This window comes from Lemur catta, chromosome 10 (assembly GCF_020740605.2).
Source record: "Lemur catta isolate mLemCat1 chromosome 10, mLemCat1.pri, whole genome shotgun sequence".
NCBI classification, from domain to species: domain Eukaryota; kingdom Metazoa; phylum Chordata; class Mammalia; order Primates; family Lemuridae; genus Lemur; species Lemur catta.
This window is the reverse complement of record NC_059137.1, coordinates 84,863,439-85,381,684: the sequence shown is the minus strand read 5'-3', so window position 1 is coordinate 85,381,684 and position 518,246 is coordinate 84,863,439. Positions and strand designations below refer to the sequence as shown.

The 518,246-nt window shown below is 39.9% G+C and overlaps 9 protein-coding genes, 2 long non-coding RNA genes and 1 other non-coding gene across 22 annotated transcripts; 10 read left to right on the top strand and 2 right to left on the bottom strand.

Moving 5' to 3' along the window:
• The first annotated feature begins 39,701 nt into the window (after positions 1-39,701).
• On the top strand, positions 39,702-89,749 carry IPPK (inositol-pentakisphosphate 2-kinase). Of its 2 annotated transcripts, none has more exons than XM_045563156.1 (13): positions 39,702-40,057; positions 50,128-50,175; positions 52,185-52,280; positions 55,508-55,574; positions 57,254-57,375; positions 58,680-58,769; positions 66,783-66,841; positions 67,683-67,755; positions 71,105-71,384; positions 73,280-73,430; positions 74,112-74,214; positions 83,741-83,820; positions 88,244-89,749. In XM_045563156.1, exons 1-13 carry the CDS (start codon positions 39,749-39,751, stop codon positions 88,467-88,469), a joined length of 1,704 nt encoding a protein of 567 aa, XP_045419112.1. In that variant the 5' UTR covers positions 39,702-39,748; the 3' UTR covers positions 88,470-89,749. The 2 variants fall into 2 exon arrangements, with proteins under 2 accessions (XP_045419112.1, XP_045419113.1); XM_045563157.1 differs by lacking the exon at positions 88,244-89,749 and adding an exon at positions 85,332-85,488 and having other exon boundaries at positions 39,703-40,057.
• Positions 89,750-90,927: 1,178 nt separating this feature from the next.
• On the bottom strand, positions 90,928-330,171 carry LOC123646337 (centromere protein P). Of its 2 annotated transcripts, none has more exons than XM_045563162.1 (8): positions 329,992-330,171; positions 326,210-326,391; positions 320,879-320,967; positions 312,449-312,537; positions 268,258-268,354; positions 92,975-93,054; positions 91,665-91,756; positions 90,928-91,260 (listed from the first exon to the last, which is right to left on the bottom strand). In XM_045563162.1, the coding sequence occupies exons 1-8, from the start codon at positions 330,096-330,098 to the stop codon at positions 91,130-91,132; spliced, it is 867 nt and encodes a 288-aa protein (XP_045419118.1). In that variant the 5' UTR covers positions 330,099-330,171; the 3' UTR covers positions 90,928-91,129. The 2 variants fall into 2 exon arrangements, with proteins under 2 accessions (XP_045419118.1, XP_045419119.1); XM_045563163.1 differs by lacking the exon at positions 329,992-330,171 and adding an exon at positions 329,708-329,765.
• Positions 132,754-168,614, top strand: ECM2 (extracellular matrix protein 2). 3 transcript variants are annotated; one of them, XM_045563154.1, is made up of 10 exons: positions 132,754-132,896; positions 143,291-143,603; positions 147,682-147,870; positions 150,353-150,871; positions 153,510-153,625; positions 155,340-155,475; positions 159,482-159,639; positions 161,938-162,077; positions 163,517-163,843; positions 168,138-168,614. In XM_045563154.1, exons 2-10 carry the CDS (start codon positions 143,315-143,317, stop codon positions 168,304-168,306), a joined length of 2,043 nt encoding a protein of 680 aa, XP_045419110.1. In that variant the 5' UTR covers positions 132,754-132,896; positions 143,291-143,314; the 3' UTR covers positions 168,307-168,614. The 3 variants fall into 3 exon arrangements, with proteins under 3 accessions (XP_045419110.1, XP_045419109.1, XP_045419111.1); XM_045563153.1 differs by having other exon boundaries at positions 150,287-150,871; XM_045563155.1 differs by lacking the exon at positions 143,291-143,603 and having other exon boundaries at positions 132,868-132,896; positions 150,287-150,871.
• Positions 184,128-230,543, top strand: ASPN (asporin). Of its 2 annotated transcripts, none has more exons than XM_045563159.1 (8): positions 184,128-184,396; positions 191,783-192,059; positions 194,970-195,082; positions 198,923-199,136; positions 199,922-200,032; positions 204,026-204,119; positions 204,551-204,689; positions 206,819-207,643. In XM_045563159.1, the coding sequence occupies exons 2-8, from the start codon at positions 191,813-191,815 to the stop codon at positions 207,014-207,016; spliced, it is 1,116 nt and encodes a 371-aa protein (XP_045419115.1). In that variant the 5' UTR covers positions 184,128-184,396; positions 191,783-191,812; the 3' UTR covers positions 207,017-207,643. The 2 variants fall into 2 exon arrangements, with proteins under 2 accessions (XP_045419115.1, XP_045419116.1); XM_045563160.1 differs by lacking the exon at positions 206,819-207,643 and adding an exon at positions 230,433-230,543 and having other exon boundaries at positions 184,145-184,396.
• On the top strand, positions 230,789-239,515 carry OMD (osteomodulin). Its single transcript, XM_045563158.1, has 3 exons — positions 230,789-230,850; positions 236,764-237,728; positions 238,256-239,515. Exons 2-3 carry the CDS (start codon positions 236,789-236,791, stop codon positions 238,567-238,569), a joined length of 1,254 nt encoding a protein of 417 aa, XP_045419114.1. The 5' UTR covers positions 230,789-230,850; positions 236,764-236,788; the 3' UTR covers positions 238,570-239,515.
• OGN (osteoglycin) lies at positions 247,846-265,078 on the top strand. Its single transcript, XM_045563161.1, has 7 exons — positions 247,846-248,046; positions 249,072-249,320; positions 251,397-251,490; positions 257,489-257,647; positions 259,724-259,926; positions 262,343-262,438; positions 263,250-265,078. The coding sequence occupies exons 2-7, from the start codon at positions 249,147-249,149 to the stop codon at positions 263,418-263,420; spliced, it is 897 nt and encodes a 298-aa protein (XP_045419117.1). The 5' UTR covers positions 247,846-248,046; positions 249,072-249,146; the 3' UTR covers positions 263,421-265,078.
• Positions 330,172-330,438: 267 nt separating the features above from the next.
• Positions 330,439-360,303, top strand: NOL8 (nucleolar protein 8). The gene is made up of 17 exons (XM_045562322.1): positions 330,439-330,594; positions 332,213-332,378; positions 333,211-333,273; positions 335,558-335,636; positions 338,229-338,364; positions 338,907-338,975; positions 341,499-343,382; positions 344,768-344,881; positions 345,532-345,654; positions 345,874-345,964; positions 349,128-349,260; positions 349,953-350,030; positions 355,529-355,800; positions 357,345-357,471; positions 358,044-358,114; positions 359,329-359,408; positions 359,900-360,303. Exons 2-17 carry the CDS (start codon positions 332,240-332,242, stop codon positions 359,948-359,950), a joined length of 3,510 nt encoding a protein of 1,169 aa, XP_045418278.1. The 5' UTR covers positions 330,439-330,594; positions 332,213-332,239; the 3' UTR covers positions 359,951-360,303.
• A 3,029-nt stretch (positions 360,304-363,332) lies between these two features.
• On the top strand, positions 363,333-437,817 carry IARS1 (isoleucyl-tRNA synthetase 1). Of its 3 annotated transcripts, none has more exons than XM_045563136.1 (34): positions 363,333-363,422; positions 368,402-368,527; positions 369,255-369,411; positions 369,705-369,824; positions 371,857-371,939; positions 374,732-374,849; positions 379,207-379,354; positions 382,005-382,092; positions 382,334-382,394; positions 386,227-386,322; positions 390,113-390,235; positions 390,770-390,861; positions 391,524-391,622; positions 393,588-393,714; positions 395,325-395,398; positions 395,762-395,956; positions 397,604-397,690; positions 398,446-398,529; positions 399,542-399,686; positions 401,609-401,729; positions 404,460-404,551; positions 406,133-406,210; positions 407,140-407,261; positions 407,707-407,809; positions 408,053-408,136; positions 409,670-409,844; positions 412,061-412,173; positions 413,903-413,998; positions 414,905-415,081; positions 416,268-416,373; positions 425,539-425,664; positions 431,398-431,541; positions 432,209-432,361; positions 437,240-437,817. In XM_045563136.1, the coding sequence occupies exons 2-34, from the start codon at positions 368,409-368,411 to the stop codon at positions 437,320-437,322; spliced, it is 3,789 nt and encodes a 1,262-aa protein (XP_045419092.1). In that variant the 5' UTR covers positions 363,333-363,422; positions 368,402-368,408; the 3' UTR covers positions 437,323-437,817. The 3 variants fall into 3 exon arrangements, with proteins under 3 accessions (XP_045419092.1, XP_045419093.1, XP_045419094.1); XM_045563137.1 differs by having other exon boundaries at positions 363,351-363,440; XM_045563138.1 differs by lacking the exon at positions 363,333-363,422 and having other exon boundaries at positions 368,452-368,527; positions 369,320-369,411.
• On the top strand, positions 365,147-365,279 carry LOC123646820. The gene has a single exon (XR_006738062.1). It is a non-coding gene; the product is annotated as a small nucleolar RNA SNORA84 (small nucleolar RNA).
• A 10,840-nt stretch (positions 437,818-448,657) lies between the features above and the next one.
• On the top strand, positions 448,658-449,912 carry LOC123646247 (snRNA-activating protein complex subunit 3-like). 2 transcript variants are annotated; one of them, XR_006737838.1, is made up of 2 exons: positions 448,658-449,202; positions 449,830-449,912. XR_006737838.1 is itself a non-coding variant. In XM_045563015.1 (2 exons), the coding sequence occupies exons 1-2, from the start codon at positions 448,670-448,672 to the stop codon at positions 449,833-449,835; spliced, it is 297 nt and encodes a 98-aa protein (XP_045418971.1). In that variant the 5' UTR covers positions 448,658-448,669; the 3' UTR covers positions 449,836-449,912. The 2 variants fall into 2 exon arrangements, 1 of the variants encoding a protein (XP_045418971.1); XM_045563015.1 differs by having other exon boundaries at positions 448,658-448,960.
• A 46,199-nt stretch (positions 449,913-496,111) lies between these two features.
• Positions 496,112-517,551, top strand: LOC123646021. Of its 3 annotated transcripts, none has more exons than XR_006737762.1 (7): positions 496,112-496,351; positions 496,602-496,698; positions 497,026-497,138; positions 497,959-498,002; positions 504,098-504,345; positions 507,247-507,462; positions 517,526-517,551. It is a non-coding gene; the product is annotated as an uncharacterized LOC123646021 (long non-coding RNA). The 3 variants fall into 3 exon arrangements; XR_006737761.1 differs by lacking the exons at positions 507,247-507,462; positions 517,526-517,551 and adding exons at positions 505,613-505,684; positions 506,198-506,293; XR_006737760.1 differs by lacking the exon at positions 517,526-517,551 and having other exon boundaries at positions 507,247-507,632.
• LOC123646022 lies at positions 506,170-514,363 on the bottom strand. Its single transcript, XR_006737763.1, has 3 exons — positions 513,605-514,363; positions 507,644-507,761; positions 506,170-506,903 (listed from the first exon to the last, which is right to left on the bottom strand). It is a non-coding gene; the product is annotated as an uncharacterized LOC123646022 (long non-coding RNA).
• Positions 517,552-518,246: the final 695 nt, after the last annotated feature.

The following is a 518,246-nucleotide window of genomic DNA, read 5'->3' as shown; positions in this document are numbered from 1 at the left end:
GTAGATTAATGGCAGTTTACAGCTGAGAGGGAGGAAATGGGAAGATGGCACTTAATGGGTAGAGAACTTATTTTTGGAGTAATGAAACTGTTCTGGAATTAGTGCTGATTATTGTGCAGGATTGCGAGTATACTAAAAACCACTTTAAAATGATGAATTTTATTAATACATTGTCTGTTTTATCTCAATAAAAATAAATAAAAAAGAATGAAGTACTGATGCCTGCTGCAGCATGGATGAACCCTGCAAACATGCTCAGTGAAAAAAAGCCAGTCACAAAAGGCCACATTATATGATTTCATTTTATGAAATATCCACAATAGACAAATTCACAAGGACAACATAGATTATTAGTTTCCAGGGGCTGGAGGAGGGAATGTGGAGTGTTGGGTAATGGGCACAGGTTTCTTTTGAGGTGATGAAAATATTTTAGAATTGATGGTGATGATGGTTGCACAACCTTGTGAATATACTATTAATAAAACCCACTACATTGTTTACTTTAAAGGAGTATGTGAATTAATCTCAATCAATAAAAATAAGTTTTGATGTACCTTAGAGACTAACATCATTCTCTGAGATCTCTTTCCAGCTGACCTCTTCAAGGGCTTGCCAAACACCCAAAAAAAGAACGAGAAAGGAAAGAGCCCAAGAAGCCAAAGAAGTGAGAGTCATGTGTGCAGAACTCTGATGCCCTAATGCCAATGTCATTTCCTGGCATCCAGATCCTTTTCTATGTCATTGTCCCGGGGCTGCATTATGTCATTTGCAACCTGAGGCACTTTTGCCTTCATAGACCCCTTCCTACACACAGAAAAATAAATTATATTTTATGACTATGCTGATGTAAAGATGAACATAATATGGGCTGATTCATTATTATGTATTCAGTATTACATTTATTTTTTTCCTCTGATTTTAAAAGAAATTAAAGCATTTTCAGGGGCTGCTAGGCATGGTTCACCAGTACTGCCTGGAGACCCCCTTTACATATTTCTAGGCTCCTTCCTGACATTGCCCAGGGTTGTTCAGGGTACTGGTACCAATTCTTCCCATATGCTGCAAGTGGGGTCCATGCTTCCAGAAGAAACATCAGCAGTACTCAAGGGGACTCAGAGGGCCCTAAAGTGCTGCTGGAGACATTAAGGAAATAGTCGTCTATGTGCAAAATTCATGTGTTGAAGCTCTAACCTTCAGTACTTCAAAATATGACTGTATTTGGAGGTGGAGTCTTTAAAAAGGTAATTAAATTAAAGTGAGGTCTTTGGGGGTGGACCCTAATCTAATCTGACTGGTGTTCTACATGAAGAGGATATTTGGACATAGAAACATACGGAGAAAACCATGTGAAAACACAGGGAGAAGATGGCCAAGGAAAGAGACCTCAAAAGAAACCAACCCTGCTAACACCTTGATCTCAGACTTCCAGCCTTGAGGACTGTGAGAAAATAAATTTCTGTTGTTTAACACATTAACTGCCATGTGAGTTGTATTTAACTCACACTAGTTTTGAGCCCGGGGCCTTGTGAAGCATATGTAACTCACACGTCTGTTTCCCTTGGGACCCTCATGAACTATTTTTCAAGTTATATATAACTCATGCACAGAAAACAATAAAAAATAACAAATTTTCCATTAAATTAGAAAGGATCATTTTGTTTTTGAAGTTTTTATTCTATTTGCATAATAAAACACTGTGGCACCAAGGGAAAATAATTTTTTTTCTCATGTGGCAATCAATGTGTTAAGTTACCCATACTGTAAAATTACAATAACTGAAAGGAAATACTTACTAATGGGGATAAAAGGCAGGATTCAGAAGGCAGAATAAAGAAACAGCAAACTTAAATCAGTAAAAATTGTTTAATCCAAAAACAGAGAAAAGATGGAAGGAAAATGAAGATAACCTCAGACACCTATAGGACAATATCAAGAGTACCAACATAAATATAATGGGAGCTCCAGAAAGAGAGAAGAAAGAGAAATAGGCCCAAAAAAATATTTGAAGATATGTGCGAAATATAAACACAAAGAGATCCACACCTAAACACTTCATAGTCAGATAAGTGGCAGGCAAATAAAATCTTGAAAGCAAGAAAAAAATAACACATCACATATAATCAAATAATAATAAGAAGAATAATAATATGATTAACAGCCAACCTCCCATCAGAAATAATGGAGAAAAGAAAGCAATGGAATGAAACATTCAAACCTTGAAAGAAAGGTTGTCAGACAATAATTCTGTGTCTACCAAAACTATCCTTTAAAAATGAAGATGACATAAGTCTTATTCAAATAAATAAGGATGAATAGAATTTGATGCTATTATATCTAACAAGAAATAGTACAAGAGGTTCTCCAGGATGAAAGGAAGTGACATGAGAGAATAAGTTGAATCCACAGCAAAGAATGAGGAGCACCATAAATGGTAAGTATATATGTAAATATAAAAGACTCTATAGGTATGTTTTTCTCTTTTTTTTTATTAAAATGCTTAAAATTATATACAACATTAATTATAACACTGTATTATTGGGTATATAACATACGTAATCTATATGACAATGATAGCACAAATGATGGGGAAAGAAAAGATAATATATTGGAACAAATTCTGTTTTGGCCATAATTCAGTTCATATTATTTTGATGTATATTTTGATCAAGTAAGATGCATATTATAAACCCTAGAGCAATCACTAATAATATAATTCAAAACATATAGTAAAATTTTCAATAGAAGTATTGAAAGGACCCACTAGGAATATTTATTTGGAATAAAAGAAAGCAGTAAAAGAACAGAAGAACAAAAATGATATGAGACATAAAGAAAAAAATTGCAAATTGGCAGATGTAAATCCAACCATTTCAGTAATTATATTAAATGTGATTGTACTGTACACTCCATTCAAAAACCACAGATTTTCAGAAAGGATTAAAAAGCAAGACTCAATCCTGCTGTTTACAAAGAGGCACTTTAGACTTAAGTAGATTGGTAAAATGTATATACCATGCAAACAATAACTATAAGAGAACTGGAAGGACATATTAATGTTGGACAAAAGAGACTTTAAGGAAAGAAATATTAGAGACAAAGAGAGACATTTCATAACCATGTAAAGATTGATACACCAGGAAGATATAACATTATAAATATATAAACACCTAAAAACAGAGCCCCAAAATAAATGAAGCAAACCTGGCATACTTGAAAAGAGAAAGAGACAATTCAAAAATAGTAGTTGGATATTTCAGTATACCACTATCAATAATTGAAAGAACAACTAGGCAGCAAATTAGAAAGAATAATATTTGAACCACACTATCAATCAACTTGACCTAACTGACATTTATAAAACATACACTTGTAGAATGCACATTCTTTTCAAGCATGCATGGAACATTCTTCGGCATATTCCATATGTTTAGACACAAAATTCATTTCACTAAGTTGAAAAAGAGACGTTATTCAAAGTACGATCTGTGACCTGTAACTGGGTCATAAAAGAACCCAGTGAATCTCTAATTAACTTAGTGATCCATAACTTCTTAATACCCCATAGGCCAAAGAAGAAATCAGTAGGAAAATTTTAAAAGATGAGTGAAAATAAAAACACAACACATGAAAATGTAGGAAATGCAGCTAAAGCAGTTCTTAGAGGAGAATTTGTATCTTTAAATGCTTTCTTTTATCTCAAAAAAGAAAACAAAAAGCCGTCTCAACCCAATTGCTTTAAGTTAAGAAACTACAAAAAGAGTCATAACACAAATAGAATGAAGAAAATAATAAAGCTCAAAAGCAGAAATCTACAAAACAGAAAACAAAAAAATAGAGATAATGAAACCAAAAGTTGATTCTTGGATAAAATCAATAAAATTGACAAATTATTAGCTATATGAACCAGGGAAATAACAGCTAAGATACAACTTACTCAAATCATGAATGAAAGAAGGTACTTCATAATTGTCTTTACAGAAATCAAAATGATTACGAGAGAATATTCTGAACTACTTAGAGCAACAAATTAGCTTAGCTAAAACAGAAAAATTCCTAGAAAGTTGTAAATTACCCAAATTGAAGTAGTATATCTGAGTAGACACTTAACAAGTAAAGAAAGTGAATTAGAACTCAGTAAATCTTCCACAAATAAAAGCATGGTTTCATTGGTAAATTCTATTAAATATTTAGAGAAGAAATGATAATATTTCACAAAATCTTTCAGAAAATAGATGGAACTGGACAACTTGTCAGCTCTTCTATGAGGCCTGCCTTAACACCAAAGCCAAAGACATTACAAGAAAAGAAAACTTGAGCAGTATCTTGCCTGACCACGAACATCAAAAATTTTGACAAAATATTCCCAAATCATATTCAGCAATATGTAAAAGGTATTATACACCATGACTAAGTGGGATTTATCCCAAGAATGCAAGGTGAGTTTCTTTTTTTCTTCTCTCTTTTCATTATGATCAACTGAAGAAAGAGCAAGTTGAGTTTCACATCTGAAAATCATTTAATGTAATACTTATATTAATAGAATAAAGAATAAAAGTCATAGAATCATCTCACCTCACATAAAAATGAAGCATTTGACAAAATCCAATACCTGTTTATGATTTTTTTTTAAAAAGAAACCTCTCACCAAAATAGGAATAGAAGTGAACTTTCTTATCATGAATGACATCTATGAAAAACCTAACACTAGCATCAGACTTAATGATGAAACCTGAATCCTTTTTGCCTAAGGTTAGGAACAAAACAAAGATGTTCATTCTAACCATTACTGTTCAAAATAGTACTGGAAGTGCTAGCACAATAAGACAAGAAAACACACAAAAAGGCATACATGTCAAGTAGAAATAAAACTTCCTATTTGCAGATGATGTGATAATTTATACAGAAAATCCTAATAAATCTACAAAGAAATTCCTAGAACTGTAAGTTAGTTCAGCAAGGTCACAAATACAAGATCAACTTTTACAAATCAATTACAATGAACATATCAAAACCAAAATTAAAAAATATTTACAATAGCTCAAAATGAAATATTTAGGTGTAAATCTAAGAAGCATACACAGGATTTGTATGCTGAAAACACAAAATGCTGAAGAAAGAAAGCAAAGGAAATCTAAATAGACATACTCTGTTAATGGATTGGAAGATGCAACCTAATAAAGATATCAGTTCTCTCCAAATTGATATATAAGTTTAACAAATCCAATTCTTATAAATATCCTAGCAATATTTGTTCCATAGATACAGACAACATTATTCTAATGTATATGGAAAAGCAAAAAAAAAGAAAAGAAAAGAAAACAAATTTTGTAAAAGAATAATGTATGAAGAATCCTCCTACCAATTTTAAAACTTATAATAAAGCTACCACTACCAAGACTGTGGTACTGGTGGAGGAGTAGACATGTTGATCATTGGAACAGAAGAGAAAACTGAGAAATTGTCCTGAAAATATGGCCAAGATGCAGGGTACAAGATCACTCAAAAAATACTTTAGTTTCTAAGCACCAGCAACAAACAATCCAAAAAGAAAATTAAAGAAATTCCATTTACAGTAACATCCAAAAAAATAAAAGGCATTGGACTAAATTTAACCAAAGGTAGGAAAGATTTGTGCATTGAAAACTACAAAACACTGCTGAAAGAAATTAAGAAAGATCTAGATAAATGGATATACATCACATGTTCATGAATTAGAAGACGACATAAGATGGCAATACTACCCAAGGCAACCTACAGATTCAATGCAATTTTTAAGAAAATTTCAATGGCTTTTTTTTTGCATAAATGGAAATACTGGTCCTCAAATTCATATGGAATCACAAAGGGCCCCAAATGGCCAAAACAATCTTGAAAAAGAAAAAAGTTGGAGAACTCACACTTCTCAATTTTAAAACTTACTACAAACCTATAGTAATCAAAACAGTGTGGTATTGGCATAAGAACAGACATACAGATCACAGGAATAAAATTGAGAGTCCAGAAATAAACCCATATATCTATGGCCAATTAATTTTTGACATGGGTGCCAAGACCATTCATTGGCAAAAAAAATAGTCTTTTCAACAAATGCTGCCAGAACAACTGAGTATCCACAGGCAAAAGAATGTAGTTAGTAAGTTTCACACCTTTCACAAAAATCAACTCAAAATGGATCAACCTAAATATAAGAGCTAAACCCATAAAATTCTGAAAGGAAAACATGTGAGTAAATCTTCAAGACCTTGGATTTGGTAATAGATTTTCAGCTATAACTCCAAAAGCACCAGCAATGAAAGAAAAAAAATAGATAAATTAAACTTCATAAAAATTTTAAACTTCTGTACATCAAAGGAGATTATCAAGAAAGTAAAAACACAGCCTACAGAATAGGAGAAAATGTTTGCAAGTCATATGTCTGGTAAGGCTCTAGTATCCAGAATATATTAAGAACTTGTACAATGCAACAACAAAAATTCAAGCAACCCATTTTTTAAAATAAAAGACTATATTAGATATGTCACCAAAGAATATATGCAAATGGCCAATAAGCACATGAAAAGATGCTGAACATCATTCTTCATTAGAGAAATGCAAATTCAAACCACAGTGAGGTTCTACTTCACACTCACTAGGATTGCTATAATTAAAAAATTTTAAACCAGGAAAATTACAAATGTTGATGATATGGAGAAATTGTAACCCTCACACATTGCTGGTGGGAATATAAAATTGTTCACCTTCTGTGGAAAACAATTTGACAGCTCCTCAAAAATTTTTACATAGAGTTACCGTATGATCCAACAGTTCCTATCATAGGTATATACACAAAAGTATTGAAAACAGGTACTTAAATCCATATACACACTTGTACATATAGGCTCTCTTTATAATAGCCAAAAGTTTGGAAACAACCCAAATACCATTAACAGGTGAATGGAAACACAAAATATAGTATGAATACAATGGTATATTATTCACCTATAAACAGGAATGACGTGTTGATACATGCTATCAAGTGGATAAATCTTGAAAACATTATGCTAGGTGAAAGAAGGTAGACATAAAAAGTCAAATATTATATGATTCCATAGAAAAAGAAAGAAAGAAGATTGGTGGTTGCCAAAGGCTAGGGGAGGAAGAAATGGGGAGAAAATGCTTAAGGGATGTGGGGTTTTCTTTTGGGATTATGAAAACATTTTGAGAGCAGATAGAGATGGTGGTTGTACAATACTGTGAATGTACTAAATGCTACTGAATTATTTACTTTAAAATGGTTAATTTTATTTTATACAACTTTCACCCTAAAAAACTAACACTAAGTGGAATGTAATGTGTAAAATTCTAAAACTTTTAGAATAAAACATAAGAGAAAGTTCAGGAACTAGGACTTGGTAAAGAGTTCTCAGACATGTCACCAAAAGCATGACCCTTAAGAGAAAAAACAGTAATAGATTGGAATTCAAAATATAAAACTCCGCATAAGACTGCTAAGAGGATAAAAAAAAAAAAAACAAGGTAAAGGCTGGAAGAAAATATTTGCAAAATACAAATCTGACAATTCACATCCAGAATATATAAAGAGATCTCAAAAGAGTTAAAGAAAAAAGCAAACCAGTTAGACAGTGGGCAAGAGACATGAAGAGATATTTCACTGATGTAGATACACAGATGGCAGATAATCACCTGACAAGATGTTCAACATCAGTGGCCTTTGGGAAAATGCAAATTAAGACTAGAAACAATATCAATACACACATATTAGACCAGCTTAAGAAAAAAGTGACAGTTTCAAAAACTGACAAGTATAGAATGTGAATCTTTCACCCATTGTTGGTGGCAATGTAAAATGGAATAGCCACTCTGAAAAATAGTTTGGCACTTTCTTTTTAAAAATTAAATATACACTTACCGTAGGACCCAGCAATTGTACTCCTGGGCATTTATCCCAGAGAAATGAAAATTTATCTCCACATAAAAACCTGTACAGTAGTCCCCCCTTATCCACAGGGGATAGGTTCCAGGCCCCCCAGTGGATGCCTGAAACCACGGATAGTACTGAACCCTGTATATACAACTTTTTTCCTATACATGCATAGCTATGATAAAGTTTAACTTATCAAGTAGGCACAGTAAGAGATTAACAATAACTGAGCTGATTTTAGCAACCTCAGCATACAATTCTTTTTCTTTCCCTATGAAGTCAATAACTTTTACCTTTTCACTTAAAGGAAGCACTTTATGGCTTCTCTTTGACAAATCCAAATTGCCAACATCATGACTCTTGCACTTTAGGGCCATTATTAAGTTAAATACATGTTACTTGAATGCAAACACTGCAATACCACGATAGACAGTCGATCTGATAACCAATGCAGCTACCAAGTGACTATCAGGCGGTGGCATATGCAGTGTGGATATAGTGGACAAAGGGATGATTCACCTCCTGGGTGGGACAGAGACAGCGTGAGATTTCATCACGCTACTCAGAATGGCACACAATTTAAAACTTATGAATTGTTTATAGGCATGCCTCCTTATTGTTACTCACAAACACTGCATTTTTTACAAATTAAAGGTTTGTGGCAACCCTTCATCAAGCGAGTCTATTCACACAGTATTTCCAACAGCTTGTGCTCACTTTGTGACTCTGTGTTAGCATTTTTTAGCAATAAAGTTTGGGGGCTTTTTTAGGGGTAAGGTCTGGCTATGTTGCCCAGGCTGGAGTGCAGTGGCTCTTAGCAGGTGCAACCACAGCATTGTGAAGAGCCACTGCACTCCAGCCTCGAATCCCTGGGCTCCAGCATACTCCTGCTTCAACCTCCCAAGTAGGTTGGGACTCCAGGTGCATGCCGCCACACCAGGTTGCAATAAAGTATTTTTAATTAAGATGTGTACATTGTTTTAGATACAATGCTATTGCACACTTAATAGGCTACAGCATAGTATAAACATAACTTTTTATGCACTGGGAAACAAAAAATTTGTGTGAGTCATTTTATTGTAATATTTGCTTTATTGTGGTCGTCTGGGACCAAACCTGCAATATCTCTAAAGTATGCCTATATTTCTGGAATTTCTGTTTAATATTTTCAGATTGCAGTTGACTATGGGTAACTGAAACTGCAGAAAGTGAAACCATGGACAAGGTAGGACCACTGTACACACCTGTTTATTGCAGCTTTATTTTGAATAACCCTAAACTAGAAACAACCTAAATAGAAGAATGATTAAACAAATTATGGTACATTTATACTATGGAACATGACTCAAAGATAAAAAAGAATGAATTAGTGATACATGCAACACCTTGGATGGATCTTAAGAACATTATGCTGAGGGAGGGAAAAGCCATTTTCTAAAGGTTAAATACAATCTGATTAAATTTTTATAATCTCAAAATGAAAAATTATAAAGATGAAGAATTAGTGGATTTGCAGGGCTTTGAGATAGGAGTCAGGGTTGGGAGAAGAATGGGTATGAATACAAAGGAGCACCACAATGGTCAGGTGATGAAATAATTCAATCTTGATTAAGGTGGCAGTTTTGCTAATCTATACATGTGATAAAATGACACAGGATTATTGACATATACACCAATACCAATTTTCTGGTTTCGACATTGTACCGTAGTTACATAAGATATAACTACCAGAAGAAATGAATGAAGGGTACAGAGAACCTCTCTGCAGTGTCTTTGCAACTTCCCATAAACCTATAATTGTTTCAAAATCAGTTAAATTAAAAATCAATCATATTTCTGTATACTAGCAACAAATAATACAAAAGTGAAATTGAGAAAACAATTCCATTTATAACTGCATGAAAAAGCATAAAATCCATAGGAATAAATTTAACGAAGGAAGTGTGAGATTTATGCACTGCAAACAAGAAAACATTGCTGGGAGAAAGAAAGTAAAGAAGATCTAAATAAATGGAGAGAAATTTGTATTCATGGATCTGAAGGCAATATTATTAAAATGACAGTACTCTTCAGAGTGATGGATAGATTCAACATAATCCCTATAAAAATCCCAGCAGGCATTTTTATAGAAATTGCTTATCTGATCCTGAAATTTTATGCAATGCAAGAGACCTAGAATAGCCAAAATAATTCTGAAAAAGAACAAAGTTGGAAAACTTACAGCATTTGATTTTTAAATTTACTATAAAGCTGTGACAGTCATCAAGACACTATGGTCTTGGCATGACAATAGGCATACAAATCAACAGAACTAAGAGTCCAGAAATAAACCCTTACATTTATCGCCTGTTGGTTTTTACCAAAATGCCAAGAACAACTGATGGACAAGAGATAGTCTTTTCAACAAATGATGCTGGGACAATTTGAGATCCATATTTTTGAAATATCCATACCTCATACCATATACAAAAATTAACTCATAGATGCTAATTTTTACATAGATGTAAATGCTAGAGCTATAACTTCCAGTCTCCAGTCAGACATCCTCACAAGAAGAAAAAAAGCTGAACAAACCAAAAATCAACAACTCTTCTTAGATACATCAGAGAATTGAAGTCACCACTCCAAAATTAGAAATGTGAATATATGGAATCACAGCTTACCAGGAGCAAAGCCCGCTCCTGGAGGAATTATTGCTAGGAATACTTAGGCTTTAATGGACAAATTACCAGGGGCTCAGTGTGGACAAGCTTAAGAATGAAAGTCTCCAGGCCAAGCACACTGGCTCACGCCTGTAAGCCCAGCACTTTGGGAAACCAAGGCAGAAGGATCGCTTAAGGCCAGGAATTCAAGACCAGCCTGGGCAACATAGTGAGACCCCATCTCTACAAAAAGTTGTAAATACTAGCCAGGTGTGGTGGCACACACCTGTAGTCCCAGCTACTTGGGAAGCTTTCATCAAGGGGGAGGATCCATTAACCCTGGGAGTTTAAGGTTACAGTGAGCTATGATCATGCCACTGCATTCCAGCCTGGGCAACAGAGCAAGATCCTCTCTCTATTTAAAAAAAATCTCCAAGAGGCCCAGTCTTAGTGGGGCCCCCACACTTTTGTGAGCTTTATCTCCAGGAGCTCCTCCAGGTTCTCAGAATTAAGATCAAAGAAAAGAGTCCTGGCAGGGCAAGGGGAAAGTAGCCATTTTGAAATGTGCCCAGAGCGCTTTGTTCTTCCTAACAAAGGCCTGTCCTCAAGGGAAACTGTTTTACCAGAATCTCACTGCCTTGGAGAAAGGGAAATTCCCAACATCAGCCCTATCTAGCCCTCCTGTCTCAACTCAGAAAGGAAAAATGCCAAGAAGCACTTGTGAAGGTAACACCCCAGGGTTCCCAGGCCCACTAAAAGCCTGACATAATCATGGCATTATAGGTCGCTCACCATCCCCCGACACCTTACCACCACCTCCACTGGCTCCTGTATAATAACAAAGGATTACAATGGAAAGAACTGCGAGGATCAGACCCTATTTAAGAAGTCTCTAGAAAAATTCAAAAACCAATAGCAGAGACCAAAAAAAGAACATGAGAGGAAATTTAGCCTCTAACACCTATAGCTACTCCAAATAGTAAACACAGTTGACTCCTAACCAAACATTAAACCTCATACCTGCAGGCCTATTTACCTCAGTTTCTTTGACTTAATATGTCATGTCTGGCTTTCAAAACAAAATTCCAAGGCATGCAAAAAGGCAAAAAACACAGTCTGAAGAGACAAAGCAAGCAGCAGAAACAGACTCAGATATGGCAGAGACTCTGGAATTATTATACTGGGAATTTAAAACAATTATGATTGATATGTTAAAGGATCTCATGGAAAAAGTGGACAACATGCAAAAACAGATGGGTAATGTAAGCAGAGAGGTGGAAATTCTAAGAATCAAAAGGAAATGGGGGAAATTAAAAACACCATAACAAAATAAAGAGTGCTTTTGATGGGCTTATTAGTAGACTGGATACAGTCAAGAAAAGAGTCAACTTTAAGATATGTTAATGGAAACTTCTCAAACTGAAAAGCAAAGAAAGGAATAAATAAAATGAAACAGAATGAGAACTTTGGTACAATTGCAAAGGTGTAGCTTACATGTAATGGGAATACCAGAAGGAGAAGAAAGAGTAAAGGTAACAGAAGAAATACTTGATGTAATAACTGAGCATTTTCAAAAATTAACGACAGCTTCCTAACCACAGTTCTGGAAAGCTCAGACAATATGAAGAATAATAAATGCCAAAAAATTTACACCTAGGCATATCATATTCAAACTGCAGAAAACCAAAGACAAACAGAACATTTTGAAAAAAGCCAGAGGAAGAAAACATCTTACCTACAGAGGGGCAGAGAGAATTACACCAGACTTCTCTTCAGAATCCATGCAAACAGGAAGAGAGTGGAGCAGAGTGAAATATTTGAAGTTTTCAAAGGAAAACAAACCACTAACTAGAATTTTGTATCCAGTGAAACTATCCTTGAAAAGTGAAAAATAAGGCTGGGTGTAGTGGTTCGCACCTGTAATCCTAGCGCTCTGGGAGGCCAAGGCAGGAGAATTGCTTGAGTTCAGGAGTTTGAGACCAGCCTGAGCAAAAGCAAGACCCTGTCTCTACAAAAAATAGAAAAATTAACCAGGTGTGGTGGCACGCACCTATAGTTTCAGCTACTTGGGAAGCTGAGGCAGGAGGGTCGCTTGAGCCCAGGAGTTTGAGGTTGCAGGGAGCTAGGATGATACCACTGCCCTCTAGCCTGGGCAACAGAGCAAGACTCCATCTTAAAAAAAAAGAAAAAAGAAGGAAGGAAGGAAGGAAGGAAGGGAGGGAGGGAGGGAGGGAGGAAGAAAGAGAGACGAGAGAGAGAGAGAAAGAAAAAGAAAATTGGCAAAGAATCTGAATAGACATTTCTCAAAAGAAGACATACTAATGGCCAACAGGTATATGAAAAAATGCTCAACATCACTAGTCATCAGAGAAGTGCAAATCAAAACTACAATGAGATATCATCTCACTCTAGTTAAAATGGCTTTTATCAAAAAGACAGGCAATAATGAATGCTGGTGAGGATGTGGAGAAAGGGGAACACTTGTACACTGTGTGAGTGTAAATTAGTGCAACCACTATGGAGGCTCCTCAAAAAACTGAAACTAGAACTACCATATGACCCAGCCATCCCACTGCTGGGTATGTATCCAAAGAAGAGGAAATCAGTATATTGAAAAGACATCTGCACTCCCATGTTTATTGCAGCACTACTCACAATAGCCAAGATTTGGAATCGACTTCAGTGTCCACCAGTGGATGAATGGATAAAGAAATTCCGGTACATATACACAATGGAATATTTTATAGTCACAAAAAAGGACGAAATCTTGCCATTTGCAACAACATGGATGGAACTGGAGAACATTATGTTTAGTAAACTAAGCCAAGCACAAAAAGACAAATCTCGCATGTTCTCACTCATATGTGGGAGCTAAATGTTAAAAACAATTGATCTCCTGGAGACAGAGAATAGAATGACGGTTACCGGAGGCTGGGAAGGGTAGTGGGGAGGGAGGGATAAAGTGGGGATGGTTAATGGTGCAAAAATGTAGTTAGATAGTTAGATAGAATGAACAATATTTGATAGCACAACAAAGTGACTATAATCAACAATAAGTTAGGGTATACTTTAAAATAGCTAAAAGAGTAGAATTGGAATGTTCCTAACACAAAGAAATGATAAACACCTGAGGTGATGGATACCTAATTACCCCAATTTGATTAATTCTCATTGTACGCCTGTATCAAAATATCACATATACCTATAAAGATACACAATTATTATGTACCCATAATTTTTTTAAAAGCTGAATACAGGTTACCAGAGGCTGGGAGGAGAGAGGAAATGGGGAGTTAGTGTTTAATGGGTACAGAATTTCTGTTTGGGATGATGAAAAGTTCTGGAAATTGATGGTAGTGATAGTTGCACAACATTGTGAATTACATAGGGTCACTGAATTGTACACCTAAAAATGGTTCAAATGGTAAATTTTATGTTATATATCTTTTACCATATATAAAAAAGTGGAAAGGAAGAAGAATAAAGGGATAGAGAAAAGATACACCATGCTAAAACTAATCAAAAGAAAGTAGGAGTAGCTATATTAATTTCAGACAGAGCTGACTTCAGAGCAAGGAAAGTTATCAGGAATAAAGAGGGGCATCACATAGTTCTCCAAGAAGACATTACAGTCCTTAATGTGTATGCATTTAACAGCAGAGCACCAAAATATGTGAGCAAAAGACTGATAGGACAGCAAGGAAAAATAGATGAATCAACTATTATGGTGGAAGATTTCAACACCGCTCTAATTGTAATTGAAAGTAATTGACAGATCGGGCAGGCTCAAATCCATACGGACATTGTATTAGGGTTCTCCAGAGAAGCAGAAGCAATAGGATGTTATGTAAAAAGGGAGAGAGATTTATTCTAAGGAATTGGCCATGTGATTGTGGAGCTGGCAAGTCCAATATCTGCACAGAGGACCAGCAGGCTGGAGTCCCGTGGGTGGTGCAGTGTAACTGTTCAGGTCTAAAGCCTGTCTGCTGCAGAAGTCACTCCTGCTCTGGGGAGGTCAGTCTTTTTGTTCTACTCATGGCTTCAACTGATTGGACAAGGGCCACCCACCATATAGAGAGCAATCTACTTACAGTAAACCAATTTAAATATTAATCTCATCCAAAACACCCTCACAAAAATATCCAGAATAATGTTTGACCATGTATCTGGGCACCATTGACTCAGCCAAGTTGATACATAAAATTAACCATAACAGACATAGTTGTACTAAACAACACCATCAGTCAACTGGATCTCGTTAACATCAAGAGAATACTTCATCTAACAACAGCAGAATGCATATTCTTCTCAAGCTTATTATATAGAACATTCATCACATTCTGGTATCAACTTCACAAATTTAAAAGAACCGAAATCATGTGTAATGTGGTCTCACACCACAATGGAATTAAATTAAATGCAAGAGCTAAAATTATTAAAGTTCCAGAAGAACACCTAGGAGAAAATCTTTACAACCGTGGGTTAGGCAAAGACTTTTTAGATATATTACCAAAAAGATAAGCCATAAAGGAAGTCTGATAAATACTTCATCAAAATTAAAACTTTTGTGATACAAAAGAAGTCATTGAGAAGATGAAGACAAACCGCTTCCTGGGAAAAAATATTTGCAAATTATATATCTGATAAATGACCTGCATCCAAAATGTATGCAGAATTCGCATATCTCAATAAGAAGGCAAACACTGAAATAAATGAAGGCCAACCCAATGAGAAAAGCAAAGGCTATTTATCCAGAACTTGCTATAGCAAAGGACTCAGCCACTGTCACTGTGTCTGGCAGAGACCCAAAGGCAGACGGAGGAGTGGGGAAGCTGTGCAGTGGGAGAAGGGGAAGAGTCCAAGGGAGCCCTGGTGGTAGCGACTGACCAGATGCAGGACTCCTGTGGGATTGGGTATGAAAGTACGGTGGGCTTTCTCTGGTTTGTTCCAAGTTGGAAGCTGTGACAAAAATTAGGGACGCTGTCAGTTATTACTCAAGTCTTCGCCATTTGGGGCCAATTGTTATAAAGATAATGCTTAGCTTCCTGGATTGTCACTACAGACAGTCATCTGGCTGCCATGAAGTCTGACTTGTAGCAAGCTAGCTTCCGGGGCTGGTTACTGCAGATAAGGGGGTTGGTTTCGTGGGCTGGTTGCTGCAGGTGGTGTGTCAGAGTTCTCTTTTTATAGATGGCCTAGCCATCGTCCATTTGCATATTCAGTCTCCCACAAACAACCCAATTTAAAACTGGGAAAAGACTTGGACAGACAATTCAGCAAAGAAAACATGAATGGCTAGTAAGCACCTGAAAACATGCTTGACATCATTAGTTATTAGGAAAAGCAAATTCAAGCCACAGCACAATACCACTACACACACACCACAACATCATAATGGCTAAAATTAAAGACTGGATACCTTGTGCTTGCAAAGATACCAGCAAGTGAAACCCTCATAAATGACTGGTCAGAATGTAAAATTACACAGCCCCTACTGAGCAGTTTGGCAGTTTCTGAAAGGGATAAACATAACTTATCATAAGACCCAGAAATTCCACTTACAGGATTCTACCCAAGAGAAATGAAAACATACATCCGGCCAGGCGCAGTGGCTCACACCTGTAATCCTAGCACTTTGGGAGGCTGAGGTGGGAGGATCACTTTTGGCCAAGAGTTTGAGACCAGCCTGGGCAACACAGCGAGACAGTCTCTACAAAAATTTTATGAATTTGCCAGGCTTGGTGGCTAGCACCTATAGTCCCAGCTACTTGGGAGAGTGAAGTGAGAGGATTGCTTGAGCCCGGGAGTTGGAGGCTGCAGCGAGCTATGATGAGCTATGCACTCTAGCTCAGGCAACAGTGTGAGGCTCTGTCTCAAAAAAAAAATGCATTGGTGTGTGTATCTGGACATTCAGAAGGCAATGGGCTCCAAGTGCAGCTTGTTCGGAGTTCTGGCCCTATTGTACTGCAGTTCTCTGCCCTCCCCCACACGTAGCTTCATCCCGAGTGTGGGCGAGTTGCAGAGCCGCTTCGGTAGTAGTTCCAGGCCTCCCGTTGGCACATCACACCATCCAGGAAGACAGCGCTGCTTTCTCTCCACCCATAAAACAAAATTCTGGCCTCGCACATGGACCTTATTGGGTCGCTGTCTACCAGGAACAGGAAATGCCGTGTACAGAGTAGCCGACGGGGAGGGGAGGACCCTGATTTTTCTGAGACTAATGAGGGTCCCCCCAGCAGCTGGGGTGGCATCATTGCCCCCAAATTCTCTGACTGCCCTCTGGTGGCTTCAAGGGGAAGAGATGCTGGGGACATAAGCACCATGTCCCCTCTATCGACCCCGCAAACCTCCAGATGATGGGGTCCCCTACCACCTGGGATTGCAGGCCACAGGCAGAAACGGCCTCCCCTCCCCTCTGCCTTTAGACAGGCGAGCTTTGGTGTGCGGGTGTCGCTTTCCTTAGGGCCTTTCCGCAGCCCGGGTGGAAGGCGCTCACACACGCTAATGCTTTCCTCCAAGTGCCCTAATCCTGCAGTTGGCAGGCATGGGGACTGCGTCTCAGTGTACCATAGGCAACAGTTCAACAAGAATCACAGTTTCCCAGCCCGGCATAGCAGGGTCCTCCTCGTGGAAAATGCCCACTGCTGCTTGAGACCGTACGTTTTCTCAGTTTCTTGAAAGTTCAAATGAGAGTCCCAGAATTAAGTCGGTGGAAATACTCCCTGGTCCTCAGTTCCTCGAGTAAGAGGGGAATGGTGCCACCTCCCTCACGGGGATGTCAGGGGAACCAAGAGCACAGGTTCAAAAAGCTGGAAAAATCCAGGTTCTAATTCCAGCTGGTCACTCTGAGACTCAGTTTCCTCCTCTGGAGAATGGGGAGACTTGCCACGTGTGGCTGCAGTATGAGAGCACAGACCCGCCGAGCCAGGCTGCTGGGCTGGGAGCCTTTGTGCTGTCATTCACCTTCTGTGAGAATGTGGACAAATGACTCAACCTCTCTCTTCCTCGGTTTCCTTGCCTGTGAAATGAGGACGATCATGGTACCTACTCACAGGGTTGCTGTAAGACCCAAACAATTAGTACAGGTGACTTGCTTCAAAGAGCAGCTGCCTCGGATGTGCACTGTGCAAGTCACATGTTATTGCTGCTGTTACTGTGAGGGTGAGGGAACACCTCACACTGTGTTCACTGTAGCAAAACCTGCAGCACTTAATGCTGCCCACGTAGGTGCTCACTGGAGGGTAGTGACATATGAAAGGCAATAGTTCTCAAAGTCGGGTTCCCAGCAGCACCACCTGGGAACTTGTTATTATACAAATGCACATTTGCAGGCCCACCAGACCTACAGAGTCCACAACTCTGGAGTGGAGCCCAGGAGTCGGGTTTTAACCAGCCCTCCAAGGGATTCTGCTGCTTGCTCTCGGGTTTGAGAACCACTCTAGTTGTGGCTAGTGTGTGACACTGGGTAAGTGTGGGGATTTTAAAATATCTCTACAAATTCTTTGACACTCCTCCCTCCAAAAGGTGGAGCCTAATTCACCTCCCACTGGGTGTGGGCTGGGCCCACTGACTCCCTCGGAGTGAACAGAGTGTAGGAGAAGTGACCACGTGTGCTTCACGGGAGGACATGCGCGTGCACAGTGCTTCCTCCTCGCCGTGTCCTGGCCGCGCTGGGGGAGGCAGCTGCCACCCTCTGGGGGTACTTGGGCAGCCTGGCAGGAGCTGCCTGCCCAGGCCTAGCGGCGTCCTCTGGGTGCAGGTTCCCTGGCCCCAGTTGGGCCTCCAGGTAACCACAGCCTGGGCGACACTCCACACCAATCTCATGGACTGAGCTGCCCTGAACTCCTGCCACAGAAACTGTGACATGATAAATGTTGTTGCTTTGAGACGCTAAGTTTGGAGTAATTTGTTACGCGGCCGTAAATAAGCAATACCGTAAGTTACTTAGCCTCTCTGTGCCTCAGTTTTCTTATATAAAAATAGGATAGATTTCCTTATAAGGTTGTGAGGATCATGTCCATCCATTCATTTATTTAGTAACTACTACATGCAGCCAGTCCGTCAGCTACTACAGGTGTTAATTCTGTTGTGGTGATTATTCTCCCAAAGGCAAGGTCCCCATCCCCACCTCCCACCTCTACCCAGCTCTGCCAGTCCCCATGGAAGGTGGCCCCAGCTCAGGCCAGGCAGGAGGGGGCATCCTGCCTGTATCACAGACCACCCCTGACACACTGCAGACTACCACCCACACCCCAAAGATCACCACCCCCGTCACAGACCACCACCTGGGCTGCTGGGTCCTCGAGCTCACAGCCACCTTCTCCTGGGTCAGTGGGGCTGCTGGACTCTTGCAGGGTCCATGCCAGGACAGCAACTGCATTTGCAGCGGGTGTGGGTGGGCTGTGAGAGACAGAGCCTGCACCAGAGGACCCTGTGTTCTCCGGGACCAGAGGGCAGGAAGGTGCCCTGGGCCCTGACTTGGCCTTGTCCAAAGGCAGATGCTCCAGAGAAAAATCAGCTGGGAGCCTGGTCAGTGTGGCAGCTCCTCCAAGGCTCTGTTGGCTATATTCAATATGTATTATTAGACAATATATTAAACTTTTATTGAATCATAAATTGTGGTACAGAAATACATTTCTTTTTTTTTTTTTTATTTTGAGACAGAGTCTCACTCTGTCACCCTGGGCTAGAGTCCCGTGGTGTCAGCCTAGCTCACAGCAACCTCAAACTCCTGGGCTTAAGAGATCCTCCTGCCTCAGCCTCCCGAGTAGCTGGGACTACAGGCATGCGCCACCATGCCCGGCTAATTTTTTCTATATATTTTTAGTTGTCCAGCTAATTTCTTTCTATTTTTAGTAGAGACGAGGTCTCGCTCTTGCTCAGACTGGTCTAGAACTCCTGAGCTCTAACGATCCTCCTGCCTCGGCCTCCCAGAGTGCTAGGATTACAGGCATGAGCCACCGCGCCTGGCCCAGAAATACATTTTAACTGACTGAAGTCCAGCACCATGACAGGAGAGGCTGTGCACCCTCACTGCCCCTTGTCCATCGGGCTCGCATCACCATGGATTACCGCTTCATCCAAGGGTTCCACGCTTTCGGAGCCCTCGCTGGGCTGGGCTGCAGGTCCTGCATAGCCAGAGCACAGGTGATGGTGTGAATTCTGGCTCTGCCACGGCTGCAGCTAGAGTTCCTGGGGCTGTTGGGGTCGCCCCCGGGTTATTTGATCTGTTAGCTGGAGTTTGCAGCTTGCATGAACAGCAGACTCCCACTTTTGCCTCCTTTCAGCGGTGCATCTGCGTGTGTGTTTTTTGGGAGGGCGTTGGCTGTTTGCTTTCAGGACAGCCTCTTGCAACAGAGCTGAGTTGAAGTGCCTTACAGTGGATTTTGCTATGGGACGTCTGAGCTCATCCCAAGGCATCCTGAAGGTAACAGGAGACAGCTGGGGTCCAAACACAAAGCGGACCCCCGAGGGGTGTCCCTGGGGCACAGGGAGCTTCTGCAAGCTCCTGCTGCTGCCCATGTGTGCCATGACTCAGGGCACTGCCAGCATCGTGGGTTTAAGGGGTCATCTGAGACCTCTACTTTCTTTTAGCTCCCCCTTTATTGATAACACACATATAGGCACAAAAACACGGATAAGGGCTACAGAGTAGTGAAGCAAACAGCCACGGCTCAGCTTAAGCAACAGCATCCCCAGCCTCCAGTTCCACCTGCTGCTTCCCCTTCTGTGTGGACTGTGCTCGCTCGTCTCCTCGCTTTGTGTTGATTATTACCCACCTGTGATCCCCGAACAATCTTGTTTAGTTTTACAGGTTTTGAACTTTGTGTAAATGCTATCACCGTGCATGTACTCTATTGCAATTTGATTTTTTATTCGGCATTATAAAGTTTGATTCTTGTGGGCATCTGCAGCTGTCACCTGTTTTCACAGCTGTATGGTATTCTGTCATTTGTGTCTCTGTTAACAATCATCTGATTTCTGTGCTTTGCTGTCACAAATGAGGCTGCCACGAGCACCATGCTCCAGCCACGGGCCCCCACCTGCAGCAGGTGCCCCAGGAGTGGCAGCAGGCAGCCCCTCTTTGTGGAGGATTTGTCCTCTCAGAGTGCTGCATGGGTTCCCATGCCACCAGAGGGAGAGTCCCCTTTGTCCCATATCCCCACCGACAACTGGTCTTTTCAGATTGTCAAACACTTGCCAACTTGGATTTTTTTTCAAGTCAGCTTTCTTAAGATATAACATACATACAAGAAAATACATCCATGTAAGTTCAGTTTGATGTCTTTTGGTAGGTGTAACCACCACCTTAATAAAGATACAGAACATTTCTGTAACCCCAAAAGCCCAACAGGACCTTTAGCCGTCAGTCTCGACCCCTGGGCCCAGGTAACCACCAATCTGCCTTCCTCGGGGCGATGGATTTTGCTTTGTGTTTCTTTTGCTTAGGGGAATGTTTCTGAGATTTATGAGCGTTGCTCGTACCAGTGGTCTGCACCTCTCTACTGCAGAGCAGCGTTTCAAGGTGTGGATATAGCGTACTTCATCTGTTCTGACGGACAGTTAGATGGTTCCCAGTTTGGGACTATTAAGCATAAAGCTGTTATCAGCATTCAGAGACAGATATTTGTCTGGAAGCAGGTTTCATTTCTCTTGGGGTGGGAATTCCACCTAGGAGTGGAATTGTGGGATTGTGACATACATGTATGTCGAGCTTTGTCAGAAACTGCCTAGTGATCTTCTACCAGGCTGGGCAGCTTCCACTGTCCCCACCACTATGTGAGGGCTCCGGTGGCTCAGTATCTTCTCCTGCCCTTGGTATTGTTGGTCTTCTTAATCTGAGCTCCTCCGGTGGGTGTGCTTCTGTTGTTTTGATTTGCATTTCTCTGCTAACTGAAGATGCAGCACACTCTCCATGTGATTTGACATGCGTAATTTCTAGTCGTGAAGTGGCAAACCTTTTGCCTTCGATGGGCACATTGTGTGCGTGTGTTTGTGTGTGTGTACCGTTTGTCTTGTTATTGTGAGAGTTTGTTCTTTACTCTGGATGCAAGTTCTTGTTGTGATATATTAATATACAGAATATTTTCTCCCAGTCTGTGGCGTGCCTTTTCATTTTTTAATAGTATGTTTTATTGAACATTTTTAATTTTGATGAAGTCCAGTGCATCCCGTTTTTCTCTTATGATCAGTGTCTTTTATTTTCTAAGCTATCTTTGCCTGCCCTAAGATCATGCATATGTTCTCCTGGGCACTCTCCTAGAAGACTTGTGGTTTCAGCTCTCACATTCCAGTCTGTGATCCATCCCAGTGTGTGCATGGTGTGAGGCAGGGGACGAGATCCATCTTTCGAGTGTGGATACCCAGTTGTGTTAGCTGCACTTATTGAAACGACTTTCCTTTCTGCCATTCAGTCATCTTAATGCCTTTGTCAAAATCCTTTGGTCCTGTATGTGCGAGTCTGTTTCTGGGCTCTGTTCTGCTGATCTGTCTGCCTTTATGCTAAAACCATGTTATCTTGATTACTGAAGTTTTTTGGTAAGTTCTATTCAGGACTTTAGACTGATTAATGAGCCCCACCCACCTGAGGGAGGGCCATTGGCTTTATTCATTGCTATGGTCTGAATGTTTGTGCCCCTCAAAATTCCTATGTTGAAAGCTAATGCCCAGGTGATGATATTAGGGCATGGGGGCTGGGGGGATATGATTAGGCCCTGAGGGAGGAGCCTCGTGAGTGGGATTATTGCCCTTACCCAGAGGCCCCAGGGAGCCGGCCTCTGCCACTCCGTGAGGACCCGGAGAAAAGGCACCGTCCACGCGGAACAGGCCCTCAACAGGCGCCCTGTCTGCTGGCTCCTTGATCTCGGAGGACAGTGAGAAATAAATTTCTGTTGTTTATGAGCCACCCAGCCTGTGGTGTTTTGTTATGGCAGCCGAATGGACTAAGACAACCAGTCTGCCAATTCGAATGTTAATCTCTGCCAGAAACACCCTCCCAGACACACCCAGTCAGGTTGCTACATGAACCTCCCCGTCACACCATCCTACAACGGCCAGAGCAGCTTTGCACAACTCGGAATTCTCTAGCCCAAACGTCAGCTATGCCGAGGGCTTTTGCATACTTTATGTTAAAAAATAGATATTGCCAAATTGTCCCCCAGAAGGATTGCACCAGCTAAGACGACACTTTCTGACACAGCAGAAGAAGGTGTGTTTTCTCACAGCCTCACCAGCAGTCGTTATTCCACGTGTTTATGCTTCGAACATTTTTTCTCATCAGAGACCCGTAGAACCAAGACTTTGATCGGTGACTCCAGGGACTCTACAGCTGCTAGGCGTAGCTGTTTTCTATTAACAATTATCTTGATAACACGATTCACTGGCTGCCGATGCGGTGAGGCAGGTAAATATCCCCAAGAGGTGTGGTGAGGCAGGTAAATATCCCCAAGAGGTGTGAGTCATCTGTGCGTGTTGGGGCTGATCGGAATCAGTTTGGCTGGGTCTACGAGTCACTAACCTGTGTTGGGTCCTCTTGGCAGAGGCCGAGGACAGAACTCACCTGGGCTGTCCACTGGGTGGGAGAGGACATCCTTCCCCTGGAGTAGGGGCCTGTCAGAGGAAGGGGGACCACGGGTGGGGAGGGGCCAGGTTCCAGGCATCCCACAGAGGGTGCCCGGGGCAGGGAGGCCTCCCCGGGAGCAGCCTTAAGCCAGGCGCCACCTTCCTTCCCAGGCGCCACCTTCCTTCCCTATTGCTCGGGGACTCTGCTTCCCTCTCTTGGTCATTCAAATTAGGAGCATCTTCCTGGAGCCAGGTGGGGCCAGGCAAGTCTGGTCAGTTCTAGTTCTCCGGCAGCGCTGCCTGCTCACTGGCCCCGTGGTTCCTTCCCTGGAAGGATCCCGCAGGCTCAGGGCACCTGGGCGTAGGCCGTCCTGCCCCTTCCTCCACCCTTGGGCTCCCAGCCCTTTCCTGGCAAATCCTCCCCAACCCAGTGCCTGGAAACCACGCCAGGGCGCCCAGAGGCCTTGGGGCGCAGCATTGGCTTTGTGTGCAGGGATGGTGACACATGGTCTCTCAGCATGGAGAGGGCCATGAGTACTGCTGGCCAAGCCTGCTGGGCCGTAACCCAGCTTCCTGTCACTGCTGCCTGCAGCACTTGCATAACCCAATGAAGGACTCAAGGAAGTTTCCTTCTGCCTGGGACCTGCCATCACCGTTCCCACCAGTCCTCCCGAAGGTCCCTGAGGGCTCCTCCCTGCCCCACCACAGCAGGCGCCTGGCCTGTGCCTGCTCCTCTGACAGGGTTCGCAGCCAGGCTCTGCGTGGCCTCTCCGGGCCTCCTGCTGTCCTCCCACCCGTCCCCTTGGAGCTTCGCTCTGTACCAGCCCTTCCTGCACCACCAGGCTGTGCCCAAGTTCTGAGACCCTGAGTTCTACGAAGCTTTGGCCTGTGAATATGCCCCGAAACCTGAGTGGGGTGGGGTAGGGATGCATCCTCACTGCTTTGGGGTGGTGGGCCCCACCCCGGGCTCCCCAGCAGCACTCTGTGGCCAGTTCCAAGCCTGTTGAATTCCAGGCTGTGATGTTTCCTAATCTTTCTCTCAGCTACAGAGTTGCCCACCTGCATCGGCACCGCCCAGGGAAGGGTGCCCTGCCAGGAACACATGAGGGGTGGCTGTGTCCCTCATCTCCTCCACTCCAGCCACGCCAGGGCAATAAGCCGTGATATCTAAGGGCGACAAATTCTCCCTCCTCATCACTTCAGTGCTTACTGTGTTTTGAGGCTGAGCACAAGGATTTCTTTAAAGGTTCTGTTGGCAACTTCCTAGGCAGGGCTGGAATACCCAGTGGAAACACCTGGGCATCAGCAAAGCCAAGGCACATACTCACATGCCCCAAAGAGTTTAGTTTCATTCGTTTATTCATTCATTCATTCAGCAAATATTTGTTGGGCACTTACTGAGAGCAGAGCACTGTCTGGACACTGGGTTGCAGCGGGAACCTGGGCCCCAGGCTGTGCTGTTGCTGCAGTTTACCTTCCACCTGGGGAGGGAGGCAGGCACTGAAAACATACAGACAAAAAAGATGAATTCAAATGGCCATAGAACATGAAGTCTTCGACAGAGACATGAGGAAGAGGATGCTGAGGTGACGGGCGGAGAGAGGAGCCTGTAGGGTGGGAGGTCAAGGCCCTGAAGGCCGAAAACTCCGTTTGGAGTTCTGCAGCCAGACAATCTCGAGAAGACAGGGCCAACTACACCTTTTGCTCATGCTTTGTGGCATCTGAACAGTCACATTTGCTGTTGAAATGCACATCTGGGACCATAGCCTCCAAATTCCAGGGGCAGCCTGTTGTCACCTTAGCAAGGGAGGAGGAGTGGATTGGAGCACCCAAGTCCTCTTTTAAAGGAAGCAAAAGGGCCTTCATTTTCCTCAGCAGGTGGTGGTGCAAACCACAGGCTGGTTTGGGGCTGGCACATGAGAAGTAGGGTCAGCATAAAGCAAACCCACGCTTCCAACCCCTCCGATCTTAGGTGTGAGCGAGGCTGCAAGCAGCGTACCCCACACCCTGCTTCTGAAGGCCACCAAGGCAAGACCCCACTCTTGTCCAAGCAGGCTTGCGTGGCGGCCCCAGCCTGCCCGTGGGTGCTGCACCAGCTGCCCTGTCGACCCAGGACAGCAGCTGCTGCCTGTCCTGCACAGGTCCTGCTTCCACACCTTGGAGTGGGGTGCCAGGGGCTGGCGGCTGGTCTTGCTGCTCCCCTCTTGCACTGCACCCTGACACAGGCCTTGGTGGAGGGTGCCGGGCTCCTGGGCATGGGTGAGGGAGGACTGGCACCCACTATTTTATTGAAATGGAAGCTGATAGGAGGGTGGGCAGCAGAACACTTTCTGCACTTCCTGGTACTTGTCTGTAGTCTTTTTGTCTTCATTTTTCATCCTCTGTCCAGTTTTATCAGGTCTTATGACTTGGCCGTACTTGCTTCATATCTTTTTGACATGGGAGAAGTAAAACATTACAAATGCCACTGAGTTCCCTGTGCACCCCGCCCCCCAGCCCAGCCCATGCACAACCTCTGTCCTAAATTCAGGGTTCACCAATGCTTCATAGATTGTTGTTCCCTGGCTACATGTCCGTGGACATGATTTGAGGTTCATTCACAGGGTTCCACCTTTTATATGAATGTGGTCACACCACATGTATCCTTGTGCAACTTTTTTTGCTTAGCCTTAAGTTCTTGTGATTCATCCACATTGATAAATAAGGACCAAGTGCATTTATGTTAACTGTTGTGTGAGTAACTTTTCTGTGAATTCATTGTAACTTATTCATCCATTTCTGCTGCTGATGGGCATTTAGATTGTTTCTAACGTTTTTTATTATTAAGAAGGTGCTGCTATACTTGCTTCCTTTCACACATGTGGGAGAGGCTCCTTAGGAGGTCACAGGCAGCCTCAGGTTGCTACATACTGCCTGTTTGCTCTCAGTGTCATTGTACCAATTTGCAGCCCCACCAGGAGAGATTCTGTGGCTCAGGCTGGAGGGTAAAACCCCAGAAAAATTAAAAGAGATACCATCTCATGTATCAGAGAAATACTAGTCCATGCCTGCCAGATTGGCAGTCTTTGTAGGAGTTCTTTTTTTTTTTTCAGAGTATTATGGGGGTCCAAATGTTTTGGTTACATGGATTGCTTTTGCACTGCTTGAGTCACAGTTATAAGTGTGCTCATCACCCAGGTAGTGTACATTGTACCCGTTAGGTATGATTTCACCTATCCCCTCCTCCCCCTCCCACCCACATGATTTCCATTGAGTTTTACTTCCATCTGTACATGAGTGCTGATTGGTTAGTTCCCGTTTAATACTGAGTATATGTGGTGTTTGTTTTTTCATTCTTGCTATACTTCACTTAGGATGGTCTCCATTTCCTTCCAGATTGTTGAAAAAGGTATTAATTCATTTTTTATAGCTGAGTAGTACTCCATGGTGTACATGTACCACATTTTATTAATCCACTCATGAATCGATGGGCGCTTGGGTTGATTTCACATCTTTGTGATTGTAGGAGTTCTTTATATACTTACTTTGTCTACTTACAAAATTATTTTATTTATTTATTCATAGACTTTATTTTTAGAGCAGTTTTACGTTCACAGCAAGTATAAGTGGAAAGTACAGAAAGTTCCCATCTATTCCCTGCCCCTCCACACATAGCCTCCCCCACTATCAACATCAACATCGGCATGGACACTGTCAGCCAGAGTGGTGCATTTGTTACAATCGATGAACCTACATAGACACACCATTACCACCCAGAGTCCATAGTTTATATTAGGGCTCACTCTTGGTGCTGTACATTCTGTGGTTCAGACAAATGTATAATGACATGTATCCACCTTATAGTATCATTCAGAGTAGTTTACTGGCCTAAAATCCTCTGTGCTCCTCCTATTCATCCTTCCCTCCCCCCAACCCATGGCAGCTATTGATGTTTTTACTGAGGCCATAATTTCACCTTTTCCAGAATGTCCTATAGTTGGAATCATACAGTACATAGCCTTTCCAGATTGTCTTCTTTCACTTAGTAATATCCACTTAAGGTTCCTCCATGTCTTTTCATGGCTCAGTAGGTGATTTCTTTTTAGTGCTGAATAATATTTCATTGTCTGGACATATCACAGTTTGTTCACCTACCAAAGAACATCTAGGTTGTTTCCAAGTTTTGGCAATTACAAATAAAGCTGCTATCAACATCTGTGTGCAGGTTTTTGTGTGGACATAGGTTTTCAACTCATTTGGGTAAATACCATAGAGCATGTTTTCTGGATCATATGGTAAGAATATATTTACTTTTGTAAAGAACTGCCAAACTTCAAAAGTGGCTGTACCATTTTGCATTCCCATCAGCCATGACTGAGTTCCTATTGTTCCACATCCTCAACAGCATTTGATGTTAGTGTTTTGGATTTTTCCCATTTTCATAGGTGTGTAGTGGTATCTCATTGTCTTAATTTGAAGTTCCCTAATGACATTATGTGAGCATCTTTTCTTATGCTTATTTGCCATTTGTACATTTTCTTTGGTGCAATGTCTTGTCAGATCCTTTGTCCATTTTTTTAACTTGGGTTGTTAGTTTTCTTATTGTTGAGTTATAAGAATTCTTTATATACATTGGATGACAGTCCTTTGTCAGATATCTCATTTGATAATATTTTCTCCTAGTCTGTGGCTTGTCTTCTCATTCTCTTGACACTGTCTTTTGCCGAGCAAAAGTTTTTTATTTTAATGAAGTCCAGCTTATCAATTATTTTTTGATGGATTGTGCCTTTAGTGTTGTATCTAAAATGTCATCATACCTTAGGTCATCTAGCTCTTCTCCTATGTTATCTTCTTGGAGTTTTATGGTTTTGTGTTTTCCATTCTGGGCTATTTTTTGTGAAGGGTGTAGGGTCTGTATCTAGATTATTTTTTTCTTTTCTTTCTTTTTCTTTTTCTTTTTTTTTGAAAATTTGGGTATTCCTTCTGCTTCTATCTTCTGGAAGAGATTGTAGATTTCTTCCTTAAATGTTTGGTACAATTCACCAGTGAACCCATCTGGGCCTGGAGTTTTCTGGTTTTGAAAGGCTTTAATTACTGGTTCAATTTCTTTAACAGATATAGACCTATTCAGATTGTCTATTTCTTCCTGTGTGAGTTTTGGCAGGTTGCATTTTCCAAGGAATTGGTCTATTTCACTTAGGTTATCAAATTTGTAGGCATAGAAATGTTCATAATATTCCTTTATTAACCTTTTAATGTCCGTGGGATATGTAGCAATGTATCCTCTTTTGTTTCTGATATTAGTAATTTGTGTCTTCTCTCCTTTTTTGCTTAGCCTACCTAGAGGCCTGTCAATTTTATTGATCTTTTCAAAGAAGAAGCTTTTGGTTTAATTGATTTCTCTACTGATTTGTTTCCAAATTCATTGATTTCTGCTCTAATTTTTACTATTTCCTTTCTTCTGCTTTCATTGGATTTAATGTGCCCTTCTTTTTTTAGTTTCCTAAAATGGAAGTGTAGATTATTGATTATAGATTTTTCTTCCTTTCTTTTTTTTTTTTGAGAGAGAGAATCTCACTCTGTTGCCCGGGCTACAGTGCCACACCGTCAGCCTAGCTCACAGCAACCTCAAACTCCTGGGCTCAAGCAATCCGACTGCCTCAGCCTCCGAGTAGCTGGGACTACAGGCATGTGCCACTATGCCCGGCTAATTTTTCTATATATATTTTTAGCTGTCCATATAATTTCTTTCTATTTTTAGTAGAGACAGGGTCTCGCTCTTGCTCAGGCTGGTCTCGAACTCCTGAGCTCAAACAATCCCCCAGCCTCAGCCTCCCAGAGTGCTAGGATTACAGGTGTGAGCCACCGCTCCCAGCCTCCTCCTTTCTAATATATGCCTTCAATGCTATAAATGTCTAAGCATTGCTTTTGCTGTATCCCACAAATTTTGATAAGTTGTATTTTAATTTTTACTTAGTACTAAACATTTTTAAATTTCTCTTGAGATTTCTTCTTTAACCCATGTATTATTTAGAAGTTTGTTGTTTGATCTCCATGTTTTTTAAGATTCTCCAGCTATCATTCTGTTATTGGTTTCTAGTTTAATGTCATTGTGACCTGAGAGAAGACACTGCATGATTTCTATTCTTTTAAATTCATTAAGGTGTGTTTTATGGCTCAGAATTCGGTGAGTCTTGATGAATGTTCAATGTGAACTTGATAAGAATGTGTATTCCTCTGTTCTTGGAAGAAGTAGTCTATAGATGTCTGATATACTGAGTTTATTGATCTTGCTGTTGAGTCCAACTATGTCCCTACTGATTTTCTGCCTGCTGTTATCTGTCTGTTGCTGATACAGAGTGTTCAAGGCTCAAACAATGATAGTGGATTCATCTATTTCTCCTTACAGTCTATCAGTTATTGTCTCACACATTTTGATGCTCTGTTGTGAGGCATGTGGATAACATATAGTTGAGTCTTGATTTTTGATCTATTCTGACAATCTCTGTCTTTTAATTGATATATTTAGACCATATACATTTAAAGTGATTATGAATATAGTTGGATCGATACCTACCATATTTAGTACTGTTTTCTATTTGTTGCCATTATTTTTTCATCTTTTTGTCTTCCACTCTTTTTATGACTTTTGTGGTTTCAGCTGAGCATTTTATATGATTCTATTTTTTGCTCCTTTCTGAGCATATCAATTACATATTTTAAAAACTTTTTTAGTGATTGCCCTAGAGTTTGCAACATACATTTGCAACTAATTCAAGTCCACTTTCAAATAATACTATGACACTTCACAGGTAGTAGAAGTACCTCATAATAACTAAATATTCCTAATTCCTCCCTCCTGTCCCTTCAGGAGGGAGGAATGCTGTCATTCATTTCATTTTTGCATAAGGTATAATCATTGAATACATTGTTGCTGTTATTATTATTGAACAGTCATCTATTAGATCAATTAAGAATAAGAAAAATAAAATTTTTTATTTTGCTTTCACTTATTCCTTCTCTGACACTCTGCCTTTATGTAGATCCAAGTTTCTGACCTATATCATTTTCCTTCTCTCTGAGGAACTTTTAAAACATTTCCAGTAAGACAGGTGTACTGGCAATAAATTCCTTCAATTTTTGTTACTCTGAGAAATTTGTATTTGTCTTTCACTTTTTTCTAATTTTTTTATTGTGGTAAAATGCACATTACATAAAACTTAGTATTTTGACTATTTAAATAAACAGTTCAGTGGTATTCATATTGTTGTTCAATCATTACCACTCCAGAATTCTTTTTATCTTGCAAAAGTAAAAGTCTATACTCATTAAACAATAAGTCATCATTCCCTCTCCCCCACCCTCAGCCCCTGGCAACCACTATTCTACTTTGTCTCTGTCATTTTGACTACCTCATCCAGGTGGCTTTTGTATTTAGTTTATTTTTTCATAGCAAAATATTTTAATTCTCTTCTCATTTCTTTTTGTGTATATTTTATAACTAGTTTCTTGGTTGTCATGGGGATTACATTTAATATTCTAAAGTTATACCACTCTAATTTGAATTTTTGCCAGCTTGACTTCAATAACATACAAAAACTCTACTCCAGGAGGCATGGTGGCTCACACCTATAATCTCAGCGTTTTGGGAGGCCAAGGTAGGAGAGTTGCTTGAGGCCAGGAGTTCAAGACCAGCCTGGGCAATAGCAAGACCCCACCTCTACAAAAAATTTAAGAATTAGCCAGATGTAATGGCGTACACCTGTAGTCCCAGCTACTCAGGAGGCTGAAGCAGGAGTATTTCTTGAGCCCAGGAGTTTGAGGTTGCAGTGAGCTATGATGACGCCACTGTACTCTAGCCAGGGTGACAGAGTGAGACCCTGTCTCAAAGAACAAACAAACAAACATACAAAAAAAACCCTCTGCTCCTTTACAGCTCCATACCCGCCCTTTTTAGTTATTGATGCACAAAAATTACATCTTTGTACATTATGTACAAAAACATAAGCCAATAATTGTTTTTTAATGCATTAGTCTCTTAAATTATGTAGAAAAAAATGTGGAGTTATAAACCGAAGTTATAATAACACTAGCTTTGCACTAATAATTTTTTAAAAAATGTATTCATCCTTTAAGTCATGTAGAAAACAGAAAGTGGAATTACACACTCTTTCAGTCCATTTAGTGTTGCTATAAAAGAATACCTAAGACTGGGTAGTTTATAAAGAAAAGAGATTTATTTGGCCCATGATCGTGGTGGCTGAAAAGTTCAAGACTGGGTAGATGCATCTGGTGATGGCCTCAGGCTGCTTCAACTCATGGCAGAAAGCAGAGGGGGAGAAGCATGCAAAGAGATCTCATGGCAGGGGAGGGCAAGAGAGGGAAACCTAGGAAGCCACGCTTTTTTAAACAACTGGCTCTTGTGGGAACTATTCCATTCCTGAGAGAACAAGAATTCACCCCGGCAGTAGGGCATCCATTAATCTATTCATGACAGATCCTCCCCCGTCCCCCCAGACTCCAACACCTAGAAGTACTAGGCCCCACCTCCCAACACTGCCACATTGGGGACCAAATTTCAACATGAGTTTTGGTGGGGACAAACCACATTCACCATAGCACACACCATTGCTACAGTAACACTAACTTTTATAATTGTCCATGTATTTACCTTTACTGAATTCATTCTTTCTTTTTTTGTTATTTTGTTTTTTAATACAATTTTTATTTCAAAATATTACGGGGTACAAGTGTTCCTGTTTCATGGATGAATTATATAATGCTAAAGTTATGGCTTTTAGTGTGCCTTTCATCAGACTAGTATACACTGTACCCAATAGGTAAGTTTTTATCCCTTACCACTTTCCACACTCCCCTCTTCTTAGTTTCCAATGTCCTTTACACCACTTCATGACCATATGTATCTATCTTTTAGCTCTTCCTTATTAGTAAGAACATGTGGTATTTGTTTTTCCATTTCTGAGATAATTCACTTAGGATAATAGTCTCCAGTTCTACCCAAGTTGCTGCAAATGACATTATTTCATTCTTTATTATAGCTGAATAGTACTCCATGGTATATATTAGTATATATACCAAATTTTCTTTATCCACTCATCGGTTGATGAGCACTTAGGTTGTTTCCACATCTTTGCAATTGTGAATCACGCTGAGATAAACATCCCAATCTGTCGGGTATAGGTGTCTTTTTGATAGAATGACTTCTTTTCCTTTGGGTAAGATACCCAGTAGTGGGATTGCTGGATTGAATGGTAGGTCCACTTTTAGTTCTTTGAGGAATTTCCATACTGTTTTCCATAAAGGTTGTACTAGTTTACAGTCTCACCAACAGTGTATAAGCATTTGTTTTTCACTACATCCATGTCAATATCTATTGTTTTATGATTTTTTTTAATAATGGCCATTCTGACAGGGGTAAAGTGGTATCTCACTGTGGTTTTAATTAGCATTTCCCTGATAATTAGTGATGCTGATCATTTTTTCATATGTCTGCTGGCCATTTGTATATCTTCTTTTGAAAAAACTCTATTTATGCTTTTTACCCACTTTTAATGGTGTTAGTTTTTTTTCTTGCTGACTTGTTTGTGGTTTTCATAGATTCTGGATATTAGCCCTTTGTTGGATGTATGGTTGGAAAATATTTTCTCCTATTCTGTAGGTTGTCTGTTGACTCTGTTGATTATTTCCTTTACTGTGCAGTAACTTTAATTTAATTAAGTACTATTTATTTATTTTTGTTGTTGCTATGTTTGCCTTTGGGGTCTTAGTCATAAATTCTTTGGCTAGGCTGATGTCTAGAAGGGTTTTTCCCATGGTTTATTCCAGAATTTTTATGGTTTCAGGTCTTATATGTAGGTCTTTAATCTATCTTGAGTTAATTTTTGTATATGGCAAGAGAGAGGGATCCTGTTTCATTCTTCTGCATGTGGCTATCCAATTTTCCCTGAACCATTTGTTGAATAGGGCATCCTTTCCCCAGTGTATGTTTTTGTCTGCTTTGTCAAAAATCAGTTGGTCATAGTTATATGGCTTTGTTTCTGTGTTCTTTATTCTGTGTTCCATTGGTGTACGTGTCTACATTAATACCAGTACCATGCTGTTTTAGTTACTATAGCTTTGTAGTATAATTTGAAGTCAAGTAATGTGATACCTCCAGATTTATTCATTTTGCTTAAGATTTCTTTGGTTATTTGGGTTCTTTTTTGGTTCGATATGAAGTTTAAGATTATTTTTTCTACATCTGTGAAAAATGACATTGATGTTTTGCTGGGAACTGCATTGAATCTATAAATCACTTTGGGCAGTATAAACATTTTAACGATATTGATTCTTCCAATCCATGAATATGGGATGTTTTTCCATTTGTTTGTGTCATCTATGATTTCTTTCATTGATGTTTTGTAATTCTCTGTGTAGAGGTCTTTCACCTCCTTGGTTAAGTATATTCCTAGGTATTTTATTTACTTTGCAGCTATTGTAAATGATATTGCATTCTTGATTTGACTCTCAGCTTGTCTGTTATTCGTATATAGAAATGCTACTGATGTGTGTACATTGATTTTTTTAACCAGAGACTTTGCTGAATTTATTTATCAATTCTAGGAGTCTTTTGGTGGAGTGACTAGAGTGTTGTAGATAGAAGATCATATTGTCAGCAAACAGGGATAATTTGATCTCCTTTTTTTCCTTATTTGGATGTCTTTATTCCTTTCTTTTGCCTGATTGCTCTGACTAGGACTTCCAATATTATGTTGAATAGATAGTATGCTTTGTGATTTTTTGTTCAAATCCAGACATCATTTACTGGATAAAAACACCTCCAGTAAATGGGCTTTTAGCAATGTGGTGGTAAGGTGTCGGGGGAGGGGAAGCATTCTATAGTCCTATAATGAGGTCTCAGTCCTAGTGAGCCTGTGCTCCTGGACTATGAACTTCACAAATGCATCTCAGTGTTTTCCCCACCTTAGGTGGGACAGGATAGCTAGAGTGGGCTGGAGTTGGGTATTTCCCTCCCCCCAGGTCAGTTAGGCTCTGATAAAAGCCCAGCAAGTTAGGCTCTTGAGAAAATAACTTCTCCTGAGGGCAGGCCTTGTTAAGAACAGAGTACTCTGGTATATTTCAAAATGGCTACTTTTCCTCTCGTCCTCCCACAAGTATGAAGTGATTTTTCTCTAATAGTGAATATGAAAACCTGGTTGAGCTCTTGGAAATGAAACTCAGAAAAGTGTCGGACACTTCTCTTATGACTAGGTAACCATGATTAGAGTGCTTAACTCTCGGACTTGTCCACACTGAGCCTCTAGCAATTTGTTAGTTACAGTTTAGGTTTTCCTACCCCGGTGCTGGTTCTCTTGGAAGTTTCTGCTCATGAGTTTCTGGTAAGTAATGACTCTCTGTATCTGCCTCTTTGCCTCTTCAATTCAGAAGTTTGCCCTGTGACCTCACTTCTCTGAAGGAACTAAGAAGTCATTGATTTACAGTTTGTTTAGCTGTTTACTTATTATTAGGACAGAGTGGCCACTTCCAAGCTCTTTACACACTGGACTGGAAACCATCTGTCTTCTTATATTGATCTTTAATAGGTAAAATGTGTACATATGTATGCATAAAATTCAAAAAAAATTCATTTTTTTTTGCATTCCCCCATTCTACTCCTGGTGTGTAACTGTTACCAATTTCTTGTGTATCCTTCCAGAGATAGTCTATGCATAGAAACATTCGCCTGCTTATATATGTATGTTGCATATTTTTATACAGATGGTAACATAATAGTCACAGTGTCCTACACTTTACCTTGTTCACTTAATAATGTATCTTGAAGATCATTCTGTTCTTTGTAGTGGCTGCATACTATACCTTTGATGGATAATTTAGGTATCAACTTGCTATCTTTTTTTGTCAATTATGTGCATTGTAGTTATGTGGATTTCGTTGTGCAGAGATTTTAATTTCTTTTTATTGTGATAAAATATTCATAACATAAAATTTACCATTTTAACCAGTTTTAAGTGTACTATTTGGTACCATTGTGTACATTCACAATATTGTGCAACCATCACCACCATTCATCTCCAGACCTTTTCTTATCTTGCAAGACTGAAACTCTGAATCCAATAAACACTAACTCTCCATTCCTCCCTCCCCCAAGCCTCTGGCAACCATTATTCTACTATGAATTTGACTATTCTGGCTACCTCAAGATTTTAATTTTAATGTAAACAAAGATCAATCTTTCCTCTGATATATTATACATTTTTTGTCTTATCTAAGTCAAAGATGACGATGATGCCCTGGGATCTCCTCATTTGGGGGGAGCTGGGATCCCCAGTCATGCTGTGGCACTGTCACCCTTTAGCCCTGGATTTTCCTGGAGTGTAAAAGCCAGAGAAGAGAGGTGGGTGGAGGGTAGGTGCCATGGTTTGAATGTTTGTCCCCTCTAAAACTTATGTTGAAATTTAGTTGCCATGGTAACAGTATTAAAGAGGTGGGACATTTAAGAGGTAATTTGGCCTTGAGGGCTGTGCCCTTATGGGTGGGATTACTGCTGTTGTAAAAGGGCAAGTTTGGCTTCTCTCGCTCTCTTTGCCCTTCTGCCATGTGATGCCTTAAGTGTGATGACACAGCAAGAAGGCCCTAACAAGATGCCAGTATCTTAATATTGGACTTCTCAGCCTCCAGAACTGTGAACCAATAGATTTCTGTTCACTATAAAGTACCCTGTCTGTGGTACTGTTACAGTAGCATAAAATGGACTAGGACAGTGGGTGGGGCGTAGATGCTCTGGATAGCAGACCTCAGAAAAGTGACCGCTAACCTAGGTAATAGCACGGCCATCATTATATTCCTGTGTGGAAAGGGGCTGTGCCATCTCTGAAACTCCCTGACTCTCTGAAACTCCCTGACTCACCATACCAGGAGGACTCCTCAGAGTTGGTGGGATTGCCTCAGGACAGCAGGGTCTTACCCTATGGTAGGTTCAGGTGACTTTAATATCCTAGAGTCCACCCTCAGGGAAAGCTGCCCCAGTTCCATCTAGCTGGGCATGCCAAGGCTGCTGCATCAGGGCTTCTTTGTTGTTGTTTTTTCTAATTACAAAGGTAAATTGGGTCTTTTATGCAAGATTCAAATGTTACAGAAACACTGATAATGATGTGCACATTATCAGTGCACATTACAGGTGATATGCTTTATCAGTGCACATCACCTGTAGTCCCACCTCTGAAGAAAATTTCAGTTAACTGTAAGGCACATATTTCTTGATTTTCTTTTCTATTCAAACACAAACATTTGTTCCTGTATTTAACAACATATCATTGCCATCTTTCCATATCAAAACATACAGGTAGATCTACCTCATTTAAGAAATAAGTGCGAGAATTTATTCATTTAGTGATATTTTATTACAGAATCGGTACATGGATATATTCTCTGTGAGTCAACAATATATAAACGTTAAGAGGACAGAGAATTTTGCTCCCTAGTTCTTCCTACTCTCTCTCCTCTTCCCAGATGGAATAATTTCTATTCCTTTTTCTTTGCATTTACACACACACACTCTCTCTCCCCCCTCATATTTGTTTCACTTAACCACAGTCCATGAACATCTTTCAGGTCAGTACAGACCAGGTCTAGCTTACATATTCTTACTGACTGTATACCTTTTCTGAATATGTGATAATTTAGTGATTCTGAAACTCATCTGGAACCTTGTTAGAACATGAGTTGCTGAGTCCCCTTCCAGGTCTCACACCGTTGTAGGTTGATATAGCCTGCAGCTGTCCTGAGGTGTCACAAGTTGGGAACCAAGTCCTGTCCTCACTCCTCCTGTGTTTGTATGAACCCCTGCACGTATCTCTGAGCACTTAAGGTGAGTTTTTAGGATAAACATCTAGGTGTGGAAATGATGAGTCAAGTGAGATTAGTTGTATTAATTTTAATGGTATGGACAAAATGAACTCCAACATTGCAGTATTCTTGCACCCCCACCAGCAGTGTGTGTGCTGCCTGTCCCCTCCACACTGCCCATGGCAAACACTGCATAAGATTGGTTTTTATTTTGCCACTTTGATGTGTAAGAGATACTTCATTATTTTAATTTTCATTATTTAATTATGAAAGGAGTTGAACAACGAATGCTTTCTTTTTCTGTAAATGAATTTTTTATTTTGGGATTACTTTAGAATTAGAGTAATGTTTTAAAGATAGTACAGAGTTCTCATATAAATTTCACCAGCTTCCCTTAAAGCACAGACATGTGTAACTATGGTATTGATACATTTGCCCACACTAAAAAACTTATATTAGTACATTACTATTAACTAAACTTTAGATTTTATTTGGATTTTACCAGTTTTCCCAGCAATACCCTTTTCTGTTCCAGGATCCAATCCAGGATCCAACATTGCGTTGGGCCATTATGTTTCCTTAGGGTCCTCAGTCTGTTCTTGTCTTCCATGACCCTTGATAGTTTGAAGTCCTAGGTAGATATTTGTAATGTCCCTTGATTTGGGTTTGTCTCATGTTTTCTAATGATTAGATAGGGCTTATGGGTTTTGGAGGAAACATCACAAAGATGAAATGCCCTTCTCACCATGCCATGTCATATGAGGTAATACACGGTATCACATGCTTCCTTAGTAAGGAAAATTCCTTACATACAAATAGCAAGAATCGAATAAGTACTTATTACTTGGTTTCCACAATTATTAATATTTTGCCACCTTGTTTCTGGATGGCTTTTCAATATGATTGGGAGAAATTTTCATTTATTCTTTTCTTTTCTCTATCCTTCTTTCTTCCCTCCTTTCTTTATAATTCAAAAGGAGAAAACACTGATTAACAGTGTTGGAAATCTAGATGGGACCTATATGGAAGAAAGTAACACATCTAATCAAATTGCTCCCTTAGTTAGCTCCGACTGCCATGACAAAAATATCATAAGCTGGGTGGCTTAAACATTTCTCATAGTTCTTTTCCAACCTTTTCTTCTCTTCTTCCAGCACCTTCGGATGGGATCACACTCTCCTCTCCCTGCCCCACTTTTAGCCCCCCGTATTTCTTCTGAAGCACCTGAGTTCCTTCCCCTCTGTTCAGTGGTGTACCAAGTTGGGGGTGGCGCAGTTGGCTGGTCAGCCCCAGGTGTGTTGTGTGGAGAATTTAAAAACAATCATGAAACCAAAATTTCATCTGCTTTTTATCTTCATCATACACTGGCAATCCTAATGTGATAAAATACTCCTCCTTGAAAAAGAAAATTAAGATATTGAATGTTTCCAGCACCACAGAGGCTTCCTCAAGGAAATATTTTAATACTTACTATATTATTTAATCTGACCCTAACTCTCCTTTCACAGGATGCTGAGAAGCTCAACTGCAGTCATGCTTAGGGTCCTCTGGCCTTGTGGGGGTGTGGGAAGATCTGGACTTTGTGAACCCTAATATCCCCTCCTTTCTCTTGGGGCACTACTTACCTTTAAGTGGCTGTTTCTAAGCCCCATTTCTCAACCATCCCTGGGGAGGGTACTAAGCAATCCCCCACCTAACCTCCCTTTTGGGTCCCAGAATGCAGAAAGAGATGCTCAAAGCTGTCAGCTAATTTTCCTGAGTCACTGGCCTCATATCACTACTATTCCCAAGGCCTGGCCAGGTGCCCAGTGGTGCCTTAAGTCAGCCATTCTCAAGTTGGGTCTGCGGGTCCTTCCTTTGTGAACCATATATAACTGCATGAGGCCGGATATTGTTCATTGTATATATGTCAATCAAATCAACATACTGCAGCAGAGGAATGCAGAATCAGATCTGAGAATCCAGCTATCTTCTATCAAGCCAGACTTTACATTTACAAAAGCGTAAAACAACATCACTCTTCTTTATTTGGGGGTGGGGAGGATACAGCTATTTTTAAAAATATGCAACGTGTTAATTTCTAAGTGAAAAAATACTTTTAAACATTTTAATTTATAATATGGTAACATCTGTAGCTACAACTCATTAGCAAAAGCGTGAGGCCCTCAATCATTTTTAAGGGTATAAAGTGATCCTTAGGCTAAGAATTTGGGGACCACGGACTCAATTTAATCTTCACGGCAGCTCTTACACGAGGTGGTGCCATTCTCTCCCCGCATTCGTGAATACACTGAGGCCTGGAAAAGGAAGGGCGTTGGCCCTCCGCCTCACCACCAAGCAGGAGCCTCGCGTTCCAGCTGCGTCCCTCGAGGTTCTCGGGCAACAGCCGCACTGGGGAGTCCACTCGCCTCGCCGAACCACATTTCCTCGCGTGGGAAGTGTGGACAATGTTTTCTACCTCTCGGGACTCTGCGTCAGGAAACCCTCTGAGTACACGATGGGTCACATCCCATTCTATAGAAGCGAAAGCCGAGGCTCAGAGACGCCAAGCGCATTGCTCGGGTCCTACGACTTAGCGTCCCGCATACAGGGCACTCCGGAAACCCAGACACACGGGGTCACAGCCGGGCGCCAAAGAGCCGCCAGGTCCTCCCGTCAGCTTCACATCCGGCACCCAAGCCGGAAGCCGCTTTTCCGGTTCCCAAGACCGCGCTCCGGAAATGAGTCATCCGCCAGCACCTAAGATGGCCGCCGACCCATCCGCCAACGCTTTCAGTGTATGGAAAGTAGGCGCGAACCCGGAAGTTGCCCGGCTCGGCCATGGCTGCCGTCGGGGGCGTGGCTTCCGGCAGCCCGCGCCTCCGAGTCGCGGCGGCAGCGTCTTGCGGGGGCAGCAGCTGACAGGCGCTCCTCCCACGACGGCCGCGGTTGGTGCCCAGCGAGACGGGCGGCCCCCAGCTCTCCTCCCCGCGTCCCGGCCCGCGAGGCTCCAGGGCCGCGCTGGGGCATGGACGAGGGGAAGATGGACGAGAATGAATGGGGGTACCACGGCGAAGGCAACAAGAGCCTGGTGGTGGCCCACGCGCAGGTGAGCGGCGGACGGGAGGCAGGGGTCCGGGACCTCACCCCGACGGCGAGGGCTCCCCGTTCCTCCCAGTATCCCCGCGGGGTCGGTTCCGCGTCCCTGCCAGTACCTACCTCCTCCCTGGTCGGTCTCCCTCCGGTACCCTCCAGCAGCCCCTGAGTCAGTCCCCTCTTCCCCCAGTATTCCCTTTCTTTCTGGGGTCTGTTCCCCGTTTCCCCAGTACTCTCCTTCCCCTCGGTCAGTCCCTTGTCCCTCCAGCGTCGCCTTCCCTGCCCCGTCGGTGCCACGCGCAGCCTCACGCGGTGCCCGCCCGACTGCCAGGCCGCAGTGGGGCGGAGATTTAGCCGCTTGGGCAGCACTGGAGGAAGAAGCAAAGCTCCCAGAGTGCTGTTGCTCCCAGCACGGAGGGAATTCAGCCTCGTGAGACCAAGGAATTGCTGTTCTTCATGCTGCTGCTGCTGTTAATAACGAGACATTGCCCACAGGTTCTCCCCCTCAATTTGTTAGAATTTGAAGGGTTTCAAACTCTTTCTCAATTCAGTGAAGGTGAGAGTTTCGGGAACTGCACTAAGGACTCCCAAAGGTGAATCCACGAAGAGGAGAAGTGTGTGGATTTGTGTGAGGGCCCAGATCTTTGACATTTTGCTATCTGATACAACCACGCAGGAATGTGGTGTGCTGGAGGAGGGTGAGAGGGAGGCAGGGATAGGTGTCATGCAGGGAGGGCGTTAGAGCATGCTTAAGATCTTTAGATGAATTAGTAATGGACAAGGCTAACCTGAAGCTGTCCTTCACTTGTGTAGTCTAAGGTTGCGCAAAGTGAGGGATAGTCCAGCCTGAGTCTCTTTTGTTTTCCGGTTACTGTGCTGTTCCCCTGAATCCTTTTCTAAAACAAGTACTCATCTTCCAATTCCTTAGTAAGACTGGATGTTGTATCTCTGCATTTTAGAAGGCTTCTCTTCACAGGGGTTGATATATTAAGTCTCAAAAGTAGTTGCAGATGAAGGAGCAATTTCCAGACTGGAAGCAAAAGGACACGCAGGGTTTGAAGAGTAGAGGCTTTGGTGCAGTCACCTCTGGTACTTGGATCCCTTCTCTACTGTCCCCGACAAGTCTATGTCCACCACTTTCCCTGAGCAGGCATCTCCAGGGCAGCCTGCCCCTGCCCTGTTGCACAGATCCCATTGTTAGGATTGCATCACAGTCATTAGACTGCTGTGGGCATATGCTATTTGTTCTTTATTTTAAATCTAAATTTGCTTTACTATGCTCATTTCTACTCGGTGGTGCTTTTTAGCTCATCATTTGAAATTGAGGATTATCACTGTAAATAGTCTCATAAAAAAGTATTTTCCCACCAAGTTAAGGTTGGACAGCACCTGTGCCTGATGTATGTAAACTGGACCATGCTGGGTGTTGAGCAGCCCAGAGAAGTCCTTGTGCTTGGCCTGGGCCTTGGCCTTGAGCCTGGCCTGCCTGCTGTGTCCCGTGGCATGTTTACTCTGTCTGAGGACCTAGGAGGAGAGAGTGAGCCCTGGAAGGCAGTTTTTCAGGGCCTATTGTGCCTGAGGGGAGGGTGTGTGTCAGTGGGGTAGAGAGAAGGCAAATTAGGGAGAACAGGAGGAGTCCCTGCTCCTGTGGATGCTGAGCATGTGCACAGCCTCCCTCCCTTCTGGAGCCAGTTGTGGGAACAGGTACACTCTGCTTCCCTGCTCAACTTCTCAGATCCACTTCATTCAGTTAAAGGGAGAGGGAGGTCTTTGCCAAGTTTTTCCAGATAGGAAAGGGTCACTTTCCCTGAGAGGGAATCAGCTGCCCCTAGAATTGAATGGTCCTGTGTCTGTCCTTTCTCCTCTGCAGTGTGAGAACACAGTGCATGTTCAGACAGCTGCCCTGAAGCCCATCTTGCGGGAGCTAGGGGGTCTAGATGAGGAGAGCTGCATGGTCTTTGGCTGTCAGCAGTAGAAGAAACACGGTGATGCTCCTTTTGTGGTGTGCAAACATGGAATGAGAGTTCTATGTGCCTTCTGTAGAGTGCAGGACTTGTAGAAAATGGGGCCTGGGGGTGGAGGAGCTAAGTGTGGGCTGCAGGGGGTTGGGGGTGTGTTCAGGGTAGGCCATTCCATAGAGAGGCATTTTAACTATGTTCCTGACAAGTCATGGTCAGCCCCTTCACTCAAAGGCTGCCCGTGTGGCCCTGGATGATTCAGATTTTGCCCATCAGGCCCCATTCTGTTATTGTTTGGGACAGCTGTGCACTTGACCATTTCCCACGTGCCAGTGCCCACTGTGTTCTCTGCCCTGCATGGTACAGACCCTCTGCCTGGCACATCTCCCACTAGGTGTCGAGCCCCAAGTGTTGGATTTTTCTCCCGTGTGGCATCTGGACTTGCCTCCTTCACGTTTGGCTTGTTGGTTTTGGCTCAGCATCCTGTCCTGTGAAGGTCACTTTAAGTCTTGTTTGTTGTTCCATCTCTTAGGTGTCTTCGGATCTGAGTCGTGCCCTTGCCTGGGGCACTGAGCCCCCTAAGGACCACCTCGGCCTTTGGGTGCAGGGGTGGACAGTGGCTCACTCTTGTCATGACCCTAAACTGCTGTGACATCTTCCTTCCTATTGACAGAGGTAGCATGAAAGACCTTGCCATTTAACTGACCTGCAAACAAAAAGCATTTATCAAAAGTATGAAGAAAGCTGCTCATTTCCAGTCATTCTGGTTTTGTAACCTTTCTGAGAGTCTGAGAACTTCAGATCATTTCTATAAATTGTTTTGGTGCCTGCTTGGTGTCTGGGGTATTTTGGTGTCTGGTATCTGTTTGGTGCCTGGGGTATTTGTCTGGGCCTAGGAGGTGTGAAGGTTAAGTATTCAGGAGTCACCATGCCCGGCCATCTCACTGTTTCTCTTCTCATCTTGTGTTTTAGGATTTCTGGTTTGTAGATCATCTTTTTTTTCCTTTCTTAAAAATACAGCATTATTTTTTATATCAGCATTTTAATAATTTGCTGATTATTTCATAGTGGTTGGATTAAGTAAATTATGTTATATCCCATTTAATATGGAGAAATATTTGCAATGTTAAATGGAAAAAGCAGATTATAAAAGAAGATGTGTACTGTGAGTGTAATTACAAATTGATTGGGAGAAAATACATCAAAATGTTACAAGTGGTTATGACTTTGTGATAGTGTCATGAATTATTTTTACCTTTTTTTGCTTTTAGTATTTTCTAAATTTCCTTCAGTGAATTACAATGTTATAATCAGGGAAAGCATTAATTTTTTAAAAGTTCATACTCTTTGATCTACTAATTTCTGTTCTAGTATTCTATTCTAAGAAGGTAATTAGAAATGTAAATAAAGACCTTACAGACACAGATGTCCATTACAGAATGACTTACAGTAGTTCAAGTGGAAAGCAACTGTCTCATCCTGTAGGACTGTTAGCATCAGTCACGCTTCCTACTGCAGGTGCTGGACACACATGAGAATTTCTGTTCTCTGCTTTTTTTCTAACCATATGGCATATGTCTAAGCCCTGGGCCACTCCCTTCTTTAATTTTTTACCTGGACCTAGTTGAAATAGCCTTAACTTTCTGTTGCTGCTAGCATTTTTAAAAAACCAGTGACCTATTCTGCATATGAGATATTTAATGGTATTTTTATAGGCTGCTACAGCTGATGTGGCTTCTTTCTTGGTGAGTTTCTTTCTTGTCACATCTGAGCTCATTGGAGAGCCCTGCATATTGCTCCCACTTTATTGATTTCTTTATTTATACCTGCAGTTGTAGGGTTAGGATTTGTTTATTTCTAAACTGCATGCCCTTTGGTGATTTCAGCCTTGTGATGGTGCCTCCCTAACATGTGCGGGTGTTTGTTGGTTTGGGGCTGGCTCACCTCCCTCTACTTTAATGTCTTCTGATGCTTCCTCTTCCTTGGTCAGAATTTAGTCAGAGCAACACCTTCCCAGTGACTTCCTCTGTCCCCTGAGAGCTGTGATACAGGAAGATGAGGAAAGTGTTTCTATGTCTTCAGAGAGCAAGGCTGCACTTGGGGCCTGGCCACTAGTGCCTTGCGGGTGTCATGCAGCCAGGACAACCGGCGGGCCCCAGGTTTGCACGCACTTCCCTGTGGCTCTTACTTTGGGCTTCCTTGCAGGCCTGCTTCTTCTTTACATGTGGTCAGGCTTTTCATGCCTGTAGGGATCATAGAACTATCCCAGTCGTGCTCCAGTGTGCCTGGCCCCCCATACCTCTGCCCAACTTCAGTCCTGTGCCAGATGCTGTGAGGTTGAGATAGAGCTGCAGAAGCTTGGGAAGGATGTGGCTTGCCTAGGTTGGGCAAGGGCCGGTACCTGCTGTGCCCCCCCCCCCGTCTGGCCTCCTTGGTTTTTTTGCCTGCAGTGTACTGGACTCCCTTCCTCCACAGGCATCTTCCTACATCACATCTTCATCCTCCATTGAATCAGCTTTGTAGTCTGTCTGAGGCTGTAACTTCCCCCTGAAGCCAGGCTGCACCATTGGGAATGCCTCTTGCCAGAGCCCAGCACCATAAGCCCTGCTTCTTGTCCCCTCTTCAGTCCTGCAGGTCCTGGAGATGCATTTCTGGTTGTGCCACCAGAGGTCAGTGACTTGGTTACCTCCTGCCCCTGGTGACTGACAGAGCCTCGGTGGCCTCCTTGTCTGGCTAGGGCAGAGCAGGCTGGGGATGAGTAGGATCTGTAGGGAGGGTGGCCTCATGAGACAGGACGTTTGGGATCCCCTGTGGCTCCTGCCTGGGAGCCATCTTCACCATTCCGGAGAAGCCAGAGTTGAATGCAGCTTCTAGAAGGCTGGCAGTTTTTGTGTCTTCCCTTCCCATGAAAGTTGCCTGATCTCACTTTTCAGGGGTCTTTTGGGGGCCCCCTTCCTGTTTTATCTCCTCGCCCTGATGGAAGAATTGACTTCGGCCCCTGTCCTTTGACAGGGGTCTCTGGGACAACTGATTTAGTGGGTGACACCCCCTCCTCCCCAACATGAGTGCCCTGTGGGTGGCAGGCAAGTCCTCTTCTTCTTTCCTGATAGGTTCTCTAGTTGGTAGCCTTAATTCCACCCATAAGGTCCCTCCCTTGGGCTTCACATTGGCAGGTGTCCTTTTAAAGTCTTGTTTCTTTGTGGCTTTTTATTTAATACCAATTATTGCTTCTTCCCTCTGCCCAGAAAATATACAATATTAGAAGCAAGGAAGTAAAAAACACCAAATATTTACCCATTAAGAAAATAACTTTTGTTAACACTTTGGTGCACTTTCTTCTAGTATTTTTCTAACTCTAGTCCAGTGTTGCTTAACAATGGGGATGCATTTTGAGAAGTGTGTCATTAGGTGATTTCATGTTGTGCAAACATCAAATCTAGATGGTAGAGCCTACTGCATACTTAGGCTGTGTGGTGTAGCCTATTGCTCCTAGGCTACAAACCTGTATCGCATGTTACTGCACTGAATACTGTAGGCAGTTGTAACATAATGGGACGTATTTGTGTATCTAAACATAGAAAAGGTACAGTAAAAACACGGTATTATAATCTTCTGGGACTACTGTCATATATGCAGTCCATCTTTGAGTGGAACATCGTTATGTGGCACATGATTATGTATGCTTTTATCGGGTAGTTAAGAATACTATGTGTTTCTGTTCTGGGCTTTTTTCACTTAACCTTACAGCACAAACATGTAGAAAATCCTTCACACACATCTAGGTAAGGGTGGTCAGGGTCTTTCCAGTCTTGTATTGTAGGGTATCCATGTGGTTGGGCTTTGCTGAATGTTTTCGTACCTGAGTCTTCGCACTTCAGGCTGCGTTCTTGGGTGGATCAGGCCCCTTGGCACATATCACAAACTGCTTTCCACGTAGCTGTGCCATCTCCCCTCCTGCTGCAGCCCAGGACCCTCTCAAGCCCTGAGCAATTTTTATTGAAACGTTTTTTGCTACTTTTTTAAGTGACAAGTTGTGTCCCTTCACTTTTTACATTTTGAAGTTATTTAGTGCTTGCGTGTGTGTGTGTGTGTGTGTGTGTGTGTGTGTGTGTGTGTGTGTGTGTGTGTCATTCTTCTTGTTCTTCTTGTTGGTTGGCTTTTTCACCTTGTTAAAATCCTTAATTCTCAACTAGTTTTCCAAAGTGTGAGCTTCCCTATTTACCAAGACAGAAAAGTGTGGCTAAGGCCTTGCTTAAGTGTCCGCTCTTGTTAAGAAACTCCCTGGCCCTCAGACTGCAGAAATGTCAAGTTCCTCCCTTCATTTTATTTTTAATTTAATCTAAAAAAAAAAAAACCCAGATTTTAATCTTAGCCACTAGACTACCAAGGGAGGTTCCTCTCTTCTAAACTTACCCCTTTTTCTTCACTTTTAGCATTTTATCCTAGACATTAAGAAGAAGGTAAATTTTGAACATCTGGTTTCTGATACTTGGTTTAAAAGGAAGAATCATTTCCTCCAGAACTGGTTAAGACCTGGTGAGCTGGCAGAAGCCTGGAGCCTGTGGGGTGGGCTCCTTTGTGAGAATTCCCCCGGGTGGCTGTGTCCATCCTGCTCCTCCAACCTGGGTGCCTCTTGGACTCATTGTGTCTTTCTGCTAATGAGACCTGGTACAGTGTTGATTTTTCACCTGTTCTCTGTCATCCACCTGCATGGGTGTTGTGGGGCCCTGTGGCCTGCGTGTCTCTGAAGCCCTCTGCCTGGCACTCCTGGGGACCACCCACCCCAGCCAGCCCAGCCTGGTTGGGCCCCTCACATGGAGCAGTTGGCACTGGTTGTACAGGGTAGACGAGCCAAGTGTGTCTGAGCATTGGTATTGATTAAAATTGGCCTTTAAAGCTGATATTTCAGTCCCCCTGGGGGTAGGTTGGTGGGTTTCTGATGACAGTTTTTGGATGGCAAATGGGTGGGTGGAGAAAGCAGTTTCCCTTGAAACGGACACATCACTACATTCAGACTTTCTCAGCTGGTCGAGGTTCTAGGTCCCTAATGGGAAGGGAAAGCAGGAGATTTCCTGTGAGTGACAGACAGTAGGGAGGCTGAGCCACTGTGCATGGAGGTGGTGGCTAAGCCCCTGTGATGGACATGAGAGGGTAGGGCTGGGAGGGCAGAGCTGCTGGGCCTCTTTGGGCTTTGCTGCCGAGGCCTAGAGAGGTCTGTGCCCACACCCTCCGTTGGGGGCAGCTCTCCAGCCAGTGCCCCCAGCCCTTGACGGGCGACTCAGCAGGAGCAAGGAGACTAACACTTGGAAAGACATGGAGCCTCCCTAGGGCCCAGGCCCTCCTTGCAGCTCTGACCTTTGGGGTTAAGGCCTTGATCTCAGGCTTGTCTCTAGGCCAAGGTTCGGCCGGCCAGCGAGGCAGGACCTGGTTCTCTGAGACCTGATCTGTCCTCAGACAGTCTCACTTTCCTCCTTCTGTAAACTGGGACTCGAGTCACCCACCTTGGAGGGAGAGGTGAATGGAGATGATGAAACTTAGGGGTGTAGCCTGGGGCTTGACATGCCACTGCTCAGCACCTGCTGGTTATTGTTATTACCTACAATAATTATTATTGTTGATCTTAATAAGTACTAATGGGAGCATGTTATTTATTATTGTGATGTTATTTATTATTGGCAAGAAGGAGTGAGGACTAAGCCCTGCGGTTACTTTGGCTCTGATGTCTTTTTCTCCTGGGCCCCACATATGATTTTTCTTTGTATAGTGCCCTGTACAATTTGGTTTTTAAAAATTTTCTTCTATATAGACCAGACAGTGGCTTTCTGAATTAACTAATACTTGATTTTAATGATTTTTTTATGTGTAATAATTGAAGGAAATCTGTAATTTCTATTTGTAAATAAAAAGAAAAGTCCAGTTTTTCCTGCCTTTACTAGGAACACAGTGACATGGAACTTTGGAAATCTGAGAACGTATTAGTAGGGAACACGCCAGGTGAGGGGTTCCTATGTTCCTATAGTTGGTATTTCTTTTCATGGGCCCACAGAACTCCTTCCTCTGAGGCTACAGTGGGAAATTCCTGCTATGAGAAAGCTCGTGAGTATTGTCCTGGCATCACCCTGCTCAGGTCTGCTTAGCCACAGAGGTCTGTTGTGCAGCTGATTCGTCAGTTCCTTGGAAAATCAAGAGAGACCTTGCTTTCCTCTATATGCCGTAGGACCCCGTTAGGAGCAGCTGGCAGTGAGTAGGCACGGCTCCTGCGGCTGGGGGGATTTGTCCTGCATGGGGGACGGAGCGAGAGCTTGTTCCATGGCAGCATGGGTCGGTCTGTGCTGGTGAGGGATTTAGTATGTTTTCTCATTGCGCTTATTTCATTTTTTTTCAAACGTCATGACAGAAATCATCGTGCTTATTTCAAACATGACAGACTTACCCTGGTAAACTAATTAATTTCCCTCAATCGCGCTTACACATTGTTGGTAGCAAGTTGCTGACAGCCCGCCAGCTGTCAGAGGAGAGGTGTACTGTATTCGGTGCCTCACTGTTGGAGGAACTGATTGGGCACACTCTTGAGCAGAACAGCACCATCAGGTCCAGGGGAGGAGTGGATGTACTTTTAGGAGGGTAAGTTTCTGGGAAATTGTTTAGAATTAGTATTTCTGCAGATCAGCTTCTGTCTTTCCTTGAGTGTTGATGGAATTATAGTTCTATTAAAATGGTCCTTACCCAGTTAATTCCCATGAGCGATTGTCGATGCCCACCTTGAACTTGGGGAGGGGACAGCAGCAGCATGCTTGGCATTGACCATGGCTTCTGCAAGTCTAGGCTTGGGGCTCAAGGAGGGGACAGGTATCCAGCAGATGAGCAGTGAACCAGGTGCACAACGCCGACTGGGAACTGGAACTCAGTAAGAGGGGGCCAGGGCCCGGGAGGCCCATACTGGGCCAATTGGGTTTTAAGAGGAGTAGCCTGCATTGTCTGGGGGGGCCCGTGTGGAGTTGGCAGAGGAGAGTGATTTGGTTTCTGTAGGGCCTTTGTTGCTCCTTAGGCATCTTTTGGTCTAGCACGTTCTAAGCCCTCTCCAACGTGTCCTGCTTCCTCCCACCCCTGCCGAGGTTTTGTGCAGTGGCCCCATGGCTCCTGACAGCATCTGACCTGCACCCTTGCAAGGGATGGAGCCCCTGCCAGGCACATTCTCCTTCCCACAGATAATATATGTTATTACAACGTATTTTTTTGACCATTAAAAAATTGGAATATTCAAAAATAAGCAGAAATTTGAAAATTATTGTAATTGTTGCTACCTGGAGATGTTGTTAAACTTGTACTGAATGTCTTTTCAGACTTTTTCATATAAACAGATAGTACACTTCAGAATTTTTATTTCAAAACTTTAAGTGTAACATACCTACAGAAAAGTATTCAGATAATAAGAGTGTAGCTTAATTCTCACAATGTAAGTGGACCCATAATCCCAAGAACAGTCTCTTTTAGAACCTTCCTCGGGGACTGTTGCTGCATGTCCTGGGGCGGGCACAAGGGCTCAGTCTTACCTGTTTTGGATTTTATGTAAATGGAATTATGCCCATATGTGTGTGTGTGTGTGTGTGTTGTGTATTTTTTCTTTTTATGAAAATGGGCTCATTCTATAAGCCCTATTCTGTAACCTTTTTCATTGAGCAATATATGATGACTGCACATCTGTGTCTGTAAATACTGATCTTCCTTATTTTCTTGTAAATGACTGCATGGTATTCCATGGTTTGAAATGTGTCCTGCTGTATTTAAGCATCTCACTATTGGACATTTGGGTTGTTTCCATTTTGTTTGGAATTTAAACTGTGCTTTTATACAAAGTAGCTACAATCTTTTATGCTTCCTTCATTATTTCCTTAAGATAAATTCCTGGGAGTGTCCCGGTGGCTCAAAGGCTGCAGACTTTCCTGGTTGCGCTGTCGCCCAGTGGCCTCGATGTGGCCCAGCCTTGGCCTCCCCTCCCTGGGGGCTTCCGAGCCTCCTCGCTGTGGGCTTTGTCTGCTGAGGGCGGGACTCCCCAAAGTGTCCCAGCTCCTTCTCCATGGCCACAGGGCCAGTACTAATCAGACTTTGTTTTGTCTTCCAATAGCGCTGTGTTGTGCTGCGTTTTCTGAAGTTTCCTCCAAATAGGAAGAAGGTAAGATTGGTGGGTTTGCCACCTGGTCATTCACAACATTTACTTAAGAAAACTTTGATTTTTTTTTCTGATGCAGAGGTATTAATGCTAATTGTAAAAACATGCATTTAGTGCAGAAAGTAGTGTGTCCATCATTCCTGACATAAAACCTGCTGGGCCTCAGCACTTTGGCCCATGGTGTCACTATGTATCACTGTGGCAGGTCCATTTAGCACTGAGCCAGGAGCCACCCTGGCCCAGTGTGCGGGTCCTGTTCTGAGGGCCCCGCTTGTGGAGAGGACCCCAGGACCAGGTCTCAGCTTTGCCTTGAGAAGGCACCTGCTGCCTCAGTTTCCCTCTGTGTGCAGTTGTATCTGTGAAAATAGCATCTGCAATACTATGATAGAAAATTTGTGTCAAAAGCTGCAGCAGGCGAGGTCAGATGGCTCGTTAGGTTTCTCTTCACTGAGTCATCCACGCAAGTACTGTGGACTGCCTGCAGGAAAGCGTTGCTGCCGTGTTCTTGGCCAGCAGGTCGCGGCTTTCTATGCAAATTTCCCTTGGTCAGAGGCAAATACCTAGCTGTGGAGGCTTCCTGTGTCCACAGCCTTTCCCTTCTCCCCATCTCATGTGTGCAGATCCTGTGAGGGGGCACACGTGGCCGAGCTGGGGTGCCTCTGGGGGGTGGTTGCCTCACAGTGGGCTGCAGGCGGATCAAGTTTGAGGTGGCTGTGACAAGGGACAACAGGAGCTGGGTGTGAGACGAGGGTGTGGGATTGGTAAGTCACTGTCTTGTGAGGTATGTGAGGGTAGAGGTGAGAGAAAGGAAAGGGGACATTTGCTGGTGGACAGTGGCAGATGGCGATGGCAGGCCACCCTGATGGAGCATGTCGGTACAGCACAGGGTTTGTTTCACAGAGAGGGGAGGGGGCCATGGGACAGAGCGGGGGTGCTGCTGTTGGGTGGGGCTGTGGCAAGTGTGGGGACGGAGCAGGCAGGCAAAGGAAGACAGAGGGCCCAGCATCCTGTGGTTCCTGCCTCAGCGTGGAGGAGACATGGGCACGGGTGGCTCTGTTTCTGTGGAACACGTCCTGTGGAAACAGTGTCCCTGTGGCTGCCTCCAGCCTCTTCTGTCCCCTTCTTTGCCCCATTCAGTGACCACATAGCCCAGTCCACACTGAGCTCAGATCCCCAGAGGCCTGGCCTCTGTGGAACTCCTGCTAGGTCCTCCTATGTGGACTGATGGGGTTCTCTGCCCAGGCAGCAGCTTGCTGTATTCCTCCTGTATGTGGCAGAATGTGACACACTGCATTATCAGTGGAGACATGTGTGGTCATTCTTTTGTTGCCTGGGGAGTGTTTTTTTCAGAAGCTGTGACCACAGCTGTACTGGGCCACTGGGTGTGTTCTGGGGTTTTCTGTCGGACTGAGTTCTGACCTGATCCTATTGCATGAGCCACTGGACATTTGCACATGCTGCGAGTGTGCAGGGCAAAGCTGGATGCGGGTGGTGAATTCTCCGCGGCTATGGAGCACAGGGTGGCTCCTCAGTCTTAGGACCTTCCTGAGTGTGAGTCAGCTGCTGGGCACCTCTAGGCTTGCCCTGGATGAGACCCCATGAACATAGGCAGAGCCACAGGGCACAGCGACACCTCACCTGTTTAGCCTTTTTGGGCATCTCTTCTTACCTTTGGGACAGTTTGAGGGATATGGGAGTGATTTCCTGTCTCACCCAGTTCCACCAGCTTTTTGACTCTTTAGGAACCTCTGTTGAGAGAATATTTTATGCTGCATTTAGAGGCTAAAGAGTAAAATCTAAATACCTGATAACTTTTGGATGTGAGAGATTCCTTGGAAGGTGCACATGGGGCTGTGGGAGGAGGAGGGCAGGCAAGAGTGTGGGCCTCAGACTGTGACCCTTCAAAGTCATGTGGCATCCGGGAGGACAGCAAAAGAGGGGCCTTCTGAGTCCCAGGGGGGCTCTGCTGGGAGATCCTGCAACTGTGGCTATCCTGTTCTTGTCTCTTACAGACCTCAGAAGAGATATTTCAGCACCTGCAGAACATAGTGGATTTTGGCAAAAATGTCATGAAAGAATTTTTGGGGGAGAACTATGTTCATTGTGGGGTAAGTGATTTTTATTCATGTCTGAATTCATGGCCCTGTTTTGTATTAATAATACCAACTTCCTGGTGATCTCTTGGACTTTGTGCTTAATGATAACCCTGGTACACTTAGTCTCCAGGGGCTTTTCTCCTTCACTGCAACAGAACAGATTCTGCAATTCCCCTTTCCTAGCTGAGAAGCACGAGGTTCAGAGAGTCCACGTGAGCTGCCGCCACCCCCGCACACACCCCCACCAGACCCGGTCTCCACCCAGCCCTCCTGGAGATCCCCTGCTTGGCGAGGGCTCTCGGGTGGCATCCAGCAGTACTGAGCCTGAGGGATGGCTTTGCTCTCTGCCCTCTGGGGCACCTTTGAATGAGTACTGGCTGCCTGGGGGCTGCTTACCACACCCAGGGAGGGCCCCAACTGCTCAGCTGGACTTTAGAAGCCAGGGTTTAGAAGAAAAGCTGTGCGAGGCCCTTGGCATTGCTATCTGTGCCGGGCTCTGCCGCTTCTTGGTCCCGGTCTGGGAGGACTGGGGCGCCAGCCCAGGCCCACCTGTTGTGTGTACCTGGGTTGTTCTCTGAGCAGGTCTGCAGTCCTGAGGCCTGGACAGGACTCTTGGTCCTGCCTGGCTGCTGAGGATGCAAGATTCGCTCCTGGCCGGTTTTCGGCACTGTTGTGGTGTTGGGGATGTTTGTGGAGGTCACAGTTTCTCTTTTAGGAGGATTCATGTGGTTCTTATACAGGGCATGTCTGTGCCGATGGCCAGTTGGCAAGATCTGCTGGAAATGCTACCACCCTGGCAGCCTTGCCTCGTCTTATCCGAGGGGGAATGTCTCTGGTCTTGTAGATTTTAGACCTGTCTCTGGGAGGGAGGGCTCCGGTGGCCATGGCACTTGTTGGCCATGGTAGATGTGGGAATCCCAGTGGTGGTGGCCCAGTGGGGAGGGGACTGCATTGAGGGTGGGGACAGGATCAGGAGCATCTTCAGCAGCGAGCACTGTGGCTCTGGCTTTGGCTCTGTTTTATCCTCAGATTGATGGGTCACACACAGTAAATGAATCTACAGTGAACAGGGCTCAGCCCACAAGGTCACCTATTAGCCTGTCCTCTCTGCATCAAGACACCTGCCAGAGTGAAACAGTGCTTGCTTTTGCTCCAGGTGAACATGCCCTGCCAGGACAGTCGCTGGACTCTGGTGCAGTGGGAAAGTGGGCACAGAGCACATTCCAGGCGGTTGTGTGCCCCTCAGGGTGGCCACATTGGCAGAGCCATGTGAGACCATGTGAGGGAAGAACGGATGTGTCAGCGAGTTAGGCGAAGCAGAGTGTTTCCGTCCTGTTTGTCCTGGGACAGGACACAACCAGGCCCCTTGATGAGATCTCAGAGACAGCACAGACACACCCCAGCTCCTGGCCCTGCCTAGTGGGTGTGAGTTTGGTCTGGGCCCATCTGCACAGGAGCTGGAGCATTTAGGAGACAGGGAATGGGGTAGAGGCTGCTCTTCTCGTTCTTCCAGATGCTGCTTCCTAAGTACTGGGAGGAGCCTGAAAGTTTAGAAGGTCCACCTCGCTTCTGTGGACCAAATTCTCCTGTTACCGGCCACCACCGGGGGCCAGCCTCCACTCCAGTTTGAACTTCACATGCTGATGTGTAGACTGGGCCCGGTACTCAAGGGGTGAGCCGACAGCCTGGCGGCTCTTTGTCCTTCTGAACAGCCATCCCCTCATCCCTTTGAGGGCAACGCCACGCCTGCCTCCCTCATCTCAGCGCCCAGGTTACAGGGCCAGGAGGGGAGTTCTGTGGGCTTTACCTCTGGTTCTTTTTAAGCGAATGCTTTGTGCAGGAGCTGGTTGTCACTGTCCTCGCCTGGTCGGGCAGATGGTATCGTCCACTCCCAGCAACACTGTCAAACTTTTAAGAGGATGGCTACTGTAAGCATTTTATTTTGACTTAAAACACAGATACACTCATTATAAAATCAGTAATTTAAAGTTGTCTGGAAGAAACGTAGGTCTTTCCACCTGGGTGCCTGTGGACTCCGGCTGGGCTGTGGGCAGACAGCAATGCGGAGGTCCGTTGCTGTGTGTGGACCCAAGACCCATGTGGCTCTGTGTCTCCAGCCATGTGTGCTGTGGGATGGGGGCATTTCCAGAGTGAGGAGCTCAGTGTAGTTCCTGGTGATCGTTCTCACACACGTGGCATCTGTGCCTTTTGTACTTTTGCTTTCTTTGAAATGAAGCAAGAACTTGGACTTTTGTGAGATGATCTATGTTTTGGACTTTTGAATTTTTACATTTCCTACTCTTTTCTTTGTTTCACTTCACCTAATTCAGTACTAAGTTTTTTTAGTAAGTTACCTTTCATTACTTTATAGCGTGTTTAGGTAAACGACAAAATCACAAGTGACACTGGCGCAGCAGGCTGGGAGCAGACCATTGACTGCACTGGGGTGGGTGGCAGAAGGACGTGGGTGTGGCGGGGAAGGCGTGGTCTCTCCATGGGCAGGATCCCAGCATTCTTGTTCTAGCAGGTCTCCTCCGTTCTGCCCCTTTGGGACTTTTTCAGAAGTCACAATTCTGCCACCTTGGAAATACGAGAGGACAGAGAAGATGATGAGCAACATGGCTTAAGTAAAAACCCTTTCATTTGGGAAATTGCAAAGAAAAGCCAAGTGGAGGGACATGCTGGCTGTTGGCCACGCTGAGTCCTCCGTGGCTGAGGCACAGACTGTCTCACTGAGATTAATGATTTGATCAGACGCTGAGCTGCTCCTCCGGTGGTAACGCGAGGCCTTCATTGTTGTCTGAGGAATCAGCGAGGATCTTCCATGTGGTCTGAAAACTGCCTCAGGCCCCTGCTCTGTGTCTGCAGATGCTGCAGGGACCAGAAGGGGCCGTGGGAGGGCTGCTCTGTGGTGGGAGACACTGGCTGGGAGGCTGTCGCCACGACTGTGAACCTGGCTGCCCTGAGCGCAGAGGAGCGGGAGGAGAGCCATCTGCCCTGAGCGCACCGAAACGCTGGCATCTTTGTGTAGCCTGGACATGTTCTGGAAATAATAGAGCAGCTTTTATTCCCAAAACCCACACGTGGAATTTTTTTTAGCTATAAACTTTTTGTTTATCCTGATAAAATACATACAAAATTTGCCATTTTAACCATTTTTAGATGTACAGTTCTGTGGCATTAAGTGTGTCTGCATCATAGTGTAACCCACATTGAGTATTTCATGTTTTTTCTTATAGGAAGTGGTTCAGCTGCCTTTAGAGTTTGTGAAACAGCTTTGTTTAAAGATACAGTCCGAAAGGCCAGGTAAGGGTGCTTTAATTTAGGAATATTGTTTGTGATTTAAAATATTCCATTTGAGAAGTATTTGAAATGATCACCTATGTTAGGCATATGCAGTTTTCAGCAATTCTGTTGCCAGAAATTTCATTATCACGTAGAAATCCTAGGAGCACATGGGTATGATTCTGTGCATCAGAAAACCAGAGCACTGCACAGAATGTATGACACTAAGAACTAATTAGTAAAAGACCATAAAACAGCAGGCAGGAGGAGAGGGAGATGAAGGAGCTAGGGGAGACCCAGGGAAGGGAAGGGTCTGGGGGTACCTGGAAGAGTCAAAAGGAAACTGAGGTGACCTGAGCCTCAGGAGGGAGGGCCTGGCCCAGGAGGGGCTGCAGGCTGGGAGGTGCCCCCCCCTCCCCCGCCAGAGTCCAGGCCAGGTGCTTGTCCTCCTGGGGAGGAGGGAAACAAGGGGAGTTCCGTGGTCATTGCCCCCACCCCCACCTTTCCCACACTTGCTGGTGGCCTTATGGGCAGGAACCATGTCAAAGCTTTTTTCCACAGTTATTGATCAAAGAGGTAAAGTTCAATCAGTGTTGAGGGTGGAAATGCCTCTTCCTAAAGCACAGCGAGGCAATGAGGGTGTGGAATTGGCCACTAAAATTTTTTCCTGTTTTGATTTGGAAACGATTTTTTCCTGATTTGAAAGCAAATGATTCTCTGCATCTGGAGTCTCTGGCTGGGGCAGGGAGGAGCAGGCTGCATGCTGGGAAAGGTCGGGGAGGTGGGAAATCGCAGGACAGTATCTCAGGCTCCGTTCCTCATCTCCCTGAGGGCAGACTGAGGCCGGCCAGGGCCAGCTGCTCAGCCGCTCAGCTTCCCTCTGGCATTTTATAACAATCAGGGTAAGGAGAACCATGCTGCCCTTCCTTATAATGGCTGGGAATAAGGCTCATTATGTAAAAGGAGGGAAAGCCCATCCCGGGTGCCTGGAGCCCAGGCTCTGTCCACACTAGTTTCCAGCAGAGTCTGTGCTGCAGACATATTGATGCCCCGGGGGTTGGGAAGGGCCCAGCTCTGATAAGAGCCTAGAGGCTGCAGTCTCCTCCCTCTCCCAGTTTCTGGGCTAAGGGAGTCATGGAATTAGGGGGCCATCCCCAAGACCATCCTCACTTTTGACAATTGCACATTTGGGGGTTCCTAAGACCACTCTCAGGGTTGGTGATTTGCTAGAAGGACCCACAGATCTCACTGTTTTACTCATGGATATGGTTTATTACAGCAAAAGGATAAAGATGGTACCAGCCAAGGGGAGAGGCACAGGGGAGGGGTCCAAGAGAGACCCGGCACAAGCTCCTGGGTGTCGTCTCTCTGGGGGCTGTGTGGGCAGCGCTTAATCTCCCAACAAGGATGTGTGACAGCACACGTGGGATTTTGCCCATCAGAAAACTCACCGAGCCTCGGTGTCTAGTGTTTTTATTGGGGCTCAGACACATAGACCCAGCTGACTGCCCATGTGGTCCAAAGGACGCCCCCATAAACCACATTGCTACTGTGTGTCCTCAAGCTCCCCAGGTAAACACAAGGCTCTCGTCAGGCTCAGAGATGACACCCAGAAGCCAGGGACAAGGCCAGGTCTGTCTTGGGCAGGTCTCTTGTCTCTCATACTGATGATCGAATGTGACCCTTGCTCTGTTTTCCAGAGTCTCGCTGTGACAAGGACCTGGATACTCTCAGTGGTTATGCTATGTGCCTTCCCAATTTAACCAGACTTCAGACCTACCGCTTTGCAGAGCACTGGCCGATTCTGTGTGTAGAGATTAAGGTGATCTTTTGTTGAGGGGGAAATGATGTGGGTAAAAGGGGAAAGGTCGGTCCTGGGTTGTAAGTCTGAGAGTAATCTGCCCCAACTACGTTCCCACAGAAACGTGTTCTTTGGGCCCTGTGGCCCCTTCTCAGGTCCAGGCACCCTCGGCTCTTGGAGCCTCCGCTTGCTTCCCTTTCCTTCCAGAGGTGTCACTGCATCCTGATGCTCGGGTTCCTCCCACAGCCTCCCAGAGCCCAGGTTTAGGCTCATTCCTGGGAGCCGATGACAGGAGAGCCTGTCCTCCATGCCGGCGCTGGGACAGTCCCTGGTCGAGGGTTGCCAGAGGGAAGCATTGGGCCCGAACCCCCAGCCCTGTTGTCCTCAGACAGTGCTGACGGCCAGGGTCCTGGCCTTCCTCTGTGCTTCTCTGGGCTGCGCCCTATTGGCGCTTGGCTGCTGCTCACTGTGTTGCAGGAGCCCCGTGTGTGGGTGGCCCTGTACACTGGGGGGCTCTCCTTGTCCTGCTCAGGGGGGATTTCCCTGGAGGCACAAAGGCCACTGTGACCCTCAGGGGTGCCGGAGTCCTGAATGTCTTGCCTGGTGCAGGGCAGCAGGCCGGGGGCCCCCTTGCCTCAGCTCTCTGCCGCCCACGTCGGGAGTGGCCCCGGGGGCCTCAGGAAGCTACCCAACACATCCTGGCCATCACCTGTCTCCTTCCTCCAAACCTCTCAGGCAGTGACTGTGGGTCATGCCTTTGGCCTGAACGCTTGCGTCTTGTGATCCTTGCGTGTGGGTAGATGTTCTGCCTCCCCAGCCACATCCTCAGCACCCGAGGCTGAGCGCTGGTCTTGCTTATTGTGTGTGCCGAGAGGCAGCAGCTGGGGTTCCCTGCCATTCTGGGAGCCTAGCAACTATCAGATGGGCCCCTGTCAGGCCACACGCTAGTGTCAGCGGGAACGATGGTTCTGCTTCTTGGAGCTGTGAGCCCTGGGCACATCTCCACTCCTTAGAATCTTCTAGTCACATTCTTTAGTGGAAGCACAAAGCTGCTCTGGGTTGTGTTTGTGTCAAGCCAGCACAGAGGCACCTCCGATCTCCCCCAGTGAGAGTTCTGGCCGTGGGTGCTGTAGAGGCAGAGATGTTTGTATGATGTGCTGAGGGAAGCGGTGTTCCCACTGGGAGCTGAAAATGAAAACAGCTTCTGGGGACCTGTGCACCTGACACTCGCTGCTCTCCCTTATCTTATAGTTAGTGATGTGTCTATTTAAAGGTACGTGATTTCTTCCTAAGCATTTTTTCCTCTTTATTTGTTTATTTTACAGCCAAAATGTGGGTTTATTCCTTTCTCGAGTGATGTCACACATGAGATGAAGCATAAGGTCTGTCGTTACTGCATGCACCAGCACCTCAAGGTGAGAAGACTGATGTGTGGGCTCTGCTGCTCTGGGTGGGGCACAGGGGTGTCATTGTAGCTTGCTGCAACCTCAAATTCCTGGGCTCAATCTGCCTCAGCCTCCCTAGTAGCTGGGACTACAGGTGGGTGCCACCACGCCTGGCTAACTTTTTAACTTTTTTGTAGAGACGGAGTCTCTCTATTGCCCAGGCTGGTCTCGAACTCTTGGCCTCAAGCAATCCTCCCATCTTGGCCTCCCAGAGTGCTAGGATTACAGGCGTGGGCCACTGTGCCTGGCCCTCCAGAAATTTTTATTACCTCAAAAAAGAAACTCTGTCCCCATTAGCGGTCACTTTCCATTTTCCCCTCCTGCTAGCTCCTGGCAACCAAGAATCTATTTTCTCTCTGTGGATTTCCCTATTCTGGGTATTTCCTATAAATGGAATCATATAATGTGTAGCCTTTGTGATTCTTACAGTTTGCATAATGTTTTGAGGTTCATTCATGTTGTGGCATGTGTCAGCACTTCATTCCTTTTATGGTTGAATAATATTCCGTTGTGTGAAGGTAGCACATTTTGTTTATCCATTCATCTATTGAATAGAATTCCAACGTGTCCACTTTTTGGCTATTGTGAATAGCGCTGCTGTGAACATTGATATACCTATACTTGTTTGAGTCCCTAGTTTCATTTCTCTTGGGTAGATTCCTAGGAGCAGAATTGCTGAGTCTTAAGGTAATCCTACGTTTAACTTTTGGAGGAACCACCAGACTGTTTTGTGCAGCAGCTGGACCATTTTACATTCCTATCAGCAATGTGCAAAGTTTCCAGTTTCTCAGTATCCTCGCCAACATTTCTTATTGTCCATTTTTGTAGTTCCAGGCATCCTAATGGTTGTGGGGTAGTATCTTATTATAGTTCTTTTGCTCATTTTAAAATTGAGTTTTTGTTGTTGGTGAATTATAGGTGTTCTCTATATATTCCAATATATGTTAGAATCAGGAAGTATCATGCTTCCAGCTTTTCTTCTTTTTCAATATTATTTTGGCTGTTTGGGGTCCCTCATATGAACTTGAGGATCAGTTTTTCATTTCTGCAAAAAAAGGCTGTTGGAATTTTGACAGATTATGTGACTCTAGATCACTCGGGTAGTATTGTCATTTTTTTTTTTTGAGACAGAGTCTTACTCTGTTGCCTGGCTAGAGTGAGTGCCGTGGCGTCAGCCTAGCTCACAGCAACCTCAAACTCCTGGGCTTAAGCGATCCTACTGCCTCAGCCTCCCGAGTAGCTGGTACTACAGGCATGTGCCACCATGCCTGGCTAATTTTTTCTATATATATTTTTAGTTGTCCATGTAATTTCTTTCTATTTTTAGTAGAGATTACAGGTGTGAGCCACTGCACCCGGCCTGTCATCTTAACAATATTCATGGACAGGGCCGGGCGTGGTGGCTCACGCCTGTAATCCCAGCACTCTGGGAGGCCGAGGTGGGTGGATCGCTCGAGGTCAGGAGTTTGAGACCAGCCTGAGCAAGAGCGAGACCCCGTCTCTACTAAAAATAGAAAGAAAATTATCTGGCCAACTAAAAAATATATATAGAAAAAAATTAGCCGGGCATGGTGGCGCATGCCTGTAGTCCCAGCTACTCGGGAGACTGAGGCAAGTAGGGTCGTTTAAGCCCAGGAGTTTGAGGTTGCTGTGAGCCAGGCTGATGCCACGGCACTCACTCTAGCCCGGGCAACAAAGGGAGATTCTGTCTCAAAAAAAAAAAAAAAAAAAAAAATATTCATGGACATAGGATACTTTTCCATTTATTTGGTCTTTAATTTCTTTAGCCACACAGTTTTCAGTGCACAAGTCTTTCAGTACTTTGGTTAAGTTTATTTCTAGGTATTTTATTGTTTTGGAATATTATAAATGTCATTGTAAATGGAATTGCTTCCTTAATTTCCTTTTCAGATTGTTCATTGCTGGTGTATAGAAATGACTGATTTTTGTGTGTTGATCTTATACCCTGCAACTTTGCTTGGTTTTTTAAATTCTAGTAGCATTCTTGTGGATTCTTTGGATTTTCTGTATAGAGGATCAGGCCATTTATGAATAGAGAGTTTCACTTTTTCCTTTACAATTTGAGGTCCTTTAGCTTGTCAATTTCTACAAAGAAATCAGTTAAGATTTTGATAAGGATTCCACTGAATCTGTGGATCAATTTGGAAAGTATTGCCACTTTAACAGTATTAATACTTTAGTTGTGAACACAGGATGTCTTTCCATTTATTTAGGTCTTTAATTTTTTTCAATGATGTTTTATAGTTTTCTGTGTATAAGTCTTATACTTTTGTTAAATTTATTCCTAAGTATTTTATTTTTTTGGATGCTATTGTCAATGGAAATTTTTTTATTTCGCTTTCAGATTGTACATTGGTAATACGTAAAATACAACTGATTTTTGAAATATGTATAGTTTTAATTGTGATGAAATACACATGATGTAAAATTTGCCATCTTAACCACTAAGTGTACGGTTCATGGGCGTTAAGTACATTCACATTTTTGTGCAACCATCACCACCATCCATCTTCAGAACTCTTTGTCTTTCAAAACTGAAACCCTTTACCTATTAAACCATGACTGCCCATTTCCTCCTAAAACCCAGCCCCTGGCAACTACCATTCTACTTTCTGTCTCTATGAATGTTACTATTCTAGTTACCTCATGTAAGTGGAATCATGTGACTTTTTGTGACTGGCTTACTTCACTTAGTATAATATCCTCATAGTTCAATCATGTTGTAGCATGTGTCAGAATTTCCTTTTTAAGGCTGAATAATATTTCACTATATACATACCACATTTTGTTTATCCCTTCATCAGTCAGAGGAAACTTGGTTTGCTTCCACCTTTTGGTTATTATGAATAGTGCTGCTCTCCCTGGTCTCAGTTTTTTTGTGTATACACTCAGAAGTGGAATTGCTGATCATTTGGTAATTCTGGGTTTAATTATGAGGAACCATGATACTGTTTTCCATTTTATAGCTGTATCATTTTACATTCCCATCAGCAATGTATGAGGGTTCCAGTTTCCCTACAACTTTGTCAGCACTTGTTATTTCTGGTTTTTTGATAGTAGCCATTTTAATGAGTGTGAGGTGAGAAATACAATTGATTGATGGTTATTGATCTTGTATCCTGTCGCCTTGCTGTACTTGCTCATTTGCTATAATTTTTTTGTGTGTGTGGATTCTTAGAATTGTCTGTATATATGATTAGATCATTTGCAGATAGAAATAGTTTTACTTCTTTCTTTCCTATCTGGATGCCCTTTATTTGTTTTTCTTCCCTAATTGCCCTGGCCAGAACTTGCAGTACAATGTTATATGAAATATTGAGACATCTTTGTCTTGTTCTTGTTCTTGATCTTAGGGAGAAAGCTTTCAGTCTTTCACCATCGAGTTTGTAATGTTTGCTGTGTGTTTTTCATAGATGTTCTTTTGAGTGTTTTTGTTTTTGTTTAATACTGAAAGGATGCTGGATTTTGTGAAATGCTTGTCCCGTATCTATTGAGATGATCCTAGATCATGAGACGCATTCCTCTATTAATATGGCATATTACATTAGTTGAGTTTTATATGTTGGACTACTCTTGCATTTCTGGGTTAAATCCCATTTCATCTATAATCCCTTTAATATGCTGCTGAATTTGGTTTACTAGGGGTTTTTTTTTTTTGAGGATTTTTTAATCATAAGGGATATTGTTACTATTGTAGTAACAGGCTTCACAGAATGAGTTAGCAAGTGTTTCCTTCTCTTCGCTCTTCAATTTTTTGGAAGAGTTTGAGTATTGGTGTTGATTCTTTTTTAAATGTTTGGTAGGATTCACTGGTGAAGCCATCTAGTCCTGGGCTTTTCTTTTAGGTAGATTTTTGCTTATGGATTCAGTCTCTTATTATCAGTCTGTTGTGATTTTCTATTTCTTGAGTCAGTTGTTGGTAGTTGTGTGTTACTAGTAATTTGTCCATTTCATCTAATTTGTTTGCATGCAGTTGTTCATAGCATTCCTTTATAATCTTTTTACTTCTGCGATGTCGGCAGTAACGTCCCTTCTTTTGTTCCTGATGTTAGTGATTTGAGTCCTCTCTTTTTTGTTTGTCTAGACAAAGGATTGTGTCATATTTGTTGATCTTTCAAAGAAACAACTTCTGATTTTGTTCATTTTCTCTGTTTTCTCTCCTACTTAGTATTTCATTTATCTCCACTCTAGTGTTTCCTTCCCTCTGCTTGCTTTAGGTTTAGTTTGTTACCTTTTTCTGGTTTCATAAGGTCGAAAGTTAGGTTATTGATTTGAGAATGTTCATCTTTTTAATATAGGTCTTTACAACTATGAATTTTCCTCTACGTAACTGCTTTCTCTTCATCCCATAAGCTTTGATATGTTGTGTTTTCATTTTTATTTACCTTAATTTATTTTGTGATTTCTCCTTTGACTTCTTCTTTGACCCATTGATGATCTGGAGTGTTTAATTTTCACATATTTTTGAGTTTCTCAAATTGTCCTTTAATACCGATTTCTGATTTCATTCCACTATGTTTAGAGAACATTGATCGCGTGATTTCACTCTTTTTACATTTATTGAGACTTGTTTTGTGATTTAACATAAGGTTTGTCTTTAAGAATTTTCCATGTTTACTTGAGAAGAATGTGTAATCTGCTGTTTTTGGTTGGAGTGTTCTATGGATATGTTAGGGCTAGTTGGTTTATATAGTGTTCTTCTTCCTTGTTGACTTCTTGTGTAGTTCTGTGTATTAATTTAACATATTAACCTAAATGGTCTAGTTCAGATAATACTAACTTAATTTCAGTAAAATATAAAAGTTTTGCTGCCTTCCCCCTCCTTTGTGATGTTATCGTGATACAAATGACATCTTTCCACATCATGTGCTTGTCAGTACAGATTTGTAATTGTTGGCCTTTGCAATTGTCCTTTAAATCAGATAGGAGGGAAAAAAACCCAAAATATATTTGTACCTTCTTTTATGTTTACCTATGTATTAATAGTTACCTTTACTGGTGCTGTTAATTTCTTCTTGTGGATTTGAGTTTCTGTCCAGTATCTTTCAGCCTACAGGACTCCTTTTAGTATTTCTTATAGGGCAGGTTTGCTAAGAACAAATTCTTTTAGTCATTGTTTATCTGGCAATGTCTTACTTCTTCCTTTATTTTCTAAGGATAGTTTGGTTAGATCTAGAATTTTTGGATGATAGTCTTTTTCTTTTAGCACTGGGGATATGTCATACCCCTGCCTTCTGGCTTTATGGTTTCTGATGAGAAATCAGCTGTTAATCTTAGGAGGGTTATTTGTGCCTGATACCAGTCACTTCTCTCTTGCTGCTTTTTAAGATGTCTCTGTCCTTTGACAGTTTATGATGTGTCTAGGTGTGATCTCTTGGGCTTTATCCTAAAATTCACTGATTATCTCTTCTGGCTGCTCAGTCTACTGTTAGGCCCCTCTAGTTACTTTTTCATTTTGGTTATTGTATGTTTCAACTACAGAATTTCTATTTGGTTTCTTTTTCTCTTTGGTTTCTTTTTATACTTTCTATCTGTTTATTAATAGACTCTATTTGTTGAGATATTACTCTGTTTGTTCCTTTTAGTTCTTTGTCCCTGGTTTCCTTTAACTCTAAGCATATTTAACATAGTTGACTTAAGTCTGAATAAGTCCAGTGTCTGGGCCTCCTCAGAGGCATTGTGTTGATTGCTTTTGTCCTTGTGTATGGGCCATACTTTCTTGTTTCGTTTCATGTTTTGTGAAACAGCTTTCTTGTTTCTTTGCATTATATTCTTGAAAATGGATATTTTCAACAATATAACGTGGCCACTCTGGAAAGTAGGTTCTACCGGCTCCTGAGGGTTTGTTATTGTTCCTTTGATAGTTGTTATTGTTTCTTTAGAGACTTTTCTCTGCTAATTTTGTGAAATCTGTATTCTTGGTCATGTACGGCCACTGAAGTCTCTGCTCAGTTGGCTTAGTGGGCAGCTAATACTTTGATAGATATTTTCTTAAACGCTTGGAACCAATAAGTCTCCCAGGCTTTGCCAAGGGGCTCTGTGTGCGCTTGTGGCCCACTCAGCAGTGTGACTGATGCTCTCTCTGCCTTGGCTTCTACTTCCAATGAGCCTCAGATCCGCTCAGAGCTAAGGGCCTTCTAGGTCTTTCCTGAGCCTGTGCATGGCTTTCTAGATTCCCAGAATAAGCTAGAGCTTTTCAAAGCCTCTGTGTACATTTCATTACTCAGCTTTTTGTTTTTAGCTTTAGGTTAGCCTATTGCTCCCACCATTACCCACTGTCTCAGGAAGCCATGAAGTTAAACAACTACCTCTAAATATTTTTGACAAATGCCCCTTGGAAAAAGGCCTCCTGCACTGGGTGAGCTCTGAGTCAGGTCAGTGAAGCGTACCTGGCAAACGGGGATCTTCCTGGGAACCGAGAGACAGGTCGAATGACGGCAGTCCTCTGAGAATGAGGCTTTGGAGACGCTCTTGCCCTGCTCTGCGTGCTCTGTGGCAGCCAGGCTGCCAGTTTGCACGTGACTGCAGCTGCTGGTTTTCAGAGTTCCCTTGGAGCTAGAGGTGGGGGTGGGAATAGGGGATTTAAAGTGCCAAAAAGCTCACTCTTACTACAGTAAGTGCTTCCTGGATTGTTGGAAATCTTTGGTCAATTTTCTCAGAAAACTGGCAAAAATGGTCAGAATCAAAAATTCTGGTGAACTCTGGAAATTGACCAACAGCACCTTCTTTTCTTTGTGGAGTTACAACTTTCTAGGCTCTTGGGAAAAGAAAGTGTGTGAGCCGTTCCCTTTCACTGTCAACATATATGACAGATATTTAAGAAATATTTTTTGCTGTGAAGCAGTAGCTGCTCATGTAACCGGTAGAACACGACATTGTCTGAATTAGGTCACCTGCCTTCCCAGCTAGGTCATATTTTCAGTTTGTACATCTTTCTATCTAGACTTCTTCCTGTGACAACAAAAACATGCATATGATTTGGGTAAAAATGACATGGAGATGCCTTTCTCTCCAATGTTCTGATGTTTGCTTGCCTGTGTGTGCACGGACATACTCTTATAAGGCAAAAATGGGATTATGCTATATGTACTTTGTCTGCTAATTGCTTTTTTTCACTTAAATAACCCTTGAGCATTGTTTGTTGTATATCCTTTAAGGCCTTTTCAGTGCATATTTGGATGTGTGCACGTATGTTTGCACACATACTTTTTTTGTTAAGCAAAAGTGACATCATACTACATGCATTGTTTTGCCATTTGTTTTTTTCCTTGAATAAATCTTGGTGGTTCTTAGTTCTGCCCCTTTCTGGTAGTGGCTCTATATCATGTATTCATTCCTTCACTCCAGGCTGCTTGCGGTGCTGGCCCCACTGAGTGGATGGGCTGAGATTGAGTGACCCTCCGTGGTGACTGTCTCTCTTGGCTCCGGGGTGTTGCTGTTATCATCACGACTGCAGTGGACATCTTGTCTCTGTACTTGTTTGTATTGTGCTAGTTTTTCTAGATTCCTTGTAGATTTGCCAAGTTGGGGGCGTGTACATTTTAAATTTTGATGTGTACCAGCAAGTTGCCTTTCAAAAGGTTATGCCAGTTTATCTTCCCACTGGCAACATGAAATTATTTGTTAACCACATCCTCCCCGTTACTGGATACTATAACTCTAAAGATATGTTAATCTCATTACCAGAATCTAGCCGTGTAATGTTAAGGTGACTGCTGCTTTCTTCCTTGCTTGTGTGAAGGGCTGGGTCTCAGAGCCGGGCGAGGTTTCCTGGAGTGCCGGTCTGGTGGCCCCTCCCCTACTTAGTGACGAGCATCTGCAACGTGGTGGCGCCTTTTCCAGGGCAGGGCTGCAGCCCGTCTTAACCGTCTTCCATCACTTACGCCGTCCTGCGTGTCCTTGTCGGCACAGTGCAGTCCCAACAGCCAGTCATCTGATGCCCTCCTGTTGGTGTTTTCACAGGTAGCAACTGGGAAGTGGAAGCAGATAAGTAAATACTGTCCCCTCGATCTCTACTCAGGGTAAGGGAACACTTCTCCTTTGCCCCCTTTTGTCGCATTCCCTGGAGGTGGGGGTGGTGTCCTGCGGGAGGTGTCCTGTGAGGTGGGGTGGGGGAGCTGTTTGTGAGGTAGGGCTGGGGTGGGGAGTGCCTCTTCAGGGTCCCCTTTGTCATGAGCGCCTGAATTCCCCAGGGCTTTGAGTTCACGGCTTGATGTGGTGGCTCACTTACCGGTTTTCCCCCATCCAAATTGTGACCAGATTTAAAAACCCTCGACTCCCATCCATGTGGACCCTCACAGTTTATTGCTTAAGCCTTTGCTCACTTGCTACTCTGCAGGTATTGAAAAGTGTGTGGCTCTGGTGGCTGCTTCTGCCAGGGCAAGGCCTGCCCAGCCATAGGGCTCTTGGGTCGCTGCTGCCCCCCTGGCGTGCGCCTGGCTCTCTGTGGCCTGGCAGCTTTGCAGTGCGCCCTGTGCGCTGCTGGCCTGGGCAGCCCAGGGCTCAGTCCCTGGCTCAGAGCCTTCATGGTCAGGAAGGCTGGTGGGGCTCCCGCCTCCCGCTACCCCTGCCTCAGCCACGGTCCCTCATGTCTCCCTGGGGCCCAGGGTTCAGGACCACCCCCTCCTCCTGCCTCCGGTGGGCATGTGCCTGGCTTTGGAGCCATGTCTGTGACCCACTGGGGCGGGCGGCAGCCGTGAGGGGCTGTAGTTGAGGGAGATGTCACTGGACCTAGGCAGGCTCTGGGTTTCCCAATTCAGCCCCGGGAGCACTGGCATGTTCTCTGAGCCACAAGCAGGTGTGTGTGCAGGGACAGGTCAATTCCAGCTGCTTTTAAATCTTGTCAACCCTTTCCCCTTCTAGAAACAAACAGAGAATGCACTTTGCCTTGAAGAGTTTGCTGCAGGAGGCACAGAACAACTTAAAGATATTTAAGGTAAGCTGCTTCCATGTTATGGTGGTTTTGGGGTAGAGCTGTAGGTGAACCCGTGGCACTCTGTCTCTGATGACAGGATTTGGGGGACCACAAAGATGAGGGCGAGAGGCTGGGCTGCGTTAGGCACAGCATGTCTGACATCCCCTTTGGGGGTCCTCATGCCTCCATTGTGCACACAGTTGTCCACACACCCCTATCGGCTTGCACCTTCCAGCCCCAGACCTTTGCCTGTCTTTTTTCTGAGACCGTCCATAAGCACAACATCTGTGTGACCCCAGGTTGTCTGTACCCCTGGGGTACACCACGTCAAAGCCTTGGCCACTGCTGGATTGGCCTCAGTCTCCCCCGATGTGTAGATAGGTGACCCTTGGACAAGGATGGCTCAGGTCAGCTGTTGTCCTGACCTGGGGGTCACTGAGGCCCCGGGGCTGCCTGGCCTGCTGCTGGGAGTGGGGCCAAAGGGGGTGGGAGGAGAAGGTGGAGCTGGGTAGGTTTGGGGCATCAGCAGAGGAGAGGCTGTGGAAAGAAGGGGACAAGGTTGGGGGCAGGGCTGGCCTGGGTGGCAGTTGGGGGATGTGCCTTTTGCCTGTGTTGGAGATGTGTTCCCTTGGGTCCCCCTTGTCATTGTCCCAGTCCTGGTCCTAGCCTCATGAACCATCACACATAAGTGGCAGCTGGGGACAGGATCCCGGGCTTCCTGCAGGAGCTGGGCCACTGGCAGCCCTCACAGGCGTTGGATCCGAGTACGGAGGCAGAGTCACTGGGCACCGGCCTCTTGGCTCCCGGTGCCGTGGTCTGGAGGAGGGAAGTGATGGGTTGAAGCCCTGTCCTCCCTTGCTGCTCCGTGTGGCCCGTGCCCTGCTGCCCACCAGACACCCCTCGCAGTGTGCGGGATGGGCCTGTTCTTGACCCACCTGCCTGGATCTGGCTCAGAAATCCTGCTGGTGGCCAGAGGGAGTGACTTTGTTCCCTGTCCGCCTCCACCTTCCCAAATCTAGGAAAGGAAGACAAATTTCAAGGGCAGTTTTTAATGTTTAACTTTTTTTAAGGACTTAAGAAATAGATTCTCGTTCATAGAGGGATTTATTTGAAGCTTGTGGTGAGGCTGGCATTTTGTCCCAAGTGGACCCTTTTCTGACCTTGTCAGACCCACACCTAAGGTCTCCAGGGCCCAGGACCCCGGCTGCCTGCCGCTTCTGTTAAAGTCAGCATGGAAAAATCCTGAGATTAATGAATACTTTCAAAAGAAATGGATTAAGAGAAGTGACACGGAACGGCTTTTTAAGATAACAGGACAGCACCACGACTGTTATCCATCCTGCATTCCCGTCAGCTTTCCTGAGCAGCCCGGCCGCCAACCTTGTCCAACTTAGTGCTCAAACCCAGCAAGGCAGAAAACTCCCAAAGCTCTGCAGTTCCAGGTGTGGAGAAGGTGCCTGGGTTGTGGTCAGTGACCTCACACTGGGCACTTGTGCTGAGAGGCTTTGGGGGCTTGCAGGGTGTTTGGCTCGGAGCTGCTGCTCTGCTGCCCGAGTTCATGGATTCCACATGAGGTCCTTGAGTGGCTGTATTTGTACATGTCAGATGCCACCCACCTGCCTCAGACCTCGGCCTGTGCCCCCAGCACACCTCCTGCCTGCCTCCCATGCTGGCACACCTCCCAGTCCCTGCCAGAGTGGCCAGCAGTGGTCTCAGTTGTGTCCCCATCACACTGAGGGTTCAGACAGTGCCCAGAACAGGAGACTCCCAGGGAAGGTGCTGCAGGACCCAGTGAGGGAGGAGAGCCCGTCCACACCGCCTGAGAGCTGGGATTGTCCCCATCTGTGGCAGCTAATTAATGCAAAACTTAGCTTGAAACAACCACTTGTCTCCTCACGGTTTCTGGGGCTGGGAGGTGAGGAGCAGCTCAGCTCGTTCTTGCCTGGTGTCTCAGGAGGCTGGGGCTCACCTGAAGTCTTGCCTGGGGCCAGCAGTCTCAGTGCCCAGCCTTGTGGGACTCCATAGTGTTGCCCGGTGTGGCCTCTGTGATCCTAGGAGAGCTATCAAGACGGAGGCCATGGGATCTTTTATAACTGATCTTGCAGGTGGTGTGCCATTGCTTCTACCCGTATTCTGTTGTTCACACTGATCAAACCCAGCGTGGAGAGGTCTCCAGCGTGTGTGAGGAGGATGCAGGGGCTATGGGGGGCTGTCCTGGAGGTGCCGATCACGCCATCTTAGGGATGAAGGAACGAGGTTCAGACAGGTTCACCACTCTCCTGGAGTCGGCTGCTACTCCAGGGCCTTTTACCCAGACACCACACGGACCCCCATAAAAGTTGGCGTCGGGCCCACTGGCTATGACAGCAGATGTTCCTACATCCACCCTGGGAAAATCTGAATCTGAACATTAGTGCCGTAAAGAGTTTCTTTGCTGGGCATGATTTAAGAAGGCAGGATGTTCTGAAACATGAAGTTTCCACACTGGTGACACCAGCAGCTTCTCCCACCGCAGGCCCTGGCTCAGGCTGCACCACCCAGCACCGGGGTCGCCCTGTGGCCTGGCCCTGAGCCCAGGTCATGCTCTTCCGCGGTGCTGGTGTTGACTGCAGACCACCGCCCTCACAGTTGCCTGCTCCTGGCCAGAGCTGACTCCCTTGGCTTTGCAGTAGCTGGGCTGGTGTCTTTGGGAGTTTGTTGTTTTGTGCTGAGAGCATTTACCCATGGCTGGATTCCAAATGCGCCGTGGCTCACCGAGGGTGCTTGTCCAGCAAAAATCTCTTCAGAGATTTTTTTGTTTGTTTTGTTTCTTTTTTTTTTTTTCCTTTTTTTGAGATAGGGTCTCACTCTGTCACTTGGGCTAGAGTGCGGTAGTGTCATCATAGCTCACTGCAACCTCAACCTCCTGGGTTCAAGCCATCCTCCTGCCTCAGCCTCTGAGTAGCTGGGACTACAGACACGCATGCCACCATGCCTGGCTAATTTTTGTATTTTTTTGTAGAGACGGGTCTTGCATGTTGCCCAGCCAGGCTGGTCTTGAACTCTTGGCTTCAAGCGATCTTTCCACCTTGGCCTCCCAAAGTGCTAGGATTATAGGTGTGAGCCAGCGCACCCAGCCTGGTCTTCAGTTTTTGAAAACTTTTCCTCATTTTCATTCTCAATAGGCTATGCCTCTTGGTTGATGTCACAGCACGTGAAGGTGGGTTTCCCTGGAGGAGCTAGAGTGTGTGCTGACCCCCGGTGGGGCACTCTACACAGTGGGGCTCTTTGCTCACACCCTGCGCACGCACTCTGCGCGTGGTGGGCACTAAGGTGTTGTCCTACACATTTGTTAGATTGATGTTTCCCTCTCTCACTTCCCCACGTAAAGAACGGTGAGCTGATTTACGGCTGCAAAGATGCCCGGAGCCCCGTGGCTGACTGGAGTGAGCTCGCGCACCACCTGAAGCCGTTCTTCTTCCCTTCCAATGGCCTGGCCAGCGGGCCCCACTGCACAAGGGCCGTGATCCGGGAGCTGGTGCACGTCATCACGCGGGTACTGCTTAGCAGCTCGGACAAAGGCCGGGCGGGCTCCCTGAGACTGGGGCCGGGGCCCCGAGGCCCACGTGTCTGCGAAGCCAGCCCTTTCAGCAGGAGCCTGCACTGCCAAGGTAGGGCCCGGCCTTCCGTGGGGCCTCAGGACTGTCCAGTCCCCGTGGGTGGCCAGGTAGAGTCGGCAAAGTGACCTGGCCTCATGGTGTGTCCGTGGGCGCCACCTGGGCTTCCCAGCGTGGGCTTTGCTGCCTCTCACACCTGGGTGGAGGCTCCCTCTCCCGCCTGTTATCTGGGTTCACAAGTTGCAGGGCACACTTGGGCTTTAGGGTTTTCCCAGCAGTATTGTTCATCTGTCTGTGCGTTCTCTCAGCTGCTTGCAGAATGCTTTCAACTGTGTTTGATCCTCATTGCAACCCTGGGAGCAGGTTTTCCTCAGCCTGTTTCTTCAACAAGGAGAACTGAGGCATGAAGTCCTTTGCGGGGAGGCCTGACCGCCAAGGGTTGTCTTCACTAGCCTGACATGGGGGTGAAGACACAGGCCCCTAGGGCCACAGACAGGCAAGAGCTGAGCCAGACCCGGCTGCTGCTGCGTGTCCCGCTGTCTCAGGAGCTGAGGCCGCTCGAGACTCTGGGTGGGAACCTAAGCGCAGTTTGAAGACAGGCGCCCCTCGTACGGGCGACCGGAAGCTCACCTGTGCCCTGGGCCCTGCCTTTCTCTCTGCCCCCCATGCCAATGTTTTCTTACCACAGGTGCATTCTGTGGGATTTTTTTGTTGTTACAAAAGTGATTCCTGATCATTTCAGAAAATTTTGGTAAAATTATGACCGCAATCTGGGCGATGTAACTGCTTTGCGGGGCCGGCCACCGAGGCCGTCCGGGGCACTGAGCAAGCAGCACAGCACCTGCGCATCCCAGGCCTTCCCCGACGCACACCCGGGAACCAGCACAACCCGCGGTGGTTTTAATTTTGAAAACAATAAGCTCATACTCCACATTATTTGTAACTGGATTTTTAAACTTAATTAGCATAAATATGTATCTATATCAGCAAATATATTTATTCAACTTTTATTGACCATGTGTCCATACTCTACCACGTGGACATCCTGTAACTTTAGCACACCCCCTCCAGTTGGGCCTGTGAGCTTTTATTGCTGTTTCCCTCCGTGTCCGGCGTGGCTGGGACTGTCCTGCCGGCGTGGAGCTGGCGAGCACACGCTGGTGCCTGAGTGTAGGGCCCTGGCGGGATCTGCAGGAGGCCATGGTGGTTCCCCTGTGTGGACTTGCTCCTATAGTTTGGTCTTCTCGGGAGATGGTTGCTCCCTTTAGAGGTAGGAGATGGTTTGGGGTTTGGTGTCTCCCAAGCTCACTTGGCATCGTGTCTACAGCAGGTGTCAGAGAACTGTGAATTTTGAGTGGAGTTTTGTTTCTGCCTCTGTCCATATAGTAACAGGTCCTTGTTGGTGGCTTTGATTACTGCCCGCTGTGTGTGGCCAGCCCAGGCCTCACCTGCATCTCAGCGTGGGCTCGTGGCTCTGGACTCTGCAGACAGGGTCCCAAGGTTGTCCTCCCTTAGTGATCTTAGAGATTTGGGAATGTCAGCATGATATTTTGAAATTCTGTGCCTTGTCTTACTTAGAATAAAGATTTACTTTCTAAACTTAAACCATAAAGTGACTTCTGTGACTGTGGTGGAATTTAAAGGACGTTCTGAGGAGAGTTGTTTGGAGAGGCAAGGCACAGAGGCAGACGCTGAGGTTTCTTGCCCTTCCTTTGTGCACGGCCTGGTGCGTCCAGCATGGTCCAAGCTAGTGCCAGCCCCAGCAGCTCTGTGACGGGCTCGTCATCTGCCCTTAGTGCCAGGCCAGGGTCTAGTCCTTGCCTGTGGTGACGCCCGTGTGGCTGAGCCCAGGATGAGCCCTGTGGTCTGCGCCGGCCTATGTCTGCCCCCCACATTCTTTGGTCTTTGATAATCAACCTGCTCTCGTTTTCCCCTGATGTTCTTGGTAGGAAAAAACACCCCAGAGCGCTCGGGGTTACCGAAGGGCTGTCTTCTGTACAAAACCCTCCAGGTGCAGATGTTGGACCTGCTGGACATCGAAGGCCTCTACCCTCTGTACAACCGGGTTGAGCGGTACCTGCAAGAGTTTCCCGAGGAGAGGTGAGGCCAGGCAGTCCCCACCCTGGGCAGCCCTGAAGGGAGACCATGGGGGTGAACAGGGTCAGAACAAAACACCCAGGACTTGGGTTCCCAGGAGGGCGACACAGGCCAGCCACACCCTGCCCCCAGGGGCCACGGCTTGGGAATTCAGTGCCTTGTAAGGCAGGACCAGGGTCCCTGTGAGGTTAGTGGTCATTTACTGGTTTCTAGAAAAGAAAGCACACCTGGCAATTCCAAAATCCTGAGTCAGGGCTGAGCCTGTAGAGGGCAGTGTTGCTCCACCAGCTGGGCAGCTGCTCGAGCTTCTGCGTCAGCCGAGCCCCAGACCCTGGGCTTGTGCTGGAGGTCACCGGGGTCCATGCCTGCAGTGTCTGGTGGGGCCTGGATCCTGTCCTTTCTCACTAGCCTGCACTTGCATCTCTGACCCAGGAAGCCACTTGTCAGGAACAGAAGAGGTCTCAGCTTCAGAGCTCCCTATTCTGGTCTTGCAAGGTTCTATTTAAGACCTTGGTGTTTCAGAACCAAGTTTAACATGAGGAAGAGATGGATCTGTTAGGTGCCTTTTAAAACAAAGTGTGTGATTGTTAAATGGTGCTACAGGATGGTAGAATGTGTAAACACTTTAAGAAACAATCTCCAGGTGACTTTATCATCCTGTTTTTATTGTGTTTTCTTCTTCAGAAAAACGCTGCAAATAGACGGGCCTTATGATGAAGCATTTTACCAGAAGCTGCTTGATTTTTCCACTGAGGATGACGGGACCGTGGCCTTTGCGTTAACGAAGGTGGGCAGACCCATCTGGAAACGTGCAGTGTGCTCCTTAGGCTCTTAGCACTAACTTGGGGTTTTTCCACTACTTACCCCAGAGGGTTAAAGCACAAAAATTGAGGCTCTAAAAAAGGGTAGCTGATGTTTCCCCCAGATGGTCCAGGGCAGGGGATGGTACGTTTAGCTTTTAAGGAGGGTTTCCCTCGGCTCAGTTCTGCCCCTGCCCACCCTGTCCTGAGGAGGGTGTATTCCCTGGTGGGGCCAGGCCCCAGGGGCGGCCCATCTTCATTTCTTCTCAACAGCCTGGAACAGGCTCCATGGCAACCGTCCCTTTCCTCAAGGTCCTCGCTAGGGGGCCTGGTTCCCACCTGTGCCCTCTTCCTCAGAACGCTGCCAAGGAGCAGCTGGGAGAGTCTCCTAGGGAAGAGGCCAGGTCCTGTACTTTCTGGTGCTGTGAAATTCAGGCTCTGTGAATGTGGATAGGAAAAACATTACATCTTTATTTTCGCTAACCTCTACCTGAAATTTAGCATTTCCTTCCACTGTGAATGTGGCAGGACCCAGGACTCTGCCACTAAGAGAAATCAGACCTCTTATCACTCACACTGTAGTTGCAGACTCCTCCGGATGTCATTAGATTCATCACTGCCTGAGATGTGATGTATTACTATGGAATACATTTGTCTTTAAAAATATTTTGGTATTTTACATTGTCACACTCTATATTTTATGCACTTAAAAATGTTGCTCTGAAAGGGGTCCACAGGCATTACTAGGCTGCCAAAGGTTTTACGAGACACCGAAACAGTGAAGAAACTCCATTCTTGAGGGAGTGAGGCTACATTCCTTGTGCGCACGTGCTCAGCTGTGCTGGAACCGGGCCTCACCTGTCCTGTCCACATGTCTGTGGTTCCCGCTTGGGAAAGACCCTTCAGTGCTTCTCTGGCCGAGGCTGCAGCTGTCGATTTTTGAGGAGGACTGAGGGTGTCTTATAGAGCCTAAAGTGAGCCCCTGAAGCCAAGGGCCGTGGCGGAGTTAGTGAAGGCTAAGAGCAGAGCTGTCCTCCGTGGGAAAGGTTCCAGGAGGACCCTCTGGGTCAGGATAAAGCGACGGAGTCTGCCATGTGCTGTCCCAACCTGAGTACATTGATTTAGGAATAAACAGCAGCACTGGTTTTTTTATTTTCAAGAGAAAAAACAGGACTTTATTTCCTTTTTTATACATTTCTATATTTTCAGTTTCCTACTAAATAAGCATGGATTACTTTTTAATTTTATTTTAGTCTTTAAATGGCATATGTAAACACAATCTTGTTGTAAACGGCTAGAGCAGGCATCACGCACCGATCAGAATGGCTCAGATAAAGACAGTGGGACAACGTGAAATGCTGGTGCAGAGAAGGGGGTCTCTCGTCCGTTGCTGATGGGGATGGAGATGGCACAGCCACCCTGGGAAGCACCTTGCCATGTTCTTATAAACTAAACGCGCAGCCACCATGCCATGTAGTACTCGCGCTCCGGGGCATTTATCCGAGAGACATGAAGACTTAACACTCACCCAAAAACCTGTACAGGAATGTTCACGGCAGCTTTATGTGTAACAGCCAAAGCTGGGAACACCCGCACCTTTCTGCGGGTGACCTGTGAGAGGTGAGGCAGACTGTGGTGCGTCCACACCACAGAGTCTGCTCGGCAGCAAAGAGGAGCGCACTGCCGAGACACACAGCAGCCGGGGTGGGTCGCCAGGGGACTTTGCTGAGGGACAAAAGCCAATCCCCAAAGGTTACACACTGTTATGATTCTGTTTATATAAAATTCTTGAAATGATGAAGATGAGTGGTTGGTGTGTCTTGCGGGGAGGAGAGAGGCAGGTAAGTGTGGTTATAAAAGGTCAAACTGAGGGACCCCTGCGGTGGTTGAACTGTGGTGATGGTTGCATGGACCTACATGTAATCACACACACACACACACACACACACACACACTAGTGTGTGTAAAACCTGGGCAATTGGAATTAAGGGCATGGATTGTATCAATGGCACCCACCTTGCTGTGATATTGTAGTGTAGTTTTGCAAGGTGTTACCATTGGGGGTAACTAGGTGGCTGACATGTGGCTTGAGGTCTTTCCGTGTTGGAATAGAAGGGTCTGCTCTTTCTGTCTTTTAGGAAGTCAGGTTCTGCTAATTGCATGTGAAGAGGGTGGTTGTGAAGCTGAAGCTGGGGAGTGGGTTGAGAACACGCCTGCACAAAAGTTCTTTCATGCATGTTGTTTATCTGGTTGAACCTTGTAGCTGTGAAGAGAGGAGGGAATACTGTCTTCGTTTTAGTGCTCAGGAGACTGAGCCCACAACCACTCTTGCATTTGTCTGTTGTGTGGTGTCCGTAGCAGGGGTTAGCAGACTTTCTGTAAAGGGCCAGAGAGTAAGGCATTGTGGGCCGTCTGGTCCCTGTTGCAGCTACTCACCTCTGCCTTTGTAGCTCAAAAGCAGCCACAGACAAAACGGAACAAGCAGGGCTGTGTCCCAGGAGAGCTTTGTGTACAAAAACAAGTGGTGGTGGGCTGGACTTGGTCCCTGGCCCGTAGTTTGCTGACCTCTGTGCACTTTTGCTTGGTATTTTTTTTATTCCATTCTTTGCTCTACTGGTTTGGAAGTTGTACCTTCTGTTTCTCCCCCTTCAGTGGTTTCTTGTCCAATTTGACCCTGCATATTTAAAGTCTAAAGTTAATCAGTTATTAAATACCCCAAGCCCCATACAGTGTAAGAACTTGGGACACTTAATTCCAGTTGCCCCTCCCAGCTTATGTGCAGTTATTGTCTGGCATCCTGTCGGTATTATTATTTTTTCAAAGTCCCAATTTAGAGTATTATTTTATAAAGATGTTTGTCTAGATTTATCGATGAGTTCACACATATCATTGCCTAACGCTGTTGCACCTCAGATCTTTCTCCTTTATCTTTTTTTCTATAATAGCCTTATTGAGATATAATTTGCACACCATACAATTTACCTGTTTAAAGTGTACAATGCAATGGTTTTTCCTGTATTCACAGATATGTGCAAACATCACCACAGTTAATTTTAGAAGGTTTCCATCACTTCAATAAAAACCCCACACCCTTTGCTATCATCCCATTGTTTCCCCATCCCCCCAGCCCTAAACAACCACTTACTACTCACTTTCTATCTCTATAGACTTGTCTATACTGGATATTGCATATAAATGGAATCATTTAATGTGTAGTCCTTTGTGGTTGGCTTCCTTCACTTAGCATGTTTTCAAGGTAGGTTCATCCATGTTGTAGCATGTATCAGTACTTCATTCCTTTTCATGGCTCAATAATAGTCCTTTGTGTGGACATATCCATTCATCAGTGAACGGACATTTGGTTGGTTCCACTTTTTGGCTAGTCTGATCAATGCTGCTATAAATATTTGTGTGAAAGTTTTGCATGTTTTCACTTTTCTGGGTTATATACCTAGGAGTGGAATCGTTGGATCCAATGGCAACTTTATGTTTAATTTTTGAGGACCTGCCAGACTGTTTTGCAAAACCACTGTACTTTTACCTTCCCACCAGCAGTGTATGAAGTTTCCTGTTTTTCCATGTCCTCACCAACACTTATTTATACCTGTCCTTTTGATTTTTGCTGTCCTAGAGGGTGTGCAGTGGCATATTGTTGTGATTTTAATTTGCATATCTCTGAAAACTAAGAACATCTTTTTGTGTGTTTGTTGCCCACTTATATATCTTCTTTGGAGAAATTTCAGGTCCTTTGCCCACTTTTTAATTGTCTTCATGTTGAGCTAAGAATTCTTTGTATATTCTGGGTACTGGCAAATATATGATTGGCAAATATTTTCTTCCATTCTGTCAATTGTCTTTTTATATTCTTGATAATGTCTTTGCACACTTTTAATTTTGATGAAGTCTAGTTTACCTATTTTTTCTTAAGTTGTTTATACTTTTGGTATCATACCTAAGAATTCATTGCCAACAAATCTAAGGTCATGAAGATTTTCCCCTGTTTCCTTCCAAGAGTTTTATAGTGTTAGCTGTTACATTTAGGTCTTAGATCCAGTTTGAGTTAATTTTTATATATGATTTGAGGTAGGGGGTCCAATGTCATTTTTTTGTATATAGATATCCAGTTGTTCCAATACCATTTATTGAAGAGACAGTTCTTTTCCCATTGAATGGTCGTAACGTCTTTGAAAATCAATTGACCATAGATGTATGGGTTTATTTCTAGACACTCAATTATGTTTAAAGATCTATATGTCTATACTTATGCCAGTACCCTGTGTTGATTACTGTTGCTTTTTAGTAGGTTTTGAATGGGAAAGTGTGAGTCCTCCAACTTTGTTGTTCTTTTTCAAGATCGTTTTGGCTATTTGGAGCTCTTTGTAATTCCCTATGAATTTTAGAATCAGCTTGCCAATTTCTACAAAGAAGCCAGCTAGATGATAGTAGGGATTATGGAGAATCTAGATCACTTTGGGTAGTAATTCTTCTGATCTAGGAACTTGGGTATTTTTCCATTTATTTAGATCTTTGTTTTCTTTCAACATTGTTACTTAGTTTTCAGAGCATAAGCTAAAGTTTTGTGCTTCTTTTGTTAAATTTATTCCTATTAATAGTTTTTTCTTTTTTGAGACAGGGTCTTGCTCTGTCACCCAGGCTAGGGTGCAGTGGCATCATCATAGCTCACTGCAACCTCAAACTCCTGGGCTCAAGCAATCCTCCTGCCTTAGCCTCCCAAGTAGCCGGGACTACAGGTGCACATCACCATGCCTGGCAAATTTTTCTATTTTTTTTGTAGAGATGAGCTCTTGCTCTTGGTCAGACTGGTATCAAACTCCTGGCCTCAAGTGGTCCTCCCAAAGTGCTAGGATTATAGGCATGAGCCACTGTGTCCAGCCTAAATATTTTATTCTTTTTAATGCTGTCATAAATGGGATTGTTTTCTTAATTCTGTTTTCAGATTGCTCATTGCAAGTGTATAGAAATATAATTTGTTTTTGTACATTGATCTTATAACCTGCAACCTTGCTGAATTTATTTATTAGTTCTAATAGTTTTTTAGTCAGTTCCTTAGGATTCTCTCTATTTAAGATCATCTGTGAATAGAGATAGTTTTACTTCTTCCTTTCCAATTTAGATGTCTTTGGTTTATTTTTCTTGTGTGATTGCCCTGACTAGAACCTCCAGTACAGGGTTGAATAGAAGTGGACATCCCTCATTTGTTCTTGGCCTTATGGGGACATTATTTAGTCTTTCATCATCATGTGTGATGTCAGCGGTGGGCTTTTTGTAGATATCTTTTATCAGGTTGAAGAAGTTCCCTTCTCTTCCTGATTTGTTGAGTGTTTTTATTATGAAAGTGTGTTGGATTTTGTCAGATGCCTTTTCTCCATCACTCGCTTGAGATTATCATGTGGTTTTTGTCCTTATTTTGTTAATGTGGTATATTATATAAATTTATTTTTAGATGTTAAAACCAACCTTGCATTCCTGGGATAAATCCCACTGGATAGTGGTATATGATGCTTTTTATATGTTGTGGAATTCACTTTGCAATTATTTTATTGAAGATTTTTGGGTAATGTTTATAAATTAATGGTCTGTAGTTTTATTTTCTTTATCTTTGTTTTTGATATCAGGGGAACACTGGCCTCATACAGTGAGTTGGGAAGTGTTCCAGCTTCTATTTTTGGGAAGAGTTTTCACAGGAATTGGTGTTAATTCTTTAAATATTTGATAGAATTCACTTGTGAAGCCATCTGGGTCTGGGCTTTTCCTTGTGGGTTGTTTTTTGAGTTTCTTATTCAGTCTCTTGTTACAGGTCTAATTATATTGTCTGTTTCTTTTCAAATTAGTTTTGGTAGTTTGTTTTAGGAAATCATTCATTTTATATAAGTTGTCTAATTTATTGTTTACAGTTATTTATAGTTTTTTTCCTCTTCTTGAAGAATATCCTTTAGAAGATATATTAGAGAAGGATCTTTGGTAAATTCTATATTATGTATCTGGATGTTTCTATTTCATTCACAGTCTTGAAAAGTAATTTTTTCCAGGTAAAAAGAAGGGGTTGATTTTTTTTTCTTATAACATTTAAACATTTCATTCAACATCTTCTGACTATGGTTATTGCTGTTGAGGTATCTTCTGTTAGTCCATCCTTCCTCCAGAGGCGATCTGTCTTTGTTTTCTGGCTGACTTTAGTCTTCTGTCCCTTTCTCTTCTTATTTGACATATAACAGGCTGGGATGTCCAAGATGGAGGAACTGGCAGATGTGGTATCTGGTGAGGACCTGTTTCCTCACAGATAGCCATCTTCTTACTGTAACCTCACACGGTGGAAGAGGGTAACTAGCTGTCTGGGATCTCTTATATAAGGGCTTTAATCCCAATCATGAGGGTTCTGCTCTCATGCCCTAATCACCTCCCAAAGGCCCCACTCTCTAATACTATCACCTCGGGAGTTAGGATTTCAACATATGAATTTGGGGAGACACAAACGTTCAGACCATAGCAGAGACAGAGAAAGCAAATACCAGATGTCAGGAATAAGAGAGCATTCTTCATACCCTATAAAACATGAAAGATAATAGCATATCACCCCAAAAGAACATATGCCAAGTTTTTTTTTTTCCAGTAACGCTATTAACTGATTCTGCTTATTGATTGATTGATTGATTGAGACAGGGTCTCACTCCATTGCCCAGGCTGGAGTACAGTGGTGCAATCGTAGCTCACTGCACCTTTGAACTAGGCTCCAGTGATCTCCTGCTTCAGTCTCCCAAGTAGCTGGGAATACAGGTGCACACTACCATGTCTGGCTAAGTTTGAAATTTTTATAGGGACAGGGTCTCACTGTGTTGCCCAGGCTGGTCTTGAACCCCTAGCCTCAAGTAATCTTCCAACCTCAGCCTCCCAAAGTGCTGGGATTATAGGTGTGAGTCCTGCACCCAGCCTTATTAAATTCTTAATATTGATTTTGTGTTTTTTAGTTCTAGAATTTCCACATGATTCATTTTTATGGTTTCCATTTCTCTCAAGTTCTGTTTTGTTCTTTTATTCTTTGAGCAGTGCAGCATATGTGTCTGGTACCTCGAATAACTGGAGTCCATATGTGTGCAACTCTTTCTGTTGTGGGTTTCTTCCTTTTTCAGTTGCAGCTTTTTTTTTTAATAGCCTTTATATTTTAGAACAATTTTAGGTTCTCAGTAAAACTGAGTGGAAGGTGTAGAGATTCCCATATACCTCTCACCCACTGTGAGGTTTTTTTTGTTTGTTTTTGCTGGTTTTCATTCATGTCATTGTGTCTTCTTGTGTCTGAATAATTTTGCTTGTGTGCCAGAAATTGTATTTGTAAAATTATTTTAGAAATAACTTGAGGCCTAGGATCATATCTTCTAGGGAGAATTTTAGGTTTGCTTCTGTCCGAGGCCTGGGAAACACTAGCAGCTGGAGTCAGTTTAATCCAGTTCTGATGATTGATCTCTTTGAAGTAAAGCTGCAGCTCCTGCTAGAGCCTGTCAACTCTGGCTCACTTTTAATCTTAACAGTGCAGTGTTTTGAGTACTAACCCATCGGCATCCTTGGGGGATTGGTTCCAGGATTCCCTGCGGATACCAAAATCTGCAGATGCTGGAGTCCACCGTGGGCCTCTGTGTCTGTGGGTTCTGCATCGGAATTTGTCAACATGGAGGGCCAACCTAGGTCTGTGTGTATAGTTTTACCCATCTGATGAGTGGAAAATATTTCATTTTTATAATTTCATTTCCTTGATTTATAGTAAGATTGAATGTGTTTTCATATATGTATATATATATTTTTTCTTTTGTCAGTTTATTTGGTTGACTTTTTGGGGTACTGTTCTTTTTCCATATTGATTTCTAGCACTTCATATATTTTTGATGTTGATAATCTGTTATATGTTGTAAATACTTTCTCCCAGTCTTTCATTTGTCTTTTATCATTGAATTATGACTGTATCATATAAAAGCTTTTATTTTTTAAGTTTATTTTTATTTTTTAGAGACTGAGTCTTGCTCTGTTGCCCAGACTGGACTCAAACTGCTGGGCTCAAGCAATCCTCCCACCCCAGCCTCCTGAGTAGCCGGCACTATAGTACATGCCATGCACCCCGCCAAAACTGTTTGATTTTTAGGTTTTCAAATCTGTGAGTCTTTTATGGCTTCTAGGTTTTGTGTCTTGGTTAGAAAGGCTTGCAGTGCACTAGGGACATAACATTTTATACTTCTTTTTATGTTTAGTTTTTTAATTCTTTTGGACTGGGTTTTTTGTGTGTGTATTATGTGCAATAACTGATTTCTTAGCTACATGAATGGAGTATAAGGATAGGAGCTGTGTGTTTCCTCCTGCTGACCTGGGGGAAACCTGTGCTTTGAGGTTCTCCCTCCCGCCCAGGCCTGCCTTTTGGAAGGCACAACTTGTATGTTTTCTAAGGGCAGATCCTCCTGGTTGTTTGAAATCAAGGGGAATGGATAAAAGGGAGACAAGAGATTATGGTCTGTCATCAGTATAAATGTTGAGGCCAGTGATAATGTGGAAGGCTAAATTCCTTTTTTTGTAACTAGTTTATTTTTGTAAAAGTTCGAGCTATTCAATCTTAAAAAATTCAAACAATATATGAAAGTCCAAAGAAGGGGAAAAAATGCCTCATATTCTGCTCTGCAGAGGTGTCAACTGTGAACATTTTGGTGACTGTCCTACGTGTCTGACACACAACATGAGCACAAGCACAGCTTTATGTGAGTCGGATCCTTCAAAGCCTGCTGTGAGTTGAGTTGGTGGCCCCGCCAGCTCTTGTTCCAGGTCGGGATGTGCAGGCCCACATGAGCTTGTAGCAGGGTGTCGGAGGGCACAGACTTCAGAGCCGAAGCACCCGCTTGAGTCCCAGCCCTGCCATTGACTAGCAGGGTATGGGGACAAGCTATTCTCTGTGTCTGTCTCCTCATCTATAAAGTGGGACAGTGTCAGGCTGCTGTAAGAGTGAAGTAAGTTAACACACACACAGCCCATGGGATGGCAGCTGTCTAGAGTCATCCACGGTGGCTGTCACTTTATGGTGTGTGGAATGCTGTCGTGAGCAGCGCCTTGCTGGACACCCTGGCTGCTCGTCTTCTCAAAGGTGTCGCGTGATGCTTGCGCAGTGCCGTTGCTGTGGCCAGTACTGGAGCTGAGGCATCTTATGCTTTTCCTACCCAAGGCAGACTGTGGGGACTTTGCTAAAAACAAGTCATAAATTTCCGGGTCTGGAATTAGGGTCCCACACGCTGCTTGCAGTGAGAGGTTGGAGAGCAGGGGTGGCCTCTGAGCAGCCCTTTGGGTGCTCAGGGTGCTCTCACAGCAGGGACCTCCTGATTCCCTTACTCAGTGTCACCCACACTCCTAGCCCCCCCTCGTGTTCTGTCACAGGAGCCAGTTCCCGTACCTGGTGGGTGGGGAAGGTTGCGTTGGTGGCCGCGAGGCCTCCTGTGGGACCCGGAGCTGACCTCTCCCTCCCCGCAGGTGCAGCAGTACAGAGTGGCCATGACCGCCAAGGACTGCTCCGTCATGATCGCCCTCTCCCCGTGTCTGCAGGATGCCAGGTGAGGCGTCGTGTCGCACGTCCTTGTCTAACAGGGTTTTGTGGATTAACAGGACAGTGGGTTTCCCCACATTTAGACTCCCTGACAGGACCAAGACCTCCTTGGCCTACTCGATGTCATGGGGCTTATTAATTCTTGCTCTCCAGAAGCTTGTAATTCAGTCAAACATATTTGTGGAGAATAACTAAAAAATATTGTTCTATTACTTGAGATTACTACTAATTTTCTAAGAAAATACTCCAAGGGCTCCAAGGCAGGGTGGATGGTGCGTTGCACATTCCTTTCTCTCAAAGCCCACGCACCTGCCGAGGCTCCCATGGGCCTTGCTCCCTGGCCTGCCACCATGTCAGCACGCTGCGCCAACTTTCCAACCCGGTCATGGCAAAGCCTTTAAAACAGCACATTGCTTGGTCTCCTTCCTCTTCTGAATACTCAGCATGTGTGCAGCCTCTTTCCCCGAACGCCGTTATTTGTGTCCAGTCCCTGTCTCACCTGTATTAGAAATTCAGGGTGAACTTGCTAATCTTCTTACAGTAATTAGCGGCCTCAGCATTGATCTTCAGAGGTGCCAAAGCCTACATACAGTATTTGTAGAATGTTCTGCATTCTTCTAACATGTGTTCCTGGGTCAAGATGACCTGTGGTGCTGGCTGCCAGCCACGCATTTTTCTGATGCTTTTGAACTAAACAGTTCCCAGGATTCCTATTCCTTGGCAGGCGCAGAATTGCCCACTTTTCAATATGAAATAGTGAGGAACATTATCGGGTGTAACTGAAGTACAAAAAAGGGTCGTTCTGTTCTGCTGAAAATACTTTTATCCCCTAAGAAAGTATTGCCAGTGCTTAGTTATAAGGAATCCCTTAGCTGGATTAAGCTGGTGGTGTAAGACGAGAGGAAACCCATAAAGATATTATTATTCACCACCCTTTCTTACCAGCGGTGCAGCTGGGAAATGGAAATGTGCTTGAATGCAGGGTGCTCAGGTCATGTTGCAAAAGGGACGTGAAGGGCCACTGAAGGACAGACGTGTTTACTTCTTCCAGCACAGCACGCAATGGTGTCAACATGGGAATGCGGCACAAGGAGAGGGCTGAGAGCCTGGGGTCCTTACTACACCCCTGATCAACTGCTTAGCAGAGACCGACACGCTGGGAGGGGTAGTAGGGTGTGTCCAGAAGGTTCTAAGCCTCTGGCATCTCAGACTTGGGGTGGAGGTGCAGGGATCATCATCCGCGAGATGCTACATCTGGACCTTTCTTGACAGAGACAAGGGGACCATGTGTCAGGTTTCTTAAAAAAAAAATGACAGACTGTTAGTGGCTTGAAAGTGACAGAAACAGTGAGACACAGGACAGCGCAGGATCTCAGGGATGTGAACAGCCAGGCATAGTGGAAGGGTCAACCTGGCCCGGCTCTCCCTTTCGCCTTCGTCTAGTTGGCAAAGACTGGAGGGAGAAAGGGACCCCCACTGGGGAGAGGATGAAATAAAACAGACACTTCCCTTGTGCAGTGTTACTTTGAATGGAGCTGTTGTATGAGATTTCACGTCGGGAACTCATATCCGAGGAAGCCCCGGAGGTCCGGTACTGGTGGGCAGGTGCCCTGGAGCATGATTTTGATTTGAAAATTTGAAACAGTCTTAATGTGCAAAGTGTGGAAATGATTGAATTATGGTACAGCCACCTGCTTATTAAACTTGTAATTTTGTGTCCGTTTTTTTTGTCTTTTAACATCCTGAGCACTTTCCCAGGTTCGGGAGCTTGTTTCATGGTGCAGTGAGAACTGCACGGCTAGATGGGAACTGCAGGCCGGTGTGCAGCCCCTGCGGCTCGGGAGGCTGAGGCGGGAGGGTCGCCTGAGCCCAGGAGTTGAGAGTTACAGTGAGCTATGATCGCGCCACTGCACTCCAGCCTGGGTGGCAGATGTGAATTACGTTTAAAGATGGGAGGCAAAATGAATTAAGGACAAAGGAAAGATGGATAATGGAAAGCATTCCCAGTCTTAAGTGTTGCATCAACACTGATTTAAGCTTAATCTTAAAATGTGAAATGTTTAAAAGGTGCACTTGTAAGCTTCGTGTTTGAAAAACTTTGCCAGTTAGACATGAACCTTAGACTTTGGGGAAATTAAACATTTTATAAAGGCTTAGAATTCTGTGATCAAGTTGAAGAGGAATGAAGACCTTAAAATTTTGACGTGCATTTGTAGAGAATTCTGAAGAGGAAGAAAAGTGGGCCCTGCCTGCGGAGGTTGGTTCTCAAGGTGAGAGCCGGGGCCGTGGGCCAAGGGGCTTGAGCAGCCCAGACTCCACCCGGCAGAGTGGAAGGACACACACGTGGCTTGAGGTAGCAGCAGGCAGAAAGTGGACAGATGCTTGCAGGCATAGCCACTGTTGCACTTGCCTTGGAGAAGGGTCTTCAGAGGACAGTGGACACCAGAGAGGGAGCTTCTCCTTGGAGAACTCCTGGGGGTGGAGGGGCGTCCTGGTACATGCCCAGTGGCCTGGCCTGCTTTGAGGAGTGTGTGGGTAGAGGCTGTGCCTGTGACATTCCAGTGAGTGGGGGGCCTTGGCCTGGGGTGTGGTGCTCTAGAATCCCAGAGACGAACTAAGACTGGGTATGTCGCTAGTCATCTTTGCATCTTTGAGATGCACAATGTACCTGAGACTAAATTGAGATTCATAAACTTTCATTTACAGCTCATAGATAGGTCAGTTGCATTTGAACTTCTCATACCACCTAAAGCAGAGGCTTCTCCAGCTCTGCTCTGCGGTGTCTGCCCTGTCATAAAAGAAAAAGTCTTAAGTTGGTTCCGGCTTCCTTTTGCTGCAAATGTTTGACCTTTTGGGATTTTGGAACTGCAGGGAAAGCTGCCCACGGCCTCCCGTCCCTAAACCCTGCTGCTCCTTATGATTTCCTGTTCCAAATGCAGCGCGGGCAGCGTCTGCTGCCTTGGCTTCTCCGGCCCGTTCCCCGGTGTCCATGGAGGCCACTGGTCCCCCTGGCCACCCCCCAGCTGGCCGGCTGTCTTGGGAGGGCAGCTCCTCTGCAGCCAGCAGGTTGTCCTCGCCCCGTTCTCCAAGGCTGCCAGAGAGCACGCTCGTGGCATGAGGGACAGTTGTGTCCTTGGGAGCCTCCCACGTGGTCTCAGCCTCAGGGCTGCTGAGGGGCAGCAAAGCATTTCAGTGTCAGGAGCCACTGGCTGCTGCCCAGGTAGTCGGACCTTCCCCAGGAGCTGCTGAAAAGACGCTTCCTGTCTTGATACGTGTCATCTTGTTGGGTGCTGCACTTCCGACACGAGAAATTTGAGATGTCATGGGCCAGAGGTGTAGGCTGTCCTAGCCTGGCTGCGCCGGGCTCAGGTTTCAGGCCCCAGAACTGAGCGGCGCCCTGGGCTTGAGTGGTTCTCAGTAAAATACGGCCAGTGAGGACGAGCGGCAGGCCCTTCCGGCTTCCAGAGCGAGGCTCAAGGCCTTAATTTGTAACAAGTTATTTGCTGTTGTCTACCATTCAGGAGAGAGTAGTTTATTACCCCAGAAACTGAGTCTGGATTCATTTTTCCTATAAACAGGATTTTGGAGCAGGAATTCAGTGAGTCTGGGCCTTGACAGCATCATCAGAACAGGAACATGTTTGTCGCCATTGCCTCTGCCATGCGGGGCGGCTTCTGGAATTGGTGTTGTGTTTATTGATTTCTAAATCTAGAACAGTCGTAAGCATGGAGAGACCAGCGCCCCAGAATACTTCTCCTGGGCTAACCTGGGCTATGTATGTAGTTCGTGGAGCCAGTCATTTGAATGCCCTGTGCTGAGTAGGTGGGGTACACAGCAATCTTAGTGCAAGATTCAGAGTTATTCTGAAAGTGTTTTAAGTACAATTGTTCATATTTTGTTGTAAGCACATGGACTACTCTGATGTTTATAAAAACCACAAAACTAAGCCTTGAGAAACAAAATACAAGGTACTGAAGATGCCATTTGGGAATAAAAACACAAAACTCGATCTCTCTCCAAATGTGAAGAGCATAAAGGAGCATGAGTTTCTCACCAGACACGGGAAAGGCACATAAAGAGAAGTCTGTTCTCAATACTTCATCCATTTGGCTGTTGAACGGCCAGATTGACTTTTCACTTTTTCTTAGGTTTTGTAATACTTGGCTCACGATAAAGTGGATTTTTCAGCGTCGTTTGTACCACTGGGATGGGGAAATATCACTCACATATTCTACATAATCGTTTTTCCATCTTTCAGTCCTTTAACCCTCCCTCGCCTGGTGCGGTGTGCCCTGGCCCGTGTCATAGCAGCCACGTCCCCGGCAGGAGCCTCAGGCCAGCGCACACACAGGCACGGATGGCGCTCTCGCGAGCCGGGAGGAGAGGATTTGGGAGGCTTGTGTATTCTGAAATGGCTTTTTTACTTGCAGTTCTGATCAAAGGCCTGTCGTCCCTTCGTCGAGGTCCAGATTTGCCTTCTCCGTGTCTGTGCTGGACCTCGACCTCAAGCCCTACGAGAGCATTCCGCATCAGTACAAACTGGACAGCAAGATAGTCAACTACTATTCAAAGACTGTACGTGCCAAAGACAACGCTGTGATGTCAACTCGGTTCAAGGAAAATGAAGATTGCACGTTAGTTCTCCACAAAGTCTAACTTTTTTCCTGCAGTGTCTTTCAAACTTGAACATAGAATGTGAAGGTTGAATGATAGAGCTATTTTCTGTTGTGTTGGGTGACTTTTGGTTGTGAATGTTTTTGCTTTTAACCCCTGTTGAGGTGGGATTGCCTCTTGGAGACATGAATTGAAGAGCACTAGAAACATCTTCCAGGACAAGGAATGTAGGACGTGAGTGCCATGTCCCAGGAAGCTACTTGCGTTCTTAAAATGGAAGTGTCCGTTAAGCCCTGGAAAGACATTCTGGGGAGTTCTTCCTTCCCAACCAGGGTTCGTGTCTAATTCTCTAATACGAAAAGCCTTATTATAAGACCCAAGGTTTGGATCTGCCACCACCAGGCTCCTAACATAGAAAACTTGAATGTCACATACATTTTGCAGTTTGGACTTTTAAGAAAACATGGATACTACTGGAACTTTCCCCAGCTGAGTTACTTGGTCACTTTTTCAATACAAGCCACACATCAACACAGGTTTTTAGATGGTTCCCTGCTGCAGAGCATGATCTCGTGCTTAGTGTGGATGTTGGTTCTGAGCGCTCTAGCCTCAGGGTCCCCATGGAGTGCCGAAACCCGTGGCTCTGTGAAGGGTCAGCAGGGAGCTCCCGCGAGACTCAGGTCAGGATGGACACCACTCATGCAAGCATTGACTTTTTTTTTGCTTTATGATTTTATCTTTAACTAGGGGGAGATAGGGTGTTCTTTCCCACTTGAAATTGCTGCTGTAGGAGCTGGAAGTAGAGCTGTAACTTGCTGAGCTGCTCTGGCTGGGCTAGGGCAGGTGTGCCCGACAGCTCAGTGCTTTCCCGGCACTCTCTGGTGTTTCGGGTGGCCGAGGAACGAGTTCTCCCTTCTTCCCAGACTGAACTCCTCCCTCGGGTTTGCCTTGCGACCTGTTGGGTTTGAGGGCCCCATGGTCTTGCCTGTCCCCCTGTTGGGGCCAAAGGCCCTGCTTCCAGAAGACAAACAACTCCTGGCTGGTGCCGAGAGGGTTCTTGTTGGGGTCACCAAAGTGTACCCAGCTGCTATGAAAACTGTTGGGAATTTTGGCTTCAGTTTTTTATTCTATGGTAGGCTGTACAGACTGATTATTTATATCATCGTTTTGAGGGACTAATGAAGGCTTACTGTAACATAATATTAGTAAAACCATAGAATTGTATAAAATACTACATGAAAAATAAGGAAAATATTTTGCTGATTGTAAATTTTTGTGGGAAATTTTGTGATAACTTGATAATTACACTTGTTTGAATCAAGCCAACTCTTCTAAAATTTATTGTTCAATTCTGTCCTAATGTTTACTTCTAATTTTATTCTACACTCAGAGGTGCAAAAAAGATACTTATGCATTTGGACACTTTTACCGTTCTCTTCTGATTTCAAATGAAATCTCGTACATATGTGTCGTGTGTGCTGGGATAGGGGGCTTTGAAGACTCCACTTAAGTGATGTGTGTGGAGTTCATGTGCTCGTGGACAAGTTGTAGGCTCTGGAAAGTGTGGAGGGAAGTGGCTGTGTTGTTTTGACCCAAGGTGGTGTGCTGTGGCCGGGCTGGGGCAGTATCACTCAGGATGATTTTGCTGGCAGTCATGGCATGTGGAGGACTTTGGGTCCTGGGTTCAACTGTACACAAGGGAGCGTCCCCTGTGGGAGGTGCTCCGGAACCTGGCCCCTCAGGGAGGTGGGCGGGGTGCAAGAGTTACTGCTCAGCACGGGACCCAAATCTGGCTGGACTAGACAGGATGAAAACAAAGTCTGTATTTAGGGGAGAAGAGAAAGCAGTTGGAGTACCCCGTTCTAGATAGTCTCCAGGAGCCCTTGAACCCAGCAGGTGCTGTGGATGCATCTCTGGCCCCTGCCCGGAACCTGCCGCTGCTGCTTTGCTCAGGCTTCTCGGTGGCCCTGGTTGGTCTGAAACAATATGCTTTCGCTGAGCTGAACATCATTACAATGGGCGACTCCTGTGTTCACCAAGGTCATGGTTTTCACAGCGTGTCTGAGACTATCCATGCCGCACTCAAAGACTCGGTGGATCGTCAATGAAGGACTCCATTTCCTTTGTGCCATGGCTCCATGTGAAGGGAACAATGCTGTCTTTGCTGTCTTACGGCATTTCTTTTTTTAAGCTGATGGCTCCACATTTTTGTGGCAGACCAAGAAGTGTCAGGACTCGCTGAGAGATGCTGTGATTGCCTCACAGTGCTACTTTGTAGACCTGGAGGAGAAGTGAGGCTCCATAGGCAACTGCCTTGGGAGCCCCCAGGTGGCAGGAGCCAGGAGATGGGGGGCTCCTCCCAGCCTGACTGAGCGCAGCCATCTCTGCAGCAGACTCCCTGTGGGGACACAGCTGCTCCCCGCACACCCGAGGATGGACAACCGCTCTTGGTACATTTTCTCAAATGTTAAGCTTATTTTAAAAAACCACACTATACATGTTACTTTTATTTGGCATTTTATACTTAAATTGCTGTATTTATTTTTCATGTCATGAGAGTATATATAATGTGCCATAACTGCATAGACAGCATGTTTTAAGGGTGTGGTTTCTAAAAGTGGAAAACAGCAAATGTTTATATTCAATAAAATTGTGTGCTTTTAAGTGCAGCATCTTATTCCCACACGTTCACTGTTTCGGAACTAGTTGTTTTCCTCTGTGCAAAACAATTTTATCAGGCTTTCTAGAGCAGCTTCTATGCCAAGCAGTCCTAGCAGGGCTCGGAAGCTGAGAGGAGCAGTTTCTATGACTCTGTTCTTGTCAAGTTCTAGGGCTGCAAAGAAAACATAAAACTGGGTAAGAAACTTCAAGCTGGTGGCTTCATGTTTACACCTGGTGTTGGCCTCCCCAAGACCCTTCGCTGCTCCTGACTGGCCACCTGGCACGGGCAGTGCTGGAGGCGGGACGGGGAGGACGAGTGGAGCCTTCACCTGCAGCCGGAGGCGGAGAGGGTGTCGCCCTGTGCATTCAGCCCGGGAGGCCTGGGGCGGGGGTAATCACCTCTCATATGGTTTTTGAGTAATTATTGATAAAAATATTTTTAAAACTGATGTACAAAATACACTACTAAGATTTTCAACCTTTGATTCTTGCTCTGTGAAACCAGATGAAGTAAGTAGGTTGCTCTGTCAGGGACATTGAGAAGTCACCTAGAACACCCACACCCAGAGTCCCTACCTCGCCGGGGGACTTTGGTGAGAAGATCTAACTTTGGCGAAACCTTCCCTTCTTCATCTATTTTTATCTTCCAAATAATTAATAATTCAAACCTGAAAGAGATGTAAAATACATCATTAAGAATTTTTTAAAATCTGATTTAAAAAATTAAACTGTTACAAGCACCTAGTTTCTTATCTGTCTATGCTGGGTTCCCTTGCTCCTAAAGACATCTAGCACAGAGGAAGAAAAAGTGTAGTCAGTTACACAGGAAAATGGAAATTAGAGCCACAGTAAGATACTGCTTTGTTTCCACTACGTTGACAAAAATCAGTACGACAATCCACGTGAAGTACAGCATGCAAAGCAACAAGAACTTATAAATTACCAGTGGGAATATAAATTGATAAACTACTTTGAAAATAATCTGGCATTGATTGATAGAAAGCTGAACACACACCTGCCCTATGACCCAGGAATTTCATTTCTAGGTATATGAGTCCAAGAGAAGCTTGTGTGCTGTGCCGGGGGGCGTGGGCCGGCATGACAAACCCAAATGCTCAAGACCTGAAGGTTGCAGAGAGACATTTTGGTGTATTCATCCACTAGGAGATGAGCAGTGAAAATGAACTACAGCTACATGTGACACCAGAGGAGGCTGATGTTGACAAAGGCTAGTCCCAGAAGCCTGCTTAACAACCACACTATTTTAAGGCTCGAAAACCGAAGTTTTTAGGCATTCATACACGAGTCATAAAAGTACACTCTCATAGATGTATACACATGCACAAAGGCAACCGGATGGCAAATAGTACACGTGGATGGTGGCTCTGGGCAGAGCACGGGACAGGTAGGTGCCCAGGGCCAGCAAAGCCACCGGCTGTGAAGCTGGAGCCCTGAACCTGCTCTCCCCAGTTCTTCCGATTGCTTGGCTTCTTGGGGACTCTCCACTCACCCCTGGCTTACTCCCTTCCATTTCTGAAATCACAGCGTGTTCACCCACATCTCCACCTTCTCCTGGCCACCCTTCCTTGGCCTGCCAAGGGTGCCATGTGAAACTGTCAGGTGAGCATTTTCACCTGGGACAGGTGAGCATTTTCTTCCTGCAGCCCAGCACTTTCTCCCATGCTCTGTGCAGACGTTTCCTCTCCAAGGTAACGTTTACAGAACGTGGTCCACCCCCACTCTCTTCCAATGGGGCACATATCTGGTGTGACTCCACCCATTCCTCCAACTGACGATCTTTAGTTCTTGGTCGGGGGTTTACATTTATCTTCTATTTATACTCTTTAAGAGGAAATGTGGGTCCCATGGCGCCTGTGCAGACTCACCCTGGCCGGCTGGCACTCCGGATCCCCATGCAGTGGGAGGAGGCCCCTTCCAAGAGGTGCACGGTATCCGGGTACTTTTCCTGTGTGGGGAGAAGAAATGGTTACAGATATACGGGGGAGGAGCAAGGGGCCATGGGATGGGTGCAGGGACACTGTTCCAGGTGACTGCCTGAAAATTAGAGTCCGAGTGTCATACGTACCATCTGATGGTGCCAACTGCTTCCTACCATTGCTGGACCCACCCCATTCTAGGTCTTTCCGTGGCCACACAGGCTCCGGGCTCCCACAGTTATCACCTCCCCCAACACTGACATTTTACACAAGCACCATACAACTTTATTCCAGTTTCACCAGTTTTTCCATGCTCCTCCCACCTGAGACAGTTCCTTGGTCTGTGGATGACTGGTCAGGTGACTCCCCAAGCTAAAGGACAGTTTTACTCAGATGGTGTTAGCATCTGACCTTAAAAGCCTTTTGAACTGAGGCTCTGAAGGCTGTGACTGGCCCCTGTCATAGTGGACACTCCTAGTCTGTCCATCCTTAGGACGCATGCGAATGGGCCCCAGCCCACGCATCCTTCCTGGCATGGGCAGGACCCTGCCCAAGTACAAAGACTGTGCCTAGTCGAGGCACCTGGCTCCTACTGCAATAAGGGAAAGTGCATGTTTTGGTAAAACCTTTATGATGAGATCATATACCATTTTAGAATCAAAGACATTCATTCTCTGAAACAGAAATAATGCAGAATTTCACTAACTTCTAGGCTTGCAACTCTAAGGTTTGTTTTCCCCCCATATAATGTGATAATTCTGGGCTTATTTGCTTGTTTCTGTGGCAGCCTCTGGCATACCAGAAGTGACACATTAATTTGGATCATTATAACAACAACAAACAAACAAACAACAAAGCTTGCTTTACGGGAACCCGAACAGAAGATACACATTCACAACTGGTAAGAGTAATAGTGGCCCATCTTCTCAGTTTTTAAAAACTGTCTTTTTGTCTGCTCTTGTGAGAACAGATTGCAGGGGTGATGTGACGTACGTTTGCCATAGGCTCCACTATGAGATGTCGGGTTCCCAGGGCCAGTCTTTGAAAGACACTCTGTCCTTTCTGCCCTCTCAGGGCACCTGATGTAGGAATGGAAGCCTGAGGACGATGCTGAGGCAGATGCAGTCCCACCATGACCAGCACTGCTGTGGCCTCCCCGCGCCTCACGGAAAGAGAGTGAGGTGAGGTTTCACCTGAGAAATGTCGGCCTGACACCCTGTCAGAGAACACGAGACAAGGGAACATGGCTGAATTTGAGGGTGGCAGAGCCTCTTTAGGCTGCAGATACTTGCCAGATTGGACCAGATTAGCTCTGTCAAATGAGGTTGTATGGGGACAAAGATGTGTCACAGCTTTTAAATCAACCGGCCCCTGTATCATGAGCTGTTGCCAGTGTGGGAGGCCAGCGCCTCGCGCACGCAGACCCGACAAAGCGAGGACACATCTAGACGCCAAGCCAAGCTGAGCCAGCCAGAAGCCGGGGGCGGGGGCCGGTGGGGCGGTCGGGGGGGGGAGCGGGTTAAGCTTACAGACAGTTACTAATTTCAGCAAAACAGTTTTGATGAGAAAATATATACCTAAGTGGAAAGTGCTGGTTGATCTTTAAACCACAGGCTCTTCTAAATGAATCACAACTGTATGAGGAACTTAAAGGAGAGCATGTGAACGTGGCAGTTTGGCTTCCAGGCCGTGCTCAGCGGCACACTTGGGACTCCCTGTGATGGCTGGGGCCTAGGCCAGCTCCAACGTGGGGCCCGAGGCTCAGCCTCTGAGTGCGAGGGAGCAGATGGAGCAGATCTGAGCAGATCTCCGCCTCCAAGCGTCTCCTTGTGAACAACAGGAGAGTTTAAATTAGATGCTTTCACTAAAAAATTAAAGTGTACTTTACTCCCTTTAGTTTTTTAAATAAAGTAAAAAGTAGAAATGCTGACATTAGGAAGAGGTGAGGCATTCAGTATGTGTCTCTGGAGAGCTTTTTTGGGATTGTGTACAAAGCCTCTTCATATAAGTTAATAATGTTAATAATGTTGTTCCATTTATCCAGCTTCATTCACTTGTCTGGTAACCTCAACCATTCAGAGCACAACTGAGAAGGTAGCAATTAAAGGCTGATGAACAGCCCAGACGGACAACAGAAAGAATGGCAGCCTGGTTAACGATCACTGACAACTAGAAATACAAAGGGTGGGTCTCACTGACACAAGCGTACAGGCGGCTTTGAAGGAGAAGACAGAAAAGTTGTGAAAATGATGATATAACTAAACACAAAGTGGGCTTGAGGTCATTTGGCATGAGATCAGCACATTTCACATGTTACTATAATTGACATTGATAACAGATGACCAAATCAGCAAGAAAGATTTCAGCTGGACATACTCTGATAGGGCAGAGATATATACGGTATATTTTCAAATACTTTACACACACACACAATTAACTGGAAAATTATAAACATGATCCGGAAAGCACTTTAGACATGTCACATTTTGCGTTCACTATAACTAAGGCCCAGAGAAGGGAAGCATCTGGCCGGGCTCTTGTGGGATCAGTCTTGGACCCCGGGCTCTTCCTAGTGCACCCGAGTGGTCTGCACACCGCTGAGAGTTCTGGTATGTAAAGGAAAATGAAGGGGAAGCCTGTGCTTTCAGGATGCCATCAGGAGGTTGGGACATGGGGCAGATGTCGGGAGGGGAGCGCACTAACTGCTGGAGCCCACAGCCTTCTGAGGCAAAGCTGCCCCAGCGGCTGAGGAATGCTGAGGCTGGGATTCAGATGTGTTTGTTCAGCCGTCCGCCACATGCAGGGAGTCTGCATTCAGGAACCCTCCTGCAGTTCATGATGAAGATGGTGGCTGAGAGAGTGCTGGCGGTTTGATATCCAGCCCAACTCTTACACCTGAGGCCCGGTGTGCTGCTGCAGTGGCTGCTGGGTGCCAGGCCAAGGGGAGTACAATTTTTAATAAAGCTTTACAGAAAGTCATCCTTGTGTTGTTTCAGCGCAATGCCAAAGAGAAACGACTATGTCACTTGCCCCCTCCGCTGTTTCCCACTTAAACAAATGGGAAACCTTGCTTCCTCCCTGCCCTCTGTCACCGCTCCCGGCCACTCCCAGCTCCATTCCTGCCTTCTCCGGACCGCCACTTGCTGCCCTGTGGGAGTTCCAGCAGGGGGCGATGGGACTTGATGTATAATACATCTTGACAGAATCACTCACTGTTCCCAGTTTGGGGACTCTCATTAATAAACATTTACAAGTAATTTTTGTGTGGGCATATGGGAGGTGGGCAGGGCCAGGACACACAGGCTGGTCCCCAAAGCCTAGTCTGATGTCTGTTTGGAAAGGATCACACCGACAGGGAGACCCGTGGCCAGAGTGATGGTGGGGTGGCCTCAGTGTGCTCTGGGGGAGGGGCAGCAGCGCCTGCTGGATGTGGGGGGATGGGGAGCTCCCGACCTTGGGGCAAGGGCATGGATGAGGTGCTGTTTGCCTGGTGAGCAAGGTGGGTGAGCAGAGCAGGACAGGTGGGTTGGGATGATCAGGGCTGGGGGTGCAGCCGAGATAGGGTGGCACAACCGCGGGGAAGCGTGCAGAAATGACTGTGGAAGGGGCAGGCAGCAAAGGCGGGTCCGGGAGCGGGTGGGCAATGGTGTTTGCTGTTGTATGCTGAAATCACCACAGACACGTCTGTTGGGTCTGGTGGACTCGGCAACAACGTAGGGTCTTGGTGGGTGGCTTCACACACAAGACTCCCGAGACAAGTGCGCCAAACTTCAGAAAGGTTTAGAAATGCCTACAGCACGAGCACTTGGAAAAACAATGACTTGCCTCATTTCAAAAAGAAAACTAACAGACGTGCAGTCTGTGCAGACACTGGTCCAGGTTCTTCACGCAGAAAGAGCTCTTCCTTATTTGTCTGTATCATTACTGACTCACAGTTACTCATGTATTCCACAGGCCGGAACCTGTGAAGATCACTGTTGACTGTGACCTGCAACATGCGCAACCCCCCCAGGTGCGAGCCCCTGCAGGCTGCTTCTGACACATCCGTCATTCTTTGAGGCCTTTCCATTCTTTGGCAGCACAAGCTGTTCTGGGCTCATTTTGTACTTGCCCGGTTCTGGATTCAAAGGAGCCAACAATATTTACAAACCAGGGCCTGGGCTGGTTGCTCCTGGAGTTTCATTACTTCTAGAACCCATCAGTGGAAAGAGCCAGGAAAGACACGCTGGTGTGCACACACACGAGCACACCTGCAGCCACTCCACACTCATGTTAAAAACCAACAAGCACGAGCTCCCCGACACCTAGGTCCACCTCCTTTCCATGTCTGTAAATCGCTTTGCCAACTGTGAGAGATCTGCCTCCCTCTGTCCTCAGTGTATCTACTTGTTTGATCAGTCAACTTACAATCTCTGGAGAGTGCCTGCCACCCCCTCACAGCCGCTTCCTCTGCGGGCACATAGTCGCCTCTGCAGATGGCAGGAAAGGAAGAGGGCAGGAAAGACCATTCTCTTAAAAATCTAAAAATATGTACAACATAGAGCTGACACAATGCAGTCATCCATTTGACACTAAGAGATTTTTCTGGGCTGAATACCGGGCTAGGTACCTTGGTCCTTTTGGTCAGAGCGTGTGTGGCGGGTAAATGAGGGCCCGCAGCCCTGTGGGGGAGGTGAGACGGGGTTTTCAGACCCTCGCCAGCTGTAACAAGGGAAGGAGTAGCTATTCTAAGGGCAGTTCTGGAGAAGAAACGCTTTGTATCATCACAATCATTAAGTAACAGAAGCAACCACCGCCAGCACCAGAAGCCCCCTTTGGAAATTTCCTGACTAGCACGACCACCAGAGGAGACAGTACACTCGCTGACACACCATCCAGCTGAAAGTTTAACAAAACCCGCAGGCCACAAAGCTGGACAAAAGGTGCCTGACTTTTAATAATCTTTTGATTACACACAGGATGGAAAGACTGTAATCCCAAGTCTAATTGTGTGGATTTTTAACCAGTTATTCTAGACTATTTATGTTTTTGAAGGGCACATTTCCATGAAGTGATACAAACAGAACTGAATGAAGTCGCTATGTTGCCGAATTACCTCCTATAAACCGCATTACCGTAACTTTCCTGGATGTGGTCCTGAGGATCAGAGACACGCACACAGACCCGGCTATGTTCGCGTCTGCACCAAGAGTCATTTGCTTGGTTAAAAAACAAGGAAGTGCGGCAGTTCTCTGGTCTGACCCTGTGTAGGGGGCAGAAGTCAGAGATCAGACGCCATCAGTGGATGAATGTGGGTGTCCAGGAAAGACTCCTCAGGGGACCAGCACTGTAGGAAGCATCTCAAAAATAACTGGGAACAGCTGAGGAGCTCTGTTAAAAATATTGCTTGTCTGGAGGGAGTTAAAAAATGTGTCCTGAATGTTGCTTAGTAAAACAAACAACCAGAAAAACCTCTATTCCAAGCCCATGGTGGGTCATAAACCTGGGAAAGTTGGAATGTCATCACAGCGCTTTGCTACAGGAGCAAAAACACAAACCTCCCCAGAGGGGAGGGTGGCCTGGCCCAGTCCGGGTGTGACTTGTGGTCATCCTTCTGGTACTGACATCCCAGAGCCCTCCCAGGGGCTTGTGCCAAATGTTCTCCATGTATCCCAGCCCCTGTGGGGCAGCCCTGCCCTCAGCACTTAGCTCATCTCCGGATCTTTGCAGAACAGACCCAGCTGGGAGCTCTGCTTGGCTCTGTCCCCCCTTCCCCCAGCTTTCCTTGTTTGTATAGACTCGGGAAGAATCAGGGAACAAGAGCTGCAAGAGACTCACTTTATTGGAAATATATTCCAACAGCATTCTTAAAACGAAGACTTGGGGAATTTTAATAAACAAACAGCAATGCAAGCATGAATAATTGGCTTGTATCACCAGAAAGAGAGAACCAGAGCAGGGGACAGCAAATGACGGGCTGTAGGCCAAATTCCACATCCCCTTCTTTTTGTGTGGAACCTCAAACTAAAAATGGTTGGAAAAAATTCAAAAGATTTCATGACATGAAAATTATATGAAATTCAAACTTCAGTGTCCATGATAAAGCTTGACTGGCGCACAGCCACACTCATTCAATAGGTACATACAGTCCATGGTTGCTTTTGTGCTATGATGCAGAGCTTGCGGCTGCACAGAGACGACACGGCTGCAAAGCTTAAAATAGTTACTCTCTGGTCATTTGCAGAAGTCATGGACCCTGACAGAGTAGGGGAGGTGGGTCCCACTAGACCCTGGTGGGGGCGAGACTGTGGAGCTCCAGGCAGTTGGGATGTTCATGAGACACAGACAAACCAAGAGAGAGGCTGGAGGTGGCCTCAGGTTTGGGGAGAAACCAGACCATGTTTTGTGCATGAAGAAAAGGCTGGTGGGAACACATCATATTTGTAATATTGTTTTCTCTTGGGAAGTGACCCTAGGAAACAGAAGTAGAGCAAATTAAAAAACAACCATGGAGACCACACAATCAGTCCCGGATGGCAAAGTGATAGTTTAGCCAGGGACTGTCTTTGGAGGGGTTGGTCTGTCCTATGTGGCCTTAGCTCCCAAGCCTGAGATGGACTTTTTTTCTCCTCTTTTCACCCTTCTTGTTTCCGGGACTTCCTTCAGGGCCCAGTTCAGGTGCCATTTCTGCACTTCTGGATAGTTACAAAATGGCTCTCAAACCTCTGGGGTTAAAATTCCAACAGAAATTTCCTATTCTCATAACCATATTTCTTTCTACTTCTTTGTAGTTTTTGTTTTTTCATAGATCATTTTAATTCCATTAACCTAGAAAATTCCTCAAAAAAGCCCTCAGTTATTTTATAATTGAATATTTAAATGTCATTTAACGTTTGTTTGTGATCTTTGATCGTCAGAAGGATTTCTGTCTTGGGAGACAGGAAACAGTGTTCCGAGCTGGCCGTGGGGACAGGAGGATCGGATGCCCTGTCTCCTGATCTTGTTCCAACTGAACCCTTGTGCACATAGTGTACGGTGACACCCAGTACTGCCTTTTCCCATGTCATACATCACGTCACACCCTCAAAGAAAACCAAGACATTTCTGCACTTAATTTCTCCCTCATGGCACATCTTCTGCATTCCCAACCCACTCCCAGACACTCCAGAAATTGCTGTCCCTTTGCTGGTGTGATTATAGAAAGAAGCTCCAAGGAGCAGGGACACTGTGCTGGGGTGTGGGGACGAGGCCAACTCGCCCTTGCATGCCCACATTCTCCCGTTCTCAATCAGAGGGACCCATGGGGGTTGGGGGATGGTGGTGGTGTAAGAGTCAGCCCCTGCCCTCAGCCAGCCCAGACAGAGAGAAGCCCTGGGACTCCACAAAACCCACATACCCAAAGAGCTCCATCTCAAACCAGTTTGCAAACAAACCTTAGCACTTTTTAGGAAATCAAGGATGGAGAGATTATAATGTGAAAGTATGGCTATAAACACCTTGTCTGGAGAATGGAACTAAAAGAAGGAACAAAGGGATGTGGAAATCCTAAAAATGAATAATAAAAGTTATAAATATAATTCTTCACATTCCAATTTTAGGGAGGAATTATGCAAGCAAAATTAGTAATATATATATAGCCTAGAAACATGTACCCTGGAATCAATCTAAAGGCAAATGTACCCTTAAAAGGCCAACTTCCCATTAAGATTACTGGAGAAAACAAATGTCACTTCAGATGGAAATGAATATAAGTGCAGCAGTAGTTTTGTTTTTACAATTGTCATGTGAAACTAATCATGTAGCAACTGTATGCTTTGAAAAGCAATTCAGTTTCTTCCTAGACCACTACTGTGAAAAGATGAGCCTAGCGGGTTTATTTTTAAATAGTCAGAAATGATAATTAAAAAGCTAAATATATACACACATACAAATGTAATGATAAATACTAGAAACTCTTTAGAGATAATTTTACAATTTTCTCTACGTAATTATTAATATTTAATTATAACTGACAGTGAAAGTAATATTTCAGATAGACACCAGAAATTTTATCATTACTAAGGTTTAAACTCTCTCATTATTCCATAAATCTCGAAGTGATGCTGTCCAAAAACATTGAAACTGGTTATAATGTAAAGTTATGGTCTGATTTAATTTTTTTTTCATGCAATAACAGCTATTTTGAGATTGGTGAAGTCTTCAGGTTCTTTATCACAAGACAAATCACTTCTACTCCCATCCCACCCCCTTCACCTTTGCAGCCCCCAGGCACCTGACAAGCACCAGCTCAGTCAATCCCCACAACAGTCCTATGACATCTTTGATTATAATGCTCATTTTAATGAAACTAAGGCTCAGAAAAATTAAGATGCTTGCTCAAGACTACACAACTAGTAAACTGATTCACATCTAAGGCCAACAGATTCCAAATCCTGAGCTCATAAACATTCTACTACCTAACATCTCAAAGTTCAGATATAGTTGTAATGTTAAGGTCAAGTTTTATTACAATCAATTTGTAATAACATACTTCAGTGCTGGTGACTGACTATGGTGGTAGCAGCAAAAACATTTTTGTTGGGTAACAGCTGCCACTGAAAAGTTTGCTCATCCATTCCCAATCTAGTGCCAGGTATGAATAAGCCAAGTCTCAACCTTAAAGAGCCCTGATCTAGTAAAGGAAACCTCCTGGGCCTTATTTTTTTAATTAAAACTCCTTAGTTTTCTTTCTAGAGGAAGGGTATTAAAAAGCCATGGTGGGGCCCAGAGTCCAGAACCTCTCTGGCTCATTCTGTCTTTTTTCGACAGGCTGCTGTCATGGGGGAACAGAAGTGGGGGTGGAGGAGAGCCTTTCTGTCTGTTGTATAGATTTCCGATGAATTCTTTTCCATCCTCATCCCTACTTTCAGAGGTACTTGATGCCTCTCATTTTGGAGCAGATTGGAATTCTACAGAACAAATCAGCCTTCTTCAAGGCTTATTCTCTGGTCTTAATCAAATACCACACTCTCATCTGCTTCCTAGCTTCCAATATTTTATTGCCGACTTCTTCCCACCTATTCTTTATCTATACATTTGTATCCTTTAGAAACCTCTTTACTGCCATTTTAGAAAGGTTTTGGCAGGGTGTCTGATAAATGCTGCATGTTTCAATCTGCCATTTTTTGAGGACTTTCATGTTTAAAAATATTTTTAATTTTCTCTCATAATGAATAGTTTGGGCATAGACTTTAAAGTTCATCATCTAATCTTTGACAAAGCAGACAAAATCATACACTAGGGAAAAGAATCCTTATTCAATAAATGGTGCTGGGAAAATTGGATAGCCACATGTAAAAGACTGAAACAGGATCCACACCCCTCACCTCTCACAAAAATCAACTCATGGTGGATAACAGACTTAAACCTAAGGCATGAAACCTATAAGACTTCTAGAAGAAAATGTTGGAAAAACTCTTATAGACATTGGCCTCGGAAAGAATTTATGAAGAAGACCTCAAAGGCAATCACAGCAACAACAAAAATAAATAAATGAGACCTGATCAAATTTAAAAGCTTTTGCACAGCCAAGGAAACTATCACAAGAGCAAACAGACAACCTATAGAGTAGGAAAAAGTCTTCGCATGTTACACATCTGATAAAGGGCTGATAACTAGAATCTAAATAGAACTCAGGGAAATCAGCAAGAAAAAAATCAACCCCATTAAAAAGTGGGCAAAGGATACAAACAGAAACTTTCCAAAAGAAGACAGACTAGTGGCCAAAAAACATATGAAAAAATGCTCAACAACTCTAATCAAGGAAATGCAAATCGAAACCCCAATGAACTATCAGTTAACTCCAGTGAGAATGGCTTGTATCAAAAAGTCCCAAAATAATAAATGTTGACGTGGATGTGGAGAGATAGGAACACTCATACACTGCTGGTAGGACTGCAAACTAGTACAACCTCTGTGGACAGTAATATGGAGATACCTCAAAGAGCTACAAGTAGAACTACCATTTGATCCAGAAATCCCATTACTGGGCATCTACTCAAAGGAAAAAAAGACATTCTATAAAAAAGACATCTGCACTAGAATGTTTATAGCAGCACAATTCACAATTGCAAAGATGTGGAAACAACCCAAGTGCCCATCAATACATGAGTGGATTAATAAAATGTGGTATATGCCATGGAGTTCTACTCAGCCACAAGAAACAATGGTGATCTAGTTCCTCTTGTATTATCCTGGATAGAGCTGGAAGCCCATTCTACTAAGTGAAGGATCCCAAGAATGGAAAAACAAGCACCACACGTACTCACCATCAAATTGGTATTAACTGATCAACACTTAAGTGCATATATAGTAATAACATTCATTGGGTGTTGGGCAGATAGGAGGCGGGAGAGGGGATGGGTATATTCACACCTAATGGGTGTGGTGCACACCGTCTGGGGGATGGACACGCTTGAAGCTCTAAGCTCTGACTCAGGTGGGGCAAGGGCAATATACATAACCTAAACATTTGTACCCCTGTAATATGCTGAAATAAAAAAAGAATTCAAGGTTCAAATAACATTTAAATTATATTTTATAAATAAAGCCAATGATGTATGTCCAAACTTGTACTTTAGAGTCCTATTTTAAATGCTTTCAGTTTTTAAAAATGGGAGAAAATAAACAAACCATGAAGTCAACACGTCCTTAGGAAAAGAGCAACCCCCCACTTCTAGGACGAAGAAAAACAGGGCATCAATAACTTACATAAATGAAAGTTTAAATGGTTGAAATTGTGTATTATAGCAAGAGCTGATGGTTAAGGAAAAATAAAATGAATACTGGGCAAGAGAATTAAAACCTGAGGGGGGATGAAAAGCCACAAAGAAATAGTCTAAAGGACAATAAAAATTTATTCTATTTTCATAGTAGTTCTAGTTTTGAAAGATCTTTAAAATATTGAATCATAGAATACTTTTATGAGGCAGGAATAAAAAATTATGCCTGTTTTAAAAAATAAGAAGAACATGGCTCCAACGTCCCAGAGCCAGTAGTAGAAGGAGTTGAGCTGAGTCACCTGCTCACAATGTCTTTCTCGAGACAGATTTTAGGTTACCTGTGATCCAGTTAAGGCTGATTAGAATGGAGATAGATCAGAGGTGACTTTACCCTGAAACTAATAAAGTTGAAACTTCAGGGACCCTCCTTGCATGGGCTTCCTCCAAGGCCTTACCTCTCTTTTTCTTAAATAAACTTTATTTTTTAAAACAGTTTCAGACTGACAGAAAAATTGCAAAGGCAGAGTCCCTACATATCCCATACCTAGTTTCCCCTATTATTAACATATTAGTGTGGTCATTTGTTACAATTAATGAACCAATATTTCTGTATCATTATGATAACTGAAGTCCATACTTTATTCAGATTTCCTTAGTTTTTACTTAATGTCCTTTTTCTCTTCCAGGATTCCCATCCAGGATAGCACATTATATTTGAGATTAGTGAGAAAGGTAGCAAAGTTTACCTAGATTCTTGCTTTTCCACATTTTCCCTTTAGTATTATGCTTGGGTGTTTTAATAAGTGGCTTCCATTTAAAGAATTTTAAGAAACAATGTGTAGTTTTATTTGGCTCCTAGAATAACACTCGCCTTATAGTCTGGCCACAGACCACATAATCCAGCTCCACCAAGCGCTAATCACTGTTCATCTTTATTGTTGGCCCAGGCAGGAGGAAGGAACCAGCTTATTATGGGCTTGACTTAAAAACTCAAAACAGATAACAGGAGAGCAGTAAACACTGGTCTTTCCTTTATTCATTTCTCTACAGATCATCCATGAGTGGGCAAAACAGATCTTTTAACTATTTATATATCAACACAGAATAGCTCTTAAATAGGGGGAAATGAGGGCAGAAGGAAAGAAAATCCTTTGCTGTCCTAAAATGGCTTTATTTTCCTAGATTGAGTAACCCTTAGAAAGAGTATTTCAGGTTCACCCTATCCATGGCCTGCACGACATGATAAGTTTGGATTGACTCATTCATTCATTCAAAACGATTTTATGGAAGGTCTCCTATGTGTGAAGCCATGGTGGACTGTCAGGGGCCTGTTCTCCTTTGCCCAATGAGTAAAGGAGATACCTCCCCTCTTCTGATGAAAAATCCTGCTCACCTTTTCCCAGGACCCAGCTCCCCACAACACAGCACTACCATACCTTACACACAGTGCATGGCCCCCTTGGCCAGCCCTCTTGCTCCCTGGGATTGAGAAGTAGACACTGGGAGATGATGCGGGGGCTGCTGAGAGGTTCACAGCAGGAGAGAGAAGCCACCATGCCAAGGGCCAGCAACTTTTGATTGTTTGAACTACTCCAGCCCTCCTACTATCTGCAGGAGCCACTACAGTTCCTTTTTTTTTTTGTTTAAGCCACTGTAAATTGGGCTTCTGTCCCGTTTTTTATCACTTGTATTGAAAGAGCCCTAATAGAAAACACAGGCACAACATTAAACGCTGGCATATACTGATGAACCAAATAATCATTGTACATTAGGGAAATGCAAACTGAAACCACAACGGTATGTCATGACATTTAGACTCAAATGGCTAAAAGCGATTGACAAACCCAGTGTTGAAACAGGTGTGAGGAAGTGGAACCATACACTGCTGGTGAGAATGTAAACTGGCACAGTTACTTTGGAAAACTATTGGCAACATATACCAAAGCTGAACACAGGCAAACCCTGTGTTTCAGGAATTCACCCAACAAAGCTGTACATGTGTTGACGCGCTCATAGTGTTACTGTTTATAATGCCAGAACCAAGAAATACCCAGGAATGGTAGGATAGGTGAATACTTTGTGATATCCACACAATGGAATACTGTTCACCAATGAGATGAATGATGCAAAGTTACACACAACATGGATGAACCTCACAAACACAATGTGGAGCAAAAAAAGGCCGACACAGAATGCCACATACAGCCCAATTCCATCTATGTCAGGTTATCTGGAGCTGGCTGGCGGACCCTAGAAGCCAGCAGGGTGCTTGCTCTTGGTAGGGGAATGAGTGGAAGGGAGCAAAGGGGTTTCTAGGGGCTGCTCATGCTCTGTTTCTTGATCTGGGTAGTGGTGTTATAAGTATTTTTTGTGAAAAATTATCAACCTGTATATATATGATATAAGCCCTTTTCTGTATCTCTATTTCAACAAAAGGTTAAAGAATAAAGACTGCATCCCTGGCCCATGAAGCATAAAACTTGGAGGAAAAGATAGATAATAAGTAAATAAACCAAATAAACTAAATTTTTCATAAAAAAGTTGTGATAAATGCCAAGATGCCTCTTCTTTGCTGTTACCGTTCCAGGTTCAAGAATGCTTTTTCTTTTTCTCATCAGGAAGCTCTGTAGCCATCTTGGTGACATTACTTCTTGTCTCTGGATCTTTTCTAGCTCTGTCTTATCTATCCTAAAGGACAGTCGCCATAAATGCATGAAATATTGTACGCAGATTCTCCAGGATTTGGTACAAAGAACATGCTGTCTATTTCATTTCCCATGATCTTCCTGGGTTAAGACTAGCAATCTGCAAACCTTTCTTAACGCTGTGGCACCTGGAATGCTGTCCTGGGGAGCACTCAGTATGTCTTTTCTTGGATCAGGATGGACATGCAAGGGTATATCTTTCAATAAGTATGTTTTGTATTTTTTTCCTCTGGAGGTCTTACCTTATGCACAATGATTTTTGATTATTTTTCAGTGTGCTCCAAATAATGCTTTCAGTGTGTTCCCATTCTCTTGGTATTTCAGTGTGTGGAAATGCTTAATGTTATCTGAAAATATGGAGATTCTGACTCTCTCTTGGCTCATTTCTTCAAAACTTCAATTTCTTAATACTTCTCTACCCTGAAATTGTGGTCCACATCATGATTTTGTTCAACTAGAATTAGTTGTATCACGTTTGAAAAATATGGGCCAAAAGCTGCAGCTTAGAAATCTTTGTTACATGAAGATATTAGTTGTAGACATTTATTTTAATGTTTCTGAGCTTTTTACTTATCTTCCAAAATCTGCTTCTATTAATAATTCAACTAACTTGCAAGTGTAAATAACACTTGAAGAAACATATTAATTTCCAGAAGCCACGGGTGACCAAAGAAACGGAAAAGGATTGTACAGTTCTTAGATTTAGTTGGAAATAGAGAGATGTTATGTTTAAGGGACGGCCAGGGAGGCTTGCATAACAACTGCCTAACTGTGATCCTGGGGCCCTGGCCAGCAGGAGGAATGGAAACAGAGTGTGTGGGCCAAGACAGTCAAGCTGCCTGTTTTTTTTCTTAAAGACAAAACAGCTAAAGGACAGATTCCAATTTCCTAAAAGTTATATTTTAGCCTCAGACAAATATAAATTCTATGCTATTTTTCAAATCAAGTATCTTTAAGCTTAGCATTTATTTACACATTTGTAACCGAAAGAGGATTCTTTATTTACAAGTGCCATAAGCACTGAATACTAACCAGATGTGTTTTATGGTGTCTTATAAAGCAAGAAAATGCACAGAGAAGAAACTAGAGTTTGAAAAAAAATCTTAGAACAAGTAGTTAATTTATGTTAACAGAACTAAAGGAGCTGAAAGCCCTGTGTTGAAATGTGCCTCACCACTGACACAACATTAGAGAATTTGTTCAACAAGTGCCTGCCCTTGCCTTCCAAGAGCATTTGCAAATATCTTTGAGTCTTTTATGTTCTACATATTTTGTATCTGAACGTGATAATCATGTTCTCATAAAATACTCCTAAATGACAGACTTATGCTGACATGTTATGGGCCTGTGAAATCATTTAACTAATTGGAGCTTCCAGGGAGGAAGGTGCTTAACTGAAACATGCTCCTCCTGAATAGCCAGTCCTCACATTCTTAGCGAGAAGAAATAATCAGACCTTTTTTTGGGAGGTGAGGAGGAGCAGGGATGATACCATGTGTGTAGTTTGTGTTTATCAGATAAATACACTATTTTCAACATATTAAAAATATCATAATTAAAAGTTGGATAAAAATTGATAAAGAGGAAATGTGAACATATGTTTATATTCAATTTAAATTACTAGACCTGGTGAGATAAGGTAGTTTAGAAAGGCATTTGACAACAATTTGAACTATCATAAAAAGCTCAAAATAAAATAGTTCTAAATACAAAACAGATCTGTAGGATGCTTAGTTTGAAATCTTCCTTAAAAGCATAAAGAATCACTTCACATCCATTTGAATAACTATAATAAAAAGGACAGACAACAATAAGTGCTGACGAGAATGTGGAGAAAGCGGAACAGCACTATTGGCAGAGCCAACACGTATGAGAATGTCAATGTAATTTTAAGAACGTGAAATGGTACAGTCATTTTGTAAAACAGTTTGGTAGTTTCCTTTTTTTTTTCTTTTTTAATATCCTTCATAAATTCTAAAATGGTACATTCACATATGAAGCAGAGTTATAATTGTTCCTTTAAATTTCTTACTAATGCAGGTATTTTATTTGTTCACAGCCCACATATATTCACTTCCCATGAGAGCCTCAAACTAGACATTTACTATCGATCTCTCCTCTTCCTATATTCCTAATGCTGGGGCTCAATATGGGAATTTCTCCCAGGAAAGCGTGGCTGGAGAGACACAACCTCTCCTAAGGTTACCCGATCCTTTTTTCAACCTAACCTAGTACCCCTTTTCACACAGAATCCTGTCATTTGAATCTTTCTGGACTGGGACAAAGCAACTGAGAGTATGAGACAAGGTAACATTCTTCTTTCCTCAAAAAAATGGTTCCCTGAGCCCATATCCTGGGGGTTGTGGGATGGAGGAGAAGGTACAATGAAGAGTGACTTTTTAAAACCCAAAGCTGCTCTCTTTTTTATTTTATACTTAGGTGAAATTTACATAAACATAAAATTAACCATTTTTAAGTGATCAATTCGGTGACATTTATACATTCTCAGTGTTGTGCAACTATTACCAATATCTACTTCCAAAACATTTTTGTCACTCCAAAATAAAAGTGGTACCCATTAAGCAGTTAATCCCAATTCCCGCTTCCCCTGGCTCCTGGCAAGTACCACCCATCAATTTGATTTCTGTTTCTATGGATTTATCTATTGTGGATATTTCATATAAATGGAATCACATAATATGTGACCTTTTGTGTCTGGCTCCTTTAATATAACAAAGTTTTCAAGGTTCATCATTCCATTTTCAAGGTACTTCATTCCTTTTTATGCTCGTATAATATTCCATTGCATGTAAATACCACAATTTGTTTGGCTCCTTTTATAATTTCTGTTTCCTTACTGATATTTTCATTTTGTTCACACATTGTCTTCCTGGTTTCCTTTAGCTCTTTAAGCATATTTAAGACAGTTCATTTAAAGTCTTTGTGTAGTAAGTCCAATGTCTGGGCTTCCTCCAAGATGGTTTCTGCATATTTATTTTTTTTCCCCATGAATAGGCCAGTCTTTTCTGTTTCTTTCTATGCCCTATATTTTTGATGTTGAAAACTGGGCATTTTGAGTACTAGAATGTGGTGACTCTGGGAATCAAAATCTCCTCTATTCTCAGGGTTTGCTGTTGTTGATTGCTGAGGACTATAGTTGTCTATTTAGCTACGTTTCCAAACCATTTTTGCAAAGACTGTATTCCTGCTTGTGTGTGATCACTGAAGTCTCTGTTCTGTTATCTCATTCATCAGCCAGTGGCCTGACAGAGATTTCCTTAAATGCCTGGAGCCCAAAGGGAAAGAAAACAAAATTCTACTCTCTTGGTCTTTGAAGTTTGGCTCTCAGGTGGACACTCCTTCAATGCTAAGGCAGTCTGCCTACAATTCTGCCTTAGCTTTCACTCCCTACTTGCTCCACCAGAGGTAGAAGCATAGCTTCCTCTCAGGTCTTTTCTGAGCATGCATGTTGCACTCTCTGTTTTCCCTGGTATATGCAGTGGCCTTTCTAAGCCCTTTATTCCCCCAAGAAACTTCCCCCACAGCCTCTTCCTTCCAGGGTTTTTGGATCTATCTGCTGCTTGCTCTGTCCTCCATCCCTTGCCCCTGGCAGGCATGCATAGTATATAACTTTAAATCTTTTTACAAATGCTGCCACTTCCCAGAAATCTACGCCAGCCCAAGGGGTGGTGGTGACAGACACAAGGTCAACTTCAGTACTGGTCCCTTCAGGAACAGGTCAGAATACACAACCATAGTCTTTTTTTTTTTTTTTGAGACAGAGTCTCACTCTGTTGCCCGGGCTAGAGTGCCGTGGCGTCAGCCTAGCTCACAGCAACCTCAAACTCCTGGGCTCAAGCGATCCTTCTATCTCAGCCTCCCAAGTAGCTGGGACTACAGGCATGCGCCACCATGCCTGGCTAAATTTTTTCTATATATTTTTAGTTGTCCAGATAATTTCTTTCTATTTTTTTAGTAGAGCCACGGTCTCGCTCTTGCTCAGGCTGGTTTCGAACTCCTGAGCTCAAACGATCCACCCGCCTCGGCCTCCCAGAGTGCTAAGATTACAGGCGTGAGCCACCACGCCCAGCCACAACCATAGTCTTTTAAGAAGGTTTGTATTCACTCCCTGGCAACAGCAAGCCGCAACAAGAACATGGGCTACTATTGTCATAGCTGCCACTGCCTCTCTGGGGAATGACAGATGATAGGCAAGTCAAGACATCACAATACTTTTCACTGGAAATCAGCTGTCTCTTCTTCACCAAGCACTCCCTCAGTTGTTTCAAGTATCTGATTAGATTACAGAGTTCCAATAATGTTTATTCTGTCAATTTTGGACAGTTTATGGTGGTTTCAGTGGCGGTACTGATTCTTTGAGCGCCCTACTCTGCCATTTTCTGTGACATCACCTTGGTTTGGCAGTTTCTTAAACTGTAAACACAAGCTTGCCATACAACTGGCAATCCCACTTCTAGGAATCTAACCAAGAGAAATGAAAACATGTCCATACAAAGACTTGCACATGAATGCTCACAGCAGGTTCATTCATTATAGACAAACAAGTTCATACAACCCAAATTCCCACCAACTGCTGAATGGATAGTCAACTATCAAAAATGGAGTCAGATTCTTGATTTTCTATCATTCACGAATCTCCAAAATTATCCTCCTAAAACATGAGTGATTTCATGTTACCATCCCCCTCAAAAATATAAAGTGATTTTGTTAGAGCCTAGAATAAAGACTAAATTTCTAAAATGTGGAACTTGAGGTCCTCTGTGAAATTTCCCTAAACTTGCTTTCTAGCCTGTGCTTCTAACTTTACTCCAGTTCCAGTAAACGGTCTTCCTTCCAGCACCTGTAAAAATTTTTGTCATTCTACTCAAATGCCCTCTATTCAGGAAATCTCTCTGCTTCTTCTTATATGTCCCTATATAATTTGTGCATTATAGCAATCACTTGTAATTACAGTAGGTGCATACATTTGTTGCTTCAACTAAATATTGATGCAACTATGTAACATCTAATTTGGTAAGAGTACCTTACTCACTTTGAACTGCTAGCATAGCCTAGGTATTATATAGTAGGTATTTGGTAAACATTTGACGACTTCATGAATGTGTATAACCTACAAATAAAAAATCTAAAGAATATTAGAAGAGATTTAGTAAAACTAGGAAGTATGGGAGAATCATCCAGACATAAATTTAAACAAATTAAAAATAGGGAAATTTTATATAGATGTTTTATAATAACATAAAAGCTCTAGAGGTTTAGGACAGACACTTGGCCCAAAGCAGAAGCAGCTACTGTAATTCCTCACACATAAGTGCCTGCTGAATGAACAATATGACTAATTGGTAGAAACAAACAACGAAAAAAAGAAAACACTGAGCTCCTACACTGAGCCGACAATGTGTGAAACACATACTTAGGTGAAACCCTCATCAGACTTTGGGAAGCAAAGAGTAAATGGAACAAAGCCAACACATGCTGGGAGTCACTGCCAGGAGCTTGCTTGTGTGGAAAGAATTTGTATTGCTGCAGATGGGAGTCATTTGAATGGTGCCTCATGAAATGGGCCAGGCTGGGCCTGGGGGAAGGTAGTGGTGAAGTGAGGCCGGGTTCCTGAGAAAATATGAGGAAGTGGAACTAATCACTGCAGTTTGACTCAGTCTTTGATTCATATTTGACACAGAGTACAATGCATGCATAGGGCTTGAGATGGTTCAAGAAACTGAACTGAGGAGAGCCATCAAATCATAGACAGAAAGCTTAGGTACCGCTATGTACAAAGCCATTGCTAACCCTCCCCTCCAAAGGCATAAATAAGCCATTTTCAGCAAGTAAACATTCAGACTTCACTTTTGCTGTTCTGAATTACAGACACGAAATGGCAGACCACTATAAACGGATGATGGCACAGCTCCTCCAGCTAGCATGCTGGTGATTTTATAGTCAAAATATTGTTTGGTTCACTAAAGCCTGGTTGAAATTAGTCAATTTAAAAGCAAAACAACTCTTAGCCACTGAGGACTTTAAGTATGTTAGGACTAATAGTTTTAAACTACCCTCCAAAAAAAGAAGGAAACAATCCACCACTCTGTAATTTAAATATATATTCACAAAAAATGTGAAGAATGAAATAAGGCACTACGGTCTTTGAACCCTGTATATAATTAAAGAACAATTCTCACGAGACAGAGCTAAAATTGTATAAGATTCCTGTAATCACTTATACAAATATTTCGTAAATGAATCAAACTAAAAGAAAATAATACTGACAGATAAAAGCTACAAGGCTTGCACTAGGTTACATAGCAAAGCATTCCAACAATCTAAAGATGTTTTCTTCAGGAAGTAAAGATAAATACATGTTGATTGATGAAAGTTATATTAAACATTAATAAATTTTCTCTTTGATGCAATGGCTTTACATGAGATAGTCTACATATATATATATATATATATTTTTTTTTTTTGCTGAACTACCCTATATCACCACCACCCAGCCATGTTTGTACAAGCAGCACTTGATGAACCTATGGATCATAAGTGATAGGACCAGGGGTGGACACATGACTCAAGCTGACCCAGTATGTCTGTCTTGGAGAAACCTGAAATTGAGAGCCAGATCACCAATCTGGGAAGTTGCTTGAACTGAGAATATACAGATGGGTCGTTTGGCCATGTGATTATCAAGACAGTGAAGGCTGTTCTGCAGAAGACAACATCTTTTGAGAGAGGAGAATGAAGCAGACTTACAGAAAGAAAATGGGATAAGGCAACACAAAATTCCAGAAAAAGAAAGCAAGATAGAGAGCCTGAAGACTGCGTGGACCATGAGGGCATCCCCATTCCTGGTCGTAGGCCCTAAGGAGTCTTTCTACCCTTTGAGATGAGGATATTCTTCAGGTCCTTCTAATATATCCTCTTGTATAATTGGCCTTATTTGAAGTGGGTTTCCGTTATTTGCCACCAAAAAGCCTTAACAACCACAATGATCATTCAATTCTATTATGCGGTGACAATGAGGAATGTGGAATGGGGATGGGAGATTATTTTGCTCCAGAAAGACTGTCTAGGACATTATGATTGAATATAGATAATAAAAGAGAGGGCAGAATTTGGTTCCAAATTATTTGTTGTTTGCTTTTGGTCAATCTCCAGAGTGCTAAGCAGTTATTTTTTAAAAATAATTTTTCCAGTTTCATACTTGTTTTCTCGGAAAGAGGCTTACTGACCTCTTTATTCTGCCACAGATGGAAGTCCCATCACAACTGACTTTTGTAATTGTCTTTCAAACTTTTTTCTTCTTTGCCTTTATTAATTTTTAAAAAAAGTTTTTCTCTATTAGTCGAAAAGTTACATACACTATTTCTGTTCTTTAAGTGGTTACCTAAGATATTTTATCATGCATACTCATCAAAGTCTAAATAAGTCCATGTCTCAGTACTCCTCATGAACACAGGAATTTAGAACATTTTAATTTCAATCAACCTTGTATTGTGTATTTCAAAATTCTAACTTTAAAAAAATAACCCTCATGTGACATTAGTATGGTTTTATTATATAGTCACTGTTTGACATATTTACCATATTCTTTGTTTCCTCTTTATTCCTTGCATCTCAAAACTTCCTCCTTGGATCATTTTCCTTCTACCTGAAGATTATACTTTCATTCTACAATGTGTGTCTCTTGGAAGTAAACTCTTTCCATTTTTATTTATCTGACATTGAGACAGAGATTATTCACTGGGTATAGGAAGTTTGGTATTATTTTCTCTGAGCATATTGAGGCTATCAGTTGATTGCTTTCTGGTTTCCATTGCTGCTGTTGAAGGGTTGAAGAGTTTGCCAATATATCCAATCCATTCCCTCTCCCTGCTTTAAAGATCTTCTCATCTTTGGTAACTCCATTATAATGTGTTCAGGTATGAATTTCTTTATATTTTTGTTTGGCTTTTATTGGGTTTCTCGAAACTAGATTTTTTAAAATGTATAAAATACATCGTACAGAATGCAGAAAAAAGCATAAAATGTAATATGGCTTAACAGAATTTTGCCAGCACCCTAGGAGCCCCCTGGCATTCTTCCTCCCCATCATGCACCTTTCATGTTCCCTTTTTTCCTCAAAAAGTAACAACTATCTTGATTTTTATACAAATTCCTTCTTTGTTTTTCTTTTCTTTAGATTTTTTCCACTTAATCATGCAACCCTAAACATGATAGTTTAGTTTTTGCTTGTTTGTAAGCTTTATGTATATAGAATCATAAAACATAAATTTTGTTTGGCTTCTATTGTTTAGTATCTTGTTTGGGGGATTCATCCATAATGTTGTATGTAGCTCTATGTTGTTGGTGCCCTTCAGTTCTAAATGGTATTTCATAATAAGAATATATCACAATTTGGTATTTTTCCATTCTGGTAACAAACATTTGGGTTATTTCAAGTTTGGGGCTATTACAAATAATGCTGTGGTGGCATTCTTGTGCATGTTTCTTGATAGATATGTGTACATGTTTCTTTGGGATATACACCTAGGGATATGTGTATCTTCAAATTTTATAGATAATATCAAAGTGTTTGTATCAATTAGTGTCCCACCAGCAATATATGAGAATACCTATTGTTCCATATCCTAATAATTGGTACAGTTAGTCTTTTTAATATTAGCCATTCTGGTGGGTATGCTGTAGAATCTCATAATTATTTAAAATTGCTTTTCCTTTATTTTACTAATGGACTTAACTTGTTTACTGGCCATTTAAATTTTGGGGTTTTCTTGGTGAATGGTCTGATCAAATTGCTTGTCCACTTTTCTAATGGATTTTTTGTCTTTACCTGCCAGACATACTACTTATGACTTTTGCCACTTAATGTATCTAAGACATATCCTGTATCAATAAATAAAAGTTGAATTCATTTTTTAAAGCAATAAGGTAAGCCATTGCATAGACATACAATATACTGTAATTTAAAAAATTTTATTGTGGAAAAATACAGATAATTTAAAATTAATCATCTTAACCACTTTTAAATATATAGTTCAGTGGTATTAAATACATTTATAATGTTGTACAACCATTCTCACCATCCATCTCCATGACTCTTTTCATCTTGTAAAATTGAAACTTTATACCTATTAAACACTAACTCCCCACTTCTCCCTCCCTCCACCCCTGGTAACCATCCTTCTTTCCAATTTAGACTACTCTTAATATCTCATATAAGTGGACTCATACGGTATTTGTCTTTTTGTGATTTACTTATTTAACTTAGTATAATGTCCACAAGGTTCATCCATTTTATAGCATATGTCAGAATGCCCTCCTTTTTAAGACTGAATAATATTTCATTGTATGGATATATCACATTTTGCTTATCCATTCATCCTTTGATAAATACTTGGATTGTTTAGAATACTAGCTATTGTCAATAATGCTGCCATTAACATGGATGTACTATCTCAAGACCCTGCTTTCAATTTTTCTGGGCATGTAGCCAGGAGTGAAATCACCGATCATATGGTAATTCTATTTTAATTTTTTGAAGAACCACCATACTCTTTTCCACAGTGGCTGTACCAGTTTACATTCCTACCAACAGTGCCCAAGGGTTCTAATTTTTCCACTTCCTCACCAATACTTGTTATTTCTGTTTTTTGGACAGTAGCCATTCTAATGGGTGTGAGGTGGTATCTCATTGGTTTTTGTTTTTTGGTTTTTTTGAGACAAGGTCTTACTCTGTCTCCCAGGCTGCAGTGGCGTGATCATATCACTGACTTCAACTCTGGGGCAAGTGATCCTCCTGCCTCAGCCTCCCACTTAGCTGGGACTACAGGTGCATGCCACTATGTCTAGCTAATTTTTCTATTTTTAGCAGAGATGGGGGACTTGCTCTTGCTTAGGCTGGTCTCAAACTCCTGACCTCAAGCAATCCTCCCATCTCAGCCTCCTAGAGTGCTAGGATTACAGGTGTGAGCCACCACACCTGGCCTGTAGTAAATTTTAAAATCAAGAACTGTGAGTCCTCCAGTTTTGTTCTTTTTGCAAGATTGTTTTGGCTATTCAGGGTCCTATAAGATTTCATATGAATTTTATTTATTTTTATTTTATTTTTTTTTGAGACAGAGGCTCATTCTGCTGCCCTGGCTACAATGCAGTGGTGTCATAGCACACTGCAACCTCAATCTCCTGGGCGCAAGAGATCCTCCTGCCTCAGCCTCCCAAGTAGCTGGGATTACAGGTGCGCGCCACCATGCCCCGCTAATTTTTCTATTTTTAGTAGAGACAGGGTCTTGCTCTTGCTCAGGCTGGTCTTGAATTCCTGGCTTCAAGCAATCCTCCTGCCTTGGCTTCCCAGAGTGCTAGGATTACAGACGTGAGCCACCACACCTGGCCTGAGATCTTTATTTCTTCATGTAGCTTTGAGTTACTCTCTAGGGTCCTTTCATTTCATCCTGTAGGACTCTCATAAACACTTCTTGCAGGCAGATATAATGGTAACAGACTCCCTCAGCTTTTATTTATCTGAGAATGTCTTAATTTCTCCCTCACATTTGAAGGACAGTTTTACCAGATATTGCATTCTTGTTTTTTTTCTTTTAGTGATTTGAAAATGTCATCCCACTGCCTTCTGCCTTCTAAACTTTCTAATGAGAGATCTTATTAACGATGCCTTATATGGGACAAGTTGCTTCTCTGTTGGTGCTTTCAAGTTTTTCTCTTTGTTTATGGCTTTCAAAAGTTTGATAATAAAGTGTTTCAGTGTGGGTCTCTGAATTCTTCTCATTTGGAGTTCATTGACCTTCTTGGATGTTTATATTCATGCTTTTCATCAAATTTGGGAAGTTTTTAGCAATTAATTGCTCAGATATTCTTTTGCCCCTTTCTTCTGAGACTCCTTCAATGTATCAGTTGGTCTTTTTTATAGTCACACAGTTCTGTTATGCTCCATTCACTTTTCTTTAGTTTTTTTTTTTTCTTTCTGTTGCTAAGACTTGATAATTTCCATTGCCTTACCTTCAAGTTTGCTAATTATTTCTTCTGGCTGCTCAAATCTGTCTTTGAACCTCTCTAGTGAATTTTTCATTTCAATTATTGTAGTTTTCAGCTCCACAATTTCTTTTTGGTTTCTTTTTAGGTTTTCTATCTCTTTATTGATATTTCCATTTTGTGTATACATAGTTTACTTGACTTTCTCCACATCTTACTTTAGTTATCTTAGCATCTTTAATACAGTTTTTAAAAATCTTTGTCTAGTAGATCTGCCATCAAGTTGTTTTCATGGACAATTTCTGGTGATTTTCTTTTTCCTTTGAGTAGGCCATACTTTCCTGTTTCTTTGTATGCTTTATGATTTTATTGTTAAAAACTGGATATTTGAATCTAATAACGTGGTAACATTGGGAATTTGGTTCTCTTCCTTCCCTAAGGTTTGCTGTTTTTATTTTTTAAAATTATTTTTGTTTTGTTAATTGTCGTAGACTGTCTCTGTGCCAAGGATCAGCCTGAGGTATACAAGGTCTGTCTGGAAAATATCCAGCCATTGTTAATATAATAATGAGAATGGTTTGTGCAACACTGATATAACCTGGAAGCCAAGTGGAGTGGACTGTAATGAGTATGCATGAACAATGATGACTTTACCATACTAGTCAAGGGGGTGCTAGACACCACTGAGTGAGCGTGTGTACTGTGTGGCCGTCACACGCAAATGACTGAGCAGCACAACAAATCTGCATTAAATTTTGCATTAAGCTTGAACAATCCTCCACAGAAACTATTCAGATGATTCAGAAGGCTTTCAAGGACAATGCAATGAGTGCAGCACAAATAAAAGTGTGGCACAAATGCTTCAAAGATGGTGGAGAATTTGTTGAAAGTGATATATGTTCTGGAAGACCTTCAACGAGCAGAACACCTGAGAATGTTGAATGTGTATGGCTGAGGTTAAGAGACACTGGGAGAAAGAACTGTGTGAGGTACCAAGGTGCCTACTTTGAAGGGGACTGAGGCGTCATTGTCCTATGTACAATGTTTCTTATATCTTGCATCTTCTTCAACAAATGTCTCTATTTTTCCTATTACAGAGCTGGGTACTTTCCAGACAGACCTCGTAAACTTAAAGTATTCTCAGATCTATTCAAAATCAGCATCTTTCCCGTGGCATGTTGGTCACTTTCTAATTTTCTATGTGTATGTAATTGCTTTTTTTTTTTTTTTGAGACAGATTCTTGCTCTGTTGTCTAGGTTACAGTGCAGTGGCATCATCATAGCTCACTGCAATCTCAAACTCGCATGCTTAAGTGATTCTCCTGCCTCACCCTCTGAGTGGCTGGGACTACAGGTGTGCATGCCAGCACACCAGCTAAGTTTTCTATTTTTTTGTAGAGATGCTAGGATTATAGGTATGAGCCACCACGCCTGGCCTGCAATTGCTTTTGAATGCCTAGTGCTTAATGTCTGGCTCCCAAAAGGGGAAAGAGAAAAAAATTAATAGGGGGCCTGCTGACCCTTTAAATTCCCTGAAAGGTGCTTCAGTTGGAGGTGCAACAATGGCCACCTGCCTTTTCACACCTCTGTGGTCAGAAGCAACAATCAGAGCATCAATCGCTGATATTCGGCAGAGGGTGCTAGCCCCCACAAACTGTGCAGGTTACTCCAGGAACATGTGCACAGCTGCCTTACACGGGGCTGGGGCTAGGGGATGGGTAGCTGCTACTCTACTAAGAGCTAAAATTAACCACAATTTACTGTTCTAGTCTTCTCCTGGACGTTGCAAGCCTTTAATAGACTCCAGAGTTCCAAAATATTAATAGTTACCTCAGACACATTCTGCCAATGCAATTGTTATCAAGGTGGGGAGACAGATTCCTGGTTCTTACACATTTGTGTAAGTCTTCAAGGAACTTATGTATTGTTTGGGGAAAATATAATAGATGGAAAGTGCCATTCATAACATCAAGCAGGGTGAAATGAGTACTGGTGGAGTAGTCTAACCAGTGTGCTATGGGAACACTATGGAGTTGGAGAATGCTTTGTGGAAGAGATGATATTTAAGTTAGGGACTGAAGAAAAGAACAGGCTATCAAAAAGTGGAGGCTTGAGGTTTTAAAATGATAATCCCAGCCTAGGCAACAGAGTGACACCCCATCTTGAAAAAAAATTAGCCAGACACAGCGGCACATGCCTGTAGTCCTAGCAACTTGGGAAGCTGAGGCAGGAGGATCACTTGAGCCCAGGAGTTTGGGAGTTCAAGGCTGCAATAAGCTATGATTGTGCCCCTGCACTTCAGCCTGGGTGATAGAGCAAGATGCCATCTCTACAAAAAAAAAAAAGAAAGAAAAAGAAAAAGAAGAAGAGTCCTTGTACATGTACAAAAAAGTCAATAATTTCCACAATTCTTATAAAAATGTCATAAATAAATCCTTGGGGTACAGTTTGGAAACCCCACTCACATATCTGGCAGAATTAAAACAAAAATTCTCTTTAAAAATAAACATACAGCACAATAAACACATTTAACATTAATTTTTCCTTCTCCTGGACACTAAAAAATTCTAATGGAAATGAAAATGATGATGTCATCTACCAGTAATGGGGAAAAAATGAGGCTGTGGACAAACACACTATGTTTTGATTTATTAAACCTCAAGTGAATGTCTCTTTATCCCCCCCCATGAGTGATGGGTTACATTAGTAGCCAAAGTCTTCTTTTTCATTAAATACTTTTGTAATATTGTGGTCACTGTGGTTTCCAGCCATCTTCTTCAGACAGTGTATCAGTGGAAAAGAATCCCCATTCCCAGCAAATGTTAAAACTACCATATGTATAATCTTCTCACAAACCTCATACTAAGCATGGGTTTTAGAGTTTGCAGGAGGAAAATTATAGGGAAAAGAACAGTTCTGGAGGCTGTGGCTATGGCTGCCTGCTTCCCAAAGCCAGAACACCACACCCTAAATTCTGAGAGATAAACAACCTAAGAAATCTCTAATGTTCTCACTGTAAAGATAAGAAAACAGAGTTTCAGAAAGGGAACGTGACTCATGCAATCCTAGCTGTGAAGCAAGCAGCCTAGCCAAGATCTGAACTCTGGTTTTGATCCTTTCGCAGTGATCTGTCACCCAATCTGCTCTCTAGGCACTCAAGTAATCTGGTTTTCATCTCAAAGGCATCTGAATCCTACGGCTTTATGGAAGTGTGGATCCATCATGGTGATGAGAGTAGGTTTCTGTTGATGTGGGCTGCAGGATATAGTTCTATGTGTCCTTCAGTGTCTGTTGGGGGAAAGAAGTGATGACTAGTGATTCCAGCTTGATTGCTGTAGGAAAAGGGAAGCTTAACAACTTGGATTCTTTTTAGTTCTCCCATTTATCAGCATGTAGGCAAATTATTTAACTCCATGAAGCTTTCGTTTCCTCATTTAGCCTCTGCGATACCTCAGTTTTCCTTCTTTGTAAACTGGAGGATCATAACACACACCCTTGGGTTGTACACAGCAAAGAACCAGGTATCTGGCACTCAGGAGGTACTCTTTCATGCTGGCTCCCTTTGTTTCCCTCCATCTGGCTTCCCTTGTCATCTGTCATGTATAGTATGTGCAGGAATAGGTAAGTACCTAATTCTGCCAAAGAGCATACCAAAACTGTCTATTTCTATGTTGCTTTAAAATTCTATAAAACTATTTAAATGCTGAATAACAAATAACATTTTTAGCTTTGAATGCACACTCCTATGGCAATAAATGATAATGTAGTTTTTAAGGAAGGAAATTAAACTATAAATACCAAATGTGATTTTCTTTGTACAGAATTTCTCCTGTAACTTAAAGTCTTCCTGAACTCCTGTCAGAATATTACAAGCGGTTAGTTCGGACACGTGCGATGTAAAAAGGAAAGGAAAAAAAAAAAAGAATACTACAAGTGTTAAAATAGGTTGATTTAGATAAGCAAAACAATTTCCTATATCCTGTAAGGACAGAATATAAACTTACTATATCCATCCAAGCCTCAACTTAAATAACAGCTATAAAACGCAACATGAAGCTAAATTTTAAAATCCTTCCAATCAATAAAACCAGTGGTTAGGTTAAATCCTGCATTTTTTGCAGTTCCATGAATTATCTACAATAAAGAATATAGGAGGAATAACAAGTTCTGGCGGGTGGGGGAGGAACAGGTAAGATAGTACGTCCTGCTCTTCTGGATATGCTGATACAGTGCCTGGGAGAAATGAAAGTCAAGGTGACCAAATAAAAGCTGGCAATCTGAGTATGAAGCTTAGGAATATTTAGAGCTTAAAACAGATACGTAACTCATTAGCAGATGTTAAAGCAATGTGATTAATGGAGGTGCTCTTTTATGTTTATTTAATGAATGAAGCAGACCATGAGGGAGAGCCAGAATGGGAAGAGAAGAGGGCTAACAGGGACCTGGGGAGCATCAACATTTAAGATATGGACAGGGTGGGGGGCAGTACAAGATATTGAGGAAAGAAGTCAGAAAAATAGTGAGCAGAATGACTTCCAAGAATAGGGCAAACAATAAGAAAATGACAAGAAAAGAGCTGGGCATGGTGGCTTATGCCTGTAATCACAGCACTTTGGGAGGCTGAGGCAGGAGGATCCCTTGAGGCCAGAAGCTCAAGACCAGCCTGGACAACATAATGAGAAACAGGTTCAAAAATAAATGAAAGCAAAAAGGAAAGCAAAAAAAAAAAGGGGGGGGGAAGGGGAGGGGAGGGGATGAAGGAAGGAAGGAAGAAAGAAAGAAAGGAAGAAAAGAAAGAAAGAAAGGGAGGGAGGAAGGAAGAAAGGAAAGAAAGAAAGAAAATAAAGAAATTGACAAGAAAAAAGAAGGCTGAATAGATGGATTTGGAGCCACTAGGACTTTTGAGAGGGCAGTTTTACTAGAGCCATAAATGCAGAAGCAGAATTGCAGAATAAGGCATAAATGGGAGGTGAACATTTCTCATAGATTACTTTTTAAAAGAAATCGAGTGGAGAATGCAATGAAGGAATAGATGGCAGTTTGAGGACAAACAGGATGTAGGAAGATTCTTTTTAGCTGGCAGAAGCTTAAGCATATTAACAGAATAAGAACAAATTAAGATAAAGCATACTGCCTTGCTCCTGAATCAAGTATGCTGTCAGGCAGGCTCCATTTGTGATCCCACCTGGGCACAGTCACTGCTCATCACTGTCCACATGAGCTCTAATGTCATGCTCTCTAGATAGTTTAGTCTACTTAAGAATTTGCATTCTGGTTTATGTCATGAGTCCAAAAGGATGGACACTGGGGAGGTATGAATTCACACCCAAAACTAGACCAACAAACTTCCTGACCCTACACCAAGGGATTTATGACCAAGTTACCCAACTTTTAACATTGATATGTTATCTTTTGCTGTCATGGACAAGTTCATGATGATGCTCTCTTTAGTTATGATATATGAACCTGTTGGCTGCTCACGTTTATCTGTTTTATTTTTTGTCTCCTCCACACTAGACTATGTCAGACTGGTATCTTTGATTTGTTTTACATTTATGGTAGAACTTCCCTTATCTCACAAGCAAAGTATATTTAAAAACATAGGACATCATTTTTGGGAACTATGCTACATAACAATAAGACCATTATGCCTAACTCCTTACCATATAACAGTATTATATATATCTCACCCAGAATATTTTCTTGCCTGAAAACTGTGGCTTCTATTCACGATAATTCTGATTCAGATGCATCAACTCTAAGATCATCTTAAGGAGAAACGATACCTTTGCAACACTGAATGTTCATTCCCCAAGTGTGGTCTCTGTCCCTCCTTATATTTAAATCTTCTTTAATTTTATAATTTTCTCTGAGGAAAATTATAATTTTACAATATTCTCTGAGGATATCTTACTCATTTTTTGCTATATTCTTAAGCACTTGACATATTTTTTGAAATATACTTGATACTTAAATCACTTCTTTTTCTTAATTTCATTATCTCACTGTACAAAGATATAATTTATTTATTTTATTTTTGGGCAGTCTAACTCGTTTTTATTAAAATATATTTCCAATCTGACAGTTGAGTTGTGGAAAAGCTTTGCCCAACATCAATGATCACATGCAGTAATAAAAGATTTTATACCCTGGCAAGTATGGGGTGGGCAGGCCCCTAATTAGGACTCTCACATTTCAGATATCCTTTTATTTCCCTTTGCCAAGTTGGAATAAAGGATTTATCTTAATCCTAATGGTTTTGACAGGCATCAATTTTCACATTAGTTTACAGTCTGATGTTCTGTGACGTGGAACATCTTTGAATTTTGAGCAGAATGAGCACCTTTCTAGCAACGGAGCTTTTGTGATGTCAAAGCAAAAAAGGACCCTCTAAAGTAGAACCATCAGCATGGTGGATCATGCAAGAGCATGGCAGAACCATGAGCCTTCCTAGAGACACACATGCAGCATTCTGGGCCTCACTGGGAGGCCTAAATACAATTCATTTTCATATATTCACTGTGTATCTGGAAAACTCAAAGGATGATTTTAATAATTTATCTGAAAATTCTTTCAGATTTTCTATTATACAATCATATGATCAGGGGATCATAACAGTTTTTCCTTCCTTTACTTCTTTTTTAATATCCTTATACCTTTCTTCTTCTTTTTCTTGCTTTACTGCTCTGGCCAGGACCTTCCGTAGGCCTCAGGGTCTTGTTCCCAGGAAGGGAAAACTTTTAATATTTGAACATTGAGTATTTTTTAATAACAGCTTTAGTGAAATATAATTTATGTACCATAAAAGGCACACTTCATATAATTCAGTGGTTTTTACTATATTCATAGTTGGGAGCCATCACTACTACCTATTTTTAGAACATTTTGTTCATCCCATAAAGATAAACATACCCTGTATCTGTTAACAGTCAATCCTCACCCTCTCACCCCCTCACTTTAGGCAACCACTAATGTGCATGTGCTTTCTCCCTATAGATTTGCCTATTATAGACATTTTATATAAATTGAATTATTCAATATTTGGTCTTTTGTGTCTGGCTTCTTTCCCTGAGCATAATGTTTTGAGGTTCATCCCTGTTGTAGCATGTATCAGTATGTCATTCCTTTTTACTGCCAACTAATATTCCATTGTCTGGATATGCAACATTTTATTTATCCATTCATCAGTTGATAAACATTTACATTGTTTCTACATTATGGCTGTCATGAATAGAGCAACTATGAACATTTGTATGCAAGTTTTCAAGTCACATACATATGTTTTCAATTCTCTTGGGTACAGTGCTAGGAGTGGAAGTACATTGTTTTCTGTAGATATTCTGTCAGACTAAAGAAGTTCCCTTCTATTCCTACTATCGTAAACATTTGCTTTCTTTCTTTCTTCTTCTTCTTTAACCATTAATGGACATTGAATTTTATCAAAACCTTTTCTGCATCTATTAAGATGATCACATAGTGTTTGCATTTTTATCCTTAAATTAACCTTTGATGTCTTCAATAAACCCAGTATAGTCAGGATATATTATCCTATTTATATATTGTTGGATTTGGTTTGCTAATATATACATACTTTTTAATCTATGTTCATTACTGAGATTGACCTATAAAATTTTCCCTTCTTGTAATGATCTTGGCAGTTTGTAGTATAGTTATGCTGGTCTTAAAAAAAATTATTTGGTAGAATTCACTGATGAACAATATAGGCCTGAGGTATTCTTTGTGGGAATATTTCAAATAATGGATTCAATGTCCTTAATAGTCGGACACAATTCAGATTTTCTGTTTCTTCTTGTAAGAACGTTATTAAGTTGAATTTTTCTAGGAATTATTCATATCATCTAAATATATCAATTTACTGGCATAAAGTTGTTCATTATATGTTCTTGTTTTCTTCTAAATGCTTTAAGTATCTGTGGTGATAGCAATTTTTCTAGTCATCTGTGCTTTTTCTCTTTTTTCATGCATCAGTCTTGCTATAGCTTTTATTAGACTTGCTTTTAAAAAAACAATTTTTGAGATGCAGAAAAAGTATTTGACAAAATTCAACATCCTTTAACGATAAAAATCCTTGAGGGCCACGCCTATAATCCTAGCACTCTGAGAGGCCAAGGCAGGAGGATTGCTTGAGGTCAGCACTTAGAGACCAACCTGAGCAAGAGCAAGAGCCCCTCTCTACTAAAAATAGAAAAAATTAGCTGGGTGTGGTGGTGTGTGCCTATAGTCCCAGCTACTGAGGAGGCTGAGGCAGGAGGATTGTTGAACCCAGGAGTTTGAGGTTGCTGTGAACTAGGCTCACTCTAGCCCAGGCGACAGAGGAAGACTCTGTCTAAAAAAAAAAAAAAGAAAGAAAAAGAAAGGATAAAAATCCTCAAAAAATTAGCTATAGAAAGAATGTACCTCAACACAATAAAGGCCATTTATGACAAGCCCATAATTAACATCATACTCAATGGTGAAAAGCTGAAAGCTTTTCCTCTAAGATTAGGAATAAGACAAAGATGCCCACTCTCACCCCTTCTATTCAACAGAGTATGGGAATTCCTAGCCAGAGCAATTAGGCAAGAGAAAGAAATAAAAGGCATCCAAATTGGAAAGGATAAAGTTAAATTTTCCCTCTTTGCAGATGACATAATTTTACATATAGAAAATCCTAAGGATGCCACCAGAAACTGTTAGAACTGATAAACAAATTCAGCAACGTTGCAGGATACAAAATCAACTTACAAAAATCCGTAGTGTTTCTATATACTAACAACAAACTATCTGAAAAAGATATCAAGAAAGCAAGCCTATTTATAAGAGCTACAAAAAACAACTTAGGAGTATACAAGGAAGTGAAAGAACTCTACACTGAAACCTATTGATGAAAGAAACTGAAAAAGGCACCAATAAATGGAAAGGTAACCCTTGTTAATGGATTAGAAGAATTATTATTATTAAAATGCCCATAACTACCCAAAGTGACCTACAGATTTAATGTAATCCCTCTCAGAATTCCAATGACATTCTTTTTTTTTTTTTTTTTTGAGACAGAGTCTCCCTCTGTTGCCCCAGCCAGAGCGCAGTGGCATCATTCTTGCTCACTACAACCTCAAACTGCTAGGTTCAAGTGATCCTCCCACCTCAGCCTCCCAGAGTGTTAGGATTACAGGCATGAGCCACTTCGCTGGCCTCAGTGACATTCTTAATGGAAATAGAAACAAACAATCCTAAAATCTGTATGGAACCAGGAAAGACCCTGAATAGCTAATGCAATCTTGATCAAAAAATGCAAAGCTAAAAGAATCACACTACCTGATGTCGAAATATACTACAAAGCTTTAGTAACCAAAACAACACAGTTTTGGCATAAAAATGGACTCAGAAACCAATGAAACAGAATAGAGAGCCCAGAAATAAATCCATGCATTTATAGTCAACTGTTTTTGGACAAAGCTGCCAAGAGCACATAATAGGGAAAGTACAGTTTCTTCAATAAATGATGCTGGGAAAACCATATCTACATGCAAAATTAAATTAGACCCTTATGTCACACCATAAACAAAAATCGACTCAAATGGGATTAAAGAATTAAATGTAAGACCCCAAACTATAAAACCACTAGAAGAAAACATAGAGGAAAAGCTCCATGGCATTGGTCTGAGCAGTGATTTTTTTGGTTATGATCTGAAAAGCACAGGCAACAAAAGCAAAAATAGACAAATGGGACTATGTCAAACTAAAAAGGTTATGCACAGTAAAGGAAACAACAACTGAGTGAAAAGACAACCTACAGAATAGGAGAAAACATTTGCAAACTATACATCTGATAAATGATTAATATCTAAAATATATAAATAACTCAATAGCAAGAAAAGAAATAATCCAATTAAAAATGGGCAATGGGCCGGGCACGGTGGCTCACACCTGTAATCCTAGCACTCTGGGAGGCTGAGGCTGGCAGATTGTTTGAGCTTGGGAGTTCGAGACCAGCCTGAACAAGAGCAAGACTCTGTCTCTACTAAAAAAAATAGAAAGAAAAATTAGCTGGACAACTAAAAAATATATAGAAAAATTAGCCGGGCATGGTGGCGAATGCCTGTAGTCCCAGCTACTCGGGAGGCTGAGGCAGAAGGATTGCTTGAACCCAGGAGTTTGAGGTTGCTGTGAGCGAGGCTGATGCCATGGCACTCTAGCCTGGGCAACAGAGTGAGACTCTATCTCAAAAAAACAAATAAAAACAAACAAACAAACAAACAAACAAAAAAGGGCAACAGACCTGAAAAGACATTTCTCAAAAGAAGACATACCAATGGCTAATAGGTATATGAAAAATGCTCAACATGTCTAATCATCAGGAAAATACAAATTAAAACCACAATGAGTTATCAACTCACACCTCTTAGAATAGGCATTATCAAAAACACAAAAGATAACAAATGTTGGTGAGGATGAAAGTGCTGGTGAGAAGAAAAGCTTGTACACTGTTTGTGGGAATGTAAATTAATACAGCCATTATGGAAAACTGTATGGAGATTTCTAAAAAATCACATAGAACTAACATATGATCTAGCAATCTCACTACTGGGTATTACCAAAGGAAAATAAACTAGTAAATCAAAGAGATACCTGCACCCCCATGTTTATTGCAGCACTCTTCACAAGAGCCAAGATATGAAAACAACCTAAGTGTCTATCAGTGAATGCATGGATAAAGAAAATGTGGTATTTATACACAATAGAATACTATACAGCCACAAAAAAGAAAGAAATTCTGTCACTTGCAGGATAAACCTGGAGGACATTATGCGAACTGAAATAAGCCAGGCAGAGAAAGACAGATACTGCACCATCTCACTGATGTGTGGAATCTAAAAAAAAAAAAAAAATCTTAACTCCTAGAAGCAGAGAGTAGAATACTGATTACTAGAGGCTGAAGTGTGGGGAATGGAAAGATGTTGTGGTCAAAGGGTGCAATGTTTCAGTTAGACAGAAGGAATGAATAGGAATGAATGATAAGTATTTGATGTGATGGATTAAAAGAAAAAAGCCCCAACTTTTGGCATTGTTGATCTTCTATATATATGTTTTTTATTTCACTGGTATTTTTACTCTTTAATATTTCTGACAAACAATCCCAGGACAAAAGGTTGCTCATAGTAATCTCCCAGATCTGGGCCCCGTGATTCCACACTGTCTTCTCACCTCATTGATGATTTTCAGATGTTTCTATATGTAATCTAGCTTTTTTAGTTACCTCAATGGGAAGGTTGGCAGAATAATCCAATGTGTCAATACTGGATATAGAAAACTGTAATTTTTAACTGTGTAAATGAAGCAACTGTCACACTTCAATGTGAATTAGTTTAAAAGACATTTGAACTATGGCCTGAGAAAGGGAGGTTTAGTTCTAGAATAGGCCTATAGCAAGATAAGACTTCTATTTCTGGGTATGGCCCTACTTAAAATTTTCAAAATTTAGCTTTATTTGGGTATGAATATCTGCAAGGTTGTCATATGGTAAGCAATTGCACCCTTAAAGGAAAAACTCACTGGTACTCTAGACCACAAGGGGAAAATAGTGAAAAGGTGACATTACTTAAAACAAATGGCATCTGAAGGAAATGTTCTGGAGTCTAAATCCTCACAGGCAAATAATCTTGTGGCGTGGGTAATGCTTGCTCTGCTTATGTCCTTTTGGTGAGCAACACCACACTTCCACAGAGTATTGTCAGAGCCAAGTTTCAGGACATAACCATGTCTGCAATAATAAAAGGGGTAGGAGAAAACATAATACCAGAATTTTCCATGTGCTAGTGTGGTTAAAATAGTTTCTGCAAAAGGACTCATGTAACAGTCCATTAAACCACAAAATTGTAGAGCAGGGACCTCAGAAATGATAAAATTTGGTTTTTTGCAACCATGTCAATATTAGCATGGCAGTTATTAGTACTCCTCAATGCTGATACTTTAAGAGTTACTTCTTTTTATGATTGCTTATATTCTTTTTAAAAACTATTCTTTTCTGATCTGGTTATGTAAAGCTCAAAATGTTAGAAAATATAGAATTACATAGTAAAAGTCTCCCCGTAATTCCATCACCCAGAGATAACTACTGTTAACAAATAGTTTGTTGTTTATTCCTTCCAATTTGCTCTCTAGTAATATACTAAATTACATACATCACAAGAAAATAAGACCATAATACATGTATGGTTTGAAAATCTCTTTTTTCCTCTTGGTATACTCTGGACAACTATGCATGCCAGTATTTATGGAGTTACTTTAGTCTCTCCAAATTTCTTTATGGTAAGCCCATCATTCTCTACCAATACACAACTTTTTTTTGTTTGTTTGTTTGTTTTAATCCATGGTTACAGTGCTTCAAAGTACTTCCCTGGAGGCACAGTTTTGCACAGAAAGATGTGTTTCTATAATGGATTCCTAAAATGAAATGCTGGGACAAACAGTATAGCTGCTGTTAAATTGTTCTCAAAAGAACATGAGCGTTTCTGTTTGCTCTACACACTGGCCAACACAGCATGTCAACAAATTTTTTTCCACAAAAACCAATGTATGTGTTTCAAATCAGGCCATGATTTTTCACTAGCAGTGATCCTCAAGCCCCACTGCACATTGGAATTATTTGGATAATTTTCAAAAATACTGATGTACAAGCTCAACCCCCAAATTTTTGTCATCAACATTTCACTGATAGTGAAAAAATAATCTTACTGTTTTAATGTACGTTTCTTGGCTATTACTGAGGCTGAGAAATTATTTTCTTCTGTTTATTGACCACTGACATTTCCTATTCTGTGAACTGCCCATTTAAAGGCTTTTGCCCATTTGTGTACTCATCTTTGTCTTTTTGTCTTGTCATGACTTTTTTTTTTTTGAGACTGAGTTTTGCTCTGTCACCCTGGCTAGAATTCTGTGGCATCAACACAGCTCACTGTAACCTCAAACTCCTGGGCTCAAGTGATCCTCTTGCCGCAGCCTCCTGAGTAGCTGGAACTACAGGCACATGCCACCTCACCTGGCTAATTTTTCTATTTTTAGTAGAGATGGGGTCTCTCTCTTGCTCAGGCTGGTCTCGAACTCCTGACCTCAAGTGATCCTCCCCTGTCAGCCTCCCAGAGTGCTAGGATTACAGGCGTGAGCCACCGCGCCCAGCTGGCTTGTAATGACTCTTTAATTGAGAAAAACAAATTTCTTTCAGAGTTTTAGAAGTATTTATCCATTATCTTCTTGTTTCTAGAGTTGCTGTTCAGCAGTCTGAAGTCATTCTAATACAGATCCTCTGATTTACTTTTGTCTCTGCAAGTATGCAGGATCTTCTCTTTGTCTAAGTATTCTTAAGTTGCATAATTATGTGCCATGGATATCCATCTAATTTCATCTATAACACTGAACACTCACTGGGCCCTTTCATGCTGGAAATCTGTGTCCTTTAATTCCGGGACATTTTTTTAAATTGTTTCTTCATTGATTTACACAATTTTCTCTGTTTTCTTTTTCTGGAACTCCTAACTAGACACTAAACTTCCTTGTCTGGTCCTTAATTGTATCTTTTCTCTTCTGTTTTCTAGCTACTTCTTTGCCTTTCAAGCCCTATTATTTAGGAGGCTTCCTTAGCTTTATCTCCTAACATGACTATTGAGTTTCTCATATGTGTTATCAAGCTTTCAATCTCCAAAGTTTTCTTTTGTGATGTGCATATGTATGGTGGGGGGAGGTTCTCAACACTAACGTTAGAATCTTCTCAAATGTTTAGTAATCCTGAGCTATCTGCTCATGATTAAGAATACAGGATTAAAACACTGACTAAAAGCTCTGAAGATATGGGTGGAACTTGTCAAGTCTGTGCTTGCAGCTGGGTTGTATTAGTAGCTAGTTTGGATTCTGAATATGGGGGCTCCCTGCTCCACCAGCCACCCACCTCAACGTCCAGCTGCTCTAGGCCAAGTAGATGAGCACAAGGGTTCTAATGTGGGGGCAAATGTCTAATATTTAGAACAAATCATGGAGACATCAACAGGATTGGGGTCATCTTCCCTGCTACTTTGAGTGCAGTTTTTGAACCTGCCTTATTGTTTCTAGGATCTCTAACTTCCAAACCTGGAATACCCCCAGGGCTGTCCTCTCCCATATGTTTTGGGCTGTGGTATCTTCTTTCAGAAGGACCTTGTCTGCCTTTAGTCTTTAAGGAATTTCTCAACATTACTTGTCTTCTATTATCTTTGCAGTATGTTTTACATTTTTAAAACGAATACAGTTTTCATTATTTTAGGCATTTGGGTGGCCCAAATCTTAATTCAGTCCCTCGTCTTGATTCAGTCTATCCAGGTTATTTTACAAAACCTTGATTTGGTCTATCCAGGTAATTTAAATAAGGATTTAGCGCCTCTTTGTCAAATAATTTGGACCTCTGAAATAAGGATTATGAAAATTTTTGAAATAATTCTTCTGTAATTACCTAGTCTAGGACAAGCACTGAGTTAGGCCTTTTATATATATTATTACTTTTCTTTTCAGAAAAATTTGAAAGGTACATATTATCATCCCAGTTTTACAGAAGAATGAACTTTAGCCAGAAACATTAAGTAACTTGACTCAAGTTCCCCCATAAAGTAGCGGGGTTGGGCTTGGAATCCTGACTTGTCTCTAACTTGCTCATTTGCAGATGAAGAAAATAAGGCCAAAGTAGACAACTAATTGCCAGAGTAACAGATTATAATTAAGAGCCTCGCAGCTCCTTTGCACATTGCTTTTTTATTATTTCATATGGAGATTATTTCATACTTAGATACTTAGATTCCCAATGACATTAATATGTAATTGCTTTTTGTTTTAACAATATTGTGGGGGAGACTGGGGTGGGCGAGTAGAGAGATGAGAGAATTAAATAACATTAACCCAATTAAAAAGAAACTCTAGATATATACAGCCTTTAGTTGAACAAGAGTATCATTCCTATAGTCTGATGAGGCTCAAATGATACCATACTGGCTAGCATGAACAATGAACATTGAGATTTTTTTAAAGCAAATAGTCTGTGAAAACCACAGATTTCTCTTCTTAATCAAGCTCATTTTTGTGCGTCCAACTGTGCCTTTTGAGGCTACAAACGAAATGCTACTTCCCCTCCCCGCCCCTGTTTTCCACTTTTCCTATGATTAAAAAAAAATTTCCCTTGGTAACCATTTTTCCTGGTTACTTTCTTGGCTGATTTTCTGCACAAAGCACTGGAAGGCATTTATCCCCAAGGGAGGCAGTTATTTTAGATTTTACTAAGAAGTCAGCTAGCATTTTTCAACATTCCCTTCTGTTCTTTGTTTTTAAAGAAAAAGCTCTGATTTTGTTTCATTTTCAGCTGGAGACTTAAATGACACCAAGCAAAGCCTACTTAGTTTAGATTTCCAGGTAAAAAAGTTTTAAATTTTAAGTTTCTACTAAAGCATGTGGAATGGTTTTAATATTTGGGTATATTATGTTGCAAATATGTTTAAGCCTTCAGTAAATTAGCTCTTTACTAATAGATTTTAAAAGTTCAAAGTATCTATTATTCTGTTTGCTTGTGTTTTTCAGGATGTACTTCCCAAGTATTTAAAACTTTATAGCATTAAGATTAAATTATTTTTATATGTTTAGATACAATTATGTGCTGAATAGAAGTATAAATTGGTTTGAAAATTTCATTTTTTCTCAATTTTTAAGTCCTAAAAGAACATAAATGATTAATTTAAAATGTTTTTCATTTTAAACATATTAAATGAAGTGAAAAGAGATAACAGTCATCTCATAGATTCCTGTAGAAGTTTAAACTTCTAAATTAATAATTTTAAAGTTTACTTAAGACAACTGATGAAAAACTTTAAATAGAGAAAATAAGTTAATCAGCGTTTTCAGATGATACTTAATGTTGGGATAAACACAGTAAGTGCCAGAAGGAAACAATATACTTGATAAAAATGATACTGTGACTAGAGTGCCAGAAAATTTATCTCTAGAAACATATGCACTCAATTATGAAGTTGTTTATTAAAGCAAATATTAAACACAAAGGAAAATTACATAAATGACTGAAAATAACAAAGGCTTAAGTATCAATTATAAAATTAGTATGGAGGGGCCATTTCATAAAATTTATTTAAACATTTCAATGAGACAATTTAGATACTGATTTTTGTCAAAATTAAGATAGCTCTGTAAATTTATTTCTGTACATATTTATTTAGATTTCTGGATAAATAAAAGTGGGTCAGTTTGGGGGGAAAAAAGACAGGGTAAGAGAGGTGGTTTCCAGGATGAGAATACTGGGAGGGAGGGGTGTGCTCGGCTTGGCCACAGTTGGCACGTTCTTTTCTAAGCACTCCCTCAGGCAATGCCCCATAAGTGAGTGCTTATAGGGGGCCCAGGGACAGCAGGATGCCCGAGACCCTCATGAGAGTTTAACTCCAGAGCCCTCACATCCAGAGCCTGACTCCTCACAACAGGATGGAGGGTCTGCACATATGCTCGTCAAAGCAAGGAAATTTCAATGTACACACTTTATGCAATACAGAGCATTTATGATGTCCATCAGAAGCCACCTGCCCTGACACTCAGCAAATTCTAGTTCTATCCTGTCTTTCAGTTCAGTTTTTCATTTGCTTTTCCCTGCTGCTGTTGCTATTCCTTTCCAACATACTATACGTTGCTCTCTGAATTGATTTTTCATGATTTCAGGTGCCAATCAGCTAATGGATTTGCTCCTTCTTTATGTTCTGTATGTTTGTTTTTCTAAAACTAAAATACACTACAAAAAGTTTTTCAGATATACTTACATTTCAATGACCTACAGTAATAGTTTTAAAATGACTACAGTAATTAATGTACATATATACTGAAAAAACCTCTGTAGGCTGAGGTCAGCTGACATGACAATATCTTAGAAGCCGCCATTTTTGTTCAGCTAAGGTGATGAGGTGGCAAGTTGGAATATGAAACAAGTGAAACCTGACTAGAGGAGGATGATTCTGGCAGATGAAGTTATAAAAAGGACTACTAATGGGAGGGGAGGGGAAAAAAAAAAGACTACTAAGATTCAAGAGGACAAGCTGAGCAGACATTGTGCCCTCTTCTCCTCTTATCAAATCCCTAGAAATAACAGAAGATATATCACAAATAAATACACGAATATATAGCTGCACTAGGAAATAAAAAGGGGAGCTTCTGGTGGGACAGAAACTATGAGAAGTCCTTCACAGATGAAGAGAAGATGGGAATGAATTTAAAGAGGGAAATGTAGCCTTGAATAGGCATGGGAAAAATTGAATAAGGAGAGTTTGTATGGGAAAGAAAGAAGTTTTTATTTTAAAAGATCTCAAGAAGGATAAATAAACAACTACCATCACCTACACTGAGGCACACTGTAGTAAAACTTCTGAATATCAAAGATATGTTGAAAATTTGAAAAAACTTTGGAAAAAAATAGTTTTCTTATAAAGGGATAAGAATCAGATTCAAGTCAAACTTCTTAATAGCAACACTAAATATAAGAAAATAACATCTGTAAAGTATTAAAGGAAAATGATTGAAATGATTTTGAAACCATAATTCCATTTCCAACTAAACAGAATGATATTTTAAGATATATAAGAACCATGAAATTTTACAACCTACAATATTCCCTGAAGGAAAGATATATTTTTGAAAGAAATAAGATGAATCTGAGGGGGCTTCTACTTCTGATAATAGCAGACAAAGAAGTCAAACCATTAGACCTGCTGAGAATAACTAGAAAAGGTGAGAAAAACAACAGGGCCAATATTTGGGATAGGACTGAAACTCAGAGAGGTCTGGAAGAGCTTTTCTTCTGGAAGCATCTGTGGATTCCAGAAGAGGTGGCTGAGAAGATTAGCAGAGCTTTCAAACAGCCTCATGAAGTTAGATAGAAACAAAGAAACAGGGCCAAGCAAGCAGGGGGTAGGAGGTTGATGGTGAGGAAAGGTAATGCTGGTGAAATCAGCAGGCTTTGGGATGGACGCAAAATGCAATTATTAATTGGATATGGTGAAGCCTAGCTTCAAACCATTCAATAAATGACTGGTAGTGTCCTTAATCTTATGCCCAAAGCAGATGTATATCCTCTTTGGATAGAGAATACATCATCCTAGTCCTCAAAGTATTTTCCTAATTTTTCATATACAATGGCTGGCACCCACTCAAAGGTCATCAGGCATATGAAGAGACAGAATAACATGGCTAAAAACCTAAAGAAACAACAGACAATAGAAATAGGCACAAAGAAGATCCAGAAAACCTGGTCTTCAGACACAGACTTTAAAACAAATGTGATCAATATGTTCACAAAAGTGAAAGATGAGCATAATAATTTCAATAGAGATTGTAAACAACAGAAAGAACCCACTGAAAACTTGAAAACCAAAAGAATACAATAAAAGAAACAAGGAAGTCAATTGATAGATTTAATACCAGATAAACCACAGCTGAAGACAGTGTTAATGAACTGGAAGATAAGTACAGAGAATAACCAGGATGAATCATGGAGTGACAGAAGGACAAAGGAGGGGAAAGTGACATTAAAGGCACAATGAGAAGGCTACTATGCATGTAACTGTAGTTCTAGAAAGAAAGAGGAGAGGGAAAGGTGAAGTACTATTTGAAGAGATTAGGGCTGAGAAGTTTCCAAATTTTATGAACAACATCAGGCCTATAAATTCAGGAAGTACCATGAATCCCAAACAGAATAAAAACAAGAAAATCATACGTTTATACACCAGAGCAAAATAGCCAAAACCTAAAGGCAATGAGAACATCTTAAAAGCAGTCAGGAAAAAAGTTAGTTTTAAAGGAGAAATACTTAGATTGAGAGATCACTTCTCAGTAGAATCAATGGAAAAAAGAAGACAACAGAAATTCTATCTTCAAGCTGGGCATGGTGGCTCATACCTGTAGTCCCAGTTACTCAGGAGACTGAGGCAGAAGGATTGCCCAAGGCCAGGAGTTTAAGATCAGCCTGGGCAACACAGTGAGACCCCATCTCTAAAAAGTATTTTAAAAAAAGAAAACTCAGCTGGGTGTGGTACCACATGCCTGTATTCCCAGCTACTCGTGAGGCTGAAAGTGGGAGAATTGCTTGAGGCCAGGAGTTTGAGACCAGCCTGGGAAACATAGCAAGACCTTGTCTCTAGGAAAAGAAAACAAGAAAAAGAAAGAAAAAGAAAAGAAAAGAAAAGAAAAGAAAAGAAAAGAAATCATATTTTTAAAATGCTGAAAGAAAACATTTGTCAGTCCAGAATTCTATATCCAGCAAATATATCCTTTTAGAATGAAAGTTATATATAAACATTTTCAGATAAAAAAGAATTAATCGTCAACAGACCTGCATAAAAAGAATTACTAAAAAGTGTTCTTCAATCAGAAAGAAAATAATCCTGATAGAAGATTGGAGATACAGGAAGGAATGAGAAAAACAAAAAGGATAAATGTTTACGTAAATCTAAATAAGTGGTTCTCAACAGAGGGGCATGCTACATTTGGTAACATTTAGAAACATTTGTGGTTGTCACAACTAGGGGAAAGGTGCTATTGGCATCTAGTTGTTAGAAGCCAGGGATGCTGTTAAATATCCTCTAATACACAGGCCAGCTCCCTACAAAAAACAATTATCTAGCCCAAAATGTTAATAGTGCTGAGGTTAAAAAAGCCTGGTCTAAATGAACTTTGACAAAATAATGATATAAATCCTTTGAGGGTTTAATATATATATATATGTAGAGAGAGAGAGAGAGAGAGAGAGAATCAAAATAAATGAGAAAAACAGAATATGTGCTGGGATGGGATAACTAGAAAGTTCATCCCAAGGTACTAATTTATATTAGACTTTGCTAAGTCAAGGATGTATGTGGTAATCTCTACACAGAACAGAATGAAAAGAATGGAAAATAATTACAAAGGATATAATAAAAACTAAGCAATCAATTAAAAAGAAAGCAAACAGGAAGTTGAGGAGCAAAATCTTATTTGATTTTCTATTTATTTTTGTGTCAGTATTACTATTTGTATCTTTCCAGAAATGTGTTCATTTCATCTAAATTGACAAATTAAATTGCATAACATTGTTCACAATTAAAAAAAGAAAACAGAAAAAGAAACAGAACAGGTAGGATAAATAAAAAACAAAAGTAAGTAGACTTAAACATATCAAGTATTACATTAAATATGAATAGACTAAATGTACCAATTAAAAGACAGACTGTCAGATGGCATTAAAAAACCCCACGATATGCTACCAATAGAAAGTATATTGAAAATATTAAAATAAAGAAAGGTTGATAGTGAAGTGATGCAAAAAACATATGAAGCAGACATTAACTAAAAGAAAGCACCTATGTTAATATTAGACAAAGTAGATCTTATGGCAAAAGCACTACTAGAGACACTGAAATTATCTACCTAATGATGAAAGCACCAGAAAGATATAACAATTCTAAATTTGTACATACCTATAATTATCAGGACAAATAGGACAAATTATTAGGACAATTAGAACAAATAGGGTGATAGTGTTAAAATCTTCTAAATCCTTACTGATATTCTGCCTACAATTTTTAAAATAGACTTTATTTTTTAGAGCAGTTTTAGGTTAACAGCAAAACTGAGTGGAAAATATAGAACTCCCATATACCTTTTCCCCGACAATCAACACCTCACACCACTGATGAACCTATACTGACATATCATTATCACCGAAAGTCCATAGTTTACATTAAGTTTCACTCTTGGTATTGTATATTATATGAGATTTGACAAATGTTTAATGACATGTATCCACCTTTATAGTACAATGTCCCTTGGTATCTATGGGGGATTGGTTCCAGGACCCCTCCTCAAGGAAACCAAAATTTGAGGATGCTCAAGTCCCTTATGTAAAATGGTGTAGTATCTGTATATAACCTACACATGTGTTCCTGTATACTTTAAATCATCTCTAGATTACTTATACCAAATACAATGTAAAGCCTATGCAAACAGTTGTTACACTGTACTGGCTAATGAATAATGACAAAGAAACAAAAGTCTGTGTATGTTTAATATAGATGCAACCATAGTAGGCCTAAGTATATTTTCGACTCGTGGCTGGTTGAATTCGCAGATGCGGAATTCATGATGTAAAGGGCCAGCTGTAGGGTATCAGAATAGTTTCACTGCCCTAAAAATCTTCTGTGCTCTACCTGTTCTATTCATCCCTCCCCGGTAGTCCTGGCAACCACTGATCTTGTACTGCCTGAATAGTTTTACACTTTCCAGAATGTCATAGAGTTGGAATCATACAATATATACCTGTTTCAGATGTCAGATTTCTTTCACTTAGTATCATGCATTTGAGGCTTCTCTATGTCTTTTTGTGGCTTAATTCCTCATTTCTTTTTAGAGATGAATAATATTCCATTATCTGGATGTACCATAATTTGTTTATCCATTCACCTATTGAAGAACATCTTGGTTGCTTCCAAGTTTTGGTAATTATGAATAAAGCACCTATAAACATCTGGGTGCAGAGTTTTGTGTACACATAGATTTTCAACTCATCTGGGTAAATACCAAGGCGCATGAATGCTGGATTGTATGTCAAGAGTAAGTTTAGTTTTGTAAGAAACTGCCAAACTGTCTTCCAAAGTGACTGTACTATTTTGCACTCCCACAAGCACTGAATAAGAGTTGCTACTGCTCCACATGCTGACCAGCACTGGCTGTTGTGTTTTGGATTTTAGACATTCTAACAGATGTGTAGTAGTATCTCATTTTAATTTGCAATCTGTCTACTATTTTTAAAATTAATATTTGAGATAAGAGTGTTGAAATTTTGGATGGTAATTGTGGATTTGTCTATTTCTTCTTGTAGCTCTTGAAAAGAAGGTCACTGATTTTTTTTTTTTTTTTGCAACGTCTAATGTGCTATTCATTCCTTGTAGTATGTATTTTTCCTCTCTCACATTTTAGTTTTCATCCTTAAAAGTTGGAGGCTTGGCTTGGGGCTCACACCTGTAATCCTAGCACTCTGGGAGGCTGAGATGGGAGAATTGATTGAGGCCAAGAGTTTGAGACCAGCCTGAGCAAGAGCAAGACCCCATCTCTACTAAAAATAGAAAAAATTAGCTGGGCGTAGTGGTGTGTGCCTGTAGACCCAGTACTTGGGAAGCTGAGGCAGGAAAATTGCTTGGACTTAGAAGTTTGAGGTTGCAGTGAGCTGTGATGATGCCACTGTACTCTAGCCAGGGTGACAGAGTGAGAGTCTGTCTTGAAAAAAAAAAAGAAAGTTTGGTTTGGATTTTTAAAAATATCTCTTCCATGTTTTCGTTTAGCATGGTTAATCTTTCTTCTACCTCTTGAACATATGGAATATAGGTATAATAACTTTTAAAGACTTCCTTAATAATTATATCAGCAATGTCATTTCTGGATTGGTTTCAATAGATTGATTTTTCTCATCATTATAGGTCAACTTTTCCTGTTTATTTGTGTGCCTGGTAAATTTACAATGGATTCCAAATACGTGTTGGGTGCTCTGGGACATGGTTAAGTTATTGGTTGATTCTTTTAGAAAAGTTTGCTTTTATGGTTTGTTAAATGGGATCAGAGCAGACTTTAGCCTATAGCTAATTATTTTCCACCACTGAGGTAATGCCTTTCTGAGGACTCTACCAGATGCCCCATGAATTACAAGGTTTTCCACTCTGACTAGTGAAACACAAACTCTTCCTGCTTTTTTAAGCTCCAGGGATTTTTTTCCTTTGTCCTTTAGGGTAGTTCTTTCTCTGGTCTTGAGTAGTTTATTCACACACATGTGCTATTCAGTACTCAGCTGAAGACTTGAGAGCCCTGAAAGACTTTCTCTGGGCTAGCTCTCACCTCTCCATACTCTGCCCTGTGAACACTAGTCTCTTGGGTATCCTCAGATTCCCAGCTCTTTCTTTTCAATTCAGGGAGACTACTGGGCTCTGCCTAGGTTCCCTTCCTGTGCCTGGAAATTCCCTCTAGGCAGTAAGCAGGTCAATCATAGGGCTGTCAGGGATTTTGATGTGCCTTCCTTTCAGGGATCACTGTCCTAATCTTCTCTATGTTTAAAGTTTGGAAAACGTTTCATATATTTTGTCCTATTTTTAAGTTCTTTCAAGTATACTCCATCTTGGCTAGAAGTGAAGTTAGATTTGATAAGTTTTGCCACAATAGTGGTGCAATGGCTGACAAGTTCTCTAAGAAGTGACCATGATGTAACTTCATAGCCTCTACAAAAATTGCCTTCATGGAGCTGCTCTGGTTACTAGTTGTCCAACCGGCAGGAATGTTGTTATGGCAATGCAGGGATGGCAACCTCCACAAAACAGTGCCCATATTCTTGACCTTCAGTGATATATCATATGCCAGAATATTTTTTTTTCTCCTTTATCACAGACCACGAGTGTTGGAAAATATGGCAGAATATTAAAAATAAGTCAGTTAGTGACATCTGTATCTAGGCCAAGGACCCAGGGTAGCAACCTTGTGTTTGCTACAATCATTATAGTTTTCTACTGAGAAAAGATCACAATATTTGGCCAGACTTAAAACTGATCAGCCTGCATTTCCTAAACATTTGGGTGGTGGACACTGCAGCTTGAGGAATGCACGCATTAGCCCCAGCACATGGTTTTCCATTTAGATGCCCTTGAAATTTCCCACAGCTTGCCTTAGGTTATGAAGCAGACCTCTAAGATAGTAGCATCTGGACATCAACAGATTATAGCCATGTGTCTCTTAAGGATGGGTATACATTTTGAGAAATGTGTTGTTAGGCAATTTTGTCATGTGAACATCACAGAGTGTACTTACACAAACCTAGATGGTATAGCCTACTACACACCTAGGCTTTCTGGTATAACCTGTTGCTCCTAGGCTACAAACTCACACAGCATGTTATTGTACTGAATGCTATAAGCAATTATAACATGTTGATAAGTATTTGTATATTTAAACATATCTAAATATAGAAAAGGTACAGTAAGAATACTGTATAAAAGATAAAAAAATGGTACATCTGTATAGGTTACTTATCATAAATGGAGCTTGCAGAACTGGAAGTTGCTCTGGGTGAGTGAGTCAGTGCTGAGTGAATGGGAAGGCCTAGGACATTACTGTATACTACTGTGCATTCTATAATAAACACTTATACACTTAGGCTACACTAAATTTATAAAAAAATTTTTTCTTTCTTCCATAATAAATTAACCTTAGCTTACAGTAAATTTTTCACTTCATAAACTTTTTATTTTTTTTAACTTTTTGACTCTTTCGTAATAAAATTTTTCTTAAAACACATATTGTTCAGCTGTACAAAAAATATTTTCTTTCTTCATATCTTAATTCTGTAAGATTTTTTCTATTAATTAATCATTTTTTTTCTTTTTACTTTTCAAAGTTTTTGGCTAAAAACTAAAACACAACACACACATCAGCCTAAGTCTACATAGGGTCAGGACCATCAATATCACTGTCTTCCATCTCTACATCTTGTCCTATTGGAAGGTCTTCAGGGGCAATAACACATATGGAGCTGTCATCTCCTATGATAACAATGCCTTCTTCTGGGAAGGGCTGGGAAAATGGGTTGTGGATGACAGTAGTCACAGAATGCCTTGGCAGACAGGTGGAAAGAAATCTCCTAAGAATTGTTGAAAACCTATAGAACAGTGGGGCCCATAGAGGGGTTTGCTAACTATGGCCCAGGGGCCAAGTCCCCACCCACTGCCTTTTTTTATAATGAGTTTTAATGGAACATGGCCACACTCATTTGTTTACATATTGTCTATGGTCATTTTTTTTTTTTTTTTTTGAGACAGAGTCTCGCTTTGTTGCCAGGGCTAGAGTGAGTGCCATGGCGTCAGCCTAGCTCACAGCAACCTCAAACTCCTGGGCTTAAGCAATCCTTCTGCCTCAGCCTCCCGAGTAGCTGGGACTACAGGCATGTGCCACCATGCCCGGCTAATTTTTTCTATATATATTTTTAGTTGTCCAGATAATTTCTTTCTATTTTTAGTAGAGACAGGGTCTCGCTCTTGCTCAGGCTGGTCTCGAACTCCTGACCTCGAGCGATCCACCCGCCTCGGCCTCCCAGAGTGCTAGGATTACAGGCGTGAGCCACCGCGCCTGGCTGTCTATGGTCATTTTTGTTCTGCAATGGTAGAACTAAATAATTATGACAAACAATGTATAACCTCAAATATTTACTATCTGGCCCATTATATAAAAAGTTTGGCTGGGAGTGGTGGCTCACACCTGTGATCCCAGCACTTTGGGAAGCCGAGGTGGGAGGATCGTTGGAGGCCAGGAATTCAAGACCACTCTGGGCAACATAGCGAGACCTGGTCTCTACAAAAAAGAAAAAAAATAGCCAGGAGTGGTGGCTCATGACTATAGTCCTAGCTACTCAGGAGGTTGAGGCGGGAGGATTGCTTGAGCCCAGCAGTTCAAGGCTGCCGTAAGCTCTGATGGAGCCAGTGTACTCAGCCTGGGCAACAGAGCAAGACCCAGTCTCTAAAAAGAGAAAAAGTTTGCTCATGCCTGGTCTAGAGATAAAGGTAAAATATGAAAAGTTCTTTGATTCTGATAGAAGAATTTCAAATTCTGATTTGGCAATAATACTACAGCACATAGCCCATATATCATATAAGTGTTATTTCTCAAAGACTTGCCCAGTGAGACATACAATTATAAGCCAATTTAAGAAGTAAAAATTTAGTCACCACTAACTTTGAAATTTTGTTTCATTCTAGAAATTGACTTGTGAAAAGTCAAATATGAAGTTTGCAGCTTTGTTTTGTTTTGTTCTGCTTATCATTTTTCAAATTGACTTTGGGCAAAATGAAGAAGCTCCTAGGAAGCAAAGGAGGAAGATATATCACAGAAGATTGAGGAAAAGTTCAACCTCATCCAAGCATAGATCAAACAGACAGCTTGGAATTCCCCAAACAATTGTGACACCAGTAGCAAGAGTTCCCATTGTTAACTTTGATTATGGAGTGGAGGAAAAGTTTGAATCTTTTTTAAATTTTCTTGGAGAAGAATCAAGCTATAATGTGTTACCAGGTAAGAGGACAGTATGAGGGAGGGAAGGAGGAGGGAGAGGAGGGGGGGAGGGAGAGAGAGAGAAAGAAAGATATGAGAGGGAAGAGAAAGAAATGGGGGAGGGGACAGGGAGAAAGAGAACCTCCATGAAGATAATTTTTGAAAGAAAAATCCAAGTTATATAACTTTTTGTTTTCATCTACAAAGATAAATTTTTAAATAATTTAAGGAGCATACTTACAATACAAAATTATTGGAAAAAAAATTACCTATCCTATTGCTATACTTTTTTTTTTTTGAGATAGTCTTGTTCTGTTGCCCTAGCTAGAGTATAGTGGTGTCATCATGGCTCACTGCAACCTCAAACTCCTGGGCTCAGGCCATCCTTTTGCCTCAGCCTCCTGAGTAGCTGGGACTACAGGTGCACACCATGACACCCTGTTAATTTCTCTAATTTTTATAGAAATGGAGTCTCACTCTTGGTCAGGCTGATCTTGAACTCCTGACCTCAAGTGATCCTCCTGCCTCAGCCTCCCAGAGTGCTAGGATTACAGGTGTGAGCCACCATGCCTGGCCCCTATCACTATACTTATAAAATCATAGTTATCTTTTTGGTTTCTTTCCAGTATGTTTACTACACACATATATTAATTATAATCATAATATAGATAATATGCATATAAATTTGTAAACTGTCTTTTCATTTATAATAATAGATCACCTAGAATATAGAAATAAATTATTGAGATGAATCTATGAACACACACATAGCTATTAAATATTTTCAACCAAAATTTTCAAACACAAATGTAGTTAAAGCCTCTGAATTTATTTTAGATAAACCACTGACTTTTTAAAGGTTTAAAAGACTGAAAATTCTGCCAAAGATTTTAACTAGGCATTCTTAAAAACAGTATTTAATGGTCCATATTTTCCCAAGTTTGGGAGAAAAAACTAATTATATTATAGATATGTTACCATTAAATAAAACTTAAAAGAAAATATCACTATATAATGTTCTACGGGTAATATTCATATATTGTCTCAATAAAGCTATATATTTCCATATTATTATTTCCATGAAGTTAACAGAAATAACATATAACTATCATAAAAATAGGCAATTTAGGCCACATTTACAAGATGAGTCAGAAAAGAGAGGATGAGAAATCAAATAAAAAAATACTGTAATAATAGTGCACTCATAACTACTAAAGAAGGATGAGATCAATATCCTTAGTTAAGTGGAAAGATGTCTAAGCTATACTAATGGAAAATACAAGACCAAAAAGTAGTATGCCTAATCTCAAACCTATTTAAAAAAATTTTAAATATGTACTATAGGGTGGTATGTATAAAAAATTATAGAAGATGTATATTAAATATTTCCAAATTGTCCAAAAATGTTTTCCTGAGGTCCTAAGGTGCTTCTTTTTTATTGTATTACCACATATACCATAAAATGTATCATTTTAACGATTTTAAAGTATATAATTCAGTGGCATTTAGTACATTCACAATACTGTATAAATATCACCACTATCTAGTTTCTGAACATTATCATCATCCCTAAGGGAAACCCTGTACATAAACTCCTCATTCCTCCCTACCATCAGCCCCTGGCAACCATTCATCTGCTCTGTCTCTATGAATTTACCTATTCTGGAAATTTCATATAAATGGAATCACATAATATGTGACCTTGTGTATCTGACTTCTTCACTTAGCATAGTGTTTTCAAGGTTCATTCATGTTTAGCTTGTATCAGAACTTCATTCTTTTCTATGGCTGAGTAATATTCCACTGTATGGATATACCACATTTGTTTATCCATACATCAGTTCATGGACATTTGGGTTGTTTCTACCTTTTGGCTATTGTAAATAGCACAGCTGTGGACATTAATGTACAAGTTTTATTTCAATACTTGTTTTCAATTCTTTGGGGTATATACCTAGGAGTGGAACTGCTAGGCTATATGGTAATTATATATTTAATTAATTGATGAAAAGACAAATGTTTTCAAAGCAGCTCCACTATTTTATATACTCACCACTAATGTGCGTGGATCCCAGTTTCTCCACATTCTTGCCAACATCTGTTACTTAATTATTTTTTGTTATAGTCATTCTTATGAGCGTGAAGTGGTATCCTCATTGTGCTTTTGATTTGCATTTCCCTAATAACTGATGATGTTGAGCATCTTTTTTATGTGTTGTTGTCCATTTGTGTATCTTCTTTGGAGAAATGTCTATTCAAGTCCTTTGCCTATTTTTAACTGGGTTGTCTTTCTGTTGTTGAGTTGTAAGAGTTATTTACTCACATTCTGGATATTATACCCTTATCAGATATATGACTTGCAAATATTTTTTCCGACTGTGTACGTTATCCTTTCACTTTCTTGATAATGTCCTTTGATGCACCAAATTTTTAGTTTTAATGAAGTCCAATTTATCTTTTTCTTTTGTTGTTTGTGCTTTTGATGTCATATCTAAGGCTCTATTACCAAATACAAGGTCATGAAGATTTGCCCCTTTTTCTGAGTTTTATGGTCTTAGCACTTATATTTAGGCCTTTGATCCATTTTGAGTTAATTTCTGCATTTGGTGTAAGGTAGGGATTCAACTTCATTGTTTTGCATATGGATATCCAGTTGTCCTAGCATCATTTGAAGAGACTATTCTTTCTCCCATTGAATGGTCTTGCCACCCTTCTTGAAAATCAGTTGGCCATAGATGTATGACTGACTTTCAGTATTCCATTGGTCTATATGTCTGTCCTTATTACCACACCACACTGGCATAAACTATTTATTGTAGCTTTGCAGTAAGCTTTTTGTAGGTTTTTGAAATCTGGAAGTGTGAGACCTCCAACTTTGTTTATTTCCCTGAGGATTGTTTTGGCTATTTGGGATCCCTTGTATTTCCATGTGAATTTGAAGATTAACTTTTCCATTTCTGTAAAAAAAGCCATTGAAATTTTGATAGGGTATAGTGTTTTTATAACCAGGAAAAAACTTTTTTGTTTTTTCTCAGAGGAAGAATTGGGTGGGTGGGATTAGTCTATTGCAAGTATCCAAATGAGAGATGTGTAGGGCCTGAATTGGGCTGAGATAGTGGTGGGGGAAAGGAGAGGACCGATGTGAGAGGCTCATTTGGGGATGGAATTTCAGGACAGTGGCTCAGATGGAGGAGAAGTATCTGGTATGGCACCAGGGTTGGAGGGACATCCCTTAATTCTCCTTGGCTTTCTTTTCTTTCCTGACCCCCACACACATATTCAAGTCCCAACTCCTTGGCTTTCTAATTGCCTGCTCAGCTGATATACTTATTTAAATGTCTACAACCCTATATGTAGAGAAATGTTAAAAACCACTGCTTTGTGCACTTGAAAAGAGTGAATATTATGGTATGTGAATTCTATTTCAGTAGCATAATAGCTCATGTAATGTCTCATTGAGACTTGCCATAGAAGCACATTGTCTGGTTTTACCTTTCCCCTTCTGCACATCAACAAGGGTGGGCTATGAGCTGGGTCATTAGTGCTGTTTTAGCTCTCTGGACACGTGACGGAACTGCACTGCCTGGACCCTTCCAAAGTTAGGTGGGGCCATACAATTTCCTTTGGCTAATATAATTAGACACTTTCAGAGCACATGTGTGATTTGCAACCTCGTGTTCCCACTGCTATGGCAGTCAGGACAGCCTGCTTGTAGGTAAACCGTGAGTGACTAAAATGAGCTGAGCCCCTGTGTACCCACATTAGACACATAGCATAAATGAAAAATACCTGACATTTGGGAGTTGTTTGTTGCTGTTGTATAACTTAGCCTATCTTGATAGATACAGAATGAAAATGCACTTCAGGGTCAAGTTACCACAAAGAGGTCACAGAGCCTAAGTGAGGGGACTGAGAGGAGAGCCAGTGAAGAGCATTTCAGAGAGTTATATCTATAAGGCATTTTTACCCTCTGCATGAATGTACATAGAATTCTATTCTGGTGTGATTATATCAGTTTGACATCACGTGTATTCACTTCCATTCATAGTTACTGGTAACCACATGAGAAATTCAAATGTGTGTTATTGTTTTCTTCTAGGAAAGAAGGGACACTGCTTGGTAAAGGGCATAACCATGTACAACAAAGCTGTATGGTCTCCTGACCCCTGCACTACCTGCCTCTGCTCAGATGGAAGAGTGCTTTGTGATGAAACCATGTGCCAACCCCAGACATGCCTGCAAACAGTCATACCAGAAGGGGAATGCTGCCCAGTCTGCTCTGACACTGGTATAGAGATTTAGCTAAAACAAAATATCACATGTGATATAATCTTTAACTTCCATTTGTTTTTATTTTGTTACTAATTTAAGCTTAAAATTATGATAAACTAGTCATCCAGGTATTTAAAATATTGGTACAATGCTGATAAACATAGAAAATATCTGGGAAAGTGTATGGTAGGGGATAGAAATAACAGATGGTGGCTTTATAGGTCTAGGTCTATCAGACTGAGTAAACTTGAACCAGATTACATTCCATGTTTGACTCTCAGCTTTAGAGATACGGTAATAGACTTTCTACAACTAACAGATTCTGAGTTCTTGTAAGTTAAGGGCTCTACTTTGGTCTCTCTATATATTATCTCACTTAATCCAACTCAACATGGGTATAGCTATCATCTCAAAGTCAGGGTGAACAAAGCAGTAGTGATTTGCATCTAGAAAAACAAAACCCCAACCCTCCTGGCTGTTCCCAACCACTCAAAGGCAGCACAGGAACCTACATCCTTGCTTGGGTAATCCCAGGGAAATACAGGAGGCTGGCCTGAAGCGTAATTTTCTCCTGTGGCCCTTCTATGCATAGGAGGTCACAACATGGGTTTTGTTGGCTGCTCACTGACCCCTTTTCCAATGAGGCTCATATCTGACTGAGCGGAGGACCCTTGGGAAGGAGGCCTGGGTCTCTTCCAAGAAAAGCCTAACCATTGCCTTATGAAAATAATGAATACTTGTTAAAATAATTTGGTGGGAAGGGAAAGGGACATTTTCTCTTGTCTATAACCAAGGTAGAATGCTCCCATGCACACAGATGATTACAGGGTAGGTGTCTACAAGTCTCCTGCCAGGAAAAAATTTAGAATATTTAGAAATTGTATTTTGCTTTACACTGCCAATTATTTCACTAAAGTATTATGCTTATTAAAAAATGTTAGAAAATTAAAATATTTAATGAAAGTGATTTCTTGGAGTGAAATGCAAGGTTTATAAGGCAAGATTTAGAAATTCCCATTTTTCAAATGACTTGGAATATTCTTGAAATGTTGTAGTTATTTTGGAAGAATAAACTTGGAAATACAGGAAGGATTTTAAATGTTTCAGTATGATAGCTTTAGTTTCCTTCTACTAATTTTTTCCTATTCTCCTTCTGCATGCTTTGCTGGAGATGTGAAAAAAATAACCCACAGACTTTATAATATATACTGAACTGATACCTCAAGTAATTTCTTCAAATAATTATATTTTCTGAGTTCTTTTTGGGGGTAGTTATATATAGTATTAAATAGTATATAGTATTAAATATATATAGTATTAAATGAAAGTAGAGATATGATTATATAAATTTATAAATTTTGATGGCAGAAAATCTATGCACGTGAACTCATTTCTCCCTAGAACTCTTTACTCAGAGGGTGAATCTGAATCTAATGTTTGTCATGTCTTCCCCACTTTCTGCCAAAGATATAACAGCTAAATATAAATGTAGATTAACATTTTACTATTATCTATTCTACTCCCACCATCATGGAAGGATAAACAGTACTCCTGTGCATATGTCTAATTTCAAGCAGTATCACTTAAGTCCAGAACATCATCTGTAAGTCTTAGGCAGTAAAAATGATTTAAGTAAAGAGTGTGAAAGAAAAAAGAAAAGAAATTTCTTTCTATAATTCTGAATTTCAGAGAATACTGTTAGGCCCATGGAGCTGAAAGAAAACCAGACAAAAATAATAATAAATTTATTAACAAAAGGCGGTTTCACTACGATTAGCAAGTAAAATATATATCTGTTATAGTTTTTCTTATGTCTGATGACAGTTTATAAACTCTTACATTACCAATAGCTCCAATTAACAGAACAGTATCTATTATAAAGGTATCACATCTGATTACATCACAATCTCACAACAGAATTGCTTACCATTTTGCATTATATGCCAATATTATTCCCTCTTTAGTAACCCGGTAGCATGATATTTTAGTAAAAATAAGTATAGAGTTATTTAACAGAAAAATAAATATTAAGACTCATAGGCAAAAAGAAATTGTCTAAAACAGATCTTACAAAATAGAAATAAAGTTACTATCAAAACTTTTCGAGGACAGGCATGGTGGCTCATGCCTGTAATCCCAGCTACTCAGGAGGCTGAGGTGGGAGGATAGTTGAGCCCAGGAGTCCAAGGTTCCGTGAGCTATGAATGAGCCACTGCCCTGCAGCCTGGACAGTAGAGTAAGACCCTGTCTCTAAAAACAAAAAAACAAACAAACCAAACCTTTGTAAGCAAAAATGTAAAGATGCATTTCATCTTTAAATTGAACTCAAATACTTGGAGGGAATAATATTTACTAATCTCATTTTCATTGATTTTTCCTTTTATTAATATCATCAACTTGCCTCTGCTACCTTCTGCTTGTGTGGTCATTAGTCTCCTATTCTCTACTCAGTGGTATAACATTAAATGACAGAACTGAATTTTCTGGTGATTCTTCAGAACAAAGAGAACCTACGAATTTACTTCATAAGCAGCTGCCACCTCCTCAGGTGGAAATGGACCAAGTATTAAGAAAAGAAGCACTTCAATCTGAGGAGGATAAAGAAGAAATTAAAGAAGATACAGAGCAAAAGAAAGATTCCCCTGGACCTAGAGATCAGGGGAAACTTCACAATGAGGGGGATAGCCAAGGAGGAAAGAGAAGGCAGAGGCCTGGAGAGGAGGAGAGGCTGGTGTATCAACGACGACACAAAGGAAGGGAAGAGGAAGAGGAGGATGAGGAGGAAGAGGAGGAAGAGGAGGAAGACGAGGAGGAAGGAGAGGAGGAGGAGGAGGACCCTGTAAGAGGAGATGTGTTTCGAGTGCCCTCTCCATTCCCAGTTCCTGTTCCCCCCAGGTGCACACTTCGCCTGCCAAGTGGTTGCTCTCTGTCCTACAGGACCATCAGCTGCATCAATGCCGTCCTCACCCAGATACCACCGCTGACAGCTCCAGAGATAACAAGTCTGGAGCTCATTGGTAAGAAATGTTGAATTCTGCTTTACTTTGTGCTTTAAAAGTAAATGACTCTTGGCTGAGTGGGGGAGGATTGCTTGAACTTAGGAATTCGAGACCAGCCTGAGCAAGAGTGAGACTCTGTCTCTACTAAAAACAGAAAAAAATAGCCGGGCATGGTGGTGCACACCTGTAGTCCCAGCTACTTGGGGAGGCTGAGGCAGGAGGATCACTTGAGCCCAGGAGTTTGAGGTTCCAGTGAGCTATGATGACGCCACAGTACTGTAGCCAGGGCGACAGAGCAACACTCTGTCTCAAGAAAGGAAAAAAAAAAAGGTAAAGGACTCTCATTGCTCTAGGAATATTGTATTTTAATTTCATAATGAAACTGACCCTGAATAGACTAATTTCATAATCTTCAAACATATAAACTTTGCAGAAAAGATAGGTGTTTACTGCAGAAGCATAGTTAAGTATAAAGCAAACTCCTCCACATCAAATGATTTCCCATTGACTTCTTTTAAAGTCAACTTTAATGAGGTATAACATATATAGTAAAACTTATCTTTAGTGTATAGTTCTATGAGTTTTAACAAATGCTTTCAGTCATGTAACCACCACCACAATCAAGATGTAGAACATTTCCATTACCCCTCAAAATTCCTTATATCTCTCCCTCCTCCAGGCCCTGGCCCACCACAGAAAACTGATCTGTTTTCTGTTCCTATAGCTTGGCCCTTTCCAGAATGTCATGTAAATGGAATCATACAGATTATAACCTTTTCAAACAGGCTTCTAATGCTTTTGGCAGCCATTCATTTTGTTTTGCAGTTTATCCCTCTTTATTGCTGAGTAGTGTTCCGTTGCGTGGATGGGCCACAGTTACCAACTGAAGGTCATCTGGCTTGTTTACAGTTTGGGGCCATTACGTATAAAGTTTCTGTAACAACCACATACAGATGTTTGCATAAACCTAAGTCTTTTTTTTTTTTTTTTTTTGAGACAGAGTCTCACTGTGTTGCCCGGGCTAGAGTGAGTACCGTGGCATCAGCCTAGCTCACAGCAACCTCAAACTCCTGGGCTCAAGCGATCCTTCTGCCTCAGCCTTCCTAGTACCTGGGACATGAGCCACCATGCCTGATTAATTTTTTTTTTCTATATATATATTTTAGCTGTCCATATAATTTCTTTCTATTTTTAGTAGAGACAGAGTCTCGCTCTTGATCAGCTGGTCTCAGACTCCTGACTTGCAGTGATCCTCCCGCTTCAGCCTCCCAGAGTGCTAGGATTACAGGTGAAACCTAAGTCTTTGTTTCTCTAGGGTAATGCCCAGGAGTGGGGACTGCTAAGTGACATAAAAAACCACGGTTAACTTTATAAGAAACTTTCTAACAGTTCTCTAAGGTGGCACATTTCTCACTAGCAATGTCAGAGACTTCCTGCCACTCTACAGCCTGCCAGTGCTTGGTACTGTCGGTTGTTTTTCCACCTCATTTTAGGCACTCTAGTAGGAACGTGGTAGTCCAGACCTTTTGCCCATGTTTCTATAGGGCCACTTGAGAGTGTTCTGAGTGGAGGAATAGTAGGAGCAGGTGTGAGAGAGGCTGGCTGGTGGGGACATGCCTGAGTGCTGGAAGCAGGAGGGGCATTCTTATGAGTGATGAGGCCCATGCCAGAGGTGGCCCTGGAGATGCAGGGGTGAGAGGACCTGAAACGGTCAGCACATTTATGCAGGGATGGCCATCTGCAACAGAACATTGCCAGTGTCAAATATACTAGAAGCTTCCATGGCCTCCCTGATGTAGGATTTCATCCCACTTTCACATGATCATCTAAGGAATTCCCCTCATGCCCAGCAAGGACCCCTCCTCCCATGGCCTGCATGCAGCTATGCTCTACCCTAAGAAAAACCAATTTGTTAAAGTCTAAAGTCTTGGAAAGGATGAACAACCCGTGCCGAGCTACAGTGTCTTGGTATTACAAGAGGGTCACCACATGGCTTTTATAGTACATACAACTTCTGGTAAGCTCGCTTCCTGGGTTTAAAATTATCAACTACTGTACTTAATTAAATGTCAAAATAAAAACTCATAAAATTAAAGCATGTAGGAACCTTTGTAGATTGAAGTAGAGGTATAACATTAGATTTTAGGGAGTCTGGAAGATGATCTCCCCAAGCTTCTTATACAGAGATGGAAACATACTCAGAGGAGGTGTGAGATTTGCTTGAGATTTCCTGGATAAAAATAGCATCATATTTCTAGTCCAGGGAAATGGCTATGGGAAAATATGAAGAATAATAATCAGTTTCTGTATAACCTTCCACACCTTTGTTATAAATGCATAATGCTACTAGTACTGTCCAACAGATCACATTCTCGTTGTTTTAAGCAGTTTCATCTAAAACATGATATACTAGAACGTGATGAATCCTTAGAAAATTTTGACTATGTTAAACTACCTAGTCCCAGTCTTGTTATTTTTCTGAACATGCATTTGTTACATAACATATATTCTGTCCTTGTTTTGAGTATTGCTTTCTCCTCCAGATAAAGCTCTCTTGATATCTATGCACACATATACATGCACACAAATGCCCGTACACATGTGTACGTGTATGTATATGCATATGTGCCTAAAACACAACCACTGCATGTTCTAGGAAATTCCATCGCCTCCATCCCGGATGAAGCATTTAATGGACTTCCGAATTTGGAAAGGCTTGATCTGAGCAAAAATAATATCACTTCTTCAGGCATAGGTCCAAAAGCATTCAAGGTAAATACATGCTCTGATTTGTACATAACAATCCATTTGGACAGCTTGACTATGACTTACACTGGATGTGGTTGGAGGTGGGGAAGAGAGGAAAAGCAAAATGTTTTTAACTGGTAGTTTTCTTCTAAGAAAGTTTCTTTTCTGATGTCCCTAAACTGCATTCAAGTTGTCTGTTGAATATCATTTACTCTTTTACATTTTATCTTTGTCCTAAGGGCATCAACAGCAGCATAAGTGACAAAACTGATGTTTTGACTTTATGGAGTAATTTCTCCCCAAGTAACTGAAAACATTTTGAAATCTGGTCTCTTCACACATGAAGCATTTTCTGGAAATAAAGTAGAGTTTATCTAGAAGCTCTATTAACATTTTCAGGCCAGCAAGACACTGCCTCCTTATTTTCGTGCAATAGGCAAAATCTGATGGAGGATACTTTGGCAGAAGGGGATTCTGGAAAGACAAATAAGCTCAGATGAAAATTAGGAATAGGTTGGGAAATAAGAGGGAAAGAGAGAGAGAACAGGAAACAGTGCAGAATAAACTTTTGAAAGATACAGATTTGATTAAAATGTTTTTTTAAAAAGGAGAAGAGAAGGGAGGATTCAAGGAATTTCAGAGAAACAAAGAGGCAAGAGAGGAGGGGTATGTGTGTAAATAAAAACTCATAAATGTGTGCATTTTAAAAGCCATAAATACAACACATAACAATCCCATTTGGTCAAACTGTTATTTCCTTGGACAGTCTTCTGGGTCTTTGGTCCACTCTTCAAACAAATCACTGGCCTCTTATATTCTCAGTTCCTGGTTCTCAAGCGAAGTGTAGGCTGGCAGATAAGAGGGCTTAGCATGCACATCATAGACATGGAGTGCTGGCTTCATGCTAGCTATCTTGATAAACAACAGCTAGTATTAGGGAGTACATTTCCTATGTTTGATCAAGAGAAAAACGCTGTAGGAAATTACTTCCTTTTCTTGCTTTAGAATTCCCTGTCCTATTACAAAACCATTGAAATTTGAATATGATCACTGGAGAAGTGAATCATTCCATGTGCCTTCACAAAAACCTGCCCAACCCCAATTCTACACTTTTGGTGGTATAGGCATAGTCTGGCCAACAAACATGCAACTACAATTGCGAAAACTCACTTTTCCAGAAAGTCAACTGTTTGGGTACCGTATAGGAATAGCTTGTGATATTTGTAGCTCTTTGTTCTGAAAAATTTACACAGTAATTAGTGCTATTTTATGACCTGCTTTCTGGTGTAGATATTAGTGTAGATAAGAAACAGAAGCATAAAAATATGTTAAAAGGATTAAAACTGCTGTCTTAATTGTTAGCATCCATGACAGAGTCAAATTACTGCATGATGTCATGAAATTCCTGTCTATTTCTGTGAAGGTAAAAACCTAAGATCTAGCAAAATACGACTTGACCCAGTGGTAGCTTTCTCTCACGTTCTAAAGTTGCAATATAAATACAGGTGAATGGGATACAAAATCATGAAATGTAGTTCACTGAAAATGCCTGAGAATCAGTGCTACTATGAGGTTCAATATCTACCTGGCAGGGAGAATGTGGAGATTGCCATGTGGCATGGACATTACTGCCTAAGCCTAAGGAAGTGTAGGTTTGTGAGGCTTTTAGTCACTACTTCAAACTGACTATTATGTGACATATGTGACTGTACAGTAATTTTAAGACTTGCTTTTTAAGCTTCTGAAGAAGTTAACGCGTCTGAATATGGATGGAAATAATTTGACACAGATTCCATCAGGATTACCATCTATGTTAGAAGAACTTAAAATCAATGATAACAATCTTCAGGCTATGGATGAAGAAAGTTTATCAGGTATTAAACATTTGTGGTCTTTTTATGACATGTGTCCTTATAATTTTTCTTCTGTAGTCATGTGGAAATTTTATTTACAGTATCACCAAATGAATAGTAAAATGTTTTTAGGTCATTTTACCTCTTAAGTTGATAAAACTTATTTTAATTATTGACTAGTAAAACTTAAAATGAATTTTACACTGCCTGTTGTCTTATAAAAGTACTTTAACCATAAATAAATCTTTCTTTCAATGATTCCAGGTTTTCATCATTCACAACAAAACAACACTACTGTAAGTCCATAACAGCTAAAGACTTACACTAAATATTCCCCACACTGCCGTGTGTTTCGTGTTCTATAGTGATGTTTTTGTTGGTTCTTAGTCTCCTTTATCACTCTGATGGTCAATATGCCTCAACCACAATTCTTGCTGCCTCCACACATTTTGCTGTTTTAATTTGCCATGTGTTGTAACCTAAAACTAAAACCAAGCATGCGAGAATTATGTATAAAATGTGAATAAATGGGCACTGTTTATAAGGCTGAGATGTTATCTTACAATGAAAGGACATGAAATTCATGGTTAACTTTGGCTTTGGCAGTTTTGTTCCTGAGAAGGCTTGGGCTGGTAACTTCTGGTACTTATGTATCACCAAGCTCCTGCCATATCCACACCCTATGGCATGTGGATGTGAGGCTGCCACTGTGACCTGGCTTTCCAACAGACAGACTTTAGTGATGGTGCTCCATGTTCTGTGCATTTGATATTGCTGGAATTGGTTCCTCTTATGCTTATTTCTGAACCATGCTAGATAGCTGAGGTTGTCATGTTGTGACACTGTATAGAAGAGGCTTTATCATATTTCACTTTACAGAAATTCTAGCTAATGTCTTTGATTAGATTGTGTGCTCCTTTAAGACAAAGACTACCTAATTTTTCTTTTTACCTTCCCAATAGTCTAGCATAGCTCGAGGTATAGTACTCAGTATTTCTGTTTACTTGATTTGAAACATATTTATTATGTAAATGTTGATAAATCCAGCCTTTAGAAGAATAAAACAATCCAATGATTTCTTTTAGTTCCCAAAAAGCTTCATAGGAATGAAACACTTTTGGTGATGAGAAAAGAAAAATAGTGAGAACTGCCAAATCTGAGGATTACATAGTTATGGGAGTATTTTCCAGATGGATTGGAAAACACACAGAAAAACATTAATAAACACAAATTTTGATGGGGTTTGCCATATGGAAAAGACATTAGAAAATTCAATTTCTAACTGCTGGGTTCAACAGAGACCAAAGGGAATACTTAATTTAGAATAAGTTATTAACAGGCTATGTATGAACTATAAGTCAGTCATATTTCTAGCTGTGTTATCAAAATGATACATTATAAAACATAAACTCCTAATTGTGAAGGTTCTCTCACATATCCCTGGAACTGCTTCTTGGCACACTCTTCTCCCTTGTGCACAAATCCTTCTATATTCCCAGAGTGTTGACGTGTAGTCTAGGGTGAACTGGCTGCCTGCCCTCCAGTCTGCATAGTCTGAGCACTGGCCCCAGGCAGGTAGCGAGTGAAGAGGCTTTCTGTTCTCCAGCCTAGAAAGCCCCCTGCACTCCCTCAGGTGCTGAGTTCTTAGTGCTGCTGCAGTGCTGGCCCCCGGAGGTGCTAGATTCTTAGTGCTGCTACGGTGCTGACCCCTGGGGTGCTGGGTTCCTCCCTGTCTGGGGCAGCTCCTAGGAGTCCTGGTGCTGTGGGTGGTCAGGCTGGCAGTGAGCAGTGCCATGAGGCCACCTTCCTTCAGTGTGGAAGCCCCCGGCTTGACCATCAGTGGCCTGCTGCTCTCCTGTCATCTCTCTTGGGGCTGCTTCTCACTCATGACCTTTCAGATTATAGTTCCAGAGAAGAAGGAGGGCACTCCAGGAAGAGAAAACAGCACAAAAATGTAAAGAAATGAGATAATTTTGGATGTTGTGGCAGCTGCAGGCAGGCATGGTGAAGGGTGAAGGGCACATGAGGGGCTGCATAGGCATGCCACACTAAGGTGTGGGGAGTTTACCTAGAGGAGGTACAGAGTCTACTTTAGATGTGCACATGTGCTATGGAGAAAGGGAAGGTCTTACAATTGAAGGGACAGGTGTGAAAAGTAGAGGGAGGGATAGCAGGAGAAAACTGGACATGTTTCCAAAGCATTCCTGTTGTCACTAATGACTGAAGCAACCAAACCCAGGAGCACTGCAGCCACTCTGGCAATGACCATGTGTTGCTACTTGTTAGGAACACAGAGGCACCTGCCACATCCATTATCTGTCATCGTGCATACCCAGCATTCAAGACTTCCTGTTTTCTGCTCATGAATCCTTTCAACATCTATCTCAAGTATCACCTACAAGAAATGTTCTCCAGCTCCATCCTATTTCCTGTTACCTCCTATTTCCTACACCAGAGAATATCTGAAAGGAATACACCAATGCCTTGAAATTGTACTGTTTCTCTCTCTCTCCCTCTTGGTCATGTAATGACCATTAGCCCACCTCTGTTACCTCTTTTTCAATGGAAAACTTCTACTACATTTCAAAACCTTACCTATGTACTAGAGAAGTATGCTGGATTCTCAGTACCTTTAGTTTTGGAAATGAAAGAGAATACGAGGAAATTTAACCACTTATCATGGTTTACTGACTGACCTTGTTACTTCTTGTTGCTTAGGCCTTCCACGATCCTAAACACCACCACCAGATTAATCTTTCTAAATTGTGGCTCTTGTCCTGCCATCCCCTGCCCTGCTCCTCGCCCTGTAGAGAATGAGAGCTAGACCTTGTTGTCTAGAGCACAAATACCCTCCTGGTGTACTTTTCCTGGATCACCAACTTTCACTCCAGGCCTAGTCTCCTCACCTGCTGAGCACACCCACATGGGTCCTTTACCTATGTGTGCTTACCTGGCTGGTTCAGTCTGGAAGTAACTCCTATTTCATCTGAACCTTTCTATTCTTAGGAGCCTAGCACTTTCATACTACTCAAGTCTACACTGCTTTTTCTTCTTTTAATCTTCCAGCATTTATTGTCTCTACTCCTGATACAACTGTCTTTGCTATTGCCTAAGAGCAGGACTGAGTCCCACATGGCATTTGGTGCAATGCCCATGAAGAGAGTTGAATAGAAAAACATTCCCTAATCTGGGAATCTTGGCCACACCCTGAACCTCTGACTCAAGATGCCTCTGGGTATTATCATTGCTGAGCTGTCCATTTTCCAGCACTGAGCTTCCATTTGACCTGGATCATACCACTCCTGAGGCCAGTAGAAACAAAGCAGAAAAATTGTTTTGTACAAAGGCCTTTCTTGGTAGCTCAATTTGAACACATGGAGAATTTTTGATCATCTTTCTTTCAAAGCTTCCATTTGGCTGCACTCTGTGCCAATAAGTGAATAACTATGATGAGAATTCACTGCTCTGCTTTATTTTTGACTCCCTTGTTCAGAGATTGAAGGTCTGCCAGGGAAAGAGTGTTCCTTTCTGTGTCCTGGAAAAAGAAATTACTCGTTGCATTAAACTTCCACTCAACCCATTGTCTATTGTGCTGTCACTTCATATATACATGTCTTTGCAATGTTTCCAATGACCTTCCACAACTTTCTACTTCTTGTCCACCTGAATTCCAAATCCCTGCACATTCACCATGGCCTCTGTGGAGACTTCCCTGACTCTTTTCCCTATCTTCCCCCTCTCCTCCTCTCCCTTGCTTTTGTTCCTTACAAATATTTTTGCCATGTAGCATTTCAATGATTTCTTTTGGGGTCTGCCTCTTCACTGTTCCATGCAAGTCCTGGATAAATTGAGCATCTGGGATGTGCAAAATATTTGGAAAAAAGTTCTACAGGGAGATACGAAGATAAAGAAACTATAACATCTGCCCTCCAAATAAATAGGGCATTTCACATGACACTTTGAAAGGCTACAAAAATTGCATGGTTTTTCAATTATCTTAATATTCTGGTAATTTAATTTTTTATAGACTTAAATCAATTGGTCACCTTAGAATTGGAAGGAAACAATCTCAGTGAAGTCAATGTCAATCCTTTAGCTTTCAAACCTTTGAAGAACCTATCCTACTTGCGTCTGGGAAAAAATAAATTTAGAATTATACCACAGGGTCTTCCTGCTTCTATTGAGGTAACAATATTTTTCTTCAAATGTTTTAAATGTATTATATTTTAAATATAGTATAACAAAACAAACAATATATCTTAAAAGACTATTATGATGTATTAAACTTAGCAAAATTTTGGTGAGGTATACAGAATTTACTATAATCTACAAAATTATGAATCAAAATCATAATTACTAGTAGAGATCCTTGATAAAGCAAAAAAAGGTACTGCTGACAGCTCTTGTGGGGAATGGGGGAGAGGAACTGGGAATTTAAACAGAAACCACAACTTCCACAAGGTACTCTGACTTGCAAGACAATTTAAACTGTCCCAAACCAGAACTGTAAAGCTCATCACAGACTAAGCTCAAATTCTATTAATACCAGTGTGTCCACACTCACAAATTCCTGGTAAAACCACAGACACTGTGACCTAATAGTAAGTCTGCATGGACGCAACTGTTGTACAGAGAAGGCCTCTGATTGAGCAACTGTAGCTTACAAATTTTGACCAATTCCTACAAAAATTGTTCTGTGACAAACTCCACACTCAAAGCCCCAACCTTATTTCATTTTCCTCTAGAGATAACTCATGGTCCCCCAGGTGTGTGGTCTCCTTGCTACAGGGTATGCTCCTGGGGGTCTTTATCAATACCCCTCAGTTCCTGCATTAAAATACTGAGGTCCAGAGAGTCTATAATTACTGGCAGACCCAGCTATTTTCCTAATCTGAGCTCTGATTAGCCTACACCACACGATCAGCCAGCCAGAAGTCAGGATGAAGCCTCCCCTTGCTGTGGCCCCAGTGAGCCAGAAAAGAGGGTTATCTATCGTGATCTTATGCTGCTGTCCTGGCAACCACCCTCCCTCTTATTTCCAGATTAAGAAACAGCTACATAACATTTGCATTTATCAGTACCTGGCTTTACATCATAATCACCTGAGTTCTTAGGAAATACAGACTCCAGGACCTATCCCAGACATGCTAAGTCAGATTCCTTAGAGGGCAAGGCCTGAAATTTATAATTTTTTTTTAAAAAATCAAAAATTTTTTAGATAATGAACATACATGGTAAAACACATATGGACACAACTTGGATAATACAGAAGAGCAATGTGCCCCAGCCCATGCCTAAACTTCCCATCCTGGCTTCTTTCCCTCCAGAAGAACTTGCTCCCACCACTGTGGGAAGCACTGGGCACACAGTGCACAGCACATGCTGTAAATCCTTCTAAAGTCCCTGCAGAACCCCTGACTCACTTAACCACACATCTTCAAGACTGTTTCACATCATTCTTTCCTAAAGCTGCAGCGTTTTCAATGTATGGACAGGTGTGCCAGGATTTATTTAACTAGTCTCTTACTGGGGTACATTTAGGTTGAAATTTATACTTTAAAAAAAGCTTTTGAGGTGATTCTAATATACAACCTAGTTTGGGATCACTGATCTCGCTCGCTTCCTAAATGTATATTAATGTAAAAGCAAAAAACTGAAAATTGCTTTACCCATTTCTAACAAAATTAAGTGACAAAGAGGGGGAAATTACCGTAAGTGGATAGAAAGTTGCACTAAAGATACATGCAAATTCTAGTTCTGAATTCCAGCAAGAGAACAAGGAGAGTATTATGATTCAGATGCTTCAGTGAAAAACTCCTTCTAATGGCAACTAAATTTAACTCAAAGGAGGCTAGCTGTTAAAAGCTTATGAACAGTTCCAGCAAACTTCGCCCTGGTCTTAAATTAAGGCTGTTCACTTTAACTAAATTAATTATAATACAAGCAAGTCTAAAAACGTGAGCCTAAAAAAACTTAGACCACATGGAATAGTGGAAAGTAGGCTGCTCTGGAGCTGGAGGCTTGGCTAGGACGAGCCCCTCTCAGCATCAGCCATGTAACCTCGGGTGAGCCTCCCCATCTCTCCAGGCCCGGGTTCCTCCACTGGTAAGTGGGAATAATAATTTCTACCTACTTTCCAGAATTTTGAAGCCTAAATGAGATAATTTATGTGAATAAGTTTTGTAAATTAGAAGCCTTTCTACAATTATGGTATGCTATATCTTGCAACACATTAAGGCTAAAAAAAAATAAGTAAAATTCATTTAATTCCATAACCATGACAGATATTACATTTTATTAATTGGTTATAAAATTGACAACCTAGAAGTATGAACTCACTTGAAAGAGCATTAAAAGACTTTAGATAGTACTAATGAGAATAGTCTATGTTGTTACACCATTTGTCTCTATGAAACTGAATATATTAGTATTTATCAACTAACACAAAAGAAAGAAAAATAATAGTCTTTTCTCTTACTATAGGAATTATACCTAGAAAATAACCAAATTGAAGAAATAACTGAAATCTGTTTCAATCATACCAGAAAGATCAATGTCATTGTACTACGTTATAATAAAATTGAAGAAAACAGGATTGCTCCTTTAGCCTGGATAAATCAAGAGTAAGTATATGCTACAATTTAACTTTATTGTACTATTCTTCTTTTTGCTATTATTAAAGAAAATGTGGAAAATGGGGGTGGGACAAGTCAGGGAGGTGATGACACCAAAAGGCTGGGAGATAGCATCCTTTCTCAGTGAACCCTAGCCCCACCCCCAAACTCAACTACTCCGTGCAGTTACCAAACTGTTTATTACATGAATGGTGTTAGAATTACTTCAGTTACTATAGCTGCTACCACCATACCCCACCCTACCATGTGCCAGGTGTTAGAATTACTTCAGTTACTATAGCTGCTACCACCATACCCCACCCCACCATGTGCCAAGGGCTGAGCTAGCTAGAACTGAGCCCCGCCCACCTGACCCTGAGATCTGACTGCAACAGTCAAGTGCCACTCTAGCTCTGTCTACCCCACAGGCCGTCAGGAGGTTTAAATGAGATAATGCCCTGCACACAGTGAGGAAGAAATTGGCCACACTCCTCGTCATCATCATTAGGTAGAAACACAAGGCTCCAAAGCCCAGGCCTGTGCTCCTACCCCACACTACTGCCTTTTCCCCAAACTATTTCACTTCAAGTCTTACAAAGTAGACTAAAGAATGCTCGGTCTGATAGTGAAGGCAGAAAGTAGACTCCATCTTCCTGGACAGGCATCAGCAGCCTCTGGCTGCAGCCCACAGTGAAGAGGGAGGAGGTCAGAGATGAGCCCTAGTGGCAAGTCCAACAGCCAACCTGGATCTGGGGTTGTGTGTCCTGGGAACTATGTTCCTTAGAAGAAGGGCAGAGAGGCCAAATGGGCTAAGCAGCTTGTGGGACTGAAAGTGGGACTGAGTCCTCTGTGGGTAGAGGAGAGTCTTCATCAGGCTAAAGGAGGGGGTGGGGCAGAAGCCCTAGGAGATTCAACCGAAGCTGCTGAAACAAGCCAGGGAGTTTATCATGTTTGCCAGATCTTCTGGCCAATTAACAATATTTTCTAGATCCTTCAGGCTCATCCCAAGTCCCAGGGATCATAGAATCAAATGTGGAATGAAAATGCGGGGGTGGGGGAACCAAAACAAGTGTAAATAAAAAAAGCCAAACTTCCTTGATGGAACCAGAGACAACGTTAGGGACAGGCGGTTTGATGTAGGTTGGGACTCCTAGATTTCATTTCTGATTCAACACATTTGCCTTAGAGATATGTTAGTCTTTGGTGCACCCCTCTAATGGACTCATGTAGCTGGGAGGCAGTATGGTATACTGGTAAGAACATGAGTGTCGGAGCCAGACAGACTCAGGCCGGCTACACCTGAAAAAGCTTGGATTTAGAATCCTCACTACAAACCGGGTACTTGTAGGACACTGAACCAGCATCAAAACTGGCCTTGTCAAAAAATTTAGAGCTGACAGTCACTATCCTGATGTTCCTTAGCCTGCTCATTTTTTTCTTAACTGCAGAAATCTAGAATCCATCGACCTCTCCTACAATAAGCTGTATCATGTCCCCTCCTATCTACCCAAGTCCTTGCTGCATCTCGTGCTCATCGGGAACCAGATTGATCGGATCCCTGGCTATGTGTTTGGCCATATGAAGCCAGGCCTGGAATACCTGTACCTATCATTTAACAAACTCGCTGATGATGGTGTTGACTGTGTCTCATTCTACGGGGCATATCATTCTCTGAGAGAATTATTTCTGGATCACAATGACTTAAAATCTATACCACCTGGAATACAAGAAATGAAAGCACTACATTTTCTGAGGCTGAACAACAACAAGATACGGTAAATTTTGGCTTTTTCAAGCATCAATTTAAATTGTGGTTGGCAAAATACATGATTAAACAACTATGACATGATCTCTAGGATTTACTTTAAGGGGAAAAAAGCGCTATTAAACAAGATTGGCCCATGTTAATAATTATTGAAGTTGGGTGACAGGAACATGAGGATTCATTATGATCTTTTTCCTACTCGTATAAATGTTTATAAATGTTCCATGATAAAAAAATTAAATTAGAGTATTATTACATAATACTTAGAACTTCAGAGACAGGTTCAAATAAGCCTTTGAAGCAATAAAAAGATTATGCTACTACTACTACTTCCATATGTAATTAAAAACAACCTAATCTGGCCGGACTCGGTGGCTCATGCCTGTAATCCTAGCACTCTGGGAGGCCGAGGCGGGAGGATCACTCAAGGTCAGGAGTTCGAGAACCCGTCTCTACTAAAAATAGAAAGAAATTATCTGGACAACTAAAAATATATATAGAAAAAATTAGCTGGGCATGGTGGCACATGCCTGTAGTCCCAGCTACTCAGGAGGCTGAGGCAGAAGGATTGCTTAAGCCCAGGAGTTTGAGGTTGCTGTGAGCTAGGCTGATGCCACGGCACTCTAGCCAGGGCAACAGAGTGAGACTCTGTCTCAAAAAAAAAAATAAAATAAAATAAAACAACCTAATCTATGGAGCACAAAATTTAAATATTTGCTAAAATTAAAATTAGATTTTTCTGAAGGAAAAATTCTGAATAAATTTATTGAGACTCAACTTTTCTCATTTTGGGGGATACATTTTTCTGTGTGTTGAGTCTACCTACTGAGTCACCACTTCTACCCAGATAGATAGTATGTGTGTCTTGAGAATTAATCCAGAATACTTTGTTATTACAGTCTTTATCACTGACGATAAGAGAGACAGGAACCTTGTGTTCTATTCCTGAGGGTCTTTCACCATCTCTAAAATTCCAAACAAACTAAAAGCCTAAAATACAAAACAGAGAAAAGTTTGAGTTTTTAAAAGCTTTGGGGAAGAGGTGGGTGTGGAGAAGGGTTTGTAAGATTCGGTTTCAAAATTCTTGGCAAAAATACTTCATAAGTCATACTATATGCTTCATATTACATTGCATGAGGAGGCACATAGTTGTCCCACTTTCAGTGATTCTAAAATTTTGATCAGTGGGTTTAGGTGGCTACAGCCTGGTATCTCCCATTACAAACTTACCCCTCGATCATCAAACCAATAGCTTCATACATAGATAATTGTTGTTTGAATCTATTATTTCATTAGGGGTAACAAAATGATAAGTTTCTATTTTTGTCATTCTTTCTATACTCATTAGCTGGAATTCCTCTACAACAAATTTTTGCTCATCAACTAGAGCAGCTTTGTTACTCAGAAAGGCAAGGAAAATAGCTCAGTTCTTTCCTTTAAACCAGCAATCCCCAACCTTTTTGGCACCAGGGACCGGTTTCATGGAAGACAATTTTTCCATGGACGGGGTAGGGAGGGTGGGGGTGATGGTTTCCGGATAATTCAAACACATTACATTTATTGTACAAACCTCTCTGCTAATGAAAATCTGTATTTGCAGTCATTTCCCAGTTCTAGCATCACCTCCTCAGCTCCACCTCCTCCCTCAGATCAGGGATTAGATTCTCATAAGGAACAGACAACCTAGATCTCTCCCATTCACAGTTTACACTAGGGTTCCCACTCCTATGAGAATATAATGCTGCTGCTGATCTGACAGGAGGCAGAGTTTATGCAGTGATGCAAGCGATGGTGAGTGGCTGTAAATACAGATCAAGCTTTGCTTGCTGCTGACGTCTTACCTACTGCTGTGTGGCCTGGTTCCTAACTGGCCACAGACCAGCCTGAGGTTGGGGACCCCAGCTTTAAACCATCAATCAGACTAAGAAGTTGGAGCCTAAGTGTTTCTGCTTCATTATTTTGTCTGGGGTTCTCTCTTTTTCTAGAGAATCAGTATGCACTTATGCTTTTATATAAGCAGTTTCAATCAATTGCAGTCATTATTCTTAAACTGCCCTGTCTTTGGCCAATGACAAAGACATCTGAGCTGGCTCCTATGTCTGCTGACTTGCTTTGGGGCACACATAGGCCTCAAGCTAACTTTCTGCATTCCCAACTGCATGCCTTCCTCCAAAAAGCCTGGCTCCTTTCTTTGGGGAATAGTATTTAGAAGCCCCAGTCTAGCACCAGACATGCTCCTTTCAATTATGTTGCTATTGTTTTGAGGCCTTTCAGTGAACTGCCAGGAAATTCTGTATTTTAAAAAGAAAAAAAATGAGTTCTTATTGACATTCCCAATTCAAATTTAATGTCACTGAATATTAATTCCTTTTGTTTTAAACTTGTTTCTCTTACACTGAAAATCTAGGTTCCCAACAATATTAACTCACTTTAATTATCTTATAATATGTAAACAATAGTTTTAAAATGATAATATGATTACTAACAAAAGCTTTGAATTAAGTTTAGGATTTTTTTGGGTAGCTCTATTTGACTTTAGAATATGTTCCACTGAGAATGTATAGCTGAAATATAGTGGTTTTCTCTGTAACAATATGTTAACAACTTAATATTCAGATAATAAGGTCTTTGGTTTGTTTAGAGGTTTTATGAATTGCTTTTTTATTTTTGAACTAATATTATTTTTACTGTGTTAAACATTTATATGATTCCAAAGTTAAAACTATGTAACAAAATATATTGAGAAGTCTTGCTTTTATGTTTTCCCTTGTACTCAATTCGATCCTTCCAGATAGGTTAAATTTTTTATTAATATCTAGTTTACCCTTCTAGTATTTTTGCAAATGTAAGCATATATACATATACATATTACCCCATCCCTACCCACAATTATTACACAAAAGGAGGATTCTCTTTCTTCATATATCTTAGTCCATTTGTGTTGTGCTAAAGGAATACCTGAGGCTGGGTGATTTATAAGGAAAAGAGGTTTATTTGGTTCATGGTTCTGCAGGCACCAGGATCTGTTTCTGGTGAAGGCCTCAGGCTGCTTTTACTCATGGTAGAAGGTGAAGGGTGGGAGTGCATGGCGTTGTTGGGGGAGAGAAAGTGCCAGGCTCTTTTGGAACAACCAGCTCTCCCTGGAACTAATAGAGTAAGAATTTACTCACTGTCCCTCCCCCCACCAAGTGAGAGCCCCCATTACCAAAACCCCCATGACCTAAACAAGACTTGCTATTAGGCTCCACCTTCAACATCGGGATCACATTTCAACATGGGATCTGGAAGGGCCAAATAAACCAAACTATAGAACTAAATATGTACGTATGTGTGTATGTATGTACGTATGTGTGTAGAGTGTGTATTTTTTCTGCTCTTTGCTTTGTAAAATTATCAGTATATCCTGTATATCACTCCATATCAGTATGTAGAAAATTTCCCCATTCCTTTTTACAGTTGAATATTATATGGACATACGGTATTCAATCAGTTCCTTATTGATAGACATTTGATTGTTTCCATTCTTTTACTACTAAAATGTATAATTTTGTATAAATGTTTTTTGAGTTTCCAGTTTAACTCTGGGATAGATTCCTAGAAGTGGGATTGCTGAATGAAGGGTAAAATGCATATGTAATTTTGCTAGATATTGCCAAACTCCTCTCAATAGGCATCACATGTTTGATCCTCTTAGTCTCATCATCAGAACATGTTAATAAGTCTTTGGATTTTGGGTTTTTTTGGCAGATCTAATAAGTGAGAAGTGGTGTGCCAGTAAAGTTTCAATTTGCATTTTTCTTATTATGAATGAAATTGAACATCTTTTCATGCTTACATATCATTTTAATTTATTTTTATATGAACTAGTTACCAAGATATTTTTATCATTTTTTGCTCTTTTCCCTTTTCTTAGATTTTTGGTAGAACTTTGTATGTTAGCCTTTTATCTGTGATATAAGTTGCAAATACTTTCTCCTTGTTTGTCATTTGTCTTCTAACTTTACATTTCTTTAAAATCTATAGTCAATTTATAAATTTTTTATTGTTTCTGGTTTTCAAATCACAAATAGAAAGACTTTCTCCACTTGCAGGGTATGACCACACTCCATTCTAGTGGTGTCATTTTTCATATTTAGATCTTTGATGTAGTTGTAATTTATTCTGGTGTAGAATATGATAAAAAGGATCCAACTTTATTTTAAAAACAACAGAATTTCTTCTTTAACAAATGCAGAACTTAACTCCTAAATGAAGGCACATTATTACTTGGACAATGTATGACTTGCATGTCTATTTTTCCCTAGGAATATTCTTCCAGAACAAATTTGCAATGCTGAAGAGGATGGTGAGTCAACTTTGGAACATCTTCATCTTGAAAACAATTATATTAAAACTAGAGAAATATCATCCTACGCATTTTCATGCATAAGATCATATTCAAGTATTGTTCTCAAACCACAAAACATCAAGTAATTCCAAGTTTTCCTTTGTCATTTATAAATTTTAGTCATATATTTGTAGTAGTTACATTTGTCATTAATAAGAGAAACATAATCCTCACGTCATACTCAGTATCATTACACTAGTCAACTTGATTAACCAATCTACAGAACAACCAAAAATATACCTGCAAAGTGTAGTCTTCTAGGATTTTTAGTAAAGGTAAAAAACACTCAGTTTCCCACCTCTAGAAAGAAGCCATCTCATTAGAATAGGATGTTATGCATGCTGAGCTAGACCAGCAGAATCTGGAGCAAAATAAACATGTCCTTTACAATCAACCTGAGTACTGCTATTAGCTGAGAACTCCCTAAGAACCTTTAAAAATTATGTATGTACGGTTCAAGACCAAGAAGCATATGCCAAAAAAAAAAGGTAAACTTTATGAATTAGTGTGGTTTAATTATGTTAAAATAATAATTTATTAATTTTCTATAAGACTTTATGCTATAATTACTGGTATAAACATACCTAAGTATTGAATTAGCTTTAGTTCCATCTAATAATTACATGTGTAAAAGTAAAACACTATTGTAATGTTAATTTCCTGGTTTTGATAACTGTATTACGATTATGTACATTGTTAACATTAAGGGAAGATGGCAGAAGGGTATACATGAATTCTATATTTTGAAAAGTTTTTGAAAGTTTTCTGTAATTCTAACTTTTTTAAATGTAAAAAACAGTATTTTAAAATCACCTTCATTATTAAGATCAAACATTTTTATGGAAAGCAGTAGAGTTTGCTTAAAATATAAATTCAAACCAGGCACAGTGGCTCACGCCTATAATCCTGGCACTTTGAAAGGTCAAGGCAGGAGGATCCTTTGAGGCAAGGAGTTCAAGACCAGCCTGAGCAACACTGAGCAACATAGTGAGACCTCATCTCTATAAAAAATTAAAAAAATTAGCTGGGTGTGGTGGCATACACCTGCAGTCCCAGCTACTCAGGAAGCTGAGGTGGGAGGATCACTTGAATGCAGGAGTTTGAGGCTGCAGTGAGCTAGGATGGTACCACTACACTCCAGCCTGGGTAACAGAGCAAAACTTTGTTTCTTAAACAAATAAACAAACAAACAAAAAATGCAAAAGTGATTAGTCTTGACTATAACCTTGTAAACGTAAATCTAACGCATGAATTTTTGAAAAATTTTGCTCCGTTGGTCATAGTTAGCATCTATCTCCTTTCCCCTAATTTGCTGAAATGTATCTTTTTATTCAGTTCAATTGAACAGAAAGCTTTTAGTGTTTACTATGTACTAGGCCCTATCAAAACTATATATTAAAAATTTTTATAACATGATAATCTTTTATCTTTGTATTGCTAAAATAATTTATAAGACACACATATAAACTATGTTGACTAGGAAATACTAGGGTAGGAAATTGGCCCCCTTGGGCAGGTTACTTGCCTTTTTGAGCTTTAGTTATTTAATCTTTTAATAGTTCTCTCACCACCCTAAGAACTTTTCAGCCCCACTTCATAGGGCTGTTAAGAAAAGCAGACAAGAATGTAAAGAATTTTGGAAAGTGTATATGATGAGTGTAGTTATTACTACGACCATTTCATATAGAGAGGAACAAGCATATTTAACCACAACTGATAATTTCATGGGTGACTTTCAATTTCATGGTTGTGAAAGTTTGGTTTACTCCATTTGAGCTAATGTATTTCTAAGCCCTTGTTTCTAAGTCCCCTTTCTTAATATCTAGGATTCTGAGATTACAACATGAACAAGAATAATATGAAGATAACTGTTAGACTCAAGGGTTAAAGCCTTACAGCAGGTTGTTAAGAACAGAAATAGGAGTTCATGGAATGAAAAGTTGGGATTCATAATCAGTTCAGGAATGTAGGAGCATTACTAATTCAAGTTGGCCAAGGTGAATTTAAGAGACAGGTTGAAAACAAGAAGATGAGGTTATACATCCATTTAACAAGAACCCTGTGCAATACATCTTGCTGTATGGATATAAATGCATTGACATAAACGGTTTAAGGTAATCTAACCCGTAAACAAATTAAGTGTCAAAGGGGACTCAAATTGAAGATGCTTGAGTCGACAGGATTAGCATCTTGGGGTGAAACACAGATGAATACCGAACCATTCCTTCATTCATTTCTTATTCTGACTTTATTCAGTTGCATTTCAGATGCTATTCTAGAGAGAGAGTGAGAGTGACAAATCAGACAAGCCCTTTCCCCTCTAGTAGAGGCAATAAGCAGACAATCAAGTGCTATGCAATCAGGAAAACAGGTAGCAACTCCATGAGCACACTGGGGCTCAAGGGCCACTGGGGAGAATGTGGCCACCCTCAACAGAATGGCGTGACAGCAGACCCAGGTCCGTGTGTGTGGAGCAGGCACACTGTGGGCCTGCTGTGCACGTCTCTTCCCAACTGGGCATTGGTAGCAGAATCCCTAAGAAGGCTGAAAATCAGAATGACTGATTGAAGCTTTGGTCTTTGGTTGGAAGATGAATTTAATTCAATGGATTTTATAATTTAAAAAATATGTCTAGCATGGACCTTGTTCAGCCTCGAAATTTCATCATGTTCTGGATGGGAAGTTTTAATTCCGTTAAAAAAAGTGATAAATGTCCTTATAGCAAACATTCTTCACTATATAATGTACAAAGAGATATTCTGTTTGGCTTCATAAATATGCTATAATTATTAACACATATGTACAATAAGGCTTAGCCATGGTCTGAAAATATTAATGATGTGTCTAATCTTTGCAAATATATATATACACACACACACACAAACACACACAAGGAATGCTAACTATATTTTTAATTTTGAGATTTGTATTATTATAGATAAGAATATTTTTATAAGTACCAAAGAAGTGATTTAGTGAAAGACATATATCGCTTGGTATTATAAGGAAATAATTAAACCAACAACCAAGAGATCTGGAAGCCCATCTTGCTCTTCAATGATTAATTGTGCAGTCATTTTACTTCTCTGGGATTCATTTGATTCAATTATAAAATAACAAGTTTGGAACAGATCAGAGGTTTTCAAACATAGCTCATTAGGGGTTTCTTGTCACTGAAGAGGAAGTGAATAGAGGTGACCTCTTCCTTCAAACAAAGCAGGTTTGCTCTCAACAGAAAGAATTGGCTGCCCCTCCCTTCTTCTTACAACCAGTGGTCTAGGTAATATCTAACTGACATGCCAGGTTTTAAAATCCATACAGAACATGCAGCTTTCCCTCCCCATTCCCAGCTCTACCTACACTCCAGAGCACCCAGGCTGGAAAGGCTTGGCCTTAGGAAGAGGCTGCCTGTTTTTCCTTCTGAGCTCTAGTACAATGGGGTGGGATGAGCCCTGGAGCAGACTGCTGACCCTCTGACTGGATCCGCCTTAAATGGCCAGTCAGTGAGCTTCTCTGTAGGAAGGGGCTCACCAACCTCCCTACAGAGCAGGTGATGACGCTGGGGCTTAGCGAGGGCAGGTGATACGAGAGAAAGACAAGGAATACATGGCTAAGTCTAGACTTACCCTCCATCTTCTAACTCTGAAGTTGGTGCTCCTCCTGTTGGACCAAACTGCCTCCCTTAGAGTTTGGATGGAAAACCTGGGGAACCCAAGGTAGGGCATGTGGTGTGGCAGGTGTTGCCAACAGGGGGAAAGAGACATTCAAAACCACTTCTCCTTGAGCTGCCATTGTCAAATGGTTCCATGTACATCTCCTTAGGAGCTATCCTCATTAAGTCAAAGTTAATGGCTCCTTCAGATGATTGCTTTCATGACAACAAAACAAAACAAAAGAGCCCACCCACATTGTTGTATAGCTGAAAAACTGCAAGTGCAGTGTCCTCTGGTTGGCATGGACACCTCTAGGGGTCATCAGGACAGGATGATTATTCCCATCCACACATAATTATTCCAATAATTGTTTAATAATATGTAGTATAAACCTTTAAATTGACTTGGAAGTGTTAACAAATTATGATAATGCTTGTTTTAAGATTACTTTAGATTTACCACAAATTATAGGTAAATAGCTAAAGTATAAAAGCCCTTTGTAGCTGGTAGCACACTGTGTTAAGCATAGTGCCGTAGGCAAAAATGGTTTCTCTGAATTGCCAAATTTAGATAAGGAATAACAAAGGATGCCTGTGATATAATTATAGGATAAAATTAACACTACATCATACAACATATAAATATAGTTGAGGAGAAAAGATCGGCAGGTCTGAGCTAGGCCTTGAGAGAGGATGCGAATAGTTGAGGGAAGAGAATGAAGCAGGCCTGAGGAAAGTAGAGCTTAGGTGTGGACTCACCGGTCGGGAAGAGTCTGGCCTGATTATGGCAGGAAACGAGGCAAGGGGAGGCCCTCTAAAGCCAGGAAGAAGAGACCAGATTTAAAGCAATGAGAAATGCAGTATGCCACTGAAAAACTCTGAAAGGAGGGGGGGGTGTCCCGTGAAAGCAGTGGTTTAAGGATGGAAAAAGAACTACCCATTGCAAAAATCTAGCAACAAAGTGGGAACTTACACAGCACAGATACAGCAGACTCCAACAGACTCCAGCATATTCCTTGTCTGGCCGGACAAGGAATATGCAGAACAGCAGTGACCAAAGAGGGAATCCTGTGATGCTGCTGAGAAGCTGAGAGAAAGGGCCCATCTGCGAGAGAATTTGGGGCCTCACCATGGGGTTCAGGCAAGATGATGGGGGGACAGTAAAGATGGGAAGGTTCAGGGGTCAGAGCTGAATGCACAGACAAGGACACATACCTGAGGGGTCCAAGAAGAGGGCATCTGAGCCAATCCCTAATGGGTACTGACCCCCAATTTCCAGGGAGGGGTGAAGAAGCCAAGTTCACTGTAATCTACATCTCACTTGAGCCTATGACCTCTCAAGCCAGCTTCCAAGCACAGGATGAGCTGCACCTAACAGCCCAGCTCTTCAGAAAGCTTCCCTCCCAGCACTTGGTGTCTGTGCCACTGTCCTGGGACATATCTGGTATTATTATTAGTTAGGTCCATACTGACTATCTGAAATTATTAGGTATTGATTATGTCTTCGTATATGTGGGTGTTACACAGTAGCTGGGTAGAGGGGTGTATCTTGTTTTTCCAAAAAGACTGTAAAACATAGGAGAACACAGACAACTAATTTCTTGAGCTCTGTACAAAGTAGGTATTAAAACGGCTCTTGAATAAAGACTTCCATCTCATAGATTCCCCAGTCTAAACTGGATTAGCTCATTAGTTATCCAAAGTTGATATTAACACTACTCCTAGATAAAATAGAAAGGTATCTGCAAAATTTAAGGATTTTCAAAGGAAAAATGAGAAATTGAATGGAAAAAGATTTATATAGGGTCATAAAATTAATAAGGAATCATTTCTGTTATTAATATTTCCTGACATGAACATAAGAAAATACAGAATATATTTTTTAAACAATTAAGTCATGCTTTGACAACTGGTAATACTTAGTAATCAATCTGATTGTTCTGCATACTAACAACATCGACTACGCCTTCAAAGGCCATCATTTAAACATACCATAAATTACTATGTTCCTAAGATGCTGACTTAAAAGAATAAAATACTCAAATTCTGCTGTTTAAGTGAAACCTCAAAGGGAGGGATAAAACCCTTTATGACATCAATTCCACCTCTTTCCCTTTTTAGAAAAAGGACAGAAAGTTTCCTCATAGCAGAAGTATTAACAGACTGACAGATGACTGAACTATTTATCTGTCCAAAGTTGAATGTGAATTCAGGTCCTTTACCAACTAAAAATTCAAAAATATTAAAAGTACCCATGAAAAGAAGTTTCTGGCCAGCTGTAACCTAATACCAGATGACCCTTGGGGGCCTTAAGGCCTAAAAGTCTGTGAAACATTGAGATTCCTCTCTTGTAGTTAAAAAAAAAAAAAAAAAAGATATCATGGCTCTGAACTTGAACCAGTACTAGCTATGGACCCGACCAAGTTACTTAGACTCTGAGTTCTAGTTTCCTTGTCCACAAAATCAGGAAACAACATTTGCCTCCCAGGGCAGATGGGAAGAAGAAATGAGGTGATGTCCTGTGGAAACGCTGGGCACAGGGTAGACATTCAATAAAGGTGAGTGTCAATGTTTTCATCAATAGACGTCAGGAAACTGGCACACAGGAAGTTATACGACTTGCTCAAGGCTGCCAGGCCTCCTAGTATGGTGGATATTAATTATTTAAAACTGATTCCTAAGATTGGTATGAAATCCAGTGGAAAAAGGAATGAGCCTAGTACACTAGGACAGGGCTGAGCACACATGCTTTGTAAAGTGCCAAAGAGTAAACACTTTGGACTTAGCAGCCAGGGGGGCTCTAGTGGGGACACTGCAGCCATGTCAGCAACTTGGCAAACCAAGGCTCTCCTGAGGAAAGGCAGGGGATTAACAACAAAACCCAAATTTGACTGTCTTTCTAAGTCGTCACTGTGTGCTTATATCCAATGCACAAAACAGAGTGAACCACAGGGTAGAACTTCCTTGAGCAGGATCTCCAGGCTGAGGGGGTCCAAGAGGGCAAGGAAACTCAGGAACTCAAAAGAGTCTAAACTACTTCTCACCATAGTGTTAAAAAAAAATCCTGACCACAGGAGAGAAAATTAAGTTTCATCTGTGTGATTCCTTATAACACCTAAAAAGGGGGGAACCGTATTTAAAACAGCAAGCCAAGCTAGAAAAGTATTTGATCAATAAGCCTGTCCTGTAAATGAATTCCTACTTCAGAAATAACCCCTGAATGAGTCTCCAATGGTAGACCAAGACAGTCTACATTGGCAAACTCAGGCCTTTCCATTTGTAGCCTACATAGCAAACTTTAGTCAGAGGGTTCCCCTGACAAGTTTGTTCCTTTCCTATAATATTTCATTTCTGGCCCTATCACCATCAGCTCAACTGAATCTAATCCAACAGACCCAGAGGCATCTGCAAAAGATGTTCAGAGAAACGAAAATCTACTACAAACTGTGTAGCCCCGTATTAGTACATGTTTGATTTTACATGTTTTAAGGCTGTAGTCCCCAACCCCTGGGCCACAAACCAGTACCAGTCCACGGCCTGTTAGGAACTGGGCTGCACAGCAGGAGGTGAGCAGCAGGTGAGCAAGTAAAGCCTCATCTGTATTTACAGATACTCCCCATCCTTCACATCACTGCCTGAGCTTCGCCTCCTGTCATAGCCGCAGCAGCATTAGATTCTCATAGAAGTGCGAACCCTACTGTAAACTGCGCATGGGAAGGATCTAGGTTGCGCAGTCCTTAAGACAATCTAATGCCTGATGATCTGAGATGGAGCTGAGGTGGTGATGCTAGCACTGGGGAGTGGCTGCAAATACAGATTACCATTAGCAGAGAGGTTTGGCTGCACAATAAATGTGCTTGGATCGTCCCAAAACCACCCCCACCCTGGGGAAAAATTGTCTTCCATGAAACTGGTCTCTGGTGCCAAAAAGGTTGGAGAATGCTGTCTTAAGGCTTCAGCATATTACTTACATGTCTTTGCTTTGACATGCTGAACAGGAACATTCGAGACTAAGCTCTACTGGAATTCAGTCTGTCATATACTGTCATTTGCAAAGGAATGAATGTTTCTAACTCAGTAAGTAGACTTTTATGATTATACAACTAAAAAATAAATGCATGACTATTTCTTCTGTGAAGTTATGTTTCCTTTTCTACATGAAAATGGATTAAAATCAAAACTTACAGTCTACCATATTTTTTGTATAAAATGTGAAGAATGTGAATCCACACACAAGGGAAAGCAGGACTGTATTAAAAATAACATGTGATTATACTAAATACGTATTAGTTTGGAAAAGGAAAGGAATACATCATGGTATTAAAATGTCCTGGTGTGTTTCTAAGTAACAGAATCTCTGTGGTCAAATAAACTTACACTAAACTATCAGCTGATTTAAGCAAATCTTTTTATAAGTTGGACTCTGCTGAAAGTATATTTGTTTTCCCTAAATTGGGAATTACCAAATTTATACATGAACCATTTGAAAAACTAATTTAACTAGTATTATGACATTCAGCATAAAGCATACATTATAAATTGTAAACCTATTCTAGGGCAGTAGTTTTGCCCTAGAACTCTCAAAGGACGGACCCCTTTGAGAATATGATGAAACTTATGATGGACCCTGTCTGCAGAAAAATACACATATAAAAACACTTTGTATGTATCAAAATATTCATAAAATCTTTCCACAAATCCTCTAGATATTCATTTATCCAGGTGAAGAATTCCTGTCTAGGGTAACAGCTTAATTAACTTAAACCATAAATATTTCACTAAAGGATAAATAAAAGGGTTAAAATTAATGTAAGGCAAATTGTAGGCAAATAATTTTTTTTTTATTGAGAAAGAGTCTCACTCTGTTGCCCTGGCTAGAGTGCCATGGCGTCAGCCTAGTTCACAGCAACCTCAAACTCCTAGGCTCAAGCAATCCTACTGCCTCAGCCTCCCAAGTAGCTGGGACTATAGGTATACGCCACCATGCCTGGTTAATTTTTTCTATATATTTTTAGTTGTTTGATTAATTTCTATTTTTTAGTAGAGACGGGGTCTCACTCTTGCTCAGGCTGGTCTTGAACTCCTGACCTCAAGGGATCCTCCCGCCTTGGCCTCCCAAAGTGCTAGGATTACAGGTGTGAGCCACCGCACCTGGCCTAGTAGGCAAAGAATTTATGATTAAGATCCCAAAGGCAATTACAGCAACAACAAAAAAATAAATAGATGGGGCTTGATTAAATTAAAAAACTTCTGCACAGCAAAGGAAATAATCAACAGAGTAAATAGACAACCTACAGAATGGGAGAAAATATTCATGAACTATATATCTAACAAAGGGCTTAATATCCAGAATCTACAAAGAACTCAGACAAATCAGCAAGACAAAAACCAAACAACCCCATTAACAAGTGGGCAAAGGACACAAACAGAAGTTTTCAAAGGAAGATAGATAAATGGCCAGCAAACATGGGAAAAAATGCTTACTGTCACTAATCATCAGGGAAATGCAAATTGAAACCACAACGAGCTATCACCTCACCCCTGTCAGAATGGCTTTTATTAAAAAGTCCAAAATAGATGGTGGCATGGATGCAGAGTCAAACAGTTATACACTGTTGCTGGAACTGCAAATTAGTACAACCTCTATGGAAAACAGTATTGAGATTTCTTAAAGAACTAAAAGTAGACTTAACATTCCATCCAGCAATCCCATTACTGGGTATCTACCCAAAGGAAAATAAGTCATTTTATCAAAAAGATACCTGTACTCAAATGTTTATTACAGTACAATTCACAATTGCAAAGATGTGGCATCAACCCAAGTGCCCATCAATTCATGAGTAGATTAATAAAATGTGGTATATATATACTATGGAGTACTACTCAGAAAAAAAGAAATGAATGACTGTCTTTTGCAGCAATTTGGACTACGGAACTGGAAAACATTATGCTAAGTAAAGTACCTCTAGAATGAAAAAACAAACACCATATGCATGCTCTAATAATTTGGAACTACTTGATGGGCACACATGGGCACAGAAAGAAGTAAAAATTGTTGGAAAACAAGAAGGGGAAGGGGGAGGAGGGGAGAGGTGAAAACTGGTCTAACAGGTATAATGAACACTATTTGGGTGATGGGCACACTTATAGCCCTGACTAAAGCATTATAAAAGCTATCCATGTGCCAGAAACATTTGTACCCCCTTAATATATTGAAACAAAAAAAGAAAAAAATTAATTTAAGGAAAATTACCTTATTTGTCCCAATTACTTAGCATTTGTTACCCCATTATTAGGTAATATTTTCAAGATCCAGAAAAGTTGAAAGACTAACACAATGACCATCTACATACCCTTCACCTACATTCACCAATTAATAATACAGATGCTCCTCAACTTTTGATGGGTTACAGCCAATGGGTTAAGCCCATTGTAAGTTGAAAATATCTTAAGTCAAAATGCATTTAATACACCTAACCTACCAAACAGCACAGCTTAGCCTAGACTACCATAAATGTGCTCATAATATTTACATTAACCCACAATTGGGCAAAATCATCTAACACAAAGAATTGAATATCTCATGTAATTTATTTAGTACTATACCGAAAGGGAAAGACAGAATAATTGTATGGGTACACAAAGTATAGTTTCTATGGAATGCGTATGACTCGCACCATTGTAAAGACAAAAAATCGTTAAGTTGAACCACTGTAACTGTCTGTACTGGATCAATTCGTTCATCTCTATCTCTCCTTCTATATCCATATCTATCTGTCTGTTTCTCTATCCATCCATCCATATGTGTACCCATCCATCCATCTATCCATCTGCATACTTGCATTTCTGTCTGTCTACCCAACCATCCATCCATCTATCCATTCATTTATCCATCCGTTGGCAGTGGATAGAATCTGGACTATTTGAATGTACAATGCAGACATCCCAACACTTCACCCTAATACTTCAGTATGAAACTCCTAAGAACAAAGAAATTTTCTTAATAACCATAGACAATTATCACATTCTCTCCCATTACCAAACCCAAGAAATTTAACATTGATTCAGTATCACCTAACATATAAGATCTCCTCAATTATCCTAATAATGTCCTATGTGGCTGTGTGTGAGGTTCAAGGCCTAATCAAGATTCAAGTACTAATCCATTATTCTCCCTTAATCTGGAGTAGTGACTCCCTGCCTAAGTCTGCCTCTCACACCTTCACTCTTTTGAAGGGTCCAAACCAGCTGTCTTGTAGCATGTCCCATAATCTGCATTTGTTTGATTGTTTCCCTCATGATTCAATTTAGATAGAACATTTTTTGCAAAAACCCTACATAGATGATGTCATATACGTCTTTTTGCATAATATCAGGAGGCACAAAATGTCAGTTTGTCCCATTATTGGTTATGCTGAGGCATTTGTTAAGGTAGTATCTTCTTCCCTTTGTGAATATCCTGCCATCCAGTAAATTTTCACTTAATGGTTTTGGCTTCCATTCATTATCTTTGCCTAATCGATTATTACATTGGAAGTTTCACAGTGGTGATTTTCTATTATTTCTTCTGCATTCATCAGCTGGCATTCTTCTATAAGGAGAGGCTCTGACCTTTTTTTTTCCTCTTTATTTTTTATTTTTATTTTTTTCAAGATGGGGCCTCACTCTGTCACCCTGGATGGAGTGCAGTGGCACAATAGCTCACCACAACCTCCAATTCTTTGGTTCAAATAATCCTCCTGCCTAAGTCTCCTGAGTAGCAGGGATTACTGGCTCTGAACTTTTAAACTCTCTTTTCTGTTATAAAAAGGATTTTGTACTTGACATGTTATAATCCATTGCCATCTTATTCTTTTTGAGATGCTCAAACTCTCCTTCATAGTGGCTTCTATGTTCCTTTACTGAGTCCTTGGTAAATTCTGCTCACCTTCGTACTTCTTGGTACAATAAACTGTTGCAGGCACACACTATACTTTCCCTGGCCCAGATTTGTTATTGGTAATTTCTCCAAGGAGCCTGGGTTACTTTTAGTGAGAATAGTATTTGGAAACACAGATCTGGAAGCCCTATGTGCTCACTGCTCTCAGGTCATCTCCATGGAAAGAGGTGGGAAAATCATTACCTGTACAGATTCCTTAAAGCAAAGTGACTTTTGAGACATTCCTTAAAAATATTTGACATCCTCACAATATAATAAACCAAATTGTATAAGCCCTTCATTTTTCATAAATTCAACTGAATTCAGTTTAAATGACAATTTATGACATTAATTCATTTTTCGGAACCAGAAACCTCGAGTAGGATGACAAGAGCAAGCTCAGCCCTGTAACACTGCAAACGCCAGTCCCTGCAAGGACAGGGCTTATGAGGAAGATGCTACAACGTCAGGGCAGCAGAGAACCAGGGAGGCACCTGCTATGAGCTCAGTGAATCACAGCCATGCAAGGCATCAGAGTCAGATCATATTTTTCAAGATATGCTGTAAATTTAGACTTTGATATAAAATTTCCTGGTCTTTAAAAATACGACATCCTCCAATCTGTAGGCTGAATACTGCTGATAGGTCACAATCTATATACAGTATTAAGCAAATTCATTATAAACCAAAGTGCCTAGTCTACCATGAGGGACACCTGAATATTAAAATAGTCCATGAAATCTTAATCATCCATTCCTTCACATAAGTTTTTGTGAGCATCTACTATATGCAAAACTCTATGTTATACATATTTACATCCTAGCATCCAATGGTCTAGTGCATTCCTAAATTGGGTATTTGCATGGCATACTCCCTTACAGCCTTCAGGTCTTTGTGACTCTGTCATCAGACAGTGAGGGCACCCCTGATGCCCATACCCCCATCTGCTTGTCTCCTTAGCACTTACACCATTTGTTGAATGAACAGATGGGTGGATGGCTTTCCTTATAGATACTACTATAAGAGAACATTAAACAATCCATTCCAATTCAATCAGAAGGTGAGAGGACACCAGATATTTGCTAATTAACATCAGAAAATTCAAAACACCTATGCTCTGGCAGGTGTTGTGTGTACCCAACAGAGCACCTCTGACACATGCGGCTCCTGACACTCCTGCCTCACCCATCAAACTTTTATTTGTATGAGATGATTTCTAAGGTCCTTCCTTATTCTTTTTTTTTTTTTTTTTTTCTTGAGACAGAGTCTCGCTCTGTTGCCTGGGCTAGAGTGAGTGCCGTGGCGTCAGCCTAGCTCACAGCAACCTCAAACTCCTGGGCTCAGGCAATCCTACTGCCTCAGCCTCCTGAGTAGCTGGGACTACAGGCATGCGCCACCATGCCCGGCTAATTTTTTTCTCTATATATTTTTAGTTGGCCAGATAATTTCTTTCTATTTTTAGTAGAGACGGGGTCTCGCTCTTGCTCAGGCTGGTCTTGAACTCCTGACCTCAAGCGATCCACCCGCCTCGGCCTCCCAGAGTGCTAGGATTACAGGCGTGAGCCACCATGCCCGGCCGCCCCTATTCTTATTTACAGTTGAATTTTGACCACTGCTGCCCATGTCTAGACCAGAAGAAGTTCTGGAAAGGGTCTGAGAAATCACATGAGAGGTTGGCTTAAGGAAGTATTTTTATTTTCACAAAGGTTAGAATATATAGGGCCAAAGAAAAAGAAACCTGGATTAAAGTTTCTTTTATAGCAATCAATATTTCTGTTCATAAACTGTCAGTAGAGAGCATATTACTTTCTCATTTTGTAATTTATCTTAATTATAACATAATATGCAGATAACTCATGATTCCTAAAGATATTGTTATAATACAGTCAGATCAATATTTAGACCATAGTCCAATGAGCAAAAAAATCAAATAATAAACAACAAACATGTAGAAAATAACTAGGCCTAGGCCCCCTCGATAAGACACCCTTAGGAACCAAAAATAGAAGATTTTCTCCTCCCAATGCCTCAGGGAAGAGTAGGTACACTGTTGTGTTTGAAATGACAACTTGGAAAGAGGTGGGAAAAACTCGTTTCTTCCCAGATGGAATGTTCACGCCTGCTGCACCATCTCTGGCAGATGTGAGGTGAAGCTTTCCATGCCACAGCCCAAGACTGTGGAGAGCTGGGCCCAGGGCCCATACCTCTAACACATTATCTGCAGGATAGAGTGAATAAGCCAAATATACCATCCCCCACCCCAGCATTATACTCCAGGGCCTATATCTTTCCCCAAGCCCTCTGACCAAAGATCAAAGCAAGATGTTAGAAGACTACCTTAAGGCTCACAGAGCAGATAACACAAAGTGGCTGTAACATACCTTTAGAAACACAATCTTACAGGAACTGCCTCCCATCTTCTGAGATATGGGTGGCAAAACTGCACCAGAAGGGCCACACAGACAACTCAACTGAGGAGAGTGGCTTGGGTGAGTGACATAGACATTTTCTGTGAGCAGAGAAGTGAAAAACATACATTCCACACACCACTGATGCCATGCAAAAATAGGAATCATGCATTGGCAAAACTTGATTTTTTTAAGAGAAGTTGAAATCTTGTAATTTTTAAGTATAGCAATTCCACCTATATAACCTCCTAATGACAGATTAAAGAATATTCATAGCAGCTCTCCAAAAGGGTGAATATATATATAATCTGTGGCTTATTCATATAATAGAATACTATACAGTAATGAGAACGAACTACCACTAACCTCAATGACATGGGTGGATCTCAAAAGCATAACACTGAATGAAAAAAGCCAGATGCAAAAGAGAATGCACAACATGATTTCATTTATATAAAGTTCTGGAAATAACCTACGGAGCTGAAGTCCAGCAGTGACTTCTTTGAGAAGCATGGGGATGGATTCACGAATGCTGGGATTTCTTGATCAGGGACCAGTTTGTAAAAATTCATTGAACTGTACCATTATGATGTGCTTATTTTTTGGTAATATACACTTCAATAAAAAGTTGAAAACAAAACAAAACATTGTGCAGGACAAACTGAATTTTACCCAAGGGCTTCCTGTTTATGACTGTGCTCTGATGGAATGTAGGCAAACATTAGATGCTCTGGATACAAAGATTAATAAAATCCAGTTCATACTTTCATGATGCTCCTGATTCATCTAGTTAACAGATACATTTGTAACTACAATGTACATGAATAAATGAGAATATGAGCATTCTAAACGAAAAGGAGAGTTGTCATCTCCTTGGGTGCTGTAGGGCTGGAACAGGGCCTGAGCTACACTGAGGGTCATGTATAGGACTGTTGAGCTAACTGTGACTGTCAGATCCGAGGTCCAAGGTGGATATTTTAAGTGAGGGGAGGATGAACATAGGGCTAGCTGCCTTGCACATCTGAGGCACAAGTACTCTCTGTGTGGCTGTAGCTGCCTTGCTTTAACAATTTGGGTAATTTCTCTGGAGAGAGGTAAGAAACGTTGGTCAGAATCTTTATGACAGAAGAGAACAGATCCTACTAACCCACTGCAAACAGGCTGGTTCCCAAATCTGCACAACAATCAGGAAGCTCCACTGGGGTCACCTACACCAGTGAGTATGTCACTAGAGTTAGAAAACTGTCCTCTTTTGAAGGATTATGTCTTAGTTGATGTGGGAACTGGGCAATCTCTCGGGGTGAGTAGAAAAGGGGGTACAAATAATGATTTTCTTCTCAGAGAATAGCATCTTCCCTGCTCTTAAGTCTCCCTAAATGCCAGTGAGATCACAGCCAGTATTCTTCTTGGAAAGGAAAAGTTGTACGGATCTCAAGACGGTGTCACCTGAACATACATGTCTGTCTATATACTATGTATGTTGGGGCCCAGAAGCAGCTCATGAAGCCTGATCTGCAGTTCTCCTGACATGTCTACATTAGGGCTAATGGCTTTTTAAAGCTAAAAGCTTTTTTAAAAAGTCTTGAGAAATATGCTTAATGTAATAGCTTCAGTCATTAGAAGAAAACAAAAGCATGGCTTCTTTCTCTAGGTACATCTGGAGTCAGCGTTTATACTTCAATAATGTTAGTATTCTTTATTCAGATGGATAAATATTTTATTAGTCTATACAGGATGAGTGATTTTTGAAATTTAAATTTATAAATACTCCTTCACTTGAGAATCTCATATTTTTTCAAATCAGGTATTTCTTGAATGACTCTGACTGCATTTTCAATGGCCAGCTGCCATGCATTATTAAACTCCCCCTTTTTTTTTCTTCAGAATCTTCCAGTAGACGTCTAGAGTTTAGCTAGAAGTCTTGGCTACGATACAAACAGTGATGGAAAACACATGAGCAGTAACAAGTTTTAATCTTGCTCCTCAGTACTAACATGGACTAATCTGTGGAAGCAGTTTATTCCAGTATCACCCAGGGTGCAGCTACACCAGGGGCTGTATTGAAGGGTGTTTTTTCTTTTAAATGTAATACTTCCTCATCTTTTCTTCTTAAACAGTGCCTGGGAACATTTACATTATAGATAAGTAGTACATGGTGGATAAATTCTACTTTCAAGAAGACTACTCTCTTCTGACAGGTATGTTTCATGTACCACTGTACAAATTACTTTATAGTCAATACTAAGGAGGCATTAATATTATTAATAAATGTTTGTAAATAATATGATTAAGTTCAAAGCCTATCTCTATAATTTCTTTAAAATCAGCATTAAAATATAAACCTAATTATGTACCTAAAATTATTGTAGTTTTATGTCTTATGTATAATGAATTTATTTTAAATATAATTATGTGACTTTTTTTAACAGCTAAGTGAAAACTTGTCATTATACTTTACCATAAATGTTAACATGATTGATTTTAAGTAAGCATCTTATATGTTTAGAAAAATGATATTACTGCAATAATTAATGATAATGAAGTTTGGGGATATCACAGATATATTACATGGAACAGTAAATATTTCTTTCAATATGTAAAACTATGATATTTTCTAATGTATTTTTAAAATTTGTGAATTATTCAAATGTCATTTTTACTTATACACTGGAATAACCATACTTTTCCTTGATAAATGCCTTCCCTATTCTTAGGTAAGGAAATGGCACTGAACAGTTAAAATGGAAATCCATACAATTTCAAGAAAGAATAGTTACCAGCAATAGTTTAACCAGCTCTATATTCAATATGAAAGATTAGAAGCTTCTTTTCATAGCATCCTTATAGTCAGAATTCAAAACACTCAAAGGTTTCCTTTGTCCCCTCCCAAAGTAAATTTTTTATTAAGTCTTAGATTAAAAAAATCAGTGTATTCGATACTCTACTCCCTAGTAATCTAAATAGAGTATAGCATTCTTTCCTATTAATCTATTCAGAGGCGTGGCAGCCAAGAAACAGTGGCCACATAGTATAGGGACTGAGTCATAAAGAACCTGAGGGGTTTATATTTCTCTAAAAATAAAGTGTTTTTTTTTCATCCCACCGAGATTCATTGAGTTGTTTAAAAAAAAAGAGAGAGAAAGCGAAAGAAAGAAGGATAGATCACAAACCCACACACATAAAAGTATCCTGATGTTTTTAGTTTGTTTTTGGCCGCAATATAGTGTAGTAGTAGAAAGGAGAGGATATGCAGTCTCGTGTTTCAACTAATTACTATATTAAAAATGAATATTCTGATACTTGATCTGAGGTTTGAAACAAAACACATTAACTTTACAAGCACAAGTCTTGAGGCACTGTGGGAAACAACAGAAAAAAATTGAGAAAGAAGAGTTTTTGGTTTTTTTAAAGACAATAGCTAGGTTGCTAGACATATGGAAAAACTGATGAAAGGTAAAATTAGTATAAAAGGAAGAGCAGCCAGAAGATCTTTAATCAGAATGATATTTATACTTCTAAGGTAAAATTAATTATTTCTTTAAGGAAAGTGTTGCCTTTAAAAGTTTTCATGAACAAATGGTACTGTAAGTTTCCAAACGTATGCTTGAAACTTTTTGTTGACTTACAAGGCTGTGCCTTGATTAAACCTGAACTTAGTTTGGATTCCTTCTGTGAAATATATGCAGCATGTTATACCATATTTAGATACTTAAATCTATTACTGGTATAGGTGAACTGATAGACATATTTAAGCCAAAGGGAAAAGTTGCCAACCAGACCTTTAAACATGAAATTTAAAAGCACAGTGACTTATTTACCTAATAATAGTGTCTGAGAGGAAATACCATTTTACTTAGACAAACTTTCCATTCTAAGTTTGTGAACCAGTTAAGCGGAAAAAGTGAAGCTTATATACTGCTTAGCTATATTTCCAGTCCTGCTATGAACTCTTTTGAGAACCCAACCAAACCTTCTCACCTAGTCTTTTACAGGGGAAATTCTGTTTATTGTCTAGAAAACTATAAAATTAAAGTCCATTTAGAGGAGGACGTGCAGATTGGTAGAAACCACAATCAACGGGAGGAGGCCCTCAGCTCTACCACCTCCAGTGAGTTTTGGATGCTCCACATCTCAGCTTCCCCCTCTGTAAAAAGAAGGCCCTGGGGAGAAAGTCCCCAAGGTCTCTCTTAGTTCTAAACTGCTATGATTTATTAGTAACAGCAGTAGCACTGGAATAACATTCCAAATATTATTCTTATTAAGAGAAACTTGAAACCAAAATCCAAAGCTTTCCATGTAGAAAACACTGGCAAAACTGGTCTAAATCAGGGAAATACTGAGTCTTCCTGAGAACAAGATATAAATATTTTTAAAGGTTTTAAAAATAGCACAACCTAAATGCTGCCAAAACTAATAAAATGGAGCTTAAACCATACTAATAAACTCAAACAACTAAAAGTCACATTATTTTAAATGAAAAATAATAATCTCTACATTCCTTCTGAATAATAGGAAAAAATACTCTTATACAGTGTTCCTTCCTAGGAATTCCAATAATTTTCTATTGGTGAACAGTTGCACAGCTGGAATAGGGAGAGGTTTAGGACCTATAATCACTTGCACTTATCAAGGTTGTGGAAGAGAACTGGCAACATCAGATGAAGAGCATAAATGAATTCCTCATGGAATCAAGGTTGGCCTGACTCTTATCTTTGCAAGCAACTAGGATAAGAGAATATAAAAAGTTTAAATTAATTTTATATGGCTAACAGAAGACAGAACTAGCACAGAGAAATGAATTTGCCAGAAGGCCTTTTTGGTCTCAATATAAAGACTTTTTTAAGTCATAGATGAACAACAAGGGAAGATGATGCCTCAAAGGGGTATGCGTCCTATGAGTCCTTTCACTGGAACTATTCAAGCAGAGTGGATATGCTCCCTGGTCCCAAATGTTCTGGAATCTCCACCACCAGGAGTAACTTTAAACTAGATGACATTCCTGCTTCCAGAGGTCTCTGTCCTCACCACGAAAGAGCCCAACTACTTTATACAGGTGGCCGCCTCTATGCTCAGCAACTAGAATGCTTCTAACTATTACAGATAATCCTATTGCCTAAAACTAGCAGGTGGAAGTCTCAATTTCATATTTTCATTTCATCTCGGTTTTGATTAAAGGCAGGGGAGGTCTCAGAGACAGTCTAAGAAGGAAGCGAGAGAAAAGGAGGGGCTCTGCTTGATGCTTCTCCTGATACCACAGGTGGGCAGGTCAGCACCCCTGAGGTGAGGATGTGGAAAAGAAGCAAGCCCACCACCCTTCTGCTTCCCCCCTTCTCTGCCCTGTGTGCCTTCTCCTTATCCTCTCAGCTCCCAATTTCTGCTCCTCACACCTGATCCTGTTCCATCTCCCAAACCTTGACCCAGCACAGGTAGCGGTGGAGAGGCTGGGGGTGGGGATGGGGTTCTCCTGATTGTGACATTAGACTGAAGGAATCTGGTTAACCAGCTTGTGGTGTGCAAAGGAGCCGGAGCCAGTCCTCAGTCTTGCTGCCAGGCCACAAGGAACACCAAGATGTGTTCTTGGCACCCTACTTTGGATCTCTAACACATTCCTGATGTTTTACATATTTTTTTAAGTTCCATAGTTTTCTTAGTATTTCAGGTATATTAAGAGTTAATTTTCTATCTAGACTGGGAACCTAAAGCCCATATTAACTCAAAGTTTCTATGAGAAAAGACCAATGAAACAACCAACTTTAAAAATAACTTCATCAAAATGTTCATTTCCTATAGACCAGAGTAAATGGGGTTAAGCCTCAAGAAATTGTGAACTCCAAAACAATTTCCCAGGTAGGTGTTCTGTTTGACTTTTGGGTGGAGATAGATTGGAACTGTGTGTATGGGAAATCTTTAATTCTACCCATTGTGATATCACTTTAATACTCCAGAAGTGATAGGAAAAGAAAAGTATACATAGGACCAAAGCAAAGAAAATTCTATTGGTATGCTGATATTTAAAATATTTTTAAAGCAACCTAATTAAAAAAAACCATGCATGACAAGAAAAAAATGCTTCACTCATAATCCCACTATCCCTCTTACTAGGTTTGTATATTCAATTTTAATCTTTTTTTCATATGCATGTATGTTTTTATAGATGTCTTTAGTTCTAGTCTCAAACAGTAAACTGAGGGTTATGAGTAGACAGACATATGGTAAAGAATTTTATTTTCAAAGCCCTGGGGACCACACATCTAGTGTTAAAGCCCCACACTCTCATCCCTATTCCATAAGTCACAGTGTACACAGTTGATGTCTACTTAGTGTTCTATTTATTAATGTTAGCATTTTATTTTTTAGTTTTTCTGTTAATGCACCTGATATTGAAGTGTTAACTTTAATAATAATCCCATATTTACCTGACAGTAGTTGATTAGGAGTTGTGGATTTTTGTTTTTTGAGTAGGAAAGTGTAGGAGAAAAGAGGATGGTGAGGGAGATGTGCTTGACCCCAACTGACTCAGCATCTTGACACCTGACACCATGCCTAGCGTAGAGTGAGTGCTTGGAAAATGTCTACTGAATAGTTTTAGCAACCTCAAAGTAAGCCAGAGACAGGACCTCAGATGACAGTGTAATTCTATAGCTTTTCATAGACAAGGTCAAGAGCAGCAGTGCACCTAGAAGACAGAGCTGTAATGTAAGAACATGAAAGAATAAACTGGAATCAGGGACCAGCTTTGACTTAGCTAAGAACCAAGAACTGAATTTTCTAGGGAATGAGTATTTTGGAGGTGGAGGCAAAGCTGGGAACTAAGGGATACAGATGGCTGAGGTCAAAAACCATAACAGGTCAAAGTTAGACAGGCAGCCAAGAAACAGAAACATTGTGCCAGGGACAACGTGATGTTGAAAACGAAGCCCTGGCGATCTTCACCAGGATTCCATGCCAGGATTCCTGGGATGACCAGAATATGAAATATCAACCTGCCTGCCAGTGGGGATGCCCTGTGGCTGCTACGGCACAGTAGTCAGCCTCAGCTGCGATTTTCACCTAGGGCTGTCCAACAGAAGCCACTGGGCCTTTTGTTGCCAGCACAATCTCTCACTGTACACTGCACAAATCTGACTATACAATCATTCTATTCTCTACCTTCTGAATCTGAGCTGTATGGGTGCCCTTTTTTGTACAGATGTACACAGGACAGCAGTTTGTAGACTGGTTGGATAGGAAGAGATGACAGAGTGCCTGTGAAGGCACTACATTTCTGGATAAAAGAACTGAGTTCCCCCTGCATGGGTTGTAGCAAAGGTGGCACAGAACAGGGTATTGGGACTGATGAGTCCCAGTGGCTCCATTTATATTTGAAAGGGAATGTTGGGGACATCACTTAAGCTCTTTGTACCTCATCTCCTCTTATTTAATGTGAGGGATTAGTCTAGAATAAGCTTGAGTTGACATTCCCATAAAGTAGTGTAGAGATGGGGGGCCAGGGCCAGTTTTGAAATTCAGAATAGGATTCAGAATAGGATTATTAAAATATAAAAAGCTTTTGCCATTCTCAGATCTGTTCTGTAATCTCCTTTCTAGCATAATTGAGTGTGGATTATCACAGGAATCCCACACATTACCTGACCAGTCCTATCCAGCTACCTTGTGGGCAAATGTTCATGTCACCATTTAGATTTTTGGAGCATATAAGGAATTAAATGATGTAATTATCAGGTTAATAATGAATGGCAGTAGGACATTCTAACCGTCCTCGTGATTAAAAAGGACATAATATATATAAATGGTATTTTAATTAAGTCAATGAATTTATTTCTGATTCCTAAGTACAGGAAAAAGCAAGCCCATGGAGAGATGTTAAAGCTGATTTCTTGATTCTGGGAAATTGTAACCAGCTGGGATTTGGGGTGGGTGGGGTAAGGTCTTCTTGCAGCTAGACCAACCCTGACTGACTCTGGAAGTCTTTTGCAGCTCAGTGGCTGTCTGGCAGTCAGGCAATGGCAAGCTTGCTGGGCTATTATGTGACTGTGGCTGAGGGATGTTTTGTGCAGCCCTCTGCTGTGGCGGGGAGTGGATGCCCTCCTGCCAGGACTCGGGCTCACCAACGGGCATCTCTAATGATACATCTGTTTTGGATGATTTCATAATGTTTTTAATTTTTGAAATTTTCTAAGAAGGCACAAATTTTTCAGAGGTAATAGTTATGAAATACGATATGTAAATACTACTGAAGGACTATCAGCCATCAGGTAGCAACGCATCTATGCTCTGGGGGTTCTCATTCATACATTCTAGCTTTGTGTGAGTTTTAAAAAATACAACTGAACACAACCCGGCCTCACCAAAAACAAACAAACAAATGGAACTCAATGGAAAGATGAATAAGAAAGAATAGTCTGGATATCAGATGGTTTGGATCGGGTATTAGACAATGGAACAGATTAGAAGAAAAAAAGATCCCAATGACATTGTGGAAAAAGTGACCAACTATAAGAGTTAGGTTGGGGAGGGTAATGAGAAATCAGTTAGGGAAAACTTCCAGATGTTGTCTAAAGGGACGCTGAGGACATTCCTTTGAAAGGAACAATGATATTAAGGCAGTGGAAAGATTTTTGGAATAGAGAGCCAGATTTGATGATCTGTTTTGGTTTGTTTGTTTTTGAGACAGGGTCTCGCTCTGTCACCCTGGCTAGAGTGCAGTGGCATCATCATAGCTCACAGCAACCTCAAACTCCTGGGCTCAAGTGATCCTCTTGCCTCAGCCTCCCAAGCAGCTGGGACTACAGGCACACGCCACCACGCCTGTCTAATTTTTCTATTTTTACTAGAGACTGGGTCTCACTCTTGCTTAGGCTGCTCTCCAACTCCTAAACTCAAGCAATCCTCCTGCCTTGGCCCCCTAGAGTGCTAGGATTACAGGCATGAGCCACTGTACCCAGCCAATAGTCTGTTTTTCTTTTAAAAAACATTTATTAGTTTTCTAATTATAGTAGTAATACTTACTGCTCATTATAAAAATTACAGAAGAAAAAGAAAAAAAAGAAGACACAGTCATCTATGGTTCTACCACCCAGAGTTTATCATCAGTCAGGTATATTCCTGCTATATTTTGTTGGTTTGTGAGTGTAAGTATACTATGTATAGATATTTTATATTTGATTTTTTTATTTCACAAAATAATATATTTTTAAATAGTTTTGGAAACATTTTATGGATTCTAAAATATTTCATGAAATAAATATACTCTATTTTATTTTACTGCTCTCCTTTAACCATTAGAATTATCTTGCATATTTTTGCTATTACAAATAATTCTGTGATGAGCATCTTTCTGCAATTTAGAAGTATTTACCAAGACTAGATTCCAAAAAGTAGTATTATGGGATGAGAAAGAGATATTTTTAAAGTTCCTAATGCATACTGCTGAACTGGTTTCCCAAGAGTTTTTACAAATATATTCTCAGTTAGCTAGCAATGGTTAAGAATGCCATTTCACTGTATGTTTTCCAGCACTGAGAAATATATAGATGTAGGAATTATATCTGTTTAAATTAACTTAATAGTCAATGTCTATTTAGTTCTAGATTGGTCCTCTACACTAAGACAATATGAAGGAATATATACTCCTACTGCTCCTGGCTTTGTGCTCTGCCAAACCCTTCCTTAGCCCTTCACATATAACACTGAAGAATATGATGCTGAAGGATATGGAAGATGACAATGATGATGATGATGAAGACAACTCTCTTTTTCCAACAAGAGAGCCAAGGAGCCCCTTTTTCCCATTTGATCTGTTTCCAACATGTCCGTTTGGATGTCAGTGTTACTCACGAGTTGTACATTGTTCTGATCTGGGTAAGAACATAAATCAACTTTGTTTTGAAGAATAATACTGTTCTAACAAAATTAAAAGGATGGGAAAAGTCCTTATCAACATTTCAAAAATATCTCATTGATTATAAAAGATTTTTTCATTTAAATTTTTAGGGGGTAAGTATAGCAAACCCCAAAGTATGTCCAAACTTATTTTAAAAGTTCAGAAAGTCAGAATCATAGTGGAAATTTTATACATAGAACACTTCCTTCTCTTCCCCAATTAAATCAAAGCACTTCATTTTAATTACCTTCAGAGACAATGGAGGACATCACTGCAGTTTCATCTCAGGGTGTTAGCAGGGGGAGACTGTACTTTTCAGTAAAATTCTATGATAACAAAATAAGTTGTGTGTCCACAACAATGAAATGGGTTATAGAGAGTTTGTGAAAACTCTAATCGACACTTCAAAGATAATGCTCTATTTGTTTGAATGATTTGGGTTTAGAACTGCCTAGAAAAGAAGTGGCTGAACTAAGTATCTTTAAAATTTATAATTCTCTGTTGAGTATTTTATTTTTTTAGTACTTCTAATGAAGGAGTACTCAAGAGAACACTCATACCCTGTTCAGGGAGGGAATGTGATAGGAATGTATTAAGAGTTGTTGTCCTCAGCTATTTCCAAAAGAAGGGACAGTTGAGACCTGCCCTACTATGGAGGCCAGGGTCTGGCATACAACTCCCATTCTGGGGCTGATGGCCCATCAGGGCCACTTCATGATTCTGTATGAGGACAAGGTGTCTCTAAAAGCTTTAGACTTGTTTCCTGCTGCCACAGCATTCACATCAAGAATCAAAGCTTATTATAATTACTCTAGAGCCTTTAACAAAGTTGTCATTACATGACAAAAAGAGGGGTAACAAAAAGCATTCAGAAAAGGGGGAGATTAATATGAACTAGAGTTACTGGGGAGGTCTAATGGAATAGACAGGCTAGGAAAAAAAAATGGGTCTTAAGCTTTACCTTTGGCATTCTCATGAGAAAAAGATAACATGCTACAAGCTATCATTTGAGAAAACTAGTTTGGAAGCACATGCAGAATGACTGCGGAAAAAGCGGCAGAAATGAGAAATGTAGAAGCAGAGACAGATCCTGAGTATGAAAAGAGATTAGCTCCTTAGTAACGTACTGTCCTCACTAAGCTGCATGCAGACAGCTATTGTTCGCATCACACAGTCTCCTGAACATTTAGCTTTGTAAAAGTTCTAGTAAACAAAATCTACCTAAGGATATCTTTGACAGTTAGACATGCTATCAGCAGCTGCACACACCCCACCTCCCCACAACATGACTATAAAAAGGTCTTGTCACTCTTCCTCCCTTAAGAGATGAAACTCTTTTCAGAGTTTGAATTTCATCAGGGGCAAGGGGGGAGTAGGTTTGTCAAAATCTACGTTACCAGGAGGATCCTTTCTGTGGAACCTCCAGCTTCCTACAAGACTTCTACTTCATTTCCTAAAATCAAAATAATCTCCCATGTCTATAAAGATGGCAAAATTAATCTAATCTAACAAACAAAACTGCCCCTCGAACTTGCTAACTCATCAAGTTACCCTCCTTTTCCTCTCGCTATATATGGTTAAATTTCTTAAAAGAGTTATCAATTTTAAAGTATGGAGGGAAAAAGTACATAGAACTATAGACTAGAATGTTGATATTCAAATATTTAGAAATTTAATCCCTCAATTTGTAGCCATTAGATATAGTATTACTCTCCAGGGGTAAGGACGGTTCTATCAAAAGTGTACTAATATCTGCAACTCACTTTAAAATGCATTAAAAAATGAATTGATGGATGGACAGTAAGTAGAGTACAGGAAAATGATGATGGTAGAAAGCAGATAGTGAGAATATAGGTTTTTATTGTAAAATTCTTTCAACTTTTTGAACATTTTCATAATAAAATGTTAGGAAAAAACAAGGAGGCCCCATGCTCATCAAGCAGAACTGTGGCATGGTATGTCCAACAATAAGGAGATGGTGGGCATATTCCACCTAAAGACTCAGGTTGACCATCTAGGGAAAGCAGAAAAGTAAGAAAGAAATACATCGCATACAGCTTCTGATAATTTTCTGCTCGTTTGTTCAATCCAAGGGGGGAGAAAACGTTTGTCATTTAATTAGTATTACTAAATATCTACAAAAAGAGGAAGTATGCAGCTGAGACAACATAAAAGTAAAGTATTATTGTACCTGCAAAGAGGAATTGTGACTAAAAATATAACTTCAAAGTATGGCACATGGCAGGAAAAGAGTCATTAGCCAAATCACTTTGCACTTGAACTAATGCTGTGGGTGATGAAAGAATATCTCACACTTACATGCTAATGAAGAGTTAAATGTGAATAAGTACTTGTATCTCAAAGAATTTACAATTACAGAAATTAATTAAAGGAATGGGTAGTAAAGTTTTTGATAATATACCTAAAATAATGTAATTTATCTATTTTCTAAGTATAACTCTCTACATCTTAAGGCTTCTTAAAATTGTCAAAACCCACATACTCCAATTTAGTACAACTGCAGCCTGAAAGTTTGCAAAGAAGTTAATATCCCTCAGCCAAAAGTGCATCACCAGAAGCTGCTCATCAGCTGTTGATCATGTCCTCACAGTGTCGTAAGGGGAGCCCTAACTTACCTCCATTTATTTTACCTTGAAGCAGATTAGTGATGACAGCTAAACACTGCTAGATACCTTGAAAAAAAATTAAGTTACCTGAAAAGGTCTTGTTATTCCCAAATAACAATGTTTTTATTATTTATTACAACTGTTAAGTCATCTGTTACTTAATGATAATTATGGATTTTTAAAAATGTACATTTCTACCAAATTAGTAGTCTCATCTTCAGCATGAATCCCTACTGTATAACATGTTTGTTTCTTTCTCAGGTTTGACCTCAGTCCCAAGCAACATTCCATTTGATACTCGAATGGTTGACCTTCAAAACAATAAAATTAGGGAAATCAAAGAAAATGATTTTAAAGGACTCACTTCACTTTATGTAAGAATAAATGCTCATATTTTCAAATATTTAAGTGAAAATCTGTATCACTGCTAAAATGATTACTGTGTTAGTATAAATAAGTCTTACTTTTCTGTGTGTGAAGAATGACAAAAATCCCTGTATTCAGCATGGTTCTAGTCAATTAAAAATTATAGATTTAATTCAATCGATTTAATTCAACTGACATTTATTAAATAATAGGCAGGTAAAGGGCAGTGGGCTAAGAGTTTAATGGTCATCTCCAGGTAAGGTTTACTAAGAAGAGAAGGTAGAAAGTATTTCTTTTAGTGCTATAAATACCATAGCCATACTGGCCCTTAGCTGCCATGCAGGCCTGGCTCTGGTCCTGTATCTGAGAGATGGGGGGGTCACCTTGCCTCCCTGTCACTTGGGAGTCAGTGCAATTGACCCTGTTAGCCGATCCCTGTCTCCCTGTCATCCTGGGATTGAGGACATGCATGCTCGTCATGTTGGAGGCAGACTGAGGGATGCTGAATCCTCACATTATGTCTATATGGCAAGGAGTTATCCCCAGAGGAGCCTGGGTCAGCTTCCCTGCAAAACCCAGCTTTCACATTGCACTGCCAGGTAGCCAAGGCCTTTACTGTTCCTTTCTCTTTCAAACTGTGCAGACAGCTCAGATTTGGTAAGGCTCCATGCAAAAAATATATACATATATGTGCAACTGGAAGAGTATATATTTATTTTATAACTAAGGCCACACTTAAATATTAAGACAATCAGAATAACATAATGGATTCTGCCAAGGAGCCACCCAGTCCACCCCACTAACTTCAGGCCACAGAAATTTTTGGAGAAAAAGAACATTATTCTGTCATCAGAAATTGGAAATATAACCTAAGAATGCTTCTACCACTTCTCCAACCCATATTCAGAGTACATATCCACAAGAATAATAACTTAATGGCATATTTAATACTGGAGCCATAAAAAGTTTTTAATTTGTCATATCATCATTTTATTACAATTTAGGAGTATTCCAGAGACTAAGTCCAAGGTGCTCCTGTTATTCATTGGGAAACAACAATCTAAAAGGTATCAGGAGCTTTTTTAGGCCTCCTGCATTTTCTTTTAGTCAACTTTTATATGGCATTGTATTTAAGGGTGAGTGTTCTAGAGTCAGGTAGACCTGAGCTCCAATCTTGGCTCTACCAGGTATATAACACTGGGAAAGTAGCCTCACCTTCCTTGGCTGTAAGAGGGGTATGACAGTGGCATGGAATTCACAGAGTGGTTATTAAGATTAAATGAGCAAATACATGCAAGGTATACAGCAATAACAGGGAAGCCCCCAATTGTTAACTTATACTGCCAGGGTAGTATTAGCAGACTGATCCAATAAACTAATGTAAAGCCCTTGTTAAAGTACATGCTTTATACCTGAATTGTGGGTATAATGTATAATTACAAAACATTTATATAACTGTAATATCATCTTATATTGTCCCTTGATTCTGTTTCAAATCAAATTGTTTCTTGGATATTCTACAAATTCTCTGTTACATTTTAGCTGCTTGTTTGGCGTTTGGATTCTTACATAAAGGACGATACAGTCAGAGAATGGGCAAGGTCACTGAACACATTCTCAGGCTTCCCAGCTCACTTCCAGCCATTATCACAAACACATTTGTCATGAATTATTATTATTATTTTTTAAAGAGGTTTATTCTGAGCCAAATTTAAGAACCATGACCCAGGGCTATGCCAAAGATTCCTTGAGCAAGTAGACTCCTTGGCATGAATTATTGTCCTACTTCTGAAAGGCTATGCTTTTCTCATCTTTTGTCCTTAGATTGTTAGTGATGAACTGGAGGTTCTGTGACAGACAAGCTAGCACTGAGAGTACAGTTCAACTGGATCTGCCAGCTCACCAGGCTGGGGCAGCCCACAGAACTGGGCAGCACTTAACAGCGCTGCATAAAAACTCTTAAGCTGTTCTGTGTTACTTATCCTTCCTTTTAAACAGCTCTAACACCTGCATATTTTAACGAGAAAAAAAAAAAAAAAGAACCAAGAAAGCAAAATCCCTATGCACTATAGTTGGATCTTACTAAGGTACACGTTCACTTTGGGGCAGGGCTGCTCTGACCCTTACTTGTTGGGTGACCTTAGGCAAGTGACTTTTCTTCGCTGTGCCCATTTCCTCATCACTAAAAGGAGGGTAATAATTTCTGTTCAACGTACCTCAAAAAGTCAAGCGAGGGTTCACAAACCATCTTTGTGATCTACCAAGTTGTTAAATATCTCCCACCTCATTTTTCAGTGTAACCAAAAGAGAACACACTTTTAGTTGCCATCATTCACTCAGAAAGGAGTATATTTTACCAGCTGGTAACAAAATGTAGTTTCATCTCTTCTCCCAGTCTTGACCTTTCTCAGGTAAAACTTTTATTTTTTTATTTTACCATATTATGGGGATACAAAAGTTTAGGTTACATATATTGCCCTTGCCCCGCCTCCGCCCCCTGAATCAGAGCTTCAAGTGTGTCCACCCCCTAGACAGTGTGCATCGCACTCATTATGTATGTATACACTCATCCCCTCCCCGCCCCCATCTGCCCGACACCCGATTACTGTTATTCCTAAATGTGCTCTTAGGTGATGATCAGTGAAATCTCAGGTAAAACTTTTAACAGTAGTGACATGTCTGGAAGGAGAGTAAGAAGAGGGAGACACAAAGGGCTGAGAGTGAAACAAGTAAACATGAGGATAAAGGTAGTTTACTGAGTGGGCAAAGAATGTGTATTTCTGCCATGAAAAAACAATAATGTGAATAATACCAGTAAGACATATTAAACCAGCCTGAAAGCAATGGGAGGTTGCTGTAAAATGAGGTTGGGGACAAAATTCATATAAAGAATGAGTCTAGAGCTGCTTCTTGAGAGGGTTAGATGATCTGGATTTATAGAGACGGACAAAAATGTCCTGAAGATGCTTAATGACCTGTCATCAATTCTGGTAAACATTGAAAATTCTGTAGTCTGGCGATGAGAAAAGAACTGAGCTATGTCCATTTTATAGGCCTCTAGTCAGGGAGAAATACTAGACATTGGTAAACATGAAAGAAGTGAAGATTTTAAAGTAGACAACATCATGTAAAAATATATTTGGTGTGCACTAAATATAATTTTGTAGAGCAAACAGATTTTAAGATAAGATAAAGAAAATATCATTGGTGAAGGGAAACAAGAGGTTGGGTAGAGGTTGAAGCCTCAACCATGTGAATGTATTACCTATTCAAAGATATAATAAAAAAAGATAAGCTTGTATCTAAACCAAAGGCACAACATCAAACATTAAAGCTGTTACTGGCCAGGCTTGGTGGCTTACACTAGTAATCCTAGCACTTCAGGAAGCTGAGCCATGAGGATTGCTTGAGCTCAGCAGTTCGAGACCAGCCTGAGCAAGAGCAAGACACAGTCTCTACAAAATATAGAAAAATTAGTCAGGCGTGGTGGTGTGTGCCTGTAGTCCCAGCTACTTAGGAGGCTGAGGCAAGAGGATCACTTGAGCCCAGGAGTCTGAGGTAGTGAGCTGTGATGACACCACTGCACTCTAGCCTAGGCAACAGAGTGAGATTCTGTCTCAAACCACCACCACCATCAACAGCAACAATGACAACAACAGCTTTTCACTTTTCTAAGTCAGTAGTAATTATTTTAAAAGCTTCAATTGGGTTGGGAAATTTTTTATGTGGTTGATCTAGTACACCAATGACATAAATTATATTGATTTTCATGACTGAGTAAACATTGTAGAATATCAGTAAATCAAATCCACTTCCTAATATTGTATAATTTTCTATGCCTTATCCAGGCTCTGATTCTGAACAACAACAAGCTAACAAAGATTCACCCAAAAACCTTTCTAACGACAAAGAAGTTGCGCAGGTTATATTTGTCCCACAATCAACTAAGTGAAATACCACTTAATCTTCCCAAATCGTTAGCAGAACTCAGAATTCATGATAATAAAGTCAAGAAAATACAAAAGGACACATTCAAAGGAATGAATGCTTTACATGTTTTGGGTAAGTTTTTCAAATGAATTGGACATCTTAAAATTATAATTAACAAGCAGATATAGAACACTTTATCATCATTATTAGCTTTCAAGAATGATAATTTCCAAATTCAGTTTTTAATCTATTTAATAATAATCTTTACCTACACAAGTCATTTATAAACCATTTAAAATGCCAAACAAAATTTATAGTAAAGAAAATATGGCTTTTGTAATACTCTCTCTCCCTCTCAAGACTCTCCTTTGAAACACCTAGTATGGTTTCTGTTTTCTGATTAGACCTTAATTAGTAAAATTTATGTTATTCTTACTTAATTTAAATGTAGTATTTTTAATGTATTATATAAACTACTCAAATATAATATACACAATTAATTCAGATATTATTTGGAATGGACACTTACTTTTCTAATTCACATAATAAAATTTAGGAAACAAAATGTACATGGGAAAATACAAAGATTTTAAATTATATAAAGGATAATCTTTTTTTCTGATGCAATATTACTACAACAAAACTTTTATCATGTTCATTGTTGGAGGAGTATGATAATGTCACTGATGAGTAATTCAAAGCAAAATGTTGAATTCATTATATATTCCAGTTTACATAATACAAAGCAGTATTTTTCTGAGGCTGACAGAAGGGAAAATAGAAACATATATTGAGTGAAAATGAGTCTGAAAGACGAAGTTTACACTTCTTAAATATTCTTGGGATGTGTCTCTCTGCATGGTGAGTTTCCTTCGGATACAACCTATGTGTACTAAATCATGTCATTTTCCCCACAGAAATGAGTGCAAACCCTCTTGATAATGATGGGATAGAGCCAGGGGCATTTGAAGGGGTGACAGTGTTCCATATCAGAATTGCAGAAGCAAAACTAACCTCAGTTCCTAAAGGTTTGTATTTACTTTATTAAAGACAGAGTATTTTTTAAACTGTCATGTTTCAATGACCATTAAATGTAATATTGTAAACTGTACAGTATATGATGTGCAGTATATAATGCAACTAGAAATCCCTGTACTAGTATATCTGGTCAGTACAGTATGAAATTTAGCATTTACTCACACACACATAAAGTACCATGTGTAGTGCTTTTTTTCTGACAGAATTAAACCATAATCTTTTTTCCCCCAGAGAGAATAAACACTAAGAAGCAATGAACTTTTTATTTTCCTCCTCTTTCCTGGCATTAACTGATCTATACCTGTCATTCTGTGAGTACCTGTTAGAAATACAGAATTCTATAGAGAAGAAAGCAGAAAAAGATGGATGGGGCCAGAGACCCTGTCCCCAGCCATATAGCCACAGTTGGAGGTGGAGCCTGGGAACCAGACTGGGAATCCCCTGACTCAAGCAGGAACAGAAGTTCCACTCTGGGCAAGGCACTCTGAACCCAGCTTCCTTCCAAAGGATGCTATGAAGATCAATGTGCCAATATACAGAAAGGTTTGAAGACAGTGTCTGGCACATACAAAGTGCCCTCTCATGACATAATCATTACCAGGATAAGCATTGAGCTTTTTATCATGGCTTCATGTAATCTGAGGCTGGGACCTCAAAGTAAAATGTTCTTTAAGTTTGCTAGAGGACCCATTTTCTAACCAGTTATTTCTAAGCTCCCTGTCTGATGATTAGCTAGGTAGGACTGCCTTTCTTGGAACTCATGCTCAAAGTCTTGCTTTCCTTGTCCCTGACAAGGAGGCACAAAGTCTCTCTCTGCTTTGATGGCTAACTGGGTCAGAAATAATCCCTATGATTAACAATATATTTTCACTTTCAAACAGCTCTTTCAGTATCCACCAGTAAAAGCAGCAACTACATCATAACCCTCCTCTCTACTACTCATCTGATCCAGAAGATTACCAAAACAAACATAAACAGATAATTTAAAAGACATCAAATCTATTATTAATCAAGTGGTGACTTTTCACTTAGGTGAAAGATCATCTAAGGTAAAATTGGGCAGGCAATTTTACTATCCAGGAAAAAAATTAGTTTAATTCAGAACTACACAAATAAAAAAACCACCTTAATTTAGCTTTGAAGGAGGTGGCTGTTTTTCTACAAGAAACCTATTGACCTTACCATTTTCAAAAAATACAAACTTTACCCAATAAATTAAACACATAAAATCCCTTTCATATTGTAGAAGATGACATCCGGTAAAGGAGAGTTAGGACAAGGAAAGGAATGAAGGCAGAGGGAGGAGAGGAGGTGAGACCTAAAGGACAAGATGTGGGAACTGCAGGTCCAGGCTGCCTCTCCCACAGCATGGCCATTCTTCATATTCATGCTAGCAGTCTTTCTTATACTGCAAAACATCCTCATTGCAATTCTCTTCAAATTTCAAAGTATGTCTTAAAAATGAAGGTTTAACTTCTCATGAAGTTCTTGAGATTCTTCCAAAGCCTAAAGGAACATTATGTCTTTAGTAATATAAATTGGAATCAAATCTCTTAACTTGCATAACTACTACTTCAAGATCTCTTTGACATTCAGAAGCCAGTTAAGTTTTTTTGTTTTTACAATTTATTCACTGAAATATAAAGGCTGACTGCCTACATGTCATAATTCAATTTTGCCCCTTGTGGCAAGGATGAAATCACACAGATGTCCTGAGGGTTCTTATCAGACCCAACAAGTTGACAGGAAGAGAGTAAGAAAATGTCTTCCTTCCTATTCATCTGGGAAATTCTACTGCATAATGGTATTGTGTAAAGGAGAGGGGAGACCTGTTTGAAGACGGTGGGAATAGAAATACCTGTACAAAAGCATGCTAACATTTGCTGGCAGTTACTGAGCTTCTGCCAAATTCACGTCTCTGCTTATTTAATCCTAGAGGCTATACTTCACTCTTCTCTCTGATTACCCACCTTCCTCATGTCCTAAGTGACAAAACACTCCTCTCAAGTTCTACAAACCCTTTTCCAGAGATTTCTCTCTTCTCTGACTTTCTACAACCTACTCTTGAATAGGCTGGCACACTGCCCATCTATTTTTCTAGTGATTTTTGTATGTACAATGGATCTGCTCAATTAGAATGTAAGGCCTTAGAAGACAGACCTTTGTCTTACATACTGGTGGGACCATATAGTCATTCCACAAATATCATTACACTCAGTTAATCAGAATTCAAGAAATTAGAACCCTCTCAGTTTAGAAGAATTATTTACTAGCTCTCTAGTTTATTTACATTTAAAATGCAAAGCTGATTCTGTTATCAAAATAAATTCAGCCATGAAGACTGTTGCTATTCATAAGGATGTTTCAATTACATTCATCAGTCTTCACCACTAATATAAGAAGGAAATGTTTCACCAAGAGTTGACAAAAACAAAGCTTTTTCCCAGCTAGCTAACCAGAACCTTTTGTTTGACATATAATACTTCACATATAAGAGTAACAAAACGAAGTTTGACCGAATCTTCTGGTCAATCCCTTTCATTCCAGCTTGAGATTATCTGAGGAGAGCTGGGGTCAGGATATGCCTATGTGAGAAGAGAAAGAATGAACATTTCACTCTCTGAGAGCCTGCCATGTGCCAGGGCACTTCAGATGGGCTTCATAATTTATTAAAAAACTACTACTAATTGAAAGAATAAATACTGCAATGGATTGAACATATCAAATAGAGTAAAAGTCCACTTGTTTATAATGATGTTAAAAAAAAAATACCCTAAACTGGTTACCTCTGGGCATTGTACCAATTCATTACTTGACAGAATCAAGTTTTACTGCCTTTTCTATAAAAATCATCTTACAAAGTAACTAAATAATTGATGAGGGAAAATTCTGAAGAATTATAGCTAATAAATCCATAAAGAATGACAAAATCAGAAAGTCACCATTTTCCAATTTCTAATGAGATAATGGCTCTAGATAGCAATAGTGGATGAATGGCAAGACCACCAGGTGAAAGGCTGATCTATCTATATCTGATTATATATCTGGATCTAACTACTAGGCCATAAGAAATAAGGGGTTAGAGGATCTGGATAAAGGACATCATATGGAAGCTGTCAGCCAAATGCACAAAATGAATTATCTCAAATAAATCAATATAGAAACAAATCAATAGAAGTGGGAGAAAAAGGGAGGAAGTTCTGGCCGGGCGTGGTGGCTCATGCCTGTAATCCTAGTACTCTGGGAGGCCGAGGTGGGCGGATTGTTTGAGCTCAGGAGTTTGAGACCAGCCTGAGCAAGAGCGTTTGAAGTTGCTGTGAGCTAGGCTGATGCCACGGCACTCTAGCCTGGGCAACAGAGTGAGACTCTGTCTCAAAAAAAAAAAAAAGAAAGAAAGAAAAAAGGAGGAAGTATATTATACAAGAGAGATTTCAAGAGACATAAGAACCAAATGTATTTTGTAAATTTTATTTGGATCCTGACATGAAAAAATCAACTATAAAATGATATATTTGAGACAACTGGGTGAACTGATTAGATGAGAGTAAAGAATCATTGTTAATTTTGTTAGATGTGATCTTAACAGTGTGATTATATAAAAAAGATTATCTTATCAGTTAGAGACATCTAGTGAAGAATTTATAGGTGAAACAACACTATATATGGGATTTGATTTCAAATACTCCAGCAAAAAAAAAAGTGACAATGCAAATAAAAACAAACAGATAAATAGGCCAATAAATAACTAGTAGAGTAGACGAAACAAGATTGGAAAAATGGAGATAATTGTTGAACTGGGCAACAGCATGGTGGTTCATAATAATACTTTCTATATTTTTATGTATGATTGAAAATTTTCCATAATAAATGGTTAATAAAAAAGTAGGTATCAAAAAAATTAACTAAATCTGAAACTTGAAAAATAAATAGTTAATGAGGTTTGGTTTTATTTGATTTAATATACATCTTTCTTTTCTTATTAGGTTTACCATCAACTTTACTGGAGCTTCATTTAGATTTTAATAAAATTTCGACTGTGGAACAAGAGGATTTTAAACGATACAAAGAACTGCAAAGGTAAAAGTTCCCAAAATCTTAATTTAGAAGTGGGAATCTATATGGTTAAGATATTAATGAAACTTCTTGAAGAATAAGTATAGGTACCCTAGTCAAGATCATCAGTGTTGCAACTGGAGAATTTGAAGGGAAAACTAGAGAGAATCACCATTATTACTGCCTATGCTAATAGGAGAGGCAAATAAAGTAGAAAGAAGAAAATGATATTTTTCAAATTTCCCTTTTGTTGAATTTAGGTTAAAGAATTTTCTGACAGTGGGGAGGAGAGGTTTGTTACATATGGAAATAGGTTATTAAATAAAGCCATGAAATACCTTTGAACATAAATAAAAATAGGACAAGCTTAATTCTAACTAGGTTGTGACATTTTCAGCTAACTCTATTACACCTACCATCTGCATAAGAGTTGATGCATTTTATATCATTTTTAGGCTGGGCCTAGGAAACAACAGAATCACAGATATCGAAAATGGAAGTCTTGCTAACATCCCACGTGTGAGAGAAATACATTTGGAAAACAATAAACTGAAAAAAATCCCTTCAGGATTACCAGAGTTGAAATACCTCCAGGTAAAACATCCTGTTTATGTTTGGTAGATATTAGCTCTTTTCTATAGTTTTTATAAAACACTTTAATATGTCTCAAGCAAGACCAAGCAAGTGCAAGGGGTAATTCAAATATAATGACTCTCCAGTTTGCATGAGGTGTTTTATGAAGTAGAGCTTTAATAGATTGGTTTCTACATAGATGTCACCCAAAAACTCAAGATCCATTTCCGTTTTCTGGTTTCTCCTTTTGAAATGGCTGAGGCCATTATGGCAAAACTGCTGACACTGCTAATTTCAGATTTCTGGGGTGGGGGTAGCCACATGGCGGCAAGAATAGTCAGGACACTCAGCAGGATAATATGTCCTTTTATTCTCGAAACATTTCACAAGGCAGAGCAAGAGGATTAGTCTCCAGGTATTTTCACTATTAGTGTGTCACTAGCAGTGTATATGATTTTTAAAATATTCCAGCCAGAATACAGTGTATAACTAACCAAAGTCACTATTTAGAACATCATGAGTTCACATTTTGTCATTTGTTGTTCTTCAATTATTAGAAACATTTTCCTTCTAATCTGGCAACTCTTAGGCTGGGAGGGATCACAAATTCCATGGAGAATCTGATAAAGCTTTAGATCCTCCCAAAAACAAAAGTCCTCTTCTCCTAAGAAGCAAAAGACACTGAGGACAAAACTGGGCATTGAGCCATGGTGCTTCTTCTAGATTTCTTTCTGATCTATCTTTAAACAAGTTTTGTTCACTGTACTCCTTTGAGACACAAGCCATCACAATGAACATGCTATATTAGAAGGAGCCAATCTCAAGGTAACAACTTTTGCTTTGACTTTTCCAAATGCTGCATTTGGATGTCTGTTTAGCCAGTGAGCACGACCTGAATCTGTCCTCTCTAAAGCTGTCCATCTCTGATTTCATTTCTGCTTACTTTGCTCCACAACGCTGATTCCAACTTCTGATCTCTCTTAAATCTACTTATAGTCTTGCTAGCATTTTTTTAAATGAACAGAATTATAGCACATACAGGGAAGAACACAAGTCATAAGTGTACAATTAAATGAATGTTCACATCCTTTAACACAGTGATGTCCCGCACATGTTTTGATTCCCAGTGAAGTCAGTACTATGGTAAACTATACCTTACATGGATATTGAGCAGCTGGGGGATGGAACACCAAATTTAAATATTTTAACAATGCCTACAGTTTTTGTGATTGGGCTGATATAAATCTTAGTAAGATGTAAAGGCAGAATCTAGAGGTAACAATAGCCAGAAAGGATATCTCAACTTTACCAGCAAAAGGCTCCTACTTTTCAGTATGCCAAAATACGGTCAGTTAAGTAGATTTCCCAGAAATTTCACTGTTGCCCAAAAAGGACAAAGACGGAATTAGGATTGTTAAAAGGAATGAAGGAACCTTCCTACATTCACCATTCTTTCTAAATAATAATTTAATTTAAAAAGACATGTTCACAGCCTATAAAATTGTAACTTGTCCATTAGTATAAATGAAATTAAGTGATTTCAACTATTGATGCTGTATTACAAATATGCATTTAAGATGTTGATAGATCTTTTGACAAAACAACTTACAAAAATGCAGTTCTACACTTCTGTCACAGAAAATGATAGCTAATAATTCTTCATATTCATATTGTAAGCCTAATTCTTAAAGCATTAAGTTTCATTCTTCTAATCATTTCTAATACATTTTAAATGCATTATTATAAATATGGCACTGAGGTAACCATATATATGTACACATATTTATATGTGTTTATATGTATGTGTATATATATATATATATATATATATATGGAAATATAGAGAGAAAGAGAGAAGGAAAGTGACTGAACTGACCACAGTATGCTCTAGGTCTTGGCACAAGTCCTATGCTACTCCTCTCCCCCACCCCCACCCCAAAACACTTTTGTGTATCATACATAAGCTTGAATTGTTATAATAGGTATTTAACATGCATAAGCCAGTATATCTGCTTTAAGTGATAATACATTCAAGCCAATGTAAAATAAACAGATGAATAAACCCACAAACAAATGCTGACTATAAAAAGAATATTTCTTTTTACATTTACTGGGTATTTTTAATCTGTTCTTTTTTCCTACCACAACAGATAATCTTCCTTCATTCTAACTCAATTACAAAAGTGGGAGTGAATGACTTCTGTCCAACAGTGCCAAAGATGAAGAAATCTTTATACAGTGCAATAAGTTTATTCAACAACCCAGTGAAGTACTGGGAAATGCAGCCTGCAGCATTTCGTTGTGTTTTGAGCAGAATGAGCGTTCAGCTTGCGAACTTCAGAAAGTAATAACTAGTAATAAGTAATGTCCACTTAATATAAAATTCAAAAATTCTTACATTTGGAATACTTGAACTCTATTAATAACAGTGGTATTATTCACACAAGCAAAAACCTATTCCAACGTGGTAAGTCCACTGGCTTATTTTATGACAAAAAATTTCCACAGAATTTTGCCACTGATACATAAGGATTAGGAGAAATAAGCATCTATTGTTTCTTTTTGCATAAAAATAATTTTGCATAAATCTCATGCTTGAACATTCCTTTCTCAGTAACAAAAAAATAAGACATTCAGTATTTAACACTTTATCAATCACATTTTCAGAAGAACTGTACTGTAAATGGAATGCTTGACTTAGCAAAATTTGTGTTCTTTCATTTGCTAAAAACAAAATTGACAAGGACAGTTATATAAAGAGTACATTACACTATGCTTATTCTTTAATAACTTGGGTAGTACTGTAATATTTCTAATCATGTTTAAGTATGGACTGACATAATCATACTGAAGTTCTCATGTCTTAGAGCCTGTCTTTTATGTTTAAAACTAACGTCTGGCTGGGTATGGTGGCTCATACCTGTAATCCCAGCACTTTGGGAGGCCGAGGTGGGAGGATCACTTGAGGCCAGGAGTTTGAGACCAGCCTGGGTAACACAGTGAGACCCCATCTCTATAAAAAAGTTAAAAAAAAAAATAGCCGGGTGTGGTGGTGCACATCTGTAGTCCCAGCTACTCAAGGAGGCTAAGGCAGGAGGATCACTTGAGCCTAGGAGTTCAAGGGTACTGTGAGCTATGATCATGCCACTGTACTCCACCTTGGGCAACAGAGTGAGACCCTGTCTCAAAAAAATAAAATAAAATAACTTCTTAAAATAAAGCCTTCAGTAAGTGTTCACTCATTACCAACTCAACATGCTATCCATAAGAGCTGGTTTGGGGGCTATCGCATATGCTTTTCTTTTTTAATTAGTATTCTCTGATTACAAAACCTCTTTAAAAATGTGTAGTGTTTATATAAAATCTGTAACTCACATTTTTTATTATCAGTTATTATAAGCTTTTAATAGCATGGCAATTGTTAGGTTATTAACACTGTCACCTCAACGCTAAGAAACATTTTTGAGATATCCCTTTGGAATACCTTGCTTGGAAGAGCCTGGGCACTATCAGTTCTATATCAAATTGCCTCCCAAATATGTACAAACTGGATAACTCTGAGAAATACACCTAGTATAATGGGATAGGCAGAGCATAAAATTAAACAGACAAAAACTGAAAGCTCTGAATAAAAGAATACTTTATGTGTTTTTATTGGCATTCAACATAAGTAAAATTAGATAATAAAAAATATCATTAAAAATATTGGCTTGAAATAAAATATTTGTGCTTTGATGTAATTTTTCTTCTCTCACCCAGGAACATAAACTATTCTTCAGAAAACTTTCTATATAACATTTTTAGAGCATTATTGTACAATATTGTAAATTTTTAACAATAATACTAAAATACATCATATAGTTCATATGCTATGGAAGATAATCATCTTTATGATAAACTACCTCAAAAACTAGATTTTAAATAATTTGGGGAGGTAAGGGAGAGAACAATATTACAGATATATAAGAAGAGAGGGACGGTTTGGATATTAAGTTTAAGAATGGGTAAATAAGGTCTTATTCTTCATAGCAGGGTTAGTTAACGTTGGCACTACTGACATTTTAGGCCAGATCATTCTTTGTGGTGGGGGCTGTGCTATACACTGTTTAACAGCTTCCTGGTCTCTACACACTAGATGCCAGTAACACTTTTCTGCCCCCCACTCCAAGTTTTGACACTAAACAATTTCTCCAGGCATTGCCAAATGTCCCTAGCGGGGAGGAACGGGAGGTGGGGCAAAATTTCAGCTGGTTGAGAACAATTGCTTTACAGTAAATTTACGTAATTTCTAAAATGACATAAGTTTGGGAATCTAGAACAAAACTGCTACTTTTCTGAAAATTGTAGAGGGAAGATCAAAGTAAAGGTTAACCACCAGTAGTGACAGAATGGAAAGAGCGCAGGGAGGCAGGGCTTTGAGATGAAAATCCAGTTCCATTTATAGCCTTAGGTAAGTCACCACCTCTCTAAGCCTGCTTCCTCACCTACAAAGGGTAGGGGTGATAATTCCAATCACTAAGGTTGCTATGAGGATTAAATGATAAAAATATATGTGAAATGCTTTGTAAAACATAAAGATTCATAAAACATGAGTAATTATTATACTGGACAATTACTGACAAGAAAAATTAAAGATTATGAAGTCCTCAGAGATAAAAGAAAACAACACTACAATGATAAACATTCTAAAATTAAAATATCCTAAAGTTCCAGTTGTTTTAACAAAATAAATTTTTCTATGGTATAACAAAAATAAAATAAAGTAATGATACCATGGCCCCTTTAAGAACATATGTAAAAGTCAAAAATGTCCGTCAACTTTGGAAAAATCCAATGTCTTAAAATTAATAATTAAAATTATAAGGTAAATGCTAAGGTTAGAATTATTTAAACAAACAGATTAGTCTACGATCTGAATAGCAGAGCTTACAGTAGTTAAGTAAATCTTTCTCTAAAAAGAAAAGACAATTTTCTCAGCACCATTTATTGAATAAAGATTCTTTTCCCCAGTGTATGTTTTTGTCTGCTTTGTCAAAGATTAGATGGCTATATGAGGATGGTTTTATATCTGGGTTCTCAGTTCTGTTCCCTTGGTCTATGGCTCTTTTCTTGTGCCAGTACCATGTGGTTTGAGTTACTATAACCTTGTAATATAGCTTGAAGTCTGGTAAATTGATGCCTCCCAATTTGTTCTTTTTGCTTAAGATTGCTTTTGCTATACGGGGTCTTCTCTGGTTCCATATGAAGCATAGAATTATTTTTTCTAGATCTGCAAAAAATGATGTTGGTATTTTAATAGGGATTGCATTGAATCTGTAGATCACTTTGGGTAGTATAGACATTTTAACAATGTTGATTCTGCCGACCATGAGCATGGTATATAGTTTTCTACCTGTTTGCGTCCTCTGCTATTTCCTTCCCCAGTGTTTCATAGTTCTTCCTGTAGAGGTCTTTTACATCCTTATTTAAATATATTCCCAGGTATTTTATTTTCTTTGCTGCTATTGTGAAGGGTATTGAGTCTTTGATTTGATTCTCAGTTTAACTGCTGTTGGTGTATAGGAATGCTACTGATTTCTGCACATTGATTTTGTAACCTGAGACTTTGCTGAATTTGTTTATCAATTTCAGTAGTCTCATGGCAGAATCTTTGGGGTTTTCTAGATATAAGATCATATCATCAGCAAAGAGCGATAGTTTGACCTCTTCTGCCCCCGAACATGATCCACATCTTTTACTGCTCACAAAAATCAACTCATGGTAGATAACAGACTTAAACCTGAGGCTGAAACTGTAAGAATTCTAGAAGAAAATGTTGGTAAAACTCTTAGAGACATAGGCCTAGGCAAAGAATTTATGAAGACAATCCCAAAGGCAATCACAGCAACAACAAAAATAAATAAATGGGAAATGATCAAATTTAAAAGCTTCTGCACAGCCAAGGAAACTATCATGAAAGCAAACAGACAACCTACAGAATGGGAGAAAATATTCTCATGCTACACATCCAATAAAGGGCTGATAACTAGAATCTATATAGAATTCAGGAAAATCAGCAAGAAAAAAATCAAAACCCTATCAAAAAGTGGGCAAAGGACATGAACAGAAACTTTTCTAAAGAAGATAGACTAATGGCCAAGAAACATATAAAAAAAACGCTCAACATCTCTAATCATCAGGGAAATGCAAATCAAAACCACAATGATATATCACTTAACTCTAGTGAGAATGGCCTTTAGCAAAAGTCCCAAAACAATAAATGTTGGCATGGATGTGGAGAGAAAGGAACACTCATACACTGCTGGTGGGACTGCAAAGTAGTACAACCTCTGTGTACAGTAATATGGAGATACCTCAAAGAGCTACAAGTAGAATTACGATTTCATCCAGCAATCCCATTACTGGGTATCTACTCAAAGGAAAAAAAGACATTCTATAAAAGAGACATCTGCACAATTCATAATTTCAAACATGTGGAATCAATAAAAAAAAAAAAGATGTGGAATCAACCCTAGTGCCCGCCCATCAATACATTAGTGGATTAACAAAAGGTGGTATATGTATACCATGGAGTTCTTACTGAGCCACAAAAAACAATGGTGATCTAGGACCTCTTGTATACCCCGGATAGAGCTGGAGCCTATTCTATTAAGTGAAGTAACATAAGAATGGAGAAACAAGCACCACATGTACTCACCATCAAATTGGTATTAACCGATCAACACTTAAGTGCACATATAGTAATAACATTCATCGGGTGTCAGGCAGATGGGGGGGTGGTATATACAAACCTAATGGGTGCGGTGCACACCGTCTGGGGGATGGACACGCTTGAAGCTCTGACTCAGGTGGAACAAAGGCAATATATGTAACCTAAACATTTTTACCCCCATAATATGCTGAAATAAAAATAAAAAATAAAAAAAAAAGTTTAGAAGAAGAAGAAAAAAAGACAAAACAAAAATTTTTAAACACTTGAAATGATTCCTGAAATCCCTGAACAATTTATTTCCTGCAGTTAATGTTTATGTTTTCCATCCCACAGCTGTTAGCCATTTTTCGTTCTTACATTGCAAAAAACAAATCACTAATAAAAATCATAAACAACCAAAACTGTATTAATGGCTACTGCAACAAATACACTTTATGGTAAATACAAAATATTACCCACCTGAAAAGTCCATTAAGGATTGAAACAAATGAGTCACTGTAACTTACTGCATTTATTAAGCACTTCAAGGCAGCAAAGACTCCCAATGACTATCTATCTTTATTTCCTCCCAATTACTGTAACAAAAAAATGATCATCAGAATTCATGAAACAAACATAATACTTTAAGAAAATCACTTACTGAAGTCACTAAAACTAAAGCTTTTTTTTCTTTTAAAATTTTTTTGTAGAGACCCGGTCTCACTATGTTGCTCAGGTTGGTCTCAAACTCCTGGTCCCAAGCTATCCTTAATCTATTGCAGCTGAACTAACAATTCTGAATCTATTTTCCCAAAATCATCTTATATGAATAACATTAAAAAATAATAGCTGATGTTTAAAGAACATTTTCAGACATTTTTGCAAATGTCTTACTTGTATTTATAAATTTAATCCTCACAATAACCCTGTAAATTATCTTAATTTAACACCTGTATTTTCAGGTGTGGGAACTGAGGAACAAAGAATTAAATCACTCGTGGTAGATTTGGGATTTGAACCCAGAAGTCTAGCTGCACACTTTTTAGCTGTGATGGTATTTTTTTCTTAGTGTTCATCCTCATAAAATCTGTGTACCATGTATGCTTCTTGAAATTCTTTGCTCACTTGGCTATCATACACCATGCCTTTCTAGTTGCCCTTTAGTGGCTAATGTTTCCCAATATTCTTCTTTTGGCCTCTTCTCTCCATCCCCTAATAGTTTCATCCGTTTCTATTCATTCAGCCACTACCTCTATGGTGAGGCCTCCAAAATCCACATCTCAAATGCTGACCTTACTCATAAGTAACAAACTTTCAAAAGCAAACTCAAGCATTTAGTGCCATAGAACTCAATCAAAATCAACATCATAAACAAATTCTTTCAAGCCCACACAATCCCTCTTGCCTCTGTCTTTCCTCCCAGCTGTTCAGGTTCTAAATGTCTAAGAGCCCCTCATTTCTGACCTTCATAAACCTCCTCTATGGGCAACCTGGTACCAAGTCCTGCCCTACGTTTCCATGCTTTTTGCATCCACTCCTTCCTTTTTATTGTCAGTCACTATACCACAATCACATTATTTCCTAGTTGGAATATCAAAATAGGCTCCTGGCCTTATCTTGCCTATCCAACTCTAACATGACCAATCAAATCAATCTGTGTTCCATCTACATTGATCATGTTACTCCCTTCATCAAAAGCCTATAACAGTTCCCATTGACTACTGAATTAAAAAACTTCTTAACCTACCTTTTAGATTATGATCTACATTCAAAAAGTAATTTTTGAGCTTTTCATTTCATGTTCCAGCTCAAGATTATTTGCTGTTTCTCAAACACACTTTGCATTTTCTGTGTTCTGTGTCTTTGTTCATGCCATCCTTTCTATCTATCAAACCCTTATTCAACTTCAAATGTCATACATTTTAGCTCATCTTCCTGATTCTCCCATAATCATATGTGGACTCTTCCCCCCAGAATCTTCCCAGTATTTTGACTGTGCTGTTCTTTTGCACTCATCATGATCTAAATTATTCGAGCTATTTGTATATTGGTCTTTTTTTTTTTCACATTCTCCAGGGGATTTGGGACATCTTGGTTGCAAGTAGGACTGTGTCTCCCTGCTACCAAATCTAGCATGCTGCCTTGGCTCAATATATGTTTTTGAATGAAATCACTGAAAGATGTTTATTAGTGAAGGGAAAGAAAAAATTTTTACCCTCATCTTAAGAACACAATGTGTTTTATCCTACATACCTTCTTTCACTCTAGTACCTCACCTTACCCTATAGTTCTACCACAAACTACACCTACTATATGAAGATACACTGCTATATTCCACATTAAACAGAGGTTAAGGGCAAACAATTTTTTCCCAATGCACTTTTAGTGAGTATTACTGAAGACACTTATTACAGTTTCTATTACAGGCTCTAAGGAGCTCTCTCACCCAATCACCTCTGATCAGTGCTATAACACAGAAAACATTTCCAGGAATAATATCTCCCTTGGAGAAATAATAAAATGGAAGTTAAAAGAATGCATTCATTTAGAGGCAGGGTCTTGTTCTGTCACCAAGGCTGGAGTGCAGTGAGACAATCATAACTCACTGAACCCTCAAACTCCTGAGTGCAAGCGATCCTCCTGCCTCAACCTCCCAAGTAGCTAGGAATATAGGCATGTACCAACACATCTGGCTAATTTTTATTGGTCACAGCCTCCAGAACTCAAGTGATCTTCCTGCCTTGGCTTCCCACAGTGCTGGGATTATAGGTGTGAGCCACCATACGTGGTCCAAGAGTTGCTTTAAAATGAACGCATATATAGACAGAGAAGAGACTGCAGATGGCCAGAAACACCGGGACAATTCAGGCCAACGCACAAAAGCTTGCTTCTTAGGCAGGGCACAATCAGTTGTATAAAGTCCCGATATTAAGACTTGCAGTGATGGAAACTTTTTTTTCCTTTACCTGTAGAATGCTGGAGACTTTTTTTTAACTTTTTACCAAGGAGAATTTAGAACAGAAGCAAAGGTAGACAAGACAATATAATGAACTTTCATACTGTCACTCAACTTCAAAAATTATTAATTTATAACCCATCATTTTATTTATATTCCCATCCTATTATTTTCAATAATAGCTTTGAGATATAATTTACATACCATAAAATTCAAACATTTAAAATATACAATTCAATGTTTTTTAGTATACTCAGTGTTATGTCACCATCACTGTAATCAACTTTAGAACATTTTCATCACCCCAAAAAGAACTTGTGTACTCATCAAAGTCACTTCCCATTTACTCCCTGCAAATCTACTTTCTCTCTCTCTGGATTTGCCTATTCTGAACATTTCTTATAAACGGAATCATACAATACATGGTCTTTTCTGACTGGCTTCTATTTAGCCTAATGTTTTCAAGGTTCATCCGTCTGTAGCATGTATAAGCACTTCATTTCTTTTTATGGTCAAATAATATTCAATTGAGAAGATATACCACATTATTTCTCCATTCATCCATTGATGGACATTTGGGTTGTCTCCACTTTTAGGCTGTTATGAATAAATAATGCTGCTATGAATAATTGTGTACAAATTTCTGAGTGGACTCATGTTTTCATTTCTCTTGGGTATATATACCTAGTAGTGGAATTGCTGGGTCATGTGGTATTTTATGTCCTTTTGAGGAACTGCCAGATCACTTTCCAAAGTGGCTACACCATTTTACATTCCCATCAGCCACATATGCAGGTTGCAATTTCTCCACATTCTTGCCAACACCCGTTATTGTCCATTTTTTCTATTGTAGCCATCCTAGAGAGCATGAAATGAAGAACTGCATTGTGGTTTTGATTTCCATTTCCCTGATGATTAGTGATGTTATCTTTTCATGTTTATTTGGCCATTTCTTTGGAGAAATGTCAATTTAGAACTTTGGACTCACTTTTAAATTGGGGTTTTCAAAAATTACTAAATTGTAGGAATTCTAATCTAGACAAAATTCTTTATCAGGAATCTTCTCCCATTCTGTGGGTAGTGTTTTCACTTTCTCAATAGTATATCCTTTGACATACAAAAGGTTTTAATTTTGGTGATGTCCAATTTATCTATTTCTTTTTTTGCTTGTGCTTTCCTGTCATACATAAGAAGTTGTTGCCTAATCTAGGCTCATGACTATTTATGTCTATATTTTCTTTTAAGAGTTCTTGTAAGCTTCAACTCTTACATTTAGGTCTTTGTTCCATTTTGAGTTAAGTTTTGCATATGGTGTGATGTGGATATCTAGTTGTCCCAGGATTATTTGTCTAAAGCAGATCAAGATTAAGATATAAAACCAGATGAAGATAGAAAACACTTCTATCACCCCAAAAAGTTTCTTCCATGCCCATACCCAGTCCATACTCTACTTATCTCAGTCCTAAGGCAACTAATTTTTATAACTTCTATTGCTATCAACTAATTTTGTCTTTTCTTAAATTTCAAATACATTTTTTTTTTATGTGAAGGGGGAGCAGGAATGCTCAATTTCCCCCTTTTTTTTTCTTGAGACACAGTCCCTCTGTCACCTTGGGTAGAGTACAGTGGCGTCAGCCTCGCTCACTGCAACCTCAAACTTCTGGGTTCAAGTGATCCTTCTGCCTCAGCCTCCCGAGTAGCTGGGACTACAGGTGTGCCCACGATGCCCAGCTAATTTTTCTATTTTTAGTAGAGATGGGGTCTCACTCTTGCTCAGGCTGGTCTTGAACTCCTGAGCTCAAGCAATCTTCCCGCCTTGGCCTCCTAGAGTGCTAGGGTTACAGGCATGAGCCACCAAGCCCAATCAAACTTCAAATAAATAAACTATACATATGAGCCTTCCATTACTAGCTTCTTTTGCTGAACATATCACCTGTGAGATTCTTCCATATTACTGCATATATCAATAGCTGATTTCCTTTTTATTGCTGAGGAGTATTCCATTGCACATATCACAATGTATTAATCCATTCCAATTAATCCATTGGGGGTCATTTGAGTTGTTTCTAGTTTTTGGTTATTATGAATAAACTGCTACAAACATGTTTGTGCAAGTCTTTTTAAGGGCATATGCATTCATTTCCATAGGGTACGTACCTAGGAATAGAATAATTGGATCATAGAATAGGTCTATGCTTAGCTGTAGTAGACATTGCCAATAGTTTTCCACAATTGTACCAATTTACATTCTCACCAGCAATGTATAAGAGCTCATTTTGTCCACAACCTTAACCACAATTGGTACTGTTAGTCCTTTTAATTGCTGTAGAACTTCACTGTGGGTTTTTGGTTTTTTCTTTTAAGACAGAGTCCCACTCTGTTACTCGGGCTAGAGTGCCATGGCATCAGCCTAGCTCACAGCAATCTCAAACTCCTGGGCTCAAGTGATCCTCCTGCCTCAGCCTCCTGAGTAGCTGGGGCTACTTATAGGCATGCGCCACCACACCCAGCTAATTTTTTCTATTTTTGGTAGAGATGGGGTCTTGCCAACTCCTGAGCTCTAGAGATCTTCCTGCCTCTGGTCTCTCAGAGTGCTAGGATTATGGGTGTGAGCCACCCTGGCCTGGACTTTTGCATTTAATTTGCATTTCTCTAAGGACTAAGGACATTAAGCATATTTTCATATGCATACTGGCCACAGCTTCTTTTGTAAAGGCCTGTACAAGTCTTTTGCCCACTTTAGTGTCATTTGTTTTTTTAAAAATTGATTTGTAGGAGTTAATTATACATTCCTGATATGGGTCTTTGTTAGATATATGTACCGTGAGTATCAATCCCCAGGTTGTAGTTTGCCTTGGTACTATTTGAATAGTGTTTTTTGATAAAGAAGTTCTCAATTTTAATGATGTTCAATTTATCAAGTTTTAATTTCATAATTGGTATTTTTTATGCCTTACTTAAGAAAACTTTGCCTACCCCAAGTGCAAGCAGCAAGATGTGTTGTTTTATCTTTCATATTTAAGGTCTATGACCCATCCTGAATTAATTTTTGTATTTGGTATAAGATAAGCATCAAGATTCCCTTTTGTGCCCTTATATACAACCAATTGCTCTATATAATTTATTGAAAAGATCATCTGACTTGCAGTGGTGTCTTTATCATAAATCAAGTGATCATATATGTCTAGTTTATTTCTGAGTTCTACGTCTATTTCTAACTCTGACTTTTTGTTGCATGAGTCTATGGCTTACAATTTAGTAATATAATAATTCCTCCAAAACTTTGTTGTTCTTTCTCAGGATTGTCTTGGTTATTCTAGGTCCTTTGCATTTCCATATTCAGGAGGACAGAAACCACTACTCAGCATGACTCAAATGTTCCACCTTCTCTTGATGTAGATCACATTTATACCTGTTGCTGCATAGCAAACCATCCCAATAACAATCGTTTCTTTTGCTCACAAATATGCAATTTAGTCAGGACTCAGTGGGGACTGCTCATCTCTGCTCCATGTGGTGTCATTGGGGTAGTTCGGTGGGGCCTAGAGAATCTACTTCTAAGATGGCCCATTCAGTGCCTGTCCATCAGCTTCCTTACAGCATGGCAACTAGGCTCTAGGAGCATACTTCTAATGAGAGCAAGCTCCCACTATCCCACCCAGGGGGAATTTTAAGCATTGACTACACTTTCTGAGAATCATTTAAAATACTGATAAACCTGAGCAAAATGTAATAACTCTTAGTTTATTTGTACTAGGAAAGAAAAAATGAAGATGATATTCTTGTCTTCTATAGGAGGTCAAAGGCAACCCTATATAGCTATCAGTGCTTGAATTCTACCTTAGTGAACTGTACAACTACAAAAGTTTTTTAGTTTTTCAAACATTTCTTGAAATAGTAGGAGTTGTGTTGGTTTACTTAACCAGGACTGAAAACCAAATTCAAAATTATTCAAAAATAAACACAGATTAATTTTTCTTCCTTGTGGCTTAAGAGGACTAGTATCCTATAATTCAAACTCTGAGCTCAACCTAGTTGAAGAAATCATATCTGAAAATTTATCTTCCTACCTCACAGTATCTAATGCCCCCTTCTCCGTCCCATTTTCCCTTGCCCACCCGACCCCAGCAATTCTCACAAACATTCGCTTACTCACTCACTCCACCAATCAGACATACTCACCCCAGAACTTTGCCATCAGCAGTATCATCCTCTCCTCAAAATTTCCTTTTAATAAATTTTTCTTAACAGAGGAAGTCCTCAAATAATGTCATTTCATACATCATTTTGTTATAATGTTGATGTGGGGAAAAGTATTCTAGGAAGGGGCAGTGTGGAGTTTGCACATTCTTCCCAAGTCTGTGTGAATTTTTTCTGGGGACTAGGAATTTTGGTGATGCATTTGTGACCAGAAATATGCCACAAGAACTTAACATTTGTTTATATCAATATGGGAAAATTGGTTTTGTTATACATCATTTCGCTTAAAAGCTGCAGTTTCTAAGAACCTAGCAATGATGTTAAGTGGGGACTTACTGTACAGCAGTCCCCTCTTAACCATGGGAGATATGTTCCAAGACCTCTGTGGAGGCCTGAGTATATTACAGAACCTAATAGCTGTCAATCAGAACACATTTCTATTCATGACTTCCACCCACCAATTTAATGCACTGTGGCCATAACTTTTGCAGTCTGAGATATGACAGAAAAGTAGCACAAACTTCTTTTTCCTTCTTCACAATTTCACAGATCGAAGATTTGTTCTTACCACAGGTTTCAGCAATCTCAGCATGCCATTTTTTTCCTTTGCTTATGTCGAGGACTTTCACCTTTTCACTTAAGGGAAGCACTTTATAGTTCCTCTTTGGCATAAGGATTACTAGAACATAAGCACTGAGATACCGCAATAGTTTGATAACTCAGATGGCTACTAAGTGACTAATAGGCGGGTAGCATATACAACATGGATATGCCAAACAAAGGGATGATTCATGTCCTGGGTGAGATGGAGTGGGACAGTGCAAGACTTTATCACACTACTCAGGATGGTGCATAATTTAAAACTTACAAATTGTTTATTTCTGGAATTTTCCACTTAATATTTTCAGACCATGGTTGATCATGGGTAACTGAAATGGGGGAAGGCAAAATCGCAGATAAGGGGGAACTAGTGTAACTATTAACTTGAATAAACATAAATAATAGAAATTCTGGTTCCTGGGTCCCCAATCATTTCAATACTTTGAAGAAACCAAAGAGTTCCTTTCACCTAAAGAATACTTGTGGCAATATTATGTAATTCCACAGGAAATATGGAGGATATTGGACCAGTAAGTGTCAAGGGTGACTCCAAGAATTTTAACATGGGATTGAGGAAGAGGATTAGATATAAAATGCTATCTCCTGAAATAATAGGAAGGCAAAGGAGCCAAAACTTTAGATCTGGAGCAGCCTCATTTAAACCTCTTTATTTTAAGATGAGAAATGTGACTCCCCAGAGAGACAGATGACTTCAGACCACCGACTTATGAAAAGCTGTGGAGCCGGGCCCTCTCATGCTGGCTGGCCACTGTGACCCTATTAACTAGGGGGGTTCTACCATCTCTGTCTATTTTGAAACCACAAAATAGCGTATCTTTTTTTTTCCTCACATATTTTTAAAAAGATATACACTTTAAAGCATTTTTTTCTAAAAATGGACTGATTAAATTTACTGGACAAACTACCTAATTTTCACCATGGGAGGGCAGTCTTATTCTAGTACGCTGTAGAAGTCTGAAAATAAAGACAACAAAGCCAGATATATTTTAAAATAATCTTCACACACTATTATCATACTTTTAAAATTTAGACAATGACATCTAACTAGAAGCAAAAATTGTAACACATAGTCTAACTAATAAAAACTACTTAGGAAAACACAGGGATGAACTGTTTGAAAATTGAGACAACTAGAATTATGCTTCATATACTTATAAAGTATCTAAGTTACTTCACAATACTAGTAAATCTTAATAAGAAAAAACGAAGAGCACTAGCATTTACTAAGCCCATACCATGTGCCAATAACAAAGTAAGCAGTTTAAATGCAATGTTTACATACCAAGCATTCAATCATCAAATGCTGGCAAGGACGTAGAGAATAAACTGAATCACTCATAAACTGTTGGTGGGAATGTAAAAATGGTACAGCTGCTCTGGAAAATAGTTTGGCAGGTTTTTAAAATCTAAACATGCATTTACCATTAAGACCCAGCCATTATACTCCTGGGCACTTATCCCAGAGAAATGAAGACTTATGTTTACACAAAAACGTGTATATAAATGTTTACAACTTTATTAGAATTAGCCCCAAACTGGAAGCAACTCAGATGTTTCTCATTAGATGAACAGTTAAACCAACTGTGGTACATCCAATCCATGGGATATCTCTCAGTAATGTAAAGGAACAAAACACTGATACACTCAACAACCTAGATAAATCTCCAGAGAATTACATTGAGTGACAAAAGACATTTCTAAAAGGTTACATACTATATGATTCCATTTCTATAACATTCTTGAAATGACAAATTTATAGAAACTGAAAACAGATTAGTGGTTGCCAAAGGCTAGGGAGGGAGAAAGGCAAGGGATTTGTATGGCTGAAACCCTTGTAGGGATGGAAATGTATTTTAACTATATCAACCTTGATATTCTGGTTATGATATAGTACTATAGTTTTGTAAGATGTTATCATTAGGGGAAACTGGGTAAAGGATACACAGGATCTTATTTATTCCTGTAAACTGCATGTGACTCTATAATGATCTCAAAATAATTTTTTTTCATTTAAAAATCAATTGTAGATTGCAGTAGAATCTAAGGCATAGGAAAAATCAACACCAGGGGCCATTTGAGAATGGTTTTATATAATGATCAGACAGCATTTTTAACCACTCTGAACCCTAGGGATTTATAAATAAAACAAAATGAAAAAAGAAGATCATAATTACAAACATTTAAATTCTGAAAAAGATGACTACAGATTGACCAATAAGAGTTTTATCCCTGGATCATGCCTACTAAGGACTGCCAAAACATATACTAAGAGTGTATACAGTGTACAGTATATTTTTTTAAAAATTAGGGTTTGACTCCACTTGTATTCCTTGATTTTTTCCTACAAATTTAACATTTTCTTTTTCCTTTTTTTTAAAGTTTGACTTTTCTGAATAAGATTTTATCCCAACACCGTTTGTTAAAAAGACTACCCCTTCTCCACTGACTTACCTTTGGCAAAAATCAATTGGTCAAAAATTGGGGGTCTATATTTGAACCTTCTCTTCTGTTTCATTGCTCATGTATCCATCCTTTTGCCAATATCTCTATTTATTTAGGTCTTCCTCAATGCTTTATGGTTCTCAGAATATAATTCTTATGCAAACTTTATTAAATTTTAAAAGAATATTTCAATCTCCAATTGTTCATTGCTAGTATATAGAAATAAAATTGATTTTTGTAAACTGACCTCCATCCTGGCTGGGCTAGAAGTAGTGTGCCTTTGGGAATGAATTTAAAGGAAGGTAAGCATAAGCCATATGTATTTAAACAAGTGATGTATATATATCTTTGTAATTACATTTTTATTGTTTTCATAGCAACAATTTATAGAATATTCCAGATGTTTTATAAATGATAATGTTTTATAAATGTATCTCAAAATGTATGTAATCCCTTGTTAACTTCTGGAAAGTAATTTTTCTGCCAAACATACCTATTCGCCACCATAGAGAAGAAAATGAGGTATCAACCTGCCTTACGAAAAGCCAAATATAGTCTAGGGAGACTCACTGCTTTGTACCAAGTACCAGTCAACCAGAAAACTAATTCCAGGAGGAATTTGCTCCTTCCTCCCTGCTATGGTTTTAATGTTTGTCCTCTTCAAAAATCATGTTGAAATTTAATTGCTGTTATAACACTGATAAGAGGTGGGAACTTTAAGAATTATTTGGGTCATCTGATATCATTATCACAGGAGTAGGTTCACCCCCTCTTGCTCCCTTTCTTTCTCTCTTTGCCCTTCTGCCATGTGATGCTTTCTACCACGAGAGAATGCAGCAAGAAAGCCCCTGCCAGATGCTGGCCCCTTAATCTTGGACTTCCCAGCCCCCAGAACTGTAAGAAAATAAATTTCTGTTCCTTATAACTTACCCAGTCTGTGGTATTCTGTTATAGCAGCAAAAGTAAATTAAGACATCCTCCAAATGCCATTCTACTTTGTGGTATCTCAGAGTATGTTTTTAAGTTTATTGATTTATTTTTAAAAATCAAATAAGAACAAATAAATCAATACCATGAAATTTTTGAGTCCAAATTTTTTTTGTATCTTTTTCCTGTCCATTTAACTCACACAATGGATTATGCACTCCACATATTAGAGGGTCTACTTCTATATGCACCCCTACAAACAATAAAAATAATATTTTCCCAATGATATTGCCAAATTAAATATACCTTATTGCCTTTCCTAGTCCTGGAAATGCTAATTCTAAAAATGCTATCATTTTGTACTTAGTATCAGTCAGTGAAGAAGAATTTTTGAATCAATTATGTAGACAACTATTTTTAAATTATACATATTATTTTGGAACTTTCCTTCTGTGGGGATGGAGAGCAACGGCTGCTCCACCTGCGTGAGTCCTCTCTTGCTTCTTCTGGAGTCTGTGACTGGTAGTGTGCTGGCTTTTAAAACTTCTTCTCTCTGTACCCAACCCTCTTTATTTGGTGAGGTTTCTATGATGTTTGCTAGTTTTGTTGTCATGTGCCTTGTTAATTTGAAATGTATTCTTATCTCATGGCTTATGGGAGCTAACTGAGAAAAAGAACAACCAATAGTCCAACTACCTAGATACTAAAGATTTGCAAAATGCCTTTTAAAAATAAAGAGCTATTTCCTTAAAAGCAATTAAAGAGAAGAAGGTAAAATTATCATTTGCATACAATCCACATGTACCTAGAAAATCCATTAAAATCAACTGAAAAACTATAACACACAGACACAGGTATAACTAACAAGTGATTGGCACTTATAATTGTTTTGAAAAAACTCAAACCATTTTTCCTCTGCTTTTACACTACAATAATCACCAACACAGAAGACAACTTCTACGCTCAAACGTGGGGGAGGGGTTTTCCCCACCACCAAGCAAGCAAGCAGTTTTGTAGCAGACACCAATCAGGTGTCTTCCAATTCAATTCCAACACAGGAGATAGCGTCAGATCCCACAAGTTGAGGTCTCAGTCCTCAAAACTGCACCCTTCATATACCAGTCACAAGTTTAGGCAAGTTGGGGTTTCCATGATCCCCTCTGAGTTCAACTAACTTGCTAGAGTAGCTCACAAAACTCAGGGAAACACTTAGATGTACCTGTTTATCATAAAGGATAGTACAAAGGATACAGATGAAGAGAGGCATAGGGTGATTTATGGGGGAAGGGGTATGGAGCTTCCACGTCCTCCCTCCTGGGTGCATCACCCTCCAGGAACCTCCACATGTCTAGCTATCTGGAAGCTCTCTGAACCCTGTCCTTTTGGGGTTTTATGGAGGCTTCATTCTATAGGCATGATTGACAACCATGTAGAAATGTAATTGGTAAAAAGGGTATAATCTCATACTAATACACTGAATGGGGAAACCCAGCAAGGCCTGTCTGTTCAGATTCTTCTTGGCCTCTACGTGCAGCATTCCTTCCTCCAGGGTATGGAGTAGGACCCGGTCTGGAATAAAGGGTCTTAGAACCCATAATCAGATTAGAGTCCTGCCTTGGACAGGTGAAAGAAGGGCAGAAGAAGGTCAGAGAGAGACATTCTGTTTCCTGAGGCCTAAAGTGCCCCAATATTATAACAAAGCCTATGGGAGTTATAAGCCAGGAACTGTGGATGAAAACCTATCTATTTATCTATCCATATCATAATATCACAATAATATATAAAGAATTCATAAAAATTAAAAAGAAAATAAATTACACAATAGAAAAATGACTAAAAAACATCAACAAGCATATCTTAGAGGAGAAAATCCAAATGGCTGAAAAGCATTTGAAAATATGCTCAACCTCTAGTAACCAGGCCAATGGAAATTAAAATCACAATGTAATGCCATTAAATACCTATAAAATTACAAAAAGTTTAGAGAATACCAAATATTAATGATATCTAAACAAGTGTACCCTTGTCTGCTCTTAGTCAGAATGTAAACTGGTATAACTACTTTAGAACAAATTTGTCATCTTGTGAAGTTGAAGAAAGTGATGCCCTTTGACCACTAATTCTATCCATAGGTATACAGTATATGCTCTAACGAAAGCCATGCAAGCATCCCCCAAGAGACATGTTCAAGAATGTTCATGGCATTGTCATGATAGCAAAAACTGGCAACAATTTAAATGTCTTTTAATAGCAAAAAACATAGGTAAATGCCAATAATCTCACACAATGGAATACTATACAACACTGAAATGAATGAACCACAATGTTGGGAAAAGCAAATTGCAGAAGAATACCTATGGTAGTACATCATTTATATAAAATTCAAAAGCACAAAATTAAGGAATCTATGGCTAAGGGATCTATACACATGTAGTACAAATGAGAAGGGAATATTAAACATAAACAATTCAAAATGGTGGTTCCTTTTGGCTGCAAGGGAGAGGAACAAGTGGGAGGGTCATCAGAGGCATTAATAATATACTATTTCTTAAGCTGGATGGTGGGTAAACAGGTATTTGTGCCATTAATCTTAGTATCTTATAGCTAATCATTATATTTATTTTTTGTATATATGAAGTATATCATTAATGACTCTATCATATACAAATAAAGAATTAGTAAACTGAAGAAATGACTCACAACATGAAACTGATGGACAGCTTTAATATTGGAAAATACTTAAGAAAAGGAACTATGCAGATCAGTAAAACCAAACAAGGTGGCAGCACTAGCAGCAGCAATACCAAGTGAGAAAAGTTAAGCAAATTCTGAGAAAGAAGAGTGATTAGAGCAGCATGGCCCGCCCGATATTCAAAACACTGCAAGAATTAAAGTCACGAAGACTGGTGTGTGAACTGGCAGGCAGGTCAAAGGGAAAGAGTACAATGCTGAGAAATACCCTCAATTGTTACAGAAACTAGTATACGGGCATTTTAGATTCCATAGCAGAAATGCTGACTATTCAATTTATGCTGTTGGGACACTTGGAGAGCCAAGCAGCAAAATGTTCCATGGGATCATACCTTACACCTTACAACAGGTACTGTAAATTCTAAACATATCAGATTTTCAAATGAAAAACATTTAAAAAAACAAAGAAATCATAACGGTACTTGAATGAATTGTGGAAACCATAGGAGAATTTTTCTGATAATCTAGAAGTAACTATAATACAAGAGCGAGGAGAATGTTAAGAAGAGACGGATAAACTCAACATTACAAAAAGTCAGTCTTCATAGCAAAACCATCAACAGCAAAGTCAAAGGACAAATGACTCATTGGAAAATAATACATATAGCATGTAGTTTCCCTAGTACATAAAGAACTCCTAAAAGCCATTAAGCAAAAGACCTACACAGTAGGAAAAAAGGTAATAAAGATAGTTCTAGAACCAGATTCACAATAAGAAAAATAAGAACTCAAACTACAATATACCATTCTAACCTACCAGATCAGCAAAAGATGAAAACCTGATAAATGGTACCCAAAGGATTTAACAGGTGGGAGTGCAGCATGGAAGGGCCTCTGATGAGAGTGATTATACCTGTACCTGTTGATTGATATCCCCCCAACACTACCACACGTGCACTTATAAAAGGTTATTAGCTGCATCATTACCTATTTTAGAGAGAGTAGAAACATCTCAAATTTCATGTGAGAATTCTTTGTGAAAAATAATATTTTTAAATATATATATATATTTGCTTTGCTTCTATATGCATAAAATATCTCTAGAAGGATTCATAAAAAATGACAAGATTATATTCAGGTGATTCAGATGCTGAGTTAAGGGTAAGAACTAGTCATTTCTTCCTTCCCTACTCTCTCTTTTATAGACTTTAGCCAACCACTCACAGACTGTCTTCTTTTTTCAGTGTTTCTGTATTCATGTTTTTATGTTAAGTTTGTTCTGCATACAGAGCACATGAGGCCCACCGATGAGCTGACCAGGTATGGTCAGGTAGCTGACAGCAAGGAGATTAACCCCTGCATTGGTACAGAGGTAGTTCTCTACGGGCATCTTTCCTTCAACAGGCAGAAAATTAGAAAAATACTCAGAAAATGGAGAAGAGAATGAGCAATGAAGGGTACTATACATTCATTCATTCATTCATTCATTCAAATAATATTTACTGAGCACCCACTATGAGCAGACAATTTGAGGCATGGCAGCTCATAGAGAGTGTCTAGGAGAAATCAGACAAGTAATTACATTCATAATTGATTACAACTGAGATAAGCTATGTCTGAAAGATCAGAGTTAGATAGCAACAAGAATGAGAAGTAGAGAGACCTAGCATCCTCATCACAGGGAGAAGCTCGTGCATAGTAAGGCAGGAACATGGCAATGTGAGGCTCAAAAAGAAGCCAGTGTGGGTACAGACCAGAAAACAGCAGTGGTATAAACTGAACACTCCAAGAATGGGCAAGAGTTAGGCCAAGGTCAGATCCTCCTCAACCTGGAAGGTCACTATTTGGAATTTATTTAAAAAAAATCAAGCACCACTGGAGGATCTTAAGCAGAAACACTGTACAGACAGATTAATTTTTATATAGAACAAGAAGAAAAATAGGTTGGAGAAGGATATGTGAACACAGGGTGACCAGTCAAGACCTTACTAAGAACATCTGGGTGACAGATGACAGTAGCCATGGAGCTGAGATATGGACAGACCAGAAAGATATTAATATTTAGGTGCAGAAAACAAAGGATTCAGCAACAGATCCAATTTGAAAGTCAGGGAGAGGAAGTATTTAGATCAGTAGTAGTTCTTAAGTTTTGGTGGCACCAGGGATATTTGTTAAAAATTTAAGTTCCTAGGTCTGTGCTCATAGGTTCTAATTAGGTAGGTCTAGGTTACAGAGATGCTAGAACCTGAATTTTTAAAAAGCAGCCCTAGTAATTCTGATGTTAATAGAACTCCTACTACACTTGGGAAATCACTGATTTAGAGGACGCCTGAACTTCTGGTTTATTCAAGAGTGGCTAGGGCTGGGATGGGGGCACCATTTATGGAAAAAGTGAACAATGAGGAAAAAGAAAACTTGTGAGGGTAGGCCATGAGTTTAGCAGTGTCTGCTCCTCATAGTCCTGTAGTAGTAGATACACAAAGAGATGGACTGCACTCAGTGTTTGGACTGTTTCTATAGGTCTACCCAAATAGCCTTTCTGATAGAAGTAACTCATCAGCTAAGTGTTACATTTGCCTCACAAACATGATTCCACTTAGAATGCTGAGAAGCAGATACTTCCAAGCACATGTCTACCTCGAGGCTGGCACTGGCTGCCTGTGAGGACACTTCCTACCCACTCTTCGTAGATCACTAGGCCCCAGCCAAGTTGGCCTTTTGCCTCTCTGAAAAATTTGGGTTGCTCCCTCACTATATTCAGTTCTAAATATCTGAACTATCTAAAACTATCTAAAATAGTGTCTGCCTCTCCCTTTTAAAAAATTAAGAGACTTTATTTTTTAAAGCAGTTTTAGGCTCACAACAAAATTGTACAGAGACTTCCCAGATCCCTTTCTTTGTCTGGTGCTACACAATGCTCCAGGCCCATCTTGTACTTTCTCTACCCTGGCCCTCCTGGAATCAGCCAATTTTCCAAGGAGTAGCCCTGGTTCCTTTTACTGAAAATGATGGCAGAAACCAAGATCTGGGTACTGCTTGTGCCTTTTGCTGCTGGAGTGTCCCTACTTCTAGGCCCTGTCAGCCAATACAGTGTGTATACTAACCATATATACACATAACTATATTTCTATTTTAACCATCTGTAACTATATGAAGCTAAATATGAGTTCATACTGACATCTTCAACTCATCCATTACCACATGGATCATTCTCACCACCTTACCTCACTTATTTATCTGTAACTACCACTCTAATAATGAGCCACTTGGCTCCCACCATATGCCATACAATAACTTAATTGTTCTATTCCAGTCCCACATGTACAGCAATGCTGGAACTGTTGATCTGCACCCCTGTGCCTCATTCATTTTTATCCCTCTACCTTACTTTATTCTCTTTCATTGCACTCCATACTGTTTATATTGTTTTTTTTAATGCTTATTTATACTTATTTTCTCTTTTCCTTCTCTATGACAATGCAGACTTTCACTGCTGAGTCCCCAGCACCTTAAAACTGCCTTACACAAAGTAGGTACTCAATAAATATGAGTGGAATAAATGAATAAAAAATCATTATGCTTATTACATTAATTAAGCAGATCTCAGGAGGGCCTTTCCTAGCCAGCACTATTTCATTCAGCTTTGAGATACTGTATCTATTTCAATCAAATTACAATGACAGCATATAATTTAGACTTTTCATCAGTTCAACTGACTTATCTCCCCAATTGCTACAACTTTTTTTTTTTTTTGAGACAGAGTCTCACTCTGTTGTCTGGGCTAGAGTGCCATGGCATCAGCCTAGCTCACAGCAACCTCAAACTCCTGGGTGCAAATAATCCTCCCGCCTCAGCCTCCCAAGTAGCTGGGACTACAGGCGTACACCACCATGCCTGGCTAATTTCTTCTATTTTAGTAGAGCCCGGGTCTCACTCTTGCTCAGGCTGGTCTTAAACTCCTGACCTCAAGTGATCCTCCCACCTCAGCCTCCCGGAGTGCTAGGATTACAGGTGTGAGCCACTGCGCCCAGGCAATTGCTATAATTATGACCACCTAACTAAAACAGTGAACTCTGACAAACTGTTACTCAGAGCTCCTACTTTTTCCTTTAAGGGCTGTCTCTAACCACCACCTCCCCCATTCCCATCCTCTGCCAACTTAAACCTACCAGGCACTGCTCAACCTATTTTAAATTTTCTAGATATTTTCAATCCTGTGTGTTCTAGTTATCTATTGATAAACTTTTTTGTCATATTTGTTGGAAAATGAACATAATTACTATCATAAGTTCAAATCACAGAGTCAATGAGAAATTACATAAAAAATCAAGCTGTTGATTTTAATCTTCCAAAAGAACCATGAAAGCATGTAAAATTACTTTTGGAAAAAGTACACAAATTTGCTCTCTTTTCCTGCGTGTGGAAGCCTGAGGTTTAGGAACAAAGACTAACAGAAAACATATGGAAAAGATCAGTAACACGATGGAATCTTGGCTCAAATGTGGTCTGCCACGTTTTACATACCAATGTCTCAAAAAATAGACTAGATTTTTACAATGCCGTCAAAGCATCACTTGAAACACTGCATACTTTTCTTAAATGTGAAGTATAACAAAATAAATCCTATGAATTCTTTGTAAAAACTTAATGGAAAACTCTGTTTTAGGGAAACAAACACAAATCCAGGATTTACTTTACCTTATTCATTTGCCCAAGCTTAAAAGAATCCCCGCAAAATGAACTCAAAGTCCACTGCCAAGAGACACAAGTCAACTGTTTAAAATACGAAAACATTAGAATAAAAATTTTACCATTTAAAGCAGTTAACTGTTACTCTTCAGGAGGGAGAGCTCAGGGAAATGAGGGAATTTTTTAAGTCTGCAAAATAAAGGCAATAGTTACTCAGCAACAGAAGGTTTTCATTGTCAATATTATACAATTAATACTAAATATATTCTTGTGTAACACTAAAAACAGACAAATTGGAGATATACCTTCTGAGTGCAAGGCACTGACTTCCAGAACCAAGAGATTAATTTTTATTTCAAATGTGATTAGAAGTGCCTATATTTGGGAGCAAGATGAGAAAGAAGATAGCTGATGGAAAAGAAGGTACAAGTCTTCGTATGGAAAAATCATATATTTAATCTGTAACCCATGACAATCTACTGCATTTAAAAAATGAACTAAATGTGAAATACTATATGTTTCTAATCTTGATCCTTTGTTTTAACAGATGGAAGCACTGATGTGAACATAAGTGTTGAACAACCGAGAGACTCAAGAAATTTTGAGTTCCACCTTAAATTGCTGAGACACCAGGCTCTCTCTCACAGTGGACTTTAATTTGAAGAATTCTTTGGCATGAAAATGAAAATAAAAACAGTAATCAGTACATTCTGTTTCATTTAGTTCTGTTTGTCTTTCATATTAGAGGAAATTCTTGCCACACCCCAAACCAAAATGAAGGGGAAAAGAAAGAAGTAAACCACATAAAGCTGACGAAGAACACAAGCATCTTAATTTGAATCCACAAAGTTTTGTATAATGAGAAGAAATACATAATTTTAATCCAACCCAAGTGTTTTCCAAGCAGATTGTATTTGCTTAAATTGCTACAGTAATTCAAGGGACAGCCCTGTCTGGACACAGAGGTACTGTGTGGATTTTTAAGAGACTCAGTTAAAGAATTTAGGAATTTCTGATTCATTTAGAAGATTTGCAAATTCATCACCCCCTGAAAACTAAAGCAAATTCAACAGGTATGATGATAAAATAATTTTCAATTTTTTAAGAATGTATTCCTACTGTTAAAATAAAAAAGTATAGTAGATTTGTTTAATATTAAAATAGACTGCATCTATCATAAAAGCACAATTTTTGGAAGCAAAATCTGGTAAAAGTTACATTAGAATTTTGATTAGGCAAAATGTTCAGGGAAAGAAGTAGTATAGTGAGTTTAATTTTCTAATTTAAGATTTACCCAATAAATAGTTTTTGTTTAGATTTTTAAAATTGTGAGTGAAAGGGAAGACTCTCAGGTTAAGGGAATCACTCTCTTTCTTGGGTCTCTTTTTCTCTATCAATATTAAATTAAAAAAAAACCCAGCTAGTAACTTTGAGCCATATATCTGATCAGTGCTAGTGATTCTGGTTTTAGGGAAGATGGGCATTTGCTCTATCCAGTCTACAGAAGGATCTAGTTAATTGGGTTTCAGTCGATTAAGATTTAAATGTACTATAGCTAAATTAATTGAGACAGTCATACATTTAATAGCAAAAGAATTTACAAAGTTAAATTTAAAACTGTCTTGGAAAAAACCTGAATCATATACTAATCCTTGGTTTCTTATATGCTAGTTTCTATGACATACCAATAAAACAATTATGTCCTTAAATAATAAAATGTTATGAGGCTTTTACTTTAAATTCTCTGGAACAAAGTAAATATACATCACTTTTAATAATAATTTCAATTAGAACTTGTCTTGATGAAAGCATGAGTGCTTTTTTCCAAGTAGGAGAAATGTTATGACACAGATACTTTTATTGCTATAATATGAAGAATTCACATTAATGGATAACTAAAAAGCTGGTAATATATATTTTACTTTGCTTTAAATTTCTTTTTCACATTTGTTATTTTTCTACTAGACAATGTACTAGGAAAGTGATGGAGCATATTGTGATGGAGAAATAAATATTCAATAGGAAAAAGAACAGCCAAGGTCTCTGTGACTATGTTCATTTAAAGAAATCACCATGGTAAAATAAATGCATAGAAATAATCAACATTAGTAGAGATAAGCATTGCTAACAAGATGTAATCTGTAACTTATTATTAATACAGTCATCCATTTAACAAATCTTAGAGTACTTCTAGTACCGTGCATTGTACTACGTTCTGTTAAATATTAGAGGTCAGGAAAATGAGATGACTGACAATGCATTATACTATATTGCTGTGAGTTATCCTACAGGGAACGAGGCACAGTTGTAGAATATGAAAAGCAGAAGTAACAAAAATATGCTTAGCAAATGGTTACGGTTAGTTGGAATAAAAAATTTGGATAAAATGAAATAAGAGATCATTGTAATAGGGAAAATTATCACGGGAAAAGAGCAAGAGGAATAGAAAATAATGGACATACGGATGGAAATGGGATGGATTTCAGACCAGAAAATGGTACCTAGTCAGAAGGAAGTGGGAGAAAATTGCACTGCAGGGCTAGGAATGTGGAGGGAGGAAGACAAGGATGTTTAAGATAAATTCAGGTTTAGAAGAGAAATTGCTCTTCAAGGAAAGCCTTTCTTCTTGGGTGCCCATGAAGAACAAAAATAGACAACTTTAAGAATCTCTTTATTTTCAGAGAGGCCCCAATCATGATGTCTTGATTCTAAGTCACACAAAGATGTGCAATTAAGTGTAGTTTCAAAGGTATCATCCAGGCCTCTTTCTTTTTTCCTAAAAATTTCTCTTGTTGAACAGACTCTAATTCTCAAATGTAAGGTTGCTGATGATTGCCAGAGTTCTTAACACAAGTATAAAATTTAAGCTGAGTTTTCATGAACAACGCTGTTTTCAAAATTCAATTGTGCAATAGTCAGCTTCAGATTCTTGTGTGGCCTGGCCCAGCATATTTGCACATCTCTGCCTCTGCTTCCACATCTCTGCCTCTGCTTCCACATCTCTGCCTCTGCGTCCACTTGTGTCTTTTGGGAAAATAGCAACTTTATTAACCAACTCCAATGGCTATAGTGAAACTGAAATGAAGCATGACAAGTGCCTTAAAAAGTTAATATGCTATACTATAATGAGTACAATAAAATAGTATAAAACAATATAGGTTGTTCTATACCCATTCTTGTTAACCTCCCAAAGTCTAGGTCAAATGATGTCTACAAAAGACTTCCCTGTCTCTTGTAAGCCAGGTTTAGCCACTGGGCCCACAGCACTACTTGTCTGTGCTACAAACCACGTTACCCTCTGCCTGAGGTTAGGGTTCGCTTTGTTGTGACACTCTTCTCCACTAAACCATTTGCTCTTTACAGAGGGGGCCGTGTCTTCATGTTCTCTTCGTTTCTGTATTTCCCATCAACTCAGCACAGTGCCTTACCCCTAGAAATAAGGGGTAAGACAACAGTAAACTGAAGTAGCCAAATCAAACTAACTACTAATATTTGTAAAGTGCTTTACTGAGCACATTCACGTACAGCAGAGTAGTGTAGTACAACAAGTGAATGAGCATCCTCAGGCGTACACACTGGGAGCTTCCAGGCCAGCAAGGAGAGCTGGCTTGCTCTGAACACTGCCTTGTAAGATGAGACCATAACTTCTTTGCTCTACCTCCTCCCAAGACTCTCCTCTACTTCACCCTTGAACCCAATGTGAAGATCACAACTCCAAAAGTTAATTTGTTAAATTTGGCATTCCTTCCCAGAGTGCCAATTCCTTGGGTCAAAATTTAGACCCTTCAGATTCTGGACTTAACAGCCTCATTTTGTTCTTTTAACAGTTAACCACCATTTCCTACACACTTCATCCTCTGTTGCTTCTATGTTTTTGCTCATCTCTTCTATCTGGAAATATTCCCTATCTCTCTATGAGAACCCTAACATTCCTTCAAAGTCTAGGTAAAATGCCATGGCCTCCATGAATTCCAGGAAAAAGAAAGAACAATGGATGTAATATATTTAGACTTGCAAGAAGAAATGTCATGATGTAATCCTAGCACTTTGGGAGGCTGAGGCATGAGGATTGCTTGAGCCCAGGAGTTCAAGATCAGCCTGAGCAAGAGCGAGATCCTATCTCTACTAAAAATAGAAAAATTAGCCGAGTGTAGTGGTGCACACCTGTGGTACCAGCTGCTCAGGAGGCTGAGGCAGGAGGATCGCTTGAGCCCAGGAGTTTGAACTTGCTGTGAACTATGATCACGCCACTGTACTCTAGCCAGGGTGACAGAGCAAGACTCTGTCTCAAAAAATAAAAATAAAAAAAAAGAAATGTCATGAGTTTCAAAATCATATATTGTTTAAAAAAAAAAAAGACCAAACCATTGCTATTATGGCATTTTCTTGTAGGTAGGACTAAATATAAGAACATATATTGGAATAAATGATCACTTGATCCTATTTTCTTAATTTTAAAAAAAAAAAAAAGGAAGCAAGGTCAACACCTAAAAACAATAATGGGGAATGAGAGGCTGGAGAGAGGAAAAGAGGATGGTCTAAGGAAATGCATCTGTGTAGCACTTGAGGTTAGTAGTCATGAACCGAGAGCAAGACCAGTCGTCATGGTCTCATTTTTCTCTAATTATATTCAGCCGTATGTCAGGCTGTGAGGAGGTAGAGAATGGGAGTAACCAGGGTTGCAGTTTGCTAGATATAAGGAGCCACAAAGTTTAGGGCATGTGCAAAGGAGTAATGATAGTCATGAACTATGGGGTCTAAGCTGGTAAGGGAACTGATCATATTGGGAGGTATGGATGAGGGGCAATGAAAAACAGTAGAATCAATATATTTTCAGTTCCACTGAAATTGAAGAATTATTACAGGTGTAGTTACTACATGGAGATAGTGGTCAGAGTGTGGGATGCTCAGAAAGGATATGAGGGGTTGTAGTGGTGGTAATGACAAGGCCCAGGATGTGGGTGCACGGAAGCAAATGGTGAGGAAGAATGAAGGACAGTATCAGTGAAGGAAAAGAGATCAAGAGTCTCTGACTCTACTTGAATAACTACTTCAAATCCCCAATATATACAATATTTACATTCTCTATATTGTTAATTTTTGACAAGAAAAGATACAAGAAACTGAGATGTATCTCAACCTTTCTCAAATGGGGTTCTCTCAGAAAAAATGATTTAAGTAACTATTTTCTCAATTATACCAATGATGAAAAATAGCTAGTACCATTCTAGGTGAATAGGAGATAAGTAATTTCATTACATACAATGATGTGTTAGGACAATCATTTTCTCATGAAACTCTGGATGAGAAAAGGTCTCAGAATAAAAGAAGTATGATTTTAACTTTTTCCTAAATAATATACTCATTCCATCAGATAGCAGTTTTAGATTTGCAAAGTCCTTTTATATGCATATCTCATATGATCCTAATAATTACCAGATGAGCTAAGCAGGCAAGATATAAGATATAAGGCAAGTTCCAAGATAAGCAGGGGAGATAAGCAGCCAATGTATAATTCAACTATAATTGTAATTTTTGTTTTATTGATGAGGCAAGTGGGAGATATGTTAAGTGACAGGTCTGAAATGCAGGTTTTCAGGCTCCTCACCCAGGGCACAATCCACCCTTCCCTATAACTTCAAGTTTTAGCACAAACAAGTGTTAATTGTCTGTGAAGCCTTTCCCCTTACAATCCTACTCCACATTATATCCTGCTGCATTGTGTTGTATGTCTCTCTGATCCTCCACTAGACTTTAAACTCTTAGGAGACAGGGACAGTGTGATTTTAATATGCGTATATATAGAACTCAAAAATATTAATGGAAAAAAGGAAGCTAGGAGGAAAAATGTAAAGATTAATCTATTAGAGACTTAAACTTTGTAGAATGTAAATATTGTGTGTATTTGGGATGTGAAGTAGTTATTCAAGCAGAGTCAGAGATGAAATAATTGGTTTCTGGAAACTGTTTCATGAAGACAATCTGATGACAGAGTTAGGTTTTGATAGAAAACCCTAAGAGGAAACATGAAAGCTATTTCTAAATATCTCAAGTTATCATATAAAAGAGAGTACTTAATGTTCTTCTAAAAAGCAGAAAAGGGTATCAGCAAATAAAAGTTGTAGAATCTCCTAGGCAAAAGCTAACTGAAACATAGGTCTCTCTTCTCACAGGTAGTGATCATCATTAAAGGACTGAGTAGCTTGTAAGAACATCCAGTATTTATAGTAAAGGGACAACCAGACTGTAGTTAAGTAATGTCATGCTATCATCATATATCTCTAACTCTAGTAAGCACCATAAACAGATTCTCTTAAAAGATGATTATTCAGTAGAAAGTCTAGAACAGCAGACTTTTGACTCTGGTTCAGTGCAATATGTGACTTTTTATTTTTTTTTAGAGACAGAGTCTTGCTCTGTTGCCCAGGTCAGAGTGCAGTGGGGTGACCATAGCTCACTGTAACCATGAACAAATGAGCTCAAGCGAACCTTCCATCTAAACCTCCTGAGTAGTTAGAGCCATAGGCACGTGCCATCAAGCCTGGCTAACTTTTTACATTGTTTGTGTAGAGACGAGGTCTCACTCTGTTGGCCAGAGTAGTCTAGAACTAGTTGCCTCAAGCAATCCTCCTGGCTTGGCCTTACTAAACACTGGGATTGTAGGTGTGAGCCATAATATATGACTTTAAAAAAAAAATTCCACCTCATTGGTACATAAACAACATTAATTTTGGTTTGAACACTGCCCATTCTTTCTGGATTTCTTTTATATACAGATATAAGTATAATACATTTTATATAATTGTCAATTTATATAAGAATTATTCTGAGTTTACTCACTTTTTTTTACAATATATTTCCTTTTCTCCTTGCAACAGGACAAAAAAAAAAGAAAGAAAGAAAATGGGCTTTTTAAGTCCAATATGTGTCATTTTCTTCTTTTTTGGAGTCAAAGTATATTGCCAATATGAAACTTATCAATGGGATGAAGACTATGACCAAGACCTGGATGATGATTACCAAACAGAATTCCAATTTCATCAAAGTGTAGAATACGGAGTTCCTTTTCATCAGTATACTTTAGGCTGTGCCAGTGAATGCTTCTGTCCAGCTAACTTTCCATCATCAATGTACTGTGACAATCGCAAACTCAAGACTATCCCAAATATTCCGATGCACATTCAACAACTCTACCTTCAGTTCAATGAAATCGAGGCTGTGACCACAAATTCATTCATCAATGCAACTTATCTTAAAGAAATTAACCTCAGCCACAATAAAATTAAATCTCAAAAGATTGATTATGGTGTGTTTGCTAAGTTTTCAAATCTACTACAACTTCATCTAGAACATAACAATTTAGAAGAATTTCCACTTCCTCTTCCTAAATCTCTGGAAAGACTCCTTCTTGGTTACAATGAAATCTCCACACTGCAGACAAATGCCATGGACGGGCTAGTAAACTTGACCATGCTTGACCTGTGTTATAATCATCTTCATGATTCTGTGTTAAAAGACAAAATCCTTGCCAAAATGGAAAAATTAATGCAGCTAAACCTATGTAATAACAGATTAGAATCAATGCCTTCTGGTTTGCCTTCTTCACTTATGTATCTATCTTTAGAAAATAATTCAATTTCTTCTATACCAGAAAAATACTTTGACAAACTTCCAAAACTTCATGCTCTAAGAATGTCACACAACAAACTGCAAGACATCCCATATAATATTTTTAATATTTCCAACCTTATAGAGCTCAACGTTGGACACAACAAATTGAAGCAAGCATTCTACATTCCAAGAAATCTGGAACACCTATATCTAGAAAATAATGAAATAGAAAGTATGTACAATTTTGTTTTCTAAAGAGTGAAAAAATGATATTTTGACTTTTTAAAGAAACAATCTTTAACAGTTTAAGCTGTAGACATTGCTGAAAATGGTTATTTTGAAGTTGGCTAAGGAAATGAAACAAATTGGCCTCAGAGAAAGGTGTGCAATTCAGTTTATAGTCTTTTTTATTAAATTTTATCATCTTGAGTATTGAGAAATAATACTCTACAGCGTATGAAAAAATATTACTCTCCCAAGTAGTGGGACTGTAGTTGATTTTTACTTTTTTTCTTGAGATTGTTCTACTAAGAATTTATTACTTAAATCAGAAAAGCCAATGAAGGCCTATTTATTCTGGTACTATAAAACTCATTTATAATTTATTTTCTTCATTTTATTATTTGATTAATGTAAAAAAATTAAAGCTAATTACACCTATAAGTATTTTAATTAATAAAATTATATCCCATATTACATAAAATCCAACATAGAATTATGGATATAATGCAGGATTAATTTTTAATTTGTATTTTTCAGAGATCAATGTTACAATGATGTGTCCACCTATTGACCCGCTACATCTCCACCATTTAACATACCTTCGTGTGGACCAAAATAAGCTACAAGAACCAATAAGCTCGTACATTTTCTTTTGTTTCCCTCATTTACATACTATTTACTATGGTGAACAAAGAAGCACTCATGGTCAAACAATACAACTGAAAACACAGGTTTTCAGGGGATTTCAAGATGAGGACGATGATAGTGATGATCATGACAATTCTGATGGAGCTCACGAAGGCCAAGAAGCAGCAGCAGCAGAAGGGCACTTTGACCCTCATTATTATTAAATTCAAGAATGGCAAGAAACTAAACAGGTATACATTTATGACTTCACAAAACTTACTATTCAATATGGTAAATCTAAACATGTATTGCTCAAAGTAATATATTTAGAATTATGTATAAGATCAGAATTGAATTTAAGTTGTTGGTGACATCTCCATCACTACATAGTATTAGAACTTACTAAAAATAATACAAATCTTCAGAAATATAAAGAAACCATTAAGGTTTCTTATATTCTTTTTAAACATGGAAATACCATCAAATCGGAAAAAAGCGAGTATGCCATTTCTATTAACAGTAATTTTTCTAAGAATGATGAAGGAAGTAGCAGTAGCAGTAGAGACCTAGAAGCCATGACCTTTTGATCATTCTGAGGACAATATGTATTTGAATGACAGGTCACATTAATGTAACAAGAATTCATTGAAGGAATAGTTCTTTTTTTACTTCATCTCCAGAAGTTTTCACACTTGTACTTTTTTGATCTCATCACTATGACATCCATACCCCTGGCTCACCACTTAGAGTATAGAATATTTTTGATCTTCAAGAGGCGACCCTACCAAGCATCCAAGGCATATAGATTTATTAAATCGACTAATCTTGTTTTTCTGTCAGAGCACCCAAGTAACAAAATTATAAAGCCTATATTTAGATAACTAAAAAATAACAAATTATCTCATTGTAATGTGTATTTTACCAAATTTTACTAACTGTTCAAAGCAATCTTTATTGTGTTCCATTTTAACTGGGATAAATGTTTTTATATTACAGTAAATTCAGAGAAAGGTCTCTTTTAGTAACATAAAAATGTGCTAATAAATAACTGCTTTGTTTACAAGGTTAAATTAATGTTGGTATTAATAAAATAAAGTTCTATCAATATCATTAGACACCTCTGTTTTCCTAGCACAATACGTTAGAAACATATATTCTTTTTTTTTTTTTTTTTTTTTTGAGACAGAGTCTTGCTCTGTTGCCCGGGCTAGAGTGAGTGCCGTGGCAACAGCCTCACTCATAGCAACCTCAAACTCCTGGGCTTAAGCGATCCTTACTGCCTCAGCCTCCCGAGTAGCTGGGACTACAGGCATGCGCCACCACGCCTGGCTAATTTTTTCTATATATATTTTTAGTTGGCCAGATAATTTGTTTCTATTTTTTAGTAGAGACGGGGTCTCGCTCTTGCTCAGGCTGGTCTCGAACTCCTGACCTCGAGCGATCCACCAGCCTCGGCCTCCCAGAGTGCTAGGATTATAGGCGTGAGCCCCCGCGCCCGGCCCTAGAAACATATATTCTTATCAGCCAATGTTTATTTACATTTGGAGTATCTACATAATGCTAAAGTTAAATATAGTTCCCTTAAAATGTCAACAACAGGTTTTAACATCTTCTTTAAAACCTCAAAAATCACTTTTTCTTTAATCTATCATTTTAAAGTATTTTAAGTAAGCCTTACAATGAAGATTAACTGTTGTGATGAATGCTCTTGATTTACCAGGCTAATATTTCATAGAATTCCTTAGATAAGGGACAAATACAAATCTGGAGCCACTTATACAGGGAACCTAAAACAAATAACAATTCAGACAATATGTGACAGACGAGCAAAACTATATTTTAGAAGCAGTTTTCAAGCTTTTGAGTCTTTATTTTTCTGCAGATATCAGTTTTAACTGAAGCCTTTAATGCTCTTTACATCTTGAGTAGGTTATTAGCATTATCAGAACCAGAAGACCCACCTGCCTCTAGGGACAACCTCAATGATTCAGAATGAATATGAAAAAAACTCCATTCATTCATTTAATCAACATTCACGAAGTCACTGGGTATATAGGGCTTAGCAATGAGGAATAAAGAAATGAACACAATGTGCAATTGTGACACCATAAAAGTGTGAAAGTAACGGTAAGAATAAAATGATAGTAATATGGGCAAAGCACACTTTCAACAGAGGTAAAAAAAAAATTTTTTTAAGGACCACCTCCCTTTTTCTTGAAATTTTTAAAAACAAGGTTATAAATTCAAACATTTATTAAGAACTAATATGTGGAAAATACCATGGATGTTTCAGGAGACAAAGATATAACTACTCCTAACCTAGAGCAATTTAAAATTTAATGAGGAGCCATCGTATCAGATACCATTTCACACTCACTAGGATGGCTGAAATCAAAAGACAGACAAATAAAAAGTGTTGGTGAGGAGTTGAAGAAATTAGAACCCTCATACACTGCTGAAAGGAGTATAAAATGGTGCAGCTGCTTTGGAAAGCAGTCTGGCAATTCTTTAAAAAGTTAGAGTTACATATAACACAGCAATTCTACTCCTAGGTATATACCCAAGAGAACTAAATAAGTGTTCACACAAAAATTTGTATATGAATGTCCATATCAGCATTATGCCTAAGAGACTAAAAGTGGAAACCAACCAAATGTCCATCAGTTGATCAATGGGTATATCTATACAATAGAATATTATTCAGCAATAACAAGTAATGAAGAACTGACACATCCTACAACATGGATGAACCTTGAAACCATGCTCAGTGAAAGAAGCCAGTCATAAAAGAACACATACTGTCTAATTCCACTTATAGGAAATGTCCAGAATGGAGAAAGCTATAGAGACAAAAAGACTATTGACTGCCTAAGGCTAGGGGGATGGGAATGGGGGAAAGTGAGGAGTGACTACTAATGTTCACAGGGTTTCTTTTTTAGGGTGATGAAAATATTCTAAAATTGATTGTGGTGACAGTTGTACGTACAAGTCCACAAATACTAACTACTATTGAATTGTATGCTTTAAAAGGATAAATTGTATTGGATGTGAATTATCTCAATAAAGTAGTTATTTTAAAAATTCAATAAAGATAGCTGGGCATGGTGGTGTGTGCCTATAGTCCCAGCTACTCTGGAGGCTGAAGAGGGAGGATCATTTGAGACCAGGAGTTCAAAGCTACAGTAAGCTATGATGGTACCACTGTACTCCAGCCTAGGAGACAAAGAAAAACTCTATCTCTAAATAAATAAAATAATAAAATTATTTTTAAAAATTAATATAGAAAACATCAAACAGCTCATTCTAACAAGAAAGAAAGAAAGAAATAAAATGCTAAAGTGGCAGCAACTATAAAAACAAGTGTGAGCATGGATACCATAACTTTCACATCTGGCGAGGACCTTGTAAAGTTGTTGAAGTCTCCCAGGAAGAACTGATTGATGTGTGATAGGAACTGACTGGCAGAATTGGAGAGAATAAGCTCCTCACTGGGACTAATATAAAGACATGGTAATTACTTGTTTTACCTCTTGCATAGTTTAAAATATTAAAAACCGTCCAATTTTTGGATTTCTGAAGCTTCGATTTTTATCTCCTTGTAAATTAATAAAATACATTTTAATTCTCAAAGAACAGCCTTAACAAAGAATAAAAATGCACAATTCAGTAATTCAAAACAAGGAATTTGATATTAGATGTATGTTGGTATAAAGCCTGACTACACTTCTAAGCTAGGTAACTTTGGTTATTTAGCTTCTCTAAGCTTCCCTTTCCTCATTTTTAAAGGAAGATGGTTCTCATATGGTTGTCATAAAGATAAAGAGAAATCATGGATATAACAAAGCACTTAAAGTGCACACCAGTTGGAGATATCCAATAAACTGTAACCCTCATTCCAGCATGTCTCGCTCAGGAGCTAACACACAGATCCAAGTGCACACTCCCAGGTGTTCACACTGGCTTTCCTGCACACAGAATGGAGTCAGCATCTCTTCGGGTTCCTTCCAACATTCTACTTACACAAAATATTAGCAGACAAGACAGATTTTAGTAAGGGTTTCACTAGGGTGCTTAAATCACATACTTTACACCAAACAAATTCAAAGTCACTACTGCATAGTTCAACTTTCCAAAGCACCTTTCCGGATGGCCTACCAGGGTGAGGATGGCAGGGTTTCTTCCATCCCCCTCACAAGGCACTGGGCTGCTGGCTTCTCTGCCCCAGAGTGTGGCCAAACTCCTTCTGTATATTAGGAATAACAGTTCAATTCTGCTCTGGCTCCTCCCTCCAAAGGTGTGTGTAAGTAAATGCATCCCAAAATGTCCTCCAGCTCAGGGCCCAATGAGGAGGCAGCTTAACCATTTTTTTGTTACTTGAAAATGTCCCAACTCAAACCCACCAAAGTATTTCTTATTAAAAACAAAACAAAAACCTCAATGCTTTCCCTTAGAGAAAATGAAGAATAAAGTATTTTCTTCAACTAGTACATCAAGATTGCATAGTTACATATCAGAGCTACAGATTAAATCAGTTGATTTGATATTTATAACAGGAAAACCATGAAAATTCATTTATTACTTTTCTCCTTATACAACAAAGTATTTAGTTATATTAGCTAATAGGCTGAACTATTTGTAACCATTAACAAATCCAAATCATACCATAAATCTAAGCTTAATGAACATACAAATGCATAATGAATACACATTTAGGTTTTAGAGAGGATATTTTAAAAAGGATATTTCATAAGTAATACTGGTTGAGAATGTTTAGCCTATGTTTAAATATTATTTAATACCTGAAACACTATACATTTTCACTTTTATTACTCAAGGTTGGGACCACTAAACTAAAATACAGATGTATGCATATCACATAACACACTTAAGTAGCTCCATGGGGAAAAAAACAAAGTAGAAGAAATAAACCTTGTCTCTTCTATATACTTTTTCTGTTTTAAGAATTCATATGTCCCAAAGGATGGCTAGAACTAAAACCCTGGTTTCCTGATTCCAAATCCATTTTTTCTAAATCTTGGAAATAAAGAATAAGAGCAGCTGGAAATGAAATTAAATCACAACAGCAAAAAATCCAAAGTTTCTTATATGCTCCAATTTCCTAAGTAGATATAACTATGCCAAGTTATAGCTATGTCTAGTTATAAATATCACAACATCATGAACACATCTAGCATCACTTTATGTGTTTAGGTTGTGAATTCTCTATAGAGAATTATGTACTACTAAGAAAAACTAAATTGACAAATAAGATACATTTTCACTATGAACTATTCCTTACATTGAGTAATAATTCCCCTCCATTTAAATTTCACCTTTTAGTCTGGAAAGTACTTGGGTTCTCATCTCTCTCCTTTGAACAAATGACTGGGCTTCAAGCATAAGTATGAGATTTGAGATAGCGATCTAAATCATAGACTTTCCATAAGAATGTTGGATTAAAAAGGGTGTATAAGTATCCAGCAACTCAGTAGTTTTCAACAGGAGCGATTTTGCCCCCCAAGGGACAAGTGACGTGTTTGGAGACATTTTTTGGTTGTCACAATGGAAGGGACGGGTGCTGCTAAACAGCCTACAGTGCATAGGACGGTTCCACAACAAAGAATTTTGGGTCCAAAATGTCTACAGTGTGGAGGGTGAGAAACTCTGTAGTAACTAGGCTCTAGTCCAATAGATAAAGAAACTGAGGCCTAAAGAAATGAAAGAAGTTGCCTAAGGTCAGGGGAAGGTTAATGACAGAATCAAAACTAGAATTTACATGTTCTGACTCCTAAACTAAATTATTTCCTGTAAAGTTAAAGGATGAAGATGGAGAAAAGACTCTTCTGGCTTGTAGCCTTTTTTGAAAGCTAATCAATTTTGTAGTTATATGGTCTCTATCAGTAGGATTAAACCACTTCCAAAAAGATACTCTTTTCCAGAAAACTCTTTTTTCCAAAACTCAATTCCATCTCAGTTCCACTCAACACATTTTTTGGTTGCCTACTGCTGAGAAACAATTAGGAGAAAGAACCAACACACCAATGGTACACCCTCAAAAAATAAAACACCTGTGACACCAAGGATGATATAATAGAGTCACCTAAAAGAACTCCACAGAGAAAACTCTTTCATTTTTGGACACAATGCCTGCTCTTGGGCATTAAGTGGTTTTCATTTTTTATTACTGTATAGTAAAAAGCTAAATAGCTTTCTATCAGGATATAACATTTCTTTCTGGAATAGAAAATAACCTACAGTTTCAAACATTTTACATTGGGAACTGTGTAGTAAAGATTTTGGCTTTGCCTACAGAGGGGTCTCGGCTTTGCCTTGACTTCTGGGAGGTGACCTATGTCATTTCTGATAGGAGTGTCTTTGTTTAGGGTGGGATCAGCCACAACCAATAGTCTAAGGATGCGGTGGCCATGCCAGAAAGACCAACCATGTGATTTAGGATAGGTTATGCAGTGTCAGTGGACCTGGAGGTTGAGTTCAACCATGTGGACAATCATTCAATTACTCAATCAATCAAACCCCATTAAAAGCTCTGAACACCAAGGCTTAGATGAGCTTCCCTGGCTGGCAATACTCCATGTACACTGTCACACACCAGTGCCAGAAGGGTAACACATCCTGAGAACAATGAAAGGTTCATGTGTAGACTCATCCAGATTCTGCCCTATGCATCTCTTCCTTTGCCTAATTTTTGTGTATCCTTTCCCTATATAAACCATAACAATGAGTATAATAATAGCCTTCAGTGAGTTCTGAGAGTCCTTCTAGGGAATTATCAAATGTAAGGGTGGTTTTGGGAATCCCCTGAACTTGCTTTTGGTATCAGAAGTGAGGCTGGTTTTGCAAAATGTGCCCGCAAACTTTACAGTTTGGTTAACTATGGGCAGGAGTTTAGGTTTGTTTATTTTCCAGTGTAATTCTGGATATTTCCAGACTCTTGCCTTGCATAATCACCCCCCCCACCCTGCTTCAATGTGGGTGTGACCTGTGACTTGCTTCTAACCAATAGAATATGGCAAAGCCAATGGTATATATGTGATTATGTATATGTAATTGCTACAAAAGACTGTGATGCCTATCTTGCCAGAAGACTATCTCCCTCTCTGGCTGTGAAGAAGCAAGCTGCCATGTTGTGATGAGCTGCACTGCTCATCGCAAGGGACTGAGGGAAGGCTTCAGTCAACAACCACCAGGAAACTAGGCCCTTAGTCCCACATGGTACAAGGAACCAAATGCTTCCAACAATCGCATGGATTTATAAGTGGATCCTTCCCTACTCAACCCCTTAAGTGAGGCTGCAGTCTCAGCTGCACTATGACAGCAGATCCTAAAGCAGACAATCAAGCAAAGTCATGCCAAACTCCTGACCTCAGAAAATGTGAGATAATGTTATTTAATTAAGCCACTAATTTGTGGTAATTTCTTACACAGTAATAGATAACCATCACAATAGGCAAACAGTGGTAATGTTTAGACATGCAACAGAAGAGGGATATTTCTAAAATGCAAATAGGATCACATCACTCACTGGCTTAAGAATTTCTCAGTGGTCTCTCACTGACTACAGTCTAAAGCCCAAACACCTTAGCAGGATATAAAAGATTCTCCTTAATCTAACCTCTATTCCCCTGAATAGTCACATTTCTTAATATGGTCCACCCCCCTCACTTCTTCTCTCTCTCCCTCCAAGCTCCAGCCATATGCAAAAAGATTTCCTAAGTGATCTATCCCAATCCTTCCTTCCCATATGACTCTCCCCTTGCCAAGAACGTTTTTCTCCATCTGCCCCTGCCCTCTTTTCCTATACTCTCTATAGAAGTCAGCTTGAGTGCAGCCTCCTTGACTTCACCCAGTCAAGATTTATGGCCTCTCCCAGTTTATCACAGAACTCTTTGCACATTTCTGTGTAGCAAGCCCCACTGTGCATTCTAGTTGCTTGTTTGCTGGGTTTCTGCTGACTTGGAGACTGTAAAAATAAAAGTTCCTGGGGGGAAGAAATAGCTTTGCTTACTTGAGTTTACTTGTCTATAAGTCTAGCACAGTAACGGTGCTCAATATTAAATGAATACTATTAAATGAATTTATTAAATGAATGAATGCTAATAAAATTGTGCTCATTGGTCATAACTTTTCAAGGAAAGATGTTATAATCCACAAAATAATTTTCTGTAGTACAAAGTTTCAAACTGTCCCATTAACACATTGACTACCAAGTGAGTTGTATTTAACTCAGGCTAGTTTTGAGCCCGGGGCCTCGTGAAGCAAAACCCTGCAGTTGGTTGGTGAAAATCTTACTTATTAATGTTCTTATTTTACAACTAATATTGACAATTTAATTCTAAAAACGTGGATTGTGTTGTATATAACTCATGGACAGAAAACAATAAAAAATAACAAATTAGAAAGGATTGTTTTACTAAAACACCACGGTCCCAGGGAAAATTTTTTTTTCTAGTGTGGCAGTTAATGTATTAATGAAACCATGAATCTCTTAAGATTTTCTAAATTTGAAATATGGTATCTATCTAGCTTCTCAACATCTTATTAACTTGCTATAAAACACAAAACAAATCAATGTCTACTGTTTCATTATTACATATTTCAAAGACTTAAAAAAGTTTTATTTTATTTTTAAAGCTATAAAACCAACAATTTGTATCAACCAAAACCAGAGAAGATCACAACTAAATTTAAAATAATTCACATTCAAATAAAAACTTGATTATTAAAATCTTAGTTTATATAAGCTTTGATTTGAAAGGCTCTAAAACAAATTTTGACGAGAAAAGAGAACTGATATTTATCCATACTTGTTAAATGTTTAGCTTAGAGGAGAGAGAAATGTTACTTTGATTGCCAAAAGCATCAAAAAGTAATAAAAATAAATGTGAATCTTTTTTTTTAAATCAATCTTTAAAGATGCTTGTATGGTATCTACAATACCACTTTAACTTTTAAAATCAAATTTAATATTAAAATAATTTGTATAAAGTTTCCTTCATGCAGCAAACAAAAATATTTAACTATCAACCCCCAAAATTATAAATCAAATTTATTTTTAAAAAGTCAATTCTTATGTTTGGGTTCTTGTTACATGTAATTGAAATAAAGGAGAGAAAAAAACCCAAATGACAAAACTATAAACTAATTAGTGCTAAAACTAATTTTTACATTGGAAATTTCTTGGCTTTATATTAATTATAGTATTAGGACAATGTTTTTAGTCCTAATAAAATTAAGAGCCTAGACTATGCTTTTTTTAGTGTTCTATTTCATTCAAATAGCAGATATCTTATCTCCTGGGAAATTACCAAAATGAGAAACATGATTTTATAACTATATCATTTTCATAAACTAATCTTTGTGAAAACATTAGTGTTTATTACACAATAATAAAATGACGCAAGTTTACACTCAATTAGTGAAAACAGACTGAGTGCAACAGTTACAAATATCTTAGGCACAGTTCTCTAGTACAACACACTGCATTTCACCCTAGAGAAAGAATGTTGGCAGAAATCTCTACCACATGGAAACTGCTCTTAAAGCGGTTGGGCCCTGAAATTTTATTCAGCAGTTTGAAATCAATCCACAGCTTTCCTCATTCACCCTCCCACTTGGGGCTAATGCACAGGCATGAACATCTATTGAGGAAAACCACAAAAAACTTCAAAACTGCTACCACGGTAGGCTTGTTTTTCACATATTATTTTAAATATTGTTTGCTAAAGTATAACTCATCTAATAGTCTTAATAAACGTAAAGGCCATCTCTAATTTGTTTAAGTTTCAGTTACCTCAAACAACTATTAACAAGTATTTATGTGTATTATTGTATAACTTTAATATCCATGTAGGCAAGAATGGGGTGCTGCAAAAGTCACAGATGCATTTTATTCTTCATTTTCAACCACTGGAGTTTTGAGAAATTGGCATCTATAATGCAGCATCAGCAACTCTGAGTGATTCTGTTTGAAGTTACTTAAGAAAAAGTCTGAAATGTGCATCTACCAGATAAAATCCACTGATAAGCCTAAAAGAATTCTTTCCATTACATTCCCCAAAGTTCCTTGATTAAAGTTCTGTATTTCCTCTAGTCTGCAATATTATTTTTTCAATTTTCATAGTTTAAATTTAAAAAACAATACCATTAACTAAGAAGAGTGAAAAATTTGTAATTAAAATTACAAAACCAAGAAAATTAAAGACATAGGACTTTTCCTATATTCTGTAGCACCTAAAGGTAAGTGTTAATGACTATTTTTCATAATGTTAAATTTAAGGTTTAAGCTTTTAAACTTTTTTAGAACTTGTTTCTGTTCATACCAATACAAATCAAGAGTTTTTACAAAGTAGCAAAGCTGAAATATGATATTTTTAACTTACATAAGACAGGATCTTGGGTCTTCATTTTAACTATTTATACTACAGGTATCCTAAGCAAATTTCAATTGCATATCTGTACCTCTTTTCAAGGCACATAATTATTACGAAAAATTATCAACATTTCTTGGATTTTTGATAGAGAAGATACAAAACTATTTTCTGAAACTATTTTTCAGAATGTTCACTGATATATAAAAACTGTTAGCATCTAATTAAAGATCACTAAGGGTTAAATACTTGTTCTCTGGCCCCTACTGCGTACACCCTGCCAAAACGTCCTCTAAGCTTTTAAATATTGCTTCGATGGTCTGCATTTTTATTTCCAGGGAAAAAGAGAGTTTTGTCCCACAGTCAGCAGGCCACTAGTTTATTAACTTCCAGTCACCTTGATTTTTGCTAAAATGAAGACTCTGCAGTCTACACTTCTCCTGTTACTATTTGTGCCTCTGACAAAGCCAGCACCACCAACTCAGCAGGACCCACGCATTATCTATGACTATGGAACAGATAATTTTGAAGAAAGTATATTTAGCCAAGATTATGAGGATAAATACCTGGATGGAAAAAATATTAAGGTACTTTATTTTTACTCTAAATTCAGCTTCTAAAATAGTGCCCATTTAAATGCATGTTTTTGTTTTTCCTGAATGTGTCTGATAAGGTAAGGGGAAAGGAAAAGCACTTTAAATGATTCAGAGTAATTCATAATAATTGTCCCTGATATTATATTTTCAGAGTATGCATGCCTCTCAAATTCATAAACAGTACCTGCAGTAACCAAACAGTATCTTCAGTAACCAAAAAAATAAAATTTAGGGAAAATTAGATTTTAAGATGATGGCCTGACCAGTTGCAATTTATATGTTAAGTAATGTTACACAATGTCCTATATATGTATATTATATTGCTTCAAAAATAAATTAGGAGAAATGTGTATTACGAGAAATAAAGATGAATTATCAGGTTAAAATTTATTGTTTTAGAGAAAAATGGTTTAAGGAAATAAACAGAAGAGGTGTTTTGCTAACTATAGCATTTCACAATAATTTATATATGCCAATTACAAATAGTACCAAAAAATGAAAAATTATTTAATATGGAGCTTTTTAAATCAATTTTAACAGTTTATACCCTCTATCAATTTGTACTAAGTAACTGTAACTGTAATTGAGTTAATACTCTGCAGGGATGACTTTTATACCACATCATTCATACCCCACCTTTATGGGCAAAGTAATTACTTATGGTTTTCTTGGCACACACAAATGAATGCTGAGTAAGGGAAAAGTTAATAGAGCACATAAGTATCTGTTACTTACTGTATGTGTCACACACAAACACACATATACAAATAATGGAAAACGAGAAATGCAGCCAAACATATAAAAATACTGGTTGTGTCAAAAGTTCTTTTCCACTATAAATTAAATGGTAAAAATTTTAAGATTGACCAGTTATAAATGCTACTTTCTCCTCTTTTTTAGGGGGTACACAATGAGCAAATGTTAATACCACAGTTTCTTTCAATGGAGTTAGTTAATATGGTAACATTATTTTTGCCCGTTATTAAGACAAAAGAGATAGGCTAGTCATAGCTTCAAGTTTTAAAAAAAAAAGCAGCTTATCATAACATAAGCTGTTGGCACACTTGGATGATTTAAATCTATCAAAAACACTTTCAAAGTTTCCTGTTCCCTAAAAAGTAATAAATTTAGAGATTATTTACTCTCTGCTTCTTCTCTTTACAGAGCTTTAGAAGTTTTTCTATCTCAATACAAATGCAGGAACTAAGATGTTTGTGGAATGGAGTAGAATTCAACAAGACTTGATGTATAAATGCAGAGTGGAGGGAGGATGTTCAACCAGCACACAGATGAGAGAATGAAGGTGAAGGGCAGGGTCAGGAGTTAAGACTGAGACTGAAGTGGAACATGCTTACAAAGGGTAGAAAGAATAGGCTATCACATAATACTCTGTAATCTAATAGGAGAAAATGTATTCTATGAGAACAGAAAAGAGAGAGAGTTAACGATATCGACCTCAAGTCCCTCAGACTTAATGGCCTATACTGGTGGTCTGAGCAGGGTGGGTAAGCTGAAATAAGAGTTCCAAGAGTCAGGGCTTAATGGAGGCATACAGGTAATTAAAAGGTCATCCCTGGAAGAGATCAAAAGACCTTAATCAGTACTTCACACAGTTGGAGCTCTAGTCACATGGCTGGAGCTCTAATCCTGCTCAAAATGGCAGAATCTGAACAAGGAACTCAGTTTAGACAAGAATCATGAGGAATAGTTTCACCTCAGAAAAACTTTCACTCCAATTCAGGGAATTCTCTTCTAGCTCTCATTTGGAATTTCAATATGTTCAACATTTACTTAGCACTGAGTTCAGCCATTGGAGATATAAAAATAAAAAAGACCTGGTTCTTTCACTGAAGGTGCTTATGGTCTCTAGAATGAAAATAAACTGAACAAATATTTACACTATAATTTGATGAATGATGAAATGGAATTATGTATAAAATCCTAATGGAGCACAAATAAATGCCATTAATTGTAACTATGAGAAGGTAAGTGTCATCTGTGATCCCTAGGTTGTATAGTCACTTAGACTTCATCACACCAGATAACAAACTTTTATTTTTCTAATAGGAAAAAGAAACTATGATAATACCTGATAAGAAAAGTCTTCAATTACAAAAAGATGAGAGTATAACACCATTACCCCCCCAAAAAGAAAATGATGGTAAGTATGAAGACTCTATCATTTAATCATTTTTCAAAAAGTCTCTCTTAAAAATAGCTACAATGGAACTTTATTCTTTGTAATAATCAAAAATTGCCTCAAGATATAGTAAATACAAACAGTGGAATTTTATTTACAGCAATAAAGTCAAACAGGTATATTGGGAGTTCATATCATTTGTCATTCCACATTACAAGTGAGAAATGTGGAACAAAAACATTCAAGAACAACCAAAGCTTAGACCACAGTTAGCCTCCACAAAGTATGAGTTTCTTTCCATATATAATCAATGCAAGAAATACTGAAACACTGATTTGTCAAATATAATGTACAGCATCAAGATAAATAAAATATAATTCTTGCCTTCAAGAAACTCACAGAAGAGAAATGCCTATAAACATACAAAACTATCATGTACATTTCAATTAAAACAATAGAAAACTTATCATGAAAGAACAAACTACAAGTCCTACTTAATAGCTCCTGTGTATTTGGTTTATTCTTGCTCTATCACAGAAAATTATTTCATGTGAAAATAGGGGGAAAAATCACAGATTTCTATATATTGCTACAATAAAATTAAAATGATCTTTAAAAATGTGATAAGTATTACAGCAAAAATAGACTTCAACAAATGGAAAGACATCCCTTGTTCTTGGATAGGATAACTAAATATCATCAAAATGTCAATGCTCTCCAAATTTATGAATTTTAGACAATCCCACTAAAATTACCAATAAATTTTTTATAAAGCTAAAAAAATTGACTCCAAAATTCATATGGACAAACATATACAAATAGGGGAAACACTGAACAATGCAGGAACTAGACATACTACACGTTAAAACATACTCTAAAGCCTCTATACTTAAAAAGTGGGATACTGGTATATGAATAGACAGAAAGACCAGTGCAATAGAATAGAAAGTCCAGAAACACAAATACATATGAAAATTTAGTGTACAATAAAGGCACCACTCAAATTACTGAAGGGAAAAATGGTGTTTTTAAAAAACTACTGGGAGAACTGGGTAGCTATGTGAAAAGAGATACAATTAGATCCATATCTTACACAGGAAAACAAATTCCAAATAGACCAGGAATCTAAACGTATAAGATAAAACTATACAAGTACTAGAAAATAATCTGGATGTAGGGTGCCTCAAAATCCAGAGACAATAACAGAAAGAATAATAAATTTGACCTCATGAATGCATATTTAAAAGACAACTGAAAACTGGGGAAAATATTTGCAACATGTATTACAGATAAATAATATAACTAGATAAAGAACAAATTGATAACATAACTAAAGAGCTAATAGCTCTTATTTATAAAAAATTCTTAAAAATCGAGGAAAATAAATTGACCAAAATTTCATTGGAAAAATGGGCAAAAGATATGAACAGACAATTCACAAAGTGATTTGACTCAAAAAGATGTTCAATCTCACACACAGAGTAATGTAAATTAAAATTATATTGAGATACCATTTTTAACCTGACTGACAAAATGAAAGTATAACTGTATGTTAATATATTCCATTAGCAAGGCTGTGGGATAAGATACTTTCATACACTGCTAGGAGGAATACAAATCAGTACAATACATTTGTATAGGAATCTGGCAATATCTAACAAAACCAAACATGCATTTACTTTTCAACATAGTCATCAACTTCAAGAAATTTATCCTGAAGATACACCTCTAAAATAAGAAAACACAAACATAAAATCATTGAAGCACTGTTTGCAATTGCAAAATATCATAAATAATCTATTGTCCAAACACTGAAAAGTGACTGAATAAACAATGGTACATCCACACAAGAGAATGTATTTTACAATGCAGATGTAAAAATGAATGAGGAAGATCTCTGAGAACTAACATAGAGTAATTTCCAGAACACATTGTGTGAAAAAAGCAAACTGCAAAGTGAAGAGTTATCTATAATATGCTGCCTTTCATATAAGAAAGAAAGGGATATAAGAAAATGCACATTTCTATGGAAAAAAACATGGGCCAAAGAAGAATTGTGAGAGAGGGAGTGTCACTTCTCCGAGCATATATTTTTTGTGTAGATTTGGTTTCTAGAACAATACTATGTTTTATACAGGCCATGTAAATAAATATAAACTTACTGATATATAAATAAAACCAACAAGGACAAGGTAAAAAGAACCAAAGTTGGAATATAAACAGAAAAATAAAAACTCAATTGTATTCCAAATAAATAACACTCTAAACAAGGAAAAAAATCTAATTCAAGTAAGCCTTAAGCACAGTTTTTGTTTTGTTTTATTTTGTTTTAAGACAGAGTCTCACTCTGTTGCCTGGGCTAGAGTGCTGTGGCATCAGCCTAGCTCACAGCATCCTCAAACTCCTGGGCTCAAGCAATCCTCCTGCCTCAGCCTCCCGAGTAGCTGGGACTACAGGTGTGTACCACCATGCCTGACTAATTTTTTCTATTTTTAGTATACATGGGGATCTCGATCTTGCTCAGGACTCAGGCTGGTCTTGAACTCCTGAACTCAAGAGATCCTCTTGCCTAGGCCTCCCAGAGTGCTAGGATTGTAGCCATGAGCCACCGTGCCTGGCCTAAACATGACTATATACCTTCAGGCTAAAGACAAAAAGAACTATAAACTAATACTAAATTCCAGTGATCGGGTTTGTTTTCCACAGTGTTATGAGTTAGCAATATTGAAACTACTTAATGTGTGTTCTAGAACTGAGTAAAGTAAATATACTGTAAATAATGAGAGCTAGGCTTCTCACTGTCAGAGAAGAGCATTACAAATATGGAAAGGTATAAGGTTAGAAAGAACATTGTAGGGCCAGCTTAGTGGTTCATGCCTGAATTTCCAGCGCTTTGGGAGGCCAGGTGGAAGGATCTCTTGAGGCCAGGAGTTCAAGACCAGCCTGAGCAACATAGCAAGACCCCATCTCTACAAAAAATAGAAAAATAAGCTGGGTGTGGTGGCTCGTGCCCATAGTCTTAGCTACTTAGGAGGTTGAGGCAGGAGGATTGCTTGAGCTCAAGAGTTTGAGGTTACAGTGAGCTATGACGATGCCACTGCACTCTAGTCTAGACAGCAGAGCAAGATCCTGTCTCAAAAAAAAAAAAAAAAAAACCACTATGGAGTTGGACTGGAATGGATGATATTAGTATTAACGCATGGTTTGTATATATAAAGAGATATCAAAATATAGATGTGTTTATCACTCTGAGTGTATGTGTATGTATGCATATGGTATGTTTATGTAGACATATGAGCAAGTGGTGTATGTGTATATATTGTATATGTTGATATACATATACATGTTGTATACTATATATGGAAAAAGAGACAAATATACACACACTTAATATCTCCTAGCTCTCTCTGCTGAAAGAGCCTAGAAACAATGAGATCCAGTAACACTGAGCATACCTCGGACCCAGATCTTGGTTTCTAACACCATTTTCCACTAAAAGAAACCAGTGCTTCTTGAAGAGATAGCTGATTTCAGAGTTCGGGCAGGGAAAATACAAGATTGGTTTGGGACATCTTATAATGCCATAATATAAGGCAGTTCTTAAAGAATAATAAGGACATTTAAATTTTTTTTAATACTCCATCAAAATATATGAAATAAAAAGGTATAAATGTATAAAAGATATATAAAACCTATAAACTGAAATCTAGACAATACTGGTGAGAAAAATTGAAAAAGACCTAAACCTAAGGAGAACTATATTGATTGCATTCAGCTGTGTAAACCTCAATACCATTAAGATGTCAATGTTCCCCAAATTTATTTATAGATTCAACACAAACACAATCAAAATCCTAACAGGTTTTTTTTAAATTAAGAAGCTGATTCTAAAATTTATAGGAAAATGTAAAGGACCTAGTATAGTCAAAACACCACTGAAGAAGAACAAAGTTGGAGGATTTATACTACCAAGATTTACTATAAAGGTACAGGAATCAAGACATTGCAGTATTAGCATAAAAATAAAAAAAAATAGATGAATAGAATAACATTCCAGAAATAGGCTTACACAATATTGACAATTGATTTTTGAAAATGTGACAACACAATTCAATGGGGAAAGAATAATCTTTTCCAAAAATGGTGCTAAAAGAATCAGACAACCATAGGAAAATTAAAAAAAGAATCTTGAACCCTCCTGACATATATAAAAATTACCTCAAAATGTACCCCATACCTACAAGTAAAGAGCTTAAACTATACAACTTCTAGAAGAAAACAAAAGATAAAATCTTAGTGGTTGGCAAACACTTCTTAAATATAACACAAAAAGCATGAACTATAAAGGAATCAACTGTTCTTCATTAAAATTTAAAATGTTTGCTCTTCAAAAGACACTGATAAGATTACACCTGTAATCTCAGCACTCTAAGAAGCTGAGGCAGGGGGATCACTTGAGCCCAGGAGTTCCAAACCAGCCTGGCAGCATAGCAAGACCCTGTCTCTACCAAAACAATAAATAAAAATAAAAAATTAGCGAGACGCGGTGACGAGTGCGTGTAGTCCTAGCTACTTAGGAGGCTGAGGAAGGAGAATTGTTTTAGCCCAGGAATTTGAGGCTGTAGTGAGGTATGATTATGCCAATGCATTCTAGCCTAGATGACAGAGTGAGATCTTGTCTCTAAAAAAATAAATAAATAAAAATAAAATAAAAGACAAGTCAAAGACTGGGGTAAAACATAAACCTGACAAAAGATTTATATGTAGAATATATACTCTTATACTCTTATAATAATTCAATAATAATATAAAGCCTCAATTAAAAATAGGCAAGAGATATGAATAGACACTTTACCAAAGAACATATGTGGATGGCAAATAAGCACATAAAAAGATGCTAACATTGTTAGTCATTAGAGAAATGCAAATTAAAACACAATGAGATACCACAACATACCCTACTTGAATAGCTAATTAAAAAGACTGACCATACCAAATGTTGGCAAGGATGTAGAGTAACTGGACACATTAATTACAAGGTGTAAAACAGTAACTTTACACAGTGACACCACTTGAACCAAGTGACCAAAGACACTGTCATGAATGGGACAGCAGATATGGTATGCCTCCTGACACAGGGCACTGAGGATACATCATCATTTCCATGGTATTCCTGACAAAAATGAGGGATCCCTCAGCCAACTGAAAGACATTCTGCAAAATAAATGCCCTGAAAAATAAAATTAAGCCAGGAGGGATGGCTCATGCCTGTAATCCCAGCTACTTGGGAGGCTAAGATGGCAGGATCACTTAAGGCCAGGAGTTTATGATCAGCCTGGGCAACAAAGCAAGACCCTGTCTCTAAAAAAAAACAAAAAAAGTAAATGAAAGAAAATTTTAAAAATAAAAAGAAAATTAAAGAGGAAAACAAAAGCCCTGTACTTTTCAAAAAAAAAAAAAAGTGAAAGATATGAAAAACAAAGACTAAGGAACTATTCCAGGTTAAAGGAAAGAAGCTTGACAAGTAAATGTAATGAATGACTTGGGGGTGTTATGGGATCCTAACAGTGCCTATGATAACTCTAATTTTCAAGTTAATGGCTTGCTCATTTAACTAGTGGTTTCTAAAGACATTAGCTACTGTCACCAATCTGAAATATGTTTCTCACGCATCAAACATGATAAATCAAGTTTTTGTTTACCTTAATTCCTGCTTTATGAATTTTTTTGGTATTCAAATGAGGAAATATAGTTGTCAATTCAGCAGTCAAGTGATCATCAATAAACAGAATAAAAAGAGTGTGGATTACAGACTCTCAGACAATATTCTGGTGAATTATCAAGCACAATGTAGGTCACAAGTTATCAAGACTGAATATCTTTCCTGCTATCACCTATGATTCTGTAAAATATCTCTTCAAATTAGTAATAGCATTCATGATAGCAATAATTTTACCACTAGAGGCCAAATATTTTCAAACTACTGTTTATATTTTTTTGACATTGTTTCCCAATTTAGAAATGCCCACGTGCCTGTTGTGTGTTTGTTTAAGTGGCTCTGTATACTGTGAAGAAGTTGACATTGATGCTGTACCACCCTTGCCAAAGGAATCAGCCTATCTTTATGCACGATTCAACAAAATTAAAAAGCTGACTGCCAAAGATTTTGCAGACATACGTAAGTTAAATAAGACATCAGTATGAACTCATGCTAGTATTTAACTCATATAAACACAAGTTTCCACATTGTTGTGGCCTACCACATCGAGGGTTGTCACTGTTGGAGTATATAAGTATCTACCATACTTAATAAAAATCCATCAGTTTGCTGGTGAATTTCCTTTCCATTCAGACATATTCTGTGATCTTTATTAGTGACTTCAGTGTCTATGTTGACAACCTGTCTCATATATAGGCAACTACATCTTCTCAGCCCCAATACTTCAAGATCATTTTCTTCAAACAGTGAGCAGCACCAATATTACTGGGATACTCGTCCAACAACAAAGTTTTATTTTTTACTGTCACTATTAAAGCACAGAAACTGCTTTTTCTTACTTTAACTTATGGCTCTTAAGTCTGGCTGCATATTAAAAATATCTAGGGAAGTATTTTTAAAATACTGACACCAGGTCCTACTTCCCAGAGGTTCTAATTCAGGTCTTGGTTAAGGCCCAGCCAATATCATTAAAAACAACCAAACTCCTTGGATGATGCTAATATGGAAATAGTGTTGAGAACAGTGGCATTTAATTCCTTCCCAAGTCATTAGCAATCTTGGACTTCTATCAAACCTTAACCCAACTAGGGTGTTGCCATGGGCACACCAGAATCCCCCATTTTTGTAGTACCAAACCCTGGTCCTGGATCACTAATTTCTTGTCAGTTTTCTAGACTCCTGTGTTCTCAAGTGTTTTTGAAGAAAATTACACAAAGAAATGCACACTGGCCCACTACACATTTATGAGATTAGCCATAACTGGATTCATGCTGCCACTGGTAGCTCCCAACTGTAGACTGAAATATAGTTGAGCCTCATTATTTGTGGATTCAGTATTTGTGAATTAACCTACTTGCTGAAATTTATATGTAACCCAAAAATCAGTACATGTGATGCTTTCACAGTCATTCACAGACATGAGAAGAGTGGCAAAAATTTTGAGTTAATGGACATACATGTTCCCAGTTGAGGTGAAATAAGGTGACACTCTGTCTTCTGGTTTCAGCAATAAGGTGACACTCTGTCTTCTGGTTTCAGCAATAAGGTGACACTCTGTCTTCTGGTTTCAGCTCTCATACTATATGTGCCACGTTTTTCACATTTTTATGCTTTTTGTTTATGATTTCACTGTTTAAAATTACCCCAAACATAGTATTAAAGTGCTGTCTATTGTTCCTAAGGGCAAGAAGGGTGTTACACGCCTTACAGAGAAAACACGTTAGATAAGCTTTGTTCAGGCATGAGTTACAGTGCAATGTAATGAATCAACAATATATATATTAAATAAGGTATCTTTAAACAAAAACACATAAAACAAGGTTATATACTAATTGGTTGATGAAAATGTGTCATCAGAGGCTCGCAGGAACCTAATCCCATATTTCCCCTAGGAATGATGGTTCAGTATTCACTAATTTAGTGTTTGTGGTGATTTTATAGAACATGACTACTGTGAATGAGAAGCAACTGCATTTCCTAATCATCTCAGACAAAAGTTATACACACACACACACACACACACACACACTGAATTTTTCTATTTCTCAGTATGTATCATTCTAAGAAATCAGGGAACTTTTTTGTCTTTGTTGGTAAGCATTAAGGCATAGAGAGATTAAAATTAAGACAACAAACCCACAATTGCAATCCAACATGCCAGCAAAAAATCCAAAAATAATACATGATTCCATTCAACCAAATGTAATGACTATTTTCTATAATTTGCAACAAAAATTTCTTTCAAACTGCCTGAGCATCCTGAGGAACTCAAACAGAGAAGGATGGAAAGACTCCACTAACTTTAAGATCCCTTTCAAACCTGAGGTTCTAGGACTTCAGTTAGAAACGGCCTCAGTGTCAGGCATAAAGAGATGCTTAGTGTTCAATCAACAAAATTTCACTGAGCTACTAATTGTAGACACTGCACTAGGCAATAAAATTAAAAGATGTTTGAGTGATCTGTTAAACAAATGTTTTTCTTCAGTCACATAATGAGAATTTAACTTGATATTTTTTGTATATTTTTCCCTCAAGCTAACTTAAGAAGACTTGATTTTACGGGAAATCTGATAGAAGACATAGAAGATGGTACTTTTTCAAAACTTACTCTGTTAGAAGAACTTTCACTTGCTGAAAATCAACTACTAAAACTTCCAGTTCTTCCTCCCAAGCTCACTTTATTTAATGCAAAACATAACAAAATCAAGAGCAGAGGAATCAAAGCAAATGCATTCAAAGTAAGTATTTTATAGTAAAACTAAACATAGTATTGGTGATAATATGATAGATAAAAGAGAAACTGTGGTCTAGAACTCCGTTTTGATTACATTTTAAACTATTTTGATTTGATAAATGAAGATATTATTTACATAATAAATAGCCATCCTATTAGGCTCATTCAGCCTAGTTTATCCCTATGTCTCACTCAAAATACATAACCTTTATATTGTTTGATGGGATTATATTGTTTCCCATTTTTTTACCTGTTAACGCAGCGCAAATATTTATTTAGACAGACACGGGTGGCCCCCTCATGGCATTTACTGTCTACAAAAACTCAATATGAGACTTTCTCTATGATTTTTTTTTCCTCATAATATCAGCAATTTACAAAGGTCAGAAAAAGTTCCAAAAGTAAATACTGAATTTGACTTCTAATATTTAAAAATATTGGACTGTAAAATTCTAGAGGGAGACTTTCCTTTGAATTCCATGATGGTACCTAACACAAAATTCTATACATGAGAATTAAATATATTTTTAATTTAGTAATTCAAGAAAATATTGTGCAGGAAAACAGAAAGGTATTTTACTTTGATTTATGTAGCCAGGTTATCTCAAAATGCATGATCTACAGAAGTAATCACCTCAGCCCAGGATTTCCATAGCTCTGAGATATCATTCCTAGTCCTGGAAGGTAAGCCTGGATAAAAAGGATGAGATGATCATGCCACTGCTGGCAATAGACGTAATCTTATACAAAAGGCAAGGTTTGTTGCTTCTAAAGATAACTCCTAATAGAGGGTCCTAAAACTACCAAAAATTCATTATCATAAAGTTTACGATAATCTCACAAATGTATAATCTGTCCACAAATGTATAGTTTGTTAGAAAATGTAAAAATATTCCATTTTTCTTTCCTTTTCTTTTTGTTTACATTTACGGTATCTTTTTTCAGCTTTAAGGGATGTTTTAAAGTTACATCAGAGTTCCTCTGATGTTTCTGGTAAGGGATTCAGAAATTAAGAGACTTTTAGGGTACTTTCTAAAAGCATGCTCACTTCTTTGAAAATACTAATTTGAGTTGGTCTTTGAATAACTGACATGTTAAAGACTTATAAGAGATGATCAATATTTCACAAACAGAAAGTCTGAATATTTTGGGTTTTACATATGTATTACATAAGGGATTCATGACAAGTTGGTATAAAAATGATAAACTTGGCTACTTTGTAGTTTTGCTTAACGGTACTGGTAAAATTAGGTTACTCTAATCATGTAAAATGAAAATTAGGCCCACTGGGAAGATATGAGCTGGGTGCCCATGTGGTGTAAAGGGTTAGGACAGGCGTGGTGACTCATGCCTGTAATCCCAGTGCTTTGGGAGGCTGAGGCAGGAGGATCATTTGAAGCCACAAGTTCAAGACCAGCCTAAGCAATAGCGAAACCCCATCTCTATAAAAAATTTAAAAAATTGGCCAGGTATGATGGCATATACCTGTAGTTCTAGCTACTTAGTAAGCTATGATTATGCCACTCTATTCCAGTGTGGGTGACAGAGCAAAACTCTGTCTCTAAAAAAATAAAATGAAACTTATATAAAAATTATTTAAAAAATTTAAAAAGGATGAATATCAAAGGTAAGGTAAAAGGGTAATGTAAGGCCAGGCTGTAACCCCAGCACTTTGGGAGGCTGAGGTGGGAGGATCACTGGAGGCCATGGGTTCAAGACCAGTCTAGGCAACATAGAGAGACCCCAGTCTCTACAAAAAGAAATAATAAAAAAAATTGGTAGGGCATGGTAGCACGTGCCTGTAATCCTAACTACTCAGGAGGCTGAGGTGGGAGGATTTCTTGAGCCCAGGAGTTTGGAGTTACAGTGACCTATGATGGTGCCACTGCACTATAGCCTGGGCAACAGAGTGAGACTCTGTTTCTGAGAGAAAAACAAAAAAGAGTAATGTCAAGGGAAACTACATCCTGAAGTCATAGTATACAATCACATACAATAATAGGTTACTGGTCATTAAGAGTAGTCCAACACAAAGCCCTTAGGAAAAAAACCGTATCAAGCTAAGTGTTTAATAAATTGCTTCAGGAAACATCTAGCTAGGCACACACACCTCTTAGGAGTAACTACCTTGTGCCACTTTTCTAGAAATTGGTGGAGCTGAGATGAGAAGCTTCAGAGGTACAGGAGAGATTAGGGTAGCACCAAGATCCAAATTCAATCCCATGGAGGGAGTGACCCGCATCAGCTGCTCCCATGACTAATTCAAAGGGCCCCAGATGTTGGTATCAGGGTTGGGTATTCAGAGATGAGATGAATGTAAAGGACCACTCACTAAACACACACACACACACAGAGACTGCTTGAATCCTGTGAAGGAATGCACACACCTCGATAACACTCAAACAAAATTTTTGTTACAGAAATTGAACAACCTCTCCTTCCTCTACTTGGACCACAATGCCCTAGAATCTGTGCCTCTTAATTTACCAGAAAGTCTTCGTGTAATTCATCTTCAGGTATGATGGTTCCTTTCACAGTATCTGACTTTAATTTCCTATGGGTCAAAATCTTATGATTCATTGGAAACCTCACTTATTCACATGCAAATTTTGGTTAGATCACTATAGTAGTGTGATAGCTAAATGCTTATTAAAAGCTTTCATATTTCACCAAATGAACTCTCCTGCCCAGAAGCCCAGGTTCTGTCCAGAGCAGCATGAGTGAACCAGAACTCTAGGTGTGAAGTCCGCTCTGGAGTCAGATTTGACTCCAGGTGTACACTTGGTATCTCCTAGTTAATCTGACACATGGATTTGAAGTGAGGGGACACTAAGACCCCCGATTTCTGTTTCTTTCTCCAAAGAGCGGTAAACATTAGCTTTTGGAGACTTCCAGCTGGCTTTATAGTACATCAACTTGAAGTAATACACAGGTGAAGAGGGAATGAAAATAAACTAAAATTGGTCTCTTGGCATCACAAGAATTCCTATTTGTTTGTTTTACTCCTTGGACTATTTAAGGACACAGTGCCCATTCTGAGTTAACAGTCTAGAATAGGATACTTTCTCCACCTAGTATAAGCCTATTTATATTTCAGAACTTTGTGTTATTACTAATTATGGATATTACTTTAAGTACCAGCAAGTAGTCTGTTCTTCCAAAATAATACTGTAGATTTATAAAAGGCGGCTCAGATTGCATAAGGATACACAGTATGTATGATATTAAAAATCACTTTTTAGATAAAATATTCTGTGGGATCCTATCAAAAGCATATGAAAGGTTGATTTCAGATTCCTGAACAATTTTTTTCCTCTTATTTTTCAGTTTAACAGCATAACTTCAATTACAGATGATACATTCTGCAAGGCTAATGACACCAGTTACATTCGGGACCGCGTTGAAGAGATACGCTTGGAGGGCAATCCAATCAGCCTGGGAAAGCATCCTAACAGTTTCATTTGCTTAAAAAGATTGCCGATAGGGTCATACATTTAACCTCTATCAATACAACATATAAACTCAAATGTATACACACTTATAATCTCTCAACAATGTCTAAAGGAATATAACTATTGGTTTAATATTAACTTTGTATCTCATGAAGGAATTTGATGTTTTAAGGATGTTCAAAAATCTTACATATAATAAGTAAAAAGACTGAATCTTTGTGTTCAAAGTAATTGAAAATACGTAAGCAGCATTAAAAAATCCTACTAGTTTATATTTGACTACCATTTAAAAGACATGTTTTTATGTAAGTACCCAAATTTGAGATGCTTTATTCCCATTACTAATGATGTAAGAGGATAAGTCCAAGAAACTTTCAACTGTTTATTTTTCCTGGCCTTTACTGTATTCCAAAAGCATTTAAGGCAGATGTTCCAAAAACTTTGAAAAGCTAAATATTTCCAGTGATCTCCCATTTTTCTTTCATGATTCATGCATTATTCCTTTTGAAGTAGGAACTTTGTTTTCTTCCTATCAAGGCAGCTATTTTATTATATTTTCACTTAGCCTGAGATATAGGGTAACAGTCTCATACCTAAGTAAAATTTTCCAAATAAAGTAGACTTTTACTCTCTGATAAAGAGCTAATATAGAAATGTTCAAAGTTATTTTGCTTTGTGTTCACACAGCTAATGTCTTCAGTAAAATTGTAAAACATATTCTTTTACCTAAATATTAACATTCTAAGTCTACCATAAAACATCCTTAAAAAATCAAGCAGGCCCAAACCAGTATGCCTGTAAGAAAAAATAAAAAGTCCATCTATTTCTCAGAGGATAGCCACAAGGTTCACCACTGTACAGATTTTCAAATCTGAGCTAACTGTAAATATTTTCTTTTACACTATAGGAATGAGAATCTCATCAATAAATTTGTCCAAACATAAGAAGTGAAAACAGTATTCTGTGGTGTTACTGCACACCATCTTCCCAGCCATATACACCTATGTTCATCCTAACAAACTAAATATTCACAATAAAGTTTCTATACTTTCTAAATATCCAGTTTGAACTAATATGGTTAAAGGTGACAATCTAATAGTGATAATTTATGATGGTTCGGTGCTGCCAGATTAAGTTACTAAAATAACTTTCCTCTGCCTGTACCCCACTCAAAAGTCTTAGTCTACACAGTGCCTTGAAGTTAAATACAAAATTATGAGTGTTTGAGAAACATGAGACTGAACTGTGTATATAAAAGTACCAACATTATTTCCAATATAAATTATATATTAGAATCAAGTTGTCTCTGTATACCATTCCCAGAATACATACTTATCCCATTTATAAGCATTTGCTCCTTGTTTTTTTCCTACCTAGCATGAGATCATATATGTTTTTTAATTATCCCCCCATTCATCAAGGTTGACCCCCAAGATGAAAATTTTTCATTAAAGTATCTGTGATTTCTTACAGCCACAATTATTACTCTAACAATGATTATTAACTCAGTCACTTATTTTGGTGACTAATGATCATAATTATACTGCTTTCTCATTATTTTTTGTGCATGCCTCATTTCCCTATGATTGAAAGCTTACTGACAGTGCTAAACACAGATTTATAATTTCAGAGTGCCTAGCACAAAAGTGAGCACATTTGAACTGAAAATACAATAAATATTGCAAAATAAAATCCATCTAAATACAGGGCTCTGGTTTTATTCATAAAAATGGAATATTTAGACTATCAGAATTTAGAATAAATTGATGGAAATAAATTATAACTTTATCTGAAAATATAGACTTGATAAAGTAGGGCTCAGTAACAAGACCAAGACTAGGGAAAGTGGCCAGAGGAGACATCTATCACATTTCTAGTATAGTTTTCAGAAGAATAATGTCTATGTTCTTTTTATGATAAAACTTACAAAGAAAAACACTATAAAATAACTCTCAAATTTAAAAATATTTTAAAGCCAGTAGTTTTAAATAAAATAATGATCAGGAAGAAAAAGCACTGGTAAAAAGTCTTTAATTTCTTTAGTTATAGAATTAAAGAAATAATTTTGAGACTTCTGATAAGAAGACCATAGGAACATCGGTAACCTTATACCTTCATATACACAACCTTAAATCATAAGAATAAGATAAAATAAACAAGAAAAATTATATCACCAAGATCCACAAGATATCAGGGGAAAAATCAGAGAAAGTAAAAATATGCCTATTCCATTATATTAATATCAAATAATGTTTCATTCTTGCCACTAATAATTAAAGAAATAGAGGATTAAAATTAAAAATAATTTATTCCTTACAAACATTGCTGAAAGAAACTAAAGAAGACATACATAAAAGGAAAAACATCTTGTGTTCATGGATTAGAAGATTTAATATTGTTAAGATGACAATACTACCCAAAACCATATGCAGACTGAACACCATCACCAAAACCCCAGGGATGCTTTTTGCAGAAATAAAAAAGACCACCCTAAAATTCATATGGAATTTTAAGAGACCCCCAAATAAAAAAAAGAATCCTGAAAAGAAGAACAAAGATAGAAGACTCACATTCCCTAATTGCAAAACTTACTATAAAGACACAGTAATCAAAACAGTATGGCACTAGCATAAGTTTAGACATATAGACCAATGGAATAGAGTAAACAGCCTAGAAATAAATCCTTGCGTATATGGTTAAAAGGTTTTCAACAAGGGTACCAAGACCATTCAGTGGGGAAAGGACACTGAGCTGATCAATATACATTATATGTATCAAAACATCACTATGAATATCCCATGACTATTTACAATTATTGTCAATAAAAATAAATTTTAAAATAAATTTGAAAAAATTTACTTTTGTGCATAAAAGGACACTATCAAGATAGTAAAAAGAAAACTCAGAGAAAGCATTTGCAAATCATATATTTGATAAGAAATTATCTAGAATACATAAAGAACTCCTATAATTCAACAACAAAAAACAACCCAATTAAAAAACTAGGCAAAGGACTTGCATAGACATTTCCCCACAGATATACAAACGGCCAATCAGCACATGAAAATATGCTCAATGTCGCTAATCATTAGGAAAATGCAAATCAAAACCACAATAAAATACCACTTCATACCCATTAGGTTGGCTATTACTAAAAAAACAGAAAATAACAAGTATTGAAGAGGTTGTGGAGAAATTGAAATCCTTGCACTTTGCTGGTGGGAATGTAAAATGGTACAACTGCTGTAGAAAGGAGTATATGGTTCTTCAAAAAATTAAACATAGCATTACCATATGGTCTAGCAATTCCACTTCTAGGTATACAATTAAAAAAATTGAAAGCAGGTGCATGAACAAGCATCTATACACCAACATTCACAGCAGCATTATTCACAACAGACAAAAAGTGGGAACAACCCAAGTGTCCATCAACAGACGAATGTATAAACAATATGTATGTACATACAATGGAATATTATTCAGACTTAAAAAGAAAAGGAAATCTGACGCAAGCTACAACATGGATAAACCTTGAGGACATTATGCAAAGTGAAAGAAGACAGATATAAAGGACATTCCACTTATATATGGTTCCTAGGAGAGTCAAATTTATAGAAACAGAAAATAGAATAGTGGTACCAGGGGCCAGGAGGAGGAATGGATGGGGAGTTAGTGATTACTGGGTATGTTTCAACTTGGGATGATGAAAAAGTTCTGGAGGATAGTAGTGATGGTTGCAGAAAAATGTGACTTTTTTTTTCCATCCTAGTAATGTTATCACCAGCAAAGACCAGCTTATAGAAGTGCTCCATCCTCCATAGAAAAATAAACCAATTATACTTCTACACCAGCCTGAAATGCACCTAGAGTCAAATCAGCCTTGGAAATGGGGGCTAGAGCTCACATTTTCTATTACCCAATCAAATGCATAAGGAATCAGCAATATTAGGTGATTCATTCATTACCACAACTACGAGCACAGTCCCCAATCATTATTGTATTTTACCAGTTGTAACGCAGAGATATTTAACTGTTTACTTGTGATAAAATATAACAAAATCATGAGACTCAAGGGACTGTAGTACACGAACTGCTCAAGTTTCTTTGTGCAGAAAATCCTAGGCTTGACCCATTTTATTACCTCAACCAAACAGAACAAATACAATAGTAGAAAAGAATAGAACCCCAAATAAAAGAGAGTTAGTATCAGTCCTAAAAACAATAGTCATGACCTATTCAGGCTTTCGAGGAAACCTGAACCTTGAAATATTATTTTATGTTGATTCTTTCAGAACTGGTTTTTGAGTGGACCACTGCTGTCAATAATTTGATGCCATCCAACTGAATAGGTCTTAAGAGATTACAATGAAGCCAAACATAATTCTAGTTATGCCTGAAATCAAACAAAGGGAATAAAAAGAAGTACTTTAAAGTACTCACATCACACTTAAGAAGCATTACTTCAGTGGAATCAGGCTTCAATATTTAAACTCAAAATGTAAAACAATTATGAAGTTGAATATACAGAGTCTGGCTCAGGAAATTAAGATTATACTGCTACATGATAAATCTGCTGATTATATTCTTTATTAACATTTATTGTTTTACTTTAAGTATCCTTGAAAGACTGATTTTTCAAAATGAGCATTTTAAAGTAAATTAGAAAATAACTATCTTCTGTTAAGATATTCCACAACATAAATTATTCACTGATTTGCACAGAGGCATTCTTCCTCCCCTTATTCCAAATAATTGCAAATTCCAGAAGCCAATGAAAATATTTTCTATTGTTGGATAACTTTAAGAATGTTATGGTTGAATCCCCAAATTAACACCAGCTTCATTTTCCATATATATTTAAAGTCAATGACTTTAGATCTTACCTTGAAATGTTTAAATGTGCGTTTACGATATTCAAACCATTTCACAAAAAAATGTAGGCTTCGGAAAAACATGAACAGATCTCTTCTTTCTTCTGCTCTGTGGGAATAAAAGATTCTATGAGTAATAAATATTATTAAATAATAGACCCAATCTAGCTTTATTTTTTATTTTTCATCTATCTTACACTAAAACTAAAAAAGTACTTGCTTGAGTTCTATATACTGAACCCTGCACTTATGTCCCTCCTGTGTGATTGCTAATACTGATTGCTATTGGTATTTTCTCAGCCTGAAATGCGCTTTTCCTTTTTTTTTTTTTTTAAGTTTTTAAAGTCAGGTGGTTTCTTGTTTTAATTTCAAAAAATTTATGGAGTACAAGTGTTCTTTGTTACACAGATGAATTGTATCATGCTGAACTCAGGCCTTTCAGTGTACCCGGCACCAAAATAGTGTATATTGTACCTGACAGGTATATTTTTATCCCTCAATCCCCTCCCACCCTCACCCCTTCTTAGTTTTCAATATCCATTACACCATTTTACAACCATATATATCACTCATTTAGCTCCCACTTATAAGTGAGAATAGGTGGTATTTGTTTTTCCATTCCTGAGATACTTCAGTTAGGACAATGGTTTCCAGTTCCATCCAAGTTCCTGGAAAAGACATTATTTCATTCCTTTTTATGGCTGAGTAGTATCCCATGGTATATATATACATTTTCTTTAATTATTCATCAGTTGATAGGCACTCAAGGTTGGTTCCAAATCTTTGCAATTGTGAATTGTGCTGTGATAAACATTTGGATGCAAATGTATTCTTCGGGTAGATACCCAATAGTGGGATTGCTGAATTCAATGGTAGGTCTACTTTTAGTTCTTTGAGGAATCACCATACTGCTTTCCATAGCAGTTGTACTAGTTTACATTCCCAAAAGTAGCGTGTAAGCATTCCCTTTTTACCACATCTGTGCCAACATCTATTGTTTTTTGACTTTTTAGTAATGGGGATTCTGACAGGGGTAAGGTGGTACCTCACTGTGGTTTTAATTTTCATTTCCCTGATAATTAGTGAAGTGAGCATTTTTTCATAGATTTTTTTGCCATTTGTCTATCTTCATTTGAAAAACTTCTGTTCATGTCTTTTGCTCATCTTTTGATGGGCTTGTGTTGTTTTTTTTTTCTTGCTGATTTTTTTGAGTTCTTTATGGACTCTGGATATTAGCCCTTTGTCGGACATACAGTTTATGAATATTTTCTCCCATTCTGTAGGTTGTCTATTTGCTCTGTTGATTATTTCCTTTGCTGTGCAGAAGGTATTTGATTTACTTAAGTCCCATTTATCTATTTTTGTTGCTGTTATATTCACCCTTGGCATCTTAGTCATAAATTCCTTGCCAAGGCCAATGTCTAGAAGAGTTTTTTCTATGTTTTCTTCTAGAAGTTTTATTGTTTCATGTGTTATGAGTTTACATATATACTTTGAAATGGTGCATTGTGATAAAGTTTAACTGAGGTAAGCCATCATTCTTGTGATCCTTTTTTTAATTTTTTTTGAGACAGGGTCTTAATCTGTCTCCTGAACTAGAGTACAGTGGCATCATAATAGTTCACTGCAACCTCAAACTTCTGAGTTCGAGTGATCCTCCTGCCTCAGCCTCCCTAGTAGCTGGAACTATAGGCGTGCACCATCATGCCTGGTTAATTTTTCCATTTTTTGTAGGGACAAGGTCTCCTTCTTGCTCAGAGCTGGTCTCAAACTCCTGCCCTCAAGCAATCTTCCTGCCTCGACCTCCCAAAGTGCTAGGCTTACAGTGTGAGCCATCACATCAGGCTGTGATCTTTTAATTGATTGCCTTAAGTGGAACACTTTTAAGACTGAAAAGGGGAGCTCTTTATAATATGCCAGATACAAACCAAGCATCAATCAGGGCAACTGGGACATTTGCCCTTCATGCCCCAGAGCCAGGGAGATGGGGCCAGGACAAGGTTTGCTGCATACTCATCACACACGTCAGGTGCTGGCCTTAGGCTTTATAAGCTCAGGACCTAAGTTAAAGGTCCTATCTGGCTGCTTCATGGAGACAGATGAGGGGGAAGGAGTGAAAGGGGTCCCATAAAAGGGATTGGTCCAGGAAAAACTGCCCCAAGAAATACCAGGATGTTGGTGCAAAAGAGATAACAGAGGCAGAAGGTAGGATCTATGGGACATGAAATGGACTGGATGTCAACTGGGAGGAACTATTAATAGCACTTGTCAGGAGAGCATCCCAGGGGTCTGGGCTGAGCAATGGAGTGGATCTGGGCCATCTCAGAGAATAATTGGCAACAGCGCCGCTGCACAGATGTACATGGGCTCTGCACCTGAGAGATGAGACCACCTGGTAATGGGTCAGCAGGGATTGTGGACACCAAGGGGAAGTTACAGATGAACATGTCTTACCCACACTATTCCACAGAAGACCTGCTTCATGGGGCTGACACAGCCTACCTCACTGCCTCATTCCCAGTCTCCTGCAGAAGTTTCAAGAGGGGTGATTTAAGGCAGTCCCGACCCCACACAGGGTCAGTGGGAAACCTCAGAGTGCCATCCTTCACATCTCTTCCCTGCCTCACATGCCCTCAAACCTCACTTCTCCATCCTGGTGATCTCCCCAGGGGAACCCCCTGTGTTCTCACAAGGCCCTGTCAGGACCCTCCCCAAATCCTGTGCCCACCCACACCCATCCCCCCCACAGCCAGAGAGACCTCTGAAGCCACATCACAGTGTCTCCTCCCCTCCCCTTGCTCATCTTCCTCTGACTCTATCTTCCTCCAAGCTGAGCTCTTAGGCCTTGATTCCACCTATTCTGCTGCCTGGAATGTTCCCCTGACATTCCCTGCCACCTCCTGGCCTTCAAATCTCAGCTGACATGTCCTCTCCCAGTGGTCTGCAGCCACCCTGGCTGCCCTTGGCCCTGCCCTAAGAGTCTGCAGAGTGTGTGTTACCCTTGTGTATCCCTGGGACCTGAGTGTCCACCCACCCCTCTCCAGGATGTGAGCTCTGTGGTACTTGGGCCTCCTAGGGCTGTTCTGCCATCACCGCCTCCCAAATACCTGCCACAGTACTAAAGACATGGCAGAAGCTCAGATACCCATGGACGCTAGAGATGAGCAGGGATATAGCAACACCCACACTTTGGCTCCACAGAGCCACAGGTGCCATCCAAGCTCCACAGTGGCCTGTCCCTTTTCCGGCCTGCTCAGCTGAGTTGACTCCTCTGCATGGCCCGGGCCCTCTGGGTGCTGGTGACTGGTGCCCCAGCAGTGAAGTAGGGGATGGCAGGAGTGAGGGCAGGGGCAGAGTTGCAGGGCCCTGAACAGCTATGTCCTGGGCTCAGACCATACCAGCTCCCTTCAGGCCTAGGGTAAGGGAAGCTGTCCCATGGCTAGGTCTGGGCCCCTCACCACCCCTTGTCCTTGCCCTTGGCCCTGCCCCAAGACAGGGTCTGCAATGTCACCACAGTCTCTGCATCTGCACGTATGGGGTGCAGAGTGTCCTGTTGAGTTCCCGTCCTATCCCTGATGTAACCATCCTTTAGTGTACAGATAATGTAGGAGTCTTTGGGGTATGTACAAATTGAGTGTGCAGGACTTTCCCCTTCTTATTTATTTTAAAACCTTATTTCAATATTCCCAGCTATCTTTATTTTTACATTTTCCTCAGGTTTAACATAACAACTAAGACTGCCTGCGTCTGCATTGTGGGGGGGGGGGGTGTGTGTGTGAGAGAGAGAGAGAGAGAGAGTGTGTGTTTGCCATCAAGGGAAAACTGATTTTTGACTGCATATATATTTTTGAAATGTTTAAATAACAAATACTAAATATCCTTAAAAAAAACAAGGTTTTTCTTTTAAAAATACAAAGTAAGAATAGTTGCAAAATATCAACCTCCCTCAATTTTTCTGCAAACAGTGAGACTAAACTAATAAAAATATGATGGACTTTAAATGGTGTGGCAGTAGTGTTTACGACTATTTTTGCATTGTTATTTACAACTAAACTTTATTCAGGTAAATTATACTGTTTTCTAATAACCATTCACAGTGCACAGAAATGGACTTTGCTTTAAACGACCCTATCCATGTCAAACTTCACCAATGTTTACATAAGCAGGCCCTTTATCTAAATCAAAACACAATACTATGTACTTCTAGAGGGTCCAGACATGTGGAAATGCAGTATGCATAGGAATTATATTAAACAATCTATATTTGAAAAATACTACCTTACAATTATGATGCTATCAAACTTTATTAAAAATAATGTCAATATGAACTAAGGAACTTAACTAAAAAGAGTTCAATGAAAGGTTCCCCCAGAGGGAGCAGCACCGGCTGACGTTCTGCTGAAGCTGTGGCCTGCAGGACCCAGCTGCAGGGGAAGTACAATCAAACCACAAGGTCGCCCTGGACCCTTGAGTGCTCACAGGGGGTGACCCTCCTTGCTCTGGGGGAGCTGACGGCCCACGGTCTCCCTGGCACCTCCAGGCCTCTGTGGGCTGTGGGTGGAGCCCCAGCAGCAAAAGGGCCACTCGGGAAAGGCTGGAACGTGGCCTCAAGGGCAGCCAGCTTCTGTCTGTTATAGTTGTTTTCTCTCCTGAGCAACTTGATGTCACACTGAGTGGGCACGGCGACCATCAAGCTGTCCTGCATTCTACACTCATGGAAGAGGATGTCCCTCTGATAAAAGGAAATGGCCATCTCCAATTCCTGGGCCAGGGTCTCAGCCATCTTCTTGTAGATGTGTTTTGTCTGCCGAGCGAGGTTTATCATTACTGACACAGTCTCTTCTCCATCTCTGAGCAGTGGACTTCCTCCTCCGTCAGTTTCCTCTCAGGTCCCATCCCATGTTCTTACCCCGAAGCAGCTAGTGTTTGCAGCCTCAGCTCGAGCTCCTGGAGCTCCCTGTCCAGCCACGCACTGTCTCCTGCAGAGAGGCCTCCTGGGCTTGCAGGGTTTCAATTTGTTCTTCCAGCTCTTCCCTCCTTCAGGTTTCTTCACACAGTTGTCTGGCTACATCTCCAATCTCCTCTTCAGGACTTTCCAAGCATGCAGTTAAGTCACCATCGTCACTGAAACTGTTCAGAGGGACTTCCGGTGGAGACAGTGGGTGATCGGACTGTCCTGCTTCCTTGTTTCCCTCCACCTCCACGTCCTCCGGATGGTCACTCACAGGGCTGGGCAGCTGCAGGGGGCTGAGCAGGGTGTGGGCCAGGGATGACAGTCGCCTCACTTGATCACTCTCGGCCTGGATCATTACTGCCTTTGCGCTCTCCAGCCTTCCCTTCTTCCCCTGGTCCTGGACTTGCTGGGACCGTTCTTCACACTGCTGCTGAAGGTCCCTGTAGTCATCCAAACCCTCCACGGTCCTCTTCTGGAGATCTCCATTGTGCTGTGAAGCGACTGAGACGTGTTGTGTGTCCAGCACGTGGGGAAGTTCAGGAGGCTGGCTTTTCTCTCCTTTGTTAAAGCAAGACAGCCATGTCCTGTAAGGAATATGTGCTCGTTCCACTTAGAGCTGCCAAGCAGAGGGTTTGGAGCCATAGAGGACTGTCCTCCACCATGGTCGATGGGGGGCCAGCGTCGGCCTTTGGCGTCAGCCCAGTCTTGGCTCGGGCTTTTGGGTCCACCTTACTGCAAGCTGAACCCCTTTTGGCCGGCTCTTCCCCTCATCTTCCTGAGATGCCTCTCCTCACTATAAAGGCCACCAGAGCAGTGCACACCAGCACCTGCCCGGAGAACCCCAGTGCTCCTGGCACTTGCCCCAGGCTTTTGAACATCACCATCAGAACAGCCCACAGCTGGTCCAAGCCCGGCTGTGGAGACATTTCGGGTGTGGGCAGCAGGCCCTTCCTGGCTCCGAAGGGCTCCGCGGCTCTGCCTCCGCTTGCCAGTGGCCTGTGGGCCACAACTGACCCCTACAGATTGTTGTCATTAACACAAACAAGCGCCCAGCAACCATGGCAGAGCATCCGTTGGGGTGGAGGAAGGGAAGCCACCCATGTTCTAGGAAACTGTGCCCTCACTTTGCTCTACAAATAGAAAGTGACATTACTTACATAGTGTCTTGTGGGAGGTGGAAAGAGCTCATAGCAGCCCATAGCTGGGGACAACCCAGGGCCCACCTGGCCCTACAGCACAGCTAGAGGGTCAGAGCTAGGCCATACCACAGCTCCATGTCTGCACACCATCCTGTCAGGGAAGTGTGGTGGCCCCGTCCCTGGGGGAGGCCCATTACCCTGATTTCTAGGTTCCTTCTGCTGCAGGGAAGCCTGGTCCTGCCTCCCAAGGGCGCAGGGACTGGCCTCCTCTGAAGCTCCTTCTCTCCTTATGTTTGGTCAGTACCCACACACAGAGCCACAGGAATGAAAGGTCTCAACTGAGGTGTTAACCTAGACACCGGGATTTAAAACGTAAGAACTTGGGCAAAATCAATTCAAAGGAGCAGGGTCTTTAAGAATTTTCTGTGGGGCTAGGCGCGGTGGCTCATGCCTATAATCCTAGCACTCTGGGAGGCTGAGGCGGGTGGATCGTTTGAGCTCAGGAGTTCGAGACCAGTCTGAGCAAGAGTGAGACCCCATCTCTACTAAAACCCATCTCTACTAAAAATATAAAGAAATTAGCTGGACAACTAAAAATATATATAGAAAAAATTAGCCGGGCATGGTGGCACATGCCTGTAGTCCCAGCTACTTGGGAGGCCGAGGCAGGAGGATCGCTTGAACCCAGGAGTTTGAGGTTGCTGTGAGCTAGGCTGACACCACGGCGCTCTAGCCCGGGCAAGAGAGAGAGACTCTGTCTCAAAAAAAAAAAAAAAAAAGAATTTTCTGTGGGTCCATTGTCCCCTCTATCAATCCAAGTATCCTGGATGCGGTGACTCAGTTCTGAGGGGATACAGTGACCCAGGCCCTTTCTCGTGGGTGGCCCTGGCATCCATAGCTCATGCCTCCCCAGGTGGACCTGGGAACAGTCTCCAAACTCATCCTCAGAAATCTGCCTCTATAGAGGGCGGGTCTGTTGGAGACATCAATTCACCACCTTAGACTATGTTAAACTGCATCTCATTCTCATATATCTCTGTGTCCCACGGGCTCAGGGCCCCCTTGCTGATCCCCTGGAAGTCCCCATGAGGGGAAGGCCCTCAAAATCTTTACTCCAGAGGTGTATGGGAGAAACATCAGCCCAAGCCAGTCTAGGGGCCTGAGGGCACCAGGGCTCAGGCTGAAGGAGGCCCATGGATGGAGAGAAGAGAGAATCTGACACCATGGCGGTCAGGGAGGAGGTGGCTAAAGGGGAGTTGTTTCTGCCTGTATTTATAAGTATAGTATATTTTTTAGATCAGTTTCAGGTTTTACAAAACTGACTAGAACATATGGACTATTCACATGCACCCCTTTCCTCTGGTCACAGTGGCCCTGTGATGGACATCCTGGAGCAGTGCAGGACTTTTATTACAACTGATGCACCAATACTGAGGCATCGTTATCTATACCTAAAGTCCACAGTTGCAGTAGGACTCATTGCTCGTATTGTACACAGGCATACCTCGGAGATACTGGGAGTTTGGTTCCAGACCACCACTATATATCAAATACTGTAATAAAGTGAGTCTCATGAATATGTTGGTTTCCCCATGCATATAAAAGTCATGTCTACACTATACTGGACTCTGTTAAATATGCAATACCATTATGTCTAAAAAACAAAGTATATACCTTAATTTAAAAATTTTATTCCTAAAACATACTAATGATCATCTGAGCCTTCAGCAAGTTGTAATCTTCTTGTGGTGGAGGGTCTTGCCTCAGTGTTGATGGCTGCTGACTAATCAGCATAGTGGTAGCTGAAAGTTGGGGTGGCTGTGTCAGTTTCTGAAAATAGAACAACTCTGATGTTTGTGACCTTAATTGACTTTTATTTTCCTGACAGATATCTCTGTAGCATGTGATACTGTTTGATAGCATTTTATCCGTGGTAGAACTTTCAAAATTAGAATTAATCTCATCAAATGCTGCCACTGCTTTATCAATTATAATTATGAAATATTCTAAATCTTTTATTGTCATTTCAACAATGTTCACAGATCTTCACCAGGAGTAGATTCCATCTAAAAATACCACTTTCTTTGCTTATCCATAAGAAGCAAATGCTCATCTATTCAAGTTTGACCGTGAGACTGCAGCCAGATTTCACTTCTAATTTCAGTTCTCTGCCTATTTCTATTATATCTGCAGTTACTTCCTCCACTGAATTCTTGAACCCCTCAAAGTTATCCTTCAGGGCTGGGAACAACTACTTCCAAACTCGTTTTAATGTTGATATTGTGACTCCCTCACATGACTCACAAATGTTCTTAATAGCATCTAGAATGATGAATCCTTTCAAGAAAGGTTGCCATTGACTTTGCCTACATCCATCATAGGAATCATTATATCATCTATGGCAGCTATGGCTTCATGAAAAGTATTTGTTTTATAATGAAACTTGAAGTCAAATTACTCCTTGATTCCACAGGCTGCAGAATGGATACTATCTTAGCAGTCACGAAAACATCATTAATTTCAACCAGAGCTCTTGGGTGACGATGTACATTGTCAATGAGCTGTAATGTTTTGAAAGGAACCTCTTTTTCTGAGCAGTAGGTTGCACCAGTGAGTTTAAAATATTCAGTAGGCCAGGTGCGGTGGCTCATGCATGTAATCCTAGCACTCTGGGAGGCTGAAGCAGGAGCACTGCTTGAGCTCAGGAGTTTGAGACCAGCCTGAGCAAGAGGAGATCCTGTCTCTACTAAAAATAGAAAAAGTAGTTGGGTGTTATGGTTTGCACCTGTAGTCCCACCTACTCGGGAGGCTGAGGCATGAGGATCACTTGGGCTCAGGAATTTGAGGTAGTAGTGAGCTGTGATTATGCCACTGTACTCTACCTGAGGCAGCAGAGTGAGACTCTGTCTCAAAAGTAAAAATTAAAAATAAATAAATAAATAACTCAGTAAACTATGCTATAAACAGATGCGATGTCATCCAGACTTTATTGTTCCATCTATAGGGCACACATAGAGTAGATTTAGCATAATTCTTAAGGGCCCTAGGATCACTGGAATGGTAACCTTTATCAGTGGCTTCAACTTAAAGTCACCAGCTGCATTAGTCTCTAACAGAGAGGCAGCCTGTTCTTTGAAGCTCTGAAGCCAGACATTGACTTCCCCTGTCTAGCTATGCAAGTCCTGATGACATCTTCTTCCAACATAAGTCAGCTTCCTGTACACTGAAAATGTGTTGTATAGTGTAGCCACCTTCATCTCTTATCTCAACCAGATCTTCTGGATAACTTGCTGCATCTCCTACATTAGCACTCATTGCTTCGCCTTGTACTTTTACCTTGTGAAGACAGCTCGTTCCTTAAACCTCATGAATCAACCTCTGCTAGCTTCAAACTTTTCTTCTGTAGCTTCCTTACCTGTCAGCCTTCATAAAGTTGAAGAGAGTTAGCGCCTTGCTCTGGATTAGGTTTTGGCTTAAGGGAATATTGTGGCTGGTTTGATCTTCTATTCAGAGTACTAAAATTTTTTCCATATCTGGATATCTTATATCCATAAGACTGTTTGACTTTCTTATCATTTGTGTGTTCACTGGGGTAGTACTTTTAATTTTCTTCAAGAACCTTTCCTTTGCATTCACAATGTGGCTAAAGTAATTTACAGATTCAATGCAATCCCCATCAAAATACCACTATCATTTTTCACAGATCTAGAAAAAATAATCCTAAACTTCATGTGGAACCAAAAAAGAGCATGAATAACCACAAGGCTATAGTAATCAAAACAGCATGAAAGGCAGACACATAGACCAATGGAACAGAATGGAGAACCCAGAAATAAAACCACATAGCTATGACCAACTGATTTTTGACAAAGCAGACAAAAACATACACTGGGGAGAAGATACTCTATTCAATAAATTGTGCTGGGAAAACTGGATAACCACATGCAGAAGAATGAAACTGGATCCCTATCTCTCACCATATATAAAAATTAACTTAAATGGATTAAAGACTTAAATGTTAAGACTGAAGACTGTAAAAATTCTGGTAGAAAATGTGGGAAAAGTCTTTGGCCATACCACCCTGAACGCGCCCATCTCGTCTGATCTCGGAAGCTAAGAAGGGTTGGGCCTGGTTAGTACTTGGATGGGAAAATGTGGGAAAAACTCTTCTAGACATTGGCCTAGGCAAAGAATTTATGACTAAGACCCCAAAAGCAAATACAACAACAACAAAAATAAATAAATGGGACTTAATTAAACTAAAAAGTTTCTGCATAGCAAAGGAAATAATGAACAGTGTAAACAGACAACCTATAGAATCAGAGAAAATATTCACAGACTACATATCCTACAAAGGGCTATTACCTAGAATCTACAAAGAACTCATTTTCAAATGTTTAAATCTACCCAACATTCAAATTGCTCAAGTCCACATTCTCCTTAAAATGTATTTGAGGACTATGGTATAATAAAGAATAATAAAAAATAAAGAGTATTTATGTGCCAGTTTTTGGCACAGAGCTTCAAAACCCTTGGAACTTCCCAAGTGATAGGAGTGTCTTTCTTACGAGGGCTGTCTGGAAAGTATCCAGGCATGTAATATGAAAAATAGTATTAACAATGACTAGATATTGTCCAGACAGCCCTTGTATGCTGATGAGATGTTTCATAGTGGTACCTAGATACCTTCAAGCCGGGAGCTGTCAACCAGAAAGACCAACCATGTCATTAGAGCGTTGGAACTTTGAATGTGCAAGATCTTCAGGAAGAGAGGGTTGCTGGAAATTGAGCTTAATCATGTGGCCAGTGATTTAAAATATCATGCCTATGTAATGAAGCCCCAATAAAAACTCTGGACACCAGAGCTCAGGGGAGCTTCCTCATTGATGAATACACTGATGTGCTGGGAAGGTGATATGCCTGGATTCCACAAGGAATCTCTGTGTCTCCCCCAGGTCCAGACCTTGGTCTATGCATTGCTTCCATTTGGCTGTTTCTGGATTGTATCCTTCATAATAAAATGGTAATTATAAGTATAGTACTTTCAGTAAGTTCTGTGAGTAGTTCTAGAGAATTATTGAACCTGACGGTGTTGTGGGAACTCCCGAATTTATAGCCGGTTAGCTATAAGTGCAGGTGTACCCTCATACTTGCAGCTGGCATGTAAGGTGGACGTAGTCTTGTGGAGAACTCTGCCCCTCTGTGGGGTCTGTTAGTGTAGGAACTGAACTGAACTGCAGGATATCCAGTTGGTGTCACAGAACCACTGTCAGAACAATGACCTCACCACCTAACCTATTCCCTAACAGCTAGAAACAATCTCATTCCTTTGCCTATGTGTTCTCACAGAATGTATCTTAATTCCCTTAGTATTATACGTATTTTAATACTGCCAGCCACATACTCCTATGAGCAACTTGAGGACAAGAACCATGTATCACTTAATCATTCATTCCATAAATTGCCTATGGGAGGTGAGTTCCTATTCTAGTCATGACAGAGTAAGCACATCTCATCCAAACGTTTCCATTAACTACAACTTAAAACCATGGACATAACACCTAAGGCAAACATCAGAAACTCTGAAATGTGGACAGAAGAGAGCAGAATAGGTAAAGTCTTCAGAAATCAAGGGAGGACCTGGAGATGAGTTCCCTGTGGTATGGTTTTACCTCTCGTATATCCCAGTCTGGACACTAGAGCAGTGTGCAACTCAGAATTACCAAAGGGTTCAGTTAAAAAAAAAAAAGCCCAGGGTTAAGACCACACCCTTTATCCACTGGAGATCAAGCAAGATGAGACAAGAGAGGCTCTCCAGAAGGGAACCATAATGCCAAAGAGTAGTTGTGCCCCCTTTGCTCCCTATTAGGTACTTTTGCCATAGACGTGGGGTGTGAAGCCTGTTAACTGGCATTGCCAGTGATGAACAAAAGAAGGCAAAGCAGTGCCCTCACCTCCCAATTGGGTGCTGCTGCTGGAAAGACTGTGGAAGGAAGCTTTGTCAACTAGCTCTACCTGACACCCAGCAAATGTGCAAAGAAGGGGTGCCATTCTTGTTCTCTACCAGTATGACTGCTGTGCACACAGTGGGATGCACCATTAACTTTCCGAAACATACTCTAAGTCAGCAGTCCCCAGTGTTTTTGGCACCAGGGACTGGTTTCATGGAAAACAATTTTTCCATGGACTGGGGCGGTGGGGTGCTGGGATGTGGTGGTTGCGGTGGGGGATGTTACAGAGCTTAGGCAGTGATGCGTGGCTCATTTCCTAATAGACCACAGACAGGCACCAGGCTACGGCTCAGGGGTTGGGGACCATAGCTCTAAGTGATCACAAGAAGAGAAGGGGGAGAATCAGAGAGGAAGAACCTGTAGAAAGGGATACTTTCCAACTGTTTATGAACTCCTGGGACCACTACCAAATGGCCCATACACAAAACTAACCAGAATCTACAAAGCAAAAATATTGAGAACTGATTTATGGTTTATGGTGTAGAATACTGCCCAGAATTCACATCGGCCTCCGGGTAGTGCATGAGTAGGGTAGACCAAAATAGGACATTTGAACCACAGACTACAGTGAACCTGTACGTGCTTTTGAAAAAAATTTACTGATAGGGAGAACAACAAAAATGGCAAAGTATGCGGCACAAGGGGCCATGCCACCTCATAAACACTGAAAACCATTGTATAGCTGTCAGAATCATCTTTCCTTGGGAAGAGAATAAACAGCTTACAACAACAAAGCACACACTTAATCAGGAAAAAGACACTGAAAAAGGGTAGGAGTGCTTTGTGCTTTAGTGTTTTAATTTACTCTTGCCACCCACCCCCACCCGGCCATAGTAGCAAACTAAAAGACAGCATGCCAGTTTACTGCTGTGAGAACCTGGATCTGACAATAATAACAGAGACCTTGTTCCTAAGGAATTGCTTTGACTTGTCTTTCGGTTCCCTGAGGACTAAGTCAAGGGGCCTGACTGTACTGCACCTAAGTCAGAACTTTCTTGCAGTGAAGACATATCTACAAAAAGGACATTTATCAAAAATGCCGAAAGGCAAATGAACAAGTAGCAGCTATCTAGGATAAAATAAGAATTGGGGCAAACAACAGATGTGCTGAAAGCCAAGGGAGAAAAGGGTGGGAGTGAGAAGCTTTGGGGAATAAGGACTTGGAAAAGGGCTCTCTATACCAGGAAATGAGAAAACCACATAAATATCTAGTGCAGGATGCGTGCTCAAAACAGATGTGAGAAGAGCATAAGCTCTCAACCTCTGGTGGATCTTTAGGCTAAGAACAAGGCTAAGGCAGGGTTGTGAAAAACCTGGTTACGCACTGAAGTAGGGTCCCAATAGAAAGCCAAAATGCACAGACTTAAACATTATTTTTTTTCTTTCGCACATAATATGCAAAATGTACAGTACTCCACAAAATAACAAAAAATCAGGCATTCAGAGAAACAAGAAAATATGGCCATTCACAGGAAAAAAGAAATTAACAGAAACTATCCCTGAGGAAATAGAGACAGTGGAATTACTTGGCAAAGACTTTTAATCAACTATCTTATTAAATATGTTCAAAAAACTCAGGAAAACCAAGAAAATAATGTGTGCAATATACAGGGAATATCAATAAAGAGAAAAAAAAAATAGAAATTTTAGAACCAAAAAGTACAGTAACTGAAATCATATATTCACTAAAGGGGCTCAACAACAGATGTAAGCAGTCATAATAATAAGCAAAAATGAATATAAGCCAAGTGAAATTATCAAGTCTAAGAAGCAGGGAGAAAAATGAATGAAGAAAAATAAATGGAGCCCAAGAGACTTGTGGGACACCAAAAAGAATATTAATGTATACATAATGGAGGTCATAGAGGCAGTGTTCAGAGAAAAAAGGGCTGAAAGTATATCTTGAGAAATAATAGCCAAAATCCCTCTGATTGGATGAAAAAGTTAAAATACAAATCCGACAAGCTCACAAACTGCAAGTAGGATAAACTCAAAGAGATACACACCAAGACACATTAAATCCAATCCGTTGAATGGAAAGATAAAGACAGAATCCTAAGACTGGCAAGAAAAAAATGACTTACACAAGAAATCATTAGCAAGATTAACAGCTGATTTAGTATGAGAAACCATGGAGGCCAGAAGGGAATATGATTACATTTAAAGAGCTGAAAGAAAAAGAATGTCAACCAAGAAGTCTATTTCCAATAAAACTATTTCTAAAGAATTAAGGAGAAATTAAGACATTCCCTGATTAAAGAAAGCTGAGGTAGTCTATTACTGGTAGACTTGAACTAAAAATAATGTAAGAGAAAATCCTTCAGGCTGAAAGAAAAAACACTGGACAGTAACTCAAAGCCATACAAAGAAATAACATTTACAGCTGGGTACTGTGGCTCATGCCTATTATCCCAGCACTTCGGGAGGCCAAGGTAGGAGGATCACTGGAGGCCAGGAGTTCAAGACCAGCCTGAGCAACACAGAGAGACCCCATCTCTACGAAGAATTAAAAAAATTATAGAATGAACAATATTTGATAGCACAACAAAGTGACTATAATCAACAATAAGTTAGGCTATACCTTAAAATGACTAAAAGAGTGGAACTGGAAGTTCCTAACACAAAGAAATGATAAATGCCTGAAGTGATGGCTACCCCAATTACCCTGATTTGATTAATTCACATTGTATGCCAGTATCAAAATATCACATGTACCCTACAAAGATACATAACTATTATATACCCATAATAATTAAAAATAAAAAATTTTGAAAACGGAAAATTAGCCGGGCATGGTGGTGTGTGCCTGTAGTTCGAGCTACTCAGGAAGCTAAGGCAAGAGGATTGCTTGAGCCCGGGAGGTTAAGGCTGCAGTGAGCTAAGATCACACCGCTGCACTCCAGCCTGGGTCACAGGTGAGACCCTGACTCCAAAAGCAAAAACAAAAAAGAACATCGGTTACATAAGTAAATAAGAAAGACAGTATCATTGTATTCTGACTTATAATCACTCTTTTTCCTATATGATTTAGAAGACAAATGCATAAAACAATAATTACAAATCTATGTTAATGGGTGCACAATACATAAAGATGTCATTCATGACAATAACAATAATAAAGGGGGAAGGACAGAGATATAATAAAGCAGGGTTTTTGTATATTATTAAAGGTAGGTTGATATTAATTCAAACTAGATTGTAATAAGTTTAAGATGTTAATTGTTTTCCACAAGGTAACCACAAAGAGAATAACTAAAAAATACACAGGTAAGGAAATGAGAAAAGAATCAAATGGTGCACTACAAACATCAATTAAACACAAAAGAAGGAATAAAAAAAGATATGCAGAAAGCAAATAGCAAAATGGCAGAAGTAAATATTTCCTCATCAGTAATTACTTTAAATGTAAATGATTTGAACTCACCAATGAAATGGCAGTGATTGTCAAAACAATTTTTTTTAAATCATCTAAATGCTGTGTACAAAAAGCTCCCTTGAGCCATATATATAAAGACATTAAAAATAAAGGATTGAAAACAATATGCCATGCAAAAAGTAACCAAAAGAGATCTGGGGTATCTATCCTATCATCATACAAAAAATAGATTTCAAGTCAAAACTGTTATAAGAGGCAAAGAATTACATTATATATTAAAAAAAGGGTCAATTCACCACAAAGATGTAATAATCATAAACAATAACACACCTAGCAACAGATGCCAAAATACATGAAGCATAATTTGATTCAATGAAAGGGACAGATAGTACAATATAGTTGAACACTTTAATACCCTATTTTCAACGATGAACAGAACAGCTAAACAGATCAATAAGAAAATAGAGGATCTGAACAATACTATAAACCATTAGACCTAACATACATACAGAACATACCACTCAACAACAGTAGAATATACACTGTTCTCAAATGAACATGATACGTTCTCCAGAACAGACCATGTATTAAGCCACAAGTCTCAACAAATTTTAAAAAACTGAAATCAAAGAAAGTATCTTTTCTAATCACAATAGGAGTACAAATCAACACAGAAGAAGAATTTGTGAATTTAGAAAATTCACAAGTATGCAGAAATTAGACAACATACCCTTAAACAACCAGTAGGTCAAAGAAGACTCATAAGAGAAATTAGAAAATACCTTGAATGCAAATATAAATATAACATACCAAAACTTTTAAGCAGAACATAAGCAGTACAAAGAGAGACATTTGTAACTATAAACAGTCAACACTGAAAAAGAATACAGAATTAGATTATTGATATGATGTCTCATACTAATAATCTAATTTTGTATCTTAAGGAAATAGAAGAAGAAGAGCAAACCAAACGCAAAGCTAGAACGAAGAAAATAGTAAACATTATAATGGATATAAATAAAATAGAAAATAAAAAATAAACTCACCAAAAAGTTGATTCTTTGAAAAAATTAAAACTGGCAACTATTTTAGGTAGCTGGGCTAATAAAAAAGAGAGAAGACTCAAATTACCAAGATCAGAAATGAAGGTGGCGATATTACCACTGATCCTACAGAAATAAAAAGGATCATAAGAGAGTACTATGAACAAATGAACATCAACAAATTAGATAACTTGGTTGAATAGACAAATTCTTAGTAACAAACTACCAAAACTGACTAAAGATGAAAGAAAATCTGAATAAATCTATAATAAGACATAGAATCAATAATCAAAACTTCCCAACAAAGAAATGCAAAGGACCAGTTTGTTTCACTGGTGAATTACTGGTGAATTCCAGCAAATGTTCATGGTAGAAGTAACTTTAACATCAATCATTCTCAAACTCTTTAAAAAAAAAAAAAAAAAAAAAAAAGGAGGGACTAGGAACACCTTCTTCTCATTTTATGAAGCCAGCATTATCCTGATACAAAAGCTAGACAAAGACATCATGAGAGAAGAAAACTGCAGACTGATGTCCCTTATAAATACAGATATAAAAATCTTCAACAAAATAATAGCAAACAAATACAAAAACGTATTTAAAAAAATTATACATCGTGACAAAGTGAGATTTGTCCCAGGAATGCAACACTGGTTCAACTTCAGAAAATCAATGTAATATACAATAGTAACAAAATGAAGGCAAGAGACCACCTGGACACCTCAATTGATGAAGAAAATACTCTTGACAAAAATCCAGTACACTTTCATGATTAGAAAAAAACTTAGGGCCGGGCGTGGTGGCTCACGTCTGTAATCCTAGCACTCCGGGAGGCCAAGGCAGGCGGATCGCTTGAGCTCAGGAGTTCGAGACGAACCTGAGCAAGAGCGAGACCCCGTCTCTACTGAAAAATAGAAGGAAATTAGCTGGATAACTAAAAATATATAGAAAAAATTAGCCGGGCATGGTGGCGCATGCCTGTAGTCCCAGCTACTCAGGAGGCTGAGGCAGGAGGATTGCTTGAGCCCAGGAGTTTGAGGTTGCTGTGAGCTAGGCTGATGCCACGGCACTCTAGCCAAGGTGACAGAGCAGGACTCTGCCTCAAAAAAAAAAAAAAAAAAAGCTTAGTACATTAGGAATAAAACAGAAATTTCTCAAAATGATAAAGGACAGCTAACATTATGAAAAACCTAAGCTAACATTATTATTACTGGTAAAAGGCTTTCCTCCTCAGAACAAGAACAAGACAAAAATGCCCACTTTTGCCCTTTGTATTCAACAATGTGCTGGAAGTTCTAGTCAGAGAAATTAGGAAAGAAAAGAAATGAAAGGTATCCAAATTGGAAAGGAAGAAGGAAAACTATATCTACTGGCCGATGCCAAGATGTTACATGTAGAAAGTTGTAAAGAACTTACAAAAAATTACTAAAGCTAATAAACAAATTCAGAAAAACTGCAGGATTGAACAGCAACACACTGTACTAGAAACAAAATGATATTTCTACAAATGAGCAATGTGAACATATTTAATAAGACAACTCCAAAAAGAATAAAATACATAAGAGTAAATCTATCAAGGAGGTACACATTTGTGCACTGAAAACTAGAAAACATTGCTGAAAGAAATTAAAGTATACCTAAATATATGGAAAGACATCCATGTGTGTTCATAGTCAGAAGACCTAATATTGTTAAGATGGCAATACACCCCAAAGTGGTCTACAGATTCAATGCAATCTCTACCAAAATCTCAATTACCTTTTTTGCAGAGACAGAAAAGCCAATCCTGAAATTCATATGGTAACCACTGTTCTACTTTCTACTTCTATAAGATCAACTCTTTTTGAGAGGGAGGAGAGGATGGGGAGACCATTAGTCAATGGGTGCAAAGTTACAATTAGACTAGAAGATAATTTCTGTGATTTTACTACACAGTAGGGTAACTAAGGTTAACAGTAAGATATTGTATATTACAAAATAGCTAGAAGAGAGGTTTTTGAATTCTCTCACCATAAAGAAATGATAAATACGTAAGACGATAAATATGCTAACTACCCTGATTTGATCATTACACAATGTATACACGTCTCAAAACACCAAATTTTACCCTATAAATATATACAATTGTACTGTGTCAATTAAAAAATAAAAATAGGGGTGTGAACTCTCAATGTGGGAAAGATCCGGGACCCAGCAGTGTCAGAACTGGGGCATTGCAGAAACTCAGGCTGTCGCTGTTGGGACAGGGGAATAAGCCAGGAGCACTCCCACAGCCAGGGATAAGACTTGAGTGAGGCCTGGACACAACCTCTGAAAACTAACATAGGTAGCTGCCAGGAAACTGTGGGATGGAATTGGTCCAGTGAGGGTGCTCATGCTGGGTCCCACATCCATTCTGAGATCTAAGTAGCAACAGTAAGGCACCATTTTCAAAACTAGCCTCTGGAAAACAGCATGCTGTCCTGGGACCCAGCTGCATCAGGTCAGGAGTGTTAGAGAAACTTGGGCAGTTATTGCTAGGACAGATGAGCAAACCAGAAGCACTCTCACAAATGGGGCTAGGAAGTAAACAAGGCCTGGGCAGCAGCAGTCAGTACCAAAAAGCAACCACTGATGGAATCTGAGAAGGGGATGAGAGCAGGGGCATGGGCTCCTGTAGACAAGGCAGGGGGGTGAGCCCTGTCGAGACTGGAGTATGAAGAGGTCACATATTGCCCACCAGCCGGCCCAGACTGTGGCTATTGAGGGGGCTTTAACCTTGCTAGCAGCGAGGCCTCACCACAGCTGCCACTACCTTTCATCCGATCACTCACCTGGGGCCTAAGGATCACCCATGCCTACCCACCACAGCTGGTACCTACTCTCAATGTTGGGGGGCCTGAGCACATATATACCCAGCCCAGATTATTTCCCTTCTCTGAGACAGAGCACATTTCCCACAGTCCAAAGGATTGCCCAACACAATCCACCACCTTGGCCACCTGAGCACTCTTCCCAGCAGCCTGAGGTTGGGTCAAAAATCCTGGTCACTACCACCTCAGCTAGCACTTACTGAATGTGCCACATATGGGCCTGGAAAATAGCCTACCCGGAGCATTAAAGCTATCACCAACATCACACCACTTGGAAGCCAAAGAGTTACCCTTCCATTGCTACTCCCATTGCTTGTGCCATGCTGGCTGCCCAGGGGCCCAAGAAACCTCCTGGGCCATCAATTTCACTATCAGCATCCGGGCAAGCCACTTGGAAGCCCAAGAATCAATGCACCAGTAATGGCCAACACAAGTGCCAGTGTGCACTGCCATGGCATACAAAGGCATGCTCAGCCCTCTGCTGTCAGCACTGGTGCATGAAGACTGGCACAGCTAGCATCCCAGACCTCAGCACAAATTTACCACAGCCTCCATTAATAACTCACCGAAGAAATCAGATACCATTGAGGCTATTTACAGCCAAAGAAATCATACAGAGACTATACTATTGCATGTGGCCAGAATCAAAGCCAAAGTACCTTATTCAACCAACTCCATAGCTACACTTTCAGAGAAAAGTCGTCCCCTAGGAAAGTAAATTCAAAAACAGGAAAAAGTGCCTGTTACAACAGATGTGCAGATATCAACATAAGGAAACATTAAATGTGAAAAAGAAAATATGACACCTCCAAAGAAACACAATAATTCTTCAGCAATAGATCTTTTTTTTTTTTTTTTAATTTCAGCTCTTCATGGGGGTACAAAAGCTCAGGTTATATACAGCAATAGATCTTAATCAAAAAGAAATTTTTTAAATCCAAGATAAAGAACTCAAAATATTAATTTTAAAGAAGCTCAGTGAGATACAATAGAATACTGAAAAAACTATACAAATAAATCAGAAAAATAATTCAGGGTATGAATGAGAAATGTACCAAATTTTACAAATAACCAAACAGGAATTCTGGAGCTGAAGAATTCATTGAAGGAAATACAAAATACATTTCAAAGTTTTAACAATAGACTAGATTAGGCAGAAGAAATAATCTCAAAACACGAACACAAGCCTTTTGGTATAATCCAGTCAGACAAAAATAAAGAAAAAACAAAACAGAATGAGCAAAGCCTTCATGATATCTGGGACAATATGAAGCAACTGAACTTATGAATTATCAGTATCCCCCAGGGCAAAGAAACAAAGGTTAAAAAAAACCTATTTAATGAAATAATAGATGGAAACTTCCTAAGTCTAGCAACAGATATAGGCATTAAGATACAGAAGGCTCAATGAGTCCCAGGCAGATACAATGCAAAAAGATCTTCCCAAGGCACGTGATAATTAGACTGCCTAAAGTCAAATTTAAGGTGCAAACCCACAAAAAGAAAAAGCATCTAGTCACTTGTAAAGGAAACCCCATCAGACTAACAACAGATTTTTTTAGAAGAAATCTTATAGGTCAGAAAAGAATGGGATGATACATTCTAAGCACTAAAAGAAAAAAACTGCCACTGAACAATACTATATACAGCTAAATTATCCATCATAAATGGAGAAATAAAGTCATTCACAGATAAGCAAATGCTAAGAAAATTCATTACCATTAAACCAGCCCTCATAGAAATGCTCAAAGGAGTCCTAAAGCAGGAAGTCAAAGGACAACATTTACCATCATGAAAACACACAAAAGTATAAAACTCACTGGAAAAGCAATCATACAAAAGAGAAAGAGAAAGGACTCTCAAATGGTACCACTACAGAAATCCATCAAACCACAATTGCAAGTTATAAACAAAAAAAAAAAGGAACAAAGAATACATAGAACAGAAAACAATTAACAATGTGACAGGAACAAAGCCTCACATATCAATAACCTTGAATATAAATAGACTGAATGCTTCATTTAAAAGATACAGAATGGCTAAATAGATTTAAAAATGTATGATCCAGCTATATACTGCTTACAAGAAACTCAATGATAAAGACACACAGACTCAAAGTAAAGAGATGGAAAAAACTATTCCACACAAACCAAAAGCTAGCAGAAGTAGCTATATTTATGTCAAATAAAACAGACTTTAAGTAAAAAACAGGAAAAAGAGACAAAGAAGGTCACTATATGATGATTAAGGATCAGAATAGCATGAGGATATAACAATTCTAAATATATATGTACCCAATACTGCAGCACCCAGATTCATAAAGCAAATATTACTCGATGCAAAGAGAAATAAACTGTAATACAGTAATAGTGGGGGATTTCAATACTCCACTGTCAGCATTAAACAGATCATCTAGAAAGAAAATCAACAAAGAAACACTGGACTTAAACTACACCAAATGGACATAACAGATATTTACAAAAAATTCTATCCAGTAACTGTAGAATATACACTCTTTTCATCAGCATATGAAACATTCTCCATATATTAGACCACAAAACAAGTCTCAACAAATTTTGAAAAGTCAGAATCATATCAAGTATCTTCTCAGACAATAATGTAATAAAACTAGAAATCAATATCAGAAGGAACTCTGGAAACTATAAAAATACATGGAAATTAAATCATATGCTCCTGAATGACCACTGGTTCAACAAAGAAATTAAGATGAAGTCAAAAAATTTCTTGAAGCAAATTAAAATGTAAGTAAAACATACCAAAATCTCTGCAATACAGCAAAAGCAGTGCAAAGAGGGAAGTTTATAGTAATAAATGCCTATATCAAAAAAGTAGAATGATCGTAAACAATCTAGCAATGCAACTCAAGGAACAACGCAAGAACAAACCAAGCCCTAAATTAGCATAAGGATAGAAATAAAGATTAGAGCAGAACTAAATGGAATAGACTAAAGAAACAACACAAAGGATCAAAAATGAAAAGTTGGTTCTTCAAAAAGATAACCAAAATGCATAAACCAGTAGCTAGATTAACCAAGAAAAAGAGAGAAAACCCAAATAAACAAAATCAAAAATGAAAAAGAAGGCATTACAAATGCCAATTTCCACAGAAATACAAAAGATCATAAGAAACTATTATAAACATGCTGACAAACTGGAAAACCCAGAGGAAATGGATGAATTCCTGGAAACATACAACCTACAAATTGAATCAGGAAGACATAGAAAACCTGAGCAGATCCATAATGAGTATCAATATTGAATCACTAATAAAAAGCCTCCCAACAAAGAGAAGCCCAGGACTGCATAGATTCACAGCCGAATCCTACTAAATGTATTAATACACAGAAAAATTAATACTGATCCTCCTGAAATTATTCCAAAAAAATCAAAGAGGAGGGAATTTTCCCTAACTCATTCTATGAGGCCAGCATTATCATGATACCAAAACAAGGACACAAGAAAAAAAGAAAACTACAGGGTAATATCCCTGATGAATATACATGCAAAAATTCTCAAGAAAATACCAGCAAACCAAATCCAACAGCACATCAAAAAGATAATACACCACAATCAGGTGCGATTTATACCGGGGAAGAAAGGATAGTTTAACATATTCAACATACACAAATCAATACACAAGACACATCTCATCAACAAATGAAAGACAATGAAAGACAAAAAACCATCTGGTCATCTAAATAGACACAGAAAAGGCATTTTATAAAATTCAATAACCCTTCTTGATAAAAACTCTCAACGAACTGGGCATAGAAGGAACATACCTCAAAAAAAAAAGCCATATATGACAAACCCACAGCGAACATCATACAGAATGGGGGAAAAGTTAAAAGTCTTTCCAATCAGAACTGGAACAAGACTTTCACCACTCCTATTTAACATAGTACTGAAAATCTCAGCCAGAGCAATCATACAAAGGAAGAAATAAAAGGTATCCAAATAGGAACAGAGGAAGCCAAATTGTGCCTGTTTGATGATAGTATGATCTTATATCTAGAAAAACCTAAAGACTCCACCAAAAAACTATTAGATTTCATAAACAAACTCAGTAAAGTTTCAGGTTACAAAATCAACGTATGTTTCTATTTAAAAAAAATAAGTAGCATTTCTATAATGCCAATAATGATCTACCTGAGAAAGAAATCAAGAAGGCAATCCCATTTATAATAGCTACAAAAAATAAATAAAACACCTACCTAGGAATAAATTTAACTGAGGTAAAAACTCCACAAAGAAAACTACAAAACACTGATCAAAGAAATTGAAGGTGACACAAACAATAGAAAAACATCCCATCCTCATGGATTGGAATAATATCATTAAAATGACCACATTGCCCAACGCAATCTACAGATTCAATGCACTCCCTTCCAATATATCAACATCATTCTTCACAGAATTAGAAAAAACAATCCTAAAATTCATATAGAACCAAACAAGAGCCTGAATAGCCAAAGCAATCTCGAACAAAAAGAACAAAGCTAGAGGCATCACATTACCTGACTTCAAAATATAAGGCTATAGTAACCAAAACAGCATGGTACTGGTGTAAAAATAGACACACAGACCAATGGAACAGAATACAGAACCCAGAAATAAAGCCACATACTACAGTCAAATGATCTTCGACAAAGCCAACAACAACTTATACTGGGGAAAGTACACATTCTTCAACACACGGTGCTGAGAAAATAGGACAGCCACATGCAGAAGAATAAAACTGAACCTTATCTCTCACCATATAAAAAAAATCAACTCAAAATGGATTAAAGACTTAAATGTAAGACCTGAAACTATAAAAATACTAGAAGAAAATTCAGGCAAAACACTCCTGGACATTTGTCTAGGCCAAGAATTTATGACTAAGACCTCAAAAGTACAAGCAATAAAAACAGAAAAAGAAAAATGAAATTTAAAAATCTTCTATACAGCAAAAGAAATAATTAACAGAGTGAAGAAACAACCTGATGAATAGGAGAAAAATATTCCCAAATTTTTCATCCAACAGGGGACTGATACCTAGAATATACAAGGAACTCAAATAACTCAACAGGAAAAAAACAAATAATCCTATTGAAAAGTGGGCAAAGGACATGAACAGACATTTCTCAAAAGAAGACATACAAGTGGCCAAAAGGTATATGAAAAAATACTCAACATCACTAATCATCAGAAAAATGCAAATAAAAACCACAACGAGATATTATTTCACCCCAGTCAGAATGGCTATTATTAAAAAAATTAGCCAGGTGCTGTGGCATGCACCTGTACTCAGGAGACTGAGGCAGGACGATCACTTGAGCCCAGGAGTTCAAGGTTACAGTGAACTGTGATCGTGCCCTGCACTCCAGCTTGGGTGACAGAGCAAGACCCTGTCTCTAAAAATAGAAAAGAAAAGAGAGGAGAAGAGAGGAAAGAAAAGACAAAGAAAAAAAGTAACATGTTGGCAAAGATGCAGAGAAAAGGGAACTCTTATACACTATTGGTGAGAACTTAAACTAGCGCAGCAACTATGAAAAACAGTGTAGAGATTTCTAAAAAAAAACTAAAAACAGAATTACCATTTGATCCATCAATCCCACTACTGGGTATCTACTTTTGAAAGGAAATCTGGTGAATATGGTAGATGACAGAGAGTTTCCAAGTCCAGCTTCTGTAGTTTGTGCGACATATGCTCAAGCATTGTCTTGCAAGAGGATTGGCCTATCTCTAGTGACCAATCTCGGCTGCTTAATCACAAGCATCCTCATCATTTCATCCAATTGGCTGCAGCAGACATCCACTGTAATTGATTGACCAGGTTTCATGAAGCTGTATTGGATTAATAACAGCGCTGGACCAACAAACAGAAACCATTAGCTTTTTTTGATGAATGTTTGGTTTTGGACTGTGTTTCCAAACTTCATCTTTATTAAACCATTGTGCTGAATGCTTGCGATCGTCAAAAAGAACCATTTTTCATCACACATAACAATATGGCATAGAAATGGTTTGTCTTTATGTCATGACAGCAAAGAAAGAGAAGCTTTGAGACGATTTCTCTTCTGACGCTCATTTAATTCATGTGGTACCCATCTATCCAGCTTTTTTACCTTGCTCATTTGTTTCAGATGGTCCCATGTTATTGGAATAGTGTCATCAAATCTTGCTGCTAATTCACTTGTAGGTTGTGATGGATTCGCTTCCTCTACAACTTTCAGTTCATCATTATCCACCTTGGTCTCAGCTCGCCCACATGGCTCATTTTCTGGTGATTAAAATCATCAGAACAGAACCTCTCAAACAATTGATGTACTGTGCATTTATTAGCCACATCCTTCCCCAAAAGTTCATTGATATTTCGAGTTGTCTGCATAGCATTGTTTCTATGACAGAACTCATATTAAAAAATAACACGAATTTTTGACGAATCCATGGTTTCATAAATTTGCTCTAAAAAAAGCCTTGAAAGATAATCACAAGCCAAAATGTTCATTTGAAAGACTGAAGATGTACCTTCACAATAAACATAAAACAAGAAGTGTCAAAGTGAAATGCCAGAGATATCAACCATCAAACTTATTACTTAAGGAAATAGGACATTTCATACTTAATTAGATCAGTGGAATTGAGAGCCAGAAATAAAAAGATAGATCTATGGTCTATATTTATATTTTTCTCACATGTGGCAAGTGGAAGTCTTTAATCAATTAGCTAATACAGTACCCCAAATCCAAAACTCTGAAATCTATCCAGGTGTGGTGGCTCACACCTATAATCCCAGCTTTCTGGGAGGCTGAAGCAGGAGGATCACTTGAGCCTAGGAACTCAGGACCAGCCTGGGAAACACAGTGAGACCCTATCTCTACAAAAATCAAAAAAATTACATGGCATCGGTGGTGCATACCTGTAGTCCCAGCTACTCGGAAGCCTTAAGTGGGAGGATTGCTTGAGTCCAGGAATTCAAGGTTACAGTGAGCTATGATCATACCACTGTACTCCAATTTGGGGACAGAATGAGACCATGCCTCTGAAACTTTTTGAGTGCCAACACGATGCTCAAAGGAATGCTTATTGGGAGATTTCCAATTTTCAAATTTGGGATGCTCAACTAGTAAGTATAATGCAAATATTCCAAAATCTGAAAAATCCAAAATCCAAAACACTTCTGGTCCCAAGCATTTCAGATGATGGATACTCAACTTGTACTTGGACAGAGATTTGCTTAAATGTCTAGATTACAACCAGTATGTTCTAACCTTTGCCAAGGGGCTCTTTGTATGTATTGAGGCATGTCTTCAAAAAATAGCAAGGCAACTGACAATTCTGCCTTAGTTTCACTTCCTGCTTTTGCACAGCATCATGGTCAGCCAGGAGTGAGAACTTAGGGCCACTTCAGGTCTTTTCTGAGCATCCACACAACCCTGGGCATGTGCACAACCCTACACATGGGCAAGAATGCCAGAGCCTTTCATGGCCATCGCATTGTCCAGTTTTTCCTTTGAAGCTTTTTGGTAAACCTGTTATTTGCCCCAACTATTTATCTACTGCCTCAAGCAGACAAGAAATTTAAAAATTGCCTCCGAATGTTTTCAACAAATGTTCCCAGGTAAAAGGCTTTTCACACTAGGTCAGTTCCAAGTCAGTTCAAATAAGGACACAGGTCCAAAATGACAATTCACTGGAAATGAGGCTTTGAAGGAGTTCAAACCCATTCTGCCCCCTCTGGTGGCTGCCAGACTGCTGGTTATCACAGTGATTGTGGGATTGAGACTTTCAAGACTATCACAGGGATGGAAAGGGAGAGATGGCAACAAGGCTTTTAAAACACCACAAAGTTTACTCTTCTTACAAAGATTCTGCCATCTTTCCTGGATAAATGCTCCCTGAATTGCTGCAAGACTTCGGTTAATTTTCAAAAGTTTTGAAAAAGTTGACTAACAGTTTTTCCAGTTTTCTCCTTGCTTTTATGGAAGAGCAAATTTTTGAAGGTTTTCACTGACTTGAATTTTTAAAAGCCCTCAGGGAGGGATCCGTACTAACCATGTCTTTTGTATTCTGATGCTTTGACATCTGGGCTCTTGCTTACCATGAAGTGACTGCCCCTCCCAAGGTTAGCCAATCCCTAGAGATAGTAAACCACCTTTCCCTCCAGTGTGCTTTGCAAACCAACCCCAGATTCACACACCAACCACCTCATTTACAATGTTCTTTCTTCACCGGTTTTCCCCACTGTAATCTGCTGTAATAATCCCAGGGCCAGGTACAAAACAACTAAGGACAGACCCTCTGACCCGGAGCCCACTGAAATTATTCAAAAACGCCAAGCCTCAGCCTGCTTACCCTGCCTCAACCATTCCTTCCCATGGGAACTACAATAAAAGCTCTCAAGGCGAGGAGCAGGGGGGTGGTGGCTCACGCCTCTAATCCTAGCACCCTGCGAGGCAGAGGCCGGAGGAGAGCTTGAGGTCAGGAGTTGAGACCAGCCTAAGCAATAGGAGACCCTGTCTCTACCAAAAATAGAAACAATTGGCAGGGTGTGGTGGCTTGTGCCTGTAGCCCCAGCTACTTGGGAGGCTGAGGCAGGAGGATGGCTTGAGTCCAGGAGTTTGAGATTACAGTGAGCTATGATGACATCACTGCATTCTAGCTCAGGCAACAGAGTGAGACTCTGTCTCAAAAAATAGCGACACTCTCTGCCATAGGTAAAGAAAAAAAAAAAAAAACAAGAAAAAAAAAAGGCTATCACCACAATTTCCCTTCTCTTATTTGTCTACTGACTGACCCTAGTGCTCCTCATATAGCCACCTGTGGTTTTGCCCCTCCCTCTTGCAAACTGTAAGAAACTGTTCTGAATGGCAATTGTCTCCTAATCTGTTAACTTAACCATATTATTATTAATAATAATAAACCCTAATAGCATCCCATTCATTTATTAACTTTTACCTATTAGCCATACAGTACATGTGAACATAGGTACTATATATCAAATGTAAGCTATTCGTTCTTATAAATAGCAAAAGGACTATCCATGAGTATATAAACAGCAGAGGCAAGGTTTATTTTCTCCATATTTGGTCACTCAATGAATTCATTGACACTGCTTCTCAAAGAGACCTCACCAACTTGATCTTCACATCAGCTAAGTTATAGTTCTATGGAGGTGATTAATTTGGTGCAGCTGGGTCCATTAAAACTAAACTTGATAAACTTGTGAGAGTCAGGAATACAAGTAGAGTATCCTTTATCCCAAATGCTTGAGATCAGAAGTGTTTCAGATTTCAAAATTTTTTGGATTTTGGAATATATGCATATGCATGACATATATTGGGGGCAGGACCCAAGTCTAAACACAAAATTCATTTATGTTTCACATATACTTTATACACATAGCTTGAAGATAATTTTATGCAATATTTTTAATAATATTGTACATGAAACAAAGTTTGTGTCCACTGAACCATCAGAAAGCAAAGGTGTCACTATCTTAGCTACCCATGGGAAGAATCTGTGGTTGTTTGGCATCACCATCATTCCTGACACTGAATTTACATGATACCAATAAACAATCATTTTCTCACACTTATTGACACATAAATACTTAACAGTATAAAAAATGACATGCCATTAATACAGTGAATAATGTGTCCAGGCCACTAAGCAGCACAGTAGCATGACCAGAATACCTCTATCAGCTATTAAACAGCAGCAGCAACAAACAACGGTAGGCATGTAGTCACCACCTATGATGCTGTGTTTTGATTAAAAGGCTATTGTACACTGTATTTTCTCTTTTTAGGTGAGAAGAAACCTTAGAAGCAGTTGAGGGACCAGGAAGTCGGTGCTCTAGGGATGAGGAGGCATCCTGCTGGACGGCTTTTTAAAATGTTTCCTCCAGGGTAATCCGCCTCATTAACAATGGTGTTTTGTCTTATAAGTCTCTGTGACTTAATAAACTGACATAACTTCTTGTTCTGTTAGGAATGCACACTGCTATTGCAGCTAAAGAGAGCTGGGAAGGTCTTTCTTCCCTTGGGGATGTTGAATGAACTGTGTGTTGTGTGCCTGCATTTTGACTGACCTGTCACATGAAGTCAGGTGTGGAATTTTCCAATTGTGGTGTCATGTCAGTACTCAAAAAGTTTGATTTTAGAGCATTTTGGATTTCAGATTAGGTATGCTCAACTTGAAGAAACTCCATGAGAACTCTTGGGGAAGTCAGTAAAGGATTAACTGACTTATGGTTGTCTTGGACACTGTCCTCAAAATAGCCTCAGAGGTTTGAAAAAAAATGAGTATGTGTAATAATCATTCAGCTTACTTGTATAATGATTAAGGAATAGCTTCTTCTCAAATCCCTTCCAGTTACAGCTTTTTATGCTTTTTTTTTTTTTAAAGAATGCATTTAAAAAAGAATAAATACTGAAGAAAGCATCTGGCACATATAATTCATTCTTGAGGAATCTTGGTAAACACAGGTGGACATATATACTTATTGAAGGAGTTTAGGAATTTGAGTCGCAAATAATACCAAACAATAAACAACCTGCAAGATGAAGTAATTCCACATCTAGTGGGTAGCCCATAGAAAGAGTGTTTTGCTGAGAAGCATTGCCCAAATTTTGGCAATCACTCATGTTATAATGGAGAGACCTAAGTCATGGATGTTCTTTTGACAGTTTTATTATCCCAATTCCAATAAGTTTCATTATTTCTCAAATATATTTTATTCTTTGATTCATAAATGTATAAATTTTTGGAATGGGGCAGAACCTTGGAAATAATTTTATTCAGTGGCTTCATTTTGCAGATAACTCCACAGAGATTAAATATCTTTCTTAATTCAATGCTGTTAGTCATTAGTTTAAAAAAAATAAATGAAATATGTTATGCTATTAGGGTATATCATCCTTATTATTTCAAATTGATAATTTACACTAGGATAAGATATACATACTGAGTGATTATAATACAAGGCAGAATTTAATACGTTCTTAGAGAGTACCTACAGTTGATAACCATCTGGGTGTAATTAGGCCAGGCAACCTCCTTAATATGCTCACAAGTCACGTTCTCAATGAGCCTTTCCCTGACCATGCTATTTAAAAATGAATACCTTCCTTCCTTCTATGCATCACAATCTCCCATCCTATTTTATTTTCTCCACACCACTTATTGATATCTAATGTATTATTTATTTTATATATTTGTTTTGTTTATTGTCTCTCTCCTCTACTAGAAAATAAGCCTTTTGAATTTATAAAGAAAGGGATTTTTCTTTTGTTTGCTGCTACATATTAAGCACATACAACAATGCTTGCCACAGAATAGGTAACAAATAACTGTTGAATCAAGGAATTCCACTGCCTTATCTACCTGGTCTCTGCTCAACTTCAGTCTTATACCTTCAACTGTTTGCTGGATGATTCATTCAACAACTGTTTGAACACCAATGATGTACAAGGCATTCTGCTAGGTGAATTAGAGCTAGTGCCATCCCTCACTGTCACCTAGAATAGATATTGTATGCACTTATATACCCACAGCTTTTATTCTATCATCAATTACCACATATTATTGGTATTGCTCATATACTAGTTTATAAGCTTCATAAAATCAGAACCTATCTTGTTCATCATTGTATTCTTAGAGACTAATGCAGTGCAAAGTTTATAATATGCTTTAAACACACACATATTTATTGATTTTTAAATTTAGATACAGTAAAATTCACTCTTTTTGGTATTTACTTTTATGATTTCTGCCATGTGAATAGAGTTGTATAACCACCACCACAACAAAGTTATAACCAAGTTCCATCCATACTAGGCAACAAAGAGAAGAATCACATCAGATTAACTGTTAAGCCATAAGACAAATAGAGAAATATCTTTAAAGTACTCAGGAGAAAAAAACAAAAACCAAACAGTCAACCAAAAATTCTATATCGAGAGGAGTATCCTTCAAAAACAAAGATGAGATAAAGACTTTTAATACCAGAAACACAGAAAAGGCAAAAACAATCCATTATAAGCAGACTTTCACTACACAAAAAACAACAACAACAACAACAACAACAGGACCAAGCAAATGAATAAATGTGTTGGTATTGTTAGGAGCAAAGTTTTTCATCGTGGAAGAAGAAACACACAAATGTCAAATGTTAGTAGGGATATAACAAACACCATAGGGATGGATTAGAATTGGAGGCATTGGTGTAAACCCATGATTTTGTGTACATATATATATTTACAGCCATGCGTCACTTAATCACAAGAATATGCCCCATCAGGCGATTTCTTTGTTGTGAGAACATCGTAGAGTATACTTACACAAACCTAGATGTTAGACCACTAGCTACCTAGGCTATGTGGTATAGCCTATTGCTCCTAGACTACAAAGCTCTGCAGTTTGTTACTGTACTAAAGACTGTAGGCACTTGTAACACAATGGTAGGCATTTGTGCATCTAAACATAGAAAAGGGCCAGGCACGGTGGCTCACGCCTGTAATCCTAGCACTCTGGGAGGTCAAGGTGGGAGGATCGCTCGAGGTCAGGAGTTCGAGACCAGCCTGAGCAAGAGCGAGACCACGTCTCTACTAAAAAAAACAGAAAGAAATGATCTGGACAGCTAAAAATACATATAGAAAAAAATTAGCCGGGCATGGTGGCACATGCTTATAGTCCCAGCTACTTGGGAGGCTGAGGCAGAAGGATTGCTTAAGCCCAGGAGTTTGAGGTTGCTGTGAGCTTGATGCCATGGCACTCTAGTGCAGGCAACAGAGCAAGACTCTGTTTCAAACAAAAATAAGCATAGAAAAGGTACAGTAGAAATATGGTAGACTTTTATGGGACTACCTTTGTATATGCAGTCCATCATTGACTAAAACATTGTTACGCAACACATAACTGTATACACACACACATATATAAAAATGATTTCTTATTTTCAGGTTTATGTATGTGTATGTATAAGCATATATTTCCTAGCTCTGTCTTCTGAAAGAACCTAGAAGCAAAGACATTCTGATAGCAATGAGCACATCTAGTGCCAGATCATAGTCTCTAATACCATTCCCTACTAAAAGGAACTATGATTTCCTTGAGAAATGGCTGAATCTAGGGCTGGTGCAGAAGTATGTTGTGAGCCTGGAAAATCTTTTAACACCAGAATATAAGGAAATGCTCAAAAATATGATGAGGGATTATCATGTAGATTCAAGAGCTAGCCTAAAGAGATTTCCACTGGTCAAATCTGGAACGCTTTGAGCACCAAAATAAACAAGAAAAGTAAGGAATTATAAATCATTGAAAAAAATAGGAATGAATGAATCTATAATAAATAGATACATACACACACATGTACATAGTAGAGTATGAAGATCTACTTCTTAAGCATAATGGCAAGTGCCTACTAAGAAATGTGAAGAGAGTGCTAGAGTTGAAAAGTCATCATTTTGCAACCATCACAATAAAGAGTGGATCACGCAAGAATCATCAGTGGATGCTAAATTGACGAAGAAATTTTAACAGAGTAATAACTGCATGGTCATAAAGTGTGTCCCCACAGACTGCATATTAGTTCCAAGGGAGAAAAAAATAGTGATCATACAGTGGAGAAATAAGGCAACAGTTTCATTGAGTGATCACAATTAATATACCTATGAAGGCTAGATATGCTGAGAAGGACAAAACATTACCTATATGGAATTTGCCCAGGAATGCATAACATCAGTGGATCACAAGAAAAGATCAGAAAAAGATAAAATAATGAACATTTTATTGGGAATAAAAAGTAGGAAGAACTCTATTTTTTAAAGATGACAAAGTCTAAAAAGGCAAAGAAATGCTATGGAATCATTCCAGAGTAAAAGAAGCTAAAGAGACATGGCAACTAAATGCAATATGTGAGCTGAGATTAGATCATGTACTGCAGGGGGAAAGAATATGCAATAAAGAATATTATGAGATTGACTAATGAAACTGAAATATGGATGGCATATTAAAGTATTATATCAGTATCAATTTATAAAGTCCATCATTGTACTGTGATTATATAAGGGAATATCTCCACACTTAAAAATGCACACTTAAGTATTTAGGGGAACAAAGCCAGGATATATGCAATGTATCTTAAAAAGTTTCCATCAGGAACAGCAACAGAAACAGTAAAAATCTGGGTAAATATAACAAATGATTAGCCTTCCCTTAAGTCATTTAAATTATGTGTGACAGTTGAAAGTAAAAAATTATAACATTATCTAATGGTGTTTTCAAAGCATACATATGAATATATTATAATTCACATGAAAACTATAACATGAAGCAAGGAAAAAAACATGATCTGTATGCTTAAAGGACTACAGGACTATTTCTGCAGTAGTAAAGTATTAAATCTAAGTAGATGTTAAAAGTTAGGTTACATATGTTGTAATCTCTATAGCAGTCAATAAAAAATAACACAGATATAGCCAAAAAGTGAATTAATAAATTTAAATGGAATATTAAAATATATTTAAAGGAGAGGATTTTGAGAGGATGATATAATTAGAAGCACTAAAATTCCATCTCTCCAACCTAGAAAACAATTCTACTGGCAGAATCTCTCTGCTGTAACCATTTTAGAACTCTAGAGTCTATCTAAGGCTTTCAACATCCAGGGGAAGGCTTGGATAGTAACTTGTGGGTAATGTCAGTAAATTTCAGTTCGTATCACTATAGCAGGTACCGATTCCTCGACCCCCAACCCCTCTGGCAGGCAGTTATGTGTGCGCTGCTGAAGCAGCTTGCACATAGCTTGCGGGGGACCCAGGGGGAGCAAAAAAAAAAAAAAAAAAATTTAAAAAATTTTAAAAAGGACTGTCCTCCAAATATAAGGGATCTGTGTGCTGATCATTGATTACTGCTTCTGATCATGGAGCACAGACAAAGGTCAGGCAGCCATTGTGGCTACACATTCCCACACTATGGCAAGCTCCGCCTCCTCCAGCTGAAGTGACTTCTAGGGGATTTAAAGGATCAGAGCCGCTTTTCTCCCATCTTTGTTTTCCTCTTTTTCCCTTTTTAGGAGCCAATCAAGACTAGGACATTGAAAAACAACTGCATATAAGGGAAAATTCAGAAAGTGACTGTGGCTATCCACGGAAAGTTTCAGACTCAGAAAAGAACTGAGAGGACTTTAGTTTATACCTCAGGCTGATCCTTGGCCCAGAGACAGTCTATAAAAATATAAATAAATAGATAAATAAAAACAATGACAAACAAACAAACAAACAAAAAACACCAAACCCTGGAGAAAAGAATCTGATTTTCAGAGTTACCACATTATTTGATTCAGATGATTACCTTTCAACAAAAGAAATCACAAGGCATACAAAGGAACACAAAAGTATGGCCTAGTCAAGTGAAAAAAATAAATAAATAAATAAACATTGTCTCTGGAAAAAAAAAAAATCCCGATGGCAGATCTCCAAAAAGACTTTATAACAACTGTCTTAAAAATGCTTAAAGTACTAAAGAAAGATGTGGAGAAAGCTAAGAAGATGCTGTATGAACAAAACAGAAACATCAATAAGGAGACAGAAACCTAAAAAAAAAAAACCAAAAAGAAATTCTGGAGCTAAAAAGTATAATAACTGAAACAAAAAATTCACTGAGGGATTCAAAGGCAGATATGAGTAAGCAGAAGAAAGCATCAGCAATCTTGGAGGCAGGACGATGGAAATTATCAAGTCTCAGAAACAAAAAGATGAAAGAAAAGTGAACAGTGTAAGGAAACTATGGAACACCATCAAGAGGACCAACTTATGCATTGTGGGAGTCCCAAAAAAAGAAGACAGAAAGAAGTAAAGAGAATATTTGAATGAATAATGACTGAAATTGTCCCAAATTTGATGAAAGATATGAATATAAATAAATATCCAAGCAGCTCAAAGAACTCCAAGTAAGGTGAACTCAAAGAGATCCACATTGAGAAACATTATAATCAAATTGTCAAAAGCCAAAGACAAGGAGAGAATTTTTAAAGCAGAAGAGAAAAATGACCCACCACATACAAGGGATCCTCAATAAAATGATTAGCAGATTTTTCATCAGAAACTTTAGAGGCCAGAAGGCAGTGGGCTGATATATTCAAAGTGCTAAAAGGAAAAAAAACAAAAACAAAAACAAAACTGTCAGCCAAGAATCTTATATCCTGCAAAACTATGCTTCAAAAGTGAGGAAGAAATTAAGACATTCTCACATTTAGAACTGAGAGAATTTGTTATCATTAGACATTTTCTGCAAGAAATGGTCAAGGGAGTCCTGTAGAGTGAAATCAAAGGATATTAGAAACTTGAAGCCATATGAAGAAATAAAGATTCAGTAAAGGTAAATACATGGCAGTTATAAAAGCTAGTATTTTTGTAACAATGGTTTATAACTCTACTTTTTGTTTTCTACATGATTTTAGAGACTAATCCATTTTTTAGAAAATAATTATTAGTCCAAAAGCTAATATTATTGTAATTTTCCTTTGTGACTCCACATATAGTTTTCTACATGATTTATGACACTAATGCAATTCAAAGAATTATTAGCTTGCATTTCAGGGCACACACATATAAATAATTTTGTGACATCAATAACTGAAAAGGTTGGGAACAGAGCTATAAAGGAACACAGTTCTTCTAAGTTACTGAAGTTAGGCTGGTATAAAATCAAATTAGTGTTATAATTTTAGAATGTTAAATGTAATCCCTATGGGTAAACAAAAAGAAAAATAGCTATAGAATATACACAAATGGAAATAAGAATTTAAACATTTCAGTACAAAAAAATCAACTAAACACACAAGAAGACAGTAATAAAGAAAATAAAGGACAAAAAAGCTATAAAGCACAGAAACAAACAGCAAAATGACAGAAGTCAGTCCCAATTTATTAGTAATTATATTAAATGTAAATGGATTAAATTCTCTAACCAAAAGGCAAAGACTGGATACAAAACATGATCCAACTATTTGCTGTCTAAAAGAGTTTCACTTTAGATGCAAAGACACAAATAGATTGAAAGGTAAAGAATGGAAAAAGATATTCCATGCAAATAGTAGCCAAAAGACAGCAGGGGTAGCTATACTAATATAAGACAAAACAGACTTTAAATCAAAAAAGGTTATAAGAGATAAAGAACATTATATAAAGGCATATCCCATTTTACTGCACTTTGTTTGTGCTTCACAGATACTGCATTTTTTTCAAATTGTAGGTTTATGGCAACCCTGTGTCAAGCAAGTCTATTGGTGCCATTTTTCCAATAGCATGCTCTCACTTCATATCTGTGTCACATTTTGGCAATTCTTGCAAGATTTCAAACATTTTCATTATTCTTATATCTGTTATGATGATTTGTGATCAGTCATCTTTGCTGTTACTATTGTAATTGTTTTGGGGTGCCAAGAACTGCCCAAGTATAAAATATAGCATTTTTTTAGACATAATGCTATTGCATACTTAATAGACTATAGATAGTACAGTATAAACATAACTTTTATATGCACTGGGAAACCAAAATGTTTGTGTGACTCACTGTATTGCAATATTCACTATATTGTGGTGGTCTGGAACATGTAATATCTCTGAAATATGCTTGTACTCCTAAAGCTCCCATAGATCAAAAAGATATAATATTTGTAAGCATTTACACATGTAATAATAGACCATCAAAATATATGAAGGAAAAATTGAACAAACTGGAGGGAGAAATAGATAGTTCAACAATAACAGAGAGTTCAATATTCAACTCTCAATAATGAATAGAACAATCAGAATAAAATAGAGGACTTAACAGAATAACCCAACTAGATCTAACAGACATCTATAGACCCATCTACCCAACAAATACAGATAGCTGCTGTGGAAAACAATGTAGCAATTCCTTAAAACATTAAATATAGAATTATATGATCCAGCAATTCTACTTTTGGGTATATACCCCAAATATTTGAAAGCAGGGTCTCAAAGAGATACTTGTACACTCATGTTCATAGCAGCATTATTCACAATAGGTAGAACACGGAAACAACCCAAGTGTCCACAGACAGATGAAGAGATAAGCAAAATGTGGTATATACATATAATGGAATATTATTCAGCCTTAAAAAGGAAGGAGGAGTGAGCCGATAAGCTGGCTGAGGGGACCATGGTCTTCCCCATGGTGTAGCTGTCTGAGGAACCACCTCACCTACCACTACTGATGCGTCTAGAAGGTACTGAAGTACGCCCAGCACTTCTGGGGAAGGAAGAATTGCTATTACAGGTCGGCCATCAGAGTTGTGACTAGAGCCTTTGCGAAATGCACCAAAGTCCAAAGACTGAAGAAGAGAAACATGAGGTCACTCTTGATTAATCAAATTACAGCTGACTTCCAGGAACATGGCCTTAAGTACCCAGTGTTCACTGTCAATTTAATTGTCAGATGGAGCGCAATAGGAAAGTACTTGCAGATCTAGCCATCTTTGAACCAAAGACTTTTAAATCTTTGGCTGCTTTAGCCAAGAGGATAGGAAAAGAAGGATTTCCTGCTGCCTTGGGGAATGGGAAGAAGCCTGAAGGCATATTTTCCAGAGCGCTGCAGTACCAGTGAAGGGGCTGCAGCTGTGTGGATAAGGAAAAGCCTTTCTTCTATGATGATCATAACTAACATAGGAGTAAAGGAATTATTTAGTTAACAGTTTGTAAGTTTGAGTTGTAATTATGTTTATTTACAGTTCAGTAACAAGCATAAGAGAAAAGGCCCTATCTTTCTCTCAATGGGACAGATTCGCAGAACTATCTTACATAGATGGTGCAAATAAAGCTTGTATGATGTTAAAAAAAAAAAAAAGGAAGGAAGGAAATTCTGACATGATACATGGATGAACCTTGAGAAAATGATGCTCAGTGAAATAAGCCACTGTGAAAAGATAAATACTGTATTATTTCACTTATATGAGGTACTTAGAATAGTCAAAATCATACAGACAAAAAGTAGAATAGTGGTTGCTAGGGGGTAGGAGGAGAAAGGAAAGAAGAGTTATTATTTAATGGGTAGAGTGTCAGTTTCATAAAATGAAAAGAGGTATGGAGATGGATAGTTGTGATGGCCGCATAATATTATTAATGAATGTAATACACCGAACTGTATACTATAAAATGGTTGAGGTGGTAAATTTTATATCACGAGTATTTTGCCACACTGAAAAATAGGAAAAAAATTTTAAATAATCCAAAAGAAGGCAAGAAAAAGTAAAAAAGAAACAAAAAACAAAGTGGATACACAGAAAACAAAATAACAGCTGAATTAACACACAGCTGCTTAAGGTTACAAGAACACTGGAGAGTAAGTGTTAAAACTTAGTCTGATAACTATTAAAAATATCTGTTTCAACACCTGAAAAAACAAATGACTCTCCAAAAAATATAGGCCTATAAACCTCAACAGTTACTTCATTAGAGCTTACAGGCAAAAGTGGTATGATATTTCATTCTCCATCAAACAAGGGAACAAAAAATAAACTTTTAATCATGTGATAAGGGAATGAGCCAAGAAGATAATCTTAAAAGTTACAATGACCAAAGTTTAAGCACACGTATGTGCACATGTGCACATACACGCACACACACACAGTCTTGGAGAGGGGAAGAGATTGTTCTTTTAAAAAGAACTTTAAAAGATTCAAAATTCACACGCTTGAAGCTCAGACTCGGGGGGATGAGGGGTGCATAGGCAATATACATAACCTGAACTTTTGTACCCCCATAATAAGCTGAAATAAAAAAAAATAAATAAAGAGGAAAAATAAATAAACTTTCTACAGCTATAAAAAAAAAAAAGATTCAGCAATCCTGGAGACTTGAGATGCTGAAAATCAAATTACACCTTTAGTGGCAAAGAAAGGTTTAGAGTACAATCCTCAATTTTTCAGAGGATTCCACTGTTCTACTTATAATATTTTGGAGTCCTGGAGAAGGAGTATTTTGACATTTTTCCTTATGACCATGGATTGTGTGTATAAATCATATATTTGGTAATGTATGTTTTACTAAAAATTTAATTAGAGATGTATAGTATAGATAAATAGATGTATGGATATGTAGCAAAGAAAGCAGACACCAGAAATGCTTGGCATAAACTGATGGCAGAGGTAGTAGCAAGAAAAGTGATCTGAAATATCAAGTTAAAACTACTGAACAATGCAGGATCCCAGAGAACAGCAAAGATAGCAAACTCACAGATAAGCCCCCACCTTGTTAGAGGCTGAGACCATCAGTGCATACTTCTGACAACCCCCTTATTTATTGCTACCACACAAACATGAGGGGAGACACATTTTTTTAGAAGGAAGGAACAGCTCTACCAGCTGCTTCCATCTCAGGATTTCTTGCATTTCACCAGACCACGCTTTAATCTATCTGGGAGCCCCAGAAAGCTACTTCACACCACCAGGCAAGCTCAGCGTCATTGGAAGCTACATTTTTATTCTCCCTCTTCATAGCTCCTTCTTTTGTACCCTGGGTTGAGTAAAAATAATAAATCATCTTTGAAATAAAAAAAAAAAAAGATTCAAAATTCTTTCATTTCCCTATTTGCATCCTCATAAAAGGTACTGTATTACAGCACATAGAGTTTTCCATTATAGAAAGAAATTCTGTGTGTAGGTATGAGTGTTGGCTCTTAATAGTTGTAAGAGTGATTATAATTTATCTATTTTTCCTAAGCAAAGTCCAAACTTCACTAAACGTAAAACAGATGTCATGGATTTCTTTCACAAAATGTTGGCAGTAACACATTTCAATTTCAACTAAAGTAGTCATAAAACGAAAATAACTTCAAATGTCTCCTTCTTAAGTATAAAGCAAAACATAAAGAGAAATTTAGGATAAAAATTCTACAATTTTATTCTCAAAATAAATTCCTAGGAATGTTAGGTCTAAAATTAGGTGAATATCATAAATTAATTCACTAAAATATTATCAGTCACTCTAATACATTACTGATAGGAATGCAAAATAGTATGGTTGTTCTGGAAAAGTTTGGCAGTTTATTATAAATTTAAACACACCCTGATGTAACTCAGCAACTCCACTTCTAGTTATTTATCCTAGAGAAAAGAAAACTTACATTCACATAAAAACCTCTAGTGAATGTCCATAGCAGCATGAATATATGGGTATGTATAGGGATAATACGCTATATTATACACTATAATATGTTATAACTTATTCACCAAAAACTGAAAACACAAATGTCCTTTAATAGGTGAATGGAAAAACAAACTCCGGTACATCCATACAGTAAAATATGGAAATGCTAGAAGTAAAAAACATTACAAGAGAGGTGAAGAATTCTCTCAGTGGGCTCACTTGCAGACCGTACTTCTGTGAATGTGCAGATAAGTTAATAGAAATTATCCAAACTGAAACACACAAGGAAAAAAAAGTGAAAGAAATAGAACAGAGTATCCAAATACTGGGACAATACATCAAATGGTCTAACATGCATGTAATCAGAGTGGCATGGGACAAAATAAATATTTGAAAATATATGCTTGAGAATTTTTACACAAATATATCCTAGACTTAGCACATTCAAACCGTGGAAGAGCAAAATTAAGAGAATGATTTAAGGCAGCCCTCAAACACACACAAGACACATTAATGATCACAGCAGACTTCTTGTTACGATCTATGCAAAGATTTGAAAGAAAAAAAACTGTCAACCCAGAATTCTACAGCCAGCAAAAATATCTTTCAAAAAATGAAGGCAAAATTAAGACTTTTCCAGAGAAACAAAAGCTGATAGAATTGATGACCAATAGACCAGCACAATAAGAAAGTTAAAGGAAGTTCTTGGCCGGGCGCGGTGGCTCACGCCTGTAATCCTAGCTCTGGGAGGCCGAGGCGGGTGGATTGCTCAAGGTCAGGAGTTCGAGACCAGCCTGAGCAAGAGTGAGACCCCGTCTCTACTAAAAATAGAAAGAAATTATCTGGCCAACTAAAAATATATATACAAAAAAAATTAGCCGGGCATGGTGGCTCATGCCTGTAGTCCCAGCTACCCGGGAGGCTGAGGCAGTAGGATCGCTTAAGCCCAGGAGTCTGAGGTTGCTGTGAGCCAGGCTGATGCCACGGCACTCACTCTAGCCCGGGCAACAGAGCGAGACTCTGTCTCAAAAAAAAAAAAAAAAGGAAGTTCTTAAGGAAGGAGTATATCGTTAATAATCTGAATCATCATAAAGAAATGAAGAATGTTGAAAATGTAAAAATGAAGATAAATATACAAAAATATGGTTTTTATTATTTTAATTGCTTTAAAAAATTGATAGTCTAAAACAAAAATAGTAACAATGCACTGAGGCATTCATAACGTAAAAAGTGTATGACAATAACAGCACAATGGTTGAAAGAGAAGAAATGGGAAGTATTGTTTTTATACTACATGTGAAATGTTTGTTATTTAAGTGAAGTGGTACGGGAAGATTAGGGTAGAGACAAGAGTCAATGAAGTAATGACTAAGAATTTTTCAAAAACTAAACATGTCAATCTTTAGTCTGAAAGACTACAGATCTATAATAAGAAATTAAAAATAAATTCACATTTAGGCATATAATATTTAAATTGCATAACAGCAGAGATAAAGAAGAAAGATACTTGAAAAGGAGAAGTGACTTATACAAGGTCAAAGAATCTAAACTAAAATCCAGGTCTTCTGACCTATGTTCAGTACCCTTTCTAAAATACGAAGTCCATCTCCACAAAATGGGAACCCAGCCTAAGAGAATCACCCAAAAGGCTGAGATCAAATATTTATTTAACTATAACATGTCCATTACTAAAGGGGGACAGATATCACACCACTATTCTTCCTTTTGTAATTTCCAAATAGCAGATGCTACTTCCAAAATATGGCCTGAACAAAAGGAAATATGTGATCTCTGCCATGACACAACACATTTCTTATTTTTCTCCTACCTCTCAAACAGTTCCTTTCTAATTCCTTTGTAGGATCCTTCCCTTCTATTCAGACAGTACATTTTAGAATTCCCAAGGCTCAGTTCTAGGCCCTCTCCTACTTTGACTCTATATTCCCTCCACAGGCAATCTCATTTCTGTCAAAGGCTTTAATTTCTACCCACTAGAAGATAATTCCAGTGTTCTCCTATCCACATTTCTTCTGCCCTGAGGCCTCCTTCACATTTTTATTTCAGTGTTTCACAGGCACTCAAGTCCCACATGTCCAAAATGAAGTCATCATCTCACCTGACACGGTCCTCTTCCAACCTTCCTTTCTCAGCAATCAGGACTACCATTATTAAGTAATTATCTCCTTTGAAGGACCCCAGATACCTTTCATTCAACCAATCCCATGCCACTCAATTTTGCTTCCTAAGTATCCCCCAAATCCATCCAGCTAACTACCATCATTCTAGGCCAAACTATAAACTTCTCTTGCTTGAAATGTTTTAATAGGCTAGTCACTGACTCACCCGTATCCACTATTGCGCCCCTTCAACCCATTCTCCCTATAGCATCCAGAATAATTCTTTCTAGGATGTCATACTTCTGCCTTCCTCAGGCCCTGCTCAAAACCTTTCAATAGTTCTCAGGACTATGATCAAACTCCTTATACCAAATTCCCAATAGTATGGACCTTACCTACTTTCCTACCCTCATCTTATACCATAGTCCTGGTCTCTTGCCCTCTTCTGTCAGGCTGGCCCCCTGTCAGGTGCTCACAGATGCCATGCTCCCTTCTGGCACAGTGCCAGGGCAAAGCTATTCCGTCTACTTAGGACCTCTTTGTTAGTTCACACCTACTCATTTTTTAGATGTCAGCCTAAGCTCTGAGAAATCATTCAGGTTCTCCCTGATATTCAAATTCCTGATACATGTTTGAACAACATTATGTAACTCTCCTTTGTAGCATTTAACACAGCCATAATTTTAGATTTCTGCAATTATTTAATTAATATCTGACTTCACTAGGCTATCAATTCCGGGAGGATTGAAGATTATATCTTTTTTTGCTCACATTTTAATTTTAATGTCCAGCACATAGAGAACTTATAATAAATATTAGGTTATTAAGTATAAAATGTCCAATTTCCTGAAGTACTAAGTTTGATGATTGATATCTCTGATATTTCACTTTGACACTTCTTGTTTTATTTTGATTGTGAAGGTACATCCTCATTCTTTCAAATGCATGGTTTGGCTTGTAATTATCTTTCAAATTTTTTTGAGCAATTTTGTGAAACCACGGATAAGTCAAAGATTCATGTTAATTTTTAATACGAGTTCCATCGTGGAACAAATGCGCAGACAGCTCAAAATATCAATGAAGTGTTTGGAAAGATGTGGCTAATGAACACACACAGTATGTCGACGGTTTGAGAAGTTCCAGTTCTGGTGATTTTAATCTTGAAAATGAGCCATGTGGGCAACCTGAGACCAAGGTGGTTAATGATGAGCTGAAAGCTGTAGTGGAAGAGAATACATCTCAACCTATGTGTGAATTAGCAGCAAACTTTGACATTACTATTCCAACAGTATTAGAAAATCTGAAACAAATTGGCAAGGTAAAGAAGCTGGATAGATGGGTACGCATGAATATATACATATATATATATATATGAAAAAATGACAAATGTGGCAAATATAGGCTTAAATATAAGCCATAAAAATGCTGTTATGCTTTCAGAGAAGACTTATATACTTACCAAGGAAAGGTAAACTTAAAACTGTAGAGTGAAAATAGTCCCTAAAAAACAAATTTCTAACATAGCTTACCTAGACACAAATTCACTTAATTCAGAACATTCTGTGGGCTCCATTATTATGTTCAGGTCAGTAGTAACAGAAGATAATCTCTCTTTATTCTAAAATAAAGATAAAAAGTTTATGTATCAAAGCACAGTAAACTTTAAAAATAAAATAAGACAAAAATACTTTAAAACTATGCAAGAAATGATACTGGAAATAGTGGTTATTTGTTAAAAGAATGAAATTAGATCCTTACTTCACACCAAAAACCAAAACGAACTCCAAATGAACTACTTAAACATGGAAATCATAAAATACTAGGATGAAATATAAACTTTTAACTTATCAAATGAGGGAAAACTTTCTAAGAAAACAATTAAAAAATAGGTAATGATTACATAAAAACTCAAAATATCTAAGTAAAAAATGACCTTACAATAAAAGAGAAGCAATAAACTTGAGGAAAATATTTACCATAAACACGACAAAGAGACAATGGAAAACTGAAAAGAAAAAAGCAAAAGATGTGAACTAAAAATTCAGAGGTGAAAAATAATTTAAAAAATAATGTAAAAAAATTTCGATCTCACTAGGAATAATAGTAAATTAAAACAACGAGATGACATTTTTACCTATAAAATGAGCAATGACTATAATAACGTTGAGGCTGGTAAATACACTCAAACCTGGCATGACCCATTTAAAAATCATTCCGACAATGCATAACTTAAGATGTTCATATGCTCTGTCCCAGCAATTTGACTTCTAAGAATCTATCGGTAATAAGAAATGTAGATAAAGACTTATGAATAAAGATATTCATAACAGTGTTGATTATCACAAAAAGCCAGAAAACAACTATATACTCAATAATGGGGACTGTGAAATAAATTATTTTTATCTGCAAATTCAAGTTTTCCTCTTACTCTCGTAAAATATCTTCTATTATATATTTGCCTATAATTTCTCTTTACTTTTTTTGCTATCCTTGTTTTTAGAAAAATCATATATTGGCTCTCTACTGTCTGTCATCCAGATCTATTATCTTCTTTTCAATTGCTTTTACAAGTGATTTTTCCAAAGCCTATCCTCCACATTCCACTCCTTTATACTTCCAATGTAGTTTTCAGTACTATTAATATAATCATTTTAGTCTTCCTTTTTCTTTCATCCTTCTTTTCCTCTTATTCAATTTTCTTCAGCTTTGAGAGTTAGAGCAGCTTTCATATAGCATGTTCTTATATTTCCTGGATTAATTCTTCCAAAGTGAATTTAATTTCATTTTCTTAATTTTCTTTCTTTTCATGGTAGTATTTTTGCCATGATTTTAGGTCTCTGTGTCTAATACGGTGATGGAAGAACTCTGTATCAGCCTTGTGCTTTGAACTCTGTGGCTCCTATTTGTTATTAACAGAAGTAAATCTAGCAATTTTTGCTATTTCCTAAGACCAGAATGAATGGATGCTCCTTGAATTTCTCCCCCATTTGTCTGGACACTATCCGACTTGCCTCCTTATAGCCTGAGCTGTTGAAGAAGCAGATATTGATAGTTTATAATCTTTGTTTAGTTTTTCATCTGCTTGAAGGAATAGTGGGAATTGTTAGGAATAGCTGCAGTTTAAGTAGGCAGTCTGTGGGCATTTACCACCCTATGTAATCAAAACATGAATTCCAGAGCCATTCTTACAACTAAATTTAAGAAAAGAGACAAATAACCCAATTAAAAACTTGGCAAAGATTCTGAATAAACATGTCTCCAAGATAATAAATGAATGGCCAGTAAGCACGTGAAAAGATGTTCGACATCATTAGTTCGACATCATCTAGTAGTTCCAACTGATCCAGTAATCCCACTCTTAGTTATACTCCCCCAAAATGAAACATATGTCCACCTAAAAACTTACACATTTACATCGACATTATCCATAGCAGTGCAAAAAAGAAAACAACTAGTTCCATAAACTGATGAAAAGAATAAAAATGTGGTATAGCCACACAATAGAATATTATTCAGCCAAAAAAAATATGTAAGTGATACATCCTACAACATGGATGAACCTTGAAAACAATATGCTAAATAAAAGAAGCCAGACACACAAGACCATATATGATAAGCAAGTACATAGAGAGAGAATAGGTTAGTAATTCTTTGAGGCTGAGAGAAAGGAGGGGGGATTGAAGAGATAAAGAATATGGGGTTTCTTTCTAAGGTGATGAAAATGTTCTAAAATAGATGGTGGTGATGGTTGTTGAACAACTCTGAATACTACTAAACTATACACTTTAAATGGATGCATTATGTGGTATGTGAATGATATCTAAATAGAGACAGAGCTGTTACCAAAAAAGGGGTGGGGAAAGAAAAAGGAAAAATATCTCAGGGGCACATCTTATCTCTTGTTTGAGTATGTGTGAATACATGCTAGATTTCAGCCTTTAACCCATTAGGATAGGCACCCTTCAATGCAAAGATTTGTTGCCCTCCTCTCCTTTTGGTTGGGTTATAGATTCTGTTCAACCACTGTAAAGCTGACTTCAGGATAGTCTTTTGTCATCTCTCTCCTGACTGTGTTACTGCTAACCAGGTCATTCCTCCTGGTAAATAAGGGAAGGAACCTTATAAATAACCTGACCTGAAAGCCTCTACATAAATCTCAGCAGCATATTCCTTCCTACAATGGTCCATTTAATTTATGCTCATAATTCTCATTCTTCTCTACAATATGATTCTCTATAATATGATTACAATATTCTGTAAATTGAGAGTTTTAGTACTTAGATTATTTTTTAATTTTCTGATAGGGATTTTTTTTTTTTTGAGACAGAGTCTCACTTTGTTGCCTGGGCTAGAGTGCCGTGGCATCAGCCTTGCTCACAGCAACCTCAAACTCCTGGGCTCAAGCGATCCTCCTGCCTCAGCCTCCCGAGTAGCTGGGACTACAGGCATGCACCACCATGCCTGGTTCATTTTTTCTATATATATTTTTAGCTGTCCATATAATTTCTTTCTATTTTTAGTAGAGATGGGGTCTCGCTCTTGCTCAGGCTGGTCTCGAACTCCTGAGCTCAAACAATCCACCCACCTCGGCCTCCCAGAGTGCTAGGATTACAGGCATGAGCCGCTGCGCCCAGCCCAGATAGGGATTTTTAAGAAAAGGAATTAACTTTGAAAAATTTATGTACCTCTCATGAAGCACCCTGTATCAGATTTCAGTGTTTGAGTTCAAATGTCATTAACATCAGGCAGATTTTCTTTAGAGCCAGTGATAATGGGACTGTATTCTCTTTCATTTAAAAAATTTGCCTATTTTTGAATCATTTTCTTCATTTCATTGGGTTCCAGAGAGAAAAGTCATGCAAACATACTTAATCTGCCACTTTCCCCACAAACTCCCAACCACCACTCATTTATTATGCTGCTTGGACTACAGAAGGCTGATAACATGTTAATTCTGATGGTCTTGCAACTCCTCACAAACATAGCACTAATGATACCAGACTGTAAATCTGGGGAACACAGTTCTATATCCCAACAATAGGTACACCAACATGGGTTATCATTCAAACTCTCTGAGTAGATTTCCTTATAAAATAATAGGGTTGACCTAGATAATATAAGGGCATTTTTTTGTTTGTAACATTTTATTAATATGATTTTAGATCACTTTTAGATCAAATATATTAATATGATTTTATTATAATATTCTGTAAATTGAGAAAAGTTCTAGTACTTAGATTATTTTTTAATTTTCTAATAGCTAAACATCTCCATCTAGTGGAAATTTTGTTTCTTTTTTATTTTTGGGGGGACAGAGTCTTGCTCTGTTGCCCTGGGTACAGCACAATGGCCTCACTGTAACTCACTGCAACCTCTAACTCCCGGGCTCAAGCAATCCTCTTGCTTCAGCCTCCCGAGTAGCTGGGACTATAGGCATGTACCACCATGCCCAGGTAATTTTTCTATTTTTAGTAGAGATGGAGTCTCACTCTTGCTCAGGCTGGTCTCAAACTCCTGAGCTCAAGCAAACCTCCCACCCTCAGCATCCCAGAGTGCTAGGATTACAGGTGTCAGCCACTGCGTCTGGCCAGGAAATTTCATTTTTAAAAAATGTTTTAGAACACATAAGGTTGCTGTGTCTTCACCATTTTTTTCTATCAGTCTCTACAGCAAAAATGTGCTCAATGTGTAAAACAGTAAAACCATTTTAGAATTAGCCACTATCAATAAGAATTTATATGTACATTTCCTGCGACCTAGTAATTCTACTAGAGATAGATTTCTAAAGGTGTACTTACCCAAGTAGGCCTAGAATATGCTAGGATTTACCATTAAATACAAAAAAAAATTTTTTTAAACAATTCTCATAAACCCATTACATCAGAATTCTGAGCAACAAAGAAAAAACAAGATAGTCCTTTGTTTTTTTCCTCTGCAGGCAAGAACTCCTGGGACCTCCCACACAACTGATCCTGAAAACTCTTCTGATTCCAGAGCTGTCTATGACTGCTTCCAACATCCTGTTTACCAGTCTGATCTTCAAGAAGAATCATAACATTTTTTTTTTTTTTTTTGAGACAGAGTCTCGCTCTGTTGCCCAGGCTAGAGTGCCATGGCATCAGCCTAGCTCACAGCAACCTCAAACTCTGGGCTCAAGCAATCCTCCTGCCTCAGCCTCTCGAGTTGCTGGGACTACAGGCATGTGCCACCATGCCCAGCTAATTTTTTTCTATACATATTTTTAGCTGTCCAGATCATTTCTTTCTATTTTTAGTAGAGACAGGGTCTCGCTCATGCTCAGGCTGGTCTCAAACTCCTGACCTCAAGCGATCTTCCCGCCTCAGCTTCCCAGAGTGCTAGGATTACAGGGGTGAGCCACTGCGCCGGCCAGAATCATAACACTTAAAAGGCTCAGAGAGAAAGCAAGAGTTCTTAACACAGCCAGAAAGAGCATGCACTTTCTGCAGCACATTGGTAGTAAAACCAAGCAGTCCCAAAACACCTATATAGTTCCAAATGTGAATAAGGACAACTGATGTTCCTTTAGAGATTCAGCAATTCCTATGCTGTATGTCTTTCAAAGAATATGAACCATTCCTTTCCTTAGATTTTTTTTCTGCATCCCCTAAAGCACATAGGACATAGAAGTCCCCAATATTTATACTTCTTTCTTGCCTCAATTATTTACTGGCCACATGGCCATGCATAAGGAAGACTAAATTTCCAGCATCCTTTGTACTAATATATTGGCCAATAAAATATAAGTGAAAATGAAGGGTATACAACTTCTAGAAAGTGTCCTTCAAAGGAAAAGATGAGCTTTTGTTTTCCCAACCCCTTCCTGATGCCTGAAATGCTAATATGATAATTGCCTCCACTGATTTGGAAGCCATGTGTGGCTAATGGCAGAGCCTGATTACCGTAAAGCCACCATAATAGCCTTTGAAAACTTACCTTACAATTTTATTTAAGTAATAGAGAAATAAACATCTAGTACTTTGAACCACTTTCAAGTTTTCCGTCAGGTGCAACTCAACTAATTCTAATTCATTCAGCCTGTGAGCTAACAGCATGTCAGGCCATTACCAAATGGTGACAAAAATTTCAACCATGCTTTGGTGGTATGGGGTCAGAATATTAGCTTAAAATACTGTTGAGGTCTGGGTCAATGCCACCATTGTCTGGTAGGAGGCAGGGAGTATGGCCACTGCAGCAGTGGTGGCAGGACCTGAGCAGCACGGTAGCTGCTGCTAGGTCTTATTTGCTTCAGTCTTCTCTGTGCTGCCTCAGGGCAGCCATCCAATTCCAGCAGGCAAAATTAGTGCAGGAACTGGCGGCCCAGTGAGAGTTTATACTGGGAATGTCTCTAGTCAGGCAGTAGCTGTTCTTCAGGATCACATCACATTATAAAAAATGTCCTCTAAGCTGGGACCTCATCCTTATTTGACACAGGAAGACATCAAACTACTGTTTGATACTTTCCATCCGAGGCTTAAGGTGACTGAAGTATGCAACTTAAAAGAAGTGAAGTTAAAATATTGCTATCTATGTTATCTCTCAGGCCATAGCCCAACTAATGAGCACACCCACCAATCTTTGGGCACAACCAGTCCTGGAAAGTACAACTCCACTGAGCAGCTCATTCACCTCAATGTCAGAGGACAGTCTTCCTTTTTCAGTTTGATTTGTGGACAAGCCTCCCAAGGATGAGACTAATTTCACTCACAGTCTAGCTTCTCTCCACATGACTCATGGAGCAACTGTGAAAGAGATGACCACCTATAGCAAAAAAAGCCTGCAAGACTCCAAGGCTACCAGGATGCCCCTTAGCATGTTTCCTGGACATATATACTGGAGTGCAGATGATCTCAGAGATGGAACTGGACCTCAGGCTTATGACTCTACTAACCTGCTCTGGGTTGCAGTCCTGGCCTATCAGTGGATACCAGCATGCAGAAGAACATGCAGTGTATTACAACTCTGAGGTCCAGATCACATTAGTCACAAAGAAACAAAATGTAGTTGGTCAGAGTATGCAACCTTCTACAATGTGACAATACCCAGGGGTCCCTGGGCCACTCAAAGGAAAAGCCTAGTGTCTTGGTAAAGGTGGTCCAACACAAATGATAACCAAACCATTTGGGTCCACGCTCCATTTTAGTCTTCAGCAGATTATCTTTGTGGTCATAGAGAACAACAATGTCACCTTGGTGACTCTGTTATAACCCCAAAGCCTGGTGCCCACCTAGGAACAATGTACCTCCCCTAGGGCTACTCACCACTCATATCCCTGACATATGAACATGCTGAAATAAATGTGGTATCCTGTTCAACAGGCCTTGCCAATGCCACACTGGACATTTTCTTGGTCACCTTGATAGTGTTGAAGGGTGACACTCTGAGGTGAGTGCAAGCTGGGAGCTCTATCATCAGATAAGGACCCTAGACATCCCCCAGCCCATCCTCAGCTTGCCAGGACAAGTGATGGCAAATGGAGACATGGACTGCAAAGAGAAGCAAAATCCAGATAGTTGGACCCAGTCCTTGGGACTAGTTAGACCGTGGCTATGTGACACCTAAGGAGGTAGGGTCGTGATTCCATGACTGACTCCTGTCTCATACAAAATGGGAAACTTGGGGCTGTCTTTGTGGTTGACAACATTGACAAGGATAAGGATGAGAAATCCCAGCACATGATCCTGAGCATAAGCAGGCGGCTTGTCCGTAGGATTTGGTCATGACAACTACTCTACACTCACTTTAGTTATCTGATGAGCTGAGGCCAAGACAGCCTGCTTGTCCTTCCCTATTCCATTGCTCTTCTTTACACACATTCCCTGTAGGGCCAGCTGGCAAAACCAACCGGTTAAAACTGCTTTCTGCCATCATAGCACCTGCCCAGTCTTAGTTATTTCTCAAAATTATGCCTGGATCCTATTCTTCTCTGAGCCAGCCTTTGATGGTATCTGAGCCCTGTTCTGCCCCACTCTGGCCAATGGGACAGCACATTTTCATTTTGTCTGCTTTGTTTTTTCTGCTTCCTGATATTATGTTAGCCCAAGGTATCTTCTTTCCTCTGTTGTGTCTCAGCAGTCCAGTACAACTTGCAAGATCATCTAGCCCCAAGCAGCATTCTGGCTATGGTTCCAGATGATCAGAACCTCATGAGGTGCTGAGCAAGGACACCCAACTGAGTTGCTCCCGAATTCCTGACCCACAGAAAATGGGAGAGATAAATACAGTCGGCCCTTCATATCCATGGGTTCCATATCTGGGCTCAACCAACCTCAGATTAAAAATATTTGAAAAAAATAGATGGTTGCATCTGTACTGGACACATACAGACTTTTTTTCTTGTCATTATTCCCTGAACAATATAGTATAACAACTATTTCATAGCATTTACATTGTATTAGGTATTATAAGTAATCTAGAGATGATTTAAAATACATGGGAGGATGTACATAGGTTATGTACAAATACTACACCATTTTGAGCATCCGTGGGTTTTGGTATCATGGGCAATCTTGGAATCAATCTCCCATGGATACCAAGGGATGATTGTATTTTTGGTAGTTTTAAGATGCTAAATTTTGGGGAAATTTGTTAAGCAGCAATAGATAACTAATAGATAATAGACGGCTGGCATATCAGCTAACTACTGATGACATCCAGAACTCTCCCACAACCTCAGGCACTTGCACTAGGAGTCAAGGAGCATCGTGCAACCTGCCCTACAATAAGCACCTATGGCTTCAGCAACAACCCTACCATATGCAGTTGCTGGAGTATTTATACTGGATATTTTTAAAATGGTACCACTCTGCACAAATGTTCTACCAGGAGGACCTGATTCATGAACTCCTCTTCAGCTCACCCACTGGTCAAGGCTAGGGTATGGGATTTGTTTACCTCACAGCAGAAATATCTCTGTTATCACAACATGCTCTTTAATTTACCTGAATTTCCAGAATCTGAAATTCAAGTTGAAATGTAACCATGTGGCAATTTCCTGATAATCTGTGTCTCTGTAGAACTTTCTTTATACCTGTAAACCAGAAAAACATTTTGTTTGCAAATAACTGTTTTCTTCAAATGTCTATTTAATTTTGTATGTATATCTACAATACATGTATGAAAGTGTACATTGGTAATTGCACTGAAAAAATCTGGAAGAATGTACACCAAATTGATTATCTTTGCAAAATAGGATTAACAACAACTTGTACTTCTAGTTCTGTTATACCAAAGATTAGGGTAAGAAATAGAAATATGCTAGTATAACCCTAGACAAGTTAGAATCAAGTTAACTGTTAAATGTTTTTCATTTTTTCAACATTATCTAGTTCTTGTTAAAGACAGTAAATTAAATTCAAGTGTTTTTCTCTGCGCCCTCTCAAAACTTCACTAAAATGACAGTGATAAATGATATTTTTGAGGTATAACATGCATACATTTAAATGCATAAAATGTCCTGTTCTTAAGTACACAGTTCAATAATTTTTTTACACATGTGGTTACCCATGTAACTACCACCCAGATCATGATATAGAAATGATAAATTTTTCTCATGTCCTTTCTCAGGCTATACCCTACCCCAAAGAGGTAAACACTATTCTGACTTTATTTAGTCATCTAGTTTTGCTAATGAAGTTATTTTTTGAAGGGCACAATTCTACAAGAGTAAAGGCAACAGGAAGGATAAGAGAAATCTAATTTTGGAAGCTGGAAATCAGACGGATCAAGTAAGTAGAAGTGACCTGGCAGATCCAGGAAAATTAAAATCTAAGCCAGCAATGGGAAAAGCCCATAAGTTCATTTACACAGCAGAATACCAGAAGGGCATTCTGAATCAGCAAAACCAAGTAACTATGAATGGGAATGAACTTCGGGCTCAAAATAGGAAGAATGGTGAAAGATCTGTTCAATAAGTACTCAAAACATCATTTTCATAGTTTTCCTACCAAAAAATGCATAGCCTGAATCTCATTAAGAGGAAACTATAAGAAAAAAACAAATTGAAGGACAATTTATGATACAAATGGCCTTCAAGATGTCAACGTCATAAAGGACAGAAGGGTTAGCCAAATGAAAGGAGACTAAAGAGACATGACAGCTAAATGCAATGCCTGATCATGGATTGGATCTGGGATTTAAAAAATAAACAGCTAAGGAAGACGAAATATTGTTAAGATGTCAGTTCTTCGCAACTTGATCTATAGATTCAATGCAATTCAATTGACATCCCAACAAGTCACTTTGTGGATACTGACAAACAGATTCTCAAGTTTATATGGAAAGGCAAAAGATCCAGAAAAGATAGCACCATATTGAAGGAGAATAAAGTTGGAGAACTTCAACTACCCAATTTTGAGACTTACTATAAAGCTACAGTAACCAACAGTGTGTAATTATTGAAAGAGTAGACAAATGGTTCAACAGAACAGAATACAGAGCCCAGAAATAACCTTACACAAATAGATCCAACTGATCTTTGACAAAGGAATAAATGCAATATAAGGGAGACAGGATAGTCTTTTCAACAAAAGATGCTAGAACAAATGAATATTCACATACCAAAAAAAAAGAATCTAGACACTGACTTTATACCTTTAACAAAAATTACCTCAAAATAGATCACAGATCTAAATATAAAACACAAAACTGTAAACTCCTAGAAGCTAACACAGCAGAAAATCTAGAAGACCTTGGGCTTTGTCCACAAAAATTAATGTGCCAAAAATGTGGTAAAGAAAAAATGCAGGCCAGATGTCGTGGCTCACACCTATAATCCTAGCACTTTGGGACGTAGGAGGATCACTTGAGCCCAGGAATTTGAGACCAGCCTGAGCAACATAGTGACACCCCGTTTCTACAAAAAATCTTTTTTAAAAATTAGCCAGGCATGGTGGCTCATGCCCATAGTCCTAGCTACTCAGGAGGCTGAGCCAGGAGGATCACTTGAGCCCAGGAGTTTGAGGCTTCAGTGTGCTATGATCATACCACTGTACTCTAGCACAGGTGACAGAGCAAGATTCTATCTCAAAAAAAAAAAGAAAGGAAGAGAAAAAGACAAAATGCAGATGGAATCTTGGAAATAACCTAGTTCAACCACTTTATTTTGTAGACAAGAAACTCAAGGCCCAAAGAAACATCCTGATTTGTCTGAGGTCCAGGCTTTATTTTTCTTTATGGAAGAATACTAGGCATAACTATATATAGCACGACAAATTTTCAGTTCAGTACTTTTTAACTTGAACACGCTAATTTTTTTTTTAAATAATAAGGGAATATTTTTAACAAAGTTTAGACACCAGAAGAGGATTAGTCCTTCAAAACAATCAACTATCAAGCCCATCCATGTATTTTTAACAACATGCTTTTATTATTTTTTTTTTTGAGACAGAGTCTCGCTTTGTTGCCAGGGCTAGAGTGAGTGCCGTGACATCAGCCTAGCTCACAGCAACCTCAAACTCCTGGGCTTCAGCGATCCTACTGCCTCAGCCTCCCGGGTAGCTGGGACTACAGGCATGTGCCACCATGCCCGGCTAATTTTTTCTATATATATTTTAGTTGACCAGATAATTTCTATTTTTTTAGTAGAGACGGGGTCTTGCTCTTGCTCAGGCTGGCCTCAAACTCCTGACCTTGAGCGATCCACCGGCCTCGGCCTCCCAGAGTGCTAGGATTACAAGCGTGAGCCACCACGCCTGGCCTAACAACATGCTTTTAAAGCTAGTCAAAAAACAAGAACAAAAATTTAAAAACTACTCTCATTAACTTGCAGTAACACTTAATTTTTTTGAGACAGAGTCTCACTCTGTTGCCCAGGCTACAGTGCTGTGGCATCAGCCTAGCTCACAGCAATCTCAAACTCCTGGGTTGCAGCAATCCTACTGCCTCAGCCTCCTGAGTAGCTGGGACTACAGGCATGCTCCACCATGCCCAGCTAATTTTACATATATATTTTTAGTTGTCCAGCTAATTTCTTTCTATTTTTTTAGTAGAGACGGGGTCTCGCTCTTGCTCAGGCTGGTCTCGAACTCCTGAGCTCAAATTATCCTCCCGTGTTGGCCTCCCAGAGTGCTAGGATTACAGGCGTGAGTCACCACGCCCAGCCTGTAAACCTACTCTTAAGTAATCAAAATTGAGAATATTCAAAAGCATCATCATAGGCACTAAAGGAAATTCAAAAAAAAGAGTTATAAAAATGTTTGGAGAAACGAAAGCATAACTACAATAAAGTACATGTTCTTCAAACATGACTATTTTGAAGGGAACGAGATGACCTAATTATCTAGCCTCTGCTATATTCATTAACACAGCACAGGAACTGTGTCTGCTCAATTAGTATCTTTTAAAAGAAACAGACTTCAAATAGATCTTTGTTTTTCCAACGTACCTGGCCAAGTGACTGGACCAGACATGGTAATTATTTGCTGATTAACTAAAGATTTTTTTTTGTTTGTTTGTTTGAGACAGAGTCTCACTGTGTTGCCCAGGCTAGAGTGCTGTGGCGTCAGCCTAGCTCTCAGCAACCTCAAACTCCTGGGCTCAAGCAATCCTTCTGCCTCAGCCTCCTGAGTAGCTGGGACTACAAGCATGCGCCACCATGGCCGGCTAATTTTTTCTGTATATATTTTTAGTTGTTCATATAATTTCTTTCTATTTTTAGTAGAGATGGGGTCTCACTCTTGCTCAGGCTGGTTTCGAACTCCTGAGCTTAAATGATCCAACTACCTGGGCCTCCCAGAGTGCTAGGATTACAGGAGTGAGCCACCGCGCCCGGCCAATTAACTAAAGATTTGATGGCATTGTTAGGTCACCAAACACATCCACTAAATTGAACTGTTTTGCTTTCAATTTGCTCAATAGATTAAAAAGCTGTCAAAATACAGCATTATTACAAACACCATTTTGAACACTGTTGTATCACTTAACTTTGTTAGGAACGATCATTTGCTTTTACTTGGGTAAAAGCAAATCTTTTTTCTGTGTTATAACAAACAGAAAATGTAACATATGAAAATATAATCTTCAATGACAGGGCTTTCAAGTATCTTTAAGCTGTGAAGCTTATCAGCTGTTTCACCTCTTTAAGATATTATGCAATTCTATTCTCAGGTAGAGGCTCCTTCTTGTGAAAAACAGAAAAAGAAATATCTGAAAACCAGTGTCACAAGGCACTATCTTGTCACATAGCTTATTCTGACTGGCACATTTCATATGTATATTACATTTGCCTATTGGCCTCAGTCTTTATTCTTTTCTTGTTAAAAGTCTTTCTCTTCCAGGACCAATACTATTGCTAAATTGCTTCACAATTCAAGAAATTCCCACAACTACTTAGATTTCTGGCTTTAAAATGGTATTTCTTCTTTATAATTTTTATATTTTTTAAGTTTTCTAAAATGAGCACATACTGCGCATAGACAGAAGAAAAGTATTTCATGTCTTATGATATCCCTGTCTAAAATCTCCCATTTGGGCCACATTAGCTTTCTCAAGACTATATGCCTAATCTTTATGTTGAGACTTTTACATAAGTGAAAGTAAAAGTCTTCTACTGGGCTTATTCTCACTCTCTCTCTGTATTCCACCTCTTCAAATAATTTAGGTCTCTAAATATATCACTCTGTTTCTATATGTAATTCAATCCCCCCCTACAATAAGCTGCCTCATACGCTCTGAGGTCACTCTCCCTCTCCCCTATCATAAGGGTTATTTTCGGAAAAAAAAATCAGGAAGCACTACCGAAAAATGATTTCTGCTTTAAGGAATGCTATACTTGTCCAACCAAAGTTCCTGACATCCAGTTGCACAGCTAAAGTAGCTTCCCCTTACGTGTTAGAGCATCTCAGATCTTTGGCAATAAAACTTAGTCACTGGGACCAGAAACTTTCCTTCTGGCAAAAGGTCCAGTTGTTGAAACATTTATCTTGACCACAGACTGTAATAGGAATAAAACACTAGATAAGGCAGCTTTCACATCAGTGATGAACATCTCCTAAAATTTACAAATTAATGGTACTGTTGTTCTTAAAATCACTATTACTTGACTATTATGGTACTTAATGACAGAAACTGTGTCCTTTAATATTTATCTCAGGTTGCTCTTAAGAGTATTATGCAAACTGTGATGTTCAAAAGACACCTGACTAAACAGGTTTACCACAACCATACTTTCAAATAGTTACCTTGTAGAATTTTAATTCAACATTATGACAACCAATTTCCTATGCATAATAAGGTAAGCTATAACACACTTCTGGATTAAAAATAAGGCTTACTCTTTTCTGTCATCTCAGTGCTTGTTAGGTCCTCTGTCTTCATCGAGTAATTTCTTATACTGATGCCAGTAAGCGTACTTAAAAATGAAAGTTCTGATTCTAAATGTCCAAGGTGACTTTTCAGATCTTTTGAAGATTTCCATCCTTCAGAATGTGATTGATATATTTCCTGAAATGATTTTCTAAAAAGCAAATATCAGAAATAATTACTCCAAATAGTAACAAATGTTTCATCTAATTCCTCTCAAACCATTCCCAAATTTGTCCGTTATTCCCATTAAATCACCTCCCCTCTCCAAAAATAACCTTAAGAATTTTTTCAAAACCAACATGACTACTATCACCGCCCTCTTTAACAAAAAAACAAACATAACCAAATTATACTACCATATTTCTACATATTAGAAACACCTTTAAAATAAGTTATAACAGGTGTACCTTGCAAAATTAAAATGTCAGCACTAATCCAAGAAATTCCAACCTAAATGTTTGATACCCCAAGACCTCTCAAATTATTTAAAAAGATGTTTTGAAGTTTTAAAAAAAACAAAATCAATTAATTAACTTTAGTTTATAACATAAGTAAATATCACAGAACATTTCATACTAAGAAAGAGATTTCTCAAGAACTCTAAGAATACAGGGAGTAAAAATTCCAAAGGAAAGAGAAATAGAATAATTTCTTTCAATACCACTATAACCAGACATTCTTCACCAAGAACATAGAAATCTATTTTCCTTTTAAAAAAGAATTAAATTTTAGCTAGTAATTGTATTGGATGCTATTTTACTTTTTGTCATTATTTCCCTTAAACTCTCTGCTACATTCTATACTGTTGACTTCTGCCATCTTAAAACATCCCTTCCTTGGATTCTGGGGCATGATTATCCTGATTCTCACTTTATATCTTGGGTCCTCCCCTATCTCTGCTTCTTGTCTCCAACATTAGAGAGAAACCCTAACACTTAACCTCTGTTGTCCTAAATATTTACTCTTTCCTTCCAGATTAATGCTCAATGATTAGCCTCAGCTCCTCTATTGCAGTAACTCCTAAAATATACCTTTAACCATGTATCTTTTCTTTCTGCAAAGGAGATCTAGCTTGATATCTCACCAAATGTTTTTTCCTTGAATCAGCTTTTCCTCTAAATTCCCCTACTTTTGTTAGTGATAACGTCTTCCTCTAGATATTTCACACTCCGTATCTTGGAAGCTGTCCTTGCCTCCTTCAGTTTCCTCAAATCTGGACCAAGTGTCATCCTTTCTGCTCCCTCACAGAACTAGCCTTCCTTTTCAATTCTTTTTTTTTTTTTTTTTTTTTTTTGAGACAGAGTCTCACTCTGTTGCCCAGACTAGAGTGCCGTGGTGTCAGCCTAGATCACAGCAACCTCAAACTCCTGGGCTCAAGAGATCCTTTTGCCTCAGCCTCCCAAGTAGCTGGGACTACAGAGTCTGGCTAATTTTTTCTATATATTTTGCATTTGCCATCATAGATTGATACCCCCCAAAACTGCTTTAAATATAGAAAGTCAATGGAAAAAGAACAGAGATAATCTTCATACTTGAGGGATGAGCTCCTGACAAGTGAACACCAAATGTCACAGTACTCTATGAATGAAAATTTCAAGGTATTTCCAATAGAGCAAAGTGGCAAGAGAACCAGGTCATCACCAGAACCCACCCCCCCCCCACCCCCCACCCAAAAAAAGAACCTGTGATTATTGGAGGGTAAAATGGGGAGTTATTATTTAATGGGTATAGAGTTTCAGTTTGGGGTGATGAAAAATTTCTGGAGATGGACAGTGGTGATGGTCACACAACAATGTGAACATGTGTAATGCCATTGAACAATACTCTTAAAATCATTAAAATAATAAATTTTATGTTACGTACAATTTACCATAAAAAAAGAGAACCTGCATATTCTCATTCATAACAGCTACTTTGATCAAAATATCATTGATCTATTTCAACTAATGATGTTTGAACTATTTTGGATTAGTTTGAATTTTATTGTTTTTAGTTTTATTTGTAAATTTGTCTTTGTAGCATAAAAATTTTGTCAAAATTAGGTGTTCACAAGAAATTTTTTTCCTATAAAACAAATTTATACACAACTTGAGTTTAAAAAATCAATGGTCTACTAATTAGTGTTAGTTACTATAATGATACAAGTACTGTTCTAAATGAATTACATATATTAACTCAGTTAGTCCTCATAACAAGCCAGTAATTTGGCTACAATTTTAGCAAGGAGAAAACTGAAGTACAGAAAAGGGAGATCACTTAACTAAGATCATTCAGCCAATAACAGAGCCAGGATTTGAAGGCAGGCAATTTGGCTCCACAGCTGGACACATGGATATAACTGAATAATTTAGCTCCAATTTTCCCACCTCCAATCCATCCGACCATTTCAAATCACTTAAATAATAGCTTGGTACACAGGTTCCAATCTTCCTCCTCATAGAGGAAAGAAACTTCAAATTAAATCCAAGTACTTTGGACTGAGATTTAATGTCTCTCACAGTCTGGTCTCTTCTGATTTCCCAACTCAATTATTTAGGAGTCCCAGATTACGTGAGTAATCTACTATGCTATTCTGGGCTAATAATGACAGCTTGCAGCCAGTAAAGAAACCACTTTTCCCCATTGTATGATACAGTGTTTCTCGAACTTTAAAGTGTGCACACAGATTGTCTGTTAGAGCAAGGTGTCCTTTTAAAATGCAGATTTTGATTCAGTAGATCTAGAATTCAGCTGAAGTGTGTACTTCTAACAAATTCCCAGGTGATGCTAAAACTTCCAATCTGTGGGACACACCTCAAGTAACAAGGGTCATTAATTCAATTACTCTCACTTGTGGAGGAATATATACGTGCCCTGTTTACCTAGCCCTTGTACCAGTCAGAGAATCCTCTACTTTCATGACCACGTAGAACATGCAGGCAAATATTTTCTTTAGACCTCTTCCTCCTTCCCATTTTCTACAAACTCTTGTCCAGTAGGCTGAGGAAAATCTCATTCTCTCTACAACTGTGTCAAATTAGCCTTGACTTAAAAAATGAAGATCGTTTATATTTTCAAGTAACTTGCATGTTTAAGATACATGATACACTGTTATAGACCTTTTTCTCTCCTTCAGTAAACGAAAAGCAGGTGCCTAGACTTTGGCGTTAGATTTTTGGGTCCCAATCCAGCTCTGACACTTCCTTTCTCTGGAACCCGGGGCAAGCTACTTAACTTCTCTGAGCCTCAGTTTCCTTAACTATAAAACGGGGTTAACAACAGCACCTACCTCGGAGAATTGCCAAATTCTCCAATACAGGCTATGTTAGCTATTTTTCCTTACATCAACTTTTTCACCTAAGTTATTTTCCAAAGGAAATTTTATGTCATTATCATAAACAAAAGTCAATATCACTTGCCATCGTTAGCTGACCCATAAAAACAAATGCCTTGAAACCAAATGGAGTTATTAAATCCCAACTAGATACCTCTGCCAACCAAAAGGGAGACTTTGTTCTTGATGGTCATCAACACACACCACTGCGATTAAACGAGTTAACACACCGCAGTGAGTTTACAGCGGGGCTCCATACGCGGTGCCCACAACTCTGGGTCACCGTCTTTACAAGACCGATACTAGTTCATGCCCACATTTCGGGGCCTCTCACGCTACAACTTTCAGCAAAGGCCTGGCTAGCAGTAGGAGCCCGGGAATGTCCGTGGCTGGGGACGCGGGCTGGCGGGCCTGACGGGATGGGCAGGGGCCACGTACTGGACTCGGGACGTCTCTTCCCGGGGCGCCAGCGGCTCCTCACACGCCCGCCGAAGGGCCGCTATCTCAGCTTGCAAGGCGCGCACCTCAGCCAGCTCGGCGTCCATGACGCGGCACCGAAGCGAGCCGACGCTGAAGCGCCGCTGTCACCTCGCGCCTAGCCCGGCGCTTCAAGTCTCGCGCGCGCTCCAGGGCGGACCATGCCGGAGCTCGCGCGGGGGGAGACAGGAATGCAACGCGGGAACCCCGCTGCCCGGCGCGTCCAGCTCCGCCCTCGCACAGTATCCGGGTCCTTGGCGTTCCATGTCTGTCTTGAAGCAGCCCCTACACTTTCGAGAGAGCTGGTACGTTCCAACCCGAAGCCCAGGCGCTCAGCGGCCCACCCCCGCCAGCAACTTTGGAGCCACCTGAGTGCGTCACTGAAGAGGCAGTTCCGGATGGCGTGAGGGGATCGCCTCGTTATTTTTCTTCTGATCCGTCACTTCCGCCGACCTAGTCCAGGAATCGGTGAACACATGGCGATAAGCCTCTTCAGTGGAAACTAGGGGATTTTGGTTTGGGCTCTTTGGCGGTCGTTGAGGGGAAGGTGGCGGAGGCATCACGGTAGGCCGGGAACGGGAAACGAAATAAAGAGCCCTCAGGAACTGAGTGTGGTAACGGAACCTTAGGAGGCTGGGTTGGAAATCGAGTAGGAAGGAAGAGAAGAATACTCCTGTTGGGACATGTGACAGCAAGTTAGGGGCTGCTGCACTGCTGGCTGCGGGGCACGACGCGGTGAGGAGTGAGCTTAGAGCCTGCGAAGTGACGGGGCCTCACCCTTCGCTTCTTTGGGTCTTCTTGGAGGAAGAAGGCCGGGATGGAGAGGTTGGGGGCGGAGGCTACCAGGAAGAGGTAGATCTAGCTTTGCCCAGAATGCTTCTGGGCGCTGTTTTTAGGTCTCACTTGGAAGGAGTGTCTCAGCCCTTGCTGATGGGCAGGGTGGGAGCTGAGCCCCTGTGGGGTGTTACACGAGATGAAAGATCTTATGATGGTCCTCAGTATCTCCGGAAAAATTTTCCTGAGTCTGCTGTAATCCAACAATTTGCGTAGTATAGTGTTAAGTATTCCAAGTTCTGGATTTAGATCTGGATTATAATCCTGGCTTCACCACTAATTTGGGGGATGGCATTAGGACGGTGACTTAACCTCGTCTGCTCATCTGAGACATAGGATACATGCAAACTACTTTGTACAATGTAGGCATATAGTAAAAACACAAATCTGTATTCACTGTAATTTTAGTTTGCTCTTTTTGTGCCTGAATAGCATTTTGCAGATACTTTTATTGTGACATAATATTGTAATCACAGCATTTATTTACTTGTGAGGAGCTCCAGGATGGAGACCTGTCTTTTTATCCTTTAGTGCAGTAGTCACCAAACTTTTTGGCACCGGGGACCGGTTTCATGGAAGACAGTTTTCCGTGGGGCGAGGGATGGGGACGATTTGGGGATGATTCCAGCACATTGCACTTATTGTGCAGTCAAACTCTGCTGTTAATGATCATCTATTTGCAGCCGTTCCCCAGCACTACCATTACCACCTCAGCTCCACCTCAGATCATCAGGCATTAGATTTTCCTAAGGAGCACGGAACCAAGATCTCTCGCATGTGCAGTTTACAGTGGGTTTCATGCTCTTCTGAGAATCTAATGCTACCTCTGATCTGACAGGAAGTGGAGCTTATGCAGTGATGCAAGCAATAGGGAGCTGCTGTAAATACATACGCAGCTTCCCTCACTGCCGGCTCACCTTGCGCCCCGGGATCGAGGACTGCAGCTTTAGTGTATTACCTGCCACATCTTATTTCTGCAAATGTTTGCTGAAGTCAATAAGTGAACACATGAATGAATGAAGGAAAAACACCTAACAACATGAATAAGTAAATGAGAAGGTATAGGGTGTAATATTGTGGCCATTTTTAGAGGGAAAGCTTCTGCCTGTACGTGTGTCTTTATGAGTGTGAGGGTGGTTCCCAAGTGCTTCATAGAGAATGTAATTGTAGGGCTTGAGCAGAAAATCTTTAGGGATAAAACTTGGAAGCAATACAATAGCAAGTGAAACACAAGTCCAGGTGACCAATTTAGCACAGAAGGTTTAGAGGAAAGAGTTGTTTGTTAGATTTGAGAAGAACTAAGGGAAAGAACTCTTCTCTGAATACAAGAAATTGCTCTTCCCTCTAGAATACACTGAGTATATGCCCAGCCTTCATGAAAGCCAACAGAGAAACAAAGCGCCTTTTTGTGGGTGGCCTTGGCACGGACATTTCTGAAACAGACCTACAAAATCAGTTCAGCAGATTTGGAGAAGTTTCTAATGTGGAGATCATCACACGGAAAGATGACCAAGGTAAATTTATAGTCCTTCACTGGGTAAAAGCAGATGTATCTCAGGTCGTGTTATAAAATAAAGCAACCTCAGAGATGAATATTAGCTGTGAACACCAAGCGTGATGTGATGCCCTGGAGGTGTTATATATGATTCAGAACTTGACCAGAATTAGTTTCTGAAATCAGAAAAATTCTAGACTGCAAAACATCTGATTTCAGAAACATGTAACTTACCATTTTCACAGCTGACATTCTGACATTAAGTGTCCTGATAAAATAGAGTATCACTAGCATACAATCAAGATGTTTCCTTAACTGACTAATTGACATTTTTTCTTACTGACTTTTTTGGAATATTTTGATAATCATACTTAAAAAATGCAACTTTTGTGTCCAGTCAAAAATAGATAAAGTTTTTCTTTCAAGTCTGGGTGCAGTGGCTCATGCCTATAATCATAGCCCTCTGGGGGTTGGAGGTGAGAGGATTGCTTGAACTCAGGAGTTCGAGACCAGCCTGAGCAAGAGTGAGACCCTGTCTCTACTAAAAATAGAAAAATTAACTGGCCATTGTGGCTCAGGCCTGTAGTCCCAGCTACTCGGGAGACCGAGGCAGGAGGATTGCTTGAGCCCAGGAGTTTTAGGTTGCAGTGAACCAATATGACACCATTGTACTCTACCCAGGACGACAAAGTAAGACTCTGTCTCAAAAATAATAATAATAATTTTCTTTCAAAGAATAAATTTTCAAAAACTAATTTTTTTAATTTAGAAACTTAATCATTTTTACATTGTTCCTAGATGGAAGTTTAAATAAATTTCCTTTTCTTTTCTTTTTTTTTTTTTTTTTTTAGGAAACCCACAGAAAATCTTTGCATATATCAACATCAAAGTAGCAGAAGCAGACCTGAAAAAATGTAAGATAGCCATATACTTTCTGAAGTATTTGCCAGTTTGTGTCACTGTGTCACCTGGAATAACTTTGGTTCCAAATCTAAACCTCAACAGCACTTTTAAGTCATCTGGAGGGACAACCATGATCAAGAGAATTCTGGTATCCTACAACTCTGCAGGTTTAGGTCCATCCCATTTGACATCAGAAGACAAATGGCAGCATATGGCTATTGGGTTTTTTTAAAACTGCTATTCTCAAATATTTTGGAGAAGGGACCAAACTTTCACAGAAACTGCTGGATACACATATCCACTGCATATTATGCCACACTCTTCCTCCTCCATCTGTTCATTTCTTGGGCAGCTAATCCTTATCATTAAATACTGTAAGAAGAGGGCTTTATAATATGCCCTTGTAGGCCGGGCACGGTGGCTCATGCCTGTAATCCTAGCACTCTGGGAGGCCGAGGTGGGAGGATCACTCAAGGTCAGGAGTTCGAGACCAGCCTGAGCAAGAGCGAGACCCCCCCTGTCTCTACTAAAAAATAGAAAGAAATTAACTGGACAGCTAAAAATATGTAGAAAAACTTAGCTGGGCATGGTGGCGCATGCCTGTAGTCCCAGCTACTCAGGAGGCTGAGGCAGGAGGATCACTTGAGCCCAGGAGTTTGAGGTTGCTATGAGCTAGGCCAATGTCACAGCACTCTAACCTGGGCAACAGAGTGAGACTCTGTCTCAAAAAAAAAAAAGAATATGCCCTTGTAAGACCATGTCCTTGAAATTGTGAAATTGCTTGTTTATAAGTTTAGTAAAGGCAAGGGCAAACAGTGGCCTTCAATGAAGAAGGAAGGGGAGATAATCCATATTGCCACTGATGCAGCAATGTATTCTAGTTACTTGGAGGCTGAAAAGTCAAAAGACATTGAAAGATAAGTAAAGGGAACATGGTAATAGACAAAGAAGGCCTTTAGTCTTTTAAAATTTCATTTGCAAGAAGATTGCTTTATTGTTCAGTGAGGAATTATATGTGACAACTATGAAGTTGTGGTTAAGAACACATAGCTAGGGCCGGGCGCAGTGGCTCATGCCTGTAATCCTAGCACTCTGGGAGGCCAAGGTGGGTAGATCGCCTAAGGGCAGGAGTTCGAGACCAGCGTGAGCAAGAGCGAAACCCTGTCTCTACTAAAAATAGAAAGAAATTATTTGGACAGCTAAAAATATATATAGAAAAAAATTAGCCGGGCATGGTGGCACATGCTTGTAGTCCCAGCTGCTTGGGAGGCTGAGGCAGAAGGATTGCTTGAGGCAGGAGTTTGAGGTTGCTGTGAGCTAGGCAGACCCCACAGCACTGTAGCCCGGGCAAGAGAGTGAGACTCTGTCTGAAAAAAAACCACATAGCTAGGCTATGTAACCTGTGGGAAGTTATTTAAACTTCTAAACCCCAATTTGCTTATGTGATGAATGACAAAATATAGTGCTTTCCTCATAATATTACTGTAAGAATTAAATGATACATTTGTACTAGTATAGTGGCTACCCCCTGGACAATTCTGTTAGTGGTTATTCTTAAGGAAACAGATATGCAGAAAAATCAACTGTTGGGCATGGCAATTCAAACACAGTTCATTCATTTGCAAGTTATACAGTAATAATTAGTATGAGGTGATAAATAAAAGTAAGGTGCTACAGGCCAGGCACGGTGGCTCATGTAGTTAATCCTAGCACTTTGGGAGTCTGAGACAGGAGGACCACTTGAGGCCAGGAGTTCAAACTACCCTGGGCAACATAGCAAGACCGTGTCTCTACAAAATTTTTTTAAAAAGAAAAAAACAGGTGAACATTGAGTTCCCATTCCAGCAAGCAGCTATAGCTTAAAAAAAAAAAAAAAAAAAAAAAGCTACAGGATTCCAAAGTGTTCTCTGATTTAACCTGAAAAGATTACATTAATGTTTCCTTGTTATAGTATGGGAAAAAAGAATGAAATATCAAATAAATGTCAGTTATTTAGAGGTTCCTGATGGTTTATAAACAAATTGCAAGTTTTGCTTTACAGTTTACACATTTTGCCTCATTCTAATGTACTAACACTATGAGATAGGAAGTATAAGAACCCTTTTGGTAAGGGGTCAAGATGAGACAGAGCCTAAGTCCCTTCTCTCCAGGTCTCATTTTCTTTCTTCCACTTCCTCTGTGTCTCTTTGTGATAAACAAGTCTAGTTTTCTTGGTACTAAGTAATTATAAAAAGCACATGCTGAAATACGTTTTTGCTTTGCCATGTACTTGGGTAATAATTCTTTACCTTATAGGTATGTCTGTTTTAAACAAAACAAAATGGAAAGGTGGAACGTTACAAATTCAGCTAGCAAAAGAAAGCTTTTTGCACAGGTAAGTTTTGCTCCATGTGAATTTAAACCCTATTTTTATCTTGAAAATGGTTTTATATATTCACTTAATTTATTTGAAATTATCAGGTAATATATTATTATATTCTTGGCAAATTCAAGCTTAACAAGTAGAGCTAAATACATCTCAACTCTGAATCCCCTAATGAAAAAGGTAATTCAGGGCATTTACATATGTACATATTAACCTATAAAAGTATATCTATGTATTTTCTCTTTTTTAGCACAATCTTTTGTGGCAATGTATATTTTCCCCCTTCTTTATAACAGCTGTTAGTACTGTTTCAGAAAATGGCTATACCACAGTATAGCTTGTCCCTCCCCTCTGATGGACATTTATTGTGTTTCCATTTTTTTCGTAATCTTAGATGCTTGTTGACCATTTTCTCCTGCATTTGTACAAGTGTTTTTCTAGGATTTTTATGTCAAAAAAAGGAGTTAGCTGGGCACAGTGGCTCACACCTGAGACCAGCCTGAACAAAAGCAAGACCCCATCTCTAGTCAAAATGGAAAAATTAGCTGGGTATCGTGGTGCACACCTATAGTCCCAGCTACTCGGGAGGCTGAGTTAGGATCACTTGAGCCAAGGAGTTTGAGGTTGTAGTGAGCTGTGATGATGCCACTGCACTCTAGCCAGGGCAACAGAGCAAGACTGTCTCAAAAAATAAAAATAAAAAAAGAGTTGTTGAATCTTAGATTTATCCACATAAATTTTAATAGACACTACTAAATTGTTTATGTTGATATTATCTATTAATGCTAATATCATACAAAGTTATAAAGATAATAGGAGATCCCTATGTGAGAGGTATAAGAGTAATTATACAAGTGATTTAAAAACAAAACTGTGGCCGGGCACGGTGGCTCACACCTGTAATCCTAGCACTCTGGGAGGCCGAGGCAGGCGGATTGTTTGAGCTCAGGAGTTCAAGACCAGCCTGAGCAAGCGCAAGACCCCATCTTTACTAAAAATAGAAAGAAATTATATGGACAGCTAAAAATATATATATATATATAGAAAAATTACCCGGGCACGGTGGCACATGCTTGTAGTCCCAGCTACTTGGGAGGCTGAGGCAGAAGGATTGTTTGAGCCCAGGAGTTTGAGGTTGCTGTGAGTTAGGCTGATGCCACGGCACTCTAGTCCGGGCAACAGAGTGAGACTGTCTCAAAAAAAAAAAAGAAAATAAAAAAATAAAAACAAAACTGTGTAACAACCATTAGAGCTTTTAAAATCCTAAAAATATTATCAGGGAGAAAAAATATTAGTTTGGCAGCTTTCAAAATCGGAGAGAATCTAAGAACATGCAGATGGAGCAACCAAGAGAGTTGATGAGATTGTTCTAAACCAACGAAATGTCCCAAGAGCATACAGATTAAAACAAGTGGCAGGCAGCCTACTGGAGGCATGTTTTAGGGGACTTGTCTTGTGTAAAAGATGAGAATTTGATTTTGTTCTTCAGTTGGAGGTCTCTGACTGAACAGGGTGGTCGTGTACCATTCATTCAGTAGTACTTGAGGGCTTACTGTGTGCAGGCACTGGGGCCCCATGCCGAGCAGTGTGCACTCATGATGCAGCTGCCTTGGAGTACCTGTGTCAATGCACATGAGGAGCATGAATATCATGGCCATTCTGGGAGGTGGAACATAAAGAAGACAGATCAGAGGCAGTGAGGCCAGTGAGGCCTGGTCAGTGCAGTTGTCCAGTTCTGAGTAAGGTGGGGGTAATTTGCATTGGAGTGTTGAGATGGCATCTTCTTCATTAGGAAGGTAGAAATAGTCAAGACTTACCAAATTGGGCTCTGAAAGCCACCTCTTCCTCATGGAGGAGAGTGAAGGGAGAAAGGATACATAAAATTCCAAAGTACATAAGTTGAAAGGGGAAAATTGATAGAGCTTGTAATCCATGGTCTCTGTCTTCCAAGAAGGGGAGCTGGGACATTTGCTGGAGCATAGCACAGGTGTAGGAGTGGATGTTAGGGCTTAGGGAACCTGACTGGAGTGGACAGACCAGAAGAGAAATTTTGGTGCTCTAGTTTAACAGCCCTGACAAAAAAGCCCCTTGATCCTGTCCAGCCCTATACTGCTCAGTTGCTGGCAGTAGGGGCCTGGTCAATAAATTATGATAATTTTGTGTAATGGCATGTTGTACAGCAATTACAGTGATGTTTTCAAAGAATATGTGTTGATAAGTTGACACATGAAAGATACCCAACTGTACTTAGAGTATGATCTGGATTACATTTTAAAATGTATATATTCGCATATAGAATGGAGGTAAAGTAAGCAGACAATGTTAACAATAGGATATGGGATAGGGGATATGTTTTGTTTTCTTCATGTTCCCATATTTTTCAATATTCTACAAAGAAAACATATTACTTGTGTGTTCTAAAAATTATATAAGCTATTATACTATTGACAAAGTGTTTTGTTTTATTGTGGTTTTTAAAACTATAAAGTTATTTACTTTATAAATAACTACAGTGCTCATTTAGGGTCATCTGAAGGGAAATAACCATTTTACATGATTGATTACTTTAACTCTTATATTAATATTTTCTCTTTAATGCAGATTGTCCCAAGAGAGAGAAGAAGCAAAAGCAAAAAGAGAAAAATCAGCAACAGGCAACAGCAACTTGTTAGGAAAGATGGAAGGCGTGAATTTCCATATGAAAGCTGTGCCAGGGACAGAAGTGCCAGGGCACAAGGTGAGTCTCTGTAGCCAGAGCCAACCCAAGAGCTGACATCTGAGACTACGTAATCACACCTGTCACATCTAAAGCCAGGTACTTTTTTTCCCTTGCTTTGAAGCAGATAACATAGATAATGCTTTATGATTTTCAGGTGTGTTTACAACTTCTGAGTAAGGATAGTTCTCCACCGTTTTATAGAAAAAGAAATCAAAACCCAGGCCGAGGTGAGCATATAAGGAACATAGGTGGTAAGGAGTACAGGCAAGTCCCAAGTTTGCCTTTTTAATGACTACTGTTTTTTGCGTAGCATCCTACACTGCTTACTTGGGTTGATAGCTGTTCCAAATTTCCTTTTTTTAATTTTCCTCTCAGAGTTTTTCTCTTTGAGAACTCTTGTTTCATTGTCAGAAAACTAAACCCAACAGGAATCATAGCCCACCATGAGTTCATAGCCCACTGTTGAGTTCAATTTTTAAAAATTATATTTCTATAACGTTGTTATTTTAATCTTTTCCCTTTGTGACATCTAGTAAATAAATTCTTTTTTTTTCTTTTAGAATTGGGTTGTGAGTAAATTTGGAAGAGTCTTACCTGTTCTTCACCTCAAGAATCAACATAAACGTAAAATATCCTTTATGATCGGCCTCTTAGAGTAATTGTTATTTGCTAGTGATGGATAATGGCAAAATACCTTTAGCATTTCACAGCCTCTATCAGTAAATCTTGAGGTATTTATTAAGCTGTGTGTTATCTTCCCAATTTCTAAGCAGGGTATTTACCAACACATGTGAAACACTTAGAGAAATAATGAGAGAGTGGAGCGAGGTTTTTTTTTTTTTTGAGACAGAGTCTCACTCTGTTGCCTGGGCTAGAGTGAGTGCCGTGGCGTCAGCCTCGCTCACAGCAACCTCAAACTCCTGGGCTTAAGTGATTCTACTGCCTCAGCCTCCCGAGTAGCTGGGACTACAGACATGTGCCACCATGTCCGGCTAATTTTTTGTATATACATTTTTAGTTGGCCAGATAATTTATTTCTATTTTTAGTAGAGATGGGGTCTCGCTCAGGCTGGTCTCGAACTCCTGACCTCGAGCGATCCACCCGCCTCGGCCTCCCAGAGGGCTAGGATTATAGGCGTGAGCCACTGCGCCCGGCCTGGAGCGAGGTTTTATACAAGCAAGAAATTCAGGGATGGGTAAAATCACACATAACGGGCACAATATACACTGTCTGGGTGATGGGCACACTTATACTTTGACTCAGCCTGTACAAAAGCAATCCATGTAACCAACACATTTGTACCCCCATAATATTCTGAAATAAAAATTTTTAAAAACGGGAGGAAAAAAAAGAAATTCAAATGCTGAGTGCCAAAGAAGCAGTTTTGCTTATTAATTTATTCATCGTCTTGATGCACTTAGATTCAAAGCCATTGCTAAAGGAGCTAAAATGGGGTGAAAGAACAAGGGGCCATCCTTAAGGAAACTTCTAGAAGAACTGAGTTAAGTTTTAAAATAATAGAAAAGTGAAAAGAAGTAGTCCTGGAAGGAGGAAAATAGTAAATAAAAATATGTAGACAGGCAAGAGAATGGTGGGTAAAAAAATAGTATGGAACCCAGGGAGAGCAAGTTCTGATGCCTAGTCAATGAGGTCAGATTGTCTAAGATCTTGAAAACATGGTGTCATAGACTTCTGAGCAGAGGCCTCTCTTGGTGTACCCTTCAGCTCTTAACCCTGTGTTTCAGTCGGGGAAGCAGAAACAGTTCAGTTATGTCAAACAGAGGGCATATAATACATGAAATTGGTTTAAAACAGTGCAGGAGGAGCCAAGAGCTGATTGTCAGGTTGCTCAGTCATTGACAACTGCAGTAAACCACTCCTACCCTTGGGGATAGAGAAGCAAAAAGATATGTTCTGAGAGCTCATTGCTACTGTGCCACTGAGGCCACTGCCTGAATTGAGGTCACAGTAGCACTGGCCATAGGTACCAATTCTGCCCTCCCTGACAGTGCCACAAAGTCAGGAAGTATTGATTTTTTCCTCTCCATCTTCTGGCTTCCCACCAGTGGCAGCCACTGACAGCAAGCGGTAGATGTTAAAGGGTAGTAGAGATAATACACACTTTTTGACACACCTCACATATAACTGGCTTGTATTAAGTAGTTAATAAATGAACAAAGGAACTTTAAAAGAACAATAGCTTAAATACTACTTGCCTATTCATATGTTTTAGGGATTCAGCAAATGGCAGTTATCATTACAACACATTGACATTAAGTAGAATCTTTCTGGATAATGTCAACAACAAAACAACCCTGGTAAAGAATTATTAGCTTTCTAATAAAGACCTAAAAAATGTATTGCAGGCCAGGTGTGGTGGCTCACAGCTGTAATCCTAGCACTTTGGGAGGCTGAGGTGAGAGGATCACTTAAGCCCAGGAATTTGAGGCTAGCCTGAGCAACGTAGCGAGACCCCATCTCTATAAAATTTTTTTAAAAAATTAGCCAGACATGGTGGTATGCGCCTATAGTCCCAGCTACTCAGGGGGCTGAGGCTGGAGGATCGATTGAGCCCAAGAGCTTAAGGTTGCAGTGAGCTGTGACGTCACTGCACTCTAGCCCAGGTAACAGAGCAAGACCTTGTCTCAAAAAAAAGAAAAACAAAAAAACAACTGCATTGCAGAAAGTGAATTCATGTGAAATGGATGTCATTGAGCTAGGAGAATCAGGGCTAGGATGAATAAGTACTGAGAAGAGAGGAATGGCCAAAAGAGTTTGAGAATAAAGGATATGCATCATCTAACCATGCCCTTCTGAGTTCCCCTGAACCCAGAACTCTGTCTACTAGGTATACAGTCCTGGGCTGTATACCTAGAATATAATCTGAACAGATTTGCTATAATATCTACATATGGTCCACGTATTTTCTGGCCAGCTAATAGTGGTGGTACTTGGTTGTAACTTGGGAAATGTAATTAAAAGCTCAATTTCTTAGACCCTGAAAGGTCACCTAGTGAAGTTCTCATTTTGTTTGATAGGAAACTGAAGGTAAGTGAAGATAAATGACTTGCTCGAGATTAAACAGTATTCTTTGTTTCACCAGATTGATAGGTTTTCATAAAACTAGTTGTGTTCCTTGACTTTGGGTAACATCATAAAATATGATCCTTCAAAATACTGCCACAACCTAAAGAAGATAGGGGAGGATTTCCCAAATACCATTCCTATATCCAGCCTCACTTGGGAATTAGAAGGAGGCAATGACCCTATAAGTAAAAAACGGCGAGGAGAGTTCTCTGACTTTCATGGCCCATCTAAGAAGATGATAAAAGGGCCAAAGGACAAAGGTTCCACTGGGTCTCTAGCCATGAATCCAAGGTCCAGTTGGGTGATGGAGAGTCCATACTTAACACAGCAACAAGCTGCACGAAAAAGACCTTGTGATTCCATTACTCCTAATAAACCACCCCTTGAACTTGGTTCTGATACTCAAAAATTTAATAATGTCCTTTTTCAGACATCTGGCTTGGAAACTGCCAGGAAGAGACATAGCATGTCTGATGATGATACTGATTCTGAAGATGAATTAAAAGCGATGATTACAAATGAGGAAAATTTACGGAGAACTACGTGGCCCTCAATAAATGAATCTGAAGATGACCCCTTTGAAGTTGTAAGGGATGACTTCAAATCAGATGTTCAAAAACTTCATTTAACAGGTTTAGATATCAAAAATAATGTCTCTTGCCATGTTAATGATAATGATATTATGGGAAATGACTGTGAATATGATTCAGGAGATACAGATGAAGTCATTGCAATGAAAAAAAATGTCAATAAGATCAAAAAGAGTACAGAATTTTCACAAATGGAAAAATCTATATACAAGAAAACTTATTTCAAAAATAGAGAAAACTCTGAGCTTTCTGGTCATTGTATCAAAGTACAAAAAAGAAAAAAGAATGTAAAGTCAGCCCTTATCCATGGGGTGAAACCTCTTAATTGTAAATCTCCATCTGACTCCAGTAGCAGTGAAGATGCTGGTTCTACATCAGAATTAGCTGAGTCTGAAGAAGACAAGGAGTATAATGCCATCATGAAAAACTGTGTCCGTGTGAATCTCACTTTAGCTGATTTGGAACAGTTGGCTAGCAGTGATCTGAAGGTTCAAAATGAAGGTACCAAGAGTGATAGCCTAGAATCCACCACCCACTGCAAGTTTGACAGAGTTTCCAAGAGCCCCAAGACTCCTAATAGCTTCCACAGAGGACAACAGTGTATTCATCCTGAGGAAATTGTGGCTTCCCTTTTAGAAGGAGAGAACACCTGTGGTAAACAGACAGCAAAGGAAAACAACTTAAAACCAAAATTTCAGGCTTTCAAGGGAATAGGCAGTCTCTATGGAAAGGAGTCAATGAAAAAATCCTTGAAAGGAAGTGTTACACCTAACAATATAAATGAAGATCAGAATTCCTTGAAATATGAGGATCCCAGTAGCATTTCCATGGAAAATGGTTCCCCACATGTTAACGGCTCATCAAATGAACTGACTCCATGCCAACATGCAGAGAGGGCAAATGGCCCAAACCATACTCAGCCTCAAAAGAGACAGTCCACTTTTGAGAGTCCAGATTGCAAGGTGGTGTCCTCCAGCAGTTCAGAAAAGGGAAGTAGGAATCCTATTTCTAGTCTGTTGCCATTAAAAGGTAAGAAATCCTTAAGTTTAAGTGCAAAGACTCACAAGATAGGCTTTGACAAAGATAGTTGCTGTGGTACCACAAAGACAAAAGTTTCAGAGGAAGAAAGGTCGGATTCAAACAGCCTCACATCTCTTAATAACTCACCAAAGGTCCCTTCCAGGAAGGACACTCAGGAAAGCAAAACTGACTTCTCACTTTCTATTAGTAACTCTTCAGATGTGAGTGCTAAGGATAAGCATGCTGAAGACAACCAGAAGCGTTTGGCAGCCTTGGAGGCAAGGCAAAAAGCAAAAGAAGTGCAGAAGAAGCTGGTGCATAATGCTCTGGCAAATTTGGTGAGTGTATTTTCAATCTATACATTTAACAAGAACTTTCTCAAAGTGCAACTATCCTTTCCCTGAAGGTAGGTCTACCCCCTAAGAGCTGATTGTCTTAGTGTTTACCAGTTTCATGTTTTGTGTCCTTGAGTTAGAAGTGTTTTCACCCTGTGTAGTATATCCCAAAGGAAGTGAGATTAAACTCTGTTTACTGAAAACATGTTTAATTAATTTTTTATCTAAATTTTCTCTATAATTCCACTTAGAAGCTGTAACTGATACTGTTAAGTAATATATCTAATGTGTCTGAATTTACATATAAATCACTTACTAAACGGTTTGTATCCTGCCAAGTCTTGCCAAGATTTACTGTAATGCACCTTTGTTCTTTCTTCCAACAATTGTTAAGTACATCTGTACAGTAAATGCCAGATTTACAGAATGAGGATGGTGGTCCTGCCTCTTATGCAGTTATTAGCTCATGGTGTGGCAAACAGACAGTCACAGTTCATTTCCATGGGGCAGAAAGAGGGGTATGTCCCTGTGCCCCGGCAGGATGCAGGAGAAGCATCAGGCCTGTCGGGAGCTTCCCCAGCTTGAGCCGACTAGTGTGAAAGGATAAACAGGAGTTGGTCAGGCACAGGTGAGAGGGTAGGAAGGGAGAAGAAAGCCATTCCAGGAAAAAGAAACAGTCTGTACAATAGTGAATATTTTCAATTAGTGTGACAGAAATTTATAGAGTGTGAGGTGGCAAGAAATGAGGCAAGAGCAATAAGTAGGAGTGAGTTGTGAAGAGGCTACAGAGGTTAGACTTTATTCTTAAGGCTCTGAAAAGACAATGAAAAATTTTAAACAAAGGAACAAAGATTAGTTATGTCTATTTCGGAACAGGAGTTGGTGAACTACAGCTTGCTGGCCATATAGCCCATGGCCTGTTTTGTATGGTCTTCAAGTTAAAAATAGTTTTTGAATACAGGACAGAGACCATATGTGTCCTGCAAAGCCAGAATACTTATCCTGTGGCCCTTTATAGAAAGAGTTTGGTGACGTCTGTTTGGAAGAGATCCTTTAGGCCACAATGAAAACAAATTGAATGGGTCAAATCTGGAACAAGGGAGAGCCTTTGGGAAGTTGAGACCCAAAACCAAGGCGATGACAATGGGAATAGATTTAAGAGACATCAAGAAGGTTGAATTGATAGGACTTGGTGATCACTCAAAAGGGAGAGAAAGAGAAGTCATAAGTTTCTGACTTGGGCAAATAAACGGATGAGAATGGCATTCACTAGATAAGGAAAAAGGACAGGAAGTAGACCTGGCAGGGGAAGGAGATGATAGCTTTGGATATTGTTCAGTTTGAGGTTCAGTTATCATAAGATGTAATGCTTTTGATGACCTCTCTAGGATGGGCATCCAGAGGATAAGCCAACGCACATCATCTTTGGTTCTGACAGTGAAAGTGAAACAGAGGAGACATCCACTCAGGAGCAGAGCCATCCAGGAGAGGAAATGGTGAAAGTAAGAAGTTCAGATGTCTCTGTGGGCCTTCATCTACTTTTGCAGATCCACTTCTGTCTATTGCATACCAAGACCTCCACACAACTGCCATTCTCAACATAAAATCTTCCTGAGAGCCTCAATGAGACCGAGGGCTCTTCAGGCCACCACACACTGAGATTACAGGGTCTTGGAGATTTTCTCCCATGTGATCCTATATCTTCTACATCATCTGCACAATGACATCAATATTACTGAAACACTGCACAAAGTGTTTTTGCATGTAATAATAACTATCTCCCAAATCAAGGCTGCATTGGGGAGCCCCTGGATTAATGATCTTTGAGGCCAGTTAGATATAACTGAGGCAGGAGTTAACATCTGACACGCCATCTACTCATTCCTGGTAGATGCATCTGGGTTGTTTTTATTTCGTTTTTTAATTTTAATTTTTTTTTTAGAGACAGTGTCTTGCTATGTTGCTCAGTCTGGTCTCCAACTCCTGGACTCAAGCAATCCTCCTGCCTCAGCCTCCCAGAGTGCTAAGATCATAGGTGTGAGCCACTGTGCCCCGCCAGGGTTGTTGGTTTTTAAATGTGAGGGAGAAGATTACATTATGAAGGACATGCTGATTGGCTCATTTATTAATAAATGTTTGTGTTTTCTCATAGGAGTCTGTGGGTAAAGCATCTGGGAAGCTGTTTGACAGCAGTGATAATGAGGAATCTGGTTCTGAAGATGACAGTAACAGGTTCAAAATTAAACCTCAGTTTGAGGGCAGAGCTGGACAGAAGGTTAGTGAAGACTGAAAACAATAAAACTTGCAAGATGTTCTTATCTTTTGACATAGTCTTTAAGTATAGGTGAATGCAGGCAGACCTTGATCCACATTTCAATGTTGGGATGTTTATTTTGGGAGCAAGCACTCTGGGAAGGTGTACTTGGAGAGTCATCTTTAGAAGCAATGTCTTGGGAACGTGGCTATCAATTGTGTATGTTCTTTGTCTGTGTAGCTCATGGATTTACAGTCACACTTTGGCACCGATGAGAGATTTCGCATGGACTCTCGATTTCTGGAAAGTGACAGTGAAGAGGAACAGAAAGGTAAATGCTTCATTGTCCAAATAGTCCTGATGTCAGAGCTGGGGGACCATAAGAAATCATCTAGTGTACCTCCTTTGTTTAACACATGAAGAAATTCTGCACCCCAAGACATTGAATTTGGGAGTACATAATCAAATATTTAGTTAATTTAATATTTCTTGTTTGTACATATTAATTTATTTAGGAAAACATAATTACCTGAAGCTGCCAGAAAGGTCAGGAATAGATAGCATCCACCAAAGGTGCCATTTTCCGCCACTCATCTATGGTATGAGAAAAAGGCGAGGTTCCAACCTGCATCCCGTGTCAGTTGATCGGCAGATTCTGGTTAAGTCCATGTAAGAGTTACGTCACCTGTGGCTTTCTAAAAGGAAAAGTGTTCACCTTCCTCTAGTGTGCCTGATGGGTGCAGATTTTTTTTTTTTTAAGCAGTGTATCATTGAATGCTATTCTACTTGAATTCATCCTTATTTGGATGTACCTAAGAGTAATGATGCTCTCATAAGCATCCTAATTCTACTCTTTTTTACTTTCTATAGCATTTTTCACAGCAGTTCGAAACTTTATCTGTAAGACCTTCTACTCTTATCCTTTTCAAAAGATCTTACCCCCTATGTGTAAGCCTTGAATGAGCTCCTTGATTTACTCTCCCAGCTTCAGAACTTCTGTGTCCTTACCTTCTTTTTTCTCTACTTCCTGAGTTATTATAATATAATCTACATCTTAATCCTCACCATTCATGCTTCCTCTTATGCCCCTCGTCACTTGCATTTTCATCCTTTCCTTTCCTTCTATCTCTTTCCTTTTTCTACAGATGTAGTTATGTCTCGTGGATCCTAAAAAAGTCATTCCTCTAACCATGCCAGTTTTCAAGTTTCCATTCCATCTCTTTTTCAGTTCTAAATTTGAAATGAATAATTACATCTAATTCAGTAGCAATTGGCTTTTCATTGAATATAATCTCTGATTTGATCTCCCAATTCTTTGAGGTGAATATTATCAATATTGTACATTTCAGAAAACCAAGGTTCAGAGAGGCTTATATTAAATTCTTTGGGACCTACACCAACTATGTTTCAGAGCTGACACTTGACTTTCTCACTAAAAATTCCATGTTGAAAACACAGGAATGAACAGAATCTTGGTAATAGCCTACATTTAGAAGCTACATATAGAGGTTATTAACTTCTGCCACGTTTGTCTGTCTCCTTACAACTCTTTGGGTATGTGGCCTCAAAGCTATAAACAACTTGTTCTCTAAGTGCAGTGGCATTGTCTCCCACAACACCCTCTTCAGCTGACCTGTAACATTTGTCACTGTTGATCATCCTTTCTTGAAATGTTCTCTTCACTTTACCTCCGTTGCATTATAACTTCCTGGTTTTCTTCCTAATTCTTGACTCCTAATTCTGCTTTTGCCTCCAAATGTAGGTTCTTCCCAAGGTTCTATGTAAGCCCCTGTGGCTTTAGCCTTCACTTGTACTTGAGTATTTCCCAAATTTGGGTCTTGTTTGTTCCTGACTGTTCTGCTGAGCTCCTAACTGGTCTTTTTTTCAATGTCTACTAGATTTTTCCCACAGGCTTTCCTGAATTTGTGTTAAAACTCTCTAAAATTGAATATCTCTCTTTCTCTCCATAAAGCTCTTCCAGACCCTTTTCTCTGTGTTGGTGGTGCTTCCATTTGTAAGGCAATCGGGCATAAAACCTCTGTCTTTTTTTTTCTTCTCTTCCCATCTTTTGAGGCACAATTTTTTGTATATCTGGCAAGTAAGTAGCATAGCCAGCCTACATCACCTTGAGCCCTTTCCAGCATTGTTTTCTACTTCTTACTAGGTTAAAATTGAAATTTCTGTTTTTAGAAGTCAAGAATTTTTGAATATTAGCATTTCATATGTTTCCACCTAATGCAAAATAAACTTTTGTGTACTTTTTGACCTTAATATACGTATTTGTTTTGTTTTCGACACCTGGCATGCTTTCCTCCCAACTCTGGGGATATGACTTTGTCTTTCCTACCTCGTACTCTACCTGGTTTCTAAAGTATTTTTTGATCCAGTTAAACATAATCTTGACCTCCTTTGAACCTTTAGAAACCTGTGGGGCATCTCTGTAGAAAACTTAAATAAGAATTTTATTCTAGTTTCTATTTGTTGGTTATTTATATCCAGTAATAAGTTGAAAGGGTCATAAAGGCTTAAAGTTCTTTTGTATTTCTATAATCCAACCTAGCTGTTTAACTTTGTTCTCTGATATTTGTCTGTTTCTAGTAGTTGAGCATAGCAGCTTATAGAATTCCATGATGCTATGTGTGTGCAGGGCATATGGCTTTTTCCTGCAATACTTGTTACTGAATCAAAGACTGAAGCAACTCTCTACTACTGTTATATTAAGTCAGTAAAATTACTACTTTTCACTTTATCATTTTTAGATCTATGTGTAATTTACGTTTTTGGAATGTTAAAAAACCAGTCTGTGACCACTTTAGTTTTATAATTATTAGTATCTTGCTGTATTACATTTGCCAATATTTATCTTAAAAATTTTGGACTTGCCACTGAAAGCCATTAATTCCAGACTCTTTTTTTTTTTTTTTTTTTTTTTTGAGACAGAGTCTCACTCTGTTGCCCGGCTAGAGTGAGTGCCGTGGCGTCAGCCTAGCTCATAGCAACCTCAAACTCCAGGGCTTAAGTGATCCTACTGCCTCAGCCTCCCCAGTAGCTGGGACTACAGGCAGGCACCACCATGCCCGGCTAATTTTTTCTATATATGTATTTTAGTTGGCCAGATAATTTCTTTCTATTTTTAGTAGAGACGGGGTCTCACTCTTGCTCAGGCTGGTCTCAAACTCCTGACCTCGAGCGATCCACCCGCCTCAGCCTCCCAGAGTGCTAGGATTACAGGCATGAGCCACGGCGCCCGGCCCCAGACTCATTTTTATCATTAGAAATAGAAGTCAGACTTTTTGCTTGCTGGTCATACAAACTTTCTGGGTTTGTTGTGGCATAAGAGTCTTGGGATAGAGAGGTTGGTGAAATGAGGTTAAATTTTCTTTTTTCTATCCTAATGGACTTTGTACATGTTTAGGTGCTTGGTAAAGTATTTGATGATTTAGATTTCTTAAGCTATGTTTGCCGAGAGATTACTAATTATCCTTTTCCCTCAGAGGTAAATGAATCTGTTGAAGAAGAAGAGCTTGCTGAAGAAAAAAAGAAAGCCCTGAATGTTGTGCAAAGTGTTTTGCACATCAACTTAAGAAATTCTACAAGCAAAGCATCAGTACCTGCTAAGAAATTTAAGTATGGTTTATGTTCCTTCCCATTCTACTGTATTTTCCTTTGCCATAAATGCCTTCTTGAACTCAGCTTAAAACAAGGCCGTTTTTAACTTCCTAGAGAGAGTAATTAGCAATAAGTATCAATCAGACCCTTAAAAATATACTTAACTTTGACCTAGTGATTCACTTCAAGAAACTTAATCTTAAATCACTTCTGTATTTATATACTTAGATCTTGGTGGCATTGCTTCCATTAGTGAAACAATTGGAAAACATCATGAATATTAACTGTAAAACTATTAAGCTATATAAATGTCACTATTAAGGAAAATTTCAAACATATGTAATTTAGAGAGATTAGTGTAATGAAACCCTGTACACCATTACTCAGCTTCTACAGTCACCAACACATCACCAGTTTTCTGTACCTTTATTTGACACCTGCTTTACCGACTGAAATATTTTATGCAAATCCCAGATAGTTATCATTTTATCTGTATGTATTTTAATATGTTTAATTTTTAAGGTTAAAAATATTCAGGGAATCTCAAAAGCAGGCAATTTAATATATTATTTCTAATAAGATCTGTTGTTTGATGTTGTTTAGCTTTATCTTGCCAAAAATTAGAATCTTTCCAGTATTGAATTATAATTTGCTATTCATTTTTTGCATTAGTGTTCTTCGAACCAACTTGCACTCCTTTTTTTACACAGGGACATCATACGTTATGATCCAACGAGGCATGACCATGCCACTTATGAAAGAAAAAAAGATGATCAGCCAAAAGATAGGTAATTAAAGCTACTTCTTTTAGCAATAGGATCATATGAATTAATCTCATTTCAGACAATAAGAAAAACTAGGTAGTAACCAATATCCTAACCATTGGTCCCACTGTATATAGTTTAAGATTATCAGGGATGGGGGAGGGTAGGAGTTATTTAGAGAGGAATTATTGACATGGTGAAGGAAGTCTTACTTTTTTTGTTTTGGTATTTTTTTCTAGTTGTAATTTGAGATGGGGTTCTCCTATGTTGCCCAGGCTGGTCTTGAACTCCTGGCCTCAAGCTGTCCTCCCACCTCAGCCTCCCAAAGTGCTGACATGTGCCACCACTCCCAGCCAGTTTTACCTTGTGACAGAAGAATCTCACACACATAAATGATATGTGCTCCTATTCTAGTATGATACTGTCTACTTGTATTAGTATCTTATGACTGCTATAACAAGTCACCATAAATTTGATGACTTAAAACCAGAAAAATTTATTTCCTTACAGTTCTGGAGACTAGAAATCCAAAGTGAGGGTTATTGGAAGGGCCATATTCCCTTTAGAGGTTCAGCGAAACAAATCCAGTTTGTGCCTCTCTCCCAGCGTCTAGTGGCTGCCACCAGTCCTTCGTTTTCCTTCACTTGAAGTCAGGTCACTCCCATCTCTGCCTCTGTCTTCACATAGCCTCCTCTTTTCTGTTTGTCTTTGTGTCTCTTATAAGGACACTTGTGATAGCATTTAGAGCCTACTTGGATAATCCTGGATGATCTTCTCATCCCAGGGCCCTTAACTTAATTACTCTGTAAGACCCTTTATCCAAATAAGATAGCCTTCACAGTTTCAGGAAATACGACATTGACATGTCTTTTGGGGGGCAACTATTCAACCCACATACCTAGTGTGATAGGAGCTTCTATTTCCTACAGATGTGGAGTCAGTTTGATAAATATAGCAAATATGTGGAGAAACCAGCAACTGTTTGGTTTACATCCTTCATTTTCCTACTGTTAATAGCAACTAAAATCACTAAAGGCAATGTGGTATCCTGAATTGGATCCTGAAACAAAAAAGACATTTGTGGAGAAACTGGTGAAATCACAATAAAGTCTGAGTTTAGTTAGTGGTAATGTACCAATGTTAATCTTTTAGTTGTGACATTTGTATTGTAGTTACATAGGATATTTACATTGGGGAAACTAGGTGAAGGTTATTTATGAACTCTACTATTTTTGCAACTTTCTGCAAATCTAAAATTGTTCCAAAGTTAAAGGTTTCTTTTAAAAAGAATCACATTTTAGACCAAAATAAAAGTAATATTAATATTCCCTTCAATGTAGAATTTTTGTACATTATTTCAGGTAATCCATGTTGAACATGATAAATAGAGAGTATTTTGTAAAATATATTGGATTTTTAAAAATTTATAATTAGTTATCTATTGCCACATAACAAATTACCCAAACTTAGTATCTTAAAACCAAAACATTTATCTCAAGGTTTGTATGGGTCAAGAATTTAGAAGGCACTTCACTGGGTGGCTCTGGCCAGGTTCTCTTGTGAGGTTGCAGTCAAATTGTTGCCTGGGATTTCAGTCTCCAAAGGCCTGACTGGGCCTGTATGATCTGCTTTCAGTATGGCTAACTCAACATTGCTATTGACGGGAGGCCCCAGTTTAGCACCTCATGGGCCTCTCCATTAGGCTGCTTAAGTGCTCTAATCTTTGGCAGCGAGCTTCCCTCAGAATAAGTGACCCAAAAGAAAGAGAAGAAGGAAGCCACAGTATATTTTATGACCTAGTCTTAGAAGTCATACTCTGACAGATCCACCTTATTTAATTTTCTTGAAAGAAGTCACTTTTAGTGCAATCCACATTTTGATACGGGTAGTTAAGCACCACATCTTGAAGGAAAAAGTATCAAAGTATTTGTGGACGTATTTTTAAACCACCATCTGCCTTCTGGCCACAAAATGTTTATATTCCTACCACATGCAGGGTATGCTCACCCACTTTCTGGAATCCTCAGAAGTCTCATCCTGTTTCAACATGAACTCAAAATCTAGGATGTTATCTTCCAAATCAGATCTAGGGACAGATGAGGCTTATCTGTTATTCCTTGAGTGCACTTCTGTTTGATAAGACCTGTGAACTAAAAAGGTAAATTATCTGCCCTCCCTCTAATATACAGTGGTAGAACAGGCATAGATTAACCACTATTTAATGAGGGAAACAGGCACAAAAGGGTCATTTGTCCATAGCAGGTTTGAAATCTAGACAGGCAAATGTTAGAAATTCTTTAATTAGAACTGAGGGCCTAGGAATAATTCTCCCTGACTGTTGACTCTACCTTCTGGGTCATCCTTTTTCATGAATGCTAGGATGTTTACAGCTGAGTAATTTTCTCAGCCTGCTTTTTATTTGTATTAATTTGAGAGTCCAAAAGCCTCTTGATTTTAGAATGTTTCTATACCTATCTATCCAGCCTGGTGGTATTTCTGCTAATATAATTCTCTTAAAATTTTTGTGCATTGTCTTTGAATCTTCTCAGGGTTCACTGCATTAGACAAAAGTCACACAAATCTTTTTGAGATAAGTTTTTGTTTTTTTTTTTTTTTAACCTTAGGCTTCTGCCAAAACTGCTGAGAAGTTTAACGTCTATTGAAGCCCTATTGTTGGAACCATTGAAGATCCTTAGCTCTGTTTAGGGTCTTAATAAAGAATTTTGTTTTATTTTTAGACGCAGGTCTATAGATTTTTCTGTGAAGGTCCAGATAGCAAATGTGTTAGACTTTGCAGGCCAGTCTCTGCTGTGATGACTCCACTCTACCTTTATAGCAGAAAAGCAGCCATAGACAATATAACAATTGAGCAAGGCTGTGTTCTGATAAAACTATTAATGAACACTGATATTTGTGTTTCATATAATTTTAGCATGTCATGAAATCGTTTTTATTTTCCCCTCAATCATTTCAAAATATTAAAAAACAGTCTTAACTTGCAGTTCAGACATAAATAGACAGCACCCTAGACTTGGCCCATGGACTATAGTTTGCCAACTGCTGCTTTAGACCAAGTTTTTCTGAGAGTGTCATAGATTTTATTTTTGCTTAGAAGCCATTTCTTGAATTTCATGTCATGTGCCTTCTGGTGATTAGGAATCTTCAAAACTATGAAGTCTTGCCACCTTTTGTTAAAAATAAATTCTTTCCTTTAGTTTCATTCTCTTCTCACATTTTACTATAAGCAGTAAGAAGAAACCAGAAATTACATTCAATACTTTCCTGAACATCTTAGCTAGATAACCCAGTTAATTAAGTACATTTTCTATTTTCCGTGTTAATATAGATGACAGTGTTGCTAGACTTTTTGCCACTGCAGAGCAAGGATCGCCTTTCCTCCAGTTTCCGATAGCATTTACCTTACTTTTCTACAATTCCTTACCTACAACCTCCTCAAAGGCCATGTGCTTTCTACTAACAGTTTTTTCAAGGCCCTTCTGGCTTTGGCTGTGACCCTAGTCTCTAAAGTCACATCTGCCTTATTCTGTTCATTAAAAGAGGTCATTAAGTCCAGTCCATGCTCAAGGGATGGGGCAATTAACTTCCACCTCTTGAAAGAAGAAGTATCAAAGAGTTTTTGGACAAATTTTAAAGCTACCACTTGGTAATTCAATGACAATCACTTGGAACTGTCTGCCATTGTTTATAGAGCTTGGTTTCATAAGGAGCACGTGTACCTGAAAACCTGGCTGTATTGTTTTATTTAATGAAGTATTAAAAGTTTCTCTCGGCCGGGAGCGGTGGCTCACGCCTGTAATCCTAGCACTCTGGGAGGCCGAGGCGGGTGGATTGTTTGAACTCAGGAGTTCGAGACCAGCCTGAGCAAGAGCGAGACCCCGTCTCTACTAAAAATAGAAAGAAATTATCTGGACAACTAAAATATATATATAGAAAAAATTAGCCGAGCATGGTGGCGCATGCCTGTAGTCCCAGCTACTCGGGAGGCTGAGGCAGGAGAGTCGCTTAAGCCCAGGAGTTTGAGGTTGCTGTGAGCTAGGCTGACACCACGGCACTCACTCTAGCCCGGGTAACAGAGCGAGACTCTGTCTCAAAAAAAAATAATAAAATAAAATAAAGTTTCTCTCTACGAGATGGTCTCCACCATTAAGATGGTTATTTAGGATATCCCATTCTCTTTTTATTTTAGGTAATACATTACGAACTGTAACTTGATCTTAGTGCAAAAGGGATTTTAAGCTCGGTTTAGTGGCTGGAGCCTATAATCCCAGATACTCAGGAGGCTGAGGTGAGAGGATAAGGCGAGGGTTTCAAGCCCGGTTTGGGCAACATAGCAAGACCCCATCTCTAAAAACAATTTTAAGAATTAGCTGGCCGGGCGCAGTGGCCCACTCCTGTAATCCTAGCAGTCTGGGAGGCCGAGGTGGGAGGATTGTTTGAGCTCAGGAGTTCAAGACCAGCCTGAGCAAGAGTGAGACCCCATCTCTACTAAAAATAGAAAGACATATGCTGGACAACTAAAAATATATGGAAAAAATTAGCTGGGCATGGTGGCACATGCCTGTAGTCCCAGGTACTCGGGAGGCTGAGGCAGGAGGATTGCTTGAGCCCAGGAGTTTGAGGTTGCTGTGAGCAAGGCTGACACCATGGCACTCTAGCCTGGGGTAACAGAGCAAGACTCTGTCTCAAAAAAAGAAAAGAATTAGCTGAGTGTGGTGACATGCACCTATAGTCCCAGCTACTCTCGAGGCTGAGATGGGAGGATCACTTGAGCCCAGGAATTCAAAGCTGCAATGAACTATGATCACACCACTATACTCCAGCAGCCTGGGCAACAGAGCGGCTATTTTAGAGACTGAGACCCCTCACATAAAAAAAAAAAAAAAAAGGGAAAAGGATTTTAATCTTTTATTAGTAAAAGCTAAAAACTCAATATTGGAAACTGCCATGTAACCTTCTGTCTAAGAACAGATTTATGGTAACATAAAAATTTCGTTTCAAAGGAGACTATACTTAGCACATTTATAATTCATTTCTAAAACTGAATTATAATTCAGTTTATAAAAGGAATAATAATTTTAGTTTATAAGAGGAATTATACATTAGTTTGGTAAAATTCACAGAATTTTAGAACTTAAAATGATCTTAGGAGTCATCTGGTTTAACATGTTCATTTTGGATATGAGGAAACTGAGGCCCACTGAGGCTAAGTGATTACATATAGCTAATAGTTTAGGTGTAATTTTTGAAATGTAGTTCAGAGGATAAGAGATAGGAGGAGAATATAATTCCTGTTTAATGTTTGCAGCTGATTGAGATTTGTGTTAAAAAAAATCTTATTGGTCAAGATTTTGCTTTTATTACTAGAGTTTTATGTATAGAACTTCTTGGTTGTTGAAAGGATAGAATTAAAATTATCTAAGGTTTTTTTTCCTTTCCTGATTTCTGGAAATTTTCTCTAACTTGTTTCTTTGTGATGTGCATGTCTATACATGTCATGGCAGTAAAGCAAAACGAAAGAAGAAAAGGGAGGAAGCTGAGAAAGTACCTGAGGTGTCTAAAGAAATATATTATAACATTGCTACGGATTTTAAAGAAATATTCCAAATGGCAAAAGATAGCAGTGAAAAGGAAGAAGACACACCGTGGAATGAGGACCATGGTGGAGAGAAACCTGAAGAAATCCAGGACCCTGCAACTCTGAGGGGTGGGGCTGAGCAGCCCGGTGGGTTCACGTTCTCCTTTTTTGGTTCAGACACTGAAGACATAAAGGAAGGTACTTTTCTTTTTTCCTTCACTTATTCATTTTAGGCAGTTTGAATGTAATTGAGTCTGCATTAAGTGTAACAGATCTAACATTAGCTGAATAAAGTATTCTTTCTTCTGCATAGAAAAACGATTTCAGATTCAGTGTTACATGACCATAGCCGTGATGTGCCTGAAGCTGTGAAAGAAACTATTTTTGCATTTAAGGGAGCAAACTTCTAGCCAGCTGCCATATAAAGGGAAGACAGAGAATAATGTACAACATCCCTTCTAAGTAAAAAGTCATGAAAAAGTAGAGTAAGTCATATGTTTAAATAGTTTCATATCTTAAATGCAGTTAGAGATGCCATGACTTATGGAATACTGCTGCTATATATGATAGGAGAAAAGAAGAAATAAGTAATCTTCTTGGCTTTATACAAATAGGCCATGTCATCAGTATGCCAGTTATTTCAAAGTTTATCCCTGGAGATTTGCCAGTACCTAGTGAAAAGTATGAACACCAGTACCTATTAATACAATTGTGCATTCTATTTCAGGGGGTTTACCTCTGAAGGCCAACACCTGTTCCCTAGGAAGCTATTCTCCATGCAGTGTTCAAGATATTCATGCAGCTTTCTGGGAGTTCACTATAAAAAGCAGGATATACCCATTCAGAAGAACATACACACCTAACTGCAGTGATTCTACTTTAAAGATGAGCAGTTAAAATAGCACATGTGTGTAGCAGATAAATATTAAATACCTGTTCTGTGGTACTCTAAAAGGAAGTACAATAATCTAGTAGTTTTTCAAAAATTGTTGCAAATAAGACACAATGTCTCATGTGCTCTGCTTACTTCATTTTCTTGTCTGTGTAGAACTATTCAGTAGAGTTGGCATGATGTGAATATTAACTATAATTCTGATTTTGAGGGTCAAGTGTCAGAAACTGACCTTGAAATGAGTCCTAAAGACAGCAGCAACCTGAAAGATGTTTTATGAGTATTTAGGAAATTTTGGAGACTTGTGAGGTGATTGTCTAGACCTTATAGCAGTAGCTTTTTCAGCAGTTCTAGAAAGAGGTTTTGGGAATTGAAAATGTAAACATATGTTCCTTTTCTCATTTATAAATAAGCAAATAAGACACAACATATCATGTGGTTTGCTTACTTCATTTTCTTGTCTGTATAAACTGTTCAGTAGAGAGGGAAATCTGCTTTCACTGTATTGTGTTATATTTTAGGCTTCTTAAGTGAGCACAGATGCCATGCTTATTTTATCTGTTCTTTTTTTAAATCATATTATTCATTTATAAATTCAAAAACATTTAGTTTTTATATTTTTTTATAATATTACTATAGTCCTTATCAGATCATTCTAGCAATGCCAAAATTATGATAGTAGCTTCTCTCAATTTTTTCAAAATAGATACTACCTATTTTAAACTAATGGTTAATTATATTAGAAATTTAGAGATATATGTGCATGATAAAAGTAATCAAATGAGTGTGTTCAGAAATAATTTGTTGTTCAGTTACAATCCCATCATCTTGTGTCATTATAATGATATAGAGACCTATAGAGTTGAGACAGTGAAACCTGGGAAGATTACCTGGCAAGAAGACCCTCGTTTCCAAGATAGCAGTTCCGAAGAGGAAGATATTACTGAAGAAACAGATCACAGAAAGCCTATCCCAGAGTAAGCAATTTGTTTCTTTGCAGGTTCATATTTGTAAAATCTGAATTAGACATGCTTTAGAAGTATTTTAGAAGTATTTCTCTTCACAAAACAATTTTCTTTTCTCATTTCCTTTAGAGAGTTCTCTAGCCTTTTTATCATGGGGAGCTTGTTTCCTTTTCCTTGAGATTTGGGTAGGACTAGGTGGAAGATAGGATGTGCATAGGAAGGAAGCCTGACAATGAAGTTGCTAGTCTGGAAACAGGATGCTGCAGATGGTGGGGTGCCTTCCCATGGGGAACAGTGGCAAACGGGGTGGCAATTGTAGGAGTGAGAGTATCAACAACCAGTATAGGGAAGATAGTTTGTACTTAAACAAGTCTTCATTGTCAAAGCTTCAGATAGAAGAATGTTGAATGGAGAGAAGATAGGGTCATTTTTAACTCAGGGCAAGATAAGCAAAACACAAGGCAGATATATTTCAGGAATAGTTTATTTTTAATATAAATATTTCTTCTTAAATATTGAAATTAAAGTACCTACTATCTGTCTATTTCTGTCTCCCCCTTCTACCCCTTTCCCTCTTTTTTCAGAGAAGCATCAGTACCTGAGAAAGAGACCACTAGATTTTTCTTTTTTTCTAAGAATGACGAAAGACTTCATGGTAAGTCCATTTTTTCATGAAATGATAATAGAACAGGTAATAGTACAGCTGTTATCATTGTACATTCTGATATAATAACTCACATCCAGAACTTCTGACTCTTTGTAATATCATGTGGTTTAGCCCCTTCTGTTGAGACTGATGCATGTTAACTTATAAAGCTCTCAAAGGTTGAACGCTCCCTACTCACCATGTTCCCTGCTTATTCCTTATCACCAACAAGGGCTTGTTTTATTCCAGGGACTTTCTTAGATGTTAGACATACAAAATCCCTAAGTTTTTAATATTGTAAAAGTCCACATGAAAATTCTGAGGCTGTTGTTGAACTCATTTCTTTTTCCTTTTTTTTTTTTTTTTTGAGACAGGGTCTTGCTCTATTTCCTAGGCGAGAGTGCAGTGGTGTCATCAAACAATGCAACCTCACACTCCTGACCTTGAGTGAGCCTCCTGCCTCAGCCTTCCAAGTAGCTGGGACTACAGGCTCATACCACCATACCCAGCTAATTTTTTCTGGTTTTTATAGAGATAGAGTCTCGCTCTTGCTCAGGCTGGTCTCGAACTCTGGCCTCAAGCAATCCTCACACTTAGGCCTCCCAAAGGTTACCAAAGTGTTAGGATTATAGGCATGAGCCACTGTGCCCAGCCTCTTTCTTTTTTTTTTTTTTTTTTTTCTTAAGAGACTGGGTCTTGCTTTGTTGCCCAGGTTGGAGTCAAGTGGCATGATCATAGTTCACTATAGGCTGGAACTCCTGGACTCAAATCATCCTCCTACCTCAGCCTCCCAAGTAGCTGGGACTATAGGCTCACACCACCACACCCAGCAATTTATTTATTTATTTATTTACTTACTTACTTATTAGAGACTGGGTCTTGCTATGTTGCCCAGGTCTGGAACTCCTGGCCTCAAGCGATCCTCCTACCTTGATCTCCCAAAGTGCTAGGATTACAGGCATGAGCCACCACGCCCGGCTAAACTCCTCATTTCTTAAAGCCTAGCATGAACAGTAACAAAGTTACATAATAGTAAATAATAGATAAACAGTAAAATCCTAGCAATACTACATGTTTCATTTTGTAAAATAACACTTATTTTTGAAAACTGGTAGAAATTGAACAGAAAATGGTTTTAACTAGAATTGGATAATGCCAATGCTAGAATATAGCCCATTTTAGTAGTAGTTTGCTGCCTCATCTTTCTTGTTTTGCCCTATTAGGTTCTGACTTATTCTGGAGAGGAGTGGGAGGTAAAATTAGCAAGAATTCTTGGGAGGCCAGAACAAACAACCTGCGTATGGTGAGTAATTGTTTCTTCATATTGATTGTTTCCTAAAATAGATATGGTATAATCTTTGTGTTGGTATTTCCCTGGTGTAAGAATAAAAGAAATAAGCTATGAAAATTTAGACAGAAAGGATGACAACTGAGAACATGATTTAAACTCTCAGAATTACAGTGCTGGAAGGGAACTTAGAGGTTGTTTGATTCAACCCATGAATGGTACAGGTGAGGAAACTGCAGACTAGCTGGATTGAGTGACTGGTCCTAGAGTCAGGCTCATTAAGTAACAGGAAATCATGAGAATTTTAAAGACTGAATTGTAGCTACCAGTATAAACAATGCCAAAAGTTTGAATATTCCCTGTTCATTTCAAAAAAACATTTCCAAAATGGGTTTCCACATTCCTGACAATGAGAACAACCTAAATTTTACTTTATACTTACTGAACAACTTGAAAACTATTTGTATTTATTGTTAACAAAGGCTTTCAATTTTATGATTTTCTAGGATTGTCGGAAGAAACACAAAGATGCCAAAAGAAAAATGAAACCAAAGTAATAAATGTCAGCATTGGTGTTGATCCTGAATGTGAACAAGGCTCATGTAAGGAAATTTATCCAGAAAATAGGTTTTAGCTGACAAAGAAGAAATTTCAGAGTAAAGGAATAGTCAAAATCTGTCTGATGGAATATATTCTGGTTGCCATCTTTTTCTATGGAATTCCTCTGTATTTCTTCCTAAGTAATTACTTCAAAAAATTAAATTGAACTTTTTAAAAATGAAGCACAAAGATAGTCCCCCAGAATACTTCTTGTATATAATCTACTTGCCCTCCATCCTCAATAACTAATGAACAAATTCTGATACAAAGTTTGCATGAAGCCTTTTTTAATAAATTGGTCAAAGCACTTAATGTTTTCCAAGTTAGGCTTCGTGTAAACTATAGGCTATTTGGAATATTTATTTCTGATTTTGTCAAATATACCTTACCTCCATTCTGCATTTGTATAAAAGGATGAATTACAAGTCAATATTGAGTTCTACACTTGGTCCTGATGAATAGCTAACTGAAATGCAGGACATTTCAGACCAACATCTTCTGAGAGTTCTGCGAGGACCAGGAGAGGAAGCCAAATACAGAGTTTTCCTGTCTTTGGCCTCTAGGAATTAGGGAGCAACATAATGGAGGCAGGTCCAGGAATCTCAAAATTCTAGTTAGACTGGAGGCTTTTGAAAAATACCAAGTATCTAAAAGATATGTAGTTACAATTAGGAGTCAGGACCCTCAGTCCAGATAGAAAACAGATTTAATATTTCATTAAATAAACCAATCTTGCTTTTGGACTCAAGACAGATGTGTCTCCTACGAAAATGGGCTCTATATGAAATAATGTTACATGGACGGTTCCAGGGACTATCATTGAACCATGATATATCTAAAATTACCTTAGTATTTATTGATTTGCCTCTTGCTTGAATATAAACTCTATGAGTGTTGGGATCTCGTCTGGTTTATTAACTATTATGTCCCCACTCCCTAGAACTGTGCCTAACACGTGGTGAGTGCTCTGTATGTTTTTTTAAAATAAATAGAGTCCAAGGAACTAAGTAGCTTAAAGAGTTATTCTGATTCCTGTGTTTCTAAGACTTTAGACTTCAATGAAAGTGGAAACAACTACTCAGCAGGATAAATAATTCAAATATTCTACCTTCTCTTGATGTAGATCACATTTATACTTTTTAAACTATTGCTGCATAGTAATCCATCCCTGTAACAATCATTTACTTTGCAGTTTGGTCAGGACTCACTGGGGACTGCTCATCTCTGCTCCATGTGGTGTCATTGGGGTAGTTTGGGGAGAGCTAGAGAATCTACTTCTAAGGTGGCCTGCTCACTCAGTGCTAGTCCATCACCTTCCTTAAAGCATGGCAGCTTGGCTCTAGGGGCACATGTTCCCAGAGGCAGAAAGTAAATGCTGCTAGTCTCTTAAGGCCTGGACCAGAAGCAGTCTCAGAATCACTTCCACTGTCCAGGAACCCTCTGTTCTGATCTCATCTGGGCCCTCTGGAGAAGTGATAGAAATAAACTGAACAGCCACGTGTGGCAGCTCACACCTGTAGTCCTAGCTACTCAGGAGGCTGAGGCAGGAAGATTGCTTGAGCCCAGAAGTTCAAGGCTGCAGTGAGCTATGATGATGCCACTGCACTCCAGCCTGAGCAACAAAGCAAGACCCTGTCTCTAAAGGATACCAAAAACAAAAAAAGGGGGGGGAAGAAACTGAACAAAGTGGCAACTTGATAAATAGTAAAGTTATAGAAGCATTAAGAGTTACCACTTTGATGGAGGACATTTAGGGCCTAGACCATAAATAATGTTGAATATATGCTAAACAGACTATCAACACATTCTTAAACTAAGGAAATGCTTTCTACCTGTTCTAGGCCAGATCAATCTTTTTCTGTCCTTCTAAAGGATAAAATAGGCAGTTATAGAACTATTCTCAATTTGTCAAGGCCTAAAATTTCCTTCAGAGGCTCTGGTACCAAAGCCTGAGGTCTACTGCCCTTTGCGTGGCTCCAGATTTCCTTTTATTATTAACCAGATCTGGAAAGTACCAGGCAGACATATACCAATGATAATAAGTAAATATGCAGGCTGGGTGCTATGGCTCAAACCTGTAATCCCAGCACTGTGAGAGGCCAAGGCAAGAAGATCACTTGAGGCCAAGACTTCCATACCAGCCTGGGCAACACAGCAAGACTCTATCTCTAAAAAAAAAATTTAAAAATTAACTGGGTGGGCTGGGCATGGTGGCTCATGCCTGTAATCCTAGCATTCTGGGAGGCCAAGGCGGTAGGATCACTCAAGGTCAGGAGTTCCAGGCCAGCCTAAGCAAGAGCGAGACCCCATCTCTACTAAAAATAGAAAGAAATGATCTGGACAACTAAAAATACATATAGAAAAAAATTAGCTGGGCATGGTGGCACATGCCTGTAGTGCCAGCTACTCGGGAGGCTGAGGCAGAAGGATTGCTTAAGTCCAGGAGTCAGGTTGCTGTGAGCTTGATGCCATGGCACTCTAGCCCAGGCAACAGAGCGAGACTCTGTCTCAAAAAAAAAAAAAAAAAAATTTAATGGGGTGTGTTGGCCTGTGCCTATAGTCCTAGCTTCTTGGGAGGCTGAGTAAGGAGGATTGTTTGAGCCCAGGAATTCAAGGTTAAAGTGGAGCTGTGATTGCACCACTACATTCCAGCCTGGGCAACAGAGTGAGATCCTGTCCCTAAAAAAATAAAATAAATTTTGAAAAATTTGTTTTTCATTACAGGAAACATTTTAAACAAAATACAATAACAATTTTAAACTTGGTTGACAGGCCCGCCCTTCCCTTTTGTTATATCACTCCATATGGCCATTTACGGCAGAAGCAGCCTTGGGATGAGCTGCTCACGGCCCCACAGTATAATTCAGTAAGCTGCTGCTTGGAAAGTTTCTGTTTGGTGACACAAATTTTAGGTATGATTGACACGTGGTGAAATGAACAGATCCCAAGTGTCCAGTTAGATAAACACTGACAAACATAAGATGAAGAATATGGGCCTCGCCGCACCGCCGGCCCCAGGGGCGCCGCTTCCCAGTCCGCCACCATCCACCCAGACGTCTCCCCATCGCGACTTAAGATCTCAGCTGCCTGGGGGTATCAGATCCCAAGATCTCAGCCTGCCCGAGGGTATCAGATCCCAGCAGCGCGCGAAACCTAACCCCACCTCCAGGTCAGCGCTGCGGGTAATCCCGTGCCGAGCGCGCTTGCGGCTCACCCTCAGGGCTGGTGGGCGTGGCCAGGGGCCCGTGAAGCCAATCGGCACCCGGCTTGTTTGCGTGTGTCAGGTGGCGCCCTCTGATTGGCTGGTGCGGAGCGGGCCCTTCCCTTTTGCCCCGCACTATCAGGTGGTTGCATCACCTCGGCGGCACGCCGGCCTGCTGTTTAGACGCCGGGTTTCCCCTATGCTAGCTGGCTCGCGGGGCTGCCCAGGTACGTCGGGCCTCTCAGGTACGCCTTTTCCTGCCTGCTGGGTCCTGCCCGCGGAGGTCTCTCGGGTGCACCAGGTCCTGCCGCCAGGCCCCTCAGTTGCGCTGTGTCCTGCCCGCCGAGGCGAAAGTCGGCGCACGCGTTACAACCCTGTGACAGTAGCGCACGATTTAAAATATTTAAAAAATTTAAAAACGTGTTTCTTCAGGGCTTGCCATGCATTAGTTGCGTGTATATTTCCAAGGAGGACGATTGGGAGGCGGTCTAAGGTGGAGCTACAGAACTCAGAACTGGGTATGAATTTTGGCCAGATTCCTTGGGCCGAGGACTACAATCCTCGGAAATTCCTGTGATGCACACTGGGAACAGGGTAGTTCTTGAACCGTTGGATGGTTGTGAGAATTCAGGGTGATAAGAGCACACTGGAGAAGTTCAGAAGGTGGGCGAGATTACTGCGAAATCTAAGTATTCATAAGAATAAATCAAGGCATGGTTCCCAGTCCCAGGCTTCCCCTTCTTGTGCCCGGTTCTCGTGAACGTGCATTAATTGCTCGGGACCTGGGGTCAGAAGGGTGTAAGCGCGGCGTTCCGGTACTGAGCTCACTTGGAGACTGATAATGCAGGAACCAAGCGCAGGCCTCGCTAGCAGCACAGAGGAGGAAGACTGCTTTTCAGTGGAATTTGGAGGTGAGACAAGGAGGCGGCTTGTCAGGAGCTGCCACTGGGCTTTGGGCCTTGAAGATGAGTAGGAATTGGGGGTAAGAGGAAGAGAGGCCAGGGGACTATGCGTAGAGTACTGCAGGATTTGAAAGTACTGGTGTTGGTTCAGGAGATGAGAAGTCGCTGTCACTGCAGCTTAGGATATATGTGAAGAATAAGTGGGAGATGGCTCTTAGTTTCCAGCCTTATGAGTTTATGTTTGCCGTTTTGAATGAGGTTGTGTTTGAAATGAGTAAAAACCTTTTGAAAATGATGTATTACACACAATATGAATCGGTGTAACTGACTTTTTTCTTTCTCAGTGGATACGGGTAATTTTTTTTATATGTAGCAGTTAATTTTAATGACTGCATGATACTCATTTTATTGATGTACCATAATTTACTTTATTCAACATGGATATTTAAATTCTTTTTGGTTATTTGCCTGTAGAAACAATGCTTTCATGAATATCTTAGTATACAAATTTTTCACATTTGCATGAGTATGTCTATGGAGTATATGTTAATAGAATGTGACTAAATTGAGGAAAGGCTTGAGATGGACCCACCCTGAGGTTAAATTTGATTTAATAAAACAGTCTATGAAGACCTGGGAATGAAAAAGGGAGAGCAGAGAAATAGACTTAGAGGTAGGATCCACGTGTCTTGATGATTAACTGGATATGTATATTATCTGGATAGTATCAAGGATGACTCAGAAACATCATGCCTAGGTAATGGGAAGAATATTGGAACCACTAGTACATAAGAGTTAAAAGGGGAAGCAGTTATGGTCACAATTGTGAAATTTTAAACAAGATGTGGTTTCAGTGTGCTTTTCTAAAATATATTGAGATAAACACAAGTGAAGGTCAAGGAAAGTACTCTAGAAATTGCTTAAACAGGAAGTTGAGGGTAAGAGACTGAAGGAGTTCTGGAATAGGGAAGAGTGGAGGGCCTGGACTATAGTAAGAGGAAAGCAGAAGAGATAACATCTCTGTGTACAACCTGGCACACCCCATCCCTGCCCTGTGGTTGCTGGTTGCTGTTGTGCAGGTACAGCTATCCAGTGGATATATTGGGCTATAGTAATCCTGTGATTTATGCATGGGGGCTGTTTCTCCTCAGCAGCCGCCATAGCCCGGTCACAGGTACATGGTTCTTCCTGAAATAGTCAGTGTGGCTGTACTGGGTCTTTTTGCTTGGCATAATACTTCAGTGATTCTTAATCTTTGGAGGAGTAAATACTTCCTAGAAAATTCAGCAAATGTTATGAGCCCTCTTATTAGGAAGCTTAAATCTTATTTTCTCGAAAAAAGGTTCAGGTATCTAGATATCCCTGAATAATTGTCAGAACAATGCAAAAGTGATAATGCTTGAACTTTGATGTGAATGCTAATCTCATAAGGATATTGTTAACATGCGGTTTAGATCTGAGGTAGGGTTGGTTGAGGAATCTGCATCTCTCATAAGCTCCCATAGACATGGGCCATCATAGGAGTAGCCTTGAAGAAGAGATTAGATGTGACGAATGTGTTGATATCCGAAGTTCTATTAATCTTCTGATACAATCTCCTAGGTTTCAGTTGGCCTCTGATAACATAGCCAATGAACCTTAATAAATCAAAAAAATGTACAGATTTACACTTCTTTCTGTTGTTGAAAGGCTGGAGGTTGTGATGAGAGTTGAAGATCTAAAACATCTTACAAATTCTATTTAATACCACTTAACTGTACACTCTGATCAGAAATAGCTGTGTCAGTTAGTTAAGCAGCCCAACTCTCCTTGCCTTTTTTTTTTTTTTTTGTATACTCAGAGGGAGGCCAGCAAAGTGGCTCACGCCAATAATCCCAACAACTTGGGAGGCTGGGGCAGGATGATTGCTTTAGCTGTGGAGTTACGATTATGTCACTGCACTCCAGCTGGGGTGGTAGAGTGAGAACCCCAACTCTAAACAAAACAAAACTCAGGCATTCTTGCATCTGAAAAGTTAATGAACAAAAGGAAAGACTACTTGTCATGGACTTTTTTCTTTGATGACTTGAATGGATTGCTGTGCTTAGACTATAATGCTTTCAGTGCTTTCTGCATTGATTGAGGTATATAGGTGTCTTCTACTCAATTACCTCAGACTGTTAAGGTTCTTGAGTACTTAAGGTTTTTCCGTCTTCTCTGTTCTCTCATTATCAGCAATCCTGTCCCATTCTAATCTGCTATTGGCTTGGAAATCTGATCACCAACCTTATTACAATTGTACCTAAAAATAAGTAAGCTTTGAGAAGGAAGGGGCTCAAGGATGCTCATTAGATAATTAAGTCACAGATTGATCGAGTGTCTCTGCTTGAGTTTATTAGCAAAACTTTTAAAATTTTTAAAAAGACACTTTAAGACTTCTCTCACTAGGGACTGAACCATAGAGGTATAAGGCTTGTCCTTTATACAAATCATGAATAAGCAATAAAACAGGTAAAATGGAAAATTGGAATAAACTATATTCGAACGTGAGATTCTCATCTTTTTAGCTTTAAGATTTTTTTTTTTTTTTTTTTTTGAGACAGAGTCTCACTCTGTTGCCCGGGCTAGAGTGCCGTGGCGTCAGCCTAGCTCACAGCAACCTCAAACTCTTGGGCTCAAGCAATCCTACTGCCTCAGCTTCCCAAGTAGCTGGAACTACAGGCATGCGCCACCATGCTCGGCTAATTTTTTCTACATATTTTTAGTTGTCCGGTTAATTTCTTTCTATCTTTTAGTAGAGATGGGGTCTCACTCTTCCTCAGGCTGTTTTTAAGTTTCATTTTCCTCAAAGAGAAAAATCAGGTTATTTCAAGATAAGTGCTTTCTATCTTGTGAGTATAGGTAAGAAATTCTTAGCTACTTTGAGAATTTTTTTGGATTATTAATGAGTTTTTGTACCATCAGAATATGTAAGATTTTCTTGTTTAATTTTAGAAATATTGTCTACCATTACTGAATATTATACTGTAATTGGAAAATAATACTGAAGAATGTGATTTGGACACAATTTTGCCTATCTAAAAATAACTCAAAATGATTGATGGCCTAAATAGAACCTAAAAATCTGCAACCTTGTATAGGTAATGGTTCATTAGATATGACACCAAAAGCTCAAGCAGCAAAACAAAGCACAGGTAAATTGAGCATCACTAAAATTAGAAATTTTTGTGCTTCAGAGAAAGCTATCAAGAAAATAAAAAGGCAACCCACATATCAGGGGAAGCTTTTTACAAATAATATATCTGATAAGGGGTTCGTATCCAGAATATATAAATAACTTTTAACACTCAACCATAAAAAGACAGCACAGTTGGAAAATGGGCAAAGGATGAGTAAACATTTGTCCAAAGAAGATACATAAATGACCAATAAGCACATGGAAGGATACTCAACATCATGAATCATTAGGGAAATGCAAATCAAAACCACAATGAGATACTGCTTCCCATATTTTAGAATGTCCATAATCCAAAGGAGGACAATAAAGAGTGTTGGGGAGGTTATCGATAAGTTGGAATCCTCATTCACTGCTGGGGGAATGTAAAATGGTACAGTCACTTTGAAAAACATTTTGGCAGTTTCTCAAGAAGTTAAAAACTGAGTTACCATATGATCCAGAAATTCTACTCCCAGCTGTATACTCAAGAGAAATGAAAATAAAGATCTGCAGAAAAACTTGTTCATGAATGTTCATAGCATCATTATTCACAATGGCCAAAAAGTAGAAACGGTCCAAGTCTCCATGAACTGATGAATGGATTAAAAAAATGTAGCATATTCCTTAATGGAATACTATTCAGCCATAGAAAGTAATGAAGTATGAATACATATTACAACACGAATGAACCTTGAAAACATTATGCTATGGAAAGAAACCAGACAAAATAGGCCACATATATATATGATTCATATAAATTTTTTTCATTTATGAAATGTCCAGAATAGGCAAATTTTTAGGGGCAGAAAGAATATTAGTGGTTGCTGAGGGCTGGGAGAGGAGAGAGTGAGGAGTTACTGCTAATAGTTACAGGGTTCTGTATGGGAATGAAAAAATGGTGAAATTAGGGGTGATAGTAGCCCTACCTTGTAAATCCACTGAATTGTACACTTTGTACTTTATGGTGTATGAATTTTACCTCAGTAAAGCCATAATTTTTAAAAAGTATGATGGGTAATGATATGTGCATCCATTTTAATAATGCAGTAAGTACTCTGTCATTCCTAGGTTTCTCTTTTGACAATAATAAATTTAATTTCTTTTGCAGCAACAAAATGGTTCGACAAGTTCCAGAAAACATCAATTTTCCTGCTGAAGAAGAGAAAATCCTGCAGTTTTGGTCCGAATCTAATTGTTTTCAGGAATGCTTAAAGCAATCAAAACATAGGCCAAAGTATGTAAATTTCTTTTGGTAAGGGTAGAGTCCTTAAGAATAGTCATTTCTTAGACTGAGTTCCATTAAAGCAGGAACTCTTTATTCATCTTTATATTCCGAGAATCTCCCAGCTCTCTATATAGTGGATAGTCAGTAGTATATGTACATTGAATGAATGAGTTCTTAATTATTAGGGTAAATTCAGTTTCTTTAAGGGGTCATCTGAGTAATATGTATGTATTACTCTGTTTCTTTCCACCTTTATCCTCATCACCATCCCCATTTAGGCACTTATACCTAAGTATAAACCTATAGAAGGCTACTATGGTGCTACCTTCCGCTAGGCCCCATTCACCTAAAAGGCTAGTCCTTTAATCCCTGTTTTTGTTATATATCTTCTCTTCTCAAAAACTTTATGAGATTGGTGTTTATTGCCCTATTTTACTGATGAGAGATAACTGAAGATCAGGATAAATAACTTGCCTTATATCATGGAACTAATAAGTGAAGAATGAATAGTTGAATGACAGTCTCTCCAGCTCTACCATAACTGTAGCCTTTCTGAAGGCAGGAACACCAGTAAATATCTAATCAATTATATCGAGCAATTTCCTGATCTTGCTGCTTTCTGCTTTTCTTCTTCCTAAAGACTCCACTCTGACAGTAGCAATCAATAGAAAAATGTTGTCCTGACTTTTTACTGTTTGTTTTAAAATGACTAATGTATTTTTATTACCTCTGTTAGATTTACTTTCTATGATGGGCCTCCTTTTGCAACTGGACTGCCTCATTATGGACATATACTTGCAGGGACAATTAAAGATATAGTTACAAGATACGCTCACCAGAGTGGGTTTCACGTTGACAGAAGATTTGGATGGGACTGTCACGGCTTACCCGTGGTATGTTTGAGTCTCCGGCCTTATAAAATTCTAATTTTTTATAAGCATTAGATTTCATCATGTATTTCTATATTACATACATTTCATCATGTAATATGTTAAAGTATGATGAATTTTGACTATCAAAAGTCTATGTCAGGCTCTTTCTTCGACTTCATTTCTGTAATATAGTTCATTTTCTCTGTAGATTTTCTGAGAACTAGTCTTTTTTAAACTGTTTGATTTTCTAGAGTTATATAGTTGCAGTTGTTTCATAGGGCGGGGATATTAACAATCTTATCACAAATTTTCAGGAATATGAAATTGATAAAACACTGGGAATCAGAGGACCAGAGGATGTGGCCAAAATGGGGATTGCAGAGTATAATAATCAGTGCCGAGCAATTGTGATGAGATATTCTACTGAGTGGAAGGTAGGTTGGGTTGTTTTCAGTAAAATGAACCGAAAGTTTAGTTTTTAAATTGGAGTTGAAATGATTTGTGGTTCCTTGTACTTTTTATGAGATGATCCCCAAAACATGGCTGTCCATGTGAAGTTGTGACACAAGAGGAGTTGACTATCGTCTTTACACTGTGTATCCCTAAAAAAGGATCATTAGCTTCCACCTCCAATCCTATTACTTAAACTATTAACTTAAACTGAACCCTCTCTTTTCTGATTTATATATGCTTGATTGGTCTTTCATATTTAAACTCTTTCCTAGCCACAGTATATGACAGAAATCATGGTGTTCTAGCAAATATCTTTATTTGAATGTTTCAATATAATAATTCAGATGTTGAAATTCAAGTTTGGACCATTCTTATTATATTAATTTGACTCCGGTGTTGCTCACTCTTTCTCTTAGTAATAGAGCTCCTACAGCTGGCAAAACTCCTGTCCTCTCTTACTCTTATGGGCTTAGGAATAAAGTCCCCGCTTTCTTCCCTGCCTCTAAGATTAAATTAGTATGTCTGTATGATTTTAAACCATGTCTGGCTTTCTTCCCCCCCATATTCTCCATCTTACCTTTGAACTTCAAACTTGCTGTTCTTCACAATTTCCCATTCTGCCAGTGATATGATTCAGGCTTCTTCAAACATTAATCCTCATGATCAACTCAGGTACCAAATCCTATAAAGTCTTTCTTCTTAGTGTCTGGTTGTTCGCTTTTATATTCTTTCTCTAGCCTCTCACCCACCATCATCTTCATTTCTGTAACAATTTCCTAATCAGTCTCTTCCTCATGTTCTTTCCACTCAGGCTTCCTTCATGTTCTCTCTTTCACAAGATTGTGTTTGCTATGGTCTTCCTCTCAGAAACCTTAAGTAGCTTCTCTTCATTGGTGAATAAAGTCTAATTTCATCAACATGAAAATCAAAGCTCATCAGTTTTCTCACAACCTAGCTTTATTGCTTGGTCACCAGTAGGGAAAAATCCTAGTGAATATAACATGGATACAGGCCTTTTCTTTTTTTTCTCAAGTATTTAAAAATTTTTTTAACTTTCCATTTTGAAGTAATTTCAGACTTACCAGAAAATTGCAAGAAATAATGCAAAGACTTAACCTCTGCCCTTCATCCACCTTTACCAACTGGTAACATCTTCAATAACTGTAGTATGATTTTATAAAGCAGGAAATTAACATTGATAAAATACTACAGATCTTATTCACATTTTTACCTGTTGTCCCACTAATTTTTATTTCTGATCCAAGATTCAGTGCAGGATCTGGCAGTGCATTTAGATTTGTCGTAACTTCTTACTCTACTTTAATACTTTAATACAGAACATTCATTCAGTTTTTCTTTGTCTTTCGTGACCTTGTCACTTTTAAAGAGTGCAGACCAGTTATTTTACAGAATGTCACTCAATCTCTGATGCTTCCTCGTGATTCAGTTTCGATTATGCATTTTTGGTAAGAATGCCACAGAAGTGCTCTTGTGCCGTTCTCAGTATCTCTTATCAGTTGGCATATGTTGTTGCTATGTCTCATTAATGATGACAACTTTGTTCACTTGATTAAGGTGTTATCTGTCAGGTTTAGGTGTTATCTGTCAGGTTTGTCCTTTGGAAAGTTTTTCCTTTTTAACTAATAAGTATCTTGTGGGGAGATTCTTTGCAAATATTCCTTTACTTACATATTTTCACTCATTAATTTTAGCATCCATTGATGATTTTTGCCAATAACAGTTATACCTGTGGTGTTTGCTAAATGGTAGTGTTGGTAGACTTTTATAAACAAATGTTTATACTTGTAAATAACATTATGTGCATATAGGGTGAATGCCAAGAAAAGTAGTTCTTGACCTTATATAATGTGTTGTTTGCAATATAGATTTACTTGAATCATTGATTGCACTGTTTTCCTAAAATTATCAAATGTGACAATAGAAATAAACATACACAGGTATACAATAACAAATATCATTGTCTAATACTATTCCAATATATATATTTTAAAGTCTACTGTTACCAGACTTGGCCGATGGATTGATTTTGACAATGACTACAAAACTCTGTATCCACAATTCATGGAATCAGTCTGGTAGGTTTCTTAAAAATTGTAAATATGATAGTATTCTGTTGTATTGGTCAGTGGAGAAGTACACTAGCATGAGTCAATTTGTTTTCAGGTCCATAATTATTTATCTGAAATCTTTGAGAACGGGTATGTTTTTGAATTCAGGATATTTTAGATTTGAGAAATATAATAAAGTAAACTAAAAATGAATAAAAATTTTAAAAATAAATAAAGAATATGGCCTGATGTCAAAGATTTTTTGCCAAGTTAGTTTACAGAAGTGGGGGGTTTTGTTTATTTTTTTTAAGGAATTAAATACAAGAGATCACATACTTGAATTTAATGCTGAAAATTGTATAGTGAAGTCACTGTTACCTAATAGTTACAAATGAAATTTTAATCCTTTTTATTATCGTAATATAATGGTAGCAGTGCCAATCTTGATAAGTGGTTTAACTTGGGCCTCCTACAATAGTCTGAGAATTACCTGGCAAATAGTCACCATCAATATGGTTGCAAAATGTCCTAGATACGAAACAGCCTTGAGGAATTCCTACTTTCATTAAATTATGTGTGAAAATACAGGTGAATTGCAAAGCTGTTTTTTAAGATACAATGTCTTGGCATTGCATTGTAGGTACCTGTGGCTCTTGTTGCCTTCTTGTCTACCTACTCACATTTCTATTAGTCAAGATCTGTTGTACATGCTTGACATATGTCCTTTGACTTTGAGGAACTAGATACCTTTGGACAGTTCTTCAGACCCTCAGACTCTGACAGGCCTCTGTGGATGCATCTCCAGGCCTAGGTACCCAAAGGTGTGAAGCCAATCAGATTTTCTGACATGCCAGAGCCTGTGGACATGGGGCTTCCCATTCACTGAGCAGCTGGAGTTCTTATGACTAGAGCATCTAAAAAGCAGATTTTGTGTTAACCATCTGGGAAAAATCCAACAGAATTAGTGAGCACTTTAGTGACTAGGGTGAGCAAGAACCTGAATTTTTAATTTTAATAAATTTAAATATTTAATTTTTAAAAATTTAAGTTTATAATCATATATGATTAGCACCTACCATGTTTGTCAATATAGCTGTAAATTCTCCTTAATTTACATAAAACTAGCTTGGATAGGGAGGAAACCCTCTCCCCCCCCTCCCCAGCTCCATTGTCTGGGCTAGAGTGCAGTGGAGTTATCATAACTCACAGCAACCTCAAACGCCTGGGCTCAAGTGATGCTCCTGCCTCAGCCTTTGGAGTAGCTGGGACTACAGGCGACCACCACCACGCCCAGCTAGGTTTTGGGGGTTGTTTTTTTTTTGTCTTCCTTTTGATTTTTTTTTTTTTTTCAGCTCTTCATGGGGGTACAAAAGCTCAGGTTATATATATTGTCCATGTCCCGCCCATCCCCCTGAGTCAGAGCCTCAAGCGTGTCCATTCTCCAGACAGTGCACCTGGCACTTTTTTTTTAATTTTTCATTTTTTTGTAGAGACAGAATCTTGCCCTTGCTCAGGCTAGTCTCAAACTCCTGGCCTCAAGCAGTCATCCTACCTCAGCCTCCAAAGGCACTAGGATTACAGACTTGAGCCACAGTGCCTGGCCTGGAAAACCGTTTTTAAAGCCTCTTGATATTAAAATGGTTGTTATTCCTGAGAAACATGTTGGCATATAAATATGGCACATAGACTGCAGGTTAATATAAAAAATAGTAGGACATACCTTTAATAATGATATTAATAACGGTGATAACTTAGACTGAGTTGGTATATAAAGTACTTCCACATAAATTTTCCCATATGACCCAGAGAGTCCTATGGATTGGGTTAGGACCCTGTTTGAGGTAAAGGCAAGTTGTGACTTGCCTGGGAACAGCCAGCTAATATTATGGTTCTGAGGCTTAACCTGGGTCTTATTATATCAAATCTATTGTACTCTTCCTCTAGTCTGCTTTGAATGTCCTTGTATCAAAGGATATAAATTAAGATTAAGTTTAAACTTGGGAATTTGTTTTAAAATATCATTTTTTTAGCTTTATCTAAAGCCATAGGAATAACATTAAAAAAGTACATTTTTTCATAAAAATGTCATTTTAACAAGTGGGAGAGAGTTTATTTCATTTATTATGCCAGGAACATAGGAATTAGAATATAAAGATGAATTAAATAAAGGCAGAATTAAGTAAGAGTTCTCACCAATGCACTCTATTATCTGTTTGAGAAGGGTGAATAGTTATTACAGGAGAACTTATGACTGTTATGGTTGATGTTTACACAGTGTCTTTGTATACTTAATGCAATGTTTAAGTGTTCAGCAAAAGTTTTTGACTAACTTTGGGAGAGATAACTGATCCTAATCCCAGTAGTTTGTGCTTTTTAAATTGCTTTTGTAAAACTGCGCATTATAATGAAATTTAAACAATACACCAGAAAACTACTTCAAGAAAAAGCTCTGAAATCTCAAGCATAATTAATATGTAGGTAAAAATCTATTTTTTCAACATCTCTAAAAAATGTAAATGTATATACTAATACATACATCTATACATCATTGGTACCTCACTGTATTATATGGTCTGTCAGTTCCTTTTCTTAGCATGTCTTGATCATCTTTCCATGTCAGTAGATATTAACACTTTAAATGTCTGCATAATGTCTTATCATTTTGACCTATTGTAATTTATCAGCTAACCTTCATGTGAGAGACATTGTTTTTTCGCTTCTTTGGGAGATAGAAACTTTAAACAAAAAATGGCATAAATATTTACACTTTGGAAAATAGAAGTTTGGTTATGTAATTATAAAACTCCATTTCTTGCTAGGTGGGTCTTCAAACAACTCTATGATAAAGGCCTTGTTTATAGAGGTGTGAAGGTCATGCCCTTCTCCACCGCCTGCAACACTCCACTTTCCAACTTCGAATCACACCAGAATTATAAGGTATGTGAAATGCTGAGACATCATTTAGCATTGAGTTATATACATGGAAGTTAAATGATTGGAATCACAGTAAATATTCCCAAGTAGTTCCAATGTAGAATGTTAACCTAGGGCATCAGTCAGTCTGATCACTGCTTACTGAGTGCTTATGAGAGCCTCAGTACAGAGATTGGTAATATTAACAGATTTAAAATGAGGGTTTTTTTTTTTTCATGTTGGATTTATGAAGTGTCTTAATGTGATAGGATTTGCTTGTTTTGACCGTATTTTTGTGCCTCTCTCTTTTGTTAAGTCCATCTCCAACATACTTGCCTGCAGTCATCATTTCTTCAGGGTTACTGCTTTGGGTGATTTTGTGCCTTATCTGAGACCTTATAACATTACTTGTTAAAGGTATTTGGAAGAAAATTTAAATTGGGATGGTGAATGGTATTATGATCTCTAGTGAAATAAAAATCACTTGTCATTGTTGCTATGATAGAAGTGTTTAGACATATCTGATCTTTACAAAGTACACTGCTTTATTATCTAGACATGTAATAAAAGTGAGTCTTCTGAAGCGTGACGTGTATGTTCTCGTGTATATTCAGGAGATGTTTTCGTTTTTAAGAGTTCATGTAACAACACTCTGTTTTTAAAGGATGTTTACTTGTTTGGAATTCTTGTGTCAAGGCACAGGTGTGGGATTTTGTTAGTAAAACTCACATTTTTAAAAGTACTTTTTAATCTTTCACATATCCAATTTGATCTTTGCAAATCCTTGTGAGGTGGATATGACAATTCCTGTGGTCTCCTAAATACTCCTGTGTAATTGTTCATGTTGTGTGTATGTTTTTAGTAAAATATCTTAACATAAAAGTGTAGAAAATAATGAACACCTGGGTACCTAGGCCTAGCTTTGTCAAATCTTAATATATTGCTATATTTGCTTCCTTTTTAAAAATACTTTAATAAGGAGAATTTCAGGCACAAACAAAAGTAGACAGAATAGTGTAATAAACTCCCGCAGACTTGTCAGCCATCCAGCAACCATTGAATGTGGCCCATTCTGCCCCATTCACACACTCTCTGGTTCTCCCATCCTTATTTTGAAACAAATTTCAGATATTGTATTATTTTATCAAGAAATAATCCAGTGTTGATCTTTGATAAGAAATCTATCTTTTTTTAACCTTATCATATTAGTATTTCTCACCCCTAAAAAAGTCATTTTCAATCACCTTTAATATCCTTAATATTCTCTGTTTAATTCCTGAATATTATCATTATTCACATGTCTAATTGTTGCATCACTTGCATCACTTCCCTTGGGATAAGTTTTTAGTTTGTTCGATCAAGATCTACCAAAGGCTCACACATAGTGATACTTGTCTTTTAGGTCTTGTCTTACTTAGTCCATTTGTGCTGCTATAACAAAATCCCTGAGACTGAATAATTTATAAACAATAGAAATTTATTTCTGACAGTTCTGGAAGCTGAGAAGTCCAAGTTCAAGGCATTGGCAGATTCAGTGTCTGAAGGCTGCTCTCTGTCTGCTTCCAAGATGGCACGTTGTCACTTTGTCCACACATGCAGAAGGCCAAAAAAAAAAGTGCCTATCTAGTTCCCTTGAGCCCTTTTATTAGGTCATTAAATATGAAATGTATGATTTTGAATCAAAAGTGATGTTTATTATATCTCAAACAAGAAGCAGTACAACTAATCAAAGTATGTGCCTAAGCTATCGGCACAGTTTTACCATCTTAATAGTACCTTGTTTATGCCAGGAGCGAAGAAGCCTAGAGAGCAAGTGGTGAAGTCGCAAAACTCATTTTCCACAGCTTGTTGAGAATGGAATATTTTTCCCTGGAATAAGTGGTAGTCATTTGATGATGCAAGGTCTGGTGAATACGGTAGATGACAGAATGTTTCCAAGTCCAGCTTCCATAGTTTTAGCAGCATTTTTTGTGTGACATGTGGTCAAGCATTGTCTTAAAAGAGCATTGACCTGTTTCTGTTGACCAATCTCAGCTGCTTAATCGCAAGCATCCTCATCATTTCCTCTGATTGGTTGCAGTAGACATCCACTGTTATCGATTGGCCAGGTTTCATGAAGCTGTAGTGGATAATACCAGCACTGGACCACCAAACAGAAACTATTAGCATTTTTTGATGAATACTCAGTTTTGGACTGTTTTGGCACTTCATCTTTATCCAACCATTGTGCAGAATGCTTGCAATTGTCAGAAAGAATCCATTTCTTATCGCATGTAACAAGACGGTGTAGAAGTGGTTCGCCTATATTGTGTCGTAAAAGCAAAGAAAGGCAAGCTTCAAGACAATTTCTCTTCTGACACTCATTTAATTCATGCGGTACCCATCTGTCCAGCTTCCTTACCTTGCCCATATGTTTCCAATGGTCCAATATTGTTGGAATTGTTATGTTAAACCTTGGTGTTAATTCACTAGTAGGCTGAGATGGCTCCTCTCCCACTATACTTTTCAGCTCATCATTATCCACCTTGGTGTCAGGTCACCCTCATGGCTCATTTTGAAGATTAAAATCACCAGAATGGAACTTCTCAAACCATCGACGTACTGTGTGTTCATTAGCCACATCCTTCCCAAACACTTGATTGATACTTCATAACACGAATTTTTTACTTATCCATGGTTTCACAAAAGTTGTCTTTAAAAAAAAGTGAAAGATAGTCACAAGCCAAAATGTGCTTTTGAGAGAATGTGGATGTATCTTCACCAAAAAAAAAAAAAAAAAAAAAGTAAAAGTGAAATGTCAGCAATATCAACTGTCAAAGTTGGTACTTAAGGTAATCAGACATTCCCTACTTAATAACCTAATAGAATTGGAGTTGGTAAACTTTTTCTGTAATGTAAATATTTTAGTCTTCTAGGGCTAGATCTGTGGTCCCTAATCCCTGGGCCTTGGAGGGGACTGGGCTGAGGAGCTCCGCACCCATCGCCCATCCGTGGAAAAATTGTCTTCCATGAAATTGGTCCCTGATGCCAAAAATGTTGGGGACCACTGGGCTAGATGGTCTCTGTTACACACATTCAACTCTGTCAAAACCATTCTTAGCTCACCTGCTTTATGAAAATAAGCAATGAACCAGAATTGTCCCATGGGCCGTGGTTTGCTGACCCCTATTCTAAGGAGTACTGGCAAGCAGTTTTCCAAAGTGATTCTATGTATTTATAACTGAACAGTTCTGATTTTTCTGCATTCTTGCTCACATTGACGTTTTCGTTTTTCATTTTACCCATTTTGATGTGTTAATATTTTGTGTATTGATTGTAACTGAGGATTTTTTAAAACTTTATTTAAAAAATTTAATTTTTAATTCTTACATAATTTCAGACCTACAGAAAAGTGAAGATGAATTCTGTATATCCTTCAACTAGATTCCCTAAATGTTAACCTTTTACTACATGTGCTTACCCTTCTCTCTTTTTTGTGGGGTGGGGTTTATTACCCTTTGAAGGGTAAGTTACAGAAATTTCAGCTCCAAAAACTACATATTTCCTAAAAATCAATAACATTCTTTTAAATAGTTGAAATTAGAAGATTAACATCGATACCATATTAGCTAATCTATAGATCTTATTCAGGTTCTAATTGTCCCAATAATATCTTTTATGAAGAAAATCCTAGATAGTGTGCTTCATTCTGTTGCTGTTTCTCCAGCCTTCTTCAATCTTAAACAGTCTCTCTATATTTCATGATACTGACATATTAATATTTAAAGAGGTACAGGCAAGTACATTTGTAGGGTCCCTCATTTCATCTTTGTCTCATGTTTTACATGTGAGTAAGAACTTTTTCTCATGACAATTTAGAGTGCAGGTGGTTTGTGTTGGGGATTGGTCTTTTGTACTTTACAGCTATTTAAAATTCTTGATATTTTCATGTTGAAACATTGCCATAGAGTTGGAGCAAATCTTCTTTTATTTAATGAGCTGAATTGATACTACTTTATTATAATTTCAAGTATATGGTGTTTCAGTAGGATCTTTTTGATTTTTTGTTGACCTTACTCTTCATAGACTTATGATAAAGTAATTATAGTAAAACCACCATTACATATTTCTCTTGATACATTACTTTGAAAAGTTAGCAGATGTCTTAAAATGTTTTATATTTGTAACTAAGGTAATATTAAAACATTTCTTAAAAATTTAAAAATGTTTACTTGGAATTTCTTACTTTGTATTTTCTTTTTATAACTGTGGCGAATGTTTTTAAGAGCTCAGTTTATCCTGAAAATTTACTTATTTTATTCTTCTTTAGGGTCAGTGTTTTTTTTTTTCTTGTCTGTTATTATGGATTTGTAAAACAGTACCTTACCTCAATTTATTTCAGGATGTTCAAGATCCTTCAGTATTTGTAACTTTTCCATTGGAGGAGGATGAAAGTATATCTTTAGTTGCTTGGACAACCACTCCCTGGACTCTACCTAGTAACCTTGCCCTCTGTGTTAATCCAGATATGCAATATGTGAAGATTAAAGGTAAGTGTGAGTCTGGTTACTTATGGTTAATATGGATAAGATAATTTTATATTTGAGGAAACTATAAAGGATTGCAAGAATTAAAAAGAATTCTTGGAAAAGAATCTGACTTAATCCAAAAAATGATAGCTAAAAGGTTTTATCATTTCTGATTGAAAAGCAACACACAGGCTGGTCGTGGTGGTTCGCTTCTGTAATCCTAGCACTCTGGGAGGCTGAGGTGGGAAGATCACTTGAGGTCAGGATTTTGTGACCAGGTTGAGCGAGAGGGAGACCCATACTATACCAAAAATAGAAAAAAGTAGCCAGGTGTGGTGGCATGTGCCTGTAGTCCCAGCTACTCAGGAGGCTTCGACAGGAGGATCACTTGAGCCCAGGAGTTTGATGTTGCAGTGAGCTACGATGACACCTCTGCGCTGTACCTGGGACAACAGAGCAGGACTCTGTCTCAAAAAAAAAAAGAAACAGAGAGAGAAAGAAAGGTAACACACAAAAATTTAAATAGTACAGAGATGTAAAACATAGAAAGTAAAACTTTGTTATAATTTCCGATTTGTAATATGGGTTGTACACATCATTCTCCTATTACATATGAAAAATCTAAGATTTGGAGATGTGGCATCACATAGTTATTAGGAATTGGTACCAGAACTTGAAAGCTTTGTGCCTTTCAAATATTCCTTGGTAGAAGAATAGTTTCAACTAGAACCTTTCCTTAGATATTTATATGAAAAAAAGAAGGTTGACACTTTGTTAACTAATATACCTAAGTGAAATAAACCAGTCACAGAAGGGCAGATACTGTATGGTTCCACTCAGATGAGGTACCTGGAAGTCAAATTCAGAAAGAAAAATAATAGTAGAATGGTGGTTGCCAGCGGCTGGGAGGGAAAGGGAAATTATTGTTTAATGAGTACAGAGATTCAGTTTGGGTAGATGAAAAAGTTTTAAGTATTGATAGTTTTATTGATTACACAACATTGTGAAGGTATTTAATGCCACTTAGGAATGGTTACAATGATTTTTTTTAATAGCTATATCATAACAATTAACTTGTTTCACAATAACTTATATTGGCAAGGGAGGAATATTGAGAAAGGAATGGGAGAATATTGGAGGTCAGAAAAAAAGAGAGAGAGGGAGTTCTTTATTCGTTTCCCTTGGAAACAAATAGGAACAAGAGTTGACCTGCTAGAAAGAGCTGTCATCCACACATGGGCCTGGCTGAGGTGTCTGCAGCTGCTTCTCTGGGGCAAGTGCAATCCCATCTGCACAATTTCCTTGTGTCACAGTTGGGTCACTGGACATTCTGTAATGAGCCTGACAGCCTTGTGCTTGGCAGACATTGTAGCTGAGTTCTATCAGAAAATGTGGACTCCACTTCTAACAAAGTTCTTGTGAGGTCGGAGCTGGGGAGTTGCAGCCTTATTTGTAGCAGTTTTTCAATGAATTACAAAGGCTTTTGCAATGATTCATAGATTCTCATTTTACTTATAGTAAATTGAATATATGACATAGGTTCTAGTAAATCCTTGAGTATATCATACCTTACAGTTAAGAGTTTTAAGTTGCCCTAGGTTTTTTCAGTATTGAATTTTATTTTATTTTACTTTTTAGAGATGGTGTCTCGCCTGGCCTGGAGTGCAGTGGTGCAGTCATACCTCACTGCAGCCTCAAATTCCTACGCTCAAGGCAATCCTTCTGCCTTAGCATCCAAGTTGCTGGGACTATAGGCACACCCCATCATACCTGGCTAATTTTTCTTCCTTTTTGTAGAGACAATGCCTCACTATGTTGCCCAGGCTAAAGCAGTCCTCCCCTCTCGGCCTCCCAAAGTGCTGGGATTACATGCATGAGTCACCACACACTCAGCAGTATGAAATTTTAAATGTTCATACATCTGCTCCAGCTTTTCTATTCCTAGGATAGCATCCTCCAGAAGCACTTCCAATAAGGGTACATAGATACATACAAAAACATTGATTATACCAATATTCATAGTAGTGAAAATTTGAAAGCAATTTAAATGTCTAATAGTCGATTTATTTGAAATAACTAGTGGTGCCTCCATAAAATGGAGTCCTGTGTAGCTGTTTAAAAGAATGAGAAGGATCTATATATGCGAGTATATAGAAAGATACTCACAATATATTAAGTGAAAACAAGTTGCAAAACTATATAGACTATTACTTCATAATTGTTTTTAAAAAAATCTCACACATTTACATATATGTTTGTTAGTATGTACATAGAATGATATCTGGATGAATAGACCCCAAAATGAGAATGTATGAGAAGGGATAAGATTACAGGTGACTTTTACATTGTGAGCTATTGGTTTGTTAATTTTATGATTTTTAAACGTTCACGTATATCACCTTTAGAAGGAGAAAACAAAGATAAATTTACTTAAAAAGGATATAGGTGTGATAGATAATAAATACTGGCTTCCTAACTGATGTTTTTGTCATTTTCGTATCTGGGAAGCAATGTTCCATAGTGTTCTTTGCAATATTCCTCTGTGAGTACTGGGCACACTAGATGCACATGGTACAGGTGCTTCTCAGGAAGAAAGTATGCCTGATATGTGTCTTTAGAGTCAGCAAACTCTGAATATAACTGAAGTTCACTTTTTCTCTCGCTCTCATAGATATTGCCAGAGAAAAATTACTCATTTTAATGGAAGCCAGATTATCAGCCCTCTATAAGCTGGAGAGTGACTATGAGATCCTTGAAAGGTGAATATTCAAATAATTGTTGTATATGTGTCTTTATTTTTAAAAAGAGAGAAGCTTTATTATCCAAAATCTGTATTATTCAAATTTAGTTTTAAGTACTCGTACTGAGTATGTTCAGGTGAAACATTTCAGTTTTAATGACTAAGGAACCAGCAAATTAGAGGGAGGGGGCTTATGGCTTCATGTGGCTGCAGTCTCAGTTCTTTAATTTTAATCTCATTGTGACTTTCTCCTTTTCTAGATTTCCTGGTGCCTATCTTAAAGGCAAGAAATATAGGCCCCTGTTTAACTACTTTGTGAAGGTAAGCTTATGCCTCCTTAACTGCAGGGGCTCACCACCGTCTGTTTATCTGATAGCTGGAGTGAAGTGATGAGTGGAATTCCATTGTCTTACTGTTATATTGTTCCAGTGAGTGTGCCTACATCCAAAAGTCTGCTTTAGTATTAACAAAATTAATTCGTTTGTGTTACCTTCTTGTTTTAACAATTAAAATTTGGAATTTTTCTTTTTAGCACAGCTGTAGATTAGTTTTCTCAAATTATATGCGGAATCAAGTTACATTTGATTGTGTATTTTTATTGCATACAGTCTGCATATCAACCCAGGGTATTTGAGGTGGGTTTTTTTGTTTGTTTTTTGTGTTTTTTTTTTTTACATATTGAGGATAGCGATCAGAATAAAACGTTGTGGGTATAAATAAACACAATTCATTTCAAGGAGGTTAATGAGGTGGGTGTTTTAAATCTAGGCATTACGATAGAGCTCATACATTTAGCACCTTAGTGTTGTTATGAGACATAAAGCTGTTTTATGTGGTTTTAATTTTGGCAAGGGAGAATCCATAGCTATAGTTGCAAACCCCACCCCTCATCCTCCACTACCAAAAGAACAAGGTCAAGCAGGAATTCCTCCTGGTACTTACTTAAAGGTCTTGGAATAAGAGAATGACTATCACCTTCAGACCTGGCTTTAAATGTAATGTGAAAATTAAAATCAGCTGACATATATCACATCACAGCCCAAGATAAGACATTTGCTGGCCCCTGTATTCCTGTTCAGTGCAGGAAGAGTTTGTTTGGTGTAGGTGACCTCTGAGGTTTAGGTTCTGTCCACTATATGTCTGTTCATCATTTTGTCTGTCTCTTCATATTTGTGCACCTTGTTTTCCCACATTTTTTGTTGACTACTTAATGGACTTCTTTGTCTTTCCAAGTTGCTGCCCAGTGGATTTCCATATGCTTTCCCTTCTTTCCATCCCTCCCTGGAAAGCTTTAGTTTGCCAGTGTTCAGGACGTGCCCCAGCTTGTATGCAGCAAACCTGCTTCCCAACCACATCCCTTCATGTTGCTTTAAACATATCTTCTACTCAGCCAAAATGGTTCTTTCCTTTCCTACATTCCCTCCTTTTCCATTATGTTTTCCTACCATTTTAAAAGTCTCCAAGTCTGAATTCAGATGTCATCTGAAAGAAGAGTTTTCTGAAATGCCTCTTTGTTTTCTCTCTTGGAAAAAACGTTATACTGCAATCTTCTCTTATATACCTTAACATATTTTATGCTTTATTTTATGGTTTGTTTTTTTTTTAATCTAAAAACTCTTCCACTGGATCGGTGACTCTGTACCTTTCTGAATCACAGATTCTATTCAGAAGCTAAAGAAAGCTAAAGCCTCTCAAATAATCCACATGGACACATTAGACAGGAACTTTTGATTAAGTCAGAGGTCTGTCTGGAATATGCACCCAGTATATACAGAATTAAGTTGAATACCACCTACCCATTGAATAACCTTCCTGGAATACCTGAGACCTTCAGTGACTTTAGACAGGTACTATACATCCTTTGACTCAGGACAAAATCATCTGATATTCATCTGAAATATCAAGGGAAGCTGTGACACTGGATGCCTATAGGGCAAAATTGCAGATCTTGGTGGTATCTGCTAACCTAGGTGGAGGCAGCCCAGCCATGGCCTGCATAGGCCCCAAGTGGCTCTTGAGAGACAAGATACAATGAGGGCTTTTCTTGTCTGCCCTTAAAGCCAGTAAGATACTTTTGGGTTCACTGTGTGTACATGTGATTCTGAGGACCCATATATTCTTTTTTTTTTTTTTTGAGACAGAGTCTCACTATGTTGCCCAGGCTAGAGTACCATGTCATCAGCCTAGCTCACAGCAACCTCAAACTCCTGGGCTCAAGTGATCCTCCTACCCCAGACTTCTGAGTAGCTGGGATTACAGGTGCGTGTCACCATACCCAGCTAATTTTTTCTATTTTTGGTAGAGATGGGGTCTTGTTCTTGCTGAGGCTATTGTCAAACTCCTGAGCTCAAGCAATCCTCCTGCCTCAGCCTCCCAGAGTGCTAGGATTATAGGTGTGAACTACCGTGCCCAGTCAGGACCCACATATTCTACCTCCATGTTTAAACTATTGATGACACATCTTTTAGCACCTATCATACTACACCTTCTGAAATGTTTTAAATTGATTTGGGTTACAGCAATAAAAATTTATGGTTATTTTTCAAATTTAAAGTTCCAAAGAAGCTGAGTGATTTGATGTAGTTGAAAATAACATTGCATTTGGAACCAGAAGACCTTGTTTCAGGTCCTGGTTTCATCACTGTTAGTTACGTGATTTGGAGAAGCCCTGTAATCTTTATTCTGAGTTTGCTTATCTGTGAAATGCAGATAACAGCGATAATTTTTTTTTTTTTAAGACAGGGTCTTGCTCTGTTGCCCAGGCTTGAGTGTAGTGGCATCATCATAGCTCACTGCAACCTCAAACTCCCAGACTCAAGTGATCCTCCTATACCTTAGCCTCCCAAGTAGCTAGGACTACAGCACACACCACTGTGCCTGACTAATTTTTTTTTTTTTTTTTGAGACAGTCTCGCTGTGTTGCCTGGGCTAGAGTGAGTGTCATCGCGTCAGCCTAGCTCACAGCAACCTCAAACTCCTGGGCTTAAGCGATCCTACTGCCTCAGCCTCCCGAGTAGCTGGGACTACAGGCATGCGCCACCATGCCCGGCTAATTTTTTCTATATATATTTTTTAGTTGGCCAGATCATTTCTTTCTATTTTTTTTTTTTTTTTTAGTAGAGACGGGGTCTCTTGCTCAGGCTGGTCTCGAACTCCTGACCTCGAGCGATCCACCCGCCTCGGCCTCCCAGAGTGCTAGGATTACAGGCGTGAGTCACCGCGCCCGGCCAAATTTTTGTTTGTTTCTATGTTTTGTTTTGGTTTTGGTTTTTAGAGACAAGGTCATGCTGTGTTGCTCAGGTTGGTCTTGAACCTCCTCAAGCAGTCTTCCCACCTTAGCCTTCCAAAATGCTAGGATTACAGGCATGAGCCACCATGCCTGGCCAGCCATAATATTTTTAAGACATGGGAATACTGACACCTTTTTCACAGGATTATAGGAATTAAATGTGAAAGTCATTTGGGAAGAAATTTTTACCAACACTTAGAGGTAGAACAACAAAGGTCCAATTTGGCAGGTCCAATTTGGCAGAAGCAAGGGTATATGAAAAAAATATATAAAGAGATGAAGATAGAGTAGATCTGTTAACATTGTATGTATTAATCTGATGCAGTTGCTGTTGAAATGTGCTGAACCCATTTCCCCTAAGTTTTATAGTGATGGGATACCTATAAATAACCTATAATTCTTGGCTGCTACACCTGTTCCTTTCAAGATTTGCCTTTTATGACAGAATAACTTGAGCTGGGTTGAAAGGAAAAGAAGCAGCAAAGTATATGCAGTCCTTGAAAATGTACTGGGAAGTAAATTAATTTAGAGAAAACATTTTCTGAGACTGTATGCTAAACTACATGCTGGGGCAAAGGTGGCAGTTGGGAGAACTAATGAAAATACCCAGTTTTGTGACCCAGGAAATTAGAGATTTTTATCTGCAAGTCTTCAGATAATTATTTCATTTGTGAGTGGTGAGCTATTATTCATAGGAAAGACGTTTTGAATTAGCATGTTTCTTCCCAGCCTGAATTATTCTGTCATTTCTATTTCTGAAAATATATTTTACATGTTGAAAGTTTTTTCAGGCTCTTACCAAAAACTTGTCATACAGATAACATTGTGTTTCGTCTCTAAAGTCTGGTAACCTTTCTTTTCTAGTGTAAAGAGAATGGTGCTTTCACTGTGCTTGTTGACAGCTATGTGAGAGAAGAGGAAGGCACAGGCGTTGTACACCAAGCCCCTTACTTCGGTGCTGTAAGTAGCATAAATCTTGCACATGTATTTGAGAAGTAAATGTCAGCTGCCACTTTTCATGGGATGCTGAGTTGTGTGTCTTATCATGTTGCTTGCTCTCGTTTGGACCATCAGGTCAGCTTCTTTTTTTTTTTTGAGACAGAGTCTCACTCTGTTGCCCAGGCTAGAATGCTGTGGCATCAGCCTAGCTCACAGCAACCTCAAACTCCTGGGCTCAAGCAATCCTACTGCCTCAGCCTCCTGAGTAGCTGGGCCTACAGGCATGTGCCACCATGCCCGGCTAATTTTTTCTATATATTTTTAGTTGTCCAGCTAATTTCTTTCTATTTTTTTTTTTTTTTTTTTTTTTTTAGTAGAGATGGGGGGGGTCTCGCTTTTGCTCAGGCTGGTCTCGAACTCCTGAGTTCAAAGGATCCCCCTGCCTCGGCCTCCCAGAGTGCTAGGATTACAGGCGTGAGCCACCGCGCCTGGCCTTAGTCAGCCTCTTTTCTGCCTCACTGCCCCCTAGATGGCTTATAAAATTTGCACCTGCAATTGCCTTTCATCCTGAGCTGATTTCTGAAAATGGTGGGTCAAATCCAGGGCCACTCCTAGACATTTAATCTTTCTAAAAGGCCAAGGTGCCTGCTGTGTCTTCATTCATTTATTCATTGATGATTTACATACAGTAAATTTCTCTCTTTTTGGTGTGCATTTCTGTGGGTTTTGAGGAGCACCTAAAGACATGCAGGCACCTCAGCCATCAAAATACAGTCTGTTCCCATCACCTCTGCTGTGTTCTTGACTAAATACTACACGAGCAGAAGGGAGAATCTGACCTCTCCCCTCAGAACTGTACTTTGTGGTTAATTTTATATTTTGCCCAGAATAATTTTTATAAAAATACATTCATTTTAATGTTATTTGTATATGAATAAGAACAGAATAACATAGGGATCAAAGGCATGTGCTTTAGAGTAAACCAGCTCTTACCTTAAATCTTGGCCTTGCCACTAACAGGCAATTCGTGGGCAAGTTGCTTAGCCTTTCTGGACTTCCTTTTCCTCCTCTGTAGCATGGTGTGGGAGTATCTCCCTGTCAGGATAACTCTGAGGGTTAAATGAAATCATGTACACAGAGTATTTAGCACAGTGGCTGATAGAGTGATAGTCTCTTAGGATTATTGCTGCTAGGGTTGTGCCCACGGGTCACCTACAACCTCCTCTGGTCTTGATAGTTTTGTGACTTTGTTCTAAGAGCTGGTGAAGCTAGTCTGTCTCCATTTGTGATTTTGCTTCCATTCTTTTTTTTTTTTTTTTTTTTTGAGACAGAGTGTCACTTTGTTGCCCTGGCTAGAGTGAGTGCCGTGGCGTCAGCCTAGCTCACAGCAACCTCAAACTCCTGGGCTTAAGCAATCCTCCTGCCTCAGCCTCCCGAGTAGCTGGGACTACAGGCATGCGCCACCATGCCCGGCTAATTTTTTGTGTATATATTTTAGTTGGCCAGATAATTTCTTTCTATTTTTAGTAGAGACGGGGTCTCACTCTTGCTCAGGCTGGTCTCGAACTCCTGACCTCGAGCGATCCACCCGCCTCGGCCTCCCAGAGTGCTAGGATTACAGGCGTGAGCCACCGCGCCCGGCCTGCTTCCATTCTTAATCTCTGGGATTTTTATTATGGACATCTTCAAACATACCCTGAATAAAATATTAAATTCATATGTACATCATCCAGCTGCATTAATTATGAACATTTTGGGAATCCTGTTTTATTTCTCATGTTTTCTCATTCCTTTCTCCACACCTTTTTTATTTTGGAGGGAGGATTTTGAAGCAAATCCTGAACATTATGTCTTTCATCTCTAAATAATTCCAGCTACATCACTGACTGATAATGACTTTTATTTTCAGTATAGCCACCATGCCATAATTAATATTTATACCCAATAAAATCAACAGTTTCTTAATATCACCTAATAGGTGGTCCGTATTCAATTTTGATGGAAGCATTCTTGATAATACTACTTAACAAGTTTTAGGAACTAGTCAAATATCAGTTGTTCATAACAATTTTATGGTCAGCTGGTATGGTTACTCCACTGATAGTAAATAATAAAAAGATAACTTTTTGGTTTTGAATTATAGTTTAGATTTTCCTTTTTAAGTGTGGATATTTGTCATTAATTCTATTTATACTTCATATATCTGTCCTGAATGATATGCATGTTAATGTTATAGAAAATCAGTTCTTTAAAGTACACCCTTTAACCCCATTTTCCGAGAGGCCTTTACTCTTGTCATACCCAAGTGATGCGATGTGTGATCTCTGCAGAATCTTTGCAGTGGTGTGTGTGTCATCATGTTGAACGTCACTTGTTCTGGCTCCATTCAGGAAAGCTCTTAGCTTATGCTGTCGATAGCGCTGTTTGCTCCACATTTACCAGTTCAAGTTGCTGTGTTTTGGGGCTTTTCCTGTCTTCCCACATCATTCTACACAAGGCAGCCTGAGCACAGCAAGAGGTGAACACAGGTCCAGGTGGAAGCATGTCAGCTTTCCATTTGTTTTGGAGTCAACACAGAGTGTGGTTTCACTACCCTAAGACAGTCGCTTTAATTTTAGGTTTAGGCAACATAGCACAAGTAGTGAAGACTGTAGACCCTGGAGCCAGGCTGTTTGGTTTTGAATCCTAGCATTACCACTTCACAGCTGGATTAGTTCTTCCTGCCTCATTTTTTTTTCCTCTGTAAAATGAAGATGATTGCTAGTTTGTGTGAGGGGTGAAAACCTAGTACACCTGTCTGCCTTGCTTGCATGACTATTATGCAATTTAAATGAGCTTTTGTAAAGTGCTCAGAGTACTGTCTGACAGAGAGCTTTGTACATGTTATCTCTAATTTTTAACACTCTTCAAAATGTATTTCTGAAGCATCTTGGTTGTAACCGAGGTAAACTATGCCACCTGAAGCCCAGCTTACTTATTTGAAAAGTGAATACTTTGGGTTTAGATCAATGTTGCCATCCTTTGGGGTGTTCCCTTTACAGGATTCAAATCCATGTGTATGTCAAGCATGATACAGTAGGTCATGTCTTAAACTTGTGTGTGCTTTAGTTTTTCAGATGTGCTCCTATGCTGTTATAAATCAAATTTGATTTAGTTGTAAAACATTCATGTGTGTCATCTGTCTTCTCACTTAGTGGATACTGTGCTATATGTGGGGGTCTGTGACATCATGTTTGGGAAGACTGATATAATTGCTGTCCAATTGTGAGGTTCTGATTCTGTGAATGGTCCTTGAGTCATCTTCAGTTAAGAAGATAAAGTTGGGCCAGGCGCGGTGGCTCATGCCTGTTATCCTAGCACTCTGGGAGGCCAAGGCAGGTGGATCGCTCGAGGTCAGGAGTTCGAGACCAGCCTGAGCAAGAGCGAGACCCCGTCTCCACTAAAAATAGAAAGAAATGATCTGGCCAACTAAAAATATATATAGAAAAAATTGGCCGGGCATGGTGGTGCATGCTTGTAGTCCCAGCTACCCGGGAGGCTGAGGCAGGAGGATCCTTGAGCCCAGGAGTTTGAGGTTGCTGTGAGCTAGGCTGACACCACGGCACTCACTCTAGCCCGGGCAACAAAGCGAGACTCTGTCTTAAAAAAAAAAAAAAAAGAAGAAGAAGAAGAAGATAAAGTTGATTGCATGTACATGTCAATATTGAAAAATTCTCTCTTAAATCTACCAGCTCATGATTTCCTCCTTCCCACGCCTATACTTAGATTGTTTTATTCTACTCTCCTATCCTCCCCATTTGCCTTTTCCCAGGATGACTATCGGGTCTGTATGGATTTCAACATTATCCAGAAAGACTCACTCCCTGTTTGCCCCGTGGATGCTTCAGGCTGCTTCACAGCAGAAGTGACACATTTTGCAGGACAGTACGTGAAGGTTTGTAACCCGTATGATGTGGAAGGGTGTCGGTCTCATTGTACTTCTTTCATCAATCAGTTTTTCTTTCTTTTCCAGTAAGGAAATTCTTGCAACTTCTAATTAATCTCCATCATTTATAATTATAGTGTAATTCTTCTAGAAGTTGTTTTTATTTTGTTTCAGCATATAAAATCAGCAAAGATAGATATTATCAGCTACATTCAGAGGATCTAGTATATTTGGAGGAAGCATACTGTAGTTTCAGGGGTAGGAATCAGAAAACTGAGCTCCAATTTATGCCTCATTAAGCAACTTCTTGACCTTAAGGTAATCATTTCTGATTAAAAACTGCACTGCCTTAAATGTTATGGAATGTACTTGAAAAATATTTAAAGTTATACAGTTTCTAAAAAATGGATAGAATATTTTAAAATTATATATGTTTTATTTGTGCCTTTTATTCATAACAAAATACCAGATTTTAGTAATACAGTTGTATTATTACTAAATATTATAGCATGTTCTAATAGCTAAATTTTAATTTTTTACCAGGATGCTGACAAAAATATCATCCGGACCTTAAAGGAACAAGGACGACTGCTTGTTGCCAACACCTTCACTCACAGCTACCCTTTCTGCTGGAGGTAAGAAGGAACAAAGACTGTTGTAGTAGAGCTTCCATTTTATAGATATATTTACTATGTGTGCCCATTCCATTATATTTGTGGCTTTCATCTCATTTGTATCCTTCACAGTGTTTGGAAATTGCCTCATTTCATTTTTAGGAAAGTTTTATGAACACGTAATGTTGTCTCTTTCCTAAGGAGTTGGGTGAGCAAAATAGGCATGTACAAGTCTGTTTTGTGTTGTACCTACATTTTTTTAGGATGAGAAACACCTCTAAAATCTAATAGAATTTGTTGAGAAATTTCATGTGATAATCAAGTTTTAATACAAGATCATCCCGTAAAGATATGGGTGAAAATGGAATGTTCAATGGCATCCTATCCACTTTCCCCATTTCCTCTTCTGTGCAGAAGTTGGCATCATTTCTTAGACAGTTGTAACCAGCAGGACTATGTTTTTTTTTCTAGTCTTGTTCTTTTATTAGCTTTTGTCTTTCTTGGTATTGTCGAGGGAGATGACTGATTTTGAAGACTCAGACCTTTGTATCTATAATAAAAATGGATATTAGTAGAAGGCCGAGTAGGTGGTGGTGCTGTCAATAAGGGACTATAAGTCAGTCTTACTCCGGTACTTGCATGTCTCAGCCTGATCAGAGACGTCTGTGTTTCTGCTTCGCTAGGTCAGACACTCCCCTCATTTACAAAGCAGTACCCAGCTGGTTTGTGCGAGTGGAGCACATGGTGGACAAGCTACTAAAGAACAATGACCTGTGCTACTGGTGAGCAGTAAGATGTATTTCTTCATAATGCCTTTTGTCGTATAGTTAGTAAGTATGGTTTACATTCTCCCAAATTATAATAAGTTTAATAGCCATCTTTTATTGCGTATTGTAACAGCTGTCTTTTATTTTTTTTGTGTTAAAGAACACAAAATAATTTAAATAATATTACATGATAGGCTGGGCTCTGTGGCTCAAGCCTATAATCTCAACGCTTTAGGAGGCCAATGTAGGAGGATCACGTGAGGCCAGGAGTTTGAGACCAACCTGGGTAACATGTAACATAGCAAGACCCTGTATCTATAAAAAATTTTAAAAATCAGCTAAATGTGGTGTGCATGCCTGTAGTCCCAACTACTAGGGAGGCCGAGGCAGGAGGATCATTTGAGCCCAGGAGTTGGAAGTTGCAGTGAGCTATGATGACACCACTGCACTCGAGCCTGGGCAACAGAGTGAGACCCTGTCTCAATAAATAGATAGATAGATAATTGATTGATTGATAGATAGATGTCCTGGGCAACAGAGACCCTGTCTCAATAAATAGATAGATTAGATAGATAGATAAAAGTATACAATAGAAGTACCATCCTTCTTATGATAAAGTATATAAGGGAGCATTTTTCTTTTTTAAAACCCAAAGAAATGAAAAACTGCCATTTATTTGATTTTCAGGATGCAATGACTTTGAAAAAATATTGCTGTACTCTAAGGTTGTTAGCCTTAAATAATAGTCATTTTCAGAGTAAACGTTACTTTCAGATGTACCTGCAAAAGCCATTTATGCTTACTACTGTTGGCACTGGAATAGATGATGTCTCCTGTGCTTGGCTTTATGAATAAACCCTAAGCACAGAGGCATTTACTCTCCCCAGCTGATATGGTGACCCACAGGTGATGTAGCCCAAGAGGTGTTGTTTTAACTTCTGGGTACAAAATGAAACAAGGCTTGAATCCATGTATTTCAGAAGAATGTTTTTCACTGAGAGTTTTAGAAGGTCATCGCCGCTCTTACTTCCCACAAGGGCCCAACTAGACTAAAAAACTGTATTTGGGTTTGGGAGAATGGGGAGAATGTCAGGGCAGTAAAGGAAACGGTTGTAAATTGTAGCTTTCTAATATTTCCTAGCAGAGCGATCCTGATTTCTCAAAAGACAGTTTTTTCCATTTTTATAACCAGTAAGCTCATTAGTTCTCCTAGTGAGTTTAATGAATAAGATACTAGGTATAGAATATTAGTAATACAGCCTTGAGGGTATGCAGACATGTAAACTGATACTTGTAATACAGGATGGTAACTGGAGTGCACGAGAGAAGGATGTTTGAAAGCCTAGGGGTGCCCTTGACTCATCCTTGTGGTTGTGAAGGATTTCTGCAAAGCTGAACCTCAAGGGATGAGGAATGGAAGAGGGACACAGAGGGGAGGAGGGTCACACAGCAGAGGGAGGGTCACACAGCAGAAGGAGGGCACAGGCATAGGCAGTTAGGTGAGAATTCTAGAGAACTTGCCTCGTTGCTGAAGCCTAAAGTGCAAGGCTAGGGATGACCAAAGAGAAGACTAGGGCTGCAGAGTAGCTACCAATCACCTGGCCTGATAAGGGCCTATGCTAATGAGTTTCAGTAAAACTGCTGTCACGTAGACGTCGTGAAGACCAGAATTGAGTGGGATGAGGCTAGCTAGAGTCAGGGTCACTGGTTAGAGGTCTGTGATGGTACTCCAGTTGGAGAGGAGGACATAGGAGGCCTGTGTGCTGTGGGGTTTTCTATTACATATAGGTCATTAACGGTAGCTCAGACTGTGGCTTGTGCTGGTGCTGTCTATTGAGAAGACCTTCTCCTAGCAGTGAGCTCAATGTTTCCAGAGTGTTTGGTCCGTAAAGCATGATACAAGGGCGTATGTGGATATAATTTACCATTTTGACTTACTAATATTCTTACATGACTGATTGTGTGATCTGTTTATTGCAGGGTCCCAGAGTTTGTACGAGAAAAGCGATTTGGAAATTGGCTTAAAGATGCACGTGACTGGGCAATTTCCAGAAACAGATACTGGGGCACCCCTATCCCACTGTGGGTCAGCGATGACTTTGAGGAGGTGAGGCAGGGCAGTATTTCCTTGTATTGATTTTTGCTAAAGCACTGTTTATGCCATAAGAATATGGTTTCTTTTTTCTTTGCCTCATTCTTATTGTATCTGTTTTTTCCTCATTATGCCTTTGTAGAATCATGACATAAAATAAGAATCTGGTTTTTGGGTTTTTTATTTCTTTTTACTTTAATTAAATACAATTTAAAATTTTTCCCTTTGTATAAAAGTGAAGAATACAGTTTGTCTTTTTCTCAGGGAAATACACATGTTAAATTTTTTTTCTTGTGTTGTTCTGATCTCTTTTTCCCCCTGCATTAAGTTATAGCATTAACTTAAGATTAAACTGACATTGTAGATAATAAAAATGAAAACTTAAAAAAAATTTTACCAAAGCACTGTAGGCCTTTAACTTCTAAAATCAAATGAGTGATAGTGTGTGTGGATATATAGATGTATAGATATACAGTATGCCCTCTCTTAATGTTGTCAAGAGGTTGGTTCTTAGAAAGTGCAACTTTAAGCAAAACAATCTTTAATGAAACCAATTTTTTTTCCTCATCAACTTAATAATGAAACATTATTTGAGGACCTACTGTACATCATTTTGGTTAAAGTCACATCATCCAAGAACCTCTTGACAACGTGACTTGCTATGCAGATATATCTCCATGATGGGCCTTCTGTGTAATGCTGAGATCAATGTAGCAATGATGAGCAGCAGCACCCTGGGAACTTTGGGGACTCTCCTGTAAGGACCTGAAAGGTAACAGTGAAGTAGCTATATCAGAACGCTTTGCAGGACTGAACAGAAGGGCAGAGAAAGAGGCTATGGGTGTTCACTAAGTAGCACAAGCCCCCTGAGTGGGAACCCATAGCAGCTGCTGCTGGTGCAGCTCTTGTCAGATGATCCCACCATTCTGAGTGCCCCTATAATTTTAACATCTTGTGATTTAGTCTGATTATTTTGATCTGGTCCAAGCGCAATACAATCATATGCCGCATAACAATCTTTTAGTCAGCGACAAGCTGCATATACAACAGTGGCCCATAAGATTAAAATACCTTATTTTTCTTGTCCATTTTCTATGTTTAAATGCACAAATATTTATTATTGTGTTACAGTTGCCTATAGTATCCAGTACAGTAACATGTTGTACAGGTTTGTAGCCTCGGAGCAGTAGGCAATATCATATAACCTAGGTGTGTAGTAGGCTTTCCCATCTAGGTAACTATGATACCATAGAGCAGTAGTCTAAGGTTTTTCACTTATGCTGGTTATTTTGGCAGAGAGTTACATGTAGTGGACCCTCCAGAAACACCTGTTGATGTGGTAGCTATAACTGTTCACATGTCTCCATGTAGGGACTCCCCCTAATATTGGGGTGGGTAACAAGGGAACAATCACTGTCAGCACTTGCCTTTTCAGAGATTGACCTATGTCTTTCATGAGAGGTAAGCCACATTGGTGGTAATTGTCCTTCAACCCAGATTGGTGTGTACTGAGCTTTTAAAGAAAATTAGAGGTTTCTAAAGCTAAACATGAGACTGCATAAATTAACTCAGTGTGATCTCTTTGCCTCTAAGGCACTTCTGTTGTTTAATTTTGTTTTTAACAGGTAGTATGCATTGGGTCAGTGGCAGAACTTGAAGAACTGTCTGGAGCAAAGATAGCAGATCTCCACAGGGAAAGGTCAGTTTCTGAATATTTAATTCACTTGAGTCCTTTCATCCTCCTGTTAAGACGTGGTTTGTACAGCAGATTACGGAGCTACATGTAGAAATCACTAGTTTGCTCAATTACTTTGTTGATGGCTCATGTCATGTTGAGGTAATGTGGCCGCTGTCCTTGAATGAAATGTCAAGTGGCTTTGGTGCATAAACCTTTCAGATTGAGGGCTCATGGTGCTCTCTGAAAGGCTTTGAGAGCTGTTGATATTTCTGTTTGCAAATGCATATAATACCTTGTCAAGGCTTTGTGTTTCCTATTGGTAGTTAAACTCCAAGTTCTTTGGTGCTTATGATTAATAAAAATGGCTACTTTTCTGTTTGTTAGCATTGACCACCTGACCATTCCTTCACGCTGTGGGAAGGGATCATTGCGCCGTGTCTCTGAAGTATTTGACTGTTGGTTCGAGAGTGGCAGCATGCCCTATGCTCAAGTTCATTATCCATTTGAAAACAAGAGGGAGTTTGAGGATGCTTTTCCTGCAGACTTCATTGCCGAAGGGATTGACCAAACCAGAGGATGGTATGCCCCTGCGTTCCAAGTGTTTTATTGATTTCATTTTATTTAATGAGTATTTGACTTAGTGCCAACCATTTATCTGCTGGGTGTTAGGGAGATTGTGGCAAACCAGACAGGCTCCTTTCCTGCCCTCTGCCCCTTACCACCAAGCATGAATATTAAAGTGCCTTTTGCATAGGCACGTCTTACTACAGTAGGGCTGTCGTCTTATAATTTGAATTATTTCACTGATATTTTGGAGTATATCTATATGTTATATTGGAAATTTTAAGTGACATGAAACAATATGGTTTCTTAGTAAATAATTTGAAATAAACAAGCTCAGATAGTTAATGAGTGTTTACTTACATACATGGCAATACATTGGGTCCTGGAAATTTGGGGAATAGTTGGAACTGTGCTCAGGTGTTGAAGCTAGCCTTGTAAGTTAATATTCTGAAAATATCCAGATTTTTAAAAATATGCATATATATGGGGGGAGGATTTTGGCATTGGTCTTATCTGGTACCTTATAATAAGCAGAATGCTTATTCTCTTAATTGAAAAAAGGTGAGTTACCTTCTTTGCACGGATAGGTTTTGCTAGCTGTGTTCTAATTATACATTCATCAGTAATGTTTCTGCAGGGGTGTGTTTAAGGAATTGGTGTCATTTTATGGTTTTACGACTTGTTTTAGTTCTTGAATCAAAGGCTTAATGTTCTAGAATGTGCCATTTTCAGATTTCAACCCATTTATCCATAGGAATAGCCACCAGGAACAACAAGTTCCTGTTTTTAGGGAGGGCCAGATGATTTACCAGTAAGCTTGTTCCTCTGACACTGTTAATAGTCCTCATATAGGTCCCTTGTCTTCGCTACCCTCTTCTCCTTCCCTTAGGCCTGGGCTGCCCCTCCTGGCACCAGGGGTCTGTCCTCCCAATCCTCCTTTGGAATTGGAAGAGATGTCTGGACGGGCATGGGGTCTGATCTCCTCCTCAGTTCATGTTTCTTGATGTTCTGGGAGTATAGGATCAGGTCACAGAGGCAGAGGAGCATTACCCCAGGATAGCAGAAGGATTGTGGGAGAGTTCTTTTAGGGAACAAGGTAGCTGGCACATAAATAAGATACATGTCTGAGAGAATAAAAGCATCTTCTGTGTTCTTATAGTCTACCTCTTGAGTTTTAAATGAGTGCTTTTTGCATCTTTTGTCATCAGATTGTCCCATATGGTCTTGTGCCAAATGTGACATATGTCCCTCATTTTTAGCCAGGTGATTCTGGGTAGTCCTGAGAGGCCATCCAGCACTGCCTTGTGGCTCTCCCCACTGTCTCCCCGAGAGGAAGGCAGTGGTCCGCAACTGCTGGAGGTCCTGATAGCAGAGGGAGGGTCAGTACATCACTCCAGGCCTTTGTTTGCTTTTAAAAAAGCAAATTTCATCTGTTCATATCAGAGGCTCTAATTTGGTCTGTGGTGGGTCTTGTGTGTCAGTTATTTTTCAGCACTTCCCAAATGATTCTTGTATTTTAACCAAGATTAAGAACCATTGCTTTAAGTTATTATCAAGAAGTACAGCTTCTCAGAAATAGCAGTTCAGGCCAATGAGTAAATATAATTTTTTTGCTATGTTTGGACTTTTCTATTTTTATTGAACTGAGGTTTTTTATTTCAGGTTTTATACCCTGCTGGTGCTGGCCACAGCTCTGTTTGGACAACCACCTTTCAAGAACGTGATTGTGAATGGTCTTGTCCTGGCAAGGTAGGTGCACTTCTTTGTGTAGTGACTAGTTCCAGTTCTGATACCCTTTGTTTTTGCACCTAGAAACTGTTGCTTTTCAAAGCAGCCATGTTCTGGTTGGACCTAGCCATGTTTTCTTTCTGAATAGAGGAATTTAGGAACACTAAATCTCAGCTCTAATCATACTCTTTTTCTCCCCTCTAGTCTTAAACTACTTACTCTTCTTTTTCATTAAAACTCCTGTCCAGGACACATCTCCATCCTAGGCTTTTGTGTCTCCAGATAGCTCTGTTTCTCAAGGAGGAGTGCATAAGAGATAAGTGAGATGGAGGAAGAGAGAAAGGGAAGGACTTTTAGACTAGGTTAGTACTAGTAACATAATGCTACTAGTCATATTACTAGTAATAAAATAACATTTACTAAACTTAGCATTTTATGAAGTACTTTTTCTTGTAGATCTTATTTAATCTGTGCATCAGTCCTTTAATGTAGATTTTTATTGTCCTCTTCTTAACACATGAGGAAGCTATAGGTTAAGAGACCATGAGTGCCCAGGATCAGGGCTAATGAAAGCCATGTCAGACTCAACCCAGGTACTCTGTCACCAGATGCCATTCTTCCTCTCAACTAAAACTCTTCCTCCCACTGAGTAGTACTTCCCACTTTTACTCCTTCCCATTTGCATTTATGTATTCCTATTGCAAATAATTTATATCCATATATGAAAATCATCTGTGATGTTGACATACATAATTATCTTTCTTTTGTTTCACAAGTGATGGTCAAAAAATGAGCAAACGAAAGAAGAATTATCCAGATCCAGTTTCAATCATCCATAAGTATGGTGCTGATGCCCTCAGGTACAAACCAGTGCTTTGCCTTGTATGTATTTTTTATTTTTTATGTAAGCATATTCCATCTTATTAATGACAGTTCTTAGATTTGGTTTATAGTGAGGCTTTTAAAAATGTATGTCTGTTATATGGAGTGTTACATTGGTATGGTTATTGATTTTAAACCTCCAAAATACTTTTCTAAATAATAAAGGCACTTTCAAACCTAGAGGTCTTTGTGAGAAAGAGGACCTGTTTGGGATTTAATTTTGTACTTAGAGCCATATGAGATATATTTATGCTAGAGCAAATAAAAAATTAATGCAGAAAAGCTTTTAGAGAAATTTGAGCCGCTGCTTGATATAGTCACAATTATGAAATCATACAGTGTTCAAGTTGAAAGGGACACAGGGATTTTGTTCAGCATACCCATGTCGCAGACATGAGCCCCACACCCAGGCCCATGACTGAGCAGCTTCACACAGTACCTCTGTTGCTAAGGAGCAGTTATCAGGGCTGTCCCTCCACTCTCAGTTATGTTAGGCTCATCCTGAGCACTGTTGACCATTTGGACTGGGTAATACTTTGTAGTAAGAATTGTCTCCCCTGCCACATAGGCTGTTTAGCAGGATTCCTGGCCTTTGCCCACCAGGCTCTGTGAAGGTGGGTCCTCGTGACTCCCTGAGTCTACACACAGTGGGGATGTGAGTAGTGTCCATGGGAAGGAGGAAGCGGCTCTTGATGCGGACCAGGCCAGCTTTCCTCTTGATGAGACTTGGCCCTACAGTGAGACTGGCATTTCTGTACTAGTACAAATGCCATATTTTGGTATGAGGTTATGTATACGGCAGCATAATTTACTAGGTCTCACATAAAGTAAGAGCTTTGTGAGTTTTAAATTGACCTTTGAAGAGCATTCATAACTTCCTCCTTTTTTAGAAAAAAGTGCTGATTTTCATCTTGCCCTCAATATGTTAAGTAGTAATATTTGGTTTACTAGATGTATATCTTTTCTGTGTAATTTTTCACACTCTTCCAGATTATACCTGATTAACTCCCCTGTAGTGAGAGCAGAAAACCTCCGCTTTAAGGAGGAGGGTGTGCGGGACGTCCTTAAAGATGTGCTGCTGCCATGGTACAATGCATATCGCTTCTTCATCCAGAATGTCCTGAGGCTCCAGAAGGTATGGACCTCAATGAGCTGCGTGTATGCCTGTGGCATCTGCATGGCACCTCCCGTGCTGAGCTGTGAGGTGGAACTCTGTGCAAGACCTTAAGGCTACTGTTCTTTGCTGTCCAATGCTGGGGAGAGTCTGAACCATGGGGAGGTTGTACATGTGTAGTAGGTGTCTGGGGTCTGGGCTGTGCCAGGAGTATGGGACCCAGAGCTGGACCATCTGGGCAGGCACTCACCTCTGCAGGACACAGGGCCTTATCTGTAGAAGAGTCATGTCGTTCGCCTAGTTAGAGTTAGTTAAAGGATCTGTAGTAGCCTTTTAGAAGACTTTGACCCTAAAGCAAACTGCCTGTTAGTATGTAAATCCCATTGCCCTTGGCAACGGGAGCCTGTACCTACCCTATATAATACCTGTGTGGAGTTTCAGTCCGGGATATATTTTTGGCGGGAGGAAATATATCCATCCGGATACCCTCCTTTTATCTATTTTCATAAACCTTTACTTTATAAACTACAAAAGAAAAAAAAAAAAAGAAGAGTCATGTCATGTGGTCACTTAGTCAACCAGTTCTTGGTGCCAGGGACTCCGTGTTGAGTGAGACGCCCTCCCCTCATGGAACCAGTTGCGTGGAGAACTGAGGGAGACAGTGAAGAGTCAGCTACTGTCAGAGAGTGAGCACCTGGGGAAGAGCAGAGTCACTGGGGCTGGGGCCAACTACTTGAGATCGGTGGTCAGGGAAGGCCACTCTATGGGGTGGCATTTGGGCTGAGACTTTGAGAGTGACAGCATTTCTTGGTGGAGTTCTCAGTGGATTCTTAAGATTACAAATAATGGTGATGTATGTGAAAGTAATGTATATGAAAGAGCAGTTACCTGTTTGCCCAAGAGGCCCATCCTGAGAAGCCCTTGCTCTGGGGCCAACTCCCCAGCCCCTCAATTCTGTCAGGGTCCATCACCTTCATTGCACATGTTCCTATTTGTGCTTTTAAGGCCCAGTTTGGGATAAGGGCCCTGATACCACTCATCTTCCTATCTCCAGCAGCTTATAAGTAGAATTGCTAGTAAATTACTGTTCAGTGAACATGTGATGTTATTACTGTTTGAGCAGTCCTGAAGCTGGCAGTAGAGAGCTCTGGTCATTCTACTCCGCAGGCAGATCACTCTCTTCTGCTGTGTCTGGCCTTGACTCATTCTGCTAACGAGGACAAGGCCACAGTATATTTACCTGAGGCTCCCAGGGTGGACTTTTCCCTGGGAATTGAGAAAGGCAGGCATCTTCCTCAAGCTCCCAACATTCTTCATCTCTTTGCAGTCCTTGCACCTCTCCTGCACGTGGTTCTATGCCAAGTAGGGCCAACAGCCCTTAAGCAGGTGTGCTCTGAAAGCCTCCGATGGTGTGGGATGTGGGAATACAGACTAAGTCAAACTTGCCTGCAGCTGGGACCTGTCTGGACATGGCGACAAGACGCAGACTCCACCATCAGGTGCTTAAATCCAGGGAGAGAGTCGCATTACCGCTGCCCTACAAGCCTGGTGGTGGTGCTGCCCGAGAACCAAAGCAGGCCATGAGTTGTGTTTGTAGAGTGGGGACAGGTAAAATGGGCCTTTAGGGTCAAGGAGGATTTTGCAAAGCAAATATCTCTCAATTCATAGTGTCTTTCTTTGATGCAGAGAAATAATTTTTTCCTGAATTCTCTTCATTTCACTCAAAAACATAATTAATTGAGGACTTAATGCCCCAAGTTAGTGCTTATTTGAAAATATTGCTGAGAATCAGAAATTTAGATTCGTAGTAGTGCCTGGGGTTTTTTGTTTGGCTGGTTTTGTTTTTTGCAGCTTCTTTCAGTTTAAGTGATGAATAGAATGTTTCTCCCATAGTAATTGTTCACCCAAGCATGTGAATGTTTCATTTAATTGCCCATTCCTAGGAGGAAGAAATGGAATTCCTTTACAATGAAAACACCATTAGAGAAAGCCCCAATATTACAGACCGGTGGATCCTGTCCTTTATGCAGTCACTGGTTGGATTCTTTGAGACTGAAATGGCAGGTGAGTCTCTTTTAGGCTGTCTTCCCAGAAATAAGGACTTTTTATTCTTTTTGTAATTACTCTTTTGATATTTACGTGTCTATAAACATAGAGGAAATTTTGAGAGGTGCAGAGCAGTAGATAAAAAATTATTTAATCTCTCAAATACAGTTTTGTGAAGGCTTATGAGTTGTAGAAATGTGTTTGTTTTGAGGCCCTAGGTGATTCTGTCTCTGGAGGGTGTCGAGGCAGCCTCACCCCTCCGTAGAAGAGTGTAGGCTTTGGAGCTGGATAGCTGTGGGTTCAAAACTGAACTCTTCGTTGCTGATCTGGAAGGTTGCCTAAAGTCTGTGACCCTCAATTTCTTCATCTCCAAAATGCCTGGTGGAGTTACTACAAGGTTTCAATAGAGATGATTTATGAAAAAATAATTGGCAGATAATAGGTACTCAATAAGTAGTACTTGTTATCCAGTTTTAATTTATTTTTAGGTTTATTTTCATTATTAAATAAATAATCTCTGTCCGTTTTAGAAAAATTAGAAAATTGAGAAAAGCAATAATGAAATAGACATTTTGGTGTATTTCTATTACCTAACAATGAGTTTGGTTATAGACTGAGATTAGGAAAGTACATTATGTTGCCTTCCTCAAGGTTTGAGATAGTCACAACCATATTTCTCATAGTCCAGGTAACAAATTCTAGAAGCTCTTACCTAAGAAACCTCAGACAGTTTAGTAAAGTAGGTAGGCAGAGATGCCGGGTCATAGTGAGGGCAAAAGAGGGCAAAGTTAATCTGCCCTCTCTTTACCCTGCGGTGCCTGGTGCTATTGGGCAGGTGTGGTGACCAGAGTAGACTTGGGATTCAGCATTAGCCTGGTCACCGGCTCATGGTTCTCCCTGGAGTAGGCAGTGCTGCCACGCTGGGCACAAAAGGACTGTTAATCAGTTACCCTGAAGGACTCATCCACCTCCTTAAATACATGTAAGGATGATGATAGTCAAACTACTGGTCGAAATGACACAAATGAAGATGGAAATGAGTGTGTGAGGCTGACCTCTGTCCCAGAAAGGGTAGCACTGGAAGCCCACTGCACTCTGCCCAGACATGTTCACAGCTGTGTCCACTCTTCCCTCCTGAGTGATATGAGTCGGTGGGAAAGGTGGGGTTGTTGCCCAAGGTCCCTGCCATCTTTAGGCACCAGCTACTGTGACCTCCTGTGAAGCTGGGTCTGTCCAGAGAGCGTGCACCTGGTCTGCCTGGGAACTGGAGATCAGCAGCCACGTGATGTGGGTCGTTTGCAAGAGGCCTGGCAAACCCACAGTGCTCTGGAACCAGAGTGCTCTGCTAGCCTGTCGCCTTCATGCCCTCAGCTGTCTTGTCAGCAATGTGGACATGAGAAGATCTACCTCACAGAGTGGTGGTGGCCTCAGCAGTAGCTGCTGCTGCCTCCATATATTGTGTATTCATTGTATATGGGGTTCGTTTACTCTCTCAGAGTTGAAACTTGAACGTAGGAAACGAGCATTCTAGAAGGTATAATAAAAATTACAGTGAACCCTAGAAATAATTTAGACAAGCCTCTTCTCTACAGAATAGGCCTCAGACACTGAAATCACCTGTCTAGGAATGTGTGACCAGCTAATGACTCTGGCCTAGGACTTGGTCCACCTCAGTTCTCATCTTTGTGAACAGCAGCAGAGAGCAGCTGTGCCCATTGCAGCTTCTCACCTCGTTACCTTAGACCAGGAGCCTCGTTAACACTCCCTGAACTCTTTTCACTAATATAAATTATGTTTGCTTATAATTTTTGGTCTTAATTCTTTTTGGTGTGTGTTTGTGTACAACAGAGAGTGTCATTAAAGGGGAGGTGAATGAGAATCCTTAAAATAAGCCTTGCCTCAAATAGGATTGGCTAAATGCCCTTACTTTCCTGCTCACCCTCTGAGTTACTCAGGGGACCCTTCAAATCTTTCTGATGCCTCAAGATTTTTTTTCTTTTCTCACTACCTTCTGTAGCTTTCTTTCCTTGACTGTTTTAACCCTTAGAAAGAAAAGGCCTGTTCTATTTTATACATAGCTTATGCCAGAATTTCTCAATAGCAGTGCCACTGACATTTGGGATGGATCATTCTTCACTGGGGGCCGTTGTGCTGTCTTATAAGATGTTAAGCACCATCCCTGGGGTCCACTTGTCAGATTCCAGTAGCACCTCCTTTCCCCCAAGTTGTGACAACTAAAACATCTCTTTGGGCATTGCCAGATGTCCCCCGCAGGGCAAAATTGCTCCCGTTTGTGAACCACTGGCCCATGCTGTGCCTCTTAGCATCTAATTCAAGCTTTTTGCTCATTTGTCTATTAATTGAGGTACAGTATAGTATGACAGAAAGAAGTTGGGCTTTTGTTAGTGCTGTCATATTGTACACCTTGTAAACAATGCTTCCTGGAGTTGTGTGTGGACAGCCTTGGACTTTGAGCCACACATACTAGGGTTTCAGTTTTTCTCACTGGCCAATGGGAATTCACATGTGGCTGATAGAGTGGTTTTGTGTGCATCCGTAAACACCTTGTACATCCTCAATAAATGAGCCATTATACGATAGCTTCATTTTGGTTCTTCTTGTCTCCATAATAGGTGGAGGTCCTTAGATGGAAGGGGCTGCTTGTTTTTTATTTTGTCCCCGCCCCCCTCACTCTACCCCAGATGACTGGCATAGACTGGCTGCCTGATTCACTTGTCTTACTTTTAGCTTATAGGCTTTATACTGTGGTGCCTCGCCTGGTCAAGTTTGTAGATGTTCTGACTAATTGGTATGTTAGAATGAACCGCAGAAGATTAAAGGTAAGTACAGACTGCTGTTGGGAAGAGCAAAAAGTGTATGAAGTTTGCGAGTAGAAGAAAAATAACCAAAAGGAAAAGGAATGTTCCCAAATGCTTTCAGTTTTTGAAGCTTTTTCTTTTCCTTTTACATTTTGTATTGACTATATTTATTGTTATTTGACAAGGACCTATAAGTTCTAAAAGTCTGTTTGCATGTTTTCATAACATAATTATGAACATATCATATTGGGGGGAAAGAGTCAGGGCCCATACTGGACTAAACTGAGCAAAATCTCTTAAAATCCAAAATAAATTTATGCAAATATTGTCAAATATTGCTTTGATCTTGAGAGGGCTACCTCCTTGATTCTATAACTAGGGAGACAGTTGTTTATTGAGTGTTTGCTGTGGACAAAACTTCTCTATATAACCTAAACATTTGTACCCCCGTAATGCTGAAATAAAAAAAATACAAAACTTCTCTATAGCTGTTAGGGGTGGTTTTATTGTTGTTGTTGTTGTTGTTGTTGTTATTGTTGAGACAGAGTCTCACTCTGTTCCCTGGGCTAGAGTGCTGTGGCGTCAGCCTAGCTCACAGCAACCTCAAACTCCTGGGCTCCAGTTATCCTCCTGCCTCAGCCTCCCGAGTAGCTGGGACTACAGGCGTGTGCCACCGTGCCCAGCTAATTTTTTCTATATATATTTTTAGTTGTCCAGCTAATTTCTTTCTATTTTTAGTAGAGACAGGGTCTTGCTCTTGCTCAGGCTGGTCTTGAACTCCTGACCTCTAGCGATCCTCTCCCCTAGGCCTCTCAGAGTGCTAGGATTACAGGCGTGAGCCACTGCACCCGACCATATAGCTGTTAGGGGTTTAGAATGAGCAAAACTTGCCTGGTCTCAGGACCCACACCAGCTGCGTAGATAACAATAGTGCAAGACAAGGAGTGGTAGGTGTCCTTACCGCAGGCCAGGTGAAGGCTCCTACCACCGATTAGTTCTGTCTTAAAATGTATTAATAATAAAAGCCTGTAACACAAACATAATTTTTGTTAAAATGTATTACATACCCACATATACACATATATTTAGAATGACATATACCAAAATGTTTATAGTAGTTGTATCTAGATAACTCAATTATGGTTGAATTTGTTTTTATTATCTTTGTTTTTGCTGTAATTAGTATAATTATTTCTTTAAAATATACAGTGTATACTTTTTTTAAATTAGCAATCTTACCTAAAGGTTCTTTAAAGCTTTCTGTTGGCAAGTGTTTCTGTCTATTGCATATGGATCCATTTTTCCCTCAGATTTAGGGTCCTACAGTCAGCATCACCTCCCCAGCCACTCATCTCAGGTGGGGATAGTCAGGGGACAGCAGGTGCACATCCCAGCCAGGCCTCCTTCACTGCCCTGCAAGGCTGCTGTGATGGCACTGACCCCAAGCAGCCTGTGGTTATGACCATTTTTCCTTGTTTTGTCTCATGTCTTCCTTGTATGCTGCATGTTCTGTGTGGGTTGCCTCTTTTTAATAAACTTACTTGTTTTTATGATAAACATTTTTAGCAGTTTAATATTTATGTTTCTTTTTTTATTCATTAGGGTGAAAATGGGTTGGAAGATTGTATTATGGCCCTAGAAACCTTGTTTAGTGTTCTGCTTTCTCTTTGCAGACTTATGGTAAGATGTGTGGCCCCTTTTTAAAACTCTTTGGCCCGTGGGCTGTGTGTGATACCCTCTTGCTGCAGCATCCTCCATTTATACTTATTCTTTATTTGTTCAACCAAAAATAGAAATAGACGTTTTATAACACCTCAGAAATCTTACTAGCATAAGCATATGTCAAGGACTTAGAAATACTAGATTATTTCTCACAGTCTCTGTCAGTACAGTATAGTTTAGGGTCTTTGGATCTAGAATGAGCATCTACAGTTCAAGGTAAGATGTACCTCATCTTAATGTGGATTGCCGTAATTGTCTTTGAGTAATGGAGAGTTTCCTGAACTAATGTCTAACTAAGCAAATATATCACAACAATATTTTAACTGAGCAGAGAAAAATGTACCAATAGTTATTTTTGAAACATGTTCCTACCAGTTAAAATATTAATTAAATGATATACAAGTGAAAAATCTCCAACTTTAATTCCTTGTATCCTATTTTTACTACTACAGTATGTTATAAGCCTTCTATTTATTACTTAACCAAAGGAGAATCTGCTTTGTACAAGGTTTTGTGCTTGGTGCCTTCCATGCCTGACCTCATTCACCTTCATCCTATGAAGCACGTAGTATTTTCCCCCAGTTTACAGATCAGGTTTCTGAGGTTTGAGACATTCAGTCCTCTGTGCTTGTTGACTTGGCTGGTACATGGTCAGGTGTCCTGAAGTCTAAAGATACTTAGGGGCTTTTTTTTGCTGCAGTCTTGCTGCTGTTCTTCATACGTATGAGGTCATTTCTCTTTCATAGGCCACTTTTGGTAACTTCATGCCCATTTCTCTATGCATATTACTGTATTGTTCTTTAAAATGTTTAGTTGTTTTCAGTGTAAATGAAATCAATTAATGATGGCTGTTTGTGCATGACGTGATGTTCTCTGTCCTCACACAGGCCCCCTACACACCTTTCCTCACTGAATTGATGTATCAGAATCTAAAGGTACTGATTGACCCTGTTTCTGTTCAGGACAAAGACACACTTAGCATCCACTACCTCATGCTGCCCCATGTTCGGTAAGAATCAAATACAGATCAGACTCACTTGGGCCCTGGAGAGGCGGAGAGTTGAGCATATGGGGACCCCAGCTCCATAGGAAAGAATGGAGAGAGCCCGCATTTCCCTGCTCTAGCGCCTCAGTGCCCTGCCTCCCTCAAAGCTGACATGAGCTGCTCCTCAGGCTTCAGAATGGGGCCCACTTCGATATATGGTAGGAGGGATACTCAATGTAGAACCCTTCTGTAGGGCTGTGGCTGGTGGGGTATGGGCTTGCCCCCTGGGGAGCTGTTGGGCACTTAGCAGCAGGCATGGGCACTGCCCTTCCCTAGATGCCTCACCAGGAGGCCCAGCCACAGCATCCCTTCTCTAGCCTCACTCTCTACCTCACTTAAGCATGCCTGTTGTTCTGGATTTTCTCCTTTTAAATCTAACCTCTTTCATATTCCTATCTCTACCACTCAGAGAAGAATTGATTGACAAGAAAACTGAGAGTGCGGTATCTAGGATGCAGTCTGTGATTGAACTTGGGCGAGTGATCCGAGACCGTAAAACTATTCCAATAAAGGTTTGAAATTTTATTTATATTTTACATGGCACAGACCTAAATAATTAAGTTTTTGGAATGTTTCTTAATATAGTGAGCTTCCCGCAGTGGCCTTTTTTTTCCTTTTTTTACAGTAATGGTGTGAATTAGGTCAGCCTGACTAGTTTGGAGCTTGGGATTCAGATAAACATTTAAAACATTCCGTTTTTCTGCAGTTTAGAGAACTGGCTGCTTAGTGAACTTTATCCTCCCTTTTCCTCCTAGTATCCTGTGAAGGAAATTGTGGTCATCCATCAAGATCCAGAAGCTCTTAAAGATATCAAGTCTTTGGAGAAGTATATCATCGAGGTAAGGTAGATGATTTGTTTGTTTTGGTTCCAAACAGACTTTGCTTGAGAAGATTATTTGGATGAATATTCCTCAATAAAGTACACTTTGAGTGTATAATTTATTCTTTTTGTTTTGTATGTCAGTGTGTATATAACATTCTTATCCATGATATATTACACTTCCCTTGGAATCAACATAAATTTGATATGTTTCTCTTAAAAATACTCCAAGATAAATGAATTTCTTTACCTTTCATTACCCTCATTCACTTCTCTTCCCCAAAGTACTTTTTGATAATTAACTATAAAACTTTGTTCCTTCAAATTACACAAGTGACCACACATTGTTTGTAAACAGCTGAAACACTAACATAGTATGCGCCCAGTGAAAGGTGGGTCCCTCTGTACCCTGTCTGTCCTGGAGTCTCACTTACCCTCTTAGGGAGGTTCCTAGGATTTTATACATGTGTGTACATACATATACTCACATGTACATATGCTGTTTGGGTTTATTTGTGCATATGTAGGATCATGTATATAGTCTTTAACTTGATTTTTTAACTATGTATCTTTTTTTTTTTTTTTTTTTGGAGACTGAGTCTCACTCTGTTGCCCAGGCTGGAGTGCAGTGGCAGCATCATAACTCATTGCAACCTCAAAATCTTGGGCTCAGCCTCCCAAGTAGCTGGGACTACAGGCATGTGCCACCATGCCCAGCTAATATAGTATATCCTTTTAACAGCTGCATAGTGTTTACTTCCTGGCTGCTTCATAATTTATTTAATTACTTTCCTATTGGAAATTTAGATTTCTGATTACAAACAAAAGGTGTATGTGTGTATCTTAGCCTATATATCAGCATGTGGATATTCGCTAGATTCCAGAAGTGGAATTTTGGGATTAAAAGTTTAAAGTATGCTATCAGTTTTCCTCCCAAAAAGCTTTATTTCATGATGTTTTTAAAACAAATTTTTAATTTCATTTTTTATTCTTTTCACAGGTATTTTAGTATATTATTATAGAAAATATTAATTCTACGTTTAGTTTTGAATTGCTTGAGAACTCCAGATAAATATTAGAAACCAAACGTTAGATTATGAATTCTTAAATTAATGTCTGGATATGCATAAAAATAGAAAATTTTAAAAATAAAATACCTTGATCACTTACAGTGAGATTAATTAGTACAGTTAAGTATAGTGGCAAACTAGATGTTCCACTATTATTTGCTTTAGTCTACGCTCATGACATTTCATTTCATTTTCCTACCTTCTGCTGTAGTTTCATCATCCCTGCTGTGTTGGTAATCCTTAACTACCTGATGGAGGCATGAATCAGTTATGATTAACTGATTCTTCCTTTATATTACTCAAAATCCCATTACATGTATATACCACATTTTGTTTATCCATTCACAAGTGATGGACACTTGGGTTGTTTTTACTTTTTGACTGTTACGAGTAATGCTGTTACAGACATTCGTATACATGCGTGTTTTTTGTGGACATGTTTTCATTCCTCATTTTTGTTTCCTCTTGTGCATTAACTATAGGAATTGAATGTTCGAAAAGTTACATTGTCTACAGATAAAAACAAATATGGCATTCGGCTAAGGGCAGAACCGGATCACATGGTCCTAGGGAAGCGTCTGAAGGGAGCTTTTAAAACGGTGATGACATCCATCAAGCAGTTGAACAATGAGGAGCTGGAGCAGTTCCAGAAATGTGGTGGGTGTCTGCTCAGACAGGGGCACCATTCATGTCCTCAGGCTGAGGAATTTTTTATATTTAGGCTCCTGTGTGACTTTTAATATCACATCCATTTCTTAAAACATTTTCCTGGTCATAAAAATGTTTACGATAATTTAGAAAGGAAACACAAATGACACCTAACCCCACTACCCATCCATGTAACATAGATTGAGTACCTGCTGTCTGCTGTTAATATGCAGCCCAATAGGTGCTGGTGTACTGTTAAAATTCTGGTTTATTTCCCTCCAGTTACATATATAGTCATACAATTATAGCCTTATAACATGGAGGTCACACTATAAATTTAAATTTCTCCCTTTTTACTTTTTTCTGTTTTTACATTTATGTTATATATTTTTTATTCTGCATTTTCACTTTACATTATAAACATCTTATGTATTTATACTCTTTGAAATGCTGTTTTAATAGCCTCATGCTTTTTCTTCACGTAGATACTTGATTTTGTTTTTTTTCCCCGCCAAGACAGAGTCTCACTCTGTTGCCCGGGCTAGAGTGCCATAGCGTCAGCCTAGCTCAGAGCAACCTCAAACTCCTGAGCTCAAGGAATCCTCCTGCCTCAGCCTCCTGAGTAGCTGGGACTACAGGCATGCACCACCATGCTTGGCTAATTGTTTCTGTATATTTTTAGTTGTCCAGCTAATTTCTTTCTATTTTTTTTTTTAGTAGAGATGAGTGTCTCGCTTTTGCTCAGATTAGTCTCAAACTCCTGACCTCAAACAATCCGCCCGCCTCAGCCTTCCAGAGTGTCAGGATTACAGCCGTGAGCCACCACGCCTGGCCACTTGATAATATTTTTAACTAGTCTTTTATTGTTGGTGTTTAGGTTGTTTTGAGTCTTTTAATATTAATAAATAGTATTGCAGTGAGTATTTTTGCATGTAATTATTTTGTGGAATTGACTTCTTTAGGGTTAGTTAGATAGAAATTACTGAATCAGTTGGATGGACCTTACCTTTGAATTCTGCAAATGCTAATGTGAGCCTAGAAAATCAAGCCTCCTTTTGAGAGAGATCAGAACTCCCAGGGCTTCGTGACCCAGCAGCTTGTGTTCCCCAGGAGTGTCCACATGTTGCTTATGGAGAGAAAAAGAAAATGGCTTTTGGAGATGTAAGACTAGAAAATATTCTAAAGAAAAGATTACAGTATTCTTGGAGAAAAGGGAGTTAGCATTGTGGTTTAGAGCTTCCTGCTGAGAGAAATGGGTTTGAACTTATCACAGTTTTTCTGAAATGTCCAGAATGCATATCTTTGTCTCTTATTGGGCAAGACTAGATTCATTTATTCACCAAATATTTTTGAAAGCCCAGTGTAGAGCTGAATAAGATAGACTTTGTTACTACTATCATGGTGCTGATAGACAATGAAGGCTTACAGAAATAATTATGGTTTTGATAATTGCTGTGAAGGAAAAGGCTAGGGTAATATGAGAACATGTACGGGGAGCCTAACCAAACAACGGGGTTAGGGAAGGGAACTCAGCCCCTCTCTCCACCCCTCAGAGAGCATTTCAGGGTGCCCAGGAATTTTCGGCTTTGCCATTATTACAATCATACTCATACTTAGGGGGAAGAAAAAGAATCATGCTGAGTCTGATTCTGTGGCTGCTTGACCTCCTGCAGCTATCCTGGGACAGGAGGATATTACCTTAAGATGTGGAATTGCCATCCGCAGCTGTCCATACACTCTCCTCCGGACAGCATGTTGCTCAGTACTTCACGTGGTCCATTTCATTTCAGCCTCACCACACCCTGCTCAGCAGATAGTAGAATATCAGGTCATATAACCAGTGAGTGGTAGGTCTAAGTCCACATTCACTCTGAAGACCGTGTTTTCTTCATTACATCATGCTGCTCTGTGTTTATGGTGGGGATTTGTTTCCTCTTGGTGCATTCCCTTAGCTTTGGGCGTGTTTTTGGCTGGGAGTTTATATAAAACAGTAGACGTTGATGATGACTTAACTGTCTTCAAGGTAGCATAGTGTAGTATAAAGGAAGTTTGTCACATCCTTGGCTACAACAGTGACATGAGTCAGGAGGAGATGATCTCTTGAAGCCTCTACAACTCTGTGCTATTGTAAAATTTTCACCAAAAAAAGGGCACAGTACACTGGTAGCGCAGCAGCTCAAAGAGGGGAAGGGGCTGATTAACAGTGCAACTGCTTCTCCCGATAGGGACCATTGTTCTGGAAGGCCACGAATTGCATGAAGAAGACATCCGCCTCATGTACACCTTTGATCAGGTCACAGGTGGAACTGCGCAGTTTGAAGCACACTCAGATGCTCAGGTATTTTTCTGTTCCTAGAACATTTCTTTACCAAAAGATGAGAACTTAAGAGGAGAAAGTGTTTTACCTATGCCTTTCCTTATAGTGTTGACAGCTTGTCTCAGGGTAAAATAAACCAGTTACTCATTTTAGATTAGCTTTATTAAACATTGCTTTGATATGCCTTTGACATAGGCATTTGTTTAATGAATACATAAATGGGCATTTTGTAATTTCCACAGATGAGTAATTGTCCTAAGTGTTAGGTTAAGACCAAATGAACCATTCAAGGAACGAGTCAGTCATGGACACAGGAAAGTAGCAAATTTTTACTATTCTTCCTGATAAGTTATCTGGTGGAAATAAGTACACAGAAAGGCCCCTTTTCAAAAATTGAGGTAGAGGTGAGAGTGGTCGGGTCACGTGCCTTGAAGAGAATATACAATCTGTTTTGGATTCTGGGGTCAGTATTTTTTGTCATGATGCAACAGAGATGGAACTGTTTCTAATCCTGAATAGTCTTTTCCAAGCAGCATGGTTGTGAGATCTCTCATGGAAAATTGAGGACATTGCTGGAGCCCCTCTGTGCTTAATGTGTCACGTACAGGGGAAAGTGGAGCAGCATCTCTGTAAATGGAAGGCCAGACTCATGCCTTTACACGGGGACTTGAGTTAGATGTGGACAGAACTCCATGTCGGCAGACAGTGGCAAGGAGTCAAAGGTGCAGTAGCTAGGAAAGAAGGTAGGAGAAGCCAGGGAGGAGGTTTCTAAACAATGAGAGTGGACAGTCCTTCCTGATTATAGTATAGTGAATGTTAGGGCCCTGAAAAATTTTCCACACTTACAGAAATATCTTCTTGTGATGCTTCTGAGCTTCTTGACATGGCTTATATGTTGTAGGGGGCCTTAGTGGCCCTGCTGACTGAAAATTTGAGCTTATCCGTTTCCAGTTTTGCCTCCTGTACCTTTGTAAAGTAACTCAAGTTTGTTAACTTCTCTGATTGAATTTCTGTAGAGGTAAATGGGGATGATGCCTAATTTAATAAAACAAGGTGATTACAATTAATTATAATTACAAGGTGATTACAATTTGTAGAGTATATGTTACTCTGTGATGTGCTCTATAATGGAAGTGATGGTGTCATTATTACTACATAAAAATCAAAAATTTTCTGAATATATGAGATAGAAAAATAAGATTGGCAAAAAGATGACAGTTTAAACTAAGTCATATAAAAAGTATTGTGGTCTATTGTAGATTTTGTCTTGAATCATACAAACCACAGGATCAGAAGGGTCATGGTGTAAGAATATAACTTGGAGTTGGCTGCTTTGAGGCCTTTGATCCACTCACTCATGGTATGAAAAGTTGTGCTGCTTAAGGGGCTTCATGGTTGTTGATCTTATTTATTAGAAGAGTTGGTATTATTTATTAGATGGCCAAGAAGCAGAGTCATGTGAGGGACTTTCGGGAGAGACCAGTCTCAGGACATCTCCTGTGAGCAGCACCCTACAAACAAGGAAGAAAAAGTTGTACCTTTCTCCAGAGATGGAGAAATGGCTGGTTACAAAAAAGTACCCAAATGATGAAGAAACTAGATTGGTTTTATTTCCTTTGCTTAGTTTTGTGAATAAATAATGCTGCATTATAGACTTGTCAGAATTTAGTTTTAAATAGCATTTTGCTGAGTTTGAAAGAAGTGTTTCTCCTTATTTGATTGTCATAGTATGCACTATTCATTCCTCTAGGCCCTGGTTCTCTTAGATGTCACCCCTGACCAGTCAATGGTGGATGAAGGAATGGCTCGAGAAGTCATCAATCGCATCCAGAAACTTCGTAAAAAGGTCAGTTTGTCAGATTAAGAATAAGCTACTATTTTGGATTTTTGTTTGTTTGGGTTTGGTTGTTAGGGGAGGATAGGAGAGGCAGCTAATATAAACCATAGTGATCAATTAATGATAATGATTCCCTGATCATCTGTCCATTCGGTCTGTACTCTGCAGGAAAGACAGGCCTCTTTTCTTCCCCACTTACTCCCAAACTATAGCTTTCAGCCAACCTGTGCCCTTACCCATCCTTTTTCATTTCTCTTGAGTTTCCACAAAATAACCTTCCTGCCTGGTACACAAGGTAATCAGAGATGACAATGAGTGTCTCTGAGGAAGGGGAGAAGTACAGTCAATATAGAGGGCTCCTAGCTCAAGGGAGAAATTTCTAGGTTTGGACAAAGCTGGGGTAGTTTTTCTTCCTTAGGGAGCTGAGGAAGGTGCACAGAAGCCCATTGCTTGGAGAGCAGAGGGGCTGTGAAGCCCCCACCAGGTGAGAGAATCAGAAAGTGCTTATCACGGAGACAGCTAGCTCCCTCCTGCACATCTTCCTTCTCAGGCCAGACGTCTGAAACCTGTGGTCTAGGGTCTGAGGAGGCCACTCCAGCAGATAACTGGGGGGATGTGGTGAGGAATTTCAGAGATATGTAAATGGGCTCTCAGTTATTTATTTCATCATACATGAGGTGCTCGTTGTGCTAGGAAAAGACACATATGCCCTACCCCAAAGAGTGGGAAAAAGAACACAAAGCAAATCATATACTGCAGTGCAATTAGTCTTATAGATCACCCAAGGAGGGATGGACAGGTGACTGCCCTCCCATAATGATTCAGCATGGGATCATCAGCCCTTCTTTAGCAGCGTCCTACATTTTAATTAACAAAATGTGCTTACCTTTTGAAATTGTCTGTACGTGCTTTCAGTGCAATCTGGTTCCAACTGATGAAATAACAGTTTATTATAAAGCAACGTCTGAAGGAAGGTATCTGAATAATGTTATTGAAAGCCACACAGAGTTCATATTTGCCACCATAAAGGCTCCCTTGAAACCATATCCAGTTTCTACATCAGATAAAATGCTTATTCAAGAAAAAACACAGGTGAGTTCTGAGTTACATTGAACTACTAAAAGATTTCAGATTAGGTTTTACTTTAAGTTGATGTAGTCACATGTTGATATTCTATCTACCAGTAGAAATTGGCATAGTACTCAATCCTGACGTATTGCTGTGGATGGTAGTGGATAGGATTAGAGAGTGGAAGTCCAGAAGAGATGGAGGAGGAGAGAAGGCAGAACTGTTGACACAGCAGTTCTCTTAGGGAAAGTAGCCAGGAGGGTACATGAGATTTTCTGGGAAATAGACAGGCTATGTGAGCCTATTTTTCTAAAACTAGAAAAGTCAATATTGTGGATTCTGGTAATTATTGTTAAAAGTAAACAGCAGGCCTCGTGCTGTGGTTCACGACTGTAAGCCTAGCACTTTGGGAGGCCGAGGTGGGAGGATTGCTCGAGGCCAGGAGTTCGAGACCAGCCTGAGCAAGAGCAAGACCCAGTCCCTACAAAAATAGAAAACTCAGCACGCACCTGTAGTCCCAGCTACTTGGGAGGCTGAGATGGGAGGATCGTTTGAGCCCAGAGTTTGAGGTTGTAGTGAGCTATGATGATGCCACTGCACTCTAGCCTGGGCAACAGAGCAAGGCCCTATCTCAAAAAAAAAAAAGTAAACAGTTGGCTTTAAAAGCTTTTAACTTTTATGGTAGTAGATTATACATAAAATTAAAATAGAAAAAAATTACAGTAGCATTTTCTATTGTTACATTTAGGGATTTTAGATTTAACTATGAAAGTCTGATACTAAGACAAAGAAGATATTGGCTCATAATTCAGAAGTAGGTCATTTATACTACATCTCATTTATTTAATCACTTTCTCCTTGTCTCATCTCTTCTTTATGTGGGACGAACAGGACAACAAAGGGCCAAAAGTGGCTATTTGTCATTTCTTTGGGGCAAGTTGCAGTGTTGCTTCATTTTCTGTTTTGCATATTAATTATTTGACTTTTTAAAAATGAGCTTATATAATCAGAAAAAAAAGATTTACATTTTTAAGAGAACAGGGTAAAAGAAAAAAATGGGTGTGTATATATAGCTCTTGACTCTTTCAGGACATTGAATATATTCTCAGAATTGTATAGAGCTCTTGTTTTTACTGAGATGTTACTTGACGTTGTGGCATGTTACAGTCAGATCCTGCAGTTACTCAGTCATACATTCTCATGTGTTCAGTTAAAGGGGTCTGAACTCGAAATTACACTCACCAAAGGATCATCCCTGCCTAGTCCTGCTTGTGCATATGTCAATCTTAACATTTGTGTAAATGGCAGTGAGCAAGGTAAGAGTAAATAAATTCCATAGTTTATATGTTTGTTTGTTTGTTTGTTTTAGTTAAACCAGTGGATGTTTTTAAGGCTATTATAAGGGAACTGGTAGAATCAGATAACTTTTTTTTTTTTAATTATCATCAAAATTAATCCACTAAAGTAAACGACTGGATTTGCACTTGTGGGAAGGGTGAGTAGATGTGCTTTTCCCCATTCTTCCCACTGAGTCCATCTAGACACCCTGGCCATTATAAATAAAAACAAATAGAAGAAGACTCTGAAAGATGGAGTAAAGAAAGCAGAGCAGCTAGGGACCTTGCAATCAAGTAACATAACAGTAATGAGTTCCCTGGATTTTCTCTTTTGCCTCATATATCCCAAAGTTGGAGCTTAATAAGCTGGCAACCTGGAAATGCCAACAAGTATAGCAAAAGCCCCAACAAAATCCTCTCTCTAGACAAAGGATCAAGAGTGGGGCAACCTAGCAAGAAAGAAAATTTTTAGACAATTTAACTACTCTACTTCTGCAAAACACCACAGAAAAAAACTATGACCTTACCACTAGCCACACCAGAAAAGGCCAACAGGGGTGCCTAGACTTCCATCCTTGTTAGGTTGAGAACCCTCAAGACCACCCTGACTACCATGGTGGTCTTACAGAAGACCAAGCAGGGAGCTGGGACTTTCATCCTAGCTAGGCAGTGATGAGGCCCTCTGCCCTGTGGTGATAGTGGAAACTACATGGAAAGCTTAGCTTTCTATCCCCACTGGGTAATAACAAGGCATCTTTCCTACTCATGACTGCATGGCAATAATGAGGCCACATACTACCATCACTTCCTGAGGTGCTGGTAAGGGCCACATGTGGAGCAGTAAAGAGGCACTACCCTTCCTGGCCAGGGAGGTAATGGCGGAGGCCTAAAGGAGAGTGAGAACTCCCTCACCTGCCACCCCCAGCACTAACAAGGAGTCCTGACCTTGGTGTCAGTAGAGGCTGATAGTGAACCTGGACTTCTACTCCCACCAGAAAGTAAACTGAGCAGTGCACCTGTTTCCCCTGCCAGTGTGATATCAAACAAAATCAGTGAAGATACAGAGTTTAAATAAGAACCAGAGTCTTATAATACCTAAAATAGCAAAGTATCAGTGAAAGTCACTTAATTGTATCAAGAACCAGGAAGGTCCCAAACTGAATGAAAAAATAATTGATAGATAAAAATAGCAAGATGACAAATAATAAAATTATCTCACAGAATTTAAAGTGGCCATAATAAAATTGCTTTGAGGAGCAATAACAAACACAATAGAAACAAATGAAAAATACAGAGCCTCAGCAAAGGAAGAGAAGATATAAAGAAGAATCAAATGGAAATTTTAGAACTGAAATAAAAGTCAGTGGATAGGCTCAAGAGTACAATAGAAGGGAAAGGAAACAATCTATGAGCTAGAAGATGGAACAATAGAAATTACCCATTCTGAACAACAGAGAGTTGAAAAACATGTCCAGAGCCTCAAGGACCTGTGGAACAAGTAACAAAAGGTTAACATTCTTGTCATTGGAGTTAGAAGAAGAGAAAGAGGATAGGACTGAAGAGATACTCAAAAAAATAATGGCTGAAAACCTAAATTTGGCAAAACATGTAAACCTACAGATTGAAGAAAGTAAGTGTGCTGGGCTGAATGTCTGTGTCCCCGTAAAATTCATGTTAAAATCCTAATCCCTAACTAAGGTGATGATGTTAGGAGGTGGGGCCTCTGGATGTCTGGAAGGTCACGAGGGTAGAGCCTTCATGAATGGGATTTGTGCCCTTATGAAAGAGACCATAAAGGGCTAGGCATCCCTTTCACCTGTGAGGACACAGCAAGGAAGTGCCATCTATGGGCCAGGTGCGGTGGCTCGCGCTTGTAATCCTAGCACTCTGGGAGGCTGAGGCAGGTGGATCGTTTGAGCTCAAGAGTTCAAGACCAGTCTGAGCAAGAGCGAGATCCCGTCTCTACTAAAAATAGAAAGAAATTAGCTTGACAACTAAAAATATATAGAAAAAATTAGCTGGGCATGGTGGTGCATGCCTGTAGTCCCAGCTACTCGGGAGGCTGAGGCAGAAGGATCGCTTGAGCCCAGGAGTTTGAGGTTGCTGTGAGCTAGGCTGACGCCATGGCACACTAACCTGGGCAACAGAGTGAGACTCTGTCTCCAAAAAAATAAAAACAAAAAGTACCATCTATGGACCAGGAAATGGGCTCTCACCAAACATCAAATCTGCTAGCACTTTGGTCTTGGCCAGTTTTCAGTCTCTAGAACTGTGAGAAATTTCTGTTGTTTATAAGCTACCCAGGCTATGGTGTTTTGTTACAGCAGCCTGAATGGACTAAGACACTCAGTGAAACCCAAATAGGATAAAACCAAAAAAATCCACATTAAGATATATTATGGTCGGCCAGGCGCGGTGGCTCATGCCTGTAATCCTAGCACTCTGGGGGGCCGAGGTGGGTGGATTGTTTGAGCTCAGGCGTTCAAGACCAGCCTGAGCAACAGTGAGACCCCCATCTCTACTAAAAAAAAAAAAATAGAAATTATATGGACAGCTAAAAATATATATAGAAAACTTAGCTGGGCATGGTGGTGCATGCCTGTAGTCCCAGCTACTTGGGAGGCTGAGGCAGTAGGATTGCTTAAGCCCAGGAGTTTGAGGTTGCTGTGAGCTAGGCTGATGCCATGGCATTCTGGCCCGGGCAACAGAGTGAGATTCTGTCTCAAAAAAAAAAAAAAAAAAAAAAGATAAAAAAGATATATTATGGTCAACTTCTGAAAACTGAACACAAGAAAAATCTTGAAAGCAATGAAAGAAATGCAACACCTAACTTACAGGGGAACAACAATTTGAATGATACAGGATTTCAGTAACCACGGAGACCAGAAAGTTAAAAGGATAGCATTTTCAAAGTGTTGAAAGATAAGTACTGTCTACCCAGAATTTTATTTTTTTATGTATTTTATTTTTGGGGGGACAGAATCTCATTCTGTTGCCTTGGGTAGAATACAGTGACATCATCATAGCTCACTGCAACCTCCATCTCCTGGGCTCAAGTGATCCTCCTGCCTCAGCCTCCCAAGTAGCTGGCACTACAGGTGTGCACCACTTACCTGGCTAATTTTCCTATTTTTAATAGTGACAGCATCTCACTCTTGCTCAGGCTTGTCTCGAACTCCTTAGCTCAAGCAATCTTTCCACCTCAGCCTCCCAGAGTGCTTAGGTTATTAAATATGAAATGTCTGATTTCCTTAAGTACTAAATTTGACGGGCGATATCTCTGACACTTCACTTTGACACTTTATTTTTATTGTGAAGGTACATCCTCAGTCTTTCAAACACACGTTTTGGCTTGTGATTATCTTTCAAATTTTTTTTACAGCAATTTTTATGAAATCATGGATAAGTCAAAAATGCATGTTATTTTCAAATATGAGTTCCATCATGGAACCAACGCAGCATAGACAGCTTGAAATATCAATGCAATGTTTGGGAAGGATGTGGCTAATGAACACACACAGTATGTCAATGGTTTAAGAAGTTCCATTCCAGTGATTTTAATCTTGAAAATGAGCCAAGTGGGCGACCTGACACCAAGGTAGATGACGATGAGCTGAAAGTTCTACTGGAAGTGAATCCATCTCAACCTACACATGAATTAGCACCAAGGTTTCATGTTACTATTCCAACAATATTGGACTGTTTGAAACAAATGGGCAAGGTAAAGAAGCTGGATAGATGGGTTCTACATGAATTAAACAAGCGTCAGAAGAGAATTCGTCTTGAAGCTTGCCTTTCTTTGCTGTCACGACATAAAGACAAACTATTTCTACACTGTGTTGTTACATGTGATGAAAATGGATTCTTTTTGACAATCACAAGCATTCTGCTCAATGGTTGGATAGAGATGAAGTGTGGAAACAGCCTAAAACCAAATATTTATCAAAAAAAGCTAATGGTGTCTGTTTGGTGGTCCAGCACCTGATATTATCCACTACAGCTTTGTGAAACCTGGTCAGCTGATTACAGCAGATGTCTGCTGCAACCAGTTGGAAGAAATGGTGAGGTTGCTTGCAATTAAGCAGCCAAGATTGGTCACTAGAGACAGGCCAATCCTCTTGCAAGACAACACTTGACCACGTGTTGTACAAACAGCACTGCTCAAACTACAGAAGCTGGACTTGGAAACATTTTGTCATTCACCATGTTCACCACACCTTGCACCAACTGACTACCACTTCTTCCAGGCTTTGGACCACTTCTTAAAAGGAAAAATGTTCAGTTCTCAACAAGCTGTGGAAAACTCCTTTCATGCTTTCATCACTACTAGGTCTCCAGGCTTCTTTGCTGTTGGCATAAACAAGCTACCATTAAGATGGCAACACTGTGTTGCTAGTTTCAGCACATACCCAGATTAATTGTGCTGTTTCTTGTTTGAGATATAATAAACTACACTTTTGATTCAAAATGGGACACTTCATATTTCATAATAGGGTTACAGGCATGAGCCATCACACCTGGCCAATCTAGAATTTTATATCAATAAAAAAAATACTTTAGGATGATGGAAAAATCAAGACATTCTCAAGTGAAGGAAAACTAAAAGAATTTGTTGCCAGCAGACCAATCCTAAAAGAAAGAAAGGATGTTCTTAACACAGAAAGGAAATGATAACAGGGAATTCAGAAACATGAGGAAGGAAGAAAGAACATGGAGCATCAAAATGGACGTTAATTCAGTAGACTTGCCTTCTTCTTGAACATTCTGAACTATAAGTCATGGTTGCAACAAGCACTATAACTTTGTTTGATGTAGTTTTCAATGTATATGCAGTAAGTCCTCAACATCCTCAGTAGGTTCTTAGAAACTCTGATTTTAAGTGAAACAATGTACTGTGTGCCATAGGAGCTTAACTCCTGTTTATATTAGACTATGCTAGAATTGGTTTCATTGCACAGTATGTCATTTCACTTAAAGTCACAGTTTCCAGGAACCTATCAACAACATTGAGGACTTGACTGTACAAGAAATAGTTAAGATGCTTACACATAGGCCAGAGGAAAGGGAAGTAAGTTTTCTATGTTTCTCACAGACTGATAAAATGTTGACACCAGTAGACTTCAGTAATAAGCCTATACCAAGGGATACATATAAAACATAGACAAATAAAAACTGGGATTCTGAAATATATTTAAGTAACCCACAGGAAGCTAGGGAAAAAAGAAAAACAGCAAATAGAAGAAATTAAATGGAAGACCAATATCAATAATTATACTAAATGTAAAATGATCTAAGTATACCAATTAACAGAGATTGGCAGAGTTATTAAAAACATATTAGAGGGCTGGGCACAGTGGCTCACGCCTGTAATCCTAGCACTCTGGGAGGCTGAGGCGGGCGGATGGTTTGAGCTCAGGAGTTGAGACCAGCCTGAGCAAGAGCAAGACCCCATCTCTACTAAAAATAGAAAGAAATTATATGGACATCTAAAAATATATATATAGAAAAAATTAGCCGGGCATGGTGGCGCATGCCTGTAGTCCCAGCTACTTGGGAGGCTGAGGTAGGAGGATTGCTTGAGCCCAGGAGTTTGAGGTTGCTGTGAGCTAGGCTGACGCCACGGCACTCTAGCACGGGCAACAGAATGAGATTCTGTCTCAAAAAAAAAAAAAAAAAAAAAAAAACCACATTAGAGGCCAGGCATGGTGTAATCCCTGCACTTTGGCCGGGGTGGGAGAGTCACTTGAGGTCAGGAGTTCGAGACCAGCTTTGGCAACATAAAAAGACCCCCATCTCTATAATAAAAAAACAAAATTAGCTGGATGTGGTGATGTGCACTTATAGTCTCAGCTATAATATTCAGGAAGCTAAGGCAGGAGCATCACTTGAGCCCAGGATTTGAGGCTGCACTGACCTATGATCCTGCCATTGCACACCAGCCTGAGCAACAGAGTGAGACCCTGTACCAAAAAAAAGAAAAATTGCTAACTATATGCTGTCTATAAGAAACTCTTCAAATATAATGATATAAATAGGCTGAAAGAAAAAGGGTAGAAAAAGATATACCATGCAAACAGTAATCAAAAGAAAGGAGGAATGGCCATGTTTATATTAGATGAAATAGACTTAAGAGCAAGAAAATTATCAAGAACATTGAATAATGATAGAAGTGTCAATACACAGGAAAGAGAATGATCCTAAATGTATATGCATGTAACAACAGAGCTGCAAAATACGTGAAACAAGATTATAGACATTAAAGGAGAAATAGACAAACAAATCCACATTTATATTTGGAGACTTCAGCATGCCTCTTTCAGCAATTGATAGACCATTTAGACAAAAAATCAGGATCTAATTGGCACTTATAAAACACCTTACCCAATAGCAGCAAAATATAAATTCTTTTCAAGTTCCCATTGAATTTTGCTAAGATAGACTATAGCTTGGTCCCTGGGCCATAAAACAAACCTCAGCCAGTTAAAAGAGTTGAAATCATATAGAGTGTGCACTCTGTTCTGTTCACAGTGGAGTCAAACTATGTATCAGTAATAGAATAAAAGGGAAGTCTCTACACTCTTGAAAACTAAACAACATATTTCTAAATAATGCATAATCAGGGAAGAAGTCTAAAAAAAAACAGAAGTGTGTGAAATGGAAAATACAACATCAAAATATGTATAATGTAGCTAAAGCAGTGCTGAGAGGGAAAATTAATTGTACTGAAGACTAAAAGAGGAGTGAGCATTTTTATATCATAATCTAAGATCCAAACTCAAGAAACTGCATGGAACAAAAAGAAAACAAACCCAAAGTAAGCAGAAAGAAGGAAATACAGAAGAGAAATCAGTGCAATTGAAAGCAGGAAAACAATAGAGAAAAATGAAACAAAAATCTGGTTCTTAAATCAGTAAAATTTATAAACCTCTATCAAGACCAATAAGGAAAAAACACACAATTACCAATATCAGGAATGAAACAGGATATCAATATAGACTCTGCAAAAATAAAAAAGATAAGCATCTACCCACATAAATTTGAGAAAATGGATGAAATGAACCAGTTTCTAAGAAACACAAATTACCACAACTCACCCAATATGAAATATTAATATATGGGCCGGGCGCGGTGGCTCACGCCTGTAATCCTAGCACTCTGGGAGGCCGAGGCGGGTGGATCGCTCGAGGTCAGGAGTTCGAGATCAGCCTGAGTGAGACCCCGTCTCTACTAAAAATCGAAATAAAAATTATCTGGACAACTAAAAATATATATAGAAAAAATTAGCCGGGCATGGTGGCGCATGCCTGTAGTCCCAGCTACTCTGGAGGCTGAGGCAGTAGGATCACTTAAGCCCAGGAGTTTGAAGTTGCTGTGAGCTAGGCTGACGCCACGGCGCTCACTCTAGCCCAGGCAACAAAGTGAGACTCTGTCTCAAAAAAAAATAAAAAAAAAGAAATATCAATATGTGATTAATTTGAATAACCCTATAATTATTAAGGAGATTTAATTCATAATTTAAAATCTCAAGAACTCTCCAGGCCCAAATCATTTCACTGGAGTGTTGACCAGATGTTTTAAAAAATTAACACCAATTCTATACAAATTATTCCAGAAAATAAAAAAGGAGAAAACATTCCCCAACTCATTTTATGAATGTAGCATTACCCTGCTGCCAAAACCAGATAAAGACAATATTAAAAAACAAAGATAGAAAAGGAAAACTGACTGATATCACTCATAAATACAAATGTAAAATTCTTACCAAAAAATTGTTAAATGGAACCCAGCTATATGTACAAAGAGTTATGCATCATGGCCAATTGGGGTTTAATTCTGTGGGTGCAAAGCTGATTCAATATTTAATAATCAGTCAATAGAATCTTAACATATTATCAAAGTAAAAGATTACATGTGTATAGCAGTTGATGGAGAGAGAGATCATTTGATAAATTAAGCACCCATTCATGATAAAAACCCTCAGAAAAATAGGAAGAGGGGACCTTCATCAACTTGATAATCTACAAAAATCCTGCAGCTACCTTTATGAGGAAAGCCTGAATGTTTTCTACCTAAGATCAGGAACAGGATGTTCCTTTTCACAGCTTTTATTCAACTTTGTGTTGGAATTTCTAGCCAGTGAACTAAGGCAAGAAAGGGAAATAAAAGGCATACAGATAAGAAAGGGAGAAATAAAGCTGCCCCTTTGGAAAATGAACCAATAAGAAGCTCACAGTGACTGTTTTCAAGACGTGGCCTGAAAGCCCTATGTTGGTCTCCTTTCCAGCACCACTGCCAGCTGCTCCCATGATGGTTGTATGTTTATTTGGACCTGTTTATAATGCCTCAGACAATATGTGGTCCTTGAACTGCTACACGAGTTCAATGATGTGTGACATGTGAGCTAGTCCACCACTACCAACATCCTGGCTATCTCAGAAGACACTGTAGAAGGAAGGAATCAGTTGGATGGTCAGTGGGTGTGCATTACTAATGTTAGCAAGGCCAGGATTCTATGTCAGCTTCAGTCACAAAGGGCCAGTGACAAGACAGGGTTCTCCTATCTACCAACTCCAAGACTGCCCATTCTTGGGTCAGCTGACCAACTGGGAAGAAAAGCTCCCAACTCCAACAAGATTGTTTTCCTAGGAATAGCTTCAAATGCAACCACAGACTGTTATCTACTTTAATATGGTTTGATATTGTTTGCAATTTATTGTCCTGCTGAAAATGTTCATGTTATGAGGAAGAAACTGCAAATGATCTTTAAGTCTATTATTTTAAGATATTTTTGGCCATTTTTTGTACCCCTTGGATACAAACATTAAAGAATAAAATCATGTTTCTTATAAAAAAGAAAAAACCTTTGAGTCACAGGATATAAGGCAGAGATACAAAAGTCAATTTTTTACATGTGTACTAGGAAGCTATTAGCAAAATATATATGTTATTTTGAACAACTGTGAACCTTGAGGGTTTCTAAATGACACAAAATGAAAAAGGATCATAAATACAACGGTTTGAATCTAGAAAAAAAGGAAAAAATAAGAGTTTGACATCTCCCCCCATATCCTTTTTCCTGCAAATTTAACATTTTAAGTTTTTTTCGGAATGAAGTCTTATTTTTGTGTTTTTTTTTTTTTTTAGGTGGGGTATTACTTCTGGAAAATCCAAAAGGCGATAATAGGTTGAACCTTTTAAAGCTGAAAAATGTTGTTACTAGCATTTTTGGTGTTAAAAATACAGAGCTGGCTGTCTTCCATGATGAAACAGGTATGTGGAAAGTGAGAGGATATCTGTGTCTTTTGAAACAAGGTAGATTAATGGAGGTCTTAAATTGGTGTCAGTTATACTGCATAACCTTCGCATTTTTCCTGATTGTCTGAGTTGGGGCTAGGCTCTTCAGCAATGCCTGCCTGCGGTGTCTGTTTGTGCCCCTCACTGTGTGATATGACTGAAAACCCTGAACTTATTAGGAGGCGAAAGTTCTAATGCTACCCTCTCTCCTGTTAGTCATGTATTGGAATGCAGGCTTCCGAGACCTCCTTTGTGAGTTTCAACTTTATAAAACATAGTACCTGAATCTCACTAAATCCAGATTCTCAATAAAACAAGTCTGAATAAAATTTTAAAGAATTATAAATGCATTCTCTCCCACTGTTATGTGTTGAATTGTGACCCCTGAAAAAAGATATGTTGGAGTCCTAACCTCTTGTGACCTTCTTTGGAAATAGTGTTATTGCAAATGTAATTAGTTAAAATGAGATGATGCTGGAGTAGGGTGGGCCCCTAATCCAGTATGACTATTGTCCTCTTAAGAAGATAGCCACGTGAAGACATAGAGACACATAGAGAAAATGCCATGTGGTGATGGAGTCACACAGCTACAAGCTAAGAAACACCAAAGATTTCTAGGAGCCTCCACAAGCTAGGAATGAGGCAAGGAAGGATTTCCCCTACAGGTTTCAGAGGAAGCATGTCTGCCAACATCTTGATTTCAGAACTGTGAGGCAGTAAATTTGTTATTTTTAACACACACCACACACGCACACACACACACACACACACCCCACAGTTTGTGGTTCTGTATTATGACAGCCTCAGGAAACTAATACTTTATGGATCTCAATGTTGGTTTTTAGGGACTTACAAATAACTTAAAAGAAGAAATCTATATGGCCAATTAATTAAGGAAGAACTGCTGAATCTTAATAGTGATCAGGAACATACAAGATAGAATCACAGGGAGGTACTATTAACTGCCACCAGATTGGCAAAAACTAGAAAAATCTCACAGAATCAAATGTCGGGGATATTGCATAATAGGAACTCTCAGTCACTGCTGTATTGTACATGGTTACAACCACTGGAAAACCGTTTGCTGTTGTATTCACCGAAAGGATGGGTAAGAGAAGCAAAAGCAATGTGGGAGAAACTAGGGAAGTAAAGGTCTGGAAGAAGGTAGCAAGTTGGGTCTCTGAGAAAAATCTCTAACCAGGATCCACCAGGGGGAGCTGGTGAGTAAGTCAGTGGAAGGCTTGAATCACTGCCTGAAGTCAGTTATAGGATGAAAAGTAGGGAAAAGCAAAGACAGGCTGGAGCCTGCATCTGTCTAACCACATCTAACACTGACAGTCAGGTGACCCACAGAAGCAAATGCTGGTGCACTTTACCTGAGGGTTGCACATATGCCTGGCCCAGAATTTGGAAGAACAGTGGCAGGAGCACCGCCACTCACTGTCTCACTTAACACAGCAAGCCGATCCACCACAGCTTGAGAAATCTGAGAGGTTCCTGGGTCCTACACTGACCATAATGGTAAACTTCTGCCTTCTAAATCCTGTACAGATTACTCTGTGGTGAAGCCATTGCCCAGAACCAGGCCAGCCAGAGAATCTGGGAAACAGTTCTAGCTTAGCTACATTGACACAGGATGAAACCACCACTGTCCACCCCCTGTGATCTTGGCGTCTATACATAGTTCTTTAAACCATATTTAACTTCCAAATGAAGACCCTAATAAATTAAATCATACTTTCACCTCTTCCTTGTACAACTTAAAACATGCTAATAACTGCATTAACCAAACCAGGACAGAAAGTCACCTTATCCATCTTTGGGTGATAATAATTTCTCTTCTAGCTGAGCCACACACACCCCTTTACTGTACTTTATACTTTAACATTACTGAGATATAAGTTAACCTGTTAAAATATTTTCTTATATGGTAGGGAAATAAGAGTAGAAAAATAAGAATTTGTTAATATGTACACAAATACATTCTTACCTAATAAAAAAGATGTAACTATTACAGTCCTGGGTTCTGTAACTGATCATATGGTCAATGCTGTAATCTATTATTTCCTTCTTCCACTACCGATTGCTTAGGTCCTTTGGCTTTAGTAAGTATCCTTCATGTTGGGATGATCTAAATCTTTTCTGAAGGATTGGAGCCATTAAAATCCCTGCCTATATTGGATATTTGTAGTTGTTCATTCATTTTATCACTGATAAGGTGCAGGGGATCTCCTGTATTCCAGACATATTCTTACCCTCATTGTATAATTAATTAGTCACCCAAGTCAGGACAGTAGCCCCCCACCACACCCCATTTGCTAGTTGGTTCACTGGGCAAAGGAGCTCAAAATGACCAAGTGTCAACTTTCAGTTTAATAAACCATTGTTTTGTTGCCTGTTGGAGGCATTCCTCTCTTAGGAACTAAACTTCTAAACTAGCAGAGATCAAAGTAGTAAAGTAGATTATTAAGGGTGACAGATGAACCACTTTAATCTATCCTCCCTCTTGATGTCTGTACCCTGAATCTTACCTGTGAGAGAAATGGTACCATATGTGGGTCTGTGAGTTAGAGTAGGGGTCAGTAAACTTTTTCTCAAAGGGCAGATATTAAATATTTTAGACTAGGAGCCATTAACTGTACCATTGTAATACAAGAGCAGCCATGATAATTTGTAAACCAATGGGCAAGGCAATGTTTCATTAAAACTTTACTTATTTACGTACACAGGCAGCCAGGCTGGGCCATAGTCCACCTTTCTCTCATTTAAAGCACAAACAGCATTTTGAAGGACAATATTCCAGCCCTTTTGAAGTGCTACTGCCCAGGTGGGACTGAAACTGAGCCTTCAAAAGGCCATTCCACCGTTTTATTAGATCAGCTGCTTCAGATGATGGAGAACATGGTATGGCCAGTAAATTCTCTGAGCTGGAGCACCTTGCTATAGTTCATTTGCTAAAAAATTAGTTCTGTGGTCAGAAGCGATGTTGTGTGGAATGCCATGTTGGTGAGTGAGACATTCTCCTTTTTTTTTTTTTTTAATGTATGTATTCATGGAGGGAGTACAAGTGCAATTTTGCTATATGAGCATATCGCATAGTGGTGAAGTTAGCGCCTTCAGTGCAGCCATCACTGGAGCAATGCATATTGTACCCACCAAGCAACCTCCCATCAACCACCCCCCTTCTTTCCCCACCCCCTGAGTCTCCACTGTTCATTATTCCACGCTCTGCTTCTATGTGTACACATTATTTAGCTCCTACTGATAAGGGAGAATGTATGTTTGTCTTTCTGCGTCTGAGTTGTTTCACTTAATGGCCTCACATTCCATCCACGTTATTTCAAAAGACACACAATTTCATTCTTTTTTATGGCCAAATAGTATTCCATTGTGTGTGTATACCATATTTTCTTTATCGAATACTGTTGATGGACACTTAGGTTGATTCTATGTCTTTGATGTTGTGAAACAGTGCTGCGATAATCATACAAGTGTGGATATCTTTTTTATATGGTGATTTCTTTTGCTTTGGGTAGGTATCCTATAGTGGGATTGCTGGATCATATGGTAGTTCTATTGTTAGTTCTTTGAGAAATCTCCATACTGTTTTCCACAGAAGTTGCACTAATTTACATTACCACCAACAGTGTATAAGAGTCCCTTTTCTCTGCATCCTTGTCAACATCTGTTATTTTGTGTGTCTTCGATAATAGTCATTCTGATTGATGTGAGGTGATCTCATTATGGTTTTAATTTGTATTTCTCTGATGATTAGTGATGTTGGACATTTTTTCATATTCTTGCTGGCCATTTGTCTTCTTTGGAAAAATGTCTATTCACCTCCTTGGCCCACTTTTTAATGGGTTTATTTGGGGGGGGTTTGTTGTTTGGGTTTCTTGTGGATTCTGGATATTAGTCCCCTGACGGATGTATAGTTTGCAAATATTTTCTCCTTTTCTACAGGTTGTCTGTTCATTGTTGGTTATTTCTTGTGCTGTGTAAAAGCTTTGTAGTCTAATTAAGTCCCATTTGTCTACTTTTGTTGTTGCTTGTGCTTTTGAGATCATAGTCATAAATTTTGCCTAGACCAATGTCCAGTAGAGTTTTCCCTAGGTTTTCTTTTAGTATTTTTATAGTTTTAGGTCTTACATTCAAGTCTTTAATCCATCTTGAATTGATTTTTGTATATGATGAGAGATGGGGTCCAGTTTCATTCTTCTGCATATGGCAATCCAGTTTTCCCAGCCATTTATTGAAAAGGATGTCTTTCCCCAGTGTATGTTTTAATAAGGCATTTTCTAAGTCCATGGATGATGGGTTTGACAGAAACATTACAGGTGACAATGACAAATCCATGTTAAGGACAAAGCACTGCTTTTTCTATGATGGAAATGATCCAGTATAACCGGCCTGCCATCAGGGACCTGACTCATCTCCCCTGGCAATAATGCAATATTGGAAACTTGGTAATGGTTCCTGCTGTTGGAAGGTGACATACACAGTAGCAAAATCAGCTTTGGGGAGTAATGTTGCTGAGCCTATGGGTATCCTCCCTCCCCACCTGTATGGCCTCTTTGTTCATCAGTCCACTGGGCAAGGACACAGTGGCTAGGGACAGAATGAGTCATATTGTCCACCCAATTTTTAGATCCTCATTCATACCATCTGCCCATTTGGAGAGATCTGTCCACATACATCTTACCCTGACTCATTTGTCATCAGTCTTGCAATTCTGTTCTTTCTGAGCCCCTAACTGTTCCCATTCTGTCCAACCATTAGACAATGCCCATGAATTAGTGTAGATCCACTCCTTTGGTGATTCCTCCTCCTGAGCAAAATGAACAGCCAGCTGCACTGAACAAAGTTATGCCTGTTGTTAGGATTTCTGTCCACCATTGTTCTTTGGGGCCACCCAGAGTCGGAGTGGGGCTGTAAGACTGCAGTTGTCTACTTTTGATGGTACAGAATGTCGTACAGAACCATCTGCAACAGCAGACCCAAAATGTTTTCTTTTTCAGTCAACTGGTCACTTCCCATGAGGCCACAGTTGTGGTTGAGAAAGGAGACCATGTGGCCCTGGGCTGGGCATGGGCATCCAGCCACCTGGTGGTGCAGGTTCCTTTTTCCTTGAGAAACTGCCCCTACCCAGTTTCATATGTGCCACTTCACTCGATACTTGCAGGCTGCCCAGTGCACCCATCTCATATCATAACCAATACTAGTCATCTACCTATGCACTAGCAATGTTAATTTTATCTAAATGAAATTATGCTACATGTGTTCTGTGTATCTTAGTTTTTTTCATATCTTTTCAAGAGTCAACTTACCTTCTGACTGTAATTATCATTTTTTAATTGAAGCTTTTCATGGTGAAGCTTGGAATTCTGATACAGGCTCCTCCTAAAATTCTGGAAATTTTAGGAGAAGCCACAGTATACAGAGAAAATACTAAAAGGGGAGAAAACAATTTGCCTTATATTTTAAGTCATTAATATTATGCCATTTATTTTGCAACATTAAAATTTCCTACTATTGTGTGTCATTAAAAGCCTGGTTTATAGAAAAGACAATGTCCTTTGGTAAACAAAAAGTTAAGCAGAAAGCATTGTGTAAAAAGATACGTGATAGTCTGTTTAATATTTAAGTAAGAAAAGTGAATGTCTTCAGCTGTGAACTATCTAACCCTGAAAAAATTGTTGTTGTTTTTAGAAATACAGAACCAAACTGACTTACTGAGTCTTAGTGGAAAAACACTGTGTGTGACTACAGGATCAGCTCCTTCTCTGATCAGCAGTCCTAGTACTCTTCTCTGTCAGTACATCAACCTGCAGCTCCTGAACGCAGAGCCACAAGGTACGAGCCTCCCCCCAGCAGTCAGGTTGTGGGGTGGTGGGCATAAGATTTCCTTTATGGTCAAATCTCTAATTTATGTGTATTTTTGAGTTGGCTTCAATGTAGTGATTTAAATTGTAGGCTCTCACCACTGCTTTTGGGAGCACCCACAAGCTTATTTCCTCTGGTGTGTTTATGTAGAAAAACCCTCATCCTTCTCGAATAGTCAGGAAATGAGATGCATTGGTCAGGTAACAATTACAACTAAATGAAACTAAATTGTTTAAGCACCAAAACATGTTAATTTATAGTTTTATTTTTTCTTCGAAAATATTTGGAAAACTTGTACCCCTCCATGCCTTGATGACTTACTTTTTCCTGATATTTTAGGATCCTCATTGTGCATATTTTGACTGAACTCTTTAGGCTGTTCACTTGACTTTGTACTGAATATCTGTATATTTTATATAAATCAGTTTCTCTTTTTCCCCTTCCCCTCTGTGAAATGTTTAAGGCTGTTGCCACATGGACTGCACTGGAAGTGCATATGTCACACTCATGGTCTGTATTCACTGCTGGCCTCGGGAGCCTTCGGCACTGCCTGTTAGAGCTGTCTGTAGTTGCCACCTCTGTTAGAGATAGAGAGTGGATTCTCAGGATTTAATCCAGTTTACTCTTTCTTCCACAGAGTGTTTAATGGGAACCGTGGGCACTCTCCTGCTTGAAAACCCACTTGGGCAGAATGGGCTCACCCACCAAGGTCTTCTGTATGAAGCAGCCAAGGTGTTTGGCCTTCGGAGCAGGAAGCTAAAGCTGTTTCTGAACGAGACCCAAACACAAGGTAAGATTATGGACCATAAGTTTTCTTTTTTTTCTTCTGTTGAAAATAAATTCTGATGCCATCAACCATTTGTAGAATATGTGTATAAGAGAGAATACTATCATTATCTCTTTTTTTTGTTCTTTCCCCAGAAATTTGCCATACTATGGGTTTTTTTTAATTATAATTAAAAAGATAGTTATTTTTTTGCTTTGGAAATAATCTGAAAATTGGTATGTTATTAAAAATACATGCTTCTAGGTAAATTAGCATACTTGCTGACCCTAAAATTGTTCTCTTCCCCAAGAGTCAAAATTACCAGTGTTGTAAAATAACAGCCTGAAGGAAACTTATCATTGACATTATGCCTCCTTTTACGGTTTATAAAGCATGCTCACCTGCATTTCTCACTGAGCTACATAGCAGTGTAAAGAGCGAGCTTATCCGTTAACATATTCCACTCTCACTGATCCAGAAAACAAACTCACTACGGTGATTGCACCAGCTAGTCTCTGGCAATGACATGTTTTCTCCTCTCGTTCTTCCTCTTCACATTGTCCACTTCAGTATCTACTTCTGTGCTGCTCTGTCATCTTCTCTATTGACATCCTAGCCCTACCCTCTGAGTTCTGTTCTATAATCCTACTACACATCAGACGTGCTCACTTCAGCATTGCTGCCACTGAAATTGTTTCCCCAAATAGCTGCCCTTTGTGGAATCTGTTTTTTCTGTTTATAGCTATTCTTGACATCCTGACTCAAAACCTCTTATCATTCCATCCTTTTATTTATAAAACCTTACAACCTAGGATTTATTGGACTTTCTAAATCAGAATTTGTGTCTTTTATCACCTGTTGAAAATTGCCAGGCATTATCTTTTCCAAAGTTACCTCTTAGTCATTCTTTCTAATACTAGCTCTTTGTGGAACTTTGATTAGACATATTTTAGATAGACCTTCTTACTCTATCCTACCTCCTTTTATTTTCTTCACATTTCCCCCCCTCTTGTCCTTATATGCTACATTCTGGGTAATTTTGCCTGATTTATTTTATCCTTATTCCTCTACAGGTGAGGTGTTTTTTTCCTCTGTCTTCTTTCAAGATTTTCCCTTTGTTTTTGAGTTTCTGCAGTTTGACTATGACATACCATTTTTTGGTGTAAGGCATTCCTCATTTCTCTTACAGTGTTTTTATTTCTAGCATTTCCTTTTCATTCTTTCTCAGAGTTTTCATCTTTCTGCTTACATTACCCATGTGTTCTGCTTATTTAATTGTTTCTGTTGAAGCCCGATTTTTGTTTGCTTGTTTGTTTAGTTTTTTGAGACAGGGTCTTGCTCTGTCACCCAAGGCTAGAGTGCAGTGGCATCATCATAGCTCACTGCAACCTCAAGCTCCTAGGCTCAAGCGATCCTCCTGCCTCAGCCTCCCAAGTAGCTGGGACTATAGACATGTGCCACCATGCCCAGCTAATTTTTCTATTTTTAGCAGAGACAGAGTCTCACTCTTGCTCAGGCTGGTCTCAAACTCCTGGCCTCAAGCAGTCATCCTACCTCAGCCTCCCAGAATGCTAGGATTACAGACATGAACCACCACACCCAGCCTGAAGCCCAGTTTTAAGGAGCATTTCTCCTTGGTGACGCTGTCAACCCAGACCTACTTTGAACTCAATCATTTTGGGCCATGGAGAGTATGTTAACAAAGTCTGACCCCAGTCATACAGAAAGGCCAGGAATTCTCATAGACACATGGTCTGTCCATCCCTACCCCAAAACAAGGCTGAGCGAGGCAAGTTTTCTGTATTGATTATTAGTGGCTGCTGCACCAAATTTCCACAGATTAGGTGGCTGAAGGCAATAGAAGTTTATTCCATCATAGTTCTCGAGGCCAGAAGTCTGAAATCAAGGTGTCGTCAAGGCCCCACACTCTCTGAAGGCTCTAGGGGAGAATTCATTAGTTGTCTCTTCCAGCTTCTGGTGACTGGAGTCACCATGTTCCTTGACTTGTGTCCCCATCAGTTCAGTCTCTGACTCTGTGGTCACATTGCCTTCCTCCTCTTCTGTCTAATTCCTCTTTTTCCAAATCAGGTTACATTCACAGCCCATGAGAATTTAGAACCTAGCCGTCTCTTTGGGGGATATTAACCCCACTACATTCTCTTCACTGTTTTTCTCAATGGTGAAGGAACTTATTCAAATTAACCCTTTTGCTTTGGGTCCCTTATTCGAGGTTCCAGTTTTTTGAGGAGGGTTTTGTTAGACTTCCCAGTTTATGTAGACCATAGACTTTTTCTTGTTTTGCTTTCACTTTAGTACCAAAAGCATTATGCCACCAGAAAATCTTAGTATTCACACACTCCAGAGGAATCATCATTTTTGACCTCTGTGGATTTCCCCCATTTTCTTCCCTGATCAGCTATTTATTTTTTTAAAATAATACTTTTACATTTTCTGCCAAATGTTAAAAACTAAAGCTATATTTCCACTTGTTTCCTCTCTCTCTCTCTCCCTATAATGAAACACAACCACTAACCACTGTATGTCAGATTTATTTTCAATGACTCTCCCTTGTCATTTTCCTTCTCACCTAGTTTATGGCATCATCATCCATTAAAATCACCAGTCTGTAGCCTATATTCTTCCACCAAAATTATTTTCATGAACATTCCTCCCTTGAGGTGGTTTTCCTGCTCAAAGCCCCCCAAGGCTCCTTATTATGTAATGCTTCAGAATTTTAGCTTCCTGCAAGATTCTTCCTGTTTGGGGCCTTATCTGTCTTTCTAGTTATATCCATGAATCTTTCACTTTATTGTAAGGCTTTTTTAATTCTCCAACAGTCTTGGCTCTTTCATTGTGGTATGATAATAAAGGTCATCTGTAAATGTAGCTTCCTGTTTTGATGAGCTCATGTAAAACCTCAGAGATATTCTTAACTCCTTTTCCTTATCCCTCACATCTGTGGGTCACCAAGTGCTGTGCGCATTGGAGCTGAAGAAATGTCATCTCTCATTTGTTCTGTGCAAATAAATGCAGGGGTATCATTGAAACTGTCAGGGATAGAATCATGTCTGTGTGAATTAGATATTTATAATACTACCTATGATTCACATAACCAGGTCTTACTTATACTGTCTTAATACATTCTTTTTAATCTATGAGGTTAAACAGGCAGAAGTTTAGTAGGTAAGAGCTTAAAGGTTAAGCGATTTACCCAAGATTACCACAAAGCTGGGAATTTTTGCAATTCAATGTTATTTTCCAATCTAATATCTATAGCCTTATTGTCATCATGTTTTTCCTCTCAGAAGCATCTTTCATAAAGAATTAATAACTTAGTTGGAAAAGTAAATTAGGAGGATAAAAAAATGCTTATAACTCTTTGATGTCGTCGTGCTTATTCCACTAGACTCTAAATATTATCTCCAGATCCCATCATTATCTATTAAGGAGGCAGCTTTGAGAGTATTTTCACATCCAGGATTGCCTGCTAGATCAAGATCAAGAGCTGTTTTTAGAGCTTTAAATTCCCTTTAAATTCAGATCTGGCTAGAAGCAGAATGCATCATAGTAGGCAAATAACTTTGTTAAATTTTTGTTTCCCGGCCAGGCACGGTGGCTCACGCCTGTAATCCTAACACTCTGGGAGGCCGAGGCAGGTGGATCATTTGAGCTCAGGAGTTCGAGACCAGCCTGAGCAAGAGCGAGACCCTGTCTCTACTAAAAAAAATAGAAAGAAATTAGCTGGACAACTAAAAATGTATAGAAAAAATTAGCCAGGCATAGTGGCGCATGCCTGTAGTCCCAGCTACTCGGGAGGCTGAGGCAGAAGGATCACTTGAGTCCAGGAGTTTGAGGTTGCTGTGAGCTAGGCTGACACCACCACACTTTAGCCTGAACAACTGAGTGAGACTGTGTCTCAAAAAAAAAAAAAAATTTTTTTTTTTTCTGTTTCCCTCTCTTTTTTTTCTTTTTGAGTTACATATTTAGTGTTTTAATTGGTTCCATTTGTGTTATACTTTTGGATGCTCACTTTTGGCATAGGAAATGTTGGGGGGCGGGGTACATCATGGGTAGTACCCAGAGTTAGCCAGACTGTAAAGTGAGGGCATAGTCCTCCAGAAGACTTCAGTAGTCTGCCCAAAACTTCTAACTCTAACTGCAAGGAGCTGTGGTTCAACTACAGACTCAGAGGGAAGAATCCACACAAGACCCCCATCACTTCTGGCACCAACTACAAGTTTGAGGGTTTTCCTAACCACTCTTAGGTTCAGTAATTTACTAAAAGGACTCACAGACTTAACTGAAAGTTACTGTGCTCACAGTTTTGTTTATTATAGGGAAAGGATACATATTAGAACCAGCCAAAGAAAGAGATGCATAGGGCAGAAAACTGGGAGGGGTCCAAACAAGGAGCTTCAGGTCATCCTCTCCCCATGGAGTCATGGACAGTGTTTCATCCTCCCATCCCTAATATGTAACAACACACAGTGTTACCAACCAGGGAAGCTCACTTGAGTCTTGGTGTCCAGAACTTTTATTGAGGTTTCATTATGTAGGCCTGATTGATTCAAATTGCCCATGTGTTATCTGTGTCAGCTGAGCCAAAGTCCCCATCCTAAATCATACAATTGGTCTTTCTGATGTGGCTGACTCTACCTGAGTCTCATCTCATTAGCATAAACTATCAGGTGTGGTCGAAGTGCCCACCATGATTAACAAAGACACTCCTATTAGGAAATTCCAAGGATTTAGAGGTTCCCCTCAGGAGTCTAGGACAAAGGTCAGACCTGCCTTAGGATGAGGCTAAATTCCATACTACATAGGAAGTTAACATTTTTTAAACTACCCATAATAAGTAAATTATTGATTTAAAAAAAAAAAAACTTTTTCTTTCCATTCTAGAAATTACGGAAGACATCCCCATGAAGACTTTGAATATGAAGACTGTGTATGTTTCTGTACTACCAACAACGGCAGACTCCTAACATTCAGTTATCAGTGTGGTTCAGTCAGCCTTTCCCTAACTCGTACCCATCCCCTGCATATACATACACATTTGGGGACACATGGACACATTGAAGATATTTGTTCAGGTGCATGTATAATTTGCTGCTTTTGGTCTAAAATTCAAAAGGGATTGATTAATCAAGTGACTTGAGACCTCATGGTAATCTTCACACTTAACCTTAAACACCTATGCAGTCATGTTGGGAGTAGGTTGTAATGTTACCTCAGCACCACCACAAAGTTTATTTCTGTACTTCTTTATTTCTGTAGTTCTTAAGTACAGAAGGTAGAAGTGATTTTAATGGCATAATACATATATATATGTATCGTTTTATGGCCTTTTAAATTTATTCCAAACCTCTTGAAGAAATGGACACATTATATATTTCTGCTACCTGGATTTTCCTGGGTAATTTGATGGAATATTTTAAGTTTCAGTAAATCAAAACAATAAACAAACTCTCAGATATAAATGTGTTGGAGGTAATTCATTCTCCCACAGTTTAATAAAACTTGAAATGTGTAATCTTTGAAGAACATAAAAACTTCATAGTGATTTCTGTATTGAGACAGTATACTAAACATATAACAAAACTTCTTTTCAAAATCCTAGGTGATGGGCCGGGTGCGGTGGCTCACACCTGTAATCCTAGCACTCTGGCAGGCCAAGGCGGGAGGATCACTTGAGGCCAGGAGTTTGAGATCAGCCTGAGCAGGAGTGAGACCCTGTCGTCTCTACTAAAAAAATAGAAAGAAATTAGTTGGGCAACTAAAAAATATATATATAAAAAATTAGCCGGGCATGGTGGCACAGGCCTGTAGTCCCAGCTACTCGGGAGGCTGAGGCAGGAGGATCGCTTGAGCCCAGGAGTTTGAGGTTGCTGTGAGCTAAGCTGACGCCAGGGCACTCTAGCCTGGGCAACAGAGTGAGACTCTGTCTCAAAAAAAAAAACAAAACAAAACATCCTAGGTGATGATTTGGGTCCTCAAAGAAGCCAGGTGCCAAGGTAAAATTAGATGTGTAAGAATTCATTGGAGGAAACATAAAGGAGAAGGATAAGGGGAGGGGAGAGGTAGTAGGCATGAGTAGAGAGAACCTTCAGACTGCCAGTGTAGGCCTGACACCTGTGAAAAGAGAAAAGAAAGTAAGATTGATTAGAAAATGCCTAGACTGCAGTACAACTCTGACACAGTCTTGGTCAAGCCCGTGTAGAGTCCCTAGCCAAGGATTACTTGTAGTGGAGTTTAAAATTAGACAGAAATGACCTAGCTTTTTGCCCCTGCCTTGCTCAGTTAGTGTCTGGGAGCAGGCTGGGGGATTATGGCCTTGGCACATATGCCTTGATGGATCAGAAACTACTAACTACGCTCCTCACACATCAGATTCTTTTGAAAGGGGGATCTGAATGATGTTTCTCTATGGCTGCTACAACAGATGCATTCAGATAACCCACAAAGCTGGAGAAAATAGAAGAAATAACAGCCAGAATTGGGGAATTGGAAAGCAGATGGATGGGTATTATCTAATTTGCTAGACCCAAGAAAGCCCAGTTCTAAACTAGCAATGGAGAAACTAACAAATTTATTAACAGTTCAGAATCCTCAGTACCAGCTACCTCTGGGACAGAGTAAAAGAGGCACAAAAATAGAGAAGAGTGGATGGACAATGGGAAGCCTTGGGCTTCTCCTCATTTCCACATTGCTAGGCAACTCTTTATACCATCACAGTTAGCATTTGGATGTTTATTCTTTAGAAAGGGTAATAGAGTGACTGGGTGGTGGCAATCAGAGTGAATAGAAGACAAGAGTACTTGCAAGTCTGGGGGCTTCCCAAAATCAACACTCAGGTTAGAAGATTTGCTAGGACTCACAGAACTCACCGGAAGCTATTGTAGTCACGGTTATAGCTGATCACAGGGAAATGTTACAGATCAAAATCAGCCAAAGAGGCTGGGCACGGTGGCTCATGCCTGTAATCCTAGCACTCTGGGAGGCTGAGGCGGGAGGATCGATTGAGCTCAGGAGTTCCAGACCAGCCTGAGCAAGAGTGAGACCCCGTCTCTACTAAAAAAATAGAAAGAAATTAGCTGGACAACTAAAAATATATAGAAGAAATTAGCCGGGCATGGTGGCGCATGCCTGTAGTCCCAGCTACTCGGGAGGCTGAGGCAGAAGGATCATTTGAGCCCAGGAGTTTGAGGGTGCTGTGAGCTAGGCTGACCCCATGGCACTCTAGCCCAGGCAACAGAGCGAGACCCTGTCTCAAAAAATAAAAAAAAATTAAAAACGTTCTTCAAAAGGCACTGTATAGCTAATAAAAAGGCAACCTGAGAAAATATTTGCAAATAGACTGAGAAAATATTTGCAAAACATATATCTAACAAAGGACTCATATCTAGAATATATAAGGAACTCTTACAATTCAATAATAAGACAACCCAATTTTTAAAATTGGGCCAGTGATTTAAACAGACATTTCACCAAAGAAGACGTACAAATGGCACATAAGCACATGAACGATGCTCAGCATCATTATTCATTGGAGAAGTGGAAATTCAAGCCACGATGAGATATACAACCACTAGAAGGGTTAAAATTTAAAAGTCTGGCCATATCATGTGTTGGCAAGGATGTGAGAGCAGCTGGACCTCTCATACACTGATGCTGGGAATGTGAAATGGAAACATTCATTTGTAATAGTTTAGCAGTTTCTTTAAAAGTTAAACATAGATTTCTAGTGCAGACAAGATGACAGACCTGTCTCAACTTGCTCCTCTAGATAAGTGGAGTAAATTCTTATAACGTTACGTTGCCTTGGCATCCATTTTGAATATAAATTTAACCTTCTCGTACCAGAAACAAGCGGCTTAGTCATTCTTCACACAGTTTCCAGTCCTCCTCCTGCCAGTTCCTTAATGTGGTCAATCCTGACATCTTCCTTACACAACCACTTATAGGTTACCACCTCCCTACTGGACAGCTAGATACAACCTCTGTACTCACCCCACTGACCCCCACACTCCACCTGGACTGCCCAGACATATCACAGTGCCCAATTCTCTGTCACAGTGTGACTCCATGGCACTTGTGCCTACTCGATCTAACCCACGAATTAGAACTCCCTGAGGGAAACCTCCCTGGGTAATACCCCGGGCCCAGTAAGGCTTTGGCCTGCAGGCCCCTCTCACGCTCTGGCTCCCTACCCACTGGGAGCATGTGTGTCCTGGATGGCTCCCTGCCGCCCCTTCCCTTGGCCCTGCAAAGCATGCTGCCCTCCTCTCTTGCACATCTGTAACAGAATGCTTCTGCTATTTCCCAGGTTTTGCCGAGTTGCTTCCTCTGTATCTCACTTGACCAACAAGCACGAACCTGACTTCTTTCTCATTCAGGGTTCTCCCAGAGAGTGGCTATATTGGTAGAAATAAACTGGACCAGGTCAGGCAAAAGCCACAAGGGTTTCCCATGAGAGAGACACCTGGTCACGGGTTGGACACTTAGGCATTAGACCATCTGCCAGGACAAAGAAGTACCCTGTGAAAGGCACACTGTAAACATCCACAGCCACGACCCCTGGAGCCACATCAGGGCAGGGCTACAGTTTATAGCCACTCTCCAGAGAGAGACCTCAAGACCAAATTAGAGGAAAATGCAACAATAAGAACAACTATAGGCTGGGTTGTGGTGGCTCACGCCTGTAATCCTAGCACTCTGGGAGGCCGAGGTGGGTGGATCATTTGAGCTCAGGAGTTCCAGACCAGCCTGAGCAAGAGTGAGACCCCGTCTCTACTAAAAAAAAAAAAAAAGTAGAAAGAAATTAGCTGGACAACTAAAAATATATAGAAAAAATTAGCCGGGCGTGGTGGCACATTCCTGTAGTCCCAGCTACTCGGGAGGCTGAGGCAGGAGGATTGCTTGAGCCCAGGAGTTTGAGGTTGCTGTGAGCTGGGCTGATGCCATGGCACTCTAGCCAGGGTGGCAGAGCCTGACTCTGCCTCAAAAAAAAAAAAAAAAAAAAAATCTTATGCTTACAGTTTGATGAGTTTGAAACGCACATATACCCATGTAACCCGCATTTTATCAATCCACTACCCCAGAAAGGGTCACAAATGCCAGAAATATAAAACTACCACATGATTCTTGAAAACAGTTTGCTCAATGTGAGCCCTGACTGCCAAGGTATGAGGGCGTCCCTTTCTCACATCCACACAAGCTCTGGCTTTCATTAAAGAGCTTAATTTTTGTCAATCTCCTATCTGAAAGAAATAATGTCTCACTGATACTTTGATTTGCATTTGTCAGTGTAATTGGCCATTTTTCCCATGTGTTATTAGCACTTTGTATTTCCCTTTCCATGACGTGGCAGGAGATTTGCTAAACTTGAACACAGAATCAACCTTCACTCTATCCAGTGTCCTTTTGGACTCCCCTCCTGACACTTCCTTCACTCCTCTCTCCCACTGGGCGAAAAGCTCTCATCCGTGCACTCCCTTTTGCCCCCTTTCAGTGTACTGTCCAGCTAGATTATAAGTCATTTCCTGATGTTCACCTCTGCCCTCCTCTGTTCCGTTTAACACTGCGGAGACTGGCCTTCCAGCTCTTTCCCCAGGGCTCGGCACAGTTTCTGGCACTTGTTGGCTTCCCTTTGCCTAAGTCTAGATTCACCTGTAGTGTTTGGGAGAAATTGAAAGGAAAAAAAAAAAAAAAGGAAAATACATATCATGGTTTAGATTTGCCTTCTTTCTTTTTTAGAAATGGGGTCTCACTCTAGCCCAGGCGGAGAACAGTGGCACAATCATAGCTCACTGCAGCCTCGAACTGCTGGGCTCAAGTGATGCCCCTGCCTCAGCCTCCCGAGTAGCTGGGACTACAGGCGTGTGCCGCCCCACCTGGCAGTTTAGCTTTGCTTTCTAAACTGCATAGTCATTGAGAAGATTATTGAATCTAAAAAAGAAAAACATGAAAAATCCCAACAATCCCTTCTCCCTTCCTCTTCCCCAAGCCCAAAACAATCAGAGGAAAGAAAGGCAAAGTCCCATCAAAATATTCAAAATCACTATTGATATTTTGGATGTGGATTGATTTTTTTTTTTTAAAGTATCCATCATATTCACACAGTGTGCCTGGACATTACCATCTACTGCTGACTCTACTCGCTGGCTGGGCCCTTTGACCTCTCCAAAAGGAGAGCTCCTGGCAGAGTGGAGAAAGCCTGATTTTTGGCTTTTAGGCAAAGTGACCGTTTAGAACTCTTTCTCCCCTAGATGCATTCTTTTCTTTTAAATTCAACAAACATTTGCTGCCCAATTACTAGATGCTAAGCACAGAGGGGCCCGTGAAGATCTCTAACGCCTGTCCTGAGTGGTAGGTCAAAATCGCAATAGCTCATGATAAAGAGAGAAGAACCCACCGCAGCTGATGAAATGCTGGAGGGAGGGGTCACTTCCAGCAGCCAGCACTGCCTAGTCAGGGCCGAGGAATCTGGAGGGCAACACACAGACACCTGCCCTGGAGGAGGCCCGTTGGGAAGGGGGGCTGGGTTTCTTGACAATGGGGGAGCCCTGTTACAATCCACTTCTCTGTGCAGTTTGTACTTGGTGATCTTTGGATCCCTTTCTCAGCTCTTAGTAGCCTGAAATTGATAAAATGCAAAGTGAAGGAGGGAGGCAGGGGTACAAAGCCTCAGCTGTACTCAGAAATGACATGATCTCTAGCGAGAACATATCTTGCATTCATGATGTGAAAAGCGGCCTGCCCTGTGCTGAAACCGCTTTACAAACGCTTGTCAGTCTTATGGGTTCTTATGGGTTCCTTGTCCCCCTGGGCCAATTTGTAGATTCTAATAGAAATGTGCCATAAGCAATTCAGAACTTTTACAAGAATGAGAAGAAAAGTCCTACTTATTGGATGATTTGTTTGTATTCTTATCTTGTGTTTTGGCTGCTTTAGTTATTTTCAAGTATTGATCAGTGAACAATACATAGCTCATGCAACTCTCATTAAAGGCTACATTTAGCATTCTGCAGGCTTCCCGACAGGACAGCCTTTCAGGGCCATAATTGTGTATTATGCCTGCTGGATTTGGGTGGATAAATGTTTACCAAGCCACCGCGTGAGGCTGAGGCACTGCTCCAGATGCCCGGGAAGCAAAGAGGCAAAGAGAAATAAGATGCATTTGGACCCCAGAGGGCTCACATGTAACGACTGTGACCATCCCAAGCCCCTCTGTGACAGGTGCTGTCACAGGCCTCTGCACGGTGCCATGGGGGACGGTGGAGAGACCGGCTCTGGTGAAGTGGAATGCTCTGCGTTTCATGTGCAGGGTGTGTGTGAGTTGGGTCTTGCAAGGAGAATGAGATTCTGATGAAAGGAGGACAGGGAGTAGGGAGGAGCACTCCAGGGTGGCAGTGAGAGGGCATTTGGGATGGAGCAGACTCTGCATTGGGGGCAGATGCAGGGACAATAGTGGAGAAGAGGTGGACAGGAGGCACCCCAAACAGTGGCTCAGCCACATCAGGGGGCCTTGGGTGTCAAGCTGTGGAATCACGGGTGGTCTGCAGCCCTGGGAACCCACTGCAGGTCTGTAGAAGAAGGGAGACACCATCAGCCCTGGGAGGAGGGAGGATGGGTTTGGGGAACCAGCTGGGAGGCTTTTCAACAAGCCCAGTGGGTCAGTGGTCAGACCAGGGTTGTGGAGCCCTCAGGATATCTGGAAGATTCCTACACTCTGCCTGGTGCAAATATTATACAAGGAAAGAGGCCGATTCACCTTTCACTTCAGCTATATGATTTCTGCACTTAGAAAACTGCAGTAGGTGGGGGCCCTCATTTGCCGGGGCTGCCGTAGCAAAATACCACAGACTGGGTGTCCTAAACAGCAGAGATTTATTTCTCACAGTCTGGAGGCTGGAAGTCCAAGATCAAGTTGTCAGCAGGTTTATTTTCTTCTGAGGCTCCTGCCCTTGGCTTGCAGATGGCCACCTTCTCATTGTGTCCTCACATGGTCTTTCTCCTATGCGGCATCCCTGGTGTCTCTTTCTCTGTCCAAATTTCCTCTTCTTATAAGAACACCAGACCTATTGGATCACCCCCTTCATGACCTCATTTTAACTAAATTACCTCTTTAAATGGCCCATCTCCAAATACAGTCATATTTTGGGGTACTGGGGATTAGGGCTTCAACATATGAACTTTGGGGGACACAGTTCAGCCCAGCTCAGGACCCACGTAATATTCTTGGTGGGGAGGCAGTGAGCTTCATGGTTAAACACGTGGGCCAATGGCACTATTACTTGGGTTTGAATCTGGAAGCCTGTCCTTAGGTAAAATAATTGATCACTCCATGCCTCAGTTTCCTCATCTGTGAAATGGGGATAACAATAGTTCCTCCATTGTGTAAATAGAATAATATATATGAGGTGTTCAGAACAGTGTCCAAACATAGCAACTGTACATGAGAGTTTTCTTCAGTTATCATGACTTTGGTGAGAGGGGTAGCAGCTCCAAAGGTGAGCCTACCCTGGTCTCAGGTGGACACTGGCCAGTGAGTTATGTGGCCTGAATTTCTGTCCTTGCATTTCTACCACAAGCACAAGGAAAATCACTTAAAGCAGTGGTCCTCAGCTGCAGATTAGATTCATCTGAGAGTTTTTAAGAAGCCCAATGCCCAGACTGCTTCCCAGGCCAGCTAAACTGGAATCTGAGGAGGTGGGACTCAGACATCAGCGGTTCTCTAAGCTTCCATGTAATTCCAACATGCAGCCAAAGTTGACAATAATTGCCTTAATTCCTTTTTTCCTAGGAAAACTGGGAAATTGAACTTAATGAATTGGTTGTATATAACTTCACTCTTATTGATGGTATTGGCATTAACTGTGAACTTATAGCATCTTGGGCCCTGTCCCAGGCCAACTAAATTAGACTCTGCAGGTTAACAGATGCGTAGGTGATTTGTATGCACATTAACGTTTGAGAATTATGGGAAGTTCTTTGGTATTCAGGGTTCTTTGTGGTTAAGTAGAAAAAATTCAGGTCCCTGCCTTCTAATGTAGAAGACCAGATGATGATTATTAACATCGAGTACAATGGGGATATTCAGAGGTGTGTTCTGTTTTTGAAGGTAATAAGATATGTAACTACGGGAGGGTGAAAAGACCATTGACCTTATCAATCGAGATACTCAAACAGATGTCTCAAAACTGTTGAAGTAGCTCAGTGATTTTGGGTGAGCCACTTAACCTCTCAGAGCCTCTGCTTCTTCAAACATCTTGTAATGCCTGCTAGATACTAGAACCTGTGCTAAGTGCTATGTACAATACCAAAACAAAACAATCAAAAAACTACACACACTCTCCCCAACAAACACACAAAGACTCTTAGGGATTTACAATAATTACAAATAATTATTATACACAATAGAGAAACAAAGTTAAAAGACCTCAGAAACCAAAAGGAGGGAGTGGTAACTTCTGCCTGGGCTTCCTGAAGGAAGTGCCCTTGGTGTTCTACCTTAATGAGCAGATGGTTTGATTTCAGCAACGGTGAAAATCACATGAGCAAAGGCAAGAGTGTGAGAAGGTTGAGGGCATGTTTGAGGCAGAGTAATATACTTTAACTGGATATTAGAATTATTTGGAATAAAAAAGACATTCATTCATTCCATATTCTTATTATTGAAAATCAGTTCAATATCAGGCCTCTTCCAGATGCTCTCCTGCGTCTGTGAAAACACAACTCAACATTCTAGTCAGGAGAGGCGTCGCAACCAGCATAAATAAGCAAATGTTAAACTTTAGTAAAAGCGGAATGCCACAGAAGAGCATTCTAGGCAGGGAGAACAGCAAATGCAGACCTGTGAGGCAGGAGCAGGCTGTCGTGTTGGCAGAAGGAGAATGGCCAATGTCTCGAGTGGAGCTCGAGGGCAGAATAGCTGGAGATCAAATCAGACAGGCAGTGTCAGACCCAGTTGTGTTGAGCCTTGAAGACCATGACAGCATTTTGGCTTCTATTCTGAGTGAGAAGCGGAGCTGTTGGACAGTTTTGAGTGGACGAATGACATGATCTGACTTAAGTGTAAATGGATCATTCTGGCTGCTGTGTTGAGAAGACGTCAGGGAGGCCAGGGTGGAGGTGGAGAGAGAGACCACTTAGGAGGCAGGTGTCATAATCTAGGTGATCGGTAGTGGTGGGCTGGAAGGGGTTACATTTTGTATACCTTCTGAATGACTGAGTAGGATTTATTGCGTGAAAAGGAGTCATCCACGGCTGAATCCAAGGGTTTTGGTGCGGGCAATTGGAAAAAGTGAGCTGTCACTAACTGAGAAGGGAAGGATGCCAGGTGGGCCAGAGGATAGGAGCTCAGTTTAGGGACTGCTGGTTTTGACATGTCTATTGGATGTCCAGGTGGATGCTGAGTAGGTGTCTGGTGTCTGGAGAGATAAATTCTGGGAGTCTCCAGGTTTTAGAATGTATTTTAAAACTTAACGCTGGATGTGTAGGAACAGAAAAGACCAAGCACTGAGCCCTGGGGTGGGGGGTCCCAATGCTAAGAGTTCAGGGAGCTGAGGAGCAACTGATGACAGGGACAAAGGAGCTGTGGCCAGCAAACAAGGAGGCAGACCAGGGGCCGTGGTGTCTGGGAGGCTGAGTGAACAAAGCGCTTTGGGAAGGAGAAGACAATCGACGCAGTCCCACGCTGCTGACTGGCAGCCAGGATGAGCCCTGAGACTGGACCACTGGATTCAGCAACACAGAGGCCATCATTGCCTCAGTGTGAACTGCTCCAGTGGGATGTGGGGGAGGAAGCCTGGCCACAGGCTTAGGAGAGAGAGGAGAGTAATTGTAGACAGTGGCTAGAAAACATGCTTCTGAGGAGTTTTGTCGTGCAGGGAAACAGGAAATCAGAAATCGGAACAGTATCTGGAAAGGGAACTGGGGTCCTATCTTTGAGTTCCTCCAGAAGCAGGCCCCAAGTGGAAGCGGCCTGTTGGGGATGTTGAGAGAGTATCAGCAGGGATGTGGGAAGTTAGATGAGGGGAGCAGCTGTGCTCTGTAAGGATGCTTTACCAAGCCAGCTCTCATTTGGGGTGATGGCGCTCAATCCTGCGTGGAAGTTTTGGGAATCGGTCACATCACTCCAGAATTATCCCACCTGAGGGGGAATGGAGATGTGGTATTTATATACCAGCTCCTGTCAGTTGTTGGTTGGAGGCTATTCCAGAGAGGGTTAATTTATTAGCCTGCTATGGGTGTTTACCATAAATATAGCTAACACAGAGTTATCATAAATATAGCCACTAACCGTGGGTAATTGGTTGCAGTAGTGCAAACATAGCTCACAGCAGTCTCAAATTGCTGGGCTCAAGCCTTGGCCTCCCAAAGTGTTAGGATTACAGCCATGGGCCACCAAGCCCCACCCACGTTTCTTTTTTGGAGTGGGAAAAAAAGTTCTCAAATACATTGTGGTGATGGTTGCCCAACTCTGTGAATATACTAAAAGCCACTGAATGAACACATAGTGAATTACACGGTATAAGACTATGTCCTGACAAATACGCTTCTGTATGTCCTACCATGTCCTTTGGGGCCTCTGAGAGATGCAGTGCTCCCTTTGAAGGTAGAACAACTGAGATCAGAGCCAGTGCTGTTTCTTTCCCTAGCAGTTAACTCCTTCAACAGCAACATGGGGATGATAATCCCTACCTGGAAAGATTGTCATTTTTAAAAATACGCATTGGGGTTAATAATGCACAGTGTGTGATACTGAGTAGAGGCTCTGAAACACTACACACCCAGCAATGCATATGTATATACATGCATGCCAAACTGGGGGCTTTGAGGGGGTTATGAAAGGACCAGATCTGGAGGGCTAGTCTTACCCGGGTGTCGGCCCTCGCCCCCCTTGTCTCTCAGGCTCTAGGGCAGTGACGTAGAACAGCCTGCTAACCCTGGAGTCAAAGAAAAGTCCGGCATCCTCAGGCCAAAGAGAATCAAGGCGATGAGCTAGGGCGTGGAGAAGCCGTCCTCCCAGCGGAGGTCGTTGCTACCTAACCGCAAGGGGCCGGGAACCCAGCCAGCCCCGAGAACACAGCCCGACCCGCCGCAGCGGGCTACAGCCGTGACCGCTCCCGGCAGCGCCCTGCCGCAGAGACCTGTGCGTAGAGCGCACCCGGCGGGGCCTGCTCCGGGGCCTGCCGGGAAATGTAGTGTGCAGCCCCGCCCACGCCGTCCCGCCGCTCGCCGGGCGCCGCAGGCGACTACAAGTCCCGTCAGGCCCCGCGGGGAGGCTTTCGCCTGACTGTTGCAGGGAAGGGAAGGAGTGGCGCGAACATGACTGAAGGCTATCAGGGTGGCCCAATGGGCGGCGGGGTTCTCAGCAGGCGGGACCGGGTCGCCAGCACTGGCGGCTGCAACTTTCTAGAGCGGGCGCTGCCGGACCTAAACACGCCCACTTTCCGTGTGGGCGCCTTTGGGGGCTGTGGCGTGGCCGGCTGCGCGGGCCGGGGACTTGTCGCTGCCCGGGCGTGGAGAGGTCGCGGACTCGGACCGGGAGGATGCCGCGGTGGCGCGGGCTCCGGGCTGCAGCCTGCAGGCGGCGGCCGAGCTCAGGGCGATGTGTGGGTGAGTGCGGGCCGAGGGGCTCTTGCAGTTCGGGGCCAACGAAACTGCACCCCGCAGCCTCGCTCCTGCTGTTCTCTGGGATTCGTCCCAGGGAGGGCCTGTGGTTTGGACCTGGGGGTAGGAGGATCGCGCTTCAAAGCGTTCAACCGCTGGAGCCTTCTTCGAACACCGGGAGAAGTCCCAGGACCCTGATGCAAAATTTCTGCGAGTTGAAGTAAAGGAATAAGACTGCTTCATCAAAGGCTAGTTTTCCTATTCTCTAATTTCACAAGTGCATGTTAATAAAGAAAAGCAATGGAATGTGGCAGACAGGAACTTAACCAAGGTAAACATCACCAGTAATACGGCATATTAACATCATGAAGCTCTTGATTTGATGTACTGAGAAGAACATCATTCTTTTGGTAGTCTTGCCAAAAATGCTAAGTTTATTCCAATAATTAGGAAACAGGAACCAAACCCAAATTGAAGGACGTTGTACAAAATAACTGATTAGTGATCCCTGAACGTGTCAAGATCGAGAAAGACAGGGAGACCATGAGGGACTATTAGCAGACTTGAGTGGACTAAGGAAATATAACTGATGTCACGTGGGGTACTGGGTAGGAATCTGAAACAGAAAAAAAGGCATTAAATTAAAAATTGTGCGAAATTTGAAAAATGTAGCTAATAATATTGTATAACTGTTAATTTCCTGTGCTTAATAATTTTTCTATGATTATGTAAGGTGTTGACTTAGGAGAAGCTGAATAAGATATGAAGGAACTCTTAGTACTGGTTTTGCCACTTTAAGTCTAAAATTAGTTCAAAATAAAAAGTGAAGCCCAATAAAGAATACTGAACTTTGATTTTTCTTGTATTTACAACAGGATTAGAAAGAAGTTCTTGGAAAATCGGGAAGAAACAAACCATTATGATAGATTGTGTCTGCAGACAAGAAACATTTGCCTATGAGATGGTAAGATTCTCATCTTTTTCACTGTTTTCTCATGAAACAGTACACTGTCATTGGCTCAGTGTTAGTGCTGACTGTATGGTAGTTTGATGTTGGATATGCTTAGTTGGAAACAAGCTAGAGAAACTCCACTGGGACTGGGAACTAGTGAGGAAAAAGGACACACAGAACTCAAGTGACTGTGCATTTGTGTCTTTCAGATCTCTGCCTTTATATTTGCTCTTAGTTTGGTCCTTCTCTTAATATTAGGGTAAATTTATGCCATATCATCACCATATTTCTGGTCTTTTTGTTCTGCTCCTGAGTTTGGTTCAACCACATCCTTTTTATTTTTTGAGACTGAGTCTTGCTCAGTTGCCCCAGGCTAGAGTGCCCTGGCATTAACCCAGCTCACAGCAACCTCAAACCTCTGGGCTCAAGCAATCCTTCTGCCTCAGCCTCCCAAGTAGCTGGGACTACAGGCAGGCACCACCATGCCCGGCTAATTTTTTCTATATATATTTTTAGCTATGCAGATCATTTCTTTCTATTTTTTTTAGTAGAGATGGGGTCTCCCTCTTGCTCAGGCTGGTTTCCAACTCCTGACCTTGAGCAATCCTCCCACCTCGGCCTACCAAAGTGCTAGGATTACAGGCATGAGCCACCGTGCCCAGCCTTAAATTTATTTTTTGAAAAGCCCAACTATTATTCAGAGTAGTAGTTGCTTCATATCCTTTCCAAAAATTAGCATTGTTACTCATTTAATTTTATCATTCTGGTGCCTTGTTGTGTTACCCTAGTGTGGTTTTAATTTACATTTCCTTGACGAGTAAGGATGTTGAGCATCTTTGCATGTGCTTATTTGCCAGGTTTTTAAAAATATTCTTTAGGGAAATGTGTAATCTTTTGCCCATTTTAATTGGATTGCTTATCTTTTATTGGATTATAGGAGACTTTTATATATTCTAGACAAGCATCCTTTGTAAGATAAGGATTTTTAAGTATTTTCCATGTGGTTTACCATTAATGTTCTTAAAATATCTTTAGAAAAGCAAAAGTTTTTAATTTTGATGAAGTTTAGTTTATTGATGTTTGTTTTATGGTTCATGTTTTTATGTCATAAGAAAACGTTGCCTAACCCAACGTCACAAAGATTTTCTTTGCTCTCATCTGAAAATTATATAGGTTTAGCTCTAATCTTTACACCCGTGACATATTTCAAGTTATTTTTTTATAAATGGTGTAAGGTAAAGGTCGTGAGTTTTTTTAATATGTGTATATTCTCATGTTGATCCAGCACCCTTTAAGACTGTTCTGCATTGATTCTTGAGTATCAGTTGACCATATATGTGAGGATCTAGTTCTGAACTTGATATTCTGTTCAGTATGAATAATACACTGTCTTGATTACTGCAGTGATACTGTAAACCTTAAAATCAGGAAGTATAATTCCTCCGACTTTGACCTTCCTTTTCAAGATGATTTTGGCTATTCTTGGTTCTTTGTGCTTCTATATAAATTGGAGAATCAGCTGGTCATTGTCCACCTGCACGCTGCTGGGGTTTTGATAAGGATTGCTTTCAGTCTATAGATAACTTGAAGTGGGGGAGCATAATTAACATCTTAAGAACACTGGGTCTGTCAGTCTCTGAACATGTGTACATCTCCTAAATAGGTCTTCTTTAATTTCTCTCCTCAGTGCTTCAAAGTTGTCAGTATGCAGGTCTTATGCTTATTTCATTTTTCCAGCCTGCTAGTTTTATTGTCACTGTGTGGCTCTGTTCTTGTCTTCTACCTTCTAGATTTTCCTAGCCAAGGGTGAGCACTTACTTGTCTTCACCTTCAGGCTCTAGAAGACAGGTTGACTGGGTTGTACTTGAACTAGGGGTGGTACCTTTCTGGGCTCAACAAAGAAGTTTAGGTATAAACTGGGGAACAAAGGCAGCAGTCAGTTAATTTAGGGAAACTTGAATCTGGCAATCAGGTATTATGAAAACCAAAGACAGGACTTCAATTTGGCTGGCTAACGTCCAAATAGGAAGAAGGTCCAGGGTGTTTGTGTAAATTGGGGAGGCAGCATATTGGCAAATTCCAAAAGAGGTAGATAGAGTCAGTAGACAAGGAGGTGGCGGTGAGTGACGACAGCCTCTGGGCACACTGGGTATCTCTGAGGATTTAGTTATTAGGAAAATTAAGAACCACATCCCCAAACTCAGTCAACTCTGCTCTTTTGTACCCTAATTCCTGATGCGTCTATACCAGGGAATACTACTTTGGACATTTCTCTGAGGATGTAATACTGGGCTCCCAGCTATCTGGAACCAGAGCCCACAAGAGGAGGGTGTGTGTGATTTCTCTGTTTTATAGTACTTGAGATAATGATAAAGTAATACTGCCCCACTCAAAATTACCTCCATAGGAAACTATGTTCAATTAGATAATAATATTATTGCTGGGAATATTTTGAAATTTCAGTAATAGAGTTGTCTTCAGAGGTTTTTTTGTTTGATTTTGTTTTATCTGTAACTATCTTTTTTATTTTATAAAGATTTTTATATTTTTAGAATAAGCCAAAAATAATATTTAGATCCAAGTCTGGAGAAAAAAGCATGGATGATCAAGCTGGGTGATTGAGTTTAGGTCAAAAATGAAGATGTGACTATAAAGTAATAACATTGGCCTATAAACTTCATTTTTTGAAGGAGACAGTAACGACACAAATAGGTTAATTAATTAGCCTGGTTTTTCATATAGTCAAGAAATGTCTGAGTGAAGGATTCAGATATGCACTCTTAACCACCATGGTTATACTGCTTTCTGCCATGTGACTATCTATCTACCTCATAAAGTATAATGGTGAGCAAATTGTAAGTTAATAAACACTATATAATAGTACTAACAGAAGTTGGCACCATGTTTATATTTATCTAGTAAATTCCTTTTACTTGTATAGTACAAAATATTTTAATAGAAAAAACTAGCTCAAGAGGATGAAGACAAGAGTAGAAAGCATAACTTGCTACTTGTTCCAAGTTTTCATAGTCCCCATGATTAAGTCCCTGTCCATCGTGGGCAGCCATGTAGGGTGGTGACTGGGTAAGAAAGGAAGTTTGGAGTCAGGTGATTGTGAATTCATGTCCTATTCTCACCACTCGCTTCTTGGGTAACTTGGTACAAATAATGTATTTTCTCTAGGTTTTAGTTTGATAATCTCCAAAGTGGGAATAATAATAGTACCTCATTCCCAAAGTTGGTCAGAGCAGTGTTCCCCAACCTTTTTGGCACCAGGGACCGGTTTCATGGAAGACACAGATTGTGGGGAGGGGAGGCAGAGCTCAGGCGGTGATGTGAGTGATGGGCAATGGCTGCAAATACAGACGAAGCTTTGCTCACTCACCCCCCCCACCTCCTGCTGTGTGGCCCAGTTCCTGACAGGCCACGGACTGGTACTGGTCTGTGGCCCAGGGGTTGGGGACCTCAGGTTTTGAAGATTAAATGTACCAAGCATTAATATATTGTCTGGGACCCAGAAGCACTTGATAAATGGTAGTTTTTGCTTTCAGTGAATTAATTTAGTTTATGCAGAACTCAGTCCTTTTCCTTATTTTTCACTCCCGACACCCACCCTACACAAACAGAAAGCCCCACTCTCCTAAGGGTGTTTATGTGTATACCACACAAAATTGAGGAAATGGACAGGATTTACATCACAGATACCTTACACTTTTTTTTTTTTTTTGAGACAGAGTCTTGCTTTGTTGCCCGGGCTAGAGTGCCATGGTGTCAGCCTAGCTCACAGCAACCTCAAACTCCTGGGCTTAAGCGATCCTACTGCCTCAGCCTCCCGAGTAGCTGGGACTACAGGCATGCGCCACCATGCCCGGCTAATTTTTCTATATATATTTTAGTTGGCCAGATTATTTCTTTCTATTTTTAGTAGAGATGGGGTCTCGCTGTTACTGAGGCTGGTCTCGAACTCCTGACCTCGAGTGATCCACCCGCCTCGGCCTCCCAGAGTGCTAGGATTACAGGCGTGAGCCACCGCGCCCGGCCACCTTACACTTTAAAATGGAATAGTAGGGGCTGGGGGCACTGGCCCACTGCCATAATCCTAGCACTTCTGGCAACATAGCAAGATCCCCTTCTCTAAGAAAAGAATACATAAATAAATAAATTGAATATTAGGGAGTCTCTTCAGACCCATTCTGGTTCACGGGGTGCCTTATTAAAAAAAAGAGCATAGTTTGGGGGCTGCCCAATTTTAAAGAAATGATTGACACGTCCACACTTAAAAAGATGTATCCATCAATTTCAGGAGTCTTGAGCTGCAGCCCACCAGCGTATGCTGAGCCTTGTCTCTACTCTCTTCTGCGCCGCCCTTTGACCTCCACATTGCTTTTCACTTCTAGTGTGTGAAAGTTTGTCTCACTTCCTATCCATAAAAGTCTTTCCAGTACCAAATCTTTTTTTCCCAACAGGATTTTTTCCTGAGCTGTTGATATTAACTTTTTTTCACGCCCATTGACATTTGGTTTACATCTTAGAATTCTGAATAAGGACTTCATGTGGCAAAGATTTCCACTACCAGAAATGGGGGGTGAGGGAGGGCAGTTTCTAAATAACTCTTATAGTCCAGAGAGGTAAAGAAGATAATATACCAAATTATACCTGAGAAACCGTTTAGGTGAATTCAAAGTTTCCTTGGGAATCATTCTGTGTGGTACTCAATTCTGCTTTGTTGAATCATACATTATGTGAAAAGATTTGCAAAGGAGTAAAGAACGTCAAGGATGGTGGCATATTTTTGCAGAGGCTAAAGCAGTGTAACCTCAGTAAGGCATAGATCTGCAGACTAAAGTTCTCTAAAGCAGAAGCAATGTCTAATGGCCTCAAAAGCTGTGAAACCAGAGACATAGCACTTGCAGAGCAGTGAAAGGGTCTGGATTCTGCTAATTCAGTTTTCTCACTTTCCATATGAGAAAGTGAACCACCACCCAGCCGAGGCCAGAGTCGAGGTTTCCTGACTCATGGACATGACATCATGGCTGGCATATAGGTACCATCCAGACTGGTGCCATGGTCCCTGTGTGGATGTAATAAAATGAAGATGAGTTAGCAGGTGCCAGGATGGGGGAATATGAGCAGTAGGTTCTCAGATAACCTTGTTCAACGTACTTTACCTTTCTTGGCTTAAATTAATTCATCTATAAAAAAGGCCTAATTATGGGAGAAAATGTTGGGAGGTGGGATATGTTTACAGCATAGATTGTGGTGATGGTTTCATGGGTGTCTCCAAACTCTAGATTGTGATTTTGGTTTCATACTTTTCTCTGCTCATTGTCGTATATTTTAAACATGTACAGCTTTTTGTATGTCAGTTATAGCTCAGTAAATTGGTTCTTTAAAAAGCATAGATCTAATTCTTCCCTCAAATGCCCAGTTTGAGGAATAAAAATGTGATAATGCATATGAGATCTCCATCCCCGCATCTGGAGCACAGTAGGCACAAAATGAATGCCACTGTCCTGCCCTTTCTCAGTCATACCAGCATACAAGTTGGAGTCAAGGGCAGATAACATCAAGTAGGAGAAAATAACAAGCACGAGCAGTTGGGAGACTATGAAACATGTAGGTGCTTAGTGGGTGCCCTGTGGGGATGAAGGCAGGCTGCACCTATCTGTCCTTCACGGTGTCAGCTGGCAGGTGGATGAAGCGGAGTACATGGGTAGCTCTGCTCCAAGTTCCATATCCAGGAACGGTGGATGCCAGGGCCGGATTGGTTTCCAGCCTGAACATCCATTTCATTGCTCTCCACTCATTTGCCAAAGGTAGGCTCATGCTCAGTTGGCTCCAACTCCACATTTGGCTGCCAGTCTAATCCTGATGCTTAGACTGCTGCTTGCTCTCCTATCTCAATCCCTGTCCCTTAACCTTCCTACTTTTCCCTCACTTCCTTGTCATTCTACCACATATGCCTGATAGGAAGCCCACTGCCTTGTCTCCTTGGCACCTCTAGTAGTCAGAAATTACAGTGGCTGCCTGGCACATCATGATTACCCTGAAGGCCAGGCCTATGTTACCCATCCTGGCCTGTAGCTATGGCTGAATGAGGCAAAGGGAGATCCTGCTGACCTATCAAGCTCTTTCCTAAGAATTAAAAAAAATTTTATTGATACATAACAGATATACATGTGTTCACAGTAGAAGTGATAATTTAATACATTCATATAATTTATAAAGGTCAAGTCAGTGTATCTAGGATATCCATCACCTAAAATATGTGTCTTTTCTTTATGTTAGATCTTTCCTGAGAATTTTGAGAACTTAGAGATGGAAAATGGTAAGAGCCAAGTCACCTCTGGAGACATTCAGAAGAGGAGTCCATGGGCCAGGTGAAGTGGCTCACGCCTGTGATCCTAGCAACCTGGGAGGCAGAGGCAGGAGGATTGCTTGAGGCCATGAGTTTGAGACCAGCCTGAGCAAGAGCGAGACCCCATCTCTATTAAAAATAGAAAAAATTAGCTGGGTGTGGTGTTGCACACCTGTAGTCCCAGCTACTCCGGAGGCTGAGGCTGGAGGATTGATTGAGCTCAGGAGTTTGAGGTTGCTAGGCTGATGCCATGGTACTCTATCCTGGGCAACAGAGGATACCCTGTCTTTTAAAAAAAAAGAGAAGCCCACAAGATCTTCCTGTTTCTAAAGCACTAACCCTGTTACCATGCTTCTTGAGACATGGCTGTTCAAGTCTACTGTTGTAAGCTTCCACAGTCAATGTACGTTTTGCTTATGTGATGAAAGATGGATTTGTGATGCTTGATTCCAACAGGATCCTTATGCGGTACTTACCTGGGCTCAATGTGCTCTGTTCCTAGTCTAGTAACTCTTTCAGTCAACTCACTCAGCCAGGCCAAATACTAAAGCATAACAATACACACTGGCATTTGACATTTGTCTCAGGTTCTCCAAAGGACCATAATTTTTGGAACTCACTCCAGTCATAGTGATGTCTTTATACACCCATTTATCGTTATTGAGTATTTGTAGCACGCTGGGTACTGTCCACGGTCCTGGGGTTACAAACAAGAGAGCAGACAGCATCCCTGCTTGTCAGCATTATGGGCTAGTAGAGGAGACTGCCATACCATGAATAATCTCAGAATGAAGGGCTGAGAACTATAATGGAGCTACAGGTATGGAGCAATAGGAGCACAAAGGTGGGAGCAAATGACTATCCTCAGAAAGGGAATTAGGAAAGTCTTCAAGGAGTAGCTAATGTTTAACGTTAGCATTGGAGAATGAGGAAGAGTTCACCAAGAGAAGAAGAGTAGTACTGCATTCAGAAAACTCTGCAGGAAGTGGGGTGTGGTGGCTCACGCCTATAATCCTGGCACTTTGGGAGGCTGAGGCTGGGGGAATCTCTTGAGGCCAGGAGTTTGAGACCAGCCTGGGCAACATAGTGAGACCTTGTCTCTACAAAAATTTTAAAAAAGTAGCAGAGCATGGTGGTGCATACCTGTCGTCCTAGCTAGTCTGGAGGCTGAGCCAGGAAGACCATTTGAGCCCAGGAGTTGGTTGCAAGGAGCTGTGTGATTACACCACTGTACTCCAGTCTGGGGTCTGGGCAACAAAGTAAGAACTTGTTTCAAAAAAATAACCTCAAGAATGACAAATTTCTTAACTACTAAGCCTAAGAAATTCCATTTTGGGGATTTATCCCACAGATGTATTTGTGTAAATATGACTTATGTATAAGAATAAACATTGCAGCATTATTTGTTAAGAGTAAGAGATAGAGGCCAGGCGTGGTGGCTCACGCCTGTAATCCTAGCACTCTGGGAGGCCGAGGCGGGAGGATCGCTCAAGGTCAGGAGTTTAAGACCAGCCTGAGCAAGAGCAAGACTCCATCTCTACTAAAAATAGAAAGAAATTAGCTAGACAACTAAAAATATATAGAAAAAGTTAGTTGGGTGTGGTGGCGCATGTCTGTTGTCCCAGCTACTCTGGAGGCTGAGGCAGTAGGATCGCTTGAGCCCAGGAGTTTGAGGTTGCTGTGAGCTAGGCTGACATCATGGCACTCTAGCCTGAGCAACAGAGCAAGACTCTGTCTCAAAAAAAAGAGTAAGAGATAGAAACCAATCTACATGTAAGTTAATAGATAATTGGTTAAATAAATACAGTCTATCCACTTGATGGAAGGCTATGTAAGTGTAAAAAAAGAATGAGGAAGCTCTCTATTTACCAACATGAAAGATCTTTGAGACACAATGCTAAAAAAAGAAAGGTTCACAATGGTACTGCCTCTTGTTTGTTTTGTTGTGTGATTTTTTTTCTTTTTTTTCTTTTTTTCATTTGAGACAGGCTCTCACTCTATCACCCAGGCTGGAATTGGCAGCAGGATCAGAACTCACTGCAACCTCGAACTTCTGGGCTCAGGTGACTCTCCAGCCTCAGCCTCCCAAGTAGCCAGGACTACAGATGTACACCACCACACTTGGGTAGTTCATTTTCTTTTTTGTGGAGATAGGGTGTCGCTGTGTTGCCCAGGGTGGTCTCGAACTTCTGGCCTCAAATGATCCTCTCATCTTGGCCTCCCAAAGTGCTGGGATTACAGGTGTGGGGCACTGCACCTGGCCTTGCCTCTTGTTTTAAAAAGAGTAAAATGAGAATATATGTTCATATTTGTTCACATTTACAGTAAAATTCTATACTATTTATATACATCTGATTAAAGGGGTTACTATTAGGCACACTAAGGTGAGAATTAAACAAACAGTGGGGTGAAAGAGATTGTTCATGCAACACATTTTTTAATTTTTTAACTGTGAAAATATTATCTATGAAAAATTGTTTTCAAAGAACACGTTGCAAGGAAACACCAAAGTTAGACACAGGGTTTAGAAGACAATTTTTTAAATTATTCTGTGGGTCAGAAACTTGTTGGTAAAAGAAAACAAGGGGAGAATGTTTTGCTGCACCTTCCTTCTAGTGGTGAGTAATACTCTAATAGCTGTCTGTTCAGCAGAAATGTTATATGAGAATAGGCACCTTTAGAAACAGACGTGAGTGGAGATCTGTGGCTGATGGGAAAGGAAAACATTGGCAGGGAAATCTGTACATTTGAAAGCAGATTTTTTATTCCTTCCTGTGTGGGTGTATTTGTTCCATTTAAACAAAAATTCCTTCTGCCTTATTCCTGAAAGGCTGTGAAGAGTTTTCACTGAAGACACTGGGAAAAGAAAACAAATAGATCTGCCATCTTATTCTTAGGTTGGCATAACAAGACACCATAGACTGGGTGGCTTATAAACAACAAATTTATTTCTCAGTTGTAGAGGCTGGGAAGTCCACGATCAAGGTGCCAGCAGATTGTCTGTCTGGTGAGGGCAGCCTTCTGTTCCACGGATAGCACCTTCTTGCTGTGTCCTCACATGGTGGAAGGGGACAAGGCAGCTCTCTGGGGCCTCTTTTATAAGGACTCTAATCCCATTCATGATGGCCCCACCCTTATGACCTAATCATGTCACATAGGCCCCACTTGAACCCCCACATTGCTTGGTTTCAACATAAATTTGGGGGAAATACACATTGAGACCATAGCAACTGCATACGCTAATGTCATCTTCCAATTAAAAAAAAAAATGCTCTGAACTTTTGAAATTTGGGAGTCTCCATTGTGGACAGGATAAGACACAAGACTGAAAAGCCTTTACTCTCCCCAGGCAATGGCCCTGTGAATGTTATTAGACAAGGCTGGGTTGGTTTGGTTTGGATTTTCATTCCTCCAAGACTCAGTGTGCTTCTCTTTAAAAGAAGGAGAGCAACGCTACCATCTTAGATGTTCCATGCCATCTGGTTATCATAAAATTTGTTCAGACACTCAGATGAAAGAAAATATAATTAAGGAAAATCAGTATGTTCGAATGAGGGTGTCCTCTGACAGTTACCACTGGTTGAGAGTTCAGTTCTCAATTTTATACTTTCTAAAGCGTTTTTGTTTTCCATACACCAAAGGACAAATACATTTGAGGGGACTGACCAAAACTGAGGAGAATCTTTGTTTTAGGAGATGGTTACTGTTTCTGTCTGTTACTACCTTCCTTCCTGTGAGGAACTGCTTTCCTCCCATCCACTTGCCGACTCTGCCTGCTGACATCCACCCCCTACTGCTGGGGGTGACCTGCTTGCTGTCAGTCTGGTGGGACCATCAGTCACAGTATCTAACCATGTGGCATCAGGGTTACCTAGACTGGGCCAAACCTCGTAACCCGTTCCCTCAGCCCCCGTCATTTGTTCAAAGGAACGAGCCAGTCTGTGGTGGGCGTGTGTCCCAAGCTGGATGAATCATCCTCTTGGGTGGGAGGGGCCTTGCTTCTCAGCTCGCAGAGCCTACAAGGACACGAATAGGGGACAGCCAGCAGCCATGTAAACTGCGTGTGCATATTGTGGAATTTAGAAGGCTACCCCAAATTCTCACAAAGTCATTTTACATTGTTGGCATTATGAGTGGCTAAAACAAAATGTAGTGCTATGATACTTACTTTCAATATAAATAAGCCGATTGACATTTTGAGATGGTCGAATATGCAGGACAGTTGATCAAGTTTGAAAAAAGAACAGTACAGACTGGCATGGGAAAAGATTTCATAGATCTGAGGGACTTTTGTAGAACCTTGAATGCTCTGGATGAACAGAGAAAAATAGTGACCATATTTTAGGTAGCTGGAATATTATCTGCAAAAGTGCCACGAAAGAAGCAGGCAAGAGCATCAACCTGACCAGGACAGGGGGTGAGTGTCAGCAGGCACATAAGTAGGCCAAAAACACAAGATTCAGGTGTGGGAGTCTTGAGACTAGAGGAGGAGAGGGCCCAGCATTGACTCGAGGGGAGAGGAACTAGAGAGAAGGGAGAGAGGACAAGGACCGGAGGGAGACGTGAGTGCTCTAGACAACGGCCATGCCTAACTGCCGTCTGTCTCCGTCAATAAATCACATGTAACCCTGTGCCCCTGATGACCTGTCACCACGGACATAGCTGTGCAGACCAGGGGTAGATATTTGACATTGTCATAGATACTGCTAAATCAGTTTTGAAAAAAAGGGATGTACCTACTTTATTGTCATATCAAAATGAATGAGAATGTCCATTGTCCTACACCATTTCCACATTGTAGATAATTTTTATCTGTTTTAGTCTATTTTTGCTGCTAGAACAGAACCGGAGACCCGATAATTGATACAAAAAAGAAATTTATTTCTCCTAGTCAAGGAGGCTGGAAAGTCCAAGATTGAGGGCCTGCCTCTGACAAGGGCCTTCTGGCTGCATCCTGACATGGTGGAAGGGCAAAGAGAAGAAGCCTGGAGTGGGGGAGAAGAGGGGGAGAGAGAAAAGAGGGCAGAGCCCTTGTGGCTTAATCACCTCTTGAAGGTCCCACTCCTTAATACTGTTTCCATGGCAATTAAATTTCAACCCGGATTTTCGAGGGGACAAACATTCCAACCAAAGCACTGATGGGCAAAAAATGATGTGAAAAAACAAAAGTTACTTTTCCCTGATTATCTACTTATATTTATGATATTTTCATATATTTTTGCCGTTCACATTTTCTTTTTAAAATAGGTTTCCTGCTTGTATTTGTTGTATATGTATTTTTATTTTTTTTGGTCTTTTTTAATCTGAGTGATTTAAACTCTGTATGTTTCAGTCATCTGTCTGTTATATAGATTAAGGAACATTTTCCCTAGATTATTCTTTTTACTGTTTATTATATGTTTTGGAAAAGAAGTTTTAAGTTTTTATGTAGTAAAATTTTTTCATCTTTTTTCTTGATTACATTTGTGTTTCATGTCTTGATGAGAAAGTTTTATTTTGTTCCCCACTTTTAAAAAAAGGCTGTATTACCTTCTAATACTCCTCCTATGGCTCACATTTGGACATTTAACCCCTTTGGAGTGTATTTGTAGAGGTTGGTATGAGATGTGGGGATCTCACTTTTTTTTTCACGTGGATGAGCCCTTGTCAGGAACCCTCTGTTCTTTCCCCACTGATTGACGATACCTGCTTTACCACACACTAAATTTAAATATATGTCATTTTGTTTCTCTGATCTTATTTAGCGTCATGCCCATGCCATGGTGTTTTTATTCCTGTAGCTTTTGATCGTATGTTTTGAAGTATAATCCTCTACCGATAATTCTTATTTTTCAAAATTTTCATAGTTTTCTTTGCCATTTACTCTTCCAGTTGAATTTTATTGTACTTTTTATTTATTTATTTAATTTTTTATTTTTATATATTTTTTTGAGACAGGGTCTGGCTTTGTTGCCCTGACTAGAGTGCGGTGGCATCTTCATAGCTCACTGCAACCTCTGACTCTGGGCTCAAGTGATCCTCCTGCCTCAGCCTCCCAAAGTGCTGGCACTACACATTTCAGACACCTCACCCCACCCCAGATGAATTTTAGATTCAAATTGCCATGTTTTGAAAATGGAACATGGAATTTTGATTAGATTATTTTGATGGGATTAGTTGAGTTTCTAAATTGAATAATTTGGGGGGGGGGAATCAGGTATTTTAATTATGCAAAGTCTTTGTGTACAGACATGTAAATTTTGTCTCAGATTTGTTTTCAGTGTTTGTAACTTTCTTCATCTAGGCTTTGTACAATTCTTGTTAAATTTGTTCCAAGGCGCTTTATAATTTTTGTTTCTATTGTGAGTTTCCCCCGCTAGCTAGTGTGAATTTGTGGGACAGTCATAACAGTTGTGTAACATCTTGTATTTGGGTGAACTCAGTGTCATTCAGAATATTGAAAATTCAGCTTATGTTATTTTAAAAATTGTACATTTTTAATTTTAGTGTTTAGTTCTATGAATTTTAGCTTGTGGATAGATTCATGTTACCACCACCATAATCAGAATACAGAACAGTCCCATTACTCCAAAAAAAGTTCCTTGTGCTGTCTGTTTAGGGTTACTCCTCCCCACCCCTACCTCCTGCAACCACCTGTCCTTGATCCCCACAGTTTTGGTTTTTTGGGAGTGTCAAGTAAAATGGGATCATACAGTATGTAATCTTTTGAAAGTGGCTTCTTCTCACTCAGCATGATGCCTTTGAGATTCATCCAGGCCATTGAGTCTATTGATCGCTTGTTCTGTTTTATTGCTGAGATGTGTTCCTTTGTGGTGTGGCTGGACAACAGTTTGTATCCACTCCTCCGCTGCAGGCCATTTGTTTGTTTCCAGTGATGGCAGTTATGAATAGAGCTGCTATACATGTTCCTGTGCAAGGTTTTATGTGAACATAAATTTTAATTTCTCTTGGATAGTTCCCCAGGAGCAACATTACTGGATCATATAGTAAAAACGGTAAGTGAACTGTTGCTAGAAAATTGGTTTTATTATAGGTTCATCATAGTAGAGTGTAATATTCCTAATAGAAAGAAACCTAAAACCTCTGGTCTATTTACAGGTATTTTTATCACTTACTACTGTCCTCAGCCCACTAAAACTAGCGTCTGTGTCTTTGTCAGTGTTTTTCTGATGGGTATGTGATGCAGCTTGCCTGTTGAGGTAACGAAAACCTCTAAAGAAAACCCAAAGGGGCCGGGTGCGGTGGCTCACACCTGTAATCCTAGCTCTGGGAGGCCGAGGCGGGTGGATCGCTCGAGGTCAGGAGTTCGAGACCAGCCTGAGCAAGAGTGAGACCCCGTCTCTACTAAAAATAGAAAGAAATTATCTGGCCAACTAAAAATATATATACAAAAAAATTAGCTGGGCATGGTGGCTCATGCCTGTAGTCCCAGCTACTCGGGAGGCTGAGGCAGTAGGATCGCTTAAGCCCAGGAGTCTGAGGTTGCTGTGAGCTAGGCTGATGCCACGGCACTCACTCTAGCCTGGGCAACAAAGTGAGACTCTGTCTCAAAAAAAAAAAAAAAAAAAAAAAAAAAAAACCCAAAGGGTTGCAGGAAGTGGTACTGGAGATTCAGGGATTTAATTCATTCTGAGTCGCTGTAAGATAAAGGGTTATTACGTGTTGTGTTGAGATAATTTTAACTGGTATCCTTGGGATCAGAACAGAGATGTAGTAGAATTAGGTCATGGAAGGAATTCCTCAAAGAAGGGAGTAGGGGTCATCTATGTCATCCACTTAAGTCATAGGATGTGAACATAAAAGGTAGTCATGAAAAACTATGCATTCTTTGGAAGAAAGGCATTTTAATTTAACAAACGTGTTACAACAGTGAATTATAACCAAGGTATCTATGTACATGCTGGGACCAGAATCAAGTCTTTAAATAAAATGGTTGTGGTATAAGTCCAATTTAGATAGACTTCACTCTCTAGGATGATTCTTAATTTTGAATTTTTAGACCATGAACCAATGAGAAGTGGGCATTAAAATTCTTATTTTATATATTTTTAAAAACACAAGTATCATTGTGAAATTCATCTGATGTAGCTCTTGGATGAAAATGCTTCCCATTATCCTTATTGTCATGGAAGCGTCTGTCCCATATTTACTATGAATTTGGAGATGTTAGTTGCATCCGCTGTCTTGCTTGTGGCCAACTTTTCACAGCTTAAAGTGATTTTGGCTTCTGGAATATTGTCTATTTTTATACTACAATTTCTTTCAAGCTTAAGATTTTCGTTTAAGTTCAATCCCCCTGACCCACCGGTTTTCATAGCCTCTCAGAGATCTTTCCCCTCACGTGCACTGCGAGAGTAGTTTCTTGGGGGTGGTGGGGGACAGCCATTAATTGAATTTTTCTTTTTTTCTTGAGACAGAGTCTTGCTCTGCCACCCCAGCTAGAGTGCAGTGGCATCATCATAGCTCACATAAACCTCAAACTCCAGGGCTCAAGCGATCCTTCTGCCTCAGTCTCCCAAGTCTCTGGGGCTAATAGGCACTAACAGTCTCCAAGTCTCTGCCACCATGCCTGGCTAGTTTTTTCTATTTTTAGTAGAGACAGGGTCTTGCTCTTGCTCAGGCTGGTCTCAAACCGCTGACCTCAGGCGATCCTCCCGCCTCAGCATCCCAGAGTGTTAGGATTACAGGCATGAGCTACTTCACCCTGCCTGAATTTTTATTTAAAACAACTAGTGACTGAAAAAAAGAGTTAATGCCCAGAATGATTTGCTTCAATTAAAAGTTAATAGTAGCTGATTTGGAAGCAAGCAGACAGAAGGGTGAAAGAAAGCCTTAATGTTCTGCTGACAGTTATAACTAGAAAGCATAAAGGTTACCAGAATGCTTTCAGTACAATTTGGAAGTATAATTAATGTGCAGAAAAAGCCTCTTATAAGCCTAATTACTGCATATGAAAAGTCACTTAATTATTATGGAGTTGTGAATACTTTTTTATTGTGGCAAAATATATCTAACATAAAATTTATAATTTTGGTCATTTTTTAATCATATAGTTCAGTCACATGAAGTACATTCACACTATTGTGCAACTATCACCACTGTCCGTTTCCAGAACAGATAGTTAACACTCATTTTGGGGGGATTTTTATTTGCAAGTTCACCTACTCAATAAAGTTTATCCATAACCCCAAAATCCCTGCAGTGCTTTGCCAGTCATTTTTGAAGGTGTGTGCACATCGTCAGCTGAGTTCAACAAGGCAACACTTTGCCTTTTGTTTCAGCCCTCATAGCATAAACAAATGTCCTTTTTATGGTCTATTTAATGCCACCTGGGTTTTGATGTTTTTGTTTTTTGTTTTTCTTTTGTTTTGTTTTTTGCATTTTTGTGCTTTCTGTTGAGGATTTCGCTATTTAAGATGGCCCTCATGGTGCTGAAGCACTATCTAGTCTTCCTAAGTGCCAGGCTATGATGTGCCTTACAGAGAAAATGCTTCAGTTGGGCATGAGTTACAGTACCGTTGGCAGTGAGTTTGGTGTTAACCAATAATACATGTAACAGAAGGTGTGCTTCGACAGATACACTCATAAAACAAACTTATGTGTTGATTAGTTGATGAAAATGTTTTGACCAGAGACTTGCAGGAACTTAACCCTGTATTTTCCTCTAGGAGCGATGGTACAGTATTTACTAATTTGATGATCACAGTGACTTTGTAGAATATTACCATGCATGACAGGAATTGACCATATCCCCTTTTTTTGAAAGAAGAGGCTTAATTATATCTGGTGTTTTCCCTTAACAACACATGCATGGACAATGGTGTTAGGAAAAACCATAGGCTTTCCTCATTTGTCTGAAGATTTTTTGATTCTCTGTGAATGTTGTCCGAGTGGAGCCCTAAGAAGCAAATTGAGAGTTCCCCGTACATGGGGTAGGGTATATGGAAGGCACTGCTCAAGCGCCTGGCTTAGCTTCATGGTGGCTGAGAGGACAGTTGGCCTTTACATTGGGACCTTCCACAAACACAACACAGAGTTATTTTCTCTGGACAGTGGAGCTTTTCCTTCGCACGCTCTAGCCTTGTCTTCCTGCGCCCTGCTGTGAGTGCCACTCTACCATCATAAGATTTTTATTTTCCAGAAATTTTGGAGCCACTTGTCTGCTGTTGGCACCTCTTCCATTCTCTTTGCCAGTCTTGTCATTTTGTGTTTATTTTTCAATTGGCCTATCAGGTGGGAGAAGAGAGAAATGCATGTGATCAGTCTGCCATCCTTAGCCAAGCATTCTGATTATGGTTACAAAAACCTTTCCATTTAGTTGTTATTCCAGTTATAGGAGGGCTGAGGGGGAAAGTATCCAGCCATTGTTAATATAAAGAGAACATTCTGTATGGCTGGATACTTTCCAGACAGCTCTTTTATATCATACAGTTTAAAGAGTCAAAGCTTGTTACAAACAATAATTCCCTAGATCCCCATTCTCCCCCACCCCTCTCCCCCCTCCCCTGTCTGGCCCCATTTCCTAGTCTCCCGGGATGGCCACTTTGTCTTTTACACTGATTATTTAGGTTTTACTTTCATATGTTTATAACATGCTTGTGTTCTTGCTTATTTATTTTTCAGTTTTAGGCATTGTCTGTTGACTTTTTATTGTGGTTTTGTGAAAGTCATCATTGACATTTAAAACCCAAAAAGTCTTTTTATTGAAATGTCATATGCATAAAAAGGACTCGGACCATAAATCTACAGCTTGATGAATTATCACAAAGTAAACAGATTTGTGTAACCATGACCCAGGGCAAAAAATATGCTCTGACCCACACCCAGAATCCTCTCCCTGCTGTCCCTTTCTCGTCACTTCACTGTCCCCCCTCCCCAAAGGAACCACTGTGCTGATGTCTAATACCATAGATTAGTTTTGTCTGGTTTTTGTTTTTAACATTGTACTAATGGAATCATACAGTGTATTATTTTGTATCCGCTTCTTGCTTGTAACATTCTTCCATGTTGACACTTTCTTTTATAGCCAACTGTTGTAGTTTGGCTTGGTCTCCATTTGCTCTGGATTGAAGTGTATTCCCCAAAGTTGTAAGTTGAAGCCTTAACCTCCAGTGTGACTGTGTTATTTGATGATAAGGTAAAGGTTCAATGAAGTCTTAGGTGTGAGCCCTGATTGTTAGGATTAGTGTCCTTATATGAAGAGTCCCTGAGAGCTTGCTCTCTCCCCTGTGTGAGGACGCAGTGAGAAGGTGGCTGTCTGCAAGCCAGGGACAAAGACTTCTCCAGAACCATTCGTGCCATCACCCTGATCTTGGACTTCCAGCCTCCAGAACTGTGAGAAAATAAATTTCTGGTGTTATGTTATGGCAGCGGAAGCTTCAGGCTGTATCCCCCTAAAGGATTGGGGATCTTTCTTTGCTTGCTCTTCTAGTGGTTGTGGATGCTTTAGCACCTTGAAGGAGCAGGGTGTTAGGCTCTTTTGACCGGTAGTGAATTGACAGAAAGTGGCAGATAACAATTTTTTCCAGTGGTGTTTGCTGTGAGTTTGTTGAGCCCTTTTGGTTGAGGCTTGTTGGGGGAAGCCCTTGTCACGTATGAGCTGTCCTTATCCCTATTTTGTAATTTTCCACCCTGTTTCTGGCATTGGGGTAACTGTAAATGGAATTTCCCAGAACTTCACACAGGAGGTGGCAGTGGCACTCCTCTTTCCTCACATAGTGAACCCCCTTGGCACTTCCTGTGTCCCCTTCACCCGACTCCACAACCATCAGAACGAGTGGGTGGTCTTCTCCAGCCTCCACCTTTCTGAGGCACAGTAACCAGTGACACTGACAGTTCCCGCCTCTTTGGTGACCTTGGGGTCTCAACTCTGTCTGACCTCCCCAGGCTCCAGCTCTGGGCCAGGGTTATTTTGGTTGAGTCTTTCCAGCAGGGAGCTGGGAGGAGGAGGGGATTAGGAACTTCCCCCACAGGCTTCATCCCTGCACATACACATGTCACCTTAAATGATGTTTCACTCTGGGGACGCTGTTGCTTTTGATAAAATGACTGTTTTCTATGATTTGATTAAGCTGAATGGAACGTATTTGAGCTTGTTGCTTTAGATGCTACTTGAATAGCAGTACCTGAAGAGGAAAATGTATAAACACAGAATCAGAAGAGAATCCTCAGATCAGGAGGATATTGGGCAGAACCAGAAGCAACTGCTGATAGAGTGCAGTCATGAGAATAGAGAGCAGTTCTCGGAAGACCAGAGGGAAGAACTGGAAAGGCAGCCTGTTTGACAGATTTGGCCAGGAGGAGGAGGAGGAGGGAAATATGATGGAGGCGAGAAAAGAACAGAATATCTAACAGGTTTCTTTGGAATTGGGGGATCCAAATGTACCACATAAAATTGGCAATGAAAGTAGAGTTTCAAGGCAATTATTTCATTTGCCTTTGATTTATGCAATGTTTAAAACCACATTGTTCTGTGAAAACACCAGAAGCCCCATTTCTTCACTGCCCTGTTTCCATCTCTAGCTGATTATGGTGTTGGAGGCCTCACATCAACTCAGCAAACATTTATTGAGTACTCGTGTGTGCCAGGTAGTGTGCTCTGGCTATAAAAATGAATCAGGTGACTCTTCCTTAGTTGAGATATGCACAAGGTAATTAATGTTTGCATGTTTCAGCTGCCATTATTGTCTTCTGCTTGTTTACTTTCCATTGAAACACACATTCATTTACTCTTCACTCCTTCCCCAATTCTGATTTGCCTCCCCTGGGTTTGGGGGTGGTAGGCCTTCCACTCGGGGGTCGGACTCCCTGGATGCCTTGCCGCAGTGTGTCCTTCTATAGCTCTTCTGAAGGTTATAGATTCATAGGGAATAAATGACTACGGCACATGGAGACTTTGAACTGAGATAAAGTTGTTAAAAACGTACTGTTAATATGCATAGTGTGGCCTGGCCTGTGTCAAAAATGGCACGGGGACACCTGGAGGTTTTCTGAGACCCTTTTAAGGGGCCTGCAAAGTCAAAACCATATTTGTAATACTATTAAAACATTAGCTTTTTTCATTCTCTCTTTTACAAGTGGAGAGTAGAATTTTCCAGAGGCTACATGATGCGTAATAATCACGACAGACTGAATGCAGAAGCACAGATGAAAATTTCATAAAAATAAATTACTTATGTTAACATGTGATAGGTTTATTGTTATTTTGAAGTGAATTATCAAATACTTATTTTTATAATTTCTGAATTTTCATTTGTAATATGGTAAATATCCATTAATATAACCCACATTTGGGGTCCTCAGTAATCTTTAAGAGTGTGAAGCGGACCAAAAAGTGTGCGAACCGTGGACAGAGGATGTCCGAGCCCTTTCCCCATTTTGGCTGCAGATGCTCCCTCAGTGCTGTTTCTTGGTGGACGTGTGTTCTGCAGGATGCACTGCAGGAAGCATGGCCTCTCTGCTCCTGTGTGGCGGCTCATTTACTGACGTGGCCTTCAGGCTCACAGCTGATCTCACTTACGTTTCCTGTCATGGCAACGCCTCTCTCTACTTATATTCCCTTCTCTCATCACTCCCACCCTCCCCTCATTCTGGATACCCACAGTCCATAGAAAGTATTTGTATCCAACAGTGACAAGCCCACCAGGTGAGGATGCTGGTACAGGTTTACTTGGTAAATATTAGGAAAACTGATTCTTATTTCTTTAAGATAAAAAATGCTCATAAACAGAAGCTATAGTTCTTTCTCCCTGGATCTTACTGGCTTCTGTTTATGTGCTGTATAGTCACCCGTTTTTGAACAAAGGCTGCCAGGTGGTCCTTTTGTTGCCTCTGTGCTTATTGCCCTTGGTTAGCCCACAGATTTGTCCCCTCTCCTTGTTTAACTGCCTAAAGGGCTTTTCTATTTTTTTTTTAATAAAATGATTTTAAAGTTTTCAGATTCAACACCAACCTATTTCTTTATTTATTAAGTTCTCACTGTGAGATACACTCTGGGAGTCTTCTGCACTATGTAAGCCTATAAAAGCTATAGTTTCTGCCCTAGGATCATAGAGTCAGCTAAAATTAAAATGTCAGTACATAGTGAAGAAAAGCTGGGCTAAATTATGTATCTTTTTAGAAGTCTTTTCATTGTGTAATATCTCTTTGTGTTTTCTTTTTTTTCTTTGAAGGAGATAATTCCCCTCTTGTCTATAAATATAAAATGTTATAACCCTTTTTTTATGAAGCCACTATTTTCAGTTGTACATTTTTATGAAGTTTCAATTACTTGTTATAACCAGCTAAGTTTTACATTTTTCAAGTTTGTATGCTGCTTGCTTTTTAACAATGCTATATGTTAGTCCATAATTACTAAATTCTTAAAATTCCTAAATATTTATTGTTTTTTTCTAGGTGGCCATCAAAATACTTGATAAGACCAAATGTAACCCAGCAACTCTCAAAATGGTAAGATTGGTACAGTATTCAGTATTTTGAAAATGATTTTCCGTGCTAATTGCCATCTAATTTTTCCCTTAAGTACCTCAATCATAATATTACTTTTATTTGTTATGTTTAGTGCTCTAAAGCTTCCTATTCCTCAAATGAATACAACTGAAATGTAGTATTTGATAAAAATAGTTGGGTCATCTTCAGTTGAAGATTATGATTTTTAAATGTTCTTAATAGCTCAAACTAAAGGCTGTACTTTCTATGTATTTTTAATTGATTTATTATAGATGTGCGAGGCTGTAGTTTTTAATTGAATATTCTAAATTTTGACAAAATAGAGTTTTACAAAATATTACAGTACAAAAATATTTTCACGTTATTGGTTATTGTGTAGATTTGTACACCTTCCTTATAGTTAAGACTGAAATCTTTCAAGTCCCCACTCGGCTTCTTAAACTCTTGACATGTCATGTCTAATTAAGATGTGATGACTAATTAATATAGAAGGGCAATGTAAAAGTAGAACTGAATAAGAGTGAAAAAGCATGTTTATAAAGCTCTGTTGCTATTTGTACATTTCCCTTAGATCAGAAGATCTCTGCCTCGGGCAGATTGTGAAAGTCCTAATGCCTGGACCACATTGCTTAGGAAGGGCCTGGGCCTCGGTAATTCATTGGTGCATCCGTAAATAATTAATGATCTTCATAATAAAATCCTTCTGTTTTTTGTTTTAGTTTTGCATAGCCTTTTTGTATACTTCATTTGATTTCTAGACTTGGCCTATCGTAGTTGGGGGGTATGGAGACCATGAACTAGGAACAGGAAGTCCTGAATTTAAGTCCCTCAATTTAAGCCACTTAGCTGAATGTCTAATAACTTGACCTTGAGCAAGGCACTGAACTTTTCTGGACCTTGGGTTTCTCATCTTTAGAATGGAGATAATTTTATCTTCTCACAATGGATATGAGTATTTAAAGTGCAAAGCATTGTACAGTTGTAAGATATTTTGATAAGGGCAATTCTCTCTATACTCCTAATGGTTATTTCTATCCTGATGGTTTTGAAGCCTTGTCCATGTTATACGTGTGGGAGGTGGGAAGGGAGATAGATTTTCTCTTGCACTGAAAATGTGTTTAAACAAGTGCTTCTTTGCGACCTGCAGCCCATATTGGGCCTTAAGCCTTCTGCAGGTGGCCCTGGAACAGTTCTAAAAATTCCAGTCCTTTGTTCTGAAGAACAAATATCTAAAAATTCCAGTCCATTTCCTTAAACCTTCATTTCTTCATTTATCTAAGGACTTGGTACTACTAAATAAGTTAGCAGTTACTCAAATTTGGTATTCAGAACTAAAATGAACATATAAAGAAGCTTGCTGAGGACTCTAATTCAGTATTCTGTGATGTTACAAATCTTCCATTATCCATATGTACCTGGATATAATTGGAATTCTAGCCATTTTCCAGGAAAAATTTTATCCTAGTAATGTGTCCAGTTAGCTGCAATTTTCCCTTACTTCTTGCTTGCTTGCTTTCTTTTTTCCATTATTTTTGCTTGTAGTTTTTAATTGCTGCTGTTCTTTTATGATGATGATGATGACGATGATGACTTACTGTTTGTGTCATTGTCATCAATTTAGTTCACGGTAGATTGTCTGCTTAGCCTGATAGTGTGATTTTGCATATTTGCATCAGCATTGTTTGGCTTATAATTTGGCTCATCATAATCTAATAATTTCAATGTTAGGATTTGTTTGTGGTCTAGTTCAAGTGTGAACCATCCACAGAAGATTTATGCTAGATCTATCCAAGTTAAATAACCTGATAAGTATAATAGTTTCAGTTTATAGAGCATTGTTTAAAATTGTGTGTGTAAGTTCATATTCTTCTATTATAATGTAAATTAGAAGCATTCCGTGTACATTTGTTACACAGCCTTTTTCACCAAGTTCTTTTTCCATGGAAGACTGGCAACAAGGTCAAGAGTATAGGCAACTTTGGCAGCCCCACTTGGAGTAGTTGTTCTTGCGGCCTTTTTTCTTCTCAGATCATTCGCAATTGTATCACGCTTGCCTCGGGAACACTTCTCAGCTAGCGATTTAAAGTCCTGAAGCCACAGGAGCTAACATTCACTTTAAGAAACATTCTGCCATGAACAATATGTAATCTGTTCTTATTGCCACTACCAAAAAAGGTGGAGTGGCTAATTCAGGCAGCGTTTGAACACACATGTTAAAATAGTGTCAATTTAACAATGTTGAGGCTTACACATTGGGTCATGTACTTTTACTAAATGTATATAAGTAAACGTGGATTGACTGCATATTTACAGATTGATATTATTTTCAAAGATGAGTCTCTTGATTTTTCCTTTGTATTTTTCCAGCCGTTGGATTAACAAACATTAGATTCTAGTGAGGCATTTATTTTTCTCCATTGCTTTTATAATTTTTAACTCTTTTTTTTTATAAAGAGATGGGGTCTCTCTCTATTTCCCTGGCTGGACTTAAACTCCTGGGCTGGTCCTCCCTCTGTAGCCTCCCAGCTAGCTGGGACTGCAGGTGCACGCCACAGCACACACCTGTATGCTTTTTGATCTGTAGCTACTATTTCGGGTATACTACTCTCTTCATAAGCATCTTTTAGGTCAGCTTTTACAGAACTCTGTAATGTGTATGTATAATGGTTTTGAAAACAGCAGGAATGACAAAAATGTTAGTCTGCTTACGAGTCCTACAAGTCACCTTCAGTTTCAATATGCTTATTATACCAGGTAATTTTGCTGGGACTTGTTTTATGAAATCTGAATCTGTCATTAAGAAGCAAGCATTGCTCATTTAAGAAAACATGTTCACCTGTTCAAAAATATTTAAAACTAGAATTTATTAAGATGTGCCAGTATGCCAAGTGTAACCCAACTAAAGTTCCTAATGTTCTTTTTCAGTCTTGGGAGCAGACTGACTGTTAACATAAAGCAGGAAGGATGAGTAATGGTTAGGAGCGTGGTGAAGCTAGACTGCATGGATTCAAAAACAGGCTTTCACCCTGCTTAGCTGTGCAATGAATCACTTAACTTCTCCGTGTCTTAGTTTCCCCATTTGTAAAATGGAAATTATAATAGACTTTGTAAGGGTTGTCATGAGAATTAAACAAGTTATTATTTTAAAGAATTTAGAGTGGTGGCTCACATCTTGGTTGGGAGGATTGCTTGAGACCGGGAATTCAAAACCACCCTGGGCAATGCAGCAAGACTCTGTCTCTACAGAACATTTTTTAAAAAGTAGCCGAGCTGGAGTGAGGCTGTGATGCTCCCCTGGAGTCCCAGCTACTCAGGTAGGCTGAGATGGGAGGATCACCTCAGCCCGGGGATTGGAGGCTGCAGTGAGCTATGATTATGCCACTGCACTCCAGCCTGGGTGACAGAGTGAGACACTGTGTCTAAAAAAAATAAACAAATATATAAACAAAAGGACTTAGAAGATCTTACAGTACAGCCTGGGAAATGGTAAGGACTCTGTGTTTGCCATTATTGTGTGCTCTGCTGAATAGTTTTCTCATTTGCTTTGATTTTGGGTGTGGGGAATGTGTTTTTTTTTTTTGTTGTTGTTTGTTTGTTTAAATCTCCCCCCTCCTCCAAATACAACACACAGGAAAAAATCAAAGCTTAAGAATTGAATGGTAGATTCTAGCTAGGTCTTTTTTGCAGGGCTTAATTCTAGTAGACTACTTTCAAGAATAACTACTAATATTTATGCATCTAGTATATGCTCAGCTGTTCTAAGTGTTTTAACTGTATTAACTCATTTAATCATTACTACTTCCTAATAAGGTAAGTTCTATTCGTAAGGAAAGAGAGCCATGGAGATTAAGTAAACTGCTCAAAGTCTCCTAACTCATAAGTGATGGGTACTTGGCTGGTCATCCTGCGATAGGTGTAGTTAGCTTTGAGTCAAGTGTTAATGAACTCTAAATGAGAATATGTTTGTCATCGTTCAGGTGATAGAGAACGTGTGGGAAGCAGCGTGCTGGGCTGCTACCATGGGAATCCGCGGTCATTAGACACTACAGTGTGCCTCCAGTGCTCCTACACTTCCAGTGTCACACTTCAGACACCTGCTGGGTGTCAGGCCCTGTTCTGTGTGCTGTGGGTATGATATTGAACCAAATGAAGTTCCTGCTTTCATGTAATTGACATACTGATGGGGAACAGCAATAGACAAATAAAAATGTCTTGTCAGTGCTATGAGGAAAAATGAAGCACGGTGTGTTAAGAGTTATATTCTTATGTTCTGTAGTCTTGATGCTCTGGCATCTGGGCCCCTGCTGATCCCTCTCAGGGTGAGCTAATTCTTGGAGGTAACAGACTACTCCCCTGGGAGAATGCCTTTCAGACGCAAACAGCCAATTCAGTGTCCTACTCCAAAGCACCTCCTCTGTCTGGCTCTTTGATTCCAGGAGGCTGTATTTCTCTGCCCTGATCACCCAGGGCCAGGCACCAGACAACTAGGGACAGCATCTGTATCCTAGAACCTACTGAAATTATTCAAGTGAGCCAATGCTAAGCCTCCTTACCCTGCCATGCCTTTCCCACTGAAATCATGACAGAGGCTTTGTCAGCACTTTGCCCTGGCTCTTTTGCCCCCGACCCACCCTGGTGCATCCCTGTGTGGCCCTGTGGTGTGGCAGGCCCTCTCCTCTTGGGAACTGTGAGGAACAATCTGTTATTTCAGTGGCAGTCATCTCATGATCTGTTGGCCTCGCCATACCTGAGTACTAATACAACCTACATCTTAAAACACAGGCTGAAGAGAGAGTATTGCAAAGAACTTATCAATTCCAAATAAAAAGTAGGGGCATCCTCTTAGTAATTCCTTTAAGAAACATCCTTATCCTTCTGCACTAAGCTTTGTGATGTCTCCCACAAGTCAGGTAAGTGCTATTCACTTTGGGTCAAGCCACGTGGTGTGCAGTGGAATTTTATGTAGGCCTTAAAGGATCTCGAGTTTTCGACCCTTGCAGAGCTCACTGGAGTGCTTGAGTGTGAGTTTCCATTAAGTGTTGGTGGGAGGCTGACACACAGCAGCTGCAGGCCGCAGGGGCCCTGACTCAGTCTTCTCAGGGGCAGAGACTCAGTGGTCACCACACTGTGCTACAACCAGTTTAAGTAGTACTATCCTTTTTCTTAAACTGAAACTGCTTAATTAAAAAGAAGAAATTTGTAACATGTAATGAAATAATTGATTTTTTTAAAAATGTAGTTTTGCTGGCTGGCTAGTTAGCCAGCCTTAAGCACATACAGGGGTGGAGGCACACCCTTGCCACAGGGTCTTGTTCCAGTGTGCAGTGTCTTTGTCATGAGAGCATTTTTCTCTTACTTTGGACTAGGATCTGTCTTCTAGAAACTTCTATGACACTGTTCTGTGTTTTGCCATGTGGAGCTATAGAGGTTAATTCTATCACTCCATACACAGCCAGCCCTTAGAGGTTGCTATTTTGGGTGTTCTTTGTTTTCCCCTTTCCAGAGTAAATCCTCTCAGCCTCTTTGGCCACCCACAGGAGTTGCCCTCAACAGAAGCCTAGTTTATTCCATCCTTAGAGTTGATTTTCCTCCATTTCCTGAATTTGGTTAATTCCTGCTAAAATTCATTTAATTGATTTCCTGACATAATTCAAGTCTATTGGGGCATTTTAAAATAATGAATCTTTTGTATTAGCTGTCCCTTATAGTTTGGTGCTATCTAAATTGAATATGGATGTCTTCATCCAATTAAAATATTCAACAAGACAGGAACAAGACCCTACAATGGAGAATACAGCCTTCTAAGTTGATGCTGCTGGGGGCTCGTGCCTGTAATCCCAGCGCTTTAAAGGGCCAAGGTGAAAGGATCACTCGAGGCCAGGAATACTAGCCTGGGCAATGTAGTGAGATCCCATCTCTATAAAAATTTAAAAATTAGCTGAGCATGGTAGTGCATGCCCATAGTCCCAACTACTCTGGAGACCAAAGCAGGAGGATCCCTTGAGCTCAGGAGTTAGGGGCTACAGTGAGCTACGAAGATACTACTGCCCTCCAGCCTTGGTAACAGAGTGAGACCCCATCTGTAAAAAATAGGGGGTAGGGGTGTAAGAGAGAGAAAGAGAGAGAAAGTTGATGATGCTGCTGACACAGTAGTAAAGATTTTTTGTTTTTGAGAGACAGGGTCTCATTCTGTTCCCTAGGCTAGAGTGCAGTGGCATCATCATAGCTCACTGCAGGCTCCAATTCCTGGGCTCAAGCCATCCTCCCACCTCAGCCTACTGAGCAGATGGGACTACAGGCAAGTAGCTGGAACTACAGGTGCACACCAACATGTTGAAGTTATTTCTTAAATATTTTTTATGGAGATAGGATCTTGCTATTGCCCAGGTTGGTCTTGAAGTCCTGGCCTCAAGCAGTCCTCCCACCTTGGCTTGCCAAAGTGCTGGGATTATAGCCATGAGCTACTGTGTTTGGTCAGTAAGGCATTTTTTGCTTAAGATTCATCCACCATTTTTGAAATTAGACCTTTTTTGTAAGAAAGGAAAATTCCTGTGTTTGAAACACTAAATGAGATTTACTGAAGAAAAAAATACATATATGCAAAAAATCCAGTAGATTGTCAGATGTTTATTTGAAGCGTTATTGGGTATAAGAATCCTTCCATCAGGCTTTTTGTGGGGAAATCCTGCTTACACCCACCTCAGTCAGCTTGCTTGCTTCGTTCATTTCCCTCCTCCCTTTCTCTCTCCATCCCTTCCTTCATCCCTCCTTCCTTGCTTCCTTCCTTCCTTCTTTCTTTCCTAGCTTCCTCAAACAACAGTTTATTCCATAGAATAGAATAAGTTTCCAATGAGCTGAGCAAAGAGGTTGGCCTTCGAGACAGAGAAAGGATGAAGAAAACAGAAGCAAAGAACAGGGAATGTGTGAATCCTTTCAAAGTTACTTTTCTTATAAGACAGTGACAGGGAAATAGAACAGTAGAAAAATAACTGCTTAATTGACAGGAAGTTACTTTTGGCTACTTCTTTGTATGTGAGGATTAAAGTGGAGGAAACTTTATTATCATGCCCATTAAACTGGCCTGTTTGGGAAATTGGCTGTTATCTCTCTCCTGATTTCTTAGAAGGTCACATAAATTAGTTTAGAATTGAAGATGTGAAACCTTAGCATTAGTGACTCCATTTTGATTATTAGTCTGGTCTTTTGGGGCCTAATGCAGTAGCTTAGTCCAAAACAGTGGCCTGTGATTTTTATTTAATGATTCTCCCAATTTGGTCAAGCTCTCACCTGGGGGAGTGTAACTGAAACCTAGGGTGTCAGCACTACTCTCAGTTACCATCATTTTGGGTTTCCAGTCTCAGCATGGCACTTACAGGTTAGGGTGTCCTCATTATCATGTTTCTTTGAGGTTTTATTGTTCTAGCCAGAGAAGGGCCCATTGTAAGACAAGCATGACTGTCAAGAGGATAATACCAAGAGTCTGGACTGTGCTCCCTAGGTAGAACCTTCATGAACCGAACGAACTAAAATCACATGGCCAGATGTGGAGTCTACCCATGTTAACCAGGTAGTCTGCTCTGCAATACCTGATGTATTTATTGATGTCCAGAAAGAAGTGTCATCAACTGCACACATTCCTCCCTCTTTAGGCAGTAGGTAATCTAGCATTCCATGACCAGGTTAAATTAAAGCAGGGAGTGCAAGTTCCCCGCAGAAGCTACCAACTGTGAAATTTTCTCTGCAGCATTATGCTGCCAGGTGAAACAGGTAGGCATAAATGAGGAAAAATGAAGAGGGGGTGAGAGTCTTATTGTGATGGGGAGTCTTGTTTTGATGGGTTTGGGAAAAGCTGTTCACAGCATGAAGTCAGCAACTTCATGTCATGTTGTGACGTCGGGCATTCTGGTGAACCCAAGCCTAGAGGCTGGGTGCAGTGGCTCATACCTGTAATTTCAGCTAAGGTGGGTGGATCACTTTAGCCCAGGAGTCTGAGGTTACAGTGAGCTGTGATTGCACCACTGCACTTTATCCTGGGTGACAGAACAAGACCTTGTTTCAAAAAACAAAAAAATACAAGAAATGAGTTGAATTGCTCTTACTTAATTGTTCTTTTATAATCGAAACTTTAAAAATATGTTGTGTGGTTCTTACGGGACTTTCCTTAAAGCACATGTTTTCCTTTCAATAAATTATTCCTTTCCAGGTTTAACTATCTTCAGCCATCTGGTTCCCAGATTATGAAATCTCTGGCATTTTTATGCAAATTGTCAACTTTTTAAAAAGTTCTGTGCCAGTGCCCACGTGTTACTCTGGAGTTTTCTCTATCAGCAGCTTAAAAGTTGTTGATTATTTTAGTTGGAAATCTCTAAGGTGGCAGTAGCGTGGACTTTGAAGCCAGACGTCTCAGAGTTGGCATCCTGGCTCCAGCGCAGACTAGCTGGGCGTTCCAACGCGCTGCCTCACCTGCCGCAGTCTTCCTTCTCTGTAACTTGGAGACGGTCATATTCGCCTGCTGGGGTTGTGGTGATTAAGTGAAACGGGATCCTAGATGTGGAGCCAGTGGCTCTGTGCGCCAGACACAGCCAGCGCTTGATAACTGGTGACGGCTTCTTCCTCCCCGTGCGGCTCGTCTCACAGCGCGGCGTTCCTTACCCCAGTGTCGCCAGTGTCGGCCTGATACGGAATTCTGATGGTCAGGTGAACGTGGACAGGCGTTTTGGTGATGCCCCGACACTGCTCTCCCAGGGAGTCTCTGGCTGCTCTTTCTGCCTAGGGAAGTGAGCTCGTACTCGTCATCTCTGTGTGTCCCATTCATCCTTCCTTTGTGTTTTCCTAGTGCGTTCCTGGTGTGACCTCTGCCGTAACTGGGTTCCCAGACTTCAGTGTGGTGTCGGTGGTGTATTATCTGCTGCTGTTTAAAAACAGTTCCTCCAGAACTTAGCAGCTTCCAGAGAAAAACACTCTTCATCTCACAGTTTCTGAGAGTCAGGAATTTGGGAGTGACTTAGCTGGGCAGTTCTGACGCGGGCTCTGCTCTGTGCAGAGGTTTTGGTTGGATGTCAGAAACAGCTTTAGGCATCCAAAGACTTGACTGGGGCTGGCACGTCTGCTGTCCAGGGGGCACACTCGTGGCTGTTGCTGAGACCGCAGTTCCTCACCAGTGGTGGGCGCATGGCCTCCCTCCATTGCCAAGTGGGCTGTCCATGAAGGTGCTTGAATGTCTTTGTGACACTGGAGCAAGGGACTTGCCAGAGCAAGGAGGGAGCTGCAGTGCCTTCTAGGAGCTGGTGAGTCTCTGAAGTCCCTGCCATCACTTCTGCCATATGCCGTTGCTTGGGAGCAGGCCACTAAGTACAGCCCACACTCAAAGGAAGGGATATTAAGGTCTGTCTTTTGAGGGGAGGAATTTATGGACATACTTTAAAGCCACCACACCTGAGGTGCTTGCTGAAAAGTAAGATTCTGAGGCCTCATTTCAGATCTAGTGACAGGTGGGACCCTGGAAGCTGCAGTTTGCACAGGCACCCTAGTGAGTCTGACGTCGGTGGCCTGGAGTCCACACCTGGAGACACACTGCCCTGGCCAGAAGAGGCCACTTGGTCCTGGTCTTCCTTAAATGCCTTCATTGTTTGCACCTCCCCATCCTTGCTCACATACACAGAGCACTTGTACCACACTTTCAACTGTCCTTTTTTAAGTCCTGCATAAATGTAGTACCTCCACAGTGCCTGCTGTCTGCAGCAGGAGTGAGCTCTCCCTCCCTTAAATTCCTATCAGAGCCCATCTTTTTCCTGCTCTTTGGCTCTAATTCACTTTGGTTCATTCTACTGCACTGCTAGTAGGGATTTAAAATGATTTCCGCCATTTGACCTGCTCTTCAGCCATCAGAACTATGATAACTCTTTGACAAGCATTTTGCTGTGCAGATTTAAAAGCAGCATGGTCAGTAGGATGCTGAGGAGGCTGGCTCAAACCACGCTTCTTGGTAGTGACGGCTTTCATGCAGGCATTTATCAAACGAAGGCATTCCTGTTGTGTGCCAGGCTTGGTTTTAGGTGTAGCAAAGGGAGACAGGATGTTCCGTGTGCATGACAAGGTGATAATAAAAGGTGCACAAAAATGTATCATCACAACTTGAAAGACATTCTAGGAGAGAAGTGAACAGATGGCTATGACGTAAAACAAAGGAGACCTACTTAGATATGTTTCCAGAGATTCTGCCTGAGACCTCAAGGATGACAAGGGAGGAGAGATTTAAAAGAACTTAGTATGAATGTGTTCTAGTAACTGGAAGGGGTTGGGGTGACCAGAGCTGGTGCTGGAGGGTAAGCAGAGGCCACATGCTGCAGGGTTGTCGTGGCCGTAGTCGGGGTGTCACTCTCAGTGCAGTATCCTGAGCTATATTGATACGGTATCCAAATTGGAGATTTTCTGATTTAGCAGTCGTGGAAGTAATTGGGAGACCCAGATTAAAACTACCAACTCAACTATAATGGATTGGAAAACAGGGTTTGTGCGGTAGCTTGACAGAGGGAAGCTGGAAAAGAACTCAAGCCTGATGGTTATCAGGGATGTGGGTGGCCGTCGTCTCAGAACACAAAGTGTGGGAGCAACCACAATAGCAAGGGGAGTATTTGTGTTGGAGATAAAAGTGCTCCTGCCTTTAAAAATGAGCCAGTATTTTAGACAGGAAAGGTTATTCATCCGATTCCACGCTCTTACGTTCTGAGCTCAGGTTCATAGCTTAGGTCTGTCAAATGCCACCCACGTCTATCTCCCCTGAGCTGCTGATTCAATTCTAGGTGAGACCCAGTGGATAGGGACAAGTGCCGCAACAGTCCTGTGGTCTCTCACCAGCTTCCTTTGCATGTGGCCAGCTGCTCCTCCCTCTAAGGCTTTTCCCAGCCCTTGCCTCCTGTGGGTGGTACTATCCTGGGTCAACCAGGTTCCAAATTCCCCATAGAAGGAGAGCAGGGCCTTGGAAGATCTTTTTCTTTCTTTCCCTGGCATCCTCTTGTTCGCCAGGGAGTTGAATAAGGTGGCCTCTATAATCCTGTAGTTTTTCGAGGTCATATTAACCCAGGCCACGATAATATGACCCTTCTCTGAATTTATAACATGTGAATATACAACAACAATTTGATATTTCTCCTTACTCTGAGGGATGGCTGGGCCACTCTGCTGGCCTTGGCAGGGCGATTCTTCGTAAGGTCTCACCTGGGTTCACTTGTGTGGCTGCATTCAGCTGGTGGGTTGGCAGGGGCTGGATGCAGTCAGGACGGTGGGTCCCTCTGCCTACATACTACCCTTCATCCTCACAGGGGCTCGACCAGCTTCTTTACACTGCTGCAAGAGAGCAAGCCCCGCGATGCCTAACATCTTACCCAGCCTCTGCTTGCTTTGAATTTGCTAATGCCCCGTTGGCCCAAACATGCCTCATGGCCATACCTCCTGTCAGTATGAAGGAGGTACTCCACAAAAGCATGGTTATGTGAAGCGTGACTCATTAGGGTCACTAATGTAACAGACTATCACAGCCTCGGTGCTAAATTACCTGTCATCTCCAGTGAGGGTTTCCAAGCTGGTTTTGTTCCAAATAGTCTCATAGAATTATTTGGAATTATAAATGTAATCCACTCATGGTGCAATTCACTGAGACCATACAAAATTGGGACCCCCTGGGTAGATAGTGAATCAGACTAAATTTAATCATAACAAAACTATTCTTGCCCGAGTCTAATCTTATGTTCTCGAGATAGCAAAATGAAAGTCAGGGTGTGGCACCTTCCCTCTTTGAGACCTCTGCTGGTTTTTATAAATGGAAGTATTTGGTAATAATTTATAAAGCTACTTGAAAGTGGCTCTAGACTTTCATATTAGTCTTAAATATGGAATAAAATAAACATTAGCAATAAATTCATTACCTAAGAGAATTTACATTTATATTGCAATGGTGGAATATATTTAATAACTTACATTGGGGGATTGTTTTGTTTTGATTTTTAGATCTACCGAGAGATGCAAGTTATGATGATGCTGCATCATCCACATATAGGTACTTTCTGCTTTTTAGAATACTTTTGGGTCTAAATGCATTGTTGAAAGCATGTCATAAAGATAAATATGTATTCAAGAAATGGTAGAAAGAGACTCCTTCCCTTCCCCTACCCCAGGTAGGGGAATAGAATACATATGCAAACTTTTGAACATTTGTATTAGCTTTTTGAAATTACTGAAGAGAGTTTTAAAAGCTTAGGTGTGAAACATTTGAATTTAAAGCTTTAATGCAGTGGAAACATCTATGATCATAATAACTATAATTTTCTGATTGTTTAATGTATTAGAAAATATAACTGTTTTTCATTAGTAGAGAGAAGGGAATTATAGGAAGTCAGAATTAATATTTTTGGGAATTCTGCCTCCAGACTGTCTTCTCACTCAAGGCTGCAACATCAGTTTTTTCCTGGGCCTCCAGCCTGCCTTGCAGATTTTGGACTTGCTAGCTCCCACGATTTCATGAGCTGACTCCTTAAAAATAAATCTCTCTCTCTCTCTCTTTTTCTAAGAAAAGAAAAAAAGAATTAATATTTTCAAGGGTATAATACTTTGTGCTGTGACTAAGTTCCAGAGAAAATACTTGCACACTGAATCATATTTAAAAGATGGGATACTTGCTATTGAAAGGGATTTTGACAAGAATTCTCTCATAAAGCAAAGATTTGTTTCATGGGCCCTCAGTGTGTATAACTCTGTGTTAGGTGCTATGAGGTCGGTTTAAAGATGAGGAAGTACCTCCCCTCATAGTAATTATAAGAACAAAATGAACATATACAAATTACTCAATACTGACCCTACACTATATATACCCAATGAAAACTTTTGAACCCACATATATCACAATAAGGCTCTTTTTAAATTATTTAACTGCTTTATATATAACATATATCTTAAAATGTATTTTATATGTCAATGATAGCTCCTACCATCTACAGAGTATTTCAAGAGTGAAATCACTCTTAAGATAGTCCATATAAGTTTACTGTCAACATCAGTTGTAGGAAATGAGAGGGGTAATGTTTAGTGTTAAAGTTAGCCTACCAAGAGTACTTCAGGCACGTGGAATATAAGAATAACATGGAAACACAGGAAGGAAAAAGCTTTTACACAGAACTGCTGGTTTTGATTGTATACTTTAACAAAAGGCTTAGGCTCTGTTTCATCAAATCTAAGCCACCATCATTTAAAAGGCATTATTTTTTATATACTACTAAGAAAGGAAAATGCTACCAAGCCATCATCCTAATATCAGGGATAGTAATTAAAATAGAGATCTCGGAATCAGTGAAATATAGGATGTTTGAAGAACAGGATGATACAAGGAATAGAATAGCAGAAAGGAAACCTCCTTTCTCTGCTTTTTCTTTCAACCCTTTGGGCCAGCCAGCCAGCCAACTCTGGATTTCATATTCCAACTTTTCACCAGAAAACTTTATCATTACTGCCTAGGACTAGCTAACGTAAACATATTTATTTTGTCCCTTAATTACTTCAGTTATACCCCAGTTAGAGTTCTCTACTTACTAAATGGCATATCTTTGATAATAGACTGAAATTTTTAAAAATTCATTTTGCGTTAAAATAGTCTTCCCCGAAGAGCCAAAATGTGCATTGGAATATTAGAAAGGTTTTATTTTTATGCTGTTCAGCAGCCATGTATGCCTTAACTTTCTTAAATGGTTTTTCTTGGCAATTTGAACATATCAGAGTCTAAGGAATGGTCTGATCATTTTATTCATGAGTTCGTCAAACAATTATTGATCACTATGTGAGGCACTTGTTAGGCCTAATACTCTAGTAAGTCCTCAGAAAATCACCTGCAATATAAAAGACTAGTGTGCCCCCTGCCTTTTCTGTAAATTTCATTTTAAAATAAGTATTAACACAATCAAGTAGATATGCACAGTGGTCACTTGGTAGCCTGAGAGATTTGCTTCAGTTTCATTTAAAAATGTGTATCTTCCTAATTGATGTGTTACAGTTTTATGAATCAGCAGCAAGAGAAATAGTTCTATCTGTAACAAAGGGACTGCTGTAGCAAAATCACACTGACCTACTAAAAATCATTCCTTAAGAAAAAAATTTTTTTTTCCAGTTAATTGCAGTATAATCCATTCTACTTTCTTTCCTCTCTGGCTTCAGAATAGTAATAAAGAAAACTTGTTCTTTGGGAGTTGTGATAAGTTTTCCAAGCAGCAAGGGTCTGAAGTGGAATTACATCCTTAAAGCCATGATGACAAGTGAATGGATGTCCAGGTGTAGGAGTCGAGTAGATCTGAGCGATTGCTGCAGGTTGTGAGAAATGAGACCACTTTTCCTCAGGCACAGAGGGTGAGCTGGTGGGAGGGCAGGTAGCCAAGAAGCAAATAAAGGGCAGTGACAGCAACGACAGAGGAAGAAGCAAGCACAGATAGCCCTTGCTCGACTGCCGAACGCATACTGAAGTCTCACTGAGTACCCAGAAATGATCTTCATTTTTATGGAATTCCATGCTTTTATAAAAGCTTTTCTGTTGTGTAGTATTTGCTAAAATTCCCTCAAAGCATTTTTGAGAGGGCCAGGTATTAAAATCTTTAACAGGGAAACAGTTGCCTTTGATAGTTACAGTTTATATGTGCATGGCTTGTGCATACAGACGTTGGTTTCTTTCTCTCCTGTATCCTCTCCCCTCCCCCAGTGCAACTGTATGAGGTCATCAACAGCGGGACCACCATGTACCTCGTTATGGAGTACGCCTGTCATGGTAAGAACATTTATATATTATATGTTGGGGTTTTCTTGTTTCTTCCCTTTTAAAAGAATACACAAGCACACTGCCCATATAATTGTTAAGGTTTCATTTAACATCCAGAGTCATAATATACTAGGATGAGAGTCCAAAACGCTGACTCTCAGCAATTCTATGGGTTGCCATTAAGTGTTTCCCTATTAGCTTTGTTAATTGATACAAGACAAGACAGACCCTGGATTTTTGTTGTGGAAAATACACATCACATAAAATTTACCATTGTAACCATTCTAGTGTACAGTTCAGTGGCTTTCAGTGTGTTCACATTGCTTTGCAGCCCTCACCACCATCCCTCTCCAGAACTTTTTCATCTTGCCAAAGTTAACCACTAACCCCTCCCCCAGCTCCTGGCAACCACAGTTCTATCTGCCTGTGTGAGTCTGACTGCTCTGGGGACCTCACCTAGGGATCGCAGCATTTGTCCTTTTGGGACTGGCGGGTTTCACTCAGCTTAAGGTCTTCAAGGTTCATCTATGTTGTGGCATGTTTCAGAATTTCCTCCCTTTCTAAGGCTGAATAGTGTTCCATTATGTGTGGGACTCACACATTTTGTTTATCTCAAGTATTTGGATTTTAAAATGTGTTAATGCATTAGTCTGTTTGAAGTTAACATGTGTTGTGGCTTAGATGCTTTTCTTTATCAGATTTTAATATGTCATTGATGTCCCTCTTTTCCCAGGCCATAGATGACGGTTAACAGTACATAGGACTAGGTTTTCCTTAAAATAAAGATAAGGACTGGTCACTATTTGCCTATAAGTTTGTAAAAATGTAGACATTTTCTGAAATGCACATATATAGCTTCTATCTTTTATAAAGATTCTCATCTATGGTTGAGGTTGGGCTGGGCTTGTAGTTTGTGGGCCACTTGTAGTTTCATTGTCTGTGGAGGTCAGAAGCTTTTTTGTTTATCTTTCTGTGTGCCCTGCCTCTGGCACAGTGTCTGGCACAGAGCAGATACTCAACAAATAAGAATTAGATGCATGAAATTATAAACTATTGGGCGTGCCTTCTGTCGAACTCTACAGTAGAGTAGTTTTATTTTATCATTAGTTGGTAGTTTGGTCCATGTTGTAAAACCTGGAGACAGAACGTTACATCATGACTCCATTGTAGTGAGTTTGCCATTCAATAAGAGACTGTACACCTGTTGTGAGAAAGAATAGGTGTTAGTAGGTACACCTCTGACACCACTTTTTCATAGTCCTAATTAACTATTAGTTGTGTATTTTATGTTTTAAATGTGTAGTTTGGGAATCTGGTTCGGATTTTCAAACTTCAGGTGTTGTAGGAAGCACTGAAGGTTAATTGCGAAGCCAAACATCTATATGGAGTTCTAAGCCTTGCTATCATCTCACAGGCAGGCACCGTAGAGTAATGTTTATAACCTTCTTACGGCGTGGGCCTCTGCAGTGTAGAAAGTGCTTTCTCTGACCTGATCCCGTTTGACTCTCACAAGGACTCCATGGTGTGGCCGGGCTGTGAGTGATGGGCTTCTACCCTTGAGGAAATGGAGGCTGGGGAGCCTCACTGTGGGCTCACTGCCTGGCCTGGATCCAGCCTCTGACAACAGGTAGCCTGTCTGGGTGTCAGTCTGTCATTGCTTTCTTTTCCTGTCTATTTTACGTACCCAGGTCGTAGAGATTACTCATGTAGGGACAAGACAAAAATATCTGAGAAGCATCCAGGTTTAATAGAAAGAGGACAGGCTTTGGAAAAGACAGACATGGGGTAAAACCAGCCAGTGGCTCTCATTGACCTGACAAGTAACATGTCACACTGAGCTTCACAGTGGGCTTGGTGACCTAGCCCTCCCAGAGGTCTCAGTGCGTTGTGCAGCATTATAACAGCATTTAGTGGATGGTGGTGGTGGTTTATTGTCTTGGGCCATTTGCTGTATTGAGCTCAACAAAACACTGTCCATCTCCAGGACATCTGGGTTACTGTTGTGCTCGCCCTTGTGAAAAGTTTCATTAAATGGACTACCCATCGCCCTCCAGGCTTGTACCTTTTCATTTGATAGAATCATAGAACTTGTGACTTAGAGAGAATCTTAGACATTATCTAGGGCAACTTTCTAATTTTTACAGATGAAACTAAAGTGCACATCATTCTATGCCAAGGGTTCCATAGCTCTGTAGTTACAGAACCTGAAGTAGAACTAAGGGCTCTCTGAACTGTGCTGTCCAGTGCCCATCTAGCTACCTGTTCCCTGACCTGGGCAGGGGAACCATTGCTTGCTGTTTCCCCCCACCCCCCCAGTAAGTAGCCTTAGAGGTTTTCATTTCAGTTACTTAATCGGAGTGTTAATACATTTTTAATAAAGAATAAAAAGAAAGATTTAGGTTGAATTCCTGGTTTAAAAGTTGAACTCCTGATGTATACCTTAGTGATTATGAGTGTGACTTTATGGTTCCAGAAATCTCTTAACCAGCTTATGTTGCATTTGGAGTTAGAAAAAATATTTTAAAATTATATTGACACACTTGGGCTTTATCTATGTTAGTATACAACAGCCAGTGATCTTAATATATTAATTTTTTAAAGTCAAAAGTGTTTTCTGTATGATTGCACACATCTTTAGTTGTTTTCACTTATTAACCACTGGTTTTGACATTGTGTACATCTCTGCAAATAGAAAGGCCATTCGCTTAGGAAATGTTGACATTTTAGTGAGCTGACAGTTGACTTCATAATTCAACATAGTTAAATGAATAGACAGTATGTGATACGTTTTAAAAGATCATTATGCAATCAAATGATAATATAAAAATATTTATGCTTATCCATTATTTAAAATTTATTTATGCAGAATTAGGGTTAAGAGACATTAATGTATAATTCAAGTACAAGAATATTTTAGTGGAATGTTGTCATAAAGCTGATGGAGGTATTCCTCATGTGTGTGAATTACACACGTGTTCTTTCCCAGAAACAGTTGATATCTAATTTTCTAAAGTAGTATTCTTCTCTGTTGATTTCAGAGGTGGTGGTTCTTTATTCTAAATTGGTAAGCAGTTGACAGTACTAATAGTACGTTCCCCAAAATGTCACCTCTCTTCCTCAAAGAATTAATATTGTATAAACTGCCGCCAAGATGTCCATCCAAGAGTTCTGTTGACTGCACCCCCACTGTGTCCTGAGCCCCCACTTCTCACCACCACTGCACTTTGCTCTCTCATCCCAGTTGCTGTCATGCTTGGCTCCGTTATTGGACTAGTCTCCCAATTGGTCTCCCTGTCGCTGCCCTTCATCCTGACCCCCTTCCCCCCAACAGCCAGTGATCTATTTTTAAGTAGTTTCATCTTCTCTGCTTCTCATCGTAGTTAGAGTAAAGCCAGAGTCCTTACCAAGGCCTGCAGGGCTCTTCCTGGCCTCATCAACTACCTCTCTTCCCCTTGCTCTGCTTCTCCAACCCTATGGCCTCCTTGCTGTTTGTTACTTGCTATAGAATCTTACCCTAGATTACTACCTTGTGCACTCCCTCAAGTAGTCAGCAAAACAGAAGCAGGCAAGTCCATGTACACACACACACACACACAAACATACTCTCACGCACTCCACCTGTTTCTTTCCCCTGCTTCTCCACAGCACTTGTCATCCTCTGACACAGTGTGTATTGGTTTGTTTGTTGTCTGTCTCCCCCTACTGGAATGCAAACTCCATGAGGAAAGGGACTTTCTGTGTTCACTGCTACTTCTCTTTTAACACACCTAACTTTATTCTTTTGACTTTCAATTTTCATTACTCACTTTTTATTAAAGGATATTGAAAACACGTCATACCCTTTAAAATAAAAGTTATATAACTGAAGCACATGAGAATTTAATTTTAAGGCTTTTCTCCTGTTTAAAGATGTTAGTAGCGAACTTACATGCCTATGGTTAAACTTAAGACCAGCTTAGTTTAAATTCCACATATTCCTGGCTAACTTCATACCTATATTTAAAAATGAGAGCATTGCTAAAAGTGACACATTATCAATCAATGGGAAAATTAACGCTCAGAGTGGGCCTTCTGCTTACCTTTATTTCTCTCAATTGCAGGCGATGTATATGATTATTTACGAGAGGTGGGGAGAATGTATGAGGAGGAGGCCAGGGGGAAGTTTCGCCAAGTAGGAATTATTGCATCTTTAGTTTGTTAACTTAATAGAGTTATCATGTTTAGACCCTGAAGCAAAGAGTGTTTGCCTCTGTAAGTGCTTAGGAGGCTCACTGGATGGCAGACGTTGGCCATTCAGCTGGACAAAATCATATTAAGTGCCCTTCATACCTAAGGTACTGTGCTCCTGTGCTAGAGGTAGCCACGGGTTCTATTCCTAGCTTTGTAACGTCAACACGAATCTCACTCTTTGACTCTTCACTTTTGACTATTGAGTCTTAAAAATCGAGAGCTATAGATGTAATATCTATGATTACATTAATTAAAGCCATTTCAAAGTTTTTAGCAAGAAGGATGGCACAATCCCAAAATTTATTAGTTTTGTCTTACAGAAGCCAAGACCAAATAGAACTCAATCTGTTAATTAGTGATTTTCCTCGTTGCTTGTCTTTACATTGCCTTTAGGGACACAGGGGTTTTAATCATCAGGTTTTAAGCATAAAGGTGACTTAACTCTTCTGTCTTTATTAGTAATAATTAGTATTATCGACTGACCATGCCAGACACTGGGATGAGCACTTTACCTACATCAATGTAAATCTTGCAGCAGCCTTGTGAGTTAAGAAGCATTATGCCCATTTGCTCCACATAAGACAACTAAGGCATGAGAAGAGGAAATAACTTGCCCAAAATTCAGTGCCTGTCAAGTAGCAGACCTTCCATAGATTCAGAGACCCTGGCCTTCTGACTCCAAACCTCAAAGCTGTAACCATTATGTCCTGCTATCATTTAGACTAGGAATCAGCAAACTTTATGTAAAGGGCCACATAGTGAACATTTTAGGCTTTGTGGTCCATACGGTCTCTGTTGCAACTATGTAACTCTCCTGTTACAGCATAGAAGCAACTGTAGACAATACTAAATGAATGAACATGACTGTATTCCAATAAAGCTTTATTTGCAAAAACTGGGAATGGCCAGATATGGCCCATCTGGGCCCTGATTTGCCAACCCCTGATGGAGACGAAGGAAAGGAGCAAGTGCTTTCCTGCTTTTAAATGAACTCTGTCTGCTCCAGTGGCAAGGTCCACATTGCAATGGCAGTAAGGGCTTCCTTTCTCACAGAACCTTTCAGTTTTGTTTTCTTCATGTGTAAATTTGTCGTGATTGATAGGAGACTTCAAGTTTCGCATTTGGAAAGGTGTTTTTAGCTGATTTTCAAGTTTTCTCTTAACAGTGCCTCTTTTGATTTCCTTAGTTGGATGTTTACAGTTAAGGACTCATTTCTGAGTTTATTAACTTCTGTTGTTGCTTAAATTTAAAAGCTTAAGAAATCCTAATGGTACTTTGAATTAAAATCTATTAAATATCAAAGTTGAAAGTACCTTTCACTGTCATTTAACTTCTCTGATCCTCAGTTTTTTTCTAGCTATAAAAAGAGGAAATTCTACTTGATGAATTCTGTCATTCTTTCCAGTTCTAATATTTGATTAGAACTGTGGTCTATGAAAGGAAACTCAGATGTTTACTAGAAAACTAATCTGGCCCTTTTCATAACTATACTCTTCATTTTTATAAATTAGCCAATATTTTTGCCTTATACAACTTAATTTCGCTCCTACTCAGATGAATCTGACTTGCAAACCTTTCTGTGAATATGGTTTATTGACCGTGAGGAAAAGCTAATGTCAGCCAGCAAGAGCATGTCTGTGTCCGGCCCTCTCCAAGGAAGCAGTGTGGTGCTTAACCCCACAGCTTCGGTCCTCTTCCATCTCTACCCAGCCCCGTCTGCCACCTGGTGGGATTCAGTTCATCAGAAAGGCTTAGACCTTTACTCACCTCAATCTTGAGGCAATTACTCTGGGTTTTTTGTTGTTTTGGTTTTGTTTTGTTAAGAGACGAGGTCTCACTGTGTTGCCCAGGCTGGATTCAAACTCCTGGCTTGAGCGATCTGCTCGCTTCAGCCTCCTGAGTAGCTGGGACTACAGGCATGTGCCATTGCACCCAGGTTCTGGTTTTTATTTTAAATTCCCTGAAGAAATTCTGAAGCCTTTATTGGAAGAACCTATTAGTTGGACCAGGAAAGATGGGGGGGGGGGGTGCACGCGCACTTTTACAACTAATGGCTGGGTTTACAGTGCTTAGCATTAATGTAATCCCTTCTCCTTCCTGCATTGTTTGCCTAAGACAGCTCCTTTAGACCTGGAAGAAACAACCGTGATATTGGTGCTTCTGCTTTTCTCTGGTTCTAATTGCCATGCATTCCAGGAGCTTATAAGTCATCACCACTTTGACTAAATAAAAAAAGTTTTCCTCTTTATGACAAGGGTCATAGGCCCTTCTTTCCATATTCATGAGCAGGTCGGTTTTGCTTCACCATTCCCAGCCCAGTTACTGCTTACGCCATTTTAGTCCTTTGGTTGAGCTCTTGTTCTTTTCAGAGAAAAAGAATAGACTCCTGGCTCTGTCTTTTTTACTTACTTCTTTCTTGGAGGGCTGGCAATGTTAGTGCCTCTGTTCTTTCATGTATGACTGCAAGGGAATTAGGCTGACACTCGTATTTTAACCTGGACAACATCCAGGTTCTCAACCTTCTTTAGAAGTCACTGCTCATAGCTTAAGAACGTGGCACACACCTGTGAGCCCAGCTACCCAGGAGGCCGAGGTGGGAAGATTGCTTGAGCTCAGGAATTTGAAACCAGCCTGAGCCAACATAGCAAGACCCTGTCTCAAAAATAAAAAAATTGATATTAATAAATATACATGCAAAATACCAAAGAAAGACTAGAAGCAAATACAAAACAGGAAGAGAAGCTGTCCTTTAGTGGTAACATGGGCATATGTTTGTATACATTTTTCTGTTTCCTAAAGTTTCTATAATGAGCATATAAAACTTTAATGTTAGAAAAGAAAACTGTTTTTAAAAAGTTGGCAGTAGACATGAAATTTCAGTAAAACAATTGTTTAATTAACAGTGCTTTTCATAGTTCACACACAAAATTGCTCTTTTCATAGATCACATGCAACATTCATTCCTCCATTGTAAGGAAGAGGAACCTGACCCTCAGAGAGTGAAGTCAGTCTATTAACTTCCATAGTTGGGTTTTGAGTTGGTTACACAGTCATGGGAAGGTTGCACCGGAGCCATCTGGCCCTGGGCCTGGGGACAGCCAGGGTCCTCCAGATGCAGGCGTTGGTTGCATCCTGGTGTTGGGCTCAAAAACAAGTGGAATGACAGCAGGAAGAGTCCAAGAAGAAACTTGCAGTTACAACTGGAGAGAACAGGAACGACATCCTCACCTGTCTCTTCTTGCCCTCACCCCTGAATTTCTCCAGATTGCAAAGTTCAAAGCATCAGGAAATTGCTTTTGGAAATCCACACATCGAGGTGCTCACTGAGTGTTTTGCATGTGTGAACATTAACGAAGTTATTTTCATCTTAATTACGCATCTGCACCTGTGCGAACTGACCCTCAATCTCTCCTTACTCAGGTGGTCTCGGCGGTGGAGTATGGCCACAGGGTGTCTGTGGCGCACAGGGACCTGAACGTGTGTACCAGCGCCCTAAATGTGTGCTCTACGTGTACGTGTTCAGTTCTCTCATCACACAAGTGAGGCGTAGATTCGATTGTTATTAAACATAATGAAACAAAAATAAATCTCATGATAATTGGATCCTTTCAATCAAGTTCTAGTAGAGCATTAGGAATAAATAAAAGTGAAGTTTATAAGAAGTGTTTTACATTCCAGTTAAGGTGCTGGTGTTTGATCTCTGGAGGACAGTCATCACACAGCCAACAAGATGTGTGTGGTGCTTCCTCCGGAAGTGTGTGGTCACGCCTGGACAGTGTCCTCGGGGTCACCTGGCTTTCTTTTCTACTTCTCCAGGTAGCATCGTCTCCTGTTAACAGCAGCGCCTATTTGAGACTGTGTCACAGCCTCCACCCCGGCATAGGATGAGGTTTCCTATTTCACAGAGAAAATGGAGACACCAGGCAGAAACCCCCTGAGTCTTCCAGCAGAACCTTGCGTGGATCAGTACCTGCACCTGCTTGCATCCTTCCCCTGTCCCCATGTTACAGGAAAGCGGGGCACCTCTGCTGCCCCCGCCTCTGTGTTCCGGGTCCTCTCTCCCTCCGTGGGCTGTGCGCTGTCCGATGCCTCTTTTCTCTCCATTTTGTCATTCACTCTCTCTCTCTGCTTGCTTCTCACCGGCAGCGTTATACATGCTCAAGTCCACAGCTTCTTTTTACCTAAAGTCTTCTCCACCTTAGGTCCCCTTCCAGATACACCCTTTGCCTCTCTTCGTAGTCACAGCCTTTGCCCTAAACATTGTCTACACTCCAAGTCTTAGCTTGCTCCTCACCCCTGCTCTCTCCTTACATGATTGTCATTGACTGGCTCATTCCTCTCTGTGCCCACCCTCGGTGGCTTCATGTTCCTCCATTAGCTGTGGTGGCCACCTGTGTGCCGATGACCCCAAGTCCCTTCTTGCAGCCACGGGGCTCTCCCAGGGGCCAGGGGCCAGCTGGCCAAGGGGTGTCTTTCTTCACCAGAGTGTCCCTCAGGCACCTCAGGTACAGCAAGTTCAAAGCCTAAACTCTGCCTTCCTGAACTTGAACCTTCACTTCTCCTTCTCGTGACCAATGTTCCTGAGGTGTCCCTCTGCTTTGCCATCCACTCAGTGACCAGGTCCTTTTCCTGCTGTTGTCTGAATGTTGCTGACACCCGCTCACTCTTTCCTGTCTCTGTTACACTGTCCCAGGCCAGACACGTCATCTCATACTTGATTGTCACTCTGGTTTCCTGCCTGTTCTCTGCTTCTAATTTTCCCTGTCTCTTTTCATGTGTGTTTTCCACCTTGCGCCCAGAATGGAGTGTTTTAAAACCACAGGTAACATTGTTATTTCTCTGCTTAAACAACTCTGCAGGGGCTTCCCATCGCCCTTAGGATGAAAACCCAAACTTGCTGGGGACAGCCCTTTGTGATTCGGCCCTGACCGTCCTCCCCAGCCATCTCCGCCTGCCTCTCTCTCCCACACACTCTCAGTGTCTTGAGTGAAACCCGCACTGTCTCTGTCACCTGTGTGTTCTCGGACTCTGCCTGAAACAGCGCCCGTCAACACACGCGGCATGACCGGCTGCACCTTCTTGTGCTTCGACATGGCCTCCTCTGGGAAGCAGCCCCTCCCTTTCAGCGCCAGGCCCACAGCCCCCGTTCCCCCTCGGTGACACAGCACTAGGGTCTCAGGGCAGCTGCCTGTCTCTCTGCCTCTCCCCTTCTGAAGTGTGAGCTCCTCAGGGCAGGTCCCTATCTGTCTTGCTTATTATATGTCCAGACACTAACATAACATCTGTTGTGTAGTCGCTACATAGTAAATATTTGTTGCAATAAATGGAAGTGGCTGTGATCTGTCTCTTGAATGCAATTTGGGATTCTTCCTTCCCCAGTAATAGCCATTTTACAGCTTTGTAGCAATTTTTGTAAAATGTGACTATCGACTTCACCAAGTGCCCAGTTTTTTTAAAAAGCCCCTGATTATTTTTAATGTAAAAAATCTGTCAAAGGGTCAGTCATGGTGGCCCATAATCCCAGCACTTGGGGAGTCACAGGCAAGGGGACTGTTTGAGGCCAAGAGTTCAAGACCAGCCTGGGCAACATAGTGAAACCTATCTCTATAGAAAAATAACATTAAAAATTAGCCAGGCATGGTGGCACACGCCTGCAGTCCCAGCCACGCGGCAGGCTGAGGCAGGAAGGTTGCTTGAGCCCAGGAGGTTGCAGTGCAGTGAGCTGTGATTGCGCCATTGCACTCTAGCCTCAGTGACAGAACGAGACCCTGTCTCTACAAAACAAACAAATGTAAAAAACCTCTCAAAACCTTTCTTTATCTTGGGGCAGTTGATACTTAAATTAGTACACGAATTAATGCTGATTATTCTAGCACTCCATGTCTGGTAGTGATCGTTAATGTGATAAAATTAGGAGTTCAAATTTGTCTCCTGTTGTTTTCTTCTAGAAAAAATGTTTTCTCATTTCATTAATTAGGAGATATTACGTTTATATCATTACAAAAAGCTGCTTTATGAAATGCCTAATCGTGCATACTTCTAATTATATTTTGGTTAAATTTTATTTCTATTGATATTTTCCCTCTAGCCAGAGAATCTCTTACTAGGAGCCAATGGCCAAATAAAAGTAGCAGACTTCGGCCTCAGTGCGCACTTTACACCGGGCACTCCACTGACCACCTGTTGTGGGACACCGTGTTACATCGCGCCGGGAATTGTGGAGGGGAAACCATGCCACGGCCCTCTGCGGATGTCTGGAGTCTAGGAGTCCTCCTTTACATGTTTGTCACCAGCACCTTCCCTTTCAAAGGGGACAATCTTAAGGTATTGGAAGCGGTGTTGCAACCACGTAGTACACAAAACCAGAAGGAGTTTTATAAAATTATATGGGTTTATATTTTTAATGCTCTATCAGTTTAGGGGTTTCTGTGGGTTTTCTGTTGTTTTTTAACCCAAAAGTTGACTCACTAGTTTTCTTTCCTCTCTCCCTGCCCACAGGAGGTAACGAGACATATAAAACGAGGGAAATACCACATCCCCTCCTATGTCTCCAGACAGTGCCAAAAACTTATCAGGAGTTTACTAATAATAAATCCAGGTGGCAGAAGCTCTCTCCAGGTAATCACATAAGTGGAAATAAGTAACAACTTTGGAGGTTTTTAGAGTATTTTTAGAACTTAGCTTGGCTTGGGGGGCATACTGAATATTTATTTGCCTGGGACATTTTAAGCAGGAGTTGAGACATTGAAAAAAATTCAAGTTACCCTTTGGCCTACAGTCAGTGAAATGTTGAAAATAAAGTTTCCTAAATATTGCGATTATCGGAATATTTTATTTTATGCTGCTAATGAACAGTTCACCTTTTCAGAAAATTATGGAGGACGAGTGGCTCAACATGGGACATCTGGAGCCACTGGTGCCACACAGGCGAGTCAAGAGGAACATGCAGGATGAGAAACGCATTGGTAAGTACTCTGTGCTACGTGCCTGCGTGTGCCTGTGCTTGCATAAGCAACAGATTTCTCTCCTGATCCATGCATATGCCTAAAATGTGAATAATGGAACGTTAAGCCCAAGTTATATAATGAATGAGTTTATCTGTTCTGTCATATTTAGAAACATAACTAAATGTAGTTTCCTACAGCAGCACCCAGTAACTCAGAATCAAGTGCTCATTTGTGTAAGAAAATGTGTGATCTCTTAGGTCCAATAAAGAAAATTGTTGTACCTGTAACAGAATGATTTCTTACCCAAACAAAACACATAAACTGTATTTTACCCTTCTCTTTTAGAGATTCTGTTGAGGATGGGGTACAGAAAGCAAGACATTGAGGTGTCTCTGAAACATCAGTGACCTGATGAAATCAGTGGCACCTATATGCTGTTAAAGGAAACATCTGTTGAGGTAAGAGTCATCAGAGAGGAAGAGTTGAAATACCCTTTATGTAAATAATCCGCTTATGTAAACTAGTAGTTTCTTAGTTTTCACTGTTTAGATATGCATAATGAATTTGATATATCAATTTTAAAATTTACCTGCAAATACCAAATCAAACTCCTATGACCATTATAAGCCATGATTTGAACTTCAAAATAATAACCCTTAATAAGTAAATGGAACATTTTAAGTTATTTGAAAAAGCCCGAAAAGAAGAACACAGACACATAAGCTTTTGTGACTTTTTCCAGCAGTGAGAAAAACACTTTTGCCTGAGTTTGTGTGTGTCATTTCTAAACCCTGTGATTCCACATCTCTCCAAATGAACTGTGTGTGAGAGGTCTGTGTGTGAGAGGTGTCGCGAGAACTTTAGTTTCCTAAGAAACCCTTTGGGTGTGTGTTGTGGTTTGTTGTTTTTCTCATTTTCTCTTAGCTGCATGCTAATGATTCCAGTTCAAGCAGCAGTCTTTCTCTCGCTAGGGTTAGGCTGAGCAGTGACCTCAACAACTTTGCTTTCAGTAGTCTGTGAATTATTACTTTACTGATTATTATAAACCATTATCATAGTCACCCTACATTAGCTGTTTTTCATGTTCTTTTCTACCAGAAGAGAGCGTAGAGGTTGCTGTCCTTGTTCCCTTTTCTGATCTTTTGGCCATTACTATGGATGTTTTAGCATAGTTTAAAGACTGAGTACTCCTGTTTCTGTAGATGAGTTCTCTTTTTCTTCCTTGTACTATACTTACCAAATAGTTTAAGACAAAAATGCCCCCTTTTTTTTTTATAGAATAACACAGCACCTGGTGGGACGCGAGTGGGAAGACAGCATAGGTACGTTTGCAGTGAGAGAACTACAGATGATAGATACTCAGTGATTCAGAATGTCAAAAAAACAAAAAGGTATAAAATTTTACCTGTTCTCAAGAAAATTTGTTTTTTCAGAAGAGAAATGGAAGGATTTCCATTTCTTGCTTTCTAAATCAAAATTCAGATATTCACAGTAAGTATTTTCTGAAGGTAAGGTAAATTTGAGTGCTAAGTTTTAGAAAGATACTAGGATTCCAAATTCTTGTCTTGGGTACCATCTTCCTGGCTGGCTTGCTGGATATGATGATTAAAAGGATTGAGTTAAACCAGGGAGATTTCCTAGAGGAGGCAGATAGCAAGTAAGCCATGGTTTCATTGTAGAACAGCCAATAGGGAAATAGAGATTGTTTTGTGCACATTAATAACTTGAGCAAAGGCTGGGGGTGGTGGGGGAGCAGGATGAGGACCTGAGGCAGGAGCCACACCTCTGGGAGACATAGAGAACAAGGTCGAGAGAGGGAGTGTTCAGTTTTAAATAGTTTTTAAGGCTTCTTTAATTGCTTTGGAGTCCTTTCCTTTCTGTGTTCCCCCTGCAGACAGCTTCCTTATTGAAGCTGATGCCTCCAGGTCCTGACCCGGGCCTCTTTGGTTCCCTTACCATGAATGATTGAAATACTTTGCTTTTGAAAGTGTGGTCTTCATCTTTAGCTGAACAGAGTCTCAGTGCCAAAACTTATAAGACAGGGCCCACAGCTGTAATAATGTCTGGATTCTCCTTTATTTCTGTCTGAAAAATGAATTGAAAGACTGTGGTAAATAATTGGATTTGAGGGCTGAACTACTGGTGGTCATAGTTTTACCTTCAGATAAGGCACTCAGTGTGACAAGTGTTTGTCCCTTAAAAATAATGCTAGTAGCTATGTGTGGTGGCTCACACATGTAAATCTAGCACTTGGGAGGCCAAGGCTGGAGGATTGCTTGAGGTCAGGAGTTGAAGACCAGCTTGAGAAAGAGCAAAACCCCATCTCTACCAAAACTACAACAATTAGCTGGGCATAGCAGTGCAGGCCTATAGTCTCGGCCACTACAGAGACTGAGGTGAGATGATCACTTGAGCCCAGGAGTTTGAGGTTGCAGTGAGCTATGATGATGCCACAGCATCCTAGCTGGAGCAACAGAGCAAGACCCTGTCTCTGAAAAAATGATGCTTGAGTCTTCAGTTGGATGCATTACGCCTTCTCTGAACAGAATACTTCTCAGGCAGATTATTGCTTTCTCTTCTTCTCTCTGATCTATATATCTTACCCCTTCACTAATTGAAAATACTAGTGAGCTACAGGATGCCTGGACCTATGTTAGTTTCTGAAAGAAGCACATTAACTTCCATTTTTCAGCCTTGAATATGTTGGACTTTTTTCTTTTATACATGTTTATACAGAATTCTAACATCAGAATGATCACGGGTGGTAAAAACTGTGCAAAGTTTGAATCAAAGGCTCTACATGCTTAAAATGAGATATTAATGGGGGAAAAATACAGCTAATCCTTGGTCTGGGGGCCAGGGTGTCTAGCTTTTGGCAAGTCGTTGCTTTGACACAAGCACCTCTGGGTGGAATTCTGAGTAAGGCTCATCTTGAAACCAGACGTGCTGCAGGTCAGCCTACTTTCTGCGGGAATCCTCGTGATGCTGCTGTTCTACTTCTGTTACCCATTTCCAAACATGGCCTGATCCCAACCACCAGACTAACAGTCGACATCAACTAGGTTTAGGCTTTTGAAGGTTTGATTATGTCGTTAATGGTACGATTCTGTCCAGATGGTGTAGTTACACAGTGAGTCTTCAATTGTGGAACACAGGCCTGACAGACAGTGCTCAACAAATTTTAGCTTCATTCTTGATTATTAACTGCTCAGGCAAGAATGTGAAGAGTTTTGTTAGTTTACACTAACTATACCTAATCTCTCAAGTTGCTGAAGGACCTACACAGCAGGGACGCTCTGCCCCACTTTTTCACGTGCTTTTAGATATCTGCATGAGGCCCAAAGCAGTAACGTGATGGTGTTAGGATAAAACACAACAGTATCTTTTGAAAGAAGTTTGAAGTATGGGATCTCATTGGCAAAATTTTAAAATTGTCAAGTGGCTTTATTATTTTATCAAGGTAGCCACTTGTGCTGCATTGAGCCACAGAGATGGAGCAGAGGAGGGCTGATGACAGTTAACACATGTGTCATCCGGACTACATTTTTAAGTCTGCTTTTGTCCAATCACTGAGTATGCTTTGAAGTGGTAACCGAAACATTTTGTATCAGAATGGACTGATACAGGCTAGATGTTCTAGCTAACAAATCCAGAGTGCCTGTCCTTTTGTAACTTCAAGTGAATTAGAATTTTAAGAAAGATAATCACTGCTCAATACAAAACAATTAAGAAGATTAATAGGAATTCAACTTCATGCAACTTGAATTTTAAGAAAAACATTGCTATTTTTTAAAATTAAGATTTAAATGTAATACAGCTACTGTTTTGCTTATCTAGATTGTTGTGTGCTAGACTGAAATATAAACATCATTTTGCACAATTTTCTGGGGGAAAAACATTGTTCAAAATTTCATAACAACCAGCTTGATGAACTTTTAGAATATGCAGCCTATCGTGATATTGGGGCTGTCTGTTGTAAATAGAATTTTTGTGAGTTTGATTGTACAGACTTAAAATTCAATGGATATTTGCTGCATTGACTGTTTCCTACATCAAAGTGGTAGGACTACTGTAGAAGTCAGAAAAACAAATCTATTTTGCTAATTCCTGTGTAGAACTTGTGATGAAACATGAATAAAATTTCTGAAGAAATATTTGCCTTTGAAATTAGGATGTCAAAAAAATTAATAATTTTTAAACTATTAAAAGGTCTCTTTGATGAGGATCAGTTTTTCACTGTGAGACATCTGTCCGTCCCCACCTTGCCATGCTTGTGTGCCTCCCAGGTCTCCCTGCACCATCTGGCCATTGCCAGTGTGCTGCATGGGGACAGACGGAGCAGCCCCTTGGTCTGTGGGTGCCTAAAATCCTTTCTTTCTCCAGAGCCTTTGGGACCGTTTGTATTCACAGGGAAGAAGCTAAACCACTCGTGCCTCCCCTTCTTCCCCTGTTTTATTTGGTGCATCCATTGACCCAAGCTCCTTATTTTGGCAAAAAACGTCAGCAGCTGGGCAGGTGGATACATTTTTTTGTTTTTTGTTTTTTTTTTTTGAGACAAAGTGTCACTTTGTTGCCCTGGCTAGAGTGAGTGCCGTGGCGTCAGCCTAGCTCACAGCAACCTCAAACTCCTGGGCTTAAGCGATCCTACTGCCTCAGCCTCCCGAGTAGCTGGGACTACAGGCATGCGCCACCATGCCCGGCTAATTTTTTCTATATATATTTTAGTTGGCCAGATAATTTCTTTCTATTTTTAGTAGAGACGGGGTCTCGCTCTTGCTCAGAGCTGGTCTCGAACTCCTGACCTCAAGCGATCCACCCGCCTCGGCCTCCCAGAGTGCTAGGATTACAGGCGTGAGCCACCGCGCCCGGCCGGGATACATTTTTTTGACCCCTGACCTGCCCTGAGAGACAGCAGAGCATGAAAGACAGTCGTATTTGCCTGTACCCTAAAACTATGTGTACACTTGGATACGTGAGTCCGTGTGCACGTACTGAGAACAACCCAGCATTTCTTCACATACGTAAATCACTTAGGACTCTCTGTTTCAGGTGGCAGAAAACCCCAATCCAAACAGGCTAAAATAAAAAAGGGCATCAGTTAGGGCATACAACTAAAAAAGTCCAGGCCTAGAGTCAGGGTTCGTCTCCCAGTTTTGCCTCCTCTGTGGTAGTTCCACAGCTGATCTCTGCATGTTTACACCCGACGTCTTCCTGCACGTGGCTCTGCCAGAACCGAAGCCTGGGGTTGTCTCCATGGTCTCTGTGAGCTGGCTCTGGGCATCTCTGAGCCTGTTGCTGGCCCCGGTCGCTGGGAAAAGTCTTGGGTGGAGTCAACTTCTTCTGCCGCCCGGGGTCCTAGAGTTGCTTTCCCTACAGCAATATGTAAGTATTGTTGGCACAGGAAAAGAAGCAATACTTAGTGGCAATCAAAGGAAACTGAAGGTGTTTGTTTCCAGTCCTTCTCTGACTCTGGAGCCATTCTCCAAGGCAGAGGGCAGAATTCTCAAACAGAAATGCAGGGCCAAGCAGCTCTTCTTGAGCAATTTATTTCAAAGACATGTCTCTCTCATGTTGGGGCTATCGAAATCCCTGTGGCTACATTATTAGTTGATCTGTCCTATCAGGAGAACATTTACTGACCACCTACTTTGTTAGGCCTCCCACTGACACTGGTGGAACGTTGACAAGACTATAGCTGTGCTTTCGCAGGAAGCTCCAGTAAGGAGGTGTCCCTATAAGACAATGTGGCATGCGTGAACTAAAAATCATAGCAAGAAGTGATTTTACTCTCACTGGGAGGGTGCATCAGGGCAGACTTCATGAAGGAAATCACCTCTGGATGAATTTCGAAGAGAGGAAAGACGCCAGCCCTTCAGGCATAGAGAATAGCCTCAGCAAGGGTTTTCTGACCTGGTGCTTTACCAAGGGACTGCCCATCACCAGGAGGGCCAGAAAGTCAAGTCTCAGGAGCCATAATGGAAGGCAGAGATTAGACTGCAGGGGCCCAAGGATGTGTGACTTGCATGCCAAGGTGAGAAATCTGAACTTGATCCTGAAGACTCAACATGCTCTAGAAGGTTGTGAGCAGATGAGCAACAAAGTCCAGTTGATTTTTGAGGAAGTCCTCGGCAATTGAGTTAGATAGACTGGATGTGGAGGGCAGAAGGAGGGAGCCCAGTGAAGATGAGACCTGAGGCTCTGCACTGAGACCCTGGCAGTAGAAGTGGAGAGGACGGGCCAGCTGAAAGGCTGGCGGGAAGCTGACACCAACAAGATGTCATGGTTGGTCTGGATATGGGAAGTGAGGGAAAGGAAGAACCTGCTCCCTTCCAAGTGTCGATCCTTTGAAAGGATTTCTGCAGAAAGACACTGGAAGAATAAGATCAGAATTCTAAATCCCTGCTTATCCTTAAATGAAAGAAACTAACACCTTTGGAATTCCAAGGACACGATGGCTGAGCTGGAATTGAGGAATATTGTCCTGGTGAGACTCCTGTGGGTAGTTGTGTCCTGTAGGTGTCTGTGCCAGGTGGAACTGCAGACTCCCAGCCACTGTCACTCTTTCTGAGTCTCTAAACAGTTCAATTTTTTCTAACAAGTTTTTCGTTTTAGTAAAAAAAAAAAAAAAAAAAAAGAGGCTCTGTTCACCCTGTAGGGATTTTGACTATGCTTTATAAAGGATTCTTTGTAAATTTCCTCTGTGTAAGAAGATTCTAAACTATATTGTTAAAACAACAGAGGATACTGTGTGAAATAACGGCTAGCTTCTATACCCATAACCTTATTATAATAGTTCACTTAAACGAGGTCAGTGTGTTTTGGGAAAATGTTGAGAGCACCTTATGCTCATGTCATATATTCACTTTACCACTCAGACTTGAACTGAGATATCTCTTAGAATAAGCATGATTTTATGCACAGCTTGCAGGACATCATCCCTCTCACATAAACAAAGGCTGTAAGAAGTTCCTGCCCTTCTGCTACTTGCTTTCACCATGTGGAATTTTGTATTCATGCCATTTGTGTACTTCAAAAACTTTTCAGTTGCCTATTCGTCAAGTATGTTTGCGTATTGTTTGTTTCTGTCCTGTCGGCACAGTTCCCTGTGTGTAAGCAATTTGAGGGGGAAGCAAAGGGGAAAAGCTAGAGTTAGCCAGTCTCTCTCCTACAATTTCCCAGCATTAACGTTGTCCTTAATGTGCTATTCCCTTAAACTCTAGGAGGCTTTCTCTCATTATATACTATTCTTTTACTACCCTTTCCCACTTATCTTACCTATTACTCCCAAGTTCTGTGAAATACCGCTTGGATGTGTATTGATTATACTCGATTTCCTCCACTGCGCATAAAAGGTATATTGTGATTGTGAATTTTCATATGCTATGTTTGTAAGAGTCTAATTTTCTGATCTTTGCAGCACGGTTTATAATCCAGCACCGCCAGTTACTGCAGAAAAGATTAATAACCGTGTGACCACCACACCGCAACTCAACTCTGGACCAACAGCGAGTTGGCATGGTTTTGCTCTGAAGCCACAGGAGCAGTAAAACACACCGTGTGATGACTGCCCTGCCATCAGAAGCCTTTCCATTGGAGGGAAACTGCCGGTTAAAACTGCAAGTGGAGGCTCTGTTACCATCATTAAATAAGGAGCAAATTGAGGAGGTAAGTGTCAAGTGATGGTAGTTGCTTTAAAGTAAGCACATTGAGCATAAAGAGGACTCTCTGTTGCTGGTGGCACACGGCTCCACTCAAGCCCAAGCCTGGGCTCATCTCCTTGATCCGCGTGTGCTGGCTCTGGGCACGTCTGAACCTGTCAGTGGCCAGGGTAGCTGGGAAAGGTCTGGGGTGGAGCGAACGTCATCTGCAGCCCAGAGACTTAGAGCCGCTTCCCCTAAAGTAAAATTTAAGGATTGCTGCCTCAGGAAAAGAATGGACGCTGAGTGGCAGGTGAAGGAAACTGACGGCCTTTGTTCCCAGTCCTCTGCCTGTGTGGAGCCATTCTCCAAGGCAAAGGGCAGAATCCTCAAACAAAAATGCAGGGCCAGGCAGCTCTTCTTGAGCAGTTTATTTTAAAGCCCTGTCTCCCTCACGTTGGGACAATCAGAATCCACTGGCTAGTTGATTAACTAATCTGTTCTGTTAGGAGAACATTTTCTGAGCACCTGCTTTGGCAGGCTTTCTGCTGACACTGGGGGCACAGTGACAAGATGATAGCTGTGCTCTGAGGGAGCTCCAGGAAGGAAGCGTCACTACAATACAATGTGGCGTGCGTGAACTAAATTCACAGCAACAAGTGATTTCACTCTCTTTTGGGGGGTGGTGCATGTGGGAAGCCTTCGTGGAGGAGTTGACCTCTGGTTGAATTTGGAAGAGTGAATGGAAAGGTGCCAGCCCTTCAGGCATAGAGAATAGGTCCTGTAAGCATTCTCTGACCTGGGGCTTTACCAAGGCCCTGCACGTCATCAGGAGGGCCAGCAAGTCAAGTTCCAGGAAAAATGATGGAAGGCAAAGCCTGGAGAGATGGCAGGGGTCCTGTGACTTGCATGTCAGGCAGAAGAGTCTGAACTTGATCCTGAAGACTCAGCATGTTGTAGAATGGTGGTGAGCAGCTGAGCAATAAGGTCCAGTTAATGTTTTAGACAGTTCTGGACAGTTGAGTGGATAGTCTGGAGGTGCGGGGTAGAGGTGGGCCCCAGTGAAGATGAGGCCTGAGACTCTTCTCTGAGAGTCTGGCAGAAGTGGAGAGGACAGGCCAGCTGAAAGGCTGTTCAGAAGCCGACACCAACAAGATATTATGCTTGGTCTGGATATGGGAAGTGAGACAAACGAAGAACCTGCTGGTTTCTAAGATTCGATCTTTTGGAAGGATGTTGATGAAAGACAATGGAAAAACAGGATCAGAATTCTGAATTTCTGCTTATCCTTGAAGGAAAGAAAACATGTCTTTGGAATTCTAAGGACGTGATGACTAAGCTGGATGGAACTGAGGAACATTGTCCTGGTGAGACTCCTGTGGATAGTTTAGTCCAGTAGCTGCCCCTGCCAGGTGGATCTGCAGACTTCCAGCCAGTCTGTCATTCTTTCTGTGTCTGTAAACAGTTAAATTTTTCAAAAAGTTTTTTGTTTTTGAAAATAAAGCCTCTGTTGACCCCTTAGGGATTTTGAGAATTCTTTATAAAGGATAAAGGACTCTTCATAAAGGATTTTTTGTAAATGTCCTATAGGTAAGAAGATTTTAAAGTATCTAGTTAAAAACAACATAGGGTACTCTGTTATATAACAATGAGTTTCTGTCCCCCTAATCTTACTATAATAGTTCATTTAAAACATGTCTCTGTGTTTTGGAAACAGTTTGACAGCACAGTATGCTCATGTTATATGTTCACTTTGCCACTTAGTCTTGAACTGGGATATCTCTTAGAATAGGCTCACTTTATGCATAGCTTGGAGGACATCATCCCTCTCTCATAAACAAATATTCAGTCATCTCAGCTGCTATTTTCTTTTGTTCCAGGTAATAAACTTTTAAGATGACTGTTTGGGAAAAAGCAGCTACTGGTTAGCAATTGCTCACGAATCTGCAAAACAAGTTTAGGAGAATTTTATTCTTTGAAAAACATGGGATGGTTTGGGGAGGTAGGTACGTGCGTTTCACAGCAGGTTGCTCTGTGGTCACAGCTCCATCAAACTGTTGTTTCTGCCTCTGTCTGAACCCAAACCCCTCCCAGCCTAAAGAAATGCAGCTAGCCCTGCCTCAGTTTATACCACATCTTCTACCTGTAGGCTGAGACATTGGATGTTGATGTCCATGTCAACCTCTGGGCACCCCAATATGCTGTTCCCTCCAATAGGCAGTGAAGGAGGTAACTTCGAGTCTATGTAAGAAAAACTGCACATTCCTTGTGAGACTAACATGTGCTCACTGTTGCTTAATCTTGTGCTGGGCATTATATAGTCTAAGATTTCCTTACAGTTGTCCACAAAGTGTCCTTCCTCATTGTGATCTTACCTTAAGCACATCCTGTCTCGTGGTGTCCTTTGTCATCTGTTTGTGTCTTTGTGCCTTTGCATAACACAAAGGGTGTAAGTCATTCCTGCCCTTCCCCACGTTGTTTTCAGCATGTGGAATTTTGTATTTACACCATTTGTGTGCTTTCAAAACGTTTTAGTTGCCTATTCATCAGACATGTCCTTTATTTCTTCCATATTGGCACAGTTTCCTGTGTGTAATTAATTTGAGAGGGAAGCAAAAGGGAAAAACTTCAGTTAGTCATTCTCTGTGCTAGAATTTCCTTGCATTAACCTTGTCCTTAAAAATATGTGTGTACTTTTCCCTTAAACTCGAGGAGGCTTTGTGTCATTGTATACTATTCTTTTGCTGCCCTTTCCCACTTAACATATCTATTACTCCTAAGTTCTGTGAAATACCCCTTGGACCTGGATTGATTATACCTGATTTTCTCCACCGTGTGTAAAAGGTATATTGTGATTGTAGGTTTTTATATGCCATGTTTGTAAGAGTCTCTAATTTTCTGATCTCTGCATCACTGTTCCAAATCCAAGATCTCCAGCTCCTTCTGGGAAGATTCCCACCACTGTGGCCACCCCAGGAACCCATGTCCCTAGTGGCCTTGATCTCAACGCCACTTTCCATGGTCAGCATGGGGAGCAACCAAACCACAGCCTTCCTGCCTCTCCCAACCCGCTTCGCTCAACAACATCACACCAGACCCAGAGCCCGGGTTTTTTCCATAAAATCCTGGCAAGGTTCAGAATGAGGTAAGTGTCAGTGATGTTAGTTTTGGAGGGAACATATAGAGCTTAAGGAAAATGTTTTTTGCTGTTGTTGTTGCATGAAGCCACCGCCCAGGTATTTTTCATTCTGCTTTCACTCATGTTTTTCTGGTTTATATATATCTAACTTTATATGTTAAAACCATTAAAATAAAAATTACAGAACTTGAAGTCTTTTGTCTATCCATGGGGCAGGGTCACTGCAGTTCAGCAGAACTTCAGTCCTTGCTAGCAAAGGGCTGGTGCTCCAGAGCAGTCAGCAGGGGCCGCATCCATTCCAGCATCTGCAGACGGAAGGAGAGGGCGTGTTTCTTTGCTCACTTCATCGTCATTAATGAGCACGACATTTCTTACAGTCAAAACCTTCAAATTGCTCTCTTTCTCAGTAAGTTATCTTGAGAGCAGAATAACTCACTTCAAAGGTATAGTTCTGGAGATAAAACCCCTGGTTTATTCCCCAAAACTAATAATGTCATCTTAGCATGTCCAAGTTATGTATAAAATGCTTCATGTGTTATTTAGTTACGCTGCTGTTGGTGGCCTTGGGAAACTCTAAGGGTCCTTCGAGGTATTTCTGACTTCATTTCCATGATCTGGTAGGCATGATGCAGACAGAAATATTGGTTGCCTCCAGAGGCAAAACAGAGGATCCCACTTTCAACCGTGACCAAATCGTGAAAGGCCTGTTTTCCAGGAACAAGTCCCAGAAGCCCAAGAGCCCCTGCAGTTTTAGGACTCCCCTGAGGGAATTGTTTGAAATTAAGGCTGGCGTGGCTTAGTCTGTCTGAGGTTTCCTGCAGGCTTGCTTGGTGGGGCCCTTGTCTGTCACCTGTGTCTTACAGCACAGCTAGGAGTGCTCTCAGGTCTGCAATAATCAGTGGCCCCTCCTCTGTCTGTGCTTCCCGTGGTCTGTGAGCACCCTGCTCAGTGTCACGCTCTTGCCATTATTTAAACTGTAAGCCAAGTGTCGCTTCTCAGTCTCCTTAATTTCTCCACGTTAATCATGTGTGACTTAGGTGAGTCACATTAACCAGTGTCATCTGTTTACGGTTAGGATATCAAATGGCAGACATGGGAGGATTTCTGATGTCCATGAGCAGTAACTGGAAGTGAGGCAAGTCAGAGGTTTCAGTCCACCTTCCTGTTCTCTCCTCAGCCCCATCCCCTTTACTGAGACCCCCCGTTCGAGGTTGAGTAGAACAGAATGGTCTAAAGGGCCTTGCCGATTTGGGGGTGGGGGTTGTGAGCAGTGAGAGAGACAGTGAGTTCAATCCAGAAACAGTCTGTTGACCTCTGCAATAAATTCTTCCTCTCAGGGTCAAGCCGTGGCCTGTCCTAGTCCTCCTGGTCCCCCACAGGGACTAGGGTAAAATGCAGTCTGCCTCTGAAACTTGGGTCGTAGAAGGTGGAGCCAGGTACCATTTATGTGGCTGTTCACCTTCCGTCCCTGCTTAATATCAACAGGTGTTTCCCCTCCAAGCCCCAAGGATGGAGGGGTGTCCAGGTTTGCCTCAGTTCAGAAAGGCAGCTTGGGGTCTGCACACTTTGTGCCATAATGGGCTCTTTAAGTAAAACCTTGCACGTCATTAAAATCTTTGAGTTTATCTAACTGTCTCCTCTGTGCTCCTTTTTTGGTCATCTTAAGACTATCATTGATAAAAATATGAGCTACCGTTATTTGAATGCTTACTATGTGCTAAGGTAGACAGATGTCTATAGATATTTAGATATACTCATTTTATTCACACCTATTTATAATATACACACATTTTTACATAAAATAACTATATTGATAATATAATATAATATACATACACTCAGTACCTCTCCACAGTCCAGCCTGTGGAGTAGATTTTCCCCATTTCATAGAAGACACTGAAGATGAGGTTCAGAGATAAGGAACATGTTTATGGTCCTACAGCAAAGAAGTGTCGGAGAGCTAGGTCTGTGACCAGAGGAGGCGCTTTAAGCCACTACACTTGTGCCCCCTTTGAAAACTCAATGAAGGTCTGGTGCAGGCATGAATCCTTTTCCCTTATTTCCTAATTACATTTATTTCATGTATTTGAACTGAAACGGGAAACACAGGTTTCTTGTTACAATATCCTGGGTGGTTAGCCAAGTGCTCTGTCTCCTGCCTGTAATCCCAGCACTTGGGAGGCCGAGGTAGGATAATTGCTGAGGCCAGGAGTTTGAGACCAGCCTGAGCAAGAGTGAGACCCCATCTTTACCAACAGCAGGAAAATTAGCCGGGTGTGGTGGCACATGCCTGTAGTCCCTGACATTCAGGTGGCTCAGGCAGGAGGCTCACTTGAGCCCAGGAGTTTGAGACCAGCCTGGGCAACATAGTGAGACCCCGTCTCTACAAAAATCTTTTTAAAAATTAGCTGGGCATGGTGGTGCATGCTTGTAGTCCTAGCTACTTGGGAGGCTGAGGCAGAAGGATCACTTGAGCCCAGGAGTTCGAGGTTGGACTGATGTATGATCATGCCATTACACTCCAGCCTGGGAGATAGAGTGAGACCCTGTCTCTAATTAATTAAAAAAACTACTTTTGCAACTACCATGAGACCCAACAATTGCTCTCCTCAGCACTTATCCCAGAGAAATGAAGACCTATATGTTCACAAAACAGCCTGTACACACATGTCAAGAGCTGCTTTATTCATAATAACCCCAAACTGGAAACAACCCAAATGTCCTTCAATGGGTGAGTGATTAAACAGATGATGGTACATGCATTTATTGTTGAATACTACTCAACAACAAAAAAAGGAATGAACTCTTGATAAACACAGGAACCTGTATGAGTCTCCAAAGAATTATGCTCAGTGAGAAAAATAAATCTTAAAAGATTACATATTGTATGGTTCCATTTATATAACATTCTTGAAATGATAAAGTTATAGAAATAGAGAACAGATTAGTAGTTATCATGGCTTAAGAAGGAAGTGGGAGTGGAAGGGAACTCGATGTGGCTTCAAAAGGGCAACATGAAGGATACTTGCAATGAAAGTGTTTTATATCTTGACTATATCAATGTCAAATCTCCTGGTTGTGATGCTATACTATAGTGTCGTAAGATGTAACCATTCAGAGAAACCAGGTAAAGGTTATACAGAATCTTTATTATTTCTTACAACTGTCTATGAATCTACAATTAACTCAAAAAGTTTAAATTTAAAAAAGAAGAATGGGGCCAGGTGTGGTGACACACACCTGTAGTCCCAGTTACTCGGGAAACTGAGGCAGGAGGGTTGTTTGAGCCCAAGAATTCAAGGCTTCAGTGAGCTATGATTGCACCAGTGTACTCTAGCCTGGGGTGACAGAATGAGACCCTGTCTCAAAACAAATGCAAAAACAAAAACAAAAAATCACGTAGGAAACCATGGAAGAAAAAAGAAGCTAGGCAGTTGTGAAATGTGTTTCTTTCCCTTTATTGTCAAAATCCTGGAATCAAGTGTGATAAAGACAAAAAGATTGGTAAATTCTATACGCGCTAGCAGCTGGGCACAGTGGCTCACGCCTGTAATCCTAGCACTCTGGGAGGCCGAGGTGGGTGGATCGCTCGAGGTCAGGAGTTTGAGACCAGCCTTAGCAAGAGCAAGACCCCATCTCTACTAAAAAATAGAAAGAAATTATCTGGACAATTAAAAATATATAGAAAAAATTAGCCAGGCATGGTGGTGCATACCTGTAGTCCCAGCTACTCAGGAGGCTGAGGCAGGAGGATCGCTTAAGCCCAGGAGTTTGAGGTTGCTGTGAGCTAGGCTGATACCACGGCACTCTAGCCCGGGCAACAGAGTGAGACTCTGTCTCCAAAAAAAAAAATTCTATATGCGCTAGCACAAAAATATACATTGAGCAAGAGATGTCTGCTGTATTGAAATTGCTTGGTTTGGAAGGTCTAGGGGAAAATAGGTCAGTTAGAACCCAAATATTTATATTTGTTCCCTTATGAAACCCCATTAAAAATGATACTAAAAGGCTTAAAAAGGCAGAAATCCGTAAGGACAAAGAGAAAAGAAATGACCATGGATGAGAGATTTCAACAAAATTTTTTGTTGAAGCTTGAAGCAGACGGCCAAATGGTACCTGAGTTAGCTGACCTGAGAGAGCTGACTCCCACGAGGTGGTGAGGGAATTTGATAAGAACCAAGATGACTCCCACCACAGACCCCAGGAAGCCTTAGGAAATGAAACATCAAGTTTTTCTGAAAATGAGAGTGTGGGGTGGGGATTAAGTTAGGAGACTTAGTTGAGGTTTTATAAGGAGCAATTAGATTAGATCTGATAAGATCTCATCCCTAGCCTGTGCATCCAGGCCCACCTGAGGGTAGACAGAACATGCCAAACTGAGTTCCTACATCCTGAACAGGGATCACTAACATTTGAGAAAAGCCTCCAGTATACCAGATGGAAATCAAAAGAAGTAAATAGAAAAGAGAGAGGGGGGGGAGAGAGAGAGAGAGAGAGAGAGAGAGAATGTATGGAGCAGGAGAAAACTTAAAAAAAATCTCAGATTTTCAGAGACACACTGTAATAGGAGATCTTGCATTCATGAAATAAGAACGGGGCTATTAAACAGAAACACTGAGGAAAAGAACCTTTTGGAAATTAAAAATATGATAGCACTTATTTTTTTAAATAGCACAGTTGGAAGGGTAGAAGATGAAGTTTAGGAAATCACTTAGAAAGTAGAACAAAAAGACAAATAAGTGGAAAATAGGAGAAAGAAAACTAAAGATTCAATCCAGGAGACCTCAGTTCCACATATTAGGATTTATAGTTGCCCCTGCCCTACAAACACATGAATTTTCTTGATAGGCCCTTCCTTAGAAAGCTTCTGGAGGATGTTTCACTAAAAGAAAAACAAAAACCAAGAAAAAGAAAGTCATACTGTACAGGAAACAGAGGGCGCAGCACAGAAATCTGTATCCCAGAATAATGGCAGGAGAAGTCACAGGGTGACGGCTGTGCCACAGGGCTAGAGAGCAACCAGTCCAAACCAGAGCAGGATGGAGGCACCCAAGGGGATGGGGAAGGGAGTGAGGAAGAAACCCATAGAAAAGTAAGCAAGCAACAACCAACTGAAAGGAAGACATTTAGAAACTCCAGGGATAAAAAGAAATGGCACAAACAAAGGAAAGTGTACGGTAGCTAGCACACTGTTGGGCTCAGCTGGGAATATTTACTGCCATAATAACAAACTATGACTAATACTGATTAAGCTGAAAGGAAAATATAAGTATATTGTAAAGAGAGGGAGGGGATAATACATGTAGGACCTGGGAGGATGAGTCTCATCTTCCATACTAGGAAGACTATAGCTAACAGTTAAATCTGAAAAGAAAAGAAGTGGCAGGTATATACATGTTATTTAGAAATTCAGAGATAGCTATTGTTGATGGTTTCCTTCCGGAGAATATGGATCAATAATGAGGAAGGCTAAAGTGAGGATCTGCTAATTTTTGGGTATGAACTTTGTAAAATTATATGACTTGTTAAATGGTTTTTATTTTGAAATGTTTTAAGTCTAACAAGAAGTTTCAAAAATATTAGAGTTCCCATGTACCATTCACCTTATTTCCTCCCATGAGAACATCTTACATAACCATAGGTCATTATCAAAACCAGACAACTGACACTGCTATAATACTATTAACTTAACTTTTAAAATGATGTTCACATATTATTTTCTTTTGAATAAATATTTTAAGAGAAAGGTCTAAAGCCTACTTTACTCTTAAATGTATTAGTATAAAGCTGTACATATCACTCTTTTATAATTTAAAAAAAAACCCTTATATCTGGATTATGTCTGCTTTCTGTTATTCTTATTTCTTCCTTTTTCTCATTCTCTCATCCTCTCTGTTTTTGTACCAGACTTAAGGTTTTCTCTTTTATTGGTCTTTTATTTTATCGATCAGCTCTGCGGCATTCTAGCCCAGGTATCAGAGCAACACTCCGTCTCCAAAAAAAAAAAAAAGCGGGGGGAGTAAGAAGTGATTGTTGCCTCATTTTAATCTCTCTCTGGGTCTGATAATTTAAAAGCATTTGTATTCCTCAGATAAAAATTCTTTTCTTTTCTCAAACCAAAAAAGACGAAAGACCAAGACAGGTTTACCTAACGGGAAGCCCGGGAGGGGCTTGTGTTGGAGAAGCAGCTTCCAGGCGGAGCCGAGGGGAAGAGCGACTTCCCGTGCGGAACTGGCTTCTTTCCAGCCCGGCTTTCGGGCTGAAGAGGATGGGAGAGGTCGGCCGACTTTCAGGGCATCTCTCCTTCAGGTTTGGGAACCAGAGAGAAGGTGACTGCAGACAGTGGCAGCAGCAGTCAAGTGCCATTCGAGAGTTCACCTGAGGGGTGAACGGCAGCAAAGACGTTGCCGCTCCGGACCTCGTAGGTGGATTTGCACTGTCACGCGGGTCCCAAACTGCGCCTGGAGGCCGCGGTCCGGAGCCACTGACTCCATATCCTGGATGGGTGGCTCAGTGGCGCGCAGGCGCCGCAGGCGGTAGCGGGTGGCCCACCTTTCCCGAGAGTCAGGAGAGGCAGGCTGCGTGGAGGAAGCCAACCTGCGCGGCAGTTAAGCCACAGTCCCACTAAGCGACCTCGCGTCTTCGTGGCCAAAGGGCGGCGCCCGCATCCTAGCGTCCCGGAGGGGTTGAGGAGCGCGGGGGGCGCAGGGACGGAAGCTGGGTGGCGGTGGGGCAGAGGGGCGGAGAAGGCAGACCGCCCGGGGAAGAAGAGGCTCCACTCTGCGTGCAGTCCCTGGGCGGGTCGGGTGTTCCCGGAACGGGATTTGCGCGTTTTCCTGGCTGCAGCCGCCGACTGCGCGCCCTTCCGTCGCCTTCGCCAATAGCCCCCTTACCCACTGCGGGCAGCGTGGAGTCCTGTCTCTTCCCCCCCCCCCCCCCCCCGCCACCTGGCGCCTTGGCACCCTGCGGTGGCCTCCACGCCCCCGCCCGGCCCGGCCGAGCGCAGCCCCCACCGTCTGCGGCCGGAGCGACCCGTGACGGCCGGCTCGGCAGAACTGGCGGAGGGGGAGCGGCGGGCTCGGTCAGTCAAACCGTCCCCTCCGCGCCGGTCGGAGCCGGGCCGAGAGGCAGACGAGGCCGGAGGGCCGCTCGGCCGTTAGATCGCCCCTGAGGGCGGCTCGCGCGCCTGTGCGCGTGCGCGTGGATCGGCTGCGGCTGCGGCGGGAACGTTCCAGTCCGACGCGTCGGTCGCGCCCGTGGCCCCGGCCGGGCTGAGGCTGCCCAGCATGTCCGTGCAGAGTGGCCGGCGCTCGGCTTACCCCGGAGGGAGCTGGGGCCGCGCCGGACTCCCGCAGCGCCCGGCCCCCGCAGACAGGCGCGTGGCACTGTCCTGCAGCGCTTCCCCCGCAGCGCATCCCGGGAGTAGATTTGGCTGCCCGGACTCTCCCCCTTCCAGCTCCGCTGCTCTCCCTGGCGACGTAGGCACCGTTTGCTGATGGGAACCGGGGAAGGGAGTGGGGAGAGAGGATCCACGGAAAGCAGTGGTTCCCGGCTGGATTCAGATCGCGTTTCTGAATAACTCACAGGTGTTGCCTTCTCGAGGTGTCCTTTATGACACCTGTGATGCTTGTCATGGCTTTCCTTGGTCCTTCTGCAGGAAGGACGAACAAGTTTGCAGAAGAAGGTACGCGGAAAGCCGAGGAAGCTGGCCGTCACTTGACTCCAAAAGAGGAGTAGTCCTCTCTTTGCAGTGGCAGCCAAGGTTTTGAAACAGCGCCCTGGCAGGTGGCGGTAGCGGTGACAACGGCCTGACCTGTAGGGTCAGCTGTACGTTGTCCCGTATGGAGGAAAAGTGGGGCTCCGGGGGGGGAGGGGGAGGGATGAAGAAAGGTAAGGGCTCCTGGATTGCTTGGTTCATCGAGTTTGGAGAGGCATGTTTTTCCTTTTGTGATATTTATGTGCTTACTGGTGGGGAATGCTTTAAAATCTATAAAACTTTCATGCATATGATCTCCATTTTGAGATTAGTCCCCCCTTATTCATGGGGCGTGCATTCCAAGACTCCAGTGGATGCGAAACTGGATAGTACCAACTCGTATTTATACAGTGCAATAGTAATGTACAAATAAAAATGCTGTCTATATTTAAGGTCTCCTTATAGGTGATTTGTGTGCGTCAGAATTCTAACTATTTCCATGTGTGGCATTAGGTTGATAATCACTTTTTGTTTGAAATGGGGGCCTTGCTTTGTTGTCCAGGCTGGTCTCAATCTCCTGGGCTCAAGCTATCCCCCCACCTCCTGCCTCAGCCTCCCCAGTAGCTGGAACTACAGGCAGATAATGTCCTTTAATTCTGCTTTCATCTAAAACAGACACCCCTTTTTTCATGTCCTTTATTTGATAAAGAAATCAGGCCATTTGTTTATAAAGTTTTTCAAATTCTAGATTTGGTCAATTGCACTCTCATCTTCTTGTTGGATTTATTGTCTGTCCCTCAATTTTCTTGTAAATTGATGGTTCAATCTAGAAGCTTGATTAGATTCAGGTTAAGTTTCTAAGCAAGAATACCTCATAAGGAGTGTTAGATTCTTCTTATTGTATCACATCAAGATGCACATGTTGTTCCATTTTTATTGATTGATTGATATTTCAGGTGGTGTCATCCTTTCGTCTAATTTATTAGTTAAATTATTCTGTAAAGAACTTTCCTTATAAATCCTTGGTTTATCAGGAAATACAGACAGAAATTTCATGTAGAACAACAGATCCAATCCTGATTATTATAACCATATTATGAGAAAGTTTTATTACACAAGGCTACTATGTTTCAAGAGATGTGGCTGAATCTGTGGTTTACCCTAATCTGTGGAATAAAAAACGATGGGAAACTTTTTGAAATGCAAAAAACAAAAACACGACAACAACTCTATTTTATGTACATGTTTTAGGAAATCCTTTATTTACCTTGATTATTACATTTTGCACAATGAACAGTCACAGTTTACTGGTGAACAGGACCCAGGTTTATTGTTTTTCTTTTTACCATATTCCTATTGTTCTTATACTGAGCCTACTTTAAAAAAAAACACTCATTTAATACTGTGGAATTGTAATTTATTATCCTGGACACTCAAAGTCTGTAAGAATTAAAACACTCCTAAAAGGGATAGAATTGGGTTGAACAAAGAATTTTCTTGACATAAATAGTACAAGTGCTTTATTTGTTTATGAACTGCTCCAGTATCTCCTTTGAACTCAGGCAAGAGGGACCCTGCACTGAGCCTTGACACCTCATCGCATTTTATACACCCCAACAGCAACGTTGGTTTGTTACAGGTACACGCTCCCTCTGTCTCTCAGGCCCCGGTGCCCAGTGCTGGCACAGCATGACCCAAAGCCCTAAACACCTTCTCTTGTGTATAACACCATTCACCAAGGGAGTGATTTGCTACATCTCTTGACCTATGCTCTCCCAAAACACAGGACGACTGCGTCTGAAGGCCATAGGAATGTGTGGGTTGTGTGCTGCTACCAAAGCAGATACTGTTCCAATTAGAGGACAGATTTGAGAGGAGGAAGCACTTCACTTAGGCAAGGAAAAAAACATAATTAACCTGACAAATGCTTGCACTTGGATAGCACAAATACAAGCTCTTGCCTAAATGAAATACTAGTATGCTGAGCATTCATTTTCTTGCTTCTTTTCACATTCCAATTCTGATTCCAGAAGTACTTCAAATTACTATGATATTTGCCACAGTTGCACAGGACATCTGCCTAGCATTTTGCAACACTGAATGGCACATACTATTCTTAAATTTGTGTGTGTGTAGGGCTAGGTGTAACAGGCATCAATACTGTCAGTAGAGCATAAATTATATGCACGTTTTGATTATAATAACATAATTAGTGATTTTGCTGAAATTAAGGCCAAAAAAGATTTAATGCAATGTGTATGCCTTTATTTTATTCCTCTTCCCCAAATCATTAGCTCATCATTAGAACATCAGACATGTGTAACCATCACACTCAATCACCTTGACATTTTGCCAATTTTTTTTTTTTTTTAGAGATGGAGTCTCGAACTCTTGGTCTGAAGTGATCCTCCCACCTCAGCCTCCCAGGTATCTGGGACTACAGGTACATGCCACCACACTGGCTCCAATTTTTATCTTAGGAAAAAGAGAGCTTTAAATCAATTTTAAAAGTTTAATGTTCTAAAGTCACATGTGTCAAGCTGGGAAGATAGAAAATATTTTATCTAACCGTTTGTTAGCTCAATTCGTAACTTAAGTACCTGGACATAGGATATTTGGGCCCTTTGCTTTTTTGCTCTGAGCCCTGAACTACTCTAATGGTATGATTTTAAATACCAAGGACCTCAATATTTTTGAAGGCCTACTTGTTTATTACTTTTCTCTCTGGGATCTTCAGGCTATTAAGGCCTATAACTATTAACACTGTTTTCTCCCTTTAAGGTATATGTGGCTTTTCACTTCATTTTCACCTGAATGCTTTCACTGTTTTGGATTTAGCAAGCTTTTGGTCTTAAAAATATTCCACAATGCAGTCAACCGGCCAAATGACTTTATGCATGAGACATTGTAATGAGGAATTTTCCCGTAGAAAGTTGACTAGATTTGAGGAAATTATTTAGTCAGCATAAGAATTTCTCTGGATTTGTACAGCACGTATTTTACTATGTAGTCTCTCTTAATAAAGTTTCTAATAGACCTGGAAAGGACAAGAAAGAGTAACATCTGTTGCAATACGATGTAGGACAAATGAGGA

Excerpts from the sequence above, each read along its gene's own strand:
- IPPK (XM_045563156.1), top strand. The coding sequence starts at position 39,749 with ATGGAAAGTAGGCGCGAACCCGGAAGTTGCCCGGCTCGGCCATGGCTG. Across the intron at positions 55,575-57,253 it reads GATACAGTCCGAAAGGCCAG|AGTCTCGCTGTGACAAGGAC; the intron begins GTAAGGGTGCTT and ends TCTGTTTTCCAG. Across the intron at positions 58,770-66,782 it reads GCATGCACCAGCACCTCAAG|GTAGCAACTGGGAAGTGGAA; the intron begins GTGAGAAGACTG and ends GTGTTTTCACAG.
- ECM2 (XM_045563153.1), top strand. The coding sequence starts at position 143,315 with ATGAAGTTTGCAGCTTTGTTTTGTTTTGTTCTGCTTATCATTTTTCAA. Across the intron at positions 143,604-147,681 it reads AAGCTATAATGTGTTACCAG|GAAAGAAGGGACACTGCTTG; the intron begins GTAAGAGGACAG and ends GTTTTCTTCTAG. Across the intron at positions 162,078-163,516 it reads TTAGCCTGGATAAATCAAGA|AAATCTAGAATCCATCGACC; the intron begins GTAAGTATATGC and ends TCTTAACTGCAG.
- ASPN (XM_045563159.1), top strand. The coding sequence starts at position 191,813 with ATGAAGGAATATATACTCCTACTGCTCCTGGCTTTGTGCTCTGCCAAA. Across the intron at positions 204,120-204,550 it reads CGATACAAAGAACTGCAAAG|GCTGGGCCTAGGAAACAACA; the intron begins GTAAAAGTTCCC and ends TATCATTTTTAG. Across the intron at positions 204,690-206,818 it reads CAGAGTTGAAATACCTCCAG|ATAATCTTCCTTCATTCTAA; the intron begins GTAAAACATCCT and ends CTACCACAACAG.
- OMD (XM_045563158.1), top strand. The coding sequence starts at position 236,789 with ATGGGCTTTTTAAGTCCAATATGTGTCATTTTCTTCTTTTTTGGAGTC. Across the intron at positions 237,729-238,255 it reads AGAAAATAATGAAATAGAAA|AGATCAATGTTACAATGATG; the intron begins GTATGTACAATT and ends TGTATTTTTCAG.
- OGN (XM_045563161.1), top strand. The coding sequence starts at position 249,147 with ATGAAGACTCTGCAGTCTACACTTCTCCTGTTACTATTTGTGCCTCTG. Across the intron at positions 251,491-257,488 it reads CCCCCAAAAAGAAAATGATG|AAATGCCCACGTGCCTGTTG; the intron begins GTAAGTATGAAG and ends TTCCCAATTTAG. Across the intron at positions 257,648-259,723 it reads CAAAGATTTTGCAGACATAC|CTAACTTAAGAAGACTTGAT; the intron begins GTAAGTTAAATA and ends TTTTCCCTCAAG.
- LOC123646337 (XM_045563162.1), bottom strand. The coding sequence starts at position 330,098 with ATGGACGCCGAGCTGGCTGAGGTGCGCGCCTTGCAAGCTGAGATAGCG. Across the intron at positions 320,968-326,209 it reads CACTGAGATGACAGAAAAGA|GTATAAAGAAAGTTCTACAG; the intron begins GTAAGCCTTATT and ends TCTGGTTTACAG. Across the intron at positions 91,261-91,664 it reads CACCAAAGTCCCCCGGCGAG|CCCTAGAACTTGACAAGAAC; the intron begins GTAGGGACTCTG and ends TTTTCTTTGCAG.
- NOL8 (XM_045562322.1), top strand. The coding sequence starts at position 332,240 with ATGAAAGCCAACAGAGAAACAAAGCGCCTTTTTGTGGGTGGCCTTGGC. Across the intron at positions 358,115-359,328 it reads GAATGACGAAAGACTTCATG|GTTCTGACTTATTCTGGAGA; the intron begins GTAAGTCCATTT and ends TTGCCCTATTAG. Across the intron at positions 359,409-359,899 it reads GAACAAACAACCTGCGTATG|GATTGTCGGAAGAAACACAA; the intron begins GTGAGTAATTGT and ends ATGATTTTCTAG.
- IARS1 (XM_045563136.1), top strand. The coding sequence starts at position 368,409 with ATGGTTCGACAAGTTCCAGAAAACATCAATTTTCCTGCTGAAGAAGAG. Across the intron at positions 413,999-414,904 it reads TCCAGAAACTTCGTAAAAAG|TGCAATCTGGTTCCAACTGA; the intron begins GTCAGTTTGTCA and ends ACGTGCTTTCAG. Across the intron at positions 432,362-437,239 it reads GAACGAGACCCAAACACAAG|AAATTACGGAAGACATCCCC; the intron begins GTAAGATTATGG and ends TTTCCATTCTAG.
- LOC123646247 (XM_045563015.1), top strand. The coding sequence starts at position 448,670 with ATGACTGAAGGCTATCAGGGTGGCCCAATGGGCGGCGGGGTTCTCAGC.